Raw genomic sequence first — 467,083 nt, forward strand, 5'->3', positions numbered from 1 at the left:
ATGGCTCCAATAACTGTAAATCCTTGGAGTACTGTTACGTCATACTGTGAAAAATGACGTCATATCAACAGAGAAGAACCCTGTCAAGTCGCCATGATGTAATTCAATATAGAAGAATATAGAAGACTTAAGGTAAGTACCTTAGCTAAGATATAAATGTAGTGTTAGATACATTACTAAACTTATATATTAGACGTGCACTTTTTTGTTTATACACTAGAAAATAGAAATACACATTTACCGGAAATGGCGAGGACAGGTTTATCGTGCTAGAATGAATGGCCAATTCATTACCGAAACAAACCTGCATGGAGTTTGGGACTAGCACCTGATGAGAGTTCCCTCACAAAATTACTGGCATACTAGCCTATATCTTTTGGTATTTTTGGCATATTTTAGAATAATAAATACGCTATAGCACAAACTCAAAATTTCTAAATTTTATTTGGCATAACTCCTTCCTGGTCGTTTTCTTTATTACAATTTTCTTTTTTGTTCACAAATACGCACATATACAAATTCCTATAATCTATCATAATCAAACAATGTATAATACTGTATGTTGGTTTTATAGAATTATTTGTTGCCTACTTACCAGTATAATAGCATGCTTTTTAAATATGTATAGTATTATTTGCTAATTAAAAATTAACTTATAAAATCTACATTATTGTTTAACGTTAGTGACCAGAATCGCAGTATACGTTGAAAAATTTATAAAGTTTTTTAACAACCCCCCCCTTTTTTTTTTTTTTTTTTTTTTTTTTTTTTTTTTTTTTCAATTTTGTCTATAACTTGTGTTGAATATTCATTGACCCCCCCCCCCCCATTTTTCGTTACTATTTAAATTGTATCAACTCTCATCTTTATTTTCCCTGTTTACTGAGTTGACATTATACTACATGTATGGCCGGCCACCAAAAAATTGATTGCTTCAGTCTCCTCGGCTGGGTGACGTGGTGGTGTGTTTATTTATTTATAATTTATTTAGTTTTTAAAAGATAAAAATAGATATACTAAGTATATCTATACGGTCATGCAGAGGCCTGCCCATCTCTACTTCACTAAGGAAGTGTTGAGGAGATGGAACAGTGATTTGAGGCTGGAAGCATAAGGTGAACAAATAAGAATAATAACAATTCTTATCACCAATGAACGATTTATCATAATAAGATTAATCAAATATATATAAATATACAAAATACAAAATGCAAATAACTCCCAAGGTGATTCACCGAATGTTACAGTAACTCAGACCTATGACTTACTCTTAGACGTCCTTTTTAATTTTTTCATTTTTCTTTTTGTTTTTTTTTTTTTTTAAATATTTTTTTTTTTTTTTTAAATATTTTTTATCAAACCTATATATTAAAATAATTCATAGTTATTCTCAATTCCCTGTAATTTGTTTTATTTAAAACACTTTGCTTTATACTATATCTGTAAATTATGGCTCCAATAACTGTAAATCCTTGGAGTACTGTTACGTCATACTGTGAAAAATGACGTCATATCAACAGAGAAGAACCCTGTCAAGTCGCCATGATGTAATTCAATATAGAAGAATATAGAAGACTTAAGGTAAGTACCTTAGCTAAGATATAAATGTAGTGTTAGATACATTACTAAACTTATATATTAGACGTGCACTTTTTTGTTTATACACTAGAAAATAGAAATACACATTTACCGGAAATGGCGAGGACAGGTTTATCGTGCTAGAATGAATGGCCAATTCATTACCGAAACAAACCTGCATGGAGTTTGGGACTAGCACCTGATGAGAGTTCCCTCACAAAATTACTGGCATACTAGCCTATATCTTTTGGTATTTTTGGCATATTTTAGAATAATAAATACGCTATAGCACAAACTCAAAATTTCTAAATTTTATTTGGCATAACTCCTTCCTGGTCGTTTTCTTTATTACAATTTTCTTTTTTGTTCACAAATACGCACATATACAAATTCCTATAATCTATCATAATCAAACAATGTATAATACTGTATGTTGGTTTTATAGAATTATTTGTTGCCTACTTACCAGTATAATAGCATGCTTTTTAAATATGTATAGTATTATTTGCTAATTAAAAATTAACTTATAAAATCTACATTATTGTTTAACGTTAGTGACCAGAATCGCAGTATACGTTGAAAAATTTATAAAGTTTTTTAACAACCCCCCCCCCCTTTTTTTTTTTTTTTTTTTTTTTTTTTTTTTTTTTTTTCAATTTTGTCTATAACTTGTGTTGAATATTCATTGACCCCCCCCCCCCCCCCCATTTTTCGTTACTATTTAAATTGTATCAACTCTCATCTTTATTTTCCCTGTTTACTGAGTTGACATTATACTACATGTATGGCCGGCCACCAAAAAATTGATTGCTTCAGTCTCCTCGGCTGGGTGACGTGGTGGTGTGTTTATTTATTTATAATTTATTTAGTTTTTAAAAGATAAAAATAGATATACTAAGTATATCTATACGGTCATGCAGAGGCCTGCCCATCTCTACTTCACTAAGGAAGTGTTGAGGAGATGGAACAGTGATTTGAGGCTGGAAGCATAAGGTGAACAAATAAGAATAATAACAATTCTTATCACCAATGAACGATTTATCATAATAAGATTAATCAAATATATATAAATATACAAAATACAAAATGCAAATAACTCCCAAGGTGATTCACCGAATGTTACAGTAACTCAGACCTATGACTTACTCTTAGACGTCCTTTTTAATTTTTTCATTTTTCTTTTTGTTTTTTTTTTTTTTAAATATTTTTTTTTTTTTTTTAAATATTTTTTATCAAACCTATATATTAAAATAATTCATAGTTATTCTCAATTCCCTGTAATTTGTTTTATTTAAAACACTTTGCTTTATACTATATCTGTAAATTATGGCTCCAATAACTGTAAATCCTTGGAGTACTGTTACGTCATACTGTGAAAAATGACGTCATATCAACAGAGAAGAACCCTGTCAAGTCGCCATGATGTAATTCAATATAGAAGAATATAGAAGACTTAAGGTAAGTACCTTAGCTAAGATATAAATGTAGTGTTAGATACATTACTAAACTTATATATTAGACGTGCACTTTTTTGTTTATACACTAGAAAATAGAAATACACATTTACCGGAAATGGCGAGGACAGGTTTGTCGTGCTAGAATGAATGGCCAATTCATTACCGAAACAAACCTGCATGGAGTTTGGGACTAGCACCTGATGAGAGTTCCCTCACAAAATTACTGGCATACTAGCCTATATCTTTTGGTATTTTTGGCATATTTTAGAATAATAAATACGCTATAGCACAAACTCAAAATTTCTAAATTTTATTTGGCATAACTCCTTCCTGGTCGTTTTCTTTATTACAATTTTCTTTTTTGTTCACAAATACGCACATATACAAATTCCTATAATCTATCATAATCAAACAATGTATAATACTGTATGTTGGTTTTATAGAATTATTTGTTGCCTACTTACCAGTATAATAGCATGCTTTTTAAATATGTATAGTATTATTTGCTAATTAAAAATTAACTTATAAAATCTACATTATTGTTTAACGTTAGTGACCAGAATCGCAGTATACGTTGAAAAATTTATAAAGTTTTTTAACAACCCCCCCTTTTTTTTTTTTTTTTTTTTTTTTTTTTTTTTTTTTTTTTTTTTTTTTTTTTTTTCAATTTTGTCTATAACTTGTGTTGAATATTCATTGACCCCCCCCCCCATTTTTCGTTACTATTTAAATTGTATCAACTCTCATCTTTATTTTCCCTGTTTACTGAGTTGACATTATACTACATGTATGGCCGGCCACCAAAAAATTGATTGCTTCAGTCTCCTCGGCTGGGTGACGTGGTGGTGTGTTTATTTATTTATAATTTATTTAGTTTTTAAAAGATAAAAATAGATATACTAAGTATATCTATACGGTCATGCAGAGGCCTGCCCATCTCTACTTCACTAAGGAAGTGTTGAGGAGATGGAACAGTGATTTGAGGCTGGAAGCATAAGGTGAACAAATAAGAATAATAACAATTCTTATCACCAATGAACGATTTATCATAATAAGATTAATCAAATATATATAAATATACAAAATACAAAATGCAAATAACTCCCAAGGTGATTCACCGAATGTTACAGTAACTCAGACCTATGACTTACTCTTAGACGTCCTTTTTAATTTTTTCATTTTTCTTTTTGTTTTTTTTTTTTTTAAATATTTTTTTTTTTTTTTTTTTTTTAATATTTTTTATCAAACCTATATATTAAAATAATTCATAGTTATTCTCAATTCCCTGTAATTTGTTTTATTTAAAACACTTTGCTTTATACTATATCTGTAAATTATGGCTCCAATAACTGTAAATCCTTGGAGTACTGTTACGTCATACTGTGAAAAATGACGTCATATCAACAGAGAAGAACCCTGTCAAGTCGCCATGATGTAATTCAATATAGAAGAATATAGAAGACTTAAGGTAAGTACCTTAGCTAAGATATAAATGTAGTGTTAGATACATTACTAAACTTATATATTAGACGTGCACTTTTTTGTTTATACACTAGAAAATAGAAATACACATTTACCGGAAATGGCGAGGACAGGTTTATCGTGCTAGAATGAATGGCCAATTCATTACCGAAACAAACCTGCATGGAGTTTGGGACTAGCACCTGATGAGAGTTCCCTCACAAAATTACTGGCATACTAGCCTATATCTTTTGGTATTTTTGGCATATTTTAGAATAATAAATACGCTATAGCACAAACTCAAAATTTCTAAATTTTATTTGGCATAACTCCTTCCTGGTCGTTTTCTTTATTACAATTTTCTTTTTTGTTCACAAATACGCACATATACAAATTCCTATAATCTATCATAATCAAACAATGTATAATACTGTATGTTGGTTTTATAGAATTATTTGTTGCCTACTTACCAGTATAATAGCATGCTTTTTAAATATGTATAGTATTATTTGCTAATTAAAAATTAACTTATAAAATCTACATTATTGTTTAACGTTAGTGACCAGAATCGCAGTATACGTTGAAAAATTTATAAAGTTTTTTAACAACCCCCCCTTTTTTTTTTTTTTTTTTTTTTTTTTTTTTTTTTTTTTTTTTTTTTTTTTTTTTTTTTCAATTTTGTCTATAACTTGTGTTGAATATTCATTGACCCCCCCCCCCATTTTTCGTTACTATTTAAATTGTATCAACTCTCATCTTTATTTTCCCTGTTTACTGAGTTGACATTATACTACATGTATGGCCGGCCACCAAAAAATTGATTGCTTCAGTCTCCTCGGCTGGGTGACGTGGTGGTGTGTTTATTTATTTATAATTTATTTAGTTTTTAAAAGATAAAAATAGATATACTAAGTATATCTATACGGTCATGCAGAGGCCTGCCCATCTCTACTTCACTAAGGAAGTGTTGAGGAGATGGAACAGTGATTTGAGGCTGGAAGCATAAGGTGAACAAATAAGAATAATAACAATTCTTATCACCAATGAACGATTTATCATAATAAGATTAATCAAATATATATAAATATACAAAATACAAAATGCAAATAACTCCCAAGGTGATTCACCGAATGTTACAGTAACTCAGACCTATGACTTACTCTTAGACGTCCTTTTTAATTTTTTCATTTTTCTTTTTGTTTTTTTTTTTTTAAATATTTTTTTTTTTTTTTTTTTTTTAATATTTTTTATCAAACCTATATATTAAAATAATTCATAGTTATTCTCAATTCCCTGTAATTTGTTTTATTTAAAACACTTTGCTTTATACTATATCTGTAAATTATGGCTCCAATAACTGTAAATCCTTGGAGTACTGTTACGTCATACTGTGAAAAATGACGTCATATCAACAGAGAAGAACCCTGTCAAGTCGCCATGATGTAATTCAATATAGAAGAATATAGAAGACTTAAGGTAAGTACCTTAGCTAAGATATAAATGTAGTGTTAGATACATTACTAAACTTATATATTAGACGTGCACTTTTTTGTTTATACACTAGAAAATAGAAATACACATTTACCGGAAATGGCGAGGACAGGTTTATCGTGCTAGAATGAATGGCCAATTCATTACCGAAACAAACCTGCATGGAGTTTGGGACTAGCACCTGATGAGAGTTCCCTCACAAAATTACTGGCATACTAGCCTATATCTTTTGGTATTTTTGGCATATTTTAGAATAATAAATACGCTATAGCACAAACTCAAAATTTCTAAATTTTATTTGGCATAACTCCTTCCTGGTCGTTTTCTTTATTACAATTTTCTTTTTTGTTCACAAATACGCACATATACAAATTCCTATAATCTATCATAATCAAACAATGTATAATACTGTATGTTGGTTTTATAGAATTATTTGTTGCCTACTTACCAGTATAATAGCATGCTTTTTAAATATGTATAGTATTATTTGCTAATTAAAAATTAACTTATAAAATCTACATTATTGTTTAACGTTAGTGACCAGAATCGCAGTATACGTTGAAAAATTTATAAAGTTTTTTAACAACCCCCCCTTTTTTTTTTTTTTTTTTTTTTTTTTTTTTTTTTTTTTTTTTTTTTTTTTTTCAATTTTGTCTATAACTTGTGTTGAATATTCATTGACCCCCCCCCCATTTTTCGTTACTATTTAAATTGTATCAACTCTCATCTTTATTTTCCCTGTTTACTGAGTTGACATTATACTACATGTATGGCCGGCCACCAAAAAATTGATTGCTTCAGTCTCCTCGGCTGGGTGACGTGGTGGTGTGTTTATTTATTTATAATTTATTTAGTTTTTAAAAGATAAAAATAGATATACTAAGTATATCTATACGGTCATGCAGAGGCCTGCCCATCTCTACTTCACTAAGGAAGTGTTGAGGAGATGGAACAGTGATTTGAGGCTGGAAGCATAAGGTGAACAAATAAGAATAATAACAATTCTTATCACCAATGAACGATTTATCATAATAAGATTAATCAAATATATATAAATATACAAAATACAAAATGCAAATAACTCCCAAGGTGATTCACCGAATGTTACAGTAACTCAGACCTATGACTTACTCTTAGACGTCCTTTTTAATTTTTTCATTTTTCTTTTTGTTTTTTTTTTTTTTTTTTGTTTTTTTTAAATATTTTTTATCAAACCTATATATTAAAATAATTCATAGTTATTCTCAATTCCCTGTAATTTGTTTTATTTAAAACACTTTGCTTTATACTATATCTGTAAATTATGGCTCCAATAACTGTAAATCCTTGGAGTACTGTTACGTCATACTGTGAAAAATGACGTCATATCAACAGAGAAGAACCCTGTCAAGTCGCCATGATGTAATTCAATATAGAAGAATATAGAAGACTTAAGGTAAGTACCTTAGCTAAGATATAAATGTAGTGTTAGATACATTACTAAACTTATATATTAGACGTGCACTTTTTTGTTTATACACTAGAAAATAGAAATACACATTTACCGGAAATGGCGAGGACAGGTTTGTCGTGCTAGAATGAATGGCCAATTCATTACCGAAACAAACCTGCATGGAGTTTGGGACTAGCACCTGATGAGAGTTCCCTCACAAAATTACTGGCATACTAGCCTATATCTTTTGGTATTTTTGGCATATTTTAGAATAATAAATACGCTATAGCACAAACTCAAAATTTCTAAATTTTATTTGGCATAACTCCTTCCTGGTCGTTTTCTTTATTACAATTTTCTTTTTTGTTCACAAATACGCACATATACAAATTCCTATAATCTATCATAATCAAACAATGTATAATACTGTATGTTGGTTTTATAGAATTATTTGTTGCCTACTTACCAGTATAATAGCATGCTTTTTAAATATGTATAGTATTATTTGCTAATTAAAAATTAACTTATAAAATCTACATTATTGTTTAACGTTAGTGACCAGAATCGCAGTATACGTTGAAAAATTTATAAAGTTTTTTAACAACCCCCCCCCCTTTTTTTTTTTTTTTTTTTTTTTTTTTTTTTTTCAATTTTGTCTATAACTTGTGTTGAATATTCATTGACCCCCCCCCCCCCCCCCATTTTTCGTTACTATTTAAATTGTATCAACTCTCATCTTTATTTTCCCTGTTTACTGAGTTGACATTATACTACATGTATGGCCGGCCACCAAAAAATTGATTGCTTCAGTCTCCTCGGCTGGGTGACGTGGTGGTGTGTTTATTTATTTATAATTTATTTAGTTTTTAAAAGATAAAAATAGATATACTAAGTATATCTATACGGTCATGCAGAGGCCTGCCCATCTCTACTTCACTAAGGAAGTGTTGAGGAGATGGAACAGTGATTTGAGGCTGGAAGCATAAGGTGAACAAATAAGAATAATAACAATTCTTATCACCAATGAACGATTTATCATAATAAGATTAATCAAATATATATAAATATACAAAATACAAAATATAAAAAAGCGTAAAGCATTTTGTCTCAATTTTCACTATGCCATCTTAAAGTTATAGATTAATAATAAAAAAACAAAACAAAACAAAAAAACAGATGTTTGAAAAAAAAATATCTTGCCGGAAGATTTTTTCTAGCACTTATCATTGGTGTATGTAAAGAATGCAAGTAACATCGACGAAAGCTTTAGGAAATATATAGAATAGACAGATAATTTTTTTTATTGCAGCATTTCATACAAATGGAAATCATATTTTTATTCACAAAAATATAAACTAACTAAATAACAATGTATTTTCTTCTGAAAACATTTTTTTCCCTTAAATACTAATACTTGTTCTGTCTTAATATATTTGTTTGTAATACCTAAAGTATTTTCCTCAATTTTTACTGTGAATCAAAATTAAATATTTGAAAGTAGACCATGTTATCTTCCTTATTGCTTCATTCTGACGAAGATTAATGCTAAACAATCTTTTAAGTATTATTTCCTTTATCAAGGTACATATATATCATTTATATCAAAAATCATGAACAAAAGAAATGTATTGTTTGATTTTTTTGTTGGAGTGGTATTGATCGGAACTTTAATATTTGCTTATGGTAAGTTTTTTTTTTTTTTTGTTTTTTGTTTTTTGTTTTTTTTTTTTTTAATTTAAATCATTCCACTAACCAAATGTCAGCGCAAGGTTATGATTTCGTTCATTTTTCACCATCTTAACTTTTATATTACTTTGATTCCCTTTATGAGCAACCTTAGATTTTATCGATACTGTTGTTTGTTTGTTTCTATGTTGATTAACGTCCCTCTCGAGAATTTTTCACTCATATGGAGACGCCACCACTTGCCGGTGGAGAGCTTCAAATTTTGTCCTATGCTCGGCACTTACGGCCATTGAGCAGTGAGGGATCTTTATCGTGCCAGCACCTACTGCGACACGGGACCTCGGTTTATACGGTCTCATCCGAAGAACCGGTCTCCACGTCCCACAGTGAGATTCGAACCCGCGACCTAAGGATCAACTTCTTACTTCGCGACTCTAGAGCAGACGCTCTAACCACTGCGCCACACGGGCGACTTATCGATACCGAGTTTGATTAAAGTTTATATGGATATAAAGATCTGAATAACTCTTTGTCAAATAACATTAAAGGTAATAAATAACTATTCGATAGATTCTTTTTTCTCAATTTTGGTGCCTTTTCTACAAACAGAGAACACTGCATTAAACAAACATGCCTGGCAGCGGTATCCGTATCCTGACCATCCATTGGGAGTGGATAAAGCAGTGGATGGGAGGTATTCAGACCGATCTGCTTCTGGGGGACAATGCACGATATCTGCCAATAGTGCTCAAAATGCTACCTGGTGGGTGGATCTAGGAAGAGTACTCAGTATCCATCTCATAAATATCTACTACAGGACGGACAATTTCGTGTGGGGTACTGTATTAATGAATGTTATTAAAAATCGTAGTTTAAATTCGCAGCTAGGTCAAGGACGCCTATAGGAAATGCGCCTTAAAATATTCCGAGAAAATGAATATGGTATTGATATTCTTTTATAAACAGCATGAGTTCGATGAATGGGATTTCTGCTATTTGCATATGCATATATAGGGTCTCTGCTGCGTTCGCACAAAACGACTTCACTTACATCAGCTGTTTGTCACCTGACATGTTTTAAAATTAGAAAAAAAAAATGTGTACGTCTAGAAAGATCGTAAAAGTTCAATGAAATACGGATGTCATTTCTCCATGAAATTAATTGTGTTTTATTTGAGACAAATTCCTTAACATGAATAGTGCTGGGAGCAACTTCCTCATGCCCGGGAATGATGTAAAATTTAGTTGTCTTTCCATAAACTTCCTACTTTGACATAATAAGCAACGAAATAATTACGGAATAAAGTAACAACACACAACCAGCTCCCAGCACTTTTCAAAATAGTGGGGATAATAGCTTCATGTGTTTTAAAATTAATAATTTATAGCGAAGCAGATATCGTTGAACTCTCTTGTACCTTCATGTATCTTCTCCTTAAAACGCTGTAATCCCTCAAAGAAGTCGTCAATGTACTGCAAGCTCAATGAGTGAGGACGTTTGTATGGTAATACATTGTTTTTTTTTTTTTCATTTATCTTTTTATCAAAATGGCCTCATCGATGTTTTCTAGAATTATGTTTTTGTATACCTGAGGTAAAGGGCGTCATGACACCTAAAGATATTGATTTAATGTATTCTGAATGTAATGATTAAAAATCATTTTATTCACAACTTTTATACAAGTATACAAATTGCAGAAAATTAATGAAAATATGAATATATATCTTGATAATTTTACCATTTGAGCTCAAGATAATATCTTAAATTTCTTCCTTGTCCCTTTTATTTTAATTGATCAGTCAAGATGCCTGTTAGGGACTTAAAGGACTTATCGCACGTTTCTCAATTACTTGAAATTAAGAGCGTATAACGTTCCTTATGATCACAGTTTATAAATTTTGTGCTTTTTACTGTGGAAATGCAGCGGTATAAAACACTAATGGACTAAAATGAAAGCCCTTGAATTAAAAATTCAAGTTAATAAGATTTCGATCACTTGACCGTGTGACGTCATAGACGACAATGGCTGATCAGCTTTACACGTTAACTGTATTCAAATATACGTGATACAACCTGGATTTTCTGTGTTATGGACGACCGCAAAATTTGACAACATTTGTAAAATACAGCGAAGATAGCGAGGGAGATGCCGCGAAGATGAAGAAACTCGCATCACAATACAATTTGATTGTTCATCTTCTCGCACGTATTAACCAATTATACTCACAAAATTCACATTATAGAACTGTTTATTGTTCATTTTTTTATAATAATAATTTATGCAAGTATACTTTCGTATATTTTTCTAAGGCTGACGGACTGAAAAAAATAATGTCCCCATCACAAAACATTACCGTAATCGGACTTACAGATTCTACAAGTTTAGAATAAAACCAAAAAAAAAAAAAAAAAAAAAAAAAAAAAAAAAAAAAAAATTACAAAAGCCTTATACCTTAGAACTAGTCATATTTCTATAGTTATTGAACCATACATTAGGAATTAAAATGTCCAGCATTTTTCGTAATTAGAATACATTTCTCGTTGATACATTGTAACTCCGTTAACAGAGTGTAATTATTCATCTCTCTAACACTGAATTGCTGTCTATGACGTCAGAGCAGTATTTCGTCGAAATCCGATTGAACTAAGCATATCCTAGTATTTGAATTTTAACTCTCAATATCGCTCAAAATATGCATACAACAACGTTTATTGAATTCAGTATTTTAATAGAGAAGGTTGTAGATAATATTTTTCATAAAATTACTATTTTTATAAGAGCATGCGATAAGACCTTCAAATCTAAACAAGAAAAAAAAAATTGGACTTTTAAAGTCATAAACATGATTTTATACATATCTTCAATCTATAAAATTAACCTCATTAGTGTTTTTTTTTTTTCTTCAACAATTTACCAGATTCGAGCAATGGCTACACAGCCCGATTTCTGGGATTCTCCGTTTACATCTCCAACACAACTGACAAACATGAGGGAATTCTTTGCTTCAAAGACACAAACTACACCAGTTCTACCATACCGAATACTATAACAATAGAGTGTATAAAGTATGGACGATACGTCATCCATAGCAATGAGAGACAACCTGGAGTGACCTATCCTGTTGAATATTCCCTGTACGCATACAACGAACTATGTGAACTGGAAGTTTTTGGTAAGAGAACACAACAATTCAATCAATACAATTTTATATATGTTTTTCTGATATTCTTAAAAAATGTAGCAATATTGTATTAAGAAATACACTTAATTCACAGTTTTAGAAAACAAATCACCTTCAACTATTAAAATTATTTAATAAACATAAACTTCCAATAAAACTAAAAAAAGATACAGTCAATATACACTAATTCTTAAATTTTCATTGCTATAAAGACATCTTGTATTTTTAAGAATTTTAAAGAAAATATTTTATTTCGAACTAAACACAAGACATGACTTGCCTTTTTGAAAGATATTTATTTCGATTGAATTTCAACATCTCAGGTTTTATTAAGAAAAAAGAAACGTTCTGAAATCATTATCATTTCAGAAATTGCTATATTCGTCTTATCATGATATAAGTATCATAGGACACTAAAAACAGATGTCAGATTGCCTTTTATTTATGCAGGTTGTAAGTTTCCGTACGAAGTACTGAATAACAAATTGCGGATAAAAAACTTTTCATTTCGGTATACCTCTTGAATAGTGTATACATACTTGTAAGCTTTGCATGTTTCCTAGTTTTATTCATTTGTATGAATAAAATAATTAATGAATAACCCTTGTGACGGTTTGAATAATCAATCTGTATATATTGGCACTGGAGACAGTCTTATATTATCATCATTTCGTAAGTTCTATGGTCGATACAATGACCTTGTCAGCAAATACAATTTATCATTGAGTCAAATGCTGACTGACGTTTTTCATACTAATTGTTAGGCCATTATTTACACACTGAATTGTCGACGGATTTTTCCGTTATTTCCCGTTCATGACAAGGAGCACACGGCGGGTGTGACCGGCCGGCAGGGGATGCTCACTCCTCCATGGCACCTGATCCCACCTCTGATGTTTGGAGGTCCATGTTTGCTCTGCTCCTTTTTTGTATTGTTTATTGAGCTTGAATATATGTTCGTTATCTCCATATATTTCATTGAATAATGATGATGCGAAATTCGGGAATAATATGTTTATTATATACACGTAGATAAATAGTCTATAATTAAAAAAAAGAACTTAAATGTATAACCAGTATACATTATGACGTCATATTATGACGTCATTGTTCTTACCTACTAGAGGTAACAAAACACTTCCACAAAACACTTTCGGCGAAAGAGATTACCTTATTTAGTTTACAAAAAAAATGTATAATGCTCAGAAGAATATTCCATAGATTAATAAAACTGCTGCATAAATCCAAGGCATTTTCTCATTTGATCGGAATTTAAGGAAACCTATACCGGACTGTACATTTTTACCCTGAATCAAATTAAAACTTCACATAAAGTAATAAAACAACTGAGCTGTTGATATTTCTGCAATCCTTGGAATATTTTCCTTCTAAATATACCGTGTTTCAGTTAAACAGAATAGGGCATGTCCTAGCTCCGAAGCTTTTTCTTCATGTCCTTTATAATCTTGTGTAGAAAAGAACACTGGCGTCATTATATGACGTCATAATATGTAGTGGGTATCACATGTCGTCGGTACCAAGTATGTATTAGACAATAAATTTTAACTTTCTCTGTAAAATAGATACAATCCTTAGGCATTTTCATTAGCTTATTTGCATGGAAATGCCAATACCTAGCCTTAACTCACTTGCGCATGCATAAATTGGAGGATATAAGATATAACAATCAGGAATTCATAGTAAGAAACACTCTGATTTACTTTAGAAGAAAATGAAACCATAGCAATCTATTATTAATTATAGTAAACTGTAGTTTACTAGAGTATACTATAGTTAACTACTGTATTTTGAAAAGACATGTGCAGTGAGGGAAAGTACACATTGTCGCCGGTGACAACATCCAAAGAACGACAGTATGTACCGCCACATTCGAGAAACAGCCCATAAGACATGTTGGTTTGATTTCACACCTGATACAATCATACAACTAAATAAAATCCCAGAACAACGCTTACTGTAGGGTGACAATGTGTTAAGCACATAATGTCGACAGAGACAATTTGTGCATGCATATTTGTTCAACCTGCGACAATATGTGCAGATAGACGACAACTTATGAGGTTAGGATAAATGCATATTTACGCCGACATCAATATAAATACATGTAAAAGGACAATATGTACCGTCAGGACATCTTCCCCAAAATTCTCAACATCTCACTTATCTTAAGATCTATGCCACTTTGGAAGAATTTCGTGAAGTATGCTTAACCAAATAACCCAATTAAGTTGTTCGTGAAACTATTTGACATTAAGCTGTATATTTTCGGTAGAACAACTTAGTATAGGTATTACATTTTAGACTTTTAATAAAAATAGGAGGACCTGTTCCTATTTTGAATTATCGTTTCAAATTAAAAACAAAATTAAATGATTCGACTATTCTAGAGGTAAAACAGATCAATGAATAACTTGAATTGTGATTGTATCATTTGTGGAAGAAAAAGAAAACCCTTGCACTGTTTATGATTAGGTAAGTAAGGCCTTATATGCACTGATCTACCGACCTTAGAAATGCATATGCATGTATATCTATACAAAAGAAAACATTGCGTAATGCATAATGATCAATATCTTACTGATTAAGGATGCCATATACCGGGTGTTTATGGAAAAAAATTGCGATCTGCCCTGTCCACAGAATTGCCAGGAGGGACATTGTAACATTGAGGATGGGACGTGTCTAGGATGTGTTGTCGGATACAAAGGTCTACGATGTGAGAAAGGTACTTATGAGAGAGAGAGGGGGGAGACAGAAAGAGAGAGAGAAGACAAATTTAGGTATAAATATCCTCTGCCGAATCATAAGCTCCATTCACACCTCTACATGTACATGTTAGAGTTATTCAGAGAGGCGTGAAAGGAGTCCTTTTAAAAGTTGGTAATTGTCAATTTCTTGATTTTAGTATCGAGTTTAATATATAATAGAAGTGATTGTATTTCTGATAATAATTGTTATTCCATGAAATTTATGGGATTTTACAAAATAAGTTAAGTGCATTTAATGTCGTATATATATAAAAAAACCATTTTCTTATCTTACTATATCTAGGCTCCCTCTCACTTGTTCTAATTTCAATTTTTAAAAGGTTATACGACCTATGAAAATGAAAATTATTTCTGGACTTCAATTTTCAGAATTTGATAACAATAGATATGGCCTTGAATGTAACATGACATGTGGCAACTGTAGCAACCAAGAACAGTGTAATAACGTAAATGGAAGCTGTCCAAACGGATGTGACGTAGGTGTTCAAGGGGATACATGTGACAAACGTGAGATATTTTGCTTCTTTTATATTCTGAAAAGAGAAGTTTATTCCATAGACTGTTTCTAAACGTACAAAGGTTAAGTTAATGGCACAGACGTTAGGTAGAAGAGAAAAGAATTATGTAATAGTTTTAATTTAAAGACCTTATTGTCAAAAATCTGATTAAAAGCACATGACTAAAATAGTACTGGACAATTGTCTCACACTTATATTATATATTCAATTACAAAAGTATGAAATATAACAGTGACTTGATGAGATATAATGCTTAAGCTGTCAATATTCACAATATAATAACTTAAAAAATTCAAGGCCCATCGCCGCTTATCTATGTTATTCTCCGACAGCTTGTCCTTTTGGAAGACACGGGAAGAACTGCGTTGAAGTTTGTAATTCAAACTGTCACGGCTGCAACAGATTCACTGGTATCTGTGAGTTTGGTTGTTTTGCTGGATGGAAAGGAATGTTCTGCGAAAACGGTATTACATGCATAATGAATTCGAATTTCTCTAATTTTCATCTTAAAATTTGTCGGTAATAGTGTAAAGCATACACAGATGACAATATTTTTTAAAAAATCTTCTTTAAATATTTCTTCACATGGAAAAAAATGAATGAAAGAAAAAAATTTCCTTGATTGCATTGCTCTGTCTTTTGCGTTTTAATTGATGATATTGATTGGAATGATTTTGTTTGAGGTCATAAAAAAGTATTTATTGTAGACGGCGAGATATTCACAGTAATACGTACTTAATGCTTTTTTTTTATATCTATCAACTCATTGTTTTGGAATTATCCATCAAATTGGTGAAATTTTGCTTAGTCAGTACATGTACTACGTTTAACTTTTCGAGATCTAGAAGTTATGGAAGATATGTATACTGTAGAATGTGAAAACTGCAGTCAATATTCTTGCCCCTGTTTAAAAAGACAAAAAGAAAATCTTCCATTTTGAAGGGGCATGCTTAATTCATCATATCTTGATTCAGTATTTTGCAATTATTTTAAAGAACTTCGATTATTGTAGATTGTGTCTAAAAGCTTTATAAATAAATTTTGTTATAAGAGGATATCGGTTGTTGTAGATTGTGATGATTTGACATACGGACAAAACTGCCATCAGTCATGTGGTGCGTGTCTGAACTCAGAACAATGTCATCACATTAATGGGACATGTTTGAATGGATGTGACAGAGGTTTTCAGGGAGAAACATGTACTGAAGGTAGACAAAGAGCAAGAGCCACTTAGGTCCTTTTTTGGCCCTGAGATTTTCTAAAAAAATCGAAACTGCTCAGTTTTGGTTGAAAATGTAGTATTTATAACTTTGGTGACTGTGCATCTATTGAACATAACGTAATTTTCTCTCTCGTCAATGCATTATGACGTCATAAAATGCGTCATTTTCCCCATATCCTATAAATTTCCTTAAAAATGGCCAAAATTGAGGTATTTTTTCGATATTTCATATAGAGCATAACCTCCGATCCAAAATATGCAATTACATAATGAAAGATCTGTTTCTGAAAATCACAAAACATGATTTAATTTTTGGATCGTTGGCTGTGCGCATATTTTAATTCTTTGCTGAAGGTAGTCAAATATGCATGTTTTCCGCAAAATCCATTTTCTCAAAGCCTGTTTTCCAATACCTGTATTCTCAAAAAGAAATTTCGTTATAGGAAATGAAAGCACCAAGTCTCTACTTTATTTTGATGTATGAAATGGGACAGAGGGTGTTAGTCAATTAATTGATATAAGGACAGGGCCATTTTATGCATAAAGTGAACCTAGCTCTTTCGTTTTACATCTTTGACCTACAAAGAAGATTTTATTTATTTTTTATGCATAGAAACAAGATGAAACCATTTTAAGTGCAGTGGAAAAAATGGTTCCAAAAAATTTCTATACCAGAATCTTTAATATTTTTAATTGTATGAAAAAAAGTCAGATCAATCTAGCCAGATATCTTCGAATGTTAAACACTTCCAGAGGTGCAATGGGTATATTAATTTTTTATTTTTCCGGTTTTTCCTTCGTAGAATGTCCTGAAGGACGTTATGGTAATAATTGTCAGGACACATGCAATATTTATTGTGGACGTACAGGAAAATGTGACAGAATGACAGGACAATGTGACGGAGGCTGTCAGGAAGGCTGGAAAGACAAGAAATGCGACAGGAGTAAGCAATCTTAAATATGTCTTCTATATCGTATTTATCTCCAAATCAGGATAAAACTCTGTCATTCATGTGACTGAAAGGTGACTGAAAGAAAAGTGAAAGGTGACTGAATGGCAAAGCTCTGCCATTCAGTTACATTTCCAGACCTTTCATTAAACATCCAGTCCACTGAATTTCAGAGTTTCATCCTGTGCAATTTACTTTCATGTGCATAAAATCTTTTATTCAGGATAGTTCAAAGGTAGTTTATCAATCTAAGATTTTTCTAATAGAATGTGACAGTGGAAAATTTGGACTAAATTGTACTCAGTCATGTGGTGTCTGTCTTGGAAGAGAATTTTGCCATCACATAAACGGGACATGTTTAAATGGCTGTGATAAAGGTTACCAAGGAATCAACTGTACACAAGGTGATGTGTGATCAAACAGAGAGTGTTGTCTTACAAAAAATGTACATATCTAAACATTACATCCATTGCCCATTTTTACTTTCTAGCATGTCCAGATGGACTTTATGGATACAACTGCCAGGATAAGTGTAGCATCAACTGTACAGATCCCAAGAGTTGTGATCCCATATCAGGCCAATGTAGTGGTATAAATATATTATGTTATTAACATAAATCTAACTTTGCTGCATACTTTGATATTTTACTCAAAAAATTGCTTTGAGGGATTTGGGGCTTTAAATAGCCATATCAGCAGATATATAAATGCCAGTGGACTATTCTTTTTCTTTTCACAATGTATTTTCTGCATCTTCATACAGAATGACGTAACACATTTAAACAAATGATATCACAAATTTCAGTTTACTAGTTCTAATATTGTCATAACATAAAATACGGATATTCCAATTATATGCATAAATATATATATATCTCTAATAAAAAAGAAAATGGCTGACTATTGGGAAATTTGCTATGATGGTCCGCTTAACCGCAAAAAGACCCCGGAAGAGTTTATTTCCCTATATTCAGTCAATATTCTGTAATTTTACAGAGCTTTCAAGGTATCTCTGCATAATTCATTCAAATTCATTTCTCAAACGGCAGCTACAAAATAAAAATAAACTGAAAAGTATAAAGAAATAAAAAAGTACTTTGGTAGATTATCATTTGAGGACCTTAAACAATATTAATTGTCTAACAACATGAACAGACGTGTCCTTAACAATATAAAATTATACATTGGTTCTCTTAACGTTTAACTGATATTTTTATGACACAATCTGTTGCCACATAGAAAAAAAATGTTCAACCGTTCACTCAAATATGTGTCTTGTATACCAAGCTCATCATAGAGTGTTCGTATCCTCTTGGAGTTATTTCCTCTGAAACTACCCCACAATGTCTTCAAATCATTAAAAAGAAATACTCTATGATTTAGTATTTTTTTATTTTAAATTTGATTGCTCATACTATGTATACACACGCAATGCATCCCCTGATATAGTAATTTTGCATTAAAAGTATAGTTAAGATACTTTACTTAATTGAATCAAATTATGTTATGTTTTCATTATAGTAAATCAATGTTGAATATGAATGTTACCGCTCGAAATGATCATTCAATACAAAATGAACGTATTCCATACCAGCTTATAACACTGTCAGGCCCTCACTATATGATCTCTTTTGTGCAAATCTTAATAGTGAAGACTGTAATATAATTTCTTTAAAAAATGATTTAGTTAAGCAGTTTAAAACGTAGCTTCTCGTCTACTATTTTGGGTGTAATTGATACACATTCCGATGGTTTCCAATAAAAAAAATGTCATATAAGTAAGAAAAAAAGTCTAACTAGTAAAAAACAAAAAAAGAAGGATATTTACGTAAAGTTGACCTATTTTTTTAGCATGTAATCCCGGATGGTACGGTAGAGATTGTGAGATAGAATGCGGTAACTGTGACGGTAATGAGACTTGTGATCACGTGACTGGGGCGTGTCCTTACTTATGTCAACCTGGGTATCAACAGGAAAAATGCAATATACGTAAGTTCGAACATTGAACTCTAGTAGAAGCACAACTTATTTATTTATTTAAACAACATTTAACATTAATTTAACTTTACGTTTAAGGCATTTAGGCTATCAATTTAAATTTTTAACCACAATGTGCCTTTTTTAATTGTCCTCCACATATGAATACTTATTTTGTTTTTAATTGAAAAAAGTCATTTGTAATCGTAAATACGTAATTTTAATCATTTACATCTGAATTGCAAATGATATCATTAAAACATGGTTCTCTGAATTTCTAACATATTCTTTTCACTTTTTCAGCCTGTTATCCTGGTTGGTATGACAGAGAATGTAAAGAATGATGTGGCTACTGTAGAGGCAATAAACCGTGTCATCACGTGACCGGATCCTGTTCTGGATTATGTGAACCCGGATATTATGGAGATAAATGTGAAGACAGCGTGTTTTCCCAACACCTTCCAAATCAGAGAGAAATGATTAAATTAATGAGAAAATTCCTTGCTTTTAAAATACGCAGAGATGATCTAAATGAAAGTACTTCTCCGACTGACTTTTAATAAAAGGGAAATACTCTCTTAATGAGAGCGCTTGATCTTCTAACTATTCACATGGTTTATAGCTTACATATTTTACATTGTTGGTATTTGTAGAATAATGTTTATTTTCATTTTCATTTTTTTCCTACCTACAAACCACAGTCGTCATATGACATTATTGTAAGTAAGCTCAAGCAAACCTAGATAAAATGATCCTCTTCATGTAACATTTTACATTCAAATACTTCATGTAACTAACCATCTTTCCTGAATACTGTGATGATCTTTTTTAAGGTTAGGTTAATTAATTTATATGTTCTTCAATTTTGTATTTATATATCCTTATCATTCAATTAAAGTTCAGTGAATAATGTTTTCGATTTCCTTGAAAATTCCGAAGAATAATGTCAGGATTCTTTATAAAAACTTTTGTTCTAATTACATGTTTTTCCCCATAATATTTTGTTCAAGTGAAACGATGACAAAGTTAAAGGAAGATCGTTTATCAGAACTGAGTTGTGTAACATACATGTAGGCTCAAAAAACGTATAATTTTAAATTAGGAGTAAAAAGTCGTGTTTATAAATTGTGGGCTCTTTATATGCATTACAGTAGTATGGTTACAGGTTTCACTAACATGAAATACATAAAGGCATCACAATACCCTCAACGGTTATTGCAAAGATCGCATAAATCACAAATATCATGAACTAATTATCAGTAAATATAAAACTTTTTCTTCTAAATCTGACTGCTCACACTAGGAAAAAAGATCTTTGATTGTGACGCGTTATCTGACTGGTTGTAGGCAATCAACTTACAGGGCCATAAATCTTTATTTTATGCTTACATCATATTTAATCTGTTCAGAGACCTCGATAAATTACCTGCAAAGCATCCTTTATTAATGAAAATTTCTGAGAGCAGCAGACACAAAATTTACAGTGGTAGAAAAATTTCATATACAAGACAGTCCTGGAATAATCGATCTTCCTTCCAATAAGGATGCTTAAAAATCGAAGGCAATTATTTGTGAGATATCTAAAAGACTTTAGTGTTTCAGTGAATTGAAAAAAAAAAATAAAGAGTGATAGCGAATTTGAAGATTGTTGTTTATTTGAAAAGGCTTGTTTTATTCTGGTATATGAAACAAATCTGCATGAATGTTCGGGAAATGCAAAGAATCAGCCAAAAACCCACATCCAAAATACCCAGAATAAACGATTATATTTGGCTGAAACTTTTTTTTCAAGATTCCCCAAAAGTCAAACAATAAATGTATTTTATTATGATCTTTTTTATCAGTTGTTACTTTTATATCCCGTCTGATTCCTCAATTCTATTTTAAAACAGCACATTTGATAACAAGTTACATCCACGTTTGAGTCTTAAATACATATGCTAAAAGTGTTCAAATACAATTGTTATTAATCTCATCTCATGAGTTTTCCTTTTTTTTCGCCAGAGTTCCATCATGGATAAGTAATACTTTCATAATGTTTATTATTTGAAATCATTACTTTCGTGAAAGGTAGAAACCTTGGAAATATTATGTCAAATGTAACAAACGATTTAATCAAATAAAACGATATAATCAAAACAATCAAATATCCTACAGACTAATAAATTTCTTATCCGTTAAGTTGTACATTGATCAGCATTAGACTTAAGTAAACATAACTCATGTCACCAATAATGTATATTTGAAATGGTTTTCAGCGAAATAACAATTAACAATAACCTATAAACCCCCTATGAAACTTCGATCAGATTTTCAGTATTTATGGAGGGTTTTTGTGTGTTTTTGTATAGGAATTAAAAAAAAAAAAAAATTAGTGCAGCTTTCGTGTTTCGTCACATTTCTCAAATTATTGATATGCAAAGCAATACACTATTAAGAGATAGTTTAAAGGTTTAAATCTGTATCACCATTATATTGGCTTCAGCAATAAAAATCACAAATTCTTCCATTCAATACTCGTAAAACACATTTTAAACTGTTTTAATGATCTTTTCCTGTACTTAAAAAAAAAAAAAAAAAAAAAAAAAAAAAAAAAAAAATACAAACAAACAAACATATACCTGTTAGATTTAAAACCCTACGGTGTCGTCCCATAGCTATGCATACGTGACATAATTCACAATTTAAAACTGCTATAGGTTATTGTGTAAAATTTACTTCCTGGATTCAAATCATTCCGTATCAAACGGAATGAATAGTGAAACTGGATTGTATTTCTGTCTTTTTGGAGTACTATTGACTGATAGAATTATTTCTGCTTATGGTGAGAATTATTTGCTTATGTTTTTTTTTCTCTCTCATTAGAAGCAACAATAATCAAAAACCTTCATTTCGTTCATCTACAGTAAAGTCCTAAATTTCATTCAAATACCTTTGACTTCCTGTCAAATCCAACAGTTCTTTACTGATGTTCAAATTGTTTCTATGAAAAGAAGATAATGAGTCTTGAATCTCACTTGTATGCCGGGGTCCTATGGTACCGGTGTACTTAACTTTGAAAGTCAAGTAATCGGGCAAAAAAGTTTTATATAATCATTTACGATGTTGTGTCAATAAAAAAATAAATAAATTACCTGTCTATGATGTTGTAATTGAATTGTTTACATATTTTACCGTAATAAAGACACAAATCTAACCGAGTCTAGCGTTTGAGTATTCAAGGGACGTTACTCTGGTACCGGTGCAAATGTATGGTCAGCTAGAAATGTCATAAAATAAACAAAATATGCCTTTGATTTTTTGTTAATCAACAGATTTACCAAAACAAAAACATGTTATATTAAATATGAATTTACATGATACGGTCAGAAATTATTTCCTTCTAAATTAGTTAAAATAAGTTGATCTAATCAGTAATAAATGAATATCCTTCAAGTTTGCTATTTACTTACATGTATCACAGTGAGGATAATTAAACACAAAACTTACTTTATTATACTTCTTCCAGAGATTCCTAGTTAAATAATATTGTTGGGGAAATCATTTTATATATTTTTATACTAATGAACATTTTTTAAGTTAAAAAAAATTAAAACATTTTTTTAAAAACAACTTTATATAAATTATTGTATTTTGAAACCTTTTTCAGGCTAATTTGAAGCGATGTTATAACAAATTTCACTATTATTTCGCCTTTGAAAAACTGTATAATTTTAACAGGAACAGCGTTCCATATATTTTTTTTTACATGTCACGTGACGAAAAAACATCAGACGACAACAAAGCTGAAGGCTGTCTGGAGAAATGGTTTACAATTTAATTGTTAATAACACTTTATCTGTGTCTGGTATGAAGAGTGGTGCAAAATAACACAGAAACTATGGGTCTTGTGAAAAATAGCTGATTTCTTACCAAACGACGTAACATTTCATACATAAATTAGATAAATCTTGACAGCAGGGTATCACTTCTCATCTCTAAAAATAGCCGGCCACCAGGTGTCGTTTTTTGCACGCGACAGTTAAAAATAGAAATACACCGGTACCAGAGAACCACCGGTATCATAGGAAGCGAGTATATTACCATAATGCACCTCATCCTCAAAAATTATTGTGATATTCACATTCATATAATGCACCTCATCCTTCAAAAAATATTGACCGTCATGGTAACCCATTCGGTAACGCGCTCGCTCCGTGATCGTAAGGTCGTGGGTTCGAGCCCAGGCCCCGACTGACCTAAGTCGATAAAAATTAGGTACAAGCGTTCGGCACTTTGAAGTGAAAGTTGTGGGTCCTCCGGATGAGACTTAAAAAAAATCGAGGACCCGTGTCACGGCAGGCGTTGGCACGATAAAGATCCCTCACTGCTCAAAGGCCCTGAGTGCCGAGTAAAGGTCTAAATTTGAAGCCCTTCGCCGGTATATGTGACGTTTCTATAGGAGTGAAATATTCTCGAACGGGACGTAAAACAACATATAATCAATTAACCAAAAAATATATTGTGATTGATTGACCCACTCCTAAAAATTCCTGTCGTTCAGTTTTACTGTTTTTTGCTTTGTTTTGTTTTGTTTGTTTGTTTGTTTGTTTTTTGTTTTTGTTTTTGTTTTGCTTTTTTTGTTTTTTTTTGTTTTTTTGTATTTTAAACAAGACAATGTATAATATATATTTGTATGTACATGTCAGCTATCAAACAGGATCAGAGAGTTCTTGAGCTCATTGCCGCTAGAACAAGAAAAGGTTAACAATACGACAAAAATAAAATTAAAACGAAGCAATACTGTATACTAGAGATATTAAGATACCCCCCCCCCCCCCCTCAGCATATCTAATTTTGTATCTTTTTGATATACAAAGAATGTAAAAGCTTGTTATTTTTAATCTGTTTCAAAATATCTTAAAAGACATATCAATTTAAGCGGAAAAAAAAAAAAAAAACAACAAAAAACACCATCATCATGTATGTAGCACAAATGCTGGTAATGTATCTCACTTTTTCATGAGGAAACTTGTAAAAGTAGCAATACTATAATTACACTTTACACGTTCTTGAGAAGAAAAATATATATATTGAATTGAGGAACTCTCGTTTAAACTTAAGTAACTTGGCCTCGGGCATAAAGCAACGTTAATGTAAATCAACAAAAGATGTGTAGAAAACCAATTTTACGCTTGATTTTTATTTTATTTAAACTCCTTCACGATTTTTTTTACAGACAACAAAATAATTAACTACTTCAGAAATTCATGTACTAAGCACACATTCCCCCGACCCTCTAGTTTTTTTTTTTTTTTTTTTTTTTTTTTTTTTTTTTTTTTTTTTCAATAAATTCTGCAATTTTATATTTGTATCTTCTCATGTGAGTGCAAAGAAGGACATGTGCATATGTTCATTTGCACAATCGTCTAGACTAACAATTTTTTCATAACGTTCTTCAAGTGCTAGAGGGAGAGAAAAAGAAAAATTGGAAAAATAAAAAAAATAAGGAAATTTATATCTTGTTAAAAAATTCTTAAATTGCTTAAAGGAAAAAAAAAATGCTTTTGTAAAACAAAATAATAGGTTAAATCAAATGTCAACTGGTGCTTGTAAATAAAAAAATTGAATGTATGTGTCTGCATGTCAGCTGGCGATTACTATACACAGTTATCAAGAAGACGATTTTTTTAATTAAAAAAATATTAATAAAACCCCCGCCCTGTTTCCCTGTAAATATACGTCAATGTCGTATTGCTCATCATTCCCATGCATAAAATTAGTGTTAAATTTTACTTCAGGTTTAATGATGAATTTGCAATAGTTATCTCATCCACTCAGATGCTCAGCCATAAGATATTTAAGGCAAACATTTTTATTTCATTATAATCTATATTTGCTTTATTTATGTATTTATCTGAGTGTGTTTCTGAATAGAGAATAAAATTTTAATTTTAAAAATACAGAATAAAGGACACACACGAAAAATAATTGTTGCTAGCTCATAAGATCTCTACAAAAACAGTTAAGAAATTTAAATTTTATAGATAAACACCGTGTTCTGATGGCTGTAAACATTTCCCTTATAAGGGTTTGACGAATCATTGACAAGAAGCTTGAAGTCATGTAAGATGTATGCATTCATTTCCTTTGAAAATAAAAAAAAGAAGCATTTATGAGAAAAATAGACTACCAGCGAATTCCCTACCCCGTCCATACCTGCACCCATTTTTTGATCCGAAGCACTGTTAAAATTTAACACTAAATTCGACGCAAGCGTTTGGCAGTCACTTTATCATGAGCTGCGTATTCTTTTTGTATTACATTTTCTTGTTAAAGGTATTTAGTAATATGTACCTTTTTCCGACCAACAGCCAGCTGTTTCACACCAGTAAGGAATCCTGTATAATAATAATTCCATATACCGGTTTATGTATAGAATAGATCTCATTAAGAAATAAAAAAGAAGAAAAAGAAAACTTCCAAACATCCTAAGTTTCAGCGCTGTATTTAAAAATCATGAATAAATATTAATACCAGCTGAGACGACAACTCCAAGGTTTAGTCTTACGGATCGAACTTAGTGGGGTTTTTTTATTCCTTGAGGCGATAAAAATACATTGTATCTGTATCTTTATGTTAGATACTAATGTACAATGTGGTTAAATGAAAAGCTTTCATATTTATTTAAATTCTCTATACATCTCACCAAATATAGTTATATATGTAGCATATGATGTAACTTTGAAAATAATTGAGTTACGATTATTAAATAAAATCTTTTGGAAGAACACTTCGCCTACCAACAAAGAAATTATACAGCGGAACTTATTAGAAGAATAAAAGACAGAAATTCCCCTGTTAGGATGATTTTTCCAAGAATACATTCAATTTATTAAAAAACAATATTGCTGGTTATAACACTGTTGTTAAATGTTTTCATAATTCAGTGTTGTCTGTTGGTGAAGATGAATGCATGCTTGGGAAAACAAAAGTGTAGTTGATAAAATTAAGATTTACAACGACAGTATATTTTCAATCTAATTACAGAAAACGTAGCAATAAACAAGACTGCCTGGCAGCAGTATCCGTATCCTGGCCAGCCATGGGGAGCGGATAAAGCAGTGGATGGCCGGTTTTCAAACCGGTCACATCATGGAGGACAATGTACAATATCTAACAATAAAAAACGAACGGCAATCTGGCGGGTGGATTTAGGACGAGTGCTCAGTATACATCATATCACTATCTATTACAGGACGGACAATATTCCATGGGGTACTGTAAAAACAGCTAGTTCAAATTTAGTAATATATTTTAGCATTGTTATAATTTCATTTTTTCAAAATTTTTTGTACTCCTCATAGAGGAATGTCACTGGTTACTAAATAGGCTACTAACTGCATTAGTACATGCATCTTTGAAAATAGTTTCTTCTTTTTCTTTGCTTAAAACATGTAAAATATCTAAATAAAGAAAAAAAAAATCGATGAGTTATCAATGCTGAATTCTCAAATATGTGAGAGACTACTTATCCTTACTTGTCCATTCTTTTTTGTGTAAACATCTTGGAATAAAGCAAGTTTACCTACTATATGGTCTTTATTGATTTTAGATAGAGTATCATCTCAGTTTAAGAACTTTTGCTAAATGGACTGATTGTATGTTCTTTTCACTCCTGCATGTAGAGATATCACATGGCCGTAGGAACCGGGGGGGGGGCATGCCCCCCCCCCCCAATAATTTTGCCGATATATAGATAACTGTAGAAAACATTCCCACTATATGCTTGTGCCCCCTCAATAAAAACGTCTGATGACTTTTGTTTTACTTGTCAAGGAATCTTTGGTTGGTAGTGCCCCCTCAACTGAAAACATATGGCTGTTCCCCCCAAACTGAAATTGCTTCCTACGGGCCTGTATCACCTACTTCAGGTGAAGTGTCTTGGCTTTTAAACCATAGATATATGAAATAATTCTAATTTGGTGGAGAAATTTTATCTATTAAAAATAAAAGTGTAGTGTGCCGAGTACTGAAAATAATATACTTCTGATATTAGTCTCTTTATCTCATTTTTCTGGTCTTCATTTTATTAGACTCTAATTCTCTACAAACTTCATCGTGAATTCAAGGATTTTCTTACAGAAATCTTATCTAAGACATGAAAATGAAATGTTAAGCAAGTATCTTGTTCAATTTGTTAAGCTCATAAAGATCCCGAACTTATTTGCATATTTGAAATGTTTTTTTAACAATACTGAATACTGTTCGTTATCTTTATATTTCACACCTATATTATTGAATTTTAATAACATTTCTCCAGATTCAAGCAATGATTACACAGCTCGATTCCTTGGCTTCTCTATTTACATATCGAACACAACTAACAAAGATGAAGGAATTTTATGTTTTAAAGACACAAACTATACAAGGGCCATAATACCGGAAAATGTAACGATAGAATGTGTAAAACATGGACAGTACGTCATTTACTACAATGAGAGACGCCCAGGAGTTACCTACCCTGATGGATATTCCATGTACGCATTCAACGAGCTATGTGAAGTTGAAGTTTATGGTAAGAAGAGACAAGGAAAATTCGCCCAAACAGGGTTATTTTTACGTACCGCACCTATTAAATGGAACATTTTTTTTTTTTCAAAGTAAAAAATAGATGTTTTATGAGAATGAAATGCCATACAAATACACGTACAGAGAGAAGGTGTATCTTAATTTTCCTTTTCGTAGATAACATTATTGTTTATTGTTTTAGTTTGCAGTTGAATATGAATACGTTTTAAATATTTTAAGAAAACAAAACCCACTTAAAACTAATTTCTTGCAAGTGAAAATATTATAAAAGGACCATTTTTTATCGATGTTAACACATAAATAGGGATGCTTTTGACATCTGTACTTATGAGACCCAACCTTCTTAAATCAATCTTCTTCAAAACCTCATAAGAAATTATAATGTTCTGGAAATGAAGCAATAAAATTTTCAAACACAGATTAGTAATATCGATAAAACACTACCCCAAATTTTATTCTCAAGCAGTACATCTCGGTGACAGACTATTATTATCAATGTAGAAACGTTTGACTTTCCTATTCTTTTTCTTTGTTAAAATTGTGATACGTTGTTGTTATAAGAAAAAGGATAGTGATGATGACGATAATGATGATCGACGTCATGAATATCACTTTTGCATATTCAATAAGGATAAGAAACTAATCTATAATCCTTTAAATTTAAAAAGGATACTGTAAGATATATGCACAGGGGATAATATAGTTTTCTATTGTCATCACTTGATTTTTAGGATGTCCTTCCTCAGGGTTTTATGGAAACAATTGTTACTTACCCTGTCCACTAAACTGTCAAGAGGGTTATTGTAACATTGTAAGTGGATCTTGTATGGGGTGTATTACAGGTTTTAAAGGTCCACGATGTGAGGAGCGTACGTAAATTTATTCCTTCTGAGAAAGATAGAGAAGAATAATATATTTAGAGAAAGAAAGAAATTTGAATTGATCATTTTGTTTTCTTGCGTAAAAATTTCAATTTTCTTTAAAGTCAACAAAGTCCTTATTAAATAACCTATAGCTATAAGTTAAGAAACTTGATTGTGACCTATTTGATGATTTCTGTTCTGACGCTAACGTTAAATTAAAAGTAAATATTATTAGTCAGATCATTGATTTGATATAGCTAAAGAAACTGATACATTACTGTCACATTATTCCCGTTTTTGTTTCTTATTTTTTTAAACAAATATTGGCATTGTTTATGTTCAAATTTATTATAATTTAATGATTACTTCCTGGGTTTTTGATTTTTAAGAATGTGATAATAATCGATATGGCTTTGAGTGTAACCTCACCTGTGGTAACTGTAGCAATGGAGAACAATGTAATCATGTGAAAGGAAGTTGTCCAAACGGATGTGATGTCGGTGCTCAAGGAGATACATGTGACGAAGGTGAGATAGATCTTTTTTATTCCGACTCATTCTTTTACTTACACTTTCAACAGAAATGCTCTCTTTTTCCAATACCTGTTTAAAAAGTAAATATGAAAACGTAATTGTAGAGACTCTGTGACACGAATGTTCCGAAATTTTGTAAAAGACATTATAAAGGTGAGATTTCTGGACCAAAATCTAGTAAATGAGGTACAAGAAAAAAACCTTTAGTGAACATTTGTCTCATGATTATATCTTGGCGTCACGGGTTTCCTATAGTCTAACAACAACCACGGTCTGAATTGATTCCCAGTTTTGTCAATGATTTTCAAACCCTATTAGTTTTTAACATTAAAAAAATCGCCGATAATAAATTGACATAAAGTCGTCATCATATGAATTTTCTAGCTATAAATGAAATGGATACCGTATTTGACGAATCAAAACCAGCGTCATATGTTTCTGATAGTTTGATTCGTCGGTATGTTTCTTTACTAAAGTATGGTGAACAACTGCATGAAGCAATAATCAAATTAAAAAAAGCTATTTTATAGTAAAAGATATATTTGACATATTTAGGTACACGTATCTTAAATTTGCAATTATACACCTATGAATGAAATTCTACTAAATATTGAGTATATTCATATACAATGTTGACGTAAACATTTCTTTTTAAATTGCAATTATATTTGGTAGCTGTCATCTATTAACAGCATGGACAATTATGTTGTGTTTTTGACAACACGAACAGGTGAACAGTAATGCAGGTGAACCCAATGTCTACATGACTTGATTGAGCCCATTTGACTATAACAATTTCATACACATTTCTTGACTTTACATAAAAATTCTTGCATACACAACACTTCTCATCTTCACTCATTTGTGATTCATATTCTTCTTCATCTGAGTTTAAAATATAATTTTCTGAATCAATGAGATTGATATATGATGGACAAGGTTGAGATGATGATGCTATTAATTTCTTGGTCTTTTAGTTGTTTTTTATTCACAGTTTTTGGTGTTTTTTTTGTTTTTTTGGTTTTTTTTTGTCTTTTTGTCTTTTGTGTAACGTCCCTCTCGAGAATTTTTCACTCATATGGAGACGCCACCCCTTGCCGGTAGAAGGCTGCGAATTTACACCTATGCTAGGCACTCAGGGCCATTGAACAGTGAGGGATTTTTTTCTGTGCCAACACCCACTGCGACACGGGACCTTGGTTTATTCGGTCTCATCCGAAGGACCGGTCTCCACGTCCCGCAGTGGATTCGAACCCGAGACATAAGGATCAGCTCCTTATTCCGCGACTCTAGATCAGACGCTCTAACAGACGCTCTAACCACGGCGCCACGCGGGCGACCACAGTTTTTTGTAGTTTTAGAACTAAATGTGTTGAATGATTTTTTTTAGCAATCTTGCTTAAATATTCTTTCATTTTTCCAAGTGTTTCATCTTCAGTTACAGCTTTCCCTCCAATTACATGACTGATGTTACTTCTCTTCTTTTTTAAGATTTCAATTTTATTTTGAACGTCTCCGCCTTTCTTTGAAAAGATACCTTCATCAATAGATGAATAACTATCTCCAGTGCAGTTAATTTGTTTCTCTTAGCAAGAAAGTGTCTGTTTTGATGTTGCAAGTTCATTTGCCTCAGTTGTGTTTCTTTCTTCGGTTTCAATTTTGGAATTATCTCCCATTTCATTTTGGTAGAGGAGGGGGCAGAACAAAAAGAAAAACGTTGTTTTAGTCCAATCTATTAGATCTAATAAAATGTGGCTACTATGACCATGAGAAAGGCAAGTATAGCCTCAGATGGATTTCGACCTTGAACATACTTTAGAAATTGGTTGTTTATATATAAAGGAAAAACTTACTTCAGAATTTGACCATCCACTATGTGTCATTGTTCCATCAGCACCAACAGATTTCCCGGAATCATCCGCTGACATGGAAAAACAAAGCATGGGGAATTTGATTTCCTAGTGCATTCCCGAAACCAATTACTGGAATTGTTTTGATCTTTTCTGACATAACTGCTTGAGGATGGTATCCTTTTCTTGCAACTATATTAGAGGGCTTGCTCTGTATTCATTCCCTTTTCATCGATGTTATGTATCAAATGGGGCTTATCCTTTAAGTTATATTTTTTCAAGAATTGATTCGATGTCACGGAAGTATGATCTTATTGAAGTTTCTTGTGCAAATCTTGCCCTTAATTCAGAAAAAAAAAGCTTGATGGTGTAACAACTTTTAATTCTGGCCATCTTCTCATAAAACTGTAAACCCATTGCATGCATAAGCATTTTTCTTTCAAACAGTTCTACAGGTGTAATATTACCATGGTGAGTACTTCTGTCCTTGTATAACCATAACCAAGAGAAGCTAATTCTTTCAAATGGTTTACAAGTTTGACCTCATCATACTGAGACAGGAGAAGCTCCGAACCAGATCTTGTACGGTTAACCCTATTGCCAACAAGGTCTCTGAGATTTGTTAAGGGAACAGCATGTTCCTTAGCTACCCTGTATACAGGGAATCCATCTTGTTTCACTGACTTATACGCCCTGACAAGTGCGGGTGAGGAATTACAACGTTTTCTTTTATTTGTCACTGCTTAAAATATTTTAAAATGACGTTATTCAAAATATCTCTTTAGAAATCATCTAATTTTATGACGGCTTTCGGCTTCCATACATAGAAAAACTAATAAAGTCACATGATAACTTTACAACTGGAAGTGTACTTTATCAGATGATGAGCGTCTTTAGATACAGTACCAATCCAAAGGGTTTTCAGAGGATTTTTATGACCACAATTTAAGGTAATAAGAAAAATGATATTTACATCGCTTAATGCAGTTTTTTTCCCCTGATATTTACTTTTGCACACAGCATAATTTTGATCTTTTACATATATTGATCTGGCGAGATTCCCTACGTAAGATGTCCTTATTGATTAGAAATATAATGTAATTTTAGTGAAAACTCACGCGACGAAAATAAACTATCGGAAACATTACTATTGGGAACATATGACGACACGATATGTTCCAATCATTGTTTATCTTCGGCAATTATAAGCTATAAAAAATACACTATATAAGTTAACAGTCTTTAATAGATAATCGAAGGCCTAACCTTAACATTCACAGGTTTGAATATGATTCTTTCAGAGATGGATAACTATATTTTATGGAAAATAAGTCTTTTGATGTTGCAGCTTAATATTTTTTGTACTCAGTGTGATTTATGTCCGAATGTTTGCTAAAGGTAATGTAATACTTAAGTCAAAGAAAATATTTTTTGGTATAATTTGACGTTCAAACGAAGAAACTGACCAAAGGGAATATGCATTCACCCTTATCCTGTATCTGATAAAAATCTTGGAATTTCATTGGTCGAGAAGAATACCTTATTACATGGCGGTAGGAACCAAGGGGGAGGGGTGTGTGCCCCCAATAATTATGCCGATATATAGAATGCTATAAAAACACAGTTACTTTATGCTTGTGCCCCCTCAATAATAAAGTGAGGTGACCTTTCTTTTGTTTGCTTGTCAAGCTGAAATGTTTGTTTACCCCCCCCCCCCCCCTGAAATTGCTTCCTACTGGCCTGATATTAAAAGGTATAATGCTGCCCACCGACATTATATTGTTAATATGCCCCCATCTGACCTTCTCACAACATATCAATTCAATATACCCCGTCCACGTGCCTTACTGTCAAGATCATATTCAATATGTTTAATTTTGAACACGCCTAATAACTGACGTAACAATGAAAACAATTGTTACGGAACAGTTTGCTTAACTCGGACAAAATGAATTTTATTGAAAAATCTTCGATAGGATACGCCTTGCCCAATATGCATTTTTTCAGGGACCCCATATATATTCCTTATTTTTCCCTCTAAGTGTCTAAATAACTAATAAGATATACCCATTTTACGAGATATTCACAGTATTTCAATCATCTTTTCTCTGACAGCTTGTCCATTTGATAGACACGGAGAGAATTGTGTTGAGATCTGTAAACCAACCTGTAGAGGAGGCTGTAACAGATTCACTGGTGCCTGTGAGTTTGGATGTAACGCTGGATGGAAAGGAACCTTCTGTGAAAATGGTAATTTTTGGTTCAGACAGTTATTTTTGTTATTTCATTCTCTTGGATTTTTAATGAAATGGTAGGAAGGGCGTCGTGGATTAAATTACATTTAATGTACTTAAGGGCTTAATTGTTTATTGTTATTTACAATTTGGAAGAAAACATAAAAAAAGATATTGCAGTAAAGGATGAATGCATAACAGCAATACTATCTGTTATATCTATTTTTAATAGAATTTCACCATAGGTTTTTTTTCTTTCAGTTTTTGGTTCATATGCTAGAAAATAAGTTATGAAAATTAGTATTGCATCTTGCAGAATGTGATGGGTGGTTTTACGGTGCAGAATGTAGCATCTCATGTGGTTCTTGTTTAAATTTCGAACAATGTCATCACATCAATGGAACATGTTTCGGAGGATGTGACAGAGGATTTCAGGGAGAAAGATGTACAGAAGGTGGAAACGTTCTTTTTACATCCATTGCGTACACAAAAAGCAAATTTATTAATATTTAAAAAAAAAAAAAAAAATCAGATAAGATTTCAAGATTTTGAGAAACATTTATCTATGTTAGAATCCAGATCTGCTATAATTCGGGTCTTAAATGTTTCTTCTCATTCGTGTATATAAACAATGATTTAAATTCCCTTCAAAATTTTGCAGCTTCTTCGGTACAGACAATCCGAAACACAAACCAAGGAGAACACCTATATTTGCGGAGGTAGAAATGAATAGTTTTTATTATTTTCTTTTCATTTATCTATTTTTTTTTTTATTTTTCTCCTAGAATGTTCTGAAGGACGGTATGGCTATAATTGCCAGGAAACGTGTAACATCAACTGTGGAGTCCCTGGTAGATGTAACAGAGTAACAGGACAATGTCAAGGCGGATGTCAGGAGGGGTGGAAAGGGACGAGATGTGATCAGAGTAAGCTTTATTCAAAAACAGAATGTTTTGAATGAAATATAAAGTAACGAACAGTATTCAATCTCGAAATTCCAATGAAACGATACGAATTTGGAGCAGAACAAACACGGACCTCAAAATTTAGAGGTGGGATCAGGTGTCATGGATGAGTGAACATCCCCTGCCGACCAGTTACACCCGCCGTGTACTCCTTGTCATGATCGGGAAACAAAAACCGGAAATATCCGTAAACAATTCAGTGTATTAATAATGGCCTAACAATCACTATGAAAAACGTCAGTCATCATTTGACTCAATGACAGGTTGTATATGCTGACAAGGTCATTGTATCGACCGAAAAACTTGCGAAAAGATTACTTCAAACGAGATTTCTGATTTTTGAATCAGATACATTACTCAACTTTGATTATGTTTCGAGTTGAAAAAAAAAAAAATGAATGCCTTGACGGATCATAATATTTTATTGTTTTTATCAGTATTTCAATTGGAATTTTCATGCATGCATTGTTATGTGCATATTGTCAGTCTACAAAGTATGACAAATATGCAAAAATCATACTTGAACAATGTTTAAAATGATTTTCAAATAATAAAGTGTTTTTCAATTTTTATTATCTTTGTTAATATCTTTTTATTATAGATATTGTAAATATGGTATTTTCACTGTGAAATTTGTGTTAATGGACCTAGTAACTTCTAGCGTTAAAATGGCATATCATTTTAATATTATGTTTACAGAATGTGACGGTGGTACGTTTGGGCTAAACTGTGCACAGTCATGCGGGGTTTGCCTCGATAAAAAACAATGCCATCACATAAACGGGACTTGCTTGAATGGCTGCGATAAAGGTTATCAAGGAATTAATTGTACACAGGGTAATGTACCGAGGGCTCTATACAAAAAATTGAATATTACGTATATTTCTATGGATGAATAAATCAATGAAACCTGTCTGTTAAATGTCGTTCATGTCTCATCCAATTAATGAGAGACACCTATTTATAAAAAAAAAAATAAATTGACCAACATAGCAAATTGATTTTTTATATCTAGCTTTAAGTAAGCTGTATACAATAAGATAAATTGCTCTTCTATTGACAGAGCCAGAAGATTAACTTATCTTATTGTTCAAAATCAAGAAACACAAACTGATTTTTTTTTATTACATGTTGATAACAGTATAGTCCGTAGCCCTAGTGCCCACATGAAATTCATCCTTCTTAGATGCTAAATTAAAACTTATTCTTAGTTTTTAGATGGTCTTGAACAATATTTTGTTATCAAAACACCAATTACATGTAATTGTGACATGTATTATTTTGTTCTGACAATTGATATTTTACTCATACTGTGAATTTATATGAAGTTTTTGTTTTATTTTGTTAAATTTCAAACGATTTTTGTATAAATTGATTTAATATGCAAATGAAAGGATTTATTAAACACAAGTGAACTCCAAGATGATAATTTTAACAAATATTAACTGATACAAGCGATTATTTTTCTATGATCTCTCTTTAAATGAAAACTACTATTTGTATAGTCGGTAGCACATGGTCTCAAAATAGTCAATAAAAATATCTGACACGGTTTTTCTCTGAGTATTACCAAATAAGTTTGAAATTTTCATCCCCATATACAGTATCTTTAGAAATATTGAAGGTAATTTAATGTATTTTTACTTCAAATGTCCATATATGAAAAGTAGAAAAACTCTCAAAGATTAACAAATTTACCCATGTCCTTTATATACTGTAACATTTTAATTGAAATGATTTATGTGATTTTTTTTTTTTTTTTTTTTTTTTTTTTTTTTTTTTTTGCTCAGACAATATTTGGTGAAGGGTTTGTATTTGAATTATACTTTTTTTTCAGTTGAATATGTTCAAGATAAATGTTATGCCTGAATATGTATAGTCCGTAGCCCACTTGGGTCTTTACTATCGTAAGAGTGAAAACTTTTTAACCGCTTGACAGAAATGGAAAGAGATTTCAGACAATCTGTCAAAAAGATGTAGTGTTACATAGAACATACTTGTAATTCATTTCATTTCACTTTGACTTTATATTTTTTTTTTTTTGCTAATCTGCAACCAAGATGGTCACCTAATTATAATCTTAGCCAAGCCGATTTACTATTGTATTTGTCAATTTTCTACTAGTGTGTCCAGAAGGATTTCATGGATACAACTGTCAGGAGACATGTAGCATCACTTGTAGAGATCCAAAGAATTGTGACTCCATATCAGGGCAATGTAGTGGTATGAATATATTACATTATTAGCATATTATTAATTCTACTATAATTATACTACTCCTTTTGGTCCTTAATACATTAAAATTCTCGCAAAATTACACCCCAAAAAAATTAATCTGCAATTCTTGTTTGGAAAGGAATAAAAAAAAAATCATTTAGGTTAGTTGGAAATGATATCCGAGTGTTAAACTATACATTGCATGCAATGAAATGTATGAAGATAACGAACAGTATTCAAGCTCAAAAGTTCATTAAACAATACAACGTTTGGAGAGGAGCAAACACGGACCCCTAAAACATCAGAGGTTGGATCAGGTGCCATGGAGGAGTGAGCATCTCCTGCTGACCGGTTACACCCACCGTGTGCTCCTTGTCATGATCTGGTAATAACAAAAATATCCGTCGACAATTCAGTGTGTAAATTGTGGTATAACAATTAGAACGAAAAACGTCAATCAGCATTTGAGTTCATGATAAATCATGTTTGCTGACAAAGTCATCGTATCGACCATAGAACTTACGAAATGACGGTTTAAACGAGACTGCTGCTGTTTTTGTTTCATCAATTTGTTGGTCAATAACTTACCTCGTTTTAGAAACTGTTCATACGTTTATCAAAAAGCTTTATTGTTAGATTATCATTAGCGTTTTTTCCCCAGTAAAATATCCATATATAAACAGATGTGTCAGACCCTGTGGCATCTTTTATTTCAAGCTCACTGGGATATATCGTATTGACATACAAATGGAAATAAACATTGTTAATTGACAGTGCCTCGACGAAATATCTAAATGTCGAATTGAAGGCCACAACAAGTGTTTTCTTTTCACGTACAAGATTGTGAACAAATTCTGCTTCGGATGAATACAAAAAATAGGTCTGCTAATAACGAGGCGCAGTTGGTACCAATGGGAATTCTAATAGATTCTTGGAAGTACTGGTCTCCAAAAACCACATAGATATTGTCAATCAGAAACTCAGAAGCATCTTTTAATATCAACTTCAGAGTACCTGTATTTACAATCAGAATGTTTTTCAACAAAATAATTTTGCAAATGACCAATGACAAGGTGATTAAATTTACGAGTTCCATTTTTATTGAAAAAGCAGCTGTCACTGATATAAAAAAAAAAAAAAAAAAAAAAAAAAACAGAGGCCAGTTTTACCAAAGAACATACGACTATGACCAAAATTTAAGTCTGCCTATTACTTCCTATTTCACATTGATTTGAAAAATGGTTTTAATCTTTTTAAAAAGAATTTCACAAAATATTCTTATGCTAGCAAATTTTAAACAGAATAATTAATTTTGCAAAATTTTCCAAGCAACGGGCCCCTGGACTTTAATTTATCGTGAAGAATGGTTGTATATTAAGTTGAAAGGTCGTAAGATTTTATGTTGTTTATTTTGGTAATCTTTTGTGATTTCAAATATTCCAAAAGATCCTTGGAATTTTTAAGTATCCACATCTGATTTACACCACCTCTCGAATATATTGTTGCACAGTACTCCTGAAGTTTCTCCTTCACTACTTTTCATATTTTAGTGAGGAGTAAAAAAAGAGGCTTGGTAAAACATTCACTGGATGCAACTGATTACACCGTCCATTCCAAAACCTTTGATTTGAAGGGTTGCTTTTAAAAATGGCGTCAGACTTTGAAACTTGACAATGGCACTGAAATTGCCGCTATTAACGATGGTTTACAAATTATACTTATTGATAAGTGCAGTATCGTACACTGCATTTTTGTCGAAAGATGTAATTCCCTATTTTTTCTCTTCTTTTCTTGAATTTAGATTCTATCAATTTTCGTTAATATGCAATCGCCCTTCACTAAAAGGATACTGTGGGTTTAAATATGTCCAAAATTTCATACAGTGTGTCTTTGTTTTATTTTATTGAGTCTTAGTCAGTATGAATTGAAAAATAACGTTAGAAATTTTAATTTGTTAATTAATTAATTAGTTAACTTTTTTTTTCATTTCCTTTTATGCATTGTCATAATATTTGCTTGTTTAGTACTTATTACATTTTTTATAGATACAACTCGAACAACGTTCGTGCGTGACTACTTATTTAATTATGTATTGTTCATTTCTAGTTGAACATCATTTTTTGCTGTTTAATTGTTAGATTACTAGCGCAATGAAAAAACCACTAATTATAGAATATTACGCGGTGGCTGTCCAAAAGTTTTTATATTATATTTTAAAAAAAATGAGATTTGGTCATCATGAAAATTAATGAAACAACTTTGTTGAAACTGAAATTGTCGGGCTCAGTCAAAGTTTCCAAGAAAAAAAAAATGTTTTAATTGTGTAATAACACGTTTTGCTTTTTTTATTACAGTGATAGGACATGCGTCAGACTGTGATACAAACAGTCAGTGCTATCCATCTCTTTACGGTGTTATATCAACTCTTTGTTTAAGCATTGCTTTAAATATATTTTCCGCAATCTGGTGAGTTATTTTTTTTTTTATTTTTCATTTATTTTTTTTATTCTTAAAACCAATCATGAATTTCTCTTATGATATAAGGTCACTGGCTTCTATTTGATATTTTAATATGCAGGTATTTTTTTTCCTTTTGATTTTAGGATTTTCAGAAATAGAGCATGTAATGGACAGAATCAAGAAAAGAAAAACAAGAAACAGTTGTCCACAGAGCAAACAACATCTAACACAGAGATCTATGACAAAGTAGAAGACAACGCAGGTTACCAGGAACTGTGTCAAATAAGTCAGCCTTCCAACTATGACAAGTTACGTTAGCGGTAACTCGCAGAAAATAAGTCCTCTTATTGTCTGTGTAATTAATTCAATTTGTATCCCTTTACTAAATAAAAAAAAGCTTTCAAATGATACATTTATTGATGATACCAGTCAATGTACACGTGAAGCAAGAAATTACATGCAAATGGAAGGTAGCATTTTAACAAACTGTTATAATTATTCAATAAAATTTCAAATTCCAAAGGCTGAAAAGTTGTGAAGAAATAAACAGTCTGGAAAAATGATTATATTCATGTACGATGTCAACATTATTGGCATGACCTCTTATGGATTTTTTTTTTTTTTTTTTTTTTTTTTTTTTTTTTTTTTTTTTTTTGCGCTCTCTGAACCATTGTGAGAATCATTACAACGAAGAAAAACAGAGGAAGATGGAACAGCTCTCTGATAAGACATATATCTTTTCAAGAAAAATCCTAATATGTCCGATAATTTATCTTACAAGAACTTATTTATGGACACAAATATGTTGTAAGTAAATTCAAAACCAATATAAGACACAAAAATTAACCTATGTTTTCTTTTGTTCATATATATAATAGATATCAACATTTAATGTATAATACTCGCTGACAGTTTTGTTTCACTTTTTTACAAATTCAAAGCTTCCCATCTCTTTATAAATTATTTAAAATTTACAGTAATTTATCAGGTAGCATATATAGATTTTTTCTTAGAAGTGCATGTTCTCCCATAAACAAATATTTCAAAGAAAAAGATAGCTCTTGCTGATAGATGCATTTTCTGGAGAGTACAGAGAACAATGTGATGCTCAAACTTAACTAGAATGTTCCAAGGAACGCATGTGTAGCCTGCTTTGTAGCTTTATTAAAGATGTAAATAAATCTAAGTGTAGTTAGCTATTCATTTACTACTAGCATGATAGGTTTGCAGAAAAGTGCATCCACGGATAGTATAAGACTGCAAAAGAACCTGATAATTAAAGAAAATATAATTCCCAACCCTCAAATAATTTAATTGAAATTATTGTAGATAATTATTTACCATTTTACATGTTACATGTATCAAGACGTGTTTCAAAGTTTTTACTCCACAAACATGTATAAACGCTCGTTATCAACACCCGCAACTCAAAACTCAAAAGACATAAATTAAACTGTCTATGGTATTTTTTGCAGACAAGTAAGACAAAAGTCAAGGCCAAGTGGATTGTAACGCTGGCATTTTTTCAGCGTGTTTTATGACAATCAGTGCATATGCTAAATAGCATAGACGTACCTCTTAATTGTCAAAAATGAGCTGTATATTGGTACTATATACTATTTTGTAAAGTAGGTCAAGGGTCAAGGATATGAAGAAGCCTTAGTATCAAGCAATATATGTGCAAAATATCAAATCAATATCTCCTACAATTCTTGAGACACAGCGTATGTAACAGACGGACAGACAGACAGACAGCTAGACAGACAGACAGACAGATTGATTGATTGATTGTATATTGTTTTACGTCCCATTCGAGAATTTTTCACTCATATAGAGACGTCACCATATACCGGTGAAGGGCTTCAAATTTTGACCTTTACTCGGCACTCAGGGCCATTGAGCAGTGAGGGATCTTTATCGTGCCAACGCCTGCCGTGACACGGGGCCTCGGTTTTTAAGGTCTCAGGCAGATAGACACAGGGTAAAGTGACCCCTAAGTGTCGCTCTGCTCTGCAGGCGACACAACATTTAGCCCTTCATTAGTCCTATATAATTTCGAATATGAACTTAATGTGTATGACAATAAAGATGAATTTCATACCTTATACTTTAATTTCATATTGTTTAATACATTATTTTTTTGTATATTAATTTTTGTGTTCAGTAGTAATAATTTTCTGGATTATATTTTGTGTGTGATTCTTTTACTGTGATTTCTTGTACTGATATCATTAGGGTTGGAGGTCGACAGTCTTTAAAGGACTCCTTAATAAATCTCCTTCTATAGAAGTTATAAATATTTTACGTGCTTCTTCGGTCATATTGTAAAATTAAATAAAACTTTTAGTGCACTGGATATCAGTGAGCTGAGAGTGATGATTTTTTTTCCTGAACAGAAAGCGGGTGTTTCATTCAAGTTTCAGAGAGAGAGAGAGAGAGAGAGAGAGAGAGAGAGAGAGAGAGAGAGAGAGAGACGTGTTTTCTGTTAAAAAAGAACGTTCACCATTTTCGACATTTAATGGGTGAATTAGGAAAAACAAACAAATGTGGTATCACACGGTCAGTCATCTTGCTGTAGGAAAAAATATTGCGGTATCACACTGTCATTCATGTCAGTCATCTTCCTGTAGGAAACACTAATGTTGTATCACACTGTAAATCATGTCAGTCAGCTTCCTGTAGGAATCACGATTGTTGTATCCCACTTTCAGACATCTTCCTGGAATCAATCTGGCTACATTAAATACAAAGCTGTGCTTAACCTTATCTCTTTGTTATTAAATGTAAATAGAAAGACTTGCATCTGTTTAATGCAAGATACAAGAACTTTCTTCAAAATCTGTTTTCCTTTTAAAAATGGTGCTATTTTGCTAAAGCCTTCATTGCACCTTAAACGCTTATTTAGTACCTTTTCAATTTTTCACTAAACACTTGCAGGGTGTTTTAGAACAGAACACAAGCAGAACAAGCAAAATGATATATAGATGAGACAAAAGATTTGTATGATAAAAGGGATTTATGATGTAATCATTGAATGAAATATTTCCCATGTATCTCTTTGCAGATACTAATGCATATGCATATTTTTTTTTACTTAAATATACAGTAAAGATAGTTTACCTTTATCAGTTTAGATATTCAACTTTCCTCTGACAGGTTGACCGAATTTTATTGATAAACTGTCAATATTTGTCTTAAGACATGGTTGAATTTCCCATCGTAATGATTTTATACACATCGACAATAAATTATCTTTTATTGTAGAAATAAATATACTAGTATACATAGAATGCATAAGTCTGTGTTCATTTTTGTACATATCATAAATACCAGTAAAGGGCAGTCTTTTTAAAGTTTGTTTCATTCTGTGAACTTCCATAAACTGGATTTCACTACTTTGTCGACTTTATTATTTGCATGTTACAAAAAGAGAGGGGGAAAAAACCCCACTTAAACAATACTTGTTACTATTAACACATTTTCTGACATATGTATGGTTTTATCAGGGTTATATATTAAAAAGAGAATAAATTGCACCGTAAATTTAAATCACTGTAATGGTTTATTGCTACGCTTAAATAAACGATAACTTATAAATGTTTCAAATAAATGAAAAGATATGAATGACGGAATTGTAATGCATTATCTTCTTGGGGGATTTATATTGATAGCAAATATAGCATACGCTTACGGTAGTTTTTTTTTGTCAAACTAATTTTCATCTCTCTCTCTCTCTCTTACCCATCATAACCGACTTGTGAGGAATTGGAGGAATGGAATATGTTGTGGGGAAAGTGTTTTCCTATCATGTTTTTATTTAAATAATGGGCAATTCTTATAGAAAATACCTGTTTTGTTGCTTTCTCTTCTTTCTTATCTTAAAAATAACCTATCTGTCGTTTCAGTATGTATTCGAAAATTATGGGGAATGTTTTTTATCACTTATTTTTATGGGGAACATTATCAGAACTCCTCTGGATTTACTATTAAATTAAAACAACATCACCCTTAATTTTTACGTGTATTTTTCTCCACATCTTCCGCTAATTCATGGTTACAATTTAATATACACATAAAACATTTCGATTAAACTCCATTTAATAGCCTAAAATTGAATGTACACTGCATGTCAACCTTATTGAGTCATTCTTGCGACCTTCGATATGACGTCACAGCATATGCACATTGTTACGTCGAACATCGAGCCCGATTCAACGTATTGATAATAGATTTTGTTCTTTGATATTTATAATTTTAAACGTTATCATGGTTATCCATTAAAAACATGTTTGCACCTAGATATTATTTTAGTTACGCAAAGTTGTTTTAAGTTTTTTTAAAGAACGTATTATTCCCTTTATGGCTAATAAGACTGAAATATTACCAGAAAAAAAAAAAAAATTCAGTGTGATTTCAATTTTGTACGATGTAATTTTGCTTTAACCATTTTTTTTCCATCGCAGTTATAAAATACAAAAATATTGATGATTTTTTTTCTCTTTAATAATTACATTGAAATAGCAAATTACAATTTTACAGTGAAAAAAAAAATACAGTTTATATTGCATTAACTATCACTCCCGATCGGCTCTAGGTGCCCCATTTTGGTTTACCGGTAATTGTTTTTAAACTAGCGCCGTATTGTAACAAAGCTTGAACGTTTTCGGAAAAGGGGGTATATGTGCTCAAATAAGATAGATATACTGACAACCAAGAAAGGTAGTTTGAAAATGAAATTCATTCTAGCGGCTATGAAATGACATGCTTGTTTTCAGTCCACGCGTGGGATTTTCACTTTTCATAAAACATGTTGATTGGCTATCAGAGATTTAAAATGCGCATGCATTAACAAAACAGGCTTCGTCTTAAGTACAATTTATTAACCCAAACCAAAATATTGGTACAAGGGGGTATATTAACATCATGTTTATCTTTTATGCATACTGGACATAAATTCCTAAATTACATAATTCTTTAATATTCTGTGTACAAAGTAATTGTACTAAGTTGAAGACGCTTGGTCTTCGGGAGTAGATGCTTTTTTATATAATTTTGTCTTAATGTACTATAATGTGGACATTTTAAAACAAATTCTATGTCACCTTATTCACAAAGATGGTATATTCTATCATTTCTCAAAATTCTGTTATACCTTCCTTGTTCAATCATTAACTTATGTGCAGAGAGTCTTAATCTTGTAATTAGTACTCTATATTTTAAATGTATTAGTTTACATAAATAAGATGGGGGGGGGGGTTAAAATTATCAACAAGGTGTTGGTAAATGAGACATTTTGGTGATTTACATAAAGGACGAGGGTGCTATTGATTGGCATTCGGCAGGAATCTGTGCGCACTTGAAAAATGAAAATTTCCTTGATCTGTCACATGAAATTTTAGCCGTCTTTTGATATATCGGGCTCCTGTGAAATAGGAAAGAGAAATATTTTTTTCCGATATTGTACTTTGATTTGCCATAAAAGAACTTGAAAATTGGCTAGATGAGTCATTTGGTACAAAATGTTACATTTTAAAACACGTTTTTCTAAAAATTTGCTATCTCTGGATCATCTCTCCATGATTTTGAAACGTTATTTGTGTGCATTTTAATTCAAAGAAACTAACAAACAATTGTTAAATAAAAATGGAGAGAAGACCCAGAGACGATAAAAAAATAAACTTTTTCCCAAAAAATTCTAATGTGTAAATGCGGTGCTTCATTGTCGTTTTAAATACCAAATAATATGTGTAACGCTGATACATAATGTAGCTCAGTAGTATGCATTATCCGTCCAGTACAATGAAAAAGAAATATTTTTGGTTCGATCCTCGCATGGAGCGTTAATATTTTTTTTTTAGTACAAACAATCAATTATTTAGTAATGATTTATTTTAAAATAGATAAATTCTGGTTCTGTTGTACCGAAAGCGAAAGCAACTCTTCCAACCTAGTGATACTTTAATATACACATGTACTTGTAATTGCATTTGACTATACCCTATAGGTGTTTATTATTTATGTGAAGCGTTACTAAGTTATACATGTAGTAATTATTAAGATAACCGGACTGATGTATTAAATCTGACAAAGCATTTCAAACTCAACCTAACATTTTCCAATGTGCGTAACTTTGTAAAGTAGTTTGTAAACTTTGTAACTTTGTAAACACTTTCTCTGATATACAATATCTATGGTGTTACTCTTATACAATTAATATCATGCAATAGAATCAATAGGATAATTTTTTCGGGAGGTGGTGGTGGAGGGGGTGGGGGGAGGTTATACTCACATTCAAAGAACCCAGCTCAACTCCAGCTTCTTAATACATCAGATAATGCGCAAACAAAAAATCAGTAATTCGTTCGCAAGGGGGGGGGGTGGGGGGTGGGGGGGGGCTCTTCTCATGGACAACTCGCTTTCCTGCATATTACATGCATCTTACAAAGTTACGATATGCTTCGTGATTTCATTGAAGGGGGGGGGGGGTAGGTTGTACTTTGTTTTATTTTTGAGGGTAGAAAGAAATTAATTTTGAAAGAATTACGGGTAGATTTGATTATTCAATGCATGTTATACAAATACATATGTATATATTTGTTTAACTGAAACAAACGAAAATAATCATTATTTGTTTGATTTTCGGTATCCTTCACAGTGGGGATATTTTACTAATTCATATTTCTGTTGGTAATCACACATACATCGCGCATGAGGACCTTGCATAGATAACATAAATATTTTTGTTGTTGATTTTAAAATTGCTCCCTTTATAAATCTAGCTATAAATTAAAAGTCTTAACATTTCGTAAGTTTCACCGTGTGGTCCAAAAAATTTTATTAAGAACCGCTTGATGAAATGTTGGACCGGTCGATTAGATATTGGACCGCTTTAACGTTTTTAACGTCACATCATATGGGTTAACCAAGTAGTAGATGTCTGATAGTTTAATTCGTCATTGGCCCGATATCATCTTTGTCGCAAACGTAGAAGGGAGAGCAAAATACATCATAATATAACGTAAACGATTCTCGGTTTGCCATCGGCCTAACGGCCTCTGACAAACAGTTTAGGCCTTGTCATAGGTCCAACAAAATGCATGTTGCCCTCGAACTCAGTCACTAAATGTACATGTATAATCATGACTGCACATCACGTTTAATTTTTCGTACGAACTCAAAAGTATCTTAACGGTAAATCAAAATTAAAAAAAAACACCAAACAAACAAAAACCCAGAACTATGTTACGCTGCATTTCCTTTCCAGAATTTTGCATAGCATTTCCGACATTTTTAAATTTCATTTCCGACAATTTTTATTTTCATTTCCGACATTTATTTATTTATTTATTTTTTTTTTCATTTCCGGAATTTTTGCTGGGTACCTCTCCGGCAATTTAATGTTAAACAAGTAGGTGAAAATGGAATTTTAAATGAATTTATTTCAAACCACATTTTCAAAATATGTCTTATAATTTCCATCCCAACATATCTGATTTCAAACTTAAGGACATACGCAATGCACATTACCTACTGATAATTTTTGAAGATATTCTTAATTTAAGATTATAATGCCATCAGATGTTCGTAGACAAAAAATCAGCATGCATTACCAGGGGTTTTGAAAATATATCAACTGATGAAAATTCTTGAATGGTTCAAAGAATAATATATTAAAATTACTAAATATATATTCTAGATTTTTTAAAATCCAAACTTGATTTCGAAGAAATGTACAACACCATATGTAGACATAAAAATATAGCACACAGTTCCTTCAAGTATTGGAACTCTTCAATTCCATGGAAAAAGGCAGTAAAGTTCAAACTACGTTGCGTATGTCCTTAAACCGACCATTTGAAAAGGAGATGAGAGAAAGTTCACAACACTTACATGTACAAGTGCCTTACGGAAAGAAAAAAAAAATCTTTATTATTTTCGCTTTGTTGATATCTAAGCAAAACTCATTATTTGGATTTCAATGATTTTTTCATTGAGATTCTTTAATTTTTTATAAGTGAAGTTTTTATTCTTGCTTTCTTTGCCGAAAAGTACTACCTGGAAAATGTCGGAGATGAAAACTTGAAAATGTCGTAATGAAAACTATAAAATGTCGGAAATGAAAAATTGAAAATTTAAAAAAAACTCTGGAAATGAAATGCACCCTATGATGAAGCACTCACTATATATAGCCAGGGGATGACTCACAATAGAGAATTTTCACTATACAACAACGAAAATGAAGCAGCACATTTCCCTTTTTGAGGGGGCCTGTTTTTTGGTTTTGTTTTTGAAAAAAAAAAATATGATCTCTGGGTCTTCTATTTCTAACAAATATTTGCTCGTTTGGTTGAGTTAATCGTCTTATAAGCCACGGACGCTTTAAAATCGTGGAAAGATAACCCAGATTTTTTTAAAATGTAACATTTTGTACCACATCACATGACATCAAGCCACATACATGTACATGTATGGTGTTTCATACAGTCCCGTCTTTGCGGTTTCCATAAAAAGTAGGAATTTATGAAAGGAAAATTTTTGCAAAAATATAAAAATCATATCCATACAGTTTTATCAATATAAAAAGTTTAAATAAATCTGGATCATTTATTCTTATGACAAGCGTTTTAAAAACATGGATATCAGAGGCAATTTTAAATTTAATGCCACTTTAATGTGTTCCAAAAGGCTGCCGTGTTTTTTTAACACAGACCTATTTTCTTTGAAGCCCCGTATTGATAATTTTTTTTTAAAATTTCAAACGAATTTGTTTTCCAAGCAGATTCCTAGCTAATTCTCATCTGGGTAAAATATTCACAAAATCCTATTCACTGTATTGTCGATATCCGTTTGCATAGTTCAGTCTAACATTATTGTTATATATTTACACTTCCAACTGGTTTCTCTTTGTTTACTCTTTGAAAGTGAAGTGTGTTGATTTCTGAATATTTACAACTGAATGTAAATTTTGCCGAGTGAAAGGTCAAGTGCCTAATATGCATGCCAATATCTCATGGCTGTCTAACTTCAATGGGCAGGGACCATGGAAATTATCGTGGGGTGCCTCATGTGTTTTAAATCTTTTACATTTACATTTCAAAGCTCTCTGTACTGCAGGAGATAAAACTACAAATTATTTAAAAAAAAAACTTGATTTCTTTATAAAGCTGTTGGTTCATCGAAAGGTGTGGTTTAAAAAAAAACCATGTGCAACACAGGAGTAAGAGACATAGAGAGCTAGAAAGAAGTGGGTGGGCTTAGATCGAACACGTGAATTTACGGAATTATGTAAATAGAAGGAATAATTGTGGTTTTTTTTTTTTTTTTTTTTTTTTTTTTTTTTTTTTTTTTAATTTTATGATGTTGATGATGATCAAGCAATTGGCTTGAGTGATAATTTTATGCATAATGTACATTGTATATTTCTTCATTAGCTAAAACATTAAAAAACGTGTCACTAATATTGATATATCATAAATTTCACGGTGATACAAGAAAAACTGCTTTTCTATAAGTATGCCCCCTCGACCCTAGCGGTGTAATTTTGGATTTGAAAGCAGAGAGCTCTCTTAAATTTTTGCAAAATGAATTTTTAGAAATAAATAACCCATTTTTAGTTCCATGGCAACGGCAGCTATTCTTTTTATATTTTCAAAATATCAGAATCTTGGAGAGACACTTACACGTCAGTTTAATGCACATATAGTTTGAAATACTATATATAGGAGAAAAAAAAGCTTTTCAAATAAAATTTCTTTTTGTTTCCACGGATACAGTTGAAAAATTGTGAAAACGATCACATTGTACCATTTTTTTTCATAAACTAGTGTCCTTTCTGACATATTTCATTTTATCAAATAAAATCTGCAACATGACTAACAATTTCCCAAAATAAGTGCGGTCACCCAAAAGGGCGACACGACACTAGTTTGACCAGATGAAGAGTTAAATGCTTAAATAGTATTGGTTGAACAGTTAATGAGAAAAGTATCTTAAATTTTAAAATTTCCAATTTTTATACCTCGTCTGTTTTAATAGAACTGGTCGCAATTTTGAAGTAGGGACACTTGTAACTACTAACACCCCCTCCACCCCTTGTATAAGTACAGCCATAATATTTTATGGGGGGTAGGTATGATAAATAATTATTTGAACCTGGTTGGATAACTTTTCGATGATGAAGTCACTTCAGGATCTGAGATATAGACGTTTTAAAGATTATTAGGGGTTTTGTCTTGTTCTCAAAGTTTCTCGTAAATATAATAAAAGGGAAATGGGTCTTTTAGAAATAATAGATGAATGATTGTTTAAAAGCACAATTTTGTTTCTTATTTTATTTTATCCAATCTGTAATAAGTTTGATATGTAGGTGTCCATAAGTGACTTTCAGCATCGCATTTTTCTTAGGGAAAAGGGAGTAATTATGATTATTAAGAGGTATGAAAACAATTATGCATTTTATACATTTTTTTTTTAAAATTTGAATTGTATTAAATTTTGTAAAGCTACTTTGGTCAAAGTATAGAAAGTTGGCTATTGTTGCTTAGATCAGCGATATGGCCCATGTGCACGTGCCTCTCATCTTTAATATACATTTGTAATATATATATATATATATATATATATATATATATATATATATATATATATATATATATATATATATATATATATATATATATATATATATATATATATATATATATATATATATTTAGGAAAGCTTGTATCAATTTTTTTTCATCAATTTTACGTTAACTCAAATTTATTGAGAGAATGTGTACCAATTTCATACCAGTTATAACCCTAATAGTCTAATACTAATTTTAATCAATTAAATTTTAGTTCGTTTAAGCACCATTTATTAGAGGTATGACTATACACATCATAAAGTATATGATTAGTTGATAACTCAATTTCGACCCTGCTCCGTGACCCCATTTTTCCTATTTTAAATCCTTGATAATTTTGATAAATATCAAGATATATTCCAATTTTTTAAATTCAAATTATTTGAAGCTATTGCTAAAATATGTGTTCCAAATTTCGATGATATGATATAATGTTGAATAAAAAGAGTTATGCCAAAATTCTACGAATTTTTTTAGTGACCCTTGTATTATCTGACAATTCAACATAATTTTGTGACAAGTTGACATAATTTTTTGACAAGACGACATAATATATTACAAGTCGACACCAGTATCTGACAAGTAGACAACATCTAACTAGTCGACTTGTCAGATAAGTATGTCGACTTGTCAGAATATTATGTTGACTTGACAGATATTTTGATGACAAGTAAATATCAGTTAGTGGCTTTAACACACTTTAATAACAAGATACCGAGTTCCTGGTCCTGATGATTATTATCTGACAAGTCGACAATAATTATTCGACAAGTTGACATAAACATCATAATTCTGACAAGTAGTGGCAGAAATATGTCACCATAATATCTTGCTCGTACAGCATGATTTTCTTAAGATTATTTTTAACTTGAATCTGTGCAAATCATTTTATTTAATGGCCCATCACTAGTGCGTATCTGTATAATATGGAATTCATGGTGGAAATACTTTGCAAATAGTATGCTATCTAAATTATTAGTAAAAATGAAGATAATTTTTCATACTTTGTTTTTAGATCATTCAACAACGAGCAACGTTCAAATTCCTATTTCAGTGTTTGGGACGCATACACTATATCTTGAATTTTTCGCAGTTTGCACCATACTCTTTGAAACAGCTGATATCTTTTAGCATCAGCTTAAAAAAATTCTTCAGTACGCAGATCCGTAAAAAGCCCAAACATAAGGGGATATACAATTCTATATTTTTATGGGGAGGGGGTAACAAATATTTGCACATATAAACAAGTGGTTCTATTGAATGAATGGGTTAGTTCGAATCTTCACCCTCTATCCGCCTGTTTATTCCCGTTTTAACATCAATATTACAAGTTGTCATCCCCTCCAAAACCCTTTTCAACCTCGGCTGCGCCTAGGTTGACAATCGTTTTCTTGGGGTGAAAATTAATAACTACATGCAGTATTTAATCATGCATACTAGTCAACTCTCAATACTATATACAAGTCCTCTGGTTGGTTCTGTATACTTTCAGAGCAAAAAAAGGTACAGCAAATAAAAAAAAAATATCCCTTGCAAGTCGCGTTAAGGATATGTAATAAGAGGTGTTAACGATATACAGGCCCCTAGCAACGGTTTCAAAAAAAAAAAGGGGGGGGGAACCAAAAAATCAGACAAGAAAAAAGGTTATCTACTCTCCAATTCCTGGAAATTACCAGTGGAAATTTTTTTTATAGCAAAATACTATACTCAGAAAAAAAAAGGGGGGGGGGGGGCGGCGGAAAAAGAGTACTTTTCACGAGATAGTGAGTTGTGCAATTTGATATAATGTAGTAGCAAAAAATAACTATTAATATCTCTTGCAAATGCATGGCCGCAACATTTTCATCTTCAATTTTCAGAGCCTCAATTCTTTGTCATTCTCCTTGTGTCACTGAAAGTACCTGTAGTACTTGCCGTATAATCAATTTTTCCTAATTTGAAGATCAGACCTGGCGCGTCACTATAGTTACCTAACAACAAAGCTTTATGATAAATGTAATGACTTCAACTTTTCAATCGTTAACTTCCCTTACTTATGTAGTAATGATACCCTTATTACCTGCATATGGAATTTATGTTTCTCAGTTGATTCGATACGCAAGAGTATGTTCTACGTATATACAATATCTAAAACGAGGCAAGCTATTAACAAACAAGTTTAAGAAACAAGGGGCCCCTTCCCTATGTGTATGTTTTCATTTCCCCCCGCTTCCGATGCAAGTGATATAACTCTTTTGTCCATGATTGTTTGGCTTTTGATTTAAAAAAAATAGTCTTTATCCTGAACATTACGATAAGTTAGGCAGTCAGTATAGTTCTAGTAAATTACATTTGCATTCTTCAGAGAGAACGATTGACCCACTTGGCTTACAATTTTCATATAAATATAAATATATAACGTGCTTGCGTGCAATACCCTAGCCGGTAGGATCTTAAATTTTGCTACTGTACACTGTGTAGGGGTATTTAATTTTCTAACTCTGGACACATATTAAACAAGAAGTCTGTGAGGCAATGCTCACTAGTAATCTGATGTGAATTTACGCTCTCATGTGATCTGCAAAGAATAATTATTGAGAAAACTGCGACGGAAATTTGATACAGACAGACACAAGAATAAACTAGAACATGACATCAGATTACAAAAATGAATCCCAACAAATGACATGCCTAAAGAAAGAGGGTGCTAAAATTTTGAGCATATGCGATGAGTAGTTGCTGAGAAAACTGCGAAGAAAATTTGTAACCGACAGACAGACAGAAGGACAGACATACAGACACTCAAGGGTAAAACAGTATACCCCTCCCCCTCCTTCGGTATAACTTGTTTGTAAATGTCATTCGTGTTTATTTTCCTTCTGCATAATGGACAATAAATTAAATGTACAGTAGCATCCACAACTCATTTTACGTTATGTATTACGCTATGTGACTATATACAAAACTACCAATTTTAAAAAACGTATTTAACACATTTTCATATCTCCAACTTAAAAAAAATCAAATTGAACTGTAAAGGTAAATTGTTTGACAATCTAAAAATTATAATGTTATATTTTTTTTTATTGTCGCATGCTATTTTAATTTCTTTTAAATGTTAAAGCATGTTCTGAAATAAAACGTCACGAATTTAACATGTCGTAAAAACCGCGTTCTTTTATTCCGCCGTTTCCAGGACAACGGAGGATATAGTCTGCATTTTTTGTACAAAAGTAGATGCTGAAGATAACGCTGAACATAATGATACCAAACACGTCTACCCAGATTCTTGTATTGCCATGATAATAGATAGCCAAATGTAAGTATTTTTCGGAGAGAATTTTCACTCGTTTGTCGAGCCGGTTGCATATGTGTTACAATAATAGATCGAAAGAGAATCTTCTCTTCTTTAAGACGCTGTGTAGATAAATTTTCCTTACATCGGCGCTAAAAAGCGATCCTTCAAATAACAACACTACATATTAAGCGTAATTACTACTTAATGTCATTTTCACGCTAGGCTAAACTGTTTCGCGATGGAGTGTGTTTACTGTAACTATGGATATTCAGAGGGGGATAACTCCAAAGGGGTATTTTTAAAATTACATATTTTCATACTAATTATAAACGTCAAAAATATCATATAACATGAAACAATGATTAGGACTGGGAAAATATATATGTATAAAAAAAAAAAACTAAAATAATGTTATAATTTTGAAGCAATAAAATTTATATTTATGGTTAAAATACAAAATAAAAAAGAAAGGAAAATAGGTATTTAGTGTCCCCCCCCCAAAAAAAAAAAAATAAATTTTATTTTCTTTTTTTATTAAAGGGAATGTAAATAAATTCAATTTAGTTGCTAAATAAATTAGCTTAAATTATAATGTGTTATATTCTAGAAGATTGTGTTTAAAAATTTTTGTAACAGAAAATAATGATTTTGATATGAGGAATATTGTTTTACCAATACAGCCTTCATTCAGTTTGTCTTAAATTTATATTTCCATTACCGTACAGTTTATATCCACACACTGACATGTATTATAATTTAATATATATATATATATATATATATATATATATATATATATATATATATATATATATATATATATATATATATATATATATATATATATATATATATATATATATATATATATATATATATATATATATATATATATATATATATATATATAATATATATTACTTTTACATACAACTTATTAGTATAAAATAGTATGTGCCAAGAGCGCATCATATTTTTTTTTTTCAAGAGACGTGCATGGGAGGATTTTTTGTTTGACAGAGAGGGGTGTAAGGCCTATTTTCAATTCATTTTCAAAGGAAGCCAATACCTCGAATCTTCCCATCTCTCCCTGTAGATCTGCCTTAATTGTGTTGTGTAGACATTTTAATTTAGATTACATTTTACTGGTTAGTTATAGTACTATTTCTGATGTTTCTAAGTGTTCTTGTTGTTGACTAAAACATTAAAGATATTTTATATATGTGTTAGAATATGAATGGATGGATGGGTGGATGGATAGATGGATGGATGGATAGAAAAAATAAGTTCAAATAAATAGTATTACTGATGCATCAAAGAGGGCTTAAATAAAAATCAAAAATATAAATAAAATGTTTTACAGGAGAGAGAGAGAGCACCCGCGTTTACCAACTTGTGGGGAACTCACACCTGACAAAGGACCTTTCTTATGGGGAAAGTTGAGAATTGTGGGGAAATCTCTCGTTCCCCACAAATATGGTTATGGGTATTTTTGGATTCTACGTAGTCTACTGATAAAATTTAATCGATTTGTTTTCATTTTCGAAAAAATACCCATAAGTCGGCAAATTAACCCACATTCTGTGTTCTCACTGCACCGTAAAACGACTGTTTGGGGATGCTGGGAAATGTTCATTCGGAATGCTGCGGGGTTTAAACTGGTCCCCTTAACATCGTAAACTTTCAAAGGCTAACAAGGAGCGGAAAACCAACTTATTGCGGGTAATGGCGGCTCCGAGGTGACAGTCATGTGGTAAGTAAAGTAGTTAGATATTTTATTATTTATTAGGCATACAACAAGCTTAGCTTTACAACGTAAATCATGCGTGAAGTAATGCATATAGTAGTACATGTAGTTCGTAGTAGAAAAGTAACATTTAACCATGTAGTGTAATGTGAAACTTTGGCTCACTTCAGAGTCGTCGATTTTATTTTATAATGCTATTAATCCTGTAAAAAAAATAAGAATTTATTTTCAATATTTACCCCCGGGACCTGATAGGCGTTGGAAGGTTGTCCCTTTTTTTTTTTTTTTTATACAGTACCCATGTAGAAATATGTTAGATGGTGGGACCGTTAGTGAAGGCGGAGCCATTGAGAAAGCAACCTTTCAAATCACAACATTTGTGCTATCCAAAGTGCTATAACACTGTGTTATGGTATTAGAGAGTGTGAATTTTTATAAATATTGTAAATGTTCGCTGAAGGCTGCAGACATGTAGTTGCCCTCTCCCCCTTTTTGTTGTAGCATAGTTAAATCATAGTGCATAGATATACATGTAATTGGTTTTAAAAGAAGATGGAACCTCCCCCCATGGTAAATTAAAAAAAAAAAAAAAAAAAAAAAAAAAATTCTGGCTTAATTATGAATTATACAATTCTCTAAAGATAAAAGGGCCATACTTTTTAAAATACCTGTGTATGAAAAAACGAACAGGATAATCATGCAATTCTCATGAAACTAAGAGATTGATTGATTGATTGTATGCTGTTTTACATCCCATTCGAGAATTTTTCACTCATGACATATAGAGACGTCACGTACCATATATTCTGGTGAAGGGCTTGACCTTTACTCGGCACTCCGGGCCATTGAGCAGTGAGGTATCTTTATCATGCCAATGCTTTCCATGACACGTAGAATTTTTGCTGTCTAATATTCTGGATGAAAGAATACCCAATCAAAAGATATTATTAATCACATATTACTTGAGATTCTGCCCAAGATACAACCTATAAAATCTAATTATTATCCAGATTCAATAAAAGGTGGTGCAAGTGATATGATATATTCCATGAAAAGATATAAGTTAACCAGTACTAGTATTCAGGTGTTAAAAAAAATATTAGATTGATAAATCTGTCTTTAGTTTTCTAGCTCTACCAGTTGCAAAGTGTAGCAAGCTAAGTGGTAGAGCTTGTTGAATACAATTCTTAATTCATAAAACAAGCGCTTATGAAAAGCACTACAGTAAAGAACAAACATGTTTAATGAATTGACGGTTACAATCCCAGTGACTTTAAAATATATCATAAACTTAATACATATATGTAAAATAAATTATAACAAAGCATACTCATCTGTCTCTTGCACTTCGATCATTATTCATGTAAGCTTGCTTCACTGTAGTATAAATTCGCATCTTAAGAAGGTATTTCCCCTTCAGAACAAGTAATAAAAAAGCTTAAAGTCAGCATGATGATAAATCACATATGGAACATTTATAAATAACTAAGGATTCAAGATATTTATTTTTTTTTTTTTATATACATGTACATGTGTTGGTATGGTAGTGTATGATACACAGCTTCTTTAATACTGGCTTGGGCTAGTGGGTTAAACTTGTACACTGTACCTCAATTGATAGAACATTGGACTGGCATGCCAGGGACGGGTTCAAATTCAGTCAAAGACACAAAATTATGTCTCTAGTACATTAGTGTCATAATCTTGTATATAAATATTGCTTTTTTAAAAGGTAGAGGTGGGATGATTATTGATATACCGATAAACCAATACATACCAATATTTTCTGCTAAGACACGGTTTATGATACATGCATTGAAATATCGGTACGAAACGATACATGAACGGCCTATCAAAAAATTGAAAATGGCGGCTTGTACAAAGTGAAGAGATGATATTGGTATTGTAGATGCTCTTTACAACTAATAAGTCATAGATAAGAGGGAAACCATTTTCACTCTTGAGCATCCTCAGAAGATGGTACTGTACATAGAAAAGTTCAGTATGTAAAGCATCAGAAAGTATCGTTTCCACAACAGTTAATATTATTTGTTAGTGTCCATCTGCACTAACAGCCAGTAACAAAGCATGGATTCTCAAATTTCATTAAAAAGAATTTGAAATTTTGAAACAAATTGGAAATTAAACTTTTCTGGAGAAATTGGGAAAATCAGCCGGGGTCTGGGGGCCACTCTCACTGGGCGAGCCCTGCTGGGGGGGGGGGGGGGCAATTTCAGCATTTAAAGGACTTATCGCATGTTTCTTAATTATTTGAAATTAAAAGTGTAAAATGTTCCTTATGACCCCAGTTTATAAATTTTGTGTTTTTACTGCGGATAAACCGCGGTAATTAACCAATTATTGACTCAAATGAAAACCCCTGAATTAAAAATCTAAGTTAATTAGATAGCGATCATGTGACCCTGTGACGTCAAAGGCGACAATGGTTGATCAGCTCTTCACGTGAAGCTTACTAAAATATACACGATACAACCTGAATTTTCTGCATTGTGGACGACCAAATCACTGATTTTATCGATATGAAATTGAATATCCAACCTTATATTTTAGAATTGTCAGCAAGAAAAAATCTGAAAAATCTGTTAACATTGTAAAAATAGCAGTGACGATATCAAAGGAGACGCGGCAAAGACGAAGAAACTCGCCATCACAATACAATTTGATTTGTCATCTTACCACTTGTATTAACTTATTTGATTCACAAATTTAATATTGTATTACTTTGTTATTCTTCGTTTTTAGCATAACATTAATTTACTTATGTTTTGTAAAGGATGGGGGTCTTGAAAAATAATTTTCCGTTCACGAATCATTGTCGTAATCGGAGCTGTACAGATTCTAAATGTTTTGAATAAAAATCGAAAATATCTCAAAAGCCTTATACCTTAGAACTAGTTAATGTTTCTATAGTAATTAAAAAGCACGCTAGGAATTAATTTTTTCACCATTTTTCGTAATTAAGCTGCATTTGTCGTTGATAACTCCATAAATAGTGTGCATATTCTCATCTCTCTATCACTGAATTGTCGCCTATGATGTCAGAGCTGTATTTCACTGAAATCCGACTGAAATATGCATATTGCCGTATTTGAATTTCAACTCTCAGTATCTCTTAAAATATTATTTCAACAACGTTTATTGTAGTCAGTATTTTAATAAACAAGGTTGTAGATAATATTTTCATAAAATTGCGATTTTTGAAAGATCATGCGATAAGTCCTTTAAATGACCATTTAGAGTGCATAAAATAGCAAAATAAACCATATTTCAGATCTTCTGAAAATTTTTATGAAGGAAAATAAAATATTAGTACTTTTCATTATTGTAAGGGAAATTTTGTACTCATCAAAAGGGGAAAATGGGATACTCAGGGGAAATTTTCTCTTGAGAAAAAATAAGTCTGCATATCAGTAGTAAATATGCCCTAGAATATCGTTTTGTAAATTTTTAGTCAATGAAATTGATGAACTTCAAGTATCAATTTCAAAGCACATTTGATTTGTTTGATTGTTTATTGTTTAACGTCCCTCTTGAGAATTTTTCACTCATATGGAGACGCCACCACTTGCCGGTGGAGAGCTGCAAATTTTGACCTATGCTTGGCACTCAGGGCTATTGAGCAGTGAGGGATCTTTTTCGTACCAGCACCTACTGCAACACAGGACCTCGGTTTATACGGTCTCATCCGAAGGACCGGTCTCCACGTCCCACAGTGTAATTCGAACCCGTGACGTAAGGATCAACTCCTTACTCTAACCACTGCGCCACGCGGGCGACCACATTTGATTTGATATAGAATGATATAGAATCTTGATTTATTGTCAAGAAGACAAATATTGAAATAAAATACTAAATTTTTGTGTCGCCTGCAGAGCAGAGTGGCACTAAGAGATCACTTTACCCGGTGTCTGTCTGTCCATCTTTCACACCCTATATCTCAAAATCTGTAAGAGGTACATGTATGGATTTGTTATTTTGCACATATATTGCTTGGCACTATGGCTTTTGTAAATTACCATCATGGTTACCAACCTCTTGACCTTTGACTTACTTTTCAAAATAGTTCATAGGGCTGATTTACAGCATATTTTTGACATTTAAGAGGCATTTCTATGCCATTTAGCATACATGTGCACTGTTTATCGTAACACAATATGAAAAATACCAGCATTACAATCCACTTGACCTTGACCTTTGACCTACTTAACAAAAAAATACAGTGAGGAGTTTATTTTAACTTATGACTTTTGAAATTTGAGAGACAAGATCTTGATAATTAGCTTTTATACATGTTTATGAGCTCATGATACTGTAATTTGAATCTGTATGATATTCAGTTACCACGTAAACTTGTATTTAAATTAAATACTATGCAAATACATTGGGACGAGGTATTCCACAATGGATCGTGTTAAGACTGACAATTGCTGTAAAGATAGACTGAAATCTCTTTTGGAGGATTCTTGGAAACACGTTTAGCTCATGATAAAGTACTTTGAAACTGTATGAAATTCAGTAAACACAAATGTAAATACAATGAAAATACTTTGGGATCAGTATTCCACAAATGAAAATGGATTGTGTAGAGTGACAATTGCAGTAAGGACAGGCTGAAATCTGTTTTGGAGGATTAATTGTTGGAAATATGTATTAATAAAATGATAAGTAGATATTTCTAATAATTTCAATTAAATTATTCATTTGAGGGTTAAAGAACCATATTTTCTTTGATTGTTAGATTCTATTGGAGTCTTATAAATACTATCCATGGGTGCCAGTTTTTCTTTGCAGGCAAATGCATGAACTATCATGCTAAAAGTATTAAATAAAAAGCTGACAATTTTAGATTTTTTTTTCACCTTTAAGGAAGCTACAGAGCAGGCGACACGTGTTCCTTTAAACACTCTAGTTTTAATTTTATAGTTTTCATATATATTTATTATAATATCGAGATGCGTATCTGCATATCATGTTATATGTATTGAGATACGTATCGGATCACAAGATCTACCTGTTTTGTCCCGCCCCTATAAAAATGTTTGCTTTTGATGAAGTCGATTGCTTTGACAATGATCATCATGTAGGTACTCATTGAAGAAGAAAAGAAGAACCGGGAAGACCTGTTGTGTACATGATACTTAAATTTGCACCAGTCTTGCAACTTTATTTGTTATTGACATGAACAATATTTCAATTTTTTTTTTAGAAAAAGTATAAATCTCAAAAGTTCAAGGGGTCACAATCTTTAAATTATACCAGTACGTCATGTATTTTTAAAAAATGTGAAAAGTTAAAACAGTACAAAAAAGATTAATGATTCAATCCCAGATGAAGGTCTTGATCTCGCCCCTCCAGATAAAGCAAAATGTCTTTTAAAACTATTTAAGTTGATGCAAAGATTACATATTATATTTTATTTCTTAAGTGTGTCGAGACAAGGTCAGTTGTATTGAGAGCTCTGACAAATTATATTTGTTATTGGGGTCAAAAATTGGTGTTGAGTGATGTAGCTCATAGACTTTTCTTGTGATCATGGGTAAAAATAAACACATAATCTAATGAAAAAAAATTAATTAAATTGTGTAATACAGCGCAAAACTATTATTGCAGATTTTGGAGTTTTCACAACAAGAGCAAACTTAAGGCAACTTTCTTCTTGAAAATTTTGGAGACTGAGAGGCAGATGTTAACAGACATTCGCGTGACTCTGCATGGAATTGGAGGATAAGAGTATATAACTGAATGCATTCTGTCTGGATTTCTGTATGGTACGTGACAGAAGGCATTGGTAAGTCAAGATAACTGTAAAAGATCATAAGTAAACAATTATCATTAGTTCTCATTTTGAAATCTATGCTTCCATTACCATAAAAAAATATTCACTGACCTCATTTGCTGACCTCATGGTAATTCAGTTTTTGAAATGTACTTTTTTGTTTTCAATCGATCTTACTTGAAAGGAAACTCGAATTAATTTTGTGCTAATTTTAGCCCTTTTTTTCAAATGAAACCCTAAGTCACTCAGATAACCTATTTGCTATCTGCTTTTGTCCATCCTTCTTTAACATTTGAATATTTTTAGCTTCTTCTCTGGAACAATGAACCAATTTCAACCAATTTTGGCAAAGAATATCTAGTATCATGAAGGGGAACAAAAATTGTGAATTTTATTATCTCTGCCATCCCTCTTCCTTTGGGCCTGAGGGATGGGGCTAAATGCATTAAATTTATTGCAATCTTTAAAAATCTTCTTTTTTTACTCCTGGAAATCAAGCAATTGGATTGCTGCCATGGTTGAATAAGCATTAAGCCCTCTATCAAAATTTTGAAATTCATTGCCCCAAGGTCAGGGGTTCCGATGTTAGGGTGGCACTCCATTGATTAAATATGGTGAAAATGCATTATTTCTTTGAAAATATTCTTCTCTGCTCCTGGATATGAAGCAGACAAACTAAGTACAAAGTTATGCTGAGCACCTTTTCCAAAATTATTAATTTCATGGCCCTTGGATACTGGATAGAGGGTTCTGGTGTTAGGATGGGGCTTTAATGATAATTATAGTGAAAATGCATTAATTCTTTGAAAATCTTCTTCTCTGTCTCTGATTATTAAGGGAAAAAAACTAAGAGCAGGTTATAATGAGCAAGGGTGCTTCTTCGAAAATTGTGAATTTCATAGCCCCTGGATGAGAGGTTGGAGGGTGTGGTCTGTGGATAATACAGGTATAGTGAAAATGCATTATTTCTTTGAAAATTTCTTTTCTGCTCCTGAGTATTGAAAACAATACTAAGTTCATGGTTGTGATGAATAAAGTTGCCTTTTCCATAATTTTGAATTTTGTTCCCCAAGGGGTCAGTAGTTTTGGTCTTAGGGCAGGGCCTTATTGGTTATATAGTGAAAATGCATTATTTCTCTGAAAATCTTTCTTTTTTGATCATGTGCATCAGGTTACCAATCTTAGTACATAGTTATGATGAGCAAGAGTGCCTCTTATAAAATTGTGAATGTCATGACACTTGGTTGGGGATTCTGGTGCTAAGGTATGGTTCTGTTGAATACACAGTGAAAATGCATTAATTTTTTGAAAATCTTTCTTCAAGTTGTTTCTGGGTATAAAGCAGATAAACTGAGCCCATGGTTATATTAATCAAGGGTACCTCTTCCAGATTTGTGAAATTTGTGCCTCAGTTGAGTGGGGCCACAATTTTGGATCAGTTTTACATAGAAAAACATAGGAAAAATCTTTAAATAAAAATTAACTAATGAAGAAAATAAAGCCTTGGTTAGTCATATTCATATGGTTGCATCTTCAGGTAGATTCAAGTTTTTTTTTTTTTTTTTTTTTTTTTTTTTTTTTTTTTTTTTTTTTCAGTCATGATCCTTTGGGGTATAGGACTGGCATAAAAAATCTATGCAGAGTGTTTAGATGCCTTTTAAAATTAATTCTGATGTAGAACTTTTTTTTATTTATCAGTCAGACATTCAGCTGTATAATACACTGTAGTGTACATACTGATGCATCAGTTGAAAAAAATTTTCTCTCAGTATGTCATTTTTAGCTCACCTGAGCTGAACGCTCAAGTGAGCTTTTCTGATCACCCATTGTCCGTCATCTGTCGGTCCATCTGTCTGTAAACTTTTCACATTTTCAACTTCTTCTCAAGAACCACTGGGCCAATTTAAACCAAAATTGGTACAAAGCATCCTTGGGTGAAGGGGAGTTTAAATTTAAAAAATAAAGGGCCAAGCCCCCTTCCAAGGGGAGATAATCAAGAAAAGACAAAAATAGTGTGGGTCATTAAAAAATCTTCCTCTCAAGAACTACTGAACCAGAAAAGCCGAAACTTATGTGGAAGCATCCTGGGGTAGTGTAGAAACAAAATTGTTCAAATCATGACCCCCGAGAATAGGGCGGGGCCACTCTAGGGAATCCAATTTTTACATTGAAATATGTAGAAAATATCTTTAAAAATCTTCTTCTCAAAAACCACTTAGCCAGAAAAGCTGAAACTTATGTGTAATCATCCTTGGGTAGTGTAGATTCTAAATTGTTCAAATCATGACCCCTTGGGGTAGGGCGGGGCCACAATAGGTATTACAAGGGGAAAATCAGATGAAAAACAGCAAAGTTACTCAGGTGAGCGTTGTGGCCCATGGGTCTCTTGTTAATTTTTACCCTAAAAAATAAGCACTATTTATATGATGTTACCCATTGCAAAATATGTTGTTAATGATGAGTGTAACATTACTACTGACTTGTTAAATGCATTAATAAATTCCAAGGGTTTCATGATTCAGTCATTCAGAACAGATCACTTTAACCTCCGATTTACTTCAGCCAAAATTCTTTGTGAAGATAAAACCATGTTGATAAATATTGAATTATCAGAAAATTTTACAACATACACTAATAAATGATTGATTATAATCGAGAGTAGTCAATTGGTTTAAGTTAAATAAATCAAATAAATCAATGATTAAATTAACACCTATACCCATATGATTTATAACTTTTACCTCTCTTTAATCTACTTTCCAGTCTATGCGAAAGACATCAGACCATCGAATCTGACCGATGTGCAGTGCTTCTTGCCTGATGTGTCATTTTTTACACCTGATTGTCTGATGTCTCAGTGTGTGGTTTTGAGCTTAACTATTTCGACGCAGTCATTTCAATGTTTTTTTTTATAAGTAAAAAATATCGTACGATTCCAGATATGTAATTAAATGTCATTAAAATCGCATGGAAGTCTACAGAATTATGTGGGAGCGATCCCTGGTAAAAGAAAAGCTGTTAGGCCTACTCAAGAGGTTTTTCGGTCTGACAAAATTTGGTTCAGTCCTTTGTATTCATTGCATTAATTAAAAATAACACAGGACTGAATGTCCATTGTGGTCCAAAAAACTTTCACATAGACTGACTTATAAGTTCTGAATTGATAACAGTTTTATGCAAGAAAAAATGAAAATTTGCAATAAAATTCTAATTTAAATCTAGTTAAGGAAAATTTTATATGCATCATATCAAACATGTTCAATGTGCTTTGATTTAGAGGACTTATGAACATTATTTAGTTTCAGTACTTTTATATGTTGATTGATTCTTTAAATTTTAGATTTGGTAGATATTTATTGAAAGAATAATTTGTATCGTTAATGTAAATGTATAGTAAAATAATGCACTTCTCCAAAAGCCAGTAGTGATAAATATTCCCCACAAGTCAACAACAATAATAAATATTCCCCACAAGCCAACAATGATAAATATTCCCCACAAGTCAACAATGATAAATAGTGATAAATATTCCCCATAAGTCAACAGTGATAAATATTCCCCACAAGTCAACGGTGATAAAAAGTGAAAAATATTCCCCACAAGTCAGCAGCACAGATACTTATGGATAGCCCCCCCCCCTTAGGACTTGGACTGTTGTTCTCCCTGCTGGTCTTTCTGGGTTTAAAAACATGGATGTATGGTGGTGGAAAGTGTTAAAGTAACCCCCCCCACCATTTTTTTGGAGTTATTAAATCGTATGTTACAAAGCAAGCAAAGAAGCAGTATTATTGGAGCTAGGTTAGGTCACATTATGAGGTCACAATTTTTCATGGGGATAAAAAAGTTTCTGAAGAACAGCAGAGCTTAAATGACTCAAGGGAGCGTTGCTGTACATTTGACATCTTTTAGGGCATCTTTTATTTAAGATTAGACTTAAGTTTATAGGAAGCTATTGATCTTAGGTTCAGTTGACTTTTTTTCTCTCTTTGAAGATATAGATTTGGGGACAATCAAGAATTGGAGTGGCTAAGAATCAGATGAAGAGCAAATGTCAGTTCACATGGAATGCCAGGGTTTGCAAAGGAGGACATTGGAACTGGCTTAAGTATTCAAATTTCTGATGGCAGTTGATGAAAGAAGATGTCATACTTAGGGAAACATTAGATTAAATTACATTGAATGGTAAGACCTGGTTATTATACCCTGTAAAGTTCAGTATTTAAACATGATATACTGTAAACCAATTTTAACTTGCCTGCAAGAAAGATCTGCAATTTTCGCAACCTTCATTACTTGCAAATATCTCTCATTACAAACCAATCATAGGTTGTGACAGTGTATTATGGTAGAATATGTTTCCTTCACTGCAAAAATTAATGCTTACTGTTGCAGATGGATTTCAAGGTAAAGAATCCTGAATAAAAATTTTCGGGAATAATAGTTGGTTTACAGAATACATGATTGTGCAGTTGAACATAGGTATTTTGAACACTAACATCTCGAATACAGTGAATATGTCAGTAATTTTTAAAGTCCAAATCACTTATTATATTTAATAAGTATTTTACCCTTAACATCTTGAATCCTCCCGATATCTCCAAGTTTTTCCACAGTTCCATGGGTAGTTCGAGATGAGGGGGTTTGAGTATCAGGGTTTGACATTTATTTTAACAAGTACTAGACATGTCAGGCTACCTTCCATAATTTTTACTAACCATAAAATCACTTGCGCTGACCAAACTTCTTATAATTGCTAATTTTAATTGTTAACTTTTGAAACTATCTCTTGTGGTATCAAGAATCTGCCAGATTAGCCATTTTGAGTCTGGTTCATTAATTGGGGGACATTAATTATGAGCCTAAAAGACATTCAACAATTTATACTAAAATTAATATCCTAAATATTATTAAATTAAATACAGAAAGTGTTATTTGGTAAGTATTTATACCATATCAATACGTTTCAGCCCAGACTTGTCTACTACAGCTAAAAAAAAATACACTATAAAAAATTTTTTATGGCTAAAAATAACAATTGTGTTATGAAGGGATTTCAACTTAAAGAGCAATGGTTGTGTTTACATTTGTACAAAGAAGATAATTTTTTTTTTCAATTTTGAATATATTTATTCAAAAGACTGAAATGTATTTAACAGTTATCAACCTGACCAAAAGGTCTAGTTCACATACATTGCACATAACCATACCATTCATTTAACCAAGTTGGTCTGACGTGTCTTAGTGTTAAACCCTGACTGTATTATTATTTTTTTTCAAGATGGCAAAGTTCTTCATTTCAGATTACTGGTTAGCCATTTTTGGGAGACATGTATCAGTACTATAAAGACATTTATAGATAGGTTTATAAATACAATGCATCAGAATACATTTTTATGCCCCGCCATGAATATGGTCAAGACATATAGAGTTTGTCATATCCGTCTTCCGTCCTTCTGTCCTTCCATTATGCTTTGCATTTAGCACAGTTTAAAGCTCAGTTTTAAAGAAACTATGATAGGATCTTTTTATCAAACTTCATATGCTGATACATACGGTGGTGAATTATTCAACTGCATCAACATTTCATGATCATGGCCTTTCCTTTGACTTTGACTTACTTTTCTTAAATTAGTGTTTAGCTCAGTTTTAAAGAAACTCTTCAAGATATTTTTTTATCAAACTTCATATGCAGGGATCGACATTAACGGTTGTCTGATTGCCCGGGGCAAGTAAATTCTCAGTACAGGCAAGTGAAACTGCTTATGTACTTGTCCGATCGGGCAAGTGAATATTTGATAGATTTTTTAAATCTTACATTAGTTTATAAACAAATCAATAATTTGAACATTTGATTTCTACCAGGAATATATGACATTCTTTTTGTAGTCGGAAATTCCTCGGTAGCGCCGTTTATTCAAAAATCGGGTTCGTTATTCCATTTTTCTTCCTGGGTAGTTGACAAAACTGACTTCTTAACATTCTTATTATGAAATATGATATTTAAAAATAGCTCATTTATTTACTCACAGAACATAAAGAAAATCAGTTATTCTTGGCACACGATGTATTCTGATTAGGATATTTATGTTTCAAAACATGGCTAATGTTTTTCTTTAGCGTGGCTTCAGTTTTTCAGGGGGAAAAAATCTAAATTCACAAAAAGATCATAAAGAAAATAATTTTCAAAAATATGAATTTTATTTAAAAGGAGATATTGCTGCATGGCAGTGTGAGTTTACAAGTATTTAAAATGTAGCATCACCTGCACATCAAGATATTTTTCTGGCACTTAACTTGCCAAATATAAAAAAAAATATCTCACTTTATTTACAATAATAAATTAAGTTATCGGTTTCCCTTCTTTCTAAATTTTGGGCAACCAAGTTTTGTATTCGGACAAGTCAAAGTTTGAGTACACTTGCCCAAAGGGCAAGTGAATCTGTAAGTTGATGTCTATCCCTGATATGCTAATACATACTGATGAGAGCTATTCAACTGCATCAACATTTTTTTACGTTGACCTTTTCTTTGACCTTGACCTCACTTTTCTTAAATTAGTGTTTAGCTCAGTTTTTAAGAAACCATTTTGGATATTGTTATCAAACTTCATATGCTGATACATACTGATGAGAGCTATTCAACTGCATTAATCTTTTTTTTACTTTGACCTTTCCTTTGACTTTGACCTCACTTTTCTTAAATTTGCATTTTGCTTAGTTTTAAAGAAACCATTTAAGATATTTCTATGTAAGCTTATGCACTTAAACAGAATTTGGTGAGAATTTATCAACTATATCTCTTTTTTTTTTAGATTTCAATTTCAATTCTGAAGACCGTTCATGGTATCTCAATCAGTAGAGCGCTTGCTCCGTGATCGGGAGGTCTTGAGTTCGAATCCCGGCCGCGACTGACCTAAGTCATTAAAAAATGGGAAGCAACTGTTCCTTCGCCATGCGCTCGGCTCTTTGAAAGTGAAAGTTGCGGGTCCTTTCGATGAGACCTTAAAAAGCTTGTCACAGCAGGCGTTGGCACTATAAAGATCCCTCACTGTTCAATGGCCCTGAGTGCCGAGTTAAGGTCAAAATTTGAAGCCCTTCACCGATATATGGTGACTTCTCTATATGAGTGAAAAAGTCTCGAATGGGACGTAAAACAACAAACAATCAATCAGTCAATTTTGAAGAAACCATTTAAGATACTCTTGTCAAACTTCATACACTACTATTTTATAATGACCAATTGATATTTGCCCCCAAAATCAAACTTTGACAGAGAAATGCATAATTATGTTAGATATGACATCAGGAAGATGACCTAAAGTCAAATTTTCCGTAACTTTTGTAAAATAATAATATCAGTGAAATATGTTAATATTGTTATGGAGTAGATTTGTGCTCTATAAATTCTAGAGTAAAAATTGAACAAATTGTGCCCATTTTGTCCTCTTTCTGAAAAATAACACAAAATCTAAATAGTCTGTGACATCCTAGAAACAAAAATTGCCAATGACCTGCTTCGAAACCATGATATTTTTTGTTAATTCAGATTTTTTCCCCCGCCATAAAATGGCCAGGGGAATATAGTGTTACTCTGTTCTGTCATTCCATCATCATTCACTTCCCGTTCATTATCTCTGCAACAGTTGCACACATTCAACTCAAATTTGACATATGGATATGTCATTTAAAAATGCAGGTCAAGGTCGAATTTGGTTATGGTCCGATGATTTTTGATAGAGTTGTTTCTCTAGAACTTAGAAAAAAAAAAAAAAAAAAAAAAGAAACGTTCAGTTTCCACTCTCTTACTTTTGTAGGGAATTATGTATAAGGTTGAAATTGCATGTGCAGGTGTTTTACCAAAAAATACAGGTCAAGTTCAGATTTGGCCATGGTCCGATGAAATTCGACAGAGTTATCTCTCTTGCATAATTGAACTTAGAAAAAATTCAGAAATTTTCAGTTTCTGCTCTCTAACTTTTGTAGAGATGTATGTACAGTATAAGGTTGAAATATTTTACCAAAAAATACACGTCAAGTTTGAATTTAGTTATGTCCCCTGAACTTAGAAAAAAATCTTTTGTGCAAAAAAAATTAAAACTGAATATTGCATTTGAAACTTATTTAGCTGCCTGCGGAGTCATTCGTGGCGTTCGACACATCTAGTTCATGTCTCCCATGTGGCGCATTTGTTAGAGTGTCTGCTCTAGGGTCACGGCGTAAGGAGTTGATCCTTACGTCGCGGGTTCGAATCCCACTGTGGGACATGGAGACCGGTCCTTCGGATGGGACCGTATAAACTGAGGTCCCGTGTCGCAGTAGGTGCTGGCACGAAAAAGATCGCTCACTGCTCAATGGCTGTAAGTGCCGTGTATAGGACAAAATTTGCAGCTCTCCACCGGCAAGTGGTGGCGTCTCCATATGAGTGAAAAATTCTCCAGAGGGATGTTAAACAACATACAAACAAACAAACAAACATCTAGTTCATACAATATATACAATTCAGGACATTTCAAGAAATTAAAAAATACGACATTTAAGGGGAGGGGGGGGGGATTTATATAGCTCTTTTCATGTTGCATTACTAATATACCCTCGGCTGGGCATTTATGTCCTATGGACATCTTTCTTGTCTTTTCATTCTGTGAGATTTCTAATATTTAAGTTTTTAATATGCTTATCATTTGAATGCCTACCAAGTTCATGATCTTGTAGTTGGTATTTCATAAATAACAAACTTAGAATACTGCCAAATGCATTTTACATCTCAGGGGGTGAGGGGTGTGCAATTAAAAAACTGGCAACCAGTTGTATTTTTTGTTGATATTTCCTACATTGCTTTAAATGCTCATGACCGATGCTTTCTTTTCAGATATTACCTAAAAACATCAAACGACAGGGGAAAAAAGAGGACTGCCTATTTCCGATATATCTTCACATAGCAACACCCAAAGCACTACCATCAAAAAATTAAAATCAATATTTAGGAAGAAAAAATGAAGACATTGATCATAAAGAAAAGAAGTTGGAAGAGTTTCGAATATTATGTCAAGTCAACAACACCACAGATCTGGAAATGGGTTTTCTTGCCTAATAATTTATATTAAATGCATGTTCATGCATGACTTTTGATTTAGCTGTGTTCCCTGTATCACAATTCCTCCATCATGTATACATGTAGAGCAAGGGCAATGTTGCAACAATCACATCTTGTGTAAAACAACTTTTTATTGTAAGTTTGGATTTTAAATGCTTATGATTATACTTAAAATTGCAAGAAAAAGGACTGTACCTGTGTAAAGTACAATGCAGCAATATACAAAAAAGATTGTCAAACAATATTTTTGTCTTTGTTATTTGTGTCATACTGGTATACACTTATGTATTGGAACATGAGAAATCAAAAAAATATATATATTTCTTGATTTACTTGATGTAGTAAGTTTTGGGAAGTCTTGGAATTAGAGTTTGAAAGGTATATATAAACTATGTTGTGTATAAATCTGTACTTTTTTATATCAGAGTGCATATTTTTTTTTCAGATAACTAAAAGAAGTTAATAGAGCAATTTATCAAATAATCATCCAATAAGTAATGCATTCATTTCATAGGTTTTTTAATGTTAAGAGCTTTGATAGAGACAGTTGTAAAAGAATATTTTATCATCTATATATATTGAGAATTTAAAGAATTTTTAAATCAGTCAGTGAAAATAATTCCTTATCTTTATACAGTCATGTATGTACAAATGCTTTCATGATGAAATGACTATGCAACGAATGGAATAAAACATGTCACTGTCTGGAATTGTGTACTTTATGCATTCATATCAAAGTTGGCCTGTGTGGAAGGAGAAAGGTTCATGAAGTAGTATCCATAAGGAGGCTGGGGGTCAACAAATTAACCACCAGATTTAACTTAATTTTTTTAGATATGATATCTTAAGCTGTCAACTATCATTTGGCAAAGAAAAATTTCAAAAATTTTAGTTTTAAAATTTGATCATTTTCTATATCTTCATATGGAGCTCTTCTTTTAAAGGAGATCAATATAGTCTAAAAATGGCCACAACCCCCAGCCTCTTTAAGGAGTATATACAGTACTTTTAAATATTCAGCAAAATTTCTTTACTTGCATGTTGCCAGACATGATTAATTAATTATGAATGTGAGGTTACAAGCCTTATAATTCTTTTATATGAAAATAATTTTAACTGCTAACATCAATTGTAATTGTCATGTTACCATGACAGTTTGTCATGATCCCAGCTAGCACTTTGGTGTGCTGAAATGTATCAATAATAAAGAAAAAGGTGGGAAATATGTCTTGAAAAAAGGAAAATATTACAACGATTATTAAGAAAAAATAACATGAAAGAAAGCAAAGGTCATAACTATTATTATGTGAATTAATACTCGTAGCTCTCTGATTGGCTGAGATCCAACATGATAGAAAAAATACATGAATATTAAGTTCACCTGCACGTGACTTTCCAGGTCAAAATATGAATTTTTTAGCTGCAATAATGTAGCCCTCTCCAATATTTTTCATCTGAGGAAAAAAAAATTGGAGAGGACTACATTGTTGCAGCTAATGAATATGGTCTACACCCGCAGACGGAAAGGGGGGGGGGCTTTTTCTGAACGATGTCTACCATCGGTTATGTATAGAATGTTCGTGGAAAGGCTTTTTGCACTCCCCACTCCCTTTTTGATACAGTATAATATTGTCACCAGCGACATTATGTACCTCCCATAACTCCACATATTGTCGTCTGTTGGTATATCTTATTGCAGGTTGTACACATTTTCGCGACAAACAAAAATTGCGTACCATGAATGCGCACATATTAAGATACTGCTGATGATAATGCTGATGATACTGATGAGGAAAGTTAAGAAGGCTTGGTAGCAGATAGGTTGTACATACATGTGCATATCTCTTTATTTTGAAATATCTGATATATCTATCTAAATTGCATCCTACTATTAATTTAACTTTTAAAAAGTACACTGATATCCAATGCTTTTGAAGATTTAACCACCAATTTCACATACATGTAGCTTCTATGGAAGCAGGTTTATTGAGAAGACTTTTAATCAAAAGGGTCATGGGCCACAAGGCTTAACTGAAAAACTTTTGGCCTGCTCTTCTACATTAAGATCCTTCCCCTAACCCCCCCCCCCCCCCAATACACACTGTACATGTATTCGGATGTAAATTTCTGATCGCCTTTTGTGACCCAACCCTATATACATGAATTGATAAAAAAATGAATCTTTTCTAGTCTCTACCATTAAATCTTTCCACTTTAGTACGGTTCCTTATGGCTTTGCTGTTCTTTTAAAATCTACACCACCTAAGGAAGCTTCCACACAAGTTTAAGCTTTTTTTGGTCTTGTGGTTCTTGAAAAGATTTTAATGACCCTACCATATTTTTGCCTTTTCTTGATTATTTTCCACAAACAGTGATTAAAAAAACTCACGTGAGCTTCCAACTCAGGTGAGCTAAAATGTGGACCCCCCCCCCCCCCCCCCCAGACCACCACCATGATTATATTGGCACATGTAAAAGAATAGCCAAAAAAAAAAATCTATAGATACATATTATTACTGAACTCAAAAACTATATATAATGACAATTGACAAAAGAGAATATTCAGGAATTCTGAAATCTTTGTAAATCATAGTCGTGTACATCGATCCTTGACAAAAAGTTTTGACCTTTGACCACAAAATTTCCTCCCTTCATTATTGCGAGCAATTGTACTGTCTGTCTGTCTCCCTCCTTGCGTGTTTGTGTGTGTGTGTGTTTGTCAATCTCTTTGAATTCACGGCCCTAGTAAATATTCGTTATTATTACACGATTGAATAATTCCTATCTCCCTGCTTATATGAGATTCAACAATGTAGAAAAAATACTACGTTATATTCACATGCAAGTGACCTTCCAGATGAATATAAGGATTTATTTTCTCAACATTGGTCTAAAAATAGATCGGGAAATTGATACCAATAGTTTTGGAAAGCTATTTCATTTGCTACCGACTTCCACTCAGGTGAACATAACATTAGGGAATATATAATTTGGGGTGGGGATGGTTTAAGGGTGGAAGGGACCCCCAACACTTTTTTCTGTACGTAAATTTTTACTTTAAATTTAATTAGAATAAAAACGTTCATTGAAAGGCTAGTCCTCAATCCCTTACCCCTAACCCCACCAAACCCCAAACAAAATTGGAAGTAAAGAGAATTCTTTTTTCGTGGGGGTTAATCAAATATTTTTCCCTGATAATGCCCCCATTGCCCCCCCCCCCTCCCCTCCCCCGCCAAAATCGATCCTATCAAAGAGCCTGACATTATTTCTTTTATTATCATAGCAACTAAAGTAGATTTCAAAAAAATCCAATTTAATACGACTGGTAACGTTTATTTAACCCTTGCTCTCTCATTGCAATTGGCTAGTAACAAGTAAGATGGCATGAACTGCTTATAACGATTTTGTATCATTTCATCATTGAATTATATATTAAAACAATTATTATTGTTTTTGAGATCAATAAGATGTACGAAAGCCTATTAGGATCAAACTACGGTTAAAAAAAAGGCTTTATTACGCCCTTTTAAAAGGCATTATTACGTCTTTCCAAAAGGCGTTATTACGCCTTTTATTTTCCAATACATGACTTATACTTAGCCCACCCTGGGGGGCTGATTATAATTAGATTTCCAGAAAAAAAGAATCCAAATAGATTGCCTGTTTTTTCTAAGAGGAAAGAAAAATATCTATTTAACATGAATCTTCAATACACGGCTAGCAAAGCCAAAAGCTGGCTCTGCCTATATCCTGGATTTTCACAAGTAGAGTGTTGACTTCTCTTAATACGCTTGCAAACGGCTGTCTGCAAGATGTGCAGGAATATAGAAAATACTATAATTTATAATATAATTTATAATATTAAAACTATAATCTAAATATTGCATAAATAAAGATGGATTTGGTTCAATCTTCCATATATTTATTATTTTAAAAAAGCGCCTTTCCATTTTTGGATATATCTCCTTTTCAAACAGGCCGGTAGTACGAATGCGAGTGTGTGTGTGTGTGGGGGGGGGGGGCTCTCCCTCCCCACTTTTTGGGAGAATAGTCTTGCTATAGTTTAAATATAAAAATCATTTATTGATTGCTTGGTCTCTTAACATTTTGTTATGACGCCTTTTAATTTTTTTTTACCGTAGTTTGATCCTAACAGGCTTTCGTAGCGATGATTTAGCCACTTCGATGTACAATATTCATCTCGCCCTTCGGGTTCAGTGAATATTGTACTCCTCAGGTGGCTAAATCATCGTGTTGAACTCAAAAACAGCAATAATAATTGTATGAAATAATTTATTAGAGACAAAATGTGTAAATGTTCACTGTACCTATTGTCGTTGACGACAGTATGTGCCGATGTTTGACTGTACATTTAATTTATCGTCCATTATGCAGAAGGAAAATAAGGCATTGTCGCCGGCGACAATATGTACCGAAGGACGAAAATATGTGCAATGGGGGTAGGTACATATCGTCGCCGACGACAATACGAACAGAAGGACAATAGGCCTATGTACCGTCACACCCCTTAACATGAAATAAAATTTGGATTTTGGAATTTTTTTTACCCCAACCCCCTCCCCCCAGGTTTCAAATCAATGCAACGTGCCTGATATTTTTTCAATTGTATTAAAAATACAGATTCAGAAATTCCAAATTAATACAACTATATTGTTATTTTAATTTTATCTTTAGCAAATGTAGACAAGAAAGGTTGCATGTTAGGTTAACAAGTTTGTATTATTCAATCATTGAATCAAATAATAAAACGATTATACAGTTAAACTACATTGATATCTCTAATACCATGGATATGTCGAGGTGAGATGGAAGTCCCCGATTCTTTTTCTATGCATTTTAACTCTAATATCTCGAATCCTCCGATGTCTCTCGATTTTTTCTTGGTCCCATGGAGGTCGAGATAGCAAAGTTTGACTGTAATGTTGTTTTTCCAGGTCAGTAGGATGATTTAAACACATAAATACGAATGACATTTACAAACAAGTTATACCGAAGGAGAGGGAGGGGTATACTGTTTTACACTTGTGTGTCTGTATGTCTGTCCTTTTGTCTGTCTGTCAGTAACAAATTTTCTTCACGGTTTTCTCAGCAACTACTCATCGCATATGCTTAAAAGTTTAGCACACTCTTTAGGCATGTCATTTGTTGGGATTCATTTTTGTACGAATCTGATTTCATGTTCTTCTTTATTCGTGCGTCTGTCTGTATCAAATTTCCGTCGCAGTTTTCTCAATAATTACTCTTTGCAGTTCACATGAGAGCGTATATTCACATCAGATTACTAGTGAGCATTGCCTCAAAGACTTCTTGTTTAATATGTGTCCAGAGTTAGAAAATTAAATACCCCTACACTGTGTACAGTAGCAAAATTTAAGATCCTACCAGCTAGGGTATTGCACGCAGGCACGTTATATATTTATATTTATATGAAAATTGTAAGCCAAGTGGGTGAATCGTCTCTGTACAGAATGCAAATGTAATTTACTAGAACTATACTGACTGCCTAACTTATCGTAATGTTCAGGATAAAGACTAATTTTTTTTTTAAATCAAAAGCCAAACAATCATGGACAAGAGTTATATCGCTTGCATCGGAAGCGGGTGGAAATGAAAAGATACACATAGGGAAGGGTCCCTTGTTTCTTGAACTTGTTTGTTAATAGCTTGCCTCGTTTTAGATATTGTTCATACGTAGAGCATACTCTTGCGTATCGAATCAACTGAGAAACATAAATTCCATATGCAGGTAATAAGGGTATCATTGCTACATAAGTAAGGGAGGTTGTTAGGTAACTATAGTGACTCGCCAGGCCTGGTCTTCAAATTAGTAAAAATTGATTATACGGCAAGTACTACAGGCACTTTCAGTGGCACAAGGAGAATGAAAAAGAACTGAGGCTCTGAAAATTGAAGATGAAAATGTTGCGGTCATGGATTTGCAAGAGATATTAATAATTATTTTTTTTTGCACTACATTATATCAAATTGCACAACTCACTATCTCATGAAAAGTACTCTTCCGCCCCCCCCCCCCTCACTTTTTTCTGAGTACAGTATTTTGCTATAATAAAATTTCCACTGGCAATTTCCAGGAATTGGACAGAAGATTACCTTTTTTTCTTGTCTGATTTTTTGGGAAGTTGCCCCCCCCCCCCTCCTTTTGACACCGTTGCTACGGGCCTGTATATCGTTAACACCTCTTATTACATATCCTTAACGCGACTTGCAAGGGATATTTTTTTATTTGTTATACCTTTTTTTGCTCTGGAAGTGTACTGAACCAACCAGAGGACTTGTATATGGTATTGAGAGTTGACTAGTATGCATGATTAAATACTGCATGTAGTTATTAAAAGATATCACATTGAAAATTTTCACCCCAAGAAAACGATTGTCAACCTAGGCGCAGCCGAGGTTGAAAAGGGTTTTGGAGGGGGTGACAATTTGTAATATTGATAATAAAACGGGAATAAACAGGCGGATAGAGGGTGAAGATTCGAGCTAACCCATTCCCTCAATAGAACCCCTTGTTTATATGTGCAAATATTTGTTACCCCCTCCCCGTAAAAATATAGGATTGTATATCCCCTTATGTTTGGGCTTTCTAAGGGTCTGCGTACTGAAGAATTTTTTTTAAGCTGATACTAAAAGATATCAGCTGTTTCAGAGAGTATGGTGCAAACTGCGAAAAATTCAAGATATAGTGTATGCGTCCCAAACACTGAAATAGGAATTTGAACGTTGCTGGTTGTTGAATGATCTAAAAACAAAGTATGAAAAATTATCTTCATTATTACTAATAATTTAGATAGCATACGATTTGCAAAGCATTTCCACCATGAATTTTATATTATACAGATACACATTACTGATGGGCCATTAAATAAAATGATTGCACAGATTCAAGTTAAAAATAATCGTAAGAAAATCATGCTGTACGAACAAGATATTATAGTGACATATTTCTGCCACTACTTGTCAGATGTAAATATGTCAACTTGTCGAATAATTATTGTCGACTTGTCAAATAATAGCCATCAGGACCAGGAATTCGGTATCTTATTATTAAAGTATGTAAAAGCCACTAACTGATATCTACTTGTCATCAAAATATCTGTCAAGTCAACATAATATTCTGAGAAGTCGACATAATTATCTGACAAGTCGACTTTCTAGATGTTATGCCTACTTGTCAGATACTGATGTCGACTTGTAATATATTATGTCGACTTGTCAAAAAATTATGTCAACTTGTCAAAAAATTATGTTGGCTCGTCAGATAATACGAGGGTCATTAAAAAAATTCGTAGAATCCTGGAAATTGCCAGTGCTGGACCTTACACATCAAAACGGGGGGAGGGGGGGGGGGGCAACCAGCATCTACCGGAAATTTTACAATAGCAAAATACTATACTCAGAAAAAAGTGGGGGACCAGGCGGAAAAGAGGCCGGAAAAGAGTACTTTTCACGAGATAGTGTAAGTTGTGCAATTTGATATGTATTTGGTCAAAGTATAGTAAGTTGGCTATTGTTGCTTAGATCAGCGATATGGCCCATGTGCACGTGCCTCTCATCTTTAATACACATTTGTAATATATATATTTTTTTTTTCCAGGAAAGCTTGTCTCAATTTTTTCATCAATTTTACGTTAACTCAAATTTATTGAGAGAAAGTGCACCAATTTCATACCAGTTATGTAAATACATATATTTGGGTAGGAAAGATAAGGAGTTTGGCTAAGGGATCTTCTAGCTGTCTTCTCTTGTTCTCGATGAGGGTAGATCAATTCATCAGTTTTTCGAATGAAATATAACAACATTATGCTGTCTATTACATGTCTATTACATGTACTAAAATCTAAGTCCAGAATTTTTGTTTTATACATGTTTTTTTCAAAGTGCGTTGATTTTGTCCCAGTTTTAACGCACTTTGAAAATTTAACACATCATAATACACATCATTTTTTGATGTAAAAAATATATATTCATACATGTATTTGGTTGAAAAAAATGGAGGAAAATTGATCATGATTCTTTTATTTACCAGTTCACTAGAATATTTTTTCATCAAATGCAATAAAAGTATTTTTAGCAATCCACAGTTTTATGCCTATCCAACTTTTACAGTGTTTATATTTAATAACACGGAAAAATAACTCTAGAATAGAATCTCCCTTACAGAAATCCCAAATCAGATTCATTTTTCAGGGGAAAATCCTGCTCTGTGTAAAAGTTATAGAGTGCAATTTCCCCCTGAGCCCTAACCCCCCCCCCCCCAATAAAATATTATGGCTGTACTTATACATGGAGGGGGGGGGGGTGTTAGTAATTACAAGTGTCCCTACTTCAAAATTGCGACCAGTTCTATTAAAACAGACGAGGTATAAAAATTGGAAATTTTAAACTTTAAGATATTTTTTCTCAGTAACTGTTCAACCAATACTATTTAAGTATTAAACTCTTTTCATCTGGTCAAACTAGTGTCGTGTCGCCCTTTTGGGTGACCGCACTTATTTTGGGAAATTTTAAAAATACAAAAAATAGCTGCCGTTGCCATGGAACTAAAAATGGGTTATTTCTTTCTAAAAATTCATTTTGCAAAAATTTAAGAGAGCTCTCTGCTTTCAAATCCAAAATTACACCGCTGGGGTCGAGGGGGCATACTTATAAAAAAGCAGTTTTTCTTGTTTCACGGTGAAATTTATGATATATCAATATAAGTGACACGTTTTTAAATGTTTTAGCTAATGAAGAAATATACAATGTACATTATGCATAAAATTATCACTCAAGTCAATTGCTTGCTCATCATCAACATCATAAAATTAAAAAAAAACGAGAAAAAAAAAAAACAAACAAACAAACAAACAAACAAAAACCCTGACAATTATTCCTTATATTTACATAATTCCGTAAATTCACGTGTTCGATCTAAGCCCGCCCACTTCTTTCTAGCTCTCTATGTCTCTTACTCCTGTGCCGCACATGATTTTTTTTTTAAACCACACCTTTCGATGAACCAATAGCTTTATTAAGAAATCAAGGTTTTTTTTTTAATCATTTGTAGTTTTATCTCCTACAGTACAGAGAGCTTTGAAATGTAAATGTAAAAGATTTAAAACACACGAGGCACGCCATGATAATTTCCATGGTCCCTGCCCATTGACGTTAGACAGCCATAAGATATTGGCATGCATATTATGCACTTGACCTTTCACTCGGCAAAATTTACATTCAGTTGTAAATATTCAGAAATCAAAACACTTCACTTTCAAAGGTAAACAAAGAGAAACCAGTTGGAAATGTAAATATATAACAATAATGTTAGACTGAACTATGCAAACGGATATCGACAATACAGTGAATATGATTTTGTAAATATTTTACCCAGATGAGAATAAGGAATCTGCTTGGAAAACAAATTCGTTTGAATTTAAAAAAATATATATATAAATCAATACGGGGCTTCAAAGAAAATTGGTCTGTGTTTAAAAAACACGACAGCCTTTTGGAACACATATTAAAGTGGCATTAAATTTAAAATTGCCTCTGATATCCATGTTTTTAAAACGCTTGTCTTAAGAATAAATGATCCAGATTTATTTAAACTTTTTATATTGATAAAACTGCATGGATATGATTTTTATATTATTGCAACATTTTCCTTTCATAAATTCCTACTTTAAATGGAAACCGCAAAGACGGGACTGTATGAAACACCATACATGTACATATATGTGGCTTGATGTCATGTGATGTGGTACAAAATGTTACATTTAAAAAAAATCTGGGTTTTCTTTCCACGATTTTAAAGCGTCAGTGGCTTAAGACGATTAACTCAACCAAACGAGCAAATATTTGTAAGAAATAGAAGACCCAGAGATCATATCTTTTTTTCAAAAACAAAAACAAAAACAAAACAAAAAACAGGCCCCCTCAAAAAAGCAAATGTGCTGCTTCATTTTCGTTGTTGTATAGTGAAAATTCTCTATTGTGAGTCATCCCCTGGCTATATACATGTATAGTGAGTGCTTTATCATAGGGCTGCATTTCATGTCCGGAATTTTTTGAAATTTTCAATTTTTCATTTCCTACATTTTATAGTTTTCATTACGACATTTTCAAGTTTTCATCTCCGACATTTTCCAGATAGTGCTTTTCGGCAAAGAAAGCAAGATTAAAGACTTCACTTATAAAAAAAAGATTAAAGAATCTCATGGAAAAAAATCATTGAAATCCAAATAATGAGTTTTGCTTCGCTACCAACAAAGCGAAAATAATAAAGATTTTTTTTCTCTTTCCCTGAGGCACTTGTAAGTGTTGTGAACTTTCTCTCATTTCCTATTCAAATGTTCGGTTTAAGGACATACACAACGTAGTTTGAACTTTACTGCCTTTTTCCATGGAGTTGAAGAGTTCCAATACTTGAAGGAACTGTGTGCTATATTTTTATGTCTATATATGGTGTTGTACATTTCTTCGAAACAAGTTTGGATTTAAAAAAAAATCTAGAATATGTATTTAGTAATTTTAATATATTTTTCTTTGAATCATTCAAGAATTTTCATCAGTTGATATCTTTTCAAAACCCCTGGTAATGCATGCTGATTTTTTTGTCTACGAACATCTGATGGCATTATAATCTTAAATTAAGAATATCTTGAAAAAATTATCAGTTGGTAAGGTACATTGCGTATGTCCTTAAGCTTGAAATCAGATATGTTGGAATGGAAATTACAAGACATATTTTGAAAATGTGGTTTGAAATAAATTCATTTAAAATTCCATTTCCACCTACTTGTTTAACATTAAATTGCCGGAGAGGTACACAGCAAAAATTCCGGAAATGAAAAAAAAAAAAAAAAATTAAATGTCGGAAATGAAAATAAAATTGTCGGAAATGAAATAAAATGTCGGAAATGCTATGCAAAATTCCGGAAACGAAATGTAACGTATCACAGTTCTGGGTTTTTGTTTGTTTGCTGTAATTTTTTTTTTTAATTTTGATTTACCGTTAAGATACTTTTGAGTTCGTACGAAAAATTAAACGTGATGTGCAGTCATGATTATACATCTACATTTATTGACTGGGTTCGAGGGCAACATGCAATTTGTTGGACCTATGACAAGGCCTAAACTGTTTATCTGAGGCCGTTAGGCCGATGGCAAACCGAGAATCGTATACTTTATATTATGATGTATTTTGCTCTCCCTTCCACGTTTGCGACAAAGATGATATCGGGCCAATGACGAATTAAACTATCAGACATCTACTACTTGGTTAACCCATATGATGTGACGTTAAAAACGTCAAAGCGGTCCAATATCTAATCGACCAGTCCAACATCTCATCAAGAGGTGCTTAATAAAAATGTTTGGACCACACAGTGAAACTTACGAAATGTTAAGACTTTTAAGATATAGCTAGATTTATACAGGGAGCAATTTTAAGGATTTAAAATTAACAACAAAAATATTTATGTTATCCATGCAAGGTCTTCATGCGCGATGTATGTGTGATTACAACAGTAAAATAAATTAGTAAAATATCCCCACTGTGAAAGATACCGACAATCAAACAAATATTGATTATTTCTCGTTTGTTTTAGTTAAACAAATATATACATATGTATTTGTATTACATGCATTGAATAATTAAATCTTCCCGTTATCCTTTCAAAATTAATTTCTTTCTACCCTCAAAAATAAAACCAAATACAACCTACCCCCCCCCCTTCAATGAAATCACGAAGCATATCGTAACTTTGTAAGATGCATGTAATATGCAGGAAAGCGAGTTGTCCATGAGAAGAGCCCCCCCCCCCCCCCCCTTGCGAACGAATTACTGATTTTTTTGTTTGCGCATTATATTATGTATTAAGAAGTTGGAGTTAAGCTGGGTTCTTTGAATGTGAGTATAACCTCCTCCTCCCCCCCCCCCCGTCCACCACCACCTCCCGAAAAAACTATCCTATTGATTCTATTGCCTGATAGTAATTGTATAAGAGTAACACCATTGATATTGTATATCAGAGAAAGTGTTATGAATATATAAAAACACTATGTCAAAGAAGATGGGCGTGTTTGGCGTGTGATCTGCAGGAACATTTATAATTAAATGTCTACGATTTGGTCGGCTGACCACAGCTGGACATACTTTACAAAGTTACGCACATGGGAAAATGTTAGGTTGAGTTTGAAATGCTTTGTCAGATTTAATACATCAGTCCGCTTATCTTAATAATTACTACATGTATAACTTAGTAACGCTTCACATAAATAATAAACACCTAAAGGGTATAGTTAAATGCAATTACAAGTACATGTGCACATTAAAGTATCAGTAGGTTGGAAGAGTTGCTTTCGCTTTCGGTACAACAGAACCAGAATTTATCTATTTTAAAATAAATCATTACATAAAATTAAACTGACTAAAGAATTGATTGTTTGTACTAAAAAAAAATATGAACGCTCCATGCGAGGATCGAACCAAAAATAATTCTTTTTCATTGTACTGGACGAGTAATGCATACTACTGAGCTATCACCGCTACACATATTATTTGGTATTTAAAACGACAATGAAGCACCGCATTTACGCATAAGATTTTTTTTGGAAAAAGTTTTAAATTATTTTTATATCGTCTCTGGGTCTTCTCTCCATTTTTTTTTTTTATTTTACAATTGTTTGCTAGTTTCTTTGAATTAAAATGCACACAAATAACGTTTCAAAATCATGGAGAGATGACCCAGAGATAGCAAATTTTTAGAAAAATGTGTTTTAAAATGTAACATTTTGTACCAATTGACTCATCAAGCCAATTTTTAAGTTCTTTTATAGCAAATCAAAATACAATATCGGAAAAAAAATATTTCTCTTTCCTATTTCACAGGAGCCCGATATATCAAAAGAAGGCTAAAATTTCATGTGACAGATCAAGGAAATTTTCAAGAGCGCACAGATTCCTGCCGAATGCCAGTCAATAGCGCCCTCGTCCTTAATGTAAATCACCAAAATGTCTCATTTAGCAACACCTTGTTGCTAATTTAACCCCCCCCCCCCCCATCTTATCTATGTAAAATAATACATTTAAAATATAGAGTACTAATTACAAGATTAAGAATCTCTGCACATAAGTTAATGATTGAACAAGGAAGATATAACAGAATTTTGAGAAATGATAGAATATATCGTCTTTGTGAATAAGGGGACATAGAATTTGTTTTAAGATGTCCACATTATAGTACATTAAGACAAAATTACATTAAAAAGCTTCTACTCCCGAAGACCAAGCGTCTTCAACTTAGTACAATTACTTAGTACACAAAATATTAAAGAATTACGTAATTTAGGAATTTATGTCCAGTATGCATAAAAGATAAACATGGTGTTAATATACCCCTTGTACCAATATCTTGGTTTAGGTTAATAAATTGTACTTGAGACGAAGCCTGTTTCGTTAATGCAAACGCATATTAACTCTCTGATAAAGTGAAAATCCCACGCGTGGACCGAAAACAAGCATGTCATTTCATAGCCGTAGGAACCGGGGGGGGGGGGGGGCACGGGGGCACGGGGGGGGGGGCGTGTAGTAGTACATAGATACTATATGCTTGTGCCCTCTCAATAAAACTTTTTTTTTTTGCTTGTCGGGAACTTTTGAAATTTTAAGTCCCGTAAAAGGTATAGTGACATAGCAAACTGGAAATGCTCGAAGCCGGTAGAATGAATTTCATTTTCAAACTACCTTTTTTGGTTGTCAGTATATCTATCTTATTTAAGCACACATACCCCCTTTTCCGAAAACTTTCAAGCTTTATAACAATACGGCGCTAGTTTAAAAACAATTACCGGTAAATCAAAATGGGGCACCTAGAGCCGATCGGGAGTTATAGTTAATGCAATATAAACTGTATTTTTTTTTTTCACTGTAAAATTGTAATTTGCTATTTCAATGTAATTATTACAGAGAAAAAAAATCATTAATATTTTTGTATTTTATAACTGCGATGGAAAAAAAATGGTTAAAGCAAAATTACATCGTACAAAATTGAAATCACACAGAATTTTTTTTTCTAGTAATATTTCAGTCTTATTAGTCATAAAGGGAATAATACGTTCTTTAAAAAAAAACTTAAAACAACCTTGCGTAACTAAAATAATATCTAGGTGCAAACATGTTTTAAATGGATTACCATGATAACGTTTAAAAATATAAATATCAAAGAACAAAATCAATTATCAATACGTTGAATCGGGCTCGATGTTCGACGTAACATGTGCATATGCTGTGACGTCATATCGAAGGTCGAAAGAATGACTCAATGAGGTTGACATGCAGTGTACATTCAATTTTAGGCTATTAAATGGAGTTTAATCGAAATGTTTTATGTGTATATTAAATTGTAACCATGAATTAGCGGAAGATGTAGAGAAAAATACACGTAAAAAGTTAAGAGTGATGTTGTTTTAATTTAATAGTAAATCCAGAGGAGTTCTGATAATGTTCCCCATAAAAATAAGTGATAAAAAACATTCCCCATAATTTTCGAATACATACTGAAACGACAGATAGGTTATTTTTAAGATAAGAAACGAGAGAAAGCAACAAAACAGGTATTTTCTGTAAGAATTGCCCATTATTTAAATAAAAACATAATAGGAAAACACTTTCCCCACAACATATTCCAGGCGTCCAATTCCTCACAAGTCGGTTATGATGGGTAAGAGAGAGAGAGAGAGAGAGAGAGAGAGCACCCGCGTTTACCAGCTTGTGGGGAACTCACACCTGACAAAGGACCTTTCTTATGGGGAAAGTTGAGAATTGTGGGGAAATCTCTCGTTCCCCACAAATATGGTCATGGGTATTTTTGGATTCTACGTAGTCTACTGATAAAATTTAATCGATTTGTTTTCATTTTCGAAAAATTCCCCATAAGTCGGCAAAATTAACCCACATTCTGTGTTCTCACTGCACCGTAAAACGAATGTCTGGGGATGCTGGGAAATGTTCATTCGGAATGCAGCGGGGTTTAAACTGGTCCCCCTAACATCGTAAACTTTCAAAGGCTAACAAGGAGCGGAAAACCAACTTATTGCGGGTAATGGCGGCTCCGAGGTGACAGTCATCATGGTCATGTGGTAAGTAGTTAGATTTTTTATTATTGATTAGACTTACAACAACCTGCTTAGCTTTAGACACGTAAATCATGCGTAAAGTAATGCATATAGTAGTACATGAAGTTCGTAGTAGAAAAGTAACATTTAAAACCATGTAGTGTAACGTGAAACTTTGGCCCACTTCAGACAGTGTCAGAAAAAAAAATAAGAATTTATATTCAGTACTTTACCCCCGGGATCTGATAGGCGTTGGAAGGTTGTTCCTTTTTTTTTTCTTTGCAAATCATATGCCCATGAAGAAATATGTTTGATGGTGCGACCGTTAGCAGGTCCAGCACAATCAGTACATTCAGGGACCTATATAGTATATAGGTCCCTGGTACATTTAGCTACGTAGCTAAAATTACCAACCGTAGCTTTATTTACCTACCTCAGGTAGCTTTATTCAGCTATTTCAAGGAACTTTTTCACAATTTTGCTTTTTATTTTAAAAAGACAAAAAACGGCAAGTAAATTTCTACTAATATTCATTCTAGGTATTATTTAAAAAGCAATCTAAAGCAGAGATAGCTTTAACATTGCTGCGTTTGAACACTTTTAAGAAAAATATGTATTTCCATTGTTTGAGTAACTGTGCACCACCTTGTGTGCGATGAGGTGTGGATAAGTATGATTACTTCACATCGTGCTCATGTTAACCAAAACTGGTTTTCTTTGTTATTTCACTCAAGAAGTAACTGTTAGGTCACAATTTAACTGTTGTTTATAGCCCCAAAACTTTTAGAACTTTGATTGCAATTGCGCAGAAAAAGACACATCTCCATACTTGCCAACCTCCAACGTGTAAAAATCTGGTCATGACCAGATTTGGAAAGTAAAAAATCTGGTCATATAACGCGTAATGACATTCATGACACATTTACCATGATTAAATTAAATATAAATGCATATATAAGCATTTGTGTATTGAGAATTATTTTATTAAAATGTGGCTTTAACTGAGAATGACAAAAAATTTTATATATATTGATTAAATTTACATGTTAGAAGAGCATTTAAGGTTTCATTATTCAGTATATTGATCTGAATTAAGTGCGCATATTTTTTAAAGGAAAGTCTTTTCAGAATCTGCATTGCTGATTTGAAGTACATGGAAAGTTAAATGTGCTAAATTTGAAAGTACAATGTATTCCAATTTTGATTTTGAAGTTATTTTTCCTCGAATTAATTTAATTAAAAAGTGCTATTAAATTTACAGTTATGTCTACACTATCTTCAAACACTTTATTTTATCTAATGAAAGTTGTTTTCCAAGATTCCTTGATATGTACATAAATATCGTTTCTCTTTTACTTGGTTCAATTTGTTCCTGCTTGCCCTGATAATGACCTCGTTCTATCGGAAGCCATTTTAAATTGACTTTAAACTTTGATTTTTCAAAACAACTCTCAGGTAATTGTTTACACCTGCACTGATAATTCACTGGTACACGGCCTACTGAACATGGCCATCGGCATTGTTTACGTACTATATCCAAGCTTGGGTTGTAACTGGAAGTTAAAAGTGCAACCTAATTTATGAACCAAATCTGGAAATCAGGAGATTTTCGGGTTGTTCAGCAAAAATCAGGTGAAAAGCATGACCCGCCGTGTCATAAAAAATAATCGGGTTAAGGGTCGAAAAATCGGGTGTAACCCAACGAAATGGGGTGAGTTGGCACATTTCCAAGAGTCCGAAGGACCCGCAACTTTCACTTCAAAGTGCCAAGTACATGGCAAAGGAACAGTTGCTACTCATTTTTTATCGACTTACGTCAGTCGTGGCTGAGATTCGAACTCACGACCTCCCGATCACGGAGCATGCACTCTACCGACTGATCTACCTTGAACAGTCTAAAGCTAAGAGAAAATAAGCCTTTGGGAATTTTATTTCAAGAGATGACATACATTTCCTATTATAGAATTTTTGCTGTCTAATAATCATATTCTGGATGAAAGAATACCCAATTGAAAGATATTATTAATCACATATTACTTGAGATTCTGCCCAGAATATAACCTATAAAATCTAATTATTATCCAGATTCAATAAAAGGTGGTGCAATTGATATGATATATTCCATGAAAAGATATAAGTTTACCAGTACTAGTATTCAGGTGTGAAAAAAAATATTAGTCGATTGATAAATCTGTCTTTAATTTACTTGCTCTACCATGTCTACCAGTTGCAAAGTGTAGCAAGCTAAGTGGTAGAGCTTGTCGAAGCCACAAGCAGTTGGGGCATGGACCTCCTCCCCCCTTTTCCATTTTTTTTACTTGATAAATCTGGGTTGACATCTTTTTCATATTTTTGTATTCTAATATGTTATTGATAAATGTAACTCTTTTGTCTCAATAAGCTGTTTTTAAATTTCTTGTTTTCTACTGATACATAAAAAGAAAGAAAAAAATTAATATTCACTTTTATTTACAGATTGTGCCCTCCATAACTTACATGTATCCAAGTTTATAAAATTTTCTTAGCTCTTGAAGATCCCTGTTTTCTATTTGTTGTTGGGAGTTTGTTGTTACTAATTTATAAAGGAAAAAAAGTTATCGGGAAACAGCAAAAAAAGTATTGATTTCTCAGAAAAAGGTGGGGGGCAGCCCCCTTGCCCCCTTCCACTCACATCATGTGTTTATGTACAAATGTATAACTTGTACAAATAAGAACAAAATTTGATTATCAAGTTCAGTAAAATATACTCGAATGTATCATTCAAATTACTCTTTTGACATGTTCCCTTAAGTGTAAAGTCTGCAGTTCAAAGTCTGCATGTTGTCAGGTGTCTGAGATTCCGAAAATGTTCAAGAGTGGGAAAGGGCGCTATACCTCTTTGCATACTTCATAAAACAAGCGCCTATGAAAAGCACTACAGTAAAGCACAAACATGTTTAATGAATTGACGCTTACAATCCCAGTGACTTTAAATATATTATAAACTTAATACATATATGTAAAATAAATTATAACAAAGCATACTCATCTGTTTCTTACACTTTGATCAATATACATGTAAGCATGCTTCACTTTAGTTATAAATTTACATCTAAAGAAGGTATTTCCCCTTCAGAACAAGTTATAAAAAAGCTTAAAGTCAGCATGATGATAAATCACTTATGGAACAATGATAAATAATTAAGGATTTAAGATATTTATTTTTTTTATATACATGTGTTAGTATGGTAGTGTATGATACACAGCTTCTTTAATACTGGCTTGGGCTAGTGGGTTAAACTTGTACCTCAATTGCAAGGACTAACCTAGGGGGCGACTGAGGTGAAATAGTCGCTTTTGAGCTCCAAACTTCGCCTGATTTCTGCTTTTTCCTAGCCACAGTGCTCAGGTGAGCGATGTGGCCCCTGGGCCTCTTGTTTTTAAAAAGTTTAATAATGATCAATGTGTGCCACGCGCGTCAAGAAGTCTCCCCAGAAATTAAAACTTCTCCCTTATACATTTCTCTGAGGGAGAAGTGAAGTCTCCCTAAATTTTGGGTCTAGGTTGGTCCCTGAATTGATAGAACACTGGACTGACATGCCAGAGATGGGTTCAAATTCAGTCATTCAAAGACACAAAATTATGTCTCTAGACTAGTAGTGTTATAATCTTATATATAAATATTGCTTTTTTAAAGGGTAGAGGTGGGATGATATACTGATAAACCAATACATACCAATATTTTCTGCTAAGATACGGTTTATGATATATATGCATTGAAATATCAGTACGAAACGATACATGAACAACCTATCAAAAAATTGAAAATGGCCGCTTTTACCAAGTGAAGAGATGATATTGGTATTGTAAACGCTCTTTACAACTAATAAGTCATAGATAAGAGGGAAAACATTTTCACTCTTGAGCATCCTCGGAAGACGGTTAGGTACTGTACATAGAAAAGTTCAGTTTGTAAAGCATCAGAAAGTATCGTTTCCACAACAGTTAATATTATTAGTTAGTGTCCATCTGCACTAACAGCCAGTAACAAAGCATGGATTCTCAAATTTCATTAAAAAGAATTTGAAATTTTGAAACAAATTGGAAATTACCCTTACTGGAGAAATTGGGAAAATCAGCCGGGGTCTGAGGGCCACTGTCACTGGACAAGCCCTGCTGGGGGGCCCAATTTCAGCATTTTAATGACCAGTTAGAGTGCATAAAATAGCAAAGTAATCCATTTTTCACATAGTCTGAAAATTTTTATAAAAGAAAAAAAAAAATATTTGTGCTTTTCATTATTGTAAGGGGAATTTTGTACTCATCAAAAGGGGAAAATGGGGATATTAAGGGAAATTTTCTCTTGAGGAAAAATAAGTCCGAATATCGGTAGTAAATATGCCCTAGAATATTGTTTTGTAAATTTTTAGTCAAGGAAATTGATGAACTTCAAGTATCAGTTTCAAAGCACATTTGATTTGGTTTGTTTATTGTTTAACGTCCTTCTGGAGAATTTTTCACTCATATGGAGACGCCACCACTTGCCGGTGGAGAGCTGCAAATTTTGACCTATGCTTGGCACTCATTGCCATTGAGCAGTGAGGGATCTTTTTCGTGCCAGCACCTACTGCAACACGGGACCTTGGTTTATACGGTCTCATCTGAAGGACCGGTTTCCACGTCCCACAGTGGGATTCAAACCTGCGAAGTAAGGATCAACTCCTTACTCCGCGATTCTAGAGCAAACGCTCTAACCACTGTGCCACGTGGGCGACCACATTTGGTTTGATATAGAGTGATATAGAATCTTGATTTATTGTCAAGTAGACAAATATTGAAATAAAATACTAAATTTTTGTGTCACCTGCAGAGCAGAGCGGCACTAAGAGATCACTTTACCAGGTGTCTGTCTGTCCGTCTGTCACACCCTATATCTCAAGATCTGTAAGAGGTATGGATTTGATATTTTGCACATATATTGCTTGGCACTATGGCTTTTGTAAATTACCATGGTTACCGACCTCTTGACCTTTGACTTACTTTTCAAAATAGTTCATAGGGCTGATTTACAGCATATTTTTGACATTTAAAAGGTATTTCTGTGCCATTTAGCATGTGCACTGTTTGTTGTAACACAATGTGAAAAATACCAGCATTGCAATCCACTTGACCTTGACCTTTGACCTACTTTACAAAAAATACCTTGGGAGTTTAGGTTAACTTATGACTTTTGAAATTGAGAGACAGGATTTTGATATTTAGCATTTATACATGTTTATGAGCTCATGATACTGTAATTTGAATCTGTATGATATTCAGTTACCCACATAAACTTATATTTTAATAAAATACTATGCAAATACATCAGGACAAGGTATTCCACAATGGATCATGTTAAGACTGACAATTGCTGTAAAGATAGACTGAAATCTCTTTTGGAGGATTATTGGAAACATATTTAGCTCATGATAAGTACTTTGAAACTGTATGAAATTCAGTTAACTCACATGTAAATACAATGAAAATACATTGGGATCAGTATTCCACAATGGATTGGGTAGAGTGACAATTGCAGTAAGGACAGGCTGAAATCTGTTTTTGAGGATTAATTGTTGGAAATATGTATTAATAAAATGACAAAAAGATATTTCTAATAATTTCAGTTAGATTATTCATTTGAGGCCAGGGTTAAAGAACCATATATTCTTTGATTGTCAGATTCTATCGGAGTCTTATACTATCTGTGGGTGCAGTTTTTCTTTGCAGGAAAATGCATGAACTATCATGCTAAAAGTAAATAAAAAACTGACCAATTTTAGATCTTTTTTTCACCTTTAAGGAAGCTACAGAGTAGGCGACACATGTTCCTTTAAACACTCTAGTTTTAATTTTATAGTTTTCATATATATTTATTATAATATCGAGATATTTATCATATCATGTTATATGTATTGAGATACGTATTGTATCACAAGATCTACCTGTTTTGTCCCACCCCTTTAAGAATGTTTGCTTTTGATGAACTTTATTGCTTTGACGATGATCATTCATCTTTTTTGTACTGTTTTCGCTTTTCACGTTTTTTTTAAAAAATACATGACGTACTGGTATAACTTAAAGATTGTGACCCCTTGAACTTTTGAGATTTAAACCTTTTCTAAAAAAGAATTTGAAATATTGTTCATGTCAATAACAAATAAAGTTGCAGACTGGTGCAAATTTAAGTATCATGTACACCATGTACACAACAGGTCTTCCCGGTTCTTCTTTTCTTCTTCAATGAGTACCTGTATTATTCAATCCCAGATGTTGGACTTGATCACGCCCCTCCAGAAAAAGCAAAATGTCTTTTAAAACTATCTAAGTTGATGCAAAGATTACAAATTATATTTTATTTCTTAAGTGTGTCGAGACAGGGTTAGTTGTATTGAGAGCTCTGACAAATTATATTTGCTATTCGGGTCAAAAATCGGTGTTGAGTGATGTAGCTCATAGACTTTTCTTGTAATCATGGGTAAAAATATACACATATACTAATGAAAAACTATTATTGCAGATTTTGGAGTTTTCACAACAAGAGCAAACTTAAGGCAACTTTCTTCTTGAAAATGTTGGAGACTGAGACGCAGATGTTAACAGACAACTCTGCATGGAATTGGAGGATAAGAGTATATAACTGAATGCATTCTGTCTGGATTTCTGTATTGTAACAGAAGGCTTTGGTAAGTCAAGATAACTGTAAAAGATCATAAGTAAACAATTATCATTTTGAAATCTATGCTTCCATTACCATAAAAAAATATTCACTGACCTCATTTGCTGACCTCATGGTTATTCAGTCTTTGAAATGTACTTTTTTGTTTTCAATTGTAGGGGTGAAACGATACACCTCCTTCACGGTTCGATACGTATTGTATAATTTTGTCTCGGTTTGGTTATTTTCGATACGATACATTTTGATAGAAGGAAACAAATTCTACGTTGTTTTATGCTTTCTTTTTCTAAATCTAGTCACATATTTTACGAATTTTATTTGCAAATTGACTAGAAGAAATTGATTAAAATTATTTGACTGTCAAAAATTATTTTACATGCTATCACTCATCAAAAATTTACGTTTTCTATACTTATTTATTCTGAGTAACGTGTTATACCTTATGCCAAACCCGACTGAATAACGATCCCGACCGAAAAATGAACCGAACCGAAAATTAGAGATTTTGCACCGTGTATCAAACCGAGAAAAAATACCGCGGTGCATCGATACCGCGGTGAACCGTTTCACTCCTATTCAATTGATCTTACTTGAAAGGAAACTCAAATTAACTTTGTGCTAATTTTAGCCCTTTTTTTTCAAATGAAACCCTAAGTCACTCAGATAAACTATTTGCTATCTACTTTTGTCCATCCTTCTTTAACATTTGAATATTTTTAGCTTCTTCTCTGGAACCGATGAACCAATTTCAACCAATTTTAGCAAAGAATATCTAGTATGATGAAGGGGAACAAAAATTGTGAATTTCATTATCTCTGCCACCCCCTCCCTTTGGGCCTGAGGGATGGGGCTAAACCCATTAAAACTATTGCAATCTTTAAAAATCTTCTTTTTTTTTTACTCCTGGAAATCAAGTAGTTGAATTGCTGCCATGGTTGAATAAGCATTAAGCCCTCTATCAAAATTTTGAAATTCATTGCCCCAAGGTCAGGGGTTCCGGTGTAAGGGTGGCACTCCATTGATTAAATATGGTGAAAATGCATTATTTCTTTGAAAATATTCTTCTCTGCTCCTGGATATGAAGCAGACAGACTAAGTACAATGTTATGATGAGCACCTCTTCCAGAATTATTAATTTCATGACCCTTGGATAGAGGGTTCTAGTGTTAGGATGGGGCTTTAATGATAATTACATGTATAGTTTAAATGCATTAATTCTTTTGAAAATCTTCTTCTCTGTCTCTGATTATTAAGGGGAAAAAACTAAGTGCAGGTTATAATGAGCAAGGGTGCTTCTTCAAAAATTGTGAATTTCATAGCCCCCAGGATGAGAGGTTGAAGGGTGTGGTCTATGGATAATACAGGTATAGATTTCTTTGAAAATTTCTTTTCTGCTCCTGAGTATTGAAAACAATACTAAGTTCATGGTTATGATGAATAAAGTCGCCTTTTCCATAATTTTGAATTTTATTCCCCAAGGGGTCAGTAGTTTGGGTGTTAGGGCAGGGCCCTATTGGTTATATAGTGAAAATGCATTATTTCTCTGAAAATCTTCCTTCTTTGATCATGTGCATCAGGTTACCAATCTTACTACTTACAGTACCGACCAGACACAACCTAACACCAGAGCGAACCCAAAGCGCACCCCGGGTTCGCTTTCTGGGTTCGCTACGGGTCCGCTTTCAGAAATTTTGGGTGCGCTCTGGGTTCGCTTCGGGTTCGCTCTGCGTTCGCTCGGGGTCAGCTCTGGGTCCGCTAGAGCGAACCCGGCGTTCGCTTTCTGGGTTCGCTTTACGCACTCATGCGAGAAGCGGACCCCGCTTTAATCTTGCCGCCAGTAAGCTCCGCCCTTGTTTATTCCAAATACGGCAGTGAAATCGATCATTGTTGTTTTTGTGGCGATCGATACAAGTGCGTGTGCAGTGGCTGCAATGTTATTGTTGACAACATACACGAACGATCACGTTTTACACAAAATGGTTAAAAATATTTAGGAGTGGATATTTAAAAAAAAAACAACATAAAACTTATTAATAGATATTTTAGATTAAAAATATTTACTGCTGCAATTAATCGACTTGGATAACTGAAAAAAAAATTATAGAAAAAAATATTTTTGAAACTACATGTAAATAAGATTTAATAGGTATTTTAGATTACAAATAATTATTAATGTAATTCTCCGACTTAGAATTTTTTTTTTATCTTTTTCATACGTAAAAATGTAATTTATGATCGAATGCAGCATGTCCTATCATATGATATAGGTTGACTGTGAGTTTTGATTCTATTGGATTTTATAATATGCAGTATGGGGGTAAAAATTTTTTTTTAAAGTGGCCTAAATAATGAATGAATACTTATATTCATCTTTCCATTTATGAATTCAAAAATCAGCATTTTTTTTAAAATTCATTCATCTACAGAAATTGAAATAATAATAAGTATCAGGGATAAAAAGTAACCCCGACAATCATGTCGTGTACATTTGTCGACTAATTATTTATGTAAGTATTGGGAATTAATAATTTTTTGTAAAAATGTACATTTCTGATGTATTGGTATAAAAATATCATGACCACAATAAGCAGTTAACGTGACCCATCATCAGAGAAAAAAAATCGTTAAACATCTTAAATACGCTTTATCATTTAAAGTTACGCTATTTATAAGAATACAATACTGTACGACTTATTATATTGCTTATTTACTACCGATAATTAGTTCGTTCAATAATGTACATGTAAATCGCGCGTTGTTTTTTTTTTCTTTTTATTTCAGTTAATAATAATAAAAAAAAACAACAAGGTAAATCAAGCTTTACATTATTTTTTTTGTAAAAGATAAATCAAAATAATACCATAGTAGTTTACGATTGGACATACTGTACATGTACATTTATGCTGTTTTTCATCTATTTATTTACTTTTTATTATATATTTATTTATTTATTTATTTTTACTTTTTTTCAATTAAGATTAATAATTTTGATGTTTATCTGGATTTAAACAAAAATGTAAATTAGAATTATAAAAATAAAATAATTGAATGAAAGCACGTACATATACATACTCTTGTGCAGTATCTTGAGATAATGAAATGTTATAATTTGTCAAAATACTTTTTTTTTTCAGTAACAATTGTGATAACCATTATTTTCTTTTATACATTAAAGAACTTTTTGTCTGATAAATTTACGCAATATAGATAAATGGATTTTAAAATTAAAAAATAAAGAAAATAAATGTGTGAATATAACATGCTACCTAGATATTAATTTATAAATATAAATATTTTTTAATCGTGTTAATAATAATTTCATACTGTACATAAACACGCTTTGCTTGTAGAATGTTTTATTTACATCGAATGACAAACTGGCATGCTGATCGGTCGACGCGCTGATTGGTTAACACGTCTTATCGCTAATCCTGATTGACAGATCAGTTACGCAACACCGAACGCGCGTTCGCTTTCTGGGTTCGCTACTGAATTTGGGGTTCGCTTTCGGCGTTCGCTCTGGGTCCGCTGCGGGTTCGCTCGGGGTGCGCTCCGGGTTCGCTCGGGGTCCGCTATAGCGAACCCCAAGCGAACCCAGGCAGCGAACCCGGGGTGCGCTTTGGGTTCGCTTTCTGTTAGGTTGTGTCTGGTCGGTACTGTAGTTATGATGAGTAAGAGTGCCTCTTTTAAAATTGTGAATATCATGGCCACTTGTTCTGGTGCTAAGGCATGGTTCTATTGAATATACACTGAAAATGCATTAATTTTTTGAAAATCTTTCTTGCTTCTGGGTATAAAGCAGATAAACTGAGCCCATGGTTATATTAATCAAGGGTACCTCTTCCAGATTTGTGAAATTTGGGTCAGCAGCTCTTATGTTTGAAGATGGGGTGGTCTATTGAATTTGTATAGTGAAAATTCTTTAATATTTTTGAAAATCTTTTCTTCTCCTGGGTATTAAATAGACAGACTATAAAATGGCAAAGTGCCTCTTCCTGAGTTCCAAAATTATGAATATCATGGCCCCAGGGTCAGTTTTTTTCTCTTTCTCTTGTCCTTAGATTTAGTTTTGCTCAAATCATGACCCCTGGGGGCTGGGTAGGGCAGGACCACAATGGGAAATCAAAGTTTTACAGAGGAATATATTGCAAAAGATCTTTAAACATCTTCTTCTTGAGAACAGCAAATACCATGAGTAGTCATATTCATATGGGAGCATCCTCAGGTAGCACAGATTTAAGTTTGTTCAAATTGTGAAACCCTGAGGTAACAGTTGAGTGGGGCCACAATTTTGGATCAAAGATTTACATAGAAAAACATAGGAAAAACCTACAAATAAAAATGAGCTGTTCAAGAAAATAAAGCCTTGGTTAGTCATATTCATATGGTTGCATCTTCAGATAGATTCAAGTTTGTTTTTTTAATCATGATCCCTTGGGGTATAGAAATGGTGTAAAAAACCTATGCAGAGTGTTTAAATGCCTTTTAAAATTAATTCTGATGTAGAATTTTTTTTTTACTTATCAATCAGACATTGATCTGTATAATACACTGTAGTGTACATACTGATGCATCAGTTGAAAAAAGTCTTCTCTCAGTATGTCATTTTTAGCTCACCTGAGCTGAAAGCTCAAGTGAGCTTTCCTGATCACCTGTTGTCCATCTGTCCGTCTGTGAACTTTTCACATTTTCAACTTCTTCTCAAGAACCACTGGGCCAATTTAACCAAAATTGGTACAAAGCATCCTTGGGTGAAGGGGAGTTTAAATTGTGAAAATAACTGACCAAGCCCCCTTCCAAGGGGAGATAATTAAGAGAAGACAAAAATAGGGTGGGTCATTAAAAAATCTTCTCAAGAACCACTGAACCAGAAAAAAAACAAAACTTATGTGGAAGCATCCTTGGGTAGTGTAGATTCAAAATTGTTCAAATCATGACCCCCGGGGGTAGGGCGGGGCAACAATAGGGAATCCAATTTTTACATTGAAATATGTAGAAAATATCTTTAAAAATCTTCTTCTCAAGAACCACTTTGCCAGAAAAGCTGAAACTTATGTGGAAGCATCCATGGGTAGTGTAGATTCTAAATTATACAGATCATGACCCCCAGGGGTAGGGTGGGGCCACAAAAATGAATCCAAGTTTTACATTGAAATATGTAGAAAATTTCTTTAAAAATCTTCTTTTCAAGAATCACTTGCACAGAAAAGTTGAAACGTATGTGGAAGCATCCTGGAGTAGTGTAAATTCTAAATTGTTCAAATCATGACCCCCAGGGATAGAACGGGGCCACAAAAGGGAATCTAAGTTTTACATTGAAATATGTAGAAAATATCTTTAAAAATCTTATTTTCAAGAACCAATGGGCAAAAAAGCTGATTCTAAATTGTTCAAATCATGACCCCTTGGGGTAGGGCGGGGCCACAATAGGTATTACAAGGGGGAAAATCAGATGAAGAAAAGCAAGGCCAAAATTACTCAGGTCAGCATTGTGGCCCATGGGCCTCTTATTAATTTTACCCTAAAAAATAAGCACTATTTATATGATGTTACCCATTGCACAATATGTTGTTAATGATGAGAATGATGAGGGTAACATTACTACTGACTTGTTAAATGCATTAATAAATTCCAAGGGTTTCATGATTCAGTCATTCAGAACAGATCACTTTAACCTCCGACTTACTTCAGCCAAAATTCTTTGTGAAGATATAACCATGTTGATAAATATTGAATTATCAGAAAATTTTACAATATGTACTAATAAATGATTGATTATAATTGAGAGTAATCAATTGGTTTAAGTTAAATCCATCAATGATTGAATTAACACCTATACCCCTATGATTTATAACTTTTACCTCTCTTTAATCTACTTTTCAGTCTATGCGAAAGACATCAGACCGTCGAACCTGACCGATGTGCAGTGCTTCTGGCCTTATGTGTCAATTTTTACACCGGACCGGAATGTCTGATGTCTCAGTGTCCGGTTTTGAGCTTAACTATTTCGACGCAGTCATTTAAATGTTTTTTTTTATTAGTAAAAACTGTTGTACAATTCCAAATACGTAATTAAATGTCACTAAAACTGCATGGACTCTACAGAATAATGTGGGAGTGATCCCTGGTAAAAGAAAAGCTGTTAGGCCTACTCAAGAGGTTTTTTGGTCTGACAAAATTTGGTTCAGTCCTTTGTATTCATTGCATTAATTAAAAATTACACAGGACTGAATGTCCAGTGTGGTCCAAAAAACTTTCGCATAGACTGACTTATAAGTTCTGAATTGAAAACAGTTTTATGCAAGAAACAAGATGTGTTTGTGAAACACTGATGCCCCCGTATGGCAGGTTATGGCGAAGGTTAAAGTTTCTTCAAATGCAAGTCAAAATCCAGTCCAAAAGATAAGAAATGTTGATACCCAAAGAAAGATCTTGTGTCGAGGAATACACCTATGAAATTTGAAAGACCTAGATACAACTGTTCAGAAGTTATGGCGAAGGTTAAAGTTTTTTGAATAAAAGTCAAACATCAAGGTCAAGGTCAAAGTGGTTGGTATCCAAAGGGAGAACTTGTCACAAGGATTACATATGTGAAGTATGAAAGCCCTAGCACCAACCATTCAAAAGTTATGGCCAAGGTTAAAGTTTTTCAAAAGTAGGTCAAACTCCTAGGTCAAGGTCAAAAGGTCAAAGTGGTTGGTATTCAAAGGAAGGTCTTGTCACAAGGATTACATATGTGAAGTATGAAACCCTAGCTCCAACCATTCAAAAGTTATGGCCAAGGTTAAAGTTTTTCAAAAGTAGGTCAAACTCCTAGGTCAAGGTCAAAGGGTCAAAGTGGTTGATATCCAGAGGAAGGTCTTCTCACAAGGAATACACATGTGAAGTATGAAACCCTAAGCACCAACTGTTCAAAAGTTATGGCCAAGGTTAAAGTTTTTCAAAAGTAGGTCAAACTCCAAGGTCTGGGTCAAAAGGTCAGAGTTGTTGATATCCAAAGGAAGGCCTTGTCACAAAGAATACACATGTGAAGTTTGAAACCCCAAGCACCAACTGTTCAGAAGTTATGGCTAAGGTTAAAGTCTCATAAAATTTTGCAAAAGTAGGTCAAACTCCAAGGTCAAGGTCAAAAGGTCAAATATGATGGTACCAAAAGAAAGGTCTTGTCACAAGGAATACACATGTGAAATATGAAAGTCATAGCTCCAACCAATCAAAAGTTATGGGCAAGGTTAAAGTTGACAACAGACAGACAGACAAACGGACAAACAGACAAACAGACAAACAGATAAACAGACAAACAGACAGACAGGACAAAAACAATATACCCCCGGGATCTTTCGATCCGGGGGCATAAAAATAAAAATTTGCAATAAAATTCTAATTTAAATCTAGTTAAGGAAAACTCTCTATGCAGCATATCAAACATGTTCAATGTGCATTGATTTAGAGGACTTAATTATGAATATTATTTAGTTTCAGTACATTTATATTATGATTGATTCTTTAAATTTTAGATTTGGTAGATATTTATTGAAAAAAATAATTTTTATCTTTTATGTAAATCTATAGTAAAATAATGCATTGCTCCAAAAGCCAGTAGTGATAAATATTCCTCACAAGTCAAAAGTGATAAATATTCCCCACAAGTCAACAATGATAATAAATATTCCCCACAAGCCAACAATGATAAATATTCCCCACATGTCAACAATGATAAATAGTCATAAATATTCCCCATAAGTCAACAGTGATAAATATTCCCCCCAAGTCAACAGTGATAAAAAGTGAAAAATATTCCCCACAAGTCAGCAGCACAGATACTTATGGATAGGACCCCCCCCCCCCCCCTTAGGACTTGGACTTTTTTTCAGAAATTATATTTATTACACTTATTTATCATGTGTACCATTGGAATAAATCTGTAAAACCCTAGAATAATCATTCCACACAAAAAATACCCCACTATACATTATAAGAGAGAAAGGTATGCCTCTTTCTGTTTACATTGTTCCCCCTGCTGGTCTTTCTGGGTTTAAAAACATTTATTGGATGTATGGTGGTCGAAAGTGTTAAAGTAGCCCCCCCCCCCCAATTTTTTTGGAGTTATTAAATTGTATGTTACAAAGCAAGCAAAGATGCAGTATTATTGGAGCTAGATTAGGTCACATTATGAGGTCACAATTTTTCATGGGGATAAAAAAGTTTCTGAAGAACAGCAGAGCTTAAATGACTCAAGTGAGCACTGTTGTACATTTGACATCTTTTAGAGCATCTTTATATTTAAGATTAGACTTAAGTTTATAGGAAGCTATTGATTTTAAGTTGAGTTGACTTCTTTTTCTCTTTGAAGATAATCAAGACAATCAAGAATTGGAGTGGCTAAGAATCAGATGGAGACCAAATGTCAGTTCACATGGAATACCAGGGTTTGCAAAGGAGGACATTGGAACTGGCTTAAGTATTCAAATTTCTGATGGCAGTTGATGACAGAAGATGTCATACTTAGGGAAACATTAAATTAAATTACTTTGAATGGTAAGACTTGGTTATTATACCCTGTAAAGTTCAGTATATAAACAAGATATACTGTAAACCAACTTTGACTTGCCTGCAAGAAAGATCTGTAATTTTCGCAACCTTCATTACTTCTCATTACAAACCAATCATAAGTTGTGACAGTGTATTATGGTAGAATGTTTCCTTCACTGCAAAAATTAATGCTTACTGTTGCAGATGGATTTCAAGGTAAAGAATCCTGAATAAAAATTGTCGGGAATAATAGTTGGTTTACAGAATACATGATTGTGCAGTTGAACATAGGTATTTTGAACACTGATATCTCGAATACAGTGGATATGTGTGTAATTTTTAAGTCCCAATCACTTATTAGTCCCCTACCGGTGAAACCGGAGGGGACTATAGGTTTCCTCTGAGTCTGTCCGTCCGTCTGTCTGTCTGTCTGTCCGTCTGTCTGTCTGTCCCTCTGTCTGTCTGTCAGTCTGTCCCACTTGGTTTTCCGCACTTTTTTCCTAAACGCTTGCAGATATTGAGCTGATTTTTGGTAGGTGAGTGTATCTTAATCAGTTACAGATCAAGTTTGCATTTCGTTCCGCTTCACTGATTTTTGACGGAATTACGGCCTTTTCAATTTTTACGGGTTTTCCGCAATTTTCTTCTAAACGCTTGTAGATATTGAGCTGATTTTTGGTATGTGGCTTTACCTTGATTAGTTATAGATCAAGTTTGCATTTCGTCCCGCTTCATTAATTTTTGACGGAATTATGGCATTTTCAATTCTTAACGGGAACGGAACCAGATTACACTTGCCGGTAGGGGACTAGTATTGCTAACGCAATACTCTCAGAATGCTTGTTATATTTAATAAGTATTTAACCCTTAACATCTTGAATCCTCCCGATATCTCCAAGTTTTTCCACAGTTCCAATGATAGTTCGAGATAACAGGGTTTGAGTATCAGGGTTTGACATTTATTTTAACAAGTACTATACATGTCAGGCTACCTTCCTTAATTTTTAATAACCATAAAATCACTTGCCCTGACCAAACTTCTTTTAATTGCTTATTAATCACCTACTGGTGAAACCGGAGGGGACTATAGGTTTCCTCTGAGTCTGTCCGTCCGTCTGTCTGTCTGGCTGTCTGTCCGTCTGTCCCTCTGTCTGTCTGTCAGTCTGTCCCACTTGGTTTTCCGCACTTTTTTTCCTAAACGCTTGCAGATATTGAGCTGAGTTTTGGTATGTGAGTGTATCTTGATGAGTTACAGATCAAGTTTGCATTTCGTTCCGCTTCATTGATTTTTGACAGAATTAAGACCTCTTCAATTTTTAAGGGTTTTCCGCAATTTTCTTCTAAACGCTTGAAGATATTGAGCTGATTTTTGGTATGTGACTTTACCTTGATGAGTTACAGATCAAGTTTGCATTTCATTCCACTTCATTGATTTTTGACGAAATTATGGCATTTTCAGTTTTTAACGGGAACCAGATTACACTTGCCGGTAGGGGACTAGTATTGCTAATGCAATACTCTCAGAATGCTTGTTTTAATTGGTAACTTTTGAAACTATCTCTTATGCGTGTCAAGAATCTGACAGCCATTTTGAGTCTGGTTCATTAATTGGGACATGAAAATTATGAGCCTTGAAGACATTCAACAATCATTACTAAAATTATTATCCTAAATATTATTAAATACAGAAAGTGTTATTTAGTAAGTATTTATACCATATCAATACGTTTCAGCCCAGACTTGTCTACTACAGCTAAAAAAATACAGTGCTACCTCGGTATATTGCCCTCCATCATATTGCCACCCTCGCTTATTGCCAGGAATTCTTGAAGAACAGATTTCCCCCTGTATTAATACACCCGTTATAATGCCACCCCTGCTTATTGCCATCTGCCACTGGTTTTGGGAAACAAAAGGTCAAATTATGTAAGAAAAAATCCTTTGTAACAATGCCAATTATCTAGCGTGTGTTGGTAATTTGGACACCACACCCATGCTTTGACAGTGGTTGCGGTGAAGCGACTTGCTGGACTAGGAATTCAGCTAGATTAAAGATAATTGGTGCATAAAACTCAAAATTAGCAATGTCTTTGGAGTGTCTTTATAAGATAGAAGAATTATTTCATCACAGTAATGGAAACGTAAAGCGAAAGAAAGCGTACAAATTTAGATTACAAAAAAAGGATTGATCAACATTCGACCTATTTGATTGTATATCGCCAATTATTGCTTATCATGGATAATGCACAAAACCATAATAAATGCAAAAAATCATTTGCGTCCCCTTAAATTAACAAGCCATTCAATCAATCAAAAAGGAAACCCCATATCTTTTTTTAGACTACTATAATTCCGCACATGAAAATATTAGGGGTATCGTTAGCCTATCATGGATAATGCACAAAACCATAATAAATGCAAAAAATCATTTGCGTCCCCTTAGATTAAGAAGCCATTCAATCAATCAAAAAGGAAACCCCATATCTTTTTTTAGACTACAGTAACTATAATTCCGAACATGAAAATATTAGGGATATCGTTAGCCCTGAAATTTCCTTTATTTGTCGGGCATATATTGGTTTGATTGATAAATATCAAAACAGAATCGGAAGAGAAGTACACAGGTATTAGCAAACATGAGCATACATGTCTAATTTAACGGGTTGACGTGTTCTGACATGTGACTTACCATTTGTCAGTCATGATGCTTTACCAACTGAACATTTTAACCGATTCAGAAATTCTTGAGACGGTGAAATAATCTACTTTTGATTCAGATGACATTAATGATAATTCTCAAAAACTTTTTTTATACCAAGAGGCTATAACGGCCACTGACATCTTTGTCATCGGGTTATTAAATTCTTATTCAACATGTGCATGAAGAAAGGAAATTGATGTGTTCAATATTCTGATATTTTTATTGCTTTTCATTCAAAATATTGTAAACAAAAAGAAAAAAAAATAATAATGACTTTTTTTTCAAAAAGAAATGAGAGCTGCCCTTATATCATGTGACATAAATAGATTGTAACGGAAATAAATTACGTAATCTACATGTATTTATTTTGTTTTGATTACCCATTGAATTGTAATTTATGGCAGAATATGTTATATTGCCACCCTCGCTTTAATGCCAAAATCTGTCTTGGACAAAAGTTGGCAATATACTGAGGTAGCACTGTATTATAAAAAAATTTTATGGCTAAAAATAACAATTGTGTTATGAAGGGAATTTCAACTTACAGAGCAATGGTTGTGTTTACATTTGTACAAATAAGATTTTTTTTTTTTACAATTTTGAATATATTTATTCAAAAGACTGAAATGGAATTAACAGTTATCAACCTGACCAAAATGTCTAGTTCACATACATTGCACACAACCATACCATTCATTTAACCAAGTTGGTCTGATGTGCCTTAGTGTTAAACCCTGACTGTATTATTTATAGATGGCAAAGTTCTTCATTTCAGATTACTGGTTAGCCATTTTTGGGAGACCTGTATCAGTACTATAAAGACATTTATAGATAGGTCTATAAACACAATGCATCAGAATACATTTTTATGACATGAATATGGTCAGGACATATAGAGTTTGTCATGTCCGTCTTCTGTCCTTCTGTCCTTCCATTATGCTTTGCATTTAGCACAGTTTAAAGCTCAGTTTCAAAGAAACTATGATAGGATCTTTTTATCAAACTTCATTTGCTGATACATTTGGAGGAGAATTATTCAACTGCATCAACATTTCATGATCATGACCTTTCCTTTGACCTTGACTTACTTTTCTTAAATTAGTGTTTAGCTCAGTTTTAAAGAAACTCTTCAAGATATTTTTTATCAAACTTCATATGCTGATACATAATGAAGTAAGCTATTGAACTGCATCAACCATTTTTTACTTTGACCTTGCCAATTGCCAAAAAATTGCCAATGACCTGCTTGGAAACATTGATATTTTTTGTTAATTCAGATTTTTCTGCCCCCGCCATAAAATGGCCAGGGGAATATAGTGTTACTCTGTTCTGTCTTTCCATCATTATTCACTCCCCGTTCATTATCTCTGCAACAGTTGGACACATTCAACTCAAATTTGACATATGGATATGTCATTTGAAAATGCAGGTCAAGGTCGAATTTGGTTATGGTCCGATGATTTTTGACAGAGTTGTTTGTCTTGAACTTAGAAAAAAATAAGAAATGTTCAGTTTCCATTCTCTTACTTTTGTAGGGATGTATGTATAAGGTTGAAATTGCATGTGCAGGTATTTTTACCAAAAAATACAGGTCAAGTTCAAATTTGGTCATGGTCCAATGATTTTTGACAGAGTTATCTCTCTTGAATTTAGAAAAAATTAAGAAATTTTCAGTTTCTGCTCTCTAACTTTTGTAGGGATGTATGTATAAGGATGAAATTTTTTTTACCAGAAAATACATGTCAAGTTTGAATTTAGTTATGTCCCCTGAACTTAGAAAAAAAATCTTTTGTGCAAACAAATTTAAAACTGAATTTGGCATTTGAAACTTATTTAACTGCCTGCAGAGTCATCTGTGGCATTCGACACATCTAGTTCATACAATATATACAATTCAGGACATTTCAAGAAATGTTAAAAATATGACATTTAAGGGGGGGGGAGGATTTATATAGCTCTTTTCATGTTGCATTACTAATATACCCTCGGCTGGGCTTTCATGTCCTATGGACATCTTTCTTGTCTTTTCATTCTGTGAGATTTCTAATATTTAAGTTTTTAATATGCTTATCATTTGAATGCCTTCCAAGTTCATGATTTTGTAGTTGGTATTTCACAAATACTCTGTGCCATTTGACAAACTTAGAATACTGCCAAATGCATTTTACATCTCAGGGGGTGAGGGTGTGCAATTACAAAAATTGGCAACTAGTTGTATTTTTTGTTGATATTTCCTACATTCCTTTAAATGCTCATGACAGATGCTTTCTTTTCAGATATAAAAACATCAAACGACGGGGGAAAAAAGAGGACTGCCTATTTCCGATATGTCGATCTCTTCACATAGCAACACCCAAAGCACTACCATCGAAAAATTAAAATCAATATTTAGGAAGAAAAAATGAAGACATTGATCATAAAGAAAAGAAGTAGGAAGAGTTTTGAATATTATGTCAAGTTGTCAACAACACCACAGATCTGGAAATGGATTTTCTTGCCTCATAATTTATATTAAGGTACTCTGATCCTCAGTCAGGAAGGATAACTCTTCAATTTATAATTTAATTCAAAAGGTCTCAAAATGAAGCTTGAAAATTAAATCTTTTCATGCAACAATTTTCATTTTATACCTCTCAATGTGCTTCAAGGTTCTTTGAAGTTATCAGAAAGGTCTTATAAAAAGTCAAAATTTTTACCCCATAAAAGTATTTTAAAATTACATACTTAAAGAAATTGAGGTCCATTTTAATCTAACCATAGATACCAATGTTTATTTACATGATACGAAATTAGAAGTGATTTATGGTGTTTTGCAATGATAGGAAAATCTTAATACACTATGCATTGTAAAGTGATCAAAGTAAATAGAAGAAATTAAAGTACCTTATATGTATGAAAATTGTGCAATTTCTTCAAAAGCCTGGATACCTATGATTTTTATTTCTAAAATGTGTTTGTTGATCAAATTTAAATTGGAAAATGCATAGTAGGTGTTTTTATTCACATTTCGTGAAAATTTATTTGAGATTTACTAATTTTCCCTATATAATATGATAAACTTTAAAGATTAAGTTTGAAGAATTATCGTGGGTAAAAACACGTTACTTTGAGAATTCAGAGACATTTTTGTGAGCATTTTCAATTACTCAGTGCCTGATTTTCAGAACCTGAGGATTGGAGTACCTTAAGTGCATGTTCATGCATGACTTTTGATATAACTGTGTTCTCTGTATCACAATTCCTCCATTATGTATACATTTAGAGCAAGGGCAATGTTGCAGCCATCACATCTTGTGTAACACAGCAAAACAACTTTTTATTGTTTGGATTTTAAATGCTTATGATTATACTTAAAATCGCAAGAAAAAGGACTATACCTGTGTAAAGTACAATGCAGCAATATACAAAAAAGATTGTCAAACAATATTTTTGTCTTTGTCATTTGTGTCATACTGGTATACACTTATGTATTGGAGCATGAGAAATCAAAAAAAAAATAAATAAATTAATAAATAAAAATAAATAAATAAAATATTTCTTGATTTAAAGATGAAGAAAGTTTTGGGAAGTCTTGGAAATAGTGTTTGAAAGGTATATATTAACTATGTTGTGTATAAATCTGTACTTTTGTTAAATCAGAGTGCATATTTCTTTAGATAAGGTCAAACAAAAAAATATGTGTGATTCCGGTTACACTTCCAAAAAAATTAGGGTAGGTAGGTAGGTTTTTTTTATTTTTTTTTTTTTTTTTTTATTTAACAAAATGATTTTCTTAATTTTTTCTAAATAATACCTATCACTGCTTTGCAAATGGCATTTAGATGTGGTGTGATAATATACTAGTCAATATTGGTAGGGGACACCTACATGCTAGCTGGCTTTGGATTTAACACTATTAAACACTTGCACTATGTTTTGCAAGGAGGCCGTCATTGCTGAAACTAAAACTTAAACTGGAGCCATTGACGGAAATCGGGGGAAATTCTGGAAAAAATATGAAAATTGCCAAAAAAAAAGTTTAGGGTCGGGGGTATAAAATAGGGAAGGTCGGGTAACTGGAACCATACATATTTTTTTATTTGGCCTAACTAAAAGAAGTTAATAGAGCAATTTATCAGGTAATCATCCAATAAGTAATGCATTCATTTCATCTATATTTTGAGAATTTAAAGAATTTTTAAATCAGTGGAAATAATTCCTTATCTTTATACAGTCATGTATGTACAAATGCTTTCATGATGAAATGACTATGCAAAGAATGGAATAAAACAGGTCACTGTCTTGAATTGTTTACTTTATGCATTCATATCCAAGTTGGCCTGTGTGAAAGGAGAAGGGTTCATGAAATAGTATCCTTGAGGAGTATATACAGTACTTTAAAATGTTGAGCAAAATTTCTTTACTTGCATGTTGCCAGACATGATTAATTTATTATGAGTGTGAGGTTACAAGCCGTATATATACATGTAATTCTTTTATATGAAAATAATTTTTACTACTAACTTCAATTGTAAATGTCATGTTACCATGACAGTTGTAATTGTCATGATCCCAGCAAGCACTTTGGTGTGCTGAAATGTATCAATAATAAAGAAAAAGGTGGGAAATTTGTCTTGGAAAAAAGGAACATATTACAAGGATTATTAAGAAAAAATAATATGAAAGAAAGCAAAGGTCATCACTATTATTATGTGAATTAATAATCTTAGCTCTCTGATTTGCTGAGATCCAACATGATAGAAAAAATACAACATGAGCATTAAGTTCACCTGCACGTGACTTTCCAGGTGAAAATATTATACTTATTGCTGTTTTTGATGTCAATACGATGATTTAGACACCTGAGGAGTACATTATTCACTGAGCCCGAAGGGCGAGGTGAATATTGAAGGGCGAGGTGAACATTATACTTCGAAGGTGTCTAAATCATCGTATTGACCTCAAAAACAGCAATAACTGTTTTATTATATGATTATCTATTTTTGGTCCAATGTAGAATAAATAATTCCTTATATTGACCTGGAAATAATTCCTTATATTGACCTGGAAGGTCACGTGCAGGTCAATATAACGTAGTATTTTTCTAACATTGTTGGATCTCGGCCAATCAGAGAGATGGGAATTATTCAATCATATAATAAGAATTTTTAGCTGCAATAATGTAGCCCTCTCCAATATTTTTCATCTGATTTAAAAAAAAATATCGGAGAGGGCTACATTGTTGCAGTTAATGAATTTTGTCTACATTGGACTAAAAAATAAATTGAGAACTTCCTAACTGATAAAATTAGAACTGAAAAGTTATTTCACCCGTAGAGGGGGGGGGGGGGGCACTTTTTTCTGAACGATGTCTACTATCGGTTAAGTATAAAATGTTCGTGGAAAGGCTTTTTGCTCTCCCCTCTCCCTTTTTGATACAGTATGATATTGTCACAGGCGACATTATGTACCTCCCATAACTCCACATATTGTCATCTGTCGGTATATCTTATTGCAGGCGACAACAAAATTTGCGTACCCTGAATGCACATATTAAGATAATGCTGGTGATAAAGATGATGATACTGATGAGGAAAGTTAAGAAGGCTTGGTAGCAGACAGGTTGTACATACATGTACATATCTCTTTAATTTGAAATACCTGAAATATCTATCTAAATTGCATCCTACTATTAATTTAACTTTTTAATATTACACTGATATCCAATGCTTTTGAAGATTTAATCAATATCACATACATGTAGCTTCTATGGAGGCAGGTTTATTGAGAAGACTTTTAATCAAAAGGGTCATGGACCACAAGGCTTACTGAGAAACTTTTTGCCTGTTGTTCTACATTAAGATCCCCCCCCCCCCCCCAATATACACTGTACATGTATTCGAATGTAGATTTCTGATCGCCTTTTGTGACCCAACCCAATATACAGCGGACGTGATTTGATAAAAAAAATGAATATTTCTAGTCTCTACCATTGGATTTTTCCTCTTTAGTACGGTTCCTTATGGCTTTGCTGTTCTTTTAAAATCTACACCAAGTAAGGAAGCTTCCACACAAGTTTCAGCTTTTTTTTTTTTTGGTCTTGTGGTTCTTTTTGTTTTGTTTGTTGTTTAACGTCCCTCTCGAGAAGTTTTCACTCATATGGAGACGCCACCACTTGCCGGTGGAGAGCTGCAAATTTTGTCCTATACTCGGCACTTACGGCCATTGAGCAGTGAGGGATCTTTTTCGTGCCAGCACCTACTGCGACACGGGACCTCGGTTTATACGGTCTCATCCGAAGGACCGGTCTCCACGTCCCACAGTGGGATTCGAACCCGCGACGTAAGGATCAACTCCTTACTTCGCGACTCTAGAGCAGACGCTCTAACCATGTCTTGTGGTTCTTGAAAAGATTTTAGTGACCCTACCATATCTTTGGCTTTTCTTGATTATTTTCCACAAAGAATGATTTAAAAAGTCACTTGAGCATCCAGCTCAGTTGAGCCAAAATTTGGACCCCCCCCCCCCCGACCACCACCATAATTATATTGGCACATGTATAAGAATAGCAAAAAATACTATCTAGATACATATTACTACTGAACTCAAAAACTATATATAATGACAACTGACAAAAGAGAATATTCAGGAATTCTGAAATCTTTGTAAATCATAGTCGTGTACACCGATCCTTGACAAAAAAATTTTATCACAAAATTTTCTCTTTTCTTTTTAGCGAGTAATTCACTGTCTGTCTGTCTGTCTATCTGTCCGTCTGTCTCCCTCCGTGCGTGTTTGTGTGTGTCTTTTTGTCAATCTCTTCACGGCCCCAGTAAATATTCGCTATCATTACACGATTGAATAATTCCTATCTCCCTGATTGGCTGAGATTCAACAATGTAGAAAAAAAAATGCTACGTTATATTAACATGCATTTGACCTTCCAGGTGAATATAAGGATTTATTTTCTCTACATTGGTCAAAATATACATGTAGATCGGGATATTGATACCAATAGTTTTGGAAAGCTATGTCACGTGCTACCGACTTCCACTCAGGTGAACATATCATTAGGGAATATATAATTTGGGGTGGGAATGGTTTTGGGGTGGAGGGGACCCCCCCCCCAACACTTTTTTGTGAACGTAAATTTTTACTTTTAATTTAATTAGAATAAAAACGTTCATTGAAAGGCTGGTCCCCAACTAATGGTTCTTAATACACCACCCCTAACCCCACCAAACCCCAAATAAAATTTGAAGTAAATAGAATTCTATTTTCGTGGGGGCTAATCAAAGATTTTCCCTGATAATGCCCCTATTGTCCCCCCCCCCTTCCCCCGCCAAAATCGATCCTATCAAAGAGCCTGACATTATTTCTTTTATTATCATTGCAACTAAAGTTGATTTCAAAAAATCCAATTTAATACGACCGGTAACATATATTTAATTCTGCTTCTCTCATTGCAATTGGCTAGTAACAAGTAAGATGGCATGAACTGCTTAAAGATTTTATATCATTTCATCATTGAATTATATATTAAAACAATTATTGCTGTTTTTGAGATCAATGCGATGATTTAGCCACCTTAGATGTACAATATTCATCTCGCCCTTCGGGTTCAGTGAATATTGTACTCCTCAGGTGGCTAAATCAAAAACAGCAATAATAATTGAACGAAATAATTTATCGGCGACAGAATGTGCAAATGTTCAAAGTACATATTGTCGCCGACGACAGTATGTACCGATGCTTGACTGTGCGTTTAATTTATCGTACATTATGCAGAAGGAAAATAAGGAATTGTCGCCGGCGACAAGATGTACCGATGGACGACAATATGTGCAATGGGGGTAGGTACATATTGTCGCCGACGACAATACGAACAGAACGACAATATGTACATTCACATTCCTTCACAAGAAATAAAATTTGGAATTTGGAAAAAAAATTTACCCCCACCCCCCTCCCCCAGGTTTCAAAATCGATGCAACGTGCCTGATTTTTTTTTCAATTGTATTAAAAATACAGAGTCAGAAATTCCAAATTAATACAACTATATAATTATTTTTATTTTATCTTCAGCAATTGTAAACAAGAAAGGTTGCATGTTAGCTTAACAAGTTTGTATTTATTTATTCAATCATTGAATCAAATAATAAACAATTATACAGTTAAACTAATAGGTATCTCGAACATTGATATCTCTAATACCATGGATATGTCGAGGTGAGATGAGAGTCCCCAATTCTTTTTTCTATGCATTTTAACCCTAATATCTCGAATCCTCCGATGTCTCGAGGTTTTTTTCTTGGTCCCATGGAGGTCGAGATAGCAAAGTTTGACTGTAATGTTGTTTTTCCAAGTCAGTACGATGATTTATACACACATACAAGTTATACCCCCGCTCCGAATGAGAAGGAGGGGTATACTGTTTTACCCTTGTGTGTCTGTATGTCTGTCTTTTTGTCTATCTGTCGGTAACAAATTTTTGTCGCAGTTTTCTCAGCAACTACTCACCGCATATGCTTAAAATTTTAGCACACTCTTTCTTTAGGCGTGTCATATGTTGGGATTCATTTTTGTACGAATCTGATGTCATGTTCTTGTTTATTCGTGCGTCTGTCTGTATCAAATTTCCGTCGCAGTTTTCTCAACAATTACTCTTTGCAGTTCACATGAGAGCGTATATTCACATCAGATTGCTAATGAGCATCGCCTCACAGACTTCTTGTTTAATATGTGTGCAGGGCTAGAAAATTAAATACCCCTTCACAGTGTACAGCAACGAAATTTAAGATCCTACCAGCTAGGGTACTGAACGCAGGCACGTTATATCTATACTTATATGAAAAATGTAAGCAAAGTAGGTCAATCGTTCTCGTTGAAGAATGCAAATGTAATTTTCTAGAACTATACTGACTGCTTAACTTATCGTAATGTTCAGGATAAAGACCAAATTTTTTTTAAAACCAAAAGCCAAACAATCATGGACAAAAGAGTGATATCACTGGCATCGGAAGCGGGCGGAAATGAAAAGATACACATAGAGAAGGGGCCCCTTGTTTCTTGAACGTGTTTGTTAATAGCTTGCCTCGTTTTAGATATTGTTCATACGTAGAGCAAACTCTTGCGTATCGAATCAACTGAGAAACATAAATTCCATATGCAGGTGATAAGGGTATCATTGCTACATAAGTAAAAGAAGTTGACGATTGAAAAGTTGAAGTCATTACATTTATCATAAAGCTTTGTTGTTAGGAAACTCTAGTGACGCGCCAGGTCTGATCTGTAAATTAGTAAGAATTGTTTAAACGGCAAGTATTACAGGTACTTTCAGTGGCACAAGGAGAATAAAAAAAGAATTGAGGCTCAGAAAATTGAAGATGAAAATGTTGCGGTCATTTGCAAGAATATTAATAATTATTTTTTTGCACTACATGATATCAAATTGCACAACTTTTTCCGCCCCCCCCCCCCCCCCCCGCCTCACTCTTTTCTCAGTATATTATTTTGCTATATTAAAATTTCCACTGACAATTTCCAGGATTTGGACAGTAAATTACCTTTTTTTTGCTTGTCTGATTTTTTGGGAAGTTGCCCCCCCCCCCCCCCACACACACACTTTTGAAACCGTTGCTACGGGCCTGTATATAGTGAACACCTCTTATTGTATCCTTAACGCGACTTGTAAGGTACATGTATTTTCTTATTTGCTGTGCCTTTTTTTTTTTTTGCTCTGAAAGTGTACTAAACCAACCAGAAGACGTGTATATGGTATTGTAGTATACATGTTTAAATAATGCATGTAGTTAAATATATCACATTGAAAATTTTCACCCCAAGAAAACGATTGTCAACCTAGGCGCAGCCGAGGTTGAAAATGGTTTTCGAGGAGGTGACAATTTGTAATATAGATAAACAGGCTGATAAAGGGTGAAGATTCCATTCCCTCAATAGAACCCCTTGTTTATATGTGCAAATATTTGTTACCCCCTCCCTATAAAAATATAGGATTGTATATCCCCTTATGTTTGGGCTCTCTGCGGGTCTGCGTACTGAAGATTTTTTTAAGCTGATGCTAAAAGATATTAGCTGTTTCAGGGAGTATGGTGCAAACTGCGAAAATTCGAGATATATAGTGTATGCGTCCAAAACACCGAAATAGGAATTTGAACGTTGCTGGTTCTTGAATGATCTACAAACAAAGTATGAAAAATTCTCTTCATTATTACTAATAATTTAGATAGCATACGATTTGCAAAGCATTTCCACCATGAATTCCATAGTATACAGATACACATTACTGATGGGCCATTAAATAAAATGATTGCACAGATTCAAGTTAAAAATAATCTTAAGAAAATCATGCTGTATGAACATGATATTATGGTGACATATTTCTGCCACTACTTGTCAGATATTTATGTCAACTTGTTGAATAATTATTGTCGACTTGTCAGATAATAATCATCAGGACCAGGAACTCGGTATCTTGTTATTAAAGTATGTTAAAGCCACTAACTGATATTTACTTGTCATCAAAATATCTGTCAACATAATATTCTGACAAGTCGACATAATTATCTGACAAGTCGACTTGTTAGATGTTATGTCGACTTGTCAGATACTGATGTCGACTTGTAATATATTATGTCGACTTGTCAAAAAATTATGTTGACTTGTTAGATAATACGAGGGTCATTCAAAAAATTCGTAGATATCCGTTCTGGTCGCTGCATGACTTTAGGCCACAAGCGTGAAGTTTCTTGTTTCTCATGTATCGCTTTAGTTGTAGTCAACTGCGTGTTCATATGACCCTACCTCGGTATTTACAGATACATCCTTTGTATGAGGGTCCTTACTTGATGCCTGGGTAATGGCAACGGGACATAAAACCTTAACTGACCTTACCACATTCTTTTCTAATCTGTAAACCTTCCTCCTGCATTTTTGGCATAAAATGTCGCCAATGCACATAATTTTCCCGAGGAATGAACTGCATCTACTCTGCATAGCGCAGTATCTCTCCCACTGGCACAACAGTACTATTACCTAGAGATGTTCTTGAAAGACAAACGCAGCAATTTTTGCTCGGCATGATTTTTTTTTTCGTGACACCTGCAGTATCGAGTAACACAAAGTGAATGATTCGTGTCCTCGAACAAAGTGTGCTTACATTAGGGTATAGTTCCGGTTGATTGCGTTTAGCTAAAGAGAATTTATGATCTTCATTTCCATAAATGTCTTTTATATCAACAGCAAACATATATTTAAATGAAGAAAATAGAAGTAAAATGCAAAAGCCTGTATAAAAAAGAAATTAAATTCGTGTTTATACAGGTGAAAATTTGAAAAAAAAATAAAAGTATGCCAACAGGTGGATTCGAACCAGGACACTAAAAATGTTCATGCTGAGAGTCTGCAGTCTATCTTTCTGAGCTATACTGACTATTTTGACCAAAATCATAGATATAAACCACTATGATAGAAATCGGTTTTCGCATTTTTTGTATTTTTTTTTTTTTTTTTTTTACGAATTTCTACCCTAGGCAGGTCTGCCCCCAAAAAAATCTTGTTTTAAGGACATACACAACGTAGTTTGAACTTTATTGTCTTTTTCCCTGGAATTGAAGAGTTCCAATACTTAAAGGAATTGTGTGCTATACATTTGTATGTCTATATATGCTGTTGTACACTTCTTCGATCTATAACAAGTTTGGATAAACAAAACATCTAGAATATGTGTTTAGTAATTTTTGTGTATTTTTCTTTGAATTATACAAGAATTTTCATCATATTGATATATTTTCAAAACCCCTGGTAATGCATGCTGTTTTTTGTCTACGAACATCTGATGGCACTATAATCTTAAATTAAGAATATCTTGAAAAATTATCAGTAGGTAAGGTACGTTGCGTATGTCCTTAAGTTTGAAATCAAATATGTTTGGATGGAAATTATAAGACATATTTTGAAAATGTGATTTGAAATAGATTCTTTTAAAATTCCTTTTCCACCTACTTGTTTAACATTAAATTGCCGGAGAGGTATCCAGCAAAAATTCCGGAAATGAAAAAAAAAATAAATCTCGGAAATGAAAATAAAAATTGTCGGAAATGAAATTTAAAAATGTCGGGAATTCCCTGCAAAATTCCGGAAATGAAATGCAGCGTATCATAGTTCTGGGTTTTTGTTTGTTTGCTGTTATTTTTTTAAATTAATTTACCGTTTAGATACTTTTGAGTTCGTACGAAAAATTAAACGTGATGTGCAGTCATGATTATACATGTACATTTATTGACTGGGTTTAACTGGGCAACATGCAATTTGTTGGACCTATGACAAGGCCTAAACTGTTTGCCTGAGGCCGTTAGGCCGATAGCAAACCGAGAATCGTTTACTTTATATTATGATGATTTTTGCGCCCTTCCACGTTTGCGACAATAATGATATCGGGTCAATGCTGAAACTATCAGGCATCTACTACTTGGTTAACCCATATGATGTTGACGTTAAAAAACGTCAAAGCGGTCCAATATCTAATCGGCCGGTCCAACATCTCATCAAGCTGTGCTTAATGAAAAATTTTGGACCACACGGCGAAACTTACGAAATGTTAAGACTTTTAAGATATAGCTAGATTTATAAAGGGAGCGATTTTAAGGATTTAAAATTAACGACAATAATGTCTATGTTATCCATGCAAGGTCCTCATGCGCGATGTAAGTGTGATTACCTACAGAAAATGAATTCGTAAAAAATCCACACTGTGAACGATACCGATAATCAAACAAATATTGATTATTTCTCGTTTGTTGTAGTTAAACAAATATATACATATGTATTTGCATTACATGCATTGATTAACTAACTCTACCCGTTATTCTTTCAAAAGTAATTTCTTTCCACCCTCAAAAATAAAACAAAATACAACCCCACCCCCCACCATCCCATTAAATCACGAAGCATATCGTAACTTGGTAAGATGCATGTAATATGCAGGAAAGGCGAGTTGTCCATGAGAAGACACCCCCCCCCCCCTTTGCGAACGAATTACTGATTTTTTTTTTGTTTGCGCATTATCTTATGTATTAAGAAGCTGGAGTTGAGCTGGATTCTTTGAATGTGAGTATAAACCCTCCCCCACCCCCACCTCCCGAAAAATTCTCCTATTGATTCTATTGGATGATAGTAATTGTATAAGAGTAACACCATTGATACTGTATATCAGAGAAAGTGTTATGAATATATCAAAACACTATGTCAAAGAAGATGGGCGTGTTTGGCGTGTGATCTTGCTGGTACATTTAAAATGTCTACGATTTGGTCGGCTGACCACAGCTGGACATAGTTTACAAAGTTACGCACATGGGAAAATGTTAGATTGAGTTTGAAATGCTTTGTCAGATTTAATACATCAGTCCGCTTATCTTAATAATTACTACATATACATGTATAACTTAGTAACGCTTCATATAAATAATGAACACCTACATATAGGGTATATTTAGATGCAATTACAAGTACATGTGTATATTAAAGTATCAGTAGGTTGGAAGAATTGCTTTCGCTTTCGGTACAACAGAACCAGAATTTATTTTAAAATAAATCATTACATAAAATTAAACTGACTAAAGAATTGATTGTTTGTATCAAAAAAAAATATTAACGCTCCAAGCGAGGATCGAACCAAAAATATTTCTTTTTCATTGCACTGGACGGATAATGCATACTACTGAGCTACATTATGTATCAGCGTTACACATATTATTTGGTATTTAAAACGACAATGAAGCACCGCATTTACACATTAGAATTTTTCTCGAATTTTTTAAAATGTTTTTATCGTCTCTGGGTCTTATCTCCATTTTTTTTTTTAATACAAATGTTTGTTAGTTTCTTTGAATTAAAATGTTAAAATGCACACAAATAACGTTTCAAAATCATGGAGAGATGACCAAGAGATAGTAAATTTTTAGAAAAACGTGTTTTAAAATGTAACATTTTGTTCCAAATGACTAATCTAGCCAATTTTCAAGTTCTTTTATGGCAAATCAAAATACAATATCGGAAAAAAATATTTCTCTTTCCTTTTTCACAGGAACCCGATATATCAAAAGAAGGCTAAAATTTCATGTGACAGATCAATGAAATTTTCGCTTTTCAAGTGCGCACAGATTCCTGCCGAATGCCAATCAATAGCGCCCTCGTCCTTTATGTAAGTCACCAAAATGTCTCATTTACCAAAACCTTGTTGATAATTTTACCCCCCCCCCCCACCCCATCTTATTTACAGTGTATGTAAACTGATACATTTAAAATATAGAGTACTAATAACAAGATTAAGACTCTCTGCACATAAGTTAATGATTGAACAAGGAAGATATAACAGAATTTCGAGAAATGATAGAATATACCATCTTTGTGAATAAGGGGACATAGAAATTGTTTTAAAATGTCCACATTATAGTACATTAAGACAAAATTCCATAAGAAAGCTTCTACTCCCGAAGACCAAGCGTCTTCAACTTAGTACAATTACTTAGTACACAGAATATTAAAGAATTGTGTAATTTGGGAATTTATGTCCAGTATGCATAAAAGATAAACATGGTGTTAATATACCCCTTGTACCAATATTTTGGTTTGGGTTAATAAATTGTACTTGAAACGAAGCCTGTTTCGTTAATGCACGAGCATTTTAACTCTCTGATAGCCAATCAACATGTTTTATGAAAAGTGAAAATCCCACGCGTGGACTGAAAACAAGCATGTCATTTCATGGCCGTAGGAACCGGAAAGGGGGGGGGGGGGCACAATAATTTTGCCGATACATAGATATATAGATTACTATAGTAAACATAGATACTATATGCTTGTGCCCTCTAAATTTAATAAAACCTAGTTTAAAAACAATTACCGGTAAGTCAAAATGGGGCACCTAAAGCCGATCGGGAGTTATAGTTGATGCAATATAAACTGTATTTTTTTTTTTTCACTGTAAAATTGTAATTTGCTATTTCAATGTAATTATTAAAGAGAAAAAAATCAATATTTTTGCATTTTATAATTGCGATGGGAAAAAAAATTGATTAAAGCATAATTACATCGTACAAAATTGAAATCACAGATTTTTTTTCTGGTAATATTTCAGTCTTATTAGTCATTAAGGGAATTACGTTCTTCAAAAAAACTTAAAGCAACATTGCATAACTAAAATAATATCTAGGTGCAAACATGTTTTTAATGGATAACCATGATAACGTTTAAAAATATAAATATCAAAGAACAAAATCATTTATCAATACGTTGAATCGGGCTCGATGTTCGACGTAACGATGTGCATATGCTGTGACGTCATATCGAAGGTCGAGAGAATGACTCAATGAGGTTGACATGTATGCTGTGTACATTCAATATTATAGGCTATTAAATGGCGATAAATCGAAATGTTTTATGTGTATATTAAATTGTAACCATGAATTAGCGGAAGGTGTAGAGAAAAATACACGTAAAAATTAAGAGTGATATTGTTTTAATTTAATAGTAAATCCAGAGGAGTTCTGATGACGTTCCCCATAAAAATGAATGATAAAAAACATTCCCCATAATTTTCGAATACATACTGAAACGACAGATAGGTTATTTTTAAGATAAGAAAGGAGAGAAAGCAACAAAACAGGTATTTTCTATAATAATTGTCCATTATTGAAATAAAAACATATTAGGAAAACACTTTCCCCACAACATATTCCAGGCGTCCAATTCCTCACAAGTCGGTTATGATGGGTAAGAGAGAGAGAGAGAGAGAGAGAGAGAGAAGGAGATAGAGCTTGTCTTAATAATTCACAGACAATTTGGACAATCTTTAATACAGATTACAGATCCTACCAGTACTTAATTTTTTTTTTTTTACCTAAACATCATATAATTTAATTTTTTGTGTCCTGTTTTCCCTTTCAGAGTCTATTATATGCTGCTGCCAGTCATATTTATGACTAGTATTCTGCAAGTTTTTGATGAAATGTCCAGTTCAAGCATCAGATTTTTCAATTCTGACATTATTGATTCCCGAAAAGTATGTGGAGCATCCAAGACTGCGCACTGGGTTCTTGAAAAGTCGCAAAACTGCAATTTTACCTCCACTAAGGTAGCAATTACACGGCTATGGACTCAGTATGTGAAACTTAGAAAGACTTATGGTCTGAATGAGGGAAATAAGAAATTAAAAAATTTCCTGGATACAGAATTTGTTCCACCTCAGATATCTAAAAGTACACCCAGGATTTCTGAATCATCCTATCTAATCAGCTCAGGTGGTGATGCATCTTCCACAGCCATGTTAATTAACAAATCACTCATTCTTGAAAATCAAAGTCTTGTCACAGAGAAATCGAGATTAGAATCAGAAATGTCAAAACAAACTTCCAACATACATTGTATGAGCAGTTATTCAGAAGAAGTAAAAAAGAAAAATGAAATTCTTCACGAGAAGTTAAAGGATTCAAAGCAAGAAACCAAACGAACAAAAAGAAGAGAAGAATACTGGAAAACAAAATGTACTCGCTTAGAAACTTCAGCAGACTCAACTGCAGAGGAATGTCACAAATTCATAAGCGAATTACAAGAGGAAAATGATGACCTCAACAATGTTCTCAGAGAACTTCGGAAAATTTTAAAGAAGAAGGAGGAGGAAATTTCAGTAAAGTCTGAGCTATTACAAGAAGCAAACAAAAACGAAGTGATTCGCTTGTTTAATAAAAAAGAGAAAGCATTCACACCTCAGCTTCATCTATGTGTCTACACTCTTCTTGAGCACAATGTTCCTGCTACCCAGATTGGTAAGTGTTCATACTCCAGTACATCCGAGTTTGTTTGTTATGTTTGTTTGTGTGTGATTGTGTGCATGTGCTCGTTCATGAGAGAGAGAAAGACTTCTTTCTTGTATGTACTTCTATCTCATATGTACGAGAGAGAGAGAGAGAGAGAGAGAGAGAGAGAGAGAGAGAGCATTTTGTTCATGCACCTTTTCAGTTGCATCATATTAAATGTTGACATTAAGTACTTCTCTTTATAGGACCAACTATTGAAGCATGTTTAAAGTTGGCAGGAAAAAAACCTGATCATCTTCCATGTCAAACAACTATTGCAAATATGAACATACAACGTCTTTCACTCGCTAAAAACAACTGGAGGAAATATTACCCGAGAAAAAAACACTACGTTACATGTACATACAGATGAAACTTCAAAGTATGGCATAAAGTATGGTGGGTTTTCGGTTCGTGACGAAGATGGATCTTATTTTGTTTTAGGTCTGCGTGAAATGGCAACCAAGTCAGCAGAGAATACTTTAGACACATTTAAGGATATTTTAGAGGATATATCTGAAGCAAATAACAAAACTCTTGAAAATACAGGGAACAAAATTTTGGGCAACATACAAAACACAATGAGTGATAGAGCAGCCACTGAATTAAAATTCAATGAACTACTAGAGATATATAGACAGAGCCTTCTTCCACAAATACGAAAAGATTACAACACTTTAAATAATGCTGGGAAAGAAGCAGTCAGTAGACTAAATAACTTTTTTGCGGTCTCCATGGACTAGTTCACATGGCAAATGCAGCACAGAAAAGTCTGTTTGAAGCAGAGATGGGCAATTTTCAAGAAAACCCACCAATCTGTCATGAAGGATTCTCAAAAGAAGGCGAATCAGGTTGCTTTCGGGTGATTCGAAATGCATGCAAAGCTTTTGCTAGGCGCGGCGATGAAAAAAGTGGGTGCTTTGGAAGTTTTAGAACATACATGCAACCGTTTCTTCAGCAAAATGGTATCACATCCCTTCCATTACAGCCGTTTAAGGGAAATAGGTTTAATATTTTGTTTCAAAATGCAGCTTGTATCTTTTATCTCCATTCTCACATGATTGATTTTCTGGAAAAATCCTGCATTGAAAGTAAGAGACTTCTTATGTCTGTACTTTCGGATCTTAAGGTTTCAATTTATGTTGCCGGATTGAAAGCTCTAGGTCTTATTGCAAAATTGATCACAACTCCCTTATGGAATCTCCTTGAAAGCAGAGAACTCTCCATTGAAAGTATGTCTTACCACTACCTTCGTTTATCAACGTATTTAGCAGATGCTAGTCAAGATTTGCCAGATGATTTTATAAAGGGAAAATTTCCTGCTTTCACACCAAACAACTTGAATGGTGACAGAATATTTGAATGTTTGATAAGCGATTCTAAATATGACACAGACGTCGAGATCATATTAAGCATTATGCTACCCTCCATCAGGAATGTCGTTCTTCATGTTTACAAAGACCACTTACCAAATGGAAAGTACGAAACTTTTACCGAGGAGCTGTCATTACTAACAAAAAGCGTGGACAAGCACAATTCCTTTTCAGAAAGACTTTTTGCATATATGGACCAGATTTTAAGAAGTAAACCTAACATATCTACTCTTGCAATTGAAGCCTACACCCTATTTTTGCTGAATAAAATATCTGACTGGTTACTAAGTAAAGAAGAAAATATAGATGTTCTCATTTCAGAAGCCAGGAAATCTGTACAAACGGAAAGATCTATCTTTGAAACACGGAGAAGAGAAATACAGCAAAAACGAGAAGAGCGACAAGAGCAAGAATTTCAACACAAAGCAGAAGTTCAGAGAAAAAGGTTGCATCGTCTTGAAAAACAGAGCGATGAAACTGTTTTCTATGGGTTATGGAAATCTCCGCAGGAATGCAAATTAAAAATAAAGGAGCTCAATTGTGTCAGGGAAAAATCAAGGCCATTAAAGCACAGTTGCGGTACAGGAAAAATGTTTTGAAACAATGTGTTACAGAAAAAGAAGAAGATGGGTGAACAAGGCGTGCAGAATGCCTATAGCTTCAGATATTAAAAAAATCGTATTCAATTTGTGAATTAAGTATTTAAAATATAGTTATCGTTATTGAAATTTATGAAATTGTGGTCAACAAAACTTTTCTGAGAAAAAAAAATCTCGGAAAAAATTATTCTTTTATCAAAAAAATAAAATGGTATTCGTGGGATTCGAACCCCCCTAGCAATAAAAATCCGGAGTATCATATTGCTTTGAGACTAACACGCTAACCACAACGCCACGCAGCTCCTGGTGAATAGTGGCATTTAAATCATGTTTGTGATATGACCCTTGACTTAATGGACTTCAAGTATTTCTCGGAAAGATGTAAATGCTTTGTCATAAAAGTGTACTTTTGAGGTATAGTGGGTCTTAGCTCCATGTTTTTGTAAACCAAAAAAATGTATATTTTTATGCAAACTTTTAGGATCAACTTTCAAAAAAATGGAGCGAAGACCCACTCATATCGAAAAATTTTGTTGAAGTGTGAGGAAATGACCGTTTTTGTCCTCTTTAGTGTGTGTATGCTATTTTGTAGGCAAATAATTTCAGTCTTTGTGAGATTTTTTAAAATGTAGAGATTTAACATAAAATATACTTTAATGTTAGATGAAATATCAAAGAAAATTTTTATATAATTGAGATTTTATTTTTCACTTCATGTTTCTCGCACTATAGGCACTTCGCCCGCCTTGTTCACTCATCTTCTTTATAAATTTACTAAGAAAGGAGACAATGGTAAAAGATACACACTCTCCTACAAAGAACTCTTTGCAAATTTGTTAAAAGTTCTGAAGTCAATATAATTTTCTGTTAGTAAGGGTGATTTTTTCTTGGAGAAAATAAGGAAATCACAATATTTATGATGATATTATTTCGGTAGTAATGAACTTTTATATACTACTTAGCAAAGTTGATATTTGGTTTATGTCATATTAAAATACATGTACATTATTTGTTTCTGAAATATAATTTCTTTAATAATTGTTTTGTATGTTTGTTTTTTAATGTTTGTGTTTTAAAACGATAAAAAATAAAAAAAATAAAAATGCAAATAGTAAAAATGTTGAAAAAATGTGATTTTTTATTATATTAGGCTGTGCTGTCAAAAACTAGTTAACGCAATGGAGAGTGCACCGTCTTTATACTTGTTCTACACATTACATATTTTTTTCAACAAGGAATATTGATGGAAAACGTTATTTTAAAAAAAACATACAATATTAAATTGCAATTGTTGTAATTTCTGTTAATTTTCAATTTGTTTGATATTAACCACCGTTTTCCAGCTCTTTTCAATAAAAAAATATATAAAGTCAACCTTAAAAATTATAAAACATGACACTATTTAACAAGATATAACCCAGTAAACTATGCTCTATTGTAGGTTTTTTTTCACCTGCTAAATAAGGTGTAATCCTCAACAATTGATATAATTTAGTGTTTTTACTGGTTTTAAATTAATTTGCGATCATCTTTATTAATTTTATTGCTGACATTCTTTTTATAAGCATAACGTTGGCGTAACGTTGTGTTTCTTTGGCGTAACTTTGCGTATCTATCGTGTGACACAAGTGATTATACAGGAAGTAGACCGTCAAAATCTAATGAATCAGGCCAATTTAGGTGTTTTATGCAATTAAACTTTAATGATCATGATTCTGGGTAACAGAAAAAAAAGAAAAAGATTATATTTTTAATATCTTAACTTACATTTTGACATTAATGATACAAAATATTCACTTCAGAAAAGTGGTCACACACAAGAACAATACCCTTACATTTCGCAATCTATTTTTAGTAACAACGCTTGACCAGAAAATCCCAAAATGATATTTTTCTTAAATGATTTTTTATAAGCTTTAATTTGATATACAATACAACTGTTAAATATCATATATGAAATTTGACTTGTGGATGCTATGTACAGTCAAGCATTGGCACATACTGTCGTCGACGACAATATGTACTGTGAACATTTACACATTTTGTCTCTAATAAATAATTTCATACAATTATTATTGCTGTTTTTGAGTTCAACACGATGATTTAGCACCTGAGGAGTACAATATTCACTGGACCCGAAGGGCGAGATGAATATTGTACATCAAAGGTGGCTAAATCATCGCTACGAAAGCCTATTAGGATCAAACTACGGTAAAAAAAAATAAAAATAAAAGGCGTCATAAAAAGGCGTTATAACGCGGAAAAAGGCGTAATTACGCCTTTCCTAAAGGTATTATTACGCCTTTCCAAAAGGTCATTATGCCTTTTGAAGAGCCATTATTATATCTTTCATAGGCCCGAGCTTTTGAAGGGGGGGGGGGCTCCCATAAAATTGACAAGCAAACAAAAAAACAAGAAACACCCCCACCCCCACCCCCCGCAAAAAAAAAAAAAAAAAAAATAACTGCCTAAACTTGAGGGGAATCTATTTCTAACTTTTCGGTTAAACTGTTTTTAATGCAATGACTTGCCAGAGTTTAACCATACTGCAACAAAATGTTAAGAGACCAAGCAATCAATAAATGATTTTTATATTTAAACTATAGCAAAACTATTCTCCCAAAAGGCGGGGTGGGGGAGCCCCCCCCCCCCCCCCCACTAGCATTCGTACTACCGGCCTGTTTGAAAAATGGAAAGGTGTTTATAATATAATTTATAATTTATATGTATATGTATATATATGACTGCCGTCATGAGAAAAGGGCCCTTATCTTTTGACGTCACAATGCTCAGAAAACGACGTCAAAGTCGCAGTGTTGTGAACACGGAAGTAATTTTTGTCGACAGTGTTTCGTGAACAAGAAATAAAATTGGATTTCCAGGTGAAATGAAAAAAAAATATGAAAATTGATGCTGAAATTTGTAATGAATAATATTATTACTATTAAGTACATGTATTTATTCATAATTCTGTTTATTATTAAGCATTTTACTTGATAGCGCATACTTAATCGAAACACGACATTGAACACATTGTTCAATACAGCGATTTATAGCGATTTCTATACTATGCATGACTCAAAATACTGTTTATTTGTTTTCTGAGCAATTTTCAAATACATAAATTTGACTCATGTGAATTAGACTTATTATTAAAAGGTATTCTTCATGCACGTAAATATTTTTGTCCAGAGAGAGAGAGAGAGAGAGAGAGAGAGAGATCAATGCACATATACGCGTACTTTATTAGTGCTTGTTAATTTAAAAATTCCTTTATTTAAAAGTCTTTATTTAAATTTTAATCCATATAGTTAATCATATTGATATGCACAATTAGACCAGAGAAGGGTGAAGCGTCGATGTGTGTGTGTGTGGGGGGGGGGGGGGGAGATTATTGACAAACAAAAAAAAGAAAAAAAGAAAAAATAAATAAATAAATCGACGAAAGTCGGTAAAAGTTCAAACTAAAAAAAGAGAACATCTTGTTTTGGATATAGATACTTGTAACATGGGAGATTCGAACCTTCATGAACTACAAAAAAATGAAGAGAGGTGGATTGTATAAATGTTATATAAAAAAAAATCTATACAAAATTAACAACAAAAGAATATGCTTAGGAAAAAATTGGAGAAAACGGTGCCACGAAAATTTTGCTAAAAATATAATTAAAAAAAAAATAATGAAATGATCAAATAAATGTATTAAAAAAAAGTACTCTCTGATAACAATTACTTTATCAATTTTCTTAAATTATTCCGATGAAAGCTGGCTTGAAGTTAAATTGCGCTTGATTTAGGAATTTTATCAAAATACATTTAATGTGGGCTTTTCCATGAGCATTATACTCAACGTTGAAGAAAATAATTATTATATCGAACGTGACATTATGCGTGGAAATATGTATGAAACAGAAGAAGAAAAAACAGATTAAACGATAGATTACGAAACTACGAACTTCTGGTAAATGTTGATATGGCGACATCTTTTGAGTATAAATCACTGATAGAGGAAAAAAGTACTACTAACAAGTGGTTATGAATGTCATATTATAATGTAATAAAAATGTTCTGATCATCAACGACATTAACACCAACTGTAAGACAACAAAGACAATCAAAACATCTACATTTTGAGAAAGATGGAAAACAAAGCAATGGTGATGTTTCGAGCGACAAAAAAAAAAAAAAAAAAAAAAAAAAAAAAAAAAAAAAAAAACGGAGGCTCATGTAACATTTTGATGACCGTGAAATATGAAAGGAAGCATTTTTTTTTTTTTTACTGACTATTGAAATCATGTATATAATGAATTAGTCACGTTTCGCGTTTAAATCTTGGACGTCAAGTCTCATCTCGAAAACCCGGATATCTCGAATTTTTCTGAAAGTTCCGTTGATGCCGGGATACTATTAGTTATCCAAGTTCAATCAAGGGTGTACGGGGATTTACCCCGGGTTTTATTCCATGGACCATGAGGCCGAAGTTTATAACTGTACCTGACTTTAAGGGAATGATTAAACAAATACACATACCTTTCTGCTTTTAATAAAAAAAAAAATATAATTTTGGAAAAAAAAACAAAAAAAAAAAAAAAAAAAACAAAAAAAAAAAAAAAAAACAACTTTTGATGTCTGGTTAGCCGATGTCATGGATTAAGATGAATAGATGACCTTAACTGCGTAAAAATATATTTAAGTCTTGAGAGATATTCAGTTTTAATTTCAAATAGATTTCGTCAAAATTGTAAAGCAACTATATTTTATTTTGCCTAGAAAAATCCAACTCCGTTAAGTGTACATATATTAAAAAGAGTCAAGAGCAGTACAACCCTCTCTTTGATCAAACTATACAATGTTCTTTTTTACAGAACTTTCCGTCAATCTGAGTTGGAAACCAGGCAATCTTTTACACATGCATTGTGAGTGATTATTATCTGACGAGATTTTATCAATTCCAAAAATCCAGAAAGGTTATTATTTCAGATCGAGCGCAATGTTACAAGGAATTAAATTTTTTTTAGAATTGAGCATTGATACCTGAAAAAGTTTACAAAGTGAAAAATATCAGTAGTTTTGCTAACCTGTTCAACAGTGATGATAAATTTACCTTAATTGGCTTGGCTAAATTTTGTAAGATTGTAATGTCTTTATTTCACTCTTGAAATTTCTTCCAATACCTCTAAATTAATATTGTATATAAGTTAATCCTTTGTTCATTTGTTACCTTTTCATTGTTGATTTATTTCTTTTTGCACTTTTATGCCTCATGTGAGGCCATAAAGTGAATAAAATGTTTCAAATGTTTCAAATGATAAGCTTAAAATATGACACGTGTCTGCCAGCTATCTTTGCATGTCCAGCAGGTGATACTGAGTAATTAGTATCTGGCAATATGATAGCGAATTTCCAAATCGTATCGACATTGAATCATTACATAAGTGACCCTTATAAGAAATGATGAACGATTGATGTGTCCAAGCGATACAGTAGTAGCGTCGAAAGCAAGCATAGGTGCAAAGCCCCCCCCCCCCCCCCCTCCAAAAAAAAAACAAAAAAACAAAAAAAAAAACAAAAAAAAAAAAACAAAAAAAACAAAGCATTTACAACCGCTTTTTTATTAAGCATGATTTACTTTTAAAACTTTAAAGAAGTTGACAAATATATTTATAAAAGTTACGGGAAAACACGTGTGTTTGTTATGTATGCAGAGAAGGTCTATCGGTATAGAAGATCAATTAGTTGTTCATTTTGTTTACGGGTGAATAGGTTGAATCCGTGCTACGCATGATTTAGTCATGTATAAGGTAGATTTTCGGGTGTTTAAAGTCATTCGAAGATCGCTACTACATTGCAACGGACTAATCACTGCTTAGGTCGACTACAAATTGTTTAGGTGAATATAGAAATTAGTCCATACTAGACGAGCCTAACTTCTACCCATGCAGTAATGCAGAAAAAGTTGCTGATTATGTACAAACAAACAGGGCAGAGGTTTTCTTTTTTATTCAAATTTAACTTTAAAAGTCGGTTAACATCACATTGATATAGTGTGTGTGTCGAAGAGGAGTGGGGGGGGGGGGGGGGAATGTCTCCTTATATTAAACCAAAAATATTTTTTTTATATATCGGGATCGATCTGCTGATGTCCCTCGTTACGCGCGTTGCCCTTCCTTGGGTTGAATCTATCCTTTCTCTATTAGACACCTGAGAAGTTTCTCTTTTAAGGTTTTTAATTTAATATTTTCAAATGAATATAAACCATTCCTAGATCCTGTATTGACCACCCCACCCCCCTCCTTTACGATATCACTAAATCTGTCTCTAAAATAGTATGAATAAAGTCGACTTTCCTTAGGAATAATTATATACTAGAAGCTTGGAAGAAGAAATCAATTTTTTTTCAAGTTTATTTGTGTCAAAACGATTAAAGTTATTTAAATAATTTTAAGAATGTTTGGAAACTGAATTTGACGCACGCGACGTCATTACGTTTTCAGTGAGTAACGCCAACGTTATTTTGAGGCGCCTTACTAAAATGCTAATAAAAAATAGAAAAAGTGAGATATTTATAAAAGTTATGTATTTTTGCAATCAGAAAGGGTCAGGCTATCAAAAAAATACCAAAAAGTCAATTTGTGAAATTTTGACCTTAAGGGTCCTTTTCTCATGACGGCAGTCATATATATATATATATATATATATATATATATATATATATATATATATATATATATATATATAATTTATAATATTAACACTATAATCTAAATATAGCATAAATAAAGATGGATTTGGTTCAATCTTTCATATATTTATTATTTTAAAATAACACCTTTCCATTTTTGGATATATCTCCTTTTACTTCCAATTTTGTTTGGGGTTTGTTGGGGTTAGGGGTGAGTGATTAAGATCCATTAGTGGAGGACCAGCCTTTCAGTGAAAGTTTTTATTCTAATTAAATTAGAAGTAAAAACTTACGTACAGAAAAAAGTGTTGGGGGGGTACCTTCCACCCCAAAACCATGCCCACCCCAAATTATATATTCCCTAATGTTATGTTCACCTGAGTGGAAGTCGGTAGCAAATGAAATAGCTTTCCAAAACTATTGGTATCAATTTCCCGATCTATTTTTAGACCAATGTTGAGAAAATAAATCCTTATATTCATCTGGAAGGTCACGTGCATGTGAATATAACGTAGTATTTTTTTCTACATTTCTACATTGTTGAATCTCATATAAGCAGGGAGATAGGAATTATTCAATCGTGTAATAATAACGAACTAGACTTTGACCCGTGCGTGCAAGGGTTGACATTGTTATGAATGCATCCATGTGCATATCGGACATTTACCAAGGGTATCCTAAGTAGGAAAGTAGGAACTTGAAAGTACTTCTTGCTGCAATAATGAAGCCTTTTCATGTTGGTGGGGGGGGGGGGAGGGGTTTACAACTCTTTTTGGATCGTACAATATCATTTCCAGTTTTTAATTGAAATCATACAATGTAATCAGAAACATTTTAAAATAAATCTTTTTGATGTAATTATTCAAAGCATATTTTTTTTTTTCAAAATATTTAGTAAAGTCTGAGTTTACCAAACTGACCTTGAACGATTTTATTTTGGGACAGCCAATGAGAATTTGGGAGTGGATCTTGAACTGAATATGGGAATTTTTCTTACTTCATACGTAAATAATGCAGCAAAAATAAAATACATACCTCATAAACATTTATATATCTGTTTAGTGATAACAAAAGTTAATCTTCTGCATTATTAAACGTTTTCAATCAAAAGTCATTACATCACATGAGAACTGTCATGGCTGCTGAAGAAGACAACTTGTTTTCGCGCTGGTGTATCTTTTCTTTTGGCGATTTAATTAGACGTTAGTTTGTTTGCTACGATTAAATATAATTCATTTCATCAATGAATAAATATTCTTTATGATCTTAATTTTGTCCCACCTCATAGTTTTGAGATTTACTATGCATGGATTATATTTTACAAATCATAGGCGTCGGAACCGGGGGGGGGGGGGCTAGGGGGGCTTAGCCCCCCCCCCCACACTTTTTTTTGCAAAGATAGACATAGTATAGGTATTGAAAATTGGGGCTTACCTTTTTTCGTTGGTTTAGCCCCTCCACTTTCATTTAGCCACCCCACTTTCAAATTGCTTCCGACGCCTATTCAAATGATCGATATTTTAGCAGCATTGATAGAATGAACTGTACGGGTCGCAAGGGCTGACTTCAGACTACCTATTATAAAGAAATATAATGTAATTTTTTTTGCATGGAATCAAATATTTCTTTGCCCTTAGTTTCTGTTTCATATTTACCGCGTTATAAATCTCAGCAGTGAAGGTAATAGTAAACATGGCGAACAAATTCAAGTTGCAATCATTTAGACACATTTCAAATTGAAAATATCGTTTATATTGACGTTATTTGATTATTTCGATTTATTTCAAAGTTAAGAAATGAAAATAATGTTATTGTAATTTTTGGCGGAAAAAGAATGCCTACTTCACTAAAATGTGATTCTAGCTGGAGTTGTAACACCTCCCCTCCCCCCTTCCCCTAAAAAAAAGCATAAAAGAAAGGAAGGATAAAATAAAATCGGGTAGTTACATTAATATTGCTCCTACGATCATGAGGTTTTTGCCTACGTTGAGATGGCCAGAGACGTAAATAACATATAATAAATGTGTCTCCGAGATGGCGAATGATTACCAACGTGGCCACAATATCACATTTGCATGGATAAACTCAGAAACGATAATACAAATACGTGAAAATTTTCATTGGAAATTTGCTATATATTCTGTTCATATATATTTATGATTTCTTATTAGAGAAATTATAAAATAACAAATATATATCTACTTAGTACTTTTGTCTTCTCTGTTTTGAACACCGTGATTTAGCGTGAATGTAATGCGCACGCGCAAAATTGTAAAATCCAAAAAATCCAGATGATTTCCGGAATTTTTTGAGGAATTTTCGTTGATTATTAATTAGTAAGCTTAATTGAGAAAAAATAAAAACAAATTGGTAATCTTCAAGTACCAATGATGTTTAAAATATACAAAACAATAGACAGTACTCTTCCGATTTATCGGTATCAAAGGCCAAAAATTCGATTCTATTATTTTAATATAGTAGTATAGATATTTACTAGGGCCGTGAAGAGATTGACAAACACACACACCCTCACACACACACACACACACACACACACACACACACGGATGGAGACAGACAGACAGAGAGTAGAATTGCTCGCAATAATGTAGGGAGAAATTTTGTGGTTAAAGGTCAAAACTTTTTGTCAAGGATCGATGTACACGACTATGATTTACAAAGATTAATTTCAGAATTTCAGAATTCCTGAATATTCTCTTTTGTCAATTGTCATTATATATAGTTTTTGAGTTCAGTAATACTATCTATCTATCTATCTATCTATCTATCTATCTATCTATCTATCTATCTATCTATCTATCTATCTATCTATCTATCTATCTATCTATATATATATATATATATATATATATATATATATATATATATATATATATATATATATATATATATATATATTGCTATTCCTTTACATCTTTTCAAGAACCACAAGACCAAAAAAAAAAAAAGCTAAAAAGTGGGTGGAAGCTTCCTTAGGTGGTGAGGATTTTAAAAGAACAGCAAAGCCATAAGGAACCGTGCTAATGTTGAAAAATTTAATGGTAGAGACTAGAAAAGATTCATTTTTTATCAAATCATGTATATAGGGTTGGGTCACAAAAGGCGATCAGAAATTTACATCCGAATACATGTACAGTGTGTATTTGGGGGGGGGGGGGGGGAGGGATCTTAATGTAGAACAGCAGGCCAAAAGTTTCTCAGGTAAGCCTTGTGGCCCATGCCCCTTTTGATTAAAAGTCTTCTCAATAAACCTGCTTCCATAGAAACTACATGTATGTGATATTGGTGGTTTAAATCTTCAAAAGCATTGGATATCAGTGTACTTTTTAAAAGTTAAATTAATAGTAGGATGCAATTTAGATAGATATATCAGATATTTCAAAATAAAGAGATATGCACATGTATGTACAATCTGTCTGCTACCAAGCCTTCTTAACTTTCCTCATCAGTATCATCAGCATTGTCTTAATATGTGCGCATTCATGGTATGCAATTTTTTTTTTGTCGCGAAAATATGTACAGCCTGCAATAAGATATACCGACATACGACAATATGTGGAGTTATGGGAGGTACATAATGTCGGTGACAATATTATACTGTATCAAAAAGGGAGAGGGGAGAGCAAAAAGCCTTTCCACCAACATTTTATACTTAACCGATAGTAGACATCGTTCAGAAAAAAAGTGCCCCACTCCCTCTACGGGTGTTTTTAGTCCAATGTAGACAAAATTTATTAGCTGCAACAATGTACTCCTCTCCGATTTTTTTTTCATCAGATGAAAAATATTGGAGAGGGCTACATTATTGCAGCTAAAATTTCATATTTTGACCTGGAAAGTCACGTGCAGGTGAACTTAATATTCATGTATTTTTTCTATCATGTTGGATCTCAGCCAATCAGAGAGCTAAGATTATTAATTCACATAATAAAAGTGATGACTTTTGCTTTTTTTCATGTTATTTTTTCTTAATAACCGTTGTAATATTTTTTTTCTTTTTTCAAGAAATTTTTCAAGACAAATTTCCCACCTTTTTCTTTATTATTGATACATGTCAGCACACCAAAGTGCTAGCTGGGATCATAACAATTACAACTGTCATGGTAACATGACAATTAAAATTGAAGTTAGTGGTTAAAATTATTTTCATATAAAAGAATTATAAGGCTTGTAACCTCACACTCATAATTAATTAATCATGTCTGGCAACATGCAAGTAAAGAAATTTTGCTGAATATTTTTTTGTTCTGTATATACTCCTTAAGGATACTATTTCATGAACCTTTCTCCTTCCACACAGGCCAACTTTGATATGAATGCATAAAGTAAACAATCACAAGACAGTGACATGTTTTATTCCATTCGCTGCATAGTCATTTCATCATGAAAGCATTTGTACATGCATGACTGTATAAAGATAAGGAATCATTCTCACTGACTGATTTAAATATTCTCAATATATAGATGATAAAATATTCTTTTACAACTGTCTCTATCAAAGCGCTTAACATTAATGAACCTATGAAGTGAATGCATTACCTATTGGATGATTATTTGATAAAATGCTCTATTAACTTCTTTAATTTAGTTATCTGAAGAAATATGCACTCTGATATAACAAAATTACAGATTTTTTTTGGATTTCTAGTGTTCCAATACATAGTGTATACCAGTATGACACAAATAACAAAGACAAAAATATTGTTTGACAATCTTTTTTGTATATTGCTGCATTGTACTTTACACAGGTACAGTCCTTTTTCTTGCAATTTTAAGTATAATCGTAAGCATTTAAAATCCAAACTTACAATAAAAAGTTGTTTTGTTGTGTTACACAAGATGTGATGCTTGCAACATTTCCCTTGCTCTACATGTATACATGATGGAGGAATTGTGATACAGGGAACACAGTTAAATCAAGTCATGCATGAACATGCATTTAATATAAATTATTAGGCAAGAAAATCCATTTCCAGATCTGTAGTGTTGTTGACAACTTGACATAATATTTGAAACTCTTCCAACTTCTTTTCTTTATGATCAATGTCTTCATTTTTTCGTCCTAAATATTGATTTTATTTTTTGATGGTAGTGCTATGGGTGTCGCTATGTGCAGATATATCGGAAATAGGCAGTCCTCTTTTTTCCCCTGTCATTTGATGTTTTTAGGTAATATCTGAAAATAAAGCATCGGTCATGAGCATTTAAAGCAATGTGGGAAATATCAACAAAAAATACAACAGGTTGCCAATTTTTGTAATTGCACACCCCTCAGCCCCTGAGATCTAAAATGCATTTGGCAGTATTCTAAGTTTGTCAAATGGCACAGAGTATTTGTGAAATACCAACAACAAAATCATGAACTTGGTAGGCATTCAAATGATAAGCATATTAAAAACTTAAATATTAGAATCTCACAGAATGAAAAGACAAGAAAGATGTCCATAAGACATGAATGCCCAGTCGAGGGTATATTAGTAATGCAACATGAAAAGAGCTGTATACCCCCCCCCCCCCCCTTAAATGTCATATTTTTAAAATTTCTTGGAATGTCCTGAATTGCATATACATGTATTGTATGAACTAAATGTTTGTTTGTTTGCTTGTTTGTTTGTTGTTTAACATCCCTCTCGAGAATTTTTCTCTCATATGGAGTCGCCACCACTTGCCGGTGGAGAGCTGCAAATTTTGTCCTATACTCATGAGCAGTGATGGATATTTTTTCGTGCCAGCACCTACTGCGACACAGGACCTCGGTTTATACAGTCTCATCCGAAGGATGTGAACTAGACCTTTTGGTCAGGTTGATAAGAAAACTGTTAAATCCATTTCAGTCTTTTGAATAAATGTATTCAAAATTGAAAAAAAAAAAATCTTCTTTGTACAAATGTAAACACAACCATTGCTCTTTAAGTTGAAATCCCTTCATAACACAATTGTTATTTTTAGCCGTAAAAAAAATTATAGGGTATTTTTTTTAGCTGTAGTATACAAGTCTGGGCTGAAACGTATTGATATGGTATAAATACTTACCAAATAACACTTTCTGTATTTATTTAATAATATTTAGGATGTTAATTTTAGTAAAAATTGTTGAATGTCTTTAAGGCTCATAATTAATGTCCCAATTAATGAACCAGACTCAAAATGGCTAATCTGTCAGATTCTTGACATGCACAAGAGATAGTTTCAAAAGTTAACAATTAAAATTAGCAATTATAAGAAGTTTGGTAAGGGCAAGTGATTTAATGGTTAGTAAAAATTATGGAAGGTAGCCTGACATGTCTAGTACTTGTTAAAATAAATGTCAAACCCTGATACTCAAACCCCGTTATCTCGAACTATCCATGGAACTGTGGAAAAACTTGGAGATATCGGGAGGACTCAAGATGTTCAGGGTAAAATACTTATTAAATATAATAAGTGATTGGGATTTAAAAAATTACTGACTTATTCACTGTATTTAAGATATCAGTGTTCAGAATTATAAGTACCTATGTTCAACTGCACAATCATGTATTCTGTAAACCAACTATTATTCCCGAAAATTTTTATTCAGGATTCTTTACCTTGAAATCCATCTGCAACAGTAAGCATTAATTTTTGCAGTGAAGGAAACATATTCTACCATAATACACTGTCACAACTTATGATTGGTTTGTAATGAGAAATATCTGCAAGTAATGATCGAAGGTTGCGAAAATTGCAGATCTTTCTTGCTGGCAAATTAAAGTTGGTTTACAGTATATCATGTTTATATACTGAACTTTACAGGGTATAATAACCAAATTTTACCATTCAATGTTATTTAATCTAATGTTTCCCTAAGTATGACATCTTCTTTCATCAACTGCCATCAGAAATTTGAATACTTAAGCCAGTTCCAATGTCCTCATTTGCAAACCCTGGTATTCTATGTGAACTGACATTTGGTCTCTATCTGATTCTTAGCCACTCCAATTCTTGATTGTCCCCAAATCTATATCTTCAAAGAGAAAAAAAAAGTCAACTGAACCAAAGATCAATAGCTTCCTATAAACTTAAGTCTTTTTAAATAAGAGATGCTCTAAAAGATGTCAAATGTACAACAAAACATTTTTATCCCCATGAAAAGTTGTGACCTCATAATGTGACCTAACCTAGCTCCAATAATACTGCTTCTTTGCTTGCTTTGTAACATACAATTTAATAACTCCAAAAAAATCGGGGGGGGGGGGGGAGTTACTTGGCTACTTTAACACTTTCCACCACCATACATCCATGTTTTTAAACCCAGAAAGACCAGCAGGGGGGAACAACGTAAACATGATGTGGCATACCTTTCTCTCTTATAATGTATAGTGGGGTATTTTTTGTGTGGAATGATTAATCTAGGGTTTTAGAGATTTATTCCTATGGTACACATGATAAATAAGTGTAATAAATATAATTTCTGAAAAAAAGTCCAAGTCCTAAGGGAGAAGGGGGGGGGGTCCTATCCATAAGTACCTGTGCTGCTGACTTGTGGGGAATATTTTTCACTTTTTATCACCGTTGACTTGTGGGGAATATTTATCACTGTTGACTTATGGGGAATATTTATCACTATTTATCATTGTTGACTTGTGGGGAATATTTAGCATTGTTGGCTTGTGGGGAATATTTATTATCATTGTTGACTTATGGGGAATATTTATCACTTTCGACTCGTGAGGAATATTTATCACTAAGGGCTTTTGGAGAAATGCATTATTTTACTATACATTTACATTAAAGATACAAATTATTCTTTCGACAAATATCTATCAAATCTAAAATTTAAAGAATCAATCAACATATAAAAGTACTGAAACTAAATAATGTTCATAAGTCCTCTAAATCAAAGCACATTGGACATGTTTGATATGATGCATATAGAGTTTTCCTTAACTAGATTTAAATTAGAATTTTATTGCAAATTTTCATTTTTTCTTGCATTAAACTGTTATCAATTCAGAACTTATAAGTCAGTCTATGCGAAAGTTTTTTGGACCACACTGGACATTTAGTCCTGTGTAATTTTTAATTAATGCAATGAATACAAAGGACTGAACCAAATTTTGTGAGACCAAAAAACCTCTTGAGGCCAAAATAAAAAAAATACCTTTGTTTCCCCTAACGCGACCAACCAAATTAAATCGCGCCGACTGAAAAGTTTCTTTGTTAAGATTATTCAAATATTTTTATTTTTTAATGTTTATCAACTTTTATAAAATATAATTTCATCAAAATCCGTTTTTATCAGAAAGGCTGACTCTGTTCTGGTGTGATTTTTTTAAATTATTTGTTGGAAACAAAGCGGCTTCCATATGTGATCACAGAGTAGTTTTGTTACAAAACAACGGCAATGTATCAGCCTTATGCCTTTAGCTTATTAGAATCGACACTCTTGAAACATTTCGGTAATAAATATACCAGGGCTAATTAGAAGTGTTTCGGTGGTATTTACAAACTTGTCTTTTAAAATAAAGGTACGGAGTAAGCATGGTAAGATCCGTCTCATGAGCAGACAAGCTAGGGGCTGCAAATTTATACATGTACTTATACTCAGCACTCAGGGCAATTGAGCAGTGAGGGATCTTTTTCATGCCAACACCTACATGGGGCCTCAGTTTACCAGTCTCCACGTCCCGCAATGGATTCGAATATGGAGCCTCAGTTTATGCGGTCTCATCTGAAGGACCAGTCTCCACGTCCCGCAGTGGATTCGAACCCGAGACGTAAGGATCAACTCCTTACTTCTCGACTCTTGACCAGACGCTCTAACCACATCGCCACGCTGGCGACCAGACGTCAAGTGTATTTTTCGTAAATTTGGCTCTTGAAGATTTGTTCCTTCTTTAAACTGCTTTAAACTTTTGAGAACTTTGGGGATGACAACATCTGAACATTTTCCAGGTGAAGGGCTCTAAACGTAGACTTGTACTTGGCAATATTTACTTGTACCACTGAGTAGTGAGGGATCTTTTTTGTGCCAGCATCTACTGTGACACTGGACTTAAGTTTTTACGGTCTCATTCAAAGTTGCTGTTAGAAAAAAAAAAAATATTTACCTACCTACCTACCCAACTTGAGAATTTTGGGTCGGGTTAGGGGAAACAAAGATATTTTTAATGATGACCTGAGTAGGCCTAACATGCAGCTTTTCTTTTACGAGAGATCGCTCCCACATAATTCTGTAGACTTCCATGCGATTTTAATGACATTTAACTACATATCTGGAATTGTACAATATTTTTTACTTATTAAAAAAATGCATTGAAATGACTGTGTCGAAACACTTAAGCTCAAAACCAGACACTGAGACATCTGACAAAAAATGACACATCAGGCCAGAAGCACAACACATCTGTCAGGTTCGACGGTCTGATGTCTTTTGCATAGACTGAAAATAGATTAAAGAGAGGTAAAAGTTATAAATCATAGGGGTATAGGTGTTAATTTAATCATTGATGGATTTAACTTAAACCAATTGATTACTCTCAATTATAATCAATCATTTATTAGTACATATTGTAAAATTTTCTGATAATTCAATATTTATCAACATGGTTACATCTTCACAAAGAATTTTGGCTGAAGTAAGTCAGAGGTTAAAGTTATCTGTTCTGAATGACTGAATCATGAAACCCTTGGAATTTATTAATGTATTTAACAAGTCAGTAGTAATGTTACCCTCATCATTAACAATATATTTGGCAATTGGTAACATCATATAAATAATGCTTATTTTTGGGGGGTAAAAATTAACAAGAGGCCCATGGGCCACAACACTCACCTGATTAACTTTGGCCCTGCTGTTCTTCATCTGATTTCCCCCTTGTAATACCTATTGTGGCCCCGCCCTAACCCAAGGGGTCATGATTTGAACAATTTAGAATCCACACTACCAAAGGATGATTACACATAAGTTTCAGCTTTTTCTGCCCATTGGTTCTTGAAAATAAGATTTTTAAAGATATTTTCTACATATTTCAATGTAAAAATTGGATTCCCTTTTGTGACCCCGCCTATCCCTGGGGGTCATGATTTGAACAATTTAGAATCTACACTACCCCAGGATGCTTCCACATATGTTTCAGCTTTTCTGTTTAAGTGGTTCTTGAGAAGAAGATTTTTAAAGATATTTTCTACATATCTTAATGTGAAACTTGGATTCCCTATTGTGGCACCATCCTACCCCCGGGGGTCATGATTTGTACAATTTAGAATCTACACTAACCCAGGATGCTTCCACATAAGTTTCAGCTTTTCTGGCTGAGTGGTTTTTGAGAAGAAGATTTTTAAAGATATTTTCTACATATTTCAATGTAAAAATTGGATTCCCTAGAATGGCCCCACCCTATCCCCAGGGGTCATGATTTGAACAATTTTGAATCTACACTACCCCAGGATGCTTCCACATAAGTTTCGGCTTTTCTGGTTCAGTGGTTCTTGAGAGGAAGATTTTTTAATGACCCACACTTTTGTCTTCTCTTATCTCCCCTTGGAAGGGGCTTGGTCCTTTATTTTTACAATTTAAACTCCCCTTCACCTAAGGATGCTTTGTACCAATTTTGGTTAAAATTGGCCCAGTGGTTCTTGAGAAGAAGTTTAAAATGTGAAAAGTTTACAGACGGACGGACCGACAGACAGACGGATGACGGACAACGGGTGATCAGAAAAGCTCACTTGAGTTTTCAGCTCAGGTGAGTTAAATATGACATACTGAGAGAAAACTTTTTTCAACTGATGCCTCAGTATGTACACTACAGTTTATTATACAGCTGAATGTCTGATTGATAAATTAAAAAAAAATTCTACATCAGAATTAATTTTAAAAGGCATTTAAACACTCTGCATAGGTTTTTTATGCCAGTCCTATACCCCAAGGGATCATGACTGAAAAGAAAACTTGAATCTACCTGAAGATGCAACTATATGAATATGACTAACCAAGGCTTTATTTTCTTGAACAGCTAATTTTTATTTAAAGATTTTCCCTATGTTTTTCTATGTAAAACTTGGATCCAAAATTGTGGCCTCACTCAACTGTTACCCCTGGGGTTCATGATTTGAACTAACTTAAATCTGTGCTACTTGAGGATGCTCCCATATGAATATGACTACTCATGGCTATGCTGTTCTCAAGAGGAAGATGTTCAAAGATCTTTTGCCATATATTCCTCTGTAAAACTTTGATTTCCAATTGTGGTCCCACCCTACCCAGCCCCCTGGGGTCATGATTTGAGCAAAACTAAATCTAAGGGCAAGAGAAAGAAAAAACCCTGACCCTGGGGCCATGAAATTCATAATTTTGGAACTCAGGAAGAGGCACTTTGCTCATTTAATAGTCTGTCTGTTTAATACTCAGGAGAAGAAAAGATTTTCAAAAATATTAAAGAATTTACACTATATATATTCAATAGACCACTCCATCTTCAAACATAAGAGCTGCTGACCCTGGAGCCACAAATTTCACAAATCTGGAAGAGGTACCCTTGATTAATATAACCATGGGCTCAGTTTATCTGCTTTATACCCAGAAGCAAGAAAGATTTTCAAAAAATTAATGCATTTTCACTGTATATTCAATAGAACCATGCCTTAGCACCAGAATCCCCAACCAAGTGGCCATGATATTCACAATTTTATAAGAGGCACTCTTACTCATCATAACTATGTACTAAGATTGGTAACCTGATGCACATGATCAAAGATGGAAGATTTTCAGAGAAATAATGCATTTTCACTATATAACCAATAAGGCTCTGCCCTAACACCAAAACTACTGACCCCTTGGGGAATAAAATGCAAAATTATGGAAAAGGCGACTTTATTCATCATAACCATGAACTTAGTATTGTTTTCAAAACTCAGGAGCAGAAAAGAAATTTTCAAAGAAATAATGCATTTTCACTATACATGTATTATCCATAGACCACACCCTCCAACCTCTCATCCAGGGGCTATGAAATTCACAATTTTGAAAGAAGCACCCTTGCTCATTATAACCTGCACTTAGTTTTTTTCCCCTTAATAATCAGAGACAGAGAAGAAGATTTTCAAAGAATTAATGCATTTTTACTATTATAATTATCATTAAAGTCCCATCCTAACAACAGAACCCTCTATCCAATAAGGCTGTGTATTGAGCAAAAAGTTTCGATACGATACGATACAATATTTTATAAATCGATATGCAATATATTGGATACTTTAACAAGTCTATCAAAAAACTCTTGTAAATCATTTAATGCATAAAAATTATTTTAAAAATGAGTGTTTTATAAACCATTTCAAAGTTCTTGTCTTACTGTCATTACAAAATACACTTCAAATTCAAACTTTTAATGAATGTAAAACCTGGTGAACATGTTTAAAAAACATTATCTATGCATTTTATAATAATTATTTAAGATGTCCCATCTCCCTAATGTTTATATCATTATTGATCTGTTTAAATTCAAAACAGTCAAATATAATCTTTGGTAATTGAAATTCCTAACTTTTTAACAGAATTATAAGAAAAAATTGCCTACTTGATACGTATTGGAAGATATTTATTCGATATGTTACATTCTTGAATATCGATACATATCGATATATTGATACAGCCCTACTATCCAAGGGCCATGAAATTAATAATTTTGGAAGAGGTGCTCAGCATAACTTTGTACTTAGTTTGTCTGCTTCATACCCAGGAGCAGAGAAGAATATTTTCAAAGAAATAATGCATTCACCATATTTAATCAATGGAGTGCCACCCTTACACCGGAACCCCTGACCTTGGGGCAATGAATTTCAAAATTTTGATAGAGGGCTTAATGCTTATTCAACCATGGCAGCAATTCAACTGCTTGATTTCCAGGAGTAAAAAAAAAAGATTTTTAAAGATTGCAATAATTCTAATGCGTTTAGCCCCATCCCTCAGGCCCAAAGGAAGGGGGGTGGCAGAGATAATAAAATTCACAATTTTGTTCCCCTTCATGATACTAGATATTCTTTGCCAAAATTGGTTGAAATTGGTTCATTGGTTCCAGAGAAGAAGCTAAAAATATTCAAATGTTAAAGAAGGATGGACAAAAGCAGATAGCAAACAGGTTATCTGAGTGACTTAGGGTTTCATTTGAAAAAAAAAAGGGGGCTAAAATTAGCACAAAATTAATTTGAGTTTCCTTTCAAGTAAGATCGATTGAAAACAAAAAAGTACATTTCAAAAACTGAATAACCATGAGGTCATTGAATATTTTTTTTATGGTAATGGAACAGGGGTGTGCAATTAAAAAAATTAAGCACTAGCCCACGGGCTAGTGGTAGCAATAAAGTTACTAGCCCCAAGTAAAAAGTTACTAGCCCAAATGTAGGGGCCGGGGGGGGGGGGTTATACTAATATTAAAAGAAAATAGTTTATCGTTGAAAAAGTCAGGGTTTTAATGTCATTCTTTTAAAATTAAAGTTTAATTCTCACTAAGTTTAATTCTCACTAGTAAAATTAAATCATGTATAAATAAATAATTATGATTAGTAAATAAAAATGAATTCAAATAAATTATCTTATCTAAAATGAAATGAAAATCATTTTTTTTCATCTTAAATCATTAAATTTGCTGGAAATATATTTTATGCAAACCACATAACACTTATCTTTCAGTTGATCGAGTGGTTGCAAATAATTTAATGAGATATCTGCATGTGTATTTACCATAAACAGAGGAATAGAGGAAATTCGGATTAGATAAAAGCGATGTGCAAATTTGCATCCCCTCTTCTTAGTGTATTTTTTCCAGAAAACTTATCATTAAACAAAAAATGCATGTCAAGACTTTCCGTTTCCTAGTGTTGCTTGGGGAGCAGATAAAGCAGTAGACGGACGGTATTCAGACAGGTCTGCTGGTGGAGGTCAATGTACGTTATCAGTGTCGCCCGCGTGGCGCAGTGGTTAGAGCGTTCGCTCTAGTGTTGCGGAGTAAGAAGTTGATCCTTACGTCGCGGGTTCGAATCCCACTGTGGGACGTGGAGACCGGTCCTTCGGATGAGACCGTTTAAACCAAGGTTCCGTGTCGCAGAACGTGCTGGCACGAAAAAGATCCCTCACTGCTCAATGGCCCTAAGTGCCGAGTATAGGACGAAATTTCTAGCTCTCCACCGGCAAGTGGTGGCGTCTCCATATGAGTGAAAAATTCTCGAGAGGGACGTTAAACAATAAACAAACAAACAGAAAACGATATCAGCATTTAACCTCAGAAGAGCGGTATGGTGTTTGGATCTAGGGAGAGTGTGCAGTATGCGTTATTTCAAAATATATTACAGGACGGATAATATTCTGTGGGGTATAGTCATGCATATTTTTGCGAAAACATCAAATTGCCTTTCAATGTTGAAAATACAGACATTATACATATATCACATGGCTTCGAGGGTGACATACCAGAATGTTTGCCCCTCGGTGACAGGAAAGTCATGGAGTGTTATGTAGAACACTCCAGGACTTTCCTGTCACCGAGGGGCAAACATTCTGGTATAGTCACCCGAGAAGTCATGTGGTATATGTTATATAACATTTTTAAATTAAAAAATCGTTTAGAATAGTTTAAGGTTAGGCAAATAATCCATGTTTTCATGACGGTTGTTTTCGTTTGCTTAGCAACCGACGTCATTAAATCTCGAACCCGAGCTACAAATGCGTAACATAAAGACACGTGAAAGTGATCGAGAGGGTGTTATAACTGTTTCTGTCGGGTGATATAACTGTTTCCGGCGTGTGACATAACTGTTTCCGGTGTGATTCAGCATTCTTCAGGGTTTATAGGAAAACTTATTACATTTGTGATATAATAGGAAAACTTAGTCAAAAATGTTATCTAAATATATTTCCGACATTTGGTTTTCTCGTACATACTAGATAACCTTTATTCAGATTATTTTAAGAATCTAAGCTGGTATTTTTCTTTTTTTTAACCTTTCAACCATGTTAAAGAAAAAAAATCTAAAATGTATGGTTGGTGTAATCATATTATATGAGTCATGTGACATAAAGTCGCGTAGTTATTTTACATTTTATTACCAAAGAAATGAGAAATGCCGGGTAAAAAACGTCTACATAAAATAAGTTCAAAAATCATTTACAAGGCACGTCAGTCTTAATTGTTGTGGAAAAATCAACTATCCTCTATATAATAATATATAAAATATAACAATAGTATGATAATAATATAGATCTCCTAAAAATAATAAATAAATAAAAAAGTAAAGATAGAAAAAAAAAGAATTAAAAACAAATAAACAAGAACAAATATAATAAATTAGAATAAAGTGTAATACTCAAAATCATTTTATCTTTGAAGACGAAACAAACGGCTTCACGAGTCATTTCCTTGGTTTCTCGGTATATATATCGAACACAACCGACAAGAATGAGGGAACCCTATGTTTTAAAGACACACAATACACCAGAGCCACAATACCAAATATGACTTTCATTGAATGCCCCCTGCATGGGCAATACGTGATCTACTACAATGGGAGACTCTCGGAAGTTACCTACCCTGACGGCTATTCAACATACGCTCACAATGACCTCTGAGAACTTGAAGTATACGGTATTAAGGAAAAAAATGAGATGGTTTATCTTGTTTAAAACCAGCATAATACTTTTCTGATAAATCTTGTAAAAAACACAATATTCTCATTAAATATCCAGCTTTTAATAACAGTTCATAATATAATACTTTAAAAAACGTTCATATTGTTATTTATACCAATATTAGGTATGTCATGTTTATATACAGTGGTGTGTTCTCAAATGTGTTCTTAAATGGAGATTTTGTGTGTGTGTGTGTGTGTGTTTTGAAAAGAGTTTGATATAATTTCGTAGACTAATAGAGTATTTTACAAAAAAGTCATTACTTTTTTCAGTCAAAAAATTGTCTATGTCTATGAATTCGATACAATTCTACAAAAATAATACATATGTAATCACATTATGGTGACGTTGAAGTAAATGCATTTCAACTTAAATTAGTAAATCTATTCTTTTAACTATCCCAAGCTGTACTTTTCTTGTTTTTGGCTAATAAAGATATGCATAAAGGACACTTATATTAACATCTCTGGGATTTGATTTATTTATTTCTTCTTTCAATTGAACAACTTGAACAGAGACATGGTAACCTGACTTTAAAGGCAAAAAGAGGACTCTAGTTTTGGAGGAACAGTAGAAAAGTAAAAATACCATACCTTTACACTTGATATTCTAGAGCACTTATATTCACTAATTCATCAATCCATCATTTAGGATGTGCATCTGTTAGTTATTATGGGCAGAACTGCAGTATACCTTGCCCAAAGAGCTGCCAGGGAAGTCATTGTAACATTGTAAATGGAACATGTTTGGGTTGCATTGCTGGTAACGTGGGCCCTAAATGTCAGTACAGTAAGTATTAAAAAAGCTTTAAAACAACCATGCTCTAGAGAAGGTTTTTTTTTTTTTTTTAATTTATTTACATAAGCTTTTCTCTGCGGCTAGGATAAGGTTGTCAATAAAATACCACAACAGTAGAAGTAACTTTTCTGAATTATAAAGTCCGGATTGGCAACGTATATGTTTGCATGTGAAATTACACCCCCACCCATTTCTGTGACAAATTTTGAGATATTTTTGTTAATACTTTTACGTTTCTTGTCTATCTTTTTTCCACTGTTCAATGGAGCTCCATGCCAATAACGGCGTGGTAGAATGTGTGACCACACCAGTTTAGTATTTGGGAGAAGAGCATTATATCGCAGGAAGCTGCACTGAATCTCTTGTATGAATTTTTTGCTAGTTAAGTTTAGGAGTTACCAAATCATTGGATCCTAGATGAATTACTAAGTAATTTGGGGGTACTTCATGTTTGATGAGCTGTAGGATTTGTGGGTCTAATTCCTGCCATTGCATCCCCCTGTGTGATCTCCATAGCAGTGTGGCAGGGAGGTTCAGGCTTTGTCCCCCTGGGTAGTGTTTGGCTGCTTCCCCTGCCCAAAAAGGAATGGATGATCCTATGATCCTTATTTTTAGACCTGCAATGCTTTGGGTTGGTTAGTTTTGGATTTAAATTGACTATACACATGTCCAAATACCCCCCCCCCCCGCATCGATGGGTAGATGTCTGTAGTCCTAGTAGGTATGGGAATGTTGTTGTGAACCAAGCTACATGATCCTTATGTATTTAAGAAAAGCTACTGATTTCCATCTACCAAACTTCTGAATTTCAGAATCGGACGTGCCCTGTAATGCAAGGTCTGTTGCCCTCCCAATTCGAAAGCTGTGTGTGCCAAAATGGCCTGGTGTTGGTAATATGTTTTCAATAGCCTTTTGAAGGACTGCGTTGAATTGGTATCTCGTCAATGGTTTTGTATTAAGATGAATTAGAAAATTGTGGTTAACAGGGGTATGGGGCCTACACTCGATAAAATCCAAGGTAGCTTTAACTGGGCACAGGGTAGCAAGTGGCTGGCTATGGATAATAAAGGTGGTATTCTTACCAACCTGGTCAGTTTTGGAGTGTGGTATGGTTAACCTTAAATAGGGCTTGTGTGGATGTGCTTGAATGTGTTTGAGTTGTATGCAATGGGATGAATTCTGTGTGTTTGAGTTGACTAAAGTGAATTCCCCTACTCGAAGTAATGCAAAGTATGCTAATGAAAAAGCACATGTGAACAGTTTGACCTCGTAAGTAGAGCAACACACTGACTGTAGCGATATAACAAGCTTTTCCAAAATTGGTAGGGTTATTGGGAGGCGGTTGTCTGGAACAACTCTGTTGCTGCGCTTTAAGCCTTGAAGTGCTTTGTTGATTTGGAAGGACTTGGTAGGGTCAGGAAAATGGTTTATTTTGTGGAAGTATGACAATGCACAAATGTAAAGGGACACTGAATTGGGTGACATTTTTTGGATGGATAGGTAGGCTATAAAATATAGTATTATGTTGCTGTGCAGGGGCCAGGTTTGCTGTAAGCCATAAATGTTTAAAAATGATTGGAATTTATTCAGTGCAGCCCGGTAAGCTTTGTAGGTGTTTTGTGATGAGGAGCTATGAATAAGGCGTTTGGACTCAGCAATTAAATTTCCCATATCTGCTTGGGGAGCTGTGTGGGCCACATCTCTGCCTCTGGAGCCAGGTTGCGAAACTTTCCCCACTGTGAACGAGAAATACTGTCAGCTATTTTGTTCAGTTTTGTTGGGATGTGTTGGGCTTTAATTGTGATGTTATGTTGCAAAGTGAGGAGAACACGTTTTCTGACAATGTTCATTACCCTTGTTGACTTAGATGTCAATGAGTTAATGACTTGTACAACTGCCATGTTGTCAATGTGGAAAAGTATGCGTTTGTTTGATAACCATGAGTGCCATAACAGGAGTGAAACATATACTGGAAATAGTTCTAAGAATGTCATGTCACGAATAACATCAGAAAACACCCAATGGGTAGGCCATTTTGAGTGAGCCCAGCGGCCAGCAAAAAAGGATTCCAAACCCCCCATTAAACCCCCCTGCACTATCTGTGAATAATTGTAGACTGTTATCTGATGACCAAATACCAGAGCATATGACTGTGTCCCCATTAAAGTCTTTCAAAAATTGCTGCCATACTGCAAGGTCTGCTTTCATACCTTGATTAACTCTTATCATGTGATATGGTTTTTTGATGCCAATAGTGGCATCAACTAGTCGCCTGCAAAAGGCTCTGCCAGGTGCTACTGTTTTGCAGGCAAAATTGAGGAGACCAATCAGTGATTGTAAGGCCTTTAAGGAGACCTTTTTACTTATCATAACTGTTTGACTGCTTTGTCGGAGAGAAACTAACTTGTCTTGCGGAAGTCGCATTACCATGTGGATAGTGTCAAATTCAATTCCTAGAAAAATATTGTTGTGCTGGCCTCAGTGGTTTTGTCAAGAGCTATTGGTATTCCAATATGGCTACAGATATTTTTAAAAAGGTCGAGGGTAGATTGGCACCGATTAGAATTTAGTGGTCCCGCGAAGAGAAAATCATCTAAGTAGTGTAGAATATGGGGGTTACGTGAGCTAGATTGAATGATCCAATGTAATGCAGTTGCGAACTTCTCCCAGATTGCACAGCTGATGGATGCACCGAATGGCATCATTTTGTCAAAAAAGTATTTACCCTGGAATTTAAACCCCAATAGATCAAAATCATTTTTGGCCACAGGAATGAGCCGGAATGCAGATTTTATATCGGATTTAGCTAATAGAGTACCTGCCACCAGTGTCGCGATGATGGCTGCTGCGTCGTCCACTGATGCGTAGTGTACTGAACATGCAGCTGGATCTATAAAGGAATTGATTGATTGATGTTCTGGGAAGGACAGGTGATGGATGAGTCTAAAATCTCCATCTTTTTTGGGGACAAGTCCTAATGGTGAGATTTGAAGGGATGGGAATGGTGGGTATTCAAATGGTCCCCCTACCCTCTGGAGCAGGAGTTCTCTATGTATTTTGTGTTCCACTATACTGGGGTTTACTATAGCACTTCTTAAATTTTTTGATTCCCTGTAAATTCTTGGGCCATTGTACTGGAGTTGAAAACCATGTAGGAAACCGTTTATGAGAAAAGATTTAGCACTGTAACCTTGTAGATAAGCAGAGAAATTGTAGACATCAATTGGAGTTTTTCCTAAACTGTCGATATCCTCGTTAGAATTGGGTATTTCTATTCCTGCATTTGATCGAGGGGTGTGATCCGCCACATGAATTGCACGAGTGAACAAACCTGCAATTTGGGTAGAATTTGCATGACTTGCCTGAATTAAAATCTTAACAGTAACGATTGGGTGCTGAATTTACCTTTTTCTTAGCTGCTGATATATTGGGCTGTTTATGTTGGGGGAAAAAATTTTGTGTGGGAGATATGGGCTTTTCTTGGGCCTGCATGGTGTAATTGTTGGTGACATGGATCAACCACAGTTCAGAGTTTATGATTCCCCAAGATGAGTGTGGGTCTGACACTTTGCGAAGCCGAAATTGTTCATCATATGTGAACCAACCATTCCCAGATCTGTCGGCTGCCATTCTTACATCCCTCATATATTTCAAAAATTCTTGGGCTCTAGATCTATATTTTTCTAACATAATACTTGTGAAGATGATGAAGGCTGAAGTCCATTTGTCTATTGACAAAAAGGTGCGGGGTTTATGCTTCACAAGACACATTGTGCCGTTGCGTATTTGTATTTGGCCTTGTGTATCTAAGTGATCTGAGATTTCCCGCGCCGATTTTAATAGTATGGATAGATCGACAAATTTTCCCTCCCAAATTTTTTGTTTAATTTTTATGGAACATGGGCGCTAATGGGATCTATAGAACTGGGGGTTTGAGCAGGTTGGTAATCCGAGATGCTAAATGGGGGCCACCGAATTCGCTATTGTTTGTATGGTGTGTTAAGGCATCTACTGTGGGGAGCAAAATGTCACACTCACCCGAGATGTTGCTCGACGTCTCCTCGTCTTGGCCCTCCGGACGTCCTGTGGGTTCGTATTCGTAAGCCTCATGGGTTGATTCCGCCACCGTTACTGTGGCTGGAGACATTGATGTTGCAGTACTGGTCCGGTTTCCCCTAAGTCGTGGTCTTGTGTTGGTGGGATGTCCCGCCTCGTGTGTGGTCCGCTTGGATCTCCTTCCTCGCCCTCTGCCCGGCGAAACAAAATTACGATCGCGCTCCTTTCTGGAGCGTGAGGTGATCGTCTGTCTAACTGGCGGCATAGTTGAGACCAGGTAGCGTGTAAAATTGGTTTGACTTCCTTCGGATGATTGCGATAATAATTTTGATGTGGATCTCCTGCCTCGCCCTGTTGCTGGATGGCGGGAAAAGGAAGTGCTACCTAATTAATCAACTCGTACCAATATGAGTCTTTTTCCTTTTGGATTATAACCAATTCGTTCCCCTATTAGTTTTAACGATATTGTAATGTGCTTCCGTCAATTAAATGAGATTAATTTGGTATAAGGGCAAATTAATCTGCCATATGTTATAACCTCTGACATTATAATTATGACGATAGAATTTGTCCAAGGCTTTACTAGAAGACGATGATAAAAAACCAAAGTTACTGTGGATTGCAATGAACATTTTTTTATTGCAATTGCAAAACGTTCATATATAACTCGACTGATCCAAAGTTTCATTAAGATTTTAAGGTCTGTGAAATAAGGAGATAACGAACAACAACCAAGCTCAAAAGTCCGTTGAAACAATACAGATCAGGAGCAGAGAAAACACGGACCTCTAAAAATTATAAGAGGTGGGATCAGGTGACATGAGGGAGTAAGGATCCCCTGTGGACCGGTTACACCCGCCGTGTGCTCATTGGGTGATCGGGTAAACGGAAAATCCGTTGATAATTCAGTGTTTAAATAATCGCCTGAAATAGGTATGAAAAAGTTAGTCAGCATTTGACGTAATGATAGATTGCTTTTGTTGACAAGGCCATTGTATAGACCATAGAACCTGCAAAATGATGCCTTCAAACGAGACTGTTGATATCCTTATTTCATCAACTTGTTTGTCAATATCTTGTCTCGTTTTAGAAATTGTTTGAACGAGGAGCATGCTCTCATGTATCGAGTCAAATGGGAGATATAAACCCCATATGCAGGTTATAAGAGTATATTGTTACATAAGTAAAGGAAGTTGACGATAGAAAAGTTGAAATCATCACATTTATTATATTGTTTTACTCTCTTTTCCGAGATCAAACAATCTCTTTGTTTTGTTTGGTTTTCACTTTAATCTATGTTTTTTTTTATTTATGATTTTTTTTTCGTTTTTTTTTAGGTTTGTTTTTATTATTTTTTTTTTTTTTGTTTTTGTTTTTGTTTTTTTTTTTTTTTGGGGGGGGGGGGTATTATATTATTCATATGTACGTCATTGTATGTTTCATTCATTGAAGCGTCACTGCTCAAGTAATCTGGGATTTTATCAATGAAATCATATGTAAAAAAATATTTGAAAAACGATAAGTTACGTTTTTTACTGAAGTTTTTGGAGCCATGTTTCTTAATGACTTGAACATTTATAGAAAAGATGTGGTCGCACAGTCTCAGAATTTCTCCAAACTGTCTATGTTAAAAATCCTTTATACCGTAAAGTTTTTGTTTGTTTATTTATCGTTTAACGTCCCTCTCGAGAATTTTTTACTCATATGGAGACACCACCACTTGCCGGTGAAAATCTGCGAAGAGCTAGGTTCACTTTATGATTAAAATGGCCCTGTCCTTAATATCAATAAATTGACTATCACCCTCTGTCCCATTTCATACATCAAAATAAAGTAAAGACGTAGTGCTTTCATTTCCTATAACAAAATTTCATTTTGAGAATGCAGGTATTGGAAAGCAGGCTTTGAGAAAATGCAATATTCTTGAATTTTGCAGAAAACATGCGTATTTGACTACATTCAGCAAATAATTAAAATATGAGCACAGCCCACGATCCAAAAATTAAAACATGTTTTGTGATCTTCAGAAACAGATCTTTCATTATGTAATTGTATATTTTGGATCAGAGTTTGTGCTTCATATGAAATATTGAAAAAATACCTCAATTTTTGGCCATTTTTAAGGGAATTTATATGATATGGAAAAAATGACGCATTTTATGACGTCATAATGCATTGACTGAGAGAAAATTACGTCATATTCAGTAGATACACGGTCACCAAGGGTCCAAGTTATAAATACTGCATTTTCAACCAAAACTGAGCAGTTTCGATTTTTCAGAAATTCTCAGGGCCAAAAATGGCCCTAAGTGGCTCTTGCTCTTTTGACCTATACTCGGCACTCAGGGTCCTTGAGCAGTGAGGGATCTTTTTTCGTGCCAGCACCTACTGCGACGCGGGACCTCGGTTTATACGGTCTCATCCGAAAGACCGGTCTCCACGTTCCACAATGGAATTCGAACCTGCAACGTAAGGATCAACTCCTTACTCCGCGATTCTAGATCGAATGCTCTAACCACTGCGCCACGCGGGTGACGATACCGTAAAGTGAATTCAGGGAAAAAGTGGTTGCCATGGCTACTTACCCCGAATGTTGAAAAATAGCAATTCAGAGTCCCATGTTTGACGCAATGAAGATAAGTGACATTTACTGTTTCCAAACATGAAGAATTGATGTGTTAAATGCATGATAAACATGCCTTGGAAATCAACTATCAATACGTTACTTTGGAATGACACATGGAGATAGCAAACAGTAATCAATCTCAAAAGTCGACTGAAACAATGCAGGTCGGAAGCAGAACAAACACGAACCTCTAAAATAAGGTGGGTTCAGGAGCCATGAAGGAGTAAGCATGTCGGCCAGTCACATCCGCCGTGTTCTCATGGTCATGATCGGGCAAATACAAAAGAGTTTTGTTCGATTAATAAGAAATATTGCGGAATAATGCACGATGTCTTTGAAAATGTTGAACATGACGAAAAACATGAAGACGACAGAGAAATATGATTTTTTATGGCCCTGTCACGTAACCATCTAGGGCCAATGAGATAGCACATTGCAGAGAAAAATTATAATGAGGTATAAGTTATATGAACAATATTACAAGAGTGTTTATATATATATATATATATATATATATATATATATATATATATATATATATATATATATATATATATATATATATATATATATATATATATATATATATATATATATATATATATATATATATATATATATATATATATATATATATATATATATATATAAATTTAGGGTCAAACAATGATTCAAAAACCAAGAATTGTTCAGTTCTGTACGGAGTGATAGGAGTTCTACGTTTAAGTGTTCTCTTAAACATATTATTCATTTTCCGTTTTCTGTTTTTTCTTACAAATTCTCTTCTAAGAAATGCTGTCTTCTATTACCTTTTAAAAATGTCTTGCTCTATCTTTTCCGAAATTTGTGCATTTTCAAAAAAAAAAAAAAAAAAAAAATATTCATTTTCAATTGATAATAATTTTAGTTTGTTTGGTGTTGTTATCTTGTTTAATTTTTGTCATTTGTCACTTGTCATTTCTATTGTTGGTTTTATACTCTTTAAGGAGTTGTAAAACATTGCATGCAGATGGGAGAATGATGAAGAAAAAAGTATACTCTACCAAACGATTGTCAATAGAAAACACCATGCAAAACACAGGAAACTGTAGAAAAGTTGACGTCAATACAGAATACACTACATATCAAGAACCGGGTCACTAAAGTAATCTTTTTCATCGAGACCGAATCATTACTGTGAAGTTGCAGAATGTGAAATTCTTTATTATATATAAATATGATATAAATTAGTTATTTGACTAACAGTTATTTGAATATGATCACCTTTTTGTGTGAATTGAAATTAAATACTAATATGAATATAATCAATTTTTGCTAGAGTAGATTAAAATTGAAATAAAAATCTCGATTTTTCATATTATGCACGTGATATCATAACCTTGTTAACTCTTACTTTTCAAGGAACTTTACATAAAAAGGAATGTGCGTGACATTTCCAAAAATTTGAAAAGATAAAAATCTGATCATGATCCGTGAAAATCCGAAAAAAAAGTGGAAATATTGAAATTGACGACCTGAACTCATAACGGCTTCTTTCATAAGGCATTAAGGCTTTCTAGTTTCCTTCGGAGAGAGATATGTGTACAGAGGAACTTCGAGTACAACGTTATAGATACAGCTGAACTTCTATATCTCGAACACGGATATCTCGAATACCATATGTTGAAGTGATATGAAAGTCACAGCCCTTTTTCTTTAAGTATTTTACTCTCGATATCTCTAACCATCGGATATCTCGGTCCCATAGAGTTCGAGATAACGAGGTTGGATTGTATATACTTAAGCTTTGACTTTTTTTTATATTTCTGAAAGATGTAATCTCAAACCTGCGACGGTGTGTGCAAACTAATCGAGTTACGCTCGTTAGATTATACTTATCAACGTACAATTTATACACCAATCTTTGTCCCCGACACTCATTGTGTTCTTCTATTTTAATTGGGTATTTGAAATGCAGTTAATTATAAACAATTTCTTAATGGGAAGAAAGTTCTTTTGCTGAAAAAGGAATGTCACGCATTTTTGTCATATTTTATGTACCTTACTAATTTGTTATGTCCCATATATCTTAAAGCATTTCTTTTATCAGGTTTCTTACCTAATTTCCAATATACATTAGCTGAAAATACTGTGCCCTACCAAATCTTTATGAACTTCCGATGCTTCATGTTTATGGACCAAATAATCTATCCATTATAATGAAATTTTAAGCACAGATATAGAAGTATGGGATAAAAATCTTTTCATATATTTAGAAATATGAAAAGTGTTTATAATAATAAAAGAGTAAAGTTAAGCATATGGATATGGAAAATTTTGATACCACTCAAGTCATAAAAAACAACTTTGCAGAAAAAAAAAAAAAAAAAAAAAAAAAAAAAAAAAAAAAAAAAAAACGTTTGGAAATTTATAGTGAAACTTAAGTCCTCCATTCTTTGGTTTAGCCTTAAAAATTATCGATAAGTGAAATTTATCTAATATTGCACAGGACACCGTCAAAAGAAATAACCTTGATAAAACACATTATGTTTTTAAATCCTTGTTGGCTAAGGATATAGAGAATAAGAGCAATTTCAGATTCTTTTACTCCTGTATATTCTCAAAAAGCTCATCAAGAGGTATTGGTTGTCATGTTCCTCTGAATATGAAATATAAGATGGTATATTTTCATGGACAAATAATTACACTTATGCAAGCTAATTTAACTACAATGTGAAATGTTAAATTAGCGGAAAAGCTTCATTGCTTTAAGCGTCTCCATATGAGTGAAAAATTTTCAAGATGGACCTTAAACAACACACAATCAATCAATCATTGCTTTAAAGATAGCCTAAATGAAAGACTGTCACAATTTTAGTCATTTGATTTGATTTTTGTTTGGGTTTATGCATAGAAAATATGTCACAGTTTGAAACACATAAATCTGTACTTATTATGAACTCATTTAAAAGGAAATTTTGACTTTATGGAAGTTGTATCTTACTCCTTTCCTCACTAACAATTAATTTCCAGGACCTCTTTATGAGCCAGTTCCCCTGTAACCTTCATGACTACACTTCAGAATGTTTACCTGTGTAATATAATTGTATTCTAATTTATGACGCTTATAATTTTTTTATTACTTAACTTCAGGAAGAATATTTGTTGATATACAGAAATATCTGTGTTCACATCTGACAATGTGTACAACAAGCTGTAATGAAAGCTGTGTTATAACTTTCTTACACGAATGAGCTAAGGCCTATACATGTATTTACATTAAAAAAAATTAGCCATATTCAGCAATTAATTAAAGTTTTATTGATAGAATGTTGTTTCACAACCCATTCCAAATTTTCACTCATATAGAGACGTCAGCCTAAACAGGTGAAGGTATTCAAATTTTTACCTTTGCTCGGCACTCAAGATCATTGAGCAGCGAGGAATCGCCTGCCTTAAGACGGATGTGACGGTACATATTGTCGTTTTGTACATATTGTCGTCGGCGACGACATGTATCTACCCTCACAGCACATATTGTCGTCCATCGGTACATATTGTCGCCGGCGACAATATGTACCGAGGCGAGCCTTATTTTCCTCCTGCATAATGGACGACAAAATGTACAGTCAAGCACCAGCACATATTGTCGTCCGCGACAATATGTACATTCAAGGTCGGTATGTAATGTCGTTGGTATATTATTTTGACGAATATTTACTTGAGGAAAGAAAGAGAGATTGACAAACACACACACGCACGGAGGGAGACAGACAGCATTACTCGCAATACTGTAGAGAGAAAACTTTTTGGTCCGAAAATTGTGTCCAGGATTGATGTACATCACTATGACATATCAACATACCGTAATTCTTGAGATATCTGATACATCAGCCATTCTTTTTTTATTGTAATATATACATGGAGATTGGATACATGTACTTTTTTTTTTGTTCAATAGTAATGATTATTTGGAAACTATTTTTTTGCGTTATTCTTATATACGATCATGTGCCGATATAATATTGTCGTGAACTCATTATATGAATTTCTAATTTGTCATGTTATCATTTTCAACTTTAGATTAAAAAATTACTAAAAGACAATATTATAAATATAATTTTTTGTTAATAATGATATAAGAATTACGCAAAAATAACATTTTTAGATCACCTGAACTGGAAGTTCAAGTGAGCTTTACTGATCACATTTTGTCTGACCATCCGTCTGTCTGTAAACTATCCATAATTTCAGCTTCTTCTCAAGAACTACTGGGTCAATTTCAACCAAACTTGCCACACATGCATCCGTTGATAAAGGAGATTCAAGTTTGTTCAAATGAAGGGCCATGCCCTCTTTCAAGGGAAGTAGTTAAGAATAAGTGAAAATTTAGTGACTTCTAAAAATCTTCTCAACAGCTACCCTGTCAGAAAAGTTGAAACTTGTGTAAAAGCTTCATTAAAAAATGAAGATTCAGTTTTATTCAGATCATGTCCATCGGGGGATAGGTGTGGCTACAATAGATGATATAAGTTTTTCATAGAATATTTAGAAAAAAAAATCTTTCAAAATCTTCTTTTCAAGAACTACTGGGTTAGAGGAGATGATACTTATGTGAAAGCTTCATAGCGTACGTTCAATTTTGAGGTGCTGGCACAAAAAGATCTCTCACCGCTCAATGATCCTGAGAGCCAAGTATACGTCTAAATTTGCAAGCCTCCACCGGTAAGTGGTTAAGTCTCAATATGAATTAAAAAAAAAAAAACAAAAACAAAATCAATTTTGTTCAAGTCATGACCCCAGGTGTAATATGGGGCCACAATGGGTGATCAAAATTTTACATAGGAATATATACAGAAAATCTTTAAAAATCTTCTCAAACACCAAAGACAGATGTAGCACCGCCTTCTCCCCCCCCCCCCCCCCCCAACTTGATGGTTCATTTTTTTTTCTTTCTCTTTTTAGCTTTGGTAAATTCTGTTTGTTAATCTTGTAAATAATTAGTCCACAAGTAAAATGGTAAATTTTCATAATTAAATAATTAACTTGACATATACAATAACACTGATGGACGACAATATGCGCAGTGAGGGAAGATACACATTGTCGCCGGCGACAATATGAACCGTCATGTACCGTCACAATCACACTGCATGAAATAACATACGAGGCACGTCAGTGTGATTCTCACACCAATTACATTCACAAAACAACAACAACAACCCCCCCCCCCAAAAAAAAAAAAAAAAAAAAAAAAAAACAACAACAACAAAAACATCTTTAAACAACAATATCTGTGGGGCGATAATAAGTACAGTCAGGGTGAGGCACACTAATGTCGCCAGAGACGATATGTACATATGTAACTCTTCAGTCAGCGACAATATGTACCGATGGACGACAGTATGTGCAGTGAGGGTAGGTACATACATGTATTGTCGCCGACGACAATATGTACAAAACGACAATATGTACCGTCACAGACGGGGCCTCGTTTTTTAAGGTTTCATTCGAATGAGCAGCAATTTTCACTTCGTTTGGCGACGGAACAATTGCAGCCTTTTTTGTCGACTTAGGTCCTTCGCGGCCTGGGCTCTAGCTCACGACCATCCATCACGCAGCGGGCGCTCTACCGACATATCTTCCGTGACGCGTATTCATTTTTTTAGGAGGGGGGGGGGTATTGAATGATTGATATAAAATTTTAATGCTTTTCCTTACATATAAATATCAGGAAATAGAGAATACATTTAGTGTTTTCTTCCTTTCTTCAAATATTTGCTTAAATAAGATAAGTCATAAAACAGTTATGAATATAACATTTGTTAAAGAAAACACATGCAATGAACTTATTTATCTTCACTGTTAATAACCGTAAATCGTTATGAACTGTGACTGCTATTAATATCTAAAATAAATCTAAAACTGATATCTACAGAGGAAGTCAAAACAGTTTGTTAATCTTAATCTTACCGTGACTTAACTAGTGCATAAATTAAAATCAACTAGTAATTATTTAAGGGTTACAACTATCCACCTGTTAAAATCTTAGACTTGGTTTCAAAGATTACATATACTGTAAACTTTTGGTGTCAAAAAAACCCAGCAAAAATGAACAATTATTTTTTTTTTTTTTAGCGCCATGTCCTCTGATTAACATTGTTTATTCTTATTTTTATCCTTTTCCACAAAGACTGACATTGTATAAATATTTCATATAATTGAGGGTAAAAATAAAACATTCACCAAACAAATTAATATCATTTTCTAGCTCAACTATACATACGCCTCGACTATGTGCACGTCAACAATATGCGTTACTTGTATTTATTATATCAAACTAAATAGAATTAATATAAGAATAAATAAAAATATATAAAAATAAAATTTAAAAAATGATCATAATTGTGCGCTAAACTTCTGTGCAGTGAACATTTTTGTATACCAACAGTCGACAAGTACCGCTGGCGTCAGGTAATGTTGACTGTTGCTACATTCTTCCACGTTGCAAAGCTTGGATTAATCAATAAGATCACACAACACGTTCCTTAATAATATATAATTTTCCCAAGAATCTGTCACTGAAGTATTTCTACTTTAACAAGTTTACTCACAAAAAATTGCAGTACCTTGCCAGGCATTTGTGCAAGATACCAGAGAGATGCGTTTCCTGTATAACCCTTTTGATAATATTTTGAATTGCCATTATTATAAATTTTGATGTACTTATTTTTAAAAACAATCTAGAAATCACAAGATAATCACAATTATGAATAATTTTTGATGTATTACGAAGTTTTTGATATATTACGAAGAGATACAAAACAGATATGTGAGGAACGTGTCCTCAGACTTTAAGATGATAGTACCGTTTTAACAAATGCTTCTCAAAAAATCAGGTTCTACTGATGTACAAAAATGTATTAACTAGTGAACATTTATTTAATTTCTTATCAATCAGTTTTAGTATCTGACAGCATACCCCATGATAAACAATGAGAGCAATTTCGTTTGTTAAGTTAAACGATTGTTGGATATAGATTTATTGACGAGTGTGGGGAAGGCTTGTATTCATAATCCGTATTCCCGAGTTTGAGAAATTCAAAATCTATTTATGTAAAAAATGTAATTAATCCTCCTGGTAAATTTGCAATATGAAAATAAATTGTCTTGAACATACGAAAATCACGACGTTCATTTAATCTTTGTGGTTCCTTAAAAGTAGTTGATTTTTTTAAAAAGAATTCCTTGACTTTTTACTTTCTTGATTGAATAAAATTCGCATCGCACGACATGAACAGCAAAACCTTCTTGTTATATTTCCTTGGCGAAGTACTACTGATCGGGAAAATTGTAACTGCTTATGGTGAGATCGTTTTTTTTTCTTCTTCATACCTAAGTAATCCTAAGCTCAAGATCATTATTATTTCCTCTTCTAATTTTGACCTAAACAGGGTTACTATGTAAACTTGATTTAATAACTAATCGCTCATACACTTGTAAAATTAGGAACCAAGATTTTGACCTGTAATAAATAACGTTTTAACCACTTAATGCATTATTTCTGATAAACAAAAAAATTGCGGAACTACCCTTTTCATTCAATTTATACTCCAGATTGTAATGTTGCAATAAATATTTCTGAAAGAAAACTATTAAAAAAAGGGAAATAACATCAGGTTGGAAGGAATTTTAAAAACTGCATTTTATCAAGTTGGGAATGTAAATTTTGAAAAAGAGGTATATGAAGTTGTATAAAGATTATTTTTTGATGAATGTTCTATGTGTTTTTAATGAAAATTTGATAAAGGATATATAATTCCTTTCTCCACAATCTAGACCTAAAGCTGAATATTGCTATGGAGAACTTTATGAGAAAACTTCTTGACTATTTGTATAAGCATGTGGTAGCTCTATGTTTAAACAAACGTCGCATGCATGTTCAATATCAACAGCAACGCTACCAATTACGCTGAGTTGATTGCATTTTAAGGTATCAAATAAAACAAATGTATTATATACAGCAGAATGCCATTTCATATTTTTGCTAGGAAAATGCCTATTTAGGATCACGTTACGGAGGGGAGGGTATGACCGGTCAATAGGGGATGGTTACTCCTGTTTTGAATAAGGTAAAGAGAATAATTGTTATCGTCGACTAAAGTATGCAATTCTGGGGAATAGCTATGCTCGGCCGCGTTTTAATTATATAGAATTTACAATTTGATTTCTCTTTGATTTATTGATATCCAACAAGAAAATGCTTGAAAGATGGAATATAAAGGGAAAATACAAAAACTCCTATAAAAAAGAAAAGGCAAGGAATTGAAACTGTAAAATTTCTAGGACAGATTTCATGCAAAACTTGGTACTATATGGAGAAAAAAATGTTGCTTAAGCAAACATCAAGAGTTTATGTTTAAATTGAAAATAATGAATTGGAAGTTTAGCTGGCACATTTAAGTCAATACGGTAGAAAATACATACTAGTGTTTATTGATTTGGAGTAAGACTTATTCCGTAAAATTATTCTCTTCCATAGGCCGATTAATCTTAAATTCCGAACGCATACTCTGTCTAATGGAGAAAGGCCTCAAACTGTCCATTCTGTGAGAGAAAGAATTAATCGAGGGCCGTAGGCCCGAGATTAGTTCTTTCTCTCATAGAATGGACAGTTTGAAGCCTTTCTCCTACTTAAAACATGATTTCCTTTGTTCTGAAAATTAAATGAAAAATGTACAAAACTGGTATCAGATATAACAGGTAGCACACATACAATAACAAGTTCATTGTTTACAGAATGGACAGTCACAGGTAAGGTAGGAATGCAGAGCGATTTGTTGAATAGCCGTTGTGTTTCCAGATGCAAATAACAAAAGGTCTTTGTCTTAAGAATGGACAGTTACAGGTGGATTTTTCGGATACTAGTATTTATACAAGTATGCAATGCTTTAAAATCAGTTTACAGTTTGCGTTGTAAAGGCATACATGTTTTCCTGTGATGGAGAGAGTATATGACTGAATCGAAATCTTATCAACCAAAATATGCTCAAAATTAGTGATATTTGGATCTGGAAACAGAAAAGAAATATTAGCCAAATTTTGACCCAAAAATGAATTTCGACGACTGATCCAGATGATCAAATTTGAATCAAACCTGGAAATGTTTTATTTGAATTCTGTTTTTGAGGATATATTAACTGCAGCAATGTAATGGTGAGATGCAAATTGTGTTCTGAGTGTTGGATTAACCATGAGCCAATCTTCGACCTGAAAGTGTTTTTCAAATCAAATCTGGAAATGTTTCATTTTTATATATTTTCTACCGAAATATTAACTGCAGCAATGTAGTGTTCATAGTGCAAACTGTTTTCTGGGTGGAGGATTTAATATTAGACGTACTTCTATCTGAAAATGAATTCTCCTCGAGTGAATAATTTTTCCGCAATTTTAATCAAATGCGAAATTGTGTCATTTGAATTCAAGTTTATTTGAAAATTAAGTTTTCAGTATTGAAATAATATGCATTATTCATGGATTTAAAAGAGTAAAATTGAGTGGATGCTGTGCAGACATTGTGTTCCTGATTAACTTTGATCTCCACGCTCTTTTTGTTATTTACATGTAAATTAAAAAGTATTTAATGTATTTGTTTTTGTTTCCCTCTTGAACACATTCCAAAGTTTACCTGTAACTCTCCATTCTGTTTAAACTGTCCATTCTTTTTGAGAAAAAAAACTGTCCATTCTTAAAAGAATGGACAGTTTTCCAAAAAGAATGGACACTTACAGGTAACCTGATGCATTGTTTGAGGAGTTAGCTCAACATTAAGCTATAGGATGGACAACACAAACAAAAGGATTACGTCACAATCATGTTTCAAGACTAATGAAAACTCGGTAGAGATTGTCATTTTTATGATATATGAAATAGATGTGTCAGACGTTGTGGTATCTTCAATTTAAATACCTACTGGGACATATTAAGTTGACATATGAATAAGTAATACTAATAGTAAAACTATTTATTAAGTTGATACATAATGCCATCGTCAACGAGTTATGGTTACATATCTATAAAATGCACCTCATACGATACCTTATTAAATTTTTGTATATCCACATTGAGATTTTCAAGGAGCTAATCCTTACATCGCGGGATCTAACCCACTGCGGGACGTGGAGACCAGTCCTTCGGATGAGACCGTATAAACCGATGTCCCGTGTTATAGTAAGTGTTGGGATCAAAAAGATCCCTCACTACTCAATGGCCCTGAGTGCTGCGTATGGGTGTAAATTTGCAGCCCTCCATCGGAAGTGGTGGCGTCTCCATGTGAATGAAAAATATACAGAGGGACATTATACAAAAAACAAGCAAACAAACAAAAATAAATGTGTCAGTTTAAGTATATCCATTAATTGTATTATCTGCTTAAAGGCAGGGGCATCTTCCAGAGCCACTAGACTTTTGTAACACACTTCAGAGTGTTTCATACAACTCTATTGTAAATTGTTACATGGATTCACCTTAAATTATGAGAATATATGTGCGCTGTATATCAAATTAAAAACTATTATACTGAATAGTGATATACCCATCACGGGCTTTAGATTTAATGTAAAGACTCTTTCCCTCCCTCCCACATTTAATCCCCAACTTGTATTTACTGTATGCAGCAATAGAAGATATGAGCAAGCTCTTTACATACTTCATCATGCTGTATGAATTACAAGATATACTGGATTTGCATAAAACTTTTTCATCTCCCTCCTATGGTTGTATACAGTAAGCTCAATGAAAAACATAAGTGATCTTATCATTAAATAAAAAATTGCTCAAATGAATAAAAAAAAAATCCCTGCATCATATGGACACCTGATAAGGCGTCTCTTACACACCTATAAAATATTGTGTACTATTTACATTGCAGAATGACATCATTACAGCTTCAATATATAAGCAAATGACCAACTTTTTCATTAATTGTGTGATTCTAATAAATTTAAGACATGCCTAGTTTTAAGAATGTAATCTTAAAATGTCCACAACTTTCAACAAATGCTTGTGGCTGATTTAGTCTTTGATCAATGAGGGTTTTCTTTTTTGATTAACAAAAATCATATTACAAGACATAAAAAAACCCTAAAATGATCAATGGACATAAAAGCATTATCACTTCCTTTTATTTCAGAAGTTTTACATCGTGTCATTCCAATAAGCTCAAAGTTTCCAGATTGTAAATTGGTGTACGTTCTATGCTCTGTTGTAAAGGACCGTCTTTTTCATGCAGTCAAGCAGGGTATTTCAACAAAAGTGTTCATCGATAATATAAGCAGAAGATGATCTCATGGGTCAAGTACAACAAACATTTTACCATATATTCAGACCTCAACTAAGCATCAGTTTACACAAATTTTATTCCATTATAAATTAAAAACCTAACATAATTTATCTGTTTCACTTCCTTTTATTTCAGAAAACCTACTTCAGGAAAAAAGTGTCATTCAAATGACGTCATAGCTTTCAAATTGTAGATTGGCTTAAGTTCCACGCTCTGTTGCAAAGGACCTCATGCAGTCAAGCAGGTTGTTTCACTTATTATAACAGCAGTACATCATTTTATGAGTCTAAAACAAATAACAAAAACATTTTACTATACATTACAAACCTTACATATTGTCAATAGACAGTTTAACTACTAGTATTTCACTCTGTTTTACATAAACATCTTAATTCGGGAAATGGCGTGTCATTCAAATGACCTCAAAACCTCCAGATTGTGGTTTGGCGTAAGTTAAGTTCCACGCTCTGTAGTAAAGGGCATATTTTCCCATTCAGTCAAGTAAGGTGTTTCAACGAGCATGTTGACGGATAATAACAGAAATACACCATTTCATGGGTCTAAAATCAATCCAATCAAACATTTTAGCATACAATATAAACCTAAGATATATATATAAAGGACATAATAACTAGATCATTTCCTCAGGTTTTTGATTAACTAAGATATGCAAAGCTCATCTGCTTAAAGGACTCTTACATTAACATCTCGGGAATTTGAAATATCATGGGTACGTCATTGTCATTGATGGAAGAGCCATTGCTCAAGTAATCTATACGGATGACTTCCGAAGCGTCGTTAAAGAATTGATAAACGATCTCTCTTTCCTAAGAAATGAAGGAGACCGTTTCCAGTGGATGCAATATTGTTCCATATTATGTTTTCTTTATTAATGATATATGAATCAAACCATTTAAAGCACGACAAATTAAGGTTATTTGCTCCTGAAACTTTAAAAAGCAATTCTCTGTATTGATTTGGACATTTATGTAGAAGCAGTGGGATGCATAGCCTAAGAATTTCTCCAAACTGTTTTAAAGTTATTGATACCGTAAACTCAAATAAGGCTAAAATCGGTTTCTCTGTGTCACGGTTACCATGGCAACATACCCCAAAGTTGGAAAAATAGCAATTTTTAACATGTTCATTGTCCCATGGTTAATGTTTGCAACAATGAAGATAAATGACATTGTCTGTTTCCAAAAGTTGGATGTTAGATGTATTAAATGCATTGATAAACTTATCTTGGAAAATCAACCTTTACATACATTACAATGGAAACCAAGTATTCAGAAATAATTCGGTTTTTTTCATTCATTAAATAAAGTCATTCTTAAAAAGAAAAGCAATTACATGTTGAAATGCAAAGAAGTAATAGAGAAAGGTCCTTGCAAGAAATTTGAAGCAAGAATGTAAATGAAATAAAATATTTTTTTTTGGCTGGAAATGGTTGCTACAGTCCCTGAAACGTTCTACTTTCACCTTTTTCCGTTCTCTCACCGTTCGTACAGCGTGCGTTCACCGTTCGTTTACCGTGCGTTCACCGTTCGCTCACCGTTCACAAAGCGCTCAGCGTTCGCTCTTCGTTCTTTCACTTTGCGTTCACCTTGCGTTCAGCGTTGACTTATCGTGCAGTCTTCATTGTCATTCGGAACTCTGAATAGAAAGGACTTATCTTTTTGTACAGTGTGAATAAGGATTTACAGCTTTTGCAATTTAATAAATTAACATATCGTATTTAAAGAATCATTATTTCATGGGAAAAAGTATCTACAATTTTTTTTCTATTAATGTAACTTAGCTTTTAGGTTATTTTTTAATTTACTCTGGAAAATAAATGTTGTAATAAGTATGTACCTATGTACATGTAGAACGATGCTGAAAAATTAAATTTAAATACGGGCAATATACAGATATTTCAAGCACTGCAGCAATTTGTTGTTATGTCAAGGACGACAAATCGTTAATGGAGAGATAATAATCCAAGTCTATTAATTTTCCAACTGCAGCAAAGCTACGAAAATATTTTAAAAAAAATTACTATAGAAATAAATATTAGAACTAGTTCTGATAATTATAAATAGTACTGCGGATATCCAGTAAATTAAATATCTTTGGAGCGAATAAAGTTAATAGTGTGGTTTAAAAAAAATATTTAAAAATATACTACACTACAGATTTTTTTTCTACTTTACATATATATAAAGTCTATAGTTAGAGAGAAAACATTGCTTCATTCATGATCACCGTAACTTTATAAATGTTAATATATATGTTAATATATCTATGTTAAGAGCCCCCCTCCACTTTTTTTCCCTTAATTCGTTAATTAGTCAGTATTTCCAGTATATTTTAATTTACTTTTAAAAAGAAGTTAATGCGTTTTGAAGCACGAAAATTTCAGTCTCAAACATACATGCATCTAAAAAAGTCATTAAAGAATTGTATTTCAAAATATACACGTGCCGGCGATGGTATTTTAAAATTGCAGGGAGTATTTTCACATTCACGCGGCTGAATCCTTCCAAGCGTTTATTCCCATTGGTTAATGAATTTTATTTTTTTAGAAAACTAGAAATGATTAAAAAAAAAATTGTTAAAACTTCTTGGAAATACTAGCACTTCGTCTAGGTTGTGACGAGACATTCAAACCTGCACACCTGCACTGTGTCGAATGATTTTGATTGACAGGACAAGTGGACTTCGTATGAACTTGAACCAGGAAAATAGATCTAAAAACCGATTATGACTGTTATACAAATGAATAAAAAAAAATGCTTACTTTCACTGCCTGATATATTTAGCAAAAAAAATTAAGAATTTGTTTCATACTGGAACAAACATTTGGAGAAGGGGGGGGGCTGAAACGGAATCTCTCTCTCTCTCTCTCTCTCTCTCTCTCTCTCTCTCTCTCTCATTTGTCTGTTTAATAAAATCATGATAGCATATTACTTTTATACATGTATCAAGTTCTGAAATTTTAATCGATAACAAATAATATGAATGCCTCTTTGTATCATCTTGTCCGAGTATAATCACTGGGAAATGTCTACAGATATTTGTAGAAGTCTGCTCAATAAATCATCATAAAAAATAGAAATAACACATAAATATATTAATTTAAAATACGAGTGTATTTATACAATACGTCCATGGACCCTTGTAAAATATTTTTTTTCTCGTTATCTTGCACGGAATCGCCTTGGCACGGAAATACATGTATGGTTGTTACAACCGTTGTAATTCATTCTACAAGTCAGTAGTATTCCCTTCTAAAATCCACATGATTTGTTATGATTTTATATATCAGATGAGAATAAACATATTAACTTTACAACTATAAAAATTTTATCTTTTATACTACAGTGTTCGGTAACAAATACAATGTTTTACAGCGAATAAAATCGTTTGATGAAAGAAGTTTTAACATCATACATATGTGCAGAAAATGTTGTAAGAAACTCAAATTAATATCTTTACTTTATGTACATATATCATCTTTCTTAGGCCAATTTTGGAACATTTATTTTATTTATTCATTTATTTATTTATTTATTTATTTATTTATTCATTTATTTACTTTTTGACACCTGACATTAGAATATAGTACAGTATGTTCAATGCAAGGAAAAGATCAGAGGCATTCCGAATAAATCGTTCATCTTGCGTTTGCGCTTCGTTCGCGTTCTGCGTTCGCTCACCGTTCATCAAGTTGCCTTCAGCGTTCACACATCGTTCACTCACCGTTCGCTCTGCGTTCGTTCAGCGTTCGTTCACCGTTCGTTCAGCGTTCGCTCACCGTTCAATTGGGAAAGTAGAACGTTTCAGAGACAGTATGGTTTTAATGCTGCAAAAGGATTTCACATTTCCTCTCTGAATAATTGAATCTTATTGCGTGGACCCTGAGGTCCACGCAGAAAATATGTGAGTATGGTTTAACCGAATGCAATGCAATACGTCAGGCTACGCACGCGCGAGAATGCTAGAGAGTTCGCCTCATTCGGCAAACCTCGGCAGATTTCGGTACCCTACATCTGAGTTCGCCTCTAAGACAACTTGCCATTAGAACAATCGCTCTTTTCGAATTAGAATATGCCAATCATTGGCAAACCTCGCTCTAAAATCTGCACACCGTATTTATTTATTCTTTGACGTAACCAAGATCTAATTTTTTTCTTCAATATATATATCCTTATATAAAAACTAAATTCTATGGTACAAGCATTTTAGATAAGTAGGAAAACCTTATATAGATAGCTTAACAGCTTGAACATGTTGAATTTAAAACTTAATTCAACTACTAGGTTTTAAAAGATTTACCGGCATTAGTTTTGTGCATCAAGGTTCCCAAAATAATTTGATTGAGAGCAATCCAAATATAGCTTGATAGAGGCCTGTACCAACGTTTTCCCATGTGGGGGAGAAGGAGAAACACCCCCCAAAAAAATCTGCGTACTACAGATCTCTGCTATATGTGTACCACCTATCTTTCCAATGATAGCCATATATAAGGATATCTTCCGTATAAATCTAGTGCAGATGTCAAGTCCCAGCCATTATGGATTACATGTATCGAAATAGCCCGATTTTTTTAAATGACAAAACTATAGGAAAATCGGGAATAAAATTTAACAACTTTGCTATGAACGTACAATCACTCAAAGTAGGAAGTTCATTGTAGAAAATATTAACAAAAGGTTGACCTGTGCCACCTTTCAGAGTAACCAATGAACTCGTCCATGGATGCATTGATGGTTGCTGTAAGAAGAATAGATATGGGTTACCCCATATCCAAGATATTCGACTTTTAATTTACTCCAATTTTCACTGAAAAAAAACAACCTGCACATGTTATGAAATTGGTGTATAGTTTTTTTCATGTAAATAACAAATACAGTCACCAGTCTAAGCGTCACTAGCAAACAGTGCACACAAGTGTGCTTACAAGACCAAATAGCCTAGGTCTACACACATTCGATGAGGTCTTCTAAGAATGTCTAACGAGCTCGACAAAAAAAAAACACGATGTTTTACCGAGAAGTTACGATTGCAGGTGTTGTATATTAACAATTCCGTTATTTAAAAGAGACAGAGAGAAGAAAAACAAGCACGCACAAAATTATTTTCTGTGTGTGTGTGTTTTTAAATTGATCGAGTTAATCGATAACCTAACATCGTTTTAGATAACTCGAGACCCTCAAGTGCCGAGACCCTCTAGTGCTCCAGTACAGAGTCGGATTCAGCAGTATTGAAAAGGGGGCGGGATTCTAGATCACACTCCAGGCACTTATATTCAAGTCCGTAGCAACGGTTTTCAAAGGAGGCAACCTCCAAAACGAGTTGACAAGCAACAATAAATAAATAAATTAAAATAACAACCTGTGCAACACACTGTAAAATCATTTTTTTTGTAGGGGGGGGGGGGGGCTTCATCTAAACTTTTCGGTACATTTTAATTTCTTTTAAAAGTTTGATTGTCCGTATTTTGAACCTTCCTGCACAAAAAAATCGTGGGAGATTCCAATGCAATTGAAATCTTAGATATTCAAATTATAACGAAAGATAATTTTTTTAACGAAAAAGTGAGTCCCCCCCCCCCCAACATACTACGTGGACATTTTGAACCTTTCTCTTTATTGATTAAAATATCCCCATAATATAAGGGGCAAAATATTTTCTTATGCATACTCCCTTTCATGAATTTTTATGCATACTTCTTAAAGTTAGTTACTTCAAAAGATGGTCCAAAAATAGCTATGTACGTTCGCCGGAATCTTCCGATGATATCGAAGTGAAATCTTTCATGTTACATGTAGGTGATCAAGGCCCTGGGCCGGGGTTGTGAAAGTACAAGGAGAAAAGCAATAAGCAAAACTCTATCTAGAGAGCAGAAAGGGCAGAGATTGAAGTGCTTTTTTTTATTGCAAATACTAGACGTAAAAATATCTATATTACAGGGAAAAAAACCGCACACTCTCTCTCTTCCTCTTTCTGCAAAAATAAATGGGGTTACATCATCCGACCCCTTCCCCCCTTTCCTGGATCAGCCAACGGAGTTACAATTCCACCATTTCGACACCTGCAAGCTTAGGCCTCTTTTTATTCTGTTGTTAATTTTTAAGGCTTCTTTACCAGTGTTTACAATTGTGATATATACCTAGATCAGCATTTCACAATCTAATTTTAATTAAATTAAACATTTCATATTCACATAATTTCAAGGTCATTGTTCTTTTATCATTACAGCCTAATTAAGCAGACTTAAATAACGATGAAAATTACAAGATACATGTAAAGAAAAAAATAATTTTAATTACACCTTTGTAAAATCACTAAATCTAGAAAGTTTCTTTGAATTTCGTGTAGAAACACGTGCATATGGTCCACGTATTGCAGTCCTTTTTTAAAGGACAGCAACTTGTCCTATCTTTTTAAACACATTGATTTATATACTGGTGATCATATTTAAAGGGAATGGTGAAGCCTAAAATTTCACATAAAACAAATCAAATAAATTTCTTCAAATAGAGCATTACTATTGAGATTATAGGGAAACTATATATTGAAAGTCAAAAAATATTTTATTTCCTTGAATACGTACCCTTGTATGAAGATTTCAAAAACTTAAATGATTGATATTTAGAAATAACGAACCTGACTTTCAATTTTGGCTACCAGAAAATCTCTTACTGGATGTCAGAAATTACCACATGCTATAAAGTTAAGAAAATTGAGCTTCTTGGTCACCATAGCAAAAGCGTCATTTTCTTCGCAAAACTTTATCAGTGTATGAAATTCACCTTAACCCTTTCTCGGTCGCCGTTTTGACAGTTTTTACAAGAATTAAGAAAACAATTTTAAAATGAAAATTAAGACATTTTCTGAAAGACTTTACAAATATTATGAAAGGTAAGATATCAAAGTTTTATATTATACTCTGTTTTACAACATTATGGTAACCATGGCAACAAAATATGGTCACGAGCACAACATTGGGTGTATTTTGTGTCTTTGCAACATGAAAAAACACACTTTTAAATATATAATACTTTGTGAAAGACACTTAATCAAATACTTAAGCAATTTTCTAAGGTGTGTGCTCAAAAAGTTTATATTTTTTTTTTTTAATTTTGAATCTATGCATTTAGGATTTCAATCATGTCAATGGTTTATTTTTTTCACCGTTTGCTCCATTAAAAATAACAGAAATGTGGATTCCAAATCTTTAAAGAAAAATAGATCTAACTTGCCATCTAATATTTTGACAGTCTTATGATTTTCATCAAAGTTTAATTATAAGTTGATACCCCCACTCTCTCCAAATGACAGTTATTACAAAAGGTCAAGGTCAAGTTACATGTAGTTCCTTCCATATCAAATAACAACCAATATTTCAAAAATCTGTTATTTGTCAGCCATCAAATTTTACACAAAGGGTTGTCATGACCAGAAAATGGCAACATTAGATAAAAGGTAGTTTACATGTCACAAAACATCAAAGGTAACCCATGAAGTACCTTAGATACAATGGTTATGCATAATTACATGTGGGGAGTAAACTAATAAGGTCAAAATAAATGTATCTAATATAGATCGGTTTGAATTTACATTGGGAGACTAATACAAACATTATTTGCTCCAGACTTATACAAAAATTGTTTTTCCCTTGGATATATATATATATATATATATATATATATATATATATATATATATATATATATATATATATATATATATATATGCACTGTGTCGAATGATTTTGATTGACAGGACAAGCACGTGGACTTCGTGTAAACCTGAAGCAGGAAAATAGATTTAAAAACCGATTATGACTGTTATACAGATGGATAAAAACAAATGCTTACTTTCACTGCCTGATATGTTTAGCAAAAAGAAATAAGAATTGTTTCATACTGGAACAAACATTTGGAGAAGGAGAGGTGAAATGGAATCTCTCTCTCTCTCTCTCTCTCTCTCTCTCTCTCTCTCTCTCTCTCATATTTGTCCGTTTGATAAAATCATGACAGCATATTACTTTTATACATGTATCAAGTTCTGAAATTTTAATCGATTACAAATAATATGAATGCCTCTTTGTATCATCTTGTCAGAGTATAATCACTGGGAAATGTCTACAGAAAAATGTAGAAGTCTGCACAAAAAATCATCATCAAAAAAATATAAATGACACATAAATATATTATTGCAGTAAAATTTTAAAATGCGAGTGTATTTATACAATACGTCCATGGACCCTTGTAAAATATGTTTTTTTCTGCTTATCTTACACGGAATCGCCTTGGCACGGAAATCCATGTCTGGTTGTTACAACCGGTGTAATTCATTCTACAAGTCAGTAGTATTCCTTTCTATAATCATCATAATTTGTTATGATTTTATATATCAGATAAAAATAAACATATTTAATTTACAACTAGAATAATTTTACTTATATACTTTGTTCAGTAAAAGAGATTATGAACAATTTACACTTGGAACGGTACGGAATGGCACGATCAACCCCATAGTAGTTCTCCTGGTAAGCAGCAACAGCTGGTGGTCGCTGTATTAGTATGACCTCACCCCCAGGTACTCGACGATGTGTTGGACCATCTCCAAGTGGATCTGATGTGGTTGAAACAATATGAACCTGTAAAATAAATAATGATTTGCTAAATAGATGACATGCCTTTTTCTTAAAGTATTAACTTACTGATTTGGCATCTTTCCATGCTGTGGCAACCAAATTGTCATGTTGCAGTTGCTCAGTATCACCACGGCCACTAAAAAGTTGGGTTCTTCAGCTCTTGTGGGAATCCTTTGAGATTAGTACTATTGGTACCACAAGCAAATAATCACTAATTTATGAATGAATCGTTTATTTTCAATTCATGCAACAAAAATTATAAAATTCACAAAATAAGATAGAAAAGCAGTCTATTGTTTGTTTAAAGCGCTAAATGTGAAAAAAGAATCATGTATATACATTTTCTGAAATAAATATCTGAAAAACTTATGGTTTTTACTATGAATAGGTCCATTATATATGACATTACTAGTAATACGTCAGTTGTGACGTCATAAAGACTCTAAATTATTTGGGATACTGCTGAATTTTTTTACGCTCTGAATAATGAAATTGAAATAAGATGTTGACACTATTTACATGATTGAAACCCAACTGAATGATACCATCAAATTATTAATTATGAGAAATTCACGCCACGGTGTTTTTCTTTACAACTTCTATCCTCCCTCCCCCCTCCCTCTTGAGACAATTCACAAGTGTTAATAGGCATGACTTAAATTTTAAACAAATTAAGAGAGAATGTAGCAAAGATATCACGCTAGACCTTTGTAAAACAAGCGAAATAATAATGACATAGCTTTCTGTCCAAAGTGAAAAAAAAAAGAAATTAAAAAAAAAAAAAAACGCATTTGGATAATCATCTACATTTCCGCTAAACGGAATCTAGGTCACGGGCGCGGGTTCGTCAAGTGCAAGTGTTTTGACGAAATCGGATACCGGTACACACATACATGTATACTATAACTATGTATCCTTCTGTACCAGTATATATAAGCCATCAATACAATAACTGTACACAAAAGGGAGAATTTCCACCCTGCTTCAAAAGCATATATACTTTTAATGTCTGTATTTAATAAATTCGAAGAGAGGAAAATTGATGCATGTATACATATAACACATAACATAACTGATTTTGTCATCATTTGTGAAACATGATTCAAATGCAGGCCCGTAGGAGGCAATTTCACTTTGAGGGGGCACAACCATACATTTTCAAATGGAGGGGCACCATCAACTACCAAAATTCCTTTACAAGCAAAAAAAGGTCATCAGACGTTATTTTTGAGGGGGCACAAGCATATAAAAGGTACCAGTATGTTTTCTATAGTATTCTATATATCGGCAAAATTATTGGGGGGCAAGCCCCCCCCCCCACCCCCGTGCCCCACGGTTCCTACGGCCATGTAATGCACCCCAGTGAACAAAAATGCATACAGATGTCAGAGTATGTCTTAGAAATCCAGTATAAAATGTTTATGCATCTTTTTTTACAGTGTTCCAAATATTTCATTGTTACTATCACGATTTTAATAATTTATGATTCTGATCACCAGTTAGTGGAAGAGTTATTGGTTTTAAATCTATTAAGATAAAAATAAAAAAATAGAAATGAATGAATAAAATAAATTATTATATACCCAACTGTTTGTCACTAAGTTTGACTGTTGAATTTACGCAATCACGAGACGATGTGATCCGACGTTCCGGATCACCACACTGTGGTTTTCTGAATCCATATCACCCCTCTCTGAAACTGATGACGTAGTACACACATAAATGACTTTTTTATTCTCGCGCATCAAAAAGTTCCTTGACAAAATGGTTTGTTTAATGGATAAAAGTTATGTAATTGATCCAAAAAGTTTTTTTTCTTTTATCATATTTTGCTAGTTGTTAAGGGGTATATAATAAATTTATCATTATAACAGTAACTTGATCCGAAGAGCCGTATCACGTCTCGTTGACAGGCGCGGATCATCAGATCAAACTCGACGCTTCGCGTCTCGTTTGATCTGATGATCCGCGCCTGTCGTGATACGGCTCTTCGGATCAAGTTACTGTTATAATAATATATATGTACATAACATGTAAATTACTCTTAAGTTTTTTTTTTTTTTTATCTGCCACCATTTCTTCATTGCGAGTGTATCAAAGTATTCGGTTTTGTTTTATCTAAGAATTCAGCACCATGAAAACTCACGGAGAGAGAGAGAGAGAGAGAGAGAGAGAGAGAGAGAGAGAGAGAGATAGAGAGAGAGATTCCTTAGAATGTGTTTCAAAATCAAAACAATAAATAGCTAGCTATTTTAAACCCAAAGAAGTAGATTTTTTTAATCTATTGTCAGTTTATTCTGATATAGTACACATGTATTATGATATGTAGAAAGGACTTATCATGGGTAGATCCAAGACTTCCAGTTGAGGTTGAAAGGGGGGGGGGGTCACAAACTAATGACAGCAAAACTTGGTTGTCTTGAATTCAACTTTATTGTTTATCAATAGAAGTCAATCTAGAAATTGAAAATTTCTTTTGACTTTCCTACTTCTCTTATTTTTTTCCTCAGTGAGAACTGAGAAGGGGGGTGCCTGGTGCGGCACCACCACTGTGTATGGAAAAAAAATAGTTTATAAAGAAAACTGAAAAGAAAATATAGGGCCAATTCTTATTGTTTCTGCGGGTAAGACCTTTTAAAGCAAGTTTTTGTTGAATAAAATGCGCTGATTGTAGAACAATAAGATTAGGATAAATGAACACCTGTAAATGTATTTCACTTATGATTGTGACCCACATATCAGCAATATAAACGCAGCTCTTCTCTTTTTATAAACCATGAAAACCGTAATGTGCAATAAAATCAAAGGTGTGAATTTTACACTATAGTTACGTATGCTATAAACGAATATTTGCTCATGTTTAATCTTTTTGTACATTTTCGTAGAAAATAATCATATAATTTTCGCAGATTTCTATCTTTACAAATTCATCGCAGTAAATATACATGTATTTGGGAGATAAATATTTGAATATTTTGCAAGAGAAGGGAGGGGGAGGGTCTAGCAGATACCGGTAAAAATATGATACATGTAATGAACAAGGCTGATTTATTTTCTTCTTTTAGCCTTAAATTCGTGATTTTTTAACAGATTAATCATTCTTATATATATATTTTCTAAATGTATTCCATATTACTCCAAAGAAACTCACATTTAGAGTGACAATGCTTTGATGAGTTCTGTTTACTATAAAATAAGCCATTCTGATAAGTTGCGACACCCCTTTTCAATTAATCTATAATTTTCTCTGTTTCTGTTTCGAAAACAAGGTTCAAATTATTGTTACAAATGAATAAATGGATTAGAAACAAGTCCTTCCAACTTTTTACTTCGTCTCTTTTTCCAAATCATTTAGATCTTTTATATGTTAAAATATTCGCAAGTTCAGGATCTAAGAATGTTGCATTGAAGGTCTATTACCATTTAAACAAAACTTTTTGCAATTATTTCTATCCATTATAGAATTAGTTCTTCAGTTTAGAAACATTCGACGTTTTAAGATCATTTAAGGTATCTTCAGTCGTTATTTTTTTTTTCTGACTGTCCACTTTGAAAAACAAATATGCGTACCTGGACGCACATTCCAAAGATCAGCTTTATATTTAATTTGCAGGCGTGTAGGAAAAAGTCCGGAAAACTAAGTTGGATAGGCTTTCGTTATTTGAAGCAAGTCGTATTTTTTTAATGATGTTCAATACTCAATACTTAACCAGGGGCGATGCATCGAACAAAAATGTGTTCAAGTGGTAGAAATACAACGTCCCTTCTTTAAAATTACATGTATATTAACATAGGGACCAGTAGAGTGAAGACTTTCTGAGTCAGTCATAAAGATTACTTTTACTGTACATGTATCTATAAAATTCAAGCAGTTAAACACGCAGTTGCCATCCGGACTGCGATGTGAAATCAGTTTTCAACTGCTCTCGATTGTCTTAATTATAAATTAATTATGAAGTTTATTAGGAAGATAAATGTCTATCTCAATCAATGCTACTTTTAATTCAAAGTTACATATGTAATATCGTTCAAGGTATTTTTTTTCGCCCTATGACGTTACGTTTCAAAAAATGACGTTCTACTAGCATTTTCTTTATAAAAACTATCATACATCAAACTCTCTTTTTCCAAAAAATATAATCGATAATCGAAAAAATAAAAACGGCAAAGAAAAGCTAAAAGTCTACACTATCGATTGACAAAACCCCGTTACTTTATGAGACAGGGCCATTTTCGATGGTTCGTGGCTCTTGCTCTTTCTCCGAGTCTTCTCTATCAATGGGCGTATCTTGTGAAGCCTGCAAGACATTCGTGAACTACCATATATATTTTGTGGAACAAAATATACATTTTTGTGTTAAAAAAATGAAATTATAATGATGGCAATTTGACACTTTATAAGTTATGAAAATGCACTTTTATGTAAACTCCATTTTACAAATGTTTAGTTTTATTTACCAGTCATACTCAGGAGAGCTCACAGGGTGTTGAGTCGTATTGTCGTTCAGGTGTAGGTACTCGGTCAATCTCCGGAAACGGCTCCTACTCATAGTTTCTTTGAATCCTTGGTTTCCTAAAACATCAATATAGACTTAGATTTGGAATTCAAATTGCTCAAACAAAAGATCATTATAATAACTATTGAATAAGTAGTAGCATAGAAAATAAAATTATTTAATTAGAATATCTGAATTACTTGACACGTTTTAGAGATAACCAAGCTGGGTTTTTATTATTATTATTATTATTTTGGTGGGGATTTGGGTGTGCTTCTAATATAATATAAACTAATTAATTAAAACATCATAACATGCAGTAGAGCTGTTAAATATTAATTTAATCCAAAGATTTTTTTCTCATGATTTTATTTTTTTTTTATTATGTTGCTGAATAATCACACAAGAAGTATTCTATACAACACGCACCTGCAACTGTGCAGCTCAGAACGTTATGCATACGTGTTTTATTGATTTTGATATTAAATTACTCGAATTAATCAATCTTAAACATTTATATTGTACCTAAGGACTTGTTTTGAGACCAGTACATGTCTACACTCGGAAGCTGGTTTGTACCCATAAGGATGTGCAGGCCAAAGTATGCCTTGATTTCCTGGGCAGAAGTATCAAACCAGTCTGCTTCACGGTGACCTCTTTTCTCAAACTCCTGAGCAGCATACCTGTTCCTTTCAATTGAAACTCTCTCGAAGAAATCCCCTGATACCATTAAATAGAAATAACTCAAAAAACCGTCAGTCGGCGACAAATCATGACTTGGACCCGTTTCCTCTGAGAAGGGTGCGATCGACACAGGATGCAATTCGCTGGACCAAAAATCAGGACCCTCTGAATCGCTGATCTGACTGGAGAAAGTCTCTAAGGACGACTACAGTGCTGCTATCCCACAAGTTGACATGGGATGGGTTTGGATAGGATTCAGGATTGAGGATTCACGATAGAAACATATAGTAGTTAATCCAATCCTATCCTATCCTATCCTATCCTATCCTGTATCCTACAGCCAATCAGATTCGAGTAAAGGTTGATTCATATTTCAGAATTAATTACAAAAACGGAATATGTTTTAAAACGTTTACAAAAGAAATATTTATAAAATTACGATAGAAAATAAACATATTTTGTTTATTTTAACACAAAGTAATAATTAACTTCGAGTGACATTGCGTACGATTTAACCGTGAGCGATCACCGGAAGAATCTTCGCATGTAAACAACGATGAGTTCGGACATCAAGAGATCTTATTTTCTTCAGCATGTTTGGATGATTAAGCCAATTCCTAGTTGTTTTAAAGTTCAATAACAAGTAACTGTGTTATATGTGCTCTGTTTTTCTGGATAATTCTACACAAACTGCCAACGGCGGACTTGAACAGATCGATATCGTAGTTGTTTGGAGCAAGAACATGTAAGTATACTACACACTGTACATGTGTGCATTTTTATACATTTTCCCGTTTGAACAATGTTATAATGACTTGAACTATTAAAATTTTATTCTATTATAATATAGACAAAAATCGGGTGTGGAAAAAAAGGTAGTGTGGGAAGGGGAGGGGGTTAAAAATTTACAAATACTCTGTCATGATTCAATGTATTCTAAACAATAGGATGTGTTATGCCTTTTTCAGTTTGTTTTTACTATATTATTTCCCTACTGTGGTTTAAAAAAAAATTCTTTTTATTTGAGTGCAATTATAACAAAATAAAGACAGAATCATTTCTTATGCTACTGTTTAAATTGTATTATAAGCCATGATAAGCCAACTCAGCACTTACATGTACATTGTATGTATGACCTATTCTGGGTTAAGAATTATAAATTAATCATTCATTATTCTTCATTGCAGAGAATGATACTTGGTATTGCCTGCCCTCATCAAAATATTTTGTGAGGAAAAAAGGATTTTACATTTAAAAAGTAGGTATAATTATTAACATGTGCTTATGCATGGGTATCAGTATAATACATACATATCATTATCTGAGTTGAGATGAAGTTTCTGTAGATTCTCTGAATAAGTGATCTTTCTTCTTTTTTAAAAAAAGAGTAAAACTGAAAACAATGTGTTATTGTTCTGGTCATCATGTCATCATCAAGTTATATGTATTTTCATATTTTTTTCTTAATATTCAAATTTTAAGCAAAGAAGAAAACAAACAAACAAAAAAAAAAATAAATAGATTAATACAAGCAGAAAAATTCAAAATAGAGAAAAAAAAACCCAAACAAATATATTCATACTAGTTAACAAGTTGACGAGATGAAATGAATTACAATTTACAAGTAAATTATGATTGTTTAATTAAGATATGACTATGAAGTTGCAGTATAAGATTTGAGTTTGCTTGATTTCTTTAAATGCATTACTCTGGGAGAGAAAAAAGGTAAAATTCAGCCAGTCGTACATGAAATGAGAAAGATAATCACAATAAAATACAGTTTTAATGTATATGACAAAATTGCACAATCTACATGCATATATTGTTATAATCATGATAATAATTTTTTTAAGGACTATCCTGCATATTTGCTGCTGTACATATTGCACTTCATCTCATCTGCTGCTGGAATAAATATGAAAGATGTTCAGACCACTGTACAAGAGCCCCCTAGAGTCTGAAATCATGATGTTTTTCATTAAGGAGAACGGTGTGTGAAGTATTTGTTTTCTGTGCATTGTTGACAATTTTGAAACTGTTCAGTTACTTATGACTAGCTCTTTGACACAAACTTTGACATTTGAAATTCAATTTGAGCGACGGACAAGCAGTCGAAATCATATGCACCTAAAACATCATACAATTGGAAAAAGACATTGAGAAACTTAAATTTAAACAGATTTCATGTACATATATCTGTGAGCTTGGCATTAATTGAAATACATGTGTACTTCTAATGAATTTGTCTCATAATGAAACATTCAATTGTTATACATTGTAGATAAAAAAAAAATAAAATTGTAGATTGTAGATAAGATTTATTTGGCCCAAAATATATATATTTAACACTGAAGAGGCAATTACCCTGAATAAATATTGTCAACTTGGTCAAGCATTTTTGTTCCTCATTTAGACCATGAATAACATTCAAGATCAAATGTCAAGGTGAAAAACACAATTTACTTAAATATGGCTTATAAATACTGAAATTACTGTGAATTCATATACATGTTTTATAAGAAAGAATTCTAAGGAATATGTGTGTGTTCACTGCAATAATTATTGCTGTCAATCTATCTGAAGATTTATGAAAATGTTTTCTGTGAAACATAAATTAAATTCTCACTCATAAAAATATGGTTATTGAAATACATTTGTATGACACTGAACTGACCATAAACTAAAAACAAAGTGAAGTGAAATAATAAAATTTAACATCTTGAATATCTTGATTTTTATTCAGCAAAAACATGATAAAGTTTTTGCATGTTTGTAAAATATCCAAATTCAAACAATGAGGAACTGAACATCTCAAACAAGAATACATTTAAATAATTTTTTACATGTTTAATACATAAAAGTCAAGATATTCTAAATATCTGTTCTCGGTTTATGGTCTTGTCATACATGTATCTTCTTTCTGGATTTACATGAGTATGAACATGATGAATAAAATCTAAGTTAGGTATATATACATGTACTATTTTTCATGGTGCTCAGTTTACATTTTAGGGAAAAACAGAGTTTTGCATAAATTTTACATGAAACATATAATTGTTGAAACATCCAACATATCCTCCTTTTTTATTATTCAGTATGTGTAGAGAAATTGTATTTTCAACGGGTACGGTTATTATACAGTGTTTTACCTTCCCCGCATGAAGGTATAGACATTAATAGTCTGATTCTCATTATTAAAGAGCTTAAATTTTGTTCGTTTAGTCTACTTATTAATAATCATAACATTAGAAAAGTATCTGAAGTCTTAGTTGTTGCCCCCCCCCCCCCCCTTTTCCACGATTTCCCCTCTCTAACTTTAACCCCATTTATTTATCAAAGTGTATAAATTCGAAAAGAAATCGCAAATACCGTGACGTCTCTCGATCATCGTTAGTATGTGAAATTAAATCAAAACTAGTTATAATTGTAACGGGGACCGTTACAGATGTTCCCCAAACGCTCCCCAACTTCCTTTTGGTGTCTTATTTCCTGTAAGCTTCATTAAATAAGGCAATGAAGTATATTGGTCGTTTTTCGCATTTCACGCGCGTGCGCGTGCATACATGTGAAGGATGACCATGTCATCCCGTCTATACTATTAATGCATCTTTATATTCTCAGTATCAAAACATGTCATCAAAAAATATATGTTACGGCTATATCAAGTATATTGGTCATCTTAGCATTGCGCGCACGCGCACCTGCATACATGTTCACAATGACCACGCCATCTTGTCTACACTTATAATATGTGTGTTTTTTCTTAGTATCAAAGATTTTCATCAAAAAATGTAAAAGTTACGGCTATATTAAGTATATTGGTCATTTAACATATTGCACGCGCGCGCATGTGCATGCATGTGCATGATGTCGACATCATCTTGTCTACACTTTTAATATGTCTGTATATTCTTAATATCAAAGCTTTTCATCAAAAAATCTAAAAATTACGGCTATATTAAGTATATTGGTCATTTAACACATTGCACGTGCGCGCACGTGCATGCAAATGCATGCATGTGCATGATGACCATGTAATTTTGTCTACACTTCAAATATATATATATAAATATTTTGAGTATCAAAGCATTGTATCAAAAAGTATAAACGTTACGACTATATCAAGTATATTGGTCATTTTACGCTTTGCGCGTGCGCGCACGTGCATGCATGTGCATGTTGACCATGTCATCTTGTCTACACTTTTAATATATCCTTATATTCTGAGTATCAAAGCATTTTATCAAAAAATATAGAAGTTACAGCTATATCAAGTATATTGGTTGTTTTACGCAATGCACGTGCACGCACGTGCAGGTGCGTGCGCGCAAAATGACCTTCGTTCCGCAAATCTACATAACATTCCTATTAACCCTAAAAAGGTTTCACCTCAATCGGATGTATAGTTTCCGAGATCACTAACGGACAAAAAAGTACCCAGGAAGAAAAATAATAATAACTAGATGCGATCTCGTTGCGAGCAACGAGTGGGTCTTCCGTCCGATTTTTGATAAGATGAGATATGTATTTAACTGAGATTTTCGTTCATAAATATATAAATAGTCAAAACGTACAATTTGCTTCAGTTATGTGTAACGAAATTTTGATCATTAAAGAGTTATGAATAAAAGGTTTTTGTCCCCTCTTCTGGCACCTAAAAACGTAATATTTAATGAAGATTTTAAAATATATATAGTAGTAGTTCGTGAAGATGAACATTACTGTTAAAGAGTTACAGATAAAAGACTTTTGGCCCCTCTGAGCCGCTAGAACATCATTCTAAACAACTTTTGTTCAATATTGCTTTTCAAAATGTTTCCCCTTTTCGAGATATAAATCGTCAAAGATTAAGCATTCTGGACCCTTATGGCCCCTAATTACGTAATATTTGAAGAAAACTTTAAGATATATAGTTGTAGATTGTGAAGATGAACATTTTTGCTTCAATAATTAATATCAAAATAATTAACGTTAAAGAGTTATAGATGAAAGACTTTTGGCCCCTCTAAGCCCCTTTTTTGAGGGGTCAGCCTCTTTCTCTTAATATCACATGAAAGGTCTTGTAATTCTGAAGACTTTTTTTTCAACAACTATTCAGAAGTTTCGTTTCGTTTTCGAGATATGTAGACTTGAAATATTTAGGGGCCGTCCCTTTAAGTCCTTATAAGGGCTGTTTAGGAAAAATTCAAAGGATGCATATTGTTGAGACCATCATTCTAAACAACTTTTGTTCAATATTGCTTTTCAAAATGTTTCCCCTTTTCGAGATATAAACCGTCAAAGATTAAGCATTCTGGCCCCTTATGGCCCCTAATTACGTATTATTTGAGGAAAATTTTAAGATATATAGTTGCAGATTGTGAAGATGAACATTTTTGCTTCAATAACTAATATCAAAATATTTAACGTTAAGGAGTTATAGATGAAAGACTTTTGGCCCATCTGAGCCCCTAATTTCAGGGGTCAGCCCCTTTTTCTTGATATCACTTGAAAGGTCTTGTAATTCTGAAGACTTTTTGTTCAACAACTATTCAGAAGTTTCGTTTCGTTTTCGAGATATGTAGACTTGAAATATTTAGGGGCCGTCCCTTTAAGTCCTTAAAGGGGCTGTTTAGGAAAAATTCAAAGGATGCACATTGTTGAGACCATCATTCTAAACAACTTTTGTTCAATATTGCTTTTCAAAATGTTTCCCCTTTTCGAGATATAAAGCGTCAAAGATTAAGCATTCTGGCCCCTTATGGCCCCTAATTACGTAATATTTGAGGAAAATTTTAAGATATATAGTTGCAAATTGTGAAGATGAACATTTTTGCTTCAATAATTAATATCGAAATATTTAACGTTAAGGAGTTATAGATGAAAGACTTTTGGCCCATCTGAGCCCCTAATTTGAGGGGTCAGCCCCTTTTTCTTGATATCACTTGAAAGGTCTTGTAATTCTGAAGACTTTTTGTTCAACAACTATTCAGAAGTTTCGTTTCGTTTTCGAGATATGTAGACTTGAAATATTTAGGGGCCGTCCCTTTAAGTCCTTATAGGGGCTGTTTAGGAAAAATTCAAAGGATGCACATTGTTGACACCATCATTCTAAACAACTTTTGTTCAGTATTGCTTTTCAAAATGTTTCCCCTTTTCGAGATATAAAGCGTCAAAGATTAAGCATTCTGGCCCCTTATGGCCCCTAATTACGTAATATTTGAGGAAAATTTCAAGATATTTAGTTGCAAATTGTGAAGATGAACATTTTTGCTTCAGTAATGTATACCAAAATATTGATCGTTAAAGAGTTATTGATTTTATACTTTTGGCCCTTCTCGGCCCCTAATATGACAAGTCAGCCCTTTTTTCTTGATATCATATTAAAGATCTTATCATTCTGCACAAATATTGTTCAGTATGCTTTTACAAAATAATTATACTTTAAAAGATATGATACAAAATGTCTCAAAAATTCACTCATGATTCGTGTCCGAAATTTCGACCCCTACCGAGCTTCCATACTAGGCATTTCCGGAAAAAATCCAAACTCAGGTGCAAAATGGCAACATGTCCTCTATCATCACTGAAAATTTCAGCGCTCTAGCTTAAGCCGTTTTTGAGTTCCATCGCAGACAAGGAGGTCCTCTAAATTTTGATAAAAGGGCAATAACTCCGGACCGGAAGTGAATTTCTAAAAATTGTTTAGCCGGAATTAACTTCAGATAACCTAGCAACAATCCTGAAAATCTGAAGCAAATCCATCGATCCATCTCCGAGAAATCGTCTGCACAAAATTTGTGCAGAAAAAAAGAATAATAATAATAACTAGATGGTTCTCGTTGCGAGCAACGAGTGGGTCTTCCGTCTGATTTTGGATGAGATAAGTCAAGATCTTGACTGAGATATTCGTCTATAAAAAGTGAAAGGATGCATATTGTTTATAACATTATTCTGAGCATCTTTTGTTCAATATTACTGATCAAAATATTTCCCCTTGTTCGAGGTGTCAAAGATTTGGCATTCTGGCCCTTTATGGCCCATTATTTTGAACACACGATCAAAGTTTTATAATATATAGTTAACGAATGGTAAGATGAACATTTTTCTTTCAGGAATTTATAACAAAATATTGATTATTTAAAAGTTATGAATGAAAGACTTTTGGCCCTTCTGGGCCTTAATTTGAGGGATCAACCCCTTTTTCTTGATATCAAATGAAAGTTCTTGTGATTTTCAGAAATTTCCTTTCGTTTAAGAGATATCTAGAATAACAATATTTAGGGGCCAGCCCTCCAAGTCCTTAATGGGGATGTCTTGCAAAAATTAAAAGGGTGTATATTGTTTAGAACATTATTCTGAACATCTTTTGTTCAATATTGCTTTTCAAAATATTTCCCCTTTTTGAGATATAATGTGTCAAAGATTCAGCATTCTGGCCCCTTCTGGCCCCTTATTACGTAACATATGATCACAATTTTATAATATATAGTTGCAGAGTGTTAAGATGAACATTTCTGCTTCAGTAATTTATAACAAAATATTGATCATTAAAAAGTTATAGATGAAAGACTTTTGGCCCTTCTGAGCCCCTAATTTGAGGGGTTAGGCCCTTTTTCTTGATATCAAATGAAAGGTCTTGTGATTTTGAAGACTTTTTGTTCAACAACTATTCAGAAATTTTCTTTAGTTTAAGAGATATATAGAATAACAATATTTAGGGGCCAGCCCTCCAAGTCCTTAATGGGGATGTCTTGCAAAAAATAAAAGGGTGTATATTGTTTAGAACATTATTCTGAACATCTTTTGTTCAATATTGCTTATCAAAATATTTCCCCTTTTCGAGATATAATGTGTCAAAGATTTAGCATTCTGGCCCCTTCTGGCCCCTTATTACGTAACATATGATCACAATTTTATAATATATAGTTGCAGAGTGTTAAGATGAACATTTCTGCTTCAGTAATTTATAACAAAATATTGATCGTTAAAGAGTTATAGATGAAAGACTTTTGGCCCTTCTGAGCCCCTAATTTGAGGAGTCGGCCCCTTTTTCTTGATATCAAATAAAAGGTCTTGTGATTTTAAAGACTTTTTGTTCAATATGTTTTAACAAAATACTTTTATTTAAAATGTTATTATAAGAAATGTCTCTAAAATTCACTCATAAATCACGTCCTAAATTTTGACCCCTACCGAGCTTCCATACTTCGCACTTCCGGAAAATTTGAAAACCAAGGTGCACAACTAGAACATGTCCTCTATCACCACTGAAAGTTTCAGCACTCTAGCTTTTGTCGTTCTTGAGTTTTTGTGCAGACACAAGGTCTATCAAAAAATCGATCAAAGGGCGATAACTTCCGACCGGAAGTGATTTCTCAAAAACTGAAGCGGCGTTATAAACTTCAGATAGCAACGCATTAACCCTGAAAATTTGAAGCAAATCGATCGAGCGATCTCCGAGAAATCTTCTGCACAAAATCGGTAAGGAAAAAAAAAAGAATAATAATAATAACTAGATGCAATCTCGTTGCGAGCAACGAGTGGGTCTTCCGTCCGATTTTTGATAAGATGAGATAAGAATTTGACTGAGATTTTCGTTCATAAATATATAAATAGTGAAAACGTATAATTTGCTTCAGTTATGTTTAACAAAATTTTGATCATTATGACACCTAAAAACGCAATGTTTGATGAAGATTTTAAAATATTTATAGTAGCAGATCGTGAAAATGAACATTACTGTAAAAGGGTTATAGATAAAAGACTTTTGGCCCCTCTGAGCCCCTAATTTGAGGGGTCAGCCCCTTTTTCTTGATATCACATGAAAGGTCTTGTAATTCTGAAGACTTTTTATTCAACAACTATTCAGAAGTTTCGTTTCGTTTTCGAGATATGTAGACTTCAAATATTTAGGGGCCGTCCCTTTAAGTCTTTATAGGGTCTGTTTAGGAAAAATTCAAAGAATGCACATTGTTGAGAACATCATTCTAAACAACTTTTGTTCAATATTGCTTTTCAAAATATTCCCTGCTTTCGAGATATAAAGCGTCAAAGATTAGCAATCTGGCCCTTTATAGCCCCTAATTACGTATTATTTGAAGAAAACTTTAAGGTATATAGTTGCAGATTGTGAAGATGAACATTTTTGCTTTAATAATTAAAATCAAACTGTTTAACGTTAAGGAGTTAAAGATGAAAGACATTTGGCCCCTCTGAGCCCCTAATTTGAGGGGTCAGCCCCTTTTTCTTGATATCACATGAAAGGTCTTGTAATTCTGAAGACTTTTTGTTCAACAACTATTCAGAAGTTTCGTTTCGTTTTCGAGATATGTAGACTTGAAATATTTAGGGGCCGTCCCTTTAAGTCCTTATAGGGGCTGTTTAGGAAAAATTCAAAGGATGCACATTGTTGAGAACATCATTCTAAACAACTTTTGTTCAATATAGCTTTTCAAAATATTTCCCCTTTTCGAGATATAAAGCGTCAAAGATTTAGCATTCTGGCCCCTTATGGCCCCTAATTACGTAATATTTGATGAAAACTTTAAGATATGTAGTTGCAGATTGTGAAGATGAACATTTTTGCTTCAATAATTAATATCAAAATATTTAACGTTAAGGAGTTATAGATGAAAGACTTTTGGCCCCTCTGAGCCCCTAATTTGAGGGGTCAGCCCCTTTTTCTTGATATCACATGAAAGGTCTTGTAATTCTGAAGACTTTTTGTTCAACAACTATTCAGAAGTTTCGTTTCGTTTTCGAGATATGTGGATTTGAAATATTTAGGGGCAGTCCCTTAAAGTCCTTATAGGGGCTGTTTAGGAAAAATTCAAAGGATGCACATTGTTGAGACCATCATTCTAAACAACTTTTGTTCAATATTGCTTTTCAAAATATTTCCCCTTTTCGAGATATAAAGCGTCAAAAATTAAGCATTCTGGCCCCTTATGGCCCCTAATTACGTAATATTTGATGAAAATTTCAAGATATATAGTTGCAGATTGTGAAGATGAACATTTTTGCTTCAATAATTAATATCAAAATATTTAACGTTAAGGAGTTATAGGTGAAATTTTTTTGGCCTCATTGAGCCCCTAATTTGAGGGGTCAGCCCCTTTTTCTTGATATCACATGAAAGGTCTTGTAATTCTGAAGACTTTTTGTTCAACAACTATTCAGAAGTTTCGTTTCGTTTTCAAGATATGTAGACTTGAAATATTTAGGGGCCTCCCTTTAAGTCCTTATAAGGGCTGTTTAGGAAAAATTCAAAGGATGTACATTGTTGGGAACATCATTCTAAACAACTTTTGTTCAATATTGCTTTTCAAAATGTTTCCCCTTTTCGAGATGTAAAGCGTCAAAGATTAAGCATTCTGGCCCCTTATGGCCCCTAATTACGTAATATTTGAAGAAAACTTTAAGATATAGAGTTGGAGATTGTGAAGATAAACATTTTTGCTTCAATAATTAATATCAAAATATTTAACGTTAAGGAGTTATAGATGAAAGACTTTTGGCCCCTCTGAGCCCCTTATTTGAAGGATCAGCCCCTATTTCGTGATATCACATGAAAGGTCTTGTAATTCTGAAGACTTTTTGTTCAACAACTATTCAGAAGTTTCGTTTCGTTTTCGAGATATGTAGACTTGAAATATTTAGGGGCCGTCCCTTTAAGTCCTTATAGGGGCTGTTTAGGAAAATTCAAAGGATGCATATTGTTGAGAACATCATTCTAAACAACTTTTGTTCAATATTGCTTTTCAAAATGTTTCCCCTTTTCGAGATATAAAGCGTCAAAGATTAAGCATTCTGGCCCCTTATGGCCCCTAATTACGTATTATTTGAAGAAAACTTTAAGATATATAGTTCCAGATTGTGAAGATAAACATTTTTGCTTCAATAATTAATATCAAAATATTTAACGTTAAGGAGTTATAGATGAAAGACTTTTGGCCCCTCTGAGCCCCTAATTTTAGGGATCAGCCCCTTTTTCGTGAAATCACATGAAAGGTCTTATAATTCTTAAGACTTTTTGTTCAACAACTATTCAGAAGTTTCGTTTCGTTTTCGAGATATGTAGACTTGAAATATTTAGGGGCCGTCCCTTTAAGTCCTTATAGGGGCTGTTTAGGAAAAATTCAAAGGATGCACATTGTCCAGATCATCATTCTAAACAACTTTTATTCAATATTGCTTTTCAAAATGTTTCCCCTTTTCGAGATATAAAGCTTCAAAGATTAAACATTCTGGCCCCTTGTGGCCCTTATTTATGTAACATATGACGTAAAAATCATAATATATAGTTGTAGGTTGTTAAGATAAATAATTTTGCTTCAGTAATGCATACAAAAATATTGCTTGTTTAAGAGTTATCGATTAAAGACTTTCGGCCCCTATCAGCCCCTAATGTGATGAGTCAGCCCTTTTTTCTTGATATCATGTTACAGATCTTTTTATTCTGCACAAATATTGTTCAATATGTTTTAACAAAATAATTATAGTTTAAAAGATATGATACAAAATGTTTCAAAAATTCACTCATGATTCGTGTCCTAAATTTTGACCCCTACCGAGCTTCCATACTAGGCACTTCTGGAAAATATCTAAACCCAGGTGCAAAATGGCAACATGTCCTCTATCATCACTGAAAATTTCAGCGCTCTAGCTTAAGCCGTTTTTGAGTTCCATCGCAGACAAGGAGGTCCTCTAAATTTTAATAAAAGGGCGATAACTTCCGACCGGAAGTGATTTTCAAAAAAACATATTGCCGGAATTAACTTCAGATGTCAACGCATCTACCATGAAAATTTGAATAAAATCGAACGAGCCATCTCCGAGAAATCTTCTGCACAAATTTTGTAAAGAAAAAAAAGAATAATTATAATAATAATAAAGGTAAAAAAGAAACCGAAGAATAATAGAAGGGTCTTCCGCTGAAGACGGAAGACCCTAATAAAGGTAAAAAAGAAACCGAAGAATAATAGAAGGGTCTTCCGCTGAAGACGGAAGACCCTAATAATAATAATAAAGGTAAAAAAGAAACCGAAGAATAATAGAAGGGTCTTCCGCTGAAGACGGAAGACCCTAACAATATGTTCCCAAACTTCGTTTGGGGAACATAATAAAGTCGGATTATAATTTTTTCCTATAATTATTTTGAAAGCTTACTTTCTTGACAAGTTCGCTAGATCAGTACTTGCTTATGTTTTATTACAGTCCCTTTGTTTACTTTTTAACTGGGTACTCGAAAATTAATTCGTGCGGGGTGTCGGGAATTAATGGATGTCGATCTCGATTATTTTTTATCATTAAAACATATTAAATAAAATCCATAATTATAACTGATTTTTATATGATGGTCATTTTATTATTTTTTTTTTTCGTTTTGTCAAATTAACTCCTAAATATTAAAAAACTGAAAGTAGCAGGATAGGATAGGATTAGACTGAAATCACAGGATAGGATTGTGGATGCAGGATTCACGATAGGATAGGATAGGATTGTCAACTTATAGGATAGCAGCACTGTAGGAGTTCTGATCATCATCATTCGTATCAGATGAAAAAGAATCCAAAGGATCATCAATATTTATGTCTGAACCCGCAGAACTGCTGTATGAATCGTCACTTGATGAATCGCTATCCTTGTCGCTGTCACGGGAAGCCTTGTTCATTTTCTGCGCTGTTTACTTAGTTGCTATGCACAACCAACATGTGACGTAAATGTGACGTAAATTTTATAATTTTAGAAACTGGACCTTGCTGAACTTGTCGGGTATCCTTTTGGATTGTTTAATTTTTATTTTAAATTTAATCATTTTAAGTATTTCTCGTTTATAACGCTTTGTCAAAGCGAATAGAACGCCACAAACTTCGTTTTGTTTATCTTAAGTGCCAATTGTAGTGCGATTGTTTTTAGGTATCTACCACTATCAGAGCAACCGATTTTCATTCGCGGATATCTTTTTTTTTTTTTTTTTTTTTTTTTTTATTCGTACAACAACATGTCATATACGAAAATTGTAGTACACATCTTCATTGTTTTGCATAAAGTAATTTCTTCTAGAACATTTGCACAGAAAATTTATCTTTGTTAATTATGAATCAGCTAAAATTCGGCATATTTCATAGAGTTTGACTGCTTTTTACAGGTACATTCATATTTCAATCATATTTTTTTTTTTGATATTTAAATGACCTTAAACAGAAAAAATTATGTTAAATAAATTTTTTTCTCTCTATTTTTCAAATATATCAAAAATTTTATTCTATTCCATGTCGTTACATCATACCAGCGGTTTTTCCTCTGCGAGCATAAAAAATGTGTCAAAAGGCGCACTTGGCCGTTAAGGGGTTAAGTTCTACCGGATAAGTACAATTCAAGGTGATTCAAATAATATGTTTCTAGAATAAAATGTAACTAAATTCCTAAAACAATTGCCTAAAATTTAAACCACTTCTATGTTGTTTTCATGGTAACATTTATGTATAAATTAATCCTAATTTCACCTTTTGATATCTGTTTTCTAAGGTTCGAACGATTCAATTTTGTCAGTCTTGAAATTCCATGTTTTTCTTTAAAATAGCAGCATTAACCAAAAGTAAGCAAAAAAATTGTATGGTTACAATGTGTTACCTTGACAGCCACGGAAGTTATCTTTAGAATAATATTTCAAATACCTTATAACTTAAAGCCATTTTTTATTGCTTTTCTTGTGACATTGATTTATTTTGATCATATAACACATATAAGTGAATATTGAGCGTTTTTCATCATGTATTAAGCACTTACTAAGAACTCTTCTCTGTAACCACTTAAACTTCTCTGTCATGTCTGGTCAACGATTTTGATGAAACTGAAATTGACACCAGAAACATATATCGAATCAAATTTGTTTCTACGTGACTCGGGTACAACGGTAATAGCCAGAAAAGTTTGATTAATTGTATGTACATGTAATTGTTCCCATTGGAAAAGAAGAAAAGTTTGAAAAATTTAAATTTTCAGGTTCTTTGAATCCTTATTTAGTCTTAATAAAGACTTAAAGCAACAAACAAACCATTCTCACAAAAACATACACCTTGTTGCCACTTAGGCTGCTGTAAATAAACTGTTAAGAATATATATATCTAAGTACATGGTAATCATGGGTACATTTGGAATACATTATAAATGCTAAAAAGTGTTTTAAAATGCTCATTATTCACCATTGCTAGGTGTTACATGATCAAACTCAATCAACAACTCAAGAAAAAAAGACAATTAAAAATTTCATCTGAAGTAATTAGGTATTGGTAATATTAATCTTAAAAATAACTCTCATGGTTGCCATGGTAACACGTGTAGCCATACAGAATTTGTTGCTAGATTTTGAAAATGCTATTATCTCGAGGAAAACATTGAAATTCAGAACTGGCAAACATAGATCGTTCGGACTTTGTGTCACAGATAATATAAGAAACATTGGGATTAATTGCTACTTTGCAGTGTAAGCATGCAAATAAAGTACCAGTGATTCGAAGTGATAGTTGTTTTATACTTTAGGAAATTAGTTACCTGTTTATCATAAACCAAATTATTTGAAAAAAAACTTGAATATTACTCATCTGATTGGACTAAAGTTGAATATCATAATATCACATGTATATTGATTAAGTTTGATGAAGAAAATAACACTGTTGCTATGGTTACCAAGAAGGGGATATATTCGACTTTGTAAACTTTATAGCAATATTAAACCTTATGTAGCAGTTTCTTACATCCAGTCAGAGATTCTGTGGTAATCAAAAATGAAAGTCGGGTTAGTTGTTTATAAATGTCAATCATATTTTTTTTTTAAATCTACAAACAAGGACAAAAAACAAAAAATGTCAATCAAAAAAATCAAGTAACCTAATCATGGCAATTTAAAAATTCGCCAGCACTACAATCAACATGCAGATAATGCATTTGATACAAATGAGATGCTGGATTTTAATTAATGAAATCAGAAAACTATTTTATTGATTTTTTTTTTTTTTCTTTAAATGTAAAAACAAAAATATTAACTGCTTTTCCGGCAACATTATTTATGATACAATGTCATATAAGTAGACAACAAGATATGGCTTTTTAACCCACCTCTGATATTTCGTTGAAATCCTTGCTTACGATTCGTTGACATCTGTAACTCGAGGGGAGTATAATACTTATACAAGTTCATTAAAGTCTTCGAGAATTATTTTGTTGATCCCTGACCATTGTGTATCATTTTGTCTTGCTTTTGGGCAACATAGCTGTATTATCAGTTTTGCAGGTGAGTTAAGGCTAGGTATAGGCATTTCTATGCAAATAAACTAATTAAAATGCCTAAGGATTAAATCAATTATACAGAGAAAGTTAAAACTCATTGTCTAATACATACTTGGTACCGACCACATGAGATAGCAAAAGATTCCAAAGATTGTTGGTATTGCTGCACAAATATCAACAGCTCATTTGTATAATTTCTATTTGTAAAGTTTTAAGTTGAATCATGTTAAAAATGAACAGTGCGATATAAGTTTCCTCATATTCCGATCAAATGAGAAAATGCCTAGGATTTGTGCAGCAGTTTTATAAATCTACAGAATATACTTCTTAGCATTATACAATTTCTATGTAAAATTAAATAGGGTAATCCCTTGCGCCGAAGCCGTTTTGTTGATGTGTTTATTTATCTCCAGTAGGTAAAAACAATGACGTCATAATATGATGTCATAATGTGCACTGGCCATAACATACGGTGGGCACTAATTATGCATACGAAAATAAATCAAAACGTTCTATGAATAATAAATACATCTCTTACGCATTTTATTAGCTCATTTGCATAGAAATGCCTATACCTAGCCTTAACTCACATGCCTTGAAAATCAATAAGTTATTGGGTGATGTCAAAGAATATATAGGTACATTTTTATTATCATAACTGGTAAGGCCACACTTATATTTGACTATTTCACGTGCTTCCAAGTCTGCTATCATCCTTATACACATAAATTAGTGAATATGTTACTTGTAGACATGTACATTTACCTTTTTCCTAACAGTTACAATGTACAAAAACTACAATGGCTTTAATATTAGTTTAACCTTCGTAGTCAAAATCTGGTGAGTTAATATTTATTGTATTTTTATATCTCATTTATCTATTTTGTTTTCTTTTTCAATTTAATTTCACATTTATTTTTTACTTTTTAAATCCTTTTTAAATGTAATATGTTTATGATTATCTTTTCAAAAATAAAAGCCAATCATTTTATTTGCCTTTAATTATGTGAATTACTTTTAAATGTTTTTAGGTTTTGTAGAAATACGGCTTATAAAGGATAGAATATTCAAGAGAAAAATTCCACAAGTGTAGCCATAGTCCACAAGAGAAAAGAACGAATAAAATGTCAAAAAGAATTCCCATCCCGAACTCAGAAATCAATGATGAAGAAAAGGATAACAAAGAACACCAAGCTTTGGGTCAATTAAGTATTAAGTTTGAAGTTAGGAATTCTGAGTGTAATCAGTCAATGTCAATAACCTCATATATTTGTATTGGTTTAATTATAAAAATCAAATGCTATATATTAACTATAGTATACTCAGATAACTGTTTAAGATGTTCAATACAAAGAATGAAAAAAAGATTGAAAATATTCATGCAAGTTGACGTTCGAAAAGAATTTTTTTTTTGTCTTTGTTTTTCCTTTTTTGATAAAACTTCAGTTTCTTAATATGCTAATAACAAATACGAGAAGATAAACGCTTTAATCTACACATGGAAATATGTTAGTCTCGATCAAATTGTTTCGCTTGACCACGACTTACTTGAGTTTAGAATCATGTGTAGGAACCTTCGTTCTGTATACGTTTTAGTTTACGCTTTAAATTGTTCTAATCACCAAATAGCTACTCTATGCTTATTCAGAGTATGCCTTGTTTTGAGGGTGACGGAAAATATGTTCAAGATTTTCTCTGACGAGATATTAGGTGAGTCCTAACATTTATAAAGACGTCATGATCAGGGATATCGTATTTTACTCAAATAAGAGTTGTTTTCCTTTTCAAGCCGTGTCTCTTTAATTGTGAACACCGATTTAAAAAAAAAACAAAAAAAAAAAAACGTTTATACCAATTTTAAATCAATCGGCTAAACAAAAAATAAGACTATTCCCAGTTTGTTGTATATGAATCTTATACGTTACCAGATGCGCAGTTCGACAAATTATGTCTCTTCAGTGATGTTCATGTCGAAACGTTGGAATCTGAAATATATAAAAAAAAAAAAAAAAAAAAAAAAAAATGAGAAGAGCTGAGAAAAGGGATTGCCAAAGACTGGAGCTAAATATTTCGAAGGATCAGAGCTATGCATGAGGGAGATAATCTTTAATTTAAAAATTAATTTCTAAATTTTACCACAAATGATTTTCATATTTTGTGGTATATGATATGCATGTATAGGACCATGTTGATGGAAAAAAAAAAACGCCTAAGTCCACAAACTTTATGGAATATCTCATGTAACTGATTTAAATTTACTATAAATTTATTTTTCTAACTACAGGGGCCGCTAAAATTCCTTAGTATAAGTTTTTTTTTTAAAAAAGTGTTCCTTGCCTTTCTTAAAACGTATTTTCTGACAATTTTCATTTTTTGTTTCTAATAAACTCGACATGAAAAAAGTTGTCTTTTCCTCCTGTAATACTGAAAGATACAGCATGAAATAAATAATTTCAGCTTTCAGCATAAAAAAAAAAAAAAAAAAAAAAAAAAAAATTAATCAAACTTCACGTCTTTTACATTTACATCGATCCTGCTCCATGAGTTTAGTGTATACAATTAATTAACTTATCATTTCTAAGTGGCCAGGGAGAACTAGAAGTGAAAGTCACTGGTTTTTCGGACGGGACCTTAAAAACCGAGGTCTCATGTCACCGAGGCGTTAGCACGATAAAGAATCCTCATTGCTCAAAGGCCTTGAGCTTCGAGCGTAGGTCTAAAATTAAAGCCCTTTACCGGTATATGGTGACGTCTGCATATGAGTGAAGAATTCTCGAATGGGCAGTAAAACAACACACAACCAATCAGTCAGTCAAGTATATTAGTTTTACTTTGATATAGTTATGATACGTTTCAGTTAATGTATTTGCACTTGTATTTTAAAGAGAGTATTTTTATTAAGTGTTATAAAACGCATGCTTCTACATATGATTTACATCTTCCGATTTGGAAGAGTTCACGTAACAAATACGCAGAAGTTAAATACGCTGATTTATAATCATCTTACAACTCATCGACGATAAGGAAAAAGACAAGCACAACACCGGATGCTTTTTCAAGCATATTTATCCGCCTATTGAAGCACTATATTGCTAAGGACAGCAAGTTCACAATAAAGAGGGTTACGGAAAATAATGACATAACACACATAAAAATGATTCATTGTAATAGCAGGACAACAAATATTTATCATGCTCGAAAGTCCAATCATACAATACAAGTATCTCTGAAACAGAGGTTAGATCATGTGCATTGAAAGAGAAAGCATCCCCTGTCAAACGGTCACTACTACCGTGAGCTACTCGCCATGATCGGGTAAACGGAAAAATCTATAGACAACTCCATAATTACTTAATGCTGACGTCAGTTCAATTCGGATTGAAATCTTATATGCGAAATAATTTTGAACCAATCTTTAAGACGTTTTTGTTTTGATTCATAAATTTCACAAATTGATTTAAGTTACATTTTACACTTTGTACCCCAGGGTAATATATGTATTTCCCTTTTTGGCTAATTTTGACTTATTAATAGATATCTTACAAAGTGTAATTTAATCGCATGCACTGCATTTAATACGTTTCAATTGTGTGCTTAAGAGTCGCAAATTGAATTTATTTCGCTTTGAGACCTGTAATTTTAATCCAAATTCCATAAACACGCGCAGAGCTCTATCCCAAAATTACTGATGCTAGATTTTCAAAGCAATGATTTTACGGATGTTCGTGCTAAATTGTATCCGCCAATATAATAGTCCAGCATCAAAATTTTGACTATAAGATATGCAAATGACGTAAACTGTCTTTTTCTTATCTTGTTAGCTCTGATCCGGTTTTCAAGGAAATTTAGTGCACTGGGTTTTCCTACCAAATCAGCGATTATATTCTTCTATTTTATAAGTGGCGAATGGTACAGTTTTTTTTTTTTTTTTAACTTTACAGATACAATATACAATCTGATCCTTGTTTAAGTTCACGTAGAATTGAAAGGCTTCATATTTTTTTTTTCTAAATTCATATCTATATGTGCACAGATTACTGCAGGATTTAAAAATTACATTTATTTACACTTCATGGAATAAAACTTGTCTGCGTGGACATGGATGGAAGAGTCAAACTTCTGTATTGTCTTGTTGAATTAATATTGAGAGAAAAATTAATATCTGCTTATGGTAAGTTCATTTCTTTTCACTAAGCTAATTTTCAATTTTAGTTTGAATTTTTTCTTTATCTTTTTTTTCAGCTCAAACCTAAAACCACGTAGCATTAGTTAGTATGTTTCAACACAAATTCTTTCATACAGTCTTAAATTTCTGTGTAGCACGATGGACCTTTAGTATTTACTATTAAGTTTTCACAATGAGAAGTAGTTTACCTTGGCAGAAATAAAATTCAAATAAATTTAATAGAATATTTTGCAAAGAATAGCTTATTTTGAAGAAAATCAGTTTTCACATTTAAATTCATTTAAAGCAAAGTTTTTCTCATCAGCTTATCTATACTTATAAATTAATAAATTTTGCAAATAAACTCCGAAACGGGTGCACCAGAGTTCTTACTTACTCCTCTAACAATACAATGTATACAAGATGATGTCCGTAAACTCTATTTAGAATTCACTCGCATAGTCAGTATCGTACATAAAATTAAAAGTCTACTTTTATTTTCTATAAATAGCTATGAAATAGCAAAAACATGAGTATGGTGGCGTTTCCGGTTGGCGGATCTAAGATACTGGCAATTTTTAATGAAACTGACAACAAGCAATCATTTATTTATTTTATTAAACATCATCATTGAATTACTAAATCAAAACTTGATTTAAATGATATAAAGGAAATAAGTTGTGATAACCGATTAAAGAGGGAAATATGCAAATTATTTTCGTCATTCACCGATAGAACATCATATAGCATCGAGTATCTTAAAAAGTAAATGTATTGATCGTAAACTTGCACTTCCACGAGGTACTTGAAATTATTTATGCAAGCATAAACATCTGAATTTTAATCTCGATATCAATAATGACAATAACATCCTGCAATTTCATATTTCATGACAAACCCATGACTAAAACATGAAAGGTCTTGATATGTGTTTGTTCCTATAATTAGTGGTTCTTGTAAAGAGAGCACAAGAAATTTCCTCGTAGTCCTAAATTGAAATACAGCCTCTAAAATACTTTTGTAAAATCTACATCTAAATTTTTGATTCCATTTTTTTTTCATGGATGAAATTTGAAATGATCGTTCTGAATTATATTCAACATGTTTCCCACCAAAAAATGAAAAAAAGGAAAAAAAAATATTGAATATAAATTTCGCAAAGAACGGCAGCCTGTTTATGTTCATTTGTGCCTTTTCGGGGAGGGGGGGGGGGTCCAGGCTAAATATAACATAATTCTGTTTCATGGCACAACAAAGAAAGACATATGTGTTCATATGATTTAGCGATGTAAATGATTTTTTTTTTTTTTTAAAGTTTTATCCTTCCTATAAAATGTTATTATTCTTAAAAATAAGAAAAATTGATTGATTGTATGTTGTTTAACATAACTTTAGAGAATTTTTTCACTCATATAGAGACGTCACCATATACCGGTGAAGGGCTTCAAATGGTGACCTTTACTTGGCACTCAGGGCCATTGAGCAGTGAGGGATCTTTATCGTGCCAACGCCTGTCGTGAGAAGGGGCCTCAGTTTATTAAGTCTCACCCGAAGTACCCACCGCGAGTTTCACTTCAAAGTGCCGAGCGCATGGCGAAGGAATAGTTGCTACCAATTTTTTATCGACTTAGGTCAGTCTCGACCGAGATTCAAACTAACTGCCTCCCGATCACGGAACGAGCGCTCTACCGACTGAACTACCGTGAACGATGAAAAAAAAAGAAAAAGAAAAACACTAAACCCGAATAACACTCAGTTATAATATTCCGAACAAACTTGGATTACATGTACGGAATTCACGTTTATGTTGTCAATGAGTTATTTAATACCAGCAAGGATTTTCATTTGTGTTTTTTCTGCAATTTTTTTTTTGTTAGCTGCCTACCATATTAACATATTGTATCCTAAAAATATGACAAAATAGATAAATCTGGTTTTTATTACGTCTCTCGAACCTAAGGTACTGGCTCACTACACCTACGATACTTCAAGTTTATAGCTTCAAGATATAGGTTTTGCCTTTCAGAAAAAAACACAGCAGGGATTCAAATAAATAGCCTACATACTAAAATTCGCATCCTAATGTTATGATACCCCATTCATATCTGCCTTACCTTTTCATTGATAATTTACATAATACCGTTCTTTTGCACCCAGATACAGATTTTTATTTTCAAATTAAAGTGAAACACTACATCATGCAAGGACAATCATTGAAATATCTTCAAAAATATCAAAATTAATGTAAATAACATTTGCATTCGTCGTGTTTTTTTTTTTTTTTTTATATATTATTATTCAGAAGTTTTTCTGCCTTTTCTAATGAATTATTTTCCAATATACACGAACTCTCTAAGAAAAAAAGTCATATTGATTAAAAGAGATCACTGTACATTTGCTTTACAGAAAATATTGCTTTGAAAAAGCCTGCCTCGCAGTGGTATCCGTTTCCTCGTCTCCCATGGGGAGCGGATAAAGCAGTGGATGGGCAGTTTTCAGATCGATCTGCTTCTGGAGGACAATGCACGATATCTGCTAATAATAAAATAACTGCAAAATGGCAGGTGGATCTAGGAAGAGTACTCAGCATACATCATTTAACTCTCTACCATAGGACGGATAATCTTCCATGGGGTACTATATTACAATTTAAAATTACTTAAACTTTTTTCCCATTAATGACCTAACAATTAGTATAAAAAACGGCAGTCAGCATTTGATTTAATGAGAGATTGTATTTGCTTACAAAGTTATTGTATCGACCATAGAACTTACGAAATGATGACTTTAAACGGGACTGTTGATATTCTTGTTTCAATAACTTCTTTTTCAATAACTTTCCTCGTCTTAGAAATTGTTCATACGTAGAGCTTGCTCTTGCGTATCGAATCAACTGAGAGATATACACCCCATATGACGGTGATAAGGGCATATTGCTGCATAAGTAAGGGAGTTTGACGATTGAAAAGTTAGTCATCATGTTTATCATAAAGCTTGGTTGTAAGATTACCATTACCGTCTTTTTCTAGTAAAATATCCAGATAGGAAACAGATGTGTCAGACTATGTGGTATGTTTTATTTCAAACTCACAGGGATATATCGTGTCGACACATGAATGGAAATAACTATTGTAAATTGATAATACGTCGTCGATAAATCTAAATGTCGAGTTAAAGGCCACAGCAAGAGATTTTTTTCTCATGTTTAAACCATATGAATACAAAAATAAGTCTGCTAACAGCGGGGCGCAAATGGTACACATGGGAATTCAAACAGATTGTTGAAAAGATAAAAAAAGGTTGATCTAATAAAGCTTTTTTTTTGGGGGGGGGGGGAGGTTGCCATTTTCTACATAGCACATTTAAGGTTTAAACAGACGTTATTTATCTTTGCATTGATTGTGATGATAAATATTGCTATTTCCTTTAAATTAATGTTTAAATGAAGTCAGAGAAATTTCGAAAACAATAAGATGTGCGTTTTTAATCTTATTTGTGTTGGTAACCATTCTATATTCCTCTTTTAACAATAAGTGTGTGTTGTTGTGATTAAACATCACAGGAACATTGCTTGTTTAGCTTGAATTTTTCTCTGTCGTTATTTGTATGTAATTATCAAGAAACAGCAGAGATATATATGTACAGTATGATGTTTTCTGTGTTTCTTTGATGCTTAATGTGCCTCTTGAGAATTTTTCACTCATATGGAGACACCAACACTTGCCGGTGAAGGGCTGTGAATTTATACTACTTCATCATAGTGCCAACACCTACTGTGACAAGGGACCTCCATTTAAACGGTCTCATCCGAAGGACCGGTCTCCACGTACTGCATTGGATTCGAACCTGCGATGTAAGGATTAGCTCCTTGCTCTGCAACTCTACAGCAGACGCGCTAACCACTACGCCACGCGACCGACTACACAGTCTTAAAAAAGAGTATCTCCATATAATAATAAACAAATTGTGCTATACGTGGCTTCCTTTAGAGATGGTTTTTATATGAGTTAACAATTTTTGCTAATTAAAATAAGTTTTACTTTTTCATTCATAATAAAACACTTTTTTAATAACTGCTACTTTACTTTTTAAAAAATTGTCACGGTAGCTCCGTGATCGGAAGATCGTCTGTTCGAATCACGACCGCGAGTGACTTAAGTCGATAGAAAAAGGAGCAACTGTTCGTTCGCCAAGCGCTAGGCACTTTGAAGTGAAAGTTGTGGGTCCTTCGGATGAGACCTTAAATAATAAACATAATAAAAAAATTAACTTGCTTCACCAAAATGTTCATAATGAAAGACCCTTAACGCATTATCATTTCTCATTACATTTTACTAGACTCGACAAATGGTTATGCAGGACGGTTCCTTGGATTTTCTGTATACATATCGAACACGACCAACAAAGATAGAGGGTTTTTATGTTTTAAGGACTCAAATTACACAAGAGCTACAATACCGAATATTACTACAATAGGATGTTTGAAGCATGGGCGATACGTTATTTATTACAATGAAAGACTCCGAGGAGTTATCTACCCTGTTGGATATTCCCAGTACGCATTCAATGAGCTCTGTGAACTTCAAGTTTACGGTAAGAAATTGTACACCAACACACATGAGGAAAATAAACACATGATTCTCTGTTTAACATCAAACTAAGTTGTTATCACGTATCTTTCTCGATAGTTATTTTAATTTTCTTTAATTAAAATATATTAATTAAAAGAAACTGGGTCCAACCCTTGCCACAAAAGGTTTCTTTTTTAGACAAAAAAATCACATTTTATTTATGAGTAACATTGTCTTGCATAAATTGTTCATGAGAATAGCTCTTAAGGTTATTGAAATAGAAACGGACATGATCAGACGAAAGTTTGATTGATTACTTCATTACTTCTACTGAAATAATATTCGTTTCTTCACGAAGCTTCTCACTACAACAGCTTTTGTATTGTACGAACGAAACATTTTGTTCAGGTTCAAGTGAATTATTTTTATTTTTTTATGTTACGTATCATTACATGTGGAAAAAATGACTTAGATATCAATGTAAGATAGTTATTCCATGGAGTTAATTTATGATATGCTTATATCACTTACGGAACATCAACGGGGTGGCAATTTTAATATATAAAAAGGCATAGAACAAACAATTAAGTTCTGGCAGTACTCTTGATAATGGAGCTTAAATGGTAGCAAAATTTGACAAATTCATAAAAGCTGAGGGTACATATGGGCTTTATCTAAAATTATTTTTGTGAATGAGATCAATATTCAAAGGAGCATGATATGAAAGATATGTGCTTGAACATATTCGATATATCACTTACCATATCCCTAATTTTACTATCAATTCGATTTATCATTGGTATTAAACATGCAAATATTTAATTTGCATGGATTTTTCTGAGAAAATAGATAAAAGGTCGTTCCATTCTTCCGATTAAAGGAGTTTGAAAATGTTTTGCAATTTTAGCATAACCTTCAGACAATAAGAAGTCAATAGTCGTAAATAAGCATACTCATTCAATTAGGTTGCCCTACTTCAGGATTTTATGGAGAAAATTGTACATTACCATGTCCACAGAATTGCCAGGAGGGCCATTGTAACATTGAGGATGGGATGTGTCTAGGATGTGTTGATGGATACAAAGGTCTACGATGTGAAAAACGTACGGTCATATATATATATATATATATATATATATATATATATATATATATATATATATATATATATATATATATATATATATATATATATATATATATATAGTGAAATTGTAGAAAAAGTCCATGGTATAGGTAGTTTATAAATTAAAATTAAATCCAAGATGAACAACCAAGTTCACATTTAATTATTACACTTAGCGCTTTCGCAGTGAGATTCTTCAGATTGTATCAAAGTTTATATAAACAATACAACTTGGTTGTGATGACGTCGTTATTGTGACGTCACAAAGACACCATTATACATTGGCGCAAGTAAATGTCATTAGGGCGCCAAAAGTATAGAATTGAACACATGTACATTGTGATGTAATAGACTGCTACTTTTAAGCTATAATGTTCAATTTACATTAAGTTGAGGTTTAAATAATTTTACAAAGTAATCTTTCTTGGCTCTCCGTAATTGTTCATTATTTTCTAGAACTTTATAAAATGGAAATATTAAAAAGTTGCCATTCGCACATGAATCAAAATGTTCACTGCATGGTGTATTCCTGACAGAGGGGTACCGTATTTGTTGTTTATGGACTGTTACACGGTCAGCTAGTTTGCCACCGGTCTGTCCAATGTAGTTTTCCCCGCATGAAGTACAAGTCATACAGCATATCAAATTTTTAGATTTGCATGACATATTCGTATTAACGGTAAATGTTTTACCATAGTTAAAAGTTAACATCTCTCCTGTTTTTAAATAAGGACAGGTTCCACATAGGGGGTCCATGCATTTGGCTACTGTGCGTATGTCTTCATTTGACGAAAATTTGGCTCTTGTAAGGACTCAGCTATGTTAAGGAAGGATATGGGAAACGCGATCTAAGTACCTTCTTAAAATGTATTATTTTTAAAAACTTTATAACCATGATAACAAAGTAACTGTTTACATGTAGGAAAGCCAATATAGATATCCATAATGTATAGGTTTGGGTCCGCACACGGTACCATTTACATCGCATGCATCAGCTGTGTGTCACGTGACTGGTATAAAAATAGAAATGTTAGGCTGAATGTAGAAAATGACGCTAGTGCAAGGGCATACGCATGTTTTTGGAGAAAAAAAATGTTACACATTAAAAAAGATTTACATCGGCTACCCGAACAGTGCTGGGAGCTAGTTTGAAATGTTTCGGAAATACTCGTAATTTTGCTGAAAATGTGTACAATAGCTAAAAATTCCCACTTCGCATAAATTCCGTCATGAATAAAAATAATGTTACCCTGACCAGAATCAGCTCCCAGCACTTTTTAAAATATACATGATATAAGTAATTGATATCCGTATTTCAGCTCAAACAGTCTAGTCTATGCCCTTGCACTTTTGACGCTAATCAGGAATACACTTATCGTCTTAGCGATATTCTTTACATTCGCTGTCGTTGTGCAGCTCCATAGCACCTAGATAAATTGATAATCTACATAACTGTTTTAAATAAATTCTTTCCTTTCATTTTTATTGATTAGATTTAAGCATTGGCGATGGTTTTATATTTATTTAAGCACTTTTGTAATTATTAAACCAATGGATCCACTCCTCTGAATCACTTGTAATGCGTCAAGTCAAGGCTAGTGACGTCATTTATGACATAAGATTTGCTTCCAATTACTCGGCAGTATTGTTATCAAATGTTGTGATTTTACATGCTTTTATTAAAAATTGATAAAATAAATGAATGCAAGTTGTCAATTACGCATTATCATGTAGTTTTATTGATTTTTGGCGCTTGTGAAATTTTTAATGATGTCACAATGAAACTTCCCATACGGTGCATCACAAATGTGGACTCAGGCCTTCCTTAACATAGCTGAGGATTTTCCTCAGGTTTGGGGGTTGGCGCCGGCTATAGATAATGCTCTTCAGTTTAATTAATTCCTTTAGATTTTGGGATTTTGTAGAATGGGGAAACACTGTTTTACGGAGTTGTACATAATAAGGTTCCTGTGGTTATGTGTGACGACAAGCAGGATTTCTTTAATGTTTTCCTGGGTCCCTGTTTTAGTAGAACTCCGGATATCTACTAATTGATGTTGATTTGGCCCATTCAATTATTCAATTGATATATTAGATCATTTGGGATATTTTTGTCTAAGTAGAAACGTTTTCAGTTCCTGTAGACGGCTATTTCTTCTGGTTTCATCTATTACAATGGTACAAACACGTCTTGCCATATTAAAAGGTATTTTACGTTTTACATGTGAAGGATGGCAGAAATTAAATACAAGGTATTGGTGGGAATCCGTTTTCTTGTAGTATAAATCTGTTATGATTTTACGACCTTCCTTATTTATAAGGATATCATAAAAAGGTAGTTCTAATCCGCTTTTTTCCATCGTAAATTTAATATACGGGTGTAGATTATTAAGAATAGTATGATATTCTTGTAAATCTTCTTTAAATCTGTTCCAGAAAATGAAATAATTGTCTAAATACCGCTTCCAATTAAAGCGTATATATTGGGCAAACTGTTTTCCAAATCTTCTGTCTGTTTCATTGATCATTTTTTCTTCTAAAAACGCAAGTACTAGGGTGGCATAGGTTGGGGCATCTTTTGTGCCCATCGCTGTTCCTTTTATTTGTAGAAAATTTCTGCTGTCAAAAACAAAATGGTTACTTTCTAACACTATTTTTAATCCTTCTAGGATAAAGTCTTTGGAAAATCTTTCATTTAATTCACTGTGGTATTTATCAATCCAAAAAGCGATTGCTTCCAGTCCAAGTGTATGTGGTATGTTGGTATAGAGGCTCGTTACATCAAAACTAACCATCTTCGTATTTATTTCAACTGTATCTGGGATGTGGCTGAGAAAATCCATATCATCTCTTACATAACTTGGTACAAGTTGGCTTAGAGGCTTTTAAAGTATATCCAACAAGTTACTAATTCTGTGCGTGGGGCATGCAGGGCCAGCTACAATTGGTCTAAGCTTTAAATCTCTTGGTCGAGGTAATTTTATATATAAAGAGTTTTTACCTTCGAGTCCGTCCTGTATTTCTTTGGATTGTGGATCTTTGGTAAACCATAAAAGTTCATAGACTTATTTTCAAAATTTGTTAAATAATCCACTTCTTTAACGGTTAAATTATCCAAAAATTTAGAAATTGATTTCTTAATCTTGGATATGGTTTTACTGTCCTCATTAGAAACTAATTCTTTGTAAAAGTTGGTGTCCATAAGTTGGTCTAAAACCATTTCTCTGTAATGATCCATATCCATGATGACAATTGCTCCCCCTTTATCTGCTTCCTTTATAACAATAGAATTATAACTTGCGAGGCTTTTGATAGCTTCTCGTTCCAGTCTTTTGATATTATCTTTAATTAGGGTATTCAAGCAGAAGTCATTATTTTTTTGCGGAACTCTGTAAACATTTAATAAATTCATCCAAATGTTTATCTCTATTAGGCGGTGGTTTGAAATTACTTTTATTTATTGCAAGGGATTCGTCTATATTTTCTTTATTTTTTGAAAATATTCTCTAAGTTTTCGACAAAACTCCTCGGTATCTTTTATGAGATCCACATTATCCTGTTTTGGCGTGGGTGTGAATTTCAAACCCTTTTCTAGAATTTTCATTTCGTTTTCTGAAATATCTCTTCGAGATAAATGAATAATTTTTATATCGATTTCCTGTTTTTGACATACTTCTGAGTTGTCTAAATTTGCAGAAATCGGAATCGGAATGCTTTTTGTCTTCCCTTGTAGAAGCGTATATATATATATATATATATATATATATATATATATATATATATATATATATATATATATATATATATATATATATATATATATATATATATATATATATATATATATATATATATATTCTCTTCATGAGCTGTTTTACTGTGTCGGCTTCGACACAGTAAAATTTTCTCCGACACACAAATTTTGTGCGTGCGTCATGGTGAAAAAAAAAACTGCAACACAGTATAATCTGTGATAATCAAAAAGTCAGACCATAAATTCTCTCTAACTGTTACTTTAATCAAACAAATCTACCGTCTTTCAGTTTTTAGGGCAGAACACTTACTTATTTCATAATTAGGGCACTTTGTCTTGTTTACCTTGCATAATCAATTATCTCCAAGACCCTCTTTGGACTTTATGCACGAAGGAAGAAAGGCAAATAATTTGTTTTCACACTTCCATGCAACCTTATAACTACTAGTTTCATTTTTAAATATTATTAAAAAATTGAAACATTTATTATAAATATATGTCTTTATACTTCAGAACTTGTCTCTAGAATCATGTTGGCACTGTAAGTCAAACATACATCGTACCGTAATCATTTCATCGATGTAAATGTATTGTTGAGGAATTTAAAGGCACCCCTGAAAGTATTTTACTATTACATATATATATATATATATATATATATATATATATATATATATATATATATATATATATATATATATATATATATATATATATAGATATATATATATTAATTTCTGTAATTCAATCAACTGACAAAAATCAGGGAAAATTTACTGTCGATCGGTTGCATTGACCAGCATCTCCTCTGCTCTTCAGAGCATGTGTAAAACATGAAGTTATAGATACAAAAATATCAAGGTTAAATATAAACGTACAACTTCTAGACAGTGATACAAGTATATTATATGTATTTTTAAGTTGTTTTTTTTTTAATCGTACATTCTAATTGTTTTAAATATCCATTAATTTATTCTATTGCTTCGTTAATATGCACGACCAAACCATTTGTGAAACGAATAAGTGATTCAAAAAATTTTGTGTATATGCTTTTGTAATTATAATGAATAGTGGTTCATTTGCGAATTTGATCGTAAAAATGCCGCGAATATTAGTGGTTCGCGTAAAGTCTTCAACACAGTAAAATTTCAAATGATGGAGAACCCTACTATATATATGTGTTTTTTTTTAACATATATATAACCTTGATATATATATATATATATATATATATATATATATATATATATATATATATATATATATATATATATATATATATATATATATATATATATATATATATATATATATATATATATATATATATATATATATATATATATATATATATATATATATATATATATATATATATATATATATATATATATATATATACTTAAAATAAAGAAGAAAAACACGAAAAACCTCATTAAAGCTTTAGCCTTTCATTCTATCGTCAGAAGCTTTACAAAATAAACTACAGTAGTTACATAGTAACGTTACACATAGTGAAAATTTAGAGGTGTGTGGACAAAAGAAATTTAAGATATTTCCTTTTTATAAAGTAACAGGAGGAAATGATATTTGTAGACGTCAAAAAGAAAAACATTTTATATGTACGTTGAAACCAAAGCTAAATAATCTGATTTAATATATATATATCAATTTAATGATGTATGCATATGTATATCTGTATTTTTATTGAAGTTTTCCCGAACTTTTTACCTGAACGCAAAGAGCAATTGACTATGACGTCATAGTACATTTGACTTCACAATTACGACGTCATATACTCCACCTATCATTGTGTAATGTTACTATGTAACTACTGTTTTTTTTATTTTGTAAAGCTTCTGAAGATAGAATGAAAAGCCTAAAGCTTTACTGAAGTTTTTCGTGTTTTTCTTCTTTATCTTAAGTATTTTATTCTGACCACTGATACTTTTTACTGGATAATCTATGTTCTCAACCAGTGTTCGAGATGGAAACACGAAATTCGACTAATAAAGAAAAAGAAGCGGAAAAAGAAAGTTTATTAGTGGAACTTCTCAAGAAAACGGATACTACTAATCAACTTTTAGAAGACTTGATTGAGGTATGTCGACAATTTCATGTAATACCCCAGGAATTTTCCACGGCAGTATCACATTTACAAAGGGATAATGAGGAAACGAGTTTAAAATCTGTTCCGAATTCTGACGTCGAGGTAAGGGCTTACATGTATCAATCCCCACACAATTATTAGAAAACCAGTTAAAAGAACTTGCTTTGGAGAAGGAAGCTGTAAGAGTGAAGCACAATATCAAAACGATATGGAGCCAAATTTTGAACACAAGAAAACAGACATGCTGGAAACAAATAAGCAATGCAAATCATGCAGATTATGTTGAAAAGTGGATTAACCGGGAAAATCCTATAATCCCAAGGAAATTCAGAGTAAAAGAAATTCAAGGAGAGCCCGGGGACCAAACTGCTGTACGAGTTGAAGTAGCTAAAATTCGGGTAACAGGTGACATTACATTACTTCGTATGAGAGCGGAAACAATCAAAAGAAGGTAATAGAATTAGATCTAGAAATGGAACAAACGCTTAAGAACAATGCCAATGGGATTATTTTAGATTTACTTCGAGAAATGTTGAAGTCAGAATGCTGAAAGGAGGAAGGTAAATCGTACAATAGATGGAGATATTCAGAGACTTGGCTACTAGATTATGAACGGAGATATGGTAAAGAAGTAGTTAAAACCAAGAAGCCTAGCAGAAAACCTGCATCATAAACCCAGTCTAAGAAAATCCAACCTTCCCATTTAAGTTATGCATCTGCTGTGAGAAATAATACACAATCAAATGAAGAAGAAGGATACAGATCAAGTAGGAGTCATTATCGTAAAACATCACATGCAGCTAATGTGTCTAATACACGGGTGAATCCGCGAACAAATAACTGGAATAACTGGACTGTAGAGAGAAACAACCGGAAAACTCTAAACTTCAATGTCGGTTACAGGACTCAAAGTAACCGAACAAACCATCCCCGTTAACTACTCGCCGCAAAAATCCTACAGTTTATAACAGCACAAAGCCCAATATGAGATTTAGACAACAAAATATCTTCAGGGATGAGCACACTACTTATATTGGACGGGGGGCAAGAAACTATTTTTTAGGAGGAGGCAAACCCAATCAAGGCGAAAGATACAAACACTGTGTTCAATGGGAAAAACCAACTCCAATAATTTAGTTACGGATACATCTTACTCAAATACATCAACGGATCCTAAAGTATTTAATCTTTCATCCAGGACTCTTAACAGATTCTGAAATCAAATTACTTTCTAAAGGTTTAAAGTATACACCTACACCTCGAAGAAACCACCAGGAAGTAAAAACAGATATTAAATCGTATACAAGACCACTCAGATTAAGGGAGTTTTTCCACGAGGATGAGGACGAGGATGAATCTAATCAACAAAGTGAACATACAAAGCCAGAGGATCTCGTGAGAAATAATTCAAGTTTTATTCCAAAACGAGGAAGAAATCGCACTTTAGATGCAGTCTGTGATATGCTAGAGAACATTAATCTACCAGATACTTGTATACGTAATAATAAATCGAATCTGTCTAGTAATGAACAAATTTCCTTCAAAGACTTATGCAATGACAAAAGTATTGTGATTAAAGAGGCAGACAAAGGGAGAGGAGTTGTCATCATGGACAAAAACTTTTACGAAAGTAAGTTTCTAACCATGTTACAAGACACCGAATTTTTACCAAAGGGTTGACAAAACACACGAGAAGAAATCTATATCAAAGATAAAAAGTCTCGTCAATGGACCTTTTTCTGAAGTCTTAACAGCCAAGGAATTCGAAAGAGACTATCTTATAAATTTTGAAGCCCGAGAAAGTCAATTTTATGGCTTACCTAATGTTCATAAATCGAAGGAAATTAAGAACGCAATACAATCTCAGAATTCTGAATGTATTACCTGCCTTAATCCACAGAATTTATCTTTTCGACCTATTGATGGAGGTCTGAACTCGTCTACCCAAAGACTGAGCCATTTATTAGATATATTGCTGAAGCCATCTTGTGAAAAAGTAATAAGTTTCATTAGAGATGATGTTGACTTTTTGAATCATTTACCAGACATCGTAAAGGATAATACTAAATTAGTTGCGTTTGATGTTGTTAGTGTGAATACTAACATTCCAACGGAACTTGGAATAGAAGCGATAAAATTCTAAACAGAAAAAATACCCTTACCTTCTTCATGATCGCTTCCCACAGGAATTTGTCCTTCAAGGATTGAAATTAGTTCTTCAAAATAATGCATTTGCCTTTGGTAATAGTCATTTTTTTTTTTGCAAACTAAAGGAACTGCCATAGGAACAAAAGTTGCACCAACATACGCAACACTTACCCTAGGTTACCTAGAATACAAACTACACCAACAACTCATAACCTTATGGGGAGAAGATATAGCCAACGGCCTTAAATCTAAATGGAAAAAAATCCTTGATGACTGCTTTATTTTATGGGATGAAAGTGTCGAAAAATTAGAAGTCTTCCATAAAATATTAAATGAATTGAATGCCAACATCAAATTTACTATAGATACCAGTGAAAATCAATTACCATTCCTGATGTTCTCGTTATTAAAAAGGACAAAAAGGATCATTACTGATATATATTACAAAGTGACGGATACACACCAATACTTACATTTTGGTTCTTGTCATCCACATCATACCAAAACACCCATTCCTTATAACCTCGCCAGACGTATATGCGCCATTGTCAGTGAAAAAGATACAAGGGACATTCGTTTATGTGAACTTAAAACCTATCTTTTAAAAGAGAAATACCCAGTCCAACTTATAGACAATTGAATACTTAAAGCCAAGGAACATGAAAGATCAGAATTGCTTTTAACCAAAGGACGTGAGGATAACGAGAATATTATTCCCTTTGTACATACTCATAATTCAAAGAATCAGAACATCAACTCAATTGTTAACCAACAGAACACCATTCTCAAAGAGGACCAAACAACAAAGCCATTTTATGAAAACGTACAATATATCTCAAGTAGACGTCAACCAAAGAACCTGAAAAGACTACTACGTAAATCTAATTTTGAAGAAAAATATTCAGGGACTAAATGTAAAAATCCTCGATGTGGAACCTGCGACAATCTAACTGAAGGAACTTGTTATAACTTTAACGGCCGAAGATTTACAGTGAACGCCAATATGTCTTGTGACACTCAAAATGTTTTATATGTTATAACGGGTCCAGGGTGTAGTGAATATTATATTGGTGAGACCAGTAACACTCTCCGTACTCGGGTTCGTATTCATAAACAGCATATCGACACGCCAGAATACAGACAGATACCACTTAGTGAACATTTAGACGTGTGTGGACAAAAGAAATTTAAGATATTTCCTTTTTATAAAGTAACAGGAGGAAATGATATTTGTAGACGTCAAAAAGAAAAAAAAAATTATTTGTGCGTTGAAACCAAAGCTAAACAATCTGATTTAATATATATATCAATTTAATGATGTATGCATATGTATATCTGTATTTTTAATGAAGTTTTCCCGAACTTTTTACCTGAACGCAAAGAGCAATTGACTATGACGTCATAGTACATTTGACTTCACAATTACGACGTCATATACTCCGCGTATCATTGTGTAACATTACTATGTAACTACTGTTGTTTATTTTGGAAAGCTTCTGAAGGTAGAATGGAAAGCCTCAAGCTTAACTGAGGTTTTTCGAGTTTTTCTTTTTTATTTTAAGTATTTTATTCCGACCACTGATACTTTTTATTGGATTATATATATATATATATATATATATATATATATATATATATATATATATATATATATATATATATATATATATATATATATATATATATATATATAGGAGGTAGAGAATTTTTTTTTTTTTAATCTAAGAGGCCATTGTTTTTATACTAATTTTGAGCACTCTATTTCCCTGGTCTGTACACAATACAGAAGCCCGAGGCAGGTCTGATCCAGTCAACAGAGTATCATCTCCTAAGCGTGTGATCCTCGTTCTGCTGTTATTTGATCCCAGTTCTATTGTTTTAAATTGTTTGTGTTGCCCTGCCTTGTTCCTATTTTTTTTAAATTATAGATCCATGTGATTGACGATCTACTTAAATAATGCTTACTTTCTTCTTATGACAAATAAATAAATTGCCCTTTCAGGGAATGAAATAATCATTTGAAAATGATTTGAAATTGTTATCAGCAAATGTTAAGACTTCAATTTAAAATAACAGCCGATGTTTTCAGAATGTGATGATAATAGATTTGGCCTTGAGTGTAGTATGATCTGTGGGAACTGTAACAATGGAGTACAATGTAATCACGCAAACGGAAGTTGTCCAAGCGGATGTGACGTCGGTACGCAAGGAGATGAATGTGATCAAGGTCAGTTCTCTAGTACATCTTTGAATTTAAAACATTAAATAAAAAATGAATAAAAAATAAGTCATTAGAGATTATTCTGAGTGAAATATTCAATTTGTAAGTGCAGGTGCATTTGAATTAAATGTAAATCATTTAAATACTTTCATATCATGTCTATCCTGTTTCAAAGGTCATAAAATATGATATCTTTCTGAACATATTTCATTAATCAGCAATTAAGTTTTGTTGTTTTAACCGATTACTTAACGATTATTCGTTAGCAATATTGCATTTCATATATTTTAATTTATTCAATCTAACATGGTTAATGCACTCAAAATAGAAAGAGTAAAAGCACGGTCTTATCGAATGAATCCACTCAATCTTGACCTTTGTTTTATTTCAAAATTTATTGCAATGTATTGTGTAGTTTTACGCTGCTGATTAACCATTTCAGTAAGGTAATAATGCAAGACCTTATTTTTCATGTTAAGTGAACATTCCATCATTATTCACTTTGGTTAATCAATTTGATGTGTCTATATTTTAATATCTGAAGTGCTCGAAGTCTATTTTACTTTAATTATTATTTTTTTTTTTGTATTCATGTATATCAACGCAGGTATGTTAAGGCAGTACCCAGATTATATTTCGGCGAATTTAGACTTTTTTCGTAAAATGTAACATTGATATATCGGAAAAGCCTTAGATAAAACATTTACTATTATTACCCATTGTATAGACGTCACTGAGTCTTAGGCTAAAAGAAGCACTCCACTACGACGTCTTCATGTGACCTTTATAAATAGAAAAATTTCCGTAATGAAATAGCGAAAAGTTCAACACTGTCGCGGAGCTAATTCATTTTTTATTGAAAATAATTATGTAAAATATCACTGGGCCATGAAAAGTGCTGATTGAATCCTACTTTCCGGACACAGAAGAAATTATTCCAAAGTTTCGCATATAACCTTACCATTTTTTTTTTTTTACATTTCATACATACGATCAAAGAATTGTTACCAATTCATGTTAACCACACGATTCTAGTAGCACTTTCCAAGTACTATAGAATACAAGCTTTAGATACAAACAAAAATTATGCTTCACAGTAAGCGGCGTAGTGTTGAACTGCATCTTTGTTGTTATAGAACGACAGAGGAAAGGCTGATCGGGATTTCAAAGCCTGTCTGTGTTCATTATAAGAAAATATGATAAGAATATATTAGCATGCCTGACTCTTAATCTTTAATTCCTTATGAATCACACATAACATTCACGATATATGCTTTAAAACTCCAATTTCATCTATTTGTTTACATGAATTCTCGTCACGTTTCACTCGGCAAATATTTGATCAATAATTGTGACGTCATGGGTTTGGTATTTAACCACTATGCTAAATACTTATTTATACCACCCAAAAACAACGAGATTTAGTTTATATTATGTTTTGAATGATTTCATTAATGATTCCATTCATTTTTTTGACATAAAATTAAAATTCAAATATAGATATTAAGAAATCATTATTTCTAAAGTTCACGTCATACAGCTTACTATGACGTCATATTGTAAAGGCAAGTAATATGTAGGTGTTGGTGAAGCCTTAACATACCCGCGAAAAAGACAAAGTTGGGCTTATGCCCAAGCGTTAGGTCACCTTTTTATTCCATAAATGAAAGAAGAAGCTGTATGTATTAAACCATTGCATTAAGAGGGCTGGGTGGTTGTGGCTATTTTCAGACTATATTGATCTCCTTTAGAAGAAGAGCTCCATATAAAAATATACAAAAATGATCAATTTTTAAAACTAAAATGTATGAATTTTTTGTTTGCCAAATGATAGTTGACAGCCATCGTCGCAAGCCACGGGTTTTGTGTCCATTCTATTTCCACAAACCCGTGGCTGCCTCCTACCAAATTCTCTCGTTCTCGCGACTGAATCATTGAATATTTATTAAGTGACGCTAGATTTACCTTGACCAATGAAATCACTCTGTAGCAATTTTTGGTACGCTTAAATGGCGTTTAATGAAATCATGTTTGCTATGCATGGCAGATTTATTGAAAAAAATACGATAGATCCTGAAGAACAGACGTGAGTAACGTATATTCTAAAATACTTACAAGGTTTTACATTAAAATACAGGGTTTCGAATGTAGACGTTGTGTGAGAACGCTGAATAGCGTTCCTCGTTAAGAAAGGAAATTCGAACCGAAGTTGATGTACAGCTCGTGGTTTTGCGGTTACACCAAATACAAGATAGACTGATCATTTTCAATGGTTCTGACTTGAAGCGTCAGATGTTATTCCTTTGGTTGAGTGTATGTTATTAATATTCATGAGAACGAGAGAAATTTGTTGGAGACAGCCACGGGTTTGTGGAAATAGAATGGACACAAAACCCGTGGCTTGCGACGATGATTGACAGCTTAAGATATCATATCTAAAAAAAATAAGTTATATCTGATGGTTAATTTGTTGACTCCCTAGCCTCCTTAAGAGGTTGCATTGTTAACTGTGGAAACATGCAAGAAATATTTCACAAATTATCGAGCTGGGAATGCATGGGAGGTGGGGTGTGGGGGTGTGGGGGTGTGGTGTGGTGTGGTGGTCATAGCTCTTCAGGCACACTGTCGCACACGTGAACATGCCACCGTGTAGCTTTTACTCACAACTACATCCAATATTTATATAATAATCAAATACTTACTTGATCATTCATATCATTTTTTTTTATTTCATGCTATTTTCTACTTTAACTTAATTTAAATATGGTGGATACAATTTAATTCACTAAGTGATAACAATTTAATTCACTAAGTGATATGCTTAACATAATCAAAAATTAAGAAAATCATGCACAAAGAAGTCTTGCATGATATTAGACATAGATTAAGGATCTGTTTCTGCATTTGAAAACTGATGATGTCTTTGTCAGAAAGGGTAAATGGCGAACTCCACTCCTAAAAGACGTCGTGATGGCTACATTTGAAATATGAAACAACAAAATACAAATTATTCATTCAACAACAGCACGTTACTGAAAATTGTAGATAGAGGGAAGAAATTAGTTATGCAAAGTTAAGTCTTGATTTGAATTTCGCAATGTTTTGCCGCTGACGAACTGTATAGTAAAGCAGCTAGGCTAAGGACGCCCGTTGAAAATGCGCCTTAAAATATGAGAAAATGAATCCAGTTTTCATATTTGATAAATGGGGAGTCTGCTAAGTTCGGCCGAAACGACATCATTTTCATCAGCGGTTTGTCATGTGACAGGTTTGAAACTAGAAATATATATTTATGGCTACAAAGATCGTAAGAATTCAACGATATGCTGATATCTTTTCATAACATAATTGAATCTATTTTCTTTGAATTTAACATACAAAGTGTCGGGACCAACTTTCTCGTGCTCGCGATTTATTTAAAATTTAGCCATCTTTCCGACAAAGACGTAATATGCATTCATTGAAGGTTGAATTTCGGAGTAAAGCAACGGCATACAACCAGCTTTTAGTATTATTCAAAAACGTAGGGATAATAGCTACATATTATTAAAAAAACTAAGAATTAATAATGAAGAGGATATCGAATATCGAATATTGAATATTTGATTTTCTAGGTGGGCTGTGCTTATCAATCTCATGTGCCTTCCTAGCCTTCATTATAAGTCTTTAGTTTGGTCAGATCACGCTTGTTTCATCTTAATGTTCATAATTATAAGCTATGATAATAGTTTGATCAACGCTTCAAGTACATATAACCTGCGTGTCTAACTAGTCAATGACATCATTTCAGTCAGTGCAATGAGATCAGGCTTATTTTAATTAAACATTCTACAGTGTTATTATATCACGATAAGCTGCACATCGATTTATCTTGAAATTATTTATGAATGAAGACAACATTTTATTGTGTATGAAAAACAACATTAGCATTAATTCATCAAAATACATTTGTATTGTTTAAACGTGATGTCATAATTTGTTTTCCCGAACCTCTGCATAGGATGATGTTAATACGGGAATCCTTAACCTAGCTGCATAATCTCTTTGAGGCACAATTATGTGCATAGTTCAAATGACTTAAAAATCTGCTGATTTTCTATTGTTTCCTATTGAACAAAACAAAAGCAGAAAACTTATTTATTTTCTTTGTTATTCTCTGACAGCTTGTCCCTTCGGTCGACACGGAAAGAATTGTGTTGAGGTCTGTAATCCAAACTGTAAAGGTTGTAACAGATTTACTGGGATCTGTGAGTCTGGTTGTTACCCAGGATGGAAAGGAACGTTCTGTGAGAACGGTATGTTGTCTCTCATTTTTTTTTTTTAAATTTATTTCTATCCTTGTAATTCATTTCTTGGGACATAGAGCATACATGTTGGAATACAAACAAACGAAACTTGGTTTTTTTTTTGTTTTGTTTTTTTTTTTTTCGTATTGTGTCATTTTTTCCGAATGTAAATGTTGAATCTTGCAGAATGTGACGGGTGGTTTTATGGTGCAGATTGTGGTATCTCGTGTGGTTCGTGTTTTAACTTTGAACAATGTCATCATATTAATGGAACATGTTTAAATGGATGTGACAGAGGATTTCAGGGAGATAAATGCACTGAAGGTTACAAAAATTTGTGCTACATCAATGGCATATATCAAGAACATTACCAATTGATATTTTATATTTCATTCTTAAGAGAATTCAGTGGAAAGATTCAATGGAATAACTAAGTTAAGTTTTCCATACATGAATTAGAATCCCTACAGTTTAAGTGGTTCTTTTAAGGCATAATTCAACATTTGATATCATATAATATATCCTGAATTGTACGTAAAATATAGAATTTTGCTAGTTTTTTTTTTTTAATTCTCCCATGAAAAGCTGAAAGATAACAATGTTTTTCCTTGTCCTATCTCACGTCTCCTACCTAAAATGGATTTAAATTCCTGTAGAATCATCGCAGAATTTTGTGACACAATCGAGTAGGCAAACCGGTCAAAGACCGTACTTTTGAAGGTATGCAATGATTTGTTTTATGAACTAGTATATTTTGTTGCTTCTTAGGGTGTCGTGTAGGGCTGTATGGACACAACTGCAATGAAACGTGTAGCGTTACCTGTGGAGTTTCAGGACTCTGTGATAGAGCAACAGGGAAATGCCATGGTGGATGTCAGGCAGGATGGAAAGACACAAAATGTGACAAAAGTAAAGATAACTGTTTCTACTACATTTATGCTACAGAATATGATACATGTACTTCGCACAATCACCGTTAGTTCATTTTTTAGCCTTTAGATTCATCTTGAAGTTAATACCATTGAAAAATTAGCATACCTCACAGAAAAGGTGGCAAGCTGGCGTTATATATTGTGTTTATTTAAGTTTAAGAACGCATGACAAATATCAATTATCATGGCATGTTTTGTATTCTTTCCTGTATTTATTTTGCATTTTATTATATCATTTAGCTCATGATTTCAATTAAATAGCAGATATCTTAATTTCACGTAAGTGGGTTCATGAGTAAGTCACACTACAACACAACATTATTTTGAGAATAAATCAAAAATGGAATTTGTTTTCCTGTTGGTAGAATGTGACGGTGGCACTTTTGGACTACACTGGGAAAAAGGGCTCGCATGAGCTTCATATGAAATTCGCATAAATATCATACGATTTTTGCAGAAAATTCGCACAAATATCATGCGAAAAATGTTTGCATGAAATTTATGTGAAAAACTAATCCAGGTTACATATGTATATCATGCGAAGGCAAGCATATATTTTGTATCCGAGAAATTAGTATTTGAAGGAATGAAAACTTGTTTTCTGGACTCTCTGATTAAAAAAAGACATTTGTGACATTAATTTATACATTGAAAACTAAAACCATTGATTTTTTTCAATCTTCTTTATTGGGTTTTCATCACATAAAATTTCTTTATCTTGAGGATTCTGTTGAGAGGATGGTATTGGTATTCCTGAAAATACAAAAGTAAATAATCTTAGGTTATTGAAATTCAAAATTAGCAATATGTTTATAAATTAACTATGACTTACAGAAGCGTATTGCTGCAAGTTGAAAATATTTTTTTTCCTATGTCGTACGAACGAGATACTAAGTCGTACGTAATTCTGACTTATTATGTATTTTTTACGAATTATTATGTCCATATTACGACTTAGTATCTCGTTATTACTATTTATTATGTCGTACTTACGACTTAGTTTCTCGTACGTATGGCCTAGTATCTCGTTATAAAGACATAGTATCTCGTCATAGCGACTAACAATCTCGCTATAACGATTTATTATATCGTTATTTCGACTAAAAATCTCGTTATAACGATTCAGTATATGTCTTTATGATGATTTATTATCGCGTAATTTCGACTCACTATCTCGTACGTGCAACTTATTTTCTCGTTATTCTACAGTTGGTATGACTAATCTCGTAATGAGATTTAGTTTCTCGTTATTACGACTTAGTATGTCATACGTATGTCTTACTGTATGCCATACATACGACTTACTGTATGCCGTTTGTACCTATTATTATCTCGTAAATACGATTTATTGTGTCGTTCGTACGACTAAGTATCTCGTACGTACAACATATTATCTTGTAGTTACGACTTATTACGTACGACCTAGCATCTCGTTCATAATACTAAATGTCTCGTACGTACGACGTAGCAAAAAATAGTTTCAACTGGCAGGAATACTCTTCCGAAATGACTGCCCCATCTCTTAAGTAGGATTAATACCGCTTGGTCATAATCACTTGTTTGCCAAATATGACCCCCAGATACTACTTTTGGTACTGCAAAAAAAAGTTGTATTTTCTGAGATACTTCTATCAACACTATGACTTTGACTTTCCTTATGGCCTCTGTTCTGGAAATATCATTTCTTATGATCATAATCAACCATTTGGGCAGTATGATCTCTGACAGTTATTTTTTTAATACACAATTATATCACTATGTTATGCATTTAAACTTAAACTTCAATTCCTGTGACCTTGATATTGCTTAAATGGCCAACATGCAGGGTTGTTTCACTGCCTGGTCATAATTAAGCAACCTTTGTATTAAAAGATTATTTCCAGACAAAATATGTCTACAGACAGACAAACAGACATAGTGATTCCAGGACCCCCTCCCCTTTACAAATTCTGTGTGGGTATATTACTACATCACATAGAGAAAATTCTCACTTGAGAAATTTCTTAGCTGAAAATTAAGACGCATTTTGAAGTACGCGCCGCTTTTCCAAGGATTTTGTACAAAGGAACGTCGCACTTGCTGATGAGACTGTTCATATTTTTAAGGTAAGAAAGTCATAACACCATTAAATAAATACTCGTCTGCTAATTTTATATATGCAAAAATGGGGAAAAAATCTGCTGATTGGACAGCAGATGAGGAAATTGTTTGAGTGGTGGAGGTCGGGAAGAGTGAAAAATGAACGGAAATGACAAGGATCTTATTACATGTTTAACACGGTCTCCTAGACGCGAATTACAATACTGGAAAATCCCTGAGTCTAATTTTAGATTAAGTAATAACAAAAAAGGATTTACTTCCCTTTGCATACTTGGGCCTACGGAATGAAATATCTTTTTTATGAAAAATATTCAAAACGGCCCTGAGTTATAATGATATTTAGATAACTTTAGCATTCATGCAAATTTAAAACCCAGTAATCCACCATGCTCAATTCTTCATTGTGCAACACACTTGCCCAAAATGGCTAAACATATCTCTCTCTCTCTCTCTCTCTCTCTCTCTCTCTCTCTCTCTCTAATAACAAAATGTTAAAAATGGGCAATGTTTTTTGAATTATTCACTTTTTCATATATTGCCTATCATGTTCTCTTTTTGAATAATTGTAGACAAACTTGAAAATTTGCAGAAAAAAGCTTTGTTTTTCTGTACTTTATCTAAGAGGATATGATTTTCCGATTCGGAAAAATTGGAATTCTTTTTTGGGTTCATAAAGCAAACACCTATGAAACGAATGAGTTTGACTGAATAAAGTAGAGTATTGTTAACTTCCACTGACAAGCCTCGAGCTCTTTTCATGATTCAGGATGAGTAAATGATATTCTATAACAGATTTACTCTGACAAAAAAATTACAGTTAACTGTAGTTTACTCTCAAAGTAGATTTTACTTACTATAAATTTCAAATTATTATATTTCATTTTCCTTAATTTTTACATGCATTGTTTATATTAATAGGAAATATTACCAGTATATATTAACATATTATTACTATGATTTATATCATAGGTATTATATTTAAGAGATATTAAGGGTCTATCCCCCCCCCCCAAGTTATATAAAGATTAATAGTAAATCCATTTGAAGTAATAAAATACTTTGACACAATTGTTAACTCTAATCATTTTCTGATTGGGTAGTGCAATAAGTATTCCTATCAAGTTTACTCACCATTCTCATTTCATCTAATTTTCTCTTAATACAAGCATCAAAAAAGAAAAAAAATGGATATCAATTTAATTAACAATATTATCTATATACATTGTACATATTGTTTTAGGGTTTTATTCAGTGAAATAAACTTTCAATTTTCCTGGATGTCCATTTTTAAATTTTTGCACGATCAATTCAAACTCACTTAAGACGTCTTAGTTTCAGACGACTCTAAGTAAGCTTTGATTTACATGCTTACGTTTGTCTTAGGATCATCCTAAAGTTTTCCTAAGATTATTCTTAGACGATTCTTAGTAATGCTTTGTAAACACGCCTGCAGGTAAATAACACCCGTATTTCCGAGACCACTCACCTTCCTCAGGTAACTGTACGATAAAAAAAGGGATCTCTCTAAGGTTACTGTTGCTGACGGGAATTTCTTTCATTGCTAATCTTAAAAACCCATGAATATGATACATAAAAAAGTCATCTTAATATGAACCATAAGTATATGTGATACGACATGCTCCTGTAAGATAATAAGATAAGCTGCTTTACAATAGCAAGACTGTGTTCTTGTCATTTGAAAGAAAATAAATTTTCTCATCAAAATTATAAATAATATTGACTTGTCCTTCTTGCCAAATATTAAAAATTGAATGATACATTACACATTACTTCTTACATTTCAGTAGGCTGGGTGAAATACCCTACATCAAAAATCCTTGGATTTTCAATCTACATTTCAAACACAACGAATAAAGAAGATGGGACTTTATGTTTTAAAAACACAAACTACACCAAGGCTACAATACCGAATAATATTACCATAGAATGTATAAAGCATGGTCGGTATGTCATCTACTACAATGTGAGACTCCCAGGATTTATCTACCCTGTTGATTATTCCGCCTGCACATATAACGACCTCTCTGAACTTCAAGTTTACGGTAAGAAAATACCACAATATATTTAAACAATAAGAACAGGGATTTCACTTTCTCATAACAAGCTATGCAGTAATCAGATATCGTTTTTAATGATTATGATGATTGTTCGTTAATTTTCTAATCTTTAAAAAAAAAACAAACAGGGTTTATTTCTGCAATTATGTCATCATTGCTATAAAGACACATTGTGAATTTCTTAGAATTTGTAAAAAATAATTTGCTCGAGCTATAGTCTTCATTAAAAAAAAAAAATAAAAAAATTAAAAAAAAAATCTTTCCTAGACAAAACATCCCATTTTATTTAAATTCACAATGGATAAGATCTTAGTGGAAATGACCAAATTAAAAAATGATATGGTCGAATCGTTCCTCATATTGTCCATGTACTTTTAACTGATCGTTTTGGAATGCGTTCGTGTGAACATGTGATTGATACATGTGACATGCAAAATGTAGTAACATTGATATAAGAAAAAAAAGATCGATTTTGTCTGAACCTTCTTTTTCCAGTATATTTTTTTTCTTGCAAACAAATCAGTCTTAAAATGTTCAAGTCTCAGGTATTAACTATTTCTGTTAACATTGTAAAACAATATGACTAAATCTAAATGTGAAATGATTATTAATGATGATTTAAATATATGAAAGGACTTCGAAAAAAGAATTATTAAGTTTCAACAGGAATATAATGGGTGTGGTAGTTTGGTAGTAGGGCACTAGCTCTTGACTAGGAGGTCCCGGTTCGATTCTCGTTTCCGATGAGAGCTCAAACCTGAGACTTGTCAAAATAGGTCTTCACTGTTTTTTTTTTTTTTTTTTTTTTTTTTTTTTTTTTTTTTTTTTTTTTTTTTTGGCCAAGACCCTTAGACTAGACATCAAAACTAACGGTCTATAAGATGTGACCTTTAAAAAAAACCGAGGGTTTGGATCTAGGAAGCCGCTGCAACGATAAAGATCCCTCACTGTTGTGGCAGTAAGCCGCACATTCTTCTTAATGACTTCGATTTACTTGCACCGAACTACAAACAAATCTTCAAGGAAATATTATCTTCATATACAAAAGGCAGACTATAGACGTTTTTATTTATTACCATTTAATAAGGATGTCATGCCTCAGATGTCTATGGAGCAAATTGTGATTTACCGTGTCCAAGGAATTGCCAGGAGGGTCACTGTAACATTGTGGATGGTACATGTCTTGGATGTGTTGTCGGATACAAAGGTCCACGATGTGAAGAACGTACGTAAACACAAGCCATCCTGAAAATAGGAGAGAGAGAGAGAGAGAGAGAGAGAGAGAGAGAGAAACCTTTTGAAACGAATTCTGATTACTGATTTTGATCTCTCAGTTTCCTTGATCAAATCACAATACAAACAGCTCAAGGCGGGTCTGACCCGGTCGACAGAGGATAATATCTCAGGCATCTGATCCCAGTTCTGGTTTTCTCCGGGGTTAGTGTTTTGCGACGATCTCGACTTCTATTATTTAGAGAGTTTTGAGATCGATCGCTGTCCTTAGCTTCCTTTTTTACACTTCAAATACATGTATGTCTTTAGGTAATACATGTACTTAATGCTTTCTATTTTGACTTAAATCAAATTAAAAAAAAAATTACCTTTTTAGATCTTAGTTTTATTTGGTGCGAAATTTAAAAAAAATGATTTCTAAAAGGTTAAGCTCATACGGTAATGTATCAATTCCCTGATACTATATAAATAATGCAATTTTACTCCTACAATAAATAAACTTCACTCATATTGGATTCCATTTTTTCAAAGTAGAGTTGCAAATAAAATAATTTAATTTTTTTTCTTTTTTCATGTGTATATTCTAAAATAAAATTTACAGAATGTGACAATCATAGATTCGGTCTTGAGTGTAAGTACACTTGTGGTAACTGTAGTAGCGGAGAACAATGTAATCACGTGAACGGAAGTTGTCCAAACGGATGTGACGTTGGTGTTCAAGGAAATAGGTGTGACAAAGGTGAGATATTTTGCTTTTCATGTGCGCAAATCTTTGAAATTACTTTCCTTAAAAAAATTGTCTATTGACAAAAGTGTTTCTAAATGACAAATGGGAAAAATCATGCAGTACTGCAATGACTTAAAAGCTACGAACCTGAAAAAGGATAACATTACTTTTTAATTTGGAAATCATGTTCAGTGAATCTAATGCCCTGTTCACACGGAGAGTTTAATTCGCAGTAAATTAATGCGAAGTAAAATAATGCGAATTAAAATAATGCGAATTAAATTGCGTTCACACGACAGATAATGCGAAGTAAACTAATGCGAATTAAAATTTTATTTCTACAGTAAGGCTTTTCAGTAAGGCTATTATGACGTCATTTTCAAATCACGTCACCTTATGCAGAGCAAATCCATTTGACATAATAGTCATAGTGTCTATACACATTTCAGTGATTAACGTAATTTTCCTTTGTTTTGCACTAAAAATGGCATAGGTACCTATAAATGACCACCGTCATGTGGCAGGTGACTTAATTTTGCTCTTACGCATGCGTCAAAATTTAATTCGAATTAGCTTCGCTTAGCGTTCACACGGAGCTAATGCGAAGTAATTTAATGCGCAGTAAACTAATTCGAATTAAACTAATTCGCATTAAATTCTCCGTGTGAACGCGGATCAAATTTAATTCGCAGTAACTTACGTTTAATTCGAATTATACTCTCCGTGTGAACAGGGCATTATAGAAAGGAAATGTCAAAACCTAACTGAAAATTTCTCTAATTGTTATATAGTCAAATTCACATCTATTTTAAAAGTGCCAATTCTCCGAGTCTCCTGATGAAATGTATTGTGTACGTTATCAATGACAACTAAATCATTCGTGATCTTGCGTCGTTAATCTTTTTAATTCTATGGGAACATGCCCATTTTGAAGGCATTGGAAGAATTGTGTTGAATTTTGTTAACTCTACCATAGAGGCTGTAACAGAATCTTTGGTGCCTGTGAGTTTGAATGCTACGCTGGGTGGAAGGGAACTTTCTGTGAAAATGATATTTCATGATGATTTTTCCCCCTAATGTTCTTCGTAAACGTCATCTGTATGTGATCATAGAGATTACACTTTTCAAAATGCTTTTGAAAACAATTTTTTTTTGTCATGAAGAATTTTTTTCAAGTGGGGTATTGAATTGAAGAACATGATAGAAAACAATATTTTTACTTGATTTCAGTGATTTGTCGTATACTGCATTACATCTTAATTGTTTTAAGCTGAAATAACTTATTTATAGTTCATTGAAGTTAAGGTCTTTAGTAGATTGAGATTTCCACAGTAATGCTGAAAATTTATATTTTTAAGTCATGTTTTGCAATTATTTTCCTATCAAATGAAATGGACTACGTTCAAATACATATTATCTAGACGAACTTATGATTGACTTGAATATTGCACAATGTGATGGACAGATAGACGGTGAAAACTGCAGTCAATCATATAACTCGTTATTAAATTTAGAAGAAATACAATCCACACTGTAGGGACATGTTTATTTTTTTTTTCATCTCTTCAGTGTCTTGCATTTATTCCTAACAATAACTTACATTTTGCACATGAAAGATAACTTCTAAAAGTCTTTGAAATAGTTTACGTTATGAGTTGTAAAATATGATGGGTGAATGTACGGACAGAACTGTAATCACTCATGTGGTCTGTGTTTCAATGCAGAACACTGTCATCACATTAACGGAACTTGCACTCAATGATGAATATATTTTTAGGATCTTCATAAATCTTGAAGGTCTATATCAAAAGGAAAAGAAAAACGAAATAAGACATGCATTCTTAACAGTATAAAATCAAACACTGTTGTCCTTTACGTTTAACTAATATTTTTGATACATTTTATTGCCACATATAACTGTTCGCTGAAGTGTCTTTTAAAATCTTTTACACCAAGCTTATCATAGAGGGTTTGGCGTTTAAAACCTCAGTCAGTCGACCCCGGTTTGAACTATTTGCTACGCAATCTACAGTACAATGCATTAAAATCATTAAATTTTTTTTTTTGATTTCGTAGGTGCGTCTGATTTGAAGTTAGATTGCTTATGCGATTTTTTTTTATGTATGTACCGGGTTCCATAGAAATATTTCGTCAAAAGTATACGCAGCTATGTTAAGGTTTCCCGAAGCTTGAAAATGCGCTCAAAACATGATATGTCATTGCAAGGTCGGTTTTGGTTTTAGTTTATAAGTATTGAACTTTAGTACTTCCAATTTATATAAAGGGTTTCCTCGGCTATATATTAACATATTTGTTATGATATCACATGACTTTGTTGATCACCTGACGGTCATTTATAATTTTTTGAAGTGTTTCATATAAATCGCTTCGGCGCAGCTGATTAACACGATAATTATTAACATTTTGTTATATAAATAAACTCATCGTATCCTTGTGTATCCGAAATGTGCTTGGGAAAAGTCATGGTATTACTTGGGTACAAAATACAAGTACAAGATTCAGTTAGAGAACAACCTCTTCTTACAGATTTCCACAAAAATTGTCAGATTAATCCTCATTAATCACCTGCGCCAGACTCTTATACACATAAAATAAATTCTACCTCCAACCACGGGTATAAAACAGAGTACATTTCAAAAGTATATTTTTCATAAGCATTTTGAACATGCTGAATTTCAATCAAGGGTAGGTAAGCGGTGTATTTTTGAAATATTCGGACATATAAGACTTAAAAAACCTTTAACGACCCGTGAATTTTGCAAAAGCTATCTAGCATTTTACATGCAGGTTGAAATAAAGTGTAAAGTTCATGACACTCTCCCCGTCATAACACCTCAAGTTTGCAGTGATTTGACGTCATTTTCCATTATGACGTCATATTTTGGTAGTTCAGAGATGTGAAGGCATAGAGTGCACTGTTGTATTCTACGGGAAGCCTTAACCAACCTGCGTAGTTGACAATGATTAACTGTATTGGACGAAATTATCAGTTTTCACTATAGTTAATAGAAGTTGTATATAAAAAAAAAAATCGCTCAGAATGATCATACTTCAAGAAATGGGCATATTTTATACAGAATTAAAAACATTCCCTCAGTACATGATCTTTTTTAGCAAGTTGTCCCTGCACTTAAAGAACTTATCCATCGTTTCTTCATTAAATGTGAAAAGTATCATTGGGACCTAAATAAGTCATTGTCGAAAATGCGATAAAAAAATTCGCACGCATGGCGAAGTTCTAAGTTGTTAAACTTGTAAAACGCGTTCTCACCTGTTGAAAAAATCAACAACTCGGTCAAGTGTGACTTCCGGTATACGGGGAAACCCTAGTGTGACGTCACATTAGTGAGACATGGCTGAAGCATCAATCGACTCCAAAGATTCCAAGCTCTCTGTATCACTTTCGTGTGAATCATCAAGCTTTGACGAAGATTTTGACAATTGTTTGGAGACACCTGCAGTGGCTCCGTATCAGTTTGAGCCGTATTTAGACTCTGACACAGAACATCCCACTCAACAAAATCAGGATGATCATGATGATGGGAATCCCGATAATAGCCGGCTTAACAACACTAATTGGTATTATTAACTTGATTATACTTTATTTCTTTTCTTTTAATAACATAATGAACATAAATAATTCTGTAATTTTTTTTTAAGTTAAGTATATGCCCTTTACTATAGATTGTCTAAAAGAATTACACCCCTCCCCCTTCCAACAAATAATGCACGTGTTTACATAAAAATTATACATAATTTTCAGACATATATTGAATCTATCTAATAATAAAAATACATGTATACGTATCAAATTTTTCGAAGAAACTTGGAAATAAAATTTCATAATAAATGTATTATACATGTATATTTATCTCCATTAGAGCATTTGGTAATACTTTCTAATTGCTAATCTACTATATTCTATAATGATGTATTTATTTACATATAAGACATAGCAAATGAGTTTTTTGACGTAATTTTAAAATTGACAATTGTATACTTGAAAAAAAAAATCCAAAGTATATGCAAGAATTGAAAATATTTAATTCTTTTTAAATGCATTCTCGGTGCAGCTGTGGACATTGTATTACAGATGCCTTTAGCAAAGGAATGTGTCTGTTGCAAAGAAACAAAGGTCCTCTTACATCTTATGAAAAATGATGGTGTCCAGTGTATAACAGACCACCCAGGATTTGAACCAGTGTGCTTGAATACATATGTACTGGACACAGCATACAACCAATATAAGCATCAGTACAATCATCAAATTCAAAATCTTCCAGCGTGAGTCGAAATAAAAAAAAAATATAAAAGAGGAACAAATATGATTTCATAAAATAGCAAACATCATAAGTAGAATAATTGATGACTATAATGTGTCCTTTTCCAGGCGATACAGGTACACTGCTTACAGACAGCTCGTGAGATGGGCCTGGGGATACCTCGAGAAGCATGTGAGAGTGGTTTTGCCATCATGTGCTCTCAAGAAAATCAGAGGCAGATTCCCGTCTCCACAAGAGGACTATGTTGGTTTTAAGGAAGCAGAGTTAGATTAACAACAACCATCATCACTCATTCCATCATCATCTTGAGCATGCCTATAACGTGATGTCGTCTCTAAAATTGCTGATGCTTTATCAGGTTTTTCAAATGAACTGCATAGAGGAGGTGGTGCTGCAACTCTGTACACTTTTACCTGACTTAATTTTGTTTCTTTGGCATTTTTATATACAACGTCCATGAGCTTACTGACATAATCTACAAGATATAATTGTGTATACGTAGTAATATGTTTTAGTTCAATATGATCTATATATATATATATATATATATATATATATATATATATATATATATATATATATATATATATATATATAGGTATATGAGGTTGTTTGTGGGCACCGACCTTCTAAACAGGTTTGTGGGATCTCGCATTTCTACATTGAATAGCTATGTCATATTCATGATTTAAGCGTTATATATGGTCCTTATATAATATATAATATAATTTTTGAGATAAGATTAAAAATGTTGTATATCATTGTGGGTCATTATTTTCATATATATAGAGCATTGTGGGATAAAGTATATACATCGCACAATGCTCTATTTATGAATATTATGACCCACAATATTATCACATGCTATATATATATCATGTCCTGGATTTTACAATGAAAGACATAAGAATTAATATTTGATATAAATAATATATATGTATATTTACATATGTACAAAATAGAATGAATCATTAAGAACAGTTTTTGGGGATTCAATATAAGATTGTAACTATTACTTTTCAAGTATTTTGGGGTCATACTGCATATTAATGACTCACTGCGATATACGATTTATGAGATTCTGAACAAGATATTTTAGGGATATCCTCTCTCTCTCTCTCTATATATATATCCCATAATCTCTTACATACACATATATATAGTGACAAAGATGATTAATCAAATAATGTCCATCCCACAATGTATTATTTATAATTTATTTATTCATTAAGCAATGTTAGATATTGAACGGCATATTTTATCTATACACCTACTTATCCAAGATTTTCTTATATACATATATATAGTGAACCACATTTAAGCATTGAATTCTTATTTTTGAAAGTAATTATACAGGTATAATCACTGCATTGATTCCATAATGTCCAATCCGTAACGTATTTTTATTGATTCAACATATAGGATAGCAGACTAATATTATGAGATTCTACACTACATATTTTATGCAATCGCCTGTCCCACAATTCGTTATATACATGTATATATATAGTGACCCACAAACAGCTATGATCACTATACGTTTATAACATAATGACCTTCCATTCGTGAATTATTTATTTAAACAATAAAGAGCTTATCAACCTTATATTATGAGATTTTAAACACAATATCTTACGTATATGCTTACATATCCAAAAGTTTATTATAGACATATTTATATCGTGACCCACAACCAGGTATAATCACTATATTTATCCCACAGTTCATTATATACAAATATATACAGTGACCCACAAACATGTATATTCACTATATTTATCCCACAATTCATTATATACATATATACAGGGACCCACAAACATGTATAATCACTATATTTATCCCACAATTCATTATATACATATATACAGTGACCCACAAACAGGTATAATCACTATATTTATCCCACAATTCATTTATACATATATACAGTGACCCACAAACTGTTACAAGCACTACATTTTTATATACATTATATACAGTGACCAACAATCAGGTATAATCACGTGCAATATATTTATCCCACAATTCGTCATATCTATATATACAATGACCCACAAACAGGTATAATCACTTCATCTATCCCATAATTCAGTCCGTTACCATAATATATTTACTATTACCATAATTTATTTATTCAATTTACAGCTTATCAGCCATATATTAGAAATTCTTAACAAAATATTTTATCCCTGCGCCTACATATCCCACAGTTGCTATATACGCATAGAAAGTGAAATAAAATAGGTATAATCATTACCTTAGCCCGGTAATGTCCATCTCATAATATTTTATTCATTTATTCAATATTTTGACATTATTAAAAATATTATTTCATGCATAACACCTATACTTATCCAATAATTTCTTACATATACATGTAGTGACCCACAAACTGGTGCATTCATTAGACTGATCCCATAATGTTTATCGTATCGTACTAATATTTTATATATCAATATACAGCTAATTAGCCTTATATTATGACACTCTTGCATGTTACACTTTTCTTGCAATCGCCTACTTTTCAAACAATTTCTCATATACATGTAAATCATGTATATAGTGACCCACAAACAGGTAATAGAATGTACTATACATTGATCCCATAATGTCCAACTCGAAAGTGTATTAATTATTTATTCATTATGCAACTTATCAGCCGAATTTATTTGATTCTTAACAAGATATTTTATCTAAACGCCTCCTTATCCCAGAATTTCTTTTAAATGTAATTATTATTTAACCAAAAACAAGTATAATCATCGCGTTTAAATCCCTTAATGGCCAATCCATAACGTATTTTGTTCTTTATTCAACATACAAGTTATCAAATTAATATTATTAGATTCTCACAATATATTTCATGTAATCGCCTGTTTATCCAACAATTCGTAATATACATATAGTGACCCACAAACTGGTATGATTGCTAAATTAATCACATAATGTCCATCCCAAAATGTATTATTTATGTCTTCAACACAGAGCTGCTTATCAACCTTATATTATGAGATTTTTAACAAGATATATTTAATCTATATATATGCTTACGTATCCAATAGTTTTTACGCATATTTAAAAATAGTGAACCTCAGAGTGGCATATAATCACTTTATTTATCCCACAATATATTTATATATACATATGTACAGTGACCCACAAACATGCAGGTATAGTGACTATAGTTATCCCACAATTCGATATATACATATATACAGTGACCCACAAACAGGTATAGTGAATATAGTTATCCCACAATTCGATATATACATTTATACAGTGACCCAGAAACCGGTATAATCACTTCATTCATCACATAATGTCCATCCCATACCATAATATCATTATAATATGATGATATTCTTATCATTGAAGAGAAAGGTTTTAAGCGTCAGGTGCCTGTGCATTGGTCCTAATAATTTACAGGAAGGGGGTGTATCCTGTGAAAAATTTTACATAATGTACAGTAGTTAAGAAGATTTTAAAGATTGCATGAATTTTGATGGATATATGCCGACACAACAAACATCAAAAGGCTAATTTAAAACTGCAATATTTCGACTAATATTATCTGCTGAACACACTCAACAAAATGTATTTGAAAGCAAATATATGACAAGAAATTTTACTCCCTTTTTACACAACTTTGATATTATTCAATTAGAATTACTAATAGTTAAACATCTCATTTAATAAATATTCTTATTATAATCGACCTTCATAATCCACCCATTTCAATTCAATTGACTGAGTATTAACGAAGAATATTTTACAACCAGGGTTTTAATTTGCCCGTACAGGTCCGACAGCACCAACCCATTTTACCAACACTCGAATTTTGACAATGGAAGGTTATTTTCAATAAAGAAGTGATAAATTTTATACCGAACACATCTATCGTATTCTGTATCATAAACCGACAATGCAAACGGCGTGATATCTGACATGTACATTGTGAACAGAATCAATAAAGTTAATTTTGATAACTGGTCATCATGGTCATTATTTAGGGGATTATTATTGAAGGATGATTCTAAGATTTGATCCTGAGAGAGGATTTTGGGGCGGGCCATGTCTCTTTTATTGTTTCCTCACAAACCAACCTAATTTGAATACAACTTTATTTTGTACGATATAGGTATCGATACACACAGATTAAAAAAAGAAATTCGTGGTATATGTATGTTGATATTGAAAAATATATATCATTTTTCATATCTGTTCGGTAAGTTAAAAAAATATCAAAAATTATAAAAGGTTTGGTATAACTTTAGGAGTAAGGGATTGAACGGAGACCCGCTGAGAAAACTGCGTTTAAAGAGGTTCGCTCCTCAGATTTTGAGCATATTTTTGGTTTGATGTCTATTAAAAAAATCTGCATATTATTTTAGTTCCTTCAATAAATTTTGAGTCTACAATGCCAATTAAACTATATTCAATTAAAATTCCAAGATTAAATTCCATACCAAAAGCATTAGGAGAGGAAATATATCTTCTGACGGAAGTTTTTTTTTTTCAGAAAAAAATGAGATTTTTCTTTTTCAAAGAATTTACACCACTGTTAAGTTTGAATTCCTATTTTTCCATGCAAGTTGCACACAGAGTTATTCTGTGCAGTGAAATGTTTTATCTTGGTCCCAAATTATTCATCAAATTAACTGCCATGAATTTTATTATCATCTTGTGAAAAATATAGCAAATTTATTGTGAAAGTCCAGATAAAATAATAGCCTCACTTTATGCTAAAAATTGACACCATTTAATAATATCTATGAAAAAAGAAAAAAAATTACATAAACCCCCACATTTAATTTTTTTTAATATAATTATAACCATTCTGCTGAAATTCAGCAAAATCTTTATATTCTGAAATGATTGACTGCTTGTTTAATGTTTAACGCCGATTATTCTGTTTAAATGATCAATTTTTGAAAGTTTTGGTTTCTCTGGCTGCCCCCGATGAGCCTACTCTTTTTCGAAATCCAGAGAAACGATCTTGTTGTAATCCTCGACACGGGGCACAATTTAATGTCCCATCCAACGGACTTAAAAATACGTTTTCCATTTTTAATGAAGCTGTATGTGTTGTATAAAAAAATATACTACTGGGTATTTTTAATGCTTTTTGTAACATGACCCATCTCCTTAATCGCAGTAATTAATGCGTTTAAACAAACAAAAAAGACTGCGACCAAGTTAACGGCTTATTTTGGGTCCGTACAGGTAACGGAAAATGCAAAGTAATATGGTGGACAAACCTAGATTTCTTCCCTTTACGAATCGCGTTCAGCTTTAACTTATAAACCGTATCAAATAAAAAGGAATTTTCTGGATTGCCGTACTGACCGGTTATATGTACCGACTTTGGTCCAAACGTACATTGTATCAGGATATATCAGTTTATCATTACAACACTACATAAGCATCAAAACATTTCTTGAAAATTTACCAAACATTGACTTTTTGTGAAATATTTGTAATGTGTAAGGATATTATTTTAAACAGTGGGGGATGCAGATGAGAACACATAATTTTGGGTTAAAGATTTTCAATCCTTATGCTTTTTCGGATACTTGCAGTTTCGGCCCAAGATACAGATCATCGTGTAAGATCTCATAGATGGCAAAATCAGACTTCCGCGTATGTTCTAAGTCATTAACATGTTTCTATTTCAACACAATTACTTTAAACATTTTAGTATAATAACAGTTTTTTCCTTCACATGTATATACATATAAACGTATCTTTAAAAATGTACATATTAGGGATGTCAATTTTACTTGGGTAGCCTAGCCGAATAACCGGGGTCTTTAGTCTGTAATTCCTTGTCAAAATGCTTGTACACTCAGTAGCAAATCAAGCCACTGTCACACCTATACTTTATGCTTCTGTATATCAATTAGAATTAAAATCTTTACCGCATATCTTGTCCTTAAGTTCACTTTATCAAATACTAACTATGGCTTGTAATTTCTTCTCCAGATGCTAATACATGTATAAGTAATTGAACGATCAATCGTGTCTATAATTCCAACTCATTTATTGATCCGCTTGACAGCGGAACAGTTCGACTGTTTTTTTTTTCATCAAAATTTAAGAAAAGCCTGTGATAATTCTTAATTATGCAAGTTTTGTGCAAACAGCAAATTCCACTATGGAATTTATTTAATTAGAATTTAAGTACGTAAACATTCTAGTTGAAAGTAATTTGGTTCGCAAATCAAAGGGTCTAAGCTTTGATAACAACCGAAGAAAAAATCGATTTATAGATGAATTTAGATTACAATAGCAAATTTTTAACGTCAGTAACCGAGTAAAAAATATTTAGTCGATAGTCTTTATGTCCGAACGATAGTCGAGTACTCGAATACTCGATGACATCCCTAGTACATATAATAAGCCTAATAAATTCTATCTTTATGTAGTCTACTAACTTATGTTCCAAGTTTTATTAAAACTAGCTGCAGATCTGTAGCTCGCTGCTCTGAAAAAAAATTGTGATGGGTGACCAGAGAGCTACAGTGCCACCCATAGAAAAAACAGTATATTTATTACGCACAAAAAGTTGCGCTCAGTTTTGGATAAATTTCTCCAAATTCTTACCTCAACTGCAGAAAAGCTCGATATTAAAATATTCCTTTGATTTCTGTCAACAACTCTCATATTTGATATCTGCACGAAGCGCGTTGGACCGCATTATCTTGCCGCCCAAAATGGCAGTGTACATAGGCAAAATTTTCGACGGTTTATATTTAAGACCCAGGAGGGCTATTTACACCGGCTATAAGGAATGTTTTGTTGTGGAAATAGTAAAAGAATATGTTAGGTACACACGGGTAGTAATATTTTGAGGTGGCACTTTGAAAAACACAGAGAAATTTATCGAGAAAAAGCGCACTTTTTGTGCGCAATAAATATACACTTTTTTTCAATGGGTGGCACTGTAGCTCTCCGGTCTGTCAATATTTTTTTCCGCGGAGCTACAGTTCTGCAGCTATATTAAAACTGGACGAAAACTGTAGAAAATGTAGCACTTCGAAAATGTATTTACAGAAAAATAGACAAACAAAAGAACGGCCATTCCAGACCTAAATCACATAAGCTAAACATATACAATACATGTATTTCTTCATGGAATATTAATACAGAAGTCAAAGAAGACCTTTCATTAAGAACATATTTAATATCGAGTAAAGTTTCCAGTTTAATTTTATGGCCAAATATGAAAAGTATAGAACACCGGAAAATAAAAATTCAAGATTTTCAATAATATCGGAAATGAAATGCAGACCGTGAGACACAGTTAATTCTTTTTAACTACATATTTTTTTTTTACCTTTTTCGTGGTCTATAAACCTTCTCTTAAGAATCCGGGATCGTTTCCCATAAGTTCCCATTTGTATTACATGTACGTGGCGCGTTCGGTTGTTTTTTTTTTCACTATGTGAAACCAACATTATTTTCACAATGTGAAAATAAAAACGTTCTTTTGAGAGTTCCAAAAATATCACTCTCATTCAATAAATATTACAGCGTTTCACTGTTGAAAATGTAACAAACTGTATATTATACTTTCCTGTTAAACACTAAAATCTGATTGGTTTAGACGCATTTAACAATCCGTAATGTTACCCTCAGCGTTTGCAACACACTTGACAGCGGGTAACATTACGAAAATGTCACATGCGTGCAAATCATGCGCGTACGGTTTGCCGTAGATATCCCAAAAGGTTAGTTGTGCGTTTGAAAGAAGCCGAATAAACTTGACGTCAATAAAAGCTTGCGTCCGATGTAGCTTACTTGAAAACAACATACGCGAACGAAACAAACTTTAAATGATAAAGGACATTTCGAGTATCAAACAAAAAAAAATTATAAAAAATAAAGAAGTCGGTAAATCTTTTTCGAAGCTTTCTTACTGAGAAAAATAGAAGCTTGGAGTTTGAAAGTTTTCTAAACGATCTACAATTTTTTTGTTGACATCCTAAATCAATAAGACATTCAGTGTAATAAAATAAATGGTGCCTGTTGTGGAGGGTAACATTCAATTTCAACTGTTACCCTCCAAAACAGGCACCATTTATATATTATTATTTAAATATTCTATGCTGCTGTAACTTTTACTTAAATATGAAGTACACTACTATCAATGTTTATAAATCAAGTTATTATTCTTATAATCCTTAACAGAACTGGGTAAATAATGATAAAATTAATCTAAGATTACCAAAATCAAGATTCAATGAATTTACTCCACATGTCTGTACACAAGTTTTGAAAAGGGGGGCATTCCCTACATGAAATTCTGTCTCTTATATTTAGTGATTTGACGGTGCTTAAAAAAGTCTATAATATGTTATTCGTGACGTGTTTCTGTAATTGAAGGTATGTAGCTCATAAAAAAATGGAATGGACGAGTACGATGTATCCTTTTTTCAGATCATCTTTCCATTACAAACCTGCCAAAGACGCAGTCATTAAGTGGAAGTGGTGGGGGTGTCAACTGAGTAAATTTTTGAGAAGCAAATAAAGTAACATTTTTTTTTTTTTTTTTTACAATTTGAAACCTACTACGAGCATTTCCTAGTAAACATGTTACTATATCTTCTTTTTGTACAATTTTACCCGAAGTGTAGGTGTGGGCACAAAGATTCCATTGCCCCCTCAAAAAAAAAAAAAAGATAGGACACTAACCTCATCTGCCCTTCCCCTGTGATTACGCTTATGCTTGGAGCTAAATTCAGATTATAAGGGTGCCTGGTCTCAAGACTATAAACTGAGAACAGACTTAAGTCAAAATTTCAAATCCACATAACTTTTGAAATACTTTTGATAACAGAACAAAATTTTCATCATATGTTGATATTGGAATATTATACAAACCTGCAAAATTTTAAGTATGTATGTTAAATAAAACTCAAGATATTCAAAATCAAAATTTTGACTTAAGTCTGTTCTCCGTTTATGGTCTCGAGGCCTGGTCAACAGGCTAGGTAGATAAATAGCTTAAATTCGGCCTTCTTCAACCTCCTTTCCCCTTCTCTCCCGTAGAAATTGATGATTAAGTTCCAAGGTATTGAGAAAATGCATATCATACTTGATCAATTCTATACTGAAAACATTGTGAATTCTTGGTCAGAAAAATCTAAACCCCCCCCCCCCCCCCCCGCACCATCACCGTCACATTTATATAATTGAAGAGTATCAAATATTCCAATAATGCATAATGCAGTTTGTTTTGTTTTTATGGAACACGTTTCTTAGGATTTTTCCTCATACTAATTGTATGGTAACAATTGTCAGCCCTTGTTTTGCAAAATTAAACACACGTTTACAGTTTATCGATTGTGTATATATTAATTGTTAAGGTTTACCTGTGTATGAAATGGGAAACAATTTTTATCACATGTTTACCACTTTATCCCGTGGATATCACTCATTAGATATTTTTATCATATACCACTGCTGCGACGTCACAATGGGTTTTGCATGAAAATGATGAAGTAAATAGTGTGGATTCATAACATAAAAACAATCTAAAATATTGATAGTTATTAAAAAACATGTGATAAAAATAATTGCTAAGGCTCGGGGATAAAACACACAACTCGTTGGATAAAAATCGTATCCAACCACAAAGCATGGGAGATTCTATATTTCTCCAATTACGTGTGTTCAAAAACTGTCAAACATTCCGGATTTCTCCAATTTAGGGTGATTTTCTCCTCTTCAGAGATTAAAATTAAAATAACCCTATAAAAGTGTGACCACAGCCTTTTTAAAATAAAAAAAAATTGTATTTAGAACTGCTGCATTTTTGGATAAGCGTTACATTTTCTCCACAATGAAATCTATACCTTTTTAGAAATTTGTTGTGTAATTCCGTATATGACGGTTTTATATATGTAACAAAGATTCTGTGAAAGTTACATTAAATTTCATTCATTGGTATAAGAGGGGTTGCGGATAAGAGATGGGTACCCCAAAGCGTAACGGATGGACGGACGTACAAACTGACGTCCTGACACCCCCATCACTATATACCCCCCTGCTTTCAAGCGGGGGTATAATAATTATATGGCCAGAAGTAGGTATTTTGAGTGACACAACTATTGTTTATTTAAAATGCAGTCTTCGACTCAATTTGTAAAACAACTCATGACATCTGTTATTCACTTTCGTCAATTATCAATTATTAATACAATTTATTTTGTCATTCAGAGAGTTCAGGGACTCTGTACCTGATACTGCCCAACCATATATAAATAAGAAGATTGAGATTCGTTTCATTTTATCTGCTTTTTCTGTAGAAGAAGCACAAACATCAAATGGGGTGTGATACATGTTAGCATAATGCATAACATGCACTTTGTGTTTATAGTGTAAACAGGATATTTTATAAATATTAATGCATATGCAAACATGTTTTATTTCTGCTAAACATGCCAAGAAATCCCGTCCAGTTTTCCACAGCGATGGGGTCAATAAAAGTGTAATTGATGCAAATCACCCATATTTCCCTAACGCTGGCAAGACAATTAACGGCAGCAGATTTGAGGGGGTGGATCCTAAGTTTTCAGTTTTCTTAGTTAAAGAAAAATAAACTTCTACCCAAAGAAGTAGCCTCCTATGCCCTGAAAAAAAAATAGTTCCTGTCAAAAACCTTTATTTATTTACAAAGTTCGTAAAATGTCTCAGGCACAGGTACCAAAATTGTAAAAATAGACTGGAAGGAAATAAAAAAAATCAAAAGAAAAAAATAATAATTCTATATGTATGGAACTACAATTGACGGTATGATACCATAATACGGCGCAACCAAGTTCATCGTGCCCGATGTTAATTTATACAATAGGAAAAAAAATATTTTGATATGGAAATACTTAAAAATTTGAAAGGCATCTAATTTTTAATGAACAATTAGTTTACTATAATTAATTTAACTTTTCTTTTCCTTTTATTTTACTTTTTTTAACCGCATTTGATTTGGATGGAACCCCCCCCCCCCAAAAAAAAAAAAAAAAAAACGGGGGAAAAGGTGCAAAGGCTTCTAAATAATTAGTATTCTCGCTTTAATTTAAACCCAGTAAAACTTAAGATCCCTCCCTCAAAACTGATGAATTAATTGCCTCGCGCACATCTCCCTGGGGGAAAATAACAGATTAACGCTAAGTCGGCTTTTATTGGGTTCGCTCTACAGCTAGAATGCATACCTTTTCTTGGCATGGATGGGCTCAGTTATTTAAACAAATTTTATTAACAAGTGAATGAACAATTAAGTGTATCTTCATTTCAAACGTCAGAATAGTGTCATCTTGACATATTATATGTAGTGTTTGTGCATCAGACTCCCAAACCTAAAAAATATCTTCAGAAACTTTTATGTTATCCGTATGCTCTATAGGGCTACTTGCTGATATGAAATGTCGCTTCAAAGTTCAAATCAAAAGATTACGCTCCCAGAGAGGGAATCGATCCATTGGAGCTTCTGAATGAAGAGTGAACCCTCCCGAAATTACCTACATCTGATACAGAATTAGTGGTGTTCAGCAATAATTCTGTTGGATAACGTTTAAACTTGAAATACAAGGCAACTTTCAAACACTTACACACTATATATCAAATATGAATATTATTGACGTGTAATTCATACAGACTTGTTAAGTAGGCATATTTCAATAAGCTACTGAGTTGAGCTACTGTTAAGTTCATAAATCAAAATTTCTCTGTGTACATCAATACGCGTGAGTATACACGAAAATCGTATTCAAATCGAGAATCAAATATTTAAATTTCATGAGATTGCATGATCACTAAATGACAAATCATTTTTTTTTTCAAGCACAAGTCATTTTTTACTCCGTGGAAGCAGCTGCAATAAAATGCCATATTGCAAGTAAAACGTGTATTCGGGCTGATCTTAAGAGATATGGATTCTTCGAAAAAAAATAAAAGAATCTCTCTTTCTCCGACCCCAGTAAAACATTCTTTAAAACGATATTTTTGGTGATAAAATATGCAGAAAGTTCGCTGCACTTACATTGTATTATCACCGACAACATTATGTGCCGATATGTATGCAGGGACCATTCCATCGTCCATTCTTCATAAAGGGAAAAAAGTCTCAAATTGGCGTCGGTGTTAATTTGTATCAATGAACGACATGTACAGTAAGGGTAGCCAGGTACATATTATCGCCGGCGAAAAAAATGTAAGGGTGGCGATATTCACTGTCAGATACATCCTAAGAATTCCTTGCCAATTTAGCATTGAGCTGAACACAATAAAAGTGCTACTGATATTCTCCTAAGAATGATTCGAGAAAATTGATTGTAGCTAGAAGCTTTGGGAAAAAATAAAATAAAAAACAAATATTTCCTTCGAATGTCATTTATAGCATTCGTTTCCTGTATCAAATATGGTCAGTTATTTTGCTACCATGCGTTCTTCTTTTCTTACATGTGGAATGTATTTCAATTTAATGAAGAATTAATTTTGATTCAAGCCCCAAAATATTTCTGAATTTAAGGAGAATCCATAGTTGTGCAAGTCCTGCTAAAACACCGCATGTTACATGTACCCTACCCTCATATTTCACTTACCCCTTCAAAAAAGGGAAATATGGCCTATTTACACCTTTTCTACTATGCATTCAAAGGCACATTTCTCTTTTTTTTTCACAGACACTCTCCTTTCCATCTATGCCCTTAAATCAGACCATTCCATCCCGTATACATTTCCAGATATTTGTATGGGAAAAAATGTATTTTTTAATTGGTATTACTTGCATGCTCAATGAAATGGAGTAAATTAAGTACTTATGCTTTCTATAACATCAAATTAAAGGTTACAGTTTCGAACATTTAATTTCTTTTCTTATTTTACTTTGTTTATTGTTTACTCGTTTATTTCCTGCCATATGTTTATTTTTTAGTTTTACTCATTATTGTTATTGAGCACGTAGGATATTGAAATCATTACTTCCCCCACCCCCCCTCCAAAAAAAAAATGTTGAAAGCCCTCATATTGTTCTATGAGAATAAAGTTTTAAAGCTTTAATTTGAAATTTGTAAAAGTTTGCATCCTTTCCTCAAAACTGCTGACATCATTTGCCTCGCACTACTCTCATGGGAAATATAAAGATTAGCGTTAATTGCACTTCGATTCAGTTCAGTCTAAAGCATCCACAGAATTTCTTCCCTCAAATCAGCAACTACGATCCACACTCACTAGTTAGCGGCCGACATCGGCATTATGCAGTACTACATATATATATGATTGTGGGTCACGTGAAAATGCAATAGTCGGGCAGTACGTTATTAGATGCAAGTGAAAAGAAAAAGTATGCGTATTTCAGAATTTTAAAAGATTTTGAAAGAATTATTCTACATGTATGAAAAAACTGATCACCTATTGTAGCCCCACCATTTCCCCGAGGGACATGCTCTAAAAAAAACTGAATTACACTTTATAAGAAAGCTTTAATATGAATTTTAACTTTTCTGACAAAGTGGTTATTGAGAAAATTTTTAAAAGATGTCACTAAATTTTCACTTATTCATAATTATACTTCCCTTGAAAGAGGGCATGGTCCTTCATTTAGACAAACTTGAATCCCCTTTATCCACGGATGCTTTGTGGCAAGTTTGGTTGAAATTGTCTCAGAAGTAGATCTACTTATAATGAAAGAAAAAGTGAGCAAGCTCACATACCCCACACTCCCCCAAAACTCGACAATGCAACACGCAATGAATGGCACAGTGCATTTTAGATACACAGTATAATTCATGAATTTGTTTCTATACTGTACTTATGAAATTATTTAAGGCAAAGCACCAATTTGATTGGGGGGGGGGGGGGGGAGAGAGAGAGAGAGAACTATCCAAGATTTTGTGTGTGTATTAAATCATTAATATTTTGATCTCAAAATCAATAGGGGTATTTTAAGGTCATAAAATATTTCACATAAAGTTTCATTACAAAAGCTGATTCCAGTGGATTTCCTTATTACCTAGTTGGAAAGTTTCTTCAATAATAGGCATTAAAACTCTTAAGGCAAAAATAATGGAATTGGAATTTTCTGGTAATATGCACATCCACACACTGTATACTAAATATCTGCAAAGTTTGACCAAATTCTGTGCAGCGGTTTAAGAGGAGTTGCACTGACAAACTGTTCATCTCTATATTCAAGATATGGCCAAAAATCTAAGTTGAAAAGTGCCGAAATTCCCAGAAAAATAATGGAATAGGAATTTCCTGGAAATATGCACATTTACACACTGTGTTCTAAATATCTGCAAAGTTTGACCAAATTCTGTGCAGCGGTTTAAGAGGAGTTGCACTGACAAACTGTTCATCTCTATATTCAAGATATGGCCAAAAATCTAAGTTGAAAAGTGCCGAAATTCCCAGAAAAATAATGGAATAGGAATTTCCTGGAAATATGCAAATTTACACACTGTGTACTAAATATCTGCAAAGTTTGACCAAATTCTGTGCAGCGGTTTAAGAGGAGTTGCGCTGACAAACTGTTCATCTCTATATTCAAGATATGGCAAAAAATCTAAGTTGAAAAGTGCCAAAATTCCTAGAAAAAAATAAAGGAATCGGAATTTCCTGGTAATATGCACATCTACACATTCTGTCCTAAATATCTGCAAAGTTTGACGAAATTCTGTGCAGCGGTTTATGAGGAGTTGCGCTGACAAAAAAACAGGACTGACGGACTGACTGACATACTGACTGACTGACTGACACACTGACTGACTGACGGACGGGTCAAAAACATTATACCTCACGCAACTTGTTGCGTGGGGTATAATAAGAAGAAGCTGAAAATGTGAAAAAGTTTACAGAAGAATGACAGACAAAATGTGATCCGGAAAGGTCACGAGCTTTCAGCTCAGGTGAGCAAAATATGTTAACCCCACCACCAATAATATCGGCACATGAATAAGAATAACGCGAAAATAATTTCCAGATAATCATTACTACTGAAAAAAAATCTATATCGAAGTACATGTATATACAACGAGAAAAAAAAGGTTGGACTGATTTATCAGATATCTCAAGAAATACGGTATCTTGACATATCATAATGATATACACCAATCCTGGACACAATTTTCTGACCAAAACCTTTCCCCTACATTATTGGGAGTTATGCTAGATAAATACAACTTGTTTACTTATTTATCTGCCATACACTTTGCCTATCCTTCTCTCTCTCTCTCTCTGTTTCTGTGTGTCTCAATATCTCTCTCTCTCTTTTTTTCACGACCTTAGTAAATATTCTTCAACACAAAATATCGGCGACAAAATGTGCAAATATTCACAGTACATATTGTCGCCGACGACAGAATGTGCTCGACACATTCCGGCCCAAACGTTTCGAAGGTCGACTTTAAATTCAAAGTAATACGAAATTGACCAAGCTGTTAGAATAAATTGATTGTATTGAATATTGATTTTGTTCTCTTTTTTAATTGAATTGTATTCTTACCAGTAAAAAAGTATTGTGATTTGTACAGTTAATTAATGTTATATTGATGTTGAATAATATGCTGTTGTGGTGTAATCATGACAAGCTAATTCAGAGAAACTGTGTCCCACGCTTAAGGAAAAAAAAAGCATGCGCTGATCGGGAAGGGGGGGGGGGTTCTCATGGGGAGTTAAGGTATAAAATTTAATTGCAAAGACTCAAATGCTTCTTTAGATATCGCCCGGAAATGAAAGTTTTACACACACACAGAATGTATGAATTTACGACTTTGACCTTTGACCTAAAAGTCAATTGGGGTCTTTCTTAGACCATAGGGAGTTGTGGTATATAATTTCACTGCAAGAGCTCAAAGGCTTCTCGAGATATCGCGCTGAAACGAAAGTGTCAAAACAGACAGAATTTATGAATTTACGACCTTGACCTTTGATCTTTCGACCTCAAAATCGCCATGGGAAGTTGTTGTGTAAAATTTCATTGCAAAAGTCCAAAAGCTTCTCGAGATATCACGCGGAAACGAAAATGTTACAGACAGACGGACAGCCCTACGGTCGGACCGAAAATAATATTCCCCACTTTCAGTAAAAGCGGGGGATAAAAGGTCAGTCTTATGATCTACACATCTATTATTAATTGTAATATTGGCTTGATCATTGACCTCAGAATACAGGGATCGCAGTGGATGTAAACTTTATCAGATATGAATCAGCAACCCCACCCCAACTCACCACCACTTCAAACTCTATAAGTTACTTGTATCATAGATATTCCCTCTCTAAATTGGCGAATATATTAAATATTTCGTCTATACTTCATACAATTTACAAAGCTATAACAATTTTTTTTTTATAATCAAGATTCCGAGCTTATAATTAGAACCGCAGATTAAATATATACACTGTACCTATATGGTATTTAGAATTGTTGTTTAGATTTTTAAAAGAAGTGTAATCTTTGCGTGTAAGTCGATCACATAAAATAAATGTGCTTAGGCGAGTTATACATGTACATGTACGTGTGAATATAACGAGTTTTCCCGACGGTGAGTCGATTCTGACTGGGGTGCATAGTCCTAAGAGCAAGTTGTCTTAGCGACCTATCAAGCACTCGGGTGCATGTGCAAGCTGCATTGCATCCGGTTTCAATTCGCAGACGCTTATATATTTTCTGCGTGAAGCTTAGAACTCTCCACGCAATAAAGAAAAAGTTACACTTGCTAAACTCATGAATCCTTAAAGGTTTTGGGATTATATCTCATCAAGTTACATGTACATGTACTTTCTATGCCCCAGAAGGTCGAAGATCTGGGCATCATGTCCACCTGTCTGTCTGCAAAAATTTTAATTTTTTAACCATATTAAGTAAACTTGAAGTTTGGAATTCATATTCAAATATTAATGCCCTGTTAAATGTATTCATGAGTGGCCATGAGTCGGTCTGTTTGTCTGTGATCTACTACCCGATCGGATTAACTCAATATACACTATAGTCTGTTCAACATGAGCGCTTCAAACAAATTTTAAACAATAAAAAAATGTGTTTTTAAAGATTAACCAGATTCGACGCATACAACAAAAAAAACACGCACTTGACACGGCTTTTCAAAGTCAACGAATTTATGATAATTATTTTTGGCCATTGCTGTCAAGCGTAAGATGTCGTTATTTCCAGAGGTTATCCGAGTGTGGTGTATATAGTTTGATTTAATATCACATAATAAGAGAAACACAAAGGAAATTCACGAAAATGATAATGGGGACCTTTTTTTGTAATGTTTCCTTTCTGGAAAGCTCGGAAAAACACCTCGAATGTATTAACAGCACCGGATGTTAAAATTTTATGCAAAATGGAGTCGCTTGGTATTCAGTTCATTATCCCCTCCTTCGCATATTTTGAATAATATCTTTACATTCCTTAAAGGGAAGGACAAGACTCTACAGATTAAAGGCCACCCAACATTCATTTCAATGTTTTTGAAAAGGGGGTTGTCATGGACGATTTCGAAACACATTCGAGCTTGTCTTTCCGCTTGTCGGAAAGGCCCGAGAAGTTGTGATTGATCTCCGAAGAGGCCTTATCTATATACATAATTGTACTAATGGAACACGAGGGTTCCTATCAAGTCATAGCGTTTGGATATAATACCGCAGGTATGATTTTTTAATAAAAAGTTCATTCTGCGTTATTTTTTGGATTTTTTTATATGGAATACATTGTAAATGTGTACTGGAAGAATAATTTATGGGGGAAAAAAACAACATAAAAATATCTTATGACCCGGGGTGTATATTCGGGGGGGGGGGGGGGGGGGTGTTTCCTATGTCCACAAGTTTCTGTGCTTCGAAGCGGGGCTGTTTACAAGATTGTGTTCCTCCTTTCCTTTAGTATTTTAAAACGCTACTTGCTATCAGTGATAACATCCTTTAAAGGGAATATTGACGACTACCCTCACTCATCTCGAAAATCTTAAGCAGAATTAAATTCTAATGAATCAATTTCGACTTATTTATTAAAATTTTCCCGAACTTTTTCGTAGACCTCTTGGTTTTCCCTCAATTCTATAACACTCGGAACTCTCGAGTTACACGCTTGGTGTCGTTTTTGCATCACTTCCGTAATTTCTACTTTGACATTTCCAAACCTTGTAGCATTTTTCACGTTTGACGATGAGTACTAGGGTTATTATGGAATGCCTGGGCAGTTAGATAGCACGATTAAAGACAAAAATATCTACCGAAACAAGATATCATGACACATTTTGGTGACATGTAGTAGGTAAATGATATTTCGGGCCTGATACCCAAGAGGGGTCCAGTGTAAACAAATGGAAGTGACTTACCTTCTCTATTTTATAATACCGCGGGTATGATTTTTTTTTTTAGTAAAACGTTAATTCTGCATTATTTCCTGGATTTTTCAAATGGAATACATTGTAAATGTGTACCAAAAGAATAGCTTATGAAAGAAAGACATAAAAATATTTTTTTGACCCGGGGGGGGGGGGGGTTCCACAAGTACCTGTGCTAGGAATTAGAGAAATCTGACTCGAAAATGACTGTAATTTTACAATAATTACCCCCATGTATTACAATACCTTAATGTTTAAATAATGAAATAAATTCCTTAAAAAATGAAAATGAATATCAATGATACTTGCCTTTTAAATTCTACATCGGAAATTTAAAAAAAAATCCGCATTTTTAAAGATAAATGCTTAAATTTTTAAGAGCAAACGGAATGGCATACAAGGTCATGTCATATGGCATACATATGTACAAGGTCATGTCATAAAAGAAAATCTTTATTTTTTCATAATGATGATGCATATTTTGTATCATTTTATCGATCCTTAATAATTTAGTAATCCATCCTATGCACAGTTACATCTGTACATAGGTATACAAGTACATAAAATTGTAACAGATTCTCGTGACCTTCCAGGTCAATATAAGGAATTATTTATTCTAAATTAGACCAAAAATAGATAGGGAAATTCCAAATTGATGCAAATAGTTTTGGAAAGTTATTTCACTTGCACCTGACTTCCACTCATATGAACATAACATTAAGGCACACAGATTATTGGGTGAGGGGTTGGGGTGGGGGGTTGCAGGTGGCCTACCCCTCTCCCCACCTTTTGAGAAAGTAAAGTTTTAATTTAAATTTTAAGGATGAAAAATTTTAATGAAAGTCCCCCTCTCCCCTCGTTTATGGACCTTTTTTACATCCCACCAAATAAAATTTTGAGTTGGGAGAACGCAGCTCTGTAAAGGCTGCATAAAGAGGGCTGGGCATAATTTATTCGGGAAAAGTTTACTGTGACATCACACAAATATAGCAATTCCTCACAATAACAGAAAATGAAATAATTTGCTAATCTAAACTGAATAAGAGTAATGAACTACATCAAAACTTACCACTGCATTCATTTTTGTCGCTAGTTAAATCCCACACAGCAAGATCTAAACAAGTCACCGACACCGATCGCAATGCACTTGTCGACATGACGTCATCATGGAAAAATTTGACGCATTTTATGTGCAGTGAGAGGCGGATCAAGTAATTTTTTCACAGTGAAAAATGCATTTTATTATTAAACAGAATATTATTTGCAAATCTTAGGTAGACCATTAATACAAATCTGAAACCTTTGTTTAGTGTCATTATTTTAAAACTATCGAAAGAATGTATTGAATTAATTTTACCGTGTTTTTGTCTACAGGGTGTGCATGTTTCACGCCGAGGTGCCTCATTAAATAGCCTTTTCGCAAGGGCATAAACTTAATAGATCTTGACCATTTTTTGAATATACATAACGGACACATTCCTTAACTTGAAAAGTGCTGCTGCTTTCCTGAAATCGAGAGCATTACTTAATAAATACATAAAATACTTGATAAAGGTCACAGATATTTCGACATAAGCCAGATAACTTGAAATTTAATCTAATAAAATGCGAATTCTATTTAAAGCAGCAGCACTTTCCATAAACTACAAGTTATGTAGGAACAATTTATTACTTAAATTTTTAATTTTAACTAGGGTATGCCCTTGCAATATTAAAAATTTGTTTGTGACCTACATACCACAGGCACTTGGGGTATGGACCCCCCCCCCCTTTTTCCATTTTTTTTTCTTTTTAAATCTGGGGTCGAGTCACCTTTTTCCTATTTTTGTATTCTAATATGCACTGTATGTTATCAATAATGTAACTCTTTTGTCTCTATAAGCTGTTTTTAAATATATCGTTTTCGACTGATACATAAAAGAGAGAAGGCTTGCAACTCTTTTCTCATCGTTTGCCTCACCTCGCTTAAACTTCGCCTGATTATTTATCGAAAGCATAAGAAAAAATGGAATATGCATACATCAATAAATTCGTTATACATTCTTCTTCCTTTTCATATTTCCATTTAATTTTTATGTGCCCCCGATTTGTAAATATTTCGATTAAATCACCCACATCTAGGGTAAATTTTGTTGATGTGCACCAGCTGGGAAGGAAGTGTCCGGTATTTTCGGGTATCATCATTACGTGTAATGTCCATCGGAACATTAAATGCGAGAAGGAATAAATCCCGAATTTTCTTTTCATATAACATGTAACGGTAAGTTCTGTGAATAACAAGATAACTGTAACTAGCAAATTCTAATGGATGAAGATTAACTTTTAACAGAAGACTTAGACATCCAAATTTCACAATATTGTTATTGCAAAGCTTGGAATTTTTTTTAAAATGCAGAACATTTATAAAGTTAGAGTTACCGTTATTGCACTTCCGTCCCAGCTGGTGCACATCAACAAAATTTACCCTAGATGTGGGTGATTTAATCGAAATATTTACAAATCGGGGGCACATAAAAATTAAATGGAAATATGAAAAGGAAGAAGAATGTATAACGAATTTATTGATGTATGCATATTCCATTTTTTCTTATGCTTTCGATAAATAATCAGGCGAAGTTTAAGCGAGGTGAGGCAAACGATGAGAAAAGAGTTGCAAGCCTTCTCTCTTTTATGTATCAGTCGAAAACGATATATTTAAAAACAGCTTATAGAGACAAAAGAGTTAATTATTGATAACATACAGTGCATATTAGAATACAAAAATAGGAAAAAGGTGACTCGACACCAGATTTAAAAAGAAAAAAAAATGGAAAAGGGGGGGGGGGGGTCCATACCCCAAGTGCCTGTGCTTCATACAGTACACATTATATCCATTTATCACGTGACTGTCAAATAACGTGACCAAACCAAATTCATTACAGAGCGGTGTATACAATGTTATTTCAAATAATATTTAAAGCCATGTGATAATATAGTACCTTTACAAAAATAAATTCAGTTTAAAAAGGTATGTATTTATGCACGTTTATATTCCGTTGATTTCTTCGCAGTACGCCTTAACACTGCTGCGAATTCTTTTTCTTTTCTTTTTTTTTTGGGGGGGGGGGGTAGTCAAAGATTTGTTTTCAGGTAAGTTGTTATTTTTTTTCCCTTTTAATACCCCCTTTTTCAAAATCAATCCTATATATGTGCTTGACATTTATTTTTTCTACATTGCACCTAAACTAGAATTAAAAATTCTAGAATAATACAATGTTGTTTTTTTTTAACCCCGTTTCTCTCATTATGTTTGGCTAGTACTTCAGTAGATGTGAACAAGTACATTATGTAAGATGGCATGGATTGATTAATGAATGTGTGTCATTGAATCATTGAATCATATGATAAAACAATTATTGCTTTTTTTTCGGTCAATACGATGATTTAGACACCTTCGATTCGAAGTACAATATTCACATCGCCCTTCGGGCTCGGTGAATATTGTACTCCTCAGGTGTCTAAATCATCATATTGACCTCAAAAGCCAGCAATAATTGTAGAATAATTATTAGTTTTCAGAACGTTAACAATTTACTGGCGAAGTTCATACTTATTTTCATGCCTTTGTTTTTATAATTTACTACGGATAACTCTTTTCTACAAGGTCCCTAAAAATTAATGTAATTTTTCATTTAAGTTATCTTACTTTTTGAAAACGATCTATTGAACTGCTGGTCAATATACTGCGATCTATTGGACCGCAACGTATTTCGGAAAAACCGATCTGGGTTTCGAATTTATATGTAACATTGAACAGACGTCAGTGGTAAACAATAATTTGAAACAAGTAATAGCTTTTCAAAAAGCTTGCCTGACTAATCAATCAATATCTATGGAACGTATAAGCAAGAGAGGTGCTATAAACGTTTCCGTCATCAAGGAACGACATAGTTGCGATACTTCATTACACAAGATGTACAATTGACTTTCTCAAATCTCATAACCAAATACTGCAGATTAACGAATATATATGACATGCCACTATTCAATCATTTATTAGTTAGCCCACGGCCTGACAAGTTTCGTTGGGATGAAACTCTAACTTTAAGTGCGATAGCGTAGATTATAATTTTGGGGAAAATAGTTAGATGATTTTTAAAGAAATTCATATTACATGTACTCTCTTACTAGAGGGCGCACTTCTCTGGTCAGTGATAGATTGATGAGGTGGCCTCTTTTTATAGACTGGTCTGTCTTCCGTCGTTCTCGACGTCGAAGTAAATTATGAACAGTTTTAACTGCCTTTTCTTGAAGTGTTTGAGACAAAAATGCTCCAATGCTGCTCTAGAACTCAAAGTAAATGGACTGTACACTTTATAGCTAGAGCAAAACAAGATACTAATAATACACCCCCCCCCCCCGGACGAAACTCATATACATGTACATGTATTATAAATGAGTTTAAAAATACATCTTTATGTGCAGTTTTAAAATTGTTTAGTTTTTCTTTTTAATCGATTTCAGTATACCTTTTTCATAATTATAATAACGTGCTTTTATATGAAATGAAAACTAGTACAGATCATGATGTCTTCTTCATTTTGCCGATTCTTTGCTTAGAACCTTACGGGAGTTAAGCCCATTCCTTTATGGGTACTGACCTACTATTGTCACTATCCTTGTTCATCACAAAGCATGAAATGATATTCTACTGGCTTTCTAAGCTTTTTTAAAAACTTAACCTTGTAACGTACATTATTAATAAATGTAATATTGAAAGTAAAGGTGGGAAACAGACTGAATCAAGAAGGGATGTCCCATTTACTAGGTGGAGGGAGTTTGTTTATGATTGGACTAGTTCACTTATGGGATAAATAGTAAGAATAATCAGCAAATCCATTGCTTTAGTGTTGCCTGCCCATATACAATGTGTTCTTTTAAAAATGAGATAAAATTTACAGTTAATAAAAAATCTGAAGCTTAAGAATCAGGTTAAAAGAATAAACGTTATTTATTTCCATAGAAGTTATCACAACCATATTCAATAGAACAATCCAAGAAAAAGGCGCGAAGATAACTTACATGTGACATTTGGCGCGAAATGACTGTGTCACCCCTTTTGTATAAGGCAAATGGACTGATCCAGTAGTTTAGAAACGCAGAAAAAATGTTACACGGACATGCCCGTACAAAGAATAAACATGTGCATGCCAAAAAACTGAAGGAATTGAACATATCATTATTTTGCATCAGTAATACGATTATTTCTTCAGCAAACTGTATTTGTTTAAATGCAGGTAACAAATTCCAGTGTAAATCAGCTTCCAGAAAATCTAGTTCATTAAGAATGATCGCTTAGTTTCGGATCTTGAAAATATTAATCCTTATACTGCCTGACGCACGTGGCGTCAGGCAACAATGCTCGGCTGTTGGCCCCGGGCAATAGAACACACTGAGGCACAGCTGCTCTGTGCACCTCGGGAAAAATATTCTGGTCTATTGACTGCTCAGGCATTAAATAATTGTATAGCATAGGCGTCAAAAGCAAATTATAGCGAGGGGCTAATTGAAAGTGGGGGGGGGGGGGGGGTTAAATCTTAAAAAAAAAGTAAGCTTCAATTTTCAATTCTAATGCCTATATTATGTATACCTTAGCAAAAAAGAGGGGGTTAACCCCCCTACCCCCCTCCCGGTTCCGACGCCTATTTATAGTGTGGACCGAGGCACTTCCTGGTATCGAAGATGTCGAGTGTCATCCCTTTTTTTATGTACATTGAAATATGATTTTTTTTAAAAAAAACTGGATTTCAGCGATTTCCGATTTTTAATATAATTAGTGAATTTAAACACTCAATACACAAAATACACTATCCCGAAACGAAGCCTCTTTTACTAGAAGCAATGTATCTCTATAATATAAGTTACTAAGCAAAATGATCGAGTGCGAGTAGTTTCTTGGTGGAAAACTTTACATTGATTAAGAACCGCTGTGTTTATGTCTTACAAAACAAATATCTGCATGGTCAGATGCTTAAGACTTGTTTGTAAGTGGCAGATCTTTCTTACCCCAACATCATGACCCAACCTTTTGTTTTAAAATAAATTTTAGAGACATTTTATGTCATTAATGATCTATTTTTTAATTAGTTTATATAACTCAATATTTAGGTATATGTGATATAATTGTGGGTCATTAATTTGTATACATATATATATAATGTTGCGGGATCAATGTACAGTACGAGTATATTGTTGTGGGATAGTATATAAGTATAAAGATATACGTATATATCCAAAAAAGTGAAAGAACATTGTTGGATATATACTGGGTTTAGGCAGTTTACGCTTTATAAACCGCGAAGTGGTCACCTTTTCAAACCATCAGGGACCATTCAATGACTGAATGGCAGAGGTTCATCCCGTGGGAGGATGAAAGCAAATACTCGAGACTATTTAGCGAGTAAAATGGTTAGAGATTGTCCTATTTTGAATTACTTGTTTTATTCAATACGTTTTTGACGTAAATTTTTTTTTGTTCCCAAATCTTTTATCTCTTTCTCTCACATAAATGTGTTAATATTATAAACACATATATTACATAAATATATCTATATATCTATATCAAGGTTCTACATGTACATGTAATGCATGTATCGGATAATTATGGGTCATTTATATGTACATATATACAGGTAACTCTCGAAACCTCGAAGTCCGCGGGACCGAGGAAAAACTTCGAGAGATCAAGAGTTCGAGCTTTCAAGAGTCCGGAATTTTCCGGGTTTGTTGCAGGTTTTAAAATTAGTCTTACCGGATGTAATGATTTTCATGCAGTGCTAACCTTTTACACGTGGTATTTATAAAACAACGATATTTTTTTCGTATTTCAGATGAATATTTCATTAAACTGAGTAAAGCAAAATGTATATCTTCATATCATGTATATTTATTTATTCTTTATAATACGGACATCATACTACGCATTCGTTACATGAGAACGACATTTTACAGCGTAGTACGTAGCACTGACTATTCCAAACATGAACATTGAACGCAGTTCTGTAAGTATTTATCCAATACTAGTCGTCATATTGACATTGAGGCTGTTTCTGCTTTTTTCATATTTCGTTTAACTTTGACACTGACTCGAAATAAAAATCAAATTAGTGTTTTGTCTTTTAATAAATTACCACTTTTCAAAGGCACTGCGTCTCTAAATTATCGTAAGACAGTCGATGATAATTATTTTAATAGCATATAGGCAAAATATGATTCATTATAAATCAATTATCACCTTGCAGCATAAGTGTCACCTGAATAAACATCCTCTTCCTCGAGACCCGCGTCTTCTGCCTGGGGCCATTTAAATGTCCGGGTAAAGGAGCTAATTATATAATCTTGTATACACATAGCCACTTCGAGGTATCGAGGGTAAATCCTAATAGAATATGCATAGCGGGACTGCATTTTGACTTCGAGGGATCAAGGGTTTCGAGAGATCAAGAGTTCGAGAAATCAAGAGTAAATTTGCTTAGTTATATAGTGGAAAAATTCGGGACCGGAGACTCACTTCGAGCGATCAAGAACTTCGAGAGATCGAAGTTCGAGCCATCAAGAGTTACCTGTATATAGATATAGAATATTGCGGGATCAAATTACAGGCAACTATACATCATTCTGGGTCAATATATTGATATAAAGAACATCGTGGGATATGTACAGTTGTACTTGTCTATCTATAAAATGTTAAAATCACATTGATTTGATTACACTTCCCTAAAATCTTAACGCGTGATAATTTTTTTCTGAATAATCCTTGAGTTGTGAATGATTTTCTGCGACTTCATACTGACATATTTCTTTATTACTTAAACTTCACGGTTCACATCAGGGTAACGCGCCTTCTCTATAGTAACATTTTAAAGTCATTTTATCTTATAAAATGATATACTTGAAGCTTTCTTTCATATCTGAATAATTATATAGACTTTAGGAAGAACACAACTATAGAACGATTAAAACTTATAAAATTATTTAACCTTATTTTTTCTAGATTTATACAATGTAGTACATAGTACATTAAAAACAAAAGCTCATGCATGGCATGACATACATGTAAATAAATAATGCGTTACAATCTGATAATGATTCACTACAATTAGGCTATACAATCTAGCTGTTTCCCATAATCCCTCCAATACTCATGGGGAAGTATATAAAAAATTGTGGGTCACGCGCGAAATTCTGCCAATCCACAGAGTGGTAAGATTTCATATATATATAATTGCATTGTGGGTCATTTTTTGAGTGTGTAATTATGGGTCAAAAAAATTTTTTTTGTAAAAAATGAAAATAGTAACTATATTATTGTCATAAACAAATTTTTAGGCACATGGTTTGTGGGTCAATATATAATGACCCATAAACCATCCATGATACCCACAACGTGAGTGAAAAAGACACAAAATATCCCACAATCCGCATGGCACAAAACTATATATATATATATATATATATATATATATATACACACACACACACACACACAAATACTCTAGTCATTACATACTTACTATATGTACAACCAGTTTTCACTTCTCATACTGTGTATCCGCCCTTCTTGAACTTTGGGTACACAATGTTGTACTGTGGTTGTCCATCTTTTGTTACTGCTTGATCTCTCATCCCATTTTCATTGTAATGGAGGGCAGCAAATTTTAACCTGAGATTATATAAATAAATACTTTTTTTTGTTTATCCTCAAGTTATTTTTTTTAGTGATTGAGTTTAGTGTTTTCACATTTCTTTTACCTGCTTAACATTCCATGGTAGGAAAACCCAAACATCTTTGGTGCAAAATGATTAATGACAGAATGAAATCCAGGTTGGGCTCCTGGAGAAAGTTTCGGAATGTCTTTCTGCATTTCTTTTGACATCACAAGCTCCTCTAATTTAACACATGCTTTGCTTCCTTAAAAATAATTTGCAAATTAGTTAATTTTTTTTATTTTGTATTTTCTAATTAAAAGTTTAGCTTTAGTAACATTTGCCTTTTTTCAACCATTTCTTTTCTCTCTCGCGTCCCTCTAGGGGTCCATGGTCACAAGACTGAAAAATATCTCCATCATGTTCATGAATGTTTTGCACATGATTGCAGACAGATTGCCACTTCTCCAGCATCAATTGCCCGTGACCACTTGGGGTTGATTCTGGAACCCAGTAGAGATGATTGCAAAGGCTCTTTATCCAAGGTTGCAGGGACTCGCAATCCTTGAGCTTGGAAAGAGCTGTAGTTTCTTCTTAATACCTACAGGTGTAAAACATAATCATTTTCTACCTGGTAAATAACTCTAATGTTTTTTTTTCTATTTCATTGTATTCGAATATAATATTTCTCTAAAAATGAACTGCGTGGATTATTTTGAACTCATACCTTTAGCAACATGCCACACATCATAGTTATGTGTTGTGTGAGGCATGTTTTCTCTGACATGTTTTTGTATCTGAAGATGTCGGTCAGTTATAATTTTCTCTATTTTGAGGCCTTTGCTTTCAATGTTATTAATACTGCGTATAAATCCTTCCTTCTCCATATGATAGCTTCCTTGAACTTCATTGCTCTACAAAAAATTCTATTGCTGCAGGAAAAATTCGAATTTCAAATTGAAAGTTAAAATAATTGCAGAATTCTTTATTAGAATTTTTAAAACAAAAATCAAACCTGAACAAGTTGAATATCTATGACAAGCATTAGATCCATGTCTAGCATAGCATACCTGCCATATTTAGCCGAATGCCCAGGTAGTGTCAGCTCTACCATCTCCACCTATAATTAAGGGATTTCCTTGTTGGGTCTTTTGATTAAAATAATTATTCTGAAAATCCTTCCATATTGTCGAAACAGCTGGATGGAGATAGTATTTCTGGTGTTGGTGGAAGGTACTTAATGCTATGGCAGCAACATTCATATGTTCCAAGAAACGAAGCGCTTTGCTTTGTATAAGGCCTACCATAAGAGATATGATAATACATTCATTGGTAAAACATTTGTATTTAGCATAATAAAAATACATATTGTGCAAGCTAATTAAAAAGTACCTTAAAACAATATGGCTGCTGACATGGATAAATTCCATGACGGTAAAGATCCAATCATTTCTTGGCTGTTCCAAGTTCTTTGAAATCCACATATACCACAACACTGGTCAATCTTGATCATTGGGCCTGAAACTGGTCTTACTTGGCAAAGTGTGGCAGATGTACAAGTTAGACAGATTGAAAACAACTGTATCGATTGCGACTCAGATACGATGTATTTCCTGTCCATTTTTTTGTATGAATTATCATCACTACAAATGAAAGTTTGTTTTTGTATTAATTCATGTATATTTGTTTGTCCGAAATTGTACTTTATTTGGAAAAAAAAAATCTGATAAATATTTTAACTAACTGGTCAGACCCATCATCTGAAGAAATTTCAGTGGATAGAAATTCTTCAGCTGACTCTGGACAGTAGTCTGTGTCGTTGTCTTTGTCTTCATTTTCATCCTAACTGGAGGGAACATAAAGATCATCTTACTCATCCGTGCTCATACTTATCACTCTGCATGGTTTAGAATTATCTAAAAATAATATAGCGATGAATATTTAGGTTGTTGATTGTTCATATATAATATAAAATGAGAACTTTTTTTTTTCTAAAATCTTTATTCACCTCTCACTTCCTCAAGATATCTATTACACTGAACTCCAATACTGCAAACCTTCGGTATATAACTTGGAAAGTCACACTGCACAGCTGTGTAAGGAATAAGAGAAATACTTGTAATTGCAGTCTAATGGTATCTATGCACAACAAATCATAAATGTACTCACCCTTCTCACAATGTTTACTTTTTTTGTATTTTCTTGGACCTTTGATGGGGTTTCCGCCCTGTACACTGCACTCCTACAGAGCATGCTGCCTGTCAAGACATTATTTATTTTTTTAAAAAAGGTTAACAATTTAATAGGTTATTAATTTTTGTAGATAAAAAAATGATAAAAACCTCATTTGAATTTAATCCATCCTCTACGTTCTCCGCAAGTTCTTGTGTCTCCAAATTCTTTTTTTTTTCAGTGTTATGTGTGCTATTGCCCAGTTACTAAAACAGGAATTTATAATAATCATATGCTAAGTCTAGATCTTTTGTTTGCATATATTGCTATATTAATTATTCCTTGATAAACATTATTTATTCTCCAAAAAGAAATTATGCAATACCCGTAAACATTCCCTTTTCCTAAATGCTCCTCTTAGTGGTGTTGATGCAGCCAACGGTACACCTAGGTTGGGCACGTGTGTGACATCCATTTTGCTGGCATCGTGAATGGGGGCGTCTGAGGACGTCGCTGTATTAGGCAAATGAACGGTGGGCACAGCATCAGGTAGCAGACGTTTCTTCTTTATCTCAAAACCTAGAGACTGTTTGATTCTGTATTCCTCTGGGTAGCAATTTGGTGCAAAATGACGTTCACATAAGACTGAAAACCTCTTGGGCTGAGCGAAGTCTTGACGCTTTGTTTTTACAAAATTTATCCATTTTACGTTTTATTTCCTTTGGAAATTCGTGAAGTGAAATATTATCGGCATTATTTGACGTACAGCCCGCTGCTACACAATACTTGCCAGTTCTTTTCTTTTCTTTCGGCATGCCTAAGCTCTTTGTTTACCTTAGAGTCACTAATGTGACGTCACATCCGGAAATTCGTATTTTTAGACTTCGCGTTCAGGTGTGTAAAAATAGATTTTCAACGAGAACTTACCTATGCATTGGTGTTTTTACTTGAGTAAGATATCAAATTAATCAGCAAATCATTGGTTATTTGATAATGCTAATTTTGATACACGATGGATAAGTTCTTTAAACACATCTGTTTTTATACCTCTCCTTCTCGAATTAACAGCCTGGCTAATTGTTGTACTAAACCTTCTCTGTCGCCTCTACTCATACTATTTCTACTTCAGATTCTAAATTGTCTTGTTTGTGTGTGACATCAAGTTTAGTTACTTATTGATGTATCTAGTGACATCACATCTTGCAGTGCAGAACAGTGCTGATATGAAATAGACAAACCCATTTTACCCTAAGAGTAACTTTCTTGATTGCTGACATTTTCGCATTGACAATTTTCTTTCCAATTCAATAATTGGATTTATATATATTTTTTTTTACTTAATAATGGCGACTAAAAATATGAATTTTAAGTTTTACTTAAAATATTTTATGTACATTGGACTGCACTGCGTATAGAAAGAGTTATCGCGCTTGCATTATCCTTGGAAGTTTTTGGCGTTGCAAAATTAGGAGAGGCAAACGCAAGTGATTCTTGGAAATGAAAACATTCGATAAATGCCCAATGGAAATCGTGCGCGGGAAAAATCTTGACACGGTCGTTTAGAGAGCGTCGCTTTTCAGTTTCTTTCAGGACGCCGTGAAAAGCACATGTGTCTTGGATAGCTTCAAATTATTTTAAGCGATAAGGTACCACATTTTTTTCCCCATACAATTTTATTGTTTTATTTTACTAACAATCTCTTAAAGGTTAAGTAAACTTCTTAAGAGTTTTATTAATAAAATTCGGTTCCCCTGATGTGATTTGACATTTTGCTACCATTCCTTCTTCTTCTGTTTTGTCTATAGAATTTATAATTATTTTATTTAGAATTAATTTATCTTTAGAAAGTAGTGATTGTCAGCTGCATTCATTAGCATTTCGCGTTTTCTTCTATATCTATTACTTGCATATTAATAATTTCATTAAATAATATTTAAAAGTATTAAAACTTCATTTCTATTAAATTTTATTCATTTGTAAATCCTTGGATCCGCTCCTGCAGGTGCGCGAAAGCCTCATCACTACTGTAAACAAATTATTCATCACGCCGAAAATGTTCATGATTCCGCTAAACTAAGAAAGTTTACACATAGTTTTTCATCTCATAAACAACCATCAGCCCTGTCCAATGCAGAAATGCTCGAATTGAAGGGGAAATTTCAGGAATTGTTTTGCGTCAGCCATGTTTTGACGTGAACCTTACACCGCATTCTGTTATATTCTTAATATTATTGTATAGACGAAATTTGGTAAAGGACTATGTCCGCTCCATTTCTCCAGAACAGCTTAAGATATGAAAGTTAACTTTGTCAGATATCATAGATAATGACTTGTAGATGTCACCATGAATATTCTTTCCGTCGTCAATACTTCCGGTCGTCACAGAAATTGGATTAAAAAGTCGATTTTTTCTATTTCTTCGTCTTTCGAACTTCTTTTTTCTGTAATATTCATAGGGTATGTAAAGACCCCTCTTTGAAGATTTTACGTATTACCAGTTTCTTGATAGGATTAAGAAGGAATTAAATATCTTTAAATATCTTAGAATTTCCGAAAACGTAGGACCAACGTTTCTTAAACACTACAAAATATTGATTTTTCCCCCGTATATATAGTTTGCGGGGACTGCTCAGTGCTTATTCAGGTAGGAAGTGGTGTAGAGTTAACACCTTCCAGGTGATTGGGATAGGCCAGAAAAACCTTCCCGTTGCCATGGAAACGAGTTTATATTAAATAAAAACGGTTGTATATGATATGTGGGTGCATTTTATTCGCCCCTATTTTATGTCAACTGTAGAAGACATTGCCATCTTTAACCCCCCCCCCTTTTTCTCTTTTTCGCTTTTATGTTTTGCATTCTTTATAAAATGACCTTGACTTTCATATCACAAGCAACTCTTCTTGACGTTTTCAAAATTATAAGCCTTAATTCTTTCTACAAAATAATGCTAATTTACATGTTTATGTTCAAGATCCCCCCCCCCCCTTCCTCGAAGCAACCAGGTAGAATACACAGATATAAAATTCACAACTTATAAGGAACTTCTTAAGAGTTTTATTAATAAAATTCGGTTCCCCTGATGTGATTTGACATTTTGCTACCATTCCTTCTTCTTCTGTTTTGTCTATAGAATTTATAATTATTTTATTTAGAATTAATTTATCTTTAGAAAGTAGTGATTGTCAGCTGCATTCATTAGCATTTCGCGTTTTCTTCTATATCTATTACTTGCATATTAATAATTTCATTAAATAATATTTAAAAGTATTAAAACTTCATTTCTATTAAATTTTATTCATTTGTAAATCCTTGGATCCGCTCCTGCAGGTGCGCGAAAGCCTCATCACTACTGTAAACAAATTATTCATCACGCCGAAAATGTTCATGATTCCGCTAAACTAAGAAAGTTTACACATAGTTTTTCATCTCATAAACAACCATCAGCCCTGTCCAATGCAGAAATGCTCGAATTGAAGGGGAAATTTCAGGAATTGTTTTGCGTCAGCCATGTTTTGACGTGAACCTTACACCGCATTCTGTTATATTCTTAATATTATTGTATAGACGAAATTTGGTAAAGGACTATGTCCGCTCCATTTCTCCAGAACAGCTTAAGATATGAAAGTTAACTTTGTCAGATATCATAGATAATGACTTGTAGATGTCACCATGAATATTCTTTCCGTCGTCAATACTTCCGGTCGTCACAGAAATTGGATTAAAAAGTCGATTTTTTCTATTTCTTCGTCTTTCGAACTTCTTCGATAATCTATGTCGAAGCCTTTGTGGCCACGTATGTTCTACATGTGAAGGTCAAGATGACCGCACTGCTGTAACAGCGGAAGTGATAAAACATTTTGGACAGCTGAAGCCAGTCCTAGTCTATCTAAAGTGTACAAGGTTTCAGTGTTTTCTGATATAGATCATTAAATCCATAATGTAGATATAATAATAATGATTTATCATTATTTTCTTAAAATTAAATAAATATATATATGTGATAATATACATGTATATACCAATATGTAAAAATTAAATAATAATAAAAAAAGGGGGGGGGGGAAGGAGCATGTATTAGATCGAAGTATACAATTTGAAAAAAAAAAAAAAAAAAATATGTGACTTAGTATGATATGATGGTCCAGTACTGAAATTAATATAAACTATGCTTCTTGTTGATAATCAAGATATTCTTCTTACTATTTGCAATATTTATTTAATTTAATTATTTATTTATGTTTATTATTTATTTATATATTGATTTTTTTATTTTTATTTTTCCTCTCTGGGATCAACACAAGTTGTTTGTGTTTCCTGAGGACAATATGGTTCAAAACTCCTCTAACCAGGTTTTCCTCATTTGGATCAACACAAGTGGTGTGTGTTTCCCGAGGACAATATTGTATTAAAACTTCTCTAACGAGGTTTTCCTCACTGGGGTCAACACATGTTGTTTGTGTTTCCCGAGGACAACATTGTATTAAAACTCCTCTAACGAGGTTTTCCTCAATGGGATCAACACAAGTTGTTTGTGTTTTCTGAGGACAAGATATAAAACATTATATTGCGAGATTTTATTCTTTGAATTTAAACATTATTTAAGAGGAGACTGTCGTATTAGGAAAACTCTGGAGATACAAATGACATTAAACTATACATATTTATCATTATAAACCAGCTAATTTTAACATAATAATTAAAAAAAAAAATAATGATAAAAATAATATGAATGCAAAAGTACCCTATTTGAGCAACTAATTTAACCTGAAATTCCATTAAAAAGTGTTAGACAAGGTTATAAGAAACTTATGAATTTATTTTATTTATATATATAGTTTACTTTACAGATCCGGAAAAAAATATTATCTTATCATATCTCTTTTAGTTCTTATTGACCGGATGACGCAAATTAGCTCTAGCATAAAGTAATTCTTTTTACAGCATCACTTAAGAATTAGAAGTATATATTTTCAGCATATATACCATGCCTCCAAAGAGACAGTTAAGTAGGGCACGAGCAGTTCCACCCACTACTTCCCGACAAGGAAAGAAAAAACGGTTGGTAGCAGACCAAATATCGGTACCAGGTGATGTGGTTGAAGAAATCAGCAAAACCGTCACTGAAAGGGTTACAGCTTCAAAAACAACACTTATTAACGAGGTTGTTAACACTAGATGATCGATTTCGGATAATCAGGGGAGTATAGACAATGGTAACGTGCATGTATCTTCACAGTTTCCCATCTCAGATAGCACTGTCACGATGAATTCTCAGTATAGTGCATTGCCCGTCAGCACGGAGTCAAATAAAGGGACAAACAGGATTTGTCAGCACAGCAGTGCCAATAGAAGCTCTTGTGTCTAACCAAATCAAGGCCAAGATCTGGTCTAATCAGTGCATTGATTTGGTTAAACTGTTATCAAAGGAGAAAACAAAAAAAAGGGTAAGTTCTCTTTGCAAGTAGAGAATATTACTTATCAATCATATTCATAATTTGGCTTCATTTTGTTGTAATTTTTTAAGATAGATGATAGTAGCAAATTAATAATTTTATGGGTTTCTTTACCAATTATTACATGTACGTAATTAATTGCAATTATTTTCAATAATTAAAGTCACATTAGAGGCAAAGTGCAACATATCTTAGTGTTTTGTCGTTTATTAAAATTGAGAGTGAAGGCGGTTTCTTGAAATGCCGCGTATAACAATAACTGTGAGTTGGGTCCGTAGCAGTACACAGAAATATTAGAGAATGAGAAGTTCCATAAATGGGTTATTTTATTAAAAGGAATTCGCATTGGCAATTGTACATAAATATGGTTTTGTCTCTTCTCTATCAAATTTTGGATTAAGTCGAGCTCAGTTATTACTTGATTTACTCGACTTGATACAAATGGAATTCTTCCTAAAGAAGATTTAAAAAAAAAATCTAACGGACAAATCCTTTTCAAATTTAATTCAGTTAGATCGTCCTCTTCAAACTGATCGTGGCATATTGAACGTCTAGACTCTGGCGTGACATGACATCGTATGTTAGTTAAGAATAAAAAAAAACAAAAAAAAACATGTAGTTTATTCATGATTTTTAAGCATGTAATCACGGAAGGTATGGCAGAGATTGTGAGATTGAATGTTGCCATTGTGACGGTGATGAGACTTGTAATCACATGACTGGGACGTGTCCTTCCTTATGTAAACCTGGGTATCAGCAGAAAAAATGCAATAAACGTACGTTTGAACATTGGATGTTAAAAATTCTATTTATTTGTACTTAGAGTCTGAAAAATGCCAAAATCACTGACTTGTTTTTTTTTTTTTTTTTTTTTTTTTCAAAACTATGTTATACATTCAAACTATATAAAAGGCATCTGAATTACAAATGATATCATTGAAACATGATTCTCTGAATTTCTGACATAAGACCTTTCATATTCTTTTCACTTTTTCAGCCTGTTATCCTGGTTTGTATGGCAGAGAATGTAAAGAACGATGTGTTTACAGTAGAGGCAATAAACCGTGTCATCACGTGACCGGATCCTGTTCTGGATTATGTGAACCCGGATATAATTGAGATAAATGTGAAGACAGCATGTTTTCCCAACATCATGCAAATCAGAGAGAAATGATTAAATTAATGAGATAATTGCTTGCTTTTAAAATACGCAAAGTTGAACTGAGAGAAAACGGTACTTCTCCGACAGACTTTGAATAAGAGGGAAATACTCTCTTAACAAGACCGCTCCGTCTGTAACTATTTACTTGATTTATAGCTTTTGTATTTTACATTGTTTGTACTTTCATAGTTTAACTGACAATGTTTTTTTTTTTCATTTATTTTTTTTTCTTCTCTCTACAACCCGCAGTAGTCATTTCTCATCCTTGTAAATAAGCTCAAGCAAACCTAGATAAAAGTGATCTTCTTCCTGTTACATTTTACCTCCAAGTACTCCATGTAACTAGCCATCAGTCTTGAATAATGTGTTCATTTTTAAGGTTAGGATGATCATTTTGAAAATTGACATGTTCTATTTTTCGTATTAATGTTTCTTAGGGATTCAATAAAAATGATGTTATTTGATTTCATTTAAAATTTCTGAAGTCAAATGTCAAGATTTTTATGGAAAACTTTTTTTAGAAACATGTTTTTTGATGATATTTTGCTCACTTGAAAGAAGATCGTGTATCAGAACAGAATTCTGGTATATGTAAATATATGAAGACTCAACAAAAGTAGAAAGATAAATTAAGGATAGAAAACTCGTGTTTATAGATTGTGAGCTCATTATATGCATTCCAGCAGTATGATTAGAGCTTTCAATTACATGAAATACATAAAGGCATCAAAATAACCTCAACGGTTGTTACCATTTTTCTTCTAAAGTTATCGCAAAGATCGCATAAATCACAAACAACATCAACTAATTATCAGCAAATTTTAACTATTTCTTCTAAATCTGATTGCTCTCACTAGGAAAAATATCGTTGATTCTGATGCTGATTGGTTCTAGACAGTCACATGACAAGGCTTTAATCTTTATTTTGTCAAAGTCAGCGTCATGCTTACATCATATTTAAACTGTTCAGAGACCGCGTTTTATTACCTGCAGAGCACCGTCAATTATATCAAAATTTCTGAGAGTTACAGACGTCACAAAATTTACAATAGTAGAAGACTTTATTGTTGTTTCAGTGACTTAAGAAATGAAATTAAATTAGAGAATGATACCGAATTCGAAGGTTGGTGTTTATTTTAAAAGGTTTTGTTTATTTCGGTATAATAAACAAATCGCATGATTGTTCGGGAAATGTAAAGAATCAGCCAAGAAAAACCATGTCCAAAATATACGATTATTTTTTGCTGAAATTTTTTTTCATGATTCCCGAAATTCAAACAATAAATGGATTTTGTTATGATATTTTTCATAAGTTGTTTTTTTTATATCACGTCTGGTTCTTCAACTATATTTTAAAACCGCATATTTGATAACAAGTTACATCCATGTTTGTGTCTTAAATACATATGCTTGACATGAAAGCCAAAATTGTAGAAATAGAATTATTAATCACACTTCATGAGACTATTTTTTTCTCTTTTTTCCGCCAGAGTTCCATCATGGGTTCATAATTACTTCATGAAATAAGAAGATAACGAACAGTATTCAATCTCGGAAGTCTAATAAAACAATATTAATTTGGAGCAGAGCAAATATGGGCCTCAACACCTAAAGGTTGGATCAGGTGACATGGAGGAGTGAGCATCCCCTGCGACCGGTCACACCCGCCGTGTGCTCCTTGTCATGATCGGGGAAAAAAACCCGGAAAAATCCATAAACAGTTCAGTGTCTAAATAATAGCCTAACAATTAGTATGAAGAACATCAGTCAGCATTTGACTCAATGATAAGTTGTATGCGCTGACAAGGTCATTGTATCGACCATAAAACTTGCAAACTGATGACTTCAAACGAGACTGTTGATATCCTTGGTTCATCAACTTGTTTGTCAATAGCTTGCCTCGTTTCAGAAATTGTTCATATGTAGAGCATGCTCTTGCGCATCGAATCAACTGAGAGATATAAACCCAATATGCAGATGATAGGGGTATATTACAACATAAGAAAGGGAAGTTAACGATTGAACAGTTGAAGTCACCACATTTATCATAAAGCTTTGTTGTAAGGTTACCATTAACGTCTTTTTCTAGTAAAATATCTAAATATGAAACAGATGTGTCAGACTTTTGGTATATCTTATTTCAAGCTCACTGGAATATATCGGTCGACATATGAATGGAAGTAACAAGTGTTAATTGACAATACGTCGTCGATATATAGAAATGTCGAGTTGAAGGCAACATCAAGTGTTCTCTTTTTCTCATGGTGAAGTTTTTGAAGAAATTCTGCTTCATATGAATACAAAAATACATCTGCTAATAACGGGGCGCAATTGGTACCCATGGAAATTCCAACATATTTGTTGGAAGACCTGATCTCCAAAAAAACTACATAGATATTGTCAATCAGAAACTCAAGTATCTTTTTAATATCAACTTCAGAGTACTTGTGTGTACAATATGAATGCTTTTTAACAACATAATTTTGCAAATGACCAATTAAATGGTAAGTATATTAACGAGTTCCATTTTTATTGAAAAAGCAGCTGTCTATGACATCAGAAAGTCTGGATTTCAATTTATCGTGGGGAATGGTTGTATAAAGTATTGAAAAGTTGTACGCCTTGATGTCATTGATTTTATTAATATTTTGTGACTTAAAATTTTCTAAAAGTTCCTTGGCGTTTTTATGTATCCACATTTGATTTAGACCACTTCTCGAATATACTGTAATTCTGAAGTTTCTCCTTCAATACAATAAATATTTTACTGAGGAGTAAAGAAAGAGGATTGGAAGAAAATTTACTGGAACCCGCTATGTATCTTTGCTTGTAAGGATATTTTTGAAGTTTAGGAATCCAGTAAAGGTATGGTAATTCAAATTCATTTTGATTGTTGGGAGTATTAAAAATATCTAAAACGGACATTTGATTTTGCAGAATTTCCTCCTAAGGTAGGAAGCTATGGGTGTAATTTGCACCTGAAGAATTAAATCCTAGTTCCTCTAAAGTACAATTCAAATAATGAGCCTTACAGCAAAGACTATGTTGTTACCAGCTTTGTCAGCTTGGACCAGTACGTACTGATCATGTAATTTATCTAATTCCTTTTTCACTTCTGAATTATTAAGGACAGAAGGATAAATAGTTTTCATACAGCCCCTTAATGAGAGATTTCAACATCCATTTGATGCTCTTAATCCATTCTGACAAAGTGTCAGGGTCTTCCTTTGCGTTTTTGATCCATTAAATGGCGTAATCTTCAACAGAATTCAAAATATTTATAGAATAACGACGCCAGTTGAAAGAAGGAGGTTCTGAAATCTTGGCCTTTTTAAAATAGGGGATTTAATGTCGTCATTAAACTATGTTTATATCACCAGTTAGGACATGTCCAGCAGGACTATAGTTGTAGGGTGAAACACATGAACACGTAGGAGGATTATGTATGTTCGATACTTAGGCATTGTAAAGTTTTTTTTTTTTTAATTAAGAAGTTTGGAAGCAGTAGTCGATGTATATTTATAAGAAAAACAAGGTGTGGTTTTCAGCTTGAAATATGGTGGAATACAAGACTGGACCCTTCTGTGATTAAGAATATTACTAATATTAATTGCGTCGAATCATAATGTTTATATATATTTGAAATCATTGTTTGTTATGAAAGGAGAAAAATTTGAATGAAGCAAACAGAGCAATTCATATAATCAAAACAATCAAATATCCCACATACTAATACATTTCTGATCTGCTTAGTTATACATGCACATTGAAGACTGAAGTTAACATAACTCATGTCACAAACTTAGATTTGAAAATATTTTCGGTGCATGAACAATAACCTTTGTAACTCCTATGAAAGTTTGATCAGATTTTCAGTATTCGTTAGGATTTTATGTTTTTGTACATGAATTTATAATTCGATTTTAGCGGAGCGTTGGTGTTTCATCACATTTTTGCTTAAAAGAAAAAAAAAGATCAAATTATTTATATTCAAAGCAGTACACTACGAGGAGATATTTTTATAGTTTAAATCTGTACCACTATTTCGTTGGCTTCAGCAATAAAAAAAAAATATTTCATTTAATACTCGTAAAAAAACATCTTAAACTGTTTTTATGATCCTTTCCTGTACTTTCAAACAAACCACATACCTGTTATATTTAAAACCATACGATATCCTTCCATAGCTATGCATACGTGACATAATTCAAGTTAAAACAGCTTTAGGTTATTGTTAAAAATTTACTTCCTGGATTCAAATCATCCCGTATCAAACGGAATGAATAGTGAAATTCGACTGTATTTTTGTCTTTTTGGAGTACTATTGACCGAAAGAATTATTTCTGCTTATGGTAAGATTTATTTGCATTCATATAATGTTTTTCTCTCTCTCATTAGAAACAGCATTAATCAGAAACCTACATTTCAATCATCTACAGTGAAGTCCTAAGTTTCATTAAAATAACTTTGACTTCCTGTTAAATCCAACGGTTTTTTTTTACTGATGCTGAATTTGTTTCTTTTAAAAGAAGACAATCAGTCGGGATTCTCATTTGTATTGCCATAATGCACCTCATCTTAAAAAATAAAAGTTATTTTGATATTCACATTCATATAATACACCACATCTTCAAAAAAATACTGTGATATTCATTTTCTTTCGCTCCGTGATCGGATGTTCGTGGGTTCCAGCCCAGACCGCGACTGACCTAAGTCGATAAAAAATATATATATAGCTACTGTTCCTTCGTCATGTGAAGTGAAAGTTGCGGATGGATCATCCTTCGGATGAGACTTTAAAAACCGAGGCACAGTGTCACGACAGGGGTTGACACGATAAAGATCCCTTACTGCTCAATTGCTCTGAATGCCGAGCAAAGGTCTAAATTTAAAGCCATTCAGCGGTATATTGTGACGTCTCTATATAAGTGAAAAATGCTCGAACAGTACGTAAAACAACATACAATTAATCAGCTAATCAATCAAAAAAATTGTGATATCCACATAATTGACCACATCTTCAAATAAATATTGTCATATTCACAATCATATCATGCACCTTTTCTTCAAATACAAAACATCTTAAAGATATACAACAACCAACCCCTGGAAAAATTTCGTTTCCTTACGTTTTCATATTTTTTTATTCTAAACAAGACAATGTATAATGTATACTTGAAAATACATGTCAGCTATCACACTAGATCAGAGAGTTCTTGAGCTCATTTTCGCCAGAACAGAAAAAGGTTAACATGATATTTAAGAGATATTTAAGGTATGACCATATGTTCCTAGCATATCTGATTTTGTATCTTTTTAATATACAAATAATATAATTATTAATAGCTTGTTATTTCTAAACTGTTTTCAAAATATCTCAAAAGACATATCAGGAATTTAAGCGATATCGAAAAGAAACACCATCGATATCATCAGGTATGTAGCACAAATACTGGTAATGTATCTCACTTTTTCATGAGAAAACCCGTGAAAGTAGCAATACTTTAATTACACTGTATTCGTTCTTGAGAAAAATGTATTGAGGAACGTCTAGTTTAAACGTAAGTGACTGGGCCTCTGGCATAAAGGAAAGTTTATGTAAATCAACCAACAAAAATGTGTAGAAGACAATTTTACGCTTGAAAATATTTTTTTTTCATTTAAACTCCTTCACGATTTTTTACAGAATAACAAATGATTAAAAAAAAAAAAACTACCTCAGAAATGCATGTACTAAGCACACATTCCCCCGACCCTCTAGTTTTTTTTTTTTTTTTTTTTTTTTTTTGTTTCTTCTCATGTGAGTGCAAAGAAGGACAAGTGCATATGTTTATCTGCACAATTGTCTAGGCCATCATTTTCTTCATAACCTTCTAGAAGTGCTAGAGGGAGAGAGAAAGAAATATTGGAAAGATAAAAAAAATTAAGGAAATTTATATCTTGTTAAAAAATTCTTAAGTTGCTTAAAGGAAAAAAAGCGCTTTGGTAAAATAAAATAATAGGTTAAATTAAATGTCAACTGGTGCCTGTAAATAAAAATTTGGAATGTATGTGTCTGCATGTCAGCTTGCCATTGCTATACACATTTATCAAGAAGGCGATTTTTGTTTTATTAAAAAAAATATAAATTAAAAAACCCACCATGTTTTCCTGTAAATATACGTATATGTCGTATTGCTCATCATTCCCATGCATAAAATTAGTGTTAAATTTTACTTCAGGTTTAATGATGAATTTGTAATAGCTATCGCCTGTGCTCAGATGTGCAACCGTAAGATAATTAAGGCAAACATATTTTATTTCATTATTATCTCTATTTGCTTTATTTATGTATTTATCTGAGTGTGTTTCTGAATTGAGTATATAATTTTAATTTTAAAAATACAGAATAAACGACATACACGAAAAATAATCGTACTTAAAACTTAGAGGAATAGAAAGAACTTGTTGTGATTAACATTTTTTTAGCAAAGTTAGTAATGACAAGCATTATTGCTAGATCATAATTTCTCTACAAAATAGTTAAGAAATTTAAATTTTGTAGATAAACACCGTGTTCTGATGGTTGTAAATATTGTTTCCCTTATAAGGGTTTGACGAATCATTGACAAGAAGCTTGAGATCATGTAAGATATATGCATTTATTTCCTTTGAAAATAAAAAAAGAAGCATTTATGAGAAAAATGGACTACCAGCGAATTCCCTACCCCGTCCCTACCTACACCCATTTTGTGATCCGAAAAAAAAAACTAAATTCGACGCAATCGTTTGACAGTCCCTTTATCATGACATGCATATTCATTTTGTATTACATTTTCTTGTCACAGGTATTTAATTATATGTACCTTTTTTTCCGATCAACAGCCAGTCGTTCCACACCAGTAAGGAAACTTGTATAATTATAATTCCATATATCGGTTCATGTATGGATCAGATCTCATAAGTAATTAAAAAAAGAAGAAAGAGAAAACTTCCTATCATCCTAAGTTTCAGCGCTGTATTAATATTAATACCATTTGAGACGACAACTCCAAGGTTTAGTCTTACGGACTGAACTTTGTGTTATTTTATTCCTTAAGGCGATAAAAATATCTGTCTTTTTATGTTAGATATCCATGTACAATGTGGTTAAATGAAAAGCTTTCATATTTACTAAAATTCTCTATACATCTCACCAAATATAGTTACATACATGTATGTAGCATATTATGTAATTTTGAAAATAAGTTTGTTCAGATTATCAAATATTTTTTTTTAGAACACTTCACTTACAAATAAAATATCATACAGTGGAACTTATTAGAACAATAAAAGATATAAAATACCCCCTGTTTGGATGATTTTTTCCAAGAATACATTCATTTTATTAAAAAAAAAAATATATTACTGGCCATAATACTGTTGTTACATGTTTTCATAATGCAATGTTGTCTGTTAGTGAAGATGAATGCAATTGCTTGGGAAAACAAAATTGTAGTGGATAAAACTAAGATTTACCACGACGGTATTCTTTTAATCTAATAACAGAAAACATGGCAATTAACAAGACTGCCTGACAGCAGTATCCGTATCCTGGCCACATTGGGAGCGGATAAAGCAGTGGATGGCCGGTTGTCAGACGGGTCACATCGTGGAGGACAATGTACGATATTTGCCAATAATAAAACAACTGCAATCTGGTGGGTGGATTTAGGACGAGTGCTCAGTATTCATCATATAACTATCTACTACAGGACGTACAATATTCCATGGGGACCGTAAAAAAATCTAGTTCAAATTTAGTAATATATTTTATCATTGTTTTAATTTCCTTTTTTTTTTTCAAAATTCTGTTTACTCCTCATAGAAGAATGTCACCGGTTACTAAATTGGCTATTAACTGCAGTAGTACATGCATCTTTGAAAATAGTTTTTTTTTTTCTTTCTCTTTGCTTAAAACATGTAAAATATTTAAATAAAGAAAAAAATTCGATGAGTTATCAATGCTGAATTCTCAAATATGTGACAGACTACTTATTCTTATTTGTCCATTCTGTTTTTGTGTAAACATCTTAGAATAAAGCAAGTTTACCTACTATATGGTCTTTATTGATTTTAGATATTGTATTAACTCAGTTTAAGGACTTTTGCTAAGTGGATTGATTGTATGTTCTTTTCACCCCTGCATGTAGAGATATCACCTATTTCAGGTGAAGTGCCTCGGCTTTTAAACCATAGATATATGAAATAATTCTAATTTGGTGGCAAAATTTTGTCTATTAAAAATAAAAGTGTAGTGTGCCAAGTAATGAAATTAATATTCTTCTGATATTAGTCTCTTTGTCTCATTTGTCTTGTCTTCATGTTATTAGATTCTAATTCTCTACAAACGTCATCGTGAATTCAAGGATTTTCTCACAAAAATCTTATCTAAGACATGAAAATGAAATTGTTAAACAAGTATCTTGTTCAATTTGTTAAGCTAATAAAGATCCCAAACTTATTTGCATACTTGAAACGTTTTTTTTTTAATAATACTGAATACTGTTCGTTATCTTCATATTTCACACCTATATTATTGAATTTTAATACCATTTCTCCAGATTCAAGCAATGATTACACAGCTCGATTCCTTGGTTTCTCTATTTACATATCGAACACAACTAACAAAGATGAAGGAATTTTATGTTTTAAAGACACAAACTACACCAGAGCTACAATACCGGACAATGTAACGATAGATTGTGTAAAACATGGACAGTACGTCATTTACTACAATGAGAGACGCCCAGGAGTTACCTACCCTGGGGGATATTCCATGTACGCCTTCAACTGTCTATGTGAAGTTGAAGTTTATGGTAAGAAGTAGACAAGGAAAATTCGCCCAAGCAGTGTTATATTTACGTACTGCACTTATTAAATGGAACATTTTTTTTAAAGTTAAAAATAGATGTTTTATGAGAATGAAATACCATACAAATACACGTACAGAGAGAAGGTTTATCTTAATTTCCTTTTGGTAGATAACATTATCGTTTATTGTATTAGTTTGCAGTTGAATATAAAATGTTTTAAATATTTTAAGAAAACAAAACCCATTTAATACCAATTTCTTGCAAGAAAAAAATATTATAAGAGGGTAATCTTTTATCGATGTTAACACATGAATAGGGATGCTTTTGAAATTTGTACTTATGAGACACAACCTTCTTAAACTAATCTTCTTCAAAACCTCATGTATCATAAAAAAAATTTTAATGTTCTGGAATTGAAGCAATACAATTTTCAAACACATATTAGTGATATCGATAAAAAACACTACCCCAAATTTTATTATTTCATTCTCCAGCAGTACATCTCGATGACAGACTATTATTATCCAATGTACACAATTTTGACTTTCCTATTCTTTTTCCTTGTTAAATTGTGATACGTTTTTATTAAAACAAAAAAGGATAATGATGATGACGATAATGATGATCGACGTCATTAATATTACTTTTACATATTCAGTGAGGAGAAGAAATTTTAATCCTTTAAAGAGCAAGAGCCACTTAGGGCCTTTTTTGGCCCTGAGAATTTCTGAAAAATCGAAACTGCTCAGTTTTGGTTGAAAATGCAGTATTTATAACTTGGACCCTTGTTGACCGTATATCTATTGAACATGACGTAATTTTTCTCTCTAGTCAATGTATTATTACGTCATAAAATGCGTCATTTTTCCATATCCAGTAAATTCCCTTGCAAATAGCCAAAAGTTGAGGTACTTTTTAATATTTCATATAGAGCACCCCCTCTGATCCAAAATATGCAATAACATAATGAAGGATCTGTTTCTGAAGATTACAAAACATGTTTTAATTTTTGGATCGTGGGCTGTGATCATATTTTAACTCCTTGCTGAAGGAAGTCATATACGCATGTTTTTTTGTTTTTTTTTTTTTTTTTTTTTTTTTTTTTTTTTTTTTTTTTTTGCAAAATTCAAGACCATTGCATTTTCTCAAAGCCTGCTTTCCAATACCTGGATTTTCGAAAAGAAATTTTGTTAAAAGAAAAGAAAGGACTTAGTCTCTACTTTATTTTGACATATGAAATGGGACAGAGAGTGATAGTCAAATAATTGATATAAGGATAGGGCCATTTTATGCATAAAATGAACCTAGCTCTTTAAAAACGATACCGTAAAATGTATGTACAGGGATAATTTAGTTTTCCATTATCATCACTTGATTTTTAGGATGTCCTTCCTCAGAGTTTTATGGAAAAAAAAATGTGACTTACCGTGTCCACTAAACTGTCAAGAGGGTCATTGTAACATGGTAAGTGGATCTTGTCTGGGGTGTATTACAGGTTTTAAAGGTCCACGATGTGAGGAACGTACGTATATATATTCCTTCTGAGAAAGAGAAAGAAGAGTGATATATTTAGAGAAAGAAAGGAATTTGAATTCATCATTTTGTTTTCTTGCGTAACAATTTCAATTTCCTTTAAAGTCCTTCTTAATAACTTATAGCTATAAGTTAATAAACTTGATTTTAACCTATATAATGATTTCTGTTCTGACTGTAAAGATAATTAAACGTAAATATTATTAGTCAGATTATTGATTTGATATAACTAAAGAAACTGACACATTACTGTCATATTATTCCCGTTTTTGTTTCTTAATTTTTTTTTAAAAACAAATATTGGCATTGTTTATGTTCAAATTTATTATAATTTAATGATTACTTCCTGGGTTTTTTGATTTTCAGAATGTGATAATAATAGATATGGCTTTGAGTGTAACCTCACCTGTGGTAACTGTAGCAATGAAGAACAATGTAATCATGTGAAAGGAAGTTGTCCAAACTGATGTGATGTCGGTGCTCAAGGAGATACATGTGACAAACGTGAGATAGATCTTTTTTATTCCGACTCATTCTTTTACATACACTTTCAACAGAAATGGTCTCTTTTTCCAATACCGGTTTTAAAAGTAAATATGAAAACGTAATTATAGTGTGGCACGAACTTGTGTAAAAGACATTATAAACGTGATATTTCTGGACCAAAATGTAATAAATGAGGTACAAAAAAAAAAAAAAAAAAAAAAAAAAAACTTTAGTGAACATTTGTTTCATGATTGTATCTTGGCGTTATGGGTTTCCTATAGTCTAACAACAACCACGGTCTGAATTGATTCCCAGTTTTGTCAATGATTTTCAAATCCTATTAGTTTTTAATATTAAAAATCGCCGACAATAAATTGACATAAAGTCGTCATCATATGCATTTTCTAGCTATAAATGAAATGGATACTGTATTTGACGAATCAAAACCAGCGTCATATGTTTCTGATAGTTTGATTCTCGGTATGTTTCTTTACTAAAGTATGATGAACAACTGCATGGAGCAATAATAATAAAAAAAAAAAAAAAAAAAAATATTTGATTGTAAAAGATATATTTAATATATTTAGTCAGGTACACATATCTTAAATTTGCATTTATACACCTAAGAATGAAATTCTACTAAATATTCACTAATATTGAGTATATTCACATACAATGTTGACATAAACATTTCTTTTTAAATTGCAATTATGTTTGGTAGCTGTCATCTATTTACTGCATGCGCAGCACAGTTAAGGCTGCAATAAGGAGGCGGGGCCTACGGGAAATGGGAAATGCGGGAAATACGGGAAATGCTTACTATGACATCACACAAAAATATATGTTCTTCAAATTACCACAAAATGAAATGATTTGCTATTTTAAACTGTTGGATAGCTTTAAACTACATTAATACTTACTATTGCATGTATTTTTGTCGTTGGTTAAATCCTACACAGCAATATATAAACAATTCACCGATCGCAATGCACTTGTCAATGTGACGTCATATCGCAACATCTGACGCAGTTTGTATGCAGTGAGAGGCGGATCAAGATATATTTCATACAATGAAAAATGTACTTTGTAATTAAATAAAATGTATTAGCAGATATATAAAAGGCCATTAACTTGGATGCGATGTCTATTTTATGATTTTATTCATAAACTTCCCGTATATTTCCTAGACAAGCGATACTGCGGTATATTTGAATGCAGATTCATTGAAGGGTAATAGAATGGTCGTAATAAATCGATATATTGCAAGGGCATACCCTAAATGAATTATGAAAAGCTTTTACACATAAACTCAAGAGGTATGAAGATATTTGAAAAGTGCTGCGAACCTGATGAAATCTTGCAAATGAGTTAATTATATCTATATTTAATGTACTTGACGAGCAAAATATTCAACATGCGGTCTAACAAACGTAATTTTAGCAATTATATAGTAGAATCTATATAGGTTCGCAGCACTTTTCACAAACTACAAAGAGTGGTGAAAATAATTATAAACTAACATGAGATTTTTAACATGGTTATGCCCTTGCAATATTGGAATTTATAGATGTCCTCAATACTGCAGGTATATTTGCTAAAATCACGTGGCTGCCACATTACGTCACAAGTCTAGGTAAGAAATCTAATCGTCCCCAACATGTAGTTTTCAACTACATTACATTTGTCCGATAATGATGATGCTATTAGTTTCTTGGTCTTTTAGTTGGTGTTTTATTCACATTTTTTGTTTTGTTTTGTTTTTGTTTGTTTGTTGTGTAACGTCCCTCTCGAGAATTTTTCACTCATATAGAAACACCACCCTTTGCTGGTAGAAGGCTGGGAATTTATACCTATACTAGGCACTCAGGGCCATTGAACAGTGAGGGATTTTTTCTGTGCCAACACCTACTGCGACACGGTACCTCGGTTTAGTCATTCTCATCCGAAGGACCGGTCTCCAGGTCCCGCAGTGGATTCGAACCCTAGACATAAGGATCAGCTCCTTGTTCCGCGACTCTAGAGCAGACGCTCTTACACACGCTCTAACCACGGCGCCACGCGGGCGACCACAGTTTTGTAGTTTTAGAATTAAATGTGTTAATATTTTTTTTTTTTTAGCAATCTTGCTTAAATATTCTTTCATTTTTCCAAGTGTTTCATCTTCAGTTACAGCTTTCCCTCCAATTACATGACTGATGTTACTTCTCTTCTTTTTTTAAGATTTCAATTCTATTTTGAACGTCTCCACCTTTCTTTGAAAAGAAATCTTCATCAATAGATGGATAACTATCTCCAGTGCAGTCAGTTTGTTTCTCTTTGCAAGTAGTGTCTGTTTTGATGTTGCAAGCTCATTTCCCTCAGTGGCCTTTCTTTCTTTGGTTTCAATTTTGGAATTATCTCCCATTTCAGTTTGGTAGAGGAAGGGACAGAACAAAAAGAAAAACGTTGTTTTAGTCCAGTCTATTAGATCTAATGAAATGTGGCTACTATGACCATCACAAAGGCAAGTATAGCCTCAGATGGATTTCGACCTTGAACATACTTTAGAAATTGGTTGTTCATATTTGAAGGAAAAACGTACTTCAGAATTTGACCATCCACTAGGTGTCATTGTTCCGTCAGCAGCAGCAGATTTCCTTTTTGAAAATCCCGCCATTATCCGCCGACGTGGAAAAACAAAGCATGGGGGGGGGGGGGGGGATTTGATTTCCTAGTGCATTCCCGAAACCAATTACTGTAATTGTTTTGATCTTTTCTGACATAACTACTTGAGGATGGTATCCTTTTCTTGCAGCTATATTAGGGGGCTTGCTCTGTATTCATTCCTTTTTCATCGATGTTATATATCAAATGGGGCTTATCCTTTAAGATATATTTTTCAAGAATTGATTTGATGTCACGGAAGTGATACTGTAAACCCATTGCAAGCATAAGCATTTTTCATCCAAACAATTCTACAGGTGAATGGCATAATGTTACCATGGTGAATACTTCTGTCCTTGTATAACCATAACCAATAGAAACTAATTCTTTCAAATGGTTTGCAAGTTTGACTTCCTCATACTGAGACAGGAAAAGCTCCGATCATGATCTTGTACGGTTAACCCTATTGTCAACACGGTCTCTGAGATTTGTTAAGGGAACAGCATGTTCCTTAGCTACCCTGTATACAGGGACTCCATCTTGTTTCACTACGCAGTACAGTTAAGGTGACAAATGGAAATATAGGCGAATTTTTTGTATAGAAAATACTTTCTTTACAAGGATGGGCGATTCTTCTTAGGACTTTACTATTATCGGACAAATGTAATGTGGTTGAAAACTACATGTTTGGGACGATTAGATTTCTTATCTAGACTTGTGACGTAATGTGGCAGTCACGTGATTTTGACAAATATACCTGCAGTATTGAGGTCATCTATAAATTCCAATATTGCAAGGGCATAACCAAGTTAAAAATCTAAGTTTAATTTATAATATTTTTCAACACTCTTTGTAGTTTGTGAAAAGAACTGCGAACCTATTTAGATTCTACTATATAATTACTAAAATTACGTTTGTTAGACTGTATGTTGAATATTTTGCTGGTCAATTAAATTAAATATAGATATAATTAATTCATTTACAAGATTTCACCAGGTTCGCAGCACTTTTCAAATACCTTCATACCTCTTGAGTTTATGTGTAAAAGCTTGTCATACTTCATTGAGGGTATGCCCTTGCAACATATCGATTCATTTCGACCCTTCTGTTAGCCTTCAATGTATCTGCCTACAAATATACGACAGTATCGCTTGTCTAGGAAAGTACGGGAAGTATATGAATAAAATCATAAAACAGACATCGCATCCAAGTTAATGGCCTCTTATATATCTGCAAATATATTTTATTTAATTACAAAATACATTTTTCATTGTATAAAATATAACTTTATCCGCCTCTCACTGCATACAAACTGTGTCAAATTTTACGATATGACGTCACATTGACAAGTGCATTGCGATCAATGAATTGTTTATATATTGCTATGTGGGATTTAACCAACGACAAAAATACATGCAATAGTAAGTATTGATTTAGTTTAAAGCTATCCAAGAGTTTAAAATAGCAAATCCTTTCTTTTTGTGGTAATTTGAAGAACAACTCATTTTGTGTGATGTCATAGTAAGCATTTCCCGTAAAGACTAGGCCCCGCCTCCTTATTGCAGCCTTAACTGTGCTGCGTGACTTATACGCCCTGAAAAGTGCAGGTGAGGAATAACAACGTTTTCTTTTATTTGTCACTGCCTAAAATATTTAAAAATGACGTTATTCAAAACATCTCTTTAGAAATCATCTAATTTTATGACGGTTTTGGGCTTCCATACATAGAAAAACTAATTAAGGCACATGATTACTTTACAACTGGAAGTGTACGTTATCAGATGATGAGCGTCTTTAGATACAGTGCCAATCGAAAGGGTTTTCAGAGGATTTTTATGACCACAATTTAAGGTAATAAGAAAAATGATATTTACATCGCTTAATGCAGTTTTTTTCACCTGATATTTACCTTTGCACACATCATAATTTTGATCTTTTACATATATTGATCTGGCGAGATTCCCTACGTAAGGTGTCCTTATTGATTAGAAATATAATGTTATTTTAGTGAAAACTCACGCGACGAAAATATGCTATCGGAAACATTACTATTGGGAACATATGATGACACGATATAATTGAATTCATTGTTCTAATCATTGTTTATCTTCGGCAATAAAAAGCTATTAAAAATACACTATATAAGTTAACAGTTTTTAATAGATAATCCAAGGCCTAACCTTAACATTCACAGGTTTGAATATGATTTTTTCAGAGATGGATAACTATTTTTTATGGAAAATAAGTCTTTTGATGTTGCAGCTTAATATTTCTTGTACTCAGTGTGATTTATGTCCGAATGTTTGCTAATATTAATGTAATACTTAAGTCTAAGTCAAAGAAAATATTTCTTGGTATAATTTGACGTTAAAACGAAGAAACTGACCAAACGGAATATGCATTCACCCTTATCCTGTATCTGATAAAAATCTTGAAATTTCATTGGTCGAGAAGATTACCTTATTACATGGCGGTAGGAACCAGGGGGGGAGTAGGACGTGCCCCCAATAATTATGCCGATATATAGAATGATATAAAAACATAGTTACTTTATGCATGTGCCCCCTCAATAATAAAGTGAGGTGACCTTTCTTTTGTTTGCTTGTCAAGCTGAAATGTTTGTTTAACCAACCCCCCAACTCCCCTGAAATTGCTTTCTACTGGCCTGATATTAAAAGGTATAATGCTGCCCACCGACATTATATTGTTAATATGCCCCCATCTGACCTTCTCACTACATATCAATTCAATATACCCCGTCCAAGTGCCACACTGTCCAGATCATATTCAATATGTTTTATTTTGAACACGCCTAATAACTGACGTTACAGTGAAAACAATTGTTACGGAACAGTTTGCTTAACTTGGACAAAATGAATTTTATTGAAAAATCTTCGAAAGGATACGCCTTACCCAATATGCATTTTTCCAGGGACCCCATATATATTTCCTTATTTTTCCCTCTAAGTGTCTAAATAACTAATAAGATATACCCATTTTACGAGACATTCATAGTATTTCAATCATCTTTTCTCTGACAGCTTGTCCATTTGATAGACACAGAGAGAATTGTGTTGAGTTCTGTAATGCAACCTGTAGAGGAGGCTGTAACAGATTTACTGGTGCCTGTGAGTTTGGATGGAACGCTGGATGGAAGGGAACCTTCTGTGAAAATGGTAATTTTTGGTTCAGACAGTCATTTTTGTTATTTCATTCTCTTGGATTTTTAATGAAATGGTAGGAAGGGCGTCGTAGATTAAATTACATTTAATGTACTTAAGGGCTTAATTGTTTATTGTTATTTACAATTTGGAAGAAAACATAAAAAAGATATTGCAGTAAAGGATGAATGCATTACAGCAATACTATCTGTTATATCCATTTTTAATAGAATTTCACCATAGGTTTTTTTTTCAGTTTTTGGTTCATATGCTAGAAAATAAGTTATGAAAATTAGTATTGCATCTTGCAGAATGTGATGGGTGGTTATACGGTGCAGAATGTAGCATCTCATGTGGTTCTTGTTTAAATTTCGAACAATGTCATCACATTAATGGAACATGTTTCGGAGGATGTGACAGAGGATTTCACGGAGAAAGATGTACAGAAGGTGGAGACTTTCTTTTTACATCCATTGCGTACACAAAAAGCCAATTTATCAATATTTAAAAAAAAACAAATCAGATAAGATTTCAAGATTTTGAGAAACATTTATCTATGTTAGAATCCAGATCTGCTATAATTCGGGTCTTAAATGTTTCTTCTCATTCGTGTATATAAACAATGATTTAAATTCCCTTCAAAATTTTGCAGCTTCTTCTGTACAGACAATCCGAAACACAAACCAAGGAGAACACCTATATTTGCGGAAGTAGAAATGAATAGTTTTTATTATTTTCTTTTCATTTATCTATTTGTTTTTTTTAAATTTCTCCTAGAATGTTCTGAAGGACGGTATGGCTATAATTGCCAGGAAACGTGTAACATCAACTGTGGAGTCCCTGGTAGATGTAACAGAGTAACAGGACAATGTTAAGGCGGATGTCAGGAGGGGTGGAAAGGGACGAGATGTGATCAGAGTAAGCTTTATTCAAAAACAGAATGTTTTGAATGAAATATGAAGAAAACGAACAGTATTCAATCTCGAAAGTCCAATGAAGCGGTACGAATTTGGAGCAGAGCAAACACGGATCTCAAAATTTAGAGGTGGAATCAGGTGTCATGGAGGAGTGAGCATCCCCTGCCGACCAGTTACACCCGCCGTGTACTCCTTGTCATGATCGGGAAACGAAAACCGGAAATATCCGTAAACAGTTCAGTGTATAAATAATGGCCTAACAATCAGTATGAAAAACGTCAGTTAGCATTTGACTCAATGACAGGTTGTATATGCTGACAAGGTCATTGTATCGACCGAAAACTTGCGAAAAGATTACTTCAAACGAGATTGCTGATTTTTCAATCAGATACATTACTCAACTTTGATTATGTTTCGAGTGGAAAAAAAAAGAGTGCCTTGACAGATCATAATGTTTTATTGTTTTTATCAGTATTTCAATTGGAATTTTCATGAATGTATTGCTAAGTGCATATTATCAGTCTACAAAGTATGACAAATATGCAGAAGTCATACTTGAACAATGTTTAAAATGATTTTCCAATAATAAAGTGTTTTTCGATTTTTATTATCATTGTTAATATCTTTTTATTATAGATATTGTAAATATGGTATTTTCCCTGTGAAATTTGTGTTAATGGACCTAGTAACTTCTAGCATTAAAACGGCATATCATTTTAATATAATGTTTACAGAATGTGACGGTGGTACGTTTGGGCTAAACTGTGTCCAGTCATGCGGGGTTTGCCTTGATAAAAAACAATATCATCACATAAACGGGACTTGTTTGAATGGCTGCGATAAAGGTTATCAAGGAATTAATTGTACACGGGGTAATGTACCGAGGGCTCTATACAAAAATGAAATATTACTTATATTTCTATGGATGAATAAATTAATGAAACCTGCCTGTTAAATGTCATTCATGTCTCATTCAATAAATGAGAGACACCTATTTATAAAAATATAAATTGACCGACATAGCGAATTGATTTTTTATATCTAGCTTTAAGTAAGTCATATACAATAAGATAAATTGTTCTTCTATTGACAGAGCTAGAAGAGCTACTTATCTTATTGTTCACAATCAAGAAACACAAATTATAGCCATTACCTCTGATTTGTTTTTTTTTTTTTTTTTTTATAATATTGGATTCCTGAAATAACCTTACTATAAAAAGCATCACATATCATCAATATAAATCACATACATGTACACTCTGTTCTACATTTTGAATAAACCTAAAATTATTTAAGACGATTTTGTTAGTTTTTAGAAAAAAAAATATCAGAAGGAATGTATTTTCATACATGTATATCGGCTTGGCCAAGATCAGATGCCCATTTCCAACTAATGGATGTTATATAGGTGTAACTGATGGAACTCTTTATAGTTACATCTAATCTTAATGTCTCTTGTTGCATTGCAAAGATCAGAAAGAGAGCTTTTCATTGGTATATAATATAAAATATATTATAGTATCTGTATCTTTGTGCTTTCACAGTGGCTTGTTCAAAGAATATCCTTGTTTATTTCTTAAATATTGTACTAATATGTTTTTACTTCAAATGGTCAATCATGTTTTGATTTTTTTTTATTATGAATTACGCAATATGATCATGATAAATTATATACCGGAACTCCTTTTGAATGACCACCTTTAACTATATGTATTAAAATAAAACAAAATAAAAAAAAAAATATGAAGTAATATAGTCCTTAACAGCCCCCCTCCCCCCGAAAAATAAAATCTTCAATTCAAAAACAGCTCCTGTTGCTTTTATTCATTATAGTTTGAACCCAATAATGTTTTTATTAGTTGAACTGGAATTTCATTTAGCATTGAAAGTACGCAGTGCATTAGATTATTGATTTTTAAAGTATGGCTTTATAAAGACTCAGACTAAGTGCAGCACACTGTTATAGAAAGCTAAATGAAAACAGAAAAAAATCCCAAAGTTTTAATTTTACAATTACAGTTTCTTTAATTTGATTGTCTATAATAGAGATGTTTAACCCTATAGTCCGTAGCCCCAATGCCTACATGAAAGTCATCCTTCTTAGATGATAAATTAAAACGCAGTCTTTAAGTGGTCTTGAAGTATATTTTGTTATCAAAACACCAATAACATGTACATGTTATTCTGACATGTATTATTTTGTTCTGACAATTTATATTTTACTCGTATTGTAAATTTATATGAAGGTTTTGTTTTATTTTGTTAAATTTCACATGATTGTTATAAAAATTAATTTAATATCCAAATGAAAGGATTTATTATACACACCTGAACTCCAGATGATAATTTTAACAAATATTTACTGATACAAGCACTTATTTTTTCTACGGTCTCTCTTTAAATGAAAAAATACTATTAACGCATTCCAAAATCAAAACAGAAAATCTTTTTTTTCTGTTTTAGGCATTTTGCCCTTAGGTATTGACAAAATCCAACAGAAAACACAGTTTTATAAGATATTTATTGATAAGATTGTGAAAAATCAGCATTTTTCTAATGGAAACACGATCTAGTGTCACAAATAAACTGAAATGTAAATATTTCGAGGAAGTATTGACAATTTAGCAAGACTTTACGGGGTAAATTTCCCCCCAAAGAAAATCACTGATTCACAGCTTAAAGATAGCAAAAACCGTAGAGGGTAAATTTCCTCTCAAAAATGACATTGATACAGTTTACCTACAGTAATTCAAAGCAAAAGCAACCATTTTTTAGATAGCAAGACTTTACGGGGTAAATTTCCCCAGAGAAGGTATCACTGATGCAGTATTCACTACTCTTATTAAAAAGGGAACATTACACTTGAAAATCACAGAACTCTACCGGGTAAATTTCCTCTCAAAAATGACATTGATGCACTTTATATACAGTGTTTGAAAGCAAAAGCAAGACTTTACGGGGTAAATTTCCCCCCAAAGAAAACCAATAATACAGTATTTATGATTCGCTAACATCGTTAAGATGGCAACAATCTACAGAGTACTTTTTCTCTCAAAAATTATATTGATACATTTTATACACAGTATTTCAAAGCAAAAAAAAAAAACAATCTTGTAGATAGCAAGATTTTACGGGGTAAATTTCCCCCCAAAGAATATCAATGATACAGTATTCACTCTCTTATAAAAGCGAACATTACACTTTGAAAATCGCAGAACTCCACAGGGTAAATTTCCTCTCAAAATTGAATCAGTTTATATACAGTGTTTGTAAGCAAAGGCAACCATCTTGATGATAGCAAGATTTTACCGGGTAAATTTCCCCTCAAAGAAAATCACTAATACAGTATTTCTGATTCGCAAACATCGTGAAGATGGCAACAATCTACAGGGTAATTTTTCTCTCAAAAATGACATTGATGCAGTTTTTACACGGTATTTCAAAACAAAAATATCCATCTTTTAGATAGCAAGACTTTACGGGGTAAATTTCCCCCAAGAGAATATCACTGATACAGAATTTACCCTTCACAATATCTTGGCAGTAACGAAAATCTACGGGGTAAATTTCCTCTCAAAAATATTATTGATACAGTTTATCTTATACGTAGAAAACGCGAACATAACACTTCGAAAATTGCAGAACTCTACAGGGTAAATTTCCTCACAAAGATGATATTGATAAAGTTTATATACAGTAATTAAAAGCAAAGCCACCCATCTTTTAGATAGCGAGACTTTATGGGGTAAATTTCCCCCCAAAGAAAATAACTGATATAGATTTTTTGATTCACAACATCTTAAAGATAGCAAAAAACTACAGGGTAAACTGCCTCTCAAAAATACATCGGTACAGTTTCCATATATTAATTCAAAGCAAAAACACCAATCTTTTAGAAAGTAAGACTTTACGGGGTAAATTTCCCCCCAAACATGGTATCACTAATACAGTATTCCATACTCTTATAAAAGCGAATATTACACTTTGAAAATCGCAGAACTCTACAGGGTAAATTTCCTCTCAAAAATAACATTGATACAGTTTATATACAGTGTTTCAAAGCAAAAACACCCATCTTTTAGATAGCAAGACTTTACGGGGTAAATTTCCCCCCAAAGGATATGACTGATACAAAATTTATGCTTCCAATATCTTGGAGGTAGTAAAAATCTACGGGGTAAATTTCCTCTCAAAAATATTACTGATACAGTTTACATCATACTTAGAAAAAGCAAACGCTACACTTTGAAAATAGCAAGTATGTACAGGGTAAATCCTCCCCAAAGAGTATCAATAATACAGCATATATTATTCAAAGCATGAACAAACATTGCAACTCGATGATAGCAAGACTTTACGGGGTAAACCCCTTCCCCCCAACAAAGAATATCACTGATACGGTTTATATAATTCACAAAATGAAACAAATATTACTTTTTGAAAAAAGAAACAGAACTTTTCAAGGTAAATTTCCTCTCATAAAATAAATTAATTCTGTATATATTGTTTACAGAAAAAAGCATACATTATATCTTGATGACAAAAAGAATATGAATAATATATTATTTTTATATTATAAACGATACTTTTATCTAAATATCATGCAAGCTGGAAAAGCTAAATATTAAAGTTAACATAATATTACGCCTTCTAAACATAGAAAAACATAAAAAAAAAAAAAAAAAAAACCTGGGAAAAAAACCTCTGGCATCTTTCTTTCTCTGTTAAAAGAATACGATTTCTTTGTTTAAACAGCGTCCTCCTTTACTATCTTTGACCGAAGTTCCACTACTATGCTTTTCTCTTGGCTGATACAATAGACAGATTGCAGAGTACATTTTCCGAAGGAAATCTGGCAACCATATTCTGAACCAAACCATAGTCGCCCTATGGATGAAAATTTTAAGTCTCATAAACTTCAATTTCCCAAAGCCTTAGGCATTTATATATGATTTCTTGACAGATATGACTGGTTTAATATTGCGCACTAGAGTAGATCTAGAGCAGCAGGTGCCTGCTGCGAATTTTTGTAAAACAGTCTTTCTGTTTATATTGTATGGAAATTGCATTCATCTAAAGATCCCCCAACACACACTCATATACACACATACATTTATAAATGTTTCTTTTGAGAATGATGCTCATTCGTGATATGGGTCTAAATCGTAAGATAATCAAAAAGTTAAATGCACTTACTATAGTATTGTATTTGTAATAAGAAAAGTTCAGACAGGACATATAATTACATGTATTACTGATGCCCTCTAGGTCCATCATGGACGTTTTTTAAGGGGAAGTGAAAGAGGTAACTGATAGCATATGCAGATAGTTTTACTACAACCTAATTGTTGGCTAAGGTGTTTAACATTTCAGCTTCAGTTATTTCACTAATAAAGAAAGCAACCAAATTCCGAAATCCTTATGCTTGGGCATTGGAATTGTAGATCAGGAACGAATTCAAATGCAGATACTTCCTAAAACATACATATATCGTGACATATATAAAATTCTATATTTACCTTGATTGTTTAAGATTTGGACTTGAATTTGTATTTCAGTTCCAGCACAAAGCAGTCTCTTTTGTATCGAATCGTCGATAAAAGTACACTTTTGAAATACTCTTAAAGTACTTGCGTCCACAAAACTGAGAGGTCATCAAGCCTGGGTTCCTTTCCCTAATTTGCGTGACCTTTGGCGTGGATGAGCCAGGGAACAAGGCAAATGAACGCTGACCATATCAATACGGTCAATAATATTTAAATTCCCAACTCACTATTCATCATGTAGTGTATATTACAGGGAAATGAACTAAATCAACTATACGCATTGCTTTCAAGGAAAATGAGTGAATTTATCAATGGGTGGTTACGAGAGAAAAAGTGAAGTGATCTATTTATCATTACTTTACTCTTTACTCTTCCGCTGCGTGAATTCCAAATGTTAATCAACCCTCTTATTGGATAGCATTGCGGTCATGTCATAAAACTGACCTAAGTTAAGACAATTTCTCCATTTTCTGAGCATCCATATCTTGATCTATAAAAAGCACAGGTTGCCCTCCTTAAAACTTGGTGACATTTTGCATATACTCTACTGCAATTGCATCATCTATTCATGTGGCAGTTATTATTACTTACAAAATATGTGGTTTCAAAGATGTGAAAAAATTATGAACAGTTATTCTTTTTTCAGTTCATCTTTCTACACTGACATAACCTTACGTTGAAAAAGAGAAAAATAAACTAAAGAAATAGCTAATGAAAAGCAATATTGATAGAACGTAGTCTTGACTTTAAAACTCGAATATATTGTACATCATTTTAAAAATTAAAGAAAAAAAATATCCACCTTCTAATTACTTTCTATATGCCGGTGTCTACCTTTCCTAGCTGTATTCTTTGCGGAGTATCAGATGTCAAGTGCAAAAATTAATGAAAGAATGATAGATAAAAAATTTAAACATAAGATTTTTTCATGTACCATAATTACAGTGACGAAATCTATCTACTTCTGTTTATATTTTTATCTTTACATGTCTTTTTCCGAAATTATAACACGTTATATTTTGTATACATGTACATGCGTATATGTACAGATTAAGAGAAATGTACATGTATAAAAAAAAAAAATAAAACCTTAGGTATACATGGTAAAGGCCGTGTACCATTATTTTAAACAAGCCCATATCGGCAATCGTACATTTGATAAGTAGAAAGAAGAAAAAAGGAATTTCCGAGTGGTTTTCGAGTATTAATCTCATCTAGCTTCTTATGATAACATTTTTTGTGATTAATTTTAAAAATTGAATGTTTAAACACTGCACATATAGGCAGAATTATTTATGAAAATTTTCAAAGAATAGAATTGTTACTTAGCAGACATTTTCGACAATCGATTATGCCGGAAAGGTCCGAGATGATTGCGATTGTCATAGTCAAGGTCATTCTATTTTAGTTCAAAAACGTATCGTTTACAATGACTTTCTCTATTCCACGTTATACCAAACAACCCGCGCAGCCAAGTATAGATGGCTATCAGATTTTCAACCCATTAGTTAACGATTAGTAGCAATGTGTGCTCAGCATGTATGCTTTAGTACTCAAAGGCAATGATATCGCATCGCCCATCCTGCAGAAGTCGCCATGCAATTCAGTCAATTAATTTAGAAGAAAGAAATTCTTTTACACTTTATTGCTTAGCATGGTATTACAAGATATAAAGAAATACAAAAAAATGCAATTTTTTTTTTTAATGTTAAGAATGATGTACTCATGAATCAGTTTTTTTTTTTTTTTTTAAAATTCGGAATAAAGTTCTATCAATATTGCTTTTTTAATATCTATATTTTTTTAATTTATTTTTTTTCTTTTTTAACTTAAAGGAGCAGCAGTATAGATAGATGAACTTTCCTAGGAAAGGAATAACTGTTCATGATTTTTGTTACATTCTGAAAAAAAAAAAAAAAAAAAAAACATTTCAACTGTGCAATAATTACTGCCACGTGAATGAATTATGCATATGCGATTGCAGTAGAGTACATGTAAAACAAGTAACTTAGTATAATGGAATGAAATTCAATGACCTTAAAAAATCACCAAATTCAAAGAGGGCAGCTTGTGCATCCCAAGAAATCCCGTCCGATTTAGCTGTGAGCTGAACTCAATACAAGTGCAATTAACGCTAATCACTGATATTCCCCTGAGAGTGATTTGAGACAATTGATGGCAGAATCTTGGAGAGGTGGATCTAAGGAAAAAAAAATTACTTTTACAAATATATTCTTCGGATGTCATTGATAATTTTAGCATTTATTTCCTTTGATATGATTAATTATTTTGCTACCACGCATTCTTCTACTTTTTTGCATGTGGAATTTATTTCAATTTTATTTAAAATTAATTAAAATTTTCTTGGAATTTAGCGATTTTTTTATTATAGCCTTTAAATATTTCTGAATCTAAGGAGAATTCATGATGTGCAAATCCCTCTAGGACACAGCGAGTTACATATACCCCATACGATGCATATTTCACTTACCCCTTGAGAAGAAGGAAAACATGATCTCTTTACACCCTTTGTACTAAGCATTCAAAGGCAAAATTTCTCAATATTTTAAATTTTAATTTTTTTCACCACACACTCTCCCTCCGTTCTATACCCTAGATTTAGCCCAATCCACCCGTATACATCATTAGACATATTTAAGGGGGAAAAAACTGTGTTTTTAATTGGCACTACTTCCGTGGTCAATGAAATGGGGTAAAATTAGTAACCTATGACATATTTATACCTTCTACCATCAAATTAAGGGTTACAGATTCGAACATTTATTTTAATTTCCTTTTTGTTTTACTTTGTTTATTGTTAACTCGTTTATTTCCTATAATTATATGCTTCATTTTAAATTAATTATTATTATTGAGCCCGTAGGATATTGAAATTATCCCTCCCCCCCCCCCCCCCAAAAAAAAAAAAAAAAAAATAGGGACTCAAATTGTTCTCTGAAAATCAAGTTTAGAAGCATTAATTTTACAATCTGTAAAAGTTTTTGATCCTTCCCTCAACACTGCTGACATCATTTGTCTCGCAACACTCCCATGGGTAATATAAAGGTTAGCGTTAATTGCACTATGATCAAATTCAGTCTAAAGCTACACCTGAGAAAATCCACAGAATTTTTTCCAATGCTCTTAGGTTTGATAGATAACAGATTTAGCTGCTGAGAAAATTTAGAAATAACAGCCTAACTAAGGTCAGATTTATGTTCCATTGATTGTCTAAATACCTTGCCGAGTTGACGAAGCTTGTTTTTTGACCTGACAGGCAGAACCAGTAACACAGTGTTGAATTGAAAAAAATGTCATTTAATCAAAAATGACGAATATAAAACTTGTACAAATAATGGGGGTCAGAAAAGACTAGAAAACATTGACAAACAAAGCGTATCTTCAATAAGTATTATGCAATCTGACCCCCAACAAACATAACATAAAATTACATGAGAATCAACTTCTCAATTACCTACAAAACACAACCTGCCTGTCCACCAAAAAAGGTGGGTTATCTAAAAAAATAAAGGCCAGAAATCCAATAGGATATTGGATCCGCCCACCGATCGGACACTCCTCCAAAATTTATGCATCGGAGATGAGGTCACAACATGATCACCGGATGGTCCCACCTGATCTAAATGCACACCGTCACGGCACAGGAAATTTAAGTCTTTCCAGAAGCCTCTGTGGTGCCAAAAAAAACACCCCTGCTTCATTGTCACAGCACTGCTTCAGATTTATGTTGATCGACATAACTTTGTCGTTGAAATCCGCACTAGAGGCCCAAGGTTGACGTCGGAAAAGCTGTCCAACAATCACTGTCTTAATTCCTATGCCGTGGTGCAGGTAGGATGCCAGGGAAAGAATGTCTCGTGTTATCTGCTCGACTTTCCCTCGTGCAATGTCATTTTCTCCCAACTGAATAAAGCAGACATGTGGTACAGACACAAACCGTAGCATCTCTGCTGACCGGGCTAAGTGGGCTATCTTTAGACCTCCTCGGGCACGCACTTCAAAGTGAAAACGTTCAGCATCTAAATTTAAATTCCTTAAGTCCATTCGAGAATCCATGTAGCGTTGTAAACGCGTTATAAATGAATGTCCAATCAAACAACAATGAAGAAAATTCGGATTGTCCATGTTGTGGCTCATCTCCGTAACCGGTTCTAACCGGATCGCGCACTCAGTCTAAACACAAAAACGTGCAAACAAAACAAACTCACTGTTTCAATATATCAGGATGTCTAAGCCTCTTTCCTCCAAGGAATAGTTGTATTCCTACAAAGTTCACATAATGCACACGAAGAAAGCGCAGTTAATGAAATAGAAATAAACGATATTAATGATAATTTGCGTTGAAAATTTTGCGTGGCTTCTCCTTTCAATAAAATAATAAACAATGATCACATGATGGTGAGCAGCCACGCTGATTGGCTAAAAAGGCCAAACTGTGGTTTGGGTAAAGCTAGACACATAACAGGGTTACATAAAACTAGGTATGTGTAAAACTAGGAGCATAAACTCCTAAATAAAATTGACAAACATTGGATATGAATAGTACATGTCACATAAAGGTTATTATTTTGTCTTTTATAAATAATAACATTTATGACACGGCCGCAATGCTATCCAAAACAACGGGTTGAATAAACAGGACTTCACGCAGCGGGAAAGTAAACAGTAAAATAATGAGGGACAGATCACCTCAGTTCAATACGTTCAAAAATTTTCTTGAAAGCAATGTGTTTATTTTAATTTTTGTGTGAAAACAGTTGATTTTGTTCGTTTCCCTATAATATACCCTACATTCATACTTGGTGGATTGTGCGTTGGGAATTTAAATATCATTGGCCGTATTGATATGCGCGGCGTCCGTTTTCCTTGTTCCTTGCCTCATCCACGCCAAGGTCACAGAGAACACTAAGCAATTTAGGGAAAGGAAACCAGGCTAGATGACCTCTCAGTTTCCTGAACACAGGTATTTCAGGAATGTTTCAAAAGTGTACTTTTATGACAATTTGATATAAAAGTGACTGTTTTGTGCTGAATGGAACAATTACAAATTCAAGACCAAATCTTGAACAATAAAGGTTAATATACAATTATATATATATATATATATATATATATATATATATATATATATATATATATATATATATATATATATATATATATATATATATATATATATATATATATATCTTTATTACGTGAAATAACTGAAGCTGAAATGCTAAACACCTTAACCAACATTTAGGTTGCAGTAAATCTATATGCTCTCAGTTACCTCTCGCACTTCCCGTTAAATAAAACTTTCATGATGGACCTAGAGGGCATCAGTAATACATGTAATTATATGTCCTGTCTGAACTTTTCTTATTACAAATAAAATACTATAGTAAGTGAATTTAACTGTTTTGATAATCTTTTAATATTAGCTCATATCACAAAGAAGCATAAATCTCAAAAGAAGCATTTCAATGTATGTGTATATATGTGTTGTCGGGGGGGGGGGGGGGGGGTCTTTAGAATACTGAATGAAATTTCCATACCAAATAAACAGATAGATTGTTTTACAAAAATTCGGAGCAGGCACCTGCTACTCTACTCTTGTGCGCAATATTAAATCCGTCATGCCTGTCATGAAATCATATAAAATTCCCTAAGGGTTTGGAAAATTGAAGTAAATTGAAAAAAAACTATATGATGAGGTGATTTACGAGTCTTAAAATTTCATCCTTAGGTGGATTTTGGATTGGTTCAGAATATGGTTGCCAGATTTCCTTTGGAAAATGCAATCTGCAATCTGTCTATTGCATCAGCCAGTAGAAAAGCATAGAAATGGAACTTCGGTCAGAGATAGGACGCTGTTTAAATAAAGAAAGAATATCCTGAGACAAAAGAAAATCTTATTCCTTTAACATGGAAAGAAAGATGCGAGAAGCTTCACTCTGTTTTTATATTTATAAGATATAATATCATGTTAACCTTAATATTAAGTTTTTCCAGCTTGCATGGTATTTAGTTCGAAACATTGTTTGTAATATAAAAATTATACATTCATTATCCTAAAATTTTATGTCATTAATTTTTTTTTCCTATGTTTCATTTTTAAATCATGGAGAAGTAAAATTGTATTTCTTTTTCTTGATATTTTATTATATTACAAGAAATTACCGTTGGAACGATTTTGGAGGTTTTAACAAAATTATAAGGATTAGCAAATCATCATTTTGAAAGTTTTTAGTGATACTAGCAAAATAGTAAAATGCAAAGCATCCGTGTAGTACATATACGTTTTTAAGTTATTTTTTGCTTGAAAGATAAAATATCAGAGACGTAAAATTTTAAGAAGAAAATTATCGAGTGGAGAAATGTTGGTAATAGAGTGTGTATCGGTTTGATAAAAATGCAGGGGGTCATCAAATCTGCAAAATAATTGAAAAGTAACCGTTAAATTTAACTCTAACTGTGAATTATATGCAATTTAAAAAAAAATGTAGCAAAATTTTAATTTAATTTGTAACATTGATTTCAGCATTGGTTTTAATAAAAAGTACCGAATTAAAAAAAATTATCTAAGATTTTGAGAGAAAATTAATACTCTATTTTTTAGTTTTGAAAAATATGTCAACGAGATGAAGATATTTTAAACTAGTTTGATTAAAAAAAAATAAACTGTAACTACATAATCTCGATATAACGGAGCAGTTTGTCAGATACTGAGGAAATTAACTCCGAAAATTTTTAGTAAAGATGGAGAGGGGGGTACTTGTAGAGTCTTCCTATCATCAAGATGTAATGTTTGTTGATTTTGTTTTTTTTTATAAAATACACTGCGACATTGATATTCTTTGAGGGTAAATTAATCCCGTAGAGTGTTGCTAGCATCAAGATTTTAAGTTTGTATTTCCTTTTTTTAAATAGTACTTTTTGTCTACCCAAAGACCTAGTTTGCATTTCCTGTGAAAAATGTATACTTTATCATTGAGATATTTTGAGGGGAAGGGGGAACTTACCCCATAGATCGAAACTTGGCATCATCAAGTTGTAATATTGTTCGTGCTTTGAATAATACATTTTATTATTGATATTCTTTGAGATGAAATTTACCCCAGAGAGTATTTTTGGCATCAAGATGAACAGATGTATTGTATGCTTTTTCTCTAAAAAGTAAGTTCTGTATCAAATTATTTTAAGAGAGGAAATTTACCTTGTAAGGTTCTATTGTTTTAAATATGTATATAATGTTTGTTTTTTCTGTGAATAATATAAACTGTATCAGTGATATTCTTTTGGGGGGGGGGGTACCCCCTAAAGTCCTGTTATCATCAAGTTGTAATGTTTGTTCATGCTTTCAATATAATATGTAATGTATCTTTGATGCTTTTTGGGAAGAAATTTACTCCGTAGATACTTGCTTTTTCTAAAGTGTAATGTTTGCTTTTTCTACGTATAATATAAACTATCAATATCGTCTTTGAGAGGAAATTTACCCTGAAGAGTTTTCTGCGATTTTCAAAGTGTAAACTTCGCTTTTCCTACGTATAAGTTAAATTGTACCAATAATATTTTTGAGAGGAAATTTACCCTGTAGATTTTTGTTACCGCCAAGATATTGTGAAGTATAAATTCTGTATCAGTGATATTCTTTGAGGGGAAAATTACACCGTAAAGTCTTGCTATCTAAAAAATGGATGCTTTTGTTTTGCAATACGGTGTATAAACTGCATCAATGTCATTTTTGAGAGACAAATTACCCTGAAGATTTTTGCCATCTTCAGGATGTTTGCGAATCATAAATACTGTATTCGTGATTTTCTTTGAGGGGAAATTTACCACGTAAAGTCTTGCTATTATCAAGATGGTTGCTTTTGCTTTCAAACACTGTATAAACTGAATCAAGGTCATTTTTGAGAGGAAATTTACCCTGTAGAGTTCTGCGATTTTCAAAGTGTAGTGTTCGCTTTTTATAAGAGTAATGAATACTGTATCAGTGATATTCTTTGGGGAGAAATTTACCCCGTAAAATCTTGCTATCTAAAAGATGGTTGCTTTTGTTTTGAAATACTGTGTATAAACTGTATCAATGTCATTTTTGAGAGAAAAATTACCCTGCAGATTGTTGCCATCTTCACTATGTTTGCGAATCATAGATACTGTATTAGTGATTTTCTTTGGGGGGAAATTTACCCCGTAAAGTCTTGCTATCATCAAGATGGTTGCTTTTTTTTTTTTTTTTTTTTTTTTTTTTTTTTTTTTTTTTTTTTTTTTTTTGCTTTAAAACACTGTATATAAATTGAATCAATGTTATTTTTGAGAGGAAATTTACCCTGTAGAGTTCTGCGATTTTCGAAGTGTAATGTTCGCTTTTATGAGAGAGTGAATACTGTATCATTGATATTCTTTGGGGGGAAATTTACCCCGTAAAATCTTGCTATCTACAAGATTGGTGTTTCTGCTTTGAAATACTGTGTATAAAATGTATCAATATATTTTTTGAGAGAAAAAGTACTCTGTAGATTGTTGCCATCTTCACGATGTTAGCAAATCATAAATACTGTTTAGTGATTTTCTTTGGGGGGGAAATTTACCCGTAAAGTCTTGCTATTATCAAGATGGTTGCTTTTGCTTTCAAACACTGTATATAAACTGAATATCTTTTTTGAGAGGAAATTTACCCTGTAGAGTTCTGCAATTTTCAAAGTGTAATGTTCGCTTTTTATGAGAGTAATGAATACTGTATCAGTGATATTCTTTGGGGGGAAATTTACCCCGTAAAATCTTGCTATCTAAAAGATGGTTGCTTTTGTTTTGAAATACTGTGTATATACTGTATTAATGTCATTTTTGAGAGAAAAATTACCCTGTAGATTGTTGCCATCTTCACGATGTTTGCGAATCATAGATACTGTATTAGTGATTTTCTTTGGGGGGAAATTTACCCCGTAAAGTCTTGCTATCATCAAGATGGTTGCTTTTGCTTTGATATACAGTAGGTAAACTGTATCAATGTCATTTTTGAGAGGAAATTTACCCTGTAGATTGTTGCTATCTTTAAGATGTGAATCAGTGATTTTCTTTTGGGGGAAATTTACCCCGTAAAATCTTGCTAAATTGTCAATATTTCCTCTATATATTTACATTTCAATTTGTTTGTGACATTAGATCGTAATTCTATTTCAAAAATGCTGATTTTTCACAATCTTATCAATAAATATCTCATAAAATTGTGTTTTTTGTTAGATTTTGTCAATACCTAAGGGCAAAATGCCTAAAACAGAAAAAAAGATTTTCTGTTTTGATTTTGGAATGCGTTTATTTGTATATATAGTCCGTAGCACATGGTCTCAGAAAAGTCAATAAAAACTGACATGGTTTTTCTCTGAGTATTTCCAAATAAGTTTGAAATTTTCATCCCCATATACAGCATCTTTAGAAATATTAAAGGTAATTTAATGTATTTTTAATCCAATGTCCAAATATGAAGAGTGGAAAATCTCTCAAAGATTAACAAATTTACCCATGTCCTTTATATACTGTAACTTTTTAATGGAAATGAGTTATGTGATTTTTTTTTGCTCAGACAATATTTGGTGAAGAGTTTGTATTTGAAATACATTTATGTTGTTCAGCTGAATATGATAAAGATATATGTTATTCCCGAATATGTATAGTCCGTAGCCCACTTGAGTCTCCGCTATAGTAAGAGTGAAATCTTTTTAACCACTTGACAGAAATGGACAGCAATTTCAGACAATATACCAAAACGATGTAGTGTTACATACAACATACTTCTAATTCATTTCATTTGACTTTATTTTTTTTGCTAATCTGCAACCAACATGGGCACCTAATTATAATTTTGCCAAGCCGGTACACTATTGTATTTGTCATTTTTTTACTAGTGTGTCCGGAAGGACTTCATGGATACAACTGTCAGGAGACATGTAGCATCACTTGTAGAGATCAAAAGAGTTGTGATTTCATATCAGGGCAATGTAGTGGTATGAATATGTTATATTATTAGCATATTATAAATTCTACTATATAGGGTATCTGGAATCGATGCTATCCTTGTAGAAGACTAGACTACTTCTATTACTAAAAAAGTTGGTGCAATATTAATCATATAATATCTTACAAGGTGATTTTATCTTCAATAGTCTAGAATCGGTAAACAAGTAGGCAGAGATTATTAAGGTGCAGTTAAGACATAATTACAAACATCTAAAAGAAATAATATAACGTCTATTACAAAGAATAACAAGTAGCATGTTTGCCCACAAAATATAACCAATCCTCTTCCAATTAGCTCATGTGTTCCTTTTGATGATCGGGTAATGTCGAAAATATCCGTCGACAATTCCTTATGTAAATTATATCATAACAATTAGAATGAAAAACATCAATCAGCATTTGGGTTAATGATAAATTATATTTGCTGACAAGGTCATTGTATGGACCATAGAACTTACGAAATGACGACTTTTAAAGAGACTGCTGCTATTCTTGTTTCATCAACTTGTTTGTCAATAACTTACCTCGTTTTAGAAATTGTTCATATGTTTATCATAAAGCTTTGTTGTTAGATTACCATTAACGTTTCTTTTCTAATAAAATATCAAAATATGAAACAGATGTGTCAGACTCTTTTATTTCAAGCTCACATGGATATATCCTATCGACATACAAATGGAAATAACCATTGTTAATTGACAGTACCTCGACGATATATCTAAATGTCGAGTTGAAGGCCACAACAAGTGTTTTCTTCTTTTCACGTAAAAGATTTTGAACAAATTCTGGTTCATATGAATACAAAAATAGGTCTGCTATTAGCGAGGCGCAATTGGTACCCATGGAAATTCCAGTAGATTCTTGGAAGTCCTGAGCTCCAAAAAAAAAAAAAAAAAAAAAAAAAAAAAAAAAAAAAAAAAAAAAAAACATAGATATTGTAAATCAGAAACTCAGGCATCTTTTAATATCAACTTCAGAGTACCTGTATGTACAATCAGAATGTTTTTCAACAAAATAATTTTGCAAATGAGCAATGACAAAGTGAGTAAATTTACGAGTTCCATTTTTATTGAAAAAGCAGCTGTCACTGATATCAAAAAGCCTGGACTTTAATTTATCATGGGGAAAGGTTGTATATAAAGTTGAAAGGTCGTAAGATTTTATGTTGTTGATTTTTGTAAACTTTAGTGATTTCAAATATTCCAAAGGTTCCTTGAAATGTTTTAAGTATACACATCTGATTTACACCACTTCTCGAATATATTGTTGCACAGTACTCCTGAAGTTTCTCCTTCACTACTGTTAATATTTTAGTGAGGAGTAAAGAAAGATACTTGGTAGAACATTTACTGGATGCAACCGATTACACCGTCTATTCCAAAACCTTTGATTTGAAGGGTTGCTTTTGAAACTGGCCTCAGACTTTGAAACTTGACAATGGCACTGAAATTGCCGCTATTGAAGATGGTTTTCAAATTACACTCATCGATAAGTACAATACCTTACACTGCATTTTTGTCGAAAGATGTAATTCCCTATTTTTTTTTTCTTTTCTGTTCTTGAATTTGTCTGTTTAAATATGTCCAAAATCTCATACAATGTGTTCCTTCGTTTTATTTTATTGATTCTTAGTCAGTATCCGTTGAAAAATAACGTTAGAAAATTTAATTTGTTAAATTATTAATTAGTTAACAGTGTTTTTTTTTTTATTTTTATTTATGCATTTTCACAACATTTGTTTATGTATTACTTAATACATTTTTTAAAGATACTACTCGAACAACGTTCATGCGTGTCTACTTATTTAACTATGTATTGTTTATTTCTAGTTGGACATAATTCTTCGCTGTTTATTTGTTAGATTACTAGCGCAATGAAAATATCACTAATTATAAAATATTACGCGGTAGCTGTCAAAAAGTTTTATATTCAAAAAAAAAAAAAATTGAGATTTGGTCATCATGAAAATTAATGAAGCAACTTTGTTGAAACTGAAATTGTCGGGCACATCAAAGTGTCCAAGAAAAGAAATGTTTTAATTGTGTAATAAAACGTTTTGCTTTTATTTTTATTACAGTGATAGGACATGCGTCAGATTATGATACAAACAGTCAGTGCTATCCATCTCTTTACGGTGTTATATCAACTCTTTGTTTAAGCATTGCTTTAAATACATTTTCCGCAATCCGGTGAGTCAGTTTTTTTTTCATTTATTTTTTTTTTTATATTTAAAACCAATCATGAATTTCTCTTATGATATAAGGCCATTGGCTTCTATTTAATATTTTAATGTGCAGGTATTTTTTTTGATTTTAGGATTTTCAGAAATAGAGCATGTAGTGGACAGAATCAAGAAAAGAAAAACAAGAAACAGTTGTCCACAGAACAAACAACATCTAACATAGAGATCTATGACAACGTAGAAGACAATGGGGGATACCAGGAATTGGATAAAATAAGTCAGCCTTTCAACAATGACAAATTACATTAGCTGTAACTCGCAGAAAATAAGTCCTTGTATTACATGTTTTATCAATTCAATTTTGAATCATTTACAAAATAAAAGTTTTCAAATGATACATTTATTTATAATATCAGTCATTGTACACTTGGAGCAAGAAATTACATGCAAATGAAAGTAGCATTTTAACAAACTATAATAATTATTCAATAAAATTCAAATTTCAAAGGCTGAAAAGTTATGAAGAAATAAACAGTCTGGAAACTTTGATGATGTTCATGTAAGATATCAACATTATTGGTCTGACCTCTTATGGATTTTTTTCGCTCATCGAACCAGTGTGAGAATCATAACAACGAAGAAAAAAAGAAGAATATCGGGAAAAAAAAAAATATTCAATGACAAAGCAGTGTTCGGTATCATGGAACAACTCTCTGATAACACAGAAAATTTTTCAAGAAAATAATCTGAATATGTCCGATAATTTATCTAACAAGAATTTATTTATGGAAACAATTATATTGTGAGTAAATGCAAAATGAATAGATACCAAAAAATTGACCTCTATTTTCTTTTGTTCATATATGTGATAGATGCTCAAATTTAACTAGAGTGTTCCAATGAACGCATGTGTCACCTGCTTTGTAGCTTCGTTAAAGATGTAAATAAATCTAACTGTAGATAGCTATTTATTTACTACTAGCATGCCAGTTCATGCAGAAAAAAATGCATCCACGGATAGTATACATGTAAGACTGCCATAAAAACTGACGATCAAGGAAAATATGATTCCCAACCCTCCAATGAATAATAAAATTGAAATTATTATTGGTAATTATTTATCATTTTACATGTATTTTATACGTGTCTCAAAGTCTTTACTCCAGTTGTCAGTCTACACGATCCATTGTGGGATACCGATCCCGATGTATTTTCATAGTATTTAAATATCAGTTTGAGTGTTAACTGGATATCATAGCTTCAAAGTACAGTATCGTGAGCTCATAAACATGTATAGATGCTCATTATCAACAATCGCATCTCAAAATTCAAAAGACATAAGTTAAATTAAACAGTCTGATGTATTTTTTGCAAAGTACGTCAAAAGTGAAGGTCAAAGGGATTGTAAGGCTGGCATTTTCATTATGTTTATGACAATAAGTGCACATCCTAGATAGCATAAACTTACCATGTAATTGTTAAAAATATGCTGAATATTGGTACTATAAACTATTTTGTAAAGTAGGCTAAAGGTCAAGGTTATGGTTCAGGAGGTTGGTAACCATGGTAATGCACAGAAGCCATAATTCCAAGCAATATATGTGCAAAATATATAATTAATATCTCTTACAGTTCTTGATATACAAGGTGTGTGACAGACAGACAGACTGATTAACACAGGATAAAGTGACCCCTAAATGTCGCTCTGCTCTGTAGGCGACACAAAAATCAGCTGTTCACTAGACCTATATATTTTCTAATATGAACTTAATGTGTATGACAATAAACATGAATTTCAAACATACCTTATATTTTATATTGTGTAATGCATTATTTGTTTTTTCTATTCAATGTGTCAAAAATTTTGAGAGAGAGAGAGTATGACAGATAGATAAATAAAGAATCAGTTATGTAGAGAGAAAACTTTTTGGACAGAAATCATGTCCAGGATCGGTATATACCAGTATAAAATGGCAAGATATCTGAATTCTTTATTTATCTGATAAATCAGCCTATTCTTTTTTCTCGTTATATTTATTCTGTTTATTAATTTTTGTGTTCAGTTAGTAATAATTATCAGGGTTATATTTTGTGTGTGATTCTTTTACATGTACCGATATTATTAGGGTTGGATTTCGACATTCTTTAAAGGACTTCTCAATAAATCTCCTTCTATAGAAGCTAGAAATATTCTTTTGTGCTTCTTTAGGCATATTGTGAACTTTAAAAAAAAAAAAAAAAGAAAAGAAAAAAAAAAATATCAGTGAGCTGAGAGAGATGTTTTTTTTTTTTTCTTAACAGAATGCAGGTGCTTCATTGAAGTTTCAGAGAGAGAGAAAGAGAGAGAGAGAGAGAGAGAGAGAGAGAGAGAGAGAGAGAGATAGAGAGCACCCGCGTTTACCAACTTGTGGGGAACTCACATCTGACAAAGGACCTTTCTTATGGGGAAAGTTGAGAATTGTGGGGAAATCTCTCGTTCCCCACAAATATGGTCATGGGTATTTTTGGATTCTACGTAGTCTACTGATAAAATTTAATCGATTTGTTTTCATTTTTGAAAAAATCCCCATAAGTCGGTAAAATTAACCCACATTCTGTGTTCTCACTGCACCGTAAAACGAATGTCTGGGGGTGCTGGGAAATGCTCATTCGGAATGCAGCGGGGTTTAAACTGGTCCCCCTAACATCGTAAACTTTCAAAGGCTAACAAGGAGCGGAAAACCAACTTATTGCAGGTAATGGCGGCTCCGAGGTGACAGTCATGTGGTAAGTAGTTAGATTTTTTTATTATTGATTAGACTTACAACAACCTGCTTAGCTTTAGACACGTAAATCATGCGTGAAGTAATGCATATAGTAGTACATGTAGTTCGTAGTAGAAAAGTAACATTTAAAACCATGTAGTGTAACGTGAAACTTTGGCCCACTTCAGACAGTGTCAGAGTCGTCGATTTTATTTTATAATGGTAACTGTTAATCCTGTTAAAAAAAATAATAATAAGAATTTATATTCAATACTTTACCCCCGGGATCTGATAGGCGTTGGAAGGTTGTTCCTTTTTTTTTTTTTTGCAAATCATATGCCCATGTAGAAATATGTTTGATGGTGCGACCGTTAGCAGGTCCAGCACAATCAGTACATTTAGCTACGTAGCTAAAATTACCAACCGTAGCTTTATTTACCTACCTCAGGTAGCTTTATTCAGCTATTTCAAGGAAACTTTTCACAATTTTGCTTTTTATTTTAAAAAGACAAAAAACGGCAAGTAAATTTCTACTAATATTCATTCTAGGTATTATTTAAAAAGCAATCTAAAGCAGATATAGCTTTAACATTGCTGCGTTTGAACACTTTTAAGAAAAATATGTATTTCCATTGTTTGAGTAACTGTGCACCACCTTGTGTGCGATGAGGTATGGATAAGTATGATTACTTCACATTGTGCTCATGTTAACCAAAACTGGTTTTCTTTGTTATTTCACTCAAGAAGTAACTGTTAGGTCACAAATTAACTGTTGTTTATAGCCCCAAAACTTTTAGAACTTTGATTGCAATTGCGCAGAAAAAGACACATCTCCATACTTGCCAACCTCCAACATGTAAAAATCTGGTCATGACCAGATTTGGAAAGTAAAAAATCTGGTCATATAACGCGTAATGACATTCATGACACATTTACCATGATTAAATTAAATATATATGCATATATAAGCATTTGTGTATTGAGAATTATTTTATTAAAATGTGGCTTTAACTGAGAATGACAAAAATTTTTATATATATTGATTAAATTTACATGTTAGAAGAGCATTTAAGATTTCATTATTCAGTATATTGACCTGAATTAAGTGTGCATATTTTTTAAAGGAAAGTCTTTTCAGAATCTGCATTGCTGATTTGAAGTACATGGAAAGTTAAATGTGCTAAATTTGAAAGTATTCCAATTTTGATTTTTCCTCGAATTAATTTAATTAACAAGTGCTATTAAATTTACAGTTATGTCTACACTATCTTCAAACACTTTATTTTATCTAATGAAAGTTGTTTTCCAAGATTCCTTGATATGTACATAAATATCGTTTCTCTTTTACTTGGTTCAATTTGTTCCTGCTGGCCCTGATAATGACCTCGTTCTATCGGAAGCCATTTTAAATAGACTTCAAACTTTGGTTTTTCAAAACAACTCTCAGGTAATTGTTTACACCTGCACTGATAATTCACTGGTACACGGCCTACTGAACATAGCCATCGGCATTGTTTACGTACTATATCCAATCTTGGGTTGTAACTGGAAGTTAAAAGTGCAACCTAATTTATGAACCAAATCTGGAAATCAGGAGATTTTCGGGTTGTTCGGCAAAAATCGGGTGAAAAGCATGACCCACTGTGTCATAAAAAATTATCGGGTTAAGGGTGGAAAAATCGGGTGTAACCCGACGAAATCGGGTGAGTTGGCACATTTCCAAGAGTCCGAAGGACCCGCAACTTTCACTTCAAAGTGCCAAGTGCATGGCAAAGGAACAGTTGCTACTCATTTTTTATCGACTTACGTCAGTCGTGGCTGAGATTTGAACTCACGACCTCCCGATCACGGAGCATGCACTCTACCAAATGAGCTACCTTGAACAGTCTAAAGCTAAGAGAAAATAAGCCTTTGGGAATTTTATTTCAAGAGATGACATACATTTCCTATTATAGAATTTTTGCTGTCTGATAATCATATTCTGGATGAAAGAATACCCAATTGAAAGATATTATTAATCACATATTACTTGAGATTCTGCCCAGAATATAACCTATAAAATCTAATTATTATCCAGATTCAATAAAAGGTGGTGCAATTGATATGATATATTCCATGAAAAGATATAAGTTTACCAGTACTAGTATTCAGGTGTGAAAAAAAAATATTAGTCGATTGATAAATCTGTCTTTAATTTACTTGCTCTACCATGTCTACCAGTTGCAAAGTGTAGCAAGCTAAGTGGTAGAGCTTGTCGAAGCCACAAGAGGTTGGGGCATGGACCTCCTCCCCCCTTTTCCATTTTTTTTTCTTGATAAATCTGGGTTGACATCTTTTTCATATTTTTGTATTCTAATATGTTATTGATAAATGTAACTCTTTTGTCTCAATAAGCTGTTTTTAAATATCTTGTTTTCTACTGATACATAAAAAGAAAGAAAAAATTTAATATTCACTTTTATTTACAGATTGTGCCCTCCATAACTTACATGTATCCAAGTTTATAAAATTTTCTTAGCTCTTGAAGATCCCTGTTTTCTATTTGTTGTTGGGAGTTTGTTGTTACTAATTTATAAAGGAAAAAAAGTTATCGGGAAACAGAGCAAAAAAAGTATTGATTTCTCAGAAAAAGGTGGGGGGCAGCCCTCTTGCCCCCTTCCACTCACATCATGTGTTTATGTACAAACGTATAACTTGTACAAATAAGAACAAAATTTGATTATCAAGTTCAGTAAAATATACTCGAATGTATCATTCAAATTACTCTTTTGACATGTTCCCTTAAGTGTTAAGTCTGCAGTTCAAAGTCTGCATGTTGTCAGGTGTCTGAGATTCCGAAAATGTTCAAGAGTGGGAAAGGGCGCTATACCTCTTTGCATACTTCATAAAACAAGCGCCTATGAAAAGCACTACAGTAAAGCACAAACATGTTTAATGAATTGACGCTTACAATCCCAGTGACTTTAAATATATTATAAACTTAATACATATATGTAAAATAAATTATAACAAAGCATACTCATCTGTTTCTTACACTTCGATCAATATACATGTAAGCATGCTTCACTTTAGTTATAAATTTGCATCTAAAGAAGGTATTTCCCCTTCAGAACAAGTTATAAAAAAGCTTAAAGTCAGCATGATGAAAAAATCACTTATGGAACAATGATAAATAATTAAGGATTTAAGATATTTATTTTTTTTTGTATACATGTGTTAGTATGGTAGTGTATGATACACAGCTTCTTTAATACTGGCTTGGGCTAGTGGGTTAAACTTGTACCTCAATTGCAAGGACTAACCTAGGGGGCGACTGAGGCGAAATAGTTGCTTTTGAGCTCCAAACTTCGCCTGATTTCTGCTTTTTCCTAGCCATAGTGCTCAGGTGAGCGATGTGGCCCCTGGGCCTCTTGTTTTTAAAAAGTTTAATAATGATCAATGTGTGCCACGTGCGTCAAGAAGTCTCCCTAGAATTTAAAACTTCTCCCTTATACATTTCTCTGAGGGAGAAGTGAAGTCTCCCTAAATTTTGGGTCTAGGTTGGTCCCTGAATTGATAGAACACTGGACTGACATGCCAGAGATGGGTTCAAATTCAGTCATTCAAAGACACAAAATTATGTCTCTAGACTAGTAGTGTTATAATCTTATATATAAATATTGCTTTTTTAAAGGGTAGAGGTGGGATGATATACTGATAAACCAATACATACCAATATTTTCTGCTAAGATACGGTTTATGATATATGCATTGAAATATCAGTATGAAACGATACATGAACAACCTATCAAAAAATTGAAAATGGCCGCTTTTACCAAGTGAAGAGATGATATTGGTATTGTAAACACTCTTTACAACTAATGAGTCATAAATAAGAGGGAAAACATTTTCACTCTTGAGCATCCTCGGAAGACGGTTAGGTACTGTACATAGAAAAGTTCAGTTTGTAAAGCATCAGAAAGCATCGTTTCCACAACAGTTAATATTATTAGTTAGTGTCCATCTGCACTAACAGCCAGTAACAAAGCATGGATTCTCAAATTTCATTAAAAAGAATTTGAAATTTTGAAACAAATTGAAAATTACCCTTACTGGAGAAATTGGGAAAATCTGCCGGGGTCTGGGGGCCACTGTCACTGGACAAGCCCTGCTGGGGGGCCCAATTTCAGCATTTTAATGACCAGTTAGAGTGCATAAAATAGCAAAGTAAACCATTTTTCACATAGTCTGAAAATTTTTATAAAAGAAAAAAAAAATATTTGTGCTTTTCATTATTGTAAGGGGAATTTTGTACTCATCAAAAGTGGAAAATGCAATCTAATTAAAATTAGATGTTCCGAATCCGCTATCGCTTCTCAAACATCTAACAACATCCCATTCGGGGTCACGTCAGAGCGACCTTTCGATTATGAATAAACATAAAAATTTTGGCCAATCAGATTCAACCTTCTGTATTCAATTCTAAAATTAGTTCCACAGCTACATCTCTAGATTATTGATGCTCAGTAGACTTTCTTACGTTGAATTAAAGTAATTTTGGTATAAATTGAACGTATAGTCCGCCAATCTGGCATTCTTACCTGAATAACGCAAACGAAAATGCACAAACTACTATATATCCCGCACGTCACATTCATATATAGCACGGTCTTTACCATGCATATTTTGTTTACTACGAAACCTCTCGGGCGTTTAGGTTTGGCAGTAAAAAAAAGAAACGCATCCGAACTATAAGCCAAGATTTCGACGACGGCGATTTCATTGGGTAATCGAAAGGTCGCTCTGACGTGACCCCGAATGGGATGTTGTTAGATGTTTGAGAAGCGATAGCGGATTCGGAACATCTAATTTTAATTAGATTGTGGAAAATGGGATATTAAGGGAAATTTTCTCTTGAGGACAAATAAGTCCGAATATCGGTAGTAAATTTGCCCTAGAATATTGTTTTGTAAATTTTTAGTCAACGAAATTGATGAACTTCAAGTATCAGTTTCAAAGCACATTTGATTTGGTTTGTTTATTGTTTAACGTCCTTCTGGAGAATTTTTCACTCATATGGAGACGCCACCACTTGCCGGTGGAGAGCTGCAAATTTTGACCTATGCTTGGCACTCATTGCCATTGAGCAGTGAGGGATCTTTTTCGTGCCAGCACCTACTGCGACACGGGACCTTGGTTTATACGGTCTCATCTGAAGGACCGGTTTCCACATCCCACAGTGGGATTCGAACCTGCGAAGTAAGGATCAACTCCTTACTCCGCAACTCTAGAGCAAACGCTCTAACCACTGTGCCACGTGGGCGACCACATTTGGTTTGATATAGAGTGATACAGAATCTTGATTTATTGTCAAGTAGACAAATATTGAAATAAAATACTAAATTTTTGTGTCACCTGCAGAGCAGAGCGGCACTAAGAGATCACTTTACCAGGTGTCTGTCTGTCCGTCTGTCACACCCTATATCTCAAGATCTGTAAGAGGTATGGATTTGATATTTTGCACGTATATTCCTTGGCACTATGGCTTTTGTAAATTACCATGGTTACCGACCTCTTGACCTTTGACTTACTTTTCAAAATAGTTCATAGGGCCGATTTACAGCATATTTTTGACATTTAAAAGGTATTTCTATGCCATTTAGCATGTGCACTGTTTGTTGTAACACAATATGAAAAATACCAGCATTACAATCCACTTGACCTTGACCTTTGACCTACTTTACAAAAAATACCTTGGGAGTTTAGGTTAACTTTTGACTTTTGAAATTGAGAGACAGGATTTTGATATTTAGCATTTATACATGTTTATGAGCTCATGATACTGTAATTTGAATCTGTATGATATTCAGTTACCACATAAACTTATATTTTAATAAAATACTATGCAAATACATAGGGACAAGGTATTCCACAATGGATCATGTTAAGACTGACAATTGCTGTAAAGATAGACTGAAATCTCTTTTGGAGGATTATTGGAAACACATTTAGCTCATGATAAGTACTTTGAAACTGTATGAAATTCAGTTAACTCACATGTAAATACAATGAAAATACATTGGGATCAGTATTCCACAATGGATTGTGTAGAGTGACAATTGCAGTAAGGACAGGCTGAAATCTGTTTTTGAGGATTAATTGTTGGAAATATGTATTAATAAAATGATAAAAAGATATTTCTAATAATTTCAATTAAATTATTCATTTGAGGCCAGGGTTAAAGAACCATATATTCTTTGATTGTCAGATTCTATCGGAGTCTTATACTATCTGTGGGTGCAGTTTTTCTTTGCAGGGAAATGCATGAACTATCATGCTAAAAGAAAATAAAAAACTGACCAATTTTAGATTTTTTTTTCACCTTTAAGGAAGCTACAGAGTAGGCGACACATGTTCCTTTAAACGCTCTAGTTTTAATTTTATAGTTTTCATATATATTTATTATAATATCAAGATATTTATCATATCATGTTATATGTATTGAGATACGTATTGTATCACAAGATCTACCTGTTTTGTCCCACCCCTTTAAAAATGTTTGCTTTTGATGAACTTTATTGCTTTGACGATGATCATTCATCTTTTTTGTACTGTTTTCGCTTTTCACGTTTTTTTAAAAAATACATGACGTACTGGTATAATTTAAAGATTGTGACCCCTTGAACTTTTGAGATTTAAACCTTTTCTAAAAAAAAAATTGAAATATTGTTCATGTCAATAACAAATAAAGTTGCAGACTGGTGCAAATTTAAGTATCATGTACACCATGTACACAACAGGTCTTCTCGGTTCTTCTTTTCTTCTTCAATGAGTACCTGTATTATTCAATCCCAGATGTTGGACTTGATCTCGCCCCTCCAGAAAAAGCAAAATGTCTTTTAAAACTATCTAAGTTGATGCAAAGATTACAAATTATTTCTTAAGTGTGTCGAGACAGGGTTAGTTGTATTGAGAGCTCTGACAAATTATATTTGCTATTCGGGTCAAAAATCGGTGTTGAGTGATGTAGCTCATAGACTTTTCTTGTAATCATGGGTAAAAATATACACATATACTAATGAAAAACTATTATTGCAGATTTTGGAGTTTTCACAACAAGAGCAAACTTAAGGCAACTTTCTTCTTGAAAATGTTGGAGACTGAGATGCAGATGTTAACAGACAACTCTGCATGGAATTGGAGGATAAGAGTATATAACTGAATGCATTCTGTCTGGATTTCTGTATGGTGACAGAAGGCTTTGGTAAGTCAAGATAACTGTAAAAGATCATAAGTAAACAATTATCATTTTGAAATCTATGCTTCCATTACCATAAAAAATATTCACTGACCTCATTTGCTGACCTCATGGTTATTCAGTCTTTGAAATGTACTTTTTTGTTTTCAATTGATCTTACTTGAAAGGAAACTCAAATTAACTTTGTGCTAATTTTAGCCCTTTTTTTCAAATGAAACCCTAAGTCACTCAGATAAACTATTTGCTATCTGCTTTTGTCCATCCTTCTTTAACATTTGAATATTTTTAGCTTCTTCTCTGGAACCGATGAACCAATTTCAACCAATTTTAGCAAAGAATATCTAGTATGATGAAGGGGAACAAAAATTGTGAATTTCATTATCTCTGCCACCCCCTCCTTTTGGGCCTGAGGGATGGGGCTAAACCCATTAAAACTATTGCAATCTTTAAAAATCTTCTTTTTTTTTACTCCTGGAAATCAAGCAGTTGAATTGCTGCCATGGTTGAATAAGCATTAAGCCCTCTATCAAAATTTTGAAATTCATTGCCCCAAGGTCAGGGGTTCCGGTGTAAGAGTGGCACTCCATTGATTAAATATGGTGAAAATGCATTATTTCTTTGAAAATATTCTTCTCTGCTCCTGGATATGAAGCAGACAGACTAAGTACAAAGTTATGATGAGCACCTCTTCCAAAATTATTAATTTCATGACCCTTGGATAGAGGGTTCTAGTGTTAGGATGGGGCTTGAATGATAATTACATGTATAGTTAAAATGCATTAATTCATTTGAAAATCTTCTTCTCTGTCTCTGATTATTAAGGGGAAAAAAACTAAGTGCAGGTTATAATGAGCAAGGGTGCTTCTTCAACAATTGTGAATTTCATAGCCCCCAGGATGAGAGGTTGGAGGGTGTGGTCTATGGATAATACAGGTATAGATTTCTTTGAAAATTTCTTTTCTGCTCCTGAGTATTGAAAACAATACTAAGTTCATGGTTATGATGAATAAAGTCGCCTTTTCCATAATTTTGAATTTTATTCCCCAAGGGGTCAGTAATTTTGGTGTTAGGGCAGGGCCCTATTGGTTATATAGTGAAAATGCATTATTTCTCTGAAAATCTTCCTTCTTTGATCATGTGCATCAGGTTACCAATCTTACTACATAGTTATGATGAGTAAGAGTGCCTCTTTTAAAATTGTGAATATCATGGCCACTTGTTCTGGTGCTAAGGCATGGTTCTATTGAATATACACTGAAAATGCATTAATTTTTTGAAAATCTTTCTTGCTTCTGGGTATAAAGCAGATAAACTGAGCCCATGGTTATATTAATCAAGGGTACCTCTTCCAGATTTGTGAAATTTGGGTCAGCAGCTCTTATGTTTGAAGATGGGGTGGTCTATTGAATTTGTATAGTGAAAATTCTTTAATATTTTTGAAAATCTTTTCTTCTCCTGGGTATTAAATAGACAGACTATAAAATGGCAAAGTGCCTCTTCCTGAGTTCCAAAATTATGAATTTCATGGCCCCAGGGTCAGGTTTTTTTTTCTTTCTCTTGCCCTTAGATTTAGTTTTGCTCAAATCATGACCCCTGGGGGCTGGGTAGGACAGGACCACAATGGGAAATCAAAGTTTTACAGAGGAATATATTGCAAAAGATCTTTAAACATCTTCTTGAGAACAGCAAAACCATGAGTAGTCATATTCATATGGGAGCATCCTCAGGTAGCACAGATTTAAGTTTGTTCAAATTGTGAAACCCTGAGGTAACAGTTGAGTGGGGCCACAATTTTGGATCAAAGATTTACATAGAAAAACATAGGAAAAACCTACAAATAAAAATGAGCTGTTCAAGAAAATAAAGCCTTGGGTTAGTCATATTCATATGGTTGCATCTTCAGGTAGATTCAAGTTTGTTTTTTTTTTTTTTTTCAATCATGATCCCTTGGGGTATAGAAATGGTGTAAAAAACCTATGCAGAGTGTTTAAATGCCTTTTAAAATTAATTCTGATGTAGAATTTTTTTTATTTATCAATCAGACATTCAGCTGTATAAATACACTGTAGTGTACATACTGATGCATCAGTTGAAAAAAGTCTTCTCTCAGTATGTCATTTTTAGCTCACCTGAGCTGAAAGCTCAAGTGAGCTTTCCTGATCACCTGTTGTCCGTCTGTCCATCTGTCCGTCTGTGAACTTTTCACATTTTCAACTTCTTCTCAAGAACCACTGGGCCAATTTTAACCAAAATTGGTACAAAGCATCCTTGGGTGAAGGGGAGTTTAAATTGTGAAAATAACTGATCAAGCCCCCTTCCAAGGGGAGATAATTAAGAGAAGACAAAAATAGGGTGGGTCATTAAAAAATCTTCTCAAGAACCACTGAACCAGAAAAAAACAAAACTTATGTGGAAGCATCCTTGGGTAGTGTAGATTCAAAATTGTTCAAATCATGACCCCCGGGGGTAGGGCAGGGCCACAATAGGGAATCCAATTTTTACATTGAAATATGTAGAAAATATCTTTAAAAATCTTCTTCTCAAGAACCACTTTGCCAGAAAAGCTGACACTTATGTGGAAGCATCCATGGGTAGTGTAGATTCTAAATTGTACAGATCATGACCCCCAGGGGTAGGGTGGGGCCACAAAAATGAATCCAAGTTTTACATTGAAATATGTAGAAAATTTTTTTAAAAATCTTCTTTTCAAGAATCACTTGCACAGAAAAGTTGAAACATATGTGGAAGCATCCTGGAGTAGTGTAAATTCTAAATTGTTCAAATCATGACCCCCAGGGATAGAACGGGGCCACAAAAGGGAATCTAAGTTTTACATTGAAATATGTAGAAAATATCTTTAAAAATCTTATTTTCAAGAACCAATGGGCAAAAAAGCTGATTCTAAATTGTTCAAATCATGACCCCTTGGGGTAGGGCGGGGCCACAATAGGTATTACAAGGGGGAAAATCAGATGAAGAAAAGCAAGGCCAAAATAACTCAGGTCAGCGTTGTGGCCCATGGGCCTCTTATCAATTTTACCCTAAAAAAATAAGCACTATGATGTTACCCATTGCACAATATGTTGTTAATGATGAGTATGATGAGGGTAACATTACTACTGACTTGTTAAATGCATTAATAAATTCCAAGGGTTTCATGATTCAGTCATTCAGAACAGATCACTTTAACCTCCGACTTACTTCAGCCAAAATTCTTTGTGAAGATATAACCATGTTGATAAATATTGAATTATCAGAAAATTTTACAATATGTACTAATAAATGATTGATTATAATTGAGAGTAATCAATTGGTTTAAGTTAAATCCATCAATGATTAAATTAACACCTATACCCCTATGATTTATAACTTTTACCTCTCTTTAATCTACTTTTCAGTCTATGCGAAAGACATCAGACCGTCGAACCTGACCGATGTGCAGTGCTTCTGGCCTGATGTGTCAATTTTTACACCGGACCGGAATGTCTGATGTCTCGGTGTCCGGTTTTGAGCTATTTAGACGCAGTCATTTCAATGTTGTTTTTTTTTATTAGTAAAAACTGTTGTACAATTCCAAATACGTAATTAAATGTCATTAAAACTGCATGGATTCTACAGAATTATGTGGGAGCAATCCCTGGTAAAAGAAAAGCTGTTAGGCCTACTCAAGAGTTTTTTTGTCTGACAAAATTTGGTTCAGTCCTTTGTATTCATTGCATTAATTAAAAATTACACAGGACTGAATGTCCAGTGTGGTCCAAAAAACTTTCGCATAGACTGACTTATAAGTTCTGAATTGAAAACAGTTTTATGCAAGAAAAAATAAAAATTTGCAATAAAATTCTAATTTAAATCTAGTTAAGGAAAACTCTCTATGCAGCATATCAAACATGTTCAATGTGCATTGATTTAGAGGACTTAATCACAGGCACTTGGGGTATGGACCCCCCCCCCCCTTTTCCCATTTTTTTTCTTTTTAAATCTGGGGTCGAGTCACCTTTTTCCTATTTTTGTATTCTAATATGCACTGTATGTTATCAATAATGTAACTCTTTTGTCTCTATAAGCTGTTTTTAAATATATCGTTTTCGACTGATACATAAAAAGAGAGAAGGCTTGCAACTCTTTTCTCATCGTCTGCCCCACCTCGCTTAAACTTCGCCTGATTATTTATCGAAAGAATAAGAAAACATGGAATATGCATACATCAATAAATTCGTTATACATTCTTCTTTCTTTTCATATTTCCATTTAATTTTTATGTGCCCCCGATTTGTAAATATTTCGATTAAATCATCCGCATCTAGGGTAAATTTTGTTGATGTGCACCAGCTGGGACGGAAGTGCCCGGTATTTTCGGGTATCATCATTACATGTAATGTCATTCGGAACATTAAATGCAAGAAGGAATAAATCCCGAATTTTCTCTTCATATAAAATGTAACGGAAAGTTCTGTGAATAACAAGATAACTTTAACTAGCAAATTTTAATGGATGAAGATTATACTTTAAATAGACGAGCTAGACAACCAAATTCCACAATATTGTTATTACAATGCCTGGAATTTTTTTTAATGAAGAACATTTATAAAGTTAGAGTTACCGTTCTTGCACTTCCGTCCCAGCTGGTGCACATCAACAAAATTTACCCTAGATGCGGATGATTTAATCGAAATATTTACAAATCGGGGGCACATAAAAATTAAATGGAAATATGAAAAGAAAGAAGAATGTATAACGAATTTATTGATGTATGCATATTCCATGTTTTCTTATTCTTTCGATAAATAATCAGGCGAAGTTTAAGCGAGGTGGGGCAGACGATGAGAAAAGAGTTGCAAGCCTTCTCTCTTTTTATGTATCAGTCGAAAACGATATATTTAAAAACAGCTTATAGAGACAAAAGAGTTACATTATTGATAACATACAGTGCATATTAGAATACAAAAATAGGAGAAAGGTGACTCGACCCCAGATTTAAAAAGAAAAAAAATGGGAAAAGGGGGGTGGGGGGGTCCATACCCCCAAGTGCCTGTGGACTTAATTATGAATATTATTTAGTTTCAGTACATTTATATTATGATTGATTCTTTAAATTTTAGATTTGGTAGATATTTATTGAAAAAAATAATTTTTAGCTCACCTCGACGAAGTCGAGATGAGCTTATGCTATACCGTCGGTGTCGGCGTTAGCGTCGGCGTCCCAGGTTAAAGTTTTAGGAGCAAGTCCCATTCCCAAGTAACTATAAGCCCTACCTGGACCAAACTTGCATGGATGATGCATCTAGGGATGGACACTACCACACTTGCTTCGGATGCTGGATCTGACCTAGATTTTCCAGATGAGTGACCAGGTTAAAGTTTTAGGAGCAGGTCCATTCCCAAGTAACTATAAGCCCTACCTGGACCAAACTTGCATGGATGATGCATCTAGGGATGGACACTACCACACTTGCTTCGGATGCTGGATCTGATGTAGATTTTCCAGATGAGTGACCAGGTTAAAGTTTTAGGAGCAGGTCCATTCCCAAGTAACTATAAGCCCCACCTTGACCAAACTTGCATGGATGATGCATCTAGGGATGGACACTACCACACTTGCTTCGGATGCTGGATCTGACCTAGATTTTCCGGATGAGTGACCAGGTTAAAGTTTTAGGAGCAGGTCCATTCCCAAGTAACTATAAGCCCTACCTGGACCAAACTTGCATGGATGATGCATCTAGGGATGGACACTACCACACTTGCTTCGGATGCTGGATCTGACCTAGATTTTCCGGATGAGTGACCAGGTTAAAGTTTTAGGAGCAGGTCCATTCCCAAGTAACTATAAGCCCTACCTGGACCAAACTTGCATGGATGATGCATCCAGGGATGGACATGGTCACACTTACTTCCGATGCTGGATCTGATGTACATTTTCCAGATGTGTACCAGGTTAAAGTTTTAGGAGCAGGTCCATTCCCAAGTAACTATAAGCCCTACCTGGACCAAACTTGCATGGATGATGCATCTAGGGATGGACACTACCACACTTGCTTCGGATGCTGGATCTGACCTAGATTTTCCAGATGAGTGACCAGGTTAAAGTATTAGGAGCAGGTCCATTCCAAAGTAACTATAAGCCCTACCTGGACCAAACTTGCATGGATGATGCATCTAGGGATGTACACTAACCAACCTGCTTCGAATGCTGGATCTGACCTAGATTTTCCACATGAGTTAATTTTAGCCATATTTTAACCAAATTAGCATGTATGATGTATCTAGGGATGGATACTTCCAGACTTGCCTTGGATTCTGAATCTGACGTACATTTTCCAGATGAGTGACCAGGGTAATTTTTTGGAGTAGCTATATAATTTTATGGCCTGTTATGATTAAACTTGCATAGATGGTGCATCTAAGAATGAAAACTTTAGGAGTGAAACGGTTCACCGCGGTATCGATTCACCGCGGTATTTTTTCTCGGTTTGATACACGGTACAAAATCTCTATTTTTTCGGTTCGGTTCATTTTTCGGTCGGGAATGTTATTCAGTCTGGTTTGCCATAAGGTAAAACACGTTACTCAGAATAAATAAGTATAGAAAACATAAAATTTTGATGACTGATAGCTTGTAAAATAATTTTTGACAGTCAAATAATTTTAATCAATTTCTTCTAGTCAATTTGGAAATAAAATTCGTAAAATATGTGACTAGATTTAGAAAAAGAAAGCATAAAACAATGTTGAATTTGTTTCCTTCTATCAAAACGTATCGTATCGAAAATAACCGAACCGAGACAAAATTATACAATACGTACCGAACCGTGAAGGAGGTGTATCGTTTCACCCCTAGAAAACTTCCAGACTTGCTTTGGATGTTGGAACTGACCAAAATTTTCTTGATTACTAAACAGGTCAAAAGTTTTTGAGCAGATCTATAATTAAATCAAACTTGCATGGATATTGATCTTGGGATGTACCCTAACTAGAAAAAAATATGATGTGAAATTTGCCTTACATGTAGATAACATTCGTCGAGGTGAGCTTCGTAATCTTTGATTACCTATGTTTATCTTTTATGTAAATCTATAGTAAAATAATGCATTGCTCCAAAAGCCAATAGTGATAAATATTCCTCACAAGTCAAAAGTGAGAAATATTCCCCACAAGTCAACAATGATAATAAATATTCCCCACAAGCCAACAATGATAAATATTCCCCACATGTCAACAATGATAAATAGTGATAAATATTCCCCATAAGTCAACAGTGATAAATATTCCCCACAAGTCAGCAGTGATAAAAAGTGAAAAATATTCCCCACAAGTCAGCAGCACAGATACTTATGGATAGGACCCCCCCCCCCCCCCTCCCTTAGGACTTGGACTTTTTTTCAGAAATTATATTTATTACACTTATTTATCATGTGTACCATTGGAATAAATCTGTAAAACCCTAGAATAATCATTCCACACAAAAAATACCCCACTATACATTATAAGAGAGAAAGGTATGCCTCTTTCTGTTTACATTGTTCCCCCTGCTGGTCTTTCTGGGTTTAAAAACATTTATTGGATGTATTGTGGTCGAAAGTGTTAAAGTAGCCCCCCCCCCCCCCCCCCCCCCAATTTTTTTGGAGTTATTAAATTGTATGTTACAAAGCAAGCAAAGATGCAGTATTATTGGAGCTAGATTAGGTCACATTATGAGGTTACAATTTTTCATGGGGATAAAAAAGTTTCCGAAGAACAGCAGAGCTTAAATGACTCAAGTGAGCACTGTTGTACATTTGACATCTTTTAGAGCATCTTTATATTTAAGATTAGACTTAAGTTTATAGGAAGCTATTGATCTTAGGTTGAGTTGACTTCTTTTTCTCTTTGAAGATAATCAAGACAATCAAGAATTGGAGTGGCTAAGAATCAGATGGAGACCAAATGTCAGTTCACATGGAATACCAGGGTTTGCAAAGGAGGACATTGGAACTGGCTTAAGTATTCAAATTTCTGATGGCAGTTGATGACAGAAGATGTCATACTTAGGGAAACATTAGATTAAATTACTTTGAATGGTAAGACTTGGTTATTATACCCTGCAAAGTTCAGTATATAAACAAGATATACTGTAAACCAACTTTGACTTGCCTGCAAGAAAGATCTGCAATTTTCGCAACCTTCATTACTTCTCATTACAAACCAATCATAAGTTGTGACAGTGTATTATGGTAGAATGTTTCCTTCACTGCAAAAATTAATGCTTACTGTTGCAGATGGATTTCAAGGTAAAGAATCCTGAATAAAAATTGTCGGGAATAATAGTTGGTTTACAGAATACATGATTGTGCAGTTGAACATAGGTATTTTGAACACTGATATCTCGAATACAGTGGATATGTGTGTAATTTTTAAGTCCCAGTCACTTATTATATTTAATAAGTATTTAACCCTTAACATCTTGAATCCTCCCGATATCTCCAAGTTTTTCCACAGTTCCAATGATAGTTCGAGATAACAGGGTTTGAGTATCAGGGTTTGACATTTATTTTAACAAGTACTAGACATGTCAGGCTACCTTCCTTAATTTTTACTAACCATAAAATCAATTGCCCTGACCAAACTTCTTTTAATTGCTTATTTTAATTGGTAACTTTTGAAACTATCTCTTGTGCGTGTCAAGAATCTGACAGCCATTTTGAGTCTAGTTCATTAATTGGGACATGAAAATTATGAGCCTTGAAGACATTCAACAAACTTTACTAAAATTATTATCCTAAATATTATTAAATACAGAAAGTGTTATTTGGTAAGTATTTATACCATATCAATACATTTCAGCCCAGACTTATCTACTACAGCTAAAAAAAATACAGTGCTACCTCGGTATATTGCCCTCCATCATATTGCCACCCTCGCTTATTGCCAGGAATTCTTGAAGAACAGATTTCCCCCTGTATTAATACACCCGTTATAATGCCACTCCTGCTTATTGCCATCTGCCACTGGTTTTGGGAAACAAAAGGTCAAATTATGTAAGAAAAAATCCTTGGTAACAATGCCAATTATCTAGCGTGTGTCGGTAATTTGGACACCACACCCGTGCTTTGACAGTGGTTGCGGTGAAGCGACTTGCTGGACTAGGAATTCAGCTAGATTAAAGATAATTGTTGCATAAAACTCAAAATTAGCAATGTCTTTGGAGTGTGTTTATAAGATAAAAGAATTATTTCATCACAGTAATGGAAACGTAAAGCGAAAGAAAGCGTACAAATTTAGATTACAAAAAAAAGGATTGATCAACATTCGACCTATTTGATTGTATATCGCCAATTATTGCTTATCATGGATAATGCACAAAACCATAATAAATGCAAAAAATCATTTGCGTCCCCTTAGATTAAGAAGCCATTCAATCAATCAAAAAGGAAACCCCATATATTTTTTTAGACTACTATAATTCCGCACATGAAAATATTAGGGGTATCGTTAGCCTATCATGGATAATGCACAAAACCATAATAAATGCAAAAAATCATTTGCGTCCCCTTAGATTAAGAAGCCATTCTATCAATCAAAAAGGAAACCCAATATCTTTTTTTAGACTACTATAATTCCGCACATGAAAATATTAGGGATATCGTTAGCCCTGAAATTTCCTTTATTTGTCGGGCATATATTGGTTTGATTGATAAATATCAAAACAGAATCGGAAGAGAAGTACACAGGTATTAGCAAACATGAGCATACATGTCTAATTTAACGGGTTGACGTGTTCTGACATGTGACTTACCATTTGTCAGTCATGATGCTTTACCAACTGAACATTTTAACCGATTCAGAAATTCTTGAGACGGTGAAATAATCTACTTTTGATTCAGATGACATTAATGATAATTCTCAAAAACTTTTTTTTATACCAAGAGGCTATAACGGCCACTGACATCTTTGTCATCGGGTTATTAAATTCTTATTCAACATGTGCATGACGAAAGGAAATTGATGTGTTCAATATTCTGATATTTTTATTGCTTTTCATTCAAAATATTGTAAACAAAAAAAAAAAAAAAAAAATAATAATGACTTTTTTTTCAAAAAGAAATAAGAGCTGCCCTTATATCATGTGACATAAATAGATTGTAACGGAAATAAATTACGTAATCTACATGTATTTATTTTGTTTTGATTACCCATTGAATTGTAATTTATGGCAGAATATGTTATATTGCCACCCTCGCTTCAATGCCAAAATCTGTCTTGGACAAAAGTTGGCAATATACTGAGGTAGCACTGTATTATAAAAATTTTTTATGGCTAAAAATAACAATTGTGTTATGAAGGGAATTTCAACTTACAGAGCAATGGTTGTGTTTACATTTGTACAAATAAGATATTTTTTTTTTTTTACAATTTTGAATATATTTATTCAAAAGACTGAAATGGAATTAACAGTTATCAACCTGACCAAAAGGTCTAGTTCACATACATTGCACACAACCATACCATTCATTTAACCAAGTTTGTCTGATGTGCCTTAGTGTTAAACCCTGACTGTATTATTTATAGATGGCAAAGTTCTTCATATCAGATTACTGGTTAGCCATTTTTGGGAGACCTGTATCAGTACTATAAAGACATTTATAGATAGGTCTATAAATACAATGCATCAGAATACATTTTTATGACATGAATATGGTCAGGACATATAGAGTTTGTCATGTCCGTCTTCCGTTCTTCTGTCCTTCCATTATGCTTTGCATTTAGCACAGTTTAAAGCTCAGTTTCAAAGAAACTATGATAGGATCTTTTTATCAAACTTCATTTGCTGATACATTTGGAGGAGAATTATTCAACTGCATCAACATTTCATGATCATGACCTTTCCTTTGACCTTGACTTACTTTTCTTAAATTAGTGTTTAGCTCAGTTTTAAAGAAACTCAAGATATTTTTTATCAAACTTCATATGCTGATACATAATGAAGTAAGCTATTGAACTGCATCAACCATTTTTTACTTTGACCTTGCCAATTGCCAAAAAATTGCCAATGACCTGCTTGGAAACATTGATATTTTTTGTTAATTCAGATTTTTCTGCCCCCGCCATAAAATGGCCAGGGGAATATAGTGTTACTCTGTTCTGTCATTCCATCATTATTCACTTCCCGTTCATTATCTCTGCAACAGTTGGACACATTCAACTCAAATTTGACATATGGATATGTCATTTGAAAATGCCGGTCAAGGTCGAATTTGGTTATGGTCCGATGATTTTTGACAGAGTTGTTTGTCTTGAACTTAGAAAAAAATAAGAAATGTTCAGTTTCCACTCTCTTACTTTTGTAGGGATGTATGTATAAGGTTGAAATTGCATGTGCAGGTATTTTTACCAAAAAATACAGGTCAAGTTCAAATTTGGTCATGGTCCAATGATTTTTGACAGAGTTATCTCTCTTGAATTTAGAAAAAATTAAGAAATTTTCAGTTTCTGCTCTCTAACTTTTGTAGGGATGTATGTATAAGGATGAAATTTTTTTTACCAGAAAATACATGTCAAGTTTGAATTTAGTTATGTCCCCTGAACTTAGAAAAAAAATCTTTTGTGCAAACAAATTTAAAACTGAATTTGGCATTTGAAACTTATTTAACTGCCTGCAGAGTCATTTGTGGCATTCAACACATCTAGTTCATACAATATATACAATTCAGGACATTTCAAGAAATGTTAAAAATATGACATTTAAGGGGGGGGGGGGAGGATTTATATAGCTCTTTTCATGTTGCATTACTAATATACCCTCGGCTGGGCTTTCATGTCCTATGGACATCTTTCTTGTCTTTTCATTCTGTGAGATTTCTAATATTTAAGTTTTTAATATGCTTATCATTTGAATGCCTTCCAAGTTCATGATTTTGTAGTTGGTATTTCACAAATACTCTGTGCCATTTGACAAACTTAGAATACTGCCAAATGCATTTTACATCTCAGGGGGTGAAGGTGTGCAATTACAAAAATTGGCAACTAGTATTTTTTGTTGATATTTCCTACATTGCTTTAAATGCTCATGACAGATGCTTTCTTTTCAGATATAAAAACATCAAACGACAGGGGAAAAAAGAGGACTGCCTATTTCCGATATATCGATCTCTTCACATAGCAACACCCAAAGCACTACCATCGAAAAATTAAAATCAATATTTAGGAAGAAAAAATGAAGACATTGATCATAAAGAAAAGAAGTAGGAAGAGTTTTGAATATTATGTCAAGTTGTCAACAACACCACAGATCTGGAAATGGATTTTCTTGCCTCATAATTTATATTAAGTGCATGTTCATGCATGACTTTTGATATAACTGTGTTCTCTGTATCACAATTCCTCCATTATGTATACATGTAGAGCAAGGGCAATGCTGCAGCCATCACATCTTGTGTAACACAGCAAAACAACTTTTTATTGTTTGGATTTTAAATGCTTATGATTATACTTAAAATCGCAAGAAAAAGGACTGTACCTGTGTAAAGTACAATGCAGCAATATACAAAAAAGATTGTCAAACAATATTTTTGTCTTTGTCATTTGTGTCATACTGGTATACACCTATGTATTGGAGCATGAGAAATCAAAAAAAAAAAATAAATAAATAAATAAAAATAAATAAATAAAATATTTCTTGATTTAAAGATGAAGAAAGTATTGGGAAGTCTTGGAAATAGTGTTTGAAAGGTATATATTAACTATGTTGTGTATAAATCTGTACTTCTGTTAAATCAGAGTGCATATTTCTTTAGATAAGGCCAAACAAAAAAATATGTGTGGTTCCGGTTACACTTCCAAAAAAATTAGGGTAGGTAGGTAGGGATTTTTTTTTTTTTTTTTTTTTTAACAAAATGATTTTCTTAATTTTTTCTAAATAATACCTATCACTGCTTTGCAAATGGCATTTAGATGTGGTGTGACAATATACTAGTCAATATTGGTAGGGGACACCTACATGCTAGCTTGCTTTGGATTTAACACTATTAAACACTTGCACTTTGTTTTGCAAGGAGGCCGTCATTGCTGAAACTAAAACTTAAACTGGAGCCATTGATGGAAATCGGGGGAAATTCTGGAAAAAATATGAAAATTGCCAAAAAAAAGTTTAGGGTCGGGGGTATAAAATAGGGAAGGTCGGGTAACCGGAACCATACATATTTTTTTATTTGGCCTAACTAAAAGAAGTTAATAGAGCAATTTATCAGGTAATCATCCAATAAGTAATGCATTCATTTCATCTATATTTTGAGAATTTAAAGAATTTTTAAATCAGTGGAAATAATTCCTTATCTTTATACAGTCATGTATGTACAAATGCTTTCATGATGAAATGACTATGCAAAGAATGGAATAAGACAGGTCACTGTCTTGAATTGTTTACGTTATGCATTCATATCCAAGTTGGCCTGTGTGGAAGGAGAAGGGTTCATGAAATAGTATCCTTAAGGAGTATTTACAGTACTTTAAAATGTTGAGCAAAATTTCTTTACTTGCATGTTGCCAGACATGATTAATTTATTATGAGTGTGAGGTTACAAGCCGTATATATAATTCTTTTATATGAAAATAATTTTAACTACTAACTTCAATTGTAAATGTCATGTTACCATGACAGTTGTAATTGTCATGATCCCAGCAAGCACTTTGGTGTGCTGAAATGTATCAATAATAAAGAAAAAGGTGGGAAATTTGTCTTGGAAAAAAAGGAACATATTACAAGGATTATTAAGAAAAAATAGTATGAAAGAAAGCAAAGGCCATCACTATTATTATGTGAATTAATAATCTTAGCTCTCTGATTGGCTGAGATCCAACATGATAGAAAAAATACAACATGAGCATTAAGTTCACCTGCACGTGACTTTCCAGGTGAAAATATTATACTTATTGCTGTTTTTGATGTCAATACGATGATTTAGACACCCGAGGAGTACATTATTCACTGAGCCCGAATGGCGAGGTGAATATTGAAGGGCGAGGTGAACATTGTACTTCGAAGGTGTCTAAATCATCGTATTGACCTCAAAAACAGCAATAACTGTTTTATTATATGATTATCTATTTTTGGTCCAATGTAGAATAAATAATTCCTTATATTTACCTGGAAATAATTCCTTATATTGACCTGGAAGGTCACGTGCAGGTCAATATAACGTAGTATTTTTCTAACATTGTTGGATCTCGGCCAATCAGAGAGATGGGAATTATTCAATCATATAATAAGAATTTTTAGCTGCAATAATGTAGCCCTCTCCAATATTTTTCATCTGATTTAAAAAAATATCGGAGAGGGCTACGTTGTTGCAGTTAATGAATTTTGTCTACATTGGACTAAAAAATAAATTGAGAACTTCCTAATTGATAAAATTAAAACTGAAAAGTCATTTCACCCGTAGAGGGAGGGGGGGGGCACTTTTTTCTGAACGATGTCTACTATCGGTTAAGTATAAATGTTCGTGGAAAGGCTTTTTGCTCTCCCCTCTCCCTTTTTGATACAGTATGATATTGTCACCAGCGACATTATGTACCTCCCATAACTCCACATATTGTCATCTGTCGGTATATCTTATTGCAGGCGACAACAAAATTTGCGTACCCTGAATGCACATATTAAGATAATGCTGGTGATAAAGATGATGATACTGATGAGGAAAGTTAAGAAGGCTTGGTAGCAGACAGGTTGTACATACATGTACATATCTCTTTAATTTGAAATATCTGAAATATCTATCTAAATTGCATCCTACTATTAATTTAACTTTTTAATATTACACTGATATCCAATGCTTTTGAAGATTTAATCAATATCACATACATGTAGCTTCTATGGAGGCAGGTTTATTGAGAAGACTTTCAATCAAAAGGGTCATGGACCACAAGGCTTACTGAGAAACTTTTGGCCTGTTGTTCTACATTAAGATTCCCCCCAATATACACTGTTCATGTATTCGGATGTAAATTTCTGATCGCCTTTTGTGACCCAACCCAATATACAGCGGACGTGATTTGATAAAAAAAAAAATGAATATTTCTAGTCTCTACCATTGGATTTTTCCTCTTTAGTACGGTTCCTTATGGCTTTGCTGTTCTTTTAAAATCTACACCAAGTAAGGAAGCTTCCACACAAGTTTCAGCTTTTTTTTTTTTTTTTTTGGTCTTGTGGTTCTTTTTGTTTTGTTTGTTGTTTAACGTCCCTCTCGAGAAGTTTTCACTCATATGGAGACGCCACCACTTGCCGGTGGAGAGCTGCAAATTTTGTCCTATACTCGGCACTTACGGCCATTGAGCAGTGAGGGATCTTTTTCGTGCCAGCACCTACTGCGACACGGGACCTCGGTTTATACGGTCTCATCCGAAGGACCGGTCTCCACGTCCCACAGTGGGATTCGAACCCGCGACGTAAGGATCAACTCCTTACTTCGCGACTCTAGAGCAGACGCTCTAACCATGTCTTGTGGTTCTTGAAAAGATTTTAATGACCCTACCATATCTTTGGCTTTTCTTGATTATTTTCCACAAAGAGTGATTTAAAAAGTCACTTGAACATCCAGCTCAGTTGAGCCAAAATTTGGACCCCCCCCCCCCCCGACCACCACCATAATTATATTGGCACATGTATAAGAATAGCAAAAAATACTATCTAGATACATATTACTACTGAACTCAAAAACTATATATAATGACAACTGACAAAAGAGAATATTCAGGAATTCTGAAATCTTTGTAAATCATAGTCGTGTACACCGATCCTTGACAAAAATTTTTACCACAAAATTTTCTCTTTTCTTTTTCGCGAGTAATTCTACTGTCTGTCTGTCCGTCTGTCTCCCTCCGTGCGTGTTTGTGTGTGTCTTTTTGTCAATCTCTTCACGGCCCCAGTAAATATTCGCTATTATTACACGATTGAATAATTCCTATCTCCCTGATTGGCTGAGATTCAACAATGTAGAAAAAAAATGCTACGTTATATTAACATGCATTTGACCTTCCAGGTGAATATAAGGATTTATTTTCTCTACATTGGTCAAAATATACATGTAGATCGGGAAATTGATACCAATAGTTTTGGAAAGCTATGTCACGTGCTACCGACTTCCACTCAGGTGAACATATCATTAGGGAATATATAATTTGGGGTGGGAATGGTTTTGGGGTGGAAGGGACCCCCCCAACACTTTTTTGTGAACGTAAATTTTTACTTTTAATTTAATTAGAATAAAAACGTTCATTGAAAGGCTGGTCCCCAACTAATGGTTCTTAATACCCCACCCCTAACCCCACCAAACCCCAAATAAAATTTGAAGTAAATAGAATTCTATTTTCGTGGGGGCTAATCAAAGATTTTCCCTGATAATGCCCCTATTGTCCCCCCCCCCCCCTTCCCCCGCCAAAATCGATCCTATCAAAGAGCCTGACATTATTTCTTTTATTATCATTGCAACTAAAGTTGATTTCAAAAAATCCAATTTAATACGACCGGTAACATTTATTTAATTCTGCTTCTCTCATTGCAATTGGCTAGTAACAAGTAAGATGGCATGAACTGCTTAAAGATTTTATATCATTTCATCATTGAATTATATATCAAAACAATTATTGCTGTTTTTGAGATCAATGCGATGATTTAGCCACCTTAGATGTACAATATTCATCTCGCCCTTCGGGTTCAGTGAATATTGTACTCCTCAGGTGGCTAAATCAAAAACAGCAATAATAATTGAACGAAATAATTTATCGGCGACAAAATGTGCAAATGTTCAAAGTACATATTGTCGCCGACGACAGTATGTGCCGATGCTTGACTGTACGTTTAATTTATCGTACATTATGCAGAAGGAAAATAAGGAATTGTCGCCGGCGACAAGATGTACCGATGGACGACAATATGTGCAATGGGGGTAGGTACATATTGTCGCCGACGACAATACGAACAGAACGACAATATGTACAGTCACATTCCTTCACAAGAAATAAAATTTGGAATTTGGAAAATTTTTTTACCCCCACCCCCCTCCCTCCAGGTTTCAAAATCGATGCAACGTGCCTGATATTTTTTTTTTTTTTCAATTGTATTAAAAATACAGAGTCAGAAATTCCAAATTAACACAACTAATAATTATTTTTATTTTATCTTCAGCAATTGTAAACAAGAAAGGTTGCATGTTAGCTTAACAAGTTTGTATTTATTTATTCAATCATTGAATCAAATAATAAACAATTATACAGTTAAACTAATAGGTATCTCGAACATTGATATCTCTAATACCATGGATATGTCGAGGTGAGATGAGAGTCCCCAATTCTTTTTTCTATGCATTTTAACCCTAATATCTCGAATCCTCCGATGTCTCGAGGTTTTTTTCTTGGTCCCATGGAGGTCGAGATAGCAAAGTTTGACTGTAATGTTGTTTTTCCAAGTCAGTACGATGATTTATACACACATACAAGTTATACCCCCGCTCCGAATGAGAAGGAGGGGTATACTGTTTTAGCCTTGTGTGTCTGTATGTCTGTCTTTTTGTCTATCTGTCGGTAACAATTTTTTGTCGCAGTTTTCTCAGCAACTACTCACCGCATATGCTTAAAATTTTAGCACACTCTTTCTTTAGGCATGTCATATGTTGGGATTCATTTTTGTACGAATCTGATGTCATGTTCTTGTTTATTCGTGCGTCTGTCTGTATCAAATTTCCGTCGCAGTTTTCTCAACAATTACTCTTTGCAGTTCACATGAGAGCATATATTCACATCAGATTACTAATGAGCATCGCCTCACAGACTTTTTGTTTAATATGTGTGCAGAGCTAGAAAATTAAATACCCTTTCACAGTGTACAGCAACGAAATTTAAGATCCTACCAGCTAGGGTATTGAACGCAGGCACGTTATATCTATACTTATATGAAAAATGTAAGCAAAGTAGGTCAATCGTTCTCGTTGAAGAATGCAAATGTAATTTTCTAGAACTATACTGACTGCTTAACTTATCGTAATGTTCAGGATAAAGACTAATTTTTTTTTAAAACCAAAAGCCAAACAATCATGGACAAAAGAGTGATATCACTGGCATCAGAAGCGGGCGGAAATGAAAAGATACACATAGGGAAGGGGCCCCTTGTTTCTTCAACGTGTTTGTTAATAGCTTGCCTCGTTTTAGATATTGTTCATACGTAGAGCATACTCTTGCGTATCGAATCAACTGAAAAACATAAATTCCATATGCAGGTGATAAGGGTATCATTGCTACATAAGTAAAAGAAGTTGACGATTGAAAAGTTGAAGTCATTACATTTATCATAAAGCTTTGTTGTTAGGTAACTCTAGTGACGCGCCAGGTCTGATCTGTAAATTAGTAAATATTGTTTAAACGGCAAGTATTACAGGTACTTTCAGTGGCACAAGGAGAATAAAAAAAGAATTGAGGCTCAGAAAATTGAAGATGAAAATGTTGCGGTCATTTGCAAGAATATTAATAATTATTTTTTTGCACTACATTATATCAAATTGCACAACTTTTTCCGCCCCCCCCCCCCCCGCCTCACTCTTTTCTCAGTATATTATTTTGCTATATTAAAATTTCCACTGACAATTTCCAGGAATTGGACAGTAAATTACCTTTTTTTTGCTTGTCTGATTTTTTGGGAAGTTGCCCCCCCCCCCCCACACACACTTTTGAAACCGTTGCTACGGGCCTGTATATAGTGAACACCTCTTATTGTATCCTTAACGCGACTTGTAAGGTACATGTATTTTCTTATTTGCTGTGCCTTTTTTTTTGCTCTGAAAGTGTACTAAACCAACCAGAAGACGTGTATATGGTATTGTAGTATACATGTTTAAATAATGCATGTAGTTAAATATATCACATTGAAAATTTTCACCCCAAGAAAACGATTGTCAACCTAGGCGCAGCCGAGGTTGAAAATGGTTTTCGAGGAGGTGACAATTTGTAATATAGACAAACAGGCGGATAAAGGGTGAAGATTCGAGCTAACCCATTCCCTCAATAGAACCCCTTGTTTATATGTGCAAATATTTGTTACCCCCTCCCCATAAAAATATAGGATTGTATATCCCCTTATGTTTGGGCTCTCTGCGGGTCTGCGTACTGAAGATTTTTTTAATCTGATGCTATTAGCTGTTTCAGGGAGTATGGTGCAAACTGCGAAAATTCGAGATATATAGTGTATGCGTCCAAAACACCGAAATAGGAATTTGAACGTTGCTGGTTGTTGAATGAGCTAAAAACAAAGTATGAAAAATTCTCTTCGATATTACTAATAATTTAGATAGCATACGATTTGCAAAGCATTTCCACCATGAATTCCATAGTATACAGATACACATTACTGATGGGCCATTAAATAAAATGATTGCACAGATTCAAGTTAAAAATAATCTTAAGAAAATCATGCTGTATGAACATGATATTATGGTGACATATTTCTGCCACTACTTGTCAGATATTTATGTCAACTTGTTGAATAATTATTGTCGACTTGTCAGATAATAACCATCAGAACCAGGAACTCGGTATCTTGTTATTAAAGTATGTTAAAGCCACTAACTGATATTTACTTGTCATCAAAATATCTGTCAACATAATATTCTGACAAGTCGACATAATTATCTGACAAGTCGACTTGTTAGATGTTATGTCGACTTGTCAGATACTGATGTCGACTTGTAATATATTATGTCGACTTGTCAAAAAATTATGTTGACTTGTTAGATAATACGAGGGTCATTCAAAAAATTCGTAGATATCCGTTCTGGTCGCTGCATGACTTTAGGCCACAAGCGTGTAGTTTCTTGTTTCTCATGTATCGCTTTAGTTGTAGTCAACTGCGTGTTCATATGACCCTACCTCGGTATTTACAGATACATCCTTTGTATGAGGGTCCTTACTTGATGCCTGGGTAATGGCAACGGGACATAAAACCTTAACTGACCTTACCACATTCTTTTCTAATCTGTAAACCTTCCTCCTGCATTTTTGGCATAAAATGTCGCCAATGCACATAATTTTCCCGAGGAATGAACTGCATCTACTCTGCATAGCGCAGTATCTCTCCCACTGGCACAACAGTACTATTACCTAGAGATGTTCTTGAAAGACAAACGCAGCAATTTTTGCTCGGCATGATTTTTTTTTTCGTGACACCTGCAGTATCGAGTAACACAAAGTGAATGATTCGTGTCCTCGAACAAAGTGTGCTTACATTAGGGTATAGTTCCGGTTGATTGCGTTTAGCTAAAGAGAATTTATGATCTTCATTTCCATAAATGTCTTTTATATCAACAGCAAACATATATTTAAATGAAGAAAATAGAAGTAAAATGCAAAAGCCTGTATAAAAAAGAAATTAAATTCGTGTTTATACCGGTGAAAATTTGAAAAAAATAAAAGTATGCCAACAGGTGGATTCGAACCAGGACACTAAAAATGTTCATGCTGAGAGTCTGCAGTCTATCTTTCTGAGCTATACTGACTATATTGACCAAAGTCATAGATATAAACCACTTTGATAGAAATCGGTTTTCGCATTTTTTGTATTTTTTTTTTTTACGAATTTCGACCCTAGGTGTGCCCCTAAAAAATCTTGTTTTAAGGACATACACAACGTAGTTTGAACTTTATTGTCTTTTTTCCTGGAATTGAAGAGTTCCAATACTTAAAGGAATTGTGTGCTACATTTGTATGTCTATATATGCTGTTGTACACTTCTTCTATAACAAGTTTGGATAAACAAAACATCTAGAATATGTGTTTAGTAATTTTTGTGTATTTTTCTTTGAATTATACAAGAATTTTAATCATATTGATATATTTTCAAAACCCCTGGTAATGCATGCTGTTTTTTGTCTACGAACATCTGATGGCACTATAATCTTAAATTAAGAATATCTTGAAAAATTATCAGTAGGTAAGGTACGTTGCGTATATCCTTAAGTTTGAAATCAAATATGTTTGGATGGAAATTATAAGACATATTTTGAAAATGTGATTTGAAATAGATTCTTTTAAAATTCCTTTTCCACCTACTTGTTTAACATTAAATTGCCGGAGAGGTACCCGGCAAAAATTCCGGAAATGAAAAAAAAAAAATAAATCTCGGAAATGAAAATAAAAATTGTCGGAAATGAAATTTAAAAATGTCAGGAATTCCCTGCAAAATTCCGGAAATGAAATGCAGCGTATCATAGTTCTGGGTTTTTGTTTGTTTGCTGTTATTTTTTAAATTAATTTACCGTGTAGATACTTTTGAGTTCGTACGAAAAATTAAACGTGATGTGCAGTCATGATTATACATGTACATTTAATGACTGGGTTTAACTGGGCAACATGCAATTTGTTGGACCTATGACAAGGCCTAAACTGTTTGCCTGAGGCCGTTAGGCCGATGGCAAACCGAGAATCGTTTACTTTATATTATGATGATTTTTGCTCCCTTCCACGTTTGCGACAATAATGTTATCGGGTCAATGCTGAAACTATCAGGCATCTACTACTTGGTTAACCCGGCCATATGATGTTGACGTTAAAAAACGTCAAAGCGGTCCAATATCTAATCGGCCGGTCCAACATCTCATCAAGCGGTGCTTAATGAAAAATTTGGGACCACACGGCGAAACTTACGAAATGTTAAGACTTTTAAGATATAGCTAGATTTATAAAGGGAGCGATTTTAAGGATTTAAAATTAACAACAATAATGTCTATGTTATCCATGCAAGGTCCTCATGCGCGATGTAAGTGTGATTACCTACAGAAAATGAATTAGTAATATTTACATTTCCAATGTCTTTGTCCGAGATAAAATTACAAATTGTAAAAATACTTTATTTCTACATAAATCTACTGGTTCATCGATAGGCGCGGTTAAAAAAAATCACGTGCGGGGCGTGACAAATAGAGACAGAAGCGGGGCTATTAGCACGGGAATTTGCAGAATCAGGAGCATGTAAATATAAGGAATAACTGTCAGATTTTTTGGATTCATGACGATGATCAATCGATTGGCCTGCGTGATAATTTTATGCATAAACGCCTTCGGCGTTTATGCAAATTATCACGCAAGCCACTCGATTGATCACATCATGAATCCAAAAAATTAGACAGTTATTCCTTAAAAATATCCCCACTGTGAACGATACCGATAATCAAACAAATATTGATTATTTCTCGTTTGTTGTAGTTAAACAAATATATACATATGTATTTGCATTACATGCATTGATTAACTAACTCTACCCGTTATTCTTTCAAAATTAATTTCTTTCCACCCTCAAAAATAAAACAAAATACCCCCCCCCCACCATCCCATTAAATCACGAAGCATATCGTAACTTGGTAAGATGCATGTAATATGCAGGAAAGGCGAGTTGTCCATGAGAAGACCCCCCCCCCTTTGCGAACGAATTACTGATTTTTTTTTTTGTTTGCGCATTATCTTATGTATTAAGAAGCTGGAGTTAATCTGGATTCTTTGAATGTGAGTATAAACCCTCCCCCACCCCCACCTCCCGAAAAATTCTCCTATTGATTCTATTGGATGATAGTAATTGTATAAGAGTAACACCATTGATACTGTATATCAGAGAAAGTGTTATGAATATATCAAAACACTATGTCAAAGAAGATGGGCGTGTTTGGCGTGTGATCTTGCTGGTACATTTAAAATGTCTACGATTTGGTCGGCTGACCACAGCTGGACATAGTTTACAAAGTTACGCACATGGGAAAATGTTAGATTGAGTTTGAAATGCTTTGTCAGATTTAATACATCAGTCCGCTTATCTTAATAATTACTACATATACATGTATAACTTAGTAACGCTTCATATAAATAATGAACACCTACATATAGGGTATATTTAGATGCAATTACAAGTACATGTGTATGTTAAAGTATCAGTAGGTTGGAAGAATTGCTTTCGCTTTCGGTACAACAGAACCAGAATTTATTTTAAAATAAATCATTACATAAAATTAAACTGACTAAAGAATTGATTGTTTGTACCAAAAAAAATATTAAAGCTCCAAGCGAGGATCGAACCAAAAATATTTCTTTTTCATTGCACTGGACGGATAATGCATACTACTGAGCTACATTATGTATCAGCGTTACATATATTATTTGGTATTTAAAACGAAAATGAAGCACCGCATTTACACATTAGAATTTTTCTCGAATTTTTTTTTTTATGAATGTCCACATTATAGTACATTAAGACAAAATTCCATAAGAAAGCTTCTACTCCCGAAGACCAAGCGTCTTCAACTTAGTACAATTACTTAGTACACAGAATATTCAAGAATTGTGTAATTTGGGAATTTATGTCCAGTATGCATAAAAGATAAACATGGTGTTAATATACCCCTTGTACCAATATTTTGGTTTGAGTTAATAAATTGTACTTGAAACGAAGCCTGTTTCGTTAATGCACGAGCATTTTAACTCTCTGATAGCCAATCAACATGTTTTATGAAAAGTGAAAATCCCACGCGTGGACTGAAAACAAGCATGTCATTTCATGGCCGTAGGAACCGGAAAGGGGGGGGGCACAATAATTTTGCCGATATATAGATATATAGATTACTATAGTAAACATAAATACTATATGCTTGTGCCCTCTAAATTTAATAAAACCTAGTTTAAAAACAATTACCGGTAAGTCAAAATGGGGCACCTAAAGCCGATCGGGAGTTATAGTTGATGCAATATAAACTGTATTTTTTTTTTCACTGTAAAATTGTAATTTGCTATAATTTCAATGTAATTATTAAAGAGAAAAAAATCAATATTTTTGCATTTTATAATTGAGATGGGAAAAAAATTGATTAAAGCATAATTACATCGTACAAAATTGAAATCACAGATTTTTTTTTCTGGTAATATTTCAGTCTTATTAGTCATTAAGGGAATTACGTTCTTCAAAAAAACTTAAAGCAACATTGCGTAACTAAAATAATATCTAGGTGCAAACATGTTTTTAATGGATAACCATGATAACGTTTAAAAATATAAATATCAAAGAACAAAATTAATTATCAATACGTTGAATCGGGCTCGATGTTCGACGTAACGATGTGCATATGCTGTGACGTCATATCGAAGGTCGAGAGAATGACTCAATGAGGTTGACATGTATGCAGTGTACATTCAATATTATAGGCTATTAAATGGCGATAAATCGAAATGTTTTATGTGTATATTAAATTGTAACCATGAATTAGCGGAAGGTGTAGAGAAAAATACACGTAAAAATTAAGAGTGATATTGTTTTAATTTAATAGTAAATCCAGAGGAGTTCTGATGACGTTCCCCATAAAAATGAATGATAAAAAACATTCCCCATAATTTTCGAATACATACTGAAACGACAGATAGGTTATTTTTAAGATAAGAAAGGAGAGAAAGCAACAAAACAGGTATTTTCTATAATAATTGTCCATTATTGAAATAAAAACATATTAGGAAAACACTTTCCCCACAACATATTCCAGGCGTCCAATTCCTCACAAGTCGGTTATGATGGGTAAGAGAGAGAGAGAGAGAAAGAGACCTGTCTTCTGTTAAAAAAGACCTTTCAATATTTTCGATATTTAATGGATGAATTAGGAAACACAGATATGGTATCACGCTGTCAGTCATCTTCCTGTTGGAAATAATGTTGTGGTATCACACTGTCATTCATGTCAGTCATCTTCCTGTAGGAAACACTAATGTAGTATCACACAGTCAGTCATCTTCCTGTAGGAAACACTAATGTAGTGTCACACAGTCAGTCATCTTCCTGTAGGAAACACTAATGTAGTATCACACACACTACTGGCTTTCAAAACCCCTGTCCGTATGAAAATCCCCTGTCTTTCTCTGTAACCTACAGCATTTCCACAATTATCTACGGTATATCTACAGTATGGTACGGTATGTCTCCTCTGCATATACAGTAATTCTCAGTATGCCACTGTATGTGTCCCCAGCATGCCACAGTTACCTACAGTAGGCCCCAGTACGCCTACGGTAGGCCCCAGTATGGCTACTGCTTCCTACAGTGACCTACGGTATGCCACAGTATATACCCCAGTAGGCCCCTGTATTGTTCATCGAAGCAAAACGATAGAAGTACACATTGTTTTAAGAGGTAATGTTTAGAAATTATTTTTGAAGAAGATTATGATGATTTATAGAATTGTTTTTGCACAGTACATCTCTAAAGTAATTATATACTTGCTATGATGTAACAAATAAATTTAAAAAAAAGAGTATAATATAGATTTATTTCTGACGGGGATGATAACGGTCAATGTATTAGAAATAACAATAATAAATCACTATTATTTCAAGAGAAAAAAGTCCTGTCCTGTTGTAAGTGGCTGCAGAATCTTTATATCACTTTGAATCATCGAATTATCAACAAGGTCAGTCCGTTTTGACACATTGAATGTACATATTTGGACTTTCTTCGAACTTATTAAAAAGAAGAATTAGTTCGCATTACCCCGCATTTTTCTCCAATCAGATAAAATGAACATGTTTGTAAAGAGGTTTTTTTTTTATCTAGGAGTATAATTCCCGATAAATATTGTTAAAAATGATGCCACTAATAAAAATGACAGTGGCTAATGAACTGAGGGACGTGATGACAAATTATTCTTCCTGACGCTTACTTGATAAAATTTATTTCTAAGTCGTATTCAGATAATATTTAATTTTTATGTATTTATGTAACGAATTCAAAAACAATTATTAAAGCACTGGAGTGTTATTATTCTTTTCTCTTTTTCTCGCTATTTTAAGACGGCCCAGAAATCATTTGAATGTAATTTTCCATTCTTTTTTTGTTGCATTTCGGACGACTCCTAATCTGCGTTTTGATTTACGTAATATTCTGAAAAAAAGTCAATCAAGTTTCGATTGTGAAATCGATCAATAATTTTCTTTTTAATTTATACGCAACTTTTATAAATATTTCAAACTGCTGAGAGCTCAAACTATTTATAATTGGAGGATAGTATAAAGCTTTTAAGTTTATAAGCCACCCCCCTCTTGTCTCCGTAAAATACGCTAAAGACAGGGCCTGATTACTTGTACACAGTTTTAGACATTAATTCTACGTCACCTTTTTGTTTAATATCGTGATGAGATTCTACATTATTTGGACCTTATCAGAACAAAATTTTCCGATTTCCGATCATAAAATTAATAATTATGCACTTATGGTGATACAGAATTAATTTTGTTTAAAATGAAATGAATTTATAATTCAGTAATAATTTCATTAACTGTATCATCTAGTTTCAATTTTCAGACCCACTTATGATTAAGAATCATTGATCCGCTCCGCTCTTTTCTTTTATCAACTTCATTGTATGCACTGAGGCAGAACCAGGGTAGGTTCTAGTATATATATCTAATGTAATTTGCAATGGTCAGCTTAACAATAGGTCCTAATTGCCTATTGTTCTCTGTCTGCGTCTGACCACTGGTGTTAGGACTAAATAAACAACTGACTGACCACTCGTAACAAGACTGTTTTCAAATTCACTATGAAATATCAGTTTAATTTATAGTATAGATATGCTAGAAAACTTTAATTTAAAAAAAAATATCAAAAAACGAACACTGAAAAACAATATATTTACAATTATTACTGCTAATTTGTACTTTATCCTTGCTAATACTTTCAACATCGATGTTGTTTCTTAGGCACTTCTTTAAGGGGTGAAACACATGAATTAAAAATGTACATAAGTTGCGGCTATACAATTTCTGTTTTAAGAATATCATATATTTGTAATGTAAAATGCATTGAAAAGCAAGCACGAATGAGTATAATCCTCTTATTCATAAGTACATGGAAATAAGCAGTCATTAAAGTAATTCGAGTCCAGAGAGAGAGAAAAAAACATAATTACACTTTAGATTATGTAAAATAAATGAATAAGAAGTTATTTTAAACAAAGGTCAGCGAAAACAGTTGAGAAATAAGGAAAAAAATGGATCCGTGCACGAACCAAAATCTTCCGTCAGTTTTATATCAAAATCTACTAATTTAAAATTTACTCTGCTTTATATGCAGTTTGTATCGTACGCTAATTGATGTGAAAAAAAAAATCGGAATATAAAACACCTGGATATATCTGTCAAACCTTTGGAAAAAAAGAAGATAATTCAATACTAAGTCTTTATTAATTCCTGAAATGCTATAAGTCGTATCATTTAATTTGAAAAATTTATTTTAAATTGTGTCGTATCAAACTCATTCTTTCTGACTATAACCTCAAGAACATACTTAGACACAAGACAGGGCACGGAAATATGCATGACTAATTTTTATTTCTTAAACAATTCAGAGCGTCAAAAAAGAAATCTGACTTTTTAAAAACCCTAATTCCCCATTTCCTCACCCTCAAAACGATGCTAAGTGTCGGGGTAAAAAAAAAAGATAACGTTTACCCATGGTCTATTCTGCATTACAGAAATCAGCAACATTTATAAATTTTGCTAATCATGTACATGATTCCACAGTCCACGGGCTCCTGATCAGATCAAATTGGCGCAACGAACTAGCATGTTATTTTCAATTTATTCTCAGAAATCAAACACCGAAGATAGTTTTTTTTTTTAACCTGCGATGACAAATTTCTGACTCCATTATAAATACCAAGGCACTACAGATGCATACGCTTTTTTGTCCTTTAAAAATATACATGTAGATCGATATCCAAAAAAAAAAAAAAAAAGAAAAAAGAAAAAAAAACACAGGTGCAGATCCAGAAATATTTTCCCGAGAGAAGTTTTGGAGGGCGGGTGTGTTGTGTACATCAACTATTATAATTACACTTTGCTCGATCCTGGGAAACCTATTTCATGGAGGGGAGACTCTTTAGACATTTTCGTTTCTAAATTTTCTTCAGATACACGACTCTCCTTTCTATTATAGGAGGAGCCCTTGTTTCCGGGGACAAAGTAACTTTACAATTTTTCAGAAAATTCACTTCTCTTAAATAATTCCAGGGAGGCCAAAACTCACATCCGACATCCCCCCTTTACACCCGCGCATGAAATAGACCTTGAAAATTGTGACACGTGCGAATATGAATTACGATTCTCCCGGCATGTAGACTGGCCCGAAGATGTAAAAGTTTATATTGTTTGTAAATACATGTAATTAAATAAAGACATGACAGCAATTTCAAAATAATCAAACATTTAAAATCAATAATTCGATTATTCAACATAAATTAGAGTGGGTTATCAATTTTCCCAACACCAACGCAAGCTAAGCGAGATCGAAGTCTGCTATAATTATTCTTTGAACTGTAATTAAGGACAAACGGATTGAAATTAAAGTCCCTTGCATAATTGAATTATCTTTCATTAGAATTCATTGAACTAAACAGTGAAAATAAGAATTAAATCCTGTTATACTGTAAAAGAAATTCATATTATATATATAAGAGTGAATGAAATCTTAAACATGTACGCAGATTCGGGGGGGGGGGGGGGGGTAAAAATTATATTTCCGTGTATACATACATCTACAATGCAAAAACGCCAAAACAAACGGAGTTGTTCACATTCGTTATTTGACACATGATATGAAATGCACGACAATGCTGGGGAAAGGACTTCCCCACCAATGCCTGTTAATGTCATGTCAATGTGATACATATACATGTACATTTATCCTTCGTCTAACAGTATGCGATAAATATCGTAATATCTTAAATCCCCAATCTATAATGCTTACTTTACGAACTCCTTGCTCTTTACTACGTTATCATTATTCTAGACATAAGTATCCACAGCTAGCACTATGAACAGTAAACGAAGACTGTTCTTCAATCTAGTTACTTATGATTTTATGTGCTGATTTACTGCAAAGAGAATGGAAACACGAATTCTTAATTACAATTAAAATAAGATGAACAAATATAAAAGCATTTTTTTTTTGTAAACATGCATTTTTAGTATATACACGTCATATATATGTATATTCATCCCTGACAATTAGAAATACCCCCCCCCCACCCACCCACCCCCCGAAAAAAAGAAAGAAAGAAAGAAATACCAAATACCGAGTAACTTTTTTTTAATTGCCACGACATGGCAAAATAATTTTTAGGGTCTCCATTTCTTGAAATTGTCGAACATGTTCACTATATTTTTAACACAGCTATAGACCTATATTGTGTTTCATAATACGAACATCACAATCACTGACAGAAATAACGAATTCGTTTTAACTAAAGATTTTTCCATTAATCTAAAAATATGTCATGCTACAGTAAACATAATCCATTCACATTGATCAAAATGTAGAAGTCAAGTCACAACAAAGTATTACACTGTACACTATTACGTTAGACTGATACAGGTAATCAGGTCCATTTGCATCGTCACTGTCACCACCCCGATCACAGAATCCATACCATTTTCTGATTTTTAGCAGGAACAAGTGGCTTGCTAAGTTTGCTTACATGGAAAAGTTGTCCTCTAACTGGATTGTCTTCCTACTAAGGATTTCGGAAAACAAATCACTGACAATTACTACGTACGTTATTGATAATGGAAGTTGTATTACCAGATTATTTACAGCCTCAATCACAGGAGTTCGCAATTTTATCAATAAAGTTAATTTTATAAATAAAGTTAAATCATTTGATTGACCTAGCATCGAATGACCTAGCATGAGCTACATGTATGCGTTAGCACAGCGAATATGCGAACGCATAGCTCATGCTTGGTCAATCGAGTGATTCTATTGACTTTATTGATAAAATTCCTGTGGCAACCATTGTCCACTGAGTAATAAAAAAAGTAATGAAGTCCCGCACAATCATGACAATTGCACCTTTTAGGATTCACTATGAGAAACACACACTACAGCTTGTACTTACTATAATATATTCAGAAAGATGATTATGAAGAAAAATGGGTCCTCGTTTAATTCATCTGTCAAGGTCAGCCTCTTGCGATTTCTTTTGAGGAGTTTTTCCGATCTCGATCCCGTAACATTATGATGAAACATTTGTGATGTAGTTATACTATTTAATCGACATTCAACACATTTGTAGTTATACCCTTTGATGTTTTTGCCCCCTAGCAAAAAAAAAAAAAGGGGGGTTCGCATGAATTTTGCTTTAAAATTATATACAATAAGTAAGTAAATATTTTATTATAGTGACTTGTGTATACAATCATTTTACGTTCATTAGACAAATAAGCATATATGTACAACACCCGGCCCATCGGACCTATAAGTCACTTTTAGCAATATATATCAATTACATGCGTTTGATTTTTCTTTGTCTTACAGTGTATGTTATATGCATTATATATGATACTCGCAGTTTGACGTGGGAAATGAGTTCATAGATATTTGAAGAGAACATTTAAATCGTTATTTTGTAAAGAACGAGGGCGCTTTTGATTGGCATTCGGCAGGAATCTGGGCGCACTTGAAAAGTGAAAAATTCATTGATCTATCACACGAAATTTTAGCATTCTTTTGATCATTTGGGTTCCTGTGAAATAGGAAAGGGAAATATTTTCCCGAAATTGTATTTTGATTTGCTAAAAAATAACTTTAAAATTGGCTAGATGATTCATTTGGTACAAAATGTCACATTTTTAAACACGTTTTTCTAAAAATTTGCTGTCTCTGGGTCATCTCTCCATGATTTTCAAACGTTATATGTAAGCATTCTAATTCAAAGAAACAAATAATCATTTGAAAAAAATGGAGAGAAGACCCAGAGACATAAAAAATTGAACTTTTTCAAAAAAAAAAAAATCCAGTGTGTAAATGTGGTGCTTCATTGTTGTTTTAAAAGCCGGGTTGTATGTGTAGCGATGATAGCTCAGTAATATGCGTTACCCGTCCAGTGCAAAGGAGTCGAAAAATTTTTGGTTCGATCCTCGCATGGAGCGTTCATATTTTTTTTTTTAAAAATCAATTCTTTTGTCAGTTTATTTTTTTTTTTTTTTGTACTGATTTATTTTAAAATGGATAAATTCTGGTTCTGTTGCATCGAGAGCGAAAGCAATTCTTCCAAGTGAACCTACTAATACTTTAATATACACATGTACTTGTAATTGCATTTAGCTATATCCTTATTATCTCGTAGGTGTTTATTATTAATGTGAAGCATTACTATGTTAAAGTTTGATTTTTAAGATAAGCAGACCAAAATATTAAAATTTGTTATGTTATTTCAAACTAAATATTGCATTTTCCTATGTGCATAGCTTTGTAAAGCCTGTCCAGCTGTGATCAGCCAACCAAATCGTGGACATTTAAACTGTAAATGTTTCGTACACATGATTCCTGCAGATCACACGCCAAACACGCCCATCTTCTTTGAAATGCCAATATTTCTTAGAAAATCATGTCTTCAGTTTTTATACAGATTACACAATTCACTGTCCGTCCCATTGAGCAATTACATATAATTTACTTGTGCATCTTTTGCATAAAATGATCTTGTATTATACGTTTAATATTGAATTCTCCAATTAGAATTAATACTGACAACATGCTCTAACCTAGAAGGGGGGGGGGGTTCCGAACAAGTTATATTGAAGCAAATAAAAGATGACTTTAACCCCCCCCCCCCCTTCAGAAAGCGTGGATCCCATCACGAAATTTATAGGGTTTTTTCACGTTAAGGAAATGGAATTTGCGTTAATTTTTTTTTGGAATAGGGGTGGAATATCCCCCCTCCTGGAAAAATTCTTGGATCCGCGACTGGACAGCATGTTATTATGTAGAATATAATTGTCAAAAAAAAATGTTAAAGTTGAAGATAATGAACAAAGGTCGAATAAAAAAAAATCGGTTGACAATAAAGAAAAAGAGCTGTGTTACCTAAAGATACCATGTCATTAGATACTATGACAGACCCACTGCTGTCGTATACAGCTATGTTCATTTATTGGAATGGTTACATCTACCAAGATTAAAAGACTTTTTTTTCTCGCTGAGCAGGCAGAAAATCTAAATAAAATAAATTTTACATTCCTGTATCGACGCGGATTGCTTTTCAAATATATGCATCGGTGAGATTTACTTACACCAGGGACCTTTATACTAAGGATATAGGTCATTAGTTACACGACGTGTTCAAGTTTATTTAAACACCTAGGAATATATTTTACAAGCACATGTAGCCACTAGCCAGGAGCATATTATATATTAGTATATACATTTAGGTCTCTAATGTAGCCGTACTATAAGTGAAGAAAATCTTCATTGCAGAATTATTGGTCGTAATGAATGCCCTTCCCAATTTGATGCTTTAAATTGAATATTTTTTTGAATGAATGAAGGAATAAACTAACATACAAATAAATAAATACATAAATGAATGAATGAATGAATAAATAAATAAACAATGAAAGAATAATTAATGAAATTCATTAATTGAATTTTTTTTTGTTTTTTTGTTTTTTTTGTTTTGTTTTGTTTTTTTTTTTTGTTTTTTGTTTTTTTTTTTTTTGCTTGAAGTAGTGATTTGTAAACTTTTCAGAATTACAGGATAACCTTATAAGTCTCTTAACAATTCTAAACATAATGAAATGTACGAATAAATTAATAATTATAACAGTTTTAATGTTTATAGCGTTTTTTTTTTTTTTTGTTTTTTTTTTTTTTTTGTTATTTTGTCAGCAAGAAATGTATACTTCAGAGCGATCAGTCAACATTATTGACCATTTTGATATTTTCTTTGTGGCAATAAGATATGCGTGAATTTTTGCCTAATGTGGATCACGAGACCCGTATCAGTTGACTTCAGTTGTATTACTATGTATATAAAATAATGTTCAAAAGTTTCTCAAAGGAGAAACCCTGTGTACTGAACTGACAACCTCACATCTTAGACAAACAGTGCCTCTGGAAGTGTGTATACTTCTTCCGTTTTGCCTCGGTGAACAATACAGGGGCCTACTGGGGTATATACTGTGGCATACCGTAGGTCACTGTAGGAAGCAGTAGCCATACTGGGGCTTACCGTAGGCGTACTGGGGCCTACTGTAGGTAACTGTGGCGTGATGGGGATACATACAGTGGCATACTGAGAATTACAGTATATGCAGAGGAGACATACCGTACCATACTGTAGATATAACGTAGATAATTGTGGAAATGCTGTAGGTTACAGAGAAAGACAGGGGATTTTCATACGGACAGGGGTTTGAAAGCCAGTAGTGACAGTCCGTCATCTTCCTGTAGGAAACACTAATGCAGTATCACACAGTCAGTCATCTTCCTGTAGGAAACACAAATGTATTATCACACAGTCAGTCATCTTCCTGTAGGAAACACTAATGTAGTATCACACAGCCAGTCATCTTCCTGTAGGAAACACTTATGCAGTAGCACACAGTCAGTCATCTTCCTGTAGGAAACACTAATGTAGTATCACACAGTCAGTCATCTTTCTGTAGGAAACACTAATGTAGTATCACACAGCCAGTCATCTTCCTGTAGGAAACACTTATGTAGTATCACACAGTCAGTCATCTTCCTGAAGGAAAAATAAATGCAGTATCACACAGTCAGTCATCTTCTTGTAGGAAACACTAATGTAGTATCACACAGTCAGTCATCTTCCTGTAGGAAACACTAATGTTTTATCACACGGTCGGTCATCTTCCTGGAATTAATCTGGATACATTAAATACAAAGCTGTGCTTAATTTTATCTCTTTGTTAATACATATAAATAGAAAATCTTCTGTTTAATGCAAATTCAAAGACTTTTCTTCAAAATCTGTTTTTCCTATAAAAAATGATGCTTTTTGCATAAGCCTTCGTTGCACCTTAAACGCTTATTTAGCTTTATCTTTTCAAATTTTCACTAAACATTTGCAGGGTGCTTTAGAAACATAACACAAGCTGAGAACAAGCAAAATAATATATAGATGAGACAAAAGATTTATATGATAAAAGAGATTTATGATGTAATCATTAACTGAAATATTTCCCATTTATATCTTCGCAGAGACTAATGCATATTTTTTAGTTAAATATAAAGTAAAGATAGTTGACCTTTATTAGATATTCAACTTTCCTCTGACAGGTTGGCCGAATTTTATTGATAAACGGTCAATATTTGTCTTAAGACATGTTTGAATTTCCCATCGTAATGATTTTATACACATTGACAATAAATTATTTTTTATTGTAGCAATAAATATACTAGTATACATAGAATGTATAAGTCTGTCTTCATTTTTGTACATATCATAAATACCAGTAAAGGGCAGTCTTTTTAAAGTTTCTTTCATTCTGTGAATTTCCATAAACTGGATTTCGCTACTTTTTCGACTTTATTAAGAAGAAAATAAATCATATTGGCATGTTACAAAACAGAGAGAGAGAAAAAACCACTTAAACAATATTTGTTACTATTAACACATTTTCTGACAGATGTATGGTTTTATCAGGGTTGTATATTAAAAAGAGAATAAATTGCACCGTAAATTTAAATCACTGTAATGGTTTATAGCTATGCTTAAATAAACGATAACTTATAAACGTTTCACATGAATGAAAAGATATTAATGACAGAATTGTAATGCACTATCTTCTTGGTGAATTTGTATTGATAGCAAATATAGCATACGCTTACGGTAATTTTTTTGTCCAACTAATTTTCATTTCTCTCTCTCTCTCTCTCTCTCTCTCTCTCTCTCTCTCTCTCTCTCTCTCTGTGCGTGTGTGTGTGTGTGTGTGTGTATTTTGTTGATGAAATGCGTAGAGATAACGAACTGTATTCGAGCTCAAAAGTACATTTACTATTACAGAATAGGAGCAAAGCAAACACGGACCTCCAAGACATAAGAGGTGGGATCAGGTGCCATGGAGGAGAGAGCATCCCCTGCCGACCGGTCACACCCGTCGTATCATCTTTGTCATGATCGGTAAATAACAGAAAATAACAGATAATGTAGTTTTACGATACGTCAACTGCAAAAAAAAAAAAAAAAAAAAAAAAAAAAAAAAAAAATACATCGCTTCGTTATTAGCATTATTTGTTTTTAAGAGAGGTCATGTGCAATCTGTTGAATATCTGAAAATAAAATTCTACCCCCCCCCTTTTTTTTTAAAAAAAAGAAAGGAAATATAAGTAGAAATCAAATTAAAATAATAATAATTACAATAATATTAATAATTATGGAGAGCTTATTTATATCACTATTTTTTTTTCTTGGAAAATCAGTTTTACTGTATGTGAGCATCGAATAAATTTCTTTCAAGGGAGTTTAGACATTTCTAGCTTATAAAGGTTTGTAAATGAAGATTTGACTGCATCGGAATATGTATCATTCCTACTGCAGAAACATACGTTTAAATCAAAGTGCACCGAAGGTGTGTTGAACTTAAGAAAACTACCACATAGCACTGTCGGCATTTTCCATCGTGTATAATGATAAAAAGAATTTTAAAAAGTTTACTGCCTCGCTTCTTTCTTGAAACTTTCTTTTTGCTCTTTTTAAATGATTAGTTTTAGACCTATTTTAATAGTAAATACTTGACCATGCACTCTATGTCAGCTGTTTTAATACAGAAAAGTTTGGAAGTTGTTATGGTTGTTATGATTATGTTGTACTGGAGACAGATTTTTTTAAAACATTTGATGTTACCGGGAAGATATTTGCAAACTCCAAGAAGGTGTTGAATATTCGTGCTTTTTCATTTTGTACATGTTGTAAACAAGAGTCAATGGACATCACTCATCATCGCCTGAAAATATCTTTAATAGATTATTGAAATATGTATATATTTTTGTCAAAAATGTGTAATTTGCATCCCCTCTTCTTAATGTATTTTTTCCAGAAAACTTAGCATTAAACAAAAATGCATGGCAAGAGTTTCCGCTTCCTAGTGATCCTTGAGGAGCAGATAAAGCAGTAGACGGACGGTATTCAGATAGGACAGCTGGTGGAGGTCAATGTACGATATAAGCATTTAACCTCAGAAGAGCGGTATGGTGGGTGGATCTAGGGAGAGTGTGCAGTATGCGTTATATCACAATATATTACAGGATGGATAATATCATGTGGGGTATAGTCATGCCCTTTTTTTGATAAAACATCAGACTGCATTTGAACGTTGAAAATACAGACATAAATATATATCTGACATTTGGTTATCTCGTACAAACTAGACAACCTTTATTCAGATGTATTTCAAGAACCCATGCCGGTATTTTTTTTTTTTCTTTTTTCTTTTTAACCTTTGCAACCATCTTAAAGGAAAAAAAAAACTAAAAAACATGGTTGGTGTAAACATATTATATGAGTCATGTGATATAAAGTCGCTTAGTTATTTTACAATCTATTACCAAAGAAGTGAGAAATGCCGGGTACAAAAAGTCTATATAAAATAAGTTCAAAAATCATTTGCAAGGCACGTCAGTCTTAATTGTTGTGCAAAAATCAATTACCTTCTATATGATAATATATAAAATATAATAATAGTATAATGATAATATAGATCTCCTAAATAAATAAATAAATAAATAAAAATAGATAAAAAAAGAATTAAAAACAAATAAACAAGAACAAATGTAATAAATTAGAATAAATTCTAATACTCAAAATCATTTTATCTTTGAAGACGAAACAAACGGCTTTACGAGTCATTTCCTTGGTTTCTCGGTATACATATCGAACACAACCGACAAGAATGAGGGAACCCTATGTTTTAAGGACACATAATACACCAGAGCCACAATACCAAATATGACTTTCATTGAATGCCCCCTGCATGGGCAATACGTGATCTACTACAGTGAGAGACTCTCGGAAGTTACCTACCCTGACGGCTATTCAACTTACCCTCACAATGACCTCTGTGAACTTGAAGTATACGGTATTAAGGAAAAAAATTAGATGGTTTATCTTGTTTAAGAATAGCATAATACTTTCCTGATAAATCTTGTAAATACATAATATTCTCATTAAATATCCAGCTTTTTATAACAGTTCATAATATAATACTTTAAAAAAAAAAACGTTCATATTGTTATTTATACAAATATTAGGTATGTCATGTTTATATACAGTGGCGTCTTCTCAAATGGAGATTTTTTTTTTTTTTGTTTTGTTTTTGAAAAGAGTTTGATATAATTTCGTAGACTAATAGAGTATTTTACAAAAAAAAAAATCATTATTTTTGCAGTCAAAAAATTGTCTATGTTGCAAAGATTCATCAAAATTTGTAAATTGATACCTTGATACGTCTTCTACGTGCTTCTTCTGCAATGCCTAGAATTCGATACAATTCTACATAAATAATACATATGTAATCACATTATGGTGACGTTGAAGTAAACTCATATCAACTTAAATTAGTAAATCTATTCTTTTACCTATTCCAAGCTGTACTTTTCTTGTTTTTTGGCTAATAAAGATATGCATAAAGGACACTTATATTAAAATCTCTGGGATTTGTTTTATTTATTTCTTCTTTAAATTGAAAAACTTGAACAGAAACATGGTAACCTGACTTTAAAGGGAAAAAGAGGACTCTAGTTTTGGGGGAACAGTAGAAAAGTAAAAATACCGTACCTCTACACTTGATATTCTAGAGCACTTATAATCACTAATTCATCAATCCATCATTTAGGGTGTGCGTCTGTTGGTTATTATGGGCAGAACTGCAGTATACCTTGCCCAAAGAACTGCCGGGGAAGTCATTGTAACATTGTAAATGGAACATGCTTGGGATGCATTGCTGGTTACGTGGGCCCTAAATGTCAGTACAGTAAGTATTAAGAAAGCTTTAAAACAACCATACTCTGGAGAAGGTATTTTTTTTTTTTTTTTTTTTAAATTTATTTACATAAGCTTCTCTCTGCGGCTAGGATAAGGTTGTCAATGAAATACCACAGCAGTAGTAGTAACTTTTCTGAATTATAAAGCTATGACGACATAATAAAATATGACGTCACCTTACTGCAAACTTGAACTGACATGACTGAGAGTACTGTGAAATCACTAATTTTCTTGGGGGACTGATTTCCATTGTTTTCGAAACCCAGAAAAATAAAATGTCATATACATAACTACACAGCAGATCTTCATCCGCGATTTCCCACGAACCCATAGATTTTTTCCTAAAACCACGAAAGTATGTGATTTTACAGTATCTTAACTTGTAGATGCCTTTCTTATGACAAAAAGATTTTTTTACGGTGATGATAAATTCAGGTGTCTTGATTGTTGTTTGAAGCTTCTATGCTGTTATATATGGTGGTGAACATTTTCACTAATATCGTCATTCCTTTCTCTTGTCTGATACAAAGCGTATTAAAACAATAACAATAAGTAGAGTGTAAAATGATACCCCTCAACAGTCGAGATACAGAGTAAATATTTATAGATCTTATATATATTAGACAGGCACAAGTGATTAATCAAGATAGATTGAAGCTTAATCCCTGTTCATCTATTAGAGAAGTATGTTCTCTAATTGAATCTTGCTGAGGGCATGATTTATAGCCCATTTGTAAGAAAAAAAATCCGATGAAGAGTGGAATATTTCTAGAATGTGTGTGGGAAAAATAAAGTTCTCACAAACATTTATTCTAGAAATAATATTCAGATTTGCCCTCTGCACTTTATGTATCTATACTTATAAATTAATAAATTTTGCAAATAAACTCCGAAACGGGTGCACCAGAGTTCTTACTTACTCCTCTAAAAATACACTGGATACAAGATGATGTCCGTAAACTATATTCAGATTTCACTCGCATAGTAAGTATCGTACATTAAATTAAAAGTCTACTTTCATTTTCTATAAACAGCCATGAAATAGCAAAAACGTGCGTACGGTGGCGTTTCCGGTTGGCGGATCTAAGTTACTGGCAAATTTTAATGAGACTGACAACAAGCAATCGTTTATTTATTTCATAAAACGTCATCACTGAATTATTCAATCAAATCTTCATTTAAATGATATAAAAGAAATAAGTTGTGATAACCGATTAAAAAGGGAAATGTGCAAATTATTTTCATCATTCAGTGATCTTAATATTGACGGAAGGTTCTAGTACATCATGTAGCATCGAGCCCGATGTTAAAAAAGAAAACGAGCTGTATGAACATTAAAAAAGCTTTTGAGTGAATGGTCATTGAAATAATGATAAACCATTGATAGCACTATAAGTTGTGAATATATTTATATATCGAAAGACTTTTACATATATATGCAGTAGATTTTTCTAATAAATTTATCGACTGAGAGCATCGTGGCAACGAACCCGAAGTACAATTTGTTCTTCGTAATAAACTTGCTTACATGAAAAGAGAAAATTAATGAATAAGGTATTGTTCAAATACAATTAAAGCTGTAAAATTTTGTGCTTTAATCAATACATTTCAGGTTTTTTTTTTTTTTTATTCTGAATACAGTCCTTTGTATTAAAATACTTGGCCTTTTCATAGGGCGTTAGTATATAGCGGCTTGGCCAAGATCAGGTGCCCATGTTGGTTGCAGATTAACAAAAAAATGAAGTCAAATGAAATGTATTACGAGTATGTTCTATGTAACACTACATCCTTTTGGCAGATTGTCTGAAATTTCTGTCCATTTCTATCAAGCGGTTAAAAAGATTTTAGACTTACTATAGCAGAGACCCAAGTGGGCTACGGACTATACATATTCAGGCATAACATTCATTTTTATAATATTCAACTGAATAAAAAAGTATAATTCAAAAACAAACTCTTCACAAAATATTGTCTGAGCAAAAAAAATCACATAGTTCATTTCTATTTAAATGTTACAGTATATAAAGGACATGGGTAAATTTGTTAATCTTTGAGCGTTTTTCTACTTTTATTATTTGGACATTTGAAATAAAAATACATTAATGTACTTTCAATTTTTCTAAAGATACTGTATATGTGTATGAAAATTTCAAACTTGTTTGGTAATACTCAGAGAAAAACTGTGTCAGATATTTTTTGATTGACTATTTTAAGACTTTGGGCTACGGACTATACATATAGTATTTTCATTTAATGAAAGACCATAGAGAAAAAGTAGCTTTTTTCAGTAAATATTTGTTGAAATTATCATCTTGGAGTTCACACTTGTTTAATAAATGCTTTCATTTGGATATTAATTCAATTTATACAAAATCCTGTGAAATTCAACAAAATGAAACAAAAACTTCAAATAAATTCACAATAAGAGTAAAATACAAATAGTCAGAACAAAATAATACATGTCAAGACCAAGAATGAGCTTTAATTTAGCATCTAAGGAGGATGAATTTCATGTGAGTACTGGGGCTACGGACTATACCGTTAAACATTTCTATCGTGGACAATCAACTTAAAGAAAATATAATTGTTTAACTAAATTTTGGGCATTTTTTTTTTATTAATTGGTTTTCTATAACAGTTCAAACTACTTAGTTTGAGTATTTATAATACCCCATTATACTTAAAAATCAATTGTCAAATGTACTATGTACTTTCAATGCCAAATGAAATTCCAGTTCAGCTAATTAAAGCATAATTGGTGTTCAAACTACCGGTATAATGAATAAAAACAACAGGAGCTGTAAATAAATCAAAGCATGATTTGTGTGTGTGTGGAGGGGGGGGGGGGGGGGTTACGGACTATATTGCCTTATTTTTTTTCTCCATTTAATGTAATTAAATGCATATAACTCAAGATGGTCATTCAAAAGGTGGATCAGTATATAATTTATCATAACCATATGGTGTAATTAAAAAAAAAATAATAAATTGCAAAACATGATTGACCATTTAAAAAAAAAAAACATAATAGTACAACATTTACCCATAAAGAATCAATGCTTTTTTTAAAACTAACAATTCAGTGATAAGTAGATTGGGTGGCGCAATTATAAGAGTGAAGGCCTCACTTTGTACTAAATTGCAAAGTAAGGAGTTGATCCTTATGTTTTGGGATCAAATCCCACAATGGGATGTTAAGACTGGTCGATGAGAACTAATAAACCATTGGATCCCAATTTTGCAGTAGATAGAAGTAGGAAAAAAAAATCTCTTGTTAATACAGAAGTTCTGTTGTGTGGTCTGTAAATTTGCTAGATTTATTTGTAAAGTCCATAGTCCTTTTGTAAGTAGAATTTGTGTGGCTAAATATTCTTTTAAAAATATTCCAATGCTTATCATTGTAAATGGATTGATAGTATGTATCACAAGAAGGAAAATTTTATCATGTATATTTGGAAATATGTTGTGACCAAAACATATAACAGGACAGACTACAGAAGCAAGCCTTTAGTTGAAAAATGTTAATTTTCAGATATTTTATTTTTAATTACAGTGGTATTTGTATTTAAAAACATTGCAATTGTTCGAATAAATATATTTTTGTATTGTAGTTATTGTATCAATTATGTATATAACTTTTTTCTGGAACTTATTATATTGGGGCTACGGACTATACAGGGCTACGGACACCAATTATTCTTCTATAACTTCGTTTGGTGTTAGCGCAAAAGCTATTCATTACTGTTTTTTACTTTACTGGTAACTGAGAAAATATTAAACAAGAAGCATGATTAATTCTACATTCTTTTATTGAACACATACTGTAATGAAATATGGGGCTACGGACTATACAAAATATTAGACCAGTATTGAAAATAAAATACAAAATGCACACACATTTTACAATATAACCACTATATTTTTCTCATAGTACTTGTTTTCTTAAGTTGAATTAAAAAATCAAAACAAATTATATTTGCTCTTTTTTGATAGAAATTATGCATTTATTCAAACATTGATAAATCTTAAATTATATAACAAAGGTATATCTGCACACATTTATTCATAATTTCCACAATTTTTATCCTTTTTCTTTTCTGTAACAAATAAACTTAACAAGAATGATTTCTCTATAATAAAGTACATTTATTTTGGAATGTTTCATTCAAAATAATTTTAATTAACCCTTATTTAAAATGTAAAAAATCGAGTGCAACAGCATAACGCTTCAAAAATTATGAATCTTTGACTTTATTCTGTTGTATTTTCAAAAATGTAGATACTATATATATGATATTATATACCAATTGGAAGCTCTCATTCTGATCTTTGCAATGCAACAAAAGACATTTAGATTTGATGTAACTATAAAGAGTTACATCTATATAACATCATTTAGTTGGAAATGGGCACCTGATCTTGGCCAAGCCGATAGGTCTCTGTTAAAAGCTAATTTTTACAGATGGTACTTGGGTCTTGGTTTATAAATATGTATGTACCTTATTGATATGTAAGAAAAAACATTAAAGTACATTTTACATATCAATAAGGTACATACATATTTATAAACCAAGACCCAAGTACCTGTGAATTCCCCCCCCCCCCAACCAAAAATCAATTAATCAGTAATATTCGCTGCTTTTATCCTTGACGGGAATGAAATATGAGCATCTGAGTATAATATCCATAACATAGTATAACATGTTTCACAATTAAAATGTCAATTAATGAAATTATTCTTTTTTCAAGTTTTTACAAAAAGTGGGGATGGGGGTGGAGACGTAAATCTACTTTATGCGGGATTTTGAACAAAACATTTCTTCCTGCTATAGGCCTGTAGACTGCCTGTACAAACTACAATATATTTGCTGTCGGTAGTGGCATAAATTCAATTCCCCGCGCTTGCGCGGGATTTCATCTAGTACAATAGGATACTATTAATATATTTATATAGCTAAAAAGTTCACAATATTTTTTTTTATTACTTGTGCCAATGCGATTTTTAAGCAACATTTAAGAATTATCATTTGACGGTCAGGTGATCACGGAAGTCATGTGGCATTTTAAATCTGCGTTATTATGATACCTGACAAAGTTCCCTTTGCAAGTTAGCTTTACGTATAAAAGATAGACTACAATTGAAACAAAGCCTAGCTCAGAACAAAAGGTACGTTTTTAATGCATTTCAAATTTTCAGACAACCTTCTGATAGCTGCGTCGTAGAACGTATTGGAGTTCCCCATTGTATGCATTGGAAGTCCAAAAGTTTATTTCCTGTTTTTAGAAGTGGTTCTGTATAAGATAGTGATTTGCATAGGTTGTATCGTTGCTCTTATATGAAATATTATGTCTTCCATTTTCAGTTATCACCCAGATATGCATAACAGATATAAAATTACTAACACACCTTTTAATTTACATTTTTACATCAAGGTTACAAAACTCCTACATTGTGTACACCTTATATCTAGATAGGTATGTATACATCATTTGAACTGCAGGTACACAGTTTGTTTCTATTGGCTTCTCTTCCTTTGGCCTGTATCACCCTTAACAATCGATATATATGTTATATCCTCTGACATTATAATTATGACGATAAAATACAAGACATAGAATTTGTCCAAGACTTTACAAGAAGACGATGATAAAAAACCAAAGTTACTTTGGATTGCAATGAACAAGTTATTTATTGCAATTGCAAAACGTTCATATATAACTCAACTGATCCAAAGTTTCATTAAGATTTTAAGGTCTGTGAAATAAGGAGATAACGAACAACAACCAAGCTCAAAAGTCCGTTGAAACCATACAGATCAGGAGCAGAGAAAACACGGACCTCTAAAAATTATAAGAGGTGTGATCAGATGACATGAAGGAGTAAGCATCACCTGTCGACCGGTCACACCCGCCGCGTGCTCATTGGGTGATCGGGCAAACGGAAAATCCGTTATTAATTCAATGTATAAATAATAGCCTGAAATAGGTACGAAAAACGTTAGTCAGTATTTGATTTGATGATAGATTGCTTTTGTTGAGAAGGCCATTGTATAGACCATAGAACCTGCAAAATGATGCTTTCAAACGAGACTGTTGATATCCTTATTTCATCAACTTGTTTGTCAATATCTTGTCTCGTTTTAGAAATTGTTCGAACGTGGAGCATGCTCTCATGTATCGAGTCAAATGGGAGATATAAACCCCATATGCAGGTGATAAGAGTATATTGTTACATAAGTAAGGGAAGTTGACGATAGAAAAGTTAAATCATCACGTTTATTATATTGTTTTACTTTCTTTTCTGAGATAAAACAATCTTTTTCTTTTGTTTGGTTTTCAGTTTAATCTATGTTTTTTTATTTATGATTTTTTTTTTAGGTTTGTTTTGTTATTTTTTTTTTTTTTTTTTTTTTTTTTTTTTAATATTGGATGGGGGTATTATATTATTCATATGTACGTCATTGTATGTTTCATTCATTGAAGTGTCACTGCTCAAGTAATCTTACAAATCTAACACCGTTTAAGTATTTATAAGCGACGGTGGTTTTCATGACATATAAAGGACACATTTTTTTCAGTCGATGGAAATATCAATCTTTACATGAAATAAAATATTGTTATATATAGTGGTTTATCAATGAAATTATATGTATAACATTACTTGAAAAACGATAATTTACGTTTTTTACTGAAGTTTTTGGAGCCATGCTTCTTAATGACTTGAACATATATATAAAAGCTGTGGTCGCACAGTCTCAGAATTTCTCCAAACTGTCTATGTAAAAAATCCTTTATACCGTAAAGTTTTTGTTTGATTATTTATTGTTTAAGGTCCCTCTCGAGAATATTTTACTCATATGGAGAGACCAAAACTTGCCGGTGGAAATCTGCAAATTTTGACCTATACTCGGCACTCAGGGTCATTGAGCAGTGAGAATCTTTTTGTGCCAGCACCTACTGCGACGCGCGCGCGCGGGACCTCGGGTCTCATCCGAAAGACCGGTCTCCACGTCCCACAATGGAATTCGAACCCGCGACGTAAGGATGAACTCCTTACTCCGCGATTCTAGAGCGAATGCTCTAACCACTGCGCCACACGGGCGACGATACCGTAAAGTGAAATCAGGGAAAAAGTGGTTGCCATGGCAACATACCCCGAAGGTTGAAAAACAGCAATTCAGAGTCCCATGTTTGAAGCAATGAAGATAAGTGACATTTACCATTTCCAAACATGAAGAATTGATGTGTTAAATGCATAATAAACATACCTTGGAAATCAACTATCAATACGTTACTTTGGAATGAAACATGGAGATAACGAACAGTAATCAAGCTCAAAAGTCGAACAAAACAATGCAGGTCGGAAGCAGAACAAATACTGACCTCTAAAATAAGGTGGGATCAGGAGCCATGAAGGAGTAAGCATGTCGACCAGTCACATCCGCCGTGTTCTCGTTGTCATGATCGGGCAAATACAAAAGAGTTTCGTTCGATTATTAAAGAAGTATTGCGGAATAATGCACGATGTCTTTGAAAATGTTGAACATGACGAAAAACATTAAGACGACAGAGAGATATGATTTTTATGACCCTGTCACGTGACCACCTAGAGCCAATCAGATAACACATTATAGAGAAAAATTATAATGAGGTATATGAACATAAATACAATGTATATGAACAATATTACAAGATTGTTTTTTTTTTTTTAAAGATTTAGTGTCAAACAATGATTCAAAAACAAATAATTCTTCAGTTCTGTACGGAGTCCTAGCAGTTCTAAGTTTAAGTGTTCTCTTAAACATATTATTCATTTTCCGGTACGTTTACTCTTTTTTCTTACAAATTCTCTTTCAAAAAACGCTGTCTTCTATTACCTTTTAAAATCTTTTCCGAAATTTGTGCATTTCAAAAAAAAAAAAAAAAAAAAAAAAAAAAAAAAAAAATCATTTTCAATTGATAATCATTTTTGTTTGTTTGGTGTTGTTATCTTGTTTGATTTTTGTCATTTGCCACTTGTCATTTCTATTGTTGGTTTTATACTCTTTAAGGAGTTGTAAAACATTGCATGCAGATGGGAGAATGACGAAGAAAAAAACGATTGTCAATAGGAAACACCATGCAAAACACAGGAATCAGTAGAAAAGCTGACGTCAATACAGAATACACTACATATCAAGAACCGGGTCACTAAAGTAATCTTTTTCATCGAGACCAAATCATTAGTCTGAAGTTGCAGAATGTGAATTTCTTTATTATATTTAAATATAATATAAATGAGTTATTTGACTAACAGTTATTTGAAAATGATCAACTTTTTTGTGTGAATTGAAATTAAATACTAATATATCAATTTTTGCTAGAGTAGAAAAAATCTTAAGATAAAAATCTTGATTTTTCATATTATGCACGTGATATCATAACCTTGTTAACTCTTACTTTTTAAGGAACTTTATATAAAAAGGAAGGTGCGTGACATTTCCAAAAATATGAAAAGATAAAAAAAAACTGATCATGTTCCCTGAAAATCCGAAAAAAAAGTGGAAATATTGAAATTGACGACCTGAACTCATAACGACTTCTTTCATAAGGCATTAAGGCTTTCTAGTTTCCTTCGGAGAGAGATATGTGTACAGAGGAACTTCGACTACAACGCAAGTGATAGATACAGCTGAACTTCTATATCTCGAACACGGATATCTCGAATACCATATGTCGAAGTGATTTGAAAGTCACAGCCCTTTTTCTTTAAGTATTTTACTCTCGATATCTCTAACCCTCGGATATCTCGAAGTTTTTTCTCGGTCCCATAGAGTTCGAGATAACGAGGTTTGATTGTATATACTTAAGCTTTGATTTTTTTTTTTTTTTTCTGAAAGATGTAGTCTCAAACCTGCGACGATGTCTGCAAACTAATCGAGTTACGCTCGTTAGCTTATGCTTATCAACGTACAATTTATATACCAATCTTTGTCCCCGACACTCATTGTGTTCTTCTATTTTAATTAGATATTTAAAATGCAGTTAATTATAAACAATTTCTTAATGGGAAGAAAGTTCTTTTGCTGAAAAAGGAATGTCACGCATTTTTTGTCATATTTTATATACCTTACTAATTTGTTATGTCCCATATATCTTAAAGCATTTCCTTTATCAGGTTTTTTACCTCATTTCCAATATACATTAGTTGAAAATACTGTGCCCTACCAAATCTTTATGAACTTTCGATGCTTCATGTTTATGGGCCAAATATTCTATCCATTATAATGAAATTTTAAGCACAGATATAGAAGTAAGGGATAAAATTCTTTTCATATATTTAGGAATATGAAAAGAGTTTATAATAAAGAAAAGGGGTTTTTTTGTCAATCAGCATGTAGATTTGGAAAATTGGATACCATTCAAGACATAAAAAAACAACTTTGCGGAAAAAAAATAAAAACATTTGGAAATTTATAGTGAAAATTAAATCCTCCATTTTTGGTTTAGCTTTAAAAATTATCGATAAGTGAAATTTATCTAATATTGCACATGACATCGTTAAAGGATATAGGCTTGATAAAACACATTATGTTTGTAAACCTTGTTGGGTAAGGATATAGAGAATAAGAGCAATTTCAGATTCTTTTACTCCTGTATTTTCTCGAAAAGCTCATCAAGAGGTATTAGTTGTCATGTTCCTCTGAATATGAAATATAAGATGGTATATTTTTTTTCATGGACAAATAATAACACTTATGCAAGCTAAGTTAACTACAATGTGAAATGTTAAATTAGCGGAAAAAGTTCATTGCTTTAAGCGTCTCCATATGAGTGAAAACTTTTCAAGATGGACCTTAAACAACGCACAATCAATCAATCATTGCTTAAAAGATAGCCTACGCAGCACAGTTATGGCTGCATTAAAGAGGCGCGCCCAATTTTTACGGGAAATGCATACTATGACATCACACAAAAATACACGTTCTTCAAATTACCACAAAATGAAATGATACGCTATTTTAAACTGTTGGATAGCTTTAAACTACATCAATACTTACTATTGCATGTATTTTTGTCGTTGGTTGAATCCCACACAGCAATATATAAACAATTCACTGATCGCAATGCACTTGTCAATGTGACGTCATATCGTAAAATTTGACACAGTTTGTATGCAGTGAGAGGCGGATCAAGTTATATTTTATGCTTCACATATACTTCCCGTACATTCCCTAGACAAGTGAAACTGCCGTACATTTGTATGCAGATTCATTGACAGGTAATAGAAGGGTCGTAATAAATCGATATATTGCAAGGACATACCCTCAATGAATTATGACAAGCTTTTACACAAAAACTCAAGAGGTATGAAGATATTTGAAAAGTGCTGCGAAGCTGATGAAATCTTGCAAATGAATTAATTATATCTACATTTAATGTAATGACCAGCAAAATATTCAACATGCGGTCTAACAAATGTAATTTTAGCAATTATATAGTAGAATCTATATAAGTTCGCAGCACTTTGCACAAACTGCAAAGAGTGTTGAAAATAATTATAAATTAAACTTAGATTTTTAACTTGGTTATGCCCTTGCAATATATTGGAATTTATGGATGACCTCAATACTGCGGGTATATTTGCTAAAATACCGTGACTGCCATATTACGTGACAAATCTAAATAAGAAATATAAACGTCCTCAACATGTAGTTTTCAGCCACGTTACATTTGTCCGATAATAGTCAAGGCCTAAAAAGAATCGCCTATCCTTGGAAAGAATGCATTTTCTGTTTTAAAAAATTCGCCTATATTTCTATTTGGCACCTTAACTGTACTGCGTGAACGAAAGACTGTCACAATTTTAGTCATTTGATTTGATTTTTGTTCGGGCTTATGCATAGAAAATATGTCACAGTTTGAAACTCATAAATCTGTACTTATTATGAACTCATTTAAAAGGAAATCTTGACTTTATGGAAGTTGTATCTTACTCCTTTCCTCACTAACAATTAATTTCCAGGACCACTTTATAAGCCAGTTTCCCTTAACCTTCATGACTACTCTTCAGAATGTTCCCTGTGTAATATAATTGTATTCTAATTGATGACGCTTATAATTTTTATATTTATTACTTAACTTCTGGAGGAATATTTGTTGATATACAGAAATATCTGTGTTCACATCTGAAAATGTGTACAACAAGCTATAATGAAACCTGTGTTATAACTTTAATACACGAATAAGTTAAGGCTAAACATGTATTTACATTTAATAAAAATAACCATATTCAGCAATTAATTGAAGTTTTATTGATGGAATGTTGTTTTATATCCCAATCCAAAATTTTCACTCATATAGAGACGTCAGCCTAAACAGGTGAAGGTATTCAAATTTTTACCTTTGTTCCGCACTCATGGTCATTGAGAAGCGAGGAATCGGTATCTTACGAACGCCTGCCTTAAGACAGGGCCTCGTTTTTTAAAGTGTCATCCGAATGAGCCGCAATTTTTACTTCGTTTGTCGATGGAACAATTGCAGCTTTTTTTGTCGACTTAGGTCCTTCGCGGCCTGGGTTCTAGCTAACGACCATCCATCACGGAGCGAGCGTTCTACCGACATAGCTTCCGTGACGCTTATTCATTTTTTTTTTTTTTTTAATTTTTTTTTTTTTTTTTTTGAAAAATTATTGAATGATTGATATAAGATATTAATGTTTCTCTTTACATATAAATATCAGGAAATAAAGAATACATTTAGTGTTTTCTTCCTTTCGTCAAATATTTGCTTAAATACGATACGTCATTAAACAGTTATGGACATAACATTTGTTAAAGAAAACACATGCAATGAACTTATTTATTTTCACTGTTAATAACCGTAAATCATTATGAACTGTTACTGCTAATAATATCTAAAATAAGTCTAAAACTGATAACTACAGAGGAAGTCAAAACAGTTTGTTAATTTTAGTCTTACCGTGACTTAACTACTACATAAATTTATATAACTTACGAGTACAATCAACTAGAATATATTTAAGGGTTACAACTCACCACCTGTTAAAACTTTAGACTTGGTTTCAAAGATTAAATATACTGTAACCTTTTTGGTGTGAGGAAAAAAAAAACAGCAAAAATGAACAATTATTATTATTTTTTTTTTTTCGCGCCATGTACTCTGATTAACATTGTTTATTCTTATTTCTATCCTTTTCCACAAAGACTGACATTGTTTTTACCGTCTGTCCTCATGCAGCAAAATAATTTATAAAAACAATTATATATTGTATAAAATAAAATTTCATATAATTGGGGGGTAAAAATAAAACATTCACCCAACAAATTAATATCATTGTGTAGCTCAGCTATACATACGCGTGTGCACGTCAACAATATGCGTTACTTGTATTTATTATATCAAACTGAATACAGATATAAAAATAAATGAAAATATATAAAAACAAAATTTAAAAAAATATGATCATAATCGTGCGCTAAACTTCTCTGCAGTGAACATTTTTGTATACCAACAGTCGTCAAGTGCCGTTTGCGTCAGGTAATGTTGACTGTTGCTTCTTTCTTCCATGCTGTAATGCTTGGGTTAATCAATAAGATCACACAACACGTTCCTTAATAATATATTATTTTCCCCAAGAATTCGTCACTGAAGTATTGCTACTCTTACAAGTTTCCTCACGAAAAATTGCAGTACCTTACCAGGCATTTGTGCAAGATACCAGAGAGATGCATTTCATATATAATCCTTTTGATAATATTTTGAATTGCCATTATTACAAATTTTGATGTACTTATTTTTAAAAACAATTTAGAAATCACAAGATAATCACAATTATGAATAATTTTTGATATATTACGAAGTTTTTTGATACGAAGAGATACAAAACAGATATTTGAGGAACGTGTCCTCAGACCTTAAGATGATAGTGCCGTTTCAACAAATACTTCTCATCAAATCAGGTTCTACTAATGTACATGAATGCATTAATTATTGAACATTTATTTAATTCTGTTCACAATATATCCTTATCAATCAATTTTAGTATCTGACAGCATGCCCCATGATAAACAATGAGAGCAATTCCATTTGTTAAGTTAAACGATTGTTGGATATAGATTTACAGACGAGTGTGAGGGAAGGCTTGTAATCACAATCCGTATTCCCGAGTTTGAGTAATTCAAAATTCCAAAGATAAAATTTATTTATGTAAAAAACGTAAATAATCCTCCTGGTAAATTTTCAATGTGAAAATGAATTTTAAAGATACGAAAATCACTACGTTCATTTAATCTTTGTGGTTCCTTAAAAATAGTAAATTTTCTTTAAAAAAGAAATCATTGACACTTAATTTCCTGGATTAAATGAAATTCGTATTGCATGACATGAACAGCAAAACCTTTTTTTCTTGGCGAAGTACTACTGATCGGGAAAATTGTAACTGCTTATGTTGAGATCGATTTTTCTTTTTCCTTTTAACACCTAAGTAATTCTAAGCTCAAGATCATTATTATTTTCTCTTTCGTCTTGTTTGACCTGAACAGAGTTACTATTTAATCTTGATTAAATAACTATAATAGGTCATACAATCGTAAAATTAGGAACCAAGATTTTGACCTGTAATCTATATATTTAAACCACTTAATGCACTATTTCTGATAAACCAAAAAATTGCGGAGCTACCCTTTTCATTTAATTTATACTCCAAATTGTAATGTTGCAATAAATATATCTGAAAGAAAACTATAAAAAAAAAAAAAAATAAATAACATCAAGTTGGAAGGAATGTTAAACATTGCATTTATTCAAGTTGGAAACGTATTTTTTTTTTCTTTTTTTTTGGGGGGGGGGGGTGTAAAGGTAAATGAAGTTGTATAAAGATTATTTTTGAGACAAATGTTATACGTTTTTTTAATGAAAATTTGGTAAAAGATATCTAATTCCTTTTTCCACAATCTAGACATAAAGGTGAATATTGCTATGGAGAACGTTATTAGAAAACTTCTTGGCGATTTGTATAAACATGGCGTCGAATGCATGTTCAAAATCAACAGCAACACTATCAGTTATACTGATTTGATAGCATTTTAATGTATCAAATAAATCAAAAGTATTATAAACAGCAGAATGCCATTTCAGATTTTTTGCAAGGAAAATGCCTATTTAGGCTTACGTTACGAAGGAGAGGGTATGACCGGTCAGTAGGAGATGGTTACTGCTGTTTTGAATAACATAAAGCTTTCCTATCGTCGACTTAAGTATGCGACTCTGAGGTATAGATACGTTCGGCTGCGTTTTAATTGTATAGAATTTACAATTTGCTTTCTCTTTGAATTATTTATATCCAACAAATGCTTGAAAGATGGTATATAAAGGGACGATACACAAACTCCTATAAAAATGAAAAGGCAAGGATTTGAAACTGTTACATTTCTAGGACAGATTTCAAAACTTGGTACTATATGGACAATAATCTTGCTTTATCAAACATTAAGAGTTTATGTTTAAATTGCAAATAATGAATTGTAGGTTTAGCTGGCACATTTAAAAAATAAAAATCAATACGGTAGAAAATACATAGTGTTTATTGATTTTGAGTAAGACTTTCTCCGTAAAATTATTCTCTTCCATAGGCCGATTATTCTTAAATTCCGAATGCATCCTCTATGCCCAATTAAAACTCGGTAGAGATTGTCATTTTTATGATATACCGGTATGAAATAGATGAGTTAGACGTTGTGGTATCTTCAATTTAAATACCCACTGGGACATACTGAGTTGACATATGAATGAGAGTCACTATTATTGGATGATTATACAAATCCAATGCAGAGACCGGTCCTCCGGAAGAGACCGTATAAACCGCCGGAAGAGACCGTATAAACCGTGGTCCCGTGTCGTAGTAGCTCTTAACAAGAAAAAGATCCCTTTTTACTCAATGACCCTGGTGGTGGGGATAGGTCTAAATTTCCAGCCCTCCAGGGGCAAGCGGTGGCTCCTGGTGAAAATTCTCGAGAGGGACGTAAAATATTAAATAAAAAACAAACTATCTTGCATATAACTAAACGTCGAATCTAAGTCTGAATTTGATAATAAAATTTGGTTTTGCAAGGAATTTTAAAACCGATTCCCCATTCTCCCAGGATTTAAGCGTTTGGAATTTTTTTTTTTAAATTAATTTATTTTGCTTGTCAGATTCGGTGCTGAAAAATTTTGAACACCCCTCGTATTGTCTTGTATTAATGTCCCTGCTGAAAAAAAAAAAAAAAAAAAAAAAAAAAAAAAAAAAAAAAAATTAGACAAAAGCTGACATTTACTGATAAGTACTGACCCTATTGTTCTCGCTCTCGGGTAGACTGCAAAGGTGTAGAATTTTTTTTTTAAAGAGGGTTTATTTGATTTTTGAAAAAAAAAATAATTTTTATAACTATGCCCTAATGATATTTTTAAAAACCTACTATGATCAATTAACAGAGGAATTATTTATCTAAAATAATAATTTTAAATATTTTTAGTGACGTTTATTAGCGAAATGTGGCGTTTCAAAGTGATCTTTTCCTACTATTTATATATATAAAAAAATATATATATATTATTATTTTCTCTTCCTTTAATTTACATATACTCCATATTTTTGCTTAATCATGTATAAAAGAAACTGTCTGGTTAGATGGTTATATGCATTTAATTTTGAAAATAATTATATTATTTCAGACCTGTAGTATGCTGTGGGACCGAGGGCCGTCTTTTTTGAGAATAGTCATTTAATTGGTGTCTTTTCCATATGTAAATTTTAATGTGGATGCTGCTTGCCACCCCCCCCCCCCCTTTAGCCCAATTTGTGTGTTGTACAGTCAAGCACATCCAATTCCAGCAATTCCAGAAAAAATATAGAAAAATATACTATAAAAATTAGCACCCTCCCCTCCCAAAATAGGATCTTTAGTTTTTTTTAAAGTTTGGACAGTTTGCATTTATTGCTATGGGCCTGTGTTGATATTCATTGATCCTTGATATGCATTTATTTAGTTAGAGCTCATTTTATTCTTTTGAATAGAATACATCTTTAGTTGATTTCTATATCTGGAACTTGAGAACGTTATTTATTTAGGGTTAATTCTTAATATAATGATTTGTAATGCACTGCAACTCATTTGGTTTTATGTGATAAAAAAGAATAAATAAATGAGCTATTTAAAAAAAAAAACAAAAAACAGCGGTTTGACACATAATATCGATAGAATGTATATCTTAACTCGATTTGGATTGAAAATGATACATATACATGTATATTGACTGACTTAAAGCAATTCATGCTTTTCAAGTAAAGTAAAATACTCTTTGAATTGCTAATTTTATATTTTCAAAAGTTTAGTTCTTGATTGGACCTCTTCAAAAAAATATTGATAGAAATTCATATCCATTTTCTTATCAAATTTAAAGAGGTGGGAGGGGGTACGGCACGCGATCTTAAGTTAAGACTTATTATAATTGTTTTCCTAGGATATAACACGCTTGCTTGTTAGAACAATACAGTCTTGTTTAATTAATACTTATGTTTGTCACAATCAAAATTTAATCCCGATTATTGTTTTATTTATGTTTATGATTTTTACTTATTTTTCCTTTACGGGACCTCTTTATTCTGTTACCTGTAATGAACCTCAAATTTAGAAATTGCAGGCATTGGTCAGTTACGGCCTATTGTATTTGGAGTATTTAAATCGCTGCATTGCTGACCAGGTAGCCGGGGTCCACGTTTTCATACTTTTTACATGCTTGACGTACAATCCAAGATGTGTAGATAGGTAGTTTTTTACAACGGTAACCATTTCTCCATGAGGGGTAAGTTAAATTTTCTTATTATTTAGTGTTTTGATATTGCATTAAGATTTGTTAACTTTGTAAGAAAACGGGTTAAGTAATGTTTTTGTTACTGTTTACGTATACAAGTTTTGCTGAGTAGAGTTACTCATGCGTGTAATGTTCTGGTTTTGTGCATGTACTAAGTTATGTACGCACGCAATGTATTTTGGGTTTTTTTGCCGCTTATACAGTCGGTGTCGTGGGTTTAGTTGTTAAAACCACATGTGTTAAGAAATTGCGTATTCTTAACGCTGTCTACATATATAACAGTGTTTGGATAGATTTACTGTTTGTACGGTGTGCCATTTGTGCAATGATAGTCAATGGTGACTAGTTTTTTTTTTAGGTATACGTAACGTGTGACTTAAAAATGTTATTTAATTTAAAGGTTCCTGATATAATCCTGATAATATCTAGTCATGTGTGTGTTGGCAATGACGTTCAACAGACCGGAGACCCACTGGGAGCCAGTTGGCGGGAGTCCGTCGTGAAACGGGGCGTGTCTGGACGTGGTTGTGAGCGAACACCAGGATGGCGTGGATTGAAAGAGACTTTTAAGATATACATATTGTAAATTATAACTATAGAAATATTGTGTAAATATTGTTAATACTGATTTTATTTATATATAAAAAAAATGTAAATAGAAAAAAAAAAATCTTGTTGTGTCTGACTGAACAGAACACGACGGCTGTCGTGACAAATTGGTGTCAGAAGTGGGATAGATCTGTTCAGTCAGCAATATATTTGTATATGGCAAGTTTGTTATTTTGTTTAATCATTTTTGTTGTTTTTACAGTCAAAGACTTTGTCGTTTTTTGACAACTTCGGAGTGTTAGTGCTTGGTTTATGGATGGAGCCCCGAACGGAGAAAGCTAGGTTACCGTTGCTTTGTATGAATTGAGTTTGTATACCAAATATTTTTTGTTTAAAAGTATACATTTTTGAGAGAGATTTTTGACATTTTGTTTGGGAAATCAATGTTGTTTTACTGGGTTGAAGCAATATTTTTCATATTTAATCGTTTAGTATTTACTATTATGATGGAGTCTTTAAGAGAGATAACAGAATATGGTCAAAGCCTTAACTTGACTGGTGCGGACCTACAGCAGTTTATACACCAACAGCAGGCACATCAGCGTGAACTACGAGCTGCTGAGAGAGAGAAAGAGAAGCAGGATAGAGAGTATGTTCTAAGTAAAGAAGCGCTTGAGATTGAGAAACTCAAACTCCAGGAGAAAAAAGGTATGGAAGAGATTGAAAGTAAACTCATGCATACTATTCAAACATTGGAGCAAAAGTTAGCTGTAAAAGAGTTAGAAATGAAATCAGAAAACTCTAGCAATGCAAAGTTTCCAAAAATGCCTGTCTTCGATGAAGTTAAGGATGATATTGATTCTTATTTGAGACGTTTTGAAAGGTATGCTGCAGCACAGAAATGGAAGTTAGACAGTTGGGCTGTTAACTTGAGCGCACTACTCAGAGGTCGTGCACTGGATGTGTATGCACTGCTGCCACAGGAGAAAGCTTTGGACTATGATGCTTTGAAGACGGCGTTATTAAAGAGGTTTGAAAAGACGGAGGATGGGTTTCGTCAAAAGTTCCGTAAGAGTAGACCGGAGGTAGGGGAAACTTTCTCACAGTTTGTTGTTCGTCTCGGTAGTTATCTCGATAGGTGGATTGAGCTTGGTCGAGTAGACAAGACTTTTGAGGGCCTCTACGATATGTTTCTTAGAGACCAGTTTTTGTTTATGTGTAACAAAGAATTAACATTATTTTTAAAAGAACGTATACCGAAAAACATCAAAGAAATGTGTGCCTTAGCCGATCAGTATAGAGAGGCAAGACATGTAAATATTCAAACACTAGTTCATTATAGCAAGAAGGAGAATACCCCAGAAAAACGTCAGGCATCGAGAGAACAAGACCAACGGGAGCAGAAACTAGGATGGAAGACTCAACATATGAAGACGCCGATGAAGAAAGATGTTCGTTTCTTTAAGTGTGACAGACTGGGCCACATAGCGTCTCAGTGCCATCAGACTCAAAAGAACCGGAACTCAGTGAATGCAGTCGTTGATCGAACAGAGGAGGAATCTATGGTGAAGAACTCGGAATTACAAGGCAAGTGTGGATCATTTACTTCCTTTACAAGCACATCTACATTTTCAATGGCATCAAATTCTATGGACCTTGTAAACACTTCATCATGTAACGTTAGTGCATCTCTTGGAGATATGCCTTCCTGTAATGGCAAATTAAATGAACATTTTGTGACAGTGCTTAGGGACACTGGTTGTAACGGCGTTGTAGTTCGCAGGAATTTGATAGATGATGTTCAGCTTACAGGAAATCATCGAATTTGCATTCTGGCGGATGGATCTAGAATTCAAGCACCTGTTGCGCGAGTGAAAGTAGACACTCCATACTTTGTGGGAGAAATAGACGCTTGGTGTTTAGAAAATCCATTGTATTCCCTGATCATCGGAAACATCCCGAACGCAAGAGATCCAAAGGATCCAGATAAAGACTGGACACCTAATCAAGCTCATGCAGTTGTGACTAGGCAACAAGCTCAAAAGGAAGGTAAGAGGACTAAATCTCTTTGTGTTCCAGAAATAATTGACGCTGTTATCTGTCCCGACGACATCAAGGCAGCACAGGAGAAAGACGAGACGTTAAACAAGATACGTTCTTTGGTGGGCCAAGACGACGACTCCAAGGTAACCTTCATCAGTAAGAAAGGTATCATTTATCGTGTTTTCCAGTCAGATAAATATCAGAATGGTAAACGATTTACACAGTTGGTTGTACCAAAGAAATTTAGGACTAAAGTTCTTTCTCTCGCTCATGAGTCTATTATGACAGGTCACTTAGGTACTTCTAGGACAGCCAGCAAAGTTCTAGCAGAATTTTATTGGCCGGGAGTTCAAGCGGACGTATGTCGATTCTGCAGATCATGCGACATCTGTCAACGAACCACTCCGAAAGGCAGGACTACAAAGGTTCCACTCGGAGATATGCCTATCATTGAAGTACCCTTCAGACGTGTAGCTGTAGACTTGGTAGGACCTATCCAACCAGCAACAAGTAAGGGTAACCGTTACATTTTGACTGTTGTTGACTTTGCTACCCGTTACCCGGAGGCAATTGCTCTTAAAGGAATTGACACTGAACGAGTCGCTGAGGCTCTAGTAGATGTATTTTGTAGAGTTGGGGTACCAAAGGAAATGCTCACGGATATGGGGTCACAATTTACATCCGAGCTGATGACAGAGGTCAGTCGTTTACTTTCTATACGACAGTTAACAACGACGCCATATCACCCCATGTGCAATGGACTAGTAGAGCGGTTTAATGGCACGTTAAAGCAGATACTACGACGGTTATGTGCGGAACGTCCAACTGATTGGGATAAGTACCTATCAGCATCGTTGTTCGCATACCGTGATGCTCCTCAGGAGAGTCTAGGATTCTCACCGTTTGAGTTGGTTTACGGACATGAAGTTAGAGGACCTATGAAGATTTTGAGAGAGTTGTGGACTAAAGAAGTAGCAGATTCAGAAGTGAGAACTACATACCAGTATGTTGTAGATTTGAAGGAGCGACTTGAAGATACTTGCAGAATTGCGAGAGAGAATCTACAGAAGTCGTCGAAGAAATACCGGAAGTATTACAACAAGGGAGCAAAGAACAGACAAATGTCAAAAGGTGAGAAAGTTCTTATTCTTTTGCCAACTGCCAGTAACAAATTACAAATGCAATGGAAAGGGCCATATGAAATTATAGAAAAAGTAGGAAAAGTCGATTACAGAATAAACGTGAATGGAAAATTTAAAACATTTCATGCAAACATGTTGAAGTTGTACATTGACAGAGAAAGCGACAAAAATGACGAAACAGGTGTTCTAGGTACTGCAGGTGCAGCTGTTCTTGATCTAGATGATGACGGAGAAAGTGATGATGAGATGTTGTGCGATTCCCCAGGTGAAACGAGAAAGGAGGGACCAACAGATGTGAAAGTAAGTGATGAACTAACTGAAAATGAGAAAGCAGACATCAAGGCATTACTAGACGATTTTTCAGATGTTTTAACAGATGTACCTGGTTTGACGAATCTCGGTGTTCACCATATCAAGCTGACTAATGACCAGCCTATCCGCACCAAGCCATATCCTCTGCCGTTTATTTCAAGAGACGTTGTTTGTGACGAGGTAAAGAAGATGTTGGAAGTTGGCGTGATCGAGCCATCGACAAGTCCATACAGTTCCCCGATAGTCATCGTAAAGAAGAAAGACGGTTCGAACAGGTTTTGTATCGATTTTCGTGCGATTAATAAAGTAACTGTTTTCGATGCAGAAACTATTCCCAATGCTGATGATATCTATGTGCAACTCTCTGGCTGTAAATATGTGTCCAAATTTGATTTATCTAAAGGATACTGGCAGCTACCATTGGATGAGGCAGCGAAGGAGATCACCGCTTTCCAAACTCCACTTGGTTTGTTTCAGTTCAGGGTGATGCCCTTTGGCTTGATAAACGCTTCCGCAAGTTTCAGTCGGCTGATGCGAAGACTCTTAGATGGAATGCAGTGTGTGGATAACTTTATTGATGATGTGATTGTATATACTCGTACTTTCCAGGAACACATCAATGTGATTCAGAATCTTCTACAAAGACTTCGTGCAGCGCATTTGACTGTAAAACCAAGCAAGTGTTTCATTGGTTACCGAAGCCTTGAGTGCCTTGGACATATTGCGGGCAACGAAGAACTTAGACCTCTTCCCGACAAAGTTTCCCTATTCACAACTTTTCCCAGCCTTCAACAAAAAAGCAAGTACGCTCATTTTTAGGTCTGGTAGGATTCTATCGCAAATTCATTCCGAATTTTTCAGCTGTTGCTTCACCTTTGACAGATCTTACCAAAAAAGGCCAGCCAAACAAAGTGACATGGGGACCACCCCAAGAGAATGCGTTCATCACTCTCAAGACTGCTTTAACGGTAACACCTGTACTTAAATTACCTGATTTGAATGAAACTTTTGTTTTACAGACAGATGCGTCAGATCGAGGTGTTGGGGCAGTTTTGATCCAGTACGAGAATGGTATGAAAAAACCTGTCGCATACGCTAGCAAGAAACTGTCCAAGTGTCAGGTAAATTACTCAACAATAGAAAAGGAATGCTATGCAATAATCTGGGCAGTTCAAAAATTTCGAAGATATTTGTATGGAAAGGAATTTCTACTAGAAACAGACCATCAACCACTGGTTTATCTTACTAAAGCCAAAGTAGCAAATGCACGACTGATGCGATGGGCATTATTACTGCAACCATACAGGTTTCGCATTATTTCTATCAAGGGATCAGAAAACGTAGGAGCTGATTGTCTTAGCAGAATGTAGTTATGTTGTATATAATGTATAGATGATTTAATGCCATATTGATTGTGTTTTTTTCAAAAGTTCATTGAACTTTCTTTTGTTTGGGAGATATGTCACAATCAAAATTTAATCCCGATTATTGTTTTATTTATGTTTATGATTTTTACTTATTTTTCCTTTACGGGACCTCTTTATTCTGTTACCTTTAATGAACCTCAAATTTAGAAATTGCAGGCATTGGTCAGTTACGGCCTATTGTATTTGGAGTATTTAAATCGCTGCATTGCTGACCAGGTAGCCGGGGTCCACGTTTTCATACTTTTTACATGCTTGACGTACAATCCAAGATGTGTAGATAGGTAGTTTTTTACAACGGTAACCATTTCTCCATGAGGGGTAAGTTAAATTTTCTTATTATTTAGTGTTTTGATATTGCATTAAGATTTGTTAACTTTGTAAGAAAACGGGTTAAGTAATGTTTTTGTTACTGTTTACGTATACAAGTTTTGCTGAGTAGAGTTACTCATGCGTGTAATGTTCTGGTTTTGTGCATGTACTAAGTTATGTACGCACGCAATGTATTTTGGGTTTTTTTGCCGCTTATACAGTCGGTGTCGTGGGTTTAGTTGTTAAAACCACTTGTGTTAAGAAATTGCGTATTCTTAACGCTGTCTACATATATAACAGTGTTTGGATAGATTTACTGTTTGTACGGTGTGCCATTTGTGCAATGATAGTCAATGGTGACTAGTTTTTTTTTTTAGGTATACGTAACGTGTGACTTAAAAATGTTATTTAATTTAAAGGTTCCTGATATAATCCTGATAATATCTAGTCATGTGTGTGTTGGCAATGACGTTCAACAGACCGGAGACCCACTGGGAGCCAGTTGGCGGGAGTCCGTCGTGAAACGGGGCGTGTCTGGACGTGGTTGTGAGCGAACACCAGGATGACGTGGATTGAAAGAGACTTTTAAGATATACATATTGTAAATTATAACTATAGAAATATTGTGTAAATATTGTTAATACTGATTTTATTTATATATAAAAAAAATGTAAATAGAAAAAAAAAAAATCTTGTTGTGTCTGACTGAACAGAACACGACGGCTGTCGTGACAATGTTATATCTGCTTATGTTTCAATGATATCCTATAGGTGGTAGAATTTGCTGTTGATAACACAAACAGCGAGAAGGAATTGACAGAAAGCTTGTAAGGTTTGAATAAATGAAATACATGGACGAGGGAGTATTCCGATTTTTCTTTTTTCAAGGGTGCTTCGAAGTTCAAAGTTTGTAAAATTTTCAAGCCAGAGACAATCATATGTATTTTTTTTTTTTTTTGTGCGAGCGATTGATTTGTCAATAAAACCGATAGCATTATTTTGATAGTTTCTCGCTTGAATGAATGGTGAGGTTTTGATGTCGTGATGAAGAGTGCGCATTTCAGTAGTTTACACGAAGATGGTACACATAAGATACTTAACTATTTTTTTGTATATCAACATCGAAATTTTCAAGGAGCTGATCCTTACATTGCGGGATCGAATCCACTGCGGGACTCGGAGACCGTCCTTCGGATGAGACCGTATAAACCGAGGTCCCGTGTCATATTAGGTGTTGGAACCAAAAAGATCCCTCACTACTCAATGCCCCTGAGTGCCAAGTATGGGTGTAAATTTGCAGCCCTCCACCGTAAGTGGTGGCGTTTCCATTTGAGTGAAAAATATAAAGAGGGACGTTAAGCAAAATAATAATAATAATAATAATAATAATAAATAAATAAATAAATAAATAAATAAATAAATAAATAATAAAAATAAAGGTGTCAGTTTAAGTATATCCATTAATTGTATTATCTACTTAAAGGCAGGGATATCTTCCAGAGCCCCTAGACTTTTTGTAACACACTTGAGAGTGTTTCATATAATCTATTGTAAATTGATACACGAATTCACATTAAAGAATGAGTATATATGTGCACTGTATATAAAATTAAAAAAAAAAAAAAAAAATATATTATACTGAACAATGGTATACCTACCACGGGCATTATATTTAATGTAAAGACTCTTTTCCTCCCTCTCACCTTAGATAATACTGTTATTCTATATATATATATATATATATATATATATATATATATATATATATATATATATATATATATATATATATATATATATATATATATATATATATATATATATATATATATTAAAAAAAACAAAAAAAACAAAACAAAACCAAAAAAACAAACAAAAAAACAAAAAAAAACAAAAAAAAAAAAAACAAGATGTGTTTGTGAAACACTGATGCCCCCGTATGGCAGCTTATGGCGAAGGTTAAAGTTTCTTAAATGCAAGTTAAAATGCAGGCCAAACGATACAAAATGTTGGTACCAAAAGTAAGGTCTTGTCTTGAGGAATATACCTGTAAAATTTGAAAGCCCTAGCTGCAACTGTTCAAAAGTTATGGCGAAGGTTAAAGTTTTTTAAAAGTAAGTAAAACGTCAAGGTCAAAGTTGTTATTATCCAAATAAAGGGTTTGTCACAAGGTTTACATATGTGAAGTGTGAAAGCCCTAGCATCAACAATACAAAAGTTATGGCCAAGGTTAAAGTTTTTCAAAATAGGTCAAACTCCCATGTCAAGGTCAAAGTGTCAAAGTGGTTGGTATCCAAAGGAAGGTGTTGTCACAAGGATTACATATGTGAAGGATGAAAACCTTAGCTCCAACTGTTCAAAAGTTATGGCCAAGGTTAAAGTTTTTCAAAAGTAGGTCAAGGTGAATGGGACAAAGAGGATGATATCCAGAGGAAGGTCTTGTCACAAGAAATATATATTTGAAATTTGAAACCCCAAGCTCCAACTGTTCAAAAGTTATGGCCAAGGTAAAAGTTTTTTAAAAAGTAGGTCAAATTCCAAGGTCAGGGTCAAAAGGTCAAAGTTGTTGGCATCCAAAGGAAGGCCTTGTCACAGGGAATACACATGTGAAGTTTGAAACCCCAAGCACCAACTGTTCAGAAGTTATGGACGAGGTGAAAGTCTCATAAAATTTTGCAAAAATGGGTCAAACTCCAAGGTCAAGGTCAAAAGCTCAAATATGATGGTACCCAAAGAAAGGTCTTGTCACAATATATATGTGAAATATTAAAGTCCTAGCTCCAATCAAACCAATCAAAAGTTATGGGCAAGGTTAAAGATGACACATTCAGACAGACAAACAGACAAACGGACAAAGAGACAGACAGACAGGACAAAAACAATATACCCCCGGGATGGGATCTTTCGATCCGGGGGCATAAAAAATACTGACGATGTTCATATTACTCTCTTTCATGTCCATGCACAATTTCTGGTCCCTGATACAGTTGTGTCCCCAGCTGAGTACTATTTATGACAAACATGATTTAACTTGTATTTACTGTATGTAACAATAGGAGGAGATATGAGCAAGCTCTTAACATACTTCATCATGCTGTATTAATTACAAGATAAACTGGAATTGCATAAAACTTTTTCATAGCCCTCCAATTTTTGTATACAGTAAACTCAATGAAAAATATAATTAAAAACACAATGTTTGCATCATATGGATACCTGAAATCGCGTTTCTTACCCGCCTATAAAATATTGTGTATTATTTACATTGCAGAATGACATCATTACAGCTCTGTTGCAACCACTATTGAAATAACGTTCACTATTGAAATAATTATTAAAATAGTAGTTGAAAGTGCATTTCAAAACCAAAACACAGGTTGTAACCACTATTGAAATAACGTTAACTGTAGTTAACAATAGTATTTTTTGTTAGGGTCTGTTGTTTTTGCCAAGTCGGCCAGATTCAGCGGAAGCTTGCTTATAACATTCGCATACTTTGTATGAATTTTAGGTACGTCAGTTCAATCATAGATGTCCGTATATTAATGGTAATTTCTAGAAAAGAAAGGAAAACATTAATTTACACATCATAATTTAAACTCAATAAATTGATTTATGATGTTGGAAAACGTAATGAACAAGTCATCCTTATATATTTCTTTCATTAGTAAGGTCATTTCAGGAAGGCTTGCAATATGGTTTTGGAATTGAAATCATTGTTAGTAGCCATAAAATAATTATTTCAAACACTACTGAAATCATTATTTCAATTACTATTGAAGTCTTTATTTCAAAAGTGAACATTATTTTAAAGTGGTTGCAACCTGGCTAAAGCTTTAAAAAGCATTCAGAACTTCTATTGAAATCATTGGTTCAATAGTGAACGTCATTACAAAAGTGGTTGCAACCTCTGTTCGGTTTTGTGAGGCATTTTCAACCACTAATCAATAGTGGTTGCAACACAGCTCTAATATATTAGCAATTGACCAAATTTTTCATTAAGTGTATGATTCTTATAATCTAAGACATGCTTAGTTTAAAGAATGCCATCTTCACATAAACAAAAATGTCCACAAATTTCAACAAATGCTTTCGGCTGATATGGTCTTTGACTAATGAGGGTTTTCTTATTGATTAACAAAAATCATATTACAAGACATAAAAAAAACCCATTAAAATTTCAATAAACATAAAAGCATTACCACTTCCTTTTATTTTAGAAGTCTTACATCGGGAAATGGTGTCATTCCAATAAGCTCAGAGTCTCCAAAGTCTGTGCGTCGGTGTTAGTTCCATGCTCTGTTGTAAAGGGCCGTCTTTTTCATGCAGTCAAGCAGGGTGTTCCAACAAGAGTGTTCACTGATAATAACAGCAGTACATAATCTCAAGGGTCAAGTACAACGAACATTTTACCAATATATTCAGACCTCACTTAGCATCAATTTACACTTCCTTTTATTCCATTATAAATTAAAAACCTAACACATTTAAGCTGTTTCACTTCCTTTTATTTCAGAAGTCCTACTTCGGAAAATAATGTGTCATTCAAATGACGTCATAGCTTTCAAATTGTGGACTGGCTTAAGTTCCATGCTCTGTTGCAAAGGACCTTCTTTTTCATGCAGTCAAAAAGGTTGTTTCACTGATAATAACAGCAGTACATCATTTCATGACTCTAAAATAAATAACAAAAACATTTTACCATACATGACAAACCTTACATATTGTCAATAGACAGTTTAACTACTAGTATATCACTTTGTATTACATAAACATCTTAATTCGGGAAATGATTGTGGGTTGGCGTTAGTTAAGTTCCACGCTCTGGAGTAAAGGGCGTAATTTCCCATTCAGTCAAGCGAGGTGTTTCAACGAGCATATTCACGGATAATAACAGCAATACATCATTTCATGGGTCTAAAATCAATTACGCAGTACAGTTAAGGTGCCAAAAGGAAATATAGCCAAATCTTTAATATAGAAAATGCATTCTTTACAAGGATAGGTGATTCTTTTTAGGACTTTACTATTATCGGACAAATGTAATGTGGTTGAAAACTACATGTTGAGAACAATTAGTTTTCTTATTTAGACTTGTCACGTGATGTGGCAGTCACGTGATTTTAGCAAATATCCCTGCAGTATTGAGGTCATCTGTAAATTCCAATATTGCAAGGGCATAACCAAGTTAGAAATCTAAGTTTAATTTAGAATTATTTTCAACACCCTTTGTAGTTTCTGAAAAGTGCTGCGAACCTATATAGATTCTACTATCTAACTGCTAAAATTACCTTTGTTAGACCGTATGTTGAATATTATGCTGGTCAAGTACATTAAATATAAATATGATTAATTCATTTGCAAGATTTCATCAGGTTCGCAACACTTTTCAAATATCTTCATAATTTTGGAGTTTATGTTTAAAAGCTTGTCATAATTCATTGAGGGTATGTCCTTACAATATATCGATTTATTACGACCCTGCTATTACCCTTCAATGAATCTGAATACAAATATACTACAGTATCGCTTTTCTAGGGAATGTACGGGAAGTATATGAATAAAATCATAAAACAGACATCGCATCCAAGTTAATGGCGAATTATATATTTGCAAAAAATATTTTATTTAATTACAAAATACATTTTTCATTGTATAAAATATAGCTTGATCCGCCTCTCACTGCACACAAACTGCGTCGAATTTACAATATGACGTCACATTGACAAGTGCATTGCGATCAGCGAATTGTTTATACATTGCTGTAAGGGATTTAATCAACGACAAAAATACATGCAGTAGTAAGTATTGATGTAGTTTAAAGCTATCCAACAGTTTAAAATAGCAAATCATTTCATTTTGTTGTAATTTAAAGAACTTATATTTTTGTGTGATGTCATAGTAAGCATTTCCCCTATAAATTAGGCCCCGCCTCCTTACTGTAGCCTTAACTGTGCTGCGTACATCAAACATTTTACCATACATTATAAACCTAAGATATGTAAAAAGGATATAATAGATATATCACTTACTCAGGTTTTTGACTAATTAAGATATGCAAAGCTCATCTGCATAAAGACCCTTACATTAACATCTCGGGAATTTGAAATATCATGAGTACGTCATTGTTATTGATAGAAGAGCCACTGCTCAAGTACATGTAATCTTTACGGATGGCTTCCTAAGCGGCGTTAAAAATTGGTAAACGATCTTCCTTTCCTAAGAAATAAAGGAGACAGTTTCCAGTGGATACAATATTGTTCCATATTATGTTTTGTTTCTTAATAATATCATATAATTCAAATTATTTAAAGCACGACAAATTAAGGTTATTTGCCCCTGGAACTTTTAAGAGCAATTCTCTGTTTTGATTTGAACATTTATGTAGAAACTATGGGATGCATAGTCTAAGAATTTCTCCAAACTCTATATGTTAAAGTCATTGATACCGTAAACTCAGATCAGGCTAAAATTGGTTGCTCTATGTCAGGTTACCATGGCAACATACCTCAAAGTTGGAAAAATAGCAATTTTTAGCATGTTCAGGGTTCCATGCTTAATGTTTGCAACAATGAAGACAAATGGCAATGTTGGATGTTTGATGTATTAAATGCATTGATAAACTAATCTTGAAAAATCAGTTTTTACATACGTTACAATGGAAACAAAGTATTCAGTAATGATAGTTTTTCTTCATTCATTTTAATAAAGTCATACACTCAAAAAGAAAAGCAATTGCATGTTAAAATGCAAAGAAGTAATAGGTTTTGTAGAAATAAGGCTTATAAAGGATAGAATATTCAAGAGAAAAATTCCTTAAGTATAGCCATAGTCCACAAGAGAAAAGAACGAATAAAATGTCAATAGAATTTTTCATCCCGAACTCAGAAATCCATGATAAAGTACAGGATAACAAAGAACACCAAGCTTTTGGTCAATTAAGTAAACCCTTTCATTATTATTAATTACATTAGTTTGAAGTTAGGAATTCAGAGTGTAATCAGTGTCAATAACCTCCTATATTTGTACTGGTTTAATTATAAAAAATCAAATGCTATATTTTAACTATAGTATACTCAGTTTACTGTTTAAGATGATCAATACAAGAAATGAAAAAAGAGATTGAAAATGTTCATGGAAGTTGACGTACGAAAGGAACATTTTTTGTATTTGTTTTTCCTTATTTAATAAAACTTTAGTTTCTTAATATGCTAAAAACAATTACGAGAAGATAAGCACTTTAATCTACACATAAAATAGGTTAGTCTAGATTAAATTGCTTCGCTTGACCACGCCTTATCTGAGTTTGGAATCATGCGTAGGAACCTTCGTCCTGTATACGTTTTAGGTGAAGCTTTTTATTGTTTTAATCACAAATACCTACAGTATGCTGATTCAGGGTATGCCTTGTTTTGAGGGTGACGGAAAATATGTTCAAGATTTTCTCTGACGAGATATTAGGTGAGTCCTATCATTTATAAAGACGTCATGATCAGGGATATCGTATTTTAATCAAATAAGAGTTGTTTTCCTTTTCTTGCCGTGCCTCTTTCATTGTGAACACCGATGAAAAAACGTTTATACCAATTTTAAATCTATCAGCTAAACGAAAAATAAGTCTTTTCCCAGTTGGTTGTATATGAATCTTATACGGTACCAGATGCGCATTTCGACAAATTATGTCTCTCTAGTGATCCTCATTCCGAAACGTTGGAAATCTGAAATATTTAAATAAAAAAAACTGAGAAGAGCTAAGAAAAGGGGTGCCAAAAATTGGAGCCAAATATATGGAAGGTTCAGAGTTATGCATGAGAAGGACCATGCCGATGGAAAAAACTCCATTGTCCACAAACTTTATGGACAATTTCATGCAACTGATTTAAATTCACTATAAATTTATTTTTCTATCTACAGAGGTCGCTAAAATTCCTTAGTATAAGCTTTTTAAAAGTGTTCATTGCCTTTCTTAAACCGTATTTTCTGACAATTTTCAATTTTTTTCTAATAAACTCGACATGAAAACAGTTGTCTTTTCCTCCTTTGTGTAATACTGAAAGATACAACATGAATTAACTAGATTCAGCATAAAAAGAATATTAGTCAAACTTGACGTCTTTTACATTTACATCGATCCTGCTCCAATAATTTACTTATACAAATAATTAACTTATCTTTTCCAAGTGGCCGAGGAGACCTAGAAGTGAAAGTCACTGGTCTTTCGGACGGGACCTTAAAAACCGAGGTCCCGTGTCACCGAGGCGTTAGCACGATAAAGAATCCTCATTGCTCAAAGGACCTGAGTCCCCAGTATAGGTCTAAAATTAAAATGTAAATGGTGACGTTTCCATATGAGTGGAGAATTCTCGAATGGGCAGTAAAACAACACACAATCAATCAATCAGTCAAGTGTATAAGTTTTACTTTGATTAGTTATTATACGTTTCAGATTATGTATTTGCACGTGTTTTTAAAAGAGAGTATTTTTATTAAGAGTTGTAAAACACAAGCTTCTAGATATGATTTACATCTTCCGATTTGGAAGACTAAAAAAAGACAAGCAAGTTGTACAACACAAGATGTTTTTCAAGCATATTTATCCGCCTATTAAAGCACTATAACTATATTGCTAAGGTCAGCAAGTTCACAATAGAGAGGTTTACAGAAAAAGATGACATAACACACGAGAAAATGATTCATTGTAATAGCAACGTTAAACTGATACCGCAGAACATTGCCTGGCGAGATTAGAAATATACAGCTTACAAATAATTTCCATCCATTAAAGAAAAATCCATGATTTCGTACATGCAAGGGTTGTTCAGTGGAGATTATTTACCGGAAGTTATTACATAATGAAATGTAAGGACAACAAACATTTATCATACTCAAAAGTCCAACCACACAATGCAAATTGTGAGTACAACCAACAAGTATCTCTGAAACAGAGGTTAGATCAGGTGCATTGAAAGAGAAAGTATCCCCTGTCAACCGGTCACTACTGCCGTGAGCTACCCGTCATGATCGGGTAAACGGAAAAATCCATAGACAACTCCACAATTACTTAGAGCAGACATCAGTTCAAATCGGATTGAAATCTTATATGCTAAATAATTTTTAACCAATCTTTTAGACGTTTGGTTTTGATTTAAAAGATATCTTACAAAGTGTAATTTAATCGCATGTATTGCATTTAATACGTTTCAATTGTGTGCTTAAGAGTCGCATTTGAATTTATTTCGCTTTTAGACCTGTAATTTTAATCCAGATTCCACAAACACGCGCACAGCTCTATCCCATAATTACTGATGCTAGATTTTCAATGCAATGATTTTGCGGATGTTCGTGCTAAATTGTATCCGCCAATAAAATAGCCTAGCGTAAAAAATTTGGACTATAAGATATGCAAATGACGTGAACGGTCTATTTCTTATCTTGTTAGCTATGATCCGGTTTTCAAGGAAATTTAGTGCATTGGGGTTTCCTACCAAAACAGCGATTATATTCTTCTATTTGATAAGTGGAGAATGGTACAGTTGTTTTTTTTTTTTTAACTTTACAAATACAATATACAATCTGATCCTTGTTTTAGTTCACGTAGAATTGAAGGGCTTCATAAAATTTCTTAAATTCATATCTATATGTGCACAGGTTACTGCAGGATTTGAAAATTACATTTAATTACACTTCGTGGAATAAAACTTGTCTTTATCGACATGGATGGAAGTGTCAAACTTCTGTATTGTCTTGTTGGATTAATATTAAGAGAAAAATTCATATCTACTTATGGTAAGTTCATTTCTTTTTACTTAGGCAATTTTCAATTTCAGGTTGAATTTTTTGTTTATCTTTTTTTTCAGCTCAAATCTAAATACAAAAAGCATTAGTTGTATGTTTGAACTGGAATTCTTTCATACAATCTTAAATTTCTATGAAGCAAGATGGACCTTTAGTATTTACTATTAAGTGTTCACAATTAGAAGTTGTTCACATTGGCAGAAATAAAATTCAAATAAATTTAATAGAATATTCTGCAAAGAATAGCTTATTTTGAAGAAAATCAGTTTTCACATTTAAATTCATTTAAGGCAAAGTTCTTCTCATCACCTTATATCTTATAAGGTAAATGTCTGGATGGTAAACTTGCACTTGCACAAGGTACTTGGAATTATTTGTGCAAGCATAAATATCTAAATTTTAATTTCGATACCAATATTGACAATAACATCTTGCAATTTCACATTTCATGGAAAAATCCTGACTAAAAAACAGGAAAGGTCTTGATATGTGTTTGTTCCTATAATTAGTGGTTCTTGTACAGAAAGCACCAGGAATTTCCTCGTAGTTCTAAATTGAAATACTGCCTCTAAAATACTTTTGTAAAATCTGCATGTGATTTACTGATTCAATTTCTTTTTCATGGATGAAAATTTGAAATGATCGTTCTGAATCATATTTTAACATGCTTCCCACTAAAAATGAAAAAAGGAAATATAAAAAAATATATATATATTGAATATAAATTCTGCAAAGAACGAAGTTCTGTTTAGCGATATAAATGATTTTCGTTTTTTTGTAAGTTTGATCCTTTTTCTTAAATGTTATCATTCTTTAAAGAAAAAAAAAAAAAAGAAAATCCGAATAACACTCAGTTGTAATGTTCCAAAAAATCATGGATTACATATACAGAATTCACTTTTTTAAGTTGCCAGTGAGTTATTTAATACCAGCAAGGAGTATCTTTTTTTTTCTGTTAACTTTATTTGTTAAATGACTACCATATTAAGATGCTGCATCCTAATGTTATTAAAAAATACATCAATCTGGTTTTTATTTCGTCTCTCAAACATAAGGTACTGGCTCACTACCCTGCTATACTTTATGTGTATAGATTCAATATAGGTTTTACCTCTCAGAGAGAAAAAAAAAAACAAAAAAAAACTATGGAATTCAAATTCGCATCCTATTGTTATGATACCCTGTTCCTATCTGCCTTACCTTTTCATTGATATTATTCACATAATACCGTTCTTTTGCACCAAGATAGAGATTTTCAGAAGTTTATCTGCTGTATGTAAGATGTATTTCTTTTTGTAATGAATTATTTTCCAGTATACATGTACTCTACATGGAAAAAGTTATGTTTTCATTAAAATAGATCACTTACGTTTGCTTTACAGAAAATATTGCTTTGAAAAAGTATGCCTGGCAGCAGTATCCGTATTATTTCCGACCATATGGAGCGGATAAAGCAGTAGATGGGCGGTTTTCAGATCGTTCTGCTTCTGGACAACAATGCACGATATCTGCTAATAATAAAACAACTGCAACCTGGTGGATGGATCTAGGACGAGTGCTCAGTGTGCATCATTTAACTATCTACCTCAGGACGGATAATCTTCCATGGGGTACTGTATTATAAATGTTTTCAAAGGAAATTCCTTAACTTTTCTTCACATTTTATTAAACTTTTGAGACATTGCATCGCTTCTTTATATTCATTTTCCCACACAATAATTGTTCAAATATAGTAATTTTTTTTCAAATACGTTTAAATGAGTTGTGTTTTTGATTTGCCTTGACATTTTCCAAAAATCGACATGATAGACATGGACTTAAAATTTTGACTACCCCCCCCCCCCCCGTTTATCTATTTTATAACTATTACATTTTCGGCAGTATAATACTGTAATTTATTTATAGAATAAAAGTGATATTCTTTCACAGTGTGAAAGGATACCAAACTGGTATATTCTATCCCATGTGAAAGGATATAAGAGTCTTAAATTAAAAAAAAAATCTGACCCGTCATAAGATAGTGATAGTGATACCATCTAAATAAAGACTTAAACTGCCAATTTCTTCCCAAGTATGTTGGTAAATCCATGTTACAATGTTCTCAGTCTTACAATTCCTAAGCTGTGACGTCTCAACCGCTCAACTATGACGTCACAGCCTATGACTTTGAGTTTAGAAAAGATAGAGGCAAAGGGAAACCAAAGAAAATGTAATAACACTACTTATATGAGCCTGGTCTCGGATAAGTCACTTTATTTCAGTAACCCTAGTTATATTTTTATCTATTCCAGATAATTAACATGTATTCGGATATATATCCACCCTTAGTCACAAGGTATCATTCCGGATAATTTAGGTCTATCCGTATATAGTCTAATAATGAGTTGTTCACCACCTCCTTTCTCAAAGAATCGATTAAACGGTAAGGTCATGGTAAATTTTAGGAATTTTTGAAATTAAAAAAAAAAGTTTTATTTCTAATATAACAATTGAGGTTAGTAGTTGCAAAGCAAATTAGACGTACCGATGGCGAAGTTTGACATTGGATATGGCAGGATTGGACCTTTTTTTTTTTTAGATCAGATGTAAAGTGTATTGATTTTATGCGATATTGTAATTTGAGTTATAGGTAACAGGAATGATTTAACAGTTCGGGGGTCAACTGATTATTTAATTTGAGTTATTATTTTAGGAGCAAAATGTTTAACTTCGATCTATCATAGCTGTAACGGGAGGGGGGGGGGGGCACGGAATTCTAAAGAATCCTGACATACATGATTCAAGACTGTTTTAAGTTTAGTTTTTCACAAACTTTTGTTGTACTTGAAGGAGGTACATCTACATCCAAATTTGCCAAAAAATAATTGTCTTCAAATCGGATAAAGCATTCACGAGAATTTGGGCAGCAGTAATCAAAGTATTGTATGTACTGATAGGGTGTTTATTAAGTTGTACAAGTGTTATGCTCTATTTACAGACTTGTATCGTTTCATTTGTTCGTGGGTCTATTGAGAAATTTGGAACAAAACTGTTTGTTATCTTTTCCAATGTTTTCTACATGTTATTCTGGCATTTACACTGAACATGTTACAAAGAAAACAAAAAAAAGTCTTAAGTTTTTATAGGTGATATTATATGAACTGATTTTCCTATCACATACTGGGGGAGGTGTTAATTTGTTTACTATGGTACATAACCCCTGGGAACTCTGTTGTTCATTTGATCAATAATGCATAATAAATCCATTTCTTAATTTGCGAGCATTTGTCTCACAGTAAGCAGTCAAACCGCAGCAAAGCTGTGGAATTTTATTCTTCATATGCCTTAGACTAAGTATGCAAAATTCGCAGGGTTCAGGCACAAGCAAGGAGCAAATTATATTGGTACAAAGGCTGTAAGTACAATAAAAAAGCTTTAGTAAATGATAGTGATCACAGATATATGTTTCTATGATTAAAAGGCATATATATATATATATATATATATATATATATATATATATATATATATATATATATATATATATATATATATATATATATATATATATATATATATATATATATATATATATACAAACAAAGGCAGCTTTATCAGTGAGTCACCAGCTGTTGTGGGCATACGATTCTTTTCCATCAAAGAATGACCTAATCACTTCCCTTGTAATTAATTAGGACAGTAATGAAAGATTTTCAAAAATGGAATAACTCGGGAATGCTGATGTTGTTCTAAAACTAGATATAAGAGTGCAATTGGCAAGTGATATATATAAGCTAATCCAATCATAATTGATTGCATCTGTGGAGATTACATTCTGAGGGAAATTTTAGTTGGCTGTGATTGCCTTTTTCGAGGGGGGGGGGATATCTAAAAAAAGAAATTGGTAGTTTTTGAGATAGTTGGTCAAAATCAAGTTGGTTCATAGTCTCCTTTGGAATGATTTAAGCGTATTCTGTCGCACTTAAACGCAACTGGAGGAGTGCAACACATATTCTTACACTCATTACATTGTTTTTCCTATTGCACATATGTTGTAAATTTAAATTCAGGATTTGAATTTGTGCATTTCCTTATAATTGACAAGTAATTGACTTGATCGATATTGAATTGATTGATTGATTGATTGATGATTGATTGATTGAATTTGATTGATAATTGAATTGGTGACGTTCATGCACTTGTGACCTACCCTGTGTATGATCTGCCCGATTTGGGTCGTCACATTTGTTGTATTCATTGTGGAGCAGCTCTGTGGTAGCCTCAGCAAATTCATCACCGAGGCCAGAAGCGCCAAATTAAACAAGCAAAATGTTGTTTGTAAGATTTATAGGGAATCTGAAATAAACAGAAAATTCAATGTTTCGCTTGTTTGTTTGTATGTTGTTTAACGTCCCTCTCGAGAATTTTTCACTCGTATGGAGACGCCACCACTTGCCGGTGGAGAGCTGCAAATTCTGTCCTATATTCGGCACTTACGGCCATTGAGCAGTGAGGGATCTTTTTCGTGCCAGCACCTACTGCGATACGGGACATCGGTTCATACGGTCTCATCCGAAGGACCAGTCTCCACGTCCCACAGTGGGATTCGAACCCGCGACGTTAGGATCACTTCCTTACTTCACGACCCTAGAGCAGACGCTCTAACCACTGCGCTACGCGGGCGACTCAGTGTTTCGTAATTGGATATGGAATTTATTTCACTCGTGAGACAGAAGTTTTTTTTTAATTTTCACTCGTGCTTCTAACTGAAGAAAATCCTGTCCCACTCGTGAAATACATTCCATACCCACTACAAAACATTGAATATCCTCTGTTTCTTTCGAACTAATGCTCTGTATTTTGTGTTGAAACCCTGAATATTTGGTCATGTGTCATAGGTCCATACCCTGAACATACAACTGAAATGACATCATTATTTTTTCTACCTTATATCAAAAATATTAGATATACTTATATATGGTGGAAAACCAGAGAGTATTTATATATAATATTTTATGATGTAGTGTCACGTTCTTAACAAATACTTTATATAAGTCCCCGAGGGTCCTTACAGCCCAGTAGCTAAGTAACTCGGTACTAGCTTGAGAATATGGATAAATATTTAATTGATGTGGTAAAATTTAGAAATTTGTTTCGAAATTAAGGATTATCTCCCTCATGCATAGCTCTGATCCTTCGACGTATTTGGCCCCAGTCTTGGGCATCCCCCCACCTTTTTTCAGCTCTTCAAAGTTTTTTTTATTTAAATATTTCGGATTTCCAACGTTCCAACTGTTAGTACGCATGAGCATCACTGAAGAGACATAATTTGTCGAAATGTGCATCGGGTGCATTAAAATCGGTACTGTATAAGATTTACATTTACTAAAAAATTTTAAACTCTGTAAATAATTTTCTTTTATTCAGGCTAGGAAAATCATTTAATGTTCAATTTTATTTTTTGTCAATAATGTCTTAGTCATATACATGTATAATCAACTTGTAAGATCCTAGGACCCCGTTGGGAATAAGCAAGTTTTATATATTGCTTTTTGTAGTTTGATTTAAATTTAGTACGCAGCTATGTTAAGGCTGTCCGACGGCTTAAAATGCATTAAAATATACTTTACATTTTGAGCTAAATTTTAATTTCAATTTGTAATCTATGTATGAATTTGCAGTCAACTTGTGATGAGAGTGTAATCAGGTATTATAATAATGCATTTTTGTGATGTCACATGACTTTGTTGATGACATGACGGACACTTATAAATTCATAAATGTTGCACAAAAATCGCATTGGCACAAGAACAAAACAACTTTATTGAGCAAAATTTGTCACTTAGGTTAATTTATCCTGAACTTTGGTACATATAAAGTGCTGGGGGCAAGTCTGAATTTTATTTCTTTAGAAAATATTCAACGAGAAATTCAACTTACCCATATACAAAGGGACATTTTCTACTCTTTATCGCAATTTATACAAAATAGGATAAATTAGATACATTCTCCCGGCAAAGTTAATTTTGAGAACATACTTCTCTAATTGATTAAAACAGAATATCTTCAATTTTTCTTTATTAATCACTTGTGCCAGACAAATATATATTCGATGTATATATATTATAATTCTTGCCATGGACGTGTAAGGGGGAGCGTTTGACACTCATTTTTTTTTTTATTGTTTAAATACATGTATATCGGCCAAGTTAAAGGAATAACGATATTAAATTGCAAATGTTCATCATCTTAACAGCACATTTAAGCTTAAAGAACAATCCAAACGCTTGAATCAAACAACAAGGCTAGAATTAGATTGTATCTAATTTATCCTATTTTGTATAAAAATTAGCGATATTATTCCTTCAATACAATCCAATTCTCCTGATATATTAATTTTAATTACATGTATAAACATCTGTGTTCTGGTGTATTGGTGTGTTCACTAAATCAGAAATACAACAAAACGTTTTTGATGAAATCAATTTTTTTATTAATCATCAATCCTGCCTGTCAAAACTATTATCTCCGTACAACCAATCCTCCACAATCAAAGAGTCGGTAGTCCAATCCCAGCAATTGGTTTCTAGTTAAGGTCTTCTGACTTCCTTCGGAAGACCTTATTGTTTTCCGTCTGTTTTCTATTATTATTATTAAGGTCTTCGGTCTTCACGGAAGACCTTATAGTGATTCTACTGTTTCTTATTAGGGTCTTCCGTCTTCAGCGGAAGACCCTTCTATTATTCTTAGGTTTCTTTTTTACCTTTATTATTAGGGTCTTCCGTCTCCAACGGAAGACCCTTCTATTATTCTATTGTTTCTTTTTCACTTTTATTATTAGGGTCTTCCGTCTTCAGCGGAAGACCCTTCTATTATTCTTCGGTTTCTTTTTTACCTTTATTAGGGTCTTCCGTTTTCAGCGGAAGACCCTTCTATTATTCTTAGGTTTCTTTTTTACCTTTATTATTAAGGTCTTCCGTCTCCAACGGAAGACCTTATTGTTTTCGTTCGGTTTCTTTTTCCCTATTCTTATTATTATTATTATTATTATTATTATTATTATTATTTTTCTTCCAACCGATTTTGTGCACGCGATTTCTCAGAAACGGCTTGGCCGATTTACATCAAACTTTTAGACGTGAAAGATAATCAACTGATCTTGATAGGTTTTTTTGGTTTTTGATGACGTCACTTCCGGTCGTGAGATATGGACGACTTTCTGATTTTCAGAGGGTCAGCTTGTCCTGGGGTGTTCTCCTAAACGAATAGAGATAAAGGGATAAGATTTTCAGTGAAGATAGAGGAAAGATTGTAGATGTGCCATTTCGCATCTATATGTTTCCAGCTCAAAGGGCGCTGAAGCTCGCCTGGGCTCGAAAAATAGGCTCACAAGCATCTCGCAAAATTTGACATGTTTTCTTTTATATCTTTTTACCTGTAAATATTTTGTTAAAACATATATTACAAACGATGCACAAAATGACAAGACGTTTCATTTGATATCAAGAAAAAGGGGCTGATCACTCAAATTAGGGGCTCAGAGGGGCCAAAACTCTTTCATATATAACTTTTGAACGATCAAAATTTTGTTATAAATTACTGAAGCAAAAATGTTCATCTTAACAATTTGCAATTATATGTTTTAGAATTTTTATCATATATTACGTAATAAGGGGCCAGAAGGGGCCAGAATGCTAAATCTTTGACGCTTTCTATCTCGAAAAGAGAGAATATTTTGATAAGCAATACTGAACAAAAGATGGTCTGATTATTAATTTAAACTATATGCAACCTTTCAATTTTTGCAAAACTGCCCCATTAAGGACTTGAGGGGCTGGCCCCTATATATTTCAATTCAGCATATCTCGAAAACGAAAATAAATTTCTGAATAGTTGTTCGACAAAAAATCTTCAAAATGACAAGACCTTTCATTTGATATCAAGAAAAAAGGGCTGGTCCCTCAAATTAGGGGCTCAGAGGGGCCAAAACTCTTTCAAGTATAACTCTTGAACGATCAATATTTTGTTATTAATTACTGAAGCAAAAATGATTATCTTAACGATTTGCAACTATATGGTTTAAAATTTTGATCATATCTTACGTAATAAGGGACCAAAAGGGGCCAGAATGCTAAATCTTCGATGCTTTATATCTCATAAAGGGGGAATATTTTGATAAGCAATAGTGAGCAAAAGATGTTAAGAATAATGTTCTAAACAAAATGCAACCTTTCAAATTTTGTAAAACAGCCCCTATAAGGACTTGAATGGCTGGCCCCTAAATATTTCAATTCAGCATATCTCCACAACGAAAAGAAATCTCTGAAAAGTTGTTGAACAAAAAGTCTTTAAAATCACAAGACCTTTTATTTGATATCAAGAAAAAGGGGATGACCCCTCAAATTAGGGGCTGAGAGGGGTCAAAAGTCTTTCATCTTTAACTCTTTAATGAACAATAATTTGCGATACATTATTGAAGCAAAGATGCTTATCTTAACAATTTGCTACAATATATGAGAAGTTTTTGATCATATGTTACGTAATAAGGGGTCACAAGGGGCCAGAATGCTAAATCTTTGACGCTTTATATCTCGAAAAGGGGGAATATTTGATAAGCAATGCTGAACAAAAAATGGTCAGAATAATGTTCTAAACAATAGGCACCCTTTCAATTTTTGTCAAACGGCCCCATTAAGGACTTGGAGGGCTGGCCCCTAAATATTTCCATTCAGTATACCTCTACAACGAAGAGAAATCCCTGAAAAGTTGATGAACAAAAAGTCTTCAAAATCACAAGACCTTTCATTTGACCTCAAGAAAAAGGGGATGACCCCTCAAATTAGGGGTTCAGAGGGGCCAAAAGTCTTTCATCTTTAACTCTTCAACGATCAATAATTTATAATACATTACTGAAGCAAAGATGCTTATCTTAACAATTTACTACAATATATGATAAGATTCTGATCATATGTTACGTAATAAGAGGTCACAAGGAGCAAGAATGCTACATCTTTGACGCTTTATATCTCGAAAAGGGGGAATATTTTGATAAGCAATACGGAACAAAAGATGGTCAGAATAATGTTCTAAACAATATGCAACATTTCAATTTTTCTCAAACGGCCCCATTAAGGACTTGGAGGGTTGGCCCCTAAATATTTCCATTCGGCATATCTCCACAACGAAAAGAAATCTCTGAATATTTGTTGAACAAAAAGTCTTCAAAATCACAAGACCTTTCATTTGATATCAAGGAAAAGGGACTGACCCCTCAAATTAGGGGCTCAGAGGGGCCAAGTCTTTCATCTGTAGCTCTTTGATAATGTTAGATAAATCAAAAAAAATGAAATCTAATTAGGGAAGTCTATATATTATTATCTTTTAACAAAGATCATAGTCAAAATCTTATCTCATCTTATCGAAAAATCGGGCGGAAGACCTACTCGTTGCTCGCAACGAGATCTCATCTAGTTATTATTATTATTATTATTATTCTTTTTTCTCCTGACAAAATTTGTGCAGAGGATTTCTCGAAGATGGCTCGTTCAATTTCATTCAAATTTTCAAGGTAGATGCGTTGACATCTGAAGTTAATTCCGGCAAGTCCGTGAAGGGATATTTACTTCCGGTCGAGAGTTATCGCCCTTTTATTAAAATTCAGAGCACCTCCTTGTCTGCGATGGAACTCAAAAACGGCTTAAGCTAGAGCGCTGAAATTTTCAGTGATGATAGAGGACATGTTGCCATATTGCACCTGGGTTTAGATATTTTCCGGAAGTGCCTAGTATGGAAGCTCGGTAGGGGTCGAAATTTAGGACACGAATCATGAGTGAATTTTTGAGACATTTTGTATCATATCTTTTAAAGTATAATTATTTTGTTAAAACATGTTGAACAATATTTGTGCAGAATAAAAAGATCTGTAACATGATATCAAGAAAAAAGGGCTGACTGATCACATTAGGGGCCAATAGGGGCCAAAAGTCTTTAATCGATAACTCTTAAACAAGCAACATTTTTGTATACATTACTGAAGCAAAATTATTTATCTTAACAAACTACAACTATATATTATGATTTTTACGTCATATGTTACATAAATAAGGGCTACAAGGGGCCAGAATGCTTAATCTTTGAAGCTTTATATATCGAAAAGGGGAAACATTTTAAAAAGTAATATTGAACAAAAGTTGCTTAGAATGATGATCTGAACAATGTGCATCCTTTGAATTTTTCCTAAACAGCCCCTATAAGGACTTAAAGGGACGGCCCCTAAATATTTCAAGTCTACATATCTCGAAAACGAAACGAAACTTCTGAATAGTTGTTGAACAGAAAGTCTTCAAAATTACAAGACCTTTCATGTGATATCAAGAAAAAGGGGCTGACCCCTCAAGTTAGGGGCTCAGAAGGGACAAAGGTCTTTCATCTATAACTCCTTAACGTTAAATATTTTGATATTAATTATTGAAGCAAAAATGTTCATCTTTACAATTTGCAGCTATATATCTTAAAATTTTCTTCAAATATTGCGTCATTAGGGGCCATAAGGGGCCAGAATGCTTAATCTTTGACGCTTTATATCTCGAAAAGGGGAAACATTTTGAAAAGCAATATTGAACAAAAGTTGTTTAGAATGATGATCTGAACAATGTGCATCCTTTGAATTTTTCCTAAACAGCCCCTATAAGGACTTAAAGGGACGGCCCCTAAATATTTCAAGTCTACATATCTCGAAAACGAAACGAAACTTCTGAATAGTTGTTGAACAAAAAGTCTTCAGAATTACAAGACCTTTCAAGTGATATCAAGAAAAAGGGGCTGACCTCTCAAATTAGGGGCTCAGAGGGGCCAAAAGTCTTTCATCTATAACTCCTTAACGTTAAATATTTTGATATTAAATATTGAAATAAAAATGTTTATCTTCACAATCTGCAACGATATATCTTAATTTTTTTTTCAAATATTACGTCATTAGGGGCCATAAGGGGCCAGAATGCCTAATCTTTGAAGCTTTATATCTCGAAAAGGGGAAACATTTTGAAAAGCAATATTGAACAAAAGTTGTTTAGAATGATGATCTGAACAATGTGCATCCTTTGAACTTTTCCTAAACAGCCCCTATAAGGACTTAAAGGGACGGCCCCTAAATATTTCAAGTCTACATATCTCGAAAACGAAACGAAACTTCTGAATAGTTGTTGAACAAAAAGTCTTCAAAATTACAAGACCTTTCATGTGATATCAAGAAAAATGGGCTGACCTCTCAAATTTGGGGCTCAGAGGGGCCAAAAGTCTTTCATCTATAACTCCTTAACGTTAAATATTTTGATATTAATTATTGAAGCAAAAATGTTCATCTTCACAATCTGCAACTATATATCTTAAAATTTTCTTCAAATATTACGTCATTAGGGGCCATAAGGGGCCAGAATGCTTAATCTTTGACGTTTTATATCTCGAAAAGGGGAAACATTTTGAAAAGCAATATTGAACAAAAGTTGTTTAGAATGATGATCTGAACAATGTGCATCCTTTGAACTTTTCCTAAACAGCCCCTATAAGGACTTAAAGGGACGGCCCCTAAATATTTCAAGTCTGCATATCTCGAAAACTGAATAGTTGTTGAATGAAAAGTCTTCAGAATTACAAAACCTTTCATGTGATATCAAGACCCCTCGAATTAGCGGCCCAAAGGGGCTAAAAGTCTTCCATCTATAACCCTTTTACAATAATGTTCATCTTCACGATCTGTTACTATAAATATTTTAAAATCTTTATCAAATATTGCGTTTTTGGTGCCATAATGATCAAAATTTTCTTAAACATACCTGAAGCAAATTGTACGTTTTCATTATTTATATATTTATGAACGAAAATCTCAGTCAAGTTCGTATCTCATCTTATCAAAAATCGGACGGAAGACCCACTCGTTGCTCGCAACGAGATCGCATCTAGTTATTATTTTTATTCTTTTTTCTTCTTACAAAATTTGTGCAGACGATTTCTTGGAGATGGCTCGTTCGATTTTATTCAAATTTTCGCGAAAGATGCGTTGATATCTGAAGTTAATTCCGGCAATTTCGTTAAGGGATATTTACTTTCGGTCGGAAGTTATCGCCCTTTTATTAAAATTTAGAGGACCTCCTTGTCTGCGATAGAACTCAAAAACGGCTCAAGCTAGAGCGCTGAAATTTTCAGTGATGATAGGCGACATGTTGCCATTTTGCACCTGGGTTTAGATATTTTCCGGAAGTGCCTAGTATGGAAGCTCGGTAGGGGTCGAAATTTAGGACACGAATTATGAGTGAATTTTTGAGACATTTTGTATCATATCTTTTAAAGTATAATTATTTTGTTAAAACATACTGAACAATATTTGTGCAGAATGACAAGATCTTGAATATGATATCAAGAAAAAAGGGCTGACTTATCATATTAGGGGCCGAGAGGGGCCAAATGTATTAAATTAATAACTCTTTAACGATCAATATTTTGGTATACATTACTGAAGCAAAATTATTTATCTTAACAAACTACAACTATATATTATGATTTTTACGTCATATGTTACATAAATAAGGGCCACAAGGGGCCAGAATGCTTAATCTTTGAAGCTTTATATCTCAAAAAGGGGAAACATTTTGAAAAGCAATATTGAACAAAAGTTGTTTAGAATGATGATCTGAACAATGTGCATCCTTTGATTTTTTCCAAAACAGACCCTATAAGGACTTAAAGGGACGGCCCCTAAATATTTCAAGTCTACATATCTCGAAAACGAAACGAAACTTCTGAATAGTTGTTGAACAGAAAGTCTTCAAAATTACAAGACCTTTCATGTGATATCAAGAAAAAGGGGCTGGCCCCTTAAATTTCGGGCTCAGAGGGGCCAAAAGTCTTTCATCTATAACTCCTTAACCTTTAATATTTTGATATTAAATATTGAAGCAAAAATGTTCATCTTCACAAACTGCAACTATATATCTTAACATTTTCTTCAAATATTACGTCATTAGGGGCCATAAGGGGCCAGAATGCTTAATCTTTGAAGCTTTATATCTCGAAAAGGGGAAACATTTTGAAAAGCAATATTGAACAAAAGTTGTTTAGAATGATGATCTGAACAATGTGCATCCTTTGAATTTTTCCTAAACAGCCCCTATAAGGACTTAAAGGGACGGCCCCTAAATATTTCAAGTCTACATATCTCGAAAACGAAACGAAACTTCTGAATAGTTGTTGAACAAAAAGTCTTCAAAATTACAAGACCTTTCATGTGATATCAAGAGAAAGGGGCTGACCTCTCAAATTTGGGGCTCAGAGGGGCCAAAAGTCTTTCATCTATCACTCCTTAACGTTAAATATTTTGATATTAATTATTGAAGCAAAAATGTTCATCTTCACAATCTGCAACTATATATCTGAAAGTTTTCTTCAAATATTACGAAATTAGGGGCCATAAGGGGCCAGAATGCTAAATCTTTGACGCTTTATATCTCGAAAAGGGGAAACATTTTGAAAAGCAATATTGAACAAAAGTTGTTTAGAATGATGTTTTAGGGACTCAGAGGGGCCAAAAGTTTTTCTTCTGTAACTCTTTAACAGTAATGTTCATCTTCACGATCTGCTACTATATATATTTTAAAATCTTCATCAAATATTACGTTTTTAGGTGCCATAAGAGGGGCCAAAAACCTTTTGTTTATAACTCTTTAATGATCAAAATTTTGTTAAACATAACTGAAGCAAAGTGTACATTTTGACTATTTATATATTCATGAACGAAAATCTCAGTTAAATTCTTATCTCATCTGATCAAAAATCGGACGGAAGACCCACTCGTTGCTCGCAACGAGATCGCATCTAGTTAGGGTCTTCCGTCTTCTGCGGAAGACCCTTCTATTATTCTATTGTTGATTTTTCACCTTTCTTTTTAGGGTCTTCCGTCTTCAGCGGAAGACCCTTGTATTATTCTTCGGTTTCTTTTTCACCTTTATTATTATTATTTTTATTCTTTTTTCTTCTTACAAATTTTGTGCAGACGATTTCTCGGAGATGGCTTGCTCAATTTCATTCAAATTTTCATGGTAGATGCGTTGACATCTGAAGTTAATTCCGGCAATTTCGTTAAGGGATATTTACTTTCGGTCGGAAGTTATCGCCCTTTTCTCAAAATTTAGAGGACCTCCTTGTCTGTGATGGAACTCAAAAACGGCTTAAGCTAGAGCGCTGAAATTTTCAGTGATGATAGAGGACATGTTGCCATTTTGCACCTGGGTTTGGATATTTTCCGGAAGTGCCTAGTATGGAAGCTCGGTAGGGGTCGAAATTTAGGACACGAATCATGAGTGAATTTTTTAGACATTTTGTATCATATCTTTTAAAGTATAATTATTTTGTTAAAACATACTGAACAATATTTGTGCAGAATGACAAGATCTTTAATATGATATCAAGAAAAAATGGCTGACTTATCATATTAGGGGCCGAGAGGGGCCAAAAGTATTAAATCAATAACTCTTTAACAATCAATATTTTGGTATATATTACTGAGGCAAAAATGTTTATCTCAACAATTTACAATTATATATTATAATATTTATGTCATATGTTACATAATTAGGGGCCATAAGGGGCCAGAATGCTAAATCTTTGGCACTCTGTATCTCGAAAGTGGGAAATATTTTGATAAGCAATATTGAATACAATATGTACAGAATAATGTTCTAAACAATATGCAACCTTTTATTTTTTGCTAAACGTCCCCATTAAGGGGTTGAAGGGCCGGCCCCTAAATACTTCTTTTGCAAATATCTCAGAAACGAAAAAGAATTTCTGACTAGTTGTTGAAGAAAAAGTGTTCAATATCATGAGAGCTTTAAAGCGATATGAAGAAAAAGGGGCTGGCCCCTCATAATAGGGGCTGAGAGGGGCCGAAAGTCTTTGAATAATAACTCTTTAACGATCAATATTTTGTAATGCATTACTGAAGCAAAAATGTTTATCTCAACAATTTACAACTATATATTATGATATTCACATCATATGTTACATAATTAGGGGCCATAAGGGGCCAGAATGCTAAATCTCTGACGCTTTATATCTCAAAAGTGGGAAATATTTTGATAAGCAATATTGAACAAAAGATGTTCAAAATAATGTTCTAAACAATATGCAACCTTTTATTTTTTTCTAAACGTCCCCATTAAGGGGTTGAAGGTCCGACCCTAAATACTTCTTTTGCAAATATCTCAGAAACGACAAAGAATTTCTGACTAGTTGTTGAACAAAAAGTATTCAAAATTATGAGAGCTTTAATGTGATATGAAGAAAAAAGGGGCTGGCCCCTCATAATAGGGGCTGAGAGGGGCCGAAAGTCTTTGAACAATAACTCTTAAACGATCAATATTTTGTAATTCATTACTGAAGCAAAAATGTTTATCTCAACAATTTACAACTATATATTATGATATTCACATCATATGTTTTATATTAGGGGCCCTAAGGGGCCAGAATGCTAAATCTTTTACAGTTTATATCTCAAAAATGGGAAATATTTTGATAAGCAATATTGAACAAAAGATGTTCAAAATAATGTTCTAAACAATATGCAACCTTTCATTTTTTGCTAAACGTCCCCATTAAGAAGTTGAAGGGCCGGCCCCAAAATATATCCTTCGCATATATCTCGGAAAGAAAAAGAATTTTTGAATCATTGTTGAACAAAAAGTGTTCAAAATCATGAGTGCTTAAAGGTGATATCAAGGAAAAGGGTCTAACCCCTTAAATTTGGGGCCGAGAGGGGCCGAAAGCATACAATCAATAAATCTTTAATGATCAATATTTTATAATATATTACTGAAGCGAAATAGTTCATCTTCACACTTTTTGTCTAAATAACATGATGTTGATATCATATGTTACGCAATAAGGGGTCTTTAGGGGCCAGATTGCATAATCTTAGGCGCAATATATCTCGAAAAGGAAGGATATTTTGATAAACAGTATTGAGCAAAAGACGTTCAAAATAATATTCTGAACAATATGCACTCTTTCAAATTTTTGCTAGACGTCCCTATTTAGGACATGAAGGGCTGGCCCTTAATATTCCTTTTGAATATATCCCGAAAACAAAAATGAATGTCTGAATAGTTGTTGAACAAAAAGCGTTCAAAATCATGAGAGATTTAAGATGATATCAAGAAAAAAGGGGCTGACCTCTCACATTAGGGGCCAAGAAGGGCCGAAAGTCTTTAATCTATAACCCTTTAATGATCAATATTTTATTAAACATTACTAAAGCAAAATTGTTCGTCTTAACAATTTATTTATATCATTATATTTGAACAAAAATCTCAGTTAAATTCTTATCTCATCTTATCAAAAATCGGACGGAAGACCCACTCGTTGCTCGCAACGAGATCGCATCTAGTTAGGGTCTTCCGTCTTCTGCGGAAGACCCTTCTATTATTCTATTGTTGATTTTTCACTTTTCTTTTTAGGGTCTTCCGTCTCCAACGGAAGACCCTTCTATTATTGTATTGTTTCTTTTTCACTTTTATTATTATTATTATTATTATTATTCCACTTTTTCTTTACAATTTTTGTGCAGAAGATATCTCGCAAACGGTTCGATCGATTTTCATGAAATTTTCAGGGGTAATGCCTTTTGATCTGAAGATGATCCTTTTTTGTTCAAATCCTTAAAATTCACTTCCGGTCGGAAGTTATCGCCCTTTAATCGATTTTCAGATAACCATTTTGTCGACACAAAAACTAAAAAACGGCAAAAGCTAGAGCGCTGAAATTTTCAGCGATTATAGACGACATGTTGAAGTTTTGCACCTGGGTTTTCAAATTTTCCGGAAGTACCTAGTATGGAAGCTCGGTAGGGGTCGAAATTTAGGACATGAATCAGGAGTGAATTTTCGAGACATTTTTTATCGTATCTCTAAAACTATGGAGATTTTCTAAAATCATATTGAATAGAAATTGTGTAGAATTACAAGATCTTTTATATGATATCAAAGAAAAAGGGCTGACTCATCACATTAGAGGCCGAGAGGGGCCGAAAGTCTTTAGTCAATAGCTCTTTAACGATCAAAATTTTGTAATGCATTACTGAAGCAAAAATGTTTATCTCAACAATTTACAACTATATATTATGATATTCACATCATATGTTACATAATTAGGGGCCATAAGGGGCCAGAATGCTAAATCTTTGACGCTTTATATCTCAAAAGTGGGAAATAATTTGATAAGCAATATTGAACAAAAGATGTTCAAAATAATGTACTAAACAATATGCAACCTTTCATTTTTTGCTTAACGTCCCCTTTAAGGAGTTGAAGGACCGGCCCCTAAATACTTCTTTTGCAAATATCTCAGAAACGAAAATGAATTTCTGACTAGTTGTTGAACAAAAAGTGTCCAAAATCATAAGAGCTTTAAAGTGATATCAAGAAAAAGGGGCTGTCCCCTCAAAATAGGGGCTGAAAGGGGCCGAAAGTCTTTGAACAATAACTCTTTAACGATCAATATTTTGAAATGCATTACTGAAGCAAAAATGTTTATCTCAACAATTTACAACTATATATTATGATATTCACATCATATGTTTTATAATAAGAGGGCATAAGGGGCCAGAATGCTAAATCTTTGACGCTTTATATCTCAAAAGTGGGAATTATTTTGATAAGCAATATTGAACAAAAGATGTTCAAAATAATGTTCTTAACAATATGCAACCTTTTATTTTTTGTTAAACGTCCCCATTAAGGAGTTAAAGGGCCGGCCCCTAAATGCTTCTTTTGCAAATATCTCAGAAACGAAAAAGAATTTCTGACTAGTTGTTGAACAAAAAATATTCAAAATCATGAGAGCTTTAAAGTGATATGAAGAAAAAGGGACTGGACCCTCAAAATAGGGACTGAGAGGGGCCGATAGTCTTTGATGAATAACTCTTTAATGCTCAATATTTTGTAATTCATTACTGAAGCAAACATGTTTATCTCAACAATTTACAACTACATTTTATGATATTCATATCATATGTTACATAATAAGGGGCCATAAGGGGCCAGAATGCTAAATATTTGACGCTTTATATCTCAAAAGTGGGAAATAATTTGATAAGCAATATTGAACAAAAGATGTTCAAAATAAGGTTTTAAACAATATGTAACCTTTTCATTTCTGCTAAACGCCCCCATTTAGGAGTTGAAGGGCCGGCCCCTAAATACTTCTTTTGCAAATATCTCAGAAACGAAAATGAATTTCTGACTAGTTGATGAACAGAAAGTGTTCAAAATCATTAGAGCTTTAAAGTGATATGAAGAAAAAGGGGCTGGCCCCTCAAAGTTGGGGCTGAGAGGGGTCGAAAGTCTTTGAACAATAACTCTTTAACGATCAATATTTTGTAATGCATTACTGAAGCAAAAATGTTTATCTCAACAATTTACAACTATATATTATGATATTCACATCATATGTTACATAATTAAGGGCCATAAGGGGTCAGAATGCTAAATCTTTGACGCTTTATATCTCAAAAGTGGGAAATAATTTAATAAGGAATATTGAACAAAAGTTATTCAAAATAATGTTCTTAACAATATGCAACCTTTTGATTTTTGCTAAATGTCCCCATTAAGGAGTTGAAGAGCCGGCCCCTAAATATATACTTCGCATACTTCTCGGAAATGAAAAAGAATGTTTGAATAATTGTTGAACAAAAAGTGTTCAAAATCATGAGAGCTTTAAAGTGATATCAAGGAAAAGGGTCTGACCCCTTAAATTGGGTGCTGAGAGGGGCCGAAAGTATACAATCAATAACTCTTTTAATGATCAATATTTTGTAATATATTATGGACCGAAATAGTTCATCTTCACACTCTTTGTTTAAATAACATGATGTTGATATCATATGATACGCAATAAGAGATCTTTAGGGGCCAGATTGCATAATCTTTGTATATATCTCGAAAAGGAAGAATATTTTGATAAACAGTATTGAACAAAAGACGCTCAAAATAATATTCTGAACAATATGCACTCTTTCATTTTTTGCTAGATGTCCCCATTTAGGACTTGAAGGACAGGCCCTTAATATTCCTTTTGCATATATCCCGAAAACAAAAAAGAATTTCTGAATAGTTGTTGAACAAAAAGTGTTCAAAGTCATGAGAGCTTTAGGATGATATCAAGAAAAAGGGGCTGGCCTCTCACATTAGGGGCCAAGAAGGGCCGAAAGTCTTTAATCTATAACCCTTCAATGATCAATATTTTGTTAAACATTATTAAAGCAAAATTGTTCGTCTTAACAATTTATTTATATCATTATATTTGAACGAAAATCTCAGTCAAATTCTTATCTCATCTTATCAAAAATCGGACGGAAGACCTACTCGTTGCTCGCAACGAGATCGCATCTAGTTATTATTATTATTCTTTTTTTTTTCCTTACCGATTTTGTGCAGAAGATTTCTCGGAGATCGCTTGATCGATTTGCTTCAAATTTTCAGGGTTAATGCGTTGCTATCTGAAGTTTATAACGGCATTTCAGTTTTTGAAAAATCACTTCTGGTCAGAAGTTATCGCCCTTTGATCGATTTTTAGATAGACCTTGTGTCTGCACAAAAACTCAAGAACGACAAATGCTAGAGTGTTGAAACTTTCAGTGGTGATAGAGGACATGTTCTAGATGTGCACCTTAGTTTTCAAATTTTCCGGAAGTGCGAAGTATGGAGGCTCGGTAGGGGTCGAAATTTAGGACGAAATTTTTGAGTGAATTTTAGAGACATTTCTTATAATAACATTTTAAATAAAAGTATTTTGTTAAAATATATTGAACAAAAAGTCTTAAAAATCACAAGACCTTTCATTTGATATGAAGAAAAAGGGGCTGACCCCTCAAATTAGGGGCTCAGAAGGGCCAAAAGTCTTTTATCTATAACTCTTTAATGATCAATATTTTGTTATAAATTACTGAAGCAAAAATGTTCATCTTAACATTCTGCAACTATATATTATAAAATTTTGATCATATGTTACGTAATAAGGGGCCATAAGGGGCCAGAATGCTAAATCTTTGACACTTTGTATCTCGAAAAGGAGAAATATTTTGATAAGCAATATTGAACAAAAGATGTTCAGAATAATGTTCTAAACAATATACATCCTTTTAATTTTTGCAAGACATCCCCATTAAGGACTTGGAGGGCTGGCCCCTAAATATTGTTATTCTATATATCTCTTAAACGAAAGGAAATTTCTGAATAGTTGTTGAACAAAAAGTCTTAAAAATCACAAGACCTTTCATTTGATACGAAGAAAAAGGGGCTGACCCCTCAAATTAGGGGCTCAGAAGGGTCAAAAGTCTTTTATCTATAACTCTTTAATGATCAATATTTTGTTATAAATTACTGAAGCAAAAATGTTCATCTTAACATTCTGCAACTATATATTATAAAATTTTGATCATATGTTACGTAATAAGGGGCCATAAGGGGCCAGAATGCTATATCTTTGACACTTTGTATCTCGAAAAGGAGAAATATTTTGATAAGCAATATTGAACAAAAGATGTTCAGAATAATGTTCTAAAAAATATACACCCTTTTAATTTTTGCAAGACATCCCCATTAAGGACTTGGAGGGCTGGCCCCTAGATATTGTTATTCTATATATCTCTTAAACGAAAGGAAATTTCTGAATAGTTCTTGAACAAGAAGTCTTCAAAATTACAAGACCTTTTATTTGATATGAAGAAAAAGGGGCCAACCCTCAAATTAGGGGCTCAGAAGGGCCAAAATCTTTTATCTATAACTTTTTTATGATCAATATTTTGCTATAAATTACTGAAGCAAAAATGTTCATATTAATATTTTGCAGCTATATATTGTAAAGTTTGATCATATGTTGCGTAATAAGGGACCTTAATTGGCCAGAATGCTAAATCTTCGACACTTTATATCTCGAAAAGGGGAAATATTTTGATAAGCAATATTGAACAAAAGATGATCAGAATAATGTTTAAAAGAATATGCATCCTTTCACTTTTATAGACAAATATCTCAGTCAAGATCTTGATTAATGTCATCCAAAATCAGACGGAAGACCCACTCGTTGCTCGCAACGAGAACCATCTAGTTATTATTAATTATTCTTTTTTTTTTTTTTCCTTACCGATTTTGTGCAGAAGATTTCTCGGAGATCGCTCGATCGATTTGCTTCAAATTTTCAGGGTTAATGCGTTGCTATCTGAAGTTTATAACGCCATGTCAGTTTTTGAAAAATCACTTCCGGTCAGAAGTTATCGCCCTTTGATCGATTTTTAGATAGACCTTGTGTCTGCACAAAAACTCAAGAACGACAAATGCTAGAGTGTTGAAACTTTCAGTGGTGATAGAGGACATGTTCTAGATGTGCACCTTGGTTTTCAAATTTTCCGGAAGTGCGAAGTATGGAGGCTCGGTAGGGGTCGAAATTTAGGACGAAATTTTTGAGTGAATTTTAGAGACATTTCTTATAATAACATTTTAAATAAAAATATTTTGTTAAAATATTTTGAACAAAAAGTCTTCAAAATCACAAGACCTTTTAATTGACATCAAGAAAAAGGAGCTGATCCCTCAAATTAGGGGCTCAGAAGGGCCAAAAGTCTTTTATCTATAACTCTCTAATGATTAATATTTTGTTATAAATTACTGAAGCAAAAATGTTCATCTTAACATTCTGCAACTATATATTATAAAATTTTGATCATATGTTACGTAATAAGGGGGCATAAAGGACCAGAATGCTAAATCTTTGACACTTTGTATCTCGAAAAGAGAAATATTTTGATAAGCAATATTGAACAAAAGATGTTCAGAATAATGTTCTTAACAATATACATCCTTTTAAATTTTTGCAAGACATCCCCATTAAGGACTTGGAAGGCTGGCCCCTAAATATTGTTATTCTATATATCTCTTAAACGAAAGGAAATTTCTGAATAGTTTGTTGAACAAAAAGTCTTCAAAATCACAAGACCTTTTATTTGATATCAAGAAAAAGGGGCTGACCCCTCAAATTAGGGGCTCAGAAGGGCCAAAAGTCTTTTATCTATAACTCTCTAATGATTAATATTTTGTTTTAAATTACTGAAGCAAAAATGTTCATCTTAACATTCTGCAACTATATATTATAAAATTTTGATCATATGTTACGTAATAAGGGGCCATAAGGGGCCAGAATGCTAAATCTTTGACACTTTGTATCTCGAAAAGCAGAAATATTTTGATAAGCAATATTGAACAAAAGATGTTCAGAATAATGTTCTTAACAATATACATCCTTTTAAATTTTTGCAAGACATCCCCATTAAGGACTTGGAAGGCTGGCCCCTAAATATTGTTATTCTATATATCTCTTAAACGAAAGGAAATTTCTGAATAGTTGTTGAACAAAAAGTCTTCAAAATCACAAGACCTTTTATTTGATATCAAGAAAAAGGGGCTGACCCCTCAAATTAGGGGCTCAGAAGGGCCAAAAGTCTTTTATCTATAACTCTTTAATGATCAATATTTTGTTATAAATTACTGAAGCAAAAATGTTCATCTTAACATTCTGCAACTATATATTATAAAATTTTGATCATATGTTACGTAATAAGGGGGCATAAAGGGCCAGAATGCTAAATCTTTGACACTTTGTATCTCGAAAAGGGGAAATATTTTAATAAGCAATATTGAACAAAAGATGATCAGAACAATGTTTTAAACAATCATCCTTTCACTTTTATAGACAAATATCTCAGTCAAGATCTTGATTAATCTCATTCAAAATCGGACGGAAGACCCACTCGTTGCTCGCAACGAGAGCCATCTAGTTATTATTAGGGTCTTCCGTCTTCAGCGGAAGACCCTTCTATTATTCTTAGGTTTCTTTTTTACCTTTATTATTATTATTAGGGTCTTCCGTCTCCAACGGAAGACCCTTCTATTATTCTATTGTTTCTTTTTCACTTTTATTATTATTATTATTCTTTTTTTTTCTTTACAATTTTTGTGCAGAAGATTTCTCGGAGATGGCTCGATCGATTTACTTGAAAATTTTAGGGAAGATGTATCTTTGTCTGAACCTTATACGTTTTTCTCATTTTTTTGAAATTCACTTCCGGTCGGAAGTTATCGCCCTTTAATCAAAATTCAGAGGACCTTCTTGTCTGCAATGGAACTCAAAAACGATTAAAGCTAGAGTGCTGAAATTTTCAGCGATGATAGAGGACATGTTGCCATTGATCACCTGGGTTTTCAAATCTTCCGGAAGTGCCTAGTATGGAAGCTCGGTAGGGGTCAAAATTTAGGACACGAATCATGAGTGAATTTTAGAGACATTTCTTACGATAACTTTTTAACTATGAGTATTTTGTTAAAACATATTGAACAAAAATTGTGTAGAATTACAAGATCTTTTATATGATATCAAAGAAAAAGGGCTGACTCATCACATTAGGGGCTGAGAAGGGCCGAAAGTCTTTAATCAATAACTCTTTAACGATCAATATTTTGTAATGCATTACTGAAGCAAAAATGTTTATCTCAACTAGTTACAACTATATATTATGATATGCACATCATTTGTTACATAATTAGAGCCCATAAGGGGCCAGAATGCTAAATCTTTGACGCTTTATATCTCAAAAGTGGGAAATATTTTGATGAGCAATATTGAACAAAAGATGTCCAAAATAATGTTCTCAACAAGATGCAACCTTTCATTTTTTGCTAAATGTCCCCATTAAGGAGTTGAAGGGCCGACCCCTAAATACTTCTTTTGTAAATATCTCAGAAATGAAAAAGAATTTCTGACTAGTTGTTGAACAAAAAGTGTTCAAAATCATGAAAGCTTTAAAGTGATATGAAGAAAAAGGGGCTGGCCCCTCACAATAGGGGCTGAGAGGGGCCGAAAGTCTGTGAACAATTACTCTTTAACGAACAATATTTTGAAATGCATTACTGAAGCAAAAATGTTTATCTCAACAATTTACAACTATATATTATGATATTTACATCATTTGTTACATAATTAGGGGCCATAAGGGGCCAGAATGCTAAATCTTTGACGCTTTATATCTCAAAAGTGGGAAATATTTTGATAAGCAATATTGAACAAAAGATGTCCAAAATAATGTTCTTAACAAGATGCAACCTTTCATTTTTTGCTAAACGTCCCCATTAAGGAGTTGAAGGGCCGGCCCCTAAATACTTCTTTTGTAAATATCCCAGAAACGAAAAAGAATTTCTGACTAGTTGTTGAACAAAAAGTATTCAAAATTATGAGAGCTTTAAAGTGATATGAAGAAAAAGGGGCTGGACCCTCACAATAGGGGCTGAGAGGGGCCGAAAGTCTTTGAACAATAACTCTTTAACGATCAATATTTTTGAAATGCATTACTGAAGCAAAAATGTTTATCTCAACTATTTACAACTATATATAATGATATTCACATCATTTGTTACATAATTAGGGGCCATAAGGGGCCAGAATGCTTAATCTTTGACACTTTATATCTCGAAAAGGGGAAATATTTTGAAAACAATATTGAACAAAAGTTGTTTAGAATGATGTTCTCAACAATGTGCATCCTTTGAATTTTTCCTAAACAGCCCCTATAAGGACTTAAAGGGACGGCCCCTAAATATTTGAAGTCCACATATCTCGAAAACGAAACGAAACTTCTGAATACTTGTTGAACAAAAAGTCTTCAGAATTACAAGACCTTTCATGTGATATGAAGAAAAAGGGTCTGACCTCTCAAATTAGGGGCTCAGAGGGGCCAAAAGTCTTTTATCTATAACCCTTTTACAGTAATGTTCATCTTCATGATCTGGTACTATAAATATTTTAAAATCTTCATCAAACATTCCGTTTTTAGGTGCCATAATGATAAAAATTTTGTAAAACATAACTGAAGCAAATTGTACGTTTTCACTATTTATATATTCATGAACGAAAATCTCAGTCAAATTCGTATCTCATCTTATCAAAAATCGGACGGAAGACCCACTCGTTGCTCGCAACGAGATCTCATCTAGTTATTATTATTATTATTCTTTTTTCTCCTTACAAAATTTGTGCAGAGGATTTCTCGGAGATGGCTCGTTCGATTTTATTCAAATTTTCAAGGTAGATGCGTTGACATCTGAAGTTAATTCCGGCAAGTCTGTTAAGGGATATTTACTTCCGGTCGAGAGTTATCGCCCTTTTATCAAAATTTAGAGAACCCTCTTGTCTGCGATGGAACTCAAAAACGGCTTAAGCTAGAGCGCTGAAATTTTCAGTGATGATAGAGGACATGTTGCCATTTTGCACCTGGGTTTGGATATTTTCCGGAAGTGCCTAGTATGGAAGCTCGGTAGGGGTCAAAATTTAGGACACGAATCATGAGTGAATTTTTGTGACATTTTGTATCATATCTTTTAAAGTATAATTATTTTGTTAAAACATACTGAACAAAATTTGTGCAGAATGACAAGATCTTCAATATGATATCAAGAAAAAAAGGCTGACTTGTCATGTTAGGGGCCGAGAGGGGCCAAACGTATTAAATCAATAATTCTTTAACGATCAATATTTTGTAATGCATTACTGAAGCAAAAATGTTCATCTCAACAATTTACAACTATATATTATGATATTCACATCATATATTACATAATTAGGGGCCATAAGGGGCCAGAATGCTAAATCTTTGACGCTTTATATCTCAAAAGTGGGAAATATTTTGATAAGCAATATTGAATAAAAGATGTTCACAATAATGTTCTAAACAGGATGCAACCTTTCATTTTTTGCTAAACGTCCCCATTAAGGAGTTGAAGGGCCGGCCCCTAAATACTTCCTTTGCAAATATATCAGAAACGAAAAAGAATTTCTGAATAATTGTTGAACAAAAAGTGTTCAAAATCATAAGAGCTTTAAAGTGATATGAAGAAAAAGGAGCTGGCCCCTCAAAATAGGGGCTGAGAGGGGCCTAAAGTCTCTGAACAATAACTCTTTAACGATCAATATTTTGTAATGCATTACTGAAGCAAAAATGTTCATCTCAACAATTTACAACTATATATTATGATACTCACATCATATGTTACATAATTAGGGGCCCTAAGGGGCCAGAATGCTAAATCTTTGACGCTTTATATCTCAAAAGTGGGAAATATTTTGATAAGCAATATTGAATAAAAGATGTTCCAAATAATGTTCTAAACAATATGCAACCTTTTGATTTGTGCTAAACGTCCCAATTAAGGAGTTGAAGGGCCGGCCCCTAAATACTTCCTTTGCAAATATCTCAGAAACGAAGAAAAATTTCTGAGTAGTTGTTGAACAAAAAGTGTTCAAAATCATGAGAGCTTTAAAGTGATATGAAGAAAAAGGGGCTGGCCCCTCAAAATAGGGGCTGAGAGGGGGTGAAAGTCTTTGAACAATAACTCTTTAACGATCAATATTTTGTAATGCATTACTGAAGCAAAAATGTTCATCTCAACAATTCACAACTATACATTATGATATTTACATCATATTTACATAATTAGGGGCCATAAGGGGCCAGAATGCTAAATCGTTGACGCTTTATATCTCAAAAGTGGGAAATATTTTGATAAGCAATATTGAACAAAAGTTATTCAAAATAATGTTCTAAACAATATGCAACCTTTTGATTTGTGCTAAACGTCCCCATTAAGGAGTTGAAGGGCCGACCCCTAAATATATCCTTCGGATATATCTCGGAAACGAAAAAGAATTTTTGAATAAATCTTGAACAAAAAGTGTTCAAAATCATGAGAGATTTAAGGTGATATCAAGGAAAAGGGTCTGACCCATTAAATAAGGGGCTGAGAGGGGCCGAAAGTATACAATCAATTACTCTTTAATGATCAATATTTTGTAATATATTACTGAAGCGAAATAGTACATCTTCACACACTTTATCTAAATAACATGATGTTGATATCATATATTAAGCAGTAATGGGTCTTTAGGGGGCCAGATTGCATAATCTATGGCGCAATATATCTCGACAAGGAAGAATATTCTGATAAACAGTATTGAACAAAAGACGATCAAAATAATATTCTGAACAATATGCACTCTTTCAATTTTTGCTAGACGTCCCCATTAAGGACTTGAAGGGCCTGCCTTTAATATTTCTTTTGCAAATATCCCGAAAACAAAAAAGAATTTCTGACTAGTTGTTGAACAAAAAGTGTTCAAAATCATGAGGGCTTTAAAATGATATCAAGAAAAAGGGGCTGACCTCTCACATTAGGGGCCAAGAAGGGGCGAAAGTCTTTAATCTATATTCCTTTAATGATCAATATTTTGTAAAACATTATTAAAGCAAAATTGTTCGTCTTAACAATTTATTTATATCATTATATTTGAACTAAAATCTCAGTCAAATTCTTATCTCATCTTATCAAAAATTCGACGGAAGACCCACTCGTTGCTCGCAACGAGATCTCATCTAGTTATTATTCTTTTTTTTCTTTACAAAATTTGTGCAGAAGATTTCTCGGAAATGGCTCTTTCGATTTTATTCACATTTTCATGGTAGATGCGTTGACATCTGAAGTTAATTCAGGCAATATCGTTTTTTGAAAATCACTTCCGGTCGGAAGTTATCGCCCTTTTATTAAAATTTAGAGGACCTCCTTGTCTGCGATGGAGCTCAAAAACGGCTTAAGCTAGAGCGCTGAAATTTTCAGTGATGATAGAGGACATGTTGCCATATTGCACCTGGGTTTAGATATTTTCCGGAAGCGCCTAGTATGGAAGCTCGGTAGGGGTCGAAATTTAGGACACGAATCATGAGTGAATTTTTGAGACATTTTGTATCATATCTTTTAAAGTATAATTATTTTGTTAAAACATATTGAACAATATTTGTGCAGAATAAAAAGATCTGTAACATGATATCAAGAAAAAAGGGCTGACTTCTCACATTAGGTGCCGATAGGGGCCGAAAGTCTTTAATCGATAACTCTTAAACAAGCAATATTTTTGTATACATTACTGAAGCAAAATTATTAATCTTTACAAACTACAACTATATATTATGATTTTTACGTCATATGTTACATAAATAATTACCACAAGGGGCCAGAATGCTTAATCTTTGAAGGTTTATATCTCGAAAAGGGGAAACATTTTGAAAAGCAATATTGAACAAAAGTTGTTAAGAATGATGATCTGAACAATGTGCATCCTTTGAATTTTTCCTAAACAGCCCCTATAAGGACTTAAAGGGACGGCCCCTAAATATTTCAAGTCTACATATCTCGAAAACGAAATGAAACTTCTGAATAGTTGTTGAACAAAAAGTCTTCAGAATTACAAGACCTTTCAAATAGTATCAAGAAAAAGGGGCTGACCCCTCAAATTAGGGGCTCAGAGGGGCCAGAAGTCTTTCATCTATCACTCCTTAACGTTAAATATTTTGATATTAATTATTGAAGCAAAAATGTTCATCTTCACAATCTGGAACTATATATCTTAAAATTTTCTTCAAATATTAAGTAATTAGTGGCCATAAGGGGCCAGAATGCTTAATCTTTGAAGCTTTATATCTCGAAAAGGGGAAACATTTTGAAAAGCAATATTGAACAAAAGTTGTTTAGAATGATGATCTAAACAATGTGCATCCTTTGAATTTTTCCTAAACAGCCCCTATAAGGACTTAATGGGACGGCCCCTAAATATTTCAAGTCTGCATATCTCGAAAACTGAATAGTTGTTAAACAAAAAGTCTTCAGAATTACAATACTTTTCATGTAATATCAAGACCCCTCGAATTAGGGGCTCAAAGAGGCTAAAAGTCTTTCATCTATAACCCTTTTACAGTAATGTTCATCTTTACGATCTGCAACTACAAATATTTTAAAATCTTCATCAAATATTGCGTTTTTGGTGCCATAATGATCAAAATTTTGTTACACAAATCTGAAGCAAATTGTACGTTTTCACTATTTATATATTCATGAACGAAAATCTCAGTCAAATTCGTATCTCATCTTATCAAAAATTGGACGGAAGACCCACTCGTTGCTCGCAACGAGATCGCATCTAGTTATTATTAGGGTCTTCCGTCTTCAGCGGAAGACCCTTCTATTATTCTTTGGTTTCTTTTTTACCTTTATTAGGGTCTTCCGTCTTCAGCGGAAGACCCTTCTATTATTCTTCGGTTTCTTTTTTACCTTTATTAGGGTCTTCCGTCTTCTGCGGAAGACCCTTCTATTATTCTATTGTTGATTTTTCACTTTTCTTTTTTAGGGTCTTCCGTCTTCAGCGGAAGACCCTTCTATTATTCTTCGGTTTCTTTTTTATCTTTATTAGGGTCTTCCGTCTTCAGCGGAAGACCCTTCTATTATTCTTCGGTTTCTTTTTTACCTTTATTATTATTATTATTATTATTTTTATTCTTTTTTCTTCTTACAAAATTTGTGCAGAAGATTTCTCGGAGATTTCTCGTTCGATTTTATTCAAATTTTCAAGGTAGATGCGTTGACATCTGAAGTTAATTCCGGCAAGTTTGTTAAGGGATATTTACTTCCGGTCGAGAGTTATCGCCCTTTTATTAAAATTCAGAGGACCTTCTTGTCTGCGATGGAACTCAAAAACGGCTTAAGCTAGAGCGCTGAAATTTTCAGTGATGATAGAGGACATGTTGCCATTTTGCACCTGGGTTTGGATATTTTCCGGAAGTGCCTAGTATGGAAGCTCGGTTGGAGTCAAAATTTAGGACACGAATCATGAGTGAATTTTTGAGACATTTTGTATCATATCTTTTAAAGTATAATTATTTTGTTAAAACATATTGAACAATATTTGTGCAGAATGACAAGATCTTTGACATGATATCAAGAAAAAAGGGCTGACTCATCATATGAGGGGCCGAGAGGGGCCAAAAGTCTTTAATCGATAACTCTTAAACAAGCAATATTTTTGTATACATTATTGAAGCAAAAATGTTCATCTTTACAGTTTGCAACCATATATTTTAAAATTTTTTATCAAATATTACCTAATTAGGGGCCATAAGGGGCCAGAATGCTTAATCTTTGACAATTTATATCTCGAAAAGGAGAAACATTTTGAAAAGCAATATTGAACAAAAGTTCTTTAGAATGATGTTCTCAACAATGTGAATCCTTTAAATTTTTCCTAAACAGCCCCTATAAGGACTTAAAGGGTTGGCCCCTTAATATTTCAAGTCTACATATCTCGAAAATGAAAGGGAACTTCTGAATAGCTGTTGAACAAAAAAAGTCTTCAGATTTACAAGACCTTTCATGTGATATCAAGAAAAAGGGGCTGGCCCCTCAAATTAGGGGCTCAGAGTGGCCAAAAGTCTTTCATCTATAACTCCTTAACGTTAAATATTTTGATACTAATTATTGAGGCAAAAATGTTCATCTTCACAATCTGCAACTATATATCTTAAAATTTTCTTCAAATATTACGTAATTAGGGGCCGTAAGGGGCCAGAATGCTTTATCTTTGAAGCTCTATATCTCGAAAAGGGGAAACATTTTGAAAAGCAATATTGAACAAAAGTTGTTTGGAATGATGATTTGAACAATGTGCATCCTTTGAATTTTTCCTAAACAGCCCCTATAAGGACTTAAAGGGACGGCCCCTAAATATTTCAAGTCTACATATCTCGAAAATGAAACGAAACTTCTGAATAGTCGTTGAACAAAAAGTCTTCAGAATTACAAGACCTTTCAAGTGATATCAAGAAAAAGGGGCTGACCCCTCAAATTAGGGGCTCAGAGTGGCCAATAGTCTTTCATCTATAACTCCTTAACGTTAAATATTTTGATATTAATTATTGAAGCAAAAATGTTCATCTTTCCAATCTGCATCTATATATCTTAAAATTTTATAAAAAAAAAATTTCGTAATTAGGAGCCATAAGGGGCCAGAATGCTAAATCTTCGACGCAAGCTCGTCTAGTAATTATTAATTTCTTTAATCTTTCTGAGCAGAAATCTCTTGAAATGCCTCTGTTTATTTGATCTTTCCACCTATCTGTATGACCTTGACCTTTGACCTTGATATATGACCTTGACATTAAGGTCAGAATGTTTACTGAGGAAGTGGATAGTTGATTACAACTCCCAGTGTGTAACAGGCTTAGGATTATTATATATCCCCCCCCCACCCCTTTTTTTCGTGGATAAAAAATGACAGCAGTTGAAACATGCAATATCTCTCTAGAATTGAATTCACATATCGGATCGACACGAAACTTTAGAGAACTGTAGCTGAGACTCCAAAGTAACTTCCTGTAGAGTTTTATGGTCTTTCTCTGAAAAATGTAGAAATTACATTTTTTTTTCGGAAAAACTTCAAAGAAAAAAATCATCCCGAGAGCAATGTGAAATCTTTCTCTTAGTTTCAAATCACACTTCAGATAGATATAAGATTTCAGGGAGTTGTAGCTAAGACCCTACTGGAACTTTCTTAAGTTTTATTGTCCTTCTCTCCCTCTCTCCAAAAAAAAAAAAAAGAATAATGAAAATTATCGGCAAACATGACTTTGGGTTAAATTTGAAAATAAGGACATGCATCCAGCTACAGTAGCAGGTTAAAACATAGAACGTAAAGAATTTTTTTTTTAAATGACCTTGACCTTTGACCTTGACTCAAAGGTCACAATCAAGCTTAAGGATGTGGAAGTAGTTACAATTGTTAGTTAAAAAGAAACATAAAATAAATAACTCCCCCCCCCCCTTTCTTAAAAAAAAAAAATCACATCAACAACAACGTAGAATATTTCTGTAAAATTCAAACCAGACCTCGGATCGACACCAAATTTGGTACAAATGTAGTATAGACCTCAGAGAAACTTTCTGGAAAGTTTTACGGTGAGTCTTATAAGTATATAGAAGTCATGAAGTTTCACGGCAAAAACTACAAGTTCTGTTGTGTTTGAAATTAAAGTGCAGGTGAACGAAGAAATGATCTTAACCTTTTATTGGCTATTTCTTGAGATGTCGTTAATAGCATTCGATTCTCCTGATATGATATAACATTTTAATAAGGAGCATTCTCTCTTTCTTTTACATGTGGAATTTATTGGATTTTTATTTGGAATTAATCAGTTTCCAGAAATAGCGATTTTCGATATATTAAAAACAATTCTCGCTTTCATTGTCGTGTTTCCCTTCTAAAAATGCATGTTGGGAGTTTAATTTGTGCTACATATATTTAATATAACCCAAAGAAATGCTTATTTAAATGTTTCATATTTATTTCAGGATATTCAGTCAGAAATGCTAAAATCCGAACCCGATCTTTAAAGCTTTCAACAAAGCTACATGTGTTTACAAAAAAATCAGCATGCTCACAATATCGATGAATCGGGCCACAGTCCACTAATACATTCTTATTAGGGAACAGTGTTAACGTTTTCTCACGCAGCCCGTCCCTTCTTATTTTATATACTGCTTGCAAGTTCAGGAACTATTTCCTTTTACGGAACTTCTTTCTTCCCCTACCGATTCTAAAAATACGCTTGCATCTATTCTATAGTCCTAAACATTTTAACTTACTACTGTTGTCGGAATGCGTGGCCTAATGGTTAGCGCACCTGCCTTTCAACCCAAGGGTTTTGAGTTCGATCCCTGCTTGAAGAGCATTTTTTTTTTAAATAGACTTTTACGGAAACATCCAAAAATGTTTAACGACTAGTAATTTGTCTAGGAGAAATGATTTCTCTTATGTTTTATTAAGGTCTTTCGTCTTCAGCAGAAGACCCTTCTATTATTCTTCGGTTTCTTGTTTACCTTTATTAGGGTCTTCCGTCTTCAGCGGAAGACCCTTCTATTATTCTTCGGTTTCTTTTTTACCTTTATTATTATTATTATTATTATTTTTATTCTTTTTTCTTCTTACAAAATTTGTGCAGAAGATTTCTCGGAGATTTCTCGTTCGATTTTATTCAAATTTTCAAGGTAGATGCGTTGACATCTGAAGTTAATTCCGGCAAGTTTGTTAAGGGATATTTACTTCCGGTCGAGAGTTATCGCCCTTTTATTAAAATTCAGAGGACCTTCTTGTCTGCAATGGAACTCAAAAACGGCTTAAGCTAGAGCGCTGAAATTTTCAGTGATGATAGAGGACATGTTGCCATTTTGCACCTGGGTTTGGATATTTTCCGGAAGTGCCTAGTATGGAAGCTCGGTTGGAGTCAAAATTTAGGACACGAATCATGAGTGAATTTTTGAGACATTTTGTATCATATCTTTTAAAGTATAATTATTTTGTTAAAACATATTGAACAATATTTGTGCAGAATGACAAGATCTTTGACATGATATCAAGAAAAAAGGGCTGACTCATCATATGAGGGGCCGAGAGGGGCCAAAAGTCTTTAATCGATAACTCTTAAACAAGCAATATTTTTGTATACATTATTGAAGCAAAAATGTTCATCTTTACAGTTTGCAACCATATATTTTAAAATTTTTTATCAAATATTACCTAATTAGGGGCCATAAGGGGCCAGAATGCTTAATCTTTGACAATTTATATCTCGAAAAGGAGAAACATTTTGAAAAGCAATATTGAACAAAAGTTCTTTAGAATGATGTTCTCAACAATGTGAATCCTTTAAATTTTTCCTAAACAGCCCCTATAAGGACTTAAAGGGTTGGCCCCTTAATATTTCAAGTCTACATATCTCGAAAATGAAAGGGAACTTCTGAATAGCTGTTGAACAAAAAAAGTCTTCAGATTTACAAGACCTTTCATGTGATATCAAGAAAAAGGGGCTGGCCCCTCAAATTAGGGGCTCAGAGTGGCCAAAAGTCTTTCATCTATAACTCCTTAACGTTAAATATTTTGATATTAATTATTGAGGCAAAAATGTTCATCTTCACAATCTGCAACTATATATCTTAAAATTTTCTTCAAATATTACGTAATTAGGGGCCGTAAGGGGCCAGAATGCTTTATCTTTGAAGCTCTATATCTCGAAAAGGGGAAACATTTTGAAAAGCAATATTGAACAAAAGTTGTTTGGAATGATGATTTGAACAATGTGCATCCTTTGAATTTTTCCTAAACAGCCCCTATAAGGACTTAAAGGGACGGCCCCTAAATATTTCAAGTCTACATATCTCGAAAATGAAACGAAACTTCTGAATAGTCGTTGAACAAAAAGTCTTCAGAATTACAAGACCTTTCAAGTGATATCAAGAAAAAGGGGCTGACCCCTCAAATTAGGGGCTCAGAGTGGCCAATAGTCTTTCATCTATAACTCCTTAACGTTAAATATTTTGATATTAATTATTGAAGCAAAAATGTTCATCTTTCCAATCTGCATCTATATATCTTAAAATTTTATAAAAAAAAAATTTCGTAATTAGGAGCCATAAGGGGCCAGAATGCTAAATCTTCGACGCAAGCTCGTCTAGTAATTATTAATTTCTTTAATCTTTCTGAGCAGAAATCTCTTGAAATGCCTCTGTTTATTTGATCTTTCCACCTATCTGTATGACCTTGACCTTTGACCTTGATATATGACCTTGACATTAAGGTCAGAATGTTTACTGAGGAAGTGGATAGTTGATTACAACTCCCAGTGTGTAACAGGCTTAGGATTATTATATATCCCCCCCCACCCCTTTTTTTCGTGGATAAAAAATGACAGCAGTTGAAACATGCAATATCTCTCTAGAATTGAATTCACATATCGGATCGACACGAAACTTTAGAGAACTGTAGCTGAGACTCCAAAGTAACTTCCTGTAGAGTTTTATGGTCTTTCTCTGAAAAATGTAGAAATTACATTTTTTTTTCGGAAAAACTTCAAAGAAAAAAATCATCCCGAGAGCAATGTGAAATCTTTCTCTTAGTTTCAAATCACACTTCAGATAGATATAAGATTTCAGGGAGTTGTAGCTAAGACCCTACTGGAACTTTCTTAAGTTTTATTGTCCTTCTCTCCCTCTCTCCAAAAAAAAAAAAAAGAATAATGAAAATTATCGGCAAACATGACTTTGGGTTAAATTTGAAAATAAGGACATGCATCCAGCTACAGTAGCAGGTTAAAACATAGAACGTAAAGAATTTTTTTTTTAAATGACCTTGACCTTTGACCTTGACTCAAAGGTCACAATCAAGCTTAAGGATGTGGAAGTAGTTACAATTGTTAGTTAAAAAGAAACATAAAATAAATAACTCCCCCCCCCCCCTTTCTTAAAAAAAAAAAATCACATCAACAACAACGTAGAATATTTCTGTAAAATTCAAACCAGACCTCGGATCGACACCAAATTTGGTACAAATGTAGTATAGACCTCAGAGAAACTTTCTGGAAAGTTTTACGGTGAGTCTTATAAGTATATAGAAGTCATGAAGTTTCACGGCAAAAACTACAAGTTCTGTTGTGTTTGAAATTAAAGTGCAGGTGAACGAAGAAATGATCTTAACCTTTTATTGGCTATTTCTTGAGATGTCGTTAATAGCATTCGATTCTCCTGATATGATATAACATTTTAATAAGGAGCATTCTCTCTTTCTTTTACATGTGGAATTTATTGGATTTTTATTTGGAATTAATCAGTTTCCAGAAATAGCGATTTTCGATATATTAAAAACAATTCTCGCTTTCATTGTCGTGTTTCCCTTCTAAAAATGCATGTTGGGAGTTTAATTTGTGCTACATATATTTAATATAACCCAAAGAAATGCTTATTTAAATGTTTCATATTTATTTCAGGATATTCAGTCAGAAATGCTAAAATCCGAACCCGATCTTTAAAGCTTTCAACAAAGCTACATGTGTTTACAAAAAAATCAGCATGCTCACAATATCGATGAATCGGGCCACAGTCCACTAATACATTCTTATTAGGGAACAGTGTTAACGTTTTCTCACGCAGCCCGTCCCTTCTTATTTTATATACTGCTTGCAAGTTCAGGAACTATTTCCTTTTACGGAACTTCTTTCTTCCCCTACCGATTCTAAAAATACGCTTGCATCTATTCTATAGTCCTAAACATTTTAACTTACTACTGTTGTCGGAATGCGTGGCCTAATGGTTAGCGCACCTGCCTTTCAACCCAAGGGTTTTGAGTTCGATCCCTGCTTGAAGAGCATTTTTTTTTTAAATAGACTTTTACGGAAACATCCAAAAATGTTTAACGACTAGTAATTTGTCTAGGAGAAATGATTTCTCTTATGTTTTATTAAGGTCTTTCGTCTTCAGCAGAAGACCCTTCTATTATTCTTCGGTTTCTTGTTTACCTTTATTAGGGTCTTCCGTCTTCAGCGGAAGACCCTTCTATTATTCTTCGGTTTCTTTTTTACCTTTATTATTATTAGGGTCTTCCGTCTTCAGCGGAAGACCCTTCTATTATTCTTCGGTTTCTTTTTTACCTTTATTAGGGTCTTCCGTCTTCAGCGGAAGACCCTTCTATTATTCTTCGGTTTCTTTTTCACCTTTATTATTATTATTTTTATTCTTTTTTCTTCTTACAAATTTTGTGCAGACGATTTCTCGGAGATGGCTCGTTCAATTTCATTCAAATTTTCATGGCAGATGCGTTCACATCTGAAGTTAATTCCGGCAATTCCGTTAAGGGATATTTACTTTCGGTCGGAAGTTATCGCCCTTTTATCAAAATTTAGAGGACCTTATTGTCTGTGATGGAACTCAAAAACCGCTTAAGCTAGAGCGCTGAAATTTTCAGTGATGATAGAGGACATGCTGCCATTTTGCACCTGGGTTTGGATATTTTCCGGGAGTGCCTAGTATGGAAGCTCGGTAGGGGTCAAAATTTAGGACATGAATCATGAGTGAATTTTTGAGACATTTTGTATCATATCGTTTAAAGTATAATTATTTTGTTAAAATATATTGAACAAAATTTGTGCAGAATAAAAAGATCTGTAACATGATATCAAGAAAAAAGGGCTGACTCATCACATTAGGGGCCGATAGGGGCCGAAAGTCTTTAATCGATAACTCTTAAACAAGCAATATTTTTGTATACATTACTGAAGCAAAATTATTTATCTTAACAAACTACAACTATATATTATGATTTTTACGTCATATGTTACATAAATAAGGGCCACAAAGGGCCAGAATGCTTAATCTTTGAAGCTTTATATCTCGAAAAGGGGAAACATTTTGAAAAGCAATATTGAACAAAAGTTGTTTAGAATGATGATCTAAACAATGTGCATCCTTTGAATTTTTCCTAAACAGCCCCTATAAGGACTTAAAGGGACGGCCCCTAAATATTTCAAGTTTACATATCTCGAAAACGAAAAGAAACTTCTGAATAGTTGTTGAACAGAAAGTCTTCAGAATTACAAGACCTTTCATGTGATATCAAGAAAAAGGGGCTGACCCTTCAAATTAGGGGCTCAGAGGGGCCAAAAGTCTTTCATCTATAACTCCTTAACGTTAAATATTTTGATATTAATTATTGAAGCAAAAATGTTCATCTTCACAATCTGCATCTATATATCTTAAAATTTTCTTTAAATATCACGTAATTAGGGGCCATAAGGGGCCAGAATGCTGAATCTTTGACGCTTTATATCTCGAACAGGGGAAACATTTTGAAAAGCAAAATTGAACAAAAGTTGTTTAGAATGATGATCTGAACAATGTGCATCCTTTGAATTTTTCCTAAACAACCCCTATAAGGACTTAAAGGGACGGCCCCTAAATATTTCAAGTCTACATATCTCGAAAACGAAACGAAACTTCTGAATAGTTATTGAACAGAAAGTCTTCAGAATTACAAGACCTTTCATGTGATATCAAGAAAAAGGGGCTGACCCCTCAAATTAGGGGCTCAGAGGGGCCAAAAGTCTTTCATCTATAACTCCTTAACGTTGAATATTTTGATATTAAATATTGAAGCAAAAATGTTCATCTTCACAATCTGCATCTATACATCTTAAATTTTTTTTCAAACATTACGTAATTAGGGGCCATAAGGGGCCAGGATGCTTAATCTTTGACGCTTTATATCTCGAAAAGGGGAAACATTTTGAAAAGCAATATTGAACAAAAGTTGTTTAGAATGATGATCTGAACAATGTGCATCCTTTGAATTTTTCCTTAACAGCCCCTATAAGGACTTAAAGGGACGGCCCCTAAATATTTTAAGCCTACATATCTCGAAAACGAAACGAAACTTCTGAATAGTTATTGAACAGAAAGTCTTCAGAATTACGAGACCTTTCAAGTGAAATCAAGAAAAAGGGGCTGACCCCTCAAATTAGGGGCTCAGAGGGGCCAAAAGTCTTTCATCTATAACTCCTTAACGTTAAATATTTTGATATTAAATATTGAAGCAAAAATGTTCATCTTCACAATCTGCATCTATATATCTTAAAATTTTCTTTAAATATCACGTAATTAGGGGCCATAAGGGACCAGAATGCTGAATCTTTGACGCTTTATATCTCGAACAGGGGAAACATTTTGAAAAGCAATATTGAACAAAAGTTGTTTAGAATGATGATCTGAACAATGTGCATCCTTTGAATTTTTCCTAAACAGCCCCTATAAGGACTTAAAGGGACGGCCCCTAAATATTTCAAGTCTACATATCTCGAAAACGAAACGAAACTTCTGAATAGTTATTGAACAGAAAGTCTTCAGAATTACAAGACCTTTCATGTGATATCAAGAAAAAGGGGCTGACCCCTCAAATTAGGGGCTCAGAGGGGCCAAAAATCTTTCATCTATAACTACTTAACGTTGAATATTTTGATATTAAATATTAAGGCAAAAATGTTCATCTTCACAATCTGCATCTATATATTTTAAAATTTTCATCAAATATTACGTAATTAGGGGCCATAAGGGGGCAGAATGCTTAATCTTTGACGCTTTATATCTCGAAAAGGGGAAACATTTTGAAAAGCAATATTGAACAAAAGTTGTTTAGAATGATGATCTGAACAATATGCATCCTTTGATTTTTTCCTAAACAGCCCCTATAAGGACTTAAAGGGACGGCCCCTAAATATTTCAAGTCTGCATATCTCGAAAACTGAATAGTTGTTGAACGAAAAGTCTTCAAAATTACAGGACCTTTCATGTGATATCAAGACCCCTTGAATTAGCGGCTCAAAGGGGCTTAAAGTTTTTCATCTATAACCCTTTTACAGTAATTTTCTTCTTCACGATCTGTTACTATCAATATTTTAAAATCTTCATCAAATATTGCGTTTTTTGGTGCCATAATGATCAAAATTTTGTTAAACATAACTGAAGCAAATTGTACTTTTTCACTATTTATATATTTATGAACAAATATCTCAGTCAAATTCGTATCTCATCTTATCAAAAATCGGACGGAAGACCCACTCGTTGCTCGCAACGAGATCGCATCTAGTTATTATTTTTATTCTTTTTTCTTCTTACAAAATTTGTGCAGACGATTTCTCGGAAATGGCTCGTTCAATTTTATTCAAATTTTCGTGGTAGATGCCTTGATATCTGAAATTAATTCCGGCAATTCCGTTAAGGGATATTTACTTCCGGTCGGAAGTTATCGCCCTTTTATCAAAATTTAGAGGACCTCCTTGTCTGCGATGGAACTCAAAAACGGCTTAAGCTAGAGCGCTGAAATTTTCAGTGATGATAGAGGACATGTTGAAGTTTTGCACCTGGGTTTAGATATTTTCCGGAAGTGCCTAGTATGGAAGCTCGGTAGGGGTCGAAATTTAGGACACGATTTATGAGTGAATTTTTGAGACATTTTGTATCATATCTTTTAAAGTATAATAATTTTGCTAAAACATACTGAACAATATTTGTGCAAAATGACAAGATTTTTAATATGATATCAAGAAAAAAGGGCTGACTTATCATATCAGGGGCCGAGAGGGGCCAAAAGTATTAAATCGATAACTCTTTAACGATCAATATTTTGGTATACATTACTAAAGCAAAAATGTTTATCGTAACAATTTACAACTATATATTATAATATTTATGTCATATGTTATATAATTAGGGGCCAGAAGGGGCCAGAAGGCCAAATCTTTGGCACTCTATATCTCGAAAGAGGGAAATATTTTGATAAGCAATATTGAGTAAAAGATGTTCAAAATAATGTTGTAAACAATATGTAACCTTTCGATTTTTCTAAACGTCCCCATTAAGGAGTTGAAGGGCTGGCCCCTAAATATATCTTTTGCATATATCTTGGAAGCGAAAAAAAATTTCTGAATAGTTGTTGAACAAAAAGTGTTCAAAATCATGAGAGCTTTAAAGTGGTATGAAGAAAAAGGGGCTGGCTCCTCAAAATAGGGGCCGAGAGGGGCCAAAAGGCTTTAATCAATAACTCTTTAACGATCAATATTTTGCTATTCATTACTTAAGCAAAATTGTTTATCTCAACAATTTCAAACTATATATTATGATATTCATATCACATGTCACATAATAAGGGGTCATAAGGGGCCATAAGGCCAAATCTTTGGCACTCTATATCTCGAAAGTGGGAAATGTTTTGATAACCAAAAAAGAATAAAAGATATTCAAAATAATGTTCTAAACAATATTTAACCTTTTGATTTTTGCTAAACGTCCCCATTAAGGAGTTGAAGGGCTGGCCCCTAAATATATATTTTGCATATACAGGTGTATCTCGGAAACAAAAAAGAATTTCTGAATAGTTGTTGAACAAAAAGTGCTCAAAATCATAAGAGCTTTAAAGCGGTATGAAGAAAAAGGGGCTGGCTCCTCAAAATAGGGGCTGAGAGGGGTCAAAAGGCTTTAATCAATAACTCTTTAAAGATCAATATTTTGCGATTCCTTACTGAAGCAAAATAGTTCATCTTCACACTCTTTAACTATATAACATGGTGTTTACATCATATCTTATGCAATAAGGGGTAATTAGGGGTCAGATTGTATAGTCTTTTGCGCAATAAATCTTGAAGAGGAAGAATATTTTGATAACCAATGATTTAACAAAAGACGTTCAAAATAATATTCTTAATAATATGCGATCATTCAATTTTTTGCTAGACGTCCCCATTTAGGACTTAAAGGGCCGGCTTTTAATATTTCTTTTGCATATATCTCGGAAGCGAAAAAGAGTTTCTGAATAGTTGTTGAACAAAAAGTGTTCAAAATCATGAGAGCTTTAAGATGATACCAAGAAAAAAGGACTGATCACTCATATAAGGGGCCAAGACGGACCGGAAGTGTTTAATCTTTAACTTTTTAATGATCAATATTTAGTTACACATTACTGAAGGGAAATTGTTTGTCTTAACAATTTATTTATGTAACTATTTTTTAACGAATATCTCAGTCAAATTCTTATCTCATCTTATCGAAAATCGGACGGAAGACCCACTTGTTGCTCGCAACGAGATCGCATCTAGTTATTATTAAGGTCTTCCGTCTTCAGCGGAAGACCTTCTTGTTATTCTTCGGTTTCTTTTCCACTGTTTTTCTTATTATTTTTTTTCTTACCGATTTTGTGCACGCGATTTCTCGAAAACGGTTCGTTCGATTTTCATGAAACTTTCAGGTCTGATAGAACATTAAACACAAGATCTTTTAAATGATATCTCGAAAAAAGGGCTGGCCCCTAAAATAAAGAATCTAAAGGGGCCAAAATATTTTTCCTGATATCTCAAAAAGTATTGAGAATTTGTAATACTTCAAAAAGCAAAGTTGTTCAACATGACAAGTAGCAGCTTGCGAGATCATCAAAATGCGTCGAATGACGTCACTTCCGGCCAAACAGGAAGTAGTAGAAAATTGCTTATTTTCACAGATATTGGTACAGTGCTGCTATCCCACAAGTTGACATGGGATGGGATTGGATATGATTCAGGATTGAGGATTCACGATAGAAACATATACAGTACAGCTCACGAGTATCTTCCGGAAAACACCGGCCACGGTGGACCATTGGTCCACGCTTTTGCGTGGACTTTGAAAAATGTCGGTGTCTTTGATGTTTCGTTTTCAGTGCTAAGCTGGCACACGGTGCGACACGGTGTGTACACGGTGGGACACGGTGCGTTTGCTCCGTGGAACTCCGTGCTGGTTAATCAACGTTAAGTGGTTTGAAATTACTTTAAAATAATTCATTGAAGATTTTAGAATAAAAATCATTGAAATGCATATCATCCGCAGCATGCATTTTCCTACTTTCGATATTGTACTGACGTGTCAATGAATTTAACAAAGACGGAATTTTACCATGCAGTCAGCAATCTTGTGTTATTTGGAAGATATCTTCTTAAAGAATATTTTGTTTGTAAAACAAAAGCTAATTCTAAATTTAAAAAAAAATAAATAAAGGAATATTCTGCATTTGTACTATGCTCAGGAAATCCAGTGGAATTGTCAATTGATTATCTTATCATACGTACTTTTTTTAATTATAAATTACTGTAGAAACTGGTGTATATGTAAATAATTACTACATCAAAATACGCCTCAGAAAATATATTGTTTAATTTAATTTGAATCGGATGAAAAAAATAGCTATGAAAAGATTGACTAAAATTCCCGTCCCATAATGGAACCCATATTGAGATGAGACCCGATGTAGTCTCTGTGTAATGAGTAAATCTCTGCCGAGCCCATCAGAAAATATGAAATTTGATATTCAGGTATTGAAGATGCCCCACTTTTTCATCTGTGTCTGTTTGTAATTGTTCAGAATTATGTTTAAAATATAAACCTTAATATTTAACTTGCATTTTGTGTACAGATCGAAGCATTATGGGCACAACATTTTTACAAAACTTCTCGCCAAGAATAATCACAATATGTAAACGATAAGATGTAAAACGTTATAATATATTATGCTCAACAATTGTCAATGACGTCGATAATGGAAAAAAATTCCAATGATACTATTCAATGAAAATGATATTTCTGCAATATGTTCTAACTAAGCATATGCATAGGAGATATGAAAAACTAGATTGAAGATTTTATATTTTACTAGTACCTAGCGGAGATTTTTCAAACCATTAAATAAAAGCAAGCATACTGTATATGTGCTCTCCCTACATGTAATAAAAGCCCCCCCCCCCCCTTTCCATAATGAGTTTTATGGATAATTTCTACACGGACATGTTAAAAAAAGAACAATATTAACATTTGCCTATTTATTGTATTACCTGTCCTTTTTAAGGATTTATTCTAATCCTTTTTCAAAAATAGCATTTTAATGATAAATAAAATCAACGAAAGAGAGACAATTTTATGACATGGAGAGTTATGATTTCTTTTTTTCTTCATTTCACCAGTAAGTTATGTTACAATATATAACGACTTTATATAATCTAGATACAGTTGAATAACATTCGAATAACGTTTGTAACTGTAACTTGTTTTTGAAAAATATGTTGCTGTACTAAAAATTCTATAAACAATAAAAATAAATACTAGTAGTTTATTTTTCAAGTTCCAATTAACTTCCCGACACGTGTTAGTTTCGAAGCCAGTTGAGGTGTATAGTATACACTCGTCTAGAGTTTCAACATTTGAATAATGTCCCAAGGGCCACAGCTACTGAATGTCCCAATATATTTTTCTTCTGAACAGGTGTGAAATATATTAGCCAAGGAGCGACTCCATACATACACGAGAAGTTTCTGCAATTCATCGATATCCGGTATTTGATTGACAGGTAGAGCACGTGGATTCCGTGTGTGATGGGTTGAATTTGTACCTAAATTGCACCGATTCTATTTTGTTTCGATTAATAAAAACTGGAGGTGAACTATGGTTTCTTAAAAAAAAAATAAGAGAGGTACATTATATGTATATGAGAAAAAAAAAGAACTGAAGGATGAACCTGAAAGTAAAATCTCTCTCTCTCGTATCTTAACATTATAAAGTATGGAATTCAAAATAATTTTTAATTATTACGAAAAAACTTAATAGTATATAATTTGTAAAAGAATTTTTAGAATGCTGCATTGGCAGTTCAAGCGATTTTTTTTTACTTTTCGTACTGATCGTAGAAAATTAAGTAGTAATAAACAAAAAATACCCAGATAGAAATACTGACACTTTGCGCTATTCGACCGAAATAAACGTTCAAACATTGAATTTTTTTTTTTTACATTTATGTCTCTTAATGTCAAGTTTAATCAATTGATGCATACAACTGCTTGATTTTCATGTGAATTTGCCGATTGTACATGTACGACTACCAAACTGCGTATACGATTTTTTAGTGAATGCTACGTGTTTTGCTTTTTTTTCTTGCATGTACATGTACTTTTTCTTCCTCACATGTAGCAACTTAGTATCTTCATTGATAAGTGGTCTACACTTTTAATTTTATTTCTGCAAAATAAGACTTTATTCATATACCATATGAATATCATAATATACTGACTCGACATTTTTTTTCCACTATTATTATTTACGATGTAGTGATCAGATGATGCTAAATTAATTATCTGATATCATAGGTATTATTTGTAAATGCCTTTACTGTCAATACCTTTAATACCACATCATTTCACAGAGAAAATAACAACTAAAATTATCGATCCGTATCTATGTTTCACATTGAATAATTATTAAGTTAAACGACAATGTACCTGTATTTGGATTTGTACCTGCGCACTTATTGCATGCGTCAGAAATATATTAATTTGCACAATCAACATGTAGTTGTTTTTGTTTTCAATTGAATATGAAATATGAATTCAACAGAAATCAAAATAAATTTATTCAATTGATATATACATGTTTACCGTCAACGGTGAACGAAAGTCTACACTGAACGCCGCTGTTATGTTACGACCTTACATGTATGATAGTGAGCTGTTTGAATTAAATAATTTTTCATTTACTACTTCTTTCTAGCATAAACCAACATACCTATAATTTCAATTCTAAAATTATTTTTATAAACAAATCATTTTCCTCCGTAATTTTCTTCCACGGTGGAACACGGAGGTCACCCGATGAAACGGTAATGTCCACGGTGTGACACGGTGCGTCTTTGGTGTATTCGCAATATACGCACACCGTGGAACTCCGTGTACACGGTGTAACACGGGGTATTTTCCACCGTGTGTTTTCCATGGTGGGGTGGAAGAAACTCGTGAGCTGTACTGTAGTAGTTAATCCAATCCTATCCTATCCTATCCTGTATCCTACAGCCAATCAGATTCGAGTAAAGGTTAATTCATATGTCAGAATAAATTACAGAAACGCAAAAGGATATAGAACGTTTACAAAAGAATTATTTATAAAATCACAAAAGAAAGTAGACGTTTTTTTCTTAACACACATTTATTCTATTACCTTCGAGTAATATGGCGTACGATCTAACCGTGAACGATCACCGGAAGAAGTTTCGCATATAAACAAAGAAGAGATCGGACATCAAAAGATCGTATTTCTTCAGCATGTTTGGATGATTAACTCAATTCCTACTTGTGTTACAGTTCAATAACATGTTTCTCTGTTAAATGTGCTCTGTTTGTTTGGATAATTCCACTTGAACCGTCAGCGGTGGACTATAACAGATCATAATCGCAGTTGTTTGGTGCAAGACCATGTAAGTATACTAAACACTGTAAATGTGTGCATGTTTATACATATCTCTCCCTTTAAGCAATGTTTTAATGACTTGAACTATTAAAAATTTACTCTATTGTAATATACACAGAAATCGGATGTGGAAAAAAGAGGTTGTGTAGAAAGGGGAGGGGTAGGGGGTTAAATACTTACAAATACTTTGTCACATGATCAGATGTATTATACCTTTTTCAGTTTGTTATTGCTATATACTCATTTCTCTACTGTTGTTAAAAAATATTTTTTCTTATCTGATTGCAATTTAAAATAATTAAATGCAGAATCATCATGATCATTTCTTATGCTACTTTGTATAATAAGCCCACTCAGCACTTGCATGTACATTGTATGTATGACCTATTGTGAGTTAAACATAAAATGTGTAACATAAATTAATCATTTATTATCTTCTTCATTTCAGAGAATGGTACCCAATTTTGCCTGCCCTCATTAGTCATCACAATATAAAAGATTTTACATTTAGAAGTACGTATGATTAGATTATTTATTTTGTGTTTATGCATGTTTCATTAAAATACATCAAAATCATTATCTAAGTTGGGTTGAAGTGTCTGCAGATTTTATGAATAAGTGATTTTCTTCTTTTTAAAATGTTGAGAGTAAAACTGAAATTAATGTATAATTGTTCTGGTCATCATGGTCATGTTATATGTATTTTCATTTTTTTTTAATATTCAAATTTCAAGCAAAAAATGAAAAGAAATTAATTAACAAGATATTAAATAGATTAATACAAGCAGAAAATAGAGAGAGAAAAAAACATCCAAACATATAATCATACTAGTTAGCAAGACGACGAGATGAAATGAATTATAATCTACAAGTAAGTTATGTAAATTATGATTGTTTAATTAAGATATGAGTTATGACTATGAAGTTGCAATATAAGATTTGATTTTGCTTGATTTCTTTAAAATTAATGCATTACTCTGGGAGAGAAAAAGGTGAAATTCAGACAATTGTACATGAAATGAGAAAGATAATCACAATCAAATACAGTTTTAATGCATAATGTATATGACAAAATTTACAATCTACATGCACATAATGGTGTGTGTTTTTTGCTTCAGGACAATCCTGCAAATTTGCAACTGTACAAATTGCACTTCATCTCATCTGCTGCTGGAATAAATAATGAAAGATTTTCAAACCAGTGTCCAAGAGCCTCCTAGAGTCTGGAATGATGGTGTTCTTTATTAAGGAGATCAGTGTGTGATGTATTTGTTTTCTGTGCATTGATGACATTTGTGAAACTGTTCGGTTACTTTATGACCATCTCTCTGACAACTACTTTGACATTTGAAATTCAATTTGAGCGACGGACAAGCAGGCCAAATAATATGCATGTAAAACGTACAATTGTAATAAGACATTGATAAACTTCAATTTAAACAAACTACATGTACATGTATCTTTGAGCTTGGCATTGAAATACATGTATACTTTACATGGACACTTTTAATGAATTTGTCTCATGATAATGGAACATTCAATTGTTATACATTGTAGATATAAATTGTAGATAATATGCATTTGGTCCAATATATATAATTATATTTATATTCACTGAAAAAAGGAATTACCCTGAATAAATATTGTGAACTTGGTCAATTATTTTTATTCCTCATTTAGACACTGAATAACATTCAAGATCAAATGTCAAGATAAAATACAAGATTTACTTAAATTTGGGTTAAAAATACTGTGACAACTGTGGATTCTTATGCATGTTTTATAAGATCTAAGGAATATGTGTGAGCTGACTACAATAATTATTGCTGTCAACCTGTCTGACTATGAAGATTTAGAAAAATGTTTTCTGTAAACATTAATTGATTAAATTCTCACACAAATATTTTTTTTTTAATTAAGATACACTTGTACGTCACTGAACTGACCATAAATTGAGAACACTGAAGCGAAATAAGAAATTTTAACATTTTGAATATCTGGATTTTTATTTAGCAAACATGATGAAAATGTTGCATGTTTGTAAAATATTCACATACAAACAAATGATGAACTGAACATTTCAAGCAGGAATAACTTTAATAATAAATATAAAACAAATTTTTATCATACATTTAAAATTGAATATAATAAGACAATTTTAACTTATTTGATGAATGAAAGTCAACATATTCTAGATCTAAATTTTGACTTGTCTGTTCTCGGTTTATGGTCTTGTCATATCTTGAAGTTCTTATTTAGATTTACGCCAAAAGTAAAATCTAATATTAGTGATGGGACATCGGTTAATTTTCATAATCGATCATCGGTTGGAATCGGTTACTGCTTCTGATGCGATTTTAATGATTATAATCGAATTTCATAGTTTTGTATACAAAAATTTATGTTTGATTGTTTCCTGTAACATTCCCAAAAAATCAAGGGTCGGTAGGTCGGGAATTTTTTTTTTTTTTTTTTTTTTTTTTTTTTTTTTTTTTGCTTATGAATAATGGAGTCAAACATCCCGGTGTAGCATAATATTTTGATGCCATGATATAATAAACCCGGGTTCAATATATCGCATAATATTTTGAACCCGGGTTCATTTTTTGCTGCGATATAACGAACCCCCTTATAAAATATTGAACCCGGTGGGTTCAGCATATTATGGTTATAATATATTGAGTCCCCTACTCTTTTGATTTAAGAGGGAGGGGGTTCAAGATATTATGTTCATAAAATATTGAGTTCCCTTTCCCTTAAATTTAAGAGGGATGGGGTTCAAGATATTATGACCATAAAATATTGAGTCCCCCTATCCTTTTAATCTAAGAGGGAGGGGGTTCAAGATATTATGACCATAAAATATTGAGTCCCCCTATCCTTTTAATCTAAGAGGGAGGGTGTTCAAGATATTATGACCATAAAATATTGAGTCCCCCTACACTTTTAATCTAAGAGGGAGGGGGATCAAAATATTATGACCATAAAATATTGATGGCAATTTCAGACTTCAAAATTTTGATTACATTATTTTACTCTCATTTCTTTAGGTACTGCACAGATTTAAAAAAAAATACATTTTTAATATAAAGATACCCAACCCTTGAGATCTAACAATTAAATCAAAGTTAGTGTGTGTGAGATGGGTGTTAGATACTTTCACTTTCCAAAGTAGTCTTTAAATGGAGGTTCAATACTTCTTAGCCAAATATTTTCTATCCTTTATAAAATGTTGTGGGGTTGAACATTTCACTGTCATATCTTGAACCCCCTCTTACCATTCAAAAATTATTTTTAGGTCAATAATTTTTAAACAACATCCTAAACACATATATGTCTAGTAGGGGGTACAACATTTTACAGCCATAAATCCTATATTAAACCTCCACCCCACTCTACCAAAAAAAAAAAAAAATTAAATTAGGAAGTACAACATTTCAAGGTCATAATCTTATGAACCTCTATGCTTTAAACAGAGAATGTCTGTAATGGGGTTCAAAATATTATGGCCACAAGGCTATAATATTTTGAACCCAGGGTTCAAAATATTATGGCCCTAAGGCTATAATATATTGAACCCCGGGTTCAAAATATTATGGCCATAAAACTATAATATATTGAACCCTGGGTTCAAAATATTATGGCCATAATATTTTGAACCCCGGGATCAATATTTTATAGGGGGTTCAATATTTCGCAGCGATATTTTGAACCTGGGTTCAAAATATTGTGGGGTTCAATATATTATATGACACCGGGACTGAATTATCCAGGTGTTATATTTACAATGGACAATCACCATGGCTGCCTAGCGGCAGAAAAGGAACTTCAAAAAGTTGTGGGGGGAATCGATTACTCTTTATATCGAAGGTAAATGTTGACTAAGTTGCATATTTTATATCTCAAATGAAAGATACAATTAATATTTTTTGAATGAAAAGATTCAGCTGATTGATCAAACCAAAGAGCAAATACAGATTTGGCAGAAAAAAAATCCACCTGGGGGTAAACTGAATGGGTCGGTCGGGTTACAGTAAACAAACATAATTTTTTTAGACCCTATATATGCACCATTTGGTTCTTAATCACCTCTGCTTCGTGCTAGTTGGCTAGTATCAGATGCAGACGCCATTTTCTTTCATTAAGGAGAAATAAATTTTAAATCAGAAATGGAGAATTCCGGAATGTATTGTATTAGAAGTATGTTTCCGATAATCGATTATGAAAAATTATAATCGATCATCGGAATCGGTAACATTTTTTCGTCGACAATCGATGTTTTCTGATTATCGGTACAACACTATCTAATATACAGCTGATATAGGTGCAGTTAGATCTATATGTTATTTTCGTGATGCCTAGTTATGGGGAAAACAAAGTTTTGCATAAATTTTACATGAACAGATGAAACATACACTTGTTAAAACATCAAACATATCCTATTTTTGTCATTATTTAGTATGTGTAGACATGATAGAGAAATTGTTTCTTCAATGAGTACAGTTATAATTCAGTGTACCTATCCCGCATGAAGGATTTGGTATTCGTGGTCTGATTCTTATAAAGAGTTTAAAAATTTTGTTCCTTTTGTCTACTTTGTCATAACATTAGAAAAGTATCTGCAATCTTTATTGTTTCCCCATTTTTCTCTCTCTAATTTTAACTCCATTTATTTTTCGTAGAGAACAAATTCGAAAGAAATCACAAATACCTTGACGTCTCCCGATCATTGTTAGGTTTGTTTGTTTGTTTGTATGTTGTTGAACGTCCCTCTCGAGATTTTTTCACTCATATGGAGACGCCACCACTTGCCGGTGGAGATTTGCAAATTTTGTCCTATACTTGGCACATACGGCCATTGAGCAGTCAGGGATCTTTTTCGTGCCAGCACCTACTGCGACACGGGACCTCGGTTTATACGATCTCATCCGAAGGACCGGTCTCCACGTCCCACAGTGGGATTTGAACCCGCGACGTAAGGATCAACTCCTTACTTCGCGACTCTCGAGCAGATGCTCTAACCACTGCGCCACGCGAGCGACGATCATTGTTAGTATGTAAAATTAAACACAAATAAAATTTTACTATATTTTTTTCTTCAATTCTTCCGAAGTTCCAATTTCTTCACATGTTCGCTAGATCAATACTTGCCTACATTTTATTCTACATTTTATTACAATTCTTTTGTTTACATTTTAACTGTTTACTCGCAAATTAATTCATGTGGGGTTTTCGGAAATTAATGGAAGTCGATCTCGATTATTTTTTTCTCCATTGAAATTTATTATATCTAAATTAATTACATAACTATAACTGATTTTTATTTGATGGTCATTTTATAATTTTTTTTTTTCGTTTTGTCAAATTAACTCCTAAATATTAAAAAAAAAACTGAGAGCAGCAGGATACAATGTAGGATAGGATAGGATTAGACTGAAATGACAGGATAGGATTGTGGATGCAAGATTCACGATAGGATAGCTAGGATAGGATTGTCAACTTATAGGATAGAGCACTGTATTGAATTGAATTATGCATGTCACAGAGGACGTCTGATTGTATTTCCTGTCGAGTATCGTCTCTTTTGTCACTTCCGGTTAAACCGGAAGTGACTATAAATGATGTATTTCTGCAGATATCAACAAAAATTAAATGATTGAATTCAACCAAGACTTTTGACCCAATTTTTTGTCGATTGGGAGTCACTTCCGGTCAAACCGGAAGTAGTCTTGATTTGCTTTATTTAACGAAAATCAGCATAAAAAACCAAATACAGAAAACATCATTTTTGGTCTGGAAGCCTTCTTTTTAAGTATACTTTACTTCCATTTATCCATCTTACAAGCAGTGCTTCTGAAACTTGGACGGAAGACCTACTCGTTGCTTTGCAACGAGCTTTGCTCTAGTTATTATTCTTTTTTTTTCCTTACCGATTTTGTGCAGAAGATTTCTCGGGGATCGCTTGATCGATTTGCTCCAAATTTTCAGGGTTAAGGCGTTGCTATCTGAAGTTTATAACGCCATGTCAGTTTTTGAAAAATCACTTCCGGTCTGAAGTTATCGCCCTTTGATCGATTTTTAGATAGACCTTGTGTCTGCACAAAAACTCAAGAACGACAAATGCTAGAGTGTTGAAACTTTCAGTGGTGATAGAGGACATGTTCTAGATGTGCACCTTGGTTTTCAAATTTTCCGGAAGTGCGAAGTATGGAGGCTCGGTAGGGGTCGAAATTTAGGACGAAATTTTTGAGTGAATTTTAGAGACATTTCTTATAATAACATTTTAAATAAAAATATTTTGTTAAAATATATTGAACAAAAAGTCTTCAAAATCACAAGAACTTTTATTTGATATCAAGAAAAAGGGGCTGACCCCTCCAATTAGGGGCTCAGAAGGGCCAAAAGTCTTTTATCTATAACTCTTTAATGATCAATATTTTGTAATAAATTACTGAAGCAAAAAGGTTCATCTTAACATTCTGCAACTATATATAATAAAATTTTGATCATATGTTACGTAATAAGGGGCCATAAGGGGCCAGAATGCTAAATCTTTGACACTTTGTATCTCAAAAAGGAGAAATATTTCGATAAGCAATATTGAACAAAAGATGTTCAGAATAATGTTCTAAACAATATACACCCTTTTAATTTTTGCAAGACATCCCCATTAAGGACTTGGAGGGCTGGCCCCTAAATATTGGTATTCTATATATCTCTTAAACGAAAGGAAATTTCTGAATAGTTGTTGAACAAAAAGTCCTCAAAATCACAAGACCTTTCATTTGATATCAAGAAAAAGGGGCTAACCCCTCAAACAAGGGGCTCAGAAGGGACAAAAGTCTTTAATCTATAACTCTTTAATGTTCAATATTTTGTTATAAATTACTGAAGCAAAAATGTTCATCTTAACATTCTGCAATTATATGTTATAAAATTTTGATCATATGTTACGTAATAAGGGGCCATAAGGGGCCAGAATGCTAAATTCTTCACACCTCGATCAAGGGAAAATATTTTGATAAGCAATAATGAACAAAAGAAGCTCAGAATAATGTTTTAAACAATATGCATCCTTTCACTTTTTACAGACGATTATCTCAGTCAAGATCTTGACTAATCTTATCCAAAAACAGACGGAAGACCCACTCGTTGCTCGCAACGAGAACCATCTAGTTAGGGTCTTCCGTCTTCAGCGGAAGACCCTTCTATTATTCTTCGGTTTCTTTTTTACCTTTATTAGGGTCTTCCGTCTCCAACGGAAGACCCTTCTATTATTGTATTGTTTCTTTTTCACTTTTATTATTATTATTATTCCACTTTTTCTTTACAATTTTTGTGCAGAAGATATCTCGCAAACGGTTCAATCGATTTTCATGAAATTTTCAGGGGTAATGCCTTTTGATCTGAAGATGATCCTTTTTTGTTCAAATCCTTAAAATTCACTTCCGGTCGGAAGTTATCGCCCTTTGATCGATTTTCAGATAACCATTTTGTCGACACAAAAACTAAAAAACGGCAAAAGCTAGAGCGCTGAAATTTTCAGCGATTATAGACGACATGTTGAAGTTTTGCACCTGGGTTTTCAAATTTTCCGAAAGTACCTAGTATGGAAGCTCGGTGGGGTTCGAAATTTAGGACATGAATCAGGAGTGAATTTTTGAGACATTTTTCATCATATCTCTAAAACTATGGAGATTTTCTAAAAACATATTGAATAGAAATTGTGTATAATTACAAGATCTTTTATATGATATCAAAGAAAAAGGGCTGACTCATCACATTAGGGGCCGAGAGGGGCCGAAAGTCTTCAGTCAATAGCTCTTTAACGATCAAAATTTTGTAATGCATTACTGAAGCAAAAATGTTTATCTCAACAATTTACAACTATATATTATAATATTCACATCATATGTTACATCATTAGGGGCTATTAGGGGCCAGAATGCAAAATCTTTGACGCTTTATATTTCAAAAGTGGGAAATATTTTGATAAGCAATATTGAACAAAAGATGTTCAAAATAATGTTCTAAACAATATGAAATGTTTCATTGTTCTCTAAACGTACCCATTAAGGAGTTAAAGGGCCGGCCCCTAAATACTTCTTTTGCTAATATCTCGGAAACGAAAAAGAATTTCTGAATAGTTGTTGAACAAAAAGTGTTCAAAATCATAAGAGCTTTAAAGTGGTTTGAAGAAAAAGGGGCTGGCCCCTCAAAATAAGGGCCGAGAGGGACCGAAAGTCTTTAATCAAAAACTCGTTAACGATCAATATTTTGTAATGCATTACTGAAGCAGAAATGTTTATCTCAGCAATTTACAACTATATATTATGATATTTAAATCAAATGTTACATAATTAGGGGCCAGGAGGGGCCAGAATGCTAAATCTGAGACGCTATATATCTCAAAAGTGTGAAATATATTGATATGCAATACTGAACAAAAGATGTTCAAAGTAATGTTCTGAACAATATGCAACTTTTTATTTTTTGCTTAACGTCCCCATTAAGGAGTTAAAGGGCCGGCCCCTAAATGCTTCTTTTGCAAATATCTGGGAAACGAAAAAGAATTTCTGAATAGTTGTTGAACAAAAAATGTTCAAAATCATAAGAGCTTTAAAGTGATATGAAGAAAAAAGGACTGGCCCCTCAAAATAGGGGCTGAGAGGGGCCGATAGTCTTTGATGAATAACTCTGTAATGCTCAATATTTTGTAATTCATTACTGAAGCAAACATGTTTATCTCAACAATTTACAACTATATATTATAATGTTCACATCATATGTTACATAATTAGGGGCCACAAGGGGCCAGAATGACAAATCTGTGGCACTCTATATCCCGAAATTGGGAAATATTTTGATAAGCAGTGTTGAATAAAAGATGTTCAAAATAAGGTTTTAAACAATTTGTAACCTTTTCGTTTTTGCTAAACGCCCCATTAAGGAGTTGAAGGGCCAGCCCCTAAATATTTCTTTTGCATATATCTCGGAAGCGAAAAAGAATTTCAGAATACTTGTTGAACAAAAATGTTCAAAATCATGAGAGCTTTAAGGTGATATCAAGGAAAAGGGTCTGACCCCTTAAATGAGGGGCCGAGAGCGACCGAAAGTATACAATCAATAACTCTTTAATGATCAATTTCTTGTGATATATTACTGAAGCGAAATAGTTCATGAGGTTGATGTCATATATTGCGCAATAAGGGGTCTTTAGGGGGCCAGATTGCATAATCTTTAGCTCAATATATCGAAAAGGAAGAATATATTGATAAACAGTATTGAACAAAAGACATTCAAAATAATATTCTGAACAATATGCACTCTTTCAATTTTTGCTAGACGTCCCCATTTAGGACTTGAAAGACTGGCCCTTAATATTTCTTTTGCATATATCCCGAAAACAAAAAAAGAATTTCTGAATAATTGTTGAACAAAAAGTGTTCAAAATCATGAGAGCTTTAAGATGATATCAAGAAAAAGCTGACCTCTCACATTAGGGGCCAAGAAGGGCCAAAAGTCTTTAATCTATAACCCTTTAATGATCAATATTTTGTTAAACATTATTAAAGCAAAATTGTTTGTCTTAACAATTTATTCATATCATTATATTTGAACGAAAATCTCAGTCAACTTCTTATCTAATCTTCTCAACAATCGGACAGAAGACCCACTCGTTGCTCGCAACGAGATCTCATCTAGTTATTAGGGTCTTCCGTCTCCAACGGAAGACCCTTCTATTATTCTATTGTTTCTTTTTCACTTTTATTATTATTATTATTCTTTTTTTTTCTTTACAATTTTTGTGCAGAAGATTTCTCGGAGTTGGCTCGATCGATTTACTTGAAAATTTCAGGGAAGATGTATCTTTGTCTGAACGTTATACGTTTTTCTCATTTTTTTTAAATTCACTTCCGGTCGGAAGTTATCGCCCTTTAATCAAAATTCAGAGGACCTCCTTGTCTGCAATGGAACTCAAAAACGATTAAAGCTAGAGTGCTGAAATTTTTAGCGATGATAGAGGACATGTTGCCATTGATCACCTGGGTTTTCAAATTTTCCGGAAGTGCCTAGTATGGAAGCTCGGTAGGGGTCGAAATTTAGGAAACGAATCATGAGTGAATTTTAGAGACATTTCTTACGATATCTTTTTAACTCTGAGTATTTTGTTAAAACATATTGAACAGAAATTGTGTAGAATTACAAGATCTTTTATATGATATCAAGGAAAAAGGGCTGACTCATCACATTAGGGGCCCAGAGGGGCCGAAGGTCTTTAATTAATAACTCTTTAACAATCAATATTTTGTAATCCATTACTGAGGCAAAAATGTTAATCCCAGCAATTTACAACTATATATTATGATATTCACATCATATGTTACATAATTAGGGGCCATAAGGGGCCAGAATGTTAAATCTTTGACGCTTTATATCTCAAAAGTGGGAAATATTTTGATAAGAAATACTGAACAAAAGATGTTCAAAATAATGTTCTAAACAATATGCAACCTTTCATTTTTTGCTAAACATCCCCATTAAGGAGTTGAAGGGCCGGCCCCTAAACACTTCTTTTGCAAATATCTCAGAAACGAAAAAGAATTTCTGACTAGTTGGTGAACAAAAATTGTTCAAAATCATGAGAGCCTTAAAGTGATATGAAGAAAAAGGAGCTGGACCCTCAAAATAGGGGCTGAGAGGGGCCGAAAGTCTTTGAACAATAACTCTTTAACGATCAATATTTTGTAATGCATTACTGAAGCAAAAATGTTTATCTCAACAATTTATAACTATATATTTTGATATTTACATCATATGTTACATAATTAGGGGCCATAAGGGGCCAGAATGCTAAATCTTTGACGCTTTATATCTCAAAAGTGGGAAATATTTTGATAACCAATATTGAACAAAAGTTGTCCAAAATAATGTTTTATACAAGATGCAACCTTTCATTTTTTGCTAAACATCCCCATTAAGGAGTTGAAGGGCCGGCCCCTAAACACTTCTTTTGCAAATATCTCAAAAACGAAAAAGAATTTCTGACTAGTTGGTGAACAAAAATTGTTCAAAATCATGAGAGCTTTAAAGTGATATGAAGAAAAAGGGGCTGGACCCTCAAAATAGGGGCTGAGAGGGGCCGAAAGTCTTTGAACAATAATTCTTTAATGATCAATATTTTGTAATGCATTACTGAAGCAAAAATGTTTATCTCAACAATTTATAATTATATATTTTGATATTTACATCATATGTTACATAATTAGGGGCCATAAGGGGCCAGAATGCTAAATCTTTGACGCTTTATATCTCAAAAGTGGGAAATATTTTGATAACCAATATTGAACAAAAGTTGTCCAAAATAATGTTTTATACAAGATGCAACCTTTCAATTTTTCAAAAACGTCTCCCTTAAGGAGTTGAAGGGCTGGCCACTAAATATTTCTTTTGCAGTATCTCGGAAATGGAAAAGAATTTCTGAATAGTTGTTGAACAAAAAGTGTTTAAAATCATGAGAGCTTTAAGGTGATATCAAGGAAAAGGGGCTGGCCTCTCAAACTATGGACTGAAAGGGGCCGAAAATCTTTAATCTATAACTCTTCAACGATCAATATTTTGTAATACAATACTGAAGCAAAAATGTTTATCTTCATAATTCACATCTATATATTATGATATTTACTTCATATGTTTCGTAATTAGGGGCCATAAGGGGCCAGAATGCTAAATCTTTGATTCTTTATATCTCGAAAGTGGGAAATATTTTGATAAGCAATATTGAAAAGATGTTTAAAATAATGTTCTTAACAATGTGCAACCTTTCAATTTTTGCTAAACGTCCCCGTTAGGGAATTGAAGGGACGACCCTAAATATTTCTTTTGCAAATAACTCCGAAACGAAAAAGAATTTCTGAACAGTTGTTGAACGAAAATTGTTCAAAATCATGAGAGCTTTAAGGTGATATCAAGAAAAAGGGGCTGGCCCCTCAAAATACGGATCGAGAGGGGCTGAAAGTCTTTAATCTATAACTCTTTGTTACACATTACTGAGGGGAAATTGTTTTTCTTAAGAAATTATTTATATCATTATATTTGAACGAAAATCTCAATCAAATTCTTTTCTCATCTTACCAAAAATCGGACGGAAGACCCACTCGTTGCTCGCAACGAGATCTCATCTAGTTATTATTATTATTCTTTTTTTTTTCTTTACAAAATTTGTGCAGAAGATTTCTCGGAGATGGCTGGTTCGATTTTATTCAAATTTTCATGGTAGATGCGTTGACATCTGAAGTTAATTCCGACAATATGGTTTTTTGAAAATCACTTCCGGTCGGAAGTTATCGCCCTTTTATTAAAATTTAGAGGACCTCCTTGTCTGCGATAGAACTCAAAAAGGGCTTAAGCTAGAGCGCTGAAATTTTCAGTGATGATAGAGGACATGTTGCCATATTGCACCTGGGTCTGGATATTTTCCGGAAGTGCATAGTATGGAAGCTCGGTAGGGGTCAAAATTTAGGACACAAATCACGAGTGAATTTTTGAGACATTTTGTATCATATCTTTTAAAGTATAATTATTTTGTTAAAACATATTGAACAATATTTGTGCAGAATAAAAAGATCTGTAACACGATATCAAGAAAAAAGTGCTGACTCATCACATTAGGGGCCGATAGGAGCCGAAAGTCCTTAAACGATAACTCTTAAACAAACAATATTTTTGTATACATTACTGAAGCAAAGTTATTTATTTTAACAAACTACAACTATGTATTATGATTTTTACGTCATATGTTACATAAATAAGGGCCACAAGGGGCCAGAATGCTTAATCTTTGACGCTTTATATCTCGAAAAGGGGAAACATTTCGAAAAGCAATATTGAACAAAAGTTGTTTAGAATGATGATCTGAATAATGTGCATTCTTTGAATTTTTCCTAAACAGACCCTATAAGGACTTAAAGGGACGGCCCCTAAATATTTCAAGTCTACATGTCTCGAAAACGAAACGAAATTTCTGAATAGTTGTTGAACAAAAAGTCTTCAGAATTACAAGACCTTTAATGTGATATCAAGAAAAAGGGGCTGACCCCTCGAATTAGGGGCTCAGAGGGGCCAAAAGTCTTTTATCTATAACCCTTTTACAGTAATGTTCATCTTCACGATCTGCTACTATAAATATTTTAAAATCTTCATCAAACATTGCGTTTTTAGGTGTCATAATGATCAAAATTTTGTTAAACATAACTGAAGCAAATTGTACGTTTTCACTATTTATATATTTATGAACGAAAATCTCAGTCAAAATCGTATCTCATCTTATCAAAAATCGGACGGAAGACCCACTCGTTGCTCGCAACGAGATCGCATCTAGTTATTATTATTATTATTATTATTTTTATTCTTTTTTCTTCTTACAAAATTTGTGCAGAAGATTTCTCGGAGATTTCTCGTTCGATTTTATTCAAATTTTCAAGGTAGATGCGTTGACATCTGAAGTTAATTCCGGCAAGTTTGTTAAGGGATATTTACTTCCGGTCGAAAGTTATCTCCCTTTTATCAAAATTAAGAGGACCTCCTTGTCTGCGATGGAACTCAAAAACGGCTTAACCTAGAGCGCTGAAATTTTCAGTGATGATAGAGGACATGTTGCCATTTTGCACCTGGGTCTGGATATTTTCCGGAAGTGCCTAGTATGAAAGCTCGGTAGGGGTCGAAATTTAGGACACGAATCATGAGTGAATTTTTGAGACATTTTGTATCATATCTTTTAAAGTATAATTATTTTGTAAAAACATACTGAACAATATTTGTGCAGAATGATAAGATCTTTAATATGATGTCAAGAAAAAAGGGCTGATTCATCATATGAGGGTCCGATAGGGGCCAAAAGTCTTTAATCGATAACTCTTAAACAAGCAATATTTTTGTATACATTATTGAAGCAAAAATGTTCATCTTTACAGTTTGCAACCATATATTTTAAAATTTTTTATCAAATATTACCTAATTAGGGGCCATAAGGGACCAGAATGCTTAATCTTTGACAATTTATATCTCGAAAAGGGGAAAAATTTTGAAAAGCAATATTGAACAAAAGTTGTTTAGAATGATGTTCTCAATAATGTGCATCCTTTTGATTTTTCCTAAACAGCCCCTATAAGGACTTAAAGGGGCAGCCCCTTAATATTTCAAGTCTACATATCTCGAAAACGAAAGGGAACTTCTGAATAGTTGTTGAACAAAAAGCCTTCAGATTTACAAGACCTTTCATGTGATATCAAGAAAAAGGGGCTGGCTCCTCAAATTAGGGGCTCAGAGGGGCCAAAAGTCTTTCACCTTTAACACTTTAACGTTAAATATTTTGATATTAATTATTGAAGCAAAAATGTTCATCTTCACAATCTGCAACTATATATCTTAAAGTTTTCTTCAAATATTACGTAATTAGGGGCCATAAGGGCTTAATCTTTGACGATTTATATCTCGAAAAGGGGAAACATTTTGAAAAGCAATATTGAACAAAAGTTGAAAAGCATTATTGAACAAAAGTTGTTTAGAATGATGTTCTCAACAACGTGCATCCTTTTAATTTTTCCTAAACAGCCCCTACAAGGACTTAAAGAGACGGCCCCTAAAATTTTCAAATCTACATATCTTGAAAACGAAACGAAATTTCTGAATAGTTGTTGAACAAAAAGTCTTCAGATTTACAAGACCTTTCATGTGATATCGAAAAAGGGGGTAACCCCTCAAATAAGGGGCTCAGAGGGGCCAAAAGTCTTTCATCTATAACTCTTTAACGCTAAATATTTTGATATTTATTATTGAAGCAAAAATGTTCATCTTCACAATCTGCAACTATATATCATAAAGTTTTCTTTAAATATTACCTAATTAGGGGCCATAAGGGGCCAGAATGCTTAATCTTTGACGATTTATATCTCGAAAAGGGGAAACATTTTGAAAAGCATTATTGAACAAAAGTTGTTAAGAATGATGTTCTCAACAATGTGCATCCTTTTATTTTTTCTTAAATAGCCCCTATAAGAACTTAAGGGGACGGCCCCTAAATATTTCAAGTCTACATATCTCGAAAATGAAACCAAACTTCTGAATAGTAGCTGAACAAAACGTCTTCAGAATTACAAAACCTTTCATGTAATATCAAGAGAAAGGGGCTGACCTCTCAAATTAGGGGCTCAGAAGGGCCAGAATTCTTTCTATAACTCTTTAACAGTAATGTTCATTTTCACGATCTGCTACTGTATATATTTTAAAATCTTCATCAAATATTACGCTTTAAGGTGCCATAAGAGGGGCCAAAAACCTTTTATTTATAACTCTTTAATGATCAAAATTTTGTTAAACATAACTGAAACAAACGTTTTGGCTATTTATATATTCATGAACAAAAATCTCAGTCAAATTCGTATCTCATCTTATTAAAATTCGGACGGAAGACCCACTCGTTGCTCGCAACGAGATCGCATCTAGTTAGGGTCTTCCGTCTTCAGCGGAAGACCCTTCTATTATTCTTATGTTTCTTTTTCAAGCTTCTTATTATTATTATTCTTTTTTTCTGCACAAATTTTGTGCAGACGATTTCTCGGAGATGGATTGATGGATTTGCTTCAGATTTTCAGGATTGTTGCTAGGTTATCTGAAGTTAATTCCGGCTAAACAATTTTTTGAAATTCACTTCCGGTCGAAAGTTATCTCCCTTTTATCAAAATTAAGAGGACCTCCTTGTCTGCGATGGAACTCAAAAACGGCTTAACCTAGAGCGCTGAAATTTTCAGTGATGATAGAGGACATGTTGCCATTTTGCACCTGGGTCTGGATATTTTCCGGAAGTGCCTAGTATGAAAGCTCGGTGGGGGTCGAAATTTAGGACACGAATCATGAGTGAATTTTTTAGACATTTTGTATCATATCTTTTAAAGTATAATTATTTTGTAAAAACATACTGAACAATATTTGTGCAGAATGATAAGATCTTTAATATGATGTCAAGAAAAAAGGGCTGACTTGTCATATTAGGGGCCGAGAGGGGCCAAAAGTATTAAATCAATAACTCTTTAACGATCAATATTTTGGTATACATTACTGAAGCAAAAATGTTGATCTTAACAATTTACAATCATGTATTATGATATATACATCATATGTTACATAATTAAGGGCCATAAGGGGCCAGAAGGCCAAATCTTTGGCACTCTATATCTCGAAAGTGGGAAATATTTTGATAAGCAATATTGAATAAAAGATGTTCAAAATAATGTTCTAAACAATATTTAACCTTTCGATTTTTGTTAAAAGTCCCCATTAAGGAGTTGAAGGGCTGGCAACTAAATATATATTTTGCATATAGCTCGGAAACGAAAAGGAATTTCTGAATAGTTGTCCAACAAAAATTGTTCAAAATCATAAGAGCTTTAAAGTGATATGAAGAAATAGGGGCTAGCCCCTCAAAATAGGGGCCGAGAGGGGCCAAAAGTCTTTAATCAATAACTTTTTAACGATCAATATTTTGCAATTCATTACTGAAGGAAAAATGTTTATCTTAACAATTTACAACCATATATTATAAAATTTATATCATATGTTACATAATTTGGGGCCATAAGGGGCCAGAAGGCCAAATCTTTTTTTATCACTCTATATCTCGAAAGTGGGAAATATTTTGATAAGCAATATTGAATAAAAGATGTTCAAAGTAATGTTCTAAACAATATTTAACCTTTCGATTTTTGCTAAATGTCCCCATTAAGGAGTTGAAGGGCTGACCCCTAAATATATCTTTTGCATATAGCTCGGAAACGAAAAGGAATTTCTGAATAGTTGTTGAACAAAAATTGTTCAAAATCATAAGAGCTTTAAAATGATATGAAGAAAAAGGGACTGGCCCCTCAAAATAGGGGCCGAGAAGGGCCAAAGGTCTTTAATCAATAACTTTTTAACGATCAATATTTTGCAATTCATTACTGAAGCAAAAATGTTTATCTTAACAATTTACAACCATATATTATAAAATTTATATCATATGTTACATAATTAGGGGCCATAAGGGGCCAGAAGGCCAAATCTTTGGCACTCTATATCTCGAAAGTGGGAAATATTTTGATAAGCAATTTTGAATAAAAGATGTTCAAAATAATGTTCTAAACAATATTTAACCTTTCGATTTTTGCTAAACGTCCCCATTAAGGAGTTGAAGGGCTGGCCCATTAAGGAGTTGAAGGGCTGGCCCTAAATATATCTTTTGCATATAGCTCGGAAACGAAAAAGAATTTCTGAATAGTTGTTGAACAAAAATTGTTCAAAATCATAAGATCTTTAAAGTGATATGAAGAAAAAGGGACTGGCCCCTCAAAATAGGGGCCGAGAGGGGCCAAAAGTCTTAAATCAATAACTATTTAATGATCAATATTTTTTAATATATTACTGAAGCGAAATAGTTCATCTTCACACTCTTTAACTATATAACATGGTGTTTACATAATATCTTATGCAATAAGGGATAATTAGGGGTCATATTGTATAATATTTGGCGCAATAAATCTTGAAAAGGAAGAATATTTTGATAACCAATATTTTAACAAAAGACGTTCAAAATAATATTCTTTATAATATGTAATCATTCAATTTTTGTTAGACGTCCCCGTTTAGGACTTAAAGGGCCGGTCTTTAATATTTCTTTTGCATATATCTCGGAAACGAAAAAGAATTTCTGAATAGTTTTTGAACAGAAAGTGTTCAAAATCATGAGAGCTTTAAGATGATATCAAGAAAAAAGGGGCTGACCACTCATGTAAGGGGCCAAGAGGGGCCGGAAGTGTTTAATCTATAACTTTTTATTGATTAATATTTTGTTACACATTACTGAAGGGAAATTGTTTGTCTTAAGAATTTATTTATATAACTATTTTTTAATGAAAATCTCAATCAAATTCTTATCTCATCTTATCGAAAATTGGACAGAAGACCCACTCGTTCCTCGCAACGAGATCGCATCTAGTTATTATTATTTTTTTTATTCTTTTTTCTTCTTACAAAATTTGTGCAGACGATTTCTCGGAGATGGCTCGTTCGATTTTATTCAAATTTTTGTGATAGATGCGTTGATATCTGAAGTTAATTCCGGCAATTCCGTTTAGCGATATTTGCTTCCGGTTGGAAGTTATCTCCCTTTTATCAAAATTTAGAGGACCTCCTTGTCTGTGATGGAACTCAAAAACGGCTTAAGCTAGAGCGCTGAAATTTTCAGTGATGATAGAGGACATGTTGCCATTTTGCACCTGGGTTTAGATATTTTATGGAAGTGCCTAGTGTGGAAGCTCGGTGGGGGTCGAAATTTAGGACACGAATCATGAGTGAATTTTTGAGAAATTTTGTATCATATCTTCTAAAGTATAATTATTTTGCTATAACATACTGAACAATATTTGTGCAGAATGACAAGATCTTTAATAAGATATCAAGAAAAAAAGGGCTGTCTTATCATATTAGGGGCTGAGAGGGGCCAAAAGTATTAAATCAATAACTCTTTAACGATCAATATTTTGGTATACATTACTGAAGCAAGAATGTTTATCTTAACAATTTACAACTTTATATTATAATTTTATGTCATATGTTACATAATTAGGGGCCATAAGGGGCCAGAATGCTTAATCTTTGACGACTTATATCTCGAAAAGGAGAAACATTTTGAAAATCAATATTGAACAAAAGTTGTTTAGAATGATGTTTTCAACAATGTGCGTCCTTTTAATTTTTCCTAAATAGCCCCTAGAAGGATTTCAAGGGACGGCCCCTAAATATTTCAAGTCTACATGTCTCGAAAACGAAACGAAACTTCTGAATACTTGTTGAACAAAAAGTCTTCAGAATTACGAGACCTTTCATGTGATATCAAGACCCATCAAATTAGGGGCTCAGAGGGGCTAAAAGTCTTTTATCTATGACCCTTTTACAGTAATGCTCATCTTCACGATCTGCTACTATAAATATTTTAAAATCTTCATCAAAGATTGCGTTTTTAGGTGTCATAATGATCAAAATTTTGTTAAACATAACTGAAGCAAATTGTACGTTTTCACTATTTATATATTTATGAACGAAAATCTCAGTCAAATTCGTATCTCATCTTATCAAAAATCGGACGGAAGACCCACTCGTTGCTCGCAACGAGATCGCATCTAGTTATTATTCTTTTTTTTTTCTTTACAATTTTTGTGCAGAAGATTTCTCGGAGTTGGCTCGATCGATTTACTTGAAAATTTCAGGGAAGATGTATCTTTGTCTGAAACTTACACATTTTTTTCATTTTTTTGAAATTCACTTCCGGTCGGAAGTTAGCGCCCTTTAATCAAAATTCAGAGGACCTCCTTGTCTGCAATGGAACTACAAAACGCTTAAAGCTAGAGCGCTGAAATTTTCAGCGATGATAGAGGACATGTTGCCATTGATCACCTGAGTTTTCAAATCTTCCGGAAGTGCCTAGTATGGAAGCTCGGTAGGGGTCAAAATTTAGGACACGAATCATGAGTGAATTTTAGAGACATTTCTTACGATAACTTTTTAACTATGAGTATTTTGTTAAACTATATTGAACAGAAATTGTGTAGAATTACAAGATCTTTTATATGATATCAAAGAAAAAGGGCTGACTCATCACATTAGGGGCTGAGAAGGGCCAAAAGTCTTTAATCAATAACTCTTTAACGATCAATATTTTGTAATGCATTACTGAAGCAAAAATGTTTATCTCAACAATCTACAACTATATATTATGATATTCACATCATTTGTTACATAATTAGGGGCCATAAGGGGCCAGAATACTAAATCTTTGACACTTTATATCTCAAAAGTGGAAAATATTTTGATAAACAATATTGAACAAAAGATTTACAAAATAATGTTCTAAACAAGATGCAACCTTTCATTTTTTGCTTAATGTCCCCATTAAGGAGTTGAAGGGACGGACCCTAAATACTTCTTTTGTAAATAACTCAGAAACGAAAAAAGAATTTCTGACTAGTTGTTGAACAAAAAGTGTTCAAAATGATGAGAGCTTTAAAGTGATATGAAGAAAAAAGGGGCTGGACCCTCACAATAGGGACTGAGAGGGGCCGAAAATCTTTGAACAATAACTCTTCAACGATCAATATTTTGTAATGCATTACTGAAGCAAAAATGTTTATCTCAACAATTTACAACTATATATTATGATATTCACATCATATGTTACATAATTAAGGGCCATAAGGGGCCAGAATGCTAAATCTTTGACGCTTTATATCTCAAATTTGGAAATATTTTGATAAGCAATATTGAACAAAAGATGTCCAAAATAATGTTCTAAACAAGATGCAACCTTTCATTTTTTGCTAAACGTCCCCATTAAGGAGTTGAAGGGCCGGCCCCTAAATACTTCTTTTGCGAATATCTCAGAAACGAAAAAGAATTTCTGACTAGTTGTTGAACAAAATGTGTTCGAAATTATGAGAGCTTTAAGGTAATATCAAGGAAAAGGGTCTGACCCCTTAAATAAGGGACCGAGAGGGGCCAAAAGTACACAATCAATAACTCTTTAATGATCAATATTTTGTAATATATTACTGAAGCGAAATAGTTCTTCTTCACACACTTTATCTAAATAACATGATATTGATATCATATGTTGCGCAACAAGGGGTCTTTAGGGGGCCAGATTGCATAATCTTTGGTGCAATATGTCTCGAAAAGGAATTATATTTTGATAAACAGTATTGAACAAAAGACGTTCAAAATAATATTCTGAGCAATATGAACTCTTTGAATTTTTGCTAGACGTCCCCATTTAGGACTTGAAGGGCCGGCCATTAATATTTCTTTTGAATATATCCCGAAAACAAAAAAAGAATTTCTGAATAGTTGTTGAACAAAAAGTGTTCAAAATCATGAGAGCTTTAAGAAGATATCAAGAAAAAGGGGCTGACCTCTCACATTAGGGGCCAAGAAGGGCCGAAAATCTTTAATCTATAACCCTTTCATGACCAATATTTTGTTAAACATTATTAAACCAAAATTCTTCGTCATAACAATTTATTTATATCATTATATTTAAACGAAAATCTCAGTCAAACTCTTATCTCATCTTATCAAAAATCGGACGGAAGACCCACTCGTTGCTCGCAACGAGATCGCATCTAGTTATTATTCTTTTTTCTCCTTACAAAATTTGTGCAGAGGATTTCTCGAAAATGCCTCGTTCGATTTTATTCAAATTTTCAAGGAAGATGCGTTGACATCTGAAGTTAATTCCGGCAAGTCTGTTTAGGGACATTTACTTCCGGTCGAGAGTTATCGCCCTTTTATTAAAATTAAGAGGACCTCCTTGTCTGTGATGGAACTCAAAAACGGCTTAAGCTAGAGTGCTGAAATTTTCCGTGATGACAGAGGACATGTTGCCATATTGCACCTAGGTTTAGATATTTTCCGGAAGTGCCTAGTATGGAAGCTTGATAGGGGTCGATATTTAGGACACAAATCATGAGTGAATTTTTGAGACATTTTGTATCATATCTTTTAAAGTATAATTATTTTGTTAAAACTTATTGAACATTATTTGTGCAGAATGAAAAGATCTTTAACATGATATCAAGAAAAAAGGGCTGACTCATCACATTAGGCTCCGATAGGGGCCAAAATTCTTTAATCGATAACTCTTAAACATGCACTATTTTTGTATACATTACTAAAGCAAAATTATTTATCTTAACAAACTACAACTATACATTATGATTTTTACGTCATATATCAAATAAATAGGGGCCACAAGGGGCCAGAATGCTTAATCTTTGAAGCTTTACATCTCGAAAAGGGGAAATATTTTGAAAAGCAATACTGAACAAAAGTTGTTTAGAATGATGTTTTCAACAATATGCATCCTTTGAATTTTTCCTAAACAGCCCCTATAAGGACTTAAAGGGACGGCCCTTAGATATTTCAAGTCTACATATCTCGAAAACGAAACGAAACTTCTGAACAGTTGTTGAACAAAAAGTCATCAGAATTACAAGACCTTTCATGTGAAATCAAGAAAAAGGGCTAACCCCTCAAATTAGGGGCTCAGAGGGGCCAAAAGTCTTTCATCTATAACTCCTTAACGTTAAATATTTTGATTTTAATTATAGAAGCAAAAATGTTCATCTTTACAAACTGCAACTATATATCTTAAAATTTTCTTCAAATATTACGTAATTAGGGGCCAAAAGGGGCCAGAATTCTTAATCTTTGAAGCTTTATATATCAAAAAGGGAAACATTTTGAAAAGCAATATTGAACAAAAGTTGTTTAGAATGATGATCTGAACAATGTGCATCCTTTGAATTTTTTCTAAACAGCCCCTATAAGGACTTAAAGGGACGGCCCTCTAATATTTCAAGTCTACATATCTCGAAAACGAAACGAAACTTCTGAATAGTTTTTGAACAAAAAGTCATCAGAATTACAAGACCTTTCATGTGATATCAAGAAAAAGGGGCTTACCCCTCAAATTAGGGACTCAGAGGGGCCAAAAGTCTTTCATCTATAAGTCCTTAACGTTAAATATTTTGATATTAATTAGAGAAACAAAAATGTTCATCTTCACAAACTGAAATTATATATCTTAAAATTTTCTTCAAATATTGCGTAATTAGGAGCAATAAGTGGCCAGAATGCTTAATCTTTGAAGCTTTATATCTCGAAAAGGGGAAAAATTTTGAAAAGTAATATTTAACAAAAATTGTTTAGAATAATGATCTGAACAATGTCCATCCTTTGAATTTTTCCTAAACAACCCTATAAGGACTTAAAGGGACGGCCCCTAAATATTTCAAGTCTACATATCTCGAAAATGAAATGAAACTTCTGAATAGTTGTTGAACAAAAAGTCGTCAGAATTACAAGACCTTTGATGTGATAACAAGAAAAAGGGGCTGACCCCTCAAATTAGGGGCTCAGAGGGGCCAAAAGTCTTTCATCTATAACTCCTTAACGTTAAATATTTTGATATTAATTATAGAAGCAAAAATGTTCATCTTCATAATCTGCAACTATATATCTTAAAATTTTCTTCAAATATTACGTAATTAGGGGCCATAAGGAACCAGAATGCTAAATCTTTGACGCTTTTTATCTCGAAAAGGGGAAATATTTTGAAAAGCAATATTGAACAAAACTTGTTTAGAATGATGTTCTTAACAATGTGCATCTTTTGAATTTTTCCCAAACAGCCCCTATAAGGACTTAAAGGGATGGCCCCTAAATATTTCAAGTCTACATATCTCGAACACGAAACGAAACTTCTGAATAGTTGTTGAACGAAAAGTCGTCAGAATTTCTAGACCTTTCATGTGATATCAAGACCCATCAAATTAGGGGCTCAGAGGGGCTAAAAGTCTTTCATCTATAACCCTTTTACAGTAATATTCATCTCCACGATCTGCTACTATAAACATTTTAAAATCTTCATCAAATATTGCGTTTTTAGGTGTCATAATGATCAAAATTTTGTTAAACATAACTGAAACAAATTGTACGTTTTCACTATTTATATATTTATGAACGAAAATCTCAATCAAATTCGTATCTCATCTTATCAAAAATCGGACGGAAGACCCACTCGTTGCTCTCAACGAGATCGCATCTAGTTATTATTAAGGGCTTCCGTCTTCACGGAAGACCTTATAGTGATTCTACTGTTTCTTCTTATTAAGGTCTTCCGTCTCCAACGGAAGACCCTATTGTTTTCGTTCGGTTTCTTTTTCCCTATTATTATTATTATTAGGGTCTTCCGTCTTCAGCGGAAGACCCTTCTATTATTGTATCGTTTCTTTTTCTTATTATTATTTTTTTTGCTACACTGGTATCTCAGTAACGGTTCAGTGGATTTTTATGAAACTTTCGGAGATGATAGGGAACGATGTTCCCTCTGGACGTTTTTTTCATTTTTGATGATTTCACTTCCGGTCGCGAAATATGACGTATTTTTGACGTTTTTCTGCAATTCCGGTCTGTCCTACCTCGAAGAAACTGCGCAAAATAGAAATTTGAAATTTTCAGGAATGATAGAATTGTAATCTTGACATGTGCACCTGACTTTTGAAAATTTAAGAAGATGTTTAAATTTTTCAATTTTTAAAGTTAAATTTTTCAAAAAAAAAAAAAAAAAATTAATCAAATTTTAAATTTTTTTATATTGTCAAATAGATCTTGGCGAGAACTTTCCAAAAATGTATTTGTTTTGCATGTGAGTACATTAATAAACAATATATAAGCTCAGGTGTGTTAGGACACTTAAGTGCAAGTGTACTTTTAGAACTTTTCTTTAAAAAATCATTACTCTTTTATTTCTTGACCGATTTTAAAACTTTTTACACCGTCAGATAGATCTTTACGAGACCTTTCCAACAGTATATTTGGTTTTATTGTAAGTGCACTAATAAAGAAAATATGAGCTCAGGTAAGTTAGCCTTTTGTTTTGACAGGACATGTCAAAATCATTGTCAAGGATACTGGCGTACGACCGCACACTTTGATCTTTGGCAGATATCCTTTGATTTCTTTTAAAAAGCATTACTTTTTTATTTCTTGACCAATTTTAGAACTTTATACACCATCAAATAGATCTTTACGAGACCTTTCCAACAATATATTTCTTTTGTTTGTAAATGCACTAATAAAGAAAATATGAGCTCAGGTATGTTAGCTTTTTTTTGACAGGACATGTCAAACTCATTATCAAGGGCACTTGTGGATGACCGTACTCTTTGATCTTTGGCGGATATCCTTTTATTTCTTTTTAAAAAGTCTTTAATCTTTTATTTCCTGACCGATTTTAAAACTTTTTACACCATGTGATAGGTCTTCCTGTGACCTTTCTTACAGTATATATGTTTTGATTTTAGGTGCAATTTTAAAGAAAATATGACCTCAGGTGTGTTAGGGAATATTGACGGCCCATGTAAAAGTTATTGATTTTCTTTAGCGACGTTTAATACACAGTGACATAGAAGAAAGCAAGGACATTCAATTAAGTCTGAAATGGTGATTTCATAATGTACCTGTGATTATGAAAATTTATGTATTCAATTTAAATAATTGAAAGTTTTGAATACTATAATTTCAAATTTTAAAACCTGTAAAATCGTAAGATTTTGATATATCCTCTAAGGTTTAAAGCGGTAAGCTCCTACTTGATGAATTTTTATTACAGCATTTAAAACTTCAAAAAATTTCAAATTTGGAATAATTTAAATGCCTTAAAATATGACATCAAGGGCATCTAAAATAATGAAAACATGATAGAGAGTGATTTGGAGTCTATTGGAGGTCAAAAAGAGTGAAATTTAAGCGATTTAAGTTTTTTTTTTTTTAAATTCAAAACTGCTTCCAAAGATGGAGAACATCATACAATGAGGTTGAAATCTCTCAAAGGTCATATAGAGTGAAATTTAATCGATTTAATTTTTTTCAAAAAAAATAAATTGAATCCAAATGTTAAAACAAGGACTGTCCCTGTATTTTGAAGGATGTAGAACATCAAACAATGTGTTTTGAGTCTCTAAAAGGTCAAATAAAGTGAATTTTAAACAATTAAAATTTTTCAAAAAATTTAAATTGAATCCAAATGTTAAAACAAGGACTATTTCTATATCTTTAAAGATGGAGAACATCATATAATGTGTTTTGAAATCACTCAAAGGTCAAATAGAGTGAAATTTAAACGATTTAAATTTTTCAAAAAAATTAAATTGCTTCCGAACGTTAAAACAAGGACCATCTCTTTCTTTTGAAAGATGGAGAACATCATACAATGTGTTTTAAAATCTCTCAAAGGTCAAATAGGGTGAAATTTAAACGATTTAATTTTTTTTAAAAATTTGAATTGAATCCAAACGTTAAAACAAGGACTATCTCTGTATTTTGGAAGATGGAGAACATCATACAATGTGTTTTAAAATCTCTCAAAGGTCAAATAAGGTGAAATTTGAACGATTTAAATTTTTTTAAAAATTTAAATTGAATCTAAACGTTAAAACAAGGACTATCTCTGTATTTTGAAAGATGGAGAACATCATACAATGTGTTTTAAAATCTCTCAAAGGTCAAATAGGGTGAAATTTAAACGATTTAATTTTTTCAGAAAATTTAAATTGTTTCCACAAACCTATAAACGCAACAAATGATGTTCTCTTTCTTCAAAATATGTAAGTTGACTTTTGTTTAATATTTCAGCGCAATTTAGATTTTTTGAAAAAATTAAATCGTTTAAATCTCACTCTAATTGACCTTTGAGAGATTTCAACACACACTGTATGATGTTCTCCATCTTTCAAAATACAGAGATAGTCCTTGATTTAACGTTTGGATTCAATTTAAATTTTTGGAAAAATTTAAATCGTTTAAATTTCACTCTATTTGACCTTTGAGAGATTTCAAAACACATTGTAGTATGTTGTCCATCTCCCAAAATACAGAAACAGTCCTTGTTTTAACATTTGGATTTAATTTAAATTTTTTGAAAAATTTAAATCGTTTAAATCTCACTCTATTTGACCTTTCAGTAATTTCAAAACACATTCTATGATGTTCTCTGTCTTTCAAAATACAGAGATGGTCTTTGTTTTAAGATTTGAATTCAATTTAATTTTTTTGAAAAATTTAAATCGTTTAAATCCCACTCTATTTGACCTTTAAAAGACTTCTAAATACATTGTATGATGTTCTCCATCTTTCAAAATACAGAGATAGTCCTTGATTTAAAATTTGGAAGCAATTTAAATTTTTTGAAAAATTTAAATCCTTTAAATCTCACTCCATTTGACCTTTGAGAGATTTCAAACCACATTGTATGATGTTCTTCATCTTTCAAAATACAGAAATAGTCTTTTTCTAACATTTGGATTGAATTTAAATTTTTTGAAAAATTTAAATCGTTTAAAATCCACTCTATTTGACCTTTGAGAGATTTCAAACCACATTGTATGATGTTCTCCATCTTTCAAAATACAGAGATAGTCCTTTTTTAACATTTGGATTCAATTTAAATTTTTTGAAAAATTTAAATCGTTTAAATTCCACTCTATTTGACCTTTGAGAGATTTCAAACCTCATTGTATGATGTTCTCCATCTTTCAAAATGTAAAAATAGTCATTGATTTTACCATTTGGATTCAATTTAATTTTTTGAAAAATTTAAATCGTTTAAATCCCACTCTATTTGACCTTTAAAAGACTTCAAAATACATTGTATGATGTTCTCCATCTTTCAAAATACAGAGATAGTCCTTGTTTTAACATTTGGAAGCAATTTAAACTTTTGAAAAATTTAAATCCTTTAAATCTCACTCTATTTGACCTTTGAGAGATTTCAAACCACATTGTATGATGTTCTTCATCTTTCAAAATACAGAAATAGTCTTTTCCTAACATTTGGATCCAATTTAAATTTTTTTGAAAATTTAAATCGTTTAAAATCCACTCTATTTGACCTTTGAGAGATTTCAAACCACATTGTATGATGTTCTCCATCTTTCAAAATACAGAGATAGTCCTTTTTTAACATTTGGATTCAATTTAAATTTTTTGAAAAATTTAAATCGTTTAAATTCCACTCTATTTGACCTTTGAGAGATTACAAACCTCATTGTATGATGTTCTCCATCTTTCAAAATGTAAAAATAGTCCTTGATTTTATCATTTGGATTCAATTTAATTTTTTGAAAAATTTAAATCGTTTAAATCTCACCCTATTTGACCTTTGAGTGCTTTCAAAACACATTGTATGATGTTCTCCATCTTTCAAAATAAAGAGATAGTCCTTGTTTTTATATTTGGATTCAATTTAAATTTTTTGAAAAATTTAAATCGTTTAACTTTCACTCTATTTGACCTTTGAAAGATTTCAAAACACATTATATTATGTTCTCCATCTCCCAAAATACAGAAATAGTCCTTGTTTTAACATTTGATTTAATTTAATTTTTTTGAAAAATTTAAATCGTTTAAATCTAACTCTATTTGACCTTTGAGTGATTTCAAAACGCATTCTATGATGTTCTCTGTCTTTCAAAATACAGAGATGGTCTTTGTTTTAAGATTTGAATTCAATTTAAATTTTTTGAAAAAATTAAATCGTTTAAATTTCACTCTATTTGACCTTTCAGTGATTTCAAAACACATTGTTTGATGTTCTCCATCTTTCAAAATACAAAGATAGTCCTTATTTTAACAATCAAAATCAGATCTCATCGAAATCGGACGGAAGACCCACTCGTTGCTCGCAACGAGATCAGATCTAGTTATTATTATTATTATTCTTACCGATTTTGTGCGCGCAAGTTCTCGGTAACGTCTTGGTAGATTTTCATGAAACTTTCAGATCTGATACGTATTGATCTGAACCTTATTGGAAACTTTTTTCGTTGATGACGTCACTTTCCATCTCGAGATATTTAGGATTTTCTGATTTTCAGAGGGTCGGCTTGTCCTGGAAACTCCTCCGAAACGACTAAAGATATTGAGTCAAGATTTTCAGTGAAGGTAGGGGAAGGTTTGTAGATTTGCAGGCAGCTGTCCAAATCTCTCTAGCGCAAAAGGCGCCGAAGCTCGGTAGGGCTCAAAAAATGTCTCAGAAACATCTCACAAAATTTTACACCTTTTCTTTCATATCTTCATACTTGTTAAGAATTTGTTAAAACATATAGAAGAAAAGTTGTGCAGAATGATACGACCTTTCATTTGATATCACCAAAAGTCTTTCTTCGTTAACTCTTTAACGATCAATAATTTGTAATACATTATTGAAGCAAAAATGCTTATCTTAACGATTTACATCAATATATGATAAGATTCTGATCATATATTACATAATAAGGGGTCACAAGGGGCTAGAATGCTAAATCTTTGACGCTTTATATCTCGAAAAGGGGGAATATTTTGAAAAGCAATACTGAACAAAAGATGATCAGAATAATGTTCTAAACAATATGCACCCTTTCAATTTTTGTCAAACGGCCCCATTAAGGACTTGGAGGGGTGGCCCCTAAATATTTCCATTCAGCATATCTCCACAACGAAAAGAAATCTCTGAATAGTTGTTGAACAAAAAGTCTTCAAAATCACAAGACCTTTCATTTGATATCAAGAATAAGGGGCTGACCCCTCAAATTAGGGGCTGAGAGGCGCCAAAAGTCTTTCTTCGTTAACTCTTTAACGATCAATAATTTGTAATACATTATTGAAGCAAAGATGCTTATCTTAACGATTTACAACAATATATGATAAGATTCTGATCATATGTTACGTAGTAAGGGGTCACAAGGGGCCAGAATACTAAATCTTTGACGCTTTATATCTCGAAAAGGGGGAATATTTTGATAAGCAATACTGAACAAAAGATGGTCAGAACAATGTTCTAAACAATATGCACCCTTTCAAATTTTGTCAAACGGCCCCATTAAGGACTTGGAGGGGTGGCCCCTAAATATTTCCATTCAGCATATCTCCATAACGAAAAGAAATCTCTGAATACTTGCTGAACAAAAAGTCTTCAAAATCACAAGACCTTTCATTTGATATCAAGAAAATGGGGCTGACCCCTCAAATTGGGGGCTCAGAGGGGCCAAAAGTCTTCAACCTATAACTCTTTAACGATCAATAATTTGTTATTCATTACTGAAGCAAAGATGCTTATCTTAACGATTTACAACAATATATGATAAGATTCTGATCATATTTTATGTAATAAGGGGTCACAAGGGGCCAGAATACTAAATATTTGATGTTTTATATCTTGAAAATGAGGAATATTTTGAAAAGCAATACTGAAAAAATATGGTCAGAATAATGTTCTAATCAATATGCACCCTTTCAATTTTTGTCAAACGGCCCCAGTAAGGACTCTGAGGGATGGCCCCTAAATATTTCCGTTCAGCATATATCCACAACGAAAGGAAATCTCTGAATATTTCTTGAACAAAACGTTTTCAAAACCACAAGACCTTTCAATTGATATCAAGAAAAAGGGGTTGACCCCTCAAACTAGGGGCTCAGAGGGGCCAAAAGCATGTCATCTATAGCTCTTTGATAATGTTATATAAATCAAAAGAATGAAATCTAATTAGGGAAGTCTATATATTATTATCTTTTGACAAAGATCATAGTCAAAATAATATCTCATCTTATCGAAAAATCGGACGGAAGACCTACTCGTTGCTCGCAACGAGATCTCATCTAGTTATTATTATTATTCTTATTTTTTAGACAAATTTTGTGCACGCAATATCTCGAGAACTATGCAGTGGTTTTTCGTCAAACTTTCAGGGATAATGCGCTATGAAATGTCATTGTTACATTTGAAACAATTTTGGAAAAATTCGCTTCCGGTTCCAAGTTATGGACATTTTTCTGATTTTAAAGTGAAATTTTATCTGCTCGAGATCTAAAGAACGGCTATGGATATGAACTGGAGACTTGTTGGAGAGCATAGAACATGGCTTTTAAATATGCGGGTTTGCCTTTTCGTGCGTCGTGAGTACTTCCGGTTGCTACCGGAAGCGAATTTAAAAAGTCAATTTTTTCAACTTTTACGTTTTCCAATATTTTTTTTTTATTTTAGTAGGGGTAATAGAGATTCTTATTGTAATGCTTAATATATAATTTGTTTTTGAAATTGTCAACCAGAAGACATTTTAGAAATAGATTTTTTAGACAAATCTTGTGCACGCAATATTTCGAGAACTTTTCAATGGTTTTTCATCAAATTTTCAGGGATAATGCGCTATAAAATGCCATTGTTACATTTGAAAGAATTTTGGAGAAATTCGCTTCCGGTACAAAGTTATGGACATTTTTCTGATTTTGAAATGAAATTTCATCCGCGCGAGATCTAAAGAACGGCTAAAGATATAAACTAAAGAATTGTTGGAGAGCATAGAACATGACTTTTAGATATGTGGGTTTGCCTTTTCGTGCGTCGTGAGTACTTCCGGTCGCTACCGGAAGCGAATCAAAAAAGTCAATTTTTTCAACGTTTTCGTTTTTCAGTATTTTTCTTTGATTTTAGTATGGTAATATTCCTTAATAGATGCAACTTACTGACCATAATAGGTATCAGATTCCTTGAGCGTCATATGGCGAGACGTGTTTTGTTGCGAAACATTCAAGTCTTTTCATTAATGTTACTAATTGGAATAATCCACTTTGGGGGTAAAGAGGAATATAAAATGTGTAAGAAAACTACTTAGCGCTGCCTTTATGTTACTTGCCCGTATGCGATATGTTATATGTACAGTGTGATAAGTATACATTCTTAGGCTCGAAAATCAGGCTGTAGCAACATATTTTTTTTTAAAATTTCATTGAAGCTATCACGTACACTTATTCAATTGAAGACACATTCCAAAGAAAAGGCACGAAGATTTACTCGTGACGTTTAGCGCGAAATAATGTATCTTGACCCGCCTTTCACAAATGGTCTGATGCAGTAGTGCAGAAGTACAGAAAAAAAGATTACACGGACATGTCTGTATTTGGAATTGCATAGAATAGTTGAATGCATAAAGAATAAAGGAAGTAAACACAATAGTTCTTTTTAGTTTTTATCAGTAACAGATTATTTTCTCTGCTATCAGTTATTGTTAAAACTCAAGTAACAAATCCGTTGTAAATCTACTAGTACTTGCACAAAATTTAGCTGGCTATTTTTCATCCCATAATTCCGCACTTGAAGAAAAAAAAATTAACCTGTCTGACACTCGTTACTTCAGGGAATGAGTCCGATAATATCTTAATATTGACCATGATTTAGTAAATATATATATATATAAATTTAACAATGCACACTATTTTATGAACATTATAGGTGTAAATACTTTATATATGCAAGCCGCACGGCCCAGTCTGACGTAACGCTAATTTCATGATAACGTCAAAAATATGGATTTTGAATTTTTATCACATGTTCATGGACACACGCTAATTTTCTTTATGATTCCACACTGCCAAGTGTGTGCAATAATATTTATCCATAGACCATAATTGATTTAATTTTTGAAATTCAAAACAATACAGTGGACCCTCAGATATCCGGACTCCAGATATCCAGACGCTTCAGTTTCCGGACGATTTTTCATGGGAACGGAATTTTTAACGTTATTTTGTCTCGTTTAACCGGAATTCAGCGTTCCGTATCCGGCGGTCTTTTTTCACCACCAAATGAATTTTTACGTTATATTTTGGTTCATTTATCCGGACGGTAATTTTTTAATTGGTCTATCAACTCTACTCAAATTTCTAGATCTGGATGTTAATTGTTGTAAAAACACTGGCCTGGCCGTTTGTTTAAAAAAAAAAAAAGATCACCTGTGACCTGTTATCAGTGGCTTGCGGCAAGGTTAATTATAGGCTAATGGGTACGCACGAGACTCTGGCTTCTCTAACATGTATTTGATACGTATTAATTAAGGGAGATGCTTTTTATTTATGTCCATAATTTTTTTTGTAGTCGGCAAGTATATTTCTTTTACTGTTAGAATACAGTCATAACATGGTTCTATGTATTGCTATTAATAGACATGACATCGGTGGTACTTTTTACGCACAGTATTTTGTGCGCAACACGGATTGCGATTTGATGACATTTGTAAAATCACTTTCATTATTAAAAATCGTTAATACGATCTCGCTTGGGATGATTATGAAAAACGTACATATACATGTGCAGTTAATTTTACATATAACATTGATGGGCGTTCATATCAAATAAGAATACAAATATCGACAGATTTTTTTCTCTACCAGCGCTACAGACTCTTGGCTGGGAGAAGTTGATTTTTTATAAGGCACTGGGAAGTAGAAATGATTAATGTTTTCATATAAATAACGTTACATCCAATGGCAATTTACTTTTTTATTTTATTTAAACAAGTATTGAGTATGTACTAATGTATATTAAAGTATTTAAACAATAAAACTTAATGATATAAAGCAGTATTCTTCACTATTGCCAATTGTATGAAAGGCCATATAACTAAAATCAAGGCAATTCAGGTATCTGGACGCTTCACATATTCGGACAAATTGACTGGGAACCGAAGCGTCCGGATAAATGAGGCTCCATTGTACACGATAATTTACGAGCGTCATCAATATATACACAGGCTGCACAGCCCAATCCGACGGCGCTAGATTTATAACAACGTCATGAATAGGGATATCCTATTTTCATCAAATAACAGTGGTTTTCCACTTCTTGTGGTGCCTCCGAAATTTTACACACCGTTGAAAAAACCAATTACAAATCAATGAACTAAATATATTCCAATAATATCAAGTTGTTTGAATAAATATTTTGTGTCTGATGTCGTTTCAACCATATTAAGCCATAATTGTATGATTGGACGCTGTTCCGTTCGGATGGCCGACGTCGCTTTTTCTGTCAATTTTTGAAACATACTTCTTGATGTTTCTGCTTAATATTTTCACTGTCTATTTAGTAAGCGATACTAAAGATATCAGAAAATGACGATAGCCGCTTTATTTGCTACACATTTAATTTTTATTAAGCTTTGATTCGTTTTATTAAGAAAATAATCATTTTAATCATAACACTTTTTCAAAAAGTTTATGGCATTCTAACCCTGGTCTGTGCGCCCTATCGGCGACCTTTAATGACTGCGATTTTTATAAAACAAAAAAAAAAAAAAAAAAAAAAAAAAAAAAAAAAAATCCAAACTATTCTGACTTGGATTTTCATAACTCATATTTTGGTATACAATAAGTATATCTTGAACCATTCATTTTGACAAAAACGCCATTGTCCGCGAACTTTTTGGACAACCCTCGTATTTTTACTAACAATTTACAAAATTTACAATTTATTATAGTATTTAATGTATGAAGGAGTTAAAAGGAATACACAACGTAATACATACATTGTTATGAGTGAGGAATCAACTTCTCCAATAACGGAGATTTTAAAATGTAACTTTTTCCGTAAGTGTTCTCAAGAATGGCTAAAGATATGAGCTGGAGACTTGAAAGAGTTAATAGAACATGATTTCTAGATTCTAGGTTGGCTAAGTGGCCTTTTTGTGTGTCGTCGTTACTTCCGGTCGCTACCGGAAGCGAATTTAAAAATTGTTTCAACTTCAATATTTTTCTTTAATATTTGTAGGGTTAAGAGAGCCTCTTTTCAAAATACTAAATACATAATTTGTTTTTGAATTCATAAATCCAAACTGTAGATATTCATCATTTTCACTTTGAAGCAGGAGTCCAAATGGCGTAATTGTTAGCGCGTTGGATTTTCACACTGGAAAAGAGGGTTAAATCTCCAGAGTGTCTGATTTTTTTAATCATTTTTCAGCTTGAATTTACGATTTTGTTTTTAAAATCGGACGGAAGACCTCTCATTGCTCGCAATGAGTTTCTAGTTAGGTCTTCCGTTTTCAACGGAAGACCTATAGTGATTCTACTGTTTCTTATTATTATTGTTATTATTATTATTATTATTTTTCATTTTTATTTTTCTGACCTTTTCAAATCGCGATATCTCAAAAACTACTCATTCATTTTCAGCCAAATTTTCAGGAATGATTTGTTATCTCATGCCATTTTGAAATATTGAAAAAGTTTGGAAAAATTTACTTCCGGTCGGGAATTATTACGATTTTTCACTTTTTACACTAAAAATCTAGTCCATGAATGTTCTCAGAAACTGTTAAAGGTAGGAGTCTGAAACTTTCAGGTATGATAGAATTTGGTTTGTAGATGTGTGATGGAAACATTTCGTGTGTCGTCGTAACTTCCGGTCGTCACAGGAAGTGATTTAAAAAGGGTAATTTTTTGAACTTTTTTGTTTTTCAATATTTTTTTATGATGTTGATAGGCTTAATAAAGAGTTTTACAAGAATGCTAAATATGTAGTTTGTTTAAAAATTGATTAACCCATACTCTGAATATTTATCATTTTTCAATTTTAAGAGACGGTGTTTGATAGTGTAATGGTTAGCATGTTGAATTTTCTAGTGGGCGATCTGGATTCAATCCAAAGAATTTCCGAATTTTTTCTCACTTTTTGGGGCTCAAATATAAGATTTTATCTTAAGGGGGGGGGGGGCTATGTCTTTAGACGTCAGAGCAGCGGTGTTTGACGGCACAATATCAGCGTGTCTTTTTACTCCCTCATAAAGAGTTTGCAGTTTAATTTTGCACTAATTAATGTGCATAGATGCAATTGTGATATGACAAAATGAGGAAAACATGTTGGTGCAAATGTATATGTAGCTGGATACCTATGCAATTGTATCATAAATTGGAGAGTTGCGGAATTGTATTTTGAAAGTAGAATTTGTTACTTTCTCATGTTGATTGAATAACATATATAGCAATTTCAAATGAGAGAAAAATAAACTTCAATGATATTTTTCTTTGATTTTAGTAGGGCAATATTCCTTTATAGATGCAAGTTACAGAACATAATAGGTATCAGATTCCTTGAGCGTCATATGGCGAGACGTGTTTTGTTGCGAAACATTCCAGTCTTTTCATTAATGTGTTACTAATTGGAATAATCCACTTTGGGGGTAAAGAGGAATATAAAATGTGTAAGAAAACTTAGTGCTGCCTTTATGTTACTTGCCCGTATACGATATGTAATATGTACAGTGTGATAAATATACATTCTTAGACTCGAAAATCAGGCTACAGCAACATATTTTTAAAAATTTCATTGAAGCTATCACGTACTCTTATTCAATTGAAGACACATTCCAAAGAAAAGGCGCGATGATTTACTCGTGACGTTTGGCGCGAAATAATGTATCTTGACCCGCCTTTCACAAATGGTCTGATGCAGTAGTGTAGAAGTACAGAAAAAGATTACACGGACATGTCTGAATTTGGAATTGCATAGAATAGAATGTTGAATGCATAAAGAATAAAGGAAGTAAACACAATAGTTTTTTTTTAGTTTTTATCAGTAACAGATTATTTTCTCTGCTATCAGTTATTGTTAAAACTCAAGTAACAAATCCGATGTAAATCTACTAGTACTTGCACAAAATTTAGCTGGCAAGTTTTCATCCTATAATTCCACACTATAAGAAATAAAGATTAACCTGCCTGACACTCGTTACTTCAGGGAATGAGTGCAAGGTAAACATCAATGATGGCTGGTACATTGCGCTAGTGTAGTGGTATCAATATTAAAGAACAAGGTCCACTTAGGGCCTTTTTTGGCTCTGTGAATTTCAGAAAAACTGAAACTTCTTTGACAATGCATTAAATATCATTTAGACCTTTGATGACTGCGTATCTTTCAAAATGACGTAATTTTCTGGCTAGCCAATGCATTATGACGTCATGAAATGCGACATTTTCCTCATATCGTGAAAAATTCTACAAAACAAACCAATTTTTAAAGCTTATTTTTCGATATTTAATATAGAGCGTAACCTCTGATCTTAAATATGCAACTATAAAATGATAGAACTTTTTCTGAGGATTACAAAACCTGTTTTATTATTTAGATCAGAGGATGCAATCATATTATTTCTCTTCTTTCTTTTTTAAGCTAAAACTTGCATCACTTGATTGCATCTCTTTCGCTGTTTTGAAATATGTTAGATTCCACCGGAAATAAAACGTCAACTTCCGGTTTATTGCTCGGCAACAGTAAACGATTGAAGTCTGAAACTTTCAGGACTGATAGTCAGTGATCAGTTTATTTGAATCGTGACAAAATCTTGTATCGCCGTTACTTCCGGTCGTGACAGAAAGTAATGCAAATAAGGGAATGGTTAATGGTTAGCACGTTGGATTTTCAGGCTGACGACGAGGGTTAAATCTCCAGAGTGTCTGAATTTCTTTTATCACTTTTTCAGTTTGAGTTTTCTTTTTTTCAGAATCGGACGGAAGACCTCTCATTGCTCGCAATGAGTTTCTAGTTATTATTATTATTATTCTTATTCTTATTACAAATTTTGTGCACGCAATATCTCGAGAACTATTCAGTGGTTTTTCATCAAACTTTCAGGGATAATGCGCTTTAAAATGCCATTGTTACATTTGAAAGAATTTTGGAGAACTTCGCTTCCAATTCCAAGTTATGGACATTTTTCTGATTTTGAAATGACATTTTATCCGCGCGAGATCTAAAGAACGGCTAAAGATATGAACTGGAGACTTGTTGGAGAGCATAGAACATGACTTCTAGATGTGCGGGTTTGCCTTTTCGTGCGTCGGGAATACTTCCTGTCGCTACCGGAAGCGAATTTAAAAAGTCAAATTTTTTTCAGCTTTTTAGTTTTTCAATATTTTTCTTTGATTTTAATAGGGTTAATAGAGACTCTTATTCTAATGCTTAATATATAATTTGTTTTTAAAATTGTCTACCGGCATACATTTTAAAAATAGATTTTTTAGACAAATCTTGTGCACGCAATATCTCGAGAACTATTCAATGGTTTTCCATCAAACTTTCAGGGATAATGCGTTATAAAATGCCATTGTTACATTTGAAAGAATTTTGGAAAAATTCGTTTCCGGTTCCAAGTTATGGACATTTTCTGATTTTGAAAAGAAATTTTATCCGCACGAGATCTAAAGAACGGCTAAAGATATGAATTGGAGAATTGTTGGAGAGCATAGAACATGACTTCTAGATGTGCGGGTTTGCCTTTTCGTGCGTCGTGAGTACTTCCGGTCGCTACCGGAAGGGAATTAAAAAAATCAAGTTTTTCAACTTTTACGTTTTTCAATATTTTTCTTTGATTTTAGTAGGGTTATATTCCTTTATAGATGCAAGTTACCGAACATAATAGGTATCAGATTCCTTGAGCGTCATATGACGAGAAGTGTTTTGTTGCAAAACATTCAAGTCTTTTTATTAATGTGTTACTAATTGGAATAGTCCACTTTGGGGGTAAAGAGGAATATAAAATGTGTAAGAAAACTTATCGCTGCCTTTATGTTACTTGCCCGTATACGATATGTTATATGTACAGTGTGATAAATAAACATTCTTAGGCTCGAAAATCAGGCTATAGCAACATATTTTTTTCTTTTAATTTCATTGACGCTATCACGTACACTTATTCAATTGAAGACACATTTCAAAGAAAAGGTGCGAATATTTACTCGTGACGTTTGGCGCGAAATAATGTATCTTGACCCACCTTTCACAAATGGTCTGATACAGAACTGTAGATGTACAGAAAAAAAAATACACGGACATGTCTGTATTTGGAATTGCATAGAATAGAAAGTTGAATGCATAAAGAATAAAGGAAGTAAACACAATAGTTTTTTTTTATTTTTTATCAATAACAGATTATTTTCTCTGCTATCAGATATTGTTAAAATTCAAGTAACAAATCCGATGTAAATCTACTAGCACTTGCACAAAATTTAGCTGGCTAGTTTTCATCCTATAATTCCGCACTATAAGAAAAAAAATTAACCTGCCTGACACTCTTTGCTTCAGGGAATGAGTGCAAGGTAAACATCGATGATGGCTGGTACATTGCGCAAGTGTAGTGGTTTCAATATTAAAGAACAAGGTTCACTTAGGGCCTTTCTTGGCCTTGTGAATTTCAAAAAAACTGAAACTGCTTGGTTTTAGTTGACAATGCATTAAATATCATTTAGACCTTTGATGACTGCGTATCTATCAAAAATGGCGTAATTTTCTGGCTAGCCTATGCATTAAGACGTCATGAAATGCGTCATTTTCCTCGTATCCTGAAAATTTCTACAAGACAGCCAATTTTTAAAGCCATTTTTCGATATTTAATATAGGACGTAACCTATGATCTTAAATATGCAACTATTAAATGATAGAACTATTTCTGAGGATTACAAAACCTGTTTTATTTTTTTTAGATCAGAGGATGCGCTCATATTATTTCTCTTCTTTCTTTTTTAAACAAAAACTTGCATCACTTTATTGCATCTCTTTCGCTGTTTTAAAATATGTTAGATTCCACCGGAAATAAAACGTCAACTTCCGGTCTATTGCTCGGCAACAGTAAACGAATGAAGTCTAAAACTTTCAGGACTGATAGTCCGTCATCAGTTTATTTGAATCGTGAGAAAATCTTGTATCGCCGTTACTTCCGGACGTGACAGGAAGTGATGCAAAAAAGGGGATGGTTTATGGTTAACACGTTGGATTTTCAGGCTGACGACCAGGGTTAAATCTCCAGAGTGTCTGAATTTCTTTTAAAACTTTTTCAGCTTGAGTTTTCTTTTTTTCAGAATCGGACGGAAGACCTCTCATTGCTCGCAATGAGTTTCTAGTTATTATTATTATTATTCTTTTTTTCATAGTTATGGCGATATCTCAGCTGTGAGTAAGCAGATTTCAGAGATTTTTTCAGGGAAGATGCATCATGTAACTATCTCCAGACGTGCTTTTCATTTTTTTCGAAATTCACTTCCGTTCGCGATTTTTGGGGAAATCTGTATTTTTTAAATGGCATTTTGTCCAGAATTTTTCTCGAGAACGGCTAAAGATATGAAATTGAAATTCAACGAATAGATAGAACATCAAATTCCAATATGGGGAACGACCTTTATTTTTCGTCGTCGGCACTTCCGGTCGCAAACGGAAGTGAATTCAAAAAGTCCAATTTTTCAACTTTTTTGTTTTTCAATATTTTTCTTTAGAATTTACAGGGTATATAGAGTGAATTACAAGAATTCTAAATAGGTATTCAATATTTTGATGCGTGCATTTATTGCAAAGATATGACCGATCCAAACTTTGTCCCACTGTCTGGGATTCGAATCCTGCTGGAGGCAGTTATTTTTTTTTTCTTTGTTTCTATTGTTTCTTATTATTATTATTCTTTTTTTTTTTAGACAAAATTTGTGCACGCGATTTCTCGAAAACTATTCAATGAATTTCTTTGAAATTTTCAGGGATAAAAGGTCTTTATTTGAATTTGATATAAAATTCCGTTTTTTGGTTAATTCGGTTCCAGTGCCAAGTTATGGACAATTTCCTGATTTTAAAATGAAATTTTGTTCTCGAAGGATCTAAGGAACGGCTAAAGATATGAACTGGAGACTTGTTAGAGATGATAGGAGGCGACTTCTAGATTTGCAAAATTGCCTTTTCGTGCGTCGTCAATACTTCCGGTCGCTTACGGAAGTGATCAAAGAAATCGTTAAATTTCAACTTTCTTTTTTTAAATCAATACTTACATCACATTATTGCATCTCTTTTGTAGTTTTGAAATATGTTGGTCCCACCGGAAACAAAAACGTCAACTTCCAAAATGTCAAATATCTTTGTAAAATTCACTTCCGGTCGCGTGTTTTTTTTTGTCCTCAAAATGAGAAGTTGTCTGAGTAAGATCTCGGAAACGGTGAGAGATTAAGACACCAGACTTATATGTGCAACAGATCTTAATATGCAGCCAAAACCATTTGGGTTCAGAGCGCCAGTCGTCACTTCCGGTCGTCACAGGAAGTGATCAAAGAAATCGAAAATTTCAACTTTTCTTATTTTAATTAAAAAATGCATCACTTTATTGCATCTTTTTCACAGATTCGAAAGATGTTGGTCCCACCGGAAACAAATACTACAACTTCCGGTTATAGGAGAAAAACTAAATAGTCTGAGTATTTTATTTTCCAATAAATATTCTTTAAAGATAAAGTATTTGAAATGAATTTTGAATATGTTATTCAGACTGCAAATGTCTAAAGTAACCTCAAATATCTTTCAAAAATTCACTTCCGGTTGAGTGTTTTTCTGTCCTCAAAAGAAGAAATTGTCTGAGCGAGATCTCAAAAAATGGTAAAAGATTAAAACACCAAATTTTTGTGAGTAAAAGACCTTGAGGAGTAGGCAAAACCATTTTGGTTAAACGCGTCAGTTGTAACTTCCGGCCGTCAAAGGAAGTGATCAAAGAAATCAAAAGTTTTTACTTTTCTTTTTGAAATCAAAGTTTGCATCACTTCATTGCATCTCTTTCGCTGTTTTGAAATATGTTAGATTCCACGTGAAACAAAAACGTCAACTTCCGGTTTTAGGTGATAAACTACGTTATTTCGATATTTAACCTTCTCATAAATATTGCTTATTGATAAAGTAATTGAAATGTTTTCATGCATTTTGTAGATACTGCAAATGTCTAGAGAAACGTCAGAGTTTTTTGTTTTTTTTTTTTTTTTTTTTTTTTTTTTTTTTTATAAAATTCACTTTCGGTCGCTTGTTTACCTGTCCTCAAAATTAGAATTTGTTCTCACAATATTGCTCGGCAACAGTAAACGATTGAAGTCTAAAACTTTCAGGACTGATAGTCAGTCGAGAAAATCTTGTATTGCCGTTACTTCCGGTCGTGACAGGAAGTGATGCAAAAAAGTGAATGGTTAATTGTTAGTGCATTGGATTTTCACGCTGACAACAAGGGTTAAATCTCCAGAGTGTCTGAATTTCTTTTATCACCTTTTCAGCTTGAATTTACACTTTTATTTCCAAAATCGGACGGAAGACCTCTCATTGCTCGCAATGAGTTTCTAGTTATTATTATTATTATTATTATTATTATTATTATTATTATTTAGACAAATTTTGTCCAAGCAATATCTCGGGAACTATTCAGTGGTTTTTCATCATTCTTTCAGGGATAACGCCCCAGTTAATGGCATTGTTACATTTAAAAGAATTTTGGAAAAATTCGCTTCCGGTTCCAAGTTTTGGACATTTTTCTGATTTCAAAATGAAATAGTTTCCGCGGGATATCTAAAGAACAACTAAAGATATGAACTGGAGACTTGTTAGAGATTATAGAACATGACTTCTAGATATGCAAATCGACCTTGATTTTCATCGTCAGTACTTCCGGTCGCTACCGGAAGCGAATTAAAGAAGTCGAATATTTCAACTTTTCTGCTTTTCAATATTTTTCTATGATATTAGTAGGATTAATAGAGATTCTTTTAGAAATGATAAATATATAATTTGTTTTAAAATTGATAAATCCAAACTCTAGAGATTTTTTTTTTTTATTTTCTTTTCTTTTAGACAAAATCTTCTGCACGCAAATTCTCGAGAACTATTCAATGAATTTCTTTGAAATTTTCAGAGATAAAAGATCTTTATATGAGTTTTATATGAAATTCCGTTTTTTGGTAAATTCGGTTCCATTGCCGAGTTATGGACATTTTTTTGATTTTAAAATGAAA

At 33.1% G+C, this 467,083-nt stretch overlaps 2 protein-coding genes, 5 long non-coding RNA genes and 3 pseudogenes across 7 annotated transcripts; 8 read left to right on the forward strand and 2 right to left on the reverse strand.

Annotated features, from left to right (window-relative positions):
* The first annotated feature begins 8,788 nt into the window (after positions 1–8,788).
* LOC133201110 (protein draper-like) lies at positions 8,789–264,160 on the forward strand (annotated as a pseudogene).
* Positions 22,495–39,958, forward strand: LOC133201114 (multiple epidermal growth factor-like domains protein 10). Its single transcript, XM_061336904.1, has 12 exons — positions 22,495–22,568; positions 26,774–27,001; positions 28,047–28,301; positions 29,047–29,184; positions 29,568–29,705; positions 33,677–33,811; positions 34,112–34,249; positions 34,581–34,721; positions 35,460–35,597; positions 36,885–36,983; positions 39,332–39,443; positions 39,581–39,958. Exons 1-12 carry the CDS (start codon positions 22,496–22,498, stop codon positions 39,753–39,755), a joined length of 1,770 nt encoding a protein of 589 aa, XP_061192888.1. The 5' UTR covers position 22,495; the 3' UTR covers positions 39,756–39,958.
* LOC133201119 (uncharacterized) lies at positions 88,958–100,321 on the forward strand. The gene is made up of 3 exons (XR_009723048.1): positions 88,958–89,042; positions 91,653–91,818; positions 100,165–100,321. It is a non-coding gene; the product is annotated as an uncharacterized LOC133201119 (long non-coding RNA).
* Positions 227,659–228,146, forward strand: LOC133201111 (P2X purinoceptor 7-like). The gene is made up of 2 exons (XM_061336903.1): positions 227,659–227,874; positions 227,981–228,146. The coding sequence occupies exons 1-2, from the start codon at positions 227,684–227,686 to the stop codon at positions 228,144–228,146; spliced, it is 357 nt and encodes a 118-aa protein (XP_061192887.1). The 5' UTR covers positions 227,659–227,683.
* Positions 228,209–255,169, reverse strand: LOC133201118 (uncharacterized). Its single transcript, XR_009723047.1, has 3 exons — positions 255,017–255,169; positions 254,779–254,927; positions 228,209–228,348 (listed from the first exon to the last, which is right to left on the reverse strand). It is a non-coding gene; the product is annotated as an uncharacterized LOC133201118 (long non-coding RNA).
* LOC133201117 (uncharacterized) lies at positions 255,632–257,074 on the reverse strand. The gene is made up of 5 exons (XR_009723046.1): positions 256,920–257,074; positions 256,656–256,827; positions 256,304–256,554; positions 255,927–256,211; positions 255,632–255,825 (listed from the first exon to the last, which is right to left on the reverse strand). It is a non-coding gene; the product is annotated as an uncharacterized LOC133201117 (long non-coding RNA).
* A 6,460-nt stretch (positions 264,161–270,620) lies between the features above and the next one.
* On the forward strand, positions 270,621–274,564 carry LOC133200999 (uncharacterized; annotated as a pseudogene).
* A 31,054-nt stretch (positions 274,565–305,618) lies between these two features.
* On the forward strand, positions 305,619–321,580 carry LOC133201116 (uncharacterized). The gene is made up of 4 exons (XR_009723045.1): positions 305,619–305,694; positions 308,852–309,017; positions 316,887–317,071; positions 321,080–321,580. It is a non-coding gene; the product is annotated as an uncharacterized LOC133201116 (long non-coding RNA).
* Positions 321,581–333,569: 11,989 nt separating this feature from the next.
* Positions 333,570–346,831, forward strand: LOC133201000 (uncharacterized; annotated as a pseudogene).
* A 77,819-nt stretch (positions 346,832–424,650) lies between these two features.
* Positions 424,651–426,226, forward strand: LOC133201120 (uncharacterized). The gene is made up of 3 exons (XR_009723049.1): positions 424,651–424,844; positions 425,286–425,350; positions 425,956–426,226. It is a non-coding gene; the product is annotated as an uncharacterized LOC133201120 (long non-coding RNA).
* Positions 426,227–467,083: the final 40,857 nt, after the last annotated feature.

The sequence above is a fragment of the Saccostrea echinata genome, unplaced genomic scaffold (genome assembly GCF_033153115.1).
Source record: "Saccostrea echinata isolate AGI-Se365-2 ecotype Australia unplaced genomic scaffold, CSIRO_AGI_Sech_v1 ptg000042l, whole genome shotgun sequence".
Classification (NCBI taxonomy): Eukaryota; Metazoa; Mollusca; class Bivalvia; order Ostreida; family Ostreidae; genus Saccostrea; species Saccostrea echinata.

Bases quoted from the DNA above. Each gene is read 5' to 3' on its own strand.
- LOC133201114 (XM_061336904.1), top strand. From the start codon at position 22,496: ATGAATAGTGAAACTGGATTGTATTTCTGTCTTTTTGGAGTACTATTG. The intron at 34,722-35,459 runs GTAAGCTTTATT...TTATGTTTACAG, and splicing joins AGGGACGAGATGTGATCAGA to AATGTGACGGTGGTACGTTT. The intron at 35,598-36,884 runs GTAATGTACCGA...ATTTTCTACTAG, and splicing joins AGGAATTAATTGTACACAGG to TGTGTCCAGAAGGATTTCAT.
- LOC133201111 (XM_061336903.1), top strand. From the start codon at position 227,684: ATGCCTTTAGCAAAGGAATGTGTCTGTTGCAAAGAAACAAAGGTCCTC. The intron at 227,875-227,980 runs GTGAGTCGAAAT...GTCCTTTTCCAG, and splicing joins CAAATTCAAAATCTTCCAGC to GCGATACAGGTACACTGCTT.